Source organism: Carcharhinus amblyrhynchos, chromosome 14 (genome assembly GCF_965287045.1).
Source record: "Carcharhinus amblyrhynchos chromosome 14, sCarAmb.v2.hapA, whole genome shotgun sequence".
In the NCBI taxonomy this organism is placed as follows: domain Eukaryota; kingdom Metazoa; phylum Chordata; class Chondrichthyes; order Carcharhiniformes; family Carcharhinidae; genus Carcharhinus; species Carcharhinus amblyrhynchos.
In genome coordinates, this window is record NC_137337.1 from 20,816,664 (window position 1) to 21,369,656 (window position 552,993).

At 45.1% G+C, this 552,993-nt stretch overlaps 2 protein-coding genes and 1 non-coding gene across 6 annotated transcripts; all 3 read right to left on the reverse strand.

Annotated features, from left to right (window-relative positions):
• Positions 1-32,198: 32,198 nt before the first annotated feature.
• Positions 32,199-130,357, reverse strand: rin3 (Ras and Rab interactor 3). The gene is made up of 10 exons (XM_080202376.1): positions 130,109-130,357; positions 129,685-129,865; positions 92,486-92,600; positions 69,533-69,605; positions 62,395-62,486; positions 57,527-58,939; positions 54,656-54,964; positions 45,088-45,219; positions 39,658-39,821; positions 32,199-32,979 (listed from the first exon to the last, which is right to left on the reverse strand). Exons 1-10 carry the CDS (start codon positions 130,156-130,158, stop codon positions 32,668-32,670), a joined length of 2,841 nt encoding a protein of 946 aa, XP_080058502.1. The 5' UTR covers positions 130,159-130,357; the 3' UTR covers positions 32,199-32,667.
• Positions 76,518-76,709, reverse strand: LOC145352831 (U2 spliceosomal RNA). The gene has a single exon (XR_013888599.1). It is a non-coding gene; the product is annotated as a U2 spliceosomal RNA (small nuclear RNA).
• Positions 130,358-157,778: 27,421 nt separating the features above from the next.
• Positions 157,779-432,705, reverse strand: LOC145352475 (sodium/potassium/calcium exchanger 4-like). Of its 4 annotated transcripts, none has more exons than XM_080202379.1 (16): positions 432,455-432,705; positions 431,549-431,662; positions 296,226-296,302; positions 283,808-283,882; positions 280,660-280,744; positions 278,409-278,512; positions 216,569-216,643; positions 203,412-203,437; positions 199,916-199,969; positions 193,852-193,940; positions 189,266-189,418; positions 182,549-182,715; positions 176,967-177,081; positions 172,427-172,539; positions 170,054-170,119; positions 157,779-161,405 (listed from the first exon to the last, which is right to left on the reverse strand). In XM_080202379.1, exons 1-16 carry the CDS (start codon positions 432,612-432,614, stop codon positions 161,253-161,255), a joined length of 1,626 nt encoding a protein of 541 aa, XP_080058505.1. In that variant the 5' UTR covers positions 432,615-432,705; the 3' UTR covers positions 157,779-161,252. The 4 variants fall into 4 exon arrangements, with proteins under 4 accessions (XP_080058505.1, XP_080058503.1, XP_080058506.1 ...); XM_080202377.1 differs by having other exon boundaries at positions 193,795-193,940; XM_080202380.1 differs by having other exon boundaries at positions 432,519-432,541.
• Between the last annotated feature and the right edge of the window lie 120,288 nt (positions 432,706-552,993).

Sequence of the window (552,993 nt, forward strand, 5' to 3'; positions counted from 1 at the left end):
TGTTAACTCCTTCTCCAGTTGTCAGACCTGTTGAGTTTATGCAACATTTTGCTTTATTAAAGCAAATTGCTTCATTTCTTTTCCCCACTTCGCTGTTTCTCTTTGGGCAATATGTGTTTTTTTTGGTGCGGTATCCAGTTCTTTGATAGGTTTCCATGAAATTAAGAAATGACATTTCATGCAGACAGCTTAATAAGAGGTAAGCTTACAGATTGAAGATAAAGAGAAGCAAAATACATTAATGCATCCTATTATGAACACATTACCTCTATGCAGCTATGAACACACTCTTTAGTCCTTAATGCTATCATTAATACCCACTTTGCCTTGTGTCCATGACATCTTTATCAACCTCTCCTTAGCGCCCACTGACCTTTGATTCTGCTCCATACAATCATACAATCAACCATACAATCTATCTTCAACCATATAATCCGTCACATTTCTACCCTTCTTCAGCTTGGAAGAAGAATCATACGGCCGCAAAACATGAACTGTGTTTCCCTCTCCATGGATGCTGTCAGGCCGGCTGAGTTTTTAGAATCATAGAATCCTACAGTGCGGAAGGAGGCCATTTGGCCCATAGAGTCTGCACCAACCACAATCCCACACAGGCCCTATCCCCCTAACCTCTTGCACTTACCCTAGTTAGTCCCCCTGACCCTAAGGGGCAATTTAGCATGGCCAGACCACCTAACCATACATCTTTTAGACTGTGGGAGGAAACTAGAGTGCCCAGAGGAAACCTATGCAGACATGGGGAGAATGTGCAAACTCCACACAGACAGTGTTAAAGATTAAAGTTTTAAAGTTTAAAGTCAGATCTGCTGACCAGTTTTAAAGTTTAATGTTTTTAAAGTCTTTCCAACGTTTTACATTTTTGTTTTAGGTTGAAAATAACGTTGGTTTTGTACTTAATAGATCTATACTCCCCAATGCATGTGATTTGCAAGAAGCATGTGAAATTGGCCAAGTGTTTGATTCTGGTTACAGATTGCAGAAGTGCAAGGATCAGAAATCTCTTCGTGCAGCCAATTTTTTTTTAACATTCTATAAACAATCAACACTCTTTTGGGTTGTTGCCACTTTGTAACTTTCTACAGTAAGGGAAAGTTCCAGCCACATTCACCTTGCTGAAGCGTAAAGTCTCCAACATCGTTCAACGTAATGGTACATTGGTGTTTTCAATAGGAAATTACAGATTGAATTTAATGCCTTTTCTGTTAGTGAGTTTGGTTTTGGGAGTGTGGAATCTTTATGTCATCAGAGATGTAAATAAGATTGAAGTTGCGTGATTCTGCAGGAGGTGGTGGGCACAACAAGCAAACCATGCGAGAGTTCTTGTGAACTCTCCAAGAGGGGGTCCTTGGTTCTAAAGGACTACTGGAGTTCCATAAGGCTCAGTGTTGGGACCATAGCTTTTCACTTTATACATCAATGGTCGAGATGAGGGAATTGAGGGCATTGTGGCTAAGTTTGCAGATGATACAAATATAGACGGAGGAACAGGTAGTATTGAGGAGGTAGGGAGGCTGCAGAAGGACTTGGACAGGTTAGGAGAGTGGGCAGAGAAGTGGCAGATGGAATTCAATGTGGAAAAGTGTGAGGTCATGGAGATTGGAAGAGTTTTGAAATGGGGAGAGAATTCAGAAATTGGAAATGCAAAGGGAGTCTTAGTTCAGAATTCTCTTAAGGTTAACTTGAGTTGGTATACAGGAAGGCAAATGAAATGTTAATTTTGAGAGGGCTAAAATACAGAAGCTGGGATGTACTGCTGAGGCTTTATAAGTCTCTGGTCAGACCACATTTGGAAAATTGTGAGCAATTTTGGGCCCTATATCTAAGGAAGGATCGAGAGAAGGTTCACAAGAATGATCCCAGTAATGAAAGTCTTGACATATGAGGAATGTTTGAGGACTCTGGGTCTACATTCAATGGAGTTTAGAAGGGTGAAGGGGAATCTGATTGAAACTTACAGAATACTGAAAGGCCTGGATAGAGTGGGCGTGGGGAAGATATTTCCATTAGTAGATGAGACTAGGATCCGAGGGCACAGCCTCAGAGTAAAGGGATGATCTTTTAGAACTGTTATGAGGAGGAATTGTTTCAGCCAGAGGACGGTGAATCTGTGGAATTCACAGGAGACTGTGGAGGCCAGGTCATTGAGTGTCTTTAAGACAGAAATGGATAGGCTCTTGATTGGTAAGGGGATCAGAAGTTATGGGGAAAAGGCGAGAGAATGAGGTTGAGAAACCTATCAGCCATAATTGAATGGCGGAGCAGACTCAGCGGGCTGAATGGCCTAATTCTGCTTCTATATCTTATGGTATTATGGTCTTATGGACTTGGAGCCTGATCGATGACCTTGCATAGGAAAGCGGACAGCCACTGCAAGCAACTCCCACCCCTAACCTTGCTGCTTCTCCCCACCTTTGTATCTCCTCCCAACATCATTCTCCTGTGGCCTGGGATGCTGTGATGATACTTGGGTGGATGATTCACTGGAAGTAGGCACCATCTCTGCAGTGGGGCTGCCATTCAATTATAGCTGCCAGCTTCTCTGGGACAGCAGTCCACCAGAGTCCATGGTCCCAGAGAGGGCACTGCCAGTTCATCACTGTCCCTGTCCACTGAATGGTGCTCAATGTAGTGAGGGCCTTCCTAAAAGAAGTGGTAGCGCAATGGTGAGCATTGCTGCCTCACAGCACCAGGGACCCGTGTTTGATACGGTCTTGGGTGACTGACTGTGTGGAGTCTACACGTTACTCCACTGGGTGCTCTGGTTTCCTCCCACAGTCCAAAGAAGTGCAGGTTAGGCGGATTGGCCATGGTATAGTAGTCCTTAGTGTCCAAAGATGTGTAGGTTAGATGGATTAGCCATGGAAAATGTATGGGATTACAGGCATAAGGCAGGTTGAGGGCATGGATAAGATACTCTGTCAGAGAGTCGGCACGGACTTGATGGGCTGAATAGTCTCTTCTGAACTGTAGTGATTCTATGAATCTATGGTGATGTGCAAGATTAATACATTGCAGCATGGTAGACTCTTATCAACTTCTGCACACTGTGTTGCTGACCTCAGCACTTTGGTTAATGAGTCTCCCCTGGGCTGAACATATCATTAGTTTGATTTTTCACATGTGGACTAATATGAAGTTATAAAATAGTCACTTACATCCCTTCTCTTCTCATGGAGAGAAGATTCATGGAACATGAACAATTTTCTCAATAGCTTATAGAAACGTACACAGTTTTGCTGTGACAGTCAAAAGGGCAGATTTAGTTTGATAATGTTGAAGTTTGCCTTTAAAAATAGTATTTGCAACTCCTTGGTTTCAACGTACTTGAACTATTACCATGCAAATACAGTTGTAGCGGTAAATGGGAAGTTGGCATAGTGCTGCTACTCATCTAAAATTAGAAAGCTGCAAACAGTCGGTCTGTCCGCGGGACTGAGACTTGCAGAGTGGGGAAATCTGTAGCAGCAGCTGTATGTAGCAGATTAGTTTTTCCAAAAATGCAATGACAGAGTGTAGGAACACTTCTTGCCACAGTGTGACTGAAATGAAAGTGAAAATCTTCATTGGTCACAGGTTCCTCTTAATTATGTCCTGTTACATTGGTGTAGATTTCAATTCCATACGGGTTGGCAGTTTAAAAACAGGCATGGAACCTGCTCTGGATGAGGTGCCTGCCTAATATATGCAAGCTGTCCTATGATCTCGGTAGGATCATAAAGAAGGTTTTACGTTTTTTTGTAAGTTCTTTCTCGGGATGTGGGTGTTGCTAAAGAGATTGAAATTTACTGCTGATTTTGACTTGTTACTTTATAAGCTATTTGATTCAGCTGGAAAAGCTACTTTAGAAGTTAGCTAAGAGTCAACCATGTTGGAATTAGGAGCGGAATTAGGCAAATTCAGCCCTTTAAGCCTGCTCTGCCATTCAATCAGATCATGGCTGATCTCTCCCCAGTCTCAAGTCCACCTCCCCATCTGTTCCCCACATCTCTTTAACCTGTTTTTTAAATCGGAAATATATCAATCTCCTTCTTGAAAGCATTTAATGATTCAGACTCCACAGGGCAGGGAGTTCCTGAAATTCACCCCTCACTGCCAGAGGTAGTTCCTTCTCATTTCAGCTTTAAATCTACCACCTCTCAACCTATACCTGTGACCTCTTGTTCGAGATTTCTTCATAAGGGGAAATATTTAGTCTATGTTTACTCTATCAATCCCTTTTAGAATATTATATACCTTGATCAGATCTCCCTGCATCCTTCTAAACTCCAGCGAGTATAAGCCCAAACTGTTTAATGTCTCCCCAGTGTCAATCCTTTCATTCCCTGAATCAATCTGGTGAACCTGAGCTGCCTCCACATCCTTCCTCAAATACGGAGAACACAACTGGACACATATTTGGGGTTGCTGTTGCGTTGTTGGTTTGTCACTTTAAGAATCTTGTCACACATATAGTTTGTGATGTCATTGGCTGCTTCTTGGGTTTTGCTGTAGTCTAGATCCTATGTCTGATGGTCTATATCCTTTCCTCCAACTCTGTCTCCCATCTCCTAACTAAGGGTAAGTTGTTAGAAGGTATTTTGAGAGACAAGATCTACAGGCAGTTAGAGATGCAAGGACTGATTAGGGGCAGTCAGCATGGCTTTGTGGGTGGAAAATCATGTCTCACAAATTTGATTGAGTTTTTTGAAGGGGTAACCAAGAAGGTAGATGTGGGCAGTGCAGTTGCTGTTACCTACATGGACTTCAGCAAGGCTTTTCCACAAGGCCTTTGACAAGGTGCCACATGGTAGATTGTTGCATAACATTAAGTCTCACAGGATCCAGGGTGAGGTACCCAAATGGATTGATGACAGAAGTCAGAGGGACGATATAGAGGGTTGTTTTGCAAACTGGATGTCTGTGACCAGTGGTGTGCCTTAGGAATCAGTGCTAGGTCTACTGTTATTTGTCATTTATATTAACAATTTGGATGAGAATTTAGGATGCATGGTGAGTAAGTTTGCAGATGACACCAAGATTGGTGGCATAGTGGCCAGTGAAGAAGGTTATCTAGGATTGCAACAGGATCTTGATCAATTGGACCAGTGGGCTGATGAATGGCCGATGGAGTTTAATTTAGATAAATGCAAGGTGATGCATTTTGGTTGATTGAACCAGTTAACTGATTACTCAGTTAATGGTAGGGCACTGGGGAGAGTTATAGAACAAAGAGATCTAAGGGTATATGTTCATAGCACCTTGAAAGTGGACTCACAGGTGGATAGTGAAGGCATTCTGCTTGCTTGATTTCATTGGTCAGAATATTGAATACTGGAGTTGGGACGTCTTGTTGAAGTTGTACAAGACATTTGTAAGGCTGCACTTGGAATATTGTACACAGTTCTGGTCACCCTATTATAGACAAGATATTATTAAACTAGAAAGAGTGCATAAAAGATTTATGAGGATGCTACAGAACTTGATTGCTTGAGTTATAAGAGAAGCTGGATAGACTGGGACTTTTTTCTCTGGAGCTTAGAAGGCTGAGGGGTGATCTTATACAGGTCTATAAGATAATGAGGGGCGCAGATCAGCTAGATAGTCGGTATCTTTTCCCAAAGGTAGGGGAGTCTAAAACTTGAGGACACAGGTTTAAGGTGAGAGGGGAGAAATACAAAAGTGTCCAGAGGGGCAACTTTTTCACATAGAGGGTGATGAGTGTCTGGAAAAAGCTGCCAGACGTAGTAGTAGAGGTGGGTAGAATTTTGTCTTTGAAAAAATGTGACAGTTACATGGGTAAAATGGGTATAAAGGGATATTGGCCAAACGCGGGCAAATGGGACTAATTTATGGATTAAAAAAAAGAGGTGGCATGGACAAGTTAGGCCGAAGGGCCTGTTTCCATGCTCTAAATCTCTATGACTCTAATTTCCTATCCAGTAGGTCACCTCCAATTCCATATGCTATCATTTTTGTGAACAGCCTCGTAATGGAACCTTCTGAAAAGCCATATAAATAACATTCATAATTCCCATATCTACCATGTAACTTACCACCCATCATTTGAAATGCTGTCTTTCTCTGATCTGCTCATGTTTGTCCAAGTGCTCAGGCAACCTAATAATAGATTCTAGAGACAACTTCATGAATTAGATTAGTAGACCCAAAATTTCAGAGATAATCTTGTTTACTTTAAAATAGTAAGGTTGGAAATTTTAGAACCTGTTTGATATTGTGCTCGTTAAAAACGTGAAGTGTACTCATTTAAATATATTATTGCATAAATAGTTATGTCATCACAGTAAGTTGATGCAATGTCATGTGATGCAGCAGCCATCTTAGTTAGTCTACACAGTGCCAGTAAGAAGAAGCAACCATTGACGTGCATCCTCTCCAGCTGCCTTTGGGTCACTCCAGAAAGAGATCATACAACAGAATCAAACAGGTTTCGGAAGAGAAAATGAAAATCTACTCTCAGTGTAAAGCACTCTGAGTTCAGTTTGTAAGTGGTTCAATGAAGAGTAAGTTTAAAATTTATTTATTAGCGTCACAAGTAGGTTTACATTAACACTGCAATGAAGTTACTGTGAAAAATTCCCTAGTCACCATACTCCGGTGCCTGTTCAGGTACACTAAGGGAGAATTTAGCATGGCCAGTGCACCTAACTTGCATGTCTTGGCCATGATTGGCCATGCTAAAATTGCCTCTTAGTGTTCTAAGATGCTTAGGTTAGAGGGAAAAATATGTAGGGATATGAGGGTAGGGCCTGTGGTCAGTGCAGATTCGATGGGCCAAAGGGCCTCTTTCTGCACTGTAGGGCTCTATGATTCTTCATTGAACTCCTTTCCAAGTCTTTCGGACTGTGGAAGGAAACTGGAGCACCCGGAGGAAACACAAGCAGAGAACGTGCAGACTTTACAGACAGTGACCCAAGCCAAGAATTGAACCTGGGTCCCCAGTGCTGTGAGGCAGCAATGCTAACCACTCATAAGCACTCTCCGTCCTCCAACATGTGCCTGAGTCACAAAGTCACAGCGGCACTACACATGGTAACCAAAAAAATATTTCTCTTTCCATGCTTGCAGTACATTCTCAAGCTTTGCCCCACCTAGGTGAGTTGCACAAAACAGTTCCCATGTGAAACTGCATTGAGGTAATTCAAGCTCATTTTACCACATGATCTTCACAAAGAGGAGGCTTCAACACAACAGTGGCGGCTGGATTTGAAGACAGTCTGAAATTGAAACCCATTGTATTAGCCAACAATACCACACCAATGTTAGTTCAAGATGACTGGGATGACTTATTGCTGCAGTACTAGGAATTATATCATGAGATAGTTACAGAAGAGAATGCTCCATCAGCACAAAGACTGCCTCATTTGAGGGAGGAAGCCCATCATCATCTTTCAGAACATCAAGAAGGGACAGTTTTTGCCTGCGTTGCAAAAATTCCCCGCAAAAAGCTACACATAAGGTTTACCCTCATACATGGCCTGCACACTGTATGGCCTGTGCCCAAGTAGTTGACAAAGACTAAAAATGTTGGGATGCTTCAGGGGAAGAAAAGCAACCTAATCTTTATATGGTAAGAATTGGGCAAAGTGAACACATAAGGCCCTGTTATAAGTCTTTCATAGAATCCCTACAGTGCAGAAGGAGGCAATTTGGCCCATCGAGTGTGCACTGACTCTCTTGCCCAAGCTCTTTTCCCCCCCACCCTATCCCTGTAACCCCACATGGCTCATCCACCTAACCTACACATCCTGGGACACTTGAGCCAGAATGGAACCTGGGTCCCTGGTGCTGTGAAGCAGCAGTGTTAACCACTGTGCTGCCCATTGATATTGAACTGTCAGTGTTTGTTACCTTTTAGAAACAGAACCTGACTTTAGCATGTTGTACCGAGTCGCATCAAAATCCTGAAGTTGCTGTCTGTTGTTCATTATTCTGCCACAAATGCATCATTGACCCCCACCCATCTACAGTTAGAAATCATTGAAATCAGTTGCTGTGGTTGGAACTACCATTTCCCTGCTCTTATAATATGTTAGCAACTCAAAAAGTTGCACCTTATTCAATCAGCTGTATCTGGGCTTTTAACAATCAACAGCATAATAACTATTGCTGAACAGATCTAGCTCCTGAAAAACAACATAAATATATTCTGAGTGTCGATTAATCACTCACTTTTAAAAACAAACTTTAACGGTAATTGCTCAAGTGTCCATTTCTTCATGGTGTTTCCGTTTTTACATTTTCCCCGTATGCATGTCTCAATCTTTGTTGTGTTTATAGAGTTGAGTCTCTTCAGTACAGAAGGAGGTCATAGGGCCATCGAGTCTGCACTGACAGCAATCTGACCCAAAGCTCTATCCCCATAACCCCATGTATTTACCCTGTTAGTCCCACTGACACTAAGGGGCAACGTAACATGGCCAATCCACCTAATCTGCACATTTTTGCATTCTAGGAGGAAACTGGAGCACCTGGAGGAAACCCAAACAGAATGTGCAAACTCCACACAGACTGTCACCCAAGCCAGGAATCGAACCCGAATCCCTGGCGCTGTGATGCAGCTGCGCTAACTGCAATGCCACCATGCTGCCCCACTGTTTTCAGAGTGTTTTCATTATAGTGCTTTAATCTCCTATTTGACTGTCTGTGAGAATTCTTTAATGTGATTGGCTAGCTGGGACAGCTGGATGATATCATTGCAGCTGGATTACAATCTCCAGTCCAGTGGACTACAATCTGTTGTTTGGCGGGAGAAGCAAGATTCTCACCATAGGTGCCACTCAAAGGCCGTAATTTTACTGATTCTGGGGCAGGTGAGGTTCTCTGTTGTCCTTGGGGGAGATTCTATGAGCCTTGGGTGGGCGAGGCAGTAAATTCCCAGCATAACTCTCAGTGAGGCTTTTTTTGAGGCTCAGAGCAAGTGTCTTTGCTTCACCACTGACCAGAAAACCCCAGCCAAAATGTGATCTTGAGGAAACAACAGGCATACCTGTATTAATCGCGTATCCTCAAGTTGCCACCAAAACTGAATGTAAGCAGTATGTTCACCATTAATTAATATTGTATCAGTTTCAAAGCATGACTACCACATCGAGATGTGGCTCAGTGGTTAGCACTGCTGTCTTACAGCGCTAGGGACCCGGCTTCAATTCCTGGCGTGTGTCACTGCCTGTATGGACTTTGCACCTTCTCCCTGTGTCTGCGTGAGTTTCCTCCAGGTGCTCCGGTTTCCTCCTACAGTCCGAAAATGTACAGGTTAGATGGATTGGCCATGCTAAATTGCCCCTTAGTGTTAGGGGGACTAGCTAGGATAAATGCATGAGGTTATTGGGAGAGGGCCTAGGTGGAATTGTGGTCAGTGCAGACTCATTGGGCTGAATGGCCTCCTTCTGCACTGAAGGATTACATGACTATGAGTTTGATCAATACTGAGCGCACCATGAAATGTACTGAGGCCACACTACCTCCCATCTCCTCCCAACTGTACTGTGCCATGCTGATGTAGCTAACTATTCTTGTATGTTAATAAATGTGATAGAATCAGAGTATCCCTACTGTGCAGGAGGCCATTCAGCCCATCGAGCTTGCACCGACAGCAATCTCCCCACGTATTTACCCTACTCGTCCCGCTGACACTAAGGGGCAATTTATCATGGTCAATCCATCTAACCTGCACATCTTAGGACTGTGGGACGAAAGCGAAACGCCTGGAGGAAACCCACGCAGAAATGGGAGAATGTGTAAACTCCACACTTCCAGTTACCCGAGGCCAGAATTGAACCCGGGCCCCTGGAGCTATGAAGCGGCAGTGCTAATCACTGTGCCACTGTGATACTTCATTTAGAAAAGGAAATAGAAATGTGTCTCTTTCCATATTGAGTGGGCCTGGTAGAGGTCAAAAGACCATTAAGTTATACCAACAACTCAGGGACATAAACCTTTCTGATTCTTATAACACTAATGCTGCCACCAGCAAAATAGGACTAATTAGTGTATTCTCATCCTGTTTACGTGGTTCTAGGCTTATCAGCGCAGTTCATTTTGCTTAACTGTTATCAGTAATCTCAGGCTTTTCCACTATTTCACTATTGACCTTAGTAATGAAACTGCAGACTTAAGGACACTTAATTTTTAGTTTGCATGTGGCTGCTAATTCTTCATCTAAGTAAAAATAAAGCATGCTTGTGCTGCATTTAATTTCCAATGAATAATTTGTCACAAGATCAGAAGACGTTTGCAAATGTGGAATATGAACTGGCCCAAGTTGCTTTAATCCAGGAAAGCACTCATAGTGGCATTCAGCTGTTGCTTAAGTTAATCCCCTGCCAAATCCACCATTACTTTATTCACGACTCCATTCCGTTTTTGCTTCTCTCTATTAGATGGTGAATTGGATTTTTCCCTGAGATCCCACTCGAAGGGTAAGGTCTGACTGCCTCAGTCTGGATTTCACTCCCATTGTTGTCACTGGGACCATCACTGTCCAGTTCTTTCTCTGTCCGCTGCACCTAAACACTGGCAGTGGCAGCCAGGCCCCAATGCCAGTCTATTTCTCTCCCATCCACCACTGCTACACAGGGCTGTCAAATGAAGATTGGGCCTGTGCTAGTGACACGGGTGGATACTGAAAAGAGAAATGAGGCCTGTCTCCTCACCTTTTACCTTGTGAGTCTCATTCTCAGCTGGGGCCCACGGGGCCGAGGTCTCGTTGATCTCTGGCGCTCTCTTGCCTCTTTAAATGCCTGCCTCACCTTTCTCGTGCTGCGGTTGTGATCCCATTGCAGCAGCTCAGCTTTTGTGGTCAGACACTTGGGAGGGTTACCAACTTTCTAGAATTGGCCAGAATCTCCAGCAATGGAAGGTGAATCCTTCACGCCACAACTTACAACCCTGCTGAAAAATTATCAGAAGATTAAAAAATTTTTTTTGGCATTTTCTTTGAATATTTCTCTTCACCTGATATACAATATTGAAAATGGGGAATAGGCATGTTTGGCCAGCAATCAAGTATTATCCAATAGAGTAATGGGTCTTCTTGCTTTCCAATTTGCATAAGAAGGCAGTGCAGCACAAGGATGGATGTGTTGGCCAACTAATGGTAAGAATGTGAGCCAAGTCATGTGTTTGAAACCACCTGATCTTCACTTAATCATAGTTGGCAACCTGAGGCACTAGGTGGCTCCCTCAGTGTCAGGAATTCTATCAGAAACATGTCATGAGACAAAAGCTATGTTGCAGCAAAGTTTATGTCCTGTCCCAGTGTTATTCCATTATCAGTGTTAAGATTCCTAACTATCTCCAGTTTTCCCTCATAATTCATATCCCTAAGATCAAGTTCATGCCTCTATCCTGATCTTCCAACGCTTATATGCCACAATGGCCATTACCAGTCCCACCATCAACCGTTGCCTCCAAGAATCAGCCCTCGACCCCACTGTTCTTGTAAACTACTGCCCCAAGTCCTGCCTTCTCCAAAGTCCTTAAAAGAATTGTCGCCTCCTAAATCCTGAATTCCACATTTGAGTCTCTCCAGTCTGGTTTCTGCTCTTACCATGGTACCAAAACAGCAGCTCTTTTCAAAGTCACGAATGACATGCTTTGTGACTCTGGCCAAAATAAACATTCCCTTCTTGTCCTTCTCATCCTGTCTTCAGCCTTTGGCTTGGGTGACCACACCATCCACCTCTGACACCTCTCCACTGTCATCCAGCTGGGTAGGTCTGGCCTCATCTGGTTCCAATCTCGCCTATTCAATTTCTAGCCAGAGAGTTACACATAATGGCATCTCTTCCTGTCACTGTAGTGCTACCACTGGTGATCCCATGGATCTATCCTTGCATCCCCGCCCCCCACAACTTCTATTTCTCATTTACATGTCGCTTCTTGGTGACATCTTCTGAAAGTGCAGCATTAGCTCTGACATATATATTGACCATACCCAGCTGTACCTCAACACTACTTCCTTTTGTTCCTTGAATGCCACTAAATCAGCAGGCTGCTTATCCCATATCCAGGACCGGATGTGAAGAAATTTCCTCTAATTCAATACTGGGAAGACTGAAGCCACTGGGAGGGATCTCGACCTCCACTCTCCATCCGCAAGATTGCCAACTGAAGCGCAAAACTCGGAAATGGTGAACCTTGCCGGCGAGATCGTGATCTCTGATTTTTGCCACGCTGGTGATGTAATTAGGTTCATGCCCATCATGGGTGAGAACTGATTACATAAGAAAATAAGAACATAAGAACTAGGAGCAGGAGTAGGCCATCTGGCCTCTCGAGCCTGCTCTTCCATTCAATAAGATCATGGCTGATCTTATTGTGGACTCAGCTCCACTTACCCGCCCACTCACCCTAAACCTTAATTCCTTTACTGATTAAAAATCTACCTATTCCTGCCTTAAAAACATTCAATGAGGTAGCCTCAACTGTTCCACTGGGCAGGGAATTCCACAGATTCACAACCCTTTGGGTGAAGAAGTTCCTCCTCAACTCAGTCCTAAATCTGCTCCCCCTTATTTTGAGGCCATGCCCCCTGATCTATTGCAATACGTTTACATAAATTTAAATCTAATTAAAGGCATCCCATGCCAGATTCTTCTCCCTCATGAGATTTTCATCACGTCAGCAAGTTTTACAACAGGTTCACACAGACTGAACCTGTCTTGAGCAGAACGCTGGAGGGCGCAGTATGGCCCTGGGGCACAGGAACATTGCCAGGCTGTGCCCTGGGGCAGTGCCAACTTGTGTCGGGGGGCAGTGCTGGTGTGAGCCCTAGGGGAAGCCTCACGTGCAGGGACTGATGTATTTGTGGTTGGCGAAGAGCAGACAGAGAGATGGGGGGTGAGCGATAATGGGAAGGGTGGAACGGGACAATGATCATGGGGGACTGGGATTGGGGCAATGACGGCAATGAGGGGTAAAAGAGGGGGGTGATGATCATGGGGCAGAGTACGGGAAGTGATTCCATTACTGATGGGGCAGTCGGTGGGACGCTAGTGATAATCTGTGGAGGCCACAGGTACCTTCATGATGGAGGGGGTGGGGGAAGATGGATACATGTTCCAGTGATTTAAAAATGGTATATAGAATCCCTACAGGATAGGCTCATCGAGTCTGCACTGACCACAGTCCCATCCAGGTCCTATCACCATAACCCCACGCATTTGTCCTAGCTAATCCCCCTGATACTAAGGGACAATTTAGCATGGCCAATCCACCTAACCCATACATCTTTGGACTGTGGGTGGAAACTGGAGCACCCAGAGAAAACCCACACAGACATGGGGAAAATGTACAGACACAGACAGTGACCCAAGCTGGGAATCGAACCTGGGTCCAGATGCTATAAGCAGCACTGATCATTGTGTCAGCGTGCCACCCCTCACTGTATTCCAATGTTATGAGTCAGTTCCTGGCTCTAAGTGATGCTGCACTGTCAGAGTGAAGGTACAAATTACACCCACTCTTTTTCTGGCCAATTAAAGGGACAACATCTGGTGAGAAAACTGGCCAGTGAACTGGAAAGTTCCACACCCATTTTCTCTGAATAACTGATGCTCTGCCAAATTCTCATTAAGATTCCACCCATTGTATTTAGCTCTTTCATCCAATCCCTGTTCCCTCACTACTGACTCATCCCTCTCCCTTGCAACTGTCTGAGATTAAACCAGTCAGTTCACAATCTTACTGTCATATCTGACCCCAAGATCAGCCTCTGACTTCCTATTTGTGCTATCACTAAGAAGCCTATTGCATAAAGTTGCCCAACTTTCCCCTATCTCAGCACATTGGCCATTGAAAGCCTCACCAAGCCTTCATTACCTCTAGACTTATGATCCCCGTACTCTCCTGGCTGGCCTCCCACATTCTACCCTCAGAACAACTTGAAGCCATTCAGTCCTCTGATGCCTATGTCTTAACTCACTCACAGTCCCATTTCACTGTTGCTCCTGTACTCACTGACCTACATCTCTCCCTGATCAAGCTACATCTCGATTTTAAGACCATCATCCTTGTTTTCAAATCCACCAGTTAATCTCCAACATCACAACTCTCCCAGTTATCTGCACTACTCTAATTTTGAGGTGGCATAGTAGTTAGCACTGTTGCCTCATGGGCCAGGGACCCGGGTTCGATTCCCAACTTGGTTCACTGTCTGTGTGGAGTCCGCACGTTCTCCCCTTGTCTGTGTGGGTTTCCTCTGGGTGCTCCGGTTTCCTCCCACAGTCTGAAAGAGTTGCTGGTTAGGTGCATTGGCCATGCTAAATTGTCCCTCAGTGTACCCGAACAGGCACTGGGGTGTGGAAACTAGGGAATTTTCACAGTAACTTCATTGCAATGTTAATGTAAGCCTACTTCTATAGAATCCTACAGTACAGAAGGAGGCCATTCGCGCCATCGAGTCTGCACTGGTCACAATCCCACCCAGACCCTATTCTCATAACCCCATGCACATACCCTAGATAGCCCCCCTGACACTAAGGGTGTAATTTAGCATGGCTAATCCACCTAACCCGCACATCTTTGGAGTGTGGGAGGAAACTGAAGCACCCAGAGGAAACCCACACAGACACGGGGAGAAGGTGCAAACTCCACACAGACAGTGACCTAAGCTGGGAATTGAACCCAAGTCCCCGGCGCTGGGAGGCAGCAGTGCTACACACTGTGCCACCATGCCGTCCGTGCTTCAGCGTGCTTGTGAAATGAATAAATATACTTCTGCTCTCTTTGAGTATCTCCAGTTTGAATCACTCCACCATTGGTGGCTGCACACCTTCAGTTGCCCGGGCCCCAAGTTCTGGAATACCCTCCTGGTACCTTGCTGCCTCTTCACCTCACTGTCCTCCTCGGATGTCACTTCTTAAAACCTACCTCTTCAGTTAACTGACCTACTCGATCCTTACGAAGCTCAGTATCAAACATTATTTCACATCACCCCGTGAAGCATGCTAGCTACAGGCGTCAAGGTGGCACGGCGGTTAGCACTGCTGCCTCACAGCTCCAGAGATCTGGGTTCGATTCCCAGCTTGGGTCACTGTCCGTGTGGAGACTGCACATTCTCCCAGTGTCTGCCTGGGTTTCCTCTGGGTGCTCTGGTTTCCTCCCACTGTCCAAAGATCTGTGGGTTAGGTGCATTGGCCATGCTAAATTGCTCTTTAGTATCCTGGGATGTGTAGGTTAGAGGGATTAGCGGGGTAAAAATGTGGGGTTATGGGAATGGGGCTTGAGTGGGATTGTTGTCGGTGCAGACTAGATGGGCCAAATGGCCTCCTTCTGCACTGTAGGGATTCAAGATTCCAAGCACTTGGGGATGACTTATTTTATTTTTATTTATTGTTATTTTATTCATTAATGCCACAAGTTGTATTGATACTGCAATGAAATTCCTGTGGAAATCCCCTAGCTGCCACACAATGGCGCCTATTCGGGTACACTGAGGGAGAATTTAGCCTGGCCAATCCACCTTACCATCACGTTTTTCAGACCGTGGGAGGAAACCAGAGCACCCGGGGGAAACCCACGCAGACACGGGAAGATCATGCAGACTCCACACAGACAGTGACCCGAGCTGGGGATCGAACCCGTGTCCCTGGCACTGTGAGGCAGCACTGGTAACCATTGTGCCATCTTGTCACCCTTATCATGTTGCATAGACATAGATTGTGGTTGTTATTCGAGATGGGCTCTCAGCATCCCTCAATGCCATCCCTCACAGGGGATTTATCTTACTTTGAGTGCTGCTCGCCTGATTTATAGAAATAGAAGCAGGAGTAGGCCATTTGGCCCATCGAGCCCATTCCATCATTCATTATGATCAATGCTGATCATCAAATCCTAATCCTGCCTTCCCCCATATCCCTTCATCCCTTTAGCCCCAAGAGCCATATCTAATTTCTTCTTGAAATCACATAACATTTTGGTCTGGACTACCTTCTGTGGTAGTGACTTCCACACATTCACCACCCTCTGGGTGAAGAAATTTCTCCTCACCTCAGTCCTATACCTGATTTACGATCAGTCATTAATTCGCACTCGGTAATGCCTTGCTTGCGTAACACAGATCTCCCCTGTGAATCTTTGCAGGAATTGATCATTCAGATCACTTGACTCAAGTCACGAGTTGAGAATTAAAAACAAGACAGCTTTCTGGGTGACTGTGGGGAAATGACTCAACACTTACTGCTTAAGTGGAGACAAGAATATTGAATCAGCATTATACTCCAGATCATCACTAAGTGCTGCTATTAGTGCGAGTATTGGAATATCCAGCATTGAATTATTAACAAGCTGGAGTCATTCAGATTTTTAAACTCACTTATCGACTGCTTTCAGTTTTGAACTGACGGAAGAAACTTCAACTGACCCTGACTGATCCTAGCTAATTCCCCAGAAATCACAAATCTCAGCTTCGTAATCTATTTTTAGGCAGCACTTGAACTGAATTGCTTCCTGAAAATTTCACAGGGGTGTTTTTTTTTTCCCCTGAAATATAGGATCACGGGTTAGGTTTCTTTCACAACAGCTTTTCAAAGGCAACTACAACCATCCACACGACACCGATCATATGATCGTGTTCATTCTGCTCCCTCAGCTTTTTAACTCTCGCAGCCTCAAAAACAATCAATCTTCTAACCTAGATTTTTAGTGGGAGGGATTTTAATTGCAAAGGCAACAACAACTTGCCTTTAAATGGCACCTTTGCCAGGCTGATTTCCAAGGATGGCGGGACTGATGTATGAGGAGAGAATGGTTAGGTTAGGGTGGCACGGTGGCACAGTGGTTAGCACTGCTGCCTCACAGCAACAGGGATCTGGGTTTGATTCCTGGCTTGGGTCCCTGTCTGTGTGGAGTTTGCACATTCTCCCCTCTGGGTGCACCGGTTTCTTCCCACAGTCTAAAGATGTGCAGGCTAGGTGGATTGGCCATGCTAAATTGCCCCTCGGTGTCAGGGGGACTAGTTGGGGTAAGTGTATGGGGTTATGGGGAGAGGGCCTGGGTGGGATTGTGGTGGGTGGGATTGTAGTTGGTGCAAACTCGATGGGCTGAATGGCCTCCTTCTGCACTGTAGGATTCTATGATTTTATGTTTTTGCTGGAGTTCAGATGAATGAAGGGGGATCTCACACAGACTTATAAAATACTAACAGGACTAGACAGGGTAGGTGCAGGGAAGATGTTCCTGATGGTGGGGGAGTCCAGAACCAGGGGTCACAGTCTGAGGATTCGAATGGAGGTGAGCAGACATTTCCTCACCCAAAGAGTGGTGAGTTTGTGAAATTCATTACCACAGGAAGTAGTTGATGCCAAAATAATGAATGTATTCAAGAGGTGGTTGGATATAGCACTTGGGGTGAACGGGATCAAAGGTTACGGGGAGAAAACAGGATTAGGCTATCGAGTTGGACGATCTGCCATGATTGTGATGAATGGCGGAACAGGCTCGAAGGGCCAAATGGCCTCCTCCTGCTCCTATCTTCTATGTTTAATGTGGTAAAGTGTCCCATGGCACTTCAGAACAGTGTTATCAAACAATTTTTGATACCGAGCAATGGTATTAGGAGAGGCGAACAAAACTTTGCTCAAAGATGTACATCTTTAGGAGTGTTTTAACAGAGGATAGAGGTGGCGAGGCTTAGGGACTGAATTCTAGAGCTTATGGCGCTGGGTTGGGACACGGGCCTCAGGGGTTTGGTCCATCTCACAATTAGGTAGACCCACCTGGAACGCATCTGGAATGATCAACTCTAGATACAACAAAGACATGAATGACAGCTTCAGCAGCAGACGAGCTGAGGCCAGAGCAGGGTTGGCCGATGTCATGGAGATGGGAAACAGGTGGTCTCAGTAATGGTGTGGACCCCACTTTGGGGTCAGATGTGACACGAAGGTCGTGAACTCCCTGATTTGGCCTCAGAGAGCTGACGTGGAGGGGGTTGGAGTTGGCTGCTAGGGAATGTGGTTTGCGGTTCGATTCAGAGGCGCAGTTAATTGGCGGGGTGGGATTTCTGCTTGTGCTGAGTAAACAGTCTAGCCGTTTGGAGGCAGTGGCGGGTTCCAGAGAGAAGCTGGTGAGGTAAAGCCAGGATACAGATGGAAACCAATGTTGTGTTTTAGGATGATATCACTCAGAGGCAGTGTGTAGATGGGAAACAGGAAGGGGACAAGATCGATCCTTCGAGAACAACACAATGCGAGAGCAGGATGGGAAAACATTGCAATTAATATCCTTGCTACAATCAGATCGGTAAGAATGGCACCTGGCGAGTGTAGTCCTACCCAAATGAAGATTATCTTTGCATTCCAGGATGATCTGGAATGGGAAAGTTTTCACGGATAACAGCAGGGCCCATGATAGTGCTTTATGTGGTCCAGTCAGACCTGGCAATGAACCTATCCTTCATGGTTGAGGTAAGGGCCATATTGATGAGGTGCTTGGGCTGAGCGAGGAATGGTTTTACTGTGGACTACAGCATCAAAGACAAAGATGAGGGTGTGATTAAGTAGATTGGTTGCTGCAGGAATGCTGTGGTGAACAGAACGCCAGAGGTTAGATTTTGGAAATGGAGATGTGAGTGAATTAGGAGACATTTTTCCAGGGCTGAACGTAGATCAGTAATTCTAGTGAGAAAGAGGCTGAGATAATAGATTTGCATTAACCTGTGATCGATGTACGAGCAGTAAACGGCCACACGAGAAGGTCACGCAAGGTGAAGGCGATGGTTCTGACTGTATGCACTTGGGGAAGTTACACTCAGGAAGGATAGCGGGACAGTGAACTCAGCAAAGAGGGAACGTGATGAATGGAGATGTATGCAGAGGTCACCAAGCCTGAGAAGTGTTTGTCAAAGAGGCTGAGGGATTGATGTGGGTGAGAGAATGAGGATTGTAAGTGAAAGGTGAGAGAGGAGAGATGCTCATTCCAGGAGAAAGGGTTATTGTAGGATTTGGTTATGAGACAGATGGTGCCTTTGCCACAGCCTGAGTGCAGCACATGTAAAGTATTGCTAGGATGGAGGTTTCATCGAGAGGGAGGTGTCATCACCCTCAGCCAGGGTTCCATCTCGGCCATGATGCCAATGTGTTCATAAGCTCATGGGTGACAAGGGCCCCCTTCCCTCACCCCAAACCTCCCCCACATCCGCTGCACCCTCATCGCTACCACCACCCTCATCTCCCCGGACTGCCATGCTCCTCCCCACCATACCCTGCCCTGCCTACACGTCCTTGGACCCTCATGCTCCCACCCAAACCTCTACCCACACAGACCCCCATCCAGACACCACCCACATCTCCCCTATCCCACATGCCCCCATACAAACCCCCCACATCTCCCCACCCCCATCTCCCCTACCCCCATCTCCCCTATCCCACATGCCCCCATACAAACCCCCCACATCTCCCCCACCCCCATCTCCCCCACCCCCATCTCCCCCACCCCCGTCTCCCCCATCCCACATGCCCCCATACAAACCCCCCACATCTCCCCCACCCCCATCTCCCCCATCCCACATGCCCCCATACAAACCCCCCACATCTCCCCCACCCCCATCTCCCCTATCCCACATGCCCCCATACAAACCCCCCACATCTCCCCACCCCCCTCTCCCCTACCCCCATCTCCCCTATCCCACATGCCCCCATACAAACCCCCCACACCTCCCCCACCCCCATCTCCCCCATCCCACATGCCCCCATACAAACCATCCCTCGACATCTCCCCCACCCTCACATGCCCCCACCAACACACATTCCCCACCCACATATGCCCCCATACAAACCACCCCCCCCCCACCACATCTCTCCCACCCCCACATACCCCCACCATTTGAACCAGTCAGGCTCATGGGATTAGCAGGAATCACTTTTAAAACATTATTTGAAAAATTAACTTTAATAAAAATCTGTGCAATTTTTGACATTTGGTTTGGAAAGGGGAAACAATGGCCTAGTGGTATTACCAGGTGACTATTAATCCAGAAACTCATCTAGTGTTGCGGGAGACCCAGGTTCGAATCCTGCCACAGCTGATGGTGGAATTTGAATTCAATAAAAAACATCTTGAATTACGAATCTACAGATGACCATGAAACCATTGCTGATTGTCAGAAAGACCCATCCGGTTCACTAATGTCCTTTAGGGAAGAAATTCCGCCATCCTTACCTAGTCTGGCCTACATGTGACTCCACACCCACAGCAATGTGGTTGACTCTCAACTGCCCTCCAGCAACTAGAGATGGGCAACAAATGCTGGCCAACTAGCAACACCCATATCCCATGAATGAATAAAAATACAACAATTTAATCTGGTAAAACAACTTAGATCATTGCAAAGATATGAGTTTAGATGTGCTTATATCTGCCTGCTCAGAATCTTGCCCACTTTTCCAATTCCTGTTGCTGGTTTGAGAATGATTGTGTCCCTTAACAGAGCGATGGCAAGTGATCTGTTCCCAGCTCGCTTTCCCCCTCTCTCTCTCACAGACTAAACACCAGCCCTTGGGTAACTTGTTCTCTGAATTGATTTCACTTCTTTAAAAAAAAGGCGCATCAGTAAGAATGTTCGTCTGCATTGCAACACAAAACGCACAGTGCTGGGGTCATTGCACAACATCTATCTATAACCATGACCGAATGTCAAAATGGATCCTCGAGGCACAAGGGAGAAAGAAATAAAAGCAGAAAATGCTGCAAACACTCAGCAGGTCACTCAGCCCCTGTGGAGAGAGAAATAGAATCGTAAGAACATAAGAACTAGGAGCAGGGGTCTGCCATCTGGCCCCTCGAGCCTGCTCCGCCATCCAGTAATATCATAGCTGATCTTTTCATGGACTCAGCTCCACTTACCCAGCCGTTCTTATAGAATCATGCAACGGTTATAGCACTGAAGGAGGCCGTTCAGCCCATTGTGTCCATACTGGTTTCTGCCAGGGCAACACAGCCATGCCCATTGCTCTGCCTTTTCCCCGTGCCCCTGTGTATCTTCCTTTCTGATGATTATCCAATCCTTTTATGCAAGCCCCTATTGAATCTGCCTCCACCACACACTCAGGCAGTATGTTCCAGATTCTAACCATGCACTGTATTAAAACATGCAATCAAAACCCGTCCAGATCCTCATGATTTTGAATAACTCTGTTCAATCTGCTTTCAACCCTGTCTCCTCTGTGGAGAACAGTTTCTTTCATCTAGCCACAGAATTAAAGTTCCTTATCCCTGGAACCATTCTCTTGAATCTTTTCTGTACATTCAACGATGATGCCTTCACACCTTTCCTGAGGTGTGAGCCCACAGTGTTTGTCTTAAGGTTTATCATTCTATCCTTGCTGTTGTGTTCTAAGCCCCCTTTGTGTAAAGTTCAGGACTCTGTGCACTTTATTAATCACTTTCACAACCTGCCCTGTCACCGTCAATCATTTGTGATTGACAAATTCCTATTCCTGTAATGCTAGCAGTACAGATAATGACCTCTTGTCAGAATTCGGGATGTTTGCAGTTTTATTCATATTCTCGGAATCTTTGGTTTAAATGCAGAGAGAGGAAGTTCTTGGGTTTCACTCCTTTGTCACTCAGGCAGTTCATTGTGTGCACCAGATCTACCTCAGCTGATGACTCTTACTGTGAGATAGTGGGTGCAACCCACATCCTTTGTGGCAACGTTGATACACTTGAAAACCAGGCTATTGGGCGCAGCTGAGATTTTAGATTCTTAGGGTTGGCAAGGTGGCACAGCAGATGGCATCGCTGCCTTACAGCTCCAGGGACCCGGGTTCGATTTCTGACTTGGGTCACAGTCTGTGTGGAGTTTGCACATTCTCCTTGTGTCTGCGTGGGATTCCTCCGTTTCCTCCCATTGTCTGAAAGATGTGCGGGTTAGGTGGATTGGCCTTGTTAAATTGCCCCTTCGTGTCAGGGGGACTAGCTAGGGTAAATGCACGGCGTTATGGGGATAGGGCCTAGCTGGGATTGTGGTTGGTGCAAATTCGATGGGCCGAATGGCCTCCTTCTACAGTGTAGGGATTCTATGACTCTTTGGGGGTCAGTAGTAAGGGTGGTTCATGGCCTGCAGTTACCACAAACCTTTTGTTGGGTGGGAGGGGGTCGGGAGGGGCGGAGCGGAGGGACAGGTTGATCACATCTTTTCAGCCCTGGGACGGCACATCAATTTCCTGATCCCAGCGCAGTTCTGGTCCGGCATCGTGAGATAATCTGATTGGTTGGTGCAGAGAATCGAAGGCAGGCAATCAGCCCCAGTGGTTTATCAGCCGTCATCACTTCATCAATGCCTCAGGCCTGGTGTGGGGAGAGTGGGGGAAATTCAGACTTCAGGTCAAATTTAAAGGGACGTGGCCATTGAAAGGTGAGTGACTGTATCATGCCGCAGGGATGGGAGTGGAGGACATTTTGACAGCCTCAGGGAAGGATTAATGGGCGCCCCAACCTTGGGAAGGTCAGAAGGGGAAAGTAAGTACCAGGCAGAAGAGGCTGTGAGAGGGAACTCTGTTTGCAGGGATTAGCTGAAAAGCGACAGAGGGGCCCAGCACCTGAACTGGTTCCACAGCCTGTGAGGAAGTTCCTGTACCCCACAGTCCATTCCCAGTCATGGTGAGTAAATACACAAGGGTCTGACCCCTGACAGGTACACTGATGAAATCTCTGTTCGGAGAGCCCAGCTGTTTTGTTTAATTCGATACCACATCCTGAATATAAACCGCAAAATGCCCTTGCCACTGACACAGTCGTTGACACTTTGACTAACAATCCCTGAAGGGTGCTCAAAAGCTGAGAATCCGCCTCTTCTGCATTAAAAGACCAAACACTCAAATAAAACCACCACAGCTAATGCCTGCTGCTCGTTGTTGCCACCTGCAGGACAGTGCCAGAACTCCATCCTTGAAACACAAGGCACAACTCTGGACTTCCTCACTGCTGATGTGACCACCTCGATGTGACCACCTGCACTGGAGAAAACCTTCTCCGTGCGAGCGTACAATTTATCTTCAATAACGAAACTCAAAGTTGTGAGAGGATGAGAAGTGGCCATTCTGCCCATCTCCTATCCCAGTTTGCAGCTTAGCATCTAGCAGCATTTTGAACATTTCTAACTAATACTTCAGTCTCCTTTACCTCACCAGCAGGATATTCTATTACTGAGCTGGGTTGTTCTCATATACACCTCACTATTTTGGTTGCCTGACACACGTAAGGGTGGCACAGTGGTGCCTCGCAGCTCCAGGGGCCTGGGTTCAATTCCCAGCTTGGGTCACAGTCTGTGTGGAGTTTGCATGTTCTCACCGTGTCTGCGTGGGTTTCCTCTGAGTGCTCTGGCTTCCTCACACAGTCTGAAAGATGCGTTGGTTAAGTGCATTGCTCTGAACAGCTGCCACGATGTGGTTAGTAGGGAAATTTTACAGTAACTGCTTTGCAATGTTAATGTAAGCATTACTTGTGACTAATAAATGAACTTTAACTTTGAAATAACATTCCACATTCAGCCTATCTACATCATTTAGAATTTATCTATACAACATAAACATTTTTGATCACCCCTTCAACTCATCCCTTCCTCATTAGGGTAATTCCAGTCACTGCTTCCTCCCCTTCACCTGTATGATCTTGTTGGAGTATAAAGGCCAGGACTATATGCAATTTCCCAACTGGGCTCCAACCAGATCCTTATCATAATGTTTGTGGGATTACCACATTGTTCCAGTTACGTATTCCAACAAAATAAAACCAAAATTCTGCAGATGCTGCACATCTGAAATAAAATGCTGGATTACCTCAGCAGGTCTGGTAGCATCTGTCGTCCAGGCTTGAAATGTTGGTTCTATTCTCTCCCCACAGATGCTGTCAGACCTGCTGAGATTCTCCAGCATTTTCTGTTTTTGTTTCAGCCTTTCATCAATACGGTGGCAGAGTGGTTAGCACTGCTGCCTCACAGCGCCAGGGACCCGGGTTTGTTTCCCGGCTTGGGTCACTTCCCGTGCGGAGTCTGCACGTTCCCCCTGTGTCTGTGTGGGTTTCCTTCAGGCGCTCCTGTTTCCTCCCACAGTCCAAAGATGTGCAGGTTAGATGTATTGGCCATGCTAAATCGCCCTTTAGTGTCGGGGGATTAGCTAGGGTACACGCATGGGGTTATGGAGATGGGGCCTGGGTGGGATTGTGGTCAGTGCAGGCTCAATGGGCTGAATGGTCCCCTTCTGCACTGTAGGTAAACTATGAATATGGTCCACAAATCTTAAGGTAGGGATTAGCTGCCCCAGGGTGTTTGTGTCAAATGTCTTAGGTCACTGAATGCTTCCGGTATTTGAGATCAATAGGCCAGTCAGATTGTCACTATGGTGTCTAATGCCATCTAGTGGTTCAGTTGAGAACTGACAGATCTTACCGCTGTTGCCTTGATGCTCAATTTTACACTGAAGCGTTATATTTTCCTCTACAATCGCACCAGTTGATTTATTGCAAAAGAATGTTCAGGCTCAGAACTAACACAGCATCTCTTTGCCCCTAATTAAAAATAAAAGTTTTAAAAATTCTATCACAGGGTGTGGTGGTCACTGGCAAATCCAGCATCTGCGGACCATGCCTAATTGCCCTTGAACTGAATGGCTCACCAGACCATTTCTGAGGACAGTTAACCATATTGCTGTGGGTTTGGAATCCCATGTAGGCCAAACCAGGTAAGAACGGCAGATTTCCTTTCCTAAAGGACATGAGTGAACCAGATGCATTTTACTTTTAAAATAATTGATGACAGTTTCATGGTTACTATTGCTGAGATTGGCATTCAGTTCCAGATTTTATGAATTGAATTTGAATTCGATCGGCTGTTGTGGTGGGATTTGAACAATGGCCTCCACTCTATTAGCCTGGGCTGCTGGATTATTAGTCCAGTGTTATTAGCACTGCACCATCACTTTCCCCTGCCGTCATCCCAGCCTCTTTACCCTCATTTCACCTAAACATAGTAATTTGTGAAGGGTGTGAGCTATAGACTTCAATACTGTGTCCAGTTCTTCATGCATGTCCTAAACTGTGAGCAGGCTGCTTTGTGGGCAGCGGGGTGGCATAGTGGTTAGCAGGAGTAGGCCACCTAGCCCCTCGAGCCTGCCCCGCCATTCAATAAGATCATGGCTGATCTGTCGTGGCTCAGTTCCACATTCCCGCCCTCTCCCCATAACCCTTAATCCCCTCTCTTATCAAAAACCCATCAACCCGCGTCTTAAAAATATTTAGCGAGGCAGCCTCCACCACTTCAACGGGCAGAGAATTCCAGAGATTCATCACCCTTTGAGTGAAGAAGTTCCTCCTCAACTCCGTTCTAAACCGCCCCCCGCTTTATCTTGAGGCTGTGCCCCCTAGTCCTACTATCCTTTCTGAGCAGGAAGAGTCTCTCCACCTCTATCCTATCCATCCCATTCATCATCTTATACGTCTCAATGAGATCTCCCCTCATTCTTCTAAACTCTAACGAGTACAAGCCTAGTTTATTCAGCCTCTCCTCATAGCTCAACCCCCTCAACTCCGGCATCAGCCTAGTAAACCTCCTCTGCACTCCCTCCAAGGCCAAAATATCCTTGCGTAAGTTCGGCGCCCAAAACTGCACACAGTACTCCAGCTGCGGCCTCACCAGTGCCCTATACAGCCGCAGCAAGACCTCCCTACTTTTATATTCAGTAAGTGGGATGATATTTCAGCTTCTCACTGTGGCGATGTTTGAAGTTTATTTATTCGTGTCACAAGTAGGCTTACATTAACACTGCAATGAAGTTACTGTGAAAATCCCCCACCTGCCACTCCAGTGCCTGTTCAGGCACACTGAGGGAGAATTTAGCTCGGCCATTGCACCTAAGCAGCACATCTTTCAAAGTGTGGGAGGAAACCGGAGCACCCGGAGGAAACCCACTCAGACATGGGGAGAACATGCAGGCTCCGCACAGACAGTGACCCAAGCCGGGAATTGAACTCAGCTTCTGGCGCTGTGAGACAGGAATGCTAACATCTGTGCCACTGTACCTAACTCTCTATAAGTACAGACCATGTGCTGAGCCATCTTGCCACACATGTGAACAGGACTGAGAAAGACTACCATAAGCTAACTACGGTAATAGTAAACTGGTGTTGAATGTGAACTCTCTCTGCAATGCACAATGATCTGATAATCATTTTGCTGGGGATATTTATCATTCTGTCCCCCCACCCTGCCATTTTTCTAGCCTAACCTTTTTTTTGAGCTATTTAAAAGGAAAGTCAGTAAACATCTTCAAGGTTAAATCATTGAGGAGACATGGTAAGTTTTGAAGCAATTGTTAAGGTGACGCTGGACTAGAGTTTCAAAAACCTGTAGAAAAGATGGTCTTTCCTCAAAGACAACCTGTGACACAATTGTGAGCAGAACTCTCCACTCACCTGACGAAGGAACAGCGTTCCGAAAGTTTGTGGGTTTTACTACCAAATAAACCTGTTGGACTTTAACCTGGTGTTGTGAGACTTCTTACTGTGTTTATACCAGTCCAGTGCTGGCATCTCCACATCACGGCCATCTGATAAGTGCAGGGTTCAGCTCAGCCGCGCTACCTTTTCCTATTGAGTGTGAGCTCTTCTACACAAAGTGGCCACTTGGGTGAGTCAACACTCAGCGAAACATTGCTCAACAAGAATTGTTTGCAGGTTCAGAAAAGAGTTGTCAAACATAGCTGGAAATAGGAGGAGGAATGGAAGGCGGTGCATCCTACAGCCAAGAGGTTTCAGAAAGGGCACGGGAATGGAAATGGGTGGGGGCAGACCATGTATAGGTCCAAAGACCTCAGGCACGATTTTCCGGTCTTGGGCCAGAGAAGGGCCGGATGGCCCATATATCTCTGCAGCTGGCAATGTTCAGATGTAAAACCTTGATTGGCTTGAACTGACACATTAATACACGAACGACTGGGTGGAGGCATTAACTTGTGTTACAAGTAGGCTTACATTAACACTGCAATGAAGTTACAATGAAAGTCCCCCAGCTGCCACACTCCGGCACCCGTTCAGACACACGGAGGGAGAATTCAGCATGGCCAGTGCACCTAACCAACACACTTTCCAGACTGTGGGAGGGAACTGGAATACCCAGAAGAAACCCATGCAGACTCAGGGAGAACCCGCAGACTCCACACGGACTGTGACCCGAGCCAGGAATCAAACCCAGGTCCCTGGCGCTGTGGGGCAGTGATGCTATAGGTTTATTAGTAGTATTTGTGCAAACTTAACAAAGTGCAGTGGACATGTCCACACCCAGTGCGAGTTGACATGTGAATGGAGCAAAGTTACACGTCAGGTAATCAGAAATGAAACCACCAGTATGATGTGGTTTCTCAGCGCTGGCACAGCAGGCTGGAAATCGTAGCTTGATGCAAGGTTTAAAAACAGACATCTGTTTACTAGCTAACTTGCAACATCCATTTTCTCACTGAGTTGACAGAACATTATCTGCCCATTGACTCATTGATGGACATATTCCATTCCCATGAGGTACCAGTAATTGTTTAAGACAAGATCTTAATTAAGTGTAAGTCTACATTCTGCAGCCTGTCATGTGAAATATGTGTACAATAAACAGCAGCTTTTTATCGTTGCTTAAAAAAAAACTCTTTGAACTACACACAGTATTGAAAATATTAACCCGTTACTCAGGATTTGATTTTTATTTCTAATTTAACTTTAGAATTATGTCTCAAAAGACATCTGTGGTAACGTGGCCCCTTTAAAGGGGGTGGGGGGGGGCGATCCCTGAGGACCACGAGACTGGGCCAGGGCCTATGGAGAGGCAGTGCGGGAAGCTGAGCCAATCAGGAGCAAGAACGCGCATCCTGGGTTGGGGAGGAACCTCAGTTGGAGTCGGGGAGTAGATTTGTGTCTGCAGTTCTGTCAGACCGTTGTTTGTACATATATAAATATTATTGGTAATAACCAGTTATAACTTGAAGCCACAACAAGTCACCTTCAAAGTTATTATCAAATCTTTGCACCAGTTTAGCTGGCGAACAACAATAATGCAGAAGTTGAGGAAGTTTCATTAATCAATTGAGTTGTTAACCCTGTAGAAAATGAGAATGATGCAGTGTCTGAAGAAATAGCTTTTAATCATCATTAGACTTGATTCAGGACTTCATCATCTTTGCTGATTGGATGTTGGTGCAGGAGTCACTGCCTCTACTATTTGCGACAGAACTTTGATGCATAAATTAATCTGGTCACCTTTAAGGAGATGATTGGTTGGAATCCACCTGATCATCTGAACAGAAGTGAAGACAATAAGGAACGTAGGGACCTCAGTGAATACATCAAGAATTTAACAAATGGCACTCCCACCAAGTTCTGGAAGGTTTCCTTCTGTTAACGGGATCCATATATCCACAGATAAGGATTTGAATAGCTTCTTAAACACAAATTACTCTGGGCAGCCGTGATGTGCTCTCCAACAAAGTTACAGTGCGCGATAGTCTGCGCACACTATTCCTGTGCCACTCCCCCATCACGTATAGTGTACACCCACTCCCCCATCACGTACAATATACACCCACTCCCCCATCACGTACAATGTACACCCACTCCCCCATCACGTACAATGTACACCCACTCACCCATCAAGCACAGTGTACACTCACTCCCCATCATGTACAGTGTACACTCACTCCCCCATAACATTCATTGTACACCCACTCATCTTTCAAGTACAGTGCACACCCACCCCCCATCAAGTACAGTGTACACTCACTCCCCCATCACGTACAGTATACACCCACTCCCCCATCAAGTACGGTGCACACCCACTCCCCCATTATGTACAGTGCACACTCACTCCTCCATCACATACAGTGTACATGCACTTCCCCATCACGTACAGTGTACACCCACTCCCCTATCAAGTACAGTGCACACCCACTCCCCCATCATGTACAGTGTACACTGACTCCTCCAACACATACAGTGTACATGCATTTCCCCATCACGTACAGTGTACACACACTCATCGTGCAGCATACACACCACTCCCGCATCATGTAGTGTACACCCACTCCCACAGTGTACATGCCACTCAAGTCAGGAGTGTTATGGAATACTCTCCACTTGTCTGGATATATGCAGCTCCAACCACACTCAAGAAGCTCCACGCTACCCAGGACAAAGAAGCCCAATTGATTGCTACTCCATCCATCATCTGCAACACTCACTCCCTCTACCACCGTTGCACAGTGGCAGCTGTGTGCACCATCTACAAGATGGTGTAACTCACCAAGCTCCCTGAAACAGCACCTTCCTCCTTCGGCAGCACCTTCTAGACCCACGACCCAACCATCTCGAAGGACAAGGGCAGCAGATACATGAGAACACCATCACATGAAAATTCCCCTCCAAGCCACTCACCATCCTGACTTGGAAATATATCGCTGCCGTTCCTTCACAGTTGTGGGGTCAAAATCCTGGAAGTCCCTAACAGCACTGTGGGTGCACCTACACCACATGGGCTACAGCGATTCAAGGAGGAAGCTCACCAACACCTTCTCAAGGACAATTAGGAATGGGCAATGAATGCTCGCCTTGCCAGTGACATCCCATGAATGAATATTTAAAAAATCAGAAAGTTGCATGATGATATTTTACTTTCAGATAAAAGGACCTGATATTTACAATCCAAAATGATCAAATCAGATGAATAATTTGGTTAAGGAAGCATAGCTACCTTGTGTTGGGGATTAAAAATGTAGATTTTCTTGTTTATAGGTATTCGATACTGCCATAGAGAAGTGCAACCTATGAGAAAAGCACCGACATTCACTCTATAACGTTGGTCACCTTTACCCCGGTTTCTGTATAGCTACCACAGAAACTCTTTAGTCACCTCCAGACTCACTCAATCCACAGCCTTCTTCTTACACCATTCACTCCCTCAACATTGTGGTCCCGTTCCCTAACCCGATCACTCATCGCCCCGTGACTGCCCTGTCCGCAGCTTGTAGTTAAAGTCGAAAGTAAAGTTTATTTATTAGTCCCAAGTAAGGCTTACATTAACACTGCAATGAAGTTACTCTGAAATTCCCCCAGTCGCCACACTGTTTGGGTCAATGCGCCTAACCAGGACATCGTTCAGGCTATCGGAGGCAGGCATGTTAGGGTTGTTTAAGACTTACCTAGATAGGCACGTGAGCAGGCTAGGGATGGACAGATACAAAAGCATGTTCTAGTTGATGATCAAGAGCCTCAGGACGTTCCTGGGAATTAATAGATTCCTATCGGCTGTCCAACAAATTTTATGGCTCACCTGTCTCTTACATTGGAGCTATTAGGGATCTTCCATGCATGTCTGTATAGGCTGCTGTATGTTTATTAATGTCTCTTTTTTACATCCACAGGCGACTCTGTCCGCCCTGTTGGCCAACAAGGGGCATACACGCAGTGGGTCATGCGATGGCTGCTCTTGGATGTTGCTTCGAGAGTCGCCTAGTGCTTCACGTCGTTAGCGTACGCTTAAACTGGACCAATTGACGGCCAACACAACAGCTCAGTGACTATCACTGTTTGCTGTGCAGTTGCAGGGACCCGGGTCGGATCTCCGACTTGGGTCGGTGTCTGTGGGAGTTTGCACATTCTCCCCGTGCTTGCGTGGGTTTTCTCCGGGTGCTCCGGTTTCCTCCCACACCCCAAAAACGTGCTTTTAGGCTGATTGGTGTTAATAAGTTGTCCCTATATAGGATCTCCCTTAATCTGGTGCACATAGAACTCCCTAAATTTGCACCCCTTTATTGTGGAGCCCACTAGATGTAGACAAAAGTCGTAGGTAGAAGAAGGATTGGAATGAGGCACTCACGGAGTGTTAAAATGGGCGGCGCGGGCTTGTAGGGCCGAAGGGCCTGTTTCCTGTGCTGTGTTGTTCTTTGGAGGAGCACACGGAGGAAACCCACGCTGACATGAGGAGAATGTGCAAACTCCACACAGACTGTGACCCAAGCCAGGAATCAAACCCGGATCCCTGGCACTGTGAGGCAGCAGTGCTAACCATTGTGCTAGTTTCTTACCAGGTTCAAATCCCTGTGTGGTGTCACCCACCACTCCCCACCCCCCCTCCCCCCGCCACCCCCCAATCTCCAGTTACAAAATTATTTCAAAACTCAATGCTTCTTCAACTCATCCCCTTGCATCCTTCATCTCTCCGGTGGCTGCCTCTGTCCCACAGAATTCCTTTCCCATCTCGTCTTCTTTAAGAAGCCCCTCTTTGACCAACCTGCCTTCATATCCTCACAGGGGATAGGAAGAGACGTTTCCCTTTGGTGAAGGGATCAATGACATAGATTCAACGCAGATTGAGAGGGGATGTGAGGAAAACCTTTCTCACCCATAGGGTGATGGGAGTGTGAAACACTCTGGGGCAAATTTTCCCGATCTGCCGGCCATGGGAATCGGAGCGGGCGAGGGGGCGGGCCATGGAAAGGTTCATTGACCTTGGGTGGGAGTTTCTGGTTTGGGGTGAGTGTGGCCGGCAAATCCCGCCCTCTGTGTGAAAGGGTGGTGGAGGCAGAGACCCCCATTAAGAAGTATGTAGAGAGAGGGAGACCCTATTAAAAAGTACTTAGATGTGCACCTGCAATGCCAAGGCACACAGAGCTATGGGCCAGGAACTGGGAAACGGGATTAGAATGCTTGGTCTCTGACTGGCAGAGACTCGATGGGCCGAAGGGCCTTTTCCTGATCTGTAGACCTCTAAGACTCTTCGACTCAGTGTTCATCTTAGTTTGATGATGTGAACTGTGAAGCCCAATGTGATGTTATCTGAGGTGCCATACAAATGCAGATTTTCGTTCTTGCTGTACAGGCCAAGCTCTTTCTCACTAAGTTATGACTCACACCAGACCACAAACCATTTTCTTGCCTGAGTCTTCCAACGTCAGACGGACGTCACCACCCAGACACACAGATCTTTCCCCAGGGATCAGGTGGTCAGTCACTACCCGGAGATCACACACCCATTCTGTGATATACCAACAAGGACAGGGTTAGAGTATCGGCAAAGCCCGCAGAAAGCCATTTCAGTGCAGGCTGCCCCTTCCTGCGACTGGACCAAAACACTTAATGCACTGAAACCAAAGATTAAAATGTGTTTCTCACACTGTCCCTTTAATGTGTTTGAATATAGTCACACATACTTGGGACAGTGACTCCCTTTGCTGAGTTTCCATGTACAATAATAACAAGCCCCAAAGACAAACGCGACTGTATTCACATTCATTATAAAATGTATAAATAGTTTAAAAATAGTCCGAGTTACCGAGAAACTGGAATATTTAATACGTCCTAAGTGACTGAGAAAAATACACTGAGGCTGTAATGAAGGGTCAGGTTTGAAAAACGGGGCGAGAATTTCCAGCTGCTCTTGTCCCAAGTCCAGAAAATCCCATCGGAGGAAGCGGAATTTTGCACAGTCCTGCCCACCCCGCTGCTATGATTTGTGTGGTGGGCGTGACGGGTAAATGACACCCAAGAACTTATGTTACTCTTCCAGGCGTTGACTGAACTGCTTCCCCAGCTCTCCCCTACCCCTGGGGTTTCAGGGATTTCCTTTGGATTTCCAGAAGCAAAAAAATTGCAGCCAATCGCTTTGTTGAAGGGAAGTCAGAAAGGCGGCAGGGTCTTTATCGGTGGGTTTGCAGTTTGCTCGGCTTGGTCTATTTGCTTGTATATAAAATAATAGTCTCTCGCCGGCTGGGCCTTCTGGAGGATGTTCTTGAGACAGTGGGGCAATGCCTCGGCAGCCAGCTGCAGGCACTTCTCCTCCACCACCAGGTGCAGGTAGTAGTCCTTTCCCTCGGAGATGCCAAACTTCTCGGCGCACTGGCTGGACAGCTTCTCTGCGGTGGTCTCCGACTGCACGGCAAACGTCTTGATGTTGGACCCGGGCTCCAGAAAGGACACACTCAGGAAATCCTACAAAACACAACATGGGGTTAGAGCCAGGCGAATGAAGATGCAAAGTGCAGCATGCTGCTTCCAGTTCTGGTCACTGGAGGGAGCCATGGACTGTGATTGCAATCGTCCCGATTCTCTTTACTGGACTTTGGTCTCATAGAAACCCTACAGTGCAGAAAGAGACCATTCGGCCCATCGAGTCTGCACCGACCACAATCCCACCCAGGCCCTACCGCCATATCCCTACATATTTTACCCGCTACTCCCTCTAACCTAGGCAAATCAGGACACTAATGGGCAATTTTAGCATGGTCAATCGTGGTCTCCACATGTCATTCCCAGAACAGGTCACTAATCTGTCACCAGATGCTTGGAGCTTGAGGGGCGCCACTCCGTAGCCTACCAGGGGTCTCTCCCGCCAGCCACTGGTGTGTTTGGAAGGGATTTACAGATTGACGAACTCAACCACCGGGATTCTCCCCAAAAAAACAAACTCACTGCCCAACAGGTGGGAAAGCAGGAAAATTTCCCGCCCGATTTTTTGGGCGTACTTAGTGGAACATATCTCCAGCACTCTGTACATCATAGAGTGGAAAGGAGAGGGATGGGGGTGGGGAACCTCATCCTGCTGGAGAAGCCGGCAGCTGAGTGCTGAGAGAGCCACTGCACATGCGCCAACCTGTTGACGGGGAGATCAGTGCATGTGCATTGGTCCCCCTCCATCACTGCCCCCTTCCCCCCCACCCCCGCAATCACTGGCCTCCCGATTATTTCCCACCTCAATCTCCAACATTCCCTGATCACTGGCCTGCACAAACCAGCCCCCTACCCAACTCCACCCTTCCAGGGCCAGCCCCGACTCCCCCCACCATATCCAGCCCTGATCTCCCTCCCCACCCCACCTCGTATGCAGTCCCGATCTGCCCCCCAACCCACTCCATGTCCAGCCTCAATCTCCCCCCCCCACCCTGCCCCATGTCCAGCCCCGATCTCTCTCCTATCCCGCCCCACGTCGAGTCCGGGTCTCCTCCTACCCCACCCGCCCTGTGTGTATGTCCCGATCATCTCCCCCACCCCCTCTCTCCCACCGATTCCATTGCAGTGTGCATAGTGGGTCCCCACTCCCCACCCCCACCGATCGCACCCACCCCCCCAATAGGCCCTGCCCCCTTGATACTGATGGTGTAGAAATGCTGGCGTTGGACTGGGGTAAACACAGTAAGAAGTCTCACAACACCAGGTTAAAGTCCAACCAGTTTATTTGATAGTAAACCCACAAGCTTTTGGAAACGCTGTTCCTTCATCAGGTATGTGGAAGTTTCCGATCAGAGAAAGGTATATAAAAAGTGTGATTTTATCTGCCCTTCTCTGATCAGAACCTTCCACATACCTGATGAAGGAATAGCGTTTCCAGAAGCTTGTGGGTTTATTATCAAATAAACTGGTTGGACTTTAACCTGGTGTTGTGAGACTTCTTACTCCCTTGACACTGCCCATTGCCAGGCTGGCACTGCCCAAGGGGCATGCCCTGTGCCCCCCAACCTCCCGGGAGTGGGGGGGGGGGCTGGCCTCAATGGCTTCTGTCCTCACCAGCGGGTTAGGTCCCCATTGATGGAGAACAGTTGTAAACCTCGTTGGTGGCAACCACTCCCAGCGGGTTGTTGGGGGGTGGGGGAAGCTAGTGGGCATGGAGGCCGCAGTCCCAGGCTCGCTAATCATAGGGAAATAAGGGATTTCCATATGGTAATCAGCACCGTGCCCATTTCTGGTGCAGGACTGATTACACGGAAACATGTAGCCTGGGACACTCACAATCGGCTGAACGCCATCCTGCTTCAGAGCCCCCCCCCCAACCCCAGCTGATGTCTCCCGGCCCATTGCGCTGCTCGAGCAGCACAGCAGGCTGGGAGAATCCCGGCCAACAAGTTTGGCCGTGTTACCTTCCTTGGCCATCGAGTCCTGGGCTGGGACTCGAACCTGGGACTTCTGGCTCAGAGGCAGGTGCACTACATCACGAGACCTCCCCTCAACTGTTTGAGCAATGAGCCCTAGACAGCAGAGAGGAGGGGGAATTAGAAACCCAGGGGTGCAGGGGTTACACAATCAAATGTAATCTGAAGTCAAAACACATGAGGAACAAGTGTCTGTTATGCTGCACACTGCAACGTCAAGGGAGATGCTTGGCTGCTGCACAGAAAGACTTTTGGCAAAAGCTTTAAAAGCTGTTTCTGGGATCGAGCATTTTCGAGATTCTATCTAAGAAGGCATCAAGGAGCAGGAGCTGGCCATTCAGCCCATCGAGCCTGCTCTGCCATTTATGTAATGGCTGATGTGACAGTAACCTCAAACCTGCATCCCGCCCAACCCCCCCAATAAATTCTCACCCCTTTTGTTTACAAAGAATCTACCTTGCTCTGTCTTAAAAACATCGAAAGACTCGGCTTCCACTGCCTTCCCAGGGGGAGAGTCACAACCCTCTGAGTGAAAATTTCACCTCATTTCCATTCTCAATGGAATGGAACACCCTTTGCATATAAACAATTGCAGCATAACACAAAGACAGTTTGATATTTCTCCATTCACAGTAACTGTTCTCTGGTTAGAATAACAGCTAACTTGCCTCGTGAAATCCTGTCTATTGTTGACCATCTGTAATGTGCCAGGCTGCTATTGCTTCAGTTGCTGCATTTTATTCTCAAACTCCTGCCACATCTCCACCAGTTTTCCACTGCTGCCCTGTATTCGCTTTTGTATTTCCGAAACAATGAGCCCAGATCTCCTGACGGCAGCACCAATGAACATGGTAATTGCTTTGGGCTCGAGGACCCTGCGGAAGCCTTAACACGCCCACATGCATATTAGAATTTTGCCCTGGAAATATTTTCACTTTTAAGGTCTTTTGAACATCATTTACCAGTGCACCTCATGTAACACTACATTCTTCACTCTCTCCTTTCCTTCTCTATGAACGGTATGCTTTATCTGTATAGCACGCAAGAAACAATACTCTTTGCAGTATACATGTGACAATAATAAATCAAATCAAAATGATTAATCTACGTGACCACAACATAATTTGGATTTTTCTTTTGTTGCCTGCCACGGGACGATTTACCATCTACCATGGGGAGATCTGACCCTGGAACCACTCAGGGTTTGTAATTTACCAATTCAGTGACCTATACCACCAGGCTACAATCCAGGAACCAATTGCAGATGAACTCCGTGAGCTTGACGTGATCTGAACACGCAACCTGGAACAAGATGTGCTGCTGCTGAGCCACTGGCCCAGGAGCTTGGGTTTGAGCTACTGGCCCTGTCAGTTTATTCTGGTTGTTTCTGAAGTTGAACTTTTGCCAATCATCAAAAGACTCCTAAACGAGGGGGAAAGGAGACACTCATGCGTGCAGTAAGCACACATCCAACCCCCGAAATGAGCTGAAGTTAAAACAAAGTACAAGCTTCCTGTCGAGGTCAGTGCCGATTCTGAAGACAATCATTAAGATTGCCACACAGGGGATTTCCTGTGTGGATCTAAAGAGCTGTGTGGGTCCAAGCAAAACACCACTGAGCTCTCCAACTTGTCTCTGCTAATTGCGAGTAATTTATTGTTCCACTCAGTCCAGCCATTGTGCTTGACGTCTCAAGAAAAGCTGTCAGGATTGTACTTGGACAGGGTGGACTGTTACTAAATAATATGGGTTAGGTCATTGAGAGGTTAACGTGAAGGAACTACAAGGCTGTATTGTATAAATCTTGGGAGTCTCGTGGCTTTATCTCTAAAATTGTACAATTCCGTTACAACATCTATTAAATGTGCAGGATTACTTTGACAAAGTATTTTCCCCAGGAGACGCCAAGGGCTATACCATTTGAGAAGAATCATCAGCTTTGTCCAATTTTAAAATCACTCTTCTTTTTCCCTCCTTCCTTTGGACTCTGAACTGCATTTCTATTCATTCGCAACCCCTGCGTACAGGAATCCCAATGTACGGTAAACTTGTATAAAAACTGAATACTTAAGCAAGCACACCAACCATTGTACATTCTGAAAAACGCACACTGTATATTACTGCTTTCCAATTGTCTGGTTAGATTTGGTTTCATAGAGTAAGACCTCCACATGGTTATGATTACTTCTCCCATCAGGAAACCTCGTGATACCCTCAGCTGGTTTGATTTTCAGTCCTTTGAGCGTATTTAATCTGAGCTCACAATTTGACATGTGGGGGGGTGGAAATGGTGGCGTCCAGCTTTTGTCTTGTGATTAAACTGAAGTCTGCCAACATTTCCAGCAGTGTTTCATTACTCTGTTGCCTCATAACTTTGAGATGTGCTCAGGCGACCAACATGTTGAGATTTGGCTTTATTTAACTCTATAAGGCCTGGAAATGTTGGTGCGGGGGGTGGGGGCGGGTTGGGGGGGGGTGGTGGTGTGGTGGCTGTAGTAAGTCCTTGGAGGCAGAGGTCCCTTCACCAAAACCCTTTTATTGACAAGTCTGACAACAGCATACAGAGCGCTTTCAGTTAGCGGTCTATACTCAAGAGTGCCAGAGGAACTGACACGCCTACTTAAATACATAGCAAAAGGCTTCCTGGTTGGCCCATCAATTTAGTCCTTGATTAGAGCATCCATATTCTAACAGGTCCTCAATTAAAGTCGTTCCAGTGGCATTTTCTTTATTTGACAGAATGCCCCAGTTCCCTGATATCAGGGAGGATGACCATTGTGTGATGATGGAATTTCATCCAAAGTCCTGGGACGTCTGGGCTTTCCCCACCTCAGAGAAGGCTGGTCTCACAGAGCTGGACATTACACTGTGCACGAAGGGGTGTACATGACGTCCTGCACCACTTTCCTGGCCCAAGTGGAGAGGTGGTCAAAGAACCCTGGCGGTGTGACCCTCTCAATGAACAGGAGGCGCCACAGAGAAGATTGCCATGGTTACTATTTTTTTAAAAAAAAATCTTTCCAGCCAGGAAAATCTTTGAGGGTCAGAGATTTCAGATACATTTACCATGCAGATATTAGATTGGAGTTCTCCAGCCTCGCACGCCCTGTTACCAGCGAATACAGAGAATTTGGCACTCAGCCAAATTTCCGTTTGCAGCAGTGGGATTGGAGAATCTTAGCAGCGGGCGAGGTCGGAGAATTCCAGCCATGGTCCCGTATCTACCTCTGCAATCCCAATGCTACACCAAAGCTTCAAAAGGAAAATGAGTCCATCCTAAGCATGCGTTGATTTAATTGAAAATAGACATCCCCCTGCATCTCAACTTCAGCTTCAGAAATACAGCTAAAATCCCCTATTTGTTGAGTAAAATCTTCAACACACGGGTGATAACCAAAATAATGACTTTGTAGGGAATGAATGTGAGGAAAATGAACTAACTTCTCAGAGGATGGTGTTCCTTCACCAGATACCCTTTATTTACAAACTTATCTCTACTCCTAAGAGTGCTTCAGGTACAGAGTCAGAATCCAGAGCGTTAGTAGCCCTGACACTCCTCGATATATATACAGGTGAGACTCCCTGAATGAGCAGGCAATCATTACCTCAATCAGGGAGCTCGTACTCCAAGAAGCCAACCTCATGGGTCTATTTGAGGTTATTGAAGAAGAATTAAAGAAATCATTTAGTAAAACATTTTCTATCCCTCTTTGGTCCTTCCACGTCCTGAGTTGGCCCCTGGTTAAAACCGTATATGATCTTAGCAAAGCTACACTACTTGGATCAAGCAGTCTTTTTATTTCAGCTGGCTATCTCTAGTTCAGTCTGTTCCTTCCCCATCTTACTGAAGTTTCAGAGTAAGGTGAATAAACTTCAGAAAATTTTAGCTTTCAGCTTTGCCTAAATGTACTCATGATCCCTAAAGTAATGCAGAGAGCCACATCTTTGTTTTTTTCATTTGTAATACATGGGCATCATTGCTGGCCAACATTTATTACCCATCCCTTGGTGCCCTTGTTCAGAGGGCAGCTGAGACTCAGCCACATTGCTGTGACTCCAGAGTCACATGTAGGCCAGACCAGGTAAGGACAGCAGATTTCCTTCCCTAAAGGACATTAGTGAACCAGGTTGGTTTTTCCAACAACGGTTTTATGCTTATCAGTAGAGTTTTAATTCCAGGTGTTTTTTATTGAATTCACATTCCACCAGATGCCATGGCGGGATTGGAACCCAGGTCCCCAGCACATTGCCTGAGTGTCGGGATCAATTGTCTAGCAATAATACCACTAGGCCATCACCTCCTCAAGTTCCTGAAGTCAAAAATGGAATTCAACAGATGGTATTCCTACAATTTCAGTAAGAGTGGTTTCATAATTCTCCAAACTATGAATTAACATGTTCTTAATCAATGTTGCTTAACTGGATTTATTGGCATTCTTCCCTATATCCATGTGCCTGAGGATTGTAAATCAGGCATTGGGCCAATTATGATTATTTCCAGGGGTCTATCTATATTTGAGCTACCTCCTGGGATATGTATGAAGGGACTGGTGAATTGAATTGTCCTCTATCTGCCTTTTCCTTCTCTCTGAGGTGAACATCCTTATTCAGGTTAGGCACGATGGACAAATGCTCTTCCACCCGTGGTTACAGAAATAGTAATGTATTCTGTACTTATTACATCAGGATCTTAGACATCTTCCTCTTACCGATGGAATTACCGATCTCACATTGTGATACTGACCTGCATCGATGACCTGGACACTCGTTTCATGTTCAGAGTTCGTCTCCTTTGCCATTGGTGGATTGAATCCTGGACCTCATTACTAAGTTGGCGAGTGACGGTGTGTTTGTCATAGTGTTTGATATGTTCTAAGGCGCCATAGGTAGTTGTTAAGTAATAATATCCTGAAACAGAGTAAATTCCATTAACTCACACTGCTAGTTGTTCATATTAATGGAGATTTATTGCTGCACAGAATAATTGTGTCACTTGTCTTTTGTATTATTCATATGTAAGGCCACGATAAGCAACTAATGTTCTAAATCAATGACACGACTGGTGTGTTCATTCTATTAATGCTACTTCGTTGGATTAATTATTCTACCCTAGATTATTATTTATAAACCACCATTATGTTGGACGGCACAGTGCTTAACACTGCTGCCTCACAGTGCCAGGAACCCGGGTTCGATTTCCAGCTTGAATCACTGTCTGTGTGCGGTTTGCACATTTTCCTCCTGTCTGGGTGAGTTTCCTCTGGGTGCTCCAGTTTCCTCCCACAGTCCAAAGATGTGTGGGTTAGGTAGATTGGCCATGCTAAATTGCCCCTTCGTGTTAGTGGGACTTCTAGGGCAAATGAGTAGCGATAGGGGCTGGGTGGGATTGTGGTCGATGCAGACTTGATGGGCTGAATGGCCTCCTTCTGCATTGTAGGATTCTGTGTTGTGGTTGTGTGTGTTAATTTAAAGCTCTAAGGAATACACAAATAGTTATTTTTTTCCATCTTATTGAAATTCTGTGTGCAGTAACTATATAATTGTGGAGTCATTGCTCCTTCAGTGGACTCTGATTCCACCTTATTCAGCCCCCAGCTGAAGCTCTGAGTTCTTGTCCCTGACTCAATCCCCTTCTGCTGCTGTCTCAGGCTGAACCAGACAGTGCATGATGTCAGTGCCCTGTTCAAGCTGACATTAAATCTCAATCCCCGCTGCTTATCTGTCATCAGGGCAACTTACTTCCACTTTGTAACATCCCCTGCTAAAACTCTTCTCAAGCTGACTCATGCTGGAACCCTTACCCACCCTTAAATTACACAGAATATAAGAAATAGGAGCAGGCCATTTGGCCCATTGAACCTGCTCTACATTCAAACGGCTGATTATCTACCTCCAAGACATTTTTCTTCATGATTCCCATATCTCTTGATGTTATTCATATTCAGAAATCTACCAATTTCTCTCTTGAACATACACAATGATTGAGTCTCCACAGCCATAAAACCATAAGACACTGGAGCAGAATTAGGCCACTCGGTCCATCGAGTCTGCTCCGCCATTCAATCGTGGCTGATGTTTTTCTTATCCCCATTCTCCTGCCTTTTCCTCATAACCCCTGATCTCCTTATTAATCAAGAACCACCAGCCCCTTGTGGTAGAGAATTCCAAAGGTTCACCACCCTCTGCGTGAAGAAATTCCTCCTCATCCCAGTCTTAAATGGCCTGCCCTCTAGTCTGACACCGTGTCCCCTGGTGCTGGACTCATCAATCAGATGAAACACCCTAACTGTATCTACGCTGTCACACTCAGTAATGTTTCGAATAGATCACCTCTCGTTCTTCAAAACTCCAGTGAAGACAGGCCCAGTTTCCTCAATCCCGCCTCATAAAACAATCTTAGGATTAGCATGATGAGCCTCCATTGCGCTCCCTATACAGCAAATCCTTCGGTAAGGAGATCAAAACTATACAGAATACTCCAGGGTACAGTTTCACCATGGCGCTAAACAACTGAATCAAGGCATCCTTGCTCCGGTATTCAAATCCCCTTGTGATGAAAGTCAACATACAATTTGCCTTCCTAATTGTTTGATGCACCGGCATGCTAACTTTTAGTGGCTCATGAGCAGGGTCTCCCAGGTCCCATTTAGACATCAACACTTCCAAACCTCTCTTCACCTAAAGAATGACCCAGGCTCCAAAGAGACAGGGTGAAAATTTCAAGGTGTACTCCGAGTCAGCAAGAAGTCTCACCCCACCAGGTTAAAGTCCAACAGGTTTATTTAGTAGCAAACGCCAGTAGCTTTCAGAGCGCTGCTCCTTTGTCAGGTGAGTGGGGAGTTCTGATCAGAACTGACGAAGGAACAGAGCTCCAAAAGCCCTTGGCGTTAGCTATCAAATAAACCTGTGGGACTTTAACCTGGTCTTGTGAACCTTGTTACTGTGTTTACCCCAGTCCAACGCTGGTGTCTCCACATCATGACTTAGAGTCACACAGGCTTAAAATCTTAACTCTGTTTCTCTCTCCACAGATGCTGTCAGACCTGCTGAGATTTTCCGTTTTTGTTTCCAGCATCCTCGGTAATTTATTTCTATTTAACGTAAAGATCAAGGCTGACAGTCCAGCGCAGTGCTGAAAGAGCACCACAGTGTCAGGGGTGCTGTTTTTTTTAGGATGAACTGTTAAACAGAGGCCCCCATCTACCTGCTCCAGTGGATGTAAACAGTTCCACGACATTCCATGGGCCGGCACGGTGACACCGTGGTTACCAGGGACACAGGTTCAATTCTGGCACTGAGTAACTGTGTATGTGGAGTTTGCACATTTTCCCTGTGTCTGTGTGCATTTCCTGCTCCGGCTTCCTCTCACACTCCAAAGATGCACGGATTAAGTTGATTGGCCATACTAAATTGCCCCTTAGTGCCCCAAGATTTGTAATTAGGGGGATGAGCAAGGTAAATATATGTGGTTATGGGAATAGGGGCTGGGTGGGATTGTAGTGGGGTGTAGGTGTGATGGGCTGAATGGCCTCCTTCTATCCTGTAGGGATTCTATAATGATTTCAAAGAAGAGGAGGTAAGTTGTCTCCTGTGCTCTAGACATTATTTCATTGTGGAAATTCCTATATACAAACTGGCTGCTCCCATTTTGTACATTACAACAATGATTATACAGTGGAAGTACTTCATTGACTAGAAAGTGCTTTTGGCCAATGTTCAGGAAAAGTGTTATATAAATGCAAGCCTTTCTTTCTTTCCCCTTTTTGCTCTTCTCCACGAACTTTTGCAACTCTGCAACCAGCGGGGGTTTCCTCCCATGGTCCAAAGGATTAGGTGGATTGGCCATGGCAAATTGTCCCTTAGTCTCAGGGAGACTAGCTGGGGTGAATGCATTGGGTTATGAGGATAGGGCATGGGTGGGATTGTGGTCGGTGCAGTCTCGATGGGCCAAATGGCCTCCTTCTGCAATGTAGGATTTTATGATTCTAACCATGCTGTACACAAGGTTCCCAACATATAACCTCCATCTACTCGTAAGGACTGCTAGCTCTGTAAACACTGCTATAATTGTCAAATGGACGAAGCAGAGTAAACGAACTTTCAATTAAAACGTTGTCAGTTTCTTTGGCCAAAAAATTATATTAGCTGCTATGATTAGCTGAATATTATAACTATGACTTTTGAGATGACGCAGGATATGAGGCTGCAATTGGAAGCTCTGGAGTTTTACATTTATCCAGCCCTCAGTTCCAATGGAATAACTAGTTTAAGCTGGCTGCTAGTCTATTGTGGATGCCAATAAATTAAACTGTGAAAACCAGACTTCATATTATGAAAGTAAACAAATGTTTCTGGACTTCTGATTGGAAAAATCTGTGAGCATTGTGAACTGTGAAGAAAATGGTGATAGATTTCATACGGTGGCACAGTGGTTAGCACTGCTGTCTCGCAGCGCCAGGGACCCAGGTTCCATTCCCAACTTAGGTCACTGTCTGTGCGGAGTCCGCATGTTCTCCCCGTGTCTGCGTGGGTTTCCTCCCACACTCCAAAGATGTGCGGGTTAGGTGGATTGGCCATGATAAATTGCTCCATGTGTCAGGGAGATTAGCAGGGTAAATGTGTGGGGTTACAGTGATAGGGCCTGGGGGGGACTGTGGTCGGTGCAGACTCGATGGGCTGAACGGCCTCCTTCTGCACTGTGCTGATTCTGTGAGGGCTGGCAGGATAGGCAGACAAACAGCAGATGAAATCTAATGGCTAAAAGTGTGAACTGAAACATTTTACTGGAAAACGTGAGGCGAGGCAATACAAAATAATCAATACAATACTAAAGTAGGGGCAGGAAGACAGGGACGTGCAGGTATATGTGCACATAGCATTGGAGATAGCAGGACAGTTTGAGAACAGATTAAAAATGCATGTGGAATCCTGGGCTTTATAAATAGAGGCAAACAGGGAAGTTTTAATGAACTGTTAAAGATCTTTGGAATGGCCTCAGCTGGAGTATGATGTCCAATTCCGAACACCGCACTTTAGGAAGGATGCAAAGGCTCTAGAGAGGCTGCAAAAAACTTTAGAAGTACGGCTCCAGCAGACAGAGACTGAAGGTGATTGGCAAAAGAACCACAGATGACACGAGCAAAACTGTCTCTGTGCAGTTAGTGGCTTTGACTTGGAATCATTGCCTCAGACCTTGATGGGGGCATATTTATCATCCTTTCAAAAGAGAACTAGATAAGCAAACAAAGGAGAGAAAAATATTACGGTATAATGGGGAAAGGGAGTTGTTGTTTCTCTTCCTGCACCATAGTGGTGCACTAAGGCAAACTTCCATCTATTTTCATAGCTAGTAATTCCTGGAACAGGTTGCTAGTCTGTTGCCAGAGACTTATAACTTGAGGGGGCTCATCAGGTGTCACTCCACACTCCTATGACCTGCCATTGGCGTGAGTTGGAAGGATTTTGCAAGCTGACACTCAATCCCTTCAAGAACACATCTTCCTTGGGCATCAAGTCCTGAGGTGGGACTCAAACCTGAAACCTCTGGCTCGGAGACAGGGACGTTACACACTGCACTCAAAGACCTTGTAGAGGGAATGGGATGAGCGAAATTACTCTTGCAGGGAGCTGGCAAGGCTTTATGTGCTGAATATCCTCCTTCTGCCCCGAAACCATTCTTAAAGTTAAGTTTAAATTCATTAGTATCACAAGTAGGCTTACATGAACACTTCAATGAAGTTACTGTGAAAGTCCCCTAGTCGCCACATTCCGGCACCTGTTTGGGTACACCGAGGAAGAATTTTGCATGGCCAATGCACCTAATCAGCATGCCTTTTGGACTGTGGGAGGAAACTGGAGCACCCGGAGGAAACCCACACAGACAAGGGGAGAATGTGCAGACTCCGGTCAGGCAGTGACCCAAGCCGGGAATCGAACCCGGGTCCCTGGCGCTGTGAGGCAGCGGTGCTAACCACTGTGCCACCGTGCTGCCCCATTCTACGATCAATGTAATATGCTGTTAAGTGTGTAGTTTCTTAGTGTGACACAATAAAAGCTAAGAAAGTGCAGTGAAAGCAAATGGGTTTACAAAAAAATGAAGTCTACTTATGTAACACATGTTTCTACTAATCCCCTTCGGTTGACACATGGCGTTCCAGGAAGGGAGTGGCCATACCTTCTCCTAAGTGTAATGAAGGATCAAGTAACTCCATCATATATTCCACATCCAGAAGCAGGGATGTCAGGTTACTCCTTGCCAGCACATACATTAACACCGGGAGGAAATCATCAGCGCCGTGCGGTTTTGCTGAAACAGAAACAGAAGTGGAAAGTGTATTAGCATCTCCTATTACATCCACAGAGCTGTTACCCCAGACACCTGCAGTGAAAGATCACTGGGGGGGAAAAAAAACTCATCTGTTTCTGAAGCATTTCACTGCCTTGGGATTTATTTTACGAGCACATTTTTTTTGTACATGAAAACAGACCTGTGGGAACTATCCCAGACACTAATCTTCAACGTGCTGCCTTGTTAAAAAACCTGCTCAAATTAGATTTCCAACAAACTGGCCTCCTTTTCCCATCAGAACCCTGCCACCAGTGACACTATACTTTCTATCAGAATCGCTGTGTTTTTTTTCCCATTTGAATAGGGTTATCAAAAATGCAATGAAGCAGCACAAGATGAAATTGGTTTCAAACATTATTGCCGCATCTGTTATCTTATTCATAAATGCCAGTTATTAATACTGGACTCCATCACTGAGGCAATTGAAGCTATTTCGTCTTCACTATGTACCAGGCAATTTGTGATATTACAATATCTCATGGCTTGTAGGTGCCACTGTAACGCTCATTAAGTTTCATGGCCTTCCCTTACATCCTGTCTCTCAGGCCATGACACATGATGAAGTTTGATGCAATCTTTCTTTCAACTGTTTTCAAATTGCAGTTCTTCAAGTATCGACCAAAGCACATTGGTTAGCACTACTGCCTCACAGTGTCAGGGACCCGGGTTCGATTCCCGGCTTGGGCCACTGCCTGTGTGGGTTTTGCATGTTCTCCCCATGTCTGCGTGGGTTTCTTCTGCACGCTCTGGTTCCTCCCACAATCCAAAGATGTGGAGGTTAGGTAAATTAACCATGACAAGTTCTCCCTCAATGTGCCTGAACAGGTGCTGGAGTGTGGCACAAGAGGATTTTTACAGTACCTTCATCACAGTGTGAATGTAAGCCTACTTGTAACTAATAATTTGACTTTTTGGCAGTAGGTGTTTCAAATTGGAATCACAGAATTCAACAGTGCAGAAGGAAGCCATTCAGCCTATTGAGTCTGCACCAATCACAATCCCACACTGGCCTGATCCCCACAACCCCATGCATTTACCCTAGCTAGTCCCCCTGACTCTAAAGGCAATTTAGCATGGCCAATCCACCTAGCCTGCACATCTTTGGACTGTGGGAGGAAACCGGAGCACCCAGAGGGAGCCCACCCAGACATGGGGAGAATATGCAAACTCCACACAGAGCAGTGACCCAAGCTGGGAATCGAACCTGGGTCCCTGGCGTTATGAGGCAGCAGTGCTAACCACTGTGCCAACGTGCCACCCTTTGATCCTGCCCTTACCTACTATCCTTCTAATACACTTGTATAGAGACCACTAATTGTCGGGCAAATGGAACATAGGAGGATATTTCCTGCCTCTTACCCAAGCACAGAAGCATCGTACTGTGCAGCAGACAATAAGTTGTTCTGTGCATATAATGGAACTGTGTGTTAACAGCTCTCTTCCCACAATAAAATGGCAAACTGCTGTTGCAAAGAGAAATTTACTAACTGGCAATTGCTTATGAATTTTCTGGCTGCAGGTCAGGGGAAACAAGCACAAAGAACTGCTTTCCTCTTTGTCACACTGATGACAGCGTGAAGATTGATGTCTGCAGTGTGTAGGAAGCATGCTAGACATACTGATCCAAATGTTGCTATAGTAATGACAGTAACATTGTCAGCGTTCTTCTTCATTATGACTCCAAAACTAACAGCAACGTCTGAGGTGGACACATGTGTTGTCAGTAATTCTATGCTCCTCCACAGGTGTGCAGTTCAACTGTCCCCTTGGCTTTAATCAATTAGAAATCACTGAACTGATGAAAGTGTACCTTTTGACCCGATTATGCTTAATGTAAAACCCATTGTAAAAGGTAGACCTTGTTGATTACATTTTTAAATGGCATACTAAGTTCTTAATTAGGGCAGCACAGTGGTTAGTACCTCACAGCACCAAGGACCCAAGTTTGATTCTGGTCTGCGTGGAGTTTGCTCGTTCTTTCCGTGTCTGTGTGGGTTTCCTCCGGGTGGTCCAGTTTCCTCACACAGTCTAAAGATGTGCAGGTTAGGTGGATTGGACATGCAAAATTGCCCCTTAGCGTCCCAAGATGTGTAGGTTAGGGGGATAAGTGGGGTAAATATGTGGGGTTATGGGAATAGGGCCTGGGTACGATGCTCTGTCGGAAAGTTGGTGCAGACTCAATGGGCCAAATGGCCTCCTTCTGCACTGCAGGGATTCTATGATAATTGCTACTGATAAAACCGCTCTGGTCCTGCATTTATTATTTTGGAATGTCAAATTGCACCAGCCTGCTAACAAAAATCCCACATATTTAAAACAAAAATTAAGTTGTTCATAATATTTAACTTTATGTGAATCCCACATGCACAGGTGCACATTTATTTCACCTCTGAAAAATGGAATGAAAAGTGAAGGATAATCAGTCCGCATCAAGCACTGTGAGTGAATTCCTCATTATGATTTAACTGCCCACCCTGCCTGATGATGTTATGATTATTGGCTGCCTGTCAGTCTCTTTGACTTGGTACCTGATTCAAACTGATACTGGAAAAGAGGAAATCTAAACCACAGAGACTTTTGCTGGCAACCTGTGTTGAGGAACGCAGCAAGCGTTGCCACTTCGTTGCTAAGTGAGAAATTCAGGTCAGTGGTTGATCTTAGTAACAATATTTATTGAAAACTAATCTGGTCATGCTGAAAACTACCTGGTGCATCTAGTCATTGGGATCCATTACTGTTCCATCACTGTGTGGGCAGCACGGTAGCACAGTGGTTAGCACTGCTGCCTCACATCTCCAGAGACCCGGGTTCAATTCCAGCCTTGGGTCACTGTTTGTGTGAAGTTTGCACATTTTCCCCATGTCTGCATGGGTTTTCTCCAGGTGCTCTGGTTTGCTTCCACAGTTTAAGGATGTGCAGGTTAGGATGATTGTGCATGCTAAATTGCCCCTCAGTGTCCAAAGATGTGTAGGTTAGGGGGATTAGCAGGGTAAATACGTGGGGTTACAGGGTAAGCCTGGGTAAGAATCAGTGCAGACTCAATGGGCCGACTGGCTTCCTTCTGTATGGTAGGGATTTTATGATTCTATGAAAAGTAAGAATGCACTGAAGGCTTTTCATAGAATCATAGAATCCCTACAGTGCAGAAAGAGGCCATTTGGACCGACCACAATCCCATCTAGGTCCTATTGTCGCAACCCCACATATTTACCCTGATAATCCCTCTAACCTACGCATCCCAGAACACTAAGGGGCAACTTAGCACGGCCAATCAACATAAGCTGCACACCTTTGGAGTGTGGGAGGAAGCCAGAGTACCCGGAGGAAACCCGGAGGAGAATGGGCAAACTTCACATAGACAGTGACCTAGGCTTTATCAGGTTAATTATTAACTGTTTTAGCTGCTATAGTATTACTAAGGAGCTCCAATTCAAACTCTGGAAAGGAAGAAAACTGCTCACGTTTACTTTGTTTTAAAATAGAATTTCTTTCTTTTCTGACGCCGACTCAGAAATGTGTGTAATGTGTTACTTCCTAATTTAATTTCTGTTCCACTTTAGTCAGTATTATGTGGTTAGATTGCATCTTATGCCACACATTGCACAGGGCTTTGTCACAGTGAATGTTAATCCTAACCAAAGCTGAATGGTCACTGATAGTTAGACCATGAATGCAGCAACTCTTAACTTGAATAAATTTGGAAAAACCTGCTCAATAACATGCACTATGTGTTTGCTGTGTGCAGTCAGGAATAGAGTTGGTTTCAAATCACTGCATCAGATTATCTCTTAGACTCAACATCGGCCGTATCCCCTACAAGCGGCCCCATGTTTTTATGCCCGGGGGAATGTCTCGGCTTCCAGCTGAGTGAATTCCTGCAGCATTTTAATCCACTTGTGTTTGATGTCTTGGATGCTGTTGCATAAAAGGGGCAATTTAGCATGGCCAATCCACCTAACCCGCACATCTTTGGACTGTGGGAGGAAACCCATACAGACATGGGGAGAACATGCAAACTCCACATAGTGACCCAAGCTGGGACTCGAACGCGGGTCCCTGGTGCTGTGGAGCAGCTGTTCTAACTACTGCGCCACTGTGCTGTACCAACCAAACTGGGGAATGTGCAAGAGGTAGAAACTAGAAGGAGTAGGCCATTCGGCCCCTTGAGCTGTTCCTCTATTCATTATGATCATGGCTGATCATCAAATTCAATATCCTCATCCCCCCTTCCTCCCCATATCCCTTGATCCCTTTAGCCCCAAGAACTATATCGAATTTCTTCTTGAAATCACGCAATGTTTTGGCCTCAACTACTTTTCTGTGGCAGTGAATTCCACACATTCAGCATCCTCTGAGCGAAGAAATTTCTCCTCACCTCAGTTCTAAAACAAACTTGACAAGCTCAGTTTTGAAATGGTGGGTGGAATGTGGTTGGTGAGTTATTTTGTGTGAAATGGAAGAGTGCGAGGCGGAAGGATTCAGGCTGATGGTGATATGTGGAACGAGGTGTGGGACGAGGTGGTTGGCCTGCATTCAGGTGGAACTGGATACGCTGACCTCGGTTGTTTGTTTCTGGAAGCAGTGGAGGTCACTGGTTTGTAACAAAATAAAGATCACTGTACTCTTACTGGGCATTCGAATAACACTTGTATTATGTGTGACTAAATTCTCTCGTTGTGTGAAGCTCTAGATGGTGCCATGTGTTAAGGCACTTATTACGCTCCAATACAGCCTCCACCACTCAATCTGTCCATGTCTGTCAAAGACATCCACCTACATTGAGTACCTACCCCTCAGCATTTGTTGGTAAGTGACAGACCATTACTAAAGCCCAGATTGTACAATAAACATGCTAGCTGTTCTGGAAAGGTCTTTGCATCTCATTAGTCATAGAATCCCTATAGTGCAGAAGGTGGCCATTCAGCCCATTGAGCCTGCATAGGCCACAATCCCACCCAGGCCCCATCCCTGCAACCCCACACATTTACCCTGCTAATCTCCATGAAATTAAGGGTCAATTTAGCATAGCCAATCCACCTAACCCGCACATCTTTGGAGTGTGGCAGGAAACCAGAAAACACAGGGAGAATGTGCAAACTCCACAGTCACCCAAGGCCAGAATTGAACCTGGATCCCTAGTGCTAACCACTGTGCTATCAATCCTCTGTAAAGTATTTACTGATGTACCATCTTTGGCCTTCGTCCCTCTAGGTTTGTTTTATACATCTTCACACTCCACTGGAGAATGGAATTTGCAATCTCCATAACCCCAAGTATTTACCCTGCTAGTCCCCCGACACCTGGAGGAAACCCACGCAGGCACAGGGAGAAAGTGCAAACTTCACACAGCAAGTGAGCCAAGGTCGGAATTGAACCCGGGTCCCTGGCACGGTGAGGCAGCAGTGCTAACCACTGTGCCACCGTGCCACCCAAGTAGAAAAATGTATTTCATTTTTCACACGCAGAATTTTTCTTAAAAATGAGTGAGTTTTGTCCAGTAAAGTTTACAAAAAGAAACTACGCTGCCTCGACTGAGATTTCCTTTTCAATGAAGCTGTGCTGCAAACAGTTTGTTGCAGAGAAACCGAATTTTATGCTAATGAAGTGGTTCTGCAAATCAAGGGATTGTGGCCAGTGCAGTAGAGGCCAGCTTCTGTTTTTGATACATCATTGACTGTGGTGATGTGGCCATCACATCTTCTACTCTGGTTTTCCATATGTAACATTAGCTCGAATGTTACCACCACACACGGTGCAACTCAATCTAGATTAAAACTATGTTCAAATTTACCACTGGGTTGAATGCAAACACTTGTTACTGTTGCTCTCTTAATTGTTCTCCTTGAAGAAAAAAGGGGAACATACATTGTTTTCTTTTTTTATTGCATTCCTACAGATCATTGACATTTCTGTTTCCCCATTGGAGATTTGACATGGGATGTGTCACACGGAGCACTGGTATCCAATTGGTCATAGTCATGGCATCCCAGGCTGCTTGTAACTTTTGAAGCCTAGGTCACAGGTATATATAAGGCTGTAGTTCTTCTTGCATTATTTGAGGGAATTGCTCCTTACTTCCTGGCAAATTTAGCCCACCCTCCTGATCTTTGCCCCTCTCTGGTGTGGAGGAAGGTGGGACAGTTGGAGGGCCTCCTGTAGGTCTATTACTGGTCTTTGTGAAGGAGGAGGCGATGTCCAAGTGGTATTAAGCAGCACAGTGATTAGCACTGGTGCCTCAGGGCGTTAGGGTCCTGGGTTCGAATCCCGGCTTACATAGAAACATAGGAATTAGGAGCGAGAGTAGGCAAGTCCGTCCTTTGAGCTTACACCACCATTCTGTCTGATCTCCATCTCATCCTAACTCCACTTCCCTGTCTTTTCCCCATTGCCCTTTATCCCGCTTTTGATCAAATATTTATCTATCTCTTTCTTGAATCTATTGATTGACTCTGCATCCACTGCACTCTGGGGCAGTGAGTTCCATAGATTCATAACCCTCTGTGAGAAATAGCTTCTCCTTATCTCTGTCTTGAATCTTGAACTATGACCTATTGTCCCCAACTGTTCTAGAAGGCGGAACATTTGGTTAACATTTACTTTTATCAATCCCATTGAGTGTTTTATATACCTCAGTAAATCCCCCTCCATTCTTCTGTATGGCAGTGAGTATAAGCCCAATCTAATCAACCGCTCCTCATACAACAGCCCTTTCAAACCTGGAATCAATCTAGTGAACCTCTTCTAAACCGCCTCCAGTGCCACCACATCCTTCCTCAAAGAAAGTGACCAAAACTGAACACAATACGCCAAGTATGGTCTCACCCATGCCTTTTAGAATTGCAAGAACACATCTCTACTTTTATACTCCAGACCCTTTGCAATACATAACAAGGTTCCATTTGCCTCCCTTATAACATTTTGCACCTCCACACCCACTTTCTGAGACTCATGCACAAGGACACCCAGATCCCTCTGCCCAGACACCTTTTGAATCTGTTTCCCATTTAAAAGTCATTTGCCGTTTCATTTTTCCAGCCAAAATGGATAACCTCGCGTTTACCCACATTAAACTCCACCTCAGGTTTCTGGCCCCTTCCCCTAGCCTGTCAATAACCACTTGTACACTTTTTATCTCCTCATTTCCTCCACTTGGGTCACTGTGCAGAATTTGCACATTCTTCCTGTGGCTGTGCGGATTCCCTCTGGGTGCTTTGGTTTCCTCCACAGTCTGAAAGATGTGCAGGTTAGGGGCATTGGCCATGCTGAAGTTGGTTCGCATGAAATGTTGGGACAGATTATGGAGTAAATGATAAACCTGGAAGCAAAAATAGACCATGTGGTGCCTCACACCTTGAACCAGAATCCCCCTTTTAAATAAACACTCAAGTCATGTGAAAAAAGAAAGGAAACTTATCAAAATAAATCAGAGTATTACTTTGATTTCTACGATGCACTCTGGTCCCTCCAATGCCGACTGACAATGAAATGTGTTAAGTATACCCGACTGGTGCCAGAGTGTGGCAACTAGGGGATTTTCACAGTAATTTCATTGCAGTGTTAATAGAAGCCTATTTGCAACACTAATAAACAAACTTTAAACTTCATCGCTAGACTATTAATCCAGAAACCCAGCTGATGTTCTGGGGATCCTGATTCAAATCCCGCCATGGCAGATGGTGGAATTTGAATTCAATAAAAAACAATCTGGAATAATGAATTTACTAATGACCATGATTGTCGATTGTCAAAAAAAACCCCATCTGGTTCACTAATGTCCTGTAGGTGAAGGAAATCTCCCATCCTTACTTGGTCTGGCCTACATGTGGCTCCAGAGCCATGGTAATGTGGTTGACTCTCAACTGCCCTCGGACAACCAGGTATGGGCAATAAATACTAGCCAGCCAGCAACGCCCATGTCCCACGAATGAATATTAAAAAAATCCACAGGTCGAGGCTGGCTATGGCCTGAGGGGTTGATTGCTGAGGCAGCCTGCCTCTCATCTGCAGTTATGTCCACACCCAGGTAGCCTCTGATATGGAGCATGCAATGTCTGCGAATACACAGGACATGTTCCATTGGAGGGACTGGGGTGCATCGTAGAATCAAAGTAATACTCTGATTTATTTCCATAAGTTTCCTTTCTCTTTTCACATGACTTAGGTGCTTATTTTAAAGGGAGATTCTGGTTAATGGTGTGAGGTGCCACATGGTCTATTTTTGCTCCAAGTTTGTCATTTACTCCATAATCTACCCCAAAATTTAATGCAAACCAATTTCAGTATCCATTTCTACTGTACTAGCATCACCTATTTCTGATATCAGACTGCCAAAGGCATTTCTAATTAGGTTACATTATGGTCAGTCAGGTGCTTTGACCACAAGAGGTTTGGTCCACTCACAGATGACAAAGGAAGCAAATGCTGTTAAGATCAAAGTGGTTAGTTGGAATATTAGTAGAGTTCTATTATTTCCAAGTTATATCACAGTAGCCCTAGACTTGGGGCAATTAGGGATGGACACCAAATGCTTGCCTTGCCAGTGGTGCCCATATCCCACAGAAGAATTAAAACAAAACTATCTAATCCCTGATTAAATTACAAATATTAGAAGCACTGTGTGCACATTTTTGTTACCCTATATCAACCCAAAAACTCACAGAACAAGACATTTGGTGCAAGTACAATTTGGGGTATGTCAAGGGAAAGTTGTAGATTCTGTGGGGGTTTTATGATCTTGGGATTTGGATTGGGTCACTAAGTGTGATGGAGTTAGTACTGACAGTTGACACAAATACCAGTCAGTAATAAAGGAGGTCATTTTCACCCTCAGCAGCAACGTGACAAGCAAATCCCCATTCTCAAAGAGCCCATGTCCCCCCACACCAGTTTGGGAACTCATCTGATTTTCTTCCCATTTGAGTCAACAAAATAAAATAAGCTAATTCCTCAAAGTGTTAACTTGATTGGTCACATGAGATAGTGAAGTTGAAAACTGCCCCACTCACTCCCCACCCCTGCAGAATTTCTATTCATAGAATTCCTACAGTGCAGAAGGAGGCCATTTGTCCCATCAAGTCTGCACCGACTGTCCAACAGAGCATCTTACCCGCACCCGATCCTCGTAACCCCAAGTATTTACTGCCCAACCTACCCATCTTGGAACACTAAGGAACAATTTAGCCTGGCCAATCCACTTAACGTACACATCTTTGGAATGTGGGAGGAACCCAGAGGAAAGACACGGGGAGGGCGTACAAACTCTACACAGTCACCCAAAGCCGGAATTGAACCCGGGTCCCCGGCACTGGGAGGCAGCAGTGCTAACCACCGTGTCGTTAATCCAAAGATACAGAAACAAGACATAATGGAAATGAGGAGTCACAGAAATGATTACCAGTATTTCCAACTGCCATTGAATCGTAAATCAGCTTGCAGGCCTTGAGGAGATAGGTGACCTTTTTCTCTGGTGAATAAGCCCGGTGCATGGTGCTGATTTTTTGCTGTATTTTCTCCAATAGGTTGACCTCCGGCACGCTGGTGGACACTCCTAAATCTGTGGTGGTCGTGTTTTGCACGATCTGTTGGTTTTCCGTCAAAAGCTTCAGACTGCCGTTTTTGGAATGAATTTCCTTCAGTTGGCTGTTGATGTCGTCTTTCAAGGGTTTGAGAACACACTTGCACAGAGCTGCTTCCACAACAGCTTCTAAAGGAGAGAAGAAATCGGCTCCGTTAGTTAAGCAATACACATCGCAAAACACATGGCCACTGAAAAATTAATTTACAACTTAATTGACATCATTTGTGTCATGCAATATTTATTTTACACAGAGTTATATTTCAACCATTCCCTCCTGCTCCAGATAGAGTCGTAGGCCGGAATTTTATCGCCTCGCCTGCCACGGGAATCGGAGCGGGGCAAGGGATGGAGCATGGAAGAGTCCATTGACCTCAGATGGTGTCGGGATGAGTGAGGCAGTAAAATCCCGCCCATACAGTCATAGAGATATACAGCACGGAAACAGGCCCTTTGGCCCAACTCGTCCATGCCGACCAGATTTCCTAAACTGAACTAGTTCTATTGGCCCATAATCCCACTAAACCGTTTCATGGCCAGTTCAATTGTGGATCATTTGAAAGCCCATAAATTGTTTTTAGTTTAAGTAGTTTGGAATTAATGCTCAGAAAGACTGAAGAGGTGAGGCCTTATTCTCTGGAGTTTTGAAGGGGTGGCACTACTGCCTCATAGTGTCAAGGATCTGGGTTCGATCCCCGGCTTGGATGACTGTCTGTGTGGAGCTTACACATTCTCCTTGTGTCTGCGTGGGTTTCCTCCGGGCTCTGGCTTCCTCCCACAGTCCAAAGATGTGTGAGTTAGGTGGATTGGCCATGCTAAATTAGCGTCAGGGGGATTAGTAGGAGCAATGTATAGCGTTACGGGGTTAGAGCTTGGATGGGATCGTTGTCGGTACAGGCTTGATGGGCCGAACGGCCTTTTGCACTGTAGGGATTCTATGATTCTAACTTAATATGTTAGAATGGACCAGGGGGTTGATCTTACAAATTATGTAAGGTTAGTACTGGATTGGATGTTCAGAGGTTCTTCAGGTGACAGTGAATCCCTGGAATACCTTGCCAGCTCATAAAACTCAACACTGACTCACTGAATTAGACAGGTGCTGAGATCACCTCACACAAGGTCCAAGTACACCGTGACATCAGTCAGGTGGCTTCCTGGGCTGGTTTTGGTCACCTAAAAAACTGAAGAGGAATTGCCCAGATTTTTATTGCCTAATTGACCTGTTTTTTTGTCCTCTCCCAGCGATTGCTTGGCTCTGGGTAGAATCATAAAAACTACAGTACAGAAGGAGACCATTTGTCCCATCGAGCCTGCATTGATAACAATCCCACCCAGGTCCTGCCCTATTCCCGTAATCCCACATGTTTGCCTTCCTAATCCCCCTAACACTAAGGGGCAGTTTAGCATGGCCAATCAACCTAACCTGCACATCATTGGACTGTGGGAGAAAATCGGAGCACCCGGAGAGATTGTGAAAACTCCACACAGTCACCCGAGGTCGGAACTGAACCCAGGTCTCTGGCACTGTGAGGCTGCAGTGCTAACCACTGTGCCATCGTATGGGGAGCAGTGTACCGCAAAGCAGTATCATTACTGTGCAAGCCCTGCTGGCTTCGGAAACTTTTGTCTCCTTATCAGAAACAGTAGCTAAATAGCTTACAGCTCTGCTGTTCTCCATTGGTGGCCTAAAGGAAAGTGAAACATAGTTTACTGCTGATCTGAAGTACTTGCTGGTTGTCCCTTAAGAATTGGTTGCCACCTCTAATGCCCACCTGCTCTGAGTGATCTTTCTTTATTGGCATCTGTCCAGAGAAATGATTCAGGAGTTGTGTCGGTGTCATTGACATACAAAAGAAAGGCCTGAATCTGTCAACCCAGCAAATTCGTGAGAAGTACAAAGGACCCAAAGGCATTTCAAACACTCAGAACTGGCTATTCAGGAGCATTGGGCTGATTCAGTCTAACCAGGAGTTTTATTGGAATAAGAATTTCTTCTAATAAGTGGCCATAAATTCACAGGCTGTTACATAACAGAAACAAGTTGTTTAGCCCATAATATGTGTGCTGTTGTTTTTCACCAGATGAACATAGAACATAGAACATAACAGCGCAATACAAGCCTTTCGGTTCTCGATGTCGTGCCGACCTGTGAAACCAACCTAAAGCCCATCTAACTACACTATTCCAATATCATCCATATGTTTATCCAATGACCATCTAAATGCCTTTAATGTTGGCGAATCCAGATGAGCCATTTACAATAATTCCAATCTCCTGTATTCCACAACCCTTAACATCCCTCCAGTTATCATAGAAATCATAGAAACCCTACAGTGCAGAAAGAGGCCATTCAGCCTATCAAGTCTGCACTGACCACCATCCCACGCAGGCTCTACCCCTATTTCCCTACATATTTTACCCGCTAATCCCTCTAACCTAAGCATCTCAGGACACTAAGAGGCAATTTTAACATGGCCAATCCACCCAACCCGCACATCTTTGGACTGTGGGAGGAAACATCTAATTCCCTTTTAAAAGGCTTTTGTGGATTCGGCCTCCACATCAGTTAGTGACGCAGAATTTAATCGTCTCACCCATTATGGTGCAACAATTGTTTTCTGAACTCTCTCTCAGAGGCCGTCTTAGTTCTAGCCCGATAAATTAGAAATGGTAAATGCCAACCCTTACCCAGTTTTTCTTCCGATTGATAAGACACATCTACCATTGTGGTCAGCTCGGTACTTTGCAATAAGTAGCTTTTGAGCTGTGTCATCATCTGCCGAATCTCCTGCAGCATTTCCGTGCTGGAGGTATGGCTTCCCATCACTTCCAAAGCATAGGCTTTATAATCCTGCACCAGGCGGCCAAAGTACGACTCCTTCTCCTGGGCCAGCTCCGTTATCTTCTTCTGGATCTTTCTGTCCGTCGAACGGAAAGCATTCAGGACGTTGCTCAGTGTCACGATTGACAGTCTGCTTTTGGCCTTGTCCAGCATCAATGAGTGTCGGTGTCTCTTGGCTCGTGAGCGAGCGTTGCCTGGATCCTGCTCTTCCTCCGTGCTGCTGGTCGAGTAGGAATCAACTTCTGAAATAGGAGTCAGCACATTACCGTCGGGAGAATACAACGACCCATCAGGTATTTTCAAATCCAGAAAGTTAGAGGATTGCACACATTCACTCTGGACTGAAGTGTTAGAGGCATCTTCTGATTGATCCTTTATTGTGTCTAACTTATCGACATTTGCCGCTTTATTTTGCTGATCTGTGCTAGGGTGTTCTTGAAGGATTTGCTCCTTGGCAATTTGGCTGGATCTTTTTTTCCTTCTTGGAGGTGCTACAGGTGCAGACTGACATGTTTGCTCCCCTTGCTCCACCCTGGTCCTGTCTGAGGTGCTGGTGCTAAGGTCATCATCAACATTCTGTGGTTTCTCAATCAACAAATCCTGGTGTTCATTCACAACAGGCTTGATGAAGGCTTCAACTGGCGGCTTAACACTCTGTGTATCATTGCTCTGTGCTGCTCCTTCAAGTTCTTTCCTTGCCTCCTGAGTCTGGCTGCTTGTAGCTTGCTTTTCTGGTGGACGGCGCCTCGGCGGAACTGGTGGGAACCTGTCACGACTTTGCGTCACCACGTTACCAGTGTTGATTTCAATTTCTTTCCTCCCCTTGGACAAGTCGATTAAAATTTCCTGATCCCTTCTGAGGTCGATGTCTTCGTTGTTTTTCTTGAATCCGCTGCTATGCAGCAACTGGTTCCCACTTCTGCCGCTGTCGGACAGCGTAGCAATCAGCTCCGAGTGTTTCGGCCGGGGAGGGAGTGGGGGAGGCCGCCTCACTTTCAGATCCATGTCATGTGTGGAGTTTGAGTTTTGCTCTGCTGAGAGGGCAGTGCTGCAATATTCCTTTATAAACACAGGATTGACAAACCACAACTTGTCATTTCCTGCTGAAAGCTCAATCTCACATGAGCACTGTTTCTTATCAGCCAACAGGCCAGGAGTTTTCTGAGGATTATGAGTCTGGTTATTAATGACGTTCAAATCTTTCAAAACTGCAAACGTTTCTTCTTGATTTCTTTTGTTTATGTAAGAATTCCAGAAATCTAACACAGAGGACATAATAAGCAATAAATCATTTCATTCAAAGTTACTGCATAACAATCTATAAATAGCCACGTACTCATAACATAACCTTGTACTGATTAGATATTAATGAGAATATGTGTAATTTTAAAATCAGTTATCCTTATATGAATGGATGTAAAGTTTCTCATTATGTTGACGGCCATGCTCAGTGTCCTGTAGCGTCAATGGGACTAGCAGGGTAAATAAGTGAGGTTACAGAGATAGGGCCTGGGTGGGATTGTTATCAGTGCAGGCTTCATGGACAAAAATTGCCTCTTTCTGCAGTGTAGGGATTCTATGATTATATTTTTCACAGTTTATATCTTTGAAAACCATAATAGGTCTCGCTGCTGGTTCTGCAACATGGGAATTTTGAAACTGGACTAGGAATGGAAGAGTTGGGAACAGAGGTCAAAGCTCAGCATCTTAATTTTCAACCTGCCAATGGCAAATCAAATGAATTGGGCCGCTGACCTCTGAACTCAATTCTCCTTTCCAGACGTGCAGTCTGGCAGATTCAGAATGTGCAATTCTATTTCTTGCATTTGGACACACTGCAACAATCCTCAACTTGATTGCACAATTGGATTCCTATTTTGAACGTGTACTGGGGCAAATTTCTGCACTTTTCCCAATTGCCCGCCTTAGCTTAAATGGACAGGGCAAAGTAAATTGCAGCAAATCTGTGCCATTGATGGCACTGTCCCGGGGTTTCTGCAGTTCTTCCACCAAGGTATGCTGGACGAGCGGAGAAATGTGTTATGTCTTGTGGTTCTGAAGTTTAAAATAATCAGTCTTTTCGACATAAATACTGCAGCTTACATCGAAATGTACTTCTCAGATTTCAGCATCTACATTTGGTGCACAGACTGTAGTACAGCATTAAAACCAAAAGAACTGGGAAAACTCAGCAGCATTTGTGGGAGAGGAAAAAACATCTAAGGAGCAGGACAGCTGTCAAGGAACTGTCAAGACTGTTCAAGCTGTCAAAGAATAGTAGATTAGATGGCATGGGGGTAAAGGGTGGTTATATGGGTTGGCATGAGCTGCCAAACCATGCCAAAACATTGAATGTATTCAAGAGGCAACTGGATGTAGCATTTGGGGCGAATGGGATCAAAGGTTATGGGAGAAAGCAGGATTAGGCTATTGAATTGGACAATCAGCCATGATCGTGATGAATGGCGGAGTAGCTCAAAGGGCCAAATGGCCTCTTCCTGCTCCTATCTTCTATGTTTCCATGTTTCTATGAGCTGGCATTAAGCTGGCACGGTGACTATAAAAGGGCTATGGGGATGCGGGAGACTTGGACATATGAGGCGCCAGGAGTGGTGAGTGGGGTGCATGAGGTGGCATGACTGGGGTATGGGCATTTTGTGGGTACGTGAAGGGCGAGGTTTGGAGGGCTGCTTTACCTTTTTTTTAAAGAACGTGGAAGTGCCCAGGGCACAGGGGCAGGCCTTCCAATCAGCGTGCCTGCCTCCATGTCTGGCAGCTCTGCATTTGTTCCGGGGAGGGGGGGAGCGGGGAGAACAGCAGCAGGCCCCACGTCTAATCCAGCCTACCCTCAGGGATGAAAATCCGAATTGTGAGCGGCCGTTTGTCAAGGTCAGGCTCGCACAGCCGGGAGTTCTCCTGTTTCTGTGCTCCTGGTCCAGGAGTGAAAGTCTGGGTCAGAACTACCACTTTGAGTCCAATATGACCCTACGTTGGATTACAATTTCCAGTTAGGTCACATCTGAAGCATTGGGTGGAATTTTCCCCCAAGAAAAGGTGTGCTTTTACAACCTCATCCTGCCTGTCATTCGGCGAGGCAAACTGGTAAGGTTGCATAAGAGCCCCAAAAAATTGAGTTCACACCTGATTTCTGACCTCCCCCAATCTCACCGGCCCCTATTCTGCTGCCCGTATTTTGCGCCTCTCATACTATTTTCCCAGCTCACCATGCCAATTGAACGGGTATGACGGTTGAGGAGGAACTTCTTCACTCAAAGGGTGGTGAATCTCTGGAATTCTCTGCCCGTTGAAGTGGTGGAGGCTGCCTCGCTAAATATTTTTAAGACGCGGGTTGATGGGTTTTTGATAAGCGAGGGGATTAAGGGTTATGGGGAGAGGGCGGGGATGTGGAACTGAGCCACGACAGATCAGCCATGATCTTATTGAATGGCGGGGCAGGCTCGAAGGGCTAGATGGCCTACTCCTGCTCCTATTTCTTATGTTCTTAACTCTGTTTCTCTCTCCAGAGATGTTGCCGGACCTGCTGTGCAGTCCAGCACATTCTGTTTTTAATTTCAGATTCCCAGCATCTGCAGTATTTTGGTTTTATTCCTTGACGAAAGCACAACAGTGAGTAATGTGACATTTTGAATGTGTAACTACACGTGACAAAGTTGCTGAATTGCATAGGAACAGTATAAAAATACAGCAAAATTATTGCGCAAGTTTACTCCTCAGCCGTCTTCGGGAGTTCTTGAAAGCAGCTTTCACGGAACCTGAAGGTGTCTCACCAGTAACATCAAATCTTGATATAGGATTAGGCTGGCTGTTTCCTTTTTTTGACAGGCACATTCACGATGGGTCAAGTGGCCTCCTTGTGTACTGTAAAGCCTCAGTGTAAAGGAATGTCCTTTTAGAACAGAGACGAGGAAGGGGAACAGCACGGTGGCACAGTGGTTAGCACTGCTGCCTCACAGCGCCAGGGACCCGGGTTCGATTCCCCGGGTGGCTTGGGTCACTGTCTGAGTGGAGTTGGCATGTTCTCCCTGTGTCTGCGTGGGTTTCCTCCCACAGCTCAAAAATGTGCAGGTTAGGTGGATTGGCCATGCTAAATTGCCCCTTAGTATCAGGGGGACTAGCTAGGGTAAATGCATGGAGTTATGGGATTGGGCCTGGGTGGGACTGCGGTCGGTGAAGACTTGATGGGCCAAATGGCCTCCTTCTGCACTTGTAGAGATTCCATGAACTTCTTCAGCCAAAGGGTAGTGAATCTATGGAGTTCATTGCCACAGAAGGCTGTGGAGGCCAGGTCATTGAGTGTATTTAAGACTGAAATGGATAGGTTCGTGATTGGTAATGGGATAAAAGGATACGGGGAAAAAGCAGGAGAATGGGCTTTAGAAACTTATCAGCAATCATTGAATGGTGGAGCAGACTTGATGGGCTGAATGGCCTAACTCTGCTCCTATACCTTATGGTAAATTTTCTATGATTAGAAACTAAATTGAGTATTACTTTTTTCTAACTTCTTTTAATTGGAAAATAGTATGTTGGCTCATACTGTAAGCCAATGATGCAACAGGGGATGAAATGGCTTGAATTTGTTACTGGACTCAATGAGTAGTTTGTGGATTGTGGTGTTGTATTTAAATTGTCAGCAAGCATTATTATTCAAGATGTCAAACACGGATTCACCAAACTTCCCTTCAGTCCGTACCTATTCCCAGTTGTGAAATAACTTCCAGTTCTTCACAGTTTGCTGCTTCTGTTATTGCTTGGGGCAAAACCAGTGTCGAAGGTAGAATATCTCTACAAGCACAAAAGTAAGGATACAGAATAAGATCTTAAAAATGCACATCACAAAGCTGTATGGTAAGTCTATGAACGGTTGAAAGATGTTATTTTGAGCAGAGAAGGGGATAGGGAGCAGGAGGGCGGATAGGGAGTGGAGAAGGGAATAGTGGGAGGAGAATGGGATGAGGAATGGGGAAGGTGGAAGGGAGTGGGGAGGGGGACAGGGAGCGGAGGAGGGGACAGGAAGCGGAGGAGGGGACAGGAAGCAGGGGAGGGGACAGGAAGCAGGGGAGGGGACAGGGAGTGGTGGAGGGGACAGGGAGCAGGGGGAGGGACAGGGAGCGGGAGCGGGGCAGGGAGTGGGGAAGTGGACAGGGAGTGTTGGAGGGGACAGGGAGTGGTGGAGGGGACAGGGAGCGGGGAAGGGAACAGGGAGCAGGGAAGGGAACAGGGAGCAGGGAAGGGAACAGGGAGCAGGGAAGGAAATAGGAGCAGGGAAGGGAACAGGAGCAAGGAAGCAGACAGGGAGTGGGAGAGGGGATAGGGAGCGGGGGAGGGGAAAGTGACCAGGGGAGGAGACAGGGAATGGGAAGGGAACAGGGAGTGGGGAAGGGGGTAGGGAGCGGGGAAGCAGACAGGGAGTAGGGGAGGGGACAGGGCACATGGGGGAAGGGACAGGGAGTGGGAGAGGGGATAGAGAGTGGGAGAGGGGATAGGGAGCGGGAGAGGATACAAGGTGCGGGGGAGGGGATGGGGAGTGGGGGAGGGGATAGGGAGTGGAGGAGTGAACAGGGAATGGGGAAGGGGACAGGGAGCAGTGGGAGGGAGTGGGGGAGGGGATAGGGAGTGGAGGAGTGAACAGGGAAGGGGGAAGGGGAGAGGGGGGAGGGAGTGGGGGAAGGGACAGGGAGCAGGAGAGAGGATAAGCAGTGGGGGAGGAGACAGGGAGTGGAGGAGGGGATAAGGAGCGGGACGGGGGATAGGGAGAAGGGGAGGGGACAGGGAGCAGGGGAGGGAATTACAGGTGGTAAACCTCAAAGCCCTGAGCATGAGTAAAAAGGGGGTGTCTTTGTACCTACGCTCCCCAAAGCTTTTTGCCATTGGAGTTTTACATTATTTCTTTACATAGAGCCTTTCATGCGTTACAAGACAATCCAGAATATTACAGTCAGTGAAGTTCTTATGAAGAGTAGCTATTATTGCATTGTAGGCAGTCATGGCAGTCAACTCCTGACTTTCTTTGAATGGTACCACTGGGATCCTTCACAGTAACCGATAGGGTAGATGAGGCATTAGCTTAACGTCTTAGCCTGAAGACAGCATCCCTGACAGTGCAGCTGCCCCTCAGTACTGTACTGCAGCATCAGCCTGCCTGATATGCTCAAGTCTCTGGAGAGGCAGTGGGAAGTGTAACCACTGTGGGAAGGCTCTTACCAAATTCCATCACATGCATCCCAAACGTTTCTGAACCAGAAAAGTTTCAGTGTGTATTAATATTGCCAGAACATGATTGTTAGTTTATCTCGGGAGAGACGTTACAAAGAGCTGAGGCTGTATCTTATTTCTTATTTTCCAACACACATCTGTGGTTTTGCATTATCACTGCTGATTCATCTGGTCTTTCACAAATGAAAATGCTTTTAACCCTTTGTTAGACTTGTGCTACAGAAGAATCGTTTCAACAAGTAAGTGAAACAACTTATTACTATCAAATGCAAGTCTCACGTTTTGCCAGTCAGAAGTTGAATTCCTTGAGATGGCACTACATAATAATAAATGAACAGGCGTTCTCATTGTAATACAAGTATAGTGAAACAAATGATGTTGCAATCTAAATATTTTTGCCTTTTACCTCACTGCAGAATCCATAATTATTATTATTTTTATTCATTCATGGGTGTCGCTGGCTGGCCAGCATTTATTGCCCATCCCCAGTTGTCTGAAGGCAGTTGAGAATCAACCACATTGCTGTAGATCTGGAGTCACATGTAGGCCAGGCCAGATAAGAAAGGCAGATTTCCTTCCCCTAAAGGACATCAGAGAACCAGATGGGTTTTTCCGACAATCAACCATGATTTCACGGTCATCAGTAGATTCTTAATTCCGATATTCTTCATTGAATTCAAATACCACTACCTGCCATGGTGGGATTCGAACCCGGGTCCTCAGAACATCAGATGATTTTCTGGATTAACAGTCTTGTGATAATACCAGTTGGCCATTGTCTCCCCGGATTATGTAAGTTGTATTAATTAAGGGAGAGACAGTTGCATTAATTAAGAGGAATATTAGAAAAGAGAATATTAGAAAAGGAGTATTAGAAAAGAGGAGTGAGCAAGTGATCAAGGATAGAGCAGGTTGATGATGTGGTTGAATGCACCAATACATATTCGATGGACTGAGTAGTCTGTTTATATATCTATCCATACATGAATCCAAAGAACAAAGAACAACCCAGCACAGGAAACAGGCCCTTTGGCCCAACGAGCCCGCGCCGCCATCTTAACAAAGCCATTGGGTTGATTTTTAGTCAGGGCCACAACAGACAGTCAGCATAGGTGAAGTCTGTCTCTCACCCTCATGCAGCTGAGGCAACTCATCAGTTAATCTGGGGGGTGGGGGAAGCACCTGGTTCCCATGCAGAGCCTACTGATAACTGGAGACTGGAGGAGGGGTGGGGGAAGTGACAGAGGAGGCGCAAGAATATGAAGTTCTTTGAACTGCTCTTCTGAGAACGCTTCAATGTTATTTTTTTAAATTGATTTGTGTCGCTGGCTGGCCATCGCTAGTTGCCTTTGAACTGAGTGGCTTGCACCGGCCATTTCAGAGGGCAGTGAAGAGTCAATCACCTTACTGGGGCTCTGAAGTCACATGTAGGTCAGAGCAGGTAATGACAGCAGATTTCCTTCCCTAAAGGACATTAGTGAACCCGATGGGTTTTTCAGACAATCAACAATGGTTTCACGATTGTCAGCAGATTCTAAATTCCAGATATTTTTTATTGAATTCAAATTCCAGCCATGGCTGGATTCGAACCCAGGTCCCCAGGACATTAGCTGAATTTCTGGATTAATAGTCCAGTGATAATACTATTAGGACATTGCTTCCCCATGTTTATATTGTTGGAAGTAAAAAATTAGCAGGGCATGCGCAAAGAACTCATTTGTATCTCAGGCTTACAATCCAGAGCCAAGATCATTCAAGCAAGGGACAGGAGTAAGGCATTTGGCCCCTCGAGCCTGCTCCTCCAATTAATAAGTGTTCCCTTCCAGTCGGGGAACACTTCAGCAGTCAAAGGCATTCAGCCTCCGATCTTCGGGTAAGTGTTCTCCAAGGCGGCCTTCAAGAAACAAGACAACACAGAATCACCGAATAGAAACTGGTAGCCAAGCTCCGCACACATGAGGACAGCCTCAAATGGGATCTTGGGTTCATGTCACACTACATGTAACCCCCACCATACTGCCTGAGTTTGCAAAATCCTACTAACTGTCCTGGCTTGAGACAATTCACACCTCTTTAATCTGTGATTATCCCTCTGTCCACTCACACTGTTTGTACTTGTAAAGACTCGCATTCCAATCGTTCTTCACATTCCAATCTTTAGTCATCTTGCAATTGTGTCTTTGCCTATATATGCCATGTTTGTGAACCTACCTTCACTTACCTGATGAAGGAGCAGGGCTCCGAAAGCTCGTGATTCCAAATAAACCTGTTGGACTTTAACCTGATGTTGTGAGACTTCTTCCATGGCTTTTTCAGGAAGAGAGTTCCAAAGACTCACGACCCTCTGAGGGAAAAAATTTCACCTCATCTCCATTTTAACTGGGTCACCTCATTATTAAACAGTGACCTCTAGTTCTGTATTTTTCCACAAGAGGAAACATCCTTTCTTTATCCATTTTGTCGAGACCCCTCAGGATCTTATATCTAGATTCATCGTAGCACCTGTACTTGTACATTAAATGTGTTCTTCTGCTTGAAAGAGAAGTCCTTCTGACTACCCATTTCGAATCAATACCCAAGAGGGTCATAAATGTCCTAGCCTCATTGTTAGGCTGTTGCTAACCCATTTATATAAGTGACAGTACTTAAAATAGGCTCACACTAGGGCTCTGTACCAGAGTTGGTGCCTGGAACCAAATCTTTGCCAGCAGAAATGCAATATGCAGGGAACACTGCTTCTTTGTACTGACTCTCAAATGTAGTCCAGCAGTACACATGCACATTAATAGGGAGAGCAGTGCTTAACTTCAGTACCATTCTCCTTGCAGCCTGAGCACTGACTAAGTTCCTTAATACACTACCCTTTACATTGGTTTTCATGTGATAGTTTATTCCGAACTTGAGACTCTGTACTAAATGATGTGATATCAGACTGATAGCATCTCCCACTCCAACAGGAGTCTTTCACTCCGGTGGGGTTCAGGGTAGTTCCTGGCCAGCAAACTGCAGTTGGAGCCACTGCCCACGCACGGAGTTAGGGAACTGTCAGACTCTGCATTGCACAGAATGTGGGAGATTAGAGTGTGAACTCTTGCTGAAAATACGATCTTGAATTAAACCAATTTTCCTGCAAATTCAGCACTTAGAATTTTTTTGGGAGAATCAGGCCTGTGGGGAGCTACTCCAAACCCCACCGGAGCGAAATATTCCTGGCAGGATGGGCAATACTATTGGGCCCAGAGAATTCAGTCCTGGGCCCAATAATGACACTTAAATTACAGGAAAAATAGTTTAAAATCACTTATCTGGTCTTCTCGCTGGTTTCCAGCGTGGTCTCAACCGCGCATGTTCTCCGGCTGTGGGAGATGCGCGAATCCCGTGAAATGGCTGACAGGCGCATCTCCCAACCCAAAGTGCCAAAAAATTAGCACTTCGCAATGGGAGAATCGGGCCTGTTGTTCATATTGTGTAAGTGTAAACAGGAACACAAAGTTACAAAGTGACATTGGTGGATTACTGAGTGGACAAAATCTGAGGCAGACAGATTTTATAATGTGAGGTAATGTGAGCTCAACCACTTTCGGTGAAAAAAATGGACTTGGTCTTTCTTCAAGTGGTCAAAAGTTAGCGACACTGGAGGCCCAAAGAGGCTTAGCAGGTTTTCAAAATGTCGGATATAAAACATAATCAGAGTGGCTAATGAGATGTTAGCCTTTGTAACTAGGGAGTCCGATTGCAAAGGGGAGGCAGTATTAGCGCAGCTGTACAATGCTCTGGTTAGTCATGGGGCCATAACCTTAAAATTAGAGCCAGAGCATTCAAAACAGAAATTAAGAAACACTTCTAGATCCAAAAGGTGGCAGACATGTGGAACACCCTTCAACAGAAAGCGCTAGGTACTGGTATAGTGAATCATTTTCAACCTGTCATGATAGCTTTTTGTAAGCCAAGGGCATGAAGGGTTATGGAGCTAAGAGAGGTGGACAGAGTTATTTATCAGCCATGATTCAGTGAATGAAGCTCAAGGGACTGAATAACCTACTTTTGTTCCAGTGTTCCCAACTGAGGAGGTCACAGCATTCAAAAAATAATTCAGGTGTTGGAGATTTCTCTTCCAGTGATAGTGATCCCTTGGAATCTAAACAAGTCCTGGGATTAGAAAGATATTTTCCAGATATTATCCCCTCAAATAGTCCAAGGATTTCTTCCCTGTAATTTTTTACTCCTCGCAGGAGATGACATGGCCACTGGTGTTTGTGAGGAATGACTGGGGCAATGGTGTTAACTAGGACAGTATGTGGGTCATGCTTAATGGACCTGCGAAATATTATTGTCTGCCATTCTTTTGTATGTTCATAATTCATCAACCTGTGAAGTCGCAAGTGACACTGTGAGATTGTCAGTGAATATAGAGAGGTTCTTGTTTAATAAGGGATTGGGGTTATGGGGAAAAGGCAGGAGAATGCAGACGAGAAAAATATCAGCCACGACTGAATGGTGGAGCAGGCTTGATGGGCTGAGTGGCCTAATTCTGTTCCTATGTCTTATGGTCGAGTTATCTGAATTGGAGTGACAATGATCCTTTGAGAGTTTTGCATCAGACTATCACTCAAGCCATTTTAACAGCTAATTATTATTTTGAGGTGTAGTTTAAAAAGGAATGTTTAAACAATGCTAACGTTGTTGAAAGCAAACAGGAATCATTCCCTACAGAGTCAGTGGGCTCGATTTCCACTAGTGGGCAGCTGATCAGCAGCAAGTATTAGCCAACCAGTCTATCCAGCAGAGGACACACTCCAGTGATCTTGAGGCTTTGGCCTCCCTTAAATTCAGGTGAGCCATGGACTACCTAAGAGGAGAAGGACTTCTTTTTTTCCCAATTTGTCCATAGGGATCGCACATTCCTACCCGCAATGTTTCTCTTCCTCTATTTAAAAGGAACTGACAACAATAACTTTCAAGGAAAGGACAACATCTCAGTGCTAACAAAATCACTTCCTTAGGTTAAGATACCAGTAATTTAAGATTCTATGTCTAAAGAAGTGATACCAACACTGAAATGCTGGTGGTCTGAGAGGGAGAATATTATGTTCTGTTTGGGTTATGATGCATTTGGAAAGGTGAACTCAGTGATAAAGTTACAGTCATACTCATATATTGTGGTCTCTGCTGTAACACAATTATTCATTGTCAATATATGAACCAGGTAAAATATCTCACTTCAGTAGAATCTTTGCCATAGATACAGGGCTCCTACTAATCATAGCAGAAATGTTCCACAACCAATCTCAAACAGTGCATTGGCATTGATGTAAAATCTCTATGGCATCAATGATTAAAGCGTCTGCTGTAGACTTGCACTCAGTTGGAACTGTGCTCAGAGTATTCACAAAGGGTTAAAAATTGGGTCCACCCTGCTGCAAAAACGCAGCATAGTGATAGATGCCAAAATAAAGATTTATTTTCAATTGATAAAATAATATCAGACATGCTACATATAGTTTTTGTTGTACAATAGCAATACATGTACTGGGATTGTACAGAACAAATGTTTAAAAACTTGTATTGTGTGCAGAGTTACATGAACCAAGCGGATCTGACAAGCAGCGACTTACCTGCTCACACAATAGAATGCCACCAACTTGAAGATGTCTTCAAACACCAATAAGGAGCCATCCAAGTACATAACTGAAAGAGAAGAAGAATCGAGAGCTTCATTACCCTTCTGTAACAGGGTTATATTGTTTATAAAGAGCTAGGGACTAATCGTTAGGTTAGGATAACTGCTGGGATGCTACATTTTACTCAGACATCTTAACAGACTTGCTGAGATTTTCCAGCATTTTCTGTTCTTGATTCAGATTTCAGCATTCGGGGTATTTTGCCTTTGTGGCACATTTTACTCCTGCACTGGAATCATGTGCCAAGCTCCAGTGTATTAATCTATCAGTCTACCACGCACATGGGGAACAGCAGGAAATAAACTCCATGGGGCTCTAGCCCTTTGGGTTTAAACTGTGATTATTTTGAACTTTGGAGAACTAGACGGCATAACATAGTGACAACGTTTGACTGTCAGTAAAAACCCAAACATTTTCAATTAATTTAATGCTGAATGAAATTGGGAAATCAACTTGACTTAGAGAGACTGAGAAAAAAATTCTGAGGGAATTGTGCAAAGATGGAATGGCCACCACCACAATAAACACTCATTAACTAGGATGCTGACAATGTCACAGAAGCACTGAGAAGTTTAAACTAAAGTGCGAGTTGACATTGAATAACTTTCTCTAAAGGCACCAGTGTAGGGGAAAGGGTAAGCTGCATTGTTCCTTTAATCCTTTCAAGAGAGAAAGAGTCCAATTTGTTCAATAGCTGGGAGCTCAGTGAAAATTACAGCAGAAACCAGGACAATTTGTTTCGAAAAATTCACCACACATCTTCATCCAAAGTCAAATCTTTGGATTAGATGCTGAGAGGCTGTTTCCCCTTCTGCGAGTGTCTAAAATCAGACGGCATAATCTCAGAATAAAGGGTCATCCATTTAAGACAGATACAAGGAGGAATTTCTTCTCTCAGAGGGGAGTGAATCTGTGGAATTCTTTACCGCAGTGGGCTGTCGAGGCTGGGTCGTTAAGTATGTTCAAAGCTGAGATGGACAGATTTTTGATCAGTAAGGGAATTGAGGGTGATGGGGAGGGGGAAGTGGACTTGAGGATTATCATATCAGATTATCTCATTGACTGGCAGAAGGGACTCGATGGGCTGAATGGCCTACTTCTGCTCCTATCCAAAAATTATTTTTTGGATAGAAGCAGACTCCAAAAATCCTATTTCAAAGCCTGCGTCAGGAATCAGGTGAGTCCGTTGACAATTTCAAAACAAGATTGAAAAATTCCAGAAAATGTCAATGAACAGAAGAAAGGCTGCTGGATCATTTTGAGGTTTTGCACATGCTGATTGGAAAGGATAAACTCGTAACATCGCAGATGGTAAATACTGCCAGAGCGCATGAGTAGATTGATGAAGAAGCTGATTACCCAAATAACTGGCATTCAGTTGAGTCAATAGAAAGGCAGGGGGTTGTTGTAGTGCAACAGCAACAAATGAATGGACACCAGACAAAGCGGAAGATGTTCAGGAGCTGCGGAACATTGCACAGAATCATAGAATCCCGACAGTGCAGAAGGAGGTCAATTAGCCCATCAAGTCTGCACCAACATGAATCCCACCCAGGCCCTATCCCCGTGACTCCACTTATTTACCCCGCTAGTTTGCCTGACACTGGAGGGCAATTTAGCACGGCCAATCCACCTAACCCGCACATCTTTCAGACTTAGGGAGGAAACCAGGGCACCCGGGGAAAACCTACGCACTCACGGGGGGAATATGCAAACTCCACACAGACAGTCACCCGAGGTTGGAATTGAGCCTGGATCCTTGGTGCTGTGAGGCAGCAGTGCTAACCACAGCGCCACCGCGCCACCCATGAGGTCATAGGCAGAAGGAAATGTCCCACATGTGAATTAAACTGCAAAGCTTGTGGAACCACTGGAAAAAGATGCGCAGAATAAAGAAAGAAGGTGATAAATGAGTTATCAGAGACCGAGCAACAGGGTGAATGAGAAGGAAGAAGATCCAAAATACCCATATACTGACAGGTGACAGGCCCAATCAAGTGGGTGCGACAGGGGTCTTGGCTGAACCTTGCTTCTTTTCAGGGAGGTCAATTGCATCTCGTTGTCACTCAGGCCAATAACAGGCCTTCCCAAGGATCAAGGACCCCGGGGCCACCCACCAAGAGTTCTGGCCAATCAAAGGTTGGCAGCTCTTCGGGAGGTAGACTTGAAGACATTGAAAGAATGCAGTCTACATGAAAAATGTGTTCAGAGTGCAGACATAAGCATCAGAAAGAGAAGCTGGTAGCTACTAAAGTGCGAGCCAGACACTGGCATTCTAGGGAAGCTGATATCTTCACACATAATCAAGAATGTTATCTCACAACCGCAACCTACTACTCAGTTCCCTTTATTGGAAGGTTGAAGATTTGAGACTCACAACAATCATCTTAGAAGTACGAGGTGTGGTCCCTGAGAACGAATAATGTGTGACAATGGAAGTCAATTTACTTCTAATACCCACACCTAGCCTTACTGTGGGGCAGTATGCTGGCACAGTAGTCAGCACTGCTGCTTCACAACGCTAGCGACCCGGGTCTGATTCCCGGCTTGGGTCTCTGTCGGTGTGGAGTTTGCACTTTCTCCTAGTGCCTGTGTGCGATTCCTCCAGGCGCTCCAGTTTCCTCCCACAGTCTGAAAGTCGTGCTGGTTAGGTACACTGACCTGAACAGGTGCCGGAATGTGGCGACTAGGGGAATTTCACAGTAACTTCATTGCAGTGTTAATGTAAGCCTTACTTGTGACTAATAAATAAACTTTTACTTTTGTCACTCTAATCTACACCTCTCAAGGCTGACATGAAATCACCTGCAGAACTATTGAATGGAAGAAAGTATGAGACAACTCTGCTAAGTAAGATGCTCCTCCCAGTGGTGGGTGCCTGGAACGCGCTGCCAGAGGAGGTGGTGGAAGCAGGCACATCAGCAACATTTAAGAGGCATCTGGATGGGTACATGAATAGGGAGGGAATAGAGGGATATAGAACGAGTAAGGTCAGAAAGATTTTAGTTTAGTTAGGGCATCATGATTGGCACAAGCTCAGAAGGCAGAAGGGCCTGTTTCCGTGCTGTACTTTTCTTTGCCCTTGTTCTTCCCTGTAACCAGGAGGAAGTAAAGCAACAATTCATTGTCGCACTGATAGAAGGAGGACACTAAACTAAACATGCTAAATTCATGTCTGAGTCTTGAAGAGACAACTGTACATGTACAGCATCCAATTACGAAAATCTGGAGCCCAGCAAAAGTTGCTGGTAAAGTTAAGTATCCAAGGTCAAGACCAACATTGGTGAGCGAGTGAGCAGGTGCAGAGCTAACATTCGACCTGGAAGAGCAGGAAAGATCACAAACATCACCAGGAACATCGCTCTCCAGCAAGGCAACATCAACATTATTAACAAGTAATAATATCACCAGCAAGTGACACATCTCAGAAACACCAAGCGCAACACTTGGAACACCAGAAATGCCAGGAACAACTTACACAACATCACCCGTGCAGCATGCCAAGTCATCACTGAAAGAAATGAATGTCAAATCCACAAGATGAAGACACAACATCTTACCAGCAAAGCGACACTGTGAATAATATCTTTCTGAGAAAAGTAAACAAGCTATGACAGACCTTCAAGGCCTTCAGTTAGTTTATAACATTTGATTATTAATCCTCTTTAATCCACAGCACGGTGGCACAGTGGCTAGCACTTGCTGTTTCACAGTGCCAGGGACTCAGGTTCGATTCCCAGTTAGGGTCGCTGTCAGTGTAGAGTTTGCACGTTCTCCCCATGTCTGCGTGGGTTTCCTCTGGGTGCTCCGGTTTCCTCCCACAGCCTGAAAGACGTGCTGGTTGGTTGCATTGATCCGAACAAGCGCTGGAGTGTGGCAACTAGGGGAATTTCACAGTAACTTCATTGCAGTGATGATGTCTGCCTTACTTATGACTAATAAATAAATAAAACCTTTTTTCTAGTTTAGAAAAAAGAGTTTGGAACAGTTATATTGTGTGAGGGACATCACATATGGTCTTTAAAAAAAACGGATGTTATTTAGTAATATTATTTGTAAAGCACTAGGAGTTAATTGTTATGTGAATATATGTCCTGGGCTACTGCACTAGAGTCACCTGCTTTATTAGCAAGGTATCATTCTGTCACTTCCCCAGTCATACACAGAGCAGCACAAATAAACTCAGCAGAGTGCCAGTATTCCATGGTGTGATTATTTATTGCTTATGGGAGGCAGAAGACACAACAAATAGATAATAATATGTGAAATGATCATCCAGGAGGTCAGTTGGCCCATCATTTCAGTACTGGCCCCATGAAGAAGCAATTGACCAAGTGTCACCCGCCTGTCTTTTCCCTGTAGCCGGCAAGTGTTTCCTTTTTGGAAAGTAATTCTGCTCCCTTCTGAAAGTTTCACTTGACTCTGTGTCCACCACGCTGTCACGCAGCATATTCCAACTCCTAACCACTTGCTGTGAAAAAATGTTTTTCCTCATGTCACTAGTTAAATCCGTGCCCTCTGGTTCCTGATCCTTCCATTAATGGGAGCGATCTCCCCTTATCCACCCTCAGGATTTTGAATACCTCCATTATATCTGCTTTCAAATTCCTCTTCTCCAAGGTGAACAGTCCCAACTCCTCCAATCTCTCGACGTAGCTGCAGTTCCTCATCACCAGCACCATTCTCAAGCATCAATATTTTTAAAACATGGAGAGAAAGATATCGGACACTGTTGAACTCAGTGTTGAATATGAAAGGCTGAGAAGGGCCTCATTTGAGGATAACGAAGAGATGGAAACTCAGGTCACGCTTGCAGACTGAACGGAGGTGTTCCACAGATTTCATTAGTGCGGCAACAATAATCTCTCCCTCAATGTCAGCAAAACGAAGGAGATTGCCATCGACTTCAGGAAGTGTAAAGGAGAACATGACAAAGTAGGAAGGGTTGAGAGCTTCAAGTTTTTAGGTGTCCAGATCACCAATAGCCTTTCGTGGTCCCCCCATGCTGACACTATAATTAAGAAAGTCCACCATTGCCTCTACTTTCTCAGAAGACTAAGGAAATTTGGCATGTCAGCTACGACTCTCACTAACTTTTACAGATGCACCATAGAAAGCATTTTTTTGTTGTATCACAGCTTGGTATGGCTCCTGCTCTGCCCAAGATTTCAAGAAACTACAAAAGGTCGTGAATGCGGCCCAATTCATCATGCAAACCAGTCTCCCATCCATTGACTCTGTCTACACTTCCTGCTGCCTCAGCAAAGCAGCCAGCATAATTAAAGACCCCACGCACCCCGGACATTCTCTCTTCCACCTTCTTCCATTGGGAAAAAGATACAAAAATCTGAGGTCACGTACTAATCAACTCAAGAACAGCTTCTTGCCTGCTGCCATCATACTTTTGAATGGACTTACATTGCATTAAGTTGATCTTTCTCTACACCCTAGATATGATTGTAACACTACATTCTGCACCCTCTCGTTCCCTTCTCTATGAACGGTATGTTTTGTCTGTATAATGTGCAAGAAACAATACTTTTCACTGTATGTTAATACATGTGACAATAATAAATCAAATCAAAGATTCAGCTCCCAATCTGCATTTGGTCTCCCTGTTGTAGAGGAGAGTGCGTCCTGAGCAACAAACACAATTTGTGAAATGAAAAGTGTTAGCATGGACGAATTCAGAAATCACTCCACATCATGAGTCCCGATCTGGCTTCCAAAGTAGCTTTATTTAACACGGGTGGAGAGAAAGCTTCTGGTCTAATCCCAACGCTTTCTCCGGAGAATCAGTGTGAAGATCTCAACATTTATACCTTTGCTGGAGGATACATTCACATAGTACAGTCACACAGTTAGATTTAGCTGGATGTTACCCAGATGAAGATAATCACTATTATTTCTTAAATTGCAAAGACATCAAAACCCATTTCTGTATAATAACCTAATACTGTCTTCATTCACAAAACCAGCTAGAGACATTGAAATACATTTGCATACATCTAGGCTGGTGGGATGCCTTGATGGGTGAGCCCTGGTTCTTTACTAATCCTGATTGCTGTCTGATTTCTGGCAATTATCAGGATCTCATTCTGTGATTGTCTTGTTGATGAGTCTTTGTGTATGTTAATGTCTTTAAGCTGGTGGGTTGGCTCAAGCTCCATAGTGTACGGACAGGACATTCTGCAGTGTCAGACTTAAAGCTGTAAGATCTTTAACCTTGTTTCATCCCAAAAGGGATGCTAAATGCCATCTTATGTGCTCTAGCTAAGGGGACCGATTTGTTCTCCCCCAACAGAAAGTAGTACATGTGAATTGCTGCTTAACTGTAAGGGTTTATTTGGGACCCTGAAGGAGGGGAGAAGCAGATAAGAATAAGGCAAGTGTTGCATCTCCTGCACGTGCATGAGAAGGTGTCATGGGAAGTGCACAGGCTGGTGGGGAGGGATTGAGGAGCGGATCGGGATATCCTGGAGGGAATGGTCCATTCCGAATGGCAAAGGGCTGGAAGGGAGCGGGTAGGACGAGAGTAGGTGTGAAGGGCATGGGACAGACATCATTGAGGACCCTGTCAACCCCAATGAAGGCAGATTCTCACCCTTGGAAAAAGGAAGATATATCAGAAGTACTGGAATGGCACTGGAATAGATGCAACAGAAACAGCGCATATGTGAGAATGGAACAGCATGTCTTGTGGTTCCCATTACCAGAAATTTGAAATAAAGATACTTCTAAACTCAAACGCTGGATCCTTATGAAATGTATTATCCAGATCACAGCATTTTTTATTTTTTTTACTTTATTCCAATCCAATCAAGTCAAATTAAAGCCAATTCAGAGTCCCAACAAGTTGGGACATTCCTGATCCAAGCTGACAAGACAGGGCTCTCACCTCCTGTCTTGGGCTTGATCTACATGATCCAAGCTGATTGGAGTAGGTGTAGCTCCTCTTCCAGGGCTTGATCTCATTTGCATCTTAGCCAAAAGACCGAGATGCCACTTTAAAAAATTGCTTCAAATGAAGTTAAAATGTAACCTAATGACTTCAACCAAGTACAGCATGTCGATACTACACTTGATCTTAGCCAAAAGGCTGAGGAGCGATTATCCAGATCACAGCATGTGCTGCAAACTGATACATTGCCAATTTGATATACAGAGAGTGATGTGGCACCTGGATATTTATGTATACATACATGTGTACAACTAGTTCCTAGGTCATACTGGAATACTATAACAAATCCTTTTTCAAGGAAATAGGGTAGAAGAAATGGTGTCGAAGTGGCTGAAGGAGTCAGAAGGCTTCTAGCGGTTATTAGTCAATAGCTTTTCCCCAGAAATGGAGATGCAGAAGTTGAGAAATGAAAATGAAAGAATCAGAAATGGACCATACGACAGCGAAGGAAGCTGGAAGTCAAGTCGATGACATTTCCTGGTTTGGGGCAAGAGCAGCAAAAACTTCAAGACCTGTATTTCTCATTGAGACAATCATCAAAATACTAAGTAACTGGATTTTACAAAAATCATTTTTAGCCAGTGGAAATCCGCAGGGGCATTGGCGGTGTAGGTGTGGTGTTTCTGCCTTAGTGAAGTGGTGATGTGGAGATGCCGGTGTTGGACTGGGTAAACACAGTAAGAAGACTCACAACGGCTGGTTAAAGTCCAACAAGTTTATTTGGTAGCAAAAGCCACTAGCTTTTGCTACCAAATAAACCTGTTGAACTTTAACCTGGTGTTGTGAATCTTCTTACTTAGTAGAGTGGGTCAGGGCACTGATCTCTGCAAGGAAATTCAGCTAGCATGCAACAATAACAGCTTGTGTTTAGATACTGCTTTTAAGGTGGTGCTAAATTCACAGGAGTATTGTAAAGCAGTATTTCACACCATGCTATTTAAGGCAATATTAGGACAGATGGCCCAAAGATTAGTCAAATAGCAGGTGTTAACAAGCATAACGAAGGAGCAAAGGGAAGTGGAAAGGATTAGGGAGAGAATTCCAGAGCAGCGAGCCCAGGCAGCCGAACATATGGTCACCAATGGTATATTAAGAAGTCTCGCACCACCAGGTTAAAGTCCAACTGGTTTATTTGGAGTCACGAGCTTTCAGAGCACTGCTCCTTCATTAGGCGAGGCACTAGTATGGGAAGTGGTATTGTCAGAATAGATGCAACAGAAAGAGCGAATCTGTGAGAATGGAACAATGTGTCTTGTGGTCCCCATTACCAGAAATTTGAAATAAAGATACTTCTAAACTCAAACGCTGGACCTTAATCCAATGAATCAGTTGATGAACGAGCAGCGCTCAGGAAGCTCGCGGTTCTAAATAAACCTGTTGAACTTTAACCTGGTGTTGTGAGACTTCCTACTGTCCCCACCTCAGTCGAATGCTGGCATCTCTGCCTCATAGTCACCAATGGTATCGGTCACAAATGTCTCTGGTTTAATCTGTAGTCGTGCAGCTGGGCACTAAGAGAGCAGGGCGCGCAAGTCAGTCACTCCTGATCTGACAGTGAACCCTGAGAGTGCTTTGTTAGGTGAGGAGAGGATCAAGCTCAGATCTGCAGTTCATAAGAACATAAGAAATAAGAACATAAGAAATAGGAGCAGGAGTAGGCCATCTAGCCCTTCGAGCCTGCCCCGCCATTCAATAAGATCATGGCTGATCTGTTGTGGCTCAGTTCCACTTTCCCGCCCTCTCCCCATAACCCTTAATCCCCTCTCTTATCAAGAACCCATCAACCCACTTCTTAAAAATATTTAGCGAGGCAGCCTCCACCACTTCAACGGGCAGAGAATTCCAGAGATTCACCACCCTTTGAGTGAAGAAGTTCCTCCTCAACTCCGTTCTAAACCACCTCCCCTTTATCTTGAGGCTGTGCCCCCTAGTCCTACTGTCTTTTTTGAGCGGGAAGAGTCTCTCCACCTCTATCCTATCCATCCCATTCATCATCTTATACGTCTCAATGAGATCTCCCCTCATTCTTCTAAACTCTAACGAGTACAAGCCTAGTTTATTCAGCCTCTCCTCATAGCTCAATCCCCTCAACTCCGGTATCAGCCTAGTAAACCTCCTCTGCACTCGGTCAAACAATCTGCTGACACTGGCTTTGCAAATTGACGCATGAATAATGGTCAGTTGAACAAGATACCAAAAGACAAGTGCCCTTCATGTGATTGTGAGGGGCCATGACTCAACAGAAGGCAGTTCCTATGTAAAACGCTAAGAAAAGGGAGAGATTTGTTGGGGGGGGTTGGGCTGGAAAGAATGCACATTTCTCCACGTCACCAAGTTCCCAATTCATCAGCCCACAAAGCAGCTTCCTCTTACTAGGTCTAGTTCTGCTAATCACTACAGCGTTGACTGTAAGTTTCAATTCACCAATCTCCTTGACAGTCTGTCGCCCATTTGAACACCCAGACTTTTGAACTGGAACTGCGGTCCAGAGCTCATCACCAAACTTCGATTCTCATCAAGGGTTAAGAGATCGCTAGTTTAGTTCCTCAGCTCTTTCACCATTTCAGGACACTTAAAAAGAAGACTAAAGAAATTTGGCATATCAGCTACGACTCTCGCCAATTTTTACAGTATCACAGTTTGATGTGGCTCCTGCTCTGCGCAAGGCCGCAAGGAACTACAAAAGGTTGCGAATGCAGCCCAATCCATCATGCAAACCAGCCTCCCATCCACTGACTCTGTCTACACTTCCCACTGCCTTGGCAAAGCCAACATAATTAAGGACCGCACACACCCCGGACATTCTCTCTTCCACCTTCTTCCTTCAGGGAAAAGATACAGAAGTCTGAGGTCATGTATCAACCAACTCAAGAACAGCTTCTTCCCTGCCGCTGTCAGATTTTTGAATGGATTTACCTTGCATTAAGTTGATGTTTCTCTGCACCCTAGCTATGACTGTGATACTACATTCTACACTCTCTCGTTTCCTTCTCTATGAATGGTATGTTTTGTCTGTAAAGCGTGCAAGAAACAATACTTTTCACTGTACACCAGTACATGTGACAATAATCAAATCAAATCAAAAAAGTCAAAAAAATGCAAACATTTGTTTATCTAAACTATTTCTTGGATGTGGTGTATAAAATGCCGGACTGCAGGTAACCTCGTGTCACTTCCTTTATAAGTTACCGGTGGAGGGAGATGGTATGAGATTAATACAGGGCAGGAAGTGACATATGTCCGGCCTACAAAGCAGGTTTTTCTATGTAAACAAGGAGGTAATTAGAACAGAGGGTATGAGGGGCACAAGATGGGTGTAAACGTTTTGCCTGCCTCAGTAACACACAGCCAACCCAATGAATCTTCTGGACCAAAGACTCATTCAGATCGGGTTGCCGACATATAATTCGCCAGGACTTTATTATTATTGAGGGGGAAATCTGGCATCTAAAGTGTAAAAGCATTCCTAACATTTGTTCAGAGCTGCACAGTGTAAGGATGGAGCAGCAGTACATATCAGAGCACCGTGGCTTCCTGACATGATGTTAGAGACGTATGTATGTATGATGGAAATGCAACACTGATGAGGGGGCTCATTTGACAATTGGTCACACTGGAGAGAAGTCTGTAAGAAAACAACACTCAATGCTGCGTCCACTGGCTCCAAATGTAATCGTAGTCTGCCATGGAGCTTCTGGACTACCGGGACACGACTGGAACAGGCCCATGTACCAAAAGTTGACAAAGTCTGTCACTACCACAGCATTGCATAACAGTAACAGGAGGTACTGGTATAGCCCAGTCCCAGGCAGATCCCAAGCATCCAGCAACCTGCCTCACACTAAGCTGATCTTTCTCTGCACCCTACCTATGATTGTAACACCACATTCTGCACTCTTGCCTTTCCTTCTCTATGAACGGTATGCTTTGTCTGTATGGCATGCAAGAAACAATACTTTTCCCTGAAAACTAATACATCTGACAATAATAAATCAAAAAATCATACATTGCTCCTGTCACTGAGGAATTACTGAGCAGTTTGAGAACTGTAATACCCAAAACATACACCTCTGTTAGCCCCAGAGTAAAAATCCTGAGCACAATGTGCTGTGCACTTTCTGTTGAGTTAACTTTGGAACTACTTTCTTCAGAGAGTTTCTTTCTGGACAAGTGGATTCTGACTAAAGCAGGAAATATAACATTTACTGATGACCATGGAACCATTGTTGGTGTAAAAACCTGTTTGGTTCACTAGTGCTCTTAAGGGAAGGAAATCTGCTGTCCTTACCCAATCTGGTCTGAGTGTGATTCCAGAGCCACAGCAATGTGGTTAACTGTCAAATTCCCCCTGAAATGGAGTGCGGTTAGGGATAGGCAATAAATGCTAGACCTGCCAACAATGCTCACATCCCATAAATGAATTTCAAAAACCTCCCATTTTGTTTGCCTAGTAACAGAAACCTTTCCCCAAAAACAAAACGCTGCAGATGCTGGAAATCTGAAAATAAGAGCAGAGAGTGCTGGAAATACTCAGCAGATCTAGTGGAATCTGTGGAGAGAGGATCTGACTTAGAATCCAATTTAGGTGCCAGACCAGTGTAGAAAATAGCTCACTGACCTCAATGGGGCTGGCAAGGTCATGTTGAGAGCAAGAGTGTTGCTGTGTTGTCACTGTTGTGGGATAGGTAGCAGATTGAGTGAATATCTATATTGCAAGTTGCGGAGAGAGAGATTAAGTTGTGGTGTCAAAAGTAGATTGAGTTATACAAAATAGAAGACTTTTGAGATGATCTGTCCTTTTGCCCCTTGGTGTCCCAGGATGCATAGGTTAGAGGGACTAGCGGGGTAAAATGTGGGGTTACAGAGATAGGGCCTGGGTGGGCTTGTTGTTGGTGCAAACTCAATGGGCCAAATGGCCTCCTTCTGCACTGGGATTCTATGATTTAACACTCCTTGAAACAGTTAGTGAAGATTCCTCTAAGGGTATGTCATCCTGGTGGTCTGTTTTCAATGTTCTGGAGTCACTAGTGTAAGGTTATCTTCATCAATCATATTGAGGTGTGGTCCTTCCCAAACTCTGCAGTTCAGAGAGGCAATGAAAGCTATCACTGCTCAGAGAACCTGCTAATCTCTTACCTGAACAGTCCAGGCAACATCAATGTGCTTTCACTCTTCAACTCTGAGTTCAGTCTCTATGCTATGGCTTATTAACTAAGGGAGCAAGGAAATGATTTGAATGCTTCTCTGCTCTCAAGCGGGCAGAGCCCAGAGACAGGGGATGAAGGAGGCATCACTGTGACTACTTGCATACATCTGTCCATTGCTGCGTATTTGCCCATCACATAGTCTGAATACACGGCAACGTTCTGCGGGTACCCTCAACGTAACAAGGATGCCAATGATGCGGCTGCTCCACCTCAATCTACTCGATGTACCTTGTCCAGAGCACAACAACAAACTAGACCTCAGCGGAACCAGCAACTCCATAGCTCTACCATTCAGCTGCCTTGGTGTAATTCCAAAACGTATGAACTCGCTTCTCGACATTTTGGCTAAGGTCAAGCGTCAGGTCAAGCCCAAGATGGGGTGCAATGCCTCATCTTATCAGCTTGGATCTTGTTTGCATCTCTTGTGGGCACTTTGAATTGGATTCAAATGGAATTTTGTCGTTGGAGCAAGCAAGGAATGGATTCAGATCTGTCTAATCCACTCTGAGCATTGGCTTTGTAACTTTAAGGACAGAGTTAAAAAAAAATCCAAAACTTGTGAACCTGGCCGGGTGTAAAGAGAGTGACAAACTCAAGTCTGAATTCTCCTGGATGAAGGTACAAAGCTTCTCCCCGAGGTTACATGAAATCCCATTCTGCCATAGTAGTCGATTGGCTAATCTCTGAAAGAACAACTGTAATAAGTCTTCAGAGGCAGAAATCCCTTCACTAAAATCCCTTTATTTACAAACTCTAACAGCAGTACAGAGTGCTCACAGTTAACAGTCTGCCTCTGGGGGGTGCTCAGACGAACTAACACTGCCGGTTAAGTACAAGGCAAAGACTCCCTGATTGGCCCATCAATTGGATCCTTAATCAGGGACATCTTTTGTTTTCCAACCAAATAAACAAAATCAAACAAACTTCAGGACAACTCAAGAGAAGCAGCTCCCTAAAAGGAGGGGAGCCACCCAAAACAAATGACAAAGCGGAAAGGAAACTTAAAACATCAAATTAAAATGTGAAAGTTTATTTGTAACCGTCACAAATAGGCTTACATTGAAGTTACTGAGAAAATCCCCTAGTCGCCACACTCCAACGCTTGTTCAGGTACACAGGAGGGAGAATTTAGCACGGCCAATGCGCCTAACAAGCATGTCTTTTCAGACTGTGGGAGGAAGGCAGAGCGCCCAGAGGAAACCCACGCAGACATGGGGAGAACATGCAGATTCTGCACAGACAGTGACCCAAGCCGGGAATACGAACCTGGGTCCCTGGTGCTGTGAGGCAGCAGTGCTAACCACTGGGCCATCGGGCTGACAGTATTTTGGGAATGCAAATGAAAGTCATTCAGCTGAAATCATGCAACAAAAAGCAATGAGGCTTTCACTTTTCACATTGACAAATAATACTTTTCACTACTTATAGACATTGCTACTGGAATTAACTCAGATGCACCAAACAGTTACATACAATGATTGTGAAGCAACAAAATTAAACTTTAACAGATGGAGATTTGATATACTGAGTGATTTATTGATGGAGTTAATCTTGACAGCAGCTCTAATGCTGGTTTGAGGTTGGTTGCTGCAGTTTGAAATGCAGCCAGGTTGAACCCTCATTGGCCCCTGCCAGGCTGTGTCTGACTGCTGATTGTTGTAACACAGACTACGCAGTGGCTGCAATCCTGTTCGGAGTGCAGTGGGTGAACCCTGGGGGCCAGCAGGGAGGATATTGAGCCTCTCTGATGGCCGCTGAAGGCGACCACCCTGCCGCAGCCTTTTAAAGGGGATGTGCAATCTGGCTACAGAAGAACAGGCAAACTTGGAAGGAGAGAAACGGCTGCTAGAACTGCAGATTATGTCTGCAGCTACCTTATGCCCATGCTACCTTAGGGACGCTGGCCCAGACATTGCTCAGAATGAGAGGCATCCTCTTTCTCTACAATTAAATAACCTTTTCAGAAGAAGTTAGAGGGATTGGGGCTGAAGGGATCAAGGGGTACGGGGGGGGGAAGACAGGATCAGGATATTGAATTCGATGATCAGCCATGATCAAAATGAATGGCGGAGCAGGCTCGAAGGGCCGAATAGCCTCCTCCTGCTTTTAGTTTCCATGTTTCTATGTCTATGTTTCTATCCCACTCAATTAGTTTCTCAATATCGTTTCCACGCTCTCATGATGTTACTGAAAAAACTCAACTCAAAGTGATGGAAGTCCCAGCTAGAAATCAGAATGTGCTTTCACAGTAACTTCATTGCAGTGTTAATATCAGCCTACTTGTCATAAATAAACGTAAGCTTCAATGAACTTAAAACAGATGGCTATAATTAAAGCTTAGGAAGCCAACATGCAGCCTAACATGGGTGAGGCCCAGCCAAAATCTTAGACAATACATTTCAGTTGAGGCAAAGTAGGTTTGTAAAGTGCCCAAAGTCTCCATCTCTCCAAAATACCGGAATGATCCGTGTATCAGATTCTGAAAATCAGAGCTGTACTATAATCAAAACCAGTAGTCATGCGTCATTCTGCTAGAGAATCAGGGCAAATGCTCTCATGACTTGATGACAATGTCTGTCTATTTTGGTGTCTTCCCAGTCTCAGTGTTAGTGGACGATTTGGCCGATGGGATTGTAGAAATGGAGCCCACTCGACCGTCAGTTCCTGATGAATTGGTAACAAAGCTCAGTCTCTGCAAAACCAATCATCAGCAATATGTGTTGACATGTAGTTCCTGGACGTCACCCTTCAGCCGCCGATTTGCAGACTATACACTGACACAGCCCGGTGAATCTTATCTCATGCAAGGCCCTTTCCCATGGAAGTAGTAAAGAATAAATAGAAAGGAGAAGTGAAACTATTGTCGGTCTCAGTGGAAGGTGCAGCACAAAAAATACGAAACTTTAAATGTGCTTTATCTTCTTTCAATAAAACTCAGTTTTTGGAACAATTCTTTTCCGTATAACCTGAACCCTCATTATTTACTGGGTTGCACTGTGGTTTCCACACTGTTAGAATATTCGTATCTGTTGTCATGGTAACTCAGCAGTGGTCACTGAGAGTTGAACTATAAGCATAAGTTTGATTTTTAAGGAAGAAACGGAGTTATTCTTTTGTAATCTTGTTCCATTTGCTTTCGTGACTTGTAATCTTTTTTGTACCGTAGCTTTTTTGTTTTTCCTTTGACGATAATAGAAACAAGACCAATTAGCAGATAATTCCTGTTTACAGAAGCTGAATTAAGTCCGCATTGCTGATTGTTAATCAAACGGGAAATGCCGCAGCTACTTAGTTTGATTGTTGAACGCATGCAGTTAACTTGGCAGTGACGACTGGCCCCTTGCTGTGGTAACATTGTCCTTGTGGTCGACAAAGGGCAGAAAGACAGAAAACTAGTGATCGATCAGTAACAGGGTGACCCTGTAACATACCTTGTGTCAAAGAAAGGTAAAAATCATTGCCGAAGAAAGCTTTGCAGAAATGGCTGGCACAAAGCAGGCCTGTAGTTGAAAATAAAAGACTATTTTATCTGCAAAACAGGTTGTTAACTTGACTCAATACCACTCTTGTCTCTCCATTTGTTTGTTGGTTCAAGTTCCCTCTCCAGGATTTGGACATCTATAACAATCTAGTTGACAACCCAGAATGTCACTGCACTGTCAAAAGTGCTGTCCTTCGGATAAGTTGTTAAACCAACTGCAACTGTGACCAGATAATAAATACAAAACACAGGTTACATAACGCAAGCCTCTTTTGATGTATTTCTATTCCTTTAACTGTGATAAGGAGCAGGCATGAATCCAAAGGGCCATTGATCACTTGGCCACAACTCCATTAATAACACCAAGCCATGTGCAGAAGTGGTATGAAACTCGGAACAGTAAGTAGGCACATGGCTCTCTTTCATATAGGCTAGATGTAGGAATATTCCCTAACTTCTCTCAGTTGAGAATCAGAGCTTTGGACATTTTATGCTATTCGTTTCCACTCTTTAATTAAACATTGAAGCAGTTGAGATCACAGTGTAATCTAATGATGCCTTATGTGGTTCAGTCAGATCTGGTGAGGGCCGTATCCTTTCAAACCTGCGTCCCTGCGTACCTGAGAGAATGGCCAGAATGAAAAAGTGTAATCTTTATTGCGCAATAGGGCATCAAAGGTGAAGGTGCAGCTATATATAGGAACATAGAAAACAGGAACAGGAGTGAGCCATTTCACCTTTGTAACCTGCTCCGCCATTCATTTTGATCATGACTGATCATCAAATTCAATATTCTGATTCCGCCGTCCCCCCCATATCTCTTGATCCCTTTAGCTCAAAGAGCTATATTTAATTCCTTCTTCAAATCACACAAAGTTTTGGCCTCAACTACTTTCTGTGATAGTGAATTTCACAGATTCACCATTCTCTGGGTGAAGACATTTCTCCTCACCTCAGTTCTAAATGGTTTACCCCTTATCCTCAAACTATGACTCCTAGTTCTGGACTCTCCCACCATCGGGAACGTTCTTTTTGAATCTACTCTCTCTAACCTCGTTAGAATTTTATAAGTTTCTATGAGACGCCCTCTCACTCCTCTAACCTCCAAAGTATATAATCTTAAAGGACTTAATCTCTTCTTATATGACAGACCTGCCATTCCAGGATTCAGCCTGGTAAACCTTCGCTGCACTCAGATAAGGACACCAACACTGCACTCAGTACTGCAGATGTGGCTTCACCAATGCCCTGTAAATTAGTTGAAATTTGACAGCTGAAATTTGGAAGTGCTATTGTAAGTGAATGGGAACTTCCCGTTTTGGCTGGTCCAGAAAGTAAGGCTTGAGGTAAGAAAGCAGACGACCAATGTTAAAAGAAAGTGATCAGTGATGGCCTTATCTGTGATTGATACGACAGGGCTAGCAAGATCTCATTTATAGAGAGTACAACAGGGCAGTGTACTCCAAGGAGGGGGAGCTTGATGAACTGAGATGCAGGCTGATCATGGAGGGGCGGCGCAATGGCACAGTGGTTAGCACTGCTGCCTCATAGTACCAGGGACCCAAGTTCGATTCCAGCCTTGGGTGACTGTCTGCATGGAGTTGGTACGTTCTCCCTGGGTTTCCTCCAGGTGCTCTGGTTTCCTCCAGCGGTCCAAAAGTGTGCAGATTAGGTAGACTGGCCACACTAAATTGATTCTTAGTATCCCAAGATGTGCAGGTTAGGAGGATTGGCCATACTAAATTGCCCCTTAGTATCCCAAGATATGGAGGTTAGGGGGATTAGCGGGGTAAATGTTTACGGGGTAGGGTAGGGGGAGAGCCTGAGTAAATGCTCTGTTGGAGAGTTGATGCGGGCTCAGTGGGCTGAATGGCCTCTTCCTGCACTGCAGAGATTCTATGCATTCTATTCTATATTTAAGAGAAGTCATTCATTGCAAAGGGAAGAAAGCAGTGAAGATATCTCGCTGAGAAATTTTAAAATCAAAATTACTTTCCCCTTCACTCTTACGACAGTCAGTAAGTCATCTGAAACTCGGTAATGTACGTTGCTTTTTAAGCACCTCAGATATAAAGTTTTATGATTATAGTGAGACAACATAAAAAAGGACATGCCAGAGAGAATATGATGCTTCAGTGCTGAGATTCACACAGCCTCCTCTGTAACACATGCGTACCTTGGCAGATCTACCTCGCAATGTATGAGAAGAAATGTTGATGTAAAATCCAAGTCAGAAAAATTAAAAAAAGAAGGCATTTATAGCAAGCAACTAATTGCAGAATCCTGTCATTTGCTATAAGGAAACCTGCAGCCAACTCAGCATATGATTTCCCTTAAGTTTACCACTGCCCTGAGGTTCATCACCTCTGTCTAAATCCTGGCTACATAGTTCTCAAAATAGTCTACTCCCATGTGTGGCATTCCTGTTTCCTGCCCCTCCAAGGCCAAAACTGTTTTTACTCTGTCAGAGACTCCACTGCAGTTATAATAATCTCCCAGACCATTCAAAACACAAGAGATCTGCAGAGACATTAATCTGGCGACTTCACAAAACCTCTGGAGCCAGGGGCTTGCAATTTAAAAACTGGTGCTTTGGCCAACAAAACTCAGAGTCAAGCTGTCTGCGTTCACCATCATTATATTTTCAATGAGACTTTAATTTCTTTCAAAGGGACCTCAAAATTGCTGAATGGAAAATGATCATGCTCCAGCTAGTTTGCCTCTTAGTATCTGGGCAGTAACATGTTGCAGTGTTAATGGGGTTGATTAATCATAGCAATCTTAGAATCACACAGTGCAGAAGGAGGGCAGTCAGCCCATTGAGTCTGCACTCACCACAAACCCACCCAGGATCTATCCCATAACCTCATGCTAGTCCTCCTGACACCAAGAGGCAATTTATCATGGCCATTTAACTTAACCTACACATCTTTGGACTATGGGAGGAAACCGGAATAGCTGGAGGAAACCCACGTGAAGTCCACAGCCGGGAATCGAACCCGGGTCGCTGCCCTGAGAGGGGTGAAGTTAAACCAGGTTGGATGGCTGAAGGAGGTGACACTGGCCCTTTGCCACTTGCTTCCACTGGGATTTTTTCCATGGGACTATTGAGGCCCTTAACCCCATCTGTGACTTGGGGGTGGTGGTGGACCCTCATGCCCAATGTAGAACCCCACTGACAGAAATTGCCACAGCAGGAATGCCACACATGGGAGTAAATTACTTTAAGAGTTATGCAAGTGACCAGAACTAGCCAGGATTTAGACAGAGGTTCATACCTCATCCAGCCTCCTGACTGCGGCTCTCCCACCCTTGCCAAGGCCTGCCCGACTGGCCCCAGCAAAGCCATGCTATTATCCTGCTTTGCTGGCCTCCATTGCTGTTCCCTGGGGACCACTGCAATTCCAACAGTGGCCACAGCTCCCAGTGGCACTGCTGAGATTGCAGAGCTGCCGGCCATCTGATTGCCCATTAGCCATTGGAGTGGGACATCTTCCCAAAAGAGGGCAAAAACCAATTAATTGCCATATGACCACAAAATCTGACGGTGGCTCCTCAGTCTGGTGTAAGTGGTTTCATCCCTAAATTTTCAGCCAACCAGCGGAACTACCATTGGTGAGAAAAGCTCTGGCCATGAGGTCAAGCCCCAGTGGGGTAGCTGAAGAAATTAAGTTCAATTAATTAAATAAATCAGATAAAATAATTAAGTAAATGGTGACTGTGAAACTATTTTTGTAAAAACCCGCCTGGCTCTCTAATGACCTTTCTCGAAGAAAATCTGCCATTCTCACTAGTCTGGCCTCCATGTGACTCCTAACCCACCAAGTGACTGAGTCTTTACTATCCTCTGAAATGGCCTAAGTTATTTGTATCAAACATGGTGGAAAAACAGCATAAGAATGAAACCAACTGGATCACTTGGCATCAGCCTAGATCAGAGTGCACTCTACCCGAGTCGACACTGCTTCCTCAATAGCACCAGGACGCTTGTGCCAACATTGGGAGAGTTATCCCACAGACTGGTCAAACAACCTCCGAACATTGTTGTGCATCAGTGATGGGTAATCTAGGCTGGTGAGTGGGCTGCATGAATGGTCCTCCTTCATCTCAGTGGGCCACCAGGTTAAAATCGGGCTTGGTCACCAACCACGACTCCATGAATAAGATTAAATACATTAAGCACACGTTGAATATTTAATAATGAGTTACAAAAGATGCTCAATCATTTATATATTAATAGAACGATCATCAACTTCAAATGGGAAAACCAAAAGAAACATTTACTCTTCGGACACAGATGGAGTGTGCGGCTCTCACAGTCAAAATTGTGAGCAATCAGCACACACCTCACTTCACTTGCCCTTGCATTACATGTGTATCACTTCAGTCATAACAGTAGGAAAAAAAAATACGTAGATGGAAATCAGCAGAATGTGGTCACGCTACATGTCAACAAAATGCCGCACTCAGAACTCAGATGGGTCATGTGTTGCCCCCAGTCTGAAGGTTGTCCACCACTGTCATACACACTAAAGCATACTTAACAATCAATGGGCGGGATTTTACAGCCTCGCTCGTCCCGAAGCTGTAAAAACCCACCTGAGGTCAATGGCCTAACCTATTGTATGTCCCTCGCCTGTTCCAATTCCTGTGATGGGCGGCGTGGTAAAATTCTGGCAAATGTCACAGACTAATCCATTATGGATAAGTGGCAAGTAACATTTATGTCACACAAATGCCAGACAATGATGAAGATATCTCCAAGACAAAGAATATAAACACTTCCCATTGACACTACCGTCACTGAGTCCTCCACTATCATTACGCTGGAGGTTACCATTGACCCGAAACTGAACTGGGCCAGCCACCTAAATGCTGTGGCTCCAAGAGATTGGGTATTTTATGGGTGAGCAACTCATCTCCTGACTCCCCAGATTCTGCCCACCATCGACAACGCACTTGTTAAGTGTATCATTAAATTCTCTGCTGCTCTAATACACAAGAAACTCAACATCCTCCAGGACAAAGCGCCCTGTTTGATTAGTACTTAAACATTCATTTTTCCACAAGTGACATATCAAGTGTGCACCATCTACAAGATGCGTGCCAGAAACTCGCCAAAATTCCTTCAACAGCATCCAATGGCCCATATCACCAAGAAGGGCAAGGCCAATAGCCGCAGAGGAAGCCGACCACCAGCAAGTTCTCCTCCAACTCACACACCATCCTGATTTTGAAATATATCCCTGTTCCTCTACTCGGTCAAAATCCTGAAATTCCCTACTTGATTGCACTGAGATATACAAGCTCGCCACCACCTTCTCAGGAGCAGTTAGGAATGGCAATAATCAGTGATGCCACGTCCCATGATCAGGTGAAAATAAACACTAGCACCAGGGCAGCAGTCTATCTTCCCCAGCTGCTCCGCAATGTTCCCATCAACCAGGCAGCAGGCCTTTCAAATCAGACCAGCGTCAGGCAGGAACCGCTGAGAAAAAAATGTAAAAGATGTCCTGATGTTAAAAACAATGGGATGATCAGAGAATCTGTTTCTCTGGGTTCCCCGTCCATACTGCCTCTCCCTCTGCATTGACTGCATCTCTGGGATAATTGTGTCACCCGCCTCTTGAAAGAAGGCTGAAAGGGGGACATGATGAGTGTGACAGCAGCAACCCACTTTTGTTACTGTTGTATATTACACGTTCAGTTGGTCTCACAAAGAGCACCTGAGATCGGTTGAACACAAAGTACTATTTTCGATAACAGATAACTAGGTACATATCTAAAGAATACGGCACGAGCTATGAGATAACACCATGCTTGCTTCGATACAGGACTCTGCCCAGACCACAACTAACTTTAGTCTCGGGTCAGGTGTCTCTTGACATCAAACTGTAGGTGGCACTGTTTCTCAGTCCCATATTAACCCATGCTATGTCAGAGACCCTTACATTATCTATGACAGTAGTTAGCACTGCGGCCTCGTAGCGCCAGGGACCTGGGTTCGATTCCTAGTTCCTGGCTTGGGTCACTATCTGTGCAGTCTGCACATTCTCCCCATGTCTGTGTGGGTTTCCTCCGGATGTTCTGGTTTCCTCCCACAGTCCAAAGACATGCTGGTTAGGTGCATTGGCCAAGCTAAATTCTCCCTCAGCCTACCCAAACAGGTTCCTGAGCGTGGCGATGAGGGGATTTTCACAGTAAATTCATTGCAATGTTGATGTAAGCCTACTTGTGACACTAATAAATAAAACTTAAAACAAAACATAGAACATGTGCAGTGCTCACCAGCATGACAGTGCATTTGATCAGTTGACATTCTCCACAGAACAGTTAGCGACCATTTGGAGGTTCCCCAGCAATGCAATCAGTTGAAATGGGCAGTGTGTTAATGATGACTTGCACTATGTAGGCTTTGCACATTGCCAATGGTGACCTGCAGTTTTCCTCAGGGATTAGCTTTTGTATTTTCCAACAAATTCTCTCCTTGTTTTCCTCAGAACCATAGAACCCTACAGTGCAGAAAGAGGACCTTCGGCCCATCGAGTCTGCACTGACCACAATCCCACCCAGGCCCTACCCCCACATATTTTACCAGCTAATCCCTCTAACCTAAGCATCCTAGTACACTAAGGGGCAATTTTAGCATGGCCAATCAACCTAACCAGCACATCTTTGGACTGTGGGAGGAAACTGGAGCACCCGGGGGAAACCCACGCAGACAGGAGGAGAATGTGCAAACTCCACACAGACAGTGACCCGAGCTGGGAATCAAACCCAGGTCCCTGGAGCTGTGAAGCAGCAGTGCTGATCACTGTGCTACGTGCTGCCATGGCTCACCTGTCATTACCAGACAGAGAGCCAATCTCCTGAACAATGCATCCTTTGCTACAATTTGATCATTATAAAACAGCCTACCACTTGGCTTACTGTTAATATTGCAACAGAAAGTCCACTGGTCTCTACAAAACATGGTCATTTTGTTTGACATTTGGCAAGTTATTCTTGTTTTAATTAAAATCATCGTTACAAAGTTAAAGTTGATGCAGCTTATGATGATAATGAAATACTTGTGTGTACTATAATTAGTGCACTGACTGTGCTGAAGTGTAACCTGTTTGTGGTTATTTAGCTGCTGTACTGACCAAGATCTTTAAATGTGATAAAAGGAAAGATCTACTTCTCTGCAATGATCACAGCAAGCAACCTGAATAGATAGGAAAAAAAAAGGTACTCACTCGACTTGTCCTCCTTTACAGAGTAATTCAGGATGTTAGGAGCTGCATCCAGCCCAGGGAAATTCACAGAAAGCACCATACTTGGGAGGGTACAATCCTTTCTCACCATGAACCTCTGTAAATAAGAATTAAGTGTGCTAAGTTGTATTATTTAATTTGTTGGAAATAAGATACCTCCAATATAATAGACTCTTCAGCACTCAAACAGGAAAGAGATGCATCAGGCTGCACAGGTTAACAAATCCACATAAAGGAAACCATTTGAGTACCGAGCCAAGTCATTGATCATTTAATATTTAAGTCCAAGATCTTGATTCAAGGTGTCAGCCATCTTGACATCAAAAAGAAATAAACTAGCTAGGAATAAACTATTTCCATCTGTTAAGTAATGGGTTGGCTGTGCGTGAATGGGCTCCATCTGAAAGAGCTCTGGTCTAAAACTGGAGCGTGACACTCACAGTTAACACCTATCTTGCTGCAAACTGAAACAGGACATACAACTTCAATTTTTGATATGAGCCCCGCAGCTATGTCAAAGTGGGGAGAGCAAAATGGTCCGTGAAAAATGAGCAGAGAGCTAAGTTGAATAGGGTCCACAAAGGAAGCAGGGATCTCACTATCCGACTATTTTGTGTCCATCGAGCACTGCCAGCAGCCTCACAAACTCCACGCAGTTGCTGATTTGAATTATGATGTAGAGATGCTGGCGTTGGACTGGGGTCAGCACAGTAAGAAGTCTCACAACACCAGGTTAAAGTCCAGAGGGATTATTTGGTAGCACAAGCTTCTGGAGTGTCGCTCCTTCTTCAGGTGAGTGAAGAGTTGTGTTCACACAAACAGAGCATACATAGACACAAACTCAGTTTACAAAATGGTTGGAATGCCAGTCTTTACAGGTAATCAAGTCTTAAAGGTACAGACAATGCGAATGGAGAGAGGGTTAAGCACAGGTTAAAGAGATGTGTACTGTCTCCAGCCAGGAGATTTTACAAGCCTAGGCAAATGGTGGAGGTTACAGATAGTGTGATATGAACCCAAGACCCCAGGTGAGACCGTCCTCATGTATGTGGAACTCGGCCATCAGTTTCTGCTCAGCGATTCTGCATTAAATTATGCCAGTATCTACCCGTTGTCAATTGGCTGGGCGGGTATATGGGGGGCAAAAATTATGATCACCACTTAAAGTTAGTCTGCACTACTTAGAGCTAGATGCACCTCTTAAAGGGGAGATGTATTGTGACTGGAGAAGGCACTGGCAGTTGTACAGGAAATTAATCTGAGCTGGAAAATATTGAAGATCGCTTCAACACAGGAGAAATGTGGATTTCAAGCTTTTCGCGTACTGGAGGAGATGGAAAGGGAGAGTTGGGAGCAGGAGACCCTCCACACATCAGCTCAGAAGAGGTTGGAAGCAGATGATCATGGGTATTAATGCTAGGAGTCAAACTTGAGAATTTGGATGCAATGCCGTAAAAGTGTCCATGACCCCACACGAGCGGTCACAGTCAGTGAATGCATCTTCAAATGTAATTTGCTACCCAACTGCACTACTAGCCACAGCAAACAGTTATGGCATTCATTGACACATTTCTTTCTGAAGGTGACATACAACCAGAAGGTAACTGGAAGGAGATACATGTGCCTCCATATCCTAATATTGAAGAGATGATGCTGGTCATTATTGGATGGCCACTGCTGCTGCCAGGGCCAGTGGGAATGCTGGAACTATCAAAGACGATAATATCCTCAAACCTAATCCTCCTTCTCACATTCTGCTCCATTTATCCCACACTCTCTTCTCATTTCCAGGTGGTATTAGCATGTACCTCTCTTTCTCCCCCCCTCCTCCAAACAGAACCTTCTCTTTGTATCCTTCTCCTTGAAGATAATCAAGGAAATATGGTATGGCCCAGCTGAGGAGGAATGACAAGTAGATGGTGATGATGAGGATATACCATCATTTGATTTCACACTTGCAGCCAAGAGCTCAGTCACTGACACCACTCAACTTAGAAGAAAGCACTAAGGCAGGATCTATACAAGGCAGTGCACCTCTGAGTTCCAACATGGCACTGTTGATTGAATCAGTGTTACACCCTAATTGATGTAATGATCTGCCTACTCGCCATATTTCATACTTGGGGCAGCATGATGGCACTGCTGTCTCATAGCGCCAGGGACCCGGGTTCGATTCCCAGCTTAGGTCACTGTCTGTGTGTCCGTGTGGGTTTCCTCCAGATGCTCCAGTTTCCTCCCACAATTTGAAAGATGTGTTAATTAAGTGTACTGTCCATGTTAAATTCTCCTTCAGTATACCTGACCAGGCGCTGGACTGTGTGTAAGAGGGGTTTTAGAATATCTTGGGACTAAAAGACTAACAAATCAGAATAGATTAATTTACAGTGAAGTCACAAAGTGCCTAGAATATTTTACAAAGGTACTATTGGCATAGAGGCACATATAACCACTGTTAGAGAATTTTGACATGTATTTCTACATATTCTGTATTAAAAGCATACATCTTGGTCAATAGCACAATGCCCTAAGACATGCCTCAAGTAAAAAGAACTACATTGTTTGGAACAATACAGCTACTGAGTGCAAGAAAAAAATCAATTCTTATCAGCGTCTCTCAGTGGTCTTCTAAGGAATGCCGGAGTTCTCAGACAAGCCAAATGAATAGACCATACATTATACAAGATAAGGGAAAGTCTAGAGTACCAGGAGACTGTAAGCAACTCTTAAAGTTCATGAACTGATTACACAGTCCAATGCTGTCCAGGAGTAAATGTTATTAGCCAAGGTAAACAATCCATACTAATAATGATTGGCTCACTAGGGTGAGCACAGAGGTGGGCAAATTACTTCTGAAAATTGTCTTATTGTAATACTGACAGCGATGTATTTTTAGAGTGATTTTGGATCGCCACCAAAATCACCCTCCCTCGCTGCATTGAATCAGGCCTGGGAAATAAAGGAACATCTTTAACCAGAATACTGTCCCCATGAGTCTCTTATGTTAGCTGGGAAAGCCAGCTTAGTGATTAGTCCCTGAAGAAAAGCTCCAGTAGTGTGGCAACTAGGGGAATTTCACAGTAACTTCATTGCAGGGTTATAATGTAAGCCTACTTGTAACACAAATAAGTAAACTTTTTAAAAAACTTGAAACTCTTCAGGCTGATGTTTAATGTTAATTTACTAGCACCCCCAGCTATCTGGTGTCCAACACAATTCACCCCACAAGTGTATTTTAACTAAAATGATATTAATGTGGGTTCATGCTATCACTGTCTGAAGTTTAAATATGGAATCATGGAATGATACAGAACAAAAAAAGCCCATTCAGCCCATCATTTCTATGCAGCCTGTTTTATAGAGTATTATCCAATGGGTTCCATTCTCCTGCTCTTTCTCTGCAGCCCAGTATATTGTTATCTCTTCAAACATTTTATATAGTTTTATTTTGAAAGTTATTATAGCATCTCCTTCCACTAGCCTTTCAGGCAGTGTAATCCAGAATGTAACAATTCCCTGTGTTAAGAAAATGGTTCCTCATGTCACCTCTGTTTTCAGTGCCAATCGCCTTAAAAATGTATCCTCTGGACCCTTCTGGAAACAGTTTCTCTTTATTAAGACATTCATGGTGTTGAATGCTTTTCCCCTTTAACCTTCTCCAATCTAAGGAGAACACTCCTAAATTCTCTATTCTACATAACTGAAGTCTCTTATCCTTGCTAAGATTCTAGTAAATCTCTACGGCACCATCTCAAAGGCTTTAACATCTTCCTAAAGTGTGGTGCTCAGAATTGAACATAATACTCTAGCTGAGGCTTTGGCTCGATAAAAGTTTAATGGAATTTCAATCCTTACGTACATTATGCCTATCTTAAGAAATCACCTGATGAAGGAGCGAGACTCCAAAAGCTTGTGCTGCCAAATAAACCTATTGGACTTTAACCTGGTGTTGTGAGATTTCTTACTATCTTAAGAAAGCCAAGGATGGCTTAATCTTATTTTTTAAACAGCCTTTTCAGCTTGTGTTACCACCTTCAATGAATTGCTTAAGTTCACTCCCACGCCACTCTGCTCCTTCATTCCTTTTCAAAATGCACCACTTAGTTCACATCACTTCTCCACATTCTTCCAGCAAAGTCGCACTTGGCTATTAAACTTCACCCGTCCATTTCGCCAGTCACTATCTTTTTCCGAAGTCTGTTACTATTCTCTTTAAGTATGCTATAGCTCCAAGTTTTCTGTCGTGCACATACCTTGAAATTATGCCCCATTTACACAAGTTCAAGTCTTGAATATATCAAAGGGCAGAGGTTGTAATCCCATACCTAAGAAACACTATTAGTCTGAAAAACAACTGTCCATGCCAGTGGTCTGCTTTCCTTATTCAATTTCAGATCCATGTGTTCCTTTAATACCCAGGGCTTTCATTTTGCTATTATGTGATACTTTGTCAAGTACTGCTTAAAAGTCCATATACACATCAATCATTTCCATTACTTTATCAAAAAATGGCATGGTGGCACAGTGGTTAGCACTGCTGCCTCACAGCGCCAAGGACCCGGGTTCAGTTCTGGCCTCAGGTGACTGTCTGTGTTGAGCTCTCCCCATATCTGTGTGGGTTTCCAATGGGTCCAAAGATGTGCAGGTTCGATGGATTGACCACGCTAAATTGTATCCCAAGCTGTCTAGGTTAGGGGGATTAGTGGGGTAAATACTTGGGGTTATGGGGAACAGGTCTGGGTGGAATTGCCCCTTAGTATCAGGGGGATTATGTGGAATCGCAAGGCTAGGGCCTGGGTGGGATTACTGTCGGTGCAGACTGGATGGGCCGAATGGCCTCCTCCTGCACTGTAGATATTCTATAACTCAATCATTAATCAAACATAATTTGGCTTTAGCAAATCTGTGCTGCCTTTCATTTATGAACCCATTCATTCCAAGTGCCAATTATTTTCTTGAGATTACTGTGTTTTCCCATGAACTACATTATGGTCTATAATCACTGAGTTTATCCTCTCCGTTTTGTAAACAGGTGTAACCTCTAACTGCAATGCCACCAAGCCCAAGAAGGATCAGAAGATTGTGGTCAGTGGCTCCTTTGTTTCCACCCTTACTTCGATATACTAAGATCCCATCCCATCTTGGCTGGGTGACCATTCTACTTGGGGAGTACCGTCAATCTTTCAGGTAGTAGGTCTTTGGTTATTTTCATCCTGTCTGATATCACCACTGCTTCTTACTTACTGCTGTATTGGCAGTATCCTCTACTCTTATGAACTCAAATACTAAACTATTCATGTAACACTCAGCCATGCTTATATAAGAATATCTTCTTCTTTAGCACCACCCTTCCCCGACTTCTCATCTACTATTTACAATTATAGAAGACTTTTGAGTTTCCTTTCAAATTATCACGAATGTATATTTGTAATCTCTTTGCCCTTTTTTTAGATTTCCTCTCTACTTACTGTATTCCACTTGCTTCTCTCTTATATGATTATATACCTCCATTCCTGTCTCAGTTTAACCTCTGCAACTTAATCCAGGGAGCTTTAACTTTGGGTATCTCTCCTCTCCCCTGCCAACTTGTAGGAGACTATCGACCCTGTAACTACACTATCCCCTCTCTGAAGGTGCCCCAAGTGTTCAATTGCTGTTTATCTACCAATACGTGATTCCAACCCACCCAGTTAGATCATCTTTAAACTCAGAAATCAGGCACAAGGTATGGTTACCCAGCTCCCAAATGTCATGCTGCCTATTAATTATGTTGAGAGTAGCACACGCCCCAGAGCAGGACATGCTGTGTGTTCTGCCACACTGCTCAGCAGGAGGTCTAGATTTGTATGAAGCAAGCAGCACTTAAAGCAAGTCAGCACTACTAATCATCTGACTTGCCCCATTTAAGGATGAAGTCTATTCTAGCTGCAGAAGGGGCTGGGAGTTATGAAACAGAGTTTGGAGATTAGGGAGCAGCTTGAGAAATAGTTCAACAAGCCACAGGCTGGAAGTTTACCGTCCTGCCCACCACAGGAATTGGAGCAGGCGAGGAGTGGACTCTGGAAAGGTCCGTTGACCTGGGGCAGGAATTTACAGTTTCGGGATGAGTGAGGCCGTAAAATCCTGCCCAATTATGTCTGCATTTCGGCTTTCCAATGCAGTGTTGGAGATTTCAATGCAGGAGAGGCAGAGGAGAGAGAGTTTCCCCTTCCTCAGGGGACCAGGATGTCCTCAAGGCCTACAGGAAGAACAGCTGGAGCAGGTAACCATCATAGTTAATGCTGACAATCTCATAGTTAATGCTGACAATTTACTCCAGAGGACCTTGATGAAGTGTCATACATGTTTACACGTGTGGTCAAGGTCAGTGAATGCACCATCTCAAGCCATTGTCTATCAACTACATCATTAGTCTCAGACATTGCTCCATTCCCCATACCACATTCACCCCCACCCACCAGAAATCTCCATCAAACCCAACCCACACCCCTCAGTCATTGTTGTACCTCGTCCTTGCACACTGCGACAAGCTTGGGCATGGACCTCACGTCTTACACACGCTACAAGAAGACGACGGCCAAGTGGTATTATCGCGAGACAATTATTTCAGAAACTCAACTAATGTTCTGGGGACCCCGGGTTCGAATCCCACCATGGCAGATGGTTGAATTTGAATTTTTTCAAAAATCTGGAACTAAGAATCTACTGATGACCATGAAACCATTGCCAGTTGTCGGAAAAAACCCATCAGGTTCACTAATGTCCTTCAGGGAAGGAAATCTGCCATCTTTATCTGGACTGGCTTACATGTGACTCCAGAGCCACAGCAATGTGGTTGACTTTCAACTGCTCTCGGGTAACTCGGGATGGATAATAAATGCTGGCCAGCCAGCAATGGCCACGACTCATGAATCTAAAAAAATTCAATGGTGCCAGAGAAGTCTGTGAAGCGAATCTCACCAACACCACTTCCCTCACTCCTGCAGGGCAAAGTGACCCACAATTGGAGGCAGCAGAACCTAATGTAGAGTGGGGTATGGATATGACAACATGTTTCTATCCCAGTGGAGAAAACAGTGATGGAAGTCATTGATGTGATCAATGGCATATCTAAGAGACAGCACCTCTGACAGTGCAGTCCTCCCTCAGAGCCACACTGGAATGTCAGTTTTGATGTGGCAATGTTTCAGCATGTCCATGGTCTGGTAATTGCATTGTAACTAATTTCATTATTAAAGACAGGTGAGGTCAAATGGACACTATTGGAACAGTTGTGATGGAGAAACTATAAGGAGTTTGTGTCTCTGCTGAGCTGGATCCAGAATAAACTTGCTGAAGGTAATAGACAAGCTGCCATATTATTCCTCCACTATGTATTAGCATTTGATGTTAACAATCATGACTCAGGCCAGAATAGGAGCTGAAAATATCAATGATGGTGGAGTGCCCGTAACTATTACACCCTCCCACCTCCCATTTCCCCTCAGCCCACAATCTCTTCTGATTTACAAGATATAGATGCTGAAATTATGCACCTCTTGCTTTGTCCTACCTTCCTCACCACGGCCCTACCCTCGTGCCTTCCTTTCAGACACCCAAGAACAGCAACCTGGCCTGACAGTGGGAGTGCAAAGTCCAAAAAGGAAAGAGAATAATGAGACACAGGCACTCAGAATCTCAGGACTGTTATGGTACAGAAGTGGTCATTTAACTCATCACGCCTGCGACAGCTCTCTGAATGAGCAATTCACTTAGCACCAATGCCCTGCCTTCTCCCCGTAACCCTGCACATCCTTCCTTTTAAGGTAATAACTTAATTCCCTTTCGAATGCTTCAATTGAAGCTGACTCCACCATACTCTCCAGCAGTGCAATCTAGACCCTAACCACTCGCTGATAACAAATATTGTACACATGTCACTTTTGCTTCTTTTGCCAATTAATTTACTTTATGTTCTTTAGAGGGTAACAGAGCTGGAATCACAGTTAGAGTAACCAGTCATAGTCAGGGAATAAGTAGGTATCAGCAGGACAAGAACATGGGCACCTTCTGCTGCAGAGGGTTCAGATGAGTATTTTGATGGGGCAGTGTGCAACAAAAGACTGAGGGGCACGCACAATGCAATGCTGAGGGCATTGTAGAAAGCCAGTGTGAAGAAGCCTGGCACCAATCTGGAGGAGGGTTTTGTGAAGAGCTCGGAGTCTGTACTTTCCAAGGTGGAGGTGGTCTTCGATGCCATGAGAATGTTTGTGGACCTAATTCTGATATAAAGTCTGATGACTCATTCGGTGTCTGCCGTGGATTAGTTGTCACCTTGTCTCTGAGTCTAAAGGTTGAGGGTTTGAGTTCCACTTCAGGATTCGAGCAAAAATATTCAAGACTGACATTCCAGTGTGGTATTGAGGGAGGGCTGCATTGTCAGAGGTGCTGTCTCTTGGATGCGATAGGAAACTGAGACCCCCCTCTGCCTGCTCAGGTGGATGTAAAAGATTCCATGGCATTTTGGAAAAACAGCAGGGGTGTTATCCCTTTGTCCTGGCCAATACTTATCCCTCAATCAATATGAATGATTTACAGTACAGAAAGAGGCTATTCAGCACATCGAGTCTGCACCAAACACAATCCCACCCAGACCCTTCCCCCATATCCCTACATATTTACCCACTAATCAATACATCTCAGGACACTAAGAACAATTTTAGCACGGCCAATCAACCTAACCTGCACATCTTTGGACTGTGGGAGGAAACCAGAGCACCCAGAGGAAACCCACACAGGCATGGGGGAAATGTGCAAACTCCACACAGACAGTGACCCAAGCCGGGAATCGAACCCAGGTCCCTGGAGCTGTGAAGCAGCAGTGCTAACCACTGTGCTACCATGCTGGTCGAATGGCATTACCATTGCTGAATCCTCTCACTATCAACTTCCTGGGAGTTACCTTTGACCAGGGCGGAGGGGTCGGAGCTGGCTTGTTCTTGATGGTTGGGTGATCCCAGTCTGAAAGAGCCTTCCATTTGAAATGTTCCCCCCAACTGCCCCCATTCCCAACTAAGGCTGGACAGGAAAAGACCCTTAAGTTGCCATTAAGTGGTCATTTAAAAGCCTGAATTGGGGCCTTGGCATGTTTCCCATCTAAGCCACCAGAAAACTACCAGTGCTACGGGGCCGAAATTACCTCCCACTGAAACTAGTCTTTCTCAGGTTAATCATTTTGTTCTTGACTGTTCTCTATCCTTCCATTAACTATTTCAAACTTAATGAATATAAACTTGTAAATCCCAGTAATAGGAGCAAAATGATGTTTATTATTGCATTTATAAAGCATTAATTGGACAATCGATAAAGCACTAGTTATTGCTTTTTGTTTTTTACTGTATACATTTCTGTGTGTGTTTGGTCGAGTTAAGGTTGAAACGATTTTCAGTTTAAGCTGACCATTGCCAGATATTAAACACCCCAGCACAGGGTACATAATTGTACTGTATTTGACTTATTAGATGACATGTAATGCAAATTGTTTAAAGACTTTAAATCTTAGCTTTTCACGGTCACATTAAAATCTGTAACATTTTGGCCATGTCTACTTGTGGATGTCTGATCCAGAGTTTGTGTTCTATCTGCTTTCTCCATGTTTATCGACTAAGAATGTTGCTTGTGTGTGTCTCTTTGATCCTGTGTTTGTCTGCGACTGTTTTGTGCATGTCTATTTCAGTATGTCAGACTAAACATTATCTTGCTGATTTAGTAAACCTTAACAGATCTTTCCGTAAAATGGCACAACATGGTTTGAATATGTGCTTTGAGTAGATAAAGCCTAATTTCTTAACTTCAATGTTCTAGAGTGAAAAGGAAAGTCAAATTAATCAATGGTAATTCCCTGTGCTGTAAGAGGTTCCCCAAAAATGATGCTGTTGGGGGGAATCTTACCAAAAAAATGCCAAGAGTCTGAAAAACAGTGAGTTTCAGACCTTTTTGTTGGCGAGAGAAAAAGAAATTAAATCTTATGACACTTAGAGAGAGAACTGAGGCAAAGTGTGATTCTCGCCAGTAGGGGGAGTAGATAGAGACTGTTCATACCTGGAAGCCGGCTGCTGACTGTTACAGTGTGCTATTGCGCATGCATCCTGATCTCCCAGTACACGGTGTCAAGAGTATACAGTGCACTGGGAGATTGTCATTTCTGTGGACACTGCACTCCCTCCCATTTGGGGCCCCTTGATCAAGCACCCCCCCCACCCCCGCCCACCCCCCCCCCCCTACCCCCCACCGATCGTGCCCCCCTGGCCGATCGCCAACTCAGTTTACACCCCCAGCTGATTGCCGCCCACATTCAGCCCTCCTCCGGTCGATCGCTGTCCAGGCAATCCCCGATGCAGGTGCGGAGCCCCACTTGCTGCCTCCCCTTGAAGCCCCTCCTCTTCCCCATAGGCCATGCCCCTTCCCATAGATGATTGCATCCCATGCTCACTAATCACATTTAACTGAGGTGATGACTATTATAATCAGCCTTGCACCCAGTTACGCTGGCAGATCGAGGCCAGTAAGATCGCGAGAGGTGAGAAATAAGGCACCAACCTGATATTCCGTCTCTCTCGCGATCTTACTGGCTCACCATGCTGATCAACTGCCATACCCAGCCAGTATGACTGCCCCCTTTGGATCTGGTAGGTGTTCATAGTTTTGTAGCAGTCATTGTTTGAAAAGAAAAAGCTCACCAGTCAGATAAAATGGAAATTAGAGCTGTTATATAAGGATTTATTTAATAATAGGCAAACTTGTAAACTGATAAGATAATACTGCAATTTAGCATTATCAATGCTGAAATTCATGTCAGTGTTTTACATTAAACTGGCTTATCTTTGGTTTGTGACATGAGCACCGAGTTAGGTGAAGAAAATAGGAAGTAGCGGAAGCAGTGTGAGAGCAAGAATAAATTGCTGAAGAACATGGTGTAACAAACTTAATGAATATATTAGAATTGAGAGAAGCCTTGCTCTCATCCTGGTTTGACTTTGAACAAGAGCCCGGCAGTTAATTTTTCCTCTGGTGTAATGCCTCTGCCAATCACAGTTCACTTGCCAGCCGAGCAGCACTCTCTTTTCATGTGGTGGAAACTGTTGCTCCATTTACTATTGGTTTTCTTGCAAAACATCCTAATATGTGCGAGACAAGAAGTTTCAACATCTCTCGGTGAGATCTTTCAGCTGTTTATGCTGGACAGGGCGGGGTGAAATCTCATTGACAGCGGTAAGACCAGAAGATACTGCCACTGGCCGACTGTGGGCTGCCTCCCACCACCGAGAAACACGCTGGGGGAAGCCAGAGAATCTAGCCCCGTGTCTCTTATCTGTCAGCGATACTCAAGTTCTGGACTACCAACAATCTATTTATATTAGAATTGCTCTGAATGAGATCATGCCTCAGCCCCAATTTCCACTGAAGAAACTATTCACCTCTATTTATAGTGAAAGGACATGAGTTTAATCAAATAACTCTTCAGAATATTGTGCCCTTTTTCCCTGTTAACATTTTCTGAGTTGGTCATGGGATATGAGTGGCAGATAAATTGAGAATGATGCTTCTGAGTTTGGTAATAAAGTGGATGAGCTGGTGGCGCAGATCGACACAAATGGATACGATCTGGTGGCCATTACAGAGACGTGGCTGCAAGGTGACAGGGACTGGGAGATGAATGTACAGGGCTATCAAGTGTTTAGGAAGGATAGGCAGGAGGAAAGAGGGGGTGGCGTAGCTCTGCTGATTAAGGATAGTATCAAGGTGGTAGCAAGGGATGATATCGGAGCCAAAGAGCAGAACGTGGAATCGTTGTGGGTGGAGATTAGGAACAGCAAAGGGAGGAAGACGCTGGTGGGTGTCGTCTATAGGCCCCCGAATAATGATCTGGAGGTGGGGCGGGCTGTTAACACGCAAATAAGTGCGGCGTGCAGGAATGGGACGGCAGTAGTTATGGGAGATTTCAATCTGCATATTGATTGGTCGACCCATGTTGGACGAGGTGGGCTCGAGGAGGAGTTCTTGGAATGCTGCCGGGATAATTTCCTTGAACAGTGTGTGTTGGAGCCGACGAGGGAGCGAGCTATCTTGGATCTGGTGCTATGTAATGAGGCGGGTAGAATTAGGGACCTTGCGGTGAAGGATCCTCTTGGAGAGAGTGATCATTGTATGGTGGAGTTTCTGGTGCAGATGGAGGAGGAGAAAGTGGGTTCCCGGACACGCGTCCTTTGTTTGAATAGAGGGGAGTATGGTAGGATGAGAGAAGAATTGGCAAATGTGGACTGGGGGAGTGCGTTGGAAGGTAGGTCTGCTGAGGAGCCGTGGAGGATCTTTAAGGAGATCTTTCTTGGTGCTCAGCAGAAATTTATTCCGATGGTTAAAAAGGACAGTAGGAAGAGAGGTAATAAGCCGTGGATAACGAAGGAGGTGAAGGAAAGTGTTAAATTAAAAGCGGAGGAATTTAGAGTAGCTAAGAGCAGTGGGCGAGAAGAGGATTGGGAAAGGTTTAAATGTCAACAAAGATTGACAAAGAAGTTGATAAAGGAGGGTAGGAGAAGCTATGAGGCTAGGCTAGCACTTAATATAAAAAAGGATAGCAAGAGTTTTTATAAATATATAAAAAGGAAGAGGCTGGCTAGGGTGAATGTTGGTCCTTTAGAGGATGAGAAAGGGGAGCTAGTGGTAGGGGATGGGGATATGGCTAAGGTCTTGAATAACTTTTTTGTTTCTGTCTTCACGGAGGAGGACGTGAATAATTTGCCGGGTGTTAGCGATGGAAAGGTGGTAGGAATGGAGGGTCTTAATGACATTACTGTTACTAGAGAGGTGGTGCTCGACAGACTGGAGGGGCTGATTGTGGACAAGTCCCCAGGACCGGATGGAATGCATCCGAGGGTTCTGAAAGAAATGGTGGAGGTTATAGTGGATGCCTTGGTGGTTATTTTCCAGACATCGCTGGATTCCGGGGAAGTGCCGGAAGATTGGAAAACGGCTAATGTTACGCCGTTGTTTAAGAAGGGTGCCAGGCAAAAGGCGGGGAATTATAGGCCGGTTAGTTTAACGTCTGTGGTAGGTAAAATGTTAGAATCCATCATTAAGGAGGAAATTGCGAGGCATCTTGAAGGGAATTGCTTGATAGGGCGGACGCAACACGGTTTCATTAAAGGGAAGTCGTGTCTGACAAATTTACTGGAGTTCTATGAGGATGTCTCTAGGGCAGTGGATAGAGGAGAGCCGGTGGATGTGGTCTTTCTGGATTTTCAGAAGGCGTTTGACAAGGTACCTCACAAGAGGTTATTGCAGAAGGTCAGGGGACATGGAGTTGGGGGTAGGGTGTTAGCGTGGATAGAGGATTGGTTGTCAAATAGGAGGCAGAGAGTGGGGGTCAATGGGTGCTATTCGGATTGGCGGTTGGTGACTAGTGGGGTGCCCCAGGGGTCGGTGCTGGGGCCTCAGCTATTTACCATTTATATAGATGATCTGGAGGAGGGAACCGAGTGCAGGGTGTCGAAATTTGCTGATGACACCAAGATTGGGGGAAAGGCAAATTGTGCGGAGGGTGTGGAGAGTCTGCAGAAGGATCTAGATAGGCTGGGCGAATGGGCCAGGAAATGGCAAATGGAATTTAATGTTGGCAAGTGTGAGGTGGTCCACTTTGGTAGGAAGAATGGTAGGAAGGACTATTACTTACGGGGCGAAAAACTGCAGCAGGCGATGGTGCAGAGGGACCTCGGGGTCCTTGTGCATGAGTCGCAAAAACCCAGCTTGCAGGTGCAGCAGGTGGTCAGGAAGGCGAATGGGATGCTGGCCTTCATAGCGAGGGGGATTGAATATAAAAGTAGGGAGGTCTTGCTGCAGCTGTATAGGGCATTGGTGAGGCCGCAGCTGGAGTACTGTGTGCAGTTTTGGGCGCCGCACCTGCGCAAGGATATTTTGGCCCTGGAGGGAGTGCAGAGGAGGTTTACTAGGCTGATACCGGAGTTGAGGGGGTTGAGCTATGAGGAGAGGCTGAATAAACTAGGCTTGTACTCGTTAGAGTTTAGAAGAATGAGGGGAGATCTCATTGAGACGTATAAGATGATGAATGGGATGGATAGGATAGAGGTGGAGAGACTCTTCCCGCTCAAAAAAGACAGTAGGACTAGGGGGCACAGCCTCAAGATAAAGGGGAGGCGGTTTAGAACGGAGTTGAGGAGGAACTTCTTCACTCAAAGGGTGGTGAATCTCTGGAATTCTCTGCCCGTTGAAGTGGTGGAGGCTGCCTCACTAAATATTTTTAAGAAGCGGGTTGATGGGTTCTTGATAAGAGAGGGGATTAAGGGTTATGGGGAGAGGGCGGGAAAGTGGAACTGAGCCACAACAGATCAGCCATGATCTTATTGAATGGCGGGGCAGGCTCGAAGGGCTAGATGGCCTACTCCTGCTCCTGTTTCTTATGTTCTTATGTTCTTATGTAACCCTTTGGAACTGCTGGACAAGGATAGAATTTGTGATGGATGAATGTGTTCCTCATTAATCTTTATTGCATTGGTTAAAGTTGCAAATTAAGTGTCATTATTTTTAGCTTTAACATATTGTAAGTAACATTCACACCACACAAGTGCCAGGTAATGACCATCTCCAACAAGAGAGTATCTAACCATCATCTCTTGATGTTCAATACAAAGTGACCCACAATTGGAGGCAGCAGGACCTAATGTAGAGTGGTGTATGGACATGACAACATGTTTCTATCCCAGTGGAGAAAACTGTGATGGAAGTCATTGATACAATCAATTGTTAGTGCAGCAATGTATCAGCATGTCCATGGTCCGGCAATTGCATTGTAACTAATTTCATTATTAAAGACAGGTGAGGTCAAATGGACACTATTGGAACAGTTGTGATGGAGAAACTATAAGGAGTTTGTGTCTCTGCTGAGCTGGATCCAGAATAAACTTGCTGAAGGTAATAGACAAGCTGCCATATTATTCCTCCACTATGTATTAGCATTTGATGTTAACAATCATGACTCAGGCCAGAATAGGAGCTGAAAATATCAATAATGGTGAAGTGTCCCTAACTAATATACCCTCTCACCTCCCATTTCCCCTCGGCCCACAATCTCTTCTGATTTACAAGATATAGATGCTGAAATTATGCACCTCTTGCTTTGTCCTACCTTCCTCACCACGGCCCTACCCTCGTGCCTTCCTTTCAGACACCCAAGAACAGCAACCTGGCCAGACAGTGGGAGTGCAAAGTCCAAAAAGGAAAGAGAATAATGAGACACAGGCACTCAGAATCTCAGGACTGTTATGGTACAGAAGTGGTCATTTAACTCATCACGCCTGCAACAGCTCTCTGAATGAGCAATTCACTTAGCACCAATGCCCTGCCTTCTCCCCGTAACCCTGCACATCCTTCCTTTTAAGCTAATAATTCCCTTTCGAATGCTTCAATTGAAGCTGACTGCACCATACTCTCCAGCAGTGCAATCTAGACCCTAACCACTCGCTGATAACAAATATTTTACACATGTCACTTTTGCTTCTTTTGCCAATTAATTTACTTTATGTTCTTTAGAGGGTAACAGAGCTGGAATCACAGTTAGAGTAACCAGTCATAGTCAGGGAATAAGTAGGTATCAGCAGGACAAGATCATGGGCCCCTTCTACTGCAGAGGGTTCAGATGAGTATTTTGATGGGGCAGTGTGCAACAAAAGACTGAGGAGCACGCACAATGCAATGCTGAGGGCATTGTAGAAAGCAAGTCACACGAAGCCTGGCACCAATCTGGAGGAGGGTTTTGTGAAGAGCTCGGAGTCTGTACTTTCCAAGGTGGGGGTGGCCTTCAATGCCATGAGAATGTTCGTGGACCTAATTCTGATACAAAGTCTGATGACTCATTGTACGTCTGCAGTGGATCAGTTGTCATCTTGTCTCTGAGTCTAAAGGTTGAGGGTTTGAGTTCCACTCCAGGACTTGAGCAAAAAAACTCAAGACTGACATTCCAGTGTGGTATTGAGGGAAGGCTGCATTGTCAGAGGTGCTGTCTCTTGGATGCGATAGGAAACTGAGATCCCCATCTGCCTGCTCAGGTGGATGTAAAAGATTCCATGGCATTTTGGAAAAAGAGCAGGGGAATTATCCCTTTGTCCTGGCCAATACTTATTCCTTAATCAATATGAATGGCATTACCATCGCTGAATTCTTTCACTATCAACATCCTGAGGGTTACCTTTGACCAGGGCGGAGGGGTCGGAGCTGGCTTGTTCTTGATGGTTGAGTGCCCCAGTCTGAAAGAACCTTCCATTTGAAATGCTCTCCCCTCACAATTGCCCCCATTCCCAACCGAGGCGGGACAGGAAAAGGCCCTTAAGTTGCCATTAAGTGGTCACGTAAAAGCCTGAATTGGGGCCTTGGCGTGTTTCCCATCTGAGCCACCTGAAAACTACCAGTGCCACGGGGCCGAAATTTCCTCCCACTGAAACTAGTCTTTCTCAAGTTAATCATTTTGTTCTTGACTGTTCTCTATCCTTCCATCAATTATTTTAAACCTGATGAATATAAACTTGTAAATTGCAGCAATAGGAGCAAAATAATGTTTATTATAGCATTTATAAAGCATTAATTAGACAATTGATAAAGCACTAGTTATTGCTTTTTGTTTTTTACTGTATACATTTGTGTGTGTGTTTAGTCAAGTTAAGGTTGAAATGATTTTCAGTTTAAACTGACCATTGCCAGATATTAAACACCCCAGCACAGGGTACATAATTGTACTGTATTTGACTTATTTGATGACATGTAATGCAAATTGTTTAAAGACTTTAAATCTTAGCTTTTCACTGTCATATTAAAATCTGTAACATTTTGGCCATGTCTACTTGTGGATGTCTGATCCAGAGTTTGTGTTCTATCTGCTTTCTCCATGTTTATCGGTTAAGAATGTCGCTTGTGTGTGTCTCTTTGATCCTGTGTTTGTCTGCAACTGTCTGCTTATCTCCTTGTGCATGTCTATTTCAGTATTTCAGACTAAACACTGTCTTGCTGATTCAGTATATCTTAACAGATCTTTCCGTAAAATGGCACAACATGGTTTGAATATGTGCTTTGAGTAGATAAAGCCTAATTTCTTAACTTCAATGTTCTAGAGTGAAAAGGAAAGTCAAATTAATCAATGGTAATTCCCTGTGCTGTGAGAGGTTCCCCAAAAATGATGCTGTTGGGGGGAATCTTACCAAAAAAATGCCAAAAGAGTCTGAAAAACGGTGAGTTTCAGACCTTTTTTTTGGCGAGAGAAAAAATTAGCACCGAGTTAGGTGAGGAAAATAGGAAGAAGCGGGAGTAGTGTGTGAGCAAGAATAAATTGCTGAAGAACATGGCGTAACAAACAACTTGATGAATATATTAGAATCAAGCAAAGCCTTGCTCTCATCCTGGTTTGACTTTGAACAAGAGCCCGGCAGTTAATTTTTCCTCTGGTGTAATGCCTCTGCCAATCACAGTTCACTTGCCAGCCGAGCAGCACTCTCTTTTCATGTGGTAGAAATTGTTGTTCTCTTTACTATTGGTTTTCTTGCAAAATATCCTAATATGTGCAAGACAAAAAGTTTCAACATCTTTCAGCTGTTTATGCCAGGGTGGGTGAAATCCCATTGATAGTGGCAAGACCAGAAGATACTGCTATTGGCCAACAGTGGGCTGCCTCCCATCACCGAGAAACACGCCAGGGGAAGCCAAAGAATCTAGCGCTGTGTCTCTTATCTGTCAGCGATACTCAAGTTCTGTACTACCAACAATCTATTTATATTAGAATTGCTTTGAACGAGATCAGGCCTCAGCCTCATTTTCCATTGAAGAAACTATTCACCTCTATTTATAGTGAAAGGACATTAGTTTAATCAAATAACTCTTTAGAACGTTGTGCCCTTTTTACCTGTTAACATTTTCTGAGTTGGTAATGGTATATGAGTGGCAGATAAATTGAGGATGAAGCTTCTGAGTTTGGTAACCCTTTGGAACTGCTGGACAAAGATAGAATTTGTGATGGATGAACTTATTCCTCATTAATCTTTATTGCATTGGTTCAAGTTGCAAATTAAGTCCCATTATTTTTTGCTTTAACATATTGTAACATTCACACCACACAAGTGCCAGGCAATGACCATCTCCAACAAGAGGGGATATTAACCATCATCTCTTGATATTACCATCGCTCAATTCCTCACGGTCAAAACCCTGAGGGTTACCATTGACCAGGAGCTTAACTTGAACAGCCGTACAAATACTGTGGCTTCTAGAATAGGTCAAAGACTAGGAATCCTGCAGCAAATAATACACAACTGGACTCCGCAAATCCTGTCCACCATCTACAAGGCAGAATTCAGGAGTGTAATGGAATATTCTCCACTTGCCTGAATGACGACAACTCCAATAATACTCAATAAGCTTGATACTTTCCTGGATAAAGCAGGATTGCTACCCCTTCCGCAAACATTCAATCCCTCCACCATTGACACACTGTGGCAGCAGTGTGTACCGCTTACAAGATGCAGTGCAGGAACACACCAAGGTTCCATAGGTAACACCTTCCAAATCCTTAATCACTACCAGGTAGAAGGGCATAAGCAACAGATGTATTGGAACACTACCACCTGGAAGTTCTCCTCCATGTCACTTGCCATCCTGACTTGGAAATATATTGCCATCCCTTCACTGTCGCTGGGTCAATATCCTGGAACTCTTTCACTGACAGCACTGTGGGTGTCCTAACACCTCAGGAACTGCAGCGGTACAAGAAAGCAGCTCAACACCACCTTCTAAAAAATAAACCCTGGTCTAGCCAGCGACACCCACATCCTTTAAATTAATTGTTTAAAAATTTCCACTAGTTCTTTTTTATTTGGTAACCTTTACCCATACTTCTGGGTATGCCGTGCACTTTTAAATACTGGGACATTTCAGCAGGAATTCCAATTAGATCCAGCTGTAGCCTGAATGGTCCTCTCTCTGTCAATGTGATGGACAACATATTATTTTCACATAAAGAATCACCATTACAGCTCCTAAAGAGAAAAAAAAAATTCAATAGGATTTATATGTCTAAACAGCTGCTTTCTTTTATACTGCACCCCTGGAGCTTCCAAAAATGTAGCAGCACATTCTTCAAGACCTCTTCTCTGCCAAGCATTCCGGGAGCACTGTGTAGGTATATGGAGCTATCGGGTTTGATGATAAAGAGGCCCAATAATTTGTACACCTTGGGCCTATATCCACTTAGTGATTGCTCCCTGAGCCTGCACAACAACCTAAACCCCTAACAATATTCACTCCCCCCTCCCTCCACTCCCCTTCCCCCCCCCCCGCCCCCCAATCACCGCAACCCTGCTTGGGCCACAAATTAATTTTCTTCAATATTTCCTTTATCAACTCTTCCTTCAAAAAATGATTTCTGTTGAGTCAAACATGACAGCCGAGATCCTCCAGCCTCCCAGCCGCATGATTCCCGCCGGCGGGAGGAGGCGTGTTGTTTGCCAGCAGCCGGATTCTCTGGTCCTGCCACTGTCAATGGGAATTCCCATTCACATCAATCCCAGTGGGAAGCCCGCAGGTGGGGGAGCACTGCCAGCGGGACTGGAAAATCCTGCCGACGTGCTTCTGAGAAATCCTTCCCGACATGATTAACTGCTGCTTCTCCAAGAGTTTTCTAACATATTAGTCTTAGCATAGTATATCTTGACTTATCCCTAGGTTTCTTCTCTTGGAGTGCGTTAGGTTTCCCACACTCCAATCATAAGAACATAAGAACATAAGAAATAGGAGCAGGAGTAGGCCATCTAGCCCTTCGAGCCTGCCCCGCCATTCAATAAGATCATGGCTGATCTGTCGTGGCTCAGTTCCACTTTCCCGCCCTCTCCCCATAACCCTTAATCCCTTCTCTTATCAAAAACCCATCAACCCGCTTCTTAAAAATATTTAGCGAGGCAGCCTCCACCACTTCAACGGGCAGAGAATTCCAGAGATTCACCACCCTTTGAGTGAAGAAGTTCCTCCTCAACTCCGTTCTAAACCGCCTCCCCTTTATCTTGAGGCTGTGCCCCCTAGTCCTATTGTCTTTTTTGAGCGGGAAGAGTCTCTCCACCTCTATCCTATCCATCCCATTCATCATCTTATACGTCTCAATGAGATCTCCCCTCATTCTTCTAAACTCTAACGAGTACAAGCCTAGTTTATTCAGCCTCTCCTCATAGCTCAATCCCCTCAACTCCGGTATCAGCCTAGTAAACCTCCTCTGCACTCCCTCCAGGGCCAAAATATCCTTGCGCAGGTGCGGCGCCCAAAACTGCACACAGTACTCCAGCTGCGGCCTCACCAATGCCCTATACAGCTGCAGCAAGACCTCCCTACTTTTATATTCAATCCCCCTCGCTATGAAGGCCAGCATCCCATTCGCCTTCCTGACCACCTGCTGCACCTGCAAGCTGGGTTTTTGCGATTCATGCACAAGGACCCCGAGGTCCCTATCGACTGGCATAATTTAAGGACGTAACTGTCTTAGCGTCTCCAACTTTAGTGGAATTCCAGCAATGATGGCACAATGAAATGCAAAAAGAGTAAATTAAATTCATCCTCCTAGGTTAAATACAAAAGTCTAAGTTACGTACCAACCGATCCAAGAACAGCTTCTTTCCATCAGGCTTTTGAATGAATCTATCTTGCACCAAGTTGATCTTTCTCTACAGCCCGGCTATGACTGTGACACTACATTCTGCACTCTCTCCTTTCCTTCTCTATATATGGGTATAGTGCACAAGGAACAATACTTTTCACTGAATACTAATACATATGACAATAATAAATCAAATCAAATCATCAGAATAAATCAGGTGAGCAGTGGATGCCCATCGGACACATTGATGCCTGTGGGGGGGCTGTTGGAACTTCAGCCTTCACTGAGGCCCAAATGCAAATCAGGGAGGGGTTGGGCGGGGCAAGGAGGTGACCGCAAGGAGTTTGAGAGAGAACCTGTCATTGTATTGTGTGAAAGCCAGAAGAAGTACCCTTCTGATTCCACAAAGTACAACAGATTTTTCAAAGCTTTTCAGTCCTTAAGGGATGAGTGTGGGGGCTGCAGGGTGGATGAGCAAACTAACCACAGCACTACGGTACAGAAAGCCATTCACGAGGGGGAGCAAAAGGAACACTGTGGTAGTATGGGTAGCACAGGAGGATTGACACTGTTCTCAGTGGGAGTCCAGGTGTCTGTGTTGCCTGCCTGGTGCTAGGGTTCAGGACATCTGCTCTAGGCTGGAGAGGAACCTGCAGTGTGAACAGTGGGATCCAGTGGTTGTGCTCCATGTAGACACCAAGGCTATAGGCAGGACATGGAAGGAAGTTCTACATAGTCCACATGAGGAGCCAGGCACTAAATTAAGAAGCAGAACTGTGAAGGTAATAATTTTTGGATTATTAACAGAAGACATTTGATAAGCTGCCACATCAAAGGTTACTGCGGAAAATGAAAGTTCATGGTGTGGAGGGTAACATGTTTACATGGATTGAAGATTGGCTAATGAACAAGGAACAGAGAATTGGCATAAATGGGTGTTTTTCTAGTTGGCAGGATCTATTGAGTAGTGTGCCATAGGATTCAGTGCCGGGCTCTCAAATGTTTACAATTTATATAAATGACTTGGATGAATGTACTGAAGGTACGGTTGATAAATTTGCTGACAACACAAATATAGGTAGGAAAGCAAACTGGGACGAGGATATAAGAAGGCTACAGAAATAGGGACAGAAATACGTTGTGAGTGAGCAAAAATGTGGCAGATGGAGTATAATGTGGGCAAATGTGAAATTGACCATTTTGGCAGGAAGAATTAAAAATGTGGTGAGAAATTGCAGAGCTGTGAAAGCCAGAGGGGTGTGGGTGTCCTAGTGCATAAACTATATTGTTTGTTGTGAGGGGATTGATTACAAAAGTAGGGGGATTATGCTTCAATTGTACAGTGCGTTGGTGAGACCACATCCAGAGTATTGTGTACAGTACTGGTCTCCTTAACTGTGGAAAGATATAAATGTGTTAGAAACAGGCAAGGTTTATTAGATTAATATCAGGAAAGAGTGGGGTGTCTTACGAGAAAAGGATGGCAAGGTTAGATTTTTATCTACTAGAGTTTAGAAGAATAAGAGGCAACTTGATCGAAACCTTTAAGACCTTCTGAGGTATTGGCACGGAAGTTGTGGAGACAATGTTTTCTCTTGAAATCTAGAACCGGGGGTCACTGATTAAAAATAAAGGATTGTTCATTTAAGACGCAGATGAAGAGAATTTTCTCCTCCCAGATGTCATGAGTCTTGGGAGCTCTGTTCCTCAGAAGGAAGTGGAAGGCAGGACCTTTGAATACTTTTAAGGCGGAGCTTTAGATTCTATCTATCTAGAATAATAAAAAGGGGGTAAAAATTATCTGAGGCAGGTGGAAATATGGGGTTGAGGTTACAATCAGATCAGCCATGAACTTACTGAATGGCGGAGCAGGCTCAAGGAATGGCCTACTCAATTAATTTGTCTATATGCTTATCTGCTCCTTGGGATTGTTGAAATGCTGATCAGAGTTTGTGCCGTGCAAGCTACAGGCCAAATACATTGAAGAGTTTACGTCTGACATGAGTGCAAGAGTCTTATTCCAATATTAAAATGAGGCTTGTGCACATTTTTTCAGTTGCCAGTGTCATTTAAAGAAAAGGTTTTGACCAATTTTGCAGTGATCTGAATTCCCATGCAGCTCAATATGGTTTCTGTGGTGCTTAACTTGGATATTATTAAAACTGACGCAAAAATGATAAATTTAGGCCTAAAGGAACTACTATCCTACTACACCTTGCACTATTTCCTCATTATTCATCAGTTCCAAAAGTCATCAAACTTAAAATACGTCATTCTTGATTCATTTGTTCCATTTCAGAAGAAACATTCTTCCATATTTCTTACCACAGTCCATTCTTTTGTGCATTTTGATATACAGAAAGGTCCACAGTCTTGCTACTACACAGCCAACAGGAGAATGAAACCATTCCAGATGCAAAGCTCACATATTAACATGCTCTACAAACAATAAGGTCTCACTGTGATCTCACTTACCCATACTACGTCCTAATGCAATAGAGACAGGGTGAGTTCCACACTCACAGAAGGAAGCTGTATTCAGAGAGCAGATGTGTTGGAGGCAAAACTTCTAAACTAGCCTTGATTCCCAGATCATGCACTCTGAGATCTCAACTCTTGCTGGAAGAGTGTGACTGAAGAATCACTTCATATTTACTTACATGTTTTGATACCTATCCAGATCCCTTAAATGGTTTGCACATTCACACACTTGGGCGACACAGTGGCACAGTTGGTTAGCACTGCTGCCTCACAGCGCCAGGGACCCGAGTTCAATTCCTGGCTTGGGTCACTGTCTGTGTAGAATTTGCACATTCTCCCCGTGGGTTTGCTCCAGTTTCCTCCCACAGTCCAAAGATGTGCGGACTAGGTGAATTGGTCATGCTGAATTGCTCCTTAGTGTCAGGGGGATTAGCAAGGTAAATATGTGGGATTATGGGGATACAGCCTGGGTGGGATTGTAGTCGGTGCAGGCTTGATGGGCCGAATGGCCTCCTTCTGCACAGTAAGAAGTCTCACAACACCAGGTTAAAGTCCAACAGGTTTATTTGGTAGCACGAGCTTTTGGAGTGCTGCTCCTTCATCAGGTGAGTGCTTCTCCTGCACTGTAGGGATTCTGTACTTATTTATCATTCTATGCACATCGGCATGCAACTATCCAGAGAAGAAAAGGCTGTAACCACAATGTCAGGCCTGCATATACTAAATTTTGGGTGAGACTGGAGTGTGATCGCATCCAATTATCCCACTCAATTTCATCTCCAGAAAATTTGATTAAGATTCCCAGTTATATGGGCCCACCTCCCCATGATGTATTTGAAGGCTAGGAGGCCTGTAAAATAAAATGGGTGGCCTGGCCAACATCTGCTCACTTATCCCTGACCTCCCTCTGCAATTGCAGTGACCAAGTGAACACCCATCTCCCCTTGGGCCTAATGAGGCCCTTAGGAGGCCATTGAAGGGCTTCATTCTGCCTCTGTAGCTGTAACATATCCAATAGGGGAAGGCTGGAAGGCAGGCAGCTCGGCAACCTTCACTGCGTGGGCAGCTTTCTGGGAGGGGGGGGGTGATCTAGGGTTGGGAGGTACCTTCTTTGACGTTCCCCTGTGCCCTTAAGAGGCAGCCACCTCTCCTTCCAAGATTATACCCTCACCCTCCCTTTAAGCCCCCCTCCTCCTCATGGGGCCTCTGAAACAGTGCTTCCCCTCTCCCTTCTCCCCTCACTGTCAGGCAGCCCGATCCGAAATCCCTGGATTTAGCTGAAGTTAAGGATCCAGGATCTTCTTCATGGGGTTGCGTGCAGCCCCAGCAGTGGCTCCTATCCAATCTTGGTGCTGCAGTCTGTCGACCAAACTCTCTGGGTAGGAATTCCTTCCCTTACAAGTCCCATTCTGACAAAGTGTTTTGGCTACACCCAGCGTAATTTCACACATGGAAACTGGGTTTCTGGTGGGCGGTTTGAACACAGACCTTTCGGCTGGTGGGGTGGGGTCGGGTGATGCAAGGAATATGCCTCCTCCCCAACTCTCCCCATAAAATCTACCCCATCCTTTCGCATCTACCAATGAAATCATGGAGACTTCCACATTAACCAAGACTATTCAACAATCTGTGCCAGTGCTAGATCTCAAGTTGGAATTGTCTACTGAAATTAACCCTTTGGTTGATTCAACTTAAAGTTACTTGTTATTAGAGAGTTGTGCCCTAAGAATGTTTGAATTGAAAGATGTTCTTCTAATGCCTGCTTGATGTTTCAACTGTTAAACCTAAATTTATACCTCTTCATTCCAGATTCCCCAACCGGTACGAATAATGGGCCAGATTCATTTCCTTGGATCACCCCACCTTTCTGTCACCTCAAGTTTTATTCCTGCAACAAAACCCATATTCCGCTCACAAGTTCAAAGAAACTCGGCAAAACCCTCGTCCGTTTTTCAATCACCACCCTCCCTTGCCCACTACCCGCCCCCCATCCCACTCTGCTGCCCCCCCCCCCCAACCCCTCAGCTTTCTGTTACATTATTCTCTCAAGCCTGGAGCCTGAAGCAAATACGAATCTGAGCCCTTGTTGAGGATAGAAAGAACCAAGAGCCACAAGTGACCTGATAATTAGCAGCCGCCTAACAAGCTTTGGAATAACATTCTTTGGCAGGCCTCAGGCAGCAGGTTCCAGGCGAAACAAGGTAGCCTCAGGCTTCTGGCTCCAGGAATAAGAGATAATGCCAGCCTAATGAAGCCCATTATTGCCATTCCCAATTAAGCCTGTTGTTTTGCTGTGAACACAGTAAGAAGTCTGACAACACCAGGTTTAAGTCCAACCAATTTATTTGATAGTAAACTCACAAGTCTGTGAGCCCATAGCCTGAATCCTGAAGTGGGGCCTCATTGCAAATCTTTGCAAGGTTCCTGTTACATTAGCACCACCGAGATCCAGGATTCATTGAGTATTTACACTTCTTGTTTTCCATTTCCTGTTCTAACAAATGTTTCAAAGTTGTAGCTTTGACCCATTGTTCCGGGCAACACGGTGGTTAGCACTGCTGCCTCACAGAACCAGGGATCTGGGTTCAATTCCAGCCTCGGGTCACAGTCTGTGTGGAGTCTACACATTCTCCTAATGCTTGCGTGGGTTTCCTCCGGGTGTTCCGGTTTGTGGGTGCTCCCACAGTCCAAAAATGTGCAGGGATAGGATGGGGGAGAACACTTGGGTAAGATACTCTGTCAGAATGAATCGGTGATGTGGAGATGACAGCGTTGGACTGGGGTAAACACAGTGAGAAGTCTCACAACACCAGGTTAAAGTCCAACAGGTTTATTTGGTCACAAACGCCTCTAGCTTTCGGAGCGTTGCTCCTATGAAGGAGTTTAACCTGGTGTTGTGAGAGTTTAACCTGGTGTTGTGAGACGTCTTATGGAGAGAATCAGTGCAGACTTGATGGGCAAATGGCCTCCTTCTGCACTGCAGGGATTCTATGAAAAGTTCTTCCTTTCTTTATACAGGTTTATCGCTTCCACAAGGGGGAAAAATTGCATAAATCTCCTAAGTTAGTAACCCACTAGTTAGGGTATTTCACCAGCTGCAGCCAACCATAAAGTGCAGGCCACTCATGGAGAGGATCTTCCCAGTCTAGTTTCTGCCTCACTTTGTACAAAGTGCCATCTCACTGTTCTCACTTGGTTTGCACCTTCCTCAGACGCATTGTTCAATACTGCAGCACCAGGAGCCCTGAACACTCTTGGGCTGTCTGACAATGACAGAATCAAATTGCACATTGCAAACGCTGAATGACCCTACAGCAGATAGGGTCGCATTACACATTCCAGACAAACCGTTGGCTGTGCCTTGCCCTCCAGGAGGACCAATCGGAAATCTGGTCCAACCCACCTGTGGTGTAAATAAATGATGAAAGGTCACAGACCTTTGGCTGGAGTTCGGCATGATGTGGAGATGCCGGCGTTGGACTGGTAAGAAGTCTCACAGACTTCTTACTGTTCTGCAGAGGCAGCAGACTGAGAGTCTGTCTGCAAAACTGCTGCTAGGCTTGAAAGCTGGGGGTGAGAGTGGGAGGGCAACACGGCTTTGGTGGGTAATAGGACTCAGACCACATTTTGCTGCCACTGGAACTGCTGTACCACTAAGGGCAACAGTCTGCCCCAAGGGCTGCCCACACCCACCTCAATCAAATGGCTGGCACCTTAGCAGCCATCCCGCTGTGGTGCCCACTTCTAGGGCTGTACCTGCAGGATGAGAGCATATTGATGAGAGGGTAATTGGATCTGGGAGAGTGTTAGGGTCGGGCAGGCAGACACTGGCAAGGGAAAGGGGGTGGTGGCAGAAGATTGCTGAGTTCTGGTGGTGCTGCTGCTGTGGGGGTGAATGTCGCTGGCCAAGGTGCCCCTCCCAGGTGCGAAGAGTGCTGAATATTCCCCGCACTTCCTGTTTTTCACACAAATAAAGGCTCGCTTTATTTCTCAAAACCTTTCTCGCTTTTGAACCCTCCTATTGACTTTCTCTTTAGCCTTCTGCACTGCACTGAAAAGAGTCTTTATATTATGCCTAAGCTTCCTGTGAGGTGCTATTTGAGGTATTTGTTGATATAGGGACTATACTGTAAGCTGTCATTCATTACTCGCAGTGTTTGATGAACATTGGAATATATTAGACATGAAAAAAATCTTTTAAATCCCAAATGAAACACAAGAGGGTAAACTCACAGGTGCCACCTTCCCACTTGTTACACTTTGTTATGGTTCAGTTTATCTAACGCTGTGATGGCTGAAACCTGAGCTTTATTCAGTATTTGCATTTCCAGTTTATTCAGTATGTTATTGCAACTCCGAGGCTTCGGTTTGGTAATGTTCCATTAGTTACCTTATCCTGTACCAAACTGCCCACACTGCTGAACAGAGACCAGAATGATACACAGCCCCCATATGGGATCAATCCTGTTCTCCACAAAAGTTCAGTACCAATGTTGTTCTGATGCACTTTCCCATTGGCTACTTATTTTATTTATTAGTGTCGCAAGGAGGCTTACACTGCAGCAAAGATACTGTGAAAATCCCCTAGTCACCTTAGGCACCAACTCAGATACACTGAGGGAGAATTTAGCACGGCCAATGCACCTAACTTGCACATCTTTCAGACTGTGGGAGGAAACCAGAGCACTCAGAGGAAACCCCACAGACACGGGGAAAACATGAAGACTCCGCTTACTTGTGGGGTTGGCCATTAAAAGAATCAACGTTGACCAGATAAACAGGCAACCTCTCTGTACGAGTGATTAAGCATCTTTTCACACTTACTCCTCTCCTTCCCATGGTTTATTGCCTTCCTCTTTCAGTTATCAGAACAATTTATTAATCAACAGGGTCATAATGTGCATAGTTAAAGGACACTAAAAATTGCCTTGTGGATTTTGCACGCGGTCAAGTTGAAGCCACGTTCAGATGAATAGAAAGAATCTGGTAGTACTATTTGAAGGAGAACAGTGATTTCTTGCTACACTGCTTTCGATTCATTCCTCAAATCATCCTCTCTGGGAATGCGAAGCCAGCGTGCTTGAAATACTTCAACCAACAAACTTCCCGACTAAGGAATCACAAACCTTATCTCAATCAGATAAAAGTAAAATACTGCGGATGCTGGAAACTGAAACAAAAAACAGAAAATGCTGGAAAATCTCAGCAGGTCTGACAGCATCTGTGAGGAGAGAGAATAGAACCAGCGTTTCGAGCCTGGACAACCCTTTGACAGAGCTAAGAGCAAAGAGGTTCAGCAGAAACCAATATTATTGAGGTGGGGGAAGGGTGTGTAATTGGACGAAGGGAATGTAAATGAGGATACAGAAGGCTGAGGAAGTGTTAGGAGTGTCCATTAAGTGATCAGAATGCGAGAATGGCAGAACAGAGGTACAGGTTGTACAGCGGGGGTGAATGAACCGAGAGAGTGGGATGGAGTGAGTCATGGAGTCAGTCAGTCAGGACAGTCACATTTCCTTTGCCTCTGCCACGTATTTTGATGATGCTATTTTCCAAAATAGCGCCGCTGATATGTCTTACTTCTTCCTCAATTGTAGTTTTCCACCCACTGTGCTTGACAGGGCTCTCAGCTGCATCCAACCCATCCCCCCCCCCCGGCTACTGCTCGCACCCCTTCCCAGAACCAGGATCGGGGCCCCCCTGTCCTCACTTTTCACCTCACCAGTCTCCACATTCAAAGGATCATCCTCCGCCATTTCCACAACTCCTGCATGATGCCACTATTTGACACATCTTCCCCTCACCCCACCGACAGCATTCTGTCTCTCTCTAGGGCATCCTGCCCCACTCCTCCATCACACCCAACGAACACCTCATCCTTTTCTCCTGGCAGCTTCCCATGCAATCCTAGCAGGTATTACACCTCCCTCCTTACCTCCCTCCTTGCTCGCTGTCCCAGGTCCTAAACACTCCTTTCAGGTGAAGCAGCACTTCACATGCACCTCCTTCAATCTGGTCTATTGCACTCGCTGCTCCCAATGCTGTCTACTCTACATCGGAGAGGCCAAACGCAGACTGGATGATCACTTTGCTGAACACCTTCGGTCTGTTTACAAGCAGCACCCAGACCTTCCACTCGCTTGCCACTTCAACTCACCACCCTGCTCTCCTGTCCACATGTCCGTCCTTGGCCTTTTGCCATGTCCTAGCGAAACCCCAACGCAAACTGGAGGAACAGCACCTCATCTTCTGATTGGGCACTTTACAGCCTTCTGGGCTGAACATTGAGTTCAACAGCTTCAGAGCATAAACTCCCCCTTCCACCTTCATCCCATTTCCATTTATTTTATTTCATTTCATCTCATACATCCATTTTATCATCCCTCTTTTCCACTTCCATTTTTCCACTTTTCCATTCCAGCTCTTCTCCTTTCCACACCCTCCACCCCCACCCCCTTCAGTGCAACTGCCACATTCCTCAGGCAGTCCTTTAACAATCTGCACCTCTGTTCTGCCATTCTCACATTCTGATCACTTAATGGAATCGCTTAGCACCTTCTCAGCCTTCGATATCCTCATTTACATTCCCTTTGTCCAATTCTACAGACCTTACACCCCCCCCCACCCTAATATTATTAGTCTCCACTGAATTTCATTGCCCTTAGCTCTGATGAAAGGTCATCCAGACTCGAAATGTTGGCTCTATGCCAGTAAGAAATCTCAGAACACCAGGTTAAAGTCCAACCAGTTTATTTGATAGTAATCCAACTTTACAGCAAACTGGTTGGACTTTAACCTGGTGTTGTCAGACTTCTTGCTGTGTTTGCCCCCGTCCAACGCCGGCATCTCCACATCTATTCTCTCCCCACACATGCTGTCAGACTTGCTGAGATTTTCCAGCATTTTCTGTTCCCATCTCAACCAGAACAGGCAAGTTGTAGATAAATGTGAGTGACGCAGTGAGTTAATCAGCAATCGTCACTGGAGCTGAAACTAGCACCTTTTATTTGCTTTACACAAAAGCATAAGAAATAGGAGCAGGAGTAGGCTGCCAGGCCCTCCAAGCCTGCTCCGCCATTCAGTAAGTGCATGGCCATTCTGTGCGACCTCAACTCCTTTTCTGTGCCATTTTTCCAAAGCCCTCTATTCCTCGATCTATCAAATACTTATCTATCTCCACTTTAAATATTTCGAATACTCCAGCCTCACCACCCTTTGGGGCAGAGAATTCCAGTGATTCACCATTCTCTGCGAGAAGAAATTTCTATGCACCTCAGTTTTTAATGACCGGGCTTTATCTTGTAGTGATGTCCCCTTGTTCGAGACTCTCCCAAAAGTGAGACATCTCATCACCTACCCTATCAAACCCCCTCAATATCTTATATGTTTGAATAAGGTCATCCCTCACTCTTCCATACTCCAAGAAATACAGACCCAGACTATTTAATCTCTCTCGATAGGGCAACCCTCTCATCCCAGAAATTAGCCTGGTGAATCTCCTTTGGGTTGCCTCCAATGATGCTATATCCTTTTTCAGGTAAGGGGACCATAAACTATACACTTCAGTCCTTTATCTTTAATTAGATTTCCAGTCACAAAGTCCCACTTTTGTGTTCATTTGGTGCAATGTATGATTCAGTGAAAATCATCATTTTGATATACACAACATGAGTGAGGAATGTTCCCTAATTAACAATGGCATCCATCGCAATGTCATTACATTATCTGTGGCACAAAAGAAATGCTCTGTTTCAGATCGTTATTGATTCCAAAGTGGCATTGCTGGTTCTTTTGAGAATTTTGCAGCTTTGTGCTGTGTTCTTTGTACAGTCACAAGGGGTGTGAGTGCTGTTCTAGTTAACGTGTTCATGAAGACAATACTTAGTTACAAGACTTGTAATGTGAATGTAATAGCTTGCTTACCCGTAATGGCTTTCTTCCTCCATGAGGCCTCACAGGTAATCGTGCATTAAGTCTGTATCTTTGGATCTCATCCAGCAGTTTCCCAAAATTTATTTCACTAATTACATTTTGTAGTGACTGCCTAATTTAGTTAAGAATATAATTTGCTGCATTTGTGCTGCTGGGTAGTACTACATTTTTAAGTTGTCACATCACACTACAGGCAGCAGGCTGTCTTTCCACTTCCGTTCCAAAGTGGGCTGTCATTCCACTTTTAAAAATATAGGTAAAACGTCAGTTTTCTTGTCAATATTGAGCCATGAGCAAATGAGGGAAAAAAATGCTTTTGTTTTGGAAATGTGTGACTCTCGAACATGCTATTTCATCTGAGACAAAAAGAGGTTTGTCACTCACTTTTTAAAATTCATTTATAGGGTGCAGATGTTGCTAGCTAGGTTGGCATTTATTGCCATAAAATCATAAGAAGTCAGAACAGAAGCAGGCCATTCGGCCCCTCGAGCTTGCCCTGTCATTCAATAGGATCATGGCTGATCCGACATTCCTCGCATCCACTTTCCTACCCTTTCCCCGTAACTCTTGATCCTCTTACTGTTCAACCCCTAATTGCCTTTGAGAAAGTGATGATGAGCTGCCTTCTTGCATCCCTGCAGTCCCTATGGGATAGGTGCACCCACGGTGCTGTTAGGGAGGGAGCTCTAGGATTTTGACTCAGTGACAGTGAAGGAATGGTGATATATTTCCAAGTCAGAATGGTGAGTGACTTGGAGGGGATCTTCTGACTGGTGGTGTTTCGAGGTATCTGCTGCCCTTGTCCTTTTAGGTGGTAACAGTTGTAGGTTTGGAAGGTGCTATATAAGGAGCCTTGGTGAGTTCTTGCAGTGCATCTTGTAGATCATATACACAACTGTCATTGTTCATCGGTGGTGGTGGGAGTGAATGTTTGTTGAAGGGGCATCGATGGAGTGGGCTACTTTGTCTTGGATGGTGTAAAGCTTCTTGAGTGTTGTTGGAGCTGTGCCCATCCAAGCAAATGGAAAGAGTATTCTATCATTCTCCTGACTTGTGCCTTGTAGGTGGTGGACAGGATTTGGGTAGTCAGGAGGTGAGTTACACTGAAGGATTCCTAGCCTCTACCATACTCTTGTAGCCACAGTGTTTCTATGGCTAGTCCAGTTCAGTGTCTGCTCATTGGTAACCCCCAGGATGTTGAGAGTGGGGGTTCAGTGATGGTAATGTCACTGAATGTTAAGGGGCAATGGTTAGACTCTCTCTTGTTGGGGATGGTCATTGCGCAATCATCAGTGAACATCCCCATTTCTGACCTTATGATGGAAGGACGGTCATCAATAAAGTAGCTGAAGATGGCTGACCCAGGACACTATCCAGAGGGATTTTTACAATGATGCCCTGGAATTGAAATAATTGAACTCCAACAATCACAACCATCTTCCTTTGTGCTAGGTACGACTCTACCTCATTTCCACCTCATTTTTAGTTATGCCTGATGTTGCTCCTGGCATGCCCTCCTGCATGCTTCATTGAACCAGGGTTGAGCCTCCGGCTTGGTGGTAATGGGAGATATGCAGAGTCATGGGTTTACAGGTTGTGGTTCAATACAGTTCTGCTGCTGCTGATGGCCCGCAATGCCTCATGGATGCCCACTTTTGAGATGCTAGATTTGTACGCAGTCTATCCCATTTAAGCATGGTGGTGATGCCCCACAACACAGTGGAGAGTATCATCCACAAGAACTGTGTGGTGATCATTCCTATTGATACTGTCATGAACGGATGCATCTGTGGCAGGCACACTGGCGAGGTTAAGGTCAAGTGTGTTTCTCCCTCTTGTTGGGTCCCTCACCACCTGCTGCAGTCCCAGTTTATCAGTTATGTCCTTTGGAACCTGGCCAGCTTGGTCTGTGCTGGGGCTACTGAGACAAACCTGGTGATTGAAGAGCCCATCAAGAATACATTCTGCATCCTTGCCACCATGAGTTCTTCCTCCAAGTGGTGTTCAACATTGAGGATTTAGCAGCCATAGAGGGAAGGTGCATTGTATTCAGCAGGAGGTTCCCCTTCCCTGTTTGACCTGATGCCTCAAGATTTATGATTTGGAATTTTCCCACCTCGCCCTCCATGGCAATCGGATTGGGTGAGGGGTGGACAATGGGAAGGTCCGTTGACCTTGGGTTTTTACGATTTTGGCACAAGCAAGGCTGTAAAATCCCGCCCATCAGGTCTGGAGTCGATGCTGAAGATTCCCAGGGTAACTTCTTCCCTATTGAAAGGACAGGACATACCAAAGAATAGTGCTGGTGATGTCTGGGACATTCGCTGGAATTCTAGCACCCTGCCCATCACGGGAATTGGAGCAGGCAAGGGGCGGGCAATGGGAAGGTCCGTTGACCTCGGGTGGGATTTCCAGTCTCGTCAAGCGACGCTGTAAAATCCCGTCCATTGAGTACGACTCCAACTAGTCTGTGAAACATCTCTCACCATTTTAACACCCACATGTTCATAAGGAGGACTTTGCGGGGTTGGCAGGGCTGAGTTTGCCATTGTGGTTTCTGCTGCCTAGGTTGAAACCGATCGTCCATCAGGTTTCATTCCTTATTATTAACATTGTAACAACTTGATACAACTGAGTAAACCACAATCCTGTGGGTCTGGAGTCACGTGTAGGACAGCAGATTTCCTTCACTAAAGGATCTTAGTGAAATAGATGGGGTTTTATGAAAATTGAGAATGGTTTCACAGACCTCATTAGACTTTTCTGATTTGCAAATTTATATTGAATTTAAGTTCCACCATCTGCCATGGTCGGATTTTAACCCAGGTCCCCACAGCATTATCCTGGATTACTTGTCCAGTCATGATCCTTTTGGAGTAATATTGCTTGCAGGATGCTCTGGCAGCCTGGCAGCCAGCTAGCATCTTATTCATCCAACTGTGGAGTATACACTTTAAAGTCTTTAATTGGGAAAAAGATAAAAAAGTCTGAAGGCATGTACCAACCAACTCAAGAATGGTCAGCAGACTTTTGAGTGCTCCTACCATATTAAGTTGTTCTTTCTCTACACCCTAGCTATGACTACTATATACTATAATACAATATTCTGCACCCTCCCCTTTCCTTCTCTTCTATGTATTCTATGAACAGTACAGCTCACAAGAAACTTTTCACTGTATACCAACGCATGTAACAATAATAATTCATCAATTCAATCCAATTCAATGTGGATACATTGATCTCAACTGAACAAACTGCTGCCGATATGTCTTGGAGGAAGAGTTTGGGAAACAGATAGAAACTGAAGGATTATACTGAACTTGTACATGTTGTCATCTTCCAATATTCTCTGATTTGTATAACCCGTTACATGAATGTGTTAACACACAGGGTGATTACGCTTGAGCATGTTATGTTCATAATGAGAATACAATGCCATATGGGCAGATATGCATCCTTACTCATAATGCTCCACCAGAGAGCAAAGAAAACATGTTCACTCTCTATCTCAAGGTGCAAAGCCACGCTTGAAGTGATCATTACTTCATATTTGTCATAAAAATAGACGAGGAATCACTAGACGAGACACCAAGCACTGGTGGGGAAAAGGTAGCAATAAAGTCACCATAGTCCCAGATGACCTTAGATTGAATAAATCTGAGGCTCACCACATCTCAGGCGATGGGCAAGGTTGAGAAGGCAGAGGCTTCATGAATAACCTCAGCCGTACAGGAATTGAAGCCACGCTGTGGGCATCACTCTGCATCCAAACCAGCCGTTCAGACAACTGAATTAACTGACTCCCCAGAAGGGCAGCCATGATAGGCAGGTGATTGCCTCTCCTGAATTGTATGGAGATATAGACCGTTGTGGACCGAAAGTGAAAGGGTTCTGCCACTCAACTCTCAGCCATCTCCCAAATCAATGGAGCTACTGTTTTCACTGCCATCTGTCATTGTGCCAAGACCAATCTCACTTAAAGAATGGCAACCTGCAAAGATAAGGCATGAACTGAGAGAAGCCAGACGTGCCTACGCTGCCATGCTCGCGCAGATGAGTGGGTACTGCCAGTAGATGCTTCCAAAGCATTGCATGAGTGGAATAGTGTAAGTGATACTCATGTCATTAGCATCTATGTCTAAACCTGGTGTTGTCAGGCTTTTTACTGTGTTTACCCTGGTCCAACGCCGGCACATCCACATCAACGCGGGTGCAACAGGAGCACCACTGTCAGGCCATTAACTTAAATCGTGCATCAAAGATACTTCTGAAAGCCAGAGATTTCAGGGAAGAAGACTACTGACAATGATGCTGGCGCTGATGCTGCACCAGTGTTGGACACAAGGGCTGATGGTGGGCCTTTTATAAAGCATCCTTACAGTGCAGAAGCAGGCCATTCAGCCCATCAGGTCTGCACAGACTCTCCAACAGAGCATCTCACCCAGACACAAACCCTGTAACCCCAAACAGTTACCACGGTTAATCTCCCCTGTACATCCTGGGACATGAAGATGCAATTAACTGTGGCCAATCCACCTAACCTGCTCATCTTTGGAGTGTGAGAGGGAACTGGAGCACCTGGAGGAAACCCACGCAGACGTGGGGAGAATTGCAAACTCCACACAGTCACCCGAGGCTGGAATTGAACCCGGTTACTGGTTCTATGAAGCAGCACTGCTAACCATTGTGCCACCCTTATACAACGCATCAGCTGTTAATGCAGCTACCCACTAGTCCTACTTATTCAGTGAAGAAAGCATCTAGCAGTGCGAAAACAAATGCACAGCTGACACAAAAAGGTTCACCATAAACACAAGGGGCTGATACATTAGTAAAGTGGGAAAATGGCCCCTATCCAAATTGGAGTTCCATCTTAATGTATACAATTTGAACTAGCAACATCAGTCATTTCCCAAGTTTTACTGGTTTTTCCTACTGCGCACATAATTAGGTCATTTTTACTGTTTTGCAGTCGGCAACGGATTCCTTACAGAGAAGAGAATGGAAGTTTCTCAAAAGGCAAATTACTAACTCTTGAGATCATCCCTATCGACCCCTGGGTTAACCCTGCAGCACTAGAGAAATGAATGGTGATCTTTACTCCTACTCACAGGTCTCATTGAGGCTATTCAGGGAATCATTTATCATTAACATCCTAATCGGATCAAATGTCACAAGAAAATGTCTAAGAAATAAAAGGAGTCTCCCAAAGAATGATCATTTTTAAATCGTTTGGACAGAACAGAGTCTGAGCCACTGTACTACCTCATCCGTATCCAATCGACAGAGGTCAGATTTCAAAACTGACATTTTTAAGGTTCATTTATTATTGTCACAAGTAGGTTTACATTACCATAGAATCCTTACAGTGCAGAAGGAGGCCATTCACCCCATCAAGTCCGCACTGACCACAATCCCACCCAGGCCCTATCTCACAACTCAATGCATTTACGCTAGCCCCCCGACACTAAGGAGCAACTTACCATGGCCAATCCACCTAACCCGCACATTTTTGGAGTGTGGGAGGAAACTGGAGCATCCGGAGGGAACCCACACAGACATGGGGAAAATGTGCAACCTCCACCCAGAAAGTCATTTGAGGCCGGAATTGAACCCAGGTCCCTGGTGCTGTGAGGCAGCAGTACTAACCACTATGCCACCGTGCTGCCCTTGCAATGAGGTTACTGTGAAAATCCCCTCGTCAACACACTCTGGCGCTTGCTCGGGTACACCAAGGGAGAATTCAGCATGGCTGATGCACCTAACCAGCACATCTTTGGACTGCGGGAGGAAACCGGACCACCTGGAGGAAACCCATGCAGACACGGGGAGAACATGCAGACTCCGCACAGTGAACCCTGATCCCTGGCACTGTGAGGCAAGGTGCCACCGTACTAAGCGCACGCTAAGGAGTTTATAAAACCTCCAAAACGTTAGCTGCTGAAATTTGAGCAGTTTCCTTTCGTACCCTGTGTGCAGATCGGAGGAAAAATAAATATTTTTGTTTTAGCAGCAGCGCTCCCCCTGCGTCACTGCCATCCTGGCACCTCTGGCAATACACAGATTCGCCCAGAAATAACAGCTTATGGCACGGACTTACCCCTAGTGGCTCGCGGCTGAGTATTTCCGTGACTTTTTCCTTCCTGATGTTGAGCTGAAGCCACACTGGGCAAGTCCTGATGAGCTTATCCAGGATGCTGATCCCTGGCAGTGGTAACGGCAGCAAAGGGGCAGCGGCTGGGGCAGGCTGCCCGCTTTCATCTTTGGCACCTAGGAGTGGGCTGAATGGACAGGGAATATTAGTTTGCTGCATTCTGTGGAGGAAGCAGAGTTAATGTGGTTGTAGCACCGGCCACATCAGCACACTAACGGTGCTGACAATGAAATCATTAGACAGTGAAGTTGCAAAGCTGCAATTTATGCAAGAATATGGGGAATGCATTAGCAAAAAGCTCTCGGGATAGCAAGTTTATTTTTTTTTAAAAAGGAGCAGAAATTGGTCTGTTATATGTTAAACTACATACCCTGGCATGTCTCCAGTTTCCACTTCTTGTCCAGATGCTCTGTTCATCATCGATCATCTCCGCTGTGCAGACCCATTTAAGAAGCACGCTGACTTAAGCACTCTAGTCCCCAAACCACAGAAGGACTCCACATTTCATGAAAAAGAATAACGCACTTTGCCCCTCTGCCTGAAAGATGGCGTTGCGTTGAACTTTTTTGAATCTTTTAAAGCAGTAATAGCCACAGAAGTGTACAGGAAGACGCGCGCTGTGGGTTCTCTCTCTCTCTGACTTCCTGTGTTCTGTGAACTAACGGGGGATCTCAGGAAGAGGCAGCTCTGAGTGGTCAAGCTTTCAGTATTACTAACTTCGAATTGTTCAAAGTGGGAGGAGCACTGACTTCATCTGGCAACATTCAGAGCCAAACTGGCAAATAAAAAGCACTCCAAGTTTACATTAAACAAATGTCATATTTTTGCAGATATGGCTACATTGCTCAGACAAATCTGGTGACATTACACACACTCTTGAAAAAGTCTTTTAGGGTGAGTTGATCCTTCCCCTCCCCCACCTTCCCCACCCACTCACTCACACACAATCTTTTTCCCTAAATAAAACCAGACTGTCTCCAAACCTCCAGCATGTACTAATTAAATCTGGGTGCTGGGAAGTCTGTTAAAGGGTTTGGAAACTGATTTAATTTAAAGGGCTGCATCAGCAAATTGCACCAGAAGGAACCCAAACAAAAGTTTTCGCGATTAGAGACAGAAGGTTTGCAAAATATGTTAACAAGACAAAACGATTGGCTGCAAAACGACACCGAGCAGAAAGGACGTGGTGGACAGTAGCAATCTGAGGTTTGAGCAATCTGAGATTGACAAAGAAGTTGATAAAGAAGGGTAGGAGAAACTATGAAGCTGGGCTAGCGCTTAATATAAAAAAGGATAGCAAGAGTTTTTATAAATATATAAAAAGGAAGAGGCTGGCTAGGGTGAACGTTGGACCCTTAGAGGATGAGAAGGGGGACTTAGTGGTAGGGGATGGGGAAATGGCTGAGGTCTTGAATAACTTTTTTGTTTCGGTCTTCACGGAGGAAGACGTGAATAATTTGCAGGGTGTTAGCGATGGAAAGGTGGTAGGACTGGAGGGTCTCAATGACATTATTGTTACTAGAGAGGCGGTGCTTGACAGACTGGAGGGACTGATTGTGGACAAGTCCCCAGGACCAGATGGAATGCATCCAAGGGTTCTGAAGGAAATGGCGGAGGTGATAGTGGATGCCTTGGTTGTTATTTTCCAAACGTCGCTGGATTCCGGGGAAGTGCCGGAAGATTGGAAAACGGCTAATGTTACGCCGTTGTTTAAGAAGGGTGGCAGGCAAAAGGCAGGGAATTATAGGCCGGTTAGTTTAACGTCTGTTGTAGGTAAAATGTTAGAATCCAACATCAAGGAGGAAATAGCGAGGCATCTTGAGGGGAATTGCTTGATAGAGCAGACGCAGCACAGTTTCGTTAAGGGGAAGTTGTGTCTGACGAATTTATTGGAGTTCTATGAGGATGTGTCTAGGGCGGTGGATAGAGGAGAGCCGGTAGATGTGGTCTTTCTTGATTTTCAGAAGGCGTTTGACAAGGTACCTCACAAGAGGTTATTGCAGAAGGTAAGGGGGCATGGAGTTGGGGGTAGGGTGTTAGCATGGATAGAGGATTGGTTGTCAAATAGGAGGCAGAGAGTGGGGGTTAATGGGTGCTATTCGGATTGGTGGTTGGTGACTAGTGGAGTGCCCCAGGGGTCGGTGCTGGGGCCTCAGCTATTTACCATTTATATAGATGATCTGGAGGATGGCACTGAGTGTATGGTGTCGAAATTTGCTGATGACACCAAGATTGGTGGAACGGCAAATTGTGCGGAGGGTGTGGAGAGTCTGCAGAAGGATCTAGATAGGCTGGGCGAATGGGCCAGGAACTGGCAAATAGAATTTAATGTTGGCAAGTGCGAGGTGGTCCACTTTGGTAGGAAGAATGGTAGGAAGGACTATTACTTATGTGCGAAAAACTGCAGCAGGCGACGGTGCAGAGGGACCTTGGGTCCTTGTGCATGAGTCACAAAAACCCAGCCTGCAGGTGCAGCAGGTGGTCAGGAAGGCAAATGGGATGCTGGCCTTCATAGCGAGGGGGATTGAATATAAAAGTAGGGAGGTCTTGCTGCAGCTGTATAGGGCATTGGTGAGGCCGCAGCTGGAGTAATGTGTGCAGTTTTGGTCGCCGCACTTACGCAAGGATATTTTGGCCTTGGAGGGAGTGCAGAGGAGGTTTACTAGGCTGATACCGGAGTTGAGGGGGTTGAGCTATGAGGAGAGGCTGAATAAACTAGGCTTGTACTCGTTAGAGTTTAGAAGAGTGAGGGGAGATCGCATTGAGACATATAAGATGATGAATGGGATGGATAGGGTAGAGGTGGAGAGACTCTTCCCGCTCAGAAAGGACAGTAGGACTAGGGGGCACAGCCTCAAGATAAAGAGGGGGCGGTTTAGAACGGAGTTGAGGAAGAACTTCTTCACTCAAAGGGTGGTGAATCTCTGGAATTCTCTGCCCGTTGAAGTGGTGGAGGCTACCTCGCTAAATATTTTTAAGACGCGGGTTGATGGGTTTTTGATAAGCGAGGGGATTAAGGGTTATGGGGAGAGGGCGGGAATGTGGAACTGAGCTACGACAGATCAGCCATGATCTCGAAGGGCTAGATGGCCTACTCCTGCTCCTATTTCTTATGTTCTTATGTTCTTATGTTTACTTCAAATCAAAACTGCCCCAGTATGATGTGCGATGGAATCTGATATCCTTTACATAAACAGCTTAAGGCAGCATGTTTCCAGGGCTAGCAGAAAACTGAATTCCTCAAATGCTGCAAAGGACCTTCTTAAACCGAGAAAGATAGAAGAATCCGTTCAAAGTTTCTTCTCTCCAAAGAATGGATCGCAATGCAGCCCTTTCATCACTGCGGTTTTAAAAATCATTAGATGAATGCCCACTGTCTGAATTATGGGCAGCCCGGTGGCACATTGGTTAGAACTGCTGCTTCACAGCTCCAGGGACCTGGATTCTTGGATCACTGTCTGTCTGGAATTTGCACCTTCTCTCCATGTCTGCATGGGTTTCCTCCAGCTGCTCCGGTTTCCTTCCACAGTCCAAAAATGTGTGGGTTATGAGCATTGGCTATGCTAAATTGCCCCTTAATGTCCCGGGATGCATAGATCAGAGGGATTAGTGGGGTAAATGTGTGATGTTACAAGGATAGGACTTGGGTGGGATTGTTATCAATGCAGATCTGATGGGCCAAATGGCCTCCTTCTGCACTGTAGGGTTTTATGATACAGCCCATTGTGCCTGTGCTGGCCATCAGGCACCCATCTACTTTCATGGAATTCCTACAGTGCAGAAGCAAGCCATATGGCCTATTGAGCCTGCACTGACAACAATCCCACACATTTTTCATCCACTTACCCCATGTAGTTACCCTGCTAGTTCCCCTGACACTAAGGGGCAATTTAGCATGGCCAATCTATCTGATCCGCACATCGTTGGGGTGTGGGAGGAAATCGGAGCACCCAGAGGAAACCCACACAGATACAAGGAGAATGTGCAAACTCCACACAGACAGTGATCTGAGGTCAGAATTGAACCCGGGTCCCTAGCACTGTAAGGTTAGCAGCGCTAACCACTGTGCCACCCATAATTCTAACCCCATTTTGATTTATTTTATACACTACATGCAATGTTTAAATTAGTACTCAAAAAAGCACATTTTGCAACAGACTTCTAAGTGATATGTGACAGTAACTGCAAATTTAAGTTGCAGAAATATCCTTGTTTCTTCTCAAGAGTAAAATTAGCACAGGTCACGAATGAGAAATCACTGGCTATTAAACTATGTTTTCAGTCCAAAAGCTATGATCATGGTGAATTGTGACTCCAATCCACATTTCTGTCTCTGATTTTCAACCTCTCTCAAACTGATCACTCCTTTCCTACTGGTGTCATAAGCATGGGTGGAGAATGAAGAATCATAGAATCCCTGCAGTGCAGAAGGAGGCCATTTGGCCCACCAAATCTGCACTGACTGTCGAACAGATCATCTAACCCAGACCCTATCACCAAAACTCAAAGTATTTACCTTGCTAATCCCCCGATCCTACACATCTTTGGACACTAAGGGGCAATTTAGCATGGTCAATGCACCTAACTTGCGCATCGTTGGGGTGTGGGAGGAAACTGGAGCACCCGAAGGAAACCCACGCGGACACAGGGAGAACGTGCAAACTCCACACAGACAGCTACTGGAGGCAGGAATCGAACCTGGACCTCCGGCGCTGTGAGACAACAGTGCTAACCACTGTGTCACTATGCCACTTTGTGAATCTGTGAGAAAAGTTGTGTAGATTTTCAACTTGTTGCCTGGAACATCAGGTTACAGATCAAACAGTAATTGTGGAAATCACTTGATGTTAATGGAAATGAAAACCGGGCAGTTTGTATACAGAGCATTGAATCAGTTTTACATTCACAGAGCAGTGTGAAAATCTACCTTGAGGAAAATTCTGCTGATAAGCTGGATAACTAACCTATCATAGTCATAGAGCTTTACTGCACAGAAAGAGGCCTTTTAGCCATTGTGTCTGCGCTGGTCATCAAGCACCGATCTATTCTAATCCCATTTTCCAGCACTTGGTCTGTAGCCTTGTATGCTACAACATTTAATCTAAATGCTTCTTAAATGTTGTGAGGCTTCCTGCCTCTACCACCCTTTCAGGCAGTGAGTTCCAGATTCCCTCCTTTACATCTAATCCCCCTGGTTATTGATCCCTCGACACTAAGGGGAAAAGTTCCTTCCAATCTATCCTATCGATGGCCCCCATAATTTTTACAATCAGGTCCCTCCCTAGCCTTCTCTGCTCTAAGGAAAACAACCCCAGTCTAGCCGGAGTATCTTCATAGCTGAAATGCTCCAGCCCAGTTAACGTGTTGGTGAATCTCCTCTGCACTCTCTCTAGTGCAGCCACCTCTTCCAATAGTGTCCCCAAAGCAGATGGTTAAAAAAAAACTCTGCACATATTTTTTTCAGGAAGCACTGGTTTTAATCAAAGTTCTGTTTTTGCGGTGATGGGATGCACAGCTCAAGCTTAAAAAAGGGAAGGTGGATTCCTCATGTTTGATTACGTGATGTGAGCAGCTTTTACTTTCGGGTATTCTTGGTCTCATTAGTCCCGGATGGGTAATGAGTTCTCAAACATGGGTGAACAGCTCGTTAGCAATGGTTTTGGTGAGTAGGTCAAGGGGGCGAGAGCAGTGTGCTGGTAGTGGGGGTTCCCAGCATCACCAAAAAGAGAGACAGCACTGTTTTCAAAGTGAGGAATGATAGTGGGGGGGGGAAGGGAAATTTTACAAAAATGCTTCGAAGTATCCAACTAGCGTAAAAATGGGAGAGTTGCTGATCCATTTTTTGTGTGAGTTTTTATGCCCAATCTTGTGCACATACTGCATGAAAAAATGGGCTAGATGTTTCCAGCTACTACAGGCAGTAGGCATGTCTTAATTCACCAGCCAGCAGCAGGGGGAGATATTGTGCATTTTCAGACCTCTCTGTCTGCACATGCACAGTTCCAACAACAGAGGCCTGGCAGATCTGACAGGCCTCTGCTGCTGCAGCCGGCCTGAAACAACACCCCCGCCCCCGATCCCAGCAATCATGGGGGCTTGCAGCTGATCATGAGCCCCACACCATCCAAAAATGCAGCCACAGCTGTCCCCCTTGCCCCCCCCCAAGACTGATTGTGTCCCCCCCGCCTCCCCCCCCCCAATCAGATGCTGAGTGGCAGCAGATGCACCTCCCCTTGCCCCTGCTGATCGCAATTGCAGAGTTCGTGGCAGACTATTCCACCCTCCTTGCTCGGTCCACCCTGGCCTGGTCTCACCCCTCCAGGCCGAGCCCCAGGCCCCGCCCCACCAGGCCCTGCCTCCTTAGGCTCCACCCCCTTCAGGTTCCCATACCCTCTTCAGGCCCTGCAGCATACACCCTCGTCAGGCCCCGTGCCTATTGGCCCAGTGGGCAGTGCCAAGGTGCCAGGCTGGCACTGCCAGGCAGGCAACTCCCTTGCCCTCAGCCTCCCCAGGGGGCCTCAATGGCCTCCAGTTCTACCAGCGAGGCTGACATGACTTTTCCTTTCATGGGGAGCTGGTATTTTCCACATTGGAGAGAACCCCTCCAGGTGAGTCCATAAAAGCATAAAGACAAGTGAACCTAGATGACTGAGCACCGGACTCACTACTGCCATGGAAATAGCCATTTAAATAAATTGAAATAAATCTGGTTCAAGTAAGATCGATGGGTAGTGCAAACCGGTGAAATTCCACCCATAGCCTCCAAAACTAAAGATGTTGTTTTTATTTTTATCTTTGCTTACGGGAGATGAAACTGAAGGTCCAATATGGTGCAGATAACAGGCACTACAATTGTCAGATAAGGAGGTTCTGAAAGAGCAAATGTCAGCATACAGAGTTATTACCTACCCCTCCTATATGACTCAAGTCCAAAGATCACGATAACAGCAGATCGGAAGATAACCTCAGAACAAGAGAGCACAGTGAGACTCTTCCACAGGACATGCTGGCAATGTTGGAAGAATTTTAATGACCAAGGTAAGAAGAACATCTTGCAACCTGATTCTCCCAAGATCAATTCCATCTTCCTCTCCATCTGCTTGTACTTCAATGAGCAAGTGATATTAAGCATACTCTCTTTCATGTTTCAGCTATACATTCACTAGTTGTTGTTGCCCTCACAAATACACATTGCTGTCATTTGGTTACACAGAGAAAGCACTGAATTTGCCAGCAATTGTCACTCTTTCCTACTTGCGAACACCTCTTCATCCTGTGCACTACTCATCACGGACACATCAACGTGTCCCATCGGAACTCATGAACTACAAAGATGGAGCTAAGCATTATTAATGTCCCTTCTTCCTGTCGGACATAACACGGTAAGAAGTCTCACAACACCAGGTTAAAGTCCAACAGGTTTATTTGGTACAAATGCCACTAGCTTTTGGGGCTTTGCCCCTTCGTCAGGTGAGTGGGGAGTTCTGATCACAAACAGGGCATATAAAGGTACACACTCAGTTTCCAGAATACTGATTAGAATGTGAGTCTTTACAGCTAATCAAGTCTTAAAGACACAGACAATGTGAGTGGAGATAGCAATAAGCATAGACACAGACATCAAGTTTTTACAAAGATGCAAGAAAGCAGACAAGATACCGAAAACCTATGCTTAACAATATCTCCACTCACATTGTCTTCACCTTCAAGACTTGATTAGCTGTAAAGACTTGCATTCTAATCAGTATTCTGTAAACTAAGTGGGTGTCTTTATATTCCCTGTTTGTGATCAGAACTCCCCATTCACCTTACGAAACGACAAAGCCCTGAAAGCTAGTGGTGTTTGCTACCAAATAAACCTGTTGGACTTTAACCTGGTGTTGGGAGACTTCTTACTGTGTTTACCCCAGTCCAACGCCAACATTTATCATTTTTATAAATGACCTAGATGAGGGTGTAGAAGGATGGGTTAGTAAATTTGCTGATGACACTAAAGTCGGAGGAGTTGTGGACGGTGTGGATGGATGTTACAGTTTGCAGAGGGACATAGATAAGCTGCAGAGCTGGGCCGAGAGGTGGCAGATGGAGTTTAATGCAGAAAAGTGTGAGGTGATTCACTTTGGAAGGAGTAATAGGATTACAGAGTATTGAGCTAATGGAAAGACTCTTGGTAGTGTGGATGAGCAGAGAGATCTTGGTGTCCATGTGCACAGATCCCTGAAAGTTGGCACCCAGGTTGATAAGGTTGTTAAGAAGGCGTACAGTGTGTTAGCTTTTATTGGTAGAGGGATTGAGTTTCGGAGCCATGAGATCATGTTGCAGCTGTACAAAACTCTGGTGTGGCCGCACTTGGAGCGTTGCGTACAGTTCTGGTCGCCGGATTATAGGAAAGATGTGGAAGCATTGGAAAGGGTGCAGAGGAGATTTACCAGGATGTTGCCTGGTATGGTGGGAAGGTCTTATGAGAAGAGGCTGAAGGACTTGAGATTGTTTTCGTTAGAGAGAAGAAGGTTAAGAGGTGACTTAATTGAGGCATACAGGATGATCAGAGGGTTAGATAGGGTGGACAGTGAGAGGCTTTTTCCTCGGATGGTGATGGCTAACACGAGGGGACATGGCTTTAAATTGAGGAGTGATAAATATAGGACAGATGTCAGAGGTAGGTTCTTTACTCAGAGAGTAGTAAGGGCGTGGAATGCCCTGCCTGCAACAGTAGTGGACTTGCCAACTTTAAGGGCATTCAAATGGTCATTGGATAGACATATGGATAATATTGGAATAGTTTAGGTTAGAGGGTCATTAGATTGGTTCCACTGGTTGGTGCAACATTGAGGGCCGAAGGGCCTGCACTGCGCTGTAATGTTCTATGTTCTATCTCCACATCAGGCCATAACACATGCAGGAGGATGGTCAGTTTCCATTGAAATTCTCAGTTCCATGGAGCAAGAAGCGGGCATACAAACGTACGCATGAGGGGCAGGAGCAGGCCATTTGGCCCCTCGAGTCAGGAGGATGGGAGCAGCTGAGTCTCTTCCTTTTTCTCCATTCTGCTGACTCTCCTTGGTGGACATGGAGATGGACAACTCGGTGATTGATGCCTGTTGGAAGTGACGCGGTGGCACTGGTGTCTCACAGTGCCAGTATTCGGATTTGATTCAGTCTTGGGTGACCGTCTGTGTGGAGTTTACACTTTCTCCCCGTGTCTGTGTGGGTTTTCTTTGGGTGCTCCAGTTTCTTTCCACATTCCAAAGATGTTCGGTTAGGTGGATCGACCATGTTAAAATGCTCTTTAGTCATATCTTATTCTCCCAAGATATGTAGGCTAGGATGATTAGCAGGGTAAATAATTACATGGGATTACAGAGTAGGGGCTGGGTGGGATTGTTTTTGGTACAGGCTTGATAGGCTGAATGGCCTCTTTCTGCAGTGTAGAAATTCTGTGATTCTATGATTCCAACCTGCCCAGCAGCTGCCAACCATTGTTCTTTTCTCCTGTTTGTGACTTCCTCTGCAGAGCCAACCTCTGCTGGAGATGGAAGTGAGCCAAACCAGCCTCGCCAGCCAACAACATCGCCTGCTCACAGCACGGTGGGTGGAACCGGCAGTCAGTTTGGATCTTGAGCTGCCAGATTGGAAGGTTCACATCACAAATGATCACCAGCAGAGAGTGGGGGAAAAGACAGCAAAGGACACATTTAGCTGGAGAGCGAGTTTGGATCAAGACAGCAAGAGGATAGAGCTGAAGAGTGCTCCATCTTGTGTTTGGAGGTCCAGTGCGGTGGCGGGGGGGTGGGGGGGGAGTGGTTTTGGGGGGGAGGCGGGGGGGGGTGCACTCCAGCAATGTCTGACCCTCTGAGCAGAATGGCACGATCCCAGACCAGATTCTGCAATTGAAAACTCATTAATTATGCACTGTCAAGTTCCTCTCCAAAGCTGATTGGACCGGCAGTTGGCAAGTTCAAAGGCCCCAGCACCATATTTGAACACCAGTCCAGCACGCACATATCACTCTCTCCAGTCCAGCTGTCATCACCAGACTGGGCAGGGTGACTGGAACCCCGAGGGAAAAGGGCTCGCAGCCTCAAGAAGAAATGCGTTCCTCGATTCAACCTGCCCCCTATCCCATCACTGGCGAGGTGCCTATGCTGCACCTTGGTCTCTACTCACAGTCTCTGGAGTCTTTGTGTGTCCCCTTCCAGTAAGCAATGTGCTATCAAAAACATTGAATGTATTCAAGAGGTGGTTAGATATATCACTTGGGGCGAAAGGGATCAAAGATTATGGAGAGAAAGTAGGATTAGGCTATTGAGTTGGATATCAGCCATGATCGTAATGAATGGCTTGTAGGGCCAAATGGCCTCCTCCTCCTCCTATCTTCTAGGTTTCTATCTCTTTGCCCCCTTGTTTCTGAATTGTTCATGCAGTCTTGTTAGGCTCCAGCTTCCCTCCCCTCAGTCTTCACTTTGCCTTCCAATGTCCTTACCATCTCCTTGCACCTCTGCCGACCATCGCGCCCTCGCCCTGCCACGCTCTGCCCTTGCACAACCATCCCTTAATACTGGCCCCTCCCCTTGCTCATCAGTAACCCTCTCCACAGTCGATCCTCAGTCTGTTGGAGTGGATGGTCTGTGAGTCCCACAATCCGTATGGTTGGCATGGAGCTGGAAGGCACGAACCAGGCTGCCCAGCAGCGTGGTATTCAGCACAACAGGAGTAGTGCAGTGCCAATGGCAGGTAGGCTTGGGATGTTGCATTCGCATCAATGTCTCGATCGAACTGAGGTCCACCTTCTGCATGTCAGTCTTTTTTCAAACCAGTTAAATGGCGATGTGATTTCCTGCTGGCATGACGCAAAATCGGAAGGCCTAACAAAATTCCGAAATATAGCATTCATGGTATGCAATGTCACATCATGCGGCACAGTGGCACAGTGGTTAACACTGTTACCTCACAGCACTAGGGATGCAGATTCCATTCCTGGCTTGGGTGACTGTGCGGAGTCTACACGTTGGGTTTTCTCCGGATGCTCCGGTTTCCTTCCACAACCTGAAAGACGTGCTGGTTAGGTGCATTGGCCATGCTAAATTCTCCCTTAGTGTACCCGAACAGGCACCAGAGTGTGGCGACTGGGGTACTTTCACGGTAATTCCATTGTAGTGTTAATGTTTGATTATTATATAATGTTTGTATTAGTATATAATGAAAAGAATTGTTTCTTGAGCCCTATACAGACAAAGCATACCGTTCATAGAGAAGTAAGGGAGAGAGTGCAGAATGTCGTGTTGTAGTCATAGCTAGGGTGTGGAGAAAGATCAACGTAATGCGAGGTAGATCCATGCAAAAGTCTGATGGCAGCAGAAAGAAGCTATTCTTGAGTCGGTTGGAAATGTAAGCCTACCTGTGACACTAATAAAGAAACTTTAAACTTTACTTTAATGCAAATGACATTCGTGTCACCAGCCAGCAGCAGAAGTAACCCACCATTAACCCACCATGAGGAGAATGTCAGACTGGTTTTACATCAGCAGGTTTCCAACTTTTCAACTTCTACTGGAATTCTCCCATCACCCCCCCACCAAACACACTGCGGGTGGGCTGGGAGAATTCCATCTGAAGACTCGAGCACCTCTGCATTCAGAACAGAGCCATTGATGTCAGGCAGCAAGTAGTGGCTGCATTGCACACACAGCTAGCAGATGGTTCACAATGATGTACAGTGTGAGTTTCTCAATATGGAGCATGGGGTTTCCTTTGTAGTGGGGCTGGTGAAATGCAAGACCTGTAACAGTTTTGATTGAAGATCGAATCATTGCTGTGTGTCATATATGGACTAATGTCCTTGCCTTTTATGACATGTAAGCAAACAACACATTTTCCTGGACATAACTCATCCAAAGTTTCAATTCTTTATTAGATAAACCTTTCACCAAATTTCCCCAACAACACCCATACCCACTCCAGTCCCTCACAACTATCCACAGAGAGTGAGGATGCCCCATACCCACTCCAATCCCTCACAGCTACAGAACTGTCCACAGAGAGTGAGGATGTCCCATACCCACTCCAATCCCTCACAGCTACAGAACTGTCCACAGAGAGTGAGGATGCCCCATACCCACTCCAATCTCTCCCAGCTACAGAACTGTCCACAGAGAGTGAGGATGCCCCATACCCACTCCAATCTCTCACAGCTACAGAACTGTCCACAGAGAGTGAGGATGTCCCATACCCACTCCAATCCCTCACAACTACAGAACTGTCCACAGAGAGTGAGGATGTCCCATACCCACTCCAATCCCTCACAGCTACAGAACTGTCCACAGAGAGTGAGGATGCCCCATACCCACTCCAATCTCTCCCAGCTACAGAACTGTCCACAGAGAGTGAGGATGCCCCATACCCACTCCAATCTCTCCCAGCTACAGAACTGTCCACAGAGAGTGAGGATGCCCCATACCCACTCCAATCTCTCCCAGCTACAGAACTGTCCACAGAGAGTGAGGATGTCCCATACCCACTCCAATCCCTCACAGCTACAGAACTGTCCACAGAGAGTGAGGATATCCCATACCCACTCCAGTCCCTCACAGCTACAGAACTATCAGTTGAGAATGAGAATGTTCAACATCCAGGCCACTCTCTCACAATTACAGAAATGTCCGCTAAAAGAGAACAGTCCCGTCTCTGTGAAATAACTCCAAAACACCCAAAGAGGATTACTTCAACCTATAATCTGTAAGAAGTGTGTGTGAAGTGGTGCAACCTGCTCTTCAGCAACTTCTAAATAAAAATAAATCCTTCACACTCTCTCTAAGATCAACACATAACAATTTATTTATCTAACTGACAGTGAGCAAACTAATGAAACTATTAACAAACTGGATAAATCCCTTCTATTAACTATTTCCAAATAAAACAAGGTTCTACAATTACTCTACCCAACTTCACAATAGCAAGGGTGCCCCATACCCACTGCAATCTCTCCCAGCTACAGAACTGTCCACTGATGGAGAGATGCCTCATAACCACTCCAATCTCTCCAAGCTACAGAACTGTCCGCTGATGGGGAGATGCCCCATACCCACTCCAATCTCTCTATACAGAACTGTCCACTGACAGGGAGATGCCCCATACCCACTCCAATCTCTCCCAGCTACAGAACTGTCCACTGACGGGGAGATGCCCCATACCCACTCCAATCTCCCCCAGCTACAGAACTGTCCGCTGACGGGGAGATGCCCCATACCCACTCCAATCTCTCCCAGCTACAGAACTGTCCACTGACGGGGAGATGCCCCATACCCACTCCAATCTCTCTATACAGAACTGTCCACTGACAGGGAGATGCCCCATACCCACTCCAATCTCTCCCAGTTACAGAACTGTCCGCTGATGGGGAGATGCCCCATACCCACTCCAATCTCTCCCAGCTACAGAACTGTCTGCTGATGGGGAGATGCCCCATACCCACTCCAATCTCTCCCAGCTACAGAACTGTCCACTGACGGGAAGATACCCCATACCCACTCCAATCTCTCCCAGCTACAGAACTGTCCACTGATGGGGAGATGCTCCATACCCACTCCAATCTCTCCCAGCTATAGAACTGTCCGCTGACAGGGAGATGCCCCATACCCACTCCAATCTCTCCCAGCTACAGAACTGTCCGCTGACAGGGAGATGCCCCATACCCACTCCAATCTCTCCCAGCTACAGAACTGTCCGCTGATGGGGAGATGCCCCATACCCACTCCAATCTCTCCCAGCTACAGAAATGTCCACTGACGGGGAGATGCCCCATACCCACTCCAATCTCTCCCAGCTACAGAACTGTCCGCTGATGGGGAGATGCCCCATACCCACTCCAATCTCTCCCAGCTACAGAAATGTCCACTGACGGGGAGATGCCCCATACCCACTCCAATCTCTCCCAGCTACAGCATTGTCCACTGACGGGGAGATGCTCCATACCCACTCCAATCTCTCCCAGCTACAGCACTGTCCACTGATGGGGAGATGCCCCATACCCACTCCAATCTCTCCCAGCTACAGAAATGTCCGCTGATGGGGAGATGCCCCATACCCACTCCAATCTCTCCCAGCTACAGAACTGTCCGCTGATGGGGAGATGCCCCATACCCACTCCAATCTCTCCCAGCTACAGAAATGTCCGCTGATGGGGAGATGCCCCATACCCACTCCAATCTCTCCCAGCTACAGCATTGTCCACTGACGGGGAGATGCTCCATACCCACTCCAATCTCTCCCAGCTACAGCACTGTCCACTGACAGGGAGATGCCCCATACCCACTCCAATCTCTCTATACAGAACTGTCCGCTGACAGGGAGATGCCCCATACCCACTCCAATCTCTCCCAGCTACAGAACTGTTCACTGATGGGGAGATGCCCCATACCCACTCCAATCTCTCCCAGCTACAGAACTGTCCGCTGACGGGGAGATGCCCCATACCCACTCCAATCTCTCCCAGCTACAGAACTGTCCGCTGACGGGGAGATGCCCCATACCCACTCCAATCTCTCCCAGCTACAGAACGGTCATTGAGGGGAGATGCCCCATACACACTCCAATCTCTCCCAGCTACAGAACGGTCACTGAGGGGAAGAATGCACAATGCCAATATGAATCAGTTGCTGCTATAGCCAATTGCAGCATCTCTTCACCCTAACTCTTTCTCTGCATGATCTCAGCTCTGCCTTAGAGCACTTTGCAACCCGAAGTATAGAGTCATAGAGGTTTACAGCATGGAAACAGGCCCTTTGGCCCAACTTGTCCACACCGCCCTTTTTTTAAATCCCTAAGATAATCCCAATTGCCCGCATTTGGCCCATATCCCTCCATTCCCATCATATCCATATAACTATTTAAATGCTTTTTAAATGATAAAATTGTACCTGCCTTTACTACAACTACCTCTGGCAGCTAGTTCCAAACATTCACCATTCTCTGTGTGATAAAACTGCCCTTCTAGACACTTTTGTATCTCTCCCCTCTCACCTTAAACCTATGCCCTCTAGTTTTAGACTCCCCTACCTTTGGGAAAAGATATAGAACTATGCAAGTCATTGTGACCCTATTTACTTGCAACTATCGTGAATTATTGTCTCCCTTGTTTTCAATTCCCTCTATGGCCTCAGCCCTCCCTAACTCTTCCAGCCCTAAAACTATCTGAGATCTCAGCTCTACTACACATCTGGCCTCTTGCACATTCGTCATCCACTGTTGCCAGCTATGCCTTCAGTTTTCGCAGTCCCTTAGCTGTGGAATTCTCTCAGAAAACATCTCCATATTCCTCTAACAAACAGCCATCCAGACTTGAAACCTTGTCTTTGTTCACTCTCCACAGACGCTGTCAGACCTGCTGAGATTTTCCAGCATTTTCTGTTTTTCTTTCAGATACCGGCATCCACAGTAATTCGCTTTCATCTCCAATTTCCTACTGCCCTTCGCCTGAAGATGTTCTTTATAATCTTCCTCTCTGTCCAAGCTTTTGGGTCACCTGATCCAGTATCTGCTTTTTTTGTGGCCCCGACTTGGTAATACTCTTGTGCATTGCCTTGAGGCATAACTAGGTTAAAGGTATCAAGGAATTACAATACAAAACGTGTTGTGAGGAAAGTACAAGTTGTTGTTATGTACTTTGGAATACACCGAGTCGAAGAGTGAATTGCCACTGCTATCTGGCATGGGGCTGTGACTCACTGTTAATCCACATCCGGTCATGTCCAGGCAGCCGCAGGTAAACCTTGTGCGATCTCTTAGGTTGAGTCATTGTCGTCTTTAGTTGAGGGCGACCCCTGCTGCTGGTTGGCTGAATGCTCAACAGGGGCCTAGCAGCTTGTGTAAGGTGAGTATGTGTTTCAGCCAGCCTGCACTGACGGCAGTCTGTCACCACATGCTGATTCTACCTCTGTACTAGACTCCTAAGTACGTGCGGTGCCCGTTTCCCAGCTCATCGCTGCCAGTCTAAAACCAAATGAGGAGACCGCTTCTTCAGCACTGGGCTGTGGCTCTCTGAGCTGCTGAGCAGGCAGCAGTTCAGTCTCATAGCAGGAGATTGGTGCTGGGGTGGAGGGGTGAAAACTGAAAGGTCTATGGTTACATCCTCAGGAACCTGCTCATCTTATCTGATAGAAGAACGAGGGTGTGCTGGCTGTTAGTTATGTAGTAATTATGATAAATTGTGGGCAGGTGCTGGGCAGTAACTGAGAATTCAATTCAGCTTCTATGCATAGTCACCGACTAAAAAAAGTTAAAAGTAAAGTTAAAGTTTATTTATTAGTCACAAGTAGGCTTACATTAATACTGCAATGAAATTACTGTGAAAATCCCCTAGTTGCCACAGTCTGGCGCCTGTTCAGGTTCACAGAGTGAGAATTTAGCATGGCCAATGCACCTAACCAGCACATCTTTCAGAATGTGAGAGGAAACTGGAGCACCGGAGGAAACCCACGCAGACACGGGGAGAATGTGTAGATTCCACACAGACAGTGACCCACGCCTGGAATTGAATCCGGGTCCCTGGTGCTGTGAGGCAGCAGGGCTAATTACTGTGCCACTGTGCTGCCCATTGGGTAGGGATGGAGCTGAGAAAGGGCACAAAGCTAGAATGTGCCATCGCCCTCAGTGATGTTGGACCCTGCTGCAAGTGGCCCTATGATGTGGCTAGCCAACTCCTCTGAAAGGCCCAGGAAATGCAGGCATCCTTGTCCCATTGCAGGCTCCTCTCTCCTCCCTTCTGTTGTGGCCTTCCTAGCCCTACAAGAGGGATGGAAGACTGCCTGTGGTTGGGTGATGTGCCTGCCACAGCTCCATAGTTGGAGGGAGGCAGCTAGATTTGGATGTGAGACTGACAGTGTTAGGTGGGTGTGTTTGAGTGAGCTGAGGTATTTGACTATTGCATGAGTCCTGAACACCAGGAGTGCTGCTAGGTTAGCACTGGGGTACTGTGCATTCAGCAACATTAGAAACTGGTGGTGTGGTGGGCACGGGGAAGGTATGTGATGTGAAGATGCATTCACTGACCGTATCTGTGTAAGATTATTAGACTGCTTATGATACAGTTGCCACAGTTATCAGGACTTCAGGATGTAAATGTTGAAAAGACTGCTACTCTTGTAAGTCTGCATTCAATATATATTGAACACAAATGCACCAAGATTAATCACTTTTACAAACTCGAAAATAACTCTACAATGTGAATAAAAATTCATTGCTAAATAGATTTTATGAAATTTATTGGCACTCTGGTCGTAGACCCAAAGTCTCCCTGGCTCACGGCTTCCACTCCCTTCTGACAGTGGTCATTATGGCCCCACCAGCTTCCCATGGTATCTCTCTTGATATCCACCTCCACCAATAATGTCTTCAGTGGATGTCTATCACTCTGGAAGCCTCCCTCTGCTCTGGGGTTCAATTTGGCATCATTTAAATTGCAGCAATTATCTTCAGTGCAGCTTCCCTTTACGAGGGACAGCCTGCCTTTAAGAGGAGCGGGTTGGCTGCACTGGGTCAGCGTTCAGAGGTAGGAAGAGTCATGAAATTAGCAGCAAAATCACAGCAATAAGATTTTTCAAGTTAAAAGAATGAGTGAACCAATCTCAAGTGGCGGCATGGTGGCACAGTGATTAGCACTGCTGCCTCACAGGAGCCCAGATTCAATTCCCAACTTGGGTCCCATGTGTGTGGAATTTGCATGGGTTTCCTCTGGATGCTCAGGTTTCTTCCCACATTCCGAAGATGTGTGAGTTAGGTTGATTGGCTACGATAAATTGCCCCTTAGTGTCAAAGGCATTAGCAGGATAAATAAATGGCATATTGGAGATGGGGCCTGGATGGGATTGTGATTGACGCAGACTCAATGGGCCAAATGGCCTCCTTCTGCACTGTTGGGATTCTAAGCAATTGAATAATGAGTGTATTTCTAAGCTTGACTCCATAGGTGGGGTAAACACTCATTAGTTGATCATACATATCTCTGAGTGTTCGATTACAACCATTGTTTCCATGGTATATGAGGTGAGATGATACCATGGAAACATTTCCAGGACATACCATGAGTCGGGTGGGGGGGAATCTTACTAGCCTAAAGTTGGATGAGTCAATGGTGGACTGAAAGACTTAAAACCTGACTCACAATCCTCCCACTTCTGTGACAGGATTTTCTGGTTGCACTCGCCCCAAGACACGAAAATCTCAATGGAGGTCAATGGACCTTTGCATGGTCCACCTCCCCCACCCCCCGGTCCACTACGGCCCCCATGGTGGGCGGGATGGGAAAATTCCAGTCGTGGTATAAAGGGAGTGGGTCAAGGGGTGGTGGGTAACCATCCTTTTGTTCGGAGGCACGCTCTTCACTGAAACCTTTCAAGAAGACATCAACTGAGTTTAAAAATACAACACTTGGAAACTGGCATTCCTTGAGGTCAGGAATCCCCAGCCAATGAGAGGAGATGAGAAAAGTGTGACTGTACTCCTTTGTCAACCAATTGGGAACTAGTTTATTAAATGATGGGTGACTCCGCCGCAGCAGGGCGGGGGTGAGGGGAATTGAGAACAAGACAACTCATTCATACTCTCAGAGGCAGGACTGGCCAGGTTGAGTTTTCTGATCAGTTGTACTGGGAGGGAGGGATGTGGTGATGAAACAACCTCTCAGATATACGATAGTTTTTCAGATAATGACCGAGTCAGTGAAAGTATTTATCACTGTGGTGAAATAGCAACTTAAAAATGATTCAAAATTCATTCCACATTGGAAATGCAAACGCTATTCTTTATTGTGGAGTTGCTATCCAAACATTTGCATTTCACTGCAGGATATGTATTGAATGAGCACTTTTGAAGTAATTATTAACATGCCTTTGTTTCATGTCCAGTTCCCCAGCCACAAAGACAAACAGATCCCTGTTGTCAGATGGGGTGGGAATTGAGGATGCAGGTTCCCCACTCGTCTTGGGAAAGAGCAGCTGACGCTCAGTCCCTCTCCCTTTATCCACTGACTGAGCCCAGGAATTTGCCTTCTGGGGCAGTGGCTGATGTGAACTTACATTCTGCCACTTCCTGGCAAATCAAGCTCAATATATACTGCAGTTGTATCATTTTAAGTAGTATATATTTTTGTGGAACTAAATAACTTCAACACTTTTAGCTCTTAGATTATAACCATGCACATTGTACTGACTCAAATCGTTTAATAAGATGGCCACCAAATTGCTGAAAGGACAATGGAATAAAAAGTAGATCCAATCACGATGACGCAGTAGGAATAGTCACACTACTATTAGAGACAGTTAAAGTCTACTCCACGTTAGAAATGACAATGCGTGGATTGAGGTGCATTGCGAATAGCTTCATGAATCAAGGTCTTTGTTACACCTTCACAAAGCTGGCTGGGCTTTTCCAGCCATCATGGGATAACCAACAGGAGCTGGTAGTTGTTACTAGTTTGACAAAGTAGCCTGTTTCTTTTTACATAAGAACATAAGAAATAGGAGCAGGAGTAGGCCATCTAGCCCTTCGAGCCTGCCCCGCCATTCAATAAGATCATGGCTGATCTGTTGTAGCTCAGTTCCACTTTCCCGCCCTCTCCCCATAACCCTTAATCCCCTCTCTTATCAAGAACCCATCAACCCGCTTCTTAAAAATATTTAGCGAGGCAGCCTCCACCACTTCAACGGGCAGAGAATTCCAGAGATTCACCACCCTTTGAGTGAAGAAGTTCCTCCTCAACTCCGTTCTAAACCGCCTCCCCTTTATCTTGAGGCTGTGCCCCCTAGTCCTACTGTCTTTTCTGAGCGGGAAGAGTCTCTCCACCTCTATCCTATCCATCCCATTCATCATCTTATACGTCTCAATGAGATCTCCCCTCATTCTTCTAAACTCTAACGAGTACAAGCCTAGTTTATTCAGCCTTTTGCTTAAGGAATGTGGGCTTTGCAGCCGAGGTCAGTGTCTGTTGCCCATTCCTATTTGCCCTTGAGAAAGTAGAACTGCTGCATTCCTTGTGGTGTAGGTACACCCACTGTGCTGTTAGAGAGCTCCAGGGGCAATGAAGGAATGGTGATGTACTTGCAGTGAGGGTGATGTCCGACTTGGAGGATTAGCTGTGTGATAGGGTTCTTTTTGCCTGCTATTTCCACGTTGCAATTTCTTTGCAAGTGTTTGCTTCTGCACCTGTCACCAATAAGCTCACCATTTGTAAATGAAGAAAGCAGAAATGAAATAAATGTCTTCAATATTCCATGTCAATAAACAGATGTTTTCAACATGTAATCTTGAAAGTTTAAAGTAAATATTCCATTCAATGGGATCGTAATACGTGAAAACTGGACCTGATAGATGGTGTTCTATTTCCCTTAGCCATTCAGCCCCTTGAACCTGTTCCATCATTTGGTAATATAATGGCTGACCTGACTGTGGCCTTAACTCAACTTTCCTGTCTCCAAAACCTTTGACAATTGAAAACCTGTTGAATGCAGCCTTGAATATATTCCATGACTCAACCTCCACTGCTCTCTGTTTTAAGTTTAATGTATTGATTGGTGTCACAAGTCGGCTTACATGCAATGAAGTTACTGTGAAAATCCCCTAGTCGCCACACTCCAGCATCTGTTTGGGTACACTGAGGGAGAATTTAGCACCGAACTAGCATGTCTTTCAGACTGTGGGAGGCAACTGGAGCATCAGGAGGAAACCCACGCAGACAAGGGAAGAACATGCAGACTCCGCACAGACAATGACCCAAGCTGGGAATCAAACCCGGGTCTTTCTGGTGAGACTGAAGAAGACATTCCTCTTCCTCTCAGCCTTACATTGGAAACCCCTTACTTTTGCATTGTTTCCCCCGCTCCTCAAACCCGGTTCTCTATCTCTGCCCCCAGGAGGTAAACATCCAACATCCTCTTAACAATTACCTTGTCAGAATTTTATATTTTGGTAAGATCACCTCTTATCCTTCGAAGAAAGAATTTTCTCAGAAGAAAAATTCCTTTATCCCAGGAATCAGCCTTGTGAGCCTTCTCTGAACTGCCTCCAATATAAGTATATCTGTCTTTAAGTAAGGTGACCAAAACTATGCACAGTATCTTTGGTTCAGTCTCATCAATGCCCTGCACAGTGATGGCAAGACTACCTACTTCTACAGTCCGTCTTTCTTGCAATAAAGGTTCTGTATTAATCCACCAATGGATTGTGTGTGCCTTACATTCCTAGACAGAAACAGTTCAGTTGCTTTGATATACGGTTGTATTCATTATCTTTATTTAAAGATGCACATTGCATTACATGTCAAATATTGTTAAAGATTCATATATCAATGTACATTTGCTTGATAAAGGATTTTTTTTGAAGGTTGTTCTGGATACAACATAATGCATGGGCATTCTGTCACACCCATCAGTCAGGGCAAGATAATACATTCAAATAATTACACTTTTTATATAATATAATCTCAGTTTATACACAGGAACTCACATCAAGTGGCATTCACAGTGTATCAGGTCGCATTCATTCTATAATTATTCTAGATATGCATTTGAATAAATATTTATTGCATGACTTTTACAATTTACACAAGATATTGCCATTTTTATAAGAGAATATATAGATTAAGATAGAAATCTAAAGTGTGAGGAGGTGACACTCGATAGCTCGAGATTATTTCTAAACTGTACACAAGTCCAGAGAAAGCAGCTGGTCACTACCCAGGGTTACATAGCGTGTTCCTGTCCTGGGATCAGGTCTACACTTTTCCATTCATCGATCAACCCTTTCAGATTAGTTCTGGAGTGAAAGATACAGTTAACGAAACTGAAGAAAGAGCTGCATTTGTATAGCACCTCATCGAGCCCCCAAAGTGCTTCACGTCCCATGAATGCACTCATTACTGTTTGGTATGAAAGTGACAAAATCTCCCTAACAGCAGAATAAGTGACTCGTGGATCTGTTATGGCTGAGGGGCAATGCTGGCTGGCATTACCTCCTACTGGCTGGGATACCTCCCTCCTGCTCCTCAGCTAATGCTCTGGGATTATCAGATCTGCCTTCATGTGGCAGGTTTTCCTGGCCCCACAAATAGATTATTGGGTCAGTGCCACAAGCATAGAAAGGTGAGCAAGTGAGAATGTTTATGCCACAAAGGATTTCACCTGATTTTGACGTACTGATGACCCAGGAGATCAACACACCCAAGTGTTGGACCAGGAAAACCCCATCCTCACGTCTCATCCACAAAGCTATTCTCTGACAAGAAGCTTATCTTTAGCATTACATCAGAACGTCAGCCAAGATATCTATTCAAACCCTGCAATGGAGACTTGAACCCACAACCGTCTTTCACAAGTGTTACCAACTGAGACAAACTGACCCCAACAACTAGATATTGCTGAGGTCTTTTTCATTCGATGGAAAGGTTGGCCTCTAAAGAAACATTGGCTATAAAATATTCTCAAACCTCTGCATCCTCAGCAGATGTATAACTGTGACTTAAAATAGGCATAGACTGCAGGAAAAAAGTATTCAACTAACCGATTTTGTTTTGTTTGGAAGGCAGAAGCCATGCACCACTCACCACATCAATGGCACATGAAAGGGATGTGGAGGCAATTAGCTCATGCTTCCAAAATGATGGGAAGTTAATGCCGCCAATTAATTTTTCCGCAATAGAATACTGCCAAGTGGAACATTTGTTGAGGCAAGTGTTCAGTATTACTGTAATTGCATAATAACAACAGCATCAATATTAGTCTGAATCATCTTCCCTTCTGTACTGTCACTAATAATCATCATATGAAATTCTATTAAAGGCTGGTTCTAAGTTACAAGGATTGTTTCAATTATAGCCTTAAGAACAGTGTGGACCCAAAATATTAAACCGATCTTGGGCAATAATACAATGACATAATTATCACATGATAATGAATAACTGGGTATTTACTTTTCAATTTTGGTGCATGCAATTTCAAATACGCAACAGTCAAAGCTTAAAAAATAAATTGCTTTTCATTCCATCGTACCTTACGCAAAAATAAGTCAAATGACACATGACATTTAGGTTAGGCCAAAATGTAATATGTAACTGGATATTTCCTTCATCTTGTACATCAGAGTTAGTTCATGTGAGCCAATGCCACCAGAGATTTAATTTAGCATAGAGAAAAGCATCATTCATAACACTCACCCTTGAGGGCGACCTGTCATTTTAAAGTTTATTTATTAGTATGACAAGTTGGCTTACTGTGAAAATCCCCAAGCCACAACACTCCAGCACCTGTTCGTGTACATTGAGGGAGAATTTAGCACAGCCAATGCACCTAACTAGCATGTCTTTCGGACTATGGGAGAAAACCAGAGCACCCGCAGGAAACCTATGCAGACGTAGGGAGAATGCACAGACTGTGCACAGTGATCTAAGCCAGGAATTGAACCCAGGTCCCTGGCACTATGAGGCAGCAGTGCTAATCACTGTGCCATCATGCCATCCAGTATCTGGACTCACTCAAAATGTTCTAAAGTGTGGTCAGTCTACAGTTTTGAGGACCCCACTTGTTTATATCTGAGGCAGCACTTTGAGTTAGTCTAGACAAAGTGCTGTGAACTGCAGCACAACTAGATTTTTGAAGCTTCTGAGGAACCAAGTACCGTCTGATCCTGCTTATAGCGAGGGAGAGGACAATAACTGATTCAACCTAAGAGACACGGTGCTATCTGAATCATTCTGAGGAACAGGGCATTTATCTGATTCAATATGAGGGATGTGGTAGAGTTTACTGTGAGGGACTAGCTAACTGACTCAGAGGGAGTGGGAGCTGCTGAAATCTGAATTTGTTTTGAAATGATTATAACAAGTTGAACAGATGAATACAGTGTTCATACCAATGTTTTGTGTAAGATGAGAAATTCCGTGGGTGAGATCTCCTCCCTCCCTCAACCCTTCCGTTCCCTGCCCCACTGGCATGTTTCGCATTGGGATCTTCTGGTCCCACCACTGTCAATGGGATATCCCGCTGTTCACCCTTTCATCATGGGATGCATTGGTGTGACCAGAAGATCCCGCTGGTGTGAAGGGCTGGTAAAATTTCAGCCAGCATTTATGGTGAGCAACCATAGGGAACACTGATAGCAAGGGAACACTGGCTTCATTAAGAAATTGGCATCAACTATATCCTTGACAAGTAAATATGTGGGATCTATAAAATGTATGGACGGGATCTACCATGCAACCCACTGTGTGTTGTGGTGGTGAGAAGTGGCACACCATTGACCAGGGGCCCTGGAGGTGCACCTCTTCCTGTTGTGAAACCCAGGATCATGCTGGCTGTAGTTCTGACCCACGAATTCCATTTCACTTGAATCAGTTTTTAATGAAAAGTTGGATAATTTCAAGCAATACTTGATATTTCCAAGAAAAACTGGAATTTTGTTAGCCATATGTTGATGGAAATGGGAATGGTTGACCTGAATAAACAATACAACGCAAACAGTGAATGAGAAACAAAATATGTTCAAGATGCTTGAAATCTGAAAGAAATAACAGAAGGTTCTGGAGACACTCAGCATCTGCTGAGGGAAGGCAAGTTGCCATCTCAAAACCCTTCCTCTGTACATATCTTGTACTTGGGCAAGATTGGCTCTGGAAACTTCAACAGTGTGGAATATACAAGGTGGGATTCTCCGGACCCACTGGCAGCGCACCCCCCCCCCCCCCCCCCACAGATTTCCCACTGGCATGGGAGTGATTTCAATGAGAATTCCCATCGGCAGTGACAGGAATCAGAGAATCCGGCGCTTAGCAAACAACACGCCACCTCCCATTGGTGGGAAACACGGGACTGAGAGGTTGGGGAATCCCACCCAAATTGTTGAAAAATATCTAATAAAAACTCACTACCCTTATGTAACAGGCTTTTAATAAACTCTCCTTTACAGAATTTAGTCAAAATATTAACAGCAAATACAGTAAGCGGACATGCCAGAAAAATATTATTTTCTCTTTCGACTCCTGATCCCATTTCAAGAATATAATCATCAGCTCATTTTACAATAGGTTCCTTAATTATAATGTGCCATTAATTAGAAAACTTTACATTTTTGAGAACACTCAAAAAATCCAGTAACATAACCATGAATCTTCATTTGTGGAAAAAAATATCATTTATTGCATGACTTCCATCTTGCTTGAAATGTTATTCCAACTCTCACCTGCTGTCCCCATAACATGTCACTGATTTCAACAACTGCCGACTGAGTGATCTGTGAGCTTGGAAAATAAATTCAGGTAGTTGGAACTGCATCAATGCAAAGCTGATGAAGAAATCGGTAGCATTTATGTAAAAGTTGCCACTCACTGGATTACATTGCCTCACCCCCTAAGAATAAGAATAAGAAATGACTTATTCTTAGCCTTGCCATCATTTTTCTAATGCTTTTTGCGCACTTCCCCTAAAGCCTAACAGGTTTACGAAGGTACTACAGGCAAGCAGGGCGACTATCTCTACCTGGCAGGTCCTACATACGATACCAGTTCACAATGTGATTTACTCTTTAATTCCTCAAGGGCACCAAGCTGCATAGTGGTTAGCACTTGTGCCTCACAGCGCCAGGGACCTGGGTTCGATTCCCGGCCTCACTGTCTGTGTGTTCTCCCTGTGTCTGCGTGGGATTCTTCTGCGAGCTCCCGGTTTCCTCCCACGCTCCAAACTTGTGCAGATTTGATCGATTGGCCATGCTAGAATTGCCGTTTAGTGTTAGAGGGGCTAGCAGCGCAAGTGGGGTTACGAGGATAGGGCCTGGGTGGGATTGTTGTTGGCACAGGCGTGATGGGCCAAACGGCTTCCTTCTGCACTGCTATGATTCTGTGTGATGGATAATTCAAACTGATTTTCCAGTGACATCCCAAGAACAAAGAATGTTTCTGCTTTCAAAATCTTGCTTTCATTACATAAATATTTGTGGAATCCACTGTACAATGATAATGGAAAATAGGGAGTATCCAGGGCAGATTAACGATGCAGAAACCGGGAATGGAATGTACTTGTTGAACCAAATTTCTCATTGCAGACTTTTGTTTTGATTGTAAAGTGCATGTTAGGATTAGTACATTGATTTTAAAAAAAAAAGCATTCTTGATCTGCGTTTGTTCTCACTGGGAACGATATGGGTCTTAAGGGTGGAAACACTTTGTGTTCTCTCGTGGCCTATAGAATTCAGCTGAACCAGATTATGAGGGAATATGTCCGATTTGTGGTCCATTGCTTTGAGACGCTTTGTCCTCCTGCTTTGCCTATAAATGTGTGATGGCCTAGAGGTCACTGGGCTAGCAATCCAATGACCCTGGGTTCAAATGCCATCATGGCAGATGGTGAAATCTGAATTTAATAAAAATCTGGAATCTAGGGGGTAAACTTCCCAGCCCCGTCTGCCACGGGGATCATCCCGGAAAATCTGATGGACCGTTTAAAGGTCCAATGATCTCGAGTGGGAAGTTTTGGTCTCAGCGTGAACTTGCTTGGAAAATCCCATCCCTAATGATGACCAGGAATCCATCGTTGATTGTTGCAAACACAAAAATCATCTGGTTCATCTGATGATCTTCAGGAAGGGAATCTGTTGCCCTTACCCGATCTGAATCACAGAATCCCTACATAGCAGAAGGAGGCCATCGAGTCTGCACTGACAACAATCCCACCAAAGCCCCATCCCCATAACCCCACATATTTACCCTACTATTCTCCCTGACATCCCCTAACACTCAGGAGCAATTTAACACGGTCAATCATCCTAGCTCACACATCCTTGGACTGTGGGACGAACTGGAGCACCTGGACGAAATCCACGCAGACACGGTGAGAATGTGCAAACTCCACACAGACAGTCAGCCAAGTCGGGAATGGAAGCCGGGTTCCTGGCACTGTGACGAAGCACGAAGCTAACCACAGTGCCACCGTGCCATCCCTGTTGGTCTGACCTACATGCGACTCCAGACCCACAGCAATCCCGTCGGAAATGGCCTAGCAACTCTCTCAGATCAAGCACACTCTGGTTTGGGCAACAATTGCTGGCCTAGATAGTGACGCCCACATCCCATGAATGAATCGGAAAAGAAAACCTATTGTTTCATTTCTGATCCTGTGTTCGCCCATTTCTCCTCTCGGGCGAATGTTTGGGTGTTGAAGGGTAGACCGCAAAATAAGTGTCTAAGAATGAGACCCAGGTTCATTGGTACTTTTGTTCTTTTAACTTTAATCTATTTCCTCCTGGGGGAGGGGTCCCAAAGAACTCAACCACTTTCACCAGCTCTGAGTGTTAGAGTCACCCAGGATGTTCCTTGCTCTGATCTTCTCCAGTTAATGTTGGAGTACTGGACAGCATTCATTACCTCACTGTAATATCAAGGCCTTGAGGGAAGGCATGAGAAATGAAATCATATCTTACCCCTTCCCCATCCTGCCCAGTGCCACCATCCTACTCTTCAATCACCAGTGCCAAACCAGACAACACTCTCATTTGAATGTATAATAACTCAATAAATCACTTGAACATTCTCTATGTCGATGATTAATGATCAGGCAAACTGTAACTCAAAACGTCTCTCCTCAAAACCCGACAGCGACTGACAATTTATGTAAATCCTGATCAGCATTTTCACAAAATAACACTGGAAGTTGAAACAAAAACACGGAAAATGCCGAAAATAACCAGCGCGTCTAGCGTGGAGAGAGAACAAGAAAAAGGGCGTGATCTTACCGGCCATTCACACCACGCTCATGCCACAATGAGGTCGGAGAATTTGGCACCCAGCCAAATCTCCGTTCACTGCGGCAGGGTGGAAAAATGCTGCCGGCATGAACTGTGGTAACATTCCTCAATGTTTACGGTCAATAACATTTCATCAAAAGATAGAATTGTAATCAGTTCTGACCAAGTGAAAGTGGGGGGGGGGGGGGGGGGGGGAGGGGGGGAGCAGTGGGAGCACAGAAACGGGGGCAATGGTGAGAAAAAGGACAAAAGATAAAGCCTGTGGCAGGATGGAGGGCAGGACAGAGTAGATGTCAAAATGGTTCATGGTGCAAGGCCAAAGGTGACAAGCACGTGAAGGGAGGTGGTCAACGCAGTGCAGGGAGATGGTCTGGGGAAGAATAACCAGTCTGTGACAGGAAGGGACAGAGCATACAAACAAAGGAATGCACTAACAAATCGGGTCCAGGTAAGAAAGACTAACATAAAGACACATTACCTGAATGCACGTAGCATTCGAAACAAAGTAAATGAGCTGACAGCACAAATCAGTACAAATGGGTATGACGTAGTGGCCATTACAGAAACGTGGTTGCAGGGTGACCAGGACTGGGAACTAAATATCCAGGGGTATCAGTCCTGCTATTTCTTCCTTGATGATGGATTTTGATAGCAACACCTTTTATTTGGAGGAAGTGTAAAATAACCCCTCAGAAGCTGTTGACCTTTAACAAGATCCCTTCAAATTATAAACTTAATTCCATGCCTAAGAATGCTTTAGGTACAAAGGCAGAGCTCTGACACTCAGTCTGTAGCCCTGACACTCCTCATTATCTATTATGAAACAGGTGAGACTCCCTTATTGAGAAGTAAATCATGAACTCAATCAGGGAGCGCATACTCCAACAGGCCAACCTCATGGGCCCCACTGAGGTCATTTCAAAGCGATTGGATTGATTCCTAACAGTTCCTAGTTCCAAGGGAAGGTTACAGACCTGAAGTATTAACTCTTTTTCACTCTCCGCAGACACTGCCAGGCCTGCTGAGTATTTCCAGTATTTTTGTTCTGTTTTTATTTCAGATTTCCTTCATCCTCAGTATTTTACTTTTTCTACAAGAAATTGAAATCTGGATGTTTCCCTTTCTGGGAATTTCTTTCCTGAAGGTGCTCTGTCATGCCGAGGTTCAGTACCACAGGCATAAAGAGACCTCCAGTCCAAGACCACAAGAAACTACAAAGGATTGTGAACAAAGAACAGTGTGTCACTCAAATCAGCTTCCCACCATTGATTCTGTCTACACTTCCTGCTGCCTTGGAAAAACAGCCAGCATAATTAAAAACTACATACACCTCAGGCATTCTCTCTTACCCCTTCTTCTGTCCAGAAAAAGATATAAAAGTCTGAAGGCACATACCAACTGACTCAAGCACAGCTTCTTCCCTGTTGCCATCAGACTTTTGAAAGGACCCACTTCATATTAAGTTGATCTTTCTCTAGCTATGACTGGAACACTACATTCTGCACTCTCTCCTTTCCTTCTCTATGAACGATATGCTTTGTCTGTACATCACACAAGAAACAATACTTTCCACTGTATACTAATACATGTGACAATAATAAACCAAATCAAAGTCTGGTCAATGGGTCTAGTCAGATCCCAGACAAGGTCCACTGGATAGTAGTCAGGAGAGAAGACCCTGAAAGATTTACCCCTTCAAAGCTGAGGAATGAACCACAAACTGTGGCTGTCCCGGTTGCAATCAACCATCCAACCCAGAATTCAAATCTGGGACTTCCCTGGTCTGTATGGGTCCATACAGAAGCATACAGTACATTTACCCACATTTCAATTATGATGGCAATTCTTTCAAGTAAACATTGTATTCCAACAGCTGTGGAATTCACCTAAAATGTTGATTTGGTGAAAATTAAAACTGATTATCTGAGGATGCCCATTTGGACTGAGGGCCCTTTATAAACTGCACAATGTGAAGTACTAACTTACACCACTGTCACAGTGCAGTTTTCTCCGCTGCACATTGCATGCATTCCTTGCCCATACCTCCACGGCTGTTAAAGAAGCCAGAAGGTGCAACTGCAGCTCAACAACCACTGAACTGCTCAAACAGGCTGGAGTCATAAAGACTTAAATCAATCAGGCTGCAAAACTGAAAGGTTTTAACCAGCGCTTCAGTGTCCAAACATTCAGAGTTTTGTGCACAGCCTTTTTATTGCCATGATACCATTAAAGTGGTCTCAAAAATGTGAAAGCTGGGTTGTGTTTGGAATAAACGCGGCTCCCATGATGTGTGGGGGAGAGAAATATACATCAGAATCTCTTTAAAAGGAGAACTAGTTAGGATGCATTTGCAGATTGTCCAAAATAGCTTCAATGCAAACCGGTGACCGTACAGCAGAACGTGCCACCCTCGCTTTGAAGAACCCCATATCCCGTTAATGCAGCCATGATTCATTCCTGTGAAATGCGCGGAGTAAACAATTAAATCCATGTGTACGCTTCAGTTTGTGTGTTTGTTTTATAATTCTCCAGGATTGGCATTCAATCTGCAGTTTACTTAAAGCAAAACGATAGTGTGCAGTCCAGAGATCTTTGTTAAAAAGTCATTGCTAGTCTGGCGTTAAAAAAATGTAAATCTACGACCAAAAGTTAGCAATAGGAACAGCAGCATCTCTTCAAAGGCGTTTTCAAAGATAAATGACGCCTGGTTACAGTAGTTGCTCTCAGTCGCAAGAAAGCTTCATCTGCTCATGGCCCTTCGTGCAGAAAGCAACCATTAAATGTGAAAATATACAAATCGAAAGGGTCAACGTCCCTTTTTTTTTCAATTTTCCAAGGCTGTAATGAAAGACTTGTTAAAAAGGAATCAAACAGTCCTACTCAGAGACTCGTGGCAGTGAGGGTAACATACAGGGATAATATTTATATTGCCAAAGTATCGTAAAATGCTGCAGGAACTATATTGCACTTTTACAATTCAGTCCAAGAGTGAATTCATCCATGTCCATCATAGCTGGAACAAATGAATTAAATGTTTAAAAATGTGCACAAAGTTCTTCTTTTCATAAAAGGAACTCTGTCATTAATATGTTCTCTCTCTCTCTCTATATATGTATATATAACATAATATCAAAATACTATGAATCAAAATTCAAACGTAAAATCAGGATATATACTTTGCTAATAAAATGTACAAGAACGTTAGCATTTTCATTCATTATTGGAGTTACTATCACCAGATATACAAATAATCTTGTTCAAGTCTATACAATTCCAATATATACTCTTTTAAGTTACGGAACAAACAGAGACACGTTCCCACAAGTAGTATGGCCTAATAAAAGTTGGGTCAGAAAGCGCTGCCCAATAAATTGCTTCCCAGGCAAAACATGTGTGGTGAAGTCCCTTGAAAAATAAAGTGATTTTTTTTAGCTCTCTTGCTGTTTAATACATTACAATTTTGTGCTTGTGTGCACATAAGATGAACAAGGAAATCTAGACGAACACCGTTCTCCAGACGTCAAAAAATTTACAGGCGTACTTCTTAAAAGCTCCATAGGAGGGAGTGAGAGCTCCTCGCTGGATGCAGCAGTCAAGTCGGCTCTGTGTTAAAAGCTCTCTTAAACTTTCAAAAAATAGCCGCAAAATAAAAATCATTCTTTACGCGTGGAAGAAAGAAATGCGAGAAGAGCCTCGGAGTGTTCTGCTCGACGACCCCCAGTGTTTGCCCAATGTGCTTAAATGCTGTCTTGGCACATTGGCAGGTTGACAAAGGTAAACACATTGAATTCGATCATTATTGAGAAACACAGGAAAATAGCATAGAGCGTGAGCACATAAATACCCAGTTTTTTATCCAGTTTCCAGCCATTCACGTGGATACCCGCCACCTAGAACCACAAACATATACACAGTTAACACAGCAGAGAGTCACCTTGTCATGCATCTATAAGAAGCTGCCAGCTTTTGGTGTATATTTTGCTGGAAAATCTTGAAGATTAAAGGTTGGAATTCTGCCCCCCACCCCCCACCCGAATCGCAGCGAGTGGGACAGGACCATGTAGAAGTCCATTGACCTCGGGAGAGATTTTCCAGTCTAGGGGCGAACGTGGCCAGAAAATCCCACCCTAAGAATCAGTCAATTCTTTCCATGCCAGCAACTAATTACAATGCGGCCTTAAAAATAATTTTCACACTTAAAACAGGTAAACCAAGCAAATATTGTGATTAAATATGAAATGTGTTGCCTCCTGTGTGAAGTTAACACCAATGAACGTGTCCAACATCTATATTGGTAACTATTGCTTACAAACTCCCAAAATATAAGAATTGCCTTATTTTTAAAGTAAAATACCACACAGAAATGCTCAAGATGATTGCTGGTCTTCGTTATCAGAATATAATTCTGATTAACTCAGCAGGTAACAATCACTGGATTAAAAATCTTACACACTGGCTATAAGCATCATGGTAAACCAATCTGCTTTGTAGTGCAAACATTTACAAGCATTATTTGTCATTTTATCACTGGAAAGAGGGAGGTTGAGGGGAGAACTGATAGAGTTTGGCCCTGGAGGGAGTGCAGAGGAGGTTTACTAGGCTGATACCGGAGTTGAGGGGGTTGAGCTATGAGGAGAGGCTGAATAAACTAGGCTTGTACTCGTTAGAGTTTAGAAGAATGAGGGGAGATCTCATTGAGACGTATAAGATGATGAATGGGATGGATAGGATAGAGGTGGAGAGACTCTTCCCGCTCAAAAAAGACAGTAGGACTAGGGGGCACAGCCTCAAGATAAAGGGGGTGCGGTTTAGAACGGAGTTGAGGAGGAACTTCTTCACTCAAAGGGTGGTGAATCTCTGGAATTCTCTGCCCGTTGAAGTGGTGGAGGCTGCCTTGCTAAATATTTTTAAGAAGCGGGTTGATGGGTTCTTGATAAGAGAGGGGATTAAGGGTTATGGGGAGAGGGCGGGAAAGTGGAACTGAGCCACGACAGATCAGCCATGATCTCATTGAATGGTGGGGCAGGCTCGAAGGGCTAGTTGGCCTACTCCTGCTCCTATTTCTTATGTTCTTATGTTCTACAAAATTATGAGAGGCACAGATAGGGTGGATAGGCAGAGGCTTTTTCCCAGGGTGGAAATGTCAATTACAAGGGGGCACAGGTTCAAAGTGAGAAGGGGAAAGTTTAAGAAAAATGTGTGGAGGAAGTTTTTCTTGTAGAGCGTGGTGGGTGCCTAGTATGTGCTGCCAGAGGAAGTGGTGGAAACAGGCACATTAGCAACACTTAACAGGTATCAGAATGGGTAATGAATAGGGATGGAATAGAGGGGCAGAGCAAAGACAGAAGGTTTTATTTTGAGTTTAGTTAGAGCATCATGATTGTCACAGGCTTGAAGGATGGAAGGGCCTGTTCCTGTGCTGTACTTTTCTTTATCATTATTGGTCACGTTAGATTCTAATTATAAATTGTCTATTCTCCCTTAATTTTTTTGTTGTTACTGAATATATTAAACTATGCCTATTCTCAAGGCTTTCTGTGCAATGAGTCAAAGATTAGCAGACAGTATGAAATGAGGAAAGAACTGTTCCTGGTTAAAAACCATGTTCTTCTCCAGGTAGCAATCCTGGATTATTTAAGGGTTGCTGAAATATGGTTTATGACAGGAATTTACTACAGAACGGGGTGAAAAGGCAATCTTCAGTGCTATATCAGGCAGAGTGAGGGTCGAACCCTACACTGTATCTCGGCATCCGAACCATTTGCTAGATGAAATAATCAACTCATCTTGGGAGAAGAAGACAAACAATGGAAGGCAGAGGGATGACCGAGAGGAGGGAAACTGGATCCCAAAAAGCCTGCAACAAAAACTCACAAAGGGGGTCAAAGAGATTGTTTACTTGAAGGGGACGGATGAAGACTCCAGATACAGTGGGTAGAAGTACAGATGGGGCATGGGCACCTCACAGATGATGGCCTCAGGGGGGGGATGCTTGAATGAAGGAACAGACTTTTCCTTGAGGATGCTAAACTTTTCCCTCTGGGTTGCTGACATCCTGCTTGGTCTGGGGAAAGACAGGTGGGTTTGAGAGAGTGAGATGAGTGTACTGGACTGATGTTTAAACACAGCGTAAGGACGTTTGAACCCATCGGTTGAGGGCGGGTGGATGAATCAGCTGCTGCCCCACCAGGAGAGTTAAGGCATCCTTGCCTGTGCAAATTAATAAGGTTCCAAATGCAGAATCCTGTCATTCTGGCTAGTGTGCCTAAAAATGAGGCATCAAGCTGGGGAAGCTACAACACTAAACTAAATTGTATGCCAAATAGTGGAAGCAAAACAATAGACAAAGTTAAGAGACCTCATAACCAATGGATCAGATCAAAGCACTGCAGTCCTGTCAAATCTAGTCACTGATGATGATGGACAATTAAACCATTGACCAGAGGAGAAAGTTCCACAAATATTCCCACCATCAATGGTGACGGAACCCAGAACCTGAAATAGTTACGACTATTTTTACCAGGAATGTCGAGTGGATGACTGGTCTTGGTTTTCTCCCAGGGACACCAACATCAGAAATGTCAGTATTTAGTCAATTCAATTCACTCCATGTGATATCAAGAAATGATTAAATGCACTGGACACAGCTATGGGACTTGGCAACATCCTGGCAGTATTTCTGAAGACTTGTCCTCCAGAACAAGCCACTTCCCTATCCAAAGTGTTTCAGTGCCGCTACAACACTGGCATCCACCCAACCATATGAAACCCCGCCCACAAAAGGCAGGAGAAATCCAACCGGGCCAATTCCTACTCCCTCAGTCAACTCTTGTTAACCACCAAGATGATGGAATGTGTTTTTGACAGTGCTATCAAACAGCAACGACCTGTTCACCAATACTCAGTTTGGGTTCCACATGAGTCACTTGTCCCCTGATCTCACTGCATCCAGGTTTAAACATGGACCAAAGAGCTGAACTCAAGAGGCGGGTGAGAGTTACGGTTCTTGGCATCAAGTCAGCAGTTTTGTCAGGAAACAAAGGTAGTTTAACTAATCTATATTTGTGTTTGTGGATATTAGAAAGAAGGTATTAATTTAAGTAAGTTTAATTTTGTGTTTCTGTATAAGGATTAAAACGTTAGTTAGCTTCGTGTTAAATAAAGGTGCCTACATGTCTGTGGTTCTTGGTTTAATTGTGATTAAATGGTTTACGATGTGAAAACAAACAAGCCTGAAAGCAAGACTAGGCTGTTGCTTAGCACCCAGGGGCCCACACGGAAAAGCATAAACCCTTGTGGTGCAGTTGAAACTAGGCATCGAGAGGAAAGCAGCTATTATAGAAAGTGCCAGTACAGATAAGACAATGGTATAAGGTGCAGAAAGCAAGTTCCAGAAGCTAAAGAACAGATAGCTGTAGAAACCAGGGAATGAAAAGAGGTATTCCAGAAGGACTGAAAAGGGGAGGAAGCAGGTGTTGGACATTATATTGGAAAAATAAGCTTAAAACTCTAGTACATGCTCATTATCGCCGCTATTTACTAAAAAGGTTTGGAAATCTTCAGTTCAATCTGTGAGAGGGAAGCCATTAGTCACAAGGGCTCCCCAAGGGCACAATTAGCCAGGGGCTAGTCCCAGGCAGGACTTTATGGGTGTTAGGTCTCAAGGTCTGTAATAACAATGTGGGATTGTTCTACCATCTATTCTGGCAGCTAAATCATTTAGAGATAACTTGGGAAGGCAACACTTTAGAATTCATTAAGCACTGAGAAAACTAGACAAGGGAGTGCAATTGATGTCCCCAAGCGATATACAAGTTCTGTTAAAAAACAGTTGTAGCCAGTGATAAATCAGATTAAATAGCATGTACGAACCTTTACTCTGATTGGGTCTTATAATCAAATTGGCATGCACATGTTGCAATTGGTTAGTTACATTCACATCTTATGCACGAGTTAATCTTAATCAATAGTTATGAGTGGATATAGATAACTCATTTTTCAATGCACATCTTTTGATTGATATATGCTAATATTTTGATCTTAACTATAATTGTCTGAATAATTATTGAATCAGGGCATTTTCGTGGTATACCACTAGTTGGAGTGCTGGGACTAGCCTGTACTATACTTTGTGTCTGAAACTCTAAAGTCTTCAGCTGGTTTTCTTGAGAGCAAGAGTAAAGCACACTATAGCTGATTAGATGCATTTTTATTCCTAAGAAGGACTGAAGTCAAGGGGTCAATAAACTGGAATTTGAGCAAGTTACTGTTCACTGAAGTTAAAAGGGGCAGAGAGAGACTCCAGTTAAAGACAGAGCTAAGAAGTGCCGACCTGATGAAGTTGGTTAGCGAGAAGCCAGATTTCTAAGTGGTCGTAAAGTTGGTGACACCTTAATACAACCTGTGCTGCAATGGTGTTTATTGGGGTGATTGGGTAATCAAGATTTGTTTGGAATGCACATGGAAATCCAGGGAAGTGGAATACTGAAAGGAAAGGCTGAAATCCTGGAAGTGGATCCTTGGTGAAGGTATCTGATGAAAGCACTGTTTGGGAGAAGATTCTGAGGTGTGTTTTTTGAGAGTGGAGTTTGAAAACACTTGGGTGAAAATCAGAGTTCAGTGAGACCACTGGGCTCACACTGTGACAAGCATCTAGGAAGATGTGAGGGGAAATCCACAAAAAAATATACTGAGTGCGTATGAGATGGGTTTCTGGGGCAGCACATTGAAGAATCAACTTGGGATTGGACTATTTGAGATCTAGTATAGTGTATTGAGAAAAAGCTAATTAAAAACCTAATTTTAATAGAATCTTCAGGAAATACTGACCATAATATGAAAAATTCTAAGTTTGAAAGTGACACAATTCATTCTGAAACTAGCATTTTTAATCTAAATGAAGGAGATTATGCAGGTATGAGGGACATAATGGTAGATTCGGAAATACACTAAAAATATTGACACTAGGCAGGCAATGTCTAGAATTTAAAGAAGTACTGCATGGTCTACAACAAATATACATTCTTCCTAGACACAAAAACCTAACAAGAAAGATTAGTGAACCTTGACCAACAAACAAAGTTATAGATTATGTTAAATGAAAGGGAGAGGCATACATGTTTGCCGGAAGACAAAAGGTAAAATTGGGAGCACTTTAAAATTCAGCAAAGGAGGACAAGAAGAAAACTGATCAGGAAAGGACAAAGAGAATATGAAACTAACAAAAGACATAAAAGTGGATCGTAATAGCTTCTTTAGGTATATGAAAAGATTAGCAAAAGCAGAGAAGTTAAACAATTATTTTGTGTCTGAGGAAGTTGTTGGGGGCAGGGTAGGAGTGGGGAGGGGAGAGGAGAAGAGGAGGTGGTGTCTGGAGTGGGAGTGGGGGTGGGGGAACCAGCCAGGGGATCTGATTCCTGATAAATTGACCCATTCCCAACTCTAAAGAGTGCAGACATCAGGTGAAGACAGGATTGCATGCGCCTCTGATAGCCTCCATTGTAGAACAATAAGCTGGGCCTCAATGTTCAGTATTTAGGAGGCTGTTCCCAGAATAGAGTTTTAGCATTCGCTGGGAGCCTAGAAAGATTCCCATGCACAGTGACCCAGAGGGTGTGAGATCACATTCGACTGGACATTCCAGAGACAGTCGTGCTATATGTACATATTTGCACTGAGGGGTGTGCTGACGGCACCAATTTGATCTTACATGTTCCGGTATTAAATTGCACACAGGTTTTGGAATAATAAGCAGAGGGTTCAGACTGGTAAATATGAGTGATGAAGCTTAAGGAAACCTCCAGTCTCCTAAATCCCGTTGAACAGAGACATGGCATATGGTTTTCAGACATAGGGTTGTAAATTGTTAACAATGCCCTAGGAGAAGCACATGAGCCCTCCATTTACAAGACTGCCGAAGCTACTAAATTCAACATTCAATGGTAAACAATCCTCAGAATAGATCATCGAATTCTTAAGATTGTTAAACTTTAGTCAAATGAATGAAATCTGGGTAACACAGGTCCCAGACTGATAAACAGAGCTCTCAGACTGCTGAAAGCAACCATTAGCCCGATGCATCCAGCTCCCAAACTAATAAATACACCATCAGACTAATGAATACAGCTCTCGGACTCGAGAAAGTAGTCATTAGATTGATAAATACAGCTCCCGACGTAATAAAGCTATCATCAAAGTGATGATCACAGCTCCCACACTGTCAACTGCAGCCATCAGCTTAATAAAAACAAGATGTGCTTGAGAATTAGGTCTACTGAGGATGCTTAGCTATGACAATGAGATCAAGAAGTGTTCCAGCACAGGGCCCATGTTTAGCAACTGATGGGGAAGTGATGACCTAGGTATTACCGCAAGACTATTAATCCAGAAACTCAGCTAATGCTCTGGGGACCTGGGTTCGAATCCCGCCATGACAGATGGTGGAATTTGAATTTGATTTTAAAAAAATCTGGAATCAAAAATCTACTGATGATCATGAAGCCATGGTTAATTGTTGGAAAAATCCATCTGGTTCACTAACATCCTTTAGTGAAGGAAATCTGCCATCCTCACATGGTCTGACCTACATGATGGCACAGTGGTTAGTACTGCTGCCTCAGAGGGCCAGGGACCACGGTTCAATTCTGGCCTCAGGTCACTGTCTATGTGGGGTTTGTACATTCTCCCTGTGTCTGTGTGGGTTTCCTCTGGTGCTCTGGTTTCCTGCCACACTCCAAAGATGCGGGTTAGGTTGATTGGCCACGGTAAATTGACCCTAGTGTCAGGGGCATTAGCAGGTAAATATGTGGGGTTACGGGAATAGGGCCTGGGTGGGATTGTGGTCAGTGCAGACTCGATGGGCCAAACAGCCTCCTTCTGCACTGCTGGGATTCTATGATACCTGTGACTCCAGAGCCACAGCAATGTGGTTGACTCATAACTGCCCTCTGACAAGGCAGAGCAAGCCACTCAGTTCAAGGGCAATTAAGAATGGGCAATAAAAGCTGGCCAGCCAGTGGTGCCCATGTCACATAAATGAATAAAAAAACTTAGAAAAGTGCAGTGTTCTGTACATAGACATGTGCAATGTTAAATAAACACGTTGTGCAAGGAAAAGGCAGCGGTGAAGGAAAGGGACTTGGATATTTCACTGGATCAAACTCTAAAGGTGCATGACTAGATGTTTGTGAAGCTATTCCTAAAACCATATTCTATGGTACATTAACTGTTCAATTCAATATAAAACAAAATATACAATTTTATCCTTACTCATGAGCTTGCTTATGCCCGATTTAAAATACTGCAATCAATTTTGGATTTCTCACATGCTGAGGGGTATTTAAGCGCTTGGAAAGAGTGCAGAGAACAGCTACTAGACCAAATCCCAGCACCATAGTCAGGTAGGCCCAATGAATTGGATCGCTCGACTTGAGAGTAGTGTGGACTTTGGAGTGATGCGATTGAGATTTAATGGAGGGACCAAGATGTACTTAAGTAGATCAATTTTGTCAACTGGATAACTCTTACTAGTTGTGCAAGGGCAGAACTAGTTCGACAATTCCTCTTTTCCCAGAGAATGGAGCCGGGTAACAGGTTGATGGCGAATGCTGATCTGCTTAATTTTAGAGGAGGAAGCTAGACCTGTTTCTGCCTGGGGCGAAGATCATCTCATAAAAGAGGTAGATATTCTGTCAAATGAATCAGGGATTCCTGGACTAGTTTCAAGTGAGGAGGTCAGAGAGGAATTTTCATTTTTTCTTCCATCATTGGACTGGATTTTTATCCAAGGCTTTTATTTATTTATCAGTGTCACCAGTAGGCTTGCATTAACACTGCAATGAAGTTACTGTGAAAATCCCCCAGTCACCACATTCCGGCACCTGTTCGGGTAGACTGAGGGAGGACTAAGTACAGCCAATGCACCTAACCCGCATGCCTTTCGGAGTGTGGGAGGAGATCCAAGTACCCATAGGAAACCCACGCAGACACAGGAAGAACATGCAGACCATGCACAGTCACCTAAGTCAGGAATTGAACCACGTCCCTGATGCTGTGAGGCAGCAGTGCTAACCATTCTGCCACATGCCACCCTCCCCCTGTATCAGGAGATTACAAGACTCCAAGTGGATTACAAGTATCTGCATTGTGATTAATCAGACACCACAACTGCCTAAGAGAGATTTGTTTGGCAGCGGTCACACGTTCTGATGGAATGGCGGAGTTATTAGCATGTGTGCGAAATATAATGTAAATGTAGCTCCTCATTACACTATTCAGTACATACAGAACACAGTCCCAACTACAGTTCTGACAACGTTACAGCTTTTCTAAAGCCATCATTGTCAGAAAATGTCTAAAATAAGGAATAGCAGATTGCCAATGGCACCTCCCCCATAATCCACTAGTGAAAAAGCTGCTCCAGGATTGGTCAACAGAAGGCCAATGTAACATCAGCCATTACTCATTCCATGTTGTGGATTTGGAGATACAACACACACTGTTTGGAAACATTTGCATGTGTGGAAAGCAATGTACTTACTGTGAGTGCCACAGATCCTAGAAGAAGTATAACAGAATAAACCAGACCTCTGCTGTTGATGTGAACCTGTAACATAAAATGAAACACTTCAGCTTTTAAAGGGTAAATTGCAGCATTAATAATAGCACAGATTCACTACAGTGTGGAAGGAGGCCATTTGGCCTATCGAGTCTGCACCATCTCTCCTATGTAGGCTGTCCTATTCCTATAACACAGTAAAAAGTCTGACAACACCAGGTTTTAGTCCAACCTATTTATTTGATAATATACTCGCAAGCTTTCGGGTTAGCCCCTTCGTCAGGTGAATGGAGAGTTCTGGCCTCAGACAGAGCATATAAAGCACAGACAGTTTAGAGATTACTGATTAGAATGCGAATCCTTACACCTAACCTGCTGTTCAAGACCTGAAGTGGCTGATAATGTGAGTGGAAGGAGCACTGATCACAGTTTAAAGAGATGTGTATTGTCTCCAGACAGTACAGTAAGTGAGGTTTTGCAAACCCAGGCAAGTCACGGGGGTTACAGATAGTGCGACATGAACCCAAGATCCCTGTTGAGACCGTCCTCATGTGTGTGGAACTTGGCTATCAGTCTCTGTTCAGCGACTCTGCGCTGTCGTGTGTCGTGAAGGCTGCCTTGGAGAATGCTTACCCGAAGGTCAGATTAGATATAGATCTATTCCTATAACCCCACACATTTACCATGGCCGATCCACTTAGCCTGCACATCTTAGGAAACTAAGGGACAGTTTACACGGCCAATCCACCTAACCTGCTTGGGCTGTTAGAGGAAACCACAGCACCCAGAGGAAACCCACGCAGACACAGGGAGAATGTGCAAACTCCACACAGACAGCGACCCAAGCCGGGAATTGAACCTGTGTCCCTGGCTCTGTGAGGCAGCAGTGCTAACCACTGTGCCGCCTCTTATCCCTCCCTGAACACTTGAACAGCACTTGAAGCTGCTTAGGAAAGAATTTCCTGGAGAGGTCTAGATTGTCATTTTGGATTTTGCCCAGAGTTAGAATTTTCTAATTATTTTGATTTTTATCAAATAATTCTAAATGATGTTTTCATTCTCAGAAATATTTTAATTTTCATCATGCAAAATGATCATTGTTTGATTGCAGGATTGATTTTTTCATTTGTTCATGGAATATGGACGTCACTGGCTAGGCCAGCATTTGTTGCCCATCCCTAGTTGCCCTTGTTCAGAGGGCATTTAAGGGTCAAACATATTGCTGTCAGGAGTCACATGTAGGCCAGGTAATGATGGCAGATTTCCTTCCCTAAAGGACATTGGTGAGCCACATGGATTTTTACAACACTTGACAATGGTTTCATGGTCTTCATTGGATTTTTTAATTCCAGATTTTTTTAAATTGAATTCAAATTTCACCACCTGCCACGGTGGGATTCGAACCCAGGTCCCCGAAGCATTACCCTGTGTCTCTTCATTACTAGCCCAGTGACAATACCACTATGCAACGCCTTCCCTGTTGTCGAGTTAACAAAGTCATTAATCGTATGTTGCACAAGCAGAGAATGCAGGCATTTAAAAGTAGAATTGCAGCTTAATTGTTGCTTCCCATCCCAAAACTTAGATGTTGATTCCACTGACAAAATCAAAGACTGTGGTCTCATGTCATGGATTTATAATTCAGTCTCTCCAATCTCAGAAAATGGTTGTGTGGGTGATTTGGACTGTAAACATTCGTTCATAGAACTTATTCACTTACTGAGACTTTCTTATGACTAGATCCCTCAGTTCTCTCAAGTTTAATGTTTATTTATTAGTGTCACAAGTCGGCTTACATTAACACTGCAATAAAGTTACTGTGAAAATCGCCTAGTTTCCTGTTTGGGTACACAGAGAGAATTTAGCATGGCCAATGCACCTAATCAGCACATCTTTCAGACTTGTAAGAGGATACCGGAACAAACCCACACAGACATGGGGAGAACATGTAGACTCTGCACAGTGACACAAAGCAGGAAGCAAACCTGAATTCCCAGCACAGCAGAATCATAGAATCCCTACAGCGCAGAAAGAGGCCATTCAGCCTGCACCAGTAGCAATCCCACCCAGGCCCTATCCCCGTAACCCCACATATTTATCTTGTTAACCCCCCTCTGACACCAAGGGGCAATTTAACATGGCCAATCCACCTAGCCTGCACATTTTTAGAGTGTGGGAGGGAATCGGAGCATCCGGAGGAAACTCACACTGACACAGAGGAATGTGCTGTGAGGCAGCAGTGCTAACCGCTGTGTTGCTGTGCTGTCCCAAACAGGACTACCAGAGAAAAACAAAGAAATATTGGTTCAAACAGCATTTCCCAGTCAAACAACATGAAAAGTAAAATAGACTTACAACAGAACCAGTGCTAATAACCATTGTCTGAAGACCCCATGGAAGACCAAGGCCCACAAGGATATCGAAGACGTTGCTTCCTATTGTGTTAGACACTGCCATATCACCCATCCCTACATATAAAGAAAACACATTTATAAAAATCTATCTGGTTGTCTAAGCAACAATTGATAAGTTGTTACTAACCCATTAGAATTAGATTTTTTTGTGCTGTTACCAGAATCCATGGAAACAGTTGGTTTGGAATGTAACGGAGATGACAGCAATGTTTGTGTGTTTGAGTTCAGTTTGGGTTGAGTGAGGTGCACCGTGTTTGACCTAACCTCAACAATTTTGGGCTTTGTGCATTTTGATCATGAGCAGCACCCAAAGTTGCCTCATTGCGACCAGTGTCCAGAATTGGACTGTTGGGAGGTCTCCAACCATGATAAAGGTCATCTAGCTCCAAAGCTCTGATGGCTCCCTTTTGGAAGAACCATTCTTTAATTCATTAAGCCTCCTTGGTGACTGCTTTGTCTCTCTCCCTCTCCAAACTCTCGAGCATCTTTGAGATTCTTCCCAATAATGTACATTCCAGAAGAACAATGCTGAGGTGGCAGACTTTAAGACTCCTGTGCCCTCAATTACAATGGCTAAATTTTGCTTGGGTTGGTGATAATACATTAATTTGGTTTCAAAGCTGGTTTTGAAGAATGAAAGGCCAGGCAAAGGGAAGGGAATACAGAGTCTTATCCTCAATAAGATGATTTGTTTGGGTGTATTTTCTAAACAGGCAGTCAACTCAGTGCAGAACACACAGGGTGGAATTCTCCCATTTTGAGGCTAAGTGTGGCAATGGGCAGTTCTAGTGGAAATTGTTCCACTGGCCAGAATAATGGGATCCTGCACCAGATTCCATGCCTGGAACCTCCTTAATTATGCACGGGTGAACTTCCCTCTGACTCTCCTGGTGGACTGACACCTGATTTGTCTGCTCGCCCTCAATTGACAGGTTTGAAGGTCCTGGCGCCATACTTAAACACCAGTCGAGTACATTTGTATCACTCTCTCCTGCCCACCAGCCTTCACCAGACCATACACAATGTCAGCAGCCCAGAGGGAAAAGGCTAGCAGCTTCAAGAAGAAGTCTATTCCTCAATTCAAACACCCTACCTCGAGCCCATCACCTGTCCATGCCTCACTTGCCCCACTTGGACTGCTACCCAATGCATCTGGAGTCTACATCCACCCCTTCCAGTGGACAATGTGGTATTCTGTTGATCCCTTGTTTGGGACTTTTTCCCTGCAGTCTATTGCGATCCAGCTTTCCTCCCCTCGGTCTTCCCTCTGCCTCTCACTGTTGCATCCTATCACTACAGCAATACAAGGGGTAAGGTTAGAGATTACTCTCTCTCCATTGTGTTCTTCAACAAACACTTGGAAATAGAGCCTTGAAAAGTTATGAAAAATATCAAGACGGCAATAATTATTTCCGCAGGCAGCTGAATTAATTACAAGGGCCATTAATTTAGAATTTATACCTGAAATCTACAGGAAAAGTTTAGAAGGAATATTTTCTTTAAAGGATTAGAGGGACATGGAATGTATTATCATAAGCGACTGGATCAAATGGTCTGAGAAACAGCAGGGAAATAGTATTAGAGTAGATGGTGTTGAATTTCAACTGGAGTTTATCTTATACCCCCACTTTTAATCAATGGATGTTCTCAAGAGAAATGGCCAATTTCAACTATTGATGTGGTCAGATCTGGAGCTACCACATGGGACAGAATCTTTAGGATGGTGAGGTTTCTCTTCCTGTGTCCCAAGAGTTGGCAAAGAACACATACATCCCTGTCACGCTTCAATGAGTGTTGATTGGCTGGAGGCGGAACTTATGCCCCTCAATGGACAGAGCTGACAACAATTGGGTTGGTTGGCAATTCTGCAGTCTCACTAGGGGTGGGACCGCAGGTAGCCCCCAGAGCCTAAAACTTAGATTTTCAGTCCCCCCACCACCGCTGCCCCCCCCCCCCCGCCCCCCGTGTTTGCCCATGACATGTGCAAGAGCCACTGGCCAGACTGTGGCCCAGCCATCCCGACACAGAATCCATTCTGAGGGGTCAACTTCGGAAGGACTGGAATATCCTGCTGCCAGTGGAAGGGGCTGGAAAATCCTGCCTTAAGTTCTGGGATTCCAGGTCTTGGAGGTCTCCAGGAAGAGGTAAGAATTAGATTTCTCAGGGTGGACAGGGTAGGAGACGCTGGGGAAAGGAGGTGGGATGGGTTTGGGGGTTGAGGATGTGGCAGGGGACAGTGGGGGGCTGGGTCATAGGAGAGAGGTCAGGTTGAGGAGACGGGATGGGGGGTGGTTTTCAGTTTCAGTTAAGTGGGACGTGCCCGATGTTAAAAGGGGGCTGCTAATTGAGGTGCCCTGCCCACACCTGAGGCCAGAACCTGGTTATGTTTGGTCGTTGCCCAGACCCTGATACTCCTCCCTACCAACTTAAAATCCGAAGCTAGGAAAGAAATAGCTCTCAAGTGGTCAATAATTGGCCCTTCAACTCCTTGATCCTGCTCCGCCAATCAACTGGATCATCTGACATTCCTCATGTCCACTTTCCTGCCCTATCCAGTAACCCTGGATTCCCCTTACTGATCAAAAATCTATCTCAGCTTTAAATATACACAAGGATTCTTCCCCATACCCTATTACTCTTCCTGGCAGGGAGTTTCAAAATCTCACAAACCTTAGAGGAGAAATCTCTTCTCATCCCAGTCCTAAATTGGCACCCCTTTATTCTGAGACTCTGCCTCTGCTCCTAGACTCTTCCATGAGGGGAAACAGCCTCTCAGCATTTATCCTACCAAGCCCTTCACGAGCTCTATAGATTTCAATGAGATCACTTTTCACTCTTCTAAATCCCAATGAGTAGAGTCCCAACCTGTTTAATCTTTCCTCAGGAGACAATCCACCCATTCTGGGGATCATCCTAGTGAGCCTTCCCTGAGCTGCCTTCAGAACAATACATTTCCTTAAGTCTGGACACCAAAACTGCTCACAGTATGCCAGATGTGGTCTCACAAACCCACTGGGTGGGGACAGCATTAAATTCAGACCATGGAGCAGCTGAGGCAAATAGCATGGATACACTTAAGAGCAATCTGGGTACGTGCATGAGGCAGAAACAGATACAACAATCTGCTGCTAAAGAAAGAAGGGAGGAGGTTCATCTGGAGCAAAAACACCAGCATAGATCAGTTGGGCTGAATGGCCTGTTCCTGTGCTACATATTCTATATAGTTCTATGTAACTTTTCCAGATGGTCTGCTAATTCCTCACCAAAGTTACGGCAGAAGATTGATGCAGATTGGGAGTGGCACCCTCTGCAGGACGATTGTCTGAATAGCTACCTTTTGGACTGAAACATTGGCGATTTTAAAGAAGTGTATTTCATACATAGGAGCCTGTTTTCCTTCACTCACTAATGAGCTCGACACATTGGCAGGAATTCTACCACTTCACCTGGGAATCGGAGCGGGTAATCAGAGAAACCCTACAGTGCGGAAGGAGGCCATTTGGCCCATTGAGTCTGCACCGACAACAATCCCACCTAGGCCCTATCACCGTTACCCCACATATTTACCCCACTAATGGATTTGGGCCTGTGTCTGTGGGAGTTTGCATGTTCTCCCCGTGGTTGCGTGGGTTTCCTCCGGGTGCTCCGGTTTCCTCCCACATCCCAAAGATGTGCTTTTAGGCTGATTGATTGGGTACTAAATTGTCCCTATATTGGACCTCCCTGACCCTCGCACATTAGGCGTAGACTAAAATCATGAATAGGTCACTGAGACAGTGGGACGGCGGCGCGGGCTCGTTGGGCCGAAGGGCCTGTTTCCCGTGCTGTGTTGTTCTTTGTTCTTTGTAATGCCTCTAATCTATGCATCTTGGGATACTGAGAGGTAATTGAGCATGGCCAATCCACCTAACCTGCACATCTTTGGACTGTGGGAGGAAACCGGAACACCCGGAGGAAACCCGCGCAGACGTGGAAAGGACGTGTAAACTCCACCCAGACAGTGACCCAAGCCGGGAATCAAACCTGGGTCCGTGGCACTGTGAGGCAGCAGTGCTAACCAATGTGCCACCATGCTGCCCATTGGGAAGTTCCATTGACCTCAGGTGGGATTTTCCGGTCTTGGGTTGAGCTTGGCTGTAAAATCCTGCCCATCATTTCCTATCAAGTTATATATACTGCCTACCCTAACCACTGTTGACAATGGGAAAAATGATGAATTTGACCTATTATCTATTCTGAGTATCTTAAAGGAACTGTATTAAATTTACTAAGACACTGATATCTGACAAGGTAAAATTCCTAATGCATGAGAACAATCAACATTGATTCTTTGAAACAGAAATCAATTGTATTGATCAAACAGTCGGGATGTCTGTAAAGACAGGCTGGAAAATGTTAGTGAGAAATCGGAGTTAACCTGGCTTACGTTAGCATTTGGCACTATTAATAAACCAGTGTAAAATGATCAAATATCTATGTACCTTGTCTGGCCACTATTAAACTAGCCATGCAATCTGGAACACTCGTTCCTGCTGCCAGAAATGTGATTCCCATGATAATATCCGGAATCCCCAGCGTATATCCTGTTACAGTGACCTGCACACAGAAAGGAAACAGGCGAACATAGTCAAATGTATGACAACCATGCAACACCGTAAGGTCTGTACAGAAAAAAGTCACTTTACTGCACTCATATCATCTCATGGCAGTTATACAAATGGACATTAGCAACTGGTTTCACACCACCAACCTGTCCTGGTTCCCCCCCTTAATACTATAGTTAAGAAAGCCCATCAATGCCTCCACTTTTTCAGAAGACTAAAGGAATTTGGTATATCAGCTGTGACTCTCGCCAACTTTTACAAATGCATCATAGAAAGCATTCTTTCCGGTGGTATCACAGCTTGGCATGTCTCCTGCTCTGCCCAAGAACTCTGCAAGAAACTACGAAAGGTTGTGAATGTAGCCCAATCCATCATGCAAACCAACTAACCATCCATTGATTCTGTCTACACTTCCCACTGCCTCGGCAAAGCAGCCAGCATTATTAAGGACCTCACGCACCCCAGACATTCTCTCTTCCACCTTCTTCCATTGGAAAAAAGATCCAAAAGTCTGAGGACATGTACCGACCAACTCAAGATCAGCTTCTTCCCGGCTGTTGTCAGACTTTTGAACAAACTTACCTTGCATTAAGTTGATCTTTCTCTACACACTAGCTATGACTGTAACATTACATTCTGCACTCTCTCCTGTCCTTCGCAATGAATGGTATGCTTTGTCTGTATAGTGTGCAAGAAACAATACTTTTCACTGTATGTTAATGCATGTAACTATAATAAATCAAATCAAATATGTATCTAAGTTACATCTGCTGCTAGTAAATGCAGCAGATTGAATCGGTGGGCATGTCTTATTAAATGGTATTAGCAATAAAATCACTTTGACTTCTGGCAACAAGCGAACAATTTCAAGTCTTCAATTCCGTGTGTGAATGCTGCCTCTCAGTCACAGCCAAATGTGAATGAGTTTAACAGATTGGAGGACAGCCACCAGGCCTTGATGCATAGCTAAACCCAGAGGCACAAGGGCCTGTTTAAGTACATGTTCCTTTAAGATGATACATTTGTTCATATAAGGGCTCCTGAGTATAAAACAATGGGAGTTTTCCTCAGGTACTGAAGATTTATTTGGCTTTTTTACAGTCATAATAATTCAGTCTCGTATATATTGTGCAATGACAGCTGTGATTTCAGCAGCCGCTGCTATGGTAAAATTCAGCACTAAGCTTAGTAGCACAAAGCAAAACAGTTGGCTCGCATCACATTTGGAGAATCAAATGCCAGAAGATTATCCATTTTGATCCCAATATGCCAGCCATTTGTATGGACAATTTCTTTGAGCTTTGTTTAAATGTGCTATAACGAACAGTGTGCAGTAGGCCTCACAGTTCAAACAGCCCACCACGGGCAATGGATTTATATTCAGCCAATCAGTAAGTTGTCAACTCAGAACGATTACAGTTCTCAGGCCTGTTCCCTCTGCTAAGAAAGAGGCTTAAAAGCCCTGAAATGGTACAATAAATCCCATAATCTCTCCACAATCCAGTAAGTGAAATGATTTTGCTTCAAAGGACACTTAAAGGGTAAATGTTTGGTACATTGAACTTCAAAAACCACACTATCACAGATTTGTGTTGGCTATCCTTGACAAATTCACACCGCTCCAAGTGCTACAGTGAAAATTATATTCAACACATATCTTCAGTGCTGGTTTCCATCAAAAATAATATGAATAAGTAAGTGGCAGAAGCAACACCACTTTTGTTTATTAATTGCCTTGCCAAAACTGTTTCTTTAAAAATAAAAAAAAATAATGTGTCATGTACCTGAGCTCCTCAATCTGTACTGTCTGTGTTACTTCATTTATATTCATTTGAAAATTTCTCAAAAAAAAGGCCAAGTTAAAATAAAACAGATGTGGCCTAACTGACTTCCTACCACCAACTGAATAAAAATGACTAACTGATGATAAGAACGTAAGTATTAATGGATGTCAGGACAACAAGCAAGAATGAAGTAACAAGATGCATTTCACAAAGTAATTATTTGGCAAAATACTAGAAATACCACAAGCTTTGAACTTTCCACTTCCATACTATACTGACCCAGTGCACAACTGTTCTCCACTTCTGACAATTTAACTTATTTAATAGAATGTTCTGTGGGAAAACATAGCAAAAGCTTCAAACCAAGAATAAATTCCCAGTGCTTCAGTAGTGGGTGGATGGATACTGAAAAATTTATAATTGGCAATGCTGTCTTGTTCATTAGGAGGAAGGACTGCATACAGATTTTGCCAAGGGAACATTGGGTGGCACAGTGGTTAGCACTGCTGCCTCACAGCACCAAGGACCCAGGTTCGATTCCCGGCTTGGGTCACTGTCTGTGTGGAGTTTGCACATTCTCCCCGTGTCTGCGTGGGTTTCCTCTGGGTGCCCTGCTTTGCTCCCACAGTCCAAAGATGTGCAGGTTTGGTGGATTGGCCATGCTAAATTCTCCCTTGGTGACAAGAGGACTAGCTAGGGTAAATGCATGGGGTTATGGGGATAGGGCCCGGATGGGATTATGGTCGGTGCAGACTCGATGGGCTGAATGGCCTCCTTCTGCACTGTAGGATCCCATGATTATGGGTGGGATATTCTGGCCACACTCACCCCAAAGCTGGAAAATCCCGCTCAAGGTCAAAAGATTGTTGTATGGTCCCCACCCCATGCGCAAAGTGGGACAGGAAAGTTGCCCCCACTGTTTCCCTCATTTTTGAGCAAGCAACACTGAAAAAAATACACAAATTACAGACAAAACTTTGCACCAACTTACCTTGGTTTCTGACACATCTTTAATGTAACACATTCAGTACTTATTAGATTTAATTCACGATAACAACTTTTTCGAAACAAGACATCAGATCTAATTAAAATAACATTATTGTCTAATTCTGCATACATGAATGACAATGATGTTTCTTCACCCTGCACCTCATGGAAATTATGCAAAATGCCCATTGCAAAAAATATTTTAGCACATCACTTAATTCAATGTTACAAATCTTTAGCGAGCAATCACTTGTGTTCAGAGGCTATGCAGTATGATGCAGATCAAATGAGTGGGAGGTTACCCCAATTGGTTCCATTAGTCTAAATGAGGCAAAGTAATTGCCCATGGGTTTGTCCCGTGTGAGTCCCAGATCATCTGAAACTCTGCCCGACAAATATAGCTGAGAAACTTAGCTTCCTACTGGTTAATTAACAATCACACATTGGTTCCACCTCAACAAGTCATTAGTGCCCAAGTCGCACAGCAAAGGTGGAACCCGTTTCAAAACATTGCACCCAGTTGAAAGTTTACGGTGTTGGGAATCCTTGTGCTATAAATAATTAACTAAGCGTGGAGAGTTGGTCAAGGGGGCAGCAGTACAAAATGGACCCTAGAAAAGAAAATCACATGGGGTGCAAGATCAGCTGCCAATTCACCTATTTTATGCCATCTTTCAAGGCAAATTTCACACCCAACTCTCCTCCATTGCATCAACCACTCTCTATGTTGTATCTGATACTTGAGGGGAAATTTGATAATTGGGAATTGTTTCTGAGGTTCAGGCATCCCCCCCACCACCCCATCCAAGAAACATTCCGGAGTCAGCCACAGGGACTGTCGCCCACTGAGGTGGGATAGGCTGTGCCGAAGGCCTGCCTCGGTGATCCAGAACCCCACTTCTTGTTGTAAAGAGAACAATAAAAGAAAAAGCAGCCCCTCTAACCCTCACACTCTTCATGCCCCATCCATGATAACTTCTGCTTCACGCCTGTACCCATCCCATGGTCCCTCATACCCACATTGTTGACCTAAGCCACTTAATCCACCACTATGACCTGTTAAAGCCTTCATGCTAACCTGTGCCCCACAACCTAACCTCCATGGTCTCTCATACCTTCCATGCCAACTCATGCCCCTCTACCCTCAACCATGACACCTTATAGCCCATAGGCCAACATATGTTTCTTAATCCACACCAAGGAACTTTATAGCCTTATGCCAATTTTGTGCCAACTCATGCCAGCATATGACACCCTTACAACCACCTTTTGCCCTTTCAGTCTCCATGCCAACTCATCCAGTATCCACCATGGGCAGATCTCAGGAGCCATGCTAAAATGACAATTAAGTTCTAAGTGTGTATTGATGGCCACTTTTTAAAAAAAATTCTCATTGATAAAACTCATTCAATACATTTAAATTTATTCAACTACTTAATCACTTATGAAAATGACCATTTGAATACCTAGTCCCACACCAAAGACTATAACTAGTGAATTTACAAGACTCTCCCTCCCCCACTGTGTGAATAAAAGGTTGAGGAATTAGCAAGCAGCATTAATGCTACAATGACAACCCTCAGGTTTATGTCAACAGATAGATTTTGAAATTGCATATATACACAGCAGGCTGATTTTTAAAAATCCTTGACAGCTTATTCAAGTTTTTAATGCACATTCATGCCTCCTATTACCAATTCTAAGGGCACCTTATCTCTCTCAAAGGGCACTTGATATCTCCTGAAGGGCATCTTACTTCTCCCAAAAGGGTTCCTGGACCTATCCATTACCATTCCAACAGGGTTTCCTACTTCTCCAGATGACTCCAGCAGCTTTAGACCTTTCACTCAAATGTCCAAAACCCACAATTTATGTATTGTTTAAATACTAATGAAAATTGCATCTGTTTGAAAGCAGCTGCACTGTTGCGTGTGCAGCTGCCTCTGTGAACAACTGATGTGCAAACTATAACTTGCTCCCATTCCACAACTGATGAAAATGGGTAGGACTTCTGGAAGCGGGGCTCCAGTGCTATTTTGGCTATCCCTTCTATCCTCGTGAGAATTCAGTCCACCATTTGCCTTCCTTATTGCTTTGCTGTACCCGTGTGATACCTTTCTACGATTCAGCCACAAGGCTACACAAATCCCTTTGAAGCACATTTCCTAGTCTCTCATTTTTAAAAAAATATTGTGCTTTTCCATTCTTCCTAGCAAGTAGGTAATTTCACTTTTTCCCATATTATACTGCACTTGCCACCTTTGTGCCCAACCATGTACACTGTCTATTTCCCTAAGCATTCTTTTCACTGTTCTCACCACTTACTTCCTCACCTAGCTTTGTATCATCAGCAAACTTGGATACCTTTGAGTTGGTCCCTCATTTTAGACGTTGAGATGGATTGTAAAGTGCTGATTTTTGTGGCATTCCACTTGTTACTGCCTGCCATCCCAAAAATGATGGCTTTATTCTTACTCTATTTGCTGAATACTGAATCCATTCTCATATAACATGCCAGTCCCATGAGCCTTAATCTTGTGTGGCAACTCAGGCAACTTAAGTTGAAGGTCGTGCAAATTAGTTTGCAGCAATACTTGCGCCACACTGAACAAGTTCCATCAATTCAAGGTAACTCAATGTGCTTTTAAATGGCGTGACAATTTTTTTGTGTATTAGTTTCTCACTTACCATCCACACCATTAAGTAAGAAAAGACTGCAATCCACACAGTGGACATGAAAAAGGTTAGCATGAAGAAATTCTCCCAGCGAGGCTTTGCACAGTTGGGGACGGTGAAGAACAGCACAAACAGTACAGGCCATGAACTTAGCCACTTCATCTTATTCAAGTATCCCCCTGTCAATAAAATGAAGATATGATTCTATGAGAAATATGAGGGAAAATACACGCACACAGGTGTAGTCGACTCTACATAATGAAAATCATATAATCCCTGCAGTACAGAAGGAGGCGATTCGGCCCATTGAGTCTATACTGAACACAATCCCACCCAGGCCCTCTTCCTGTAACCCCATAGGTTTATTCTGCTAATCCCCCTGACACTCGGGTCAAACATAGCTTGTCCAATCAACCTAACCCTTGCATTTCTTTTAAATCCAATAAAATGTGTTTTTGATTACTGGTTTTCAGTTACCAATCCAGTTGACTACCTTAAATATAGACAATTTTAAGAAACTCCAGGAAAACATTGTCAATTCAAATATCCTGATATTTATTTCAGTTCTCTTCCTGCACTTAGTGGCGCACTAAGGCAGACTTCCTGTCTGTTCCCATAGCCAGTAACTCCTGGAATAGGCCACTGGGCTGTCACCGGAGGCTTATAGCTTGAGGAGCATCACTCCACATCAAGCATGGCTGACCAGGAGTCTCTCCCACTCTTACCGCCAGCCATTAGCATGTTTGGAAGTACTTGCAGGTTGACACACTCAACCTATTTGACCGCATTATGAATGCGCCTTCCTCAACCATCAAGTCCTCTGGTGGGACTCGAAGCCAGAGCTTCTGACTCAGAGGTAGGGATGCTACCCACTGCATCACAAGATCTCCTTGATGTTTATAAAGAGAGTACATTTCTGTTTTATTTGGGGACCGTTGCTCGCAATAACACCTCATAGACCCTTGTAAGAACATAACATAAGAACATAAGAAATAGGAGCAGGAGTAGGCCATCTAGCCCTTCGAGCCTGCCCCACCACTCAATAAGATCATGGCTGATCTGAAGTGGATCAGTTCCACTTTCCCACTCTCTCCCCATAATCCTTAATTCCCCTGTCTATCAAAAACCTATCTACCCGTGACTTAAATATATTTAGCAAGGTAGCCTCCACCACTTCAACGGGCAGAGAATTCCAGAGATTCACCACCCGTTGAGTGAAGAAGTTCCCCTTCAACTCCGATCTAAACTGCCCCCCCCTTATCTTGAGGCTGTGCCCTCTAGTTCTGCTATCCTTTCTATACCTCTACCCTATCCATCCCCTTCATTATCTTATACATCTCTATAAGATCCCCCCTCATCCTTCTAAACTCCGAGTACAGGCCCAGTCTATTTAGTCTCTCTTCATAGTCCAACCCCCTCATCTCCGGTATCAGCCTAGTGAACCTCCTCTGCACTCCCTCCAAGGCCAATATATCCTTCCGCAAGTGCGGCGACCAAAACTGCACACAGAACTCCAGCTGCGGCCTCACCAGTGCCCTGTACAGTTGCAGCAAGACTTCCCTACTTTTATATTCTAACCCCCTCGCTATAAAGGCCAAAGTACATGTCTTGTAGTGAGACATGTAATTTGGTTTGTAGTAAAACATTTAATTGCAAAAACCATAATAGCACAGCAAAATGGTAATTCCTTACTAGGTGTAAGTTACTGTGAAGAAATTGCCACAGAGTTCATTCAAGCTTTATCTCTTTGACATTATGTTTTGTTTAGGTTCAATAGCTACATAACCCACCTCCCGTACCAGTAATGTATATTTTTGTTAATAATGAGCAGGTTATAGATAGGATATGCATCACCTCTTGGATAGAAGCATTACGTGGATTTGCAAAGGAGATGTGACATGCTTCTACTCATTATCACATGTTATTGTTTGTCAGAAGAAGGCCAATCACTTTCCAAAAGAGAAAGGTAAATGAATCAAATAGGCCTGATTTAGTTAATGTTCAACATTACAGTTACTAAGTGATATAGCAGATTTAGTAGCAGCCAATTTAGCATCATTGATTCCTTTTTATACTTTACTATGACCACCCTCCCTATTCTAGAGAATAGTCTGTAGAATGGGGGTTACTATAGAATCCCTTTATTGCAGAAGGAGGCCATTTGGTCCATCGAGCTTACACTGACAACAATCCTACTCAGACCCTATCCCCTTAACCCACGTATTTACCTTGCTAATCCCCCCGGATACTAAGAGCCAATTTACCATGGCTAATTTATCATGGCCAATTAACCTAACTTGCACATCTTTGGACTATGGGAGAAACCTGAGCACCCGAAGGAAACCCACGCAGACATGGGGAGAATGTGTAAACTCCACACAGACATTCACCTGAGGCTGGAATTGAACCCGGGTCTCTGGCACTGTGAGGCAGCCACTGTGTCACCGTGCCACCCATAATGAGGGAGAAAACACATTAGTGTGTCAAGGTATCAAAAATAAAAGATAATTGATTCGGTCAGGAAGGGAATTATTTTGGTAACACTGATCTGCAGTTTTGCTCTGCGCAGACTATTAAAATAATTTGAAACTGTACGTGAATGGTGCTCTCCTTTCCAATGAACTGGTTAAGGGGTCTTGCTTATTTATGGATACTTAAAGCCTTTGATTGTCTGACATCTTTATACCATAACAATTTGCATATTGGAGTTAATTTATGAAGTGAGGGCCCAGAACAATGTCTGTTTACAAATTAAACTGAGTGGGGATGAGTGACTGCCTCATTAAGTGGTTTGCCCAGCTCCGCCCTATTGCCAACTAGATGTGCTGGAAAAGCACAGGGAAGGCAAAGGTCACACATTTTTCATTAGTGAATTGGCAAACTGCCTGTCCAATTACCTAGGAATTACAAACGCTTCAAGGTGATAACAAGGGCACTTTCAATTGAAATTACTCCCATCAGACATCTCGCAGGATACTGCACACTCTACACTGATTATGACAAAGTGTAGGAATCAGAGCTTTTGTCTGAATAAACATTTTCAATAACGTACTGAATAATGTTTGTGACAAATTAATGTCACTTTTGAACTTCTTGGTGAAGTCAATAACTGGCACTCATGTAGCACCATTAAGATGGTAATACATCTCCGTGCACTTTAACTGATGAAAATGCTTGCTGGCCACAGTTAGGAGAAAAGTATCATAGAATTGCATTTGGCCCATCGAGTCTGCACCGACCACAATCCCACCCAGGCCCTATTCCCCTAACCTCCACATATTTACTCTGCTAATCCCCCTGACACTAGGGTCAATCTATCATGGCCAATAATCTAATCATCACGTCTTTGGAGTGTGGGAGGAAACCGGAGCACACAGAGGAAACCCATGCAGACATGGGGAGAATGTGCAAACTCCACACGGACAGTGACACAAGGTCGGAATTGAATCTGGATCTCTGACGCTTGAGGCAGCAGCGCTAACCACTATGCCACTGTGCTGCTCCCAGATGTGATGAGAGGAATGCTCAAGGAATAGATTTGGGACCAATTTTTGAAGGAGGGGAATAGGTAGCAAGATTGAAGAGTTTAAGAATTATATTCGATAGTGTGGGGTCAAGAGAACTGAACATTCTATTGACAATGATGGACTGGACAGAAGGGAAATGCACTCCATTCATTCAGGTGCAGAGAACAGTTAATAAATTGCATTGTATTTATAAGTGGGGGCATAGAGTACAAGAGCAAAGAGGTTATGCTTAACTTATACGAGACACTAGTTCGACCTCAGCTGGAATAAAATGATCTACATTTCTCAACACTTTTTACAATGTCAACCGTTCAAAGCGCCCGAAGCTTCAAATTTTAGTCAAATGGAAATTATGAAATGTTATATTCTTGGAAGTGTTTAATGTGAGCTATATGTCCTCAGTTTACCATTTACATGATATTCAGTGATGCTGAAGCAAGAGCCGATTCTCACATTATAAAGAGGAAGCCTCAACAGAAGGAGGAATGCAAAAGCAATAGGCCTTCATGAGAAAATTGCTGCACATCATCTTGGCACAAGGAAAGATGGGCATTATTACAGTGTAAATGGTTTTAAAGTGACAAATGATAAAGCTGAGAGAGATCTGGGAGTCCTGTAAAAACTGAATGCCTAATATGCGGACCGACGTATAACAGGCAGCAATAAACCAGCCTGAACTGCGTAGTTAAAACTGTGCAATATATGTTATAAGAAGTTATGATTTCAAATTCACTCCTTTGTTCAGATCGCACTTTGAGCACTATGTCCACTTTTGACAGAGTATTAAAGCACTTGAGACAATGAAGGGAAGAGTTTTCAGGCTAATTTCAGAGATATGAAGACAGAAATCAGAGTGCATTGCAACATTTTACTGGGAGCAAGACGGGCATTAGGGATCCCAGTTTAGCAGCTGAAGTGTCTGCACCCAGTTTGAGCAGAGGTTAGTCCCACTGCCAAATTCACTGGGCTTTCTTTATCAAGCATCACAGGTGGACATCCAGAATAGATATGAGGCATCTTACAAAAGCAAACTGAGTGCCTGTTGCAGGGCCCATCAAGAAATTTATTGCCAAAAGAATAATGAAAATATCGAGCCTCTGTCAAAGAAAGAGGAGCAAGATCATTCCACCACCTCCACAGTATACACTCCGAACACCAGCCACCCGCCACACCCACTGCCCTCATACTTTCCTAACCTCCCTCTCTGAACTTGCCTGAGGGCCACTGTCCATGTTGAGGACGGCCTGATGGCTTTGCTGCCAGCAGCAGCAGCTCATGCCCAGTTTGGTAGCGAGACCCAATTTTCGTCGACATTGAGGCCTCTCTATTTGGACACGTGCTACTCACACAGTGCCAAAAGCTGGCCTAGACCAAAATTCAGCCCACTTGACCAGGATTTTACAGTCCCACCGCAGCGGGTCTCCACCCTGGTGGGTGCAACGAGCCGCCCACATCTCCACTCAATTTGGCTGGACTGTAATATCCCACAAGCGGGAGGGGCTGTGAAATCCTGACATATTTGTGTAGGACCCACCTGAAAAACCATCCTATTGAAAAAAATCAATCAACGGAAAGCTAAATTTGGAATATAACTTGAAATGAAATGAAATTTCAAGAGTAGGACAAGGGTACAAATAAATTCTAGACTGCAATGATCCCCAAACTAGCCATCATGAGTGCATAGCAATCTTTCCCTGCTTGTCAATTTTGGAACACATCGAATGGACTTTCAGCTGGAATCTACTGGAATGAGGAAGGAACAATCAGAAGCAGCGACAGAAGGAATGAGAGGTTCTCCTGGATGGAGGATCTATGAAGAACCTTCCCCGTCTGCAATTATCTTCTAAACATGTGACTATAACTGAGCTTCTATTTAGCCAGATAGTTTACACCTCATCACGTTGGCACATCCTGTAGTGGCTTATACGTTTGCAGAAGCTTACAGTCAGCAACATTTTGCCATAAATTTTCACTTGGCTTTCTCCCTATTATCTATGGAAAAGTTAATAGAGGGAAAATCACAGAAATTCCAGTGAGGTTACATAAACATGGACTACACCAGGGGGTCTCCAAACTACAGCCCCCCGGCCACATCTGCCCACAGCCAGTGGGGCAGGATGGGATTCCCGCTACCGAAAACATTCCCGTGTCCGGAACCCCGCCGCTGACTCAGGACCCGGATGCAGGGTTGGAAGCCACAGGCCGGACATATGCTGCCGCTCCGCGCGGTGTCTGATGGACACATGGGAATCCCTGCCCTCTTTACCGGCCTATTGCCCAGAGCTGTCGTCCTGTGACTGACAGTTCATTAAACGAATCAGCAATTGAGATATCTGTTATCCAACTGACGCTCTGCATTGACTGAATGACAGCTGCTGTATCCAATCCGTAAGCCCCATCTGTCTGAAATGAGCGAGAACAATGATTGCAGCAACTCAGACCAATCGTAGAGCGATGTGCTCAGCACAACACCCACCCACAACGTGATTGACATCTGCTGCAGCCAATTACCATGTGCTGCTGTAACACAGTCACCAATCGCAATGAATTTAAAATTATTTGGCGCCTTTTTTAGAAAAATAACTATTATAAAAGTAACTCCCTAACTTTAGAACCATTTCTTTTCTTTAGTCCACGAAAATGTGTGAAATATATGATGTGGCCCTTGTACAGAAAAGTTTGGAGACCCCTGGACCATTGGGTTAGGCCGTCCCCAAAGTCATGGTGAATGACAAAGGAGAAATCCTGTCAAAATTTAATCCTTTTGTAAAATGATGCGCCTTTGGAGAGTCGAAGCAGACCCGATGGATCAAATGGCCTCCTTCTACATGTTAGGGATTCTATGATTCTAAAAGTGGAAGTAGCAGGGCCTTGGGCCGGAAACCTCAGGCCTTGCCTATGGCTCCAGTCCCGCAGCGGTGAATGGAGCTGAGCACCAAATCCTCCATTCTCATTGGCAGCAGGGCGAACGGGATTGGAGAATCCCGGACTTGGTTTTCTTTCTCTGAGGCCAATCTATTAATAATACTTGATGCTGGCCATTAGAGGGCAGAGAATAATTGCTTCCAAACACTGAAAAAGTTTGATGATCATGCTTCAGCCAATCAAAGATTATAGATGTTTGTACCTTATAAAAAATGACAATATCACCGATAAACGGAATATGTAACTGTTGTACGAAGAATGTTGCGTTGTTCTTTACCTGGTGGAGAAAATGGTGACGTGAGCTCAGGCTCATTTTCATTCTCATTGCTGTCTTCTTTTGTGTTTTTGTCCAGGGGAACATTTCCATTTTCAATATTGTCGCATTTCTCAGCCGCGCTGATGTCCTTGTCCACACCATTGGCAGATTGAACTAGTCATTGTACATAAACAGAAAGTAAATTTCTGAAAGCCCAAAGCCTGGCACCTAATGGTCACGTCTACTGAGGTTTCACTTCAGAATATTATTACATGAACATAGATTGCGAAGTAGTATTAGAAAACTTTCTAGTCAAGGGAAACGTATGCTGAAAATATATCTATTCAATAAATACATTTAGGCATGAGAAATCTCCCTGTTTCAAAATTTTGTTTAAATCAAAATCCTGTGCAGAGAAGTGCATCTTCTCAAAGTATGTCATAGGCAGCATGGTGGCACAGTGGATAGCACTGCTGCCTCACAGTGCTAGGCTCAGGCTCCTGGATTCAATTCCTGGCTTGGATCACTGTCTCTGTGGAGTCCGCACATTCTCCCCGTATCTATGTGGGGTTTCCTCCGGGTGCTCTGGTTTCCTCCCACAGGCTGAAGGATACATTGGTTGTGTTTGGCATGGGCAGTGGGGCAGGGAGTAGGCAAACCAAATCTTTTATCTCAAGTGCTCAAAGGCTGGGAAAGAAGAGGGGTGTTGCCCTTGGAGATGTGGGTGCTGCCCATTGCTGATTGTCTTCAGATCTAAAACCAGCTCCTGTTTTCTTTCCCTCAAGGGTCCAACTCCAGAGGGTGAGCATTTTTTATTATTTGTTCATGGGATGCGCTGGCTGGGCCACCATTTCTTGACCAGCCCAGAGGGCGATTTAAGAGTCAACCACATTGCTGTGGGTCTGGAGTACATATAGGTCAGACTGGGTAAAGGTAGAAAATTTCCTTCCCTAAAGGACATTAATGAACCAGATGGGTTTTTACGACAATGGACAAAGGTTGCATGGTCATCATTAGACTTTTAACTCCAGATTTTTATGGAACTCAAATTCAATGAAATCTGCCATGTTGGGATTCGAAGCTGGGTTCCCAGAGCATTCTCCTGGGTACTTGCATTACTAGTCCAGTGACAATACCATTACCCCACTGGCTCCCTGAAAATCCCACTTGGCCCTCATCCTCAGCATTCTCCCCATACTATTCAGCCCAAGGTGTGGGGTTAGAACCCACATGTGACCACTACGTCAACTCCTGATCTAAAATACAAATGCCCGAATGCTTTATCTCTGACACTTCGACTAAAAGAGAACGGGTGGGATTTTACGAGTGGGATTTTACGGCCTCGCTCGAGCGAGATCAGAAATTCCCATCCGAGATCAATGGCCACTTCCGTTGTCCGCCCCTCGCTCAATCCGATTCCGTGGCGGGCAAGGGGATAGAATTCCGGCGAATCACTCTGCAACCGGAACTCTATCCTGCTTGCGGCTCAAATGTTAATTTTCCTGGCGGTGTAACCGGAAGCCTAAAAGCACATGACTTGGAATTTTTCGGTAGTGTCCTGTCACCCTTAGTATTTCCTCAGTCTGAAATGTAATTTCAGAATATTACATAGTGGCAATTTGAAGTGCATGATTGATATCCTGAAATAAGGAACTGAACTTGTAGATCGATCATGCATTGTTAAATATCTTTCTGCTTTCTACCATGTAGTTTGTGTCTCAGTGAGAATAGATCCACCTGGCATCTCCATGTATTACTGTTTTATTTATGTACAGTTCATTAATAAGTTAAATAATAATGGATAGGCCAGTTATCAGACCCTAAAAACTCTGCAAAACCCCACGTAGCTCTAAAGTACTGATCTGAATTTGCAGATCGCAAAGTATAAACCCTGAAGAGAGACCATGCAGCAAAACACATGAATAACCTAAGCCTTTCACAGATCACTACTGTCACCATTAGAAAGCCATATTACAGGCTCAAGCCTTTTTGAATGAATTAAGGGAGATTGCAGTTAATCGTTATTTATGGCAGCCATTATTAATAACTAAGGAATGCAGGCATTAAACATTCAAGAGCGAAAATGCATAAAATAGCATTAACAAGGTGATTATAAAAGATTTTTGAGTACCTCAGTAAGGCCAAACAGACAGAATTGCAACAAGTTAGTGAGATAGATGGACAGCAGTTCAAAAATATTAATTGGTGTTTAGGAACTGAGTACATGAACCTCAGGTGAGGGTGAACACTGCAGTAGACGGGTGAATCGTTGAAAATGGAAGCAGTACACTATACTGCGCTCAAATTGCACTGTATTTGACTTAAGCGCTTTAAGGAGCATAGTGCTTTTGATATTTATTCATTGAAAGCCATTTGATGGAGTTCCAATTGTTGTGGAGAGTACAAGTGAAGTCAGTGATTTCAATCCGATTTTGAGTGCTTTAATCCGGCTGATAAATGATCCGATAATATCCAGTATTATTTAGAAGTTATTTAAAACTGTTTTGTGTTCAGCAGCAAGGGCAGGATTGGAGTCTGATAATATCTTCCATTTAAGGGGTCAGTTAGGCGGTTAACTTTGCGCAGTGATCTGATGAGATCATTGAATCAATGGCCACATCTCTAACAACTTAGTAGGCTTCCTTTAGATGATTGTATGCATTTTGAAAGGGAGTTTGCTATCTTGAAGAACGGTGCTCAATTGCTTTCATTATAAATTGAGCGCAGATAGGTTAAAGGGATGGTACGGGGATTAGCACTGCTGCTTCACAGTGCCAGGGACCCGGGTTCGATTCCCGGCTTGGGTCATTGTCGAAGCGGAGTTTGCACATAGTCCGGGTTTCCTCCGGGTGCTCAACATTTCCTCCCACAGCCTGAAAGACGTGCCGGTTAGATGCATGGCTATGCTAAATTCTCCTTCAGTGTACCTAAACAGGCACTGGAGTGTGGCAACTAGGGGACTTTCACAGTAACTTCATTCCAAAGATGTGCGGGTTAGATTGATTGCTTGAGCTAAATTGCCCCTTAGTGTCAGGGGGATTAGGAGGGAAAATATATGGGGTTGCGGAGATAGGGCCTGGGTGGGATTGTAGTCAGTGCAGGCTCGATGGGCCAAATGGCCTCTTTCTGCACTGTAGATTCCATGATTGCAGTGTTAATGTAAGCCTACTTGTGACGCTAACAAATAAACTTCAAAAGCAAAAATGAATTTTACTTTTCTTTGAACAAATTGATTTAGCAGGAGTGCTGGGAGGGAAGAAACTAATGTAGAGATGCTGGCGTTGGACTTGGGTAAATACAGTAAGAAGTCTCGCAACACCAGGTTTCAGTCCAACTAGTTTATTTGATACTATCTGGTTGGACTTAAATCTGGTGTTGTGAGACTTCTTACAGGGAAGAAACTATCCATTTCACAGTGGGTCCACATCATCTGTACAACATTCTGTGACATTTCCTGCGTATTAGGAAGCAAAAGGTTGGCGAGACGTAAAAGATCTCTCCTAGCTTCAAGCTGGGTTACGGCGTTGCGTGCAAATAGATCATGCGGTCAGTAGAAGAAGAGGAAGGACTCTGATGAAAGAGGCGGAATCAGTTGCTGACTGGCGCCATCTACCAACGGATAGGCAGCCAAAGAGATCCTCAGAATGTAAAAGCAGCATTGCCCAAGCCGTCAACTTCTCTCTAGAATCTCTCTCAGGAACGCTACTGCCCCTGCTTGTATTACAAAAAAAATGTTAAAACATGAAACATTTTATTCAATTATTCATGGCATCCCATCCAAACAATTCTTTGTTATTAGTCTACTGTTCTATCAAACTGGATAGAGTGCAGAAGAGATTTACTAAGGTTCTACCGGGACTTGATGGCTTGAATTATAAGGAGAGACTGGATAGGCTGGGACTATTTTCCCCTGGCGCATAGGAGGCTTAGAAATGATCTTATAGAGGTCTATAAAATAATGAGGGGCGTAGATCAGCTGGATAGTCAACATCTTTTCCTAAAGGTAGTAGAGTCTAAAACTAGAGGACATTGTTTTAAGGTGACAGGGGAAAGATACAGAAGGGTCCAAAGGGGCAATTTTTTCACACAGAGGGTGGTGAGTGTCTGGGACAAGCTGCCAGAGGTCGTTGTGGAGACAGGTACAATTTTGTTTTTTAAAAAGCATTTAGACAGTTAAATGGATAAGATGGGTGTAGAGGAATATGGGCCAAACGCTGGCAATTGGGACTAGCTTAGGGGTTAAATAAAGGGGCTGCATGGACAAGTTGGGCCGAAGGGCCTATTTCTACGCTATAAACCTTGATGACTATTCCATTTGAATCTCAAAAGAAGAACTTGCAAAGAAAATTGATGTTATCATTAAAATGCCTCGCAATAAAAATGAATGAAATTTGACAAAGATGCCCAGAATTGTTTGGACATATCATATATAAATTTGTTTTAAAAAGGCAAAAATATTATACTAAAATATCTGTAATTAATGTAAAATATTATACTAATAGAGGATTTAAAGGGTTTTGGTGGCCAATTCTCTGTCTGGTTAGCCTTACCTTGAGTTAACAATGGGAGTAACAGGTCATCACAAATATTGGGATAGTCAACATTACCATCCTCCATTTCATTGCCAATCACGTTGCCATTGGAAACGTTCTTCGTCAACTTGCTCACTAAATAGTTCTGTATCTTGGCATTGAACCTGAAAGTAAATATGAAACAAAACAGCACAACTCATCACTTTTTGCAGTTATTCCCACTTGCAGGTAGAATTACTGATGCACATACCACCCTTGTATCTATTTTTCATGGTGTATATAACTACCACTGGGATAAACCCTTCAGCTTATAAAGTTTGCTGCCAACATACATTTAAAACCTAACATTTTAAAAACACCTTATTTCTCTGCTTTGACAAGGCAGTTCAGGATGTTACTCTTGAGAGGGATGGCAGGATCGTCAGCCCTCAATCCCATCAATGCCTCTCTTTAAACTGGAAAGAGGTGAGTATTAATCTGCGTAATGAATATTCCATTCCCTCGAACAATTTTGGTAGTTTTGTGGGATCTGGATAGGACTGTCCATTTGTAGTTTCCTGGGTGAGAAGTACAAATTCATAGAAACACACTGCTAGAATCCCTACAGTGCAGAAGGAGGCAATTCAGCCCATCGATTCTCCGACAGAGCATCTCACTCAGGTCCTATCCGTGTAATCCCATGCACTTACTCTGCTAATCTCCCTAACCGACACATCTTGGAACGCTGAGGGACAATCTAGCATGGCCAATCCACCTAACCTGCACATCTTTGGACTGTGGGAGAAAACAAGAGCACCTAGAAGAAACCCACGCAGACACGGGGAGAATGTGCAAACTCCACACAGACAGTGACCCAAGATGGGAATTGATTTCCTGGCGCTGTGAGGCAGCAGTGCTAACCACTGTGCCACCGCAAATGCCCCCATTGAAAATAGGGCAGCTCACTCCCTGTTGTTTGGGGCCCATTTGAACAGATTCCTTTCCTTCACAAGTGAATTGGATCCAAAGGGTTTGGCAGAGTAATTGTGGTCTGTGGTGAGTTAGGGAGGTGGTGGCAGAAAGAGGAACACTCAAGACAGGTGAAGACTGGTGTCTTTTTGAAGGGATCAGCTAAGTTCTCCTAACCATAAGGATTTTTTTTTAAAACCAGACTTACTAGCCTCCTTCTGGCCCTCAAACTAATTGCCAGCCACCTTGGCCTGTTGAGGAAGACACTACTCAAGCCTCAAGTTAAAAATGTCTGCTGGGGCCTCGTGATGCCACCAGAGCCTGGCTTGAATATTTAAAGCAGCCAAAAATTAGGTTCTGGCCCTCATTTCAAAATTTGCGGTCAAAAAAAAGCCTGTGATATTTTAATTCCCAGGCCTCATCTCGATCCCTCCAGCCTATTTTGCACCATGAGAAGTGGCAGACTATTGCAGCTCACTGACAACCCAAAACTCAGGCATGAGGCAGGACTGGTTGCCAGGCTGTTCAGCTGGAGTTCCTGTGCCGACCATGGCCTACAGCTGAATCCCGACAATGGCTCAGCTTGAGAATTAAGTCTTTATTGGGGGTGGGGGGCGGGGGGGGAGGTTTGCAGGGTCAAAAACTTCCATCACTTCAGCAGTCAAGATTGAGACAGCAATTTAGCATTGCACCTAACCAGCACGTCTTTCAGACTGTGGGAGGAGACCCACACAGGCATGGGAAGAACATACAAACTCCATAAAGGCAGTCACCCCAAGGCCAGAATCGAACCTGAATCCCTGACGCTGTGAGGCAGCAGAGCTAACCACTGTGCCACCATGCCGCCCTATTATTTATTAAATGAGAACGTGACTGTATGAAATACCCCTATCTATAGGGATACTTGCCCAAAGGTTATGGCAGGACATTTTTATTTTAAAATCTAAGGATCAATCACAAAACCTTTAACACAGCCATGTGGGGCCCACAAAAACGAATAAAAAATACCAGGGTTATTTTGATTCTACCCACCCAGTGGAAAGCAGGCAGCTGGGATATTAAAGGTCACATATCTTTCCCGTGACTGCTCAAAGCCCACCTTATCCATCCTAACGCAGATCCCTGTGCTGTTGTCAGTTCCAGTTTGTGCAGGAAGCTGAGTGGGGTCAAAGTGGCAGTGAGTTTCCTGTCAGGCAACCCCAGCTTGAGGTTGGAATGTTGTAATTTTTCTATTTTTACTTGCGTTGTGGGACCAAAGGGAAGAGATGTGCTTTTCCAGGCCTCACAGCGCAGGCACATTGTCTAAATGGAGTGTTGCAAGGCATAGAACAGAGCTAGCAGGGGACAAGAATAGCCTGCATCTCCCGAGGCCTACAGCGGAGATGGTTCTCCACGGCCTGGGGTCTCTACAATACAGCTCATAGCATCGGGCAGGTCACTGAGTATACTGAGGAGGTTGGTATATTTCTGCCTTACTCCCACTCCTAATTCTCAGCCCTGCCTCATCCTTTTAAGTGACACTAATTGTCGCCAAGTGTCTGATCCTTGTTGAGAGGCAAATCCATACAATGGGCTTGAATGGTCCACCACTGGACCACCAGCATCACATCAGCCAGTAAGGCTGTGTAACATCAGGATGGCATTGGTTTAGATGCATCCAGCAGACACAGGGTTGTCTGCATAGGCACCCATCTCAAGTGGGCCACCTCACGAGCTTGTGCCCAAAATGGCTGCCACCCAAAAACAGTTTGGACCAGCCTTCTGATCTCCCAGTTTTTACTGTTTTTTCCCCTCTGGGCAGCACAGTGTGCACAAACCCCTCTATCTCCCCCTCTCCCAACAGAGGGGGAGCGGCTTCCAGAACATTGCCCCCATGCCAGGGGCTGCAGAGATAGAATTTACATGCAGAGTACTGTCAATGCATGGATTTTCAAACCAGTCCAAGCTGCTTGGTGTCAAAATGGCTGCTGTTGGTTAGGAGTACAAACAGCAGCAAGAGACCCAGCCTTTCACGTAGGAATAAAATCCCAAACTGCACCACAGAGTAAGGGACCAATGAGTGCCAAGGTGACATTAGGAGAGGAGACCAGGAGCTTGGTGAATTAGGTAATGCTGAACCTAAAACTGAATGTCAGTTTCCAGATTGATATCAGATCTCACATCAGGACTTGTTGGCCACAGAAGGAGCACTCAATGTGGTTCAACAAGCTGATAATCAGCTCTCACCATCTACACCCCAACTATTCCCCAAAGTGTAAAAGAAGTGTGGGTGTGAAGAAATGCTGAAAAAAAAAGCAGATGTGGATTATAATGAAGTGATCTGGGCCACGTGTGGAAACGGTCCATCTGTGACCTTATTGGAGCGCCTTCATAGAATCCCTACAGTGCAGAAGGAGGCCATTCAGCCCATCGAGTCTGCACTGGCAACAACCCCACGCAAACCCTATCCTTGTAACTCCATGTCATCCCCCGACACTAAGGGAAATCCCACCCAGAACTATTCCTCGTAACCCCAAGTATTTACCCCACTAATTTTCCTAACCTACACAACTTGGGACACTAAGAGGAAATTTAGCATGGCCAATCTACCTAACCTGCGCATCTTTGGAGTGTGGGAGGAAACCAGAGCGTTGGAGGAAATCCACGCAAACACGGGGAGAATGTGCAAACTCCGCACAGTGACCCAAGGTCGGAATTGAGCCCGAGTCCCTGGTGCTGAGACGCAGCATTGCTAACCAATGCGCCACTTAGAAAGACTGGACGCAGGGGTCTCCCAACTGACAATTCCACCAGGACAGCAGGTAAAATAATGCCAAGTCTTTCAGTTTGCTCTTTGAACCAAAGGTACATCCACGCTCCCTGTAATCGCTCACAGGTATCCAATAATCTTTGTGCAGACCCAAAGTCAAAACTCACCTTTCTCCTCCCCCAACTATTAGCTTTTAAAATCAGCTTTGAAAAGCTGCTGTAACTGGTTGCACGTATAAAAAGTGCTCATTATATTTTACAATAAAAAGGCAGCAATAACATGAAGATGCAAAATCTAAATTGGGTACTGCATTCACAGAAAGGATGATTTATGTATTGGTTTACCCACGAGAAAAGATAACCCGATGATTCATCTTCTGCTTTACAAGTGGCAGAAGGGAGGCCGGGAGCTACACAGAGATGGGTTATCACCCGAGATCATTAGATTTTCATCTAAGTTCTGAATGAGATTTTCACACGGGCTTTCCCCAAAGCACAAGGCTGTCTGCCTCTGAAGTGATGTCTGGGGAGATGTGAAAAGTTGACTTGAATAGGAGTTCCTTCCAGTATTAATCAAGGGTATTACTAAGTGGACCTGCGATGACACTGGAAGCAGCAGGATGCAGAATTAAGCAATCCCTTAGGCTGTTAAGTGGTAAGTACCATTTGTGCTACACAATTGCCAGGCAAAGACCATCTCCAACAAAGGACAATCTATTCATCACCCTATGACATTCGATGGCATTACCATTGCTGAATAGTATTCTATCAACTAACTTCCTGGAGGAATTATCATTGACCAGAAACTACACTGCATATAAATAAAGGATAAAAACAAATTACTGTGGATGTTGGAATCTGAAACCAAAAGAGAAAATGCTGGAAAATCTCAGTAGGTCTGGCAGCATCTGTAAGGAGAGAAAAGAGCTGACGTTTGGAGTCCAGATGGCTCTTTGTCACAAAGCTCAAACATTGACGTGAACAGGAGGGGCTACGAACTGGAAACTGTCAATGTGACGCAGGGCATCTGAGGAATCCTGGATGTAGGTGGGGAGGGAATGGGCCAGGGGAGTGAGGATGGAGTCAAGATAAGAGGAAATAAGTTCAGTGGGGTAGGAGCATACTGGCACAGTGGGCCTACCAGGACAGTCCTTTTTGTGGATTTTGGGAAGTAGGTAGAAGTGGGCTGTCCGGGGAAGGTCAGGGTTGGGGGGGAGATGTGGAAGCCATCCAGAGGAAATTAGGTTGGTGACAGTGTTGGAAATAACAGCGTGATGTTCAGCGGTGGTTCAGGGAGAGGTAGGAGGAAGTATCTGAGAGTTGGCACTCAGCCTCTGCGAGGTAGAGGTCAGAAAACTAGACGACAAACGGCACCCCTTTGTCAGCTTGTCAAAACGTCAGCTCTTTTCTCTCCTTACAGATGCTGCCAGGCCTGCTGAGATTTTCCAGCATTTTCTCTTTTGGTTTCAGCCATATAAATAATACCGTGGCTACAAGAGCAGGTCAGAGGCTAGGAATTCTGATTTTCAAAAGCCTGACCACAAGGCACAATTCAGGATTGTGTTGGAATACTCTTCAATTGCTTGGGCGAGCACAGCTCCAACAACTCTCAAAAAGCAGCATGGTGGTACAGTTGCCCTTTAGTGTCACGGGAATTGGGAGAGTAAATATGTGAGGCTACCGGGATAGGACAGGACCTGGGTCGGTGCAGGCTCGATGGGCCAAAAGGCCTCCTTCTGCGCTGTAGAGTCTATGAAGCCCGACACCATCCAGCCCACCTGATCTGCACCCCATTCACCACCTGAAATATTCATTCCCTCCTCTACCACCTGCTCACACATTCAACTATCTACAAGTTGCAGGACTTGTCCTTTGATGGCACCTTCCAAACCCTTGACCATTACCAGCTAGACGGACAAGCGCAGCAGATGGGTTAGAACACCACCATCTGTAAGCTCCCCTCCTAGTCACACACCATCCTGACTGGGAACGATACTGCCTTTCCCTCACTGTCACTGGATCAGAATCCTGCAACCCCTTCCCAGCTGTAAAAACAAGGAGTCAGACTGGCAATGGGCAATAAACGCAGGCCTAGCCAGCGACACCTGCATTCCAAACTGAATAAAAAACATCTAGAAACTAACTCCAGTGATGTTTCTCTTCTATTTTTGGCCTCAGCAATTTGGGTTGCTACATTTAAAGCAGGTTCTATTCCCACTTGAAGCAGACAGCCTGGAAGGCTACCTGAGTTGGAAAGGACACAAAAAAGAAGCAAACTCCAAAAAAAAAGTGACATTGAATCATTCCAAATGTATTAAAATTCAGGCTTTTCATTTCAGATATAAATCGGAACCACTGAAGTTAGGCAAATGCACCTCCGGCGGCATTGTATTTTGCATATTTATGAGCAAAACTAAAATAAATAAGTAAATAGGAAACTTACTTCATCACAAGGATATAGCCTACATACATCAGGATCAGGAGAAGGCCTTCCCACCTCAAAGAAAGAAGCAGGGTATTACTGGTTCGTAATAGAGCACAAACAATACATTTAAACTCTTGCCTCAGTTGGCAGCACTGTGCTAGTGCAATTTAAGTGAATGTACCAGTTTAAAACATCCTCCCGACAACAGTTACAGGAAGATATGCAGCCTTTCCATGGAATGGCCAATTTTAAGGACAGATTGTCTTTGCAGTTACACTGCTGGCTTACTCCCATCAGCAATCTGAGGACAAGGAGTGCAACTGAAATAACTCCTCTGATGCCCCTACACTACATTCCCTTTATTTATAAATTCCATTCCACTGCTAAGAGTGCTTCAGGTACAAAGTCAGAATCCAGAGTGCAGTATACAGGTGAGGTTCCCAGATTGGCACTGATTGCCTGCCCAAACTCTTTGGCCACCCAAATAAACTAAACTAAATTAACGAGGGGACAAATTAAAAGGGGCAGCTCCCAAAAAGAAGGGAACCGCCCAAAACATAAGATAAAATAGAAAGGAAACTTAAAACATCAAATCAAAATGTGATTAAAGGGGCCAATAATGCACCCCAGTCCCTGTGGTGCCCAGCAGGCGTGGAAGGCATTAACGGTTCCCTTGGACACCACATGCTCCCTCTCCAGGGGGACCCGGCCACGTATATAGCCGCAGTAGAGAGATGGACTGTTGGGTCAGACCACCCCCCTGTCGCCCACTTGACCTGCTTATGTCAAGCTTTGCAAGGCCTAGCTGCAGATTCACAAGGAGGTCCTTCTCCTTCCCTGCCCCCCTCGGCACCAGATGCAATCAGGGAGCTCAAACTCCACGAGACCAAACTGATGGGCCTTGTTGAGGTCATTACAGTAATCAATGGAAAGGACCACAAGTGGTTGAGAAAACCCTTGCTGGGAAAGGAAGCAGTCAGACTTATTCAAGCTATCTGTCGTTGTTATTCTACAACCAGATGCTAGGAGCTGCCTCAGAGCACCTGGGGTGAATCAGCAAGGAGTGTCCATGGAAAAATATCCGACTATTGCTTGGGACTAAGCTTGGTTTGTCTGCCAAAGGTTCAAAGCTAACCATGCTGAGTCAAACACTCATGTTCAATTGCTCCAATGCACAATGGACTAGAATAACAAAATCACTATATCATCTGCATATATCACTTAACAAAGAGATAACTAAACTTTACTGGCAAAAATATATATCTTAACATTATACTGAATGTATTCTAGAATAGGAATCTTCAAAGCTACATTTATAGTTTATCAATAATATATGATCTTATGAACAATGTATATTTTTAAGTTGAATTTATATCTCGAGATATAGGTGTGTAAAGAAAGGTAAAAAATGGTTTCAGTTTCATTTTGGTTTTGTTTATGAACCTTGCTGCCTGAGACTCTGGATAGACTTGTACTTCAGGTCTTTTGGGTTTGTTTGCGGAATATGGGGGGAGGGGGGTGATTCTCCCAGCTCGCTGCAGTGCTCGAGCAGTTCAGGGGGCCAGGAAACATCAGCAGAGGCCATTTAGCGGGCTCTCCATCGGGTGCCACGACCTCCGCGAGTCTCTGGCCACCGGATTTCCGGCATCGCCAGCTCCACACCGGAAATTGGTGCAGAGCTGATGTCCTTATTTAATCACAATTTAAACATGATTAAAAGCCTCTCCCCCTCCAGGAGTATTTCATTCCAGTGGGGTTTACAAAGCTTTCCACAAACGCTGGAGCTGGCAGCAGGACCCTGCTGGAGTGAAGAGGTGGGCCATAGAGGCACTCCAGGAGATCAGGGGTAAGGGAGGGTGTCTCCTGGACATTGCCAGCCTGGTCTCCTTGCACTGCCCAAGGGGCAAAGTGGCAATGTCCAAGGGGCATCTTGACACTGTCCACTGGGCAGGAGGCAGTGCCAAGGTGGCAGGACCAAAGGAGGCAGGGCCTAATGAGGCCAGAGCCTAATGGGGGTGATCAGTTGGTGTCTGGGGTCCTGTTGTCACTCTGCAGTTGGGATTGGTGGGGGAGGGAGGGAAGGGCTGATTGAGGTTGGCCATCGATGTGGGTTGGAGGCGTCCCTAATGCCAGTGATCGGGCTGTGGGGGACAGCAATGTGAGCTAGTGGGGTTGGCCAGCGATCAGGGGGCTAGCAGTGCGTGGCTACTGCGCACGCATGGTCTCCGCTATGACAGATTGGCGCATGCGCAGTGGGCCACTCAGCCCTATGCTGCCAGCTTCTCGGTGGGAATAGACTCCGCCCACAGGTTTTTGAAGTGCTTCACACTGAGGCATTCTGCAGTGCTCAGAGTGTGGGACATTCAGTTTGAAAATCCCACTAAAAAAAGGCAGGATTTATTCCAGTTTTTACGCAAATTTGGCACTTAGAATTTTTTTGGGAGAGTACTGGCCTACATTTATAATAAGGTCCAATAATCCCTGAAATTAAAAGGGGCTGAAAGTGCAATGATTTTGGAAACAAAAAATAAGTATAATAAAGTTTTCTGTTGCCTAGTGACTGTGATTCAGTGACACCGATAAAGGCAGGAGTTGGGGGAATTGTTCAGTGTGGGACAGAGAGAAGACAGGCTCTCTGACAGGAGAGTAGTTAACTAAATAATCAGTCATCAATAATCATAAGACTCAGTAAACCAATCAGTTTAGCCCAAGGTGTGGAAGAGTGAGTTGAGAGAACTCTGTTTGCTCTGCAGTTGAAGAAATATTGAGTTTAGCCTGTGGCTTCTGGGTGTCTTGGAGAGAAATATGAGTTGGGTGAGAAGCATCAAGTTAATTAATTAATGAATCAATCAATTAAGCTCAGGCATTAACTGGAAGAAAACCATTTGCAACTGTGCCAGTCCCAAACAAGAAGCAGTGTGTCAAGCATGTGGTAACTCCTCACTGCTTTGTGTATCTATAAAGATATTGCTATGGTAAATGGATACTGAGAATTGGAATCATTGTCTGGTGTTTGTGTTGAGATCTCTCCCACCTTTTTGTCAAATGTAAACATATTTCACTTTTCTTATTTGTGTCTGCATTTTATTCTTTGTATTAAAAATTCAGCAGCAGACTCCTGTGAATTTGTTCAGTAACTTTACTCCATGATTATTAAAAAACAATTAGGAGCGATTAAGCCGGGATCATTCAGAAATTTGACATGTCCAGTATTAATATTTGCCGGAAACCTCCGACCTGCGTCCGCGGCTGGGATTCTCCAGTGCTGCTGCAGGGAATGGAGTTTTGGCTGAGTGCCGAATTCTTCATTCCTGCTGGCAGCGGGGCGCATATGGACGAGATCAAAAAATCCCACTCATGAACTGGGATTCTAACAACTAAATACTTACATTACACCATGAAAGCACAAGGTTCCCCAGTTAATGTAATTTAATTGTGCTCAGCTGCCAATGCTGTACAAATACATGAACAAACTCTAACTTTTTGAGGATTATTATTGATTTGTGCTACTTACCACTCAATTTTCTCATCATAGATGAACTGCAAGGAAAGACAGCAATTAAATAATTCTACTAACCTTGTGGCTCTTTTTCATGTCACAGAATTACCATGCGAGTTGCAAATTGAATTTCATAAATAGCAGTGACCAGGCTGTGACTCTTGAGATTTACTCGACGATATTGTGGTCACCGGTTCAACTCTAAACAGAGCTGCCTGACAGTCGCTAACGTGATGAGTTATGTCACCTCTACATTATGAAACGAGGCAAGATGTTCACTGGGGACAGAACTGAATCTGCAGCAGTTCCTTGTCTGTATGCCACCATCCTGATGTGGAGGCTGAGAATCATAGGATCCCTACAGTGGAGAAGTAGACCGTTCGGTCCATTGAACAACAATCCCACACAGGCCCGATTCCCGTAACCTCATATTTATCCTAGCTAGTCCCCCTGACACGCAGGAACAATTTAGCACGTCCAATCCACCAAACCTGCACATTTTTGAATTGTGGGAGGAAACCAAAGCATTTTGAGGAGACCCACACAGACACAGGGAGAATGTGCAGACTCCACACCGAGAGTCACCTGAGGCCAGGTTTGAACCCAGGTCCCTGGCATTGTGAAGCAGCAGTGCCACTGTGCTGCTTCACATGGTCTAGTCCACTACTTGTGGATAATATATGAGCATTGTTTGATAATGTATGAGCTTAAGTTACTACAGTAGGTTTCATTGCTAGTGGAAAACAGCAGCTCCAAACTCAGTGTAGGTAGGTGCAGGATGTTAAAATTTAAATTTTGTTTACATTGATTCCAATTTTAATTTATTTAACTCCTTCCATCCCTGCTGCTCATCATTTTTGATGACTGACCAGCTATTCTGCTCCCAGAACTCTCGTCGATCCCACTCTGAAACTACCCACTGATTCACACAGGACAGAAGTGTTGCTGGATTCTGGAGTGTTAGCGATGGAAAGGTGGTAGGACTGGAGGGTCTTAATGACATTACTGTTACTAGAGAGGTGGTGCGCGACAGACTGGAGGGGCTGATTGTGGACAAGTCCCCAGGACCGGATGGAATGCATCCGAGGGTTCTGAAAGAAATGGCGGAGGTTATAGTGGATGCCTTGGTGGTTATTTTCCAGACGTCGCTGGATTCCGGGGAAGTGCCGGAAGATTGGAAAGCGGCTAATGTTACGCCGTTGTTTAAGAAGGGTGCCAGGCAAAAGGCGGGGAATTATAGGCCGGTTAGTTTAACGTCTGTGGTAGGTAAAATGTTAGAATCCGTCATTAAGGAGGAAATTGCGAGGCATCTTGAAGGGAATTGCTTGATAGGGCAGACGCAACACGGTTTCATTAAAGGGAAGTCGTGTCTGACAAATTTACTGGAGTTCTATGAGGATGTGTCTAGGGCGGTGGATAGAGGAGAGCCGGTGGATGTGGTCTTTCTGGATTTTCAGAAGGCGTTTGATAAGGTACCTCACAAGAGGTTACTGCAGAAGGTCAGAGGACATGGAGTTGGGGGTAGGGTGTTAGCGTGGATAGAGGATTGGTTGTCAAATAGGAGGCAGAGAGTGGGGGTCAATGGGTGCTATTCGGATTGGCGGTTTGTGACTAGTGGGGTGCCCCAGGGGTCGGTGCTGGGGCCTCAGCTATTTACAATTTATATAGATGATCTGGAGGAGGGAACCGAGTGTAGGGTGTCGAAATTTGCTGATGACACCAAGATTGGGGGAAAGGCAAATTGTGCGGAGGGTGTGGAGAGTCTGCAGAAGGATCTAGATAGGCTGGGCGAATGGGCCAGGAAATGGCAAATGGAATTTAATGTTGGCAAGTGTGAGGTGGTCCACTTTGGTAGGAAGAATGGTAGGAAGGACTATTACTTACGTGGCGAAAAACTGCAGCAGGCGACGGTGCAGAGGGACCTCGGGGTCCTTGTGCATGAGTCGCAAAAACCCAGCCTGCAGGTGCAGCAGGTGGTCAGGAAGGCGAATGGGATGCTGGCCTTCATAGCGAGGGGGATTGAATATAAAAGTAGGGAGGTCTTGCTGCAGCTGTATAGGGCATTGGTGAGGCCGCAGCTGGAGTACTGTGTGCAGTTTTGGGCGCCGCACCTGCGCAAGGATATTTTGGCCTTGGAGGGAGTGCAGAGGAGGTTTACTAGGCTGATACCGGAGTTGAGGGGGTTGAGCTATGAGGAGAGGCTGAATAAACTAGGCTTGTACTCGCTAGAGTTTAGAAGAATGAGGGGAGATCTCACTGAGACGTATAAGATGATGAATGGGATGGATAGGATAGAGGTGGAGAGACTCTTCCCGCTCAAAAAAGACAGTAGGACTAGGGGGCACAGCCTCAAGATAAAGGGGGGGCGGTTTAGAACGGAGTTGAGGAGGAACTTCTTCACTCAAAGGGTGGTGAATCTCTGGAATTCTCTGCTCGTTGAAGTGGTGGAGGCTGCCTCGCTAAATATTTTTAAGAAGCGGGTTGATGGGTTTTTGATAAGAGAGGGGATTAAGGGTTATGGGGAGAGGGCGGGAAAGTGGAACTGAGCCACGACAGATCAGCCATGATCTTATTGAATGGCGGGGCAGGCTCGAAGGGCCAGATGGCCTACTCCTGCTCCTATTTCTTATGTTCTTATGTTCTTATGTATCCCTGCACCTTGCAGTGAAATGTTTTCCCAAAGTGTGACAGCTTTCCGAAATGGCCGTACCAAATCCGGAACTTCCTATGTGTGCTTAAAGACAGATTGCATCTTAAATTCACAGCAACAATTCACATTAACATTGGGCCTTTAATGTATCTTTAATACATCCCAGAATGTTAAAAAAAATCCAGAAAACAAGCTAAAATCCTGAATATTTGACAAGATAAATCACAACTTCTTAACACCAGATTTGTTAGTCCAGAGCTTGTGACCATATAAATACGATCCATTTTCATACGTCACTTTTACTTCACAATCCCATTTGTGTGACACATTGACCTGAAATTCTTCAATAAAATCTGTCCAAATTATTGGCAGCCTTGCTTTTTCTGCCCTATGTGAAATTTAAAAACCTTGTCTCATTCAATGAGAATATTAACAAGCTGTAGCTGCATTAATGATAGAGCCATTTGCATTCTGTACATACCACCACCCCTTATAGGGATGATCTGTATTTCCATAAAACAAGTGTCATTACATATTCAATGTTGGTACTGATATTGGTCATTTACTTTTATTTTGCCCATAGGAATGAATTAACTTGGAACCATCCCTATGTCATGTGAAGTTTGCTGTCAACCCTACAAGAACTTAGCATTTATTGACTGCCTGCCTTTGAGGTACTGTCTAAGATTCCAGATACCTCTTTGATAGCTCGATACAAGAACACCCAGGTTTAAGCCGGCAGCAAAAACTTGTAGATTTGGAATTAGGGTACTTTGAAAAATGAGTTTTAAAACCAGGTGTGTCCAGAGCTATGTGAAATGCGAACTTGATATTTTTATCACATAGAAAAATTAAAATCAGACATTGTATCACAAAGAGTATAAGAGTATGTTAATGAGAATTAACTAAATAGGTGCATTTGAACAACCTTTGAGATTCTGCACACAGTAGGACTCCAGATCTTAGTGACAACAACCTAACATAATTGCATCTGCATTATTATTGAGGTGCGGTAACAGCGTGTTTGCATTACAGGACGCGTAATTCAAATGCTCTTGGGTCCGGGGTTTGAATCCCGCAATGGCAAATGATGAAATATGAATTCAATAAAAATCTGGACTAATGATGACCACTGTCAATTGTTGTAAAAATCTATCTGGTTCATTAATATCCTTCAGAGAAGGAAATTAGTCATGCTTATTTGGAATGGCCAACATGTGATTCTGGACCCACAGCAAGAGGGTCTGGAATCAGCAAGCTACTTAGTTGCCAAACCTTTACAGGAAAGTCAAATAAGAATAAGGCTGGATAGACCACCATGCAACAACCTCGGTGCTGGAAAAGCAAAAACACCTTGCCCAATGAAAAGAATGAAAATCTTATCTTTGCTTTTCTTAATTCATTTGTGGGACATGGGCATCACTGGCTGGCCAGCATTTATTGCCCAGTCAATCACATTGCTATGGTTCTGGAGTCACATGTCAGCCAAACTGGGTAAGGACAGCAGATTTCCTTTCCTAAAGGACATTAATGAATCAGATGCGTTTTTCCCACAATCGATGATGGTTTCATAAATAAAACAAAATTACTGCAGATGCTGGAATCTGAAACCAAAAGAGAAAATGTTGGAAAATCTCAGCAGGTCTGGAAGCATCTGTTGGGAGAGAAAAGAGCTGACGTTTCGAGTCCAGATGACCCTTTGCCAACTTTGACAAAGGGTCATCTCGACTCAAAATGTCAGCTCTTTTCTGTCCCTACAGATGCTGCCAGACCTGCTGAGATTTTCCAGCATTTTCTCTTTCGGACAATGGTTTCATGGTCATCAGTAGATTCTTGCACTTTTCCCTGAGGCAGACCAGACCAAGGCAGGACTTTTCCAGTCTCCCACTACCCACCTCTGAAGGGAATCCAACTAGCAGTCTCTTCTTCGAACTGCGGATAATCTTCATCACGTTATGTGATGCTACAATGCATGTTAAATGTGATGGACTGAGAACAAGTGTGGCAGCTTGTATGGGTATCCATGGGGCAGTGTGGGTCATAAGCCGGGCCCGGGATAGGGTGGGGAGAGCAAGGTGAAAAAGACATTGGGGAGCCCAGGCTCAATTCATGATTCTTTCCTTTGCTTTTTTCACCAACACATCCACTCTCTATCTCAAGTGGTCATCTGGAAATCTGGAATGTCCACTGAGTGCTCTGCTCTGGAGCCAAGTCCCAGTGGTCAAGACCCAACTGAACTGGAGCAAGAGCCCGAGTTGGTGCAGCTATTCCTTTGGACTGAGTGCATTCTGGGTGATATAGTTTTCCCTTGACCAAAGTCCCACCATCCTGTGCAGGCACCAGCTTCCTAAGCGATTAGCCGACCCAAACAGCATTGCAGAGATGTTCAAAGGAAGCTGTCAGAAGGAAAAGCAGCACTGGTCTATAAACAGCAAGAGAGCATTGCTAAAAGCTGCTTAAGGTTGGTCTACTTCACCTTACTATTTAACGATGAAGAATTAATGGTTGAGATATACTTATCCAGTGACAATTGGCTACTAATTACTGTGTAGAGAATTCAACAAAACGTGGCAACTAGATAGTGTCTGCTAGTAGAAATTTTAATAGGTAACGAAAAATTTGATTTTTAACAATCTTTGAATTCATTATACAGTTTAATAATTAATTTAGTTCAAGAAATATGTGTGAAGCATCTTATTGTAGGGGAATTCATTCTCAACAAGGACAATGGTATGGAAATTGACAGAATGAAGTGCGGCTACAGCAGTGACATCCTTTAGAGATATCAATAATGTGAGAAACAATGAGCGTAATGTAAAAGCAGTTTGCAAACATCAAAGTCTTGCTGTGATTAATCCAGTGAAATTTCTGCAGGGTGCTATCTGAGATTTAAGAGGCTGTTATTCAACTTCAGATCTATTTTTCCTAAGGGCTGCTTAAGGTTGGTGTACAGGCTGATTCCGGGAATGTCAGGACTGATGTATGAGGAGAGGTTTACTGGGTTATGATTGTTTTTACTGGAGTTCAGATGAATGAGGGGGGACCCATGAAAGACTGGTGAGCCTGTGGAATTCATTATCACAGGTAATAGTTGATATCAAAATACTGAATGTATTCAAGAGGCATATAGCACTTGGGGTGAACGGGATCAAAGGTTACGGGAGAAAGTAGGATTAGATTATTGAGTTGGACAATCGGCCATGATTGTGATGAATGGCGGAACAGGCTAGATGGGCCGAATGGCCTTCTCCTGCTTCTATGTTTGTTTCCATATACTTCATGTCACTATTAAATGATGAAGAATTAATGATTAAGACATACTTATCCAGTGACAATTGGCTGTTAACTATTGCAGAGAGAATTCATCAAGACATGGCAACTAGATAGTGTCTCCCAGTAGAATTTTTAATTGGTATTTTAACAATTATCTTTGAATTCATTTCACATTTTGAATTATTTAGTTTAAAAAAAATGCGTAACTGGAAGAATTAAGATCCTCGATTTGAACTAAAATAAAAAAGCAACTATACTTTCTTTCTGAGGCTTTGATATTCAATGTACTAGGTTACCTTTTTTTTAATTCGCTTCTGGGACTTGGGCATCGCTGGCTGGGCAGAGTTTATTGGCCATCCCTAGCTGCCCAAGGACAGTTGAGAGTCAACCACATTGCGGTGGGTCAGGAGTCACATGTAGGCCAGATCAGGTAAGGACGGCAGAATTCCTTCCCTAAAGGACATTCGTGAGCAGATAGGCTTTTCCGACAATTGACAATGGCTTCATGGTCATCAGTAGATTTTTATTGAATTCAAATTCCACCATCCGCCGTAGCAGGATTTGAACCCGGGTCCCCAGAACATTAGCTGAGTTCCTGGATTAATAGTCTAGTGATCATACCGTTCAGCCATCGCTTCCCTAAAGGACATCTGTCCTCCTCCCCACCAATTTGCTGTTAGTGGTAATTTGAATTAACGTTGCTGAAATCACTTTTGACAATTCGTGACTTTTATTTACTCAAATGAAGCATCAGGCTTTGGGAACAAGTAATTACTTTTGAACCCTGGTTCACTGAGCAGTTTATAAGGTGCCCCAGCCCAGCCACACTAAGTGTAATTAAAAATGTGATGCCAACTTGGTGAAGTTAGAGACTGCTTGGATGCTGAACAAGACGCAAGTGAAGGGTGTCATGGAATATCCACTTTTCTTTAAAAGTGCAGCTCCAACAACACTACAGTAATTTGAGAAAGTAGACAACTTGTTTGGCACCCCATCTAGCATCCCCAGCTCCTCTGTCCACTCCGACCTGTTCCGGGGGATCCCCACGGCAGGTTCACGTCTGGGTGAACCTGTCGTAAACCGTGCTGATGTGACATCATGTCGGTGTGGTTTCAATATCTGGCAAGGGGGGGGCAGGGGGTAATAATATTAAAATATGTTTAAATGAATGCAAATCTGGTTCACGCCCGCTAAGGATTGAACCCGATGACATTGCTGGTGAGGGGCGGGAAGACCTGGAATCATGACCTCACCAACGAAAACCATGACTTCCGGATCTTGAGCCAGCCCCCTTCACCCCCACTTCCCACCGGCATGCTGATGCAGGAGTGGGCTCCAGATCACTCCTATTATCTGCTGAACGGTATGCTTTCTTATGAATCAATGGTTCTGACAATATAGCTCAGTGCCAATGCTGCTATATATCTGTGGTCTCAACTGGAGGTTGGCAGTTCTGGGGTGTAGACCACACTATGGTATGAGAATGGAAGGTGCAAAGAAACAATCGTTTATTTTTTAGAAATGAATAGACACTCATTCTCTTCTTAACGGATTTGCTGAGTGGCCTCCCTAGTGGTTTAAGGAATTTGTACAACGAATCAATTTGGGTGGCACAGTGGCATAATGGTTGGCGCTGCTGCCTCCCAGCACCAGGCACCTGGGTTCAATACCAGCCTTGGGTCTGTGTGAAGTTTGCACGCTCTCCCTGTGTCTGCATGGGTTTCCTCCCGGTGCTCCGGTTTTCTCCCACATTCCAAAGATGTGCGGATTAGGTTGATTGGCCATGCTAAATTGATCCTAGTGTCAGGGTGACTAGCAGGGTAAATACATGGGGTTACAGGAATAGGGCCTGGGTGGGATTGTGCAGGCTCAATGGACCAAATGGCCTCCTTCTGCACTGTAGGGATCCTATAATTCTAATGATTCAACCGCCCTGATAAGAAAAATCTCAGTTTTGGTATTTTGTCAATGTTGTACTCACTGTGGTGGTGAACGTATAATTGTTCAGGGTGCCTGCCACATAGAGGGTGGAAACAAAGAGGATGGCTCTTCTTGGTCACCTTCCTGACAGCCCTGTTGGCATGTGATTCCTGTCTTGGAACAGGGTTAAATTCCCCAGTGACAAATCGCCACTCAGCGTGCCAAAGAACACTCAAAGTCAACAAACGGACTGCAAGAATAGCCGCTTGGATGTGGTATCCAAGATATTTCTAATGGACTTTCGACTGGCTTACCGCACCGACTGGAACTGGAAAACCCCAGCCGTTTCTCCCTTCACAGACACTGCCTGACCAGCTGAACATTTCCAGCCCTTTTTTTTAAAGTTTTTACCCCATTCAATAATTGACCTTTGATGTTCCTCCCAGAGGAGGGAATTCCTTTAAGGATAAGGAGATTTCTGTGCGTTACTGTTCCGAAGAAATCGATTGAGGCAGTGGCAGGAAGCCGGCCTAACATCCATTTTGGGAAACTGATTTACTGATCCAATTATTCACAACCTCGCTGGATTTATTATACCAGCAGTTTGCTTTGAGTAAGACTGGCAATTTTCTTGTCGTCTATTCCTTTCTCCGGAGCACAATTTATTTTCTATCAACAACTCCGGAGGAGGCAAAAAACCCCTTCAAATTCAAATTACAGAAAATGTTAGTTCCCGTGAGAAAAGCAGGAAGCTGCTATCCTGGTTCGATACAGAGCCACTTACTCTGGTCACTATAGCGACTGGGACACACTTTCATGTTACAGGAGATAGTACAAAGCATCCATAATTTCAAGGATAGAAGGAGAATGCTTACAGGCCATTTCTATCAGAAACACTTGCCTCCTGATGTGAGTTATTATTGTCTATCCGTGGACTGCCTATTGCTTTTCTAACGTACAGGGGGACTTGTGAGGCAGATAGATGTTGATCTCCTGATAAAATTTGAACCTGAATATTGTTGCTCGAGATATTTGCTCCACTTTATGCATCCATTAAACCAGAAAGGCTATCGACCAGCTGGTTTGTCAACACTGGACAAATTCCAGGTAAAACACCTCAGCTTTCAATTAGGCACTTGACAGCCTTCGGCCTCAACAGCCCTTCAGCTGGTGGAGCGCTAATTCAATTAATAAAATCTGGAATATCAAGCGAAAAAAAACACTAGAGTTCAACAATTTTGCATCGTACTTACTGCTCCCAGGTGCTTGTCACGATATTTTCGTCGCCATTTTAAGTTCCTTCTAGACCCATCTTTCGGGTTAAATTTTAGGTAAGGGATGGCGGCCCTGCCCAAAGTGTAAAAGGTCGAGGGTGAACCACCTCCACTGGGGAGGGTCACCCCGCAACCATCGGCTGCCTTATGGCTCTGCCCCATCAAAGAGGGATTTCCCTTTCCAAAAGCTACCAGCCAAATAAATGGTGCCCACCACTGGGACTGCGGCCAGTCCACCGGAGCCTGGATGAAGATAAGGGTGAAGTTCTTTGCAGGCTTCAGTGAGAAAGGTGAATGACCAGGGATGGTTGGGTAGGGAGGGGGAAACAAAGGGGGCGGATATCTTGTGAGTTGGGGAGGAGACAGGATTCTATTTAACACAGGTTGCCCACATAATAGGCACTCTTCTTTGACACAACGTCAGTCATGGGACTTGGCACTGGCCTCCCGTGCCATTGGCAAATTCCCAGCGGCAACAGGTGGAGGCAATTCAGGGCCCCAATTTGTCGATGGGCAAGTCGCACCACCCCTCCTGCCCCCAATCTTTCCTGGTAAAATAGCCAAGAGTAGGCTGTAGGCACAGTGCCACGGCCATTGCACCTACCTAATTCTCCCCTTCCACCCATCCGTCTGCAAATCCACACCCATTGAAGATATTCATTTCCAGTCCTTGTGTTCATTCATTGCCTCATTATTGTCCTGCATTTGCTTTGTATCCATTTTGCCTTTCAATCACTCCTATCCTCCACCACCTTAATACAGATCTTCCCTTTCTTCCTTGGCTAAATTTTAGGACATGGGTTTTTCAAAGAGGCAAAGAACAATACAGCATGGAAACAGACCTTTTGGCCCAAACAATCCATGCTGACCATGGTGCCCTCACAGCTGGTCCCAATTGGCCCCAGTTTGGCCCATATCCCTCTAATCCTTTCCCACCCATGTACTTATCCTAATACTTTTTAAATGTTGCTATTGTACCTGCCTCAACCACTTTCTCTGGCATCTCATCCCATATATGCATCATCCTCTGCAATGAAGAAGTTGTCACTCAAGTCCCTTTTAAATCTTTCCCCTCTCACCTTAAACCCTCTAGTTTTCAATTCCCCTTCCCTAAGACTATGCGTGTTCATCCTATCTATGCCCCTCATAATTTTATACACCTCAATAAGGTCACCCCTCACTCTCCAAAGTTCCAAAGAATGAAGTCTTGGGCTGGCCAACCACTCCATATAACTCAGGCCCACTAGTCCTGGCAACATCTTTTTATGACAGTTGGCAATGGTTCCATGGTCATCATTAGACTTTCAATTCCAGATTTCTACTGAATTCAAGCTTCATCATCTGCCATGGTGGCATTCAAACCCAGGTCCCCAAATGTCGCCTTGCTCCTCTAGAATACTAGTCCAGTGACAATGCCACGATGCCACTGCCTCCCAGTTGAACAGTGCCATAGTGGTATTGTCACTGGACTGGTATTAAGGGTTACTGGACGGGGTTAATGGTCTTGGTCTGTTCCTAACTTGCTATGGCATCTATCTGAAACGATAACTCTGCTTCCCTCTCCACCGATGCTGAATGACCTTCTGAGTAGTTCCAGCATTTTCTGTTTTAACTCAGATTGCCATCATCTGCAATATTTTGCTTTAGTGTAGACTGCAATCATTCTACAGATGCAAAGTTGATAGTGATTAGTTAGATGACCTTTAAATTAGGATATAACAGGAGGCCTTTCAGCCCATCACACCTGTGCGCTGCAAAAGAGCTATCCTCTAGCTCCCGTTCATGGGGCCCTAATTGTCACCAAATTGTTTTTGATTATTTATCTTTCAAATACATTTCCACTTCCTGTTTAAAAGCCATCATGAGATCGGCATTCTCCAGCCTTTCATGCTGGCGGGACTTTCCAGTCCTGCTGGTAGCACACCTCCGCCGGCATGGGGTAACATCAATGGGAATTCCCATTAACTGTGGTGGGACTGGAAAATCCTGCTGCTGGCAAAGAACACGCCACCTCCTGTCAGCAGAGGGAAACACGCGGTAGGAAGCTGGAGAATCTCACCCATCATGAATTCTACCTCCAACACGGATTCTGGAAGTATATTCTTTGTGGGGTTGAGGGGCGGGGAATTATTGACAAACAACCGAACAACCACTTGGAAAAGAGACCTGCAATAATATTATCAAATAAAAGTGTCAAAGTAATCAGTAAAAATCACTGCTATGTATCTTACACTATTACATAGGGCCATGACTTTGCATTACTATATGTTGGTATGAATGCCAATTACCTTGTATTCAGTACAAATGCCAATCCAGGAGGCTGCAGGCAGAAGCTATCCTTGTCTGAACAGTTTCATGGGAGAGTATCATTAACCCGAATTTAGCAAGTACTTTGTACATAAAGCATAAATGATCAAATGTGAGAAAACTTCAAAAATATTACCAAAACAAGAGTCAGGCTTACAACAACAGGGAAACAAAAGTGCCCATTATCTATCTTTATGCAGAGATAGAACTGACCACACAAAATTATCCCATCTTCTTTTCCATCTCCAATGTCACAGGTTCCGTTCAACTAACACTGCAACAAAACGCCTTTGTTGCTCTCTGCAATATAGTATGCTTGCAGAAGTACGTGGGGATGAAATCCTATTAATATGTCCCTCTGCCTCAGCTATTTACCATTTATATAGATGATCTGGAGGAGGGAACTGAGTGTAGGGTGTCGAAATTTGCTGATGACACCAAGATTGGTGGAACGGCAAATTGTGCGGAGGGTGTGGAGAGTCTACAGAAGGATCTAGATAGGCTGGGCGAATGGGCCAGGAAATGGCAAATGGAATTTAATGTTGGCAAGTGTGAGGTGGTCCACTTTGGTAGGAATAATGGTAGGAAGGATTATTACTTACGTGGCGAAAAGCTGCAGCAGGCAACGGTGCAGAGGGACCTCGGGGTCCTTGTGCATGAGTCGCAAAAACCCAGCTTGCAGGTGCAGCAGGTGGTCAGGAAGGCGAATGGGATGCTGGCCTTCATAGCGAGGGGGATTGAATATAAAAGTAGGGAGGTCTTGCTGCGGCTGTATAGGGCATTGGTGAGGCCGCAGCTGGAGTACTGTGTGCAGTTTTGGGCGCCGTACTTACGCAAGGATATTTTGGCCTTGGAGGGAGTGCAGAGGAGGTTTACTAGGCTGATGCCGGAGTTGAGGGGGTTGAGCTATGAGGAGAGGCTGAATAAACTAGGCTTGTACTTGTTAGAGTTTAGAAGAATGAGGGGAGATCTCATTGAGACGTATAAGATGATGAATGGGATGGATAGGATAGAGGTGGAGAGACTCTTCCCGCTCAGAAAGGATAGTAGGACTAGGGGGCACAGCCTCAAGATAAAGGGGGGGCGGTTTAGAACGGAGTTGAGGAGGAACTTCTTCACTCAAAGGGTGGTGAATCTCTGGAATTCTCTGCCCATTGAAGTGGTGGCGGCTACCTCGCTAAATATTTTTAAGACGCGGGTTGATGGGTTTTTTATAAGAGAGGGGATTAAGGGTTATGGGGAGAGGGTGGGAATGTGGAACTGAGCCACGACAGATCAGCCATGATCTTATTGAATGGCGGGGCAGGCTCGAAGGGCTAGATGGCCTACTCCTGCTCCTATTTCTTAGGTTCTTATGTTCTGCTGGGTGCGATAACCCCCATGATCTGCATGCGGAAATCACTAATTGACCTCTGAGTTGGGTTCGTTGAATACGACTTATTTCCAATACCGAGCCCTGCATAAAGCAAGACCATGAGAGGGTCCATTAACCATTTAGTCTTGGTTGAGATCTGTCGTGTTCAATTTAGGCTTGTGGCTGTTGTTTTATTTTCATTTTGTGCAATAAAGCACGGTTCCTCCATAGCCGACTCCTGGAATTATTATAATGGGATGTAATTGAACCTGCTAATATAGCCCTTGATATGTATAGTTGCATCTGGTAATATACCACTTGAGAGTACTAGACTATCAGAAACCATTGACACATCCTGCATTTACCGCTGTGCACGGTGCCCTTTGTTACTTACCACAATAAGTAGAATCACCGATATGGTGTAATATAACGAATCCCTGAACACAGACCATTGTGTCAGATACACAATCTGCAAAAGACAAAAATGAGGCGACTGAAAAAGAAGCTGGGATTTCTCATGAGAACTTCTCACATTTTGATCCTATGGCTATCTCCTGAGCATTCAACCCTTTCAATCCTCATGCTAATGCCCATGTGAGGGATTAGCATTCAAACCCCTACATTTTACTTCCTCATCAAAGCTGCCACAGATTATTCTTACTCGTCGAACCTTTTTTAAAGTTTATTTATTAGTGTCACAAGTAGGCTTGTCTGTGTGGGTTTCTCCCGGGCGCTCCGATTCTCTCCCGTAGTCCGAAAGACGTGCTGGTCAGACGCATTTTCCATGCTAACTTCTCCATCAGTGTACAGGCGCCAGAGTGTGGCGACTGGAGGATTTTCACAGCAACTTCATTGCAGTGTCAATGTAAGCCAATTTGTGACACTGGTAAACTTAAACAAATTGATAATACAACCTTTCTTTTGGCTGCACTGTGCCAGGTTTTACACAGGAAATTCAGGCCTGGATTTAAACCCTCCCTTTATTCCCTCTCCCAGTTAATATGACCTAGATACACAGTGGTTGTTACTATGTCTATTGACTGCTAGCTGAGAACAGGATACTGGGTAGAAGTTGGATAATTTCCAGATTCAGGATGAAACAAGCTCCTTATATGCTCAGCAAAGGGAGATAGATCATCATTGAGCCTGGCACAATGTATTGGAGAGTTAACATGTCACAGGGCGACCTGATGTATTTTCAGGCTATAATTTCTCGCGCTGGCATGTATTCCCTCGAGTTCAATAGACTGAAGGATGATCTAATTGAGTTGTTTAAAATGATAAAAGAATTTAATTGGATGGGGTGACGAGAATCAATTTCTTCTGGCAGGGAAATCCAGAACAAGGCATCATAACCCTCTGGACCAGGAGCAAGAACAGGCTCAAGGTCCACTCCAAAGCCTCTGTGTAACCCATCCTTATGGGTGACGATAGAGTCAGGCAGGCATGAAAACTTCTGTTGCCAGTCACTGTGCTGTGGCAGGTAGCCAATTACCAGGAAGTAAAGGACAATGAAGGCCCATCGTCAGAGGCTGGTCCCTGGGCCCCCCATAGCAGGGGCTTTGAGGCCTCCCCACGTCCTTATTGGGAACGTTTCCCAACAGTCGTGGCTGGACGGCTGGGTCTATTTCTTAATTAAAATGTACTGAAGGTTGGAAGGAAGGTGATCACAAATTGATATAACTCTCGTATATCTGAACGTACAACTGCTGTTCGTCCGAATGGTGAGCCTCATACTGGAATTACACCTTTGAAAACCAGTCTGATCTGATCTTTAATCAGACAGTGAACCTGCCTGCTCTGATCTTTAATCAGACAGTGAACCTGCCTGCTCTGGTCTCTAATCAGACAGTGAACCTGCCTGCTCTGGTCTTTAATCAGACAGTGAACCTGCCTGCTCTGGTCTATAATCAGACAGTGAAACTGCCTGCACTGGTCTTTAATCAGACAGTGAACCTGCCTGCTCTGGTCCCTAATCAGACAGTGAACCTGCCTGCTCTGGTCTCTAAACAGACAGTGAACCTGCCTGCTCTGGTCTCTAATCAGACAGTGAACCTGCCTGCCCTGGTCTTTAATCAGACAGTGAACCTGCCTGCTCTGGTCTTTAATCAGACAGTGAACCTGCCTGCCCTGGTCTCTAATCAGACAGTGAACCTCCATGCTCTGGTCTTTAATCAGACAGTGAACCTGCCTGCTCTGGTCTTTAATCAGACAGTGAACCTGCCTGCCCTGGTCTCTAATCAGACAGTGAACATGCCCGCCCTGGTCTCTAATCAGACAGTGAACCTGCCTGCTCTGGTCTATAATCAGACAGTGAACCTGCCTGCCCTGGTCTCGAATCAGACAGTGAACCTGCCTGCCCTGGTCTCTAATCAGACATGAACCTGCCTGCTCTGGTCTCTAATCATACAGTGGACCTGCCTGCTCTGGTCTCTAATCAGACAGTGAACCTGCCTGCTCTGGTGTTTAATCAGACAGTGAACCTGCCTGCTCTGGTCTCTAATCAGACAGTGAACCTGCCTGCTCTGGTCTCTAATCAGACAGTGAACCTGCCTGCTCTGGTCTCTAATCAGACAGTGAACCAGCCTGCTCTGGTCTCTAATCAGACAGTGAACCTGCCTGCTCTGGTCTCTAATCAGACAGTGAACCAGCCTGCTCTGGTCTCTAATCAGACAATGAACCAGCCTGCTCTGGTCTCTAATCAGACAGTGAACCTGGATGCCCTGGTCTCTAATCAGACAGTGAACCTGCCTGCTCTGGTCTCTAATCAGACAATGAACCTGCCTGCCCTGGTCTCTAATCAGACAATGAACCTGCCTGCCCTGGTCTCCAATCAGACAGTGAACCTGCCTGCTCTGGTCTCTAATCAGACAGTGAACCTGCCTGTCCTGGTCTCTAATCAGACAGTGAACCTGCCTGCCCTGGTCTCTCATCAGACAGTGAACCTGCCTGCTCTGGTCTCTAATCAGACAGTGAACCTGCCAGCCCCGGTCTCTAATCAGACAGTGAACCTGCCTGAGCTGGTCTCTCATCAGACAGTGAACCTGCCTGCCCTGGTCTCTCATCAGACAGTGAACCTGCATGCTCAGGTCGTTAATCAGACAGTGAACCTGCCTGCCCTGGTCTCCAATCAGACAGTGAACCTGCCTGCTCTGGTCTTTAATCAGACAGTGAACCTGCCTGTCCTGGTCTCTAATCCGACAATGAAACTGCCTGCCCTGGTCTCTCATCAGACAGTGAACCTGCCTGCTCTGGTCTCTAATCAGACAGTGAACCTGCCAGCCCCAGTCTCTAATCAGACAGTGAACCTGCCTGCTCTGGTCTCTAATCAGACAGTGAACCTGCCAGCCCCAGTCTCTAATCAGACAGTGAACCTGCCTGCTCTGGTCTCTAATCAGACAGTGAACCTGCCAGCCCCAGTCTCTAATCAGACAGTGAACCTGCCTGCTCTGGTCTCTAATCAGACAGTGAACCTGCCTGCTCTGGTCTCTAAACAGACAGTGAACCTGCCTGCACTGGTCTTTCATCAGACAGTGAACCTGCCTGCTATGGTCTCTAATCAGACAATGAACCTGCCTGCCCTGGTCTCTAATCAGACAGTGACCCTGCCTCCTCTGGTTTTTAATCAGACAGTGAACCTGCCTGCTCTGATGTCTAATCAGAAAGTGAACCTGCCTGCCCTGGTCTCTCATCAGACAGTGAACCTGCCTGCTCTGGTCTCTAATCAGACAGTGAACCTGCCAGCCCTCGTCTCTAATCAGACAGTGAACCTGCCTGCCCTGGTCACTAATCAGACAGTGAACCTGCCTGCTCTGGTCTCTAATCAGACAGTGAACCTGCCTGTTCTGGTCTCTAATCAGACAGTGAACCTGCCTGCTCTGGTCTCTAATCAGACAGTGAACCTGCCTGCTCTGGTCTTTAATCAGACAGTAAACCTGCCTGCCCTGGTCTCTAATCAGACAGTGAACCTGCCTCCTCTGGTCTTTAATCAGACAGTGAACCTGCCTGCCCTGGTCTCTAATCAGACAGTCAACCTGCCTGCCCTGGTCTCTAATCAGACAGTAAACCTGCCTGCACTGGTCACTAATCAGACAGTGAACCTGCCTGCTCTGGTCTCTAATCAGACAGTGAACCTGCCTGCTCTGGTCTCTAAGCAGACAGTGAACCTGCCTGCTCTGGTCTCTAATCAGACAGTGACCCTGCCTCCTCTGGTTTTTAATCAGACAGTGAACCTGCCTGCTCTGATGTCTAATCAGAAAGTGAACCTGCCTGCTCTGGTCTCTAATCAGACAGTGAACCTGCCAGCCCTCGTCTCTAATCAGACAGTGAACCTGCCTGCCCTGGTCACTAATCAGACAGTGAACCTGCCTGCTCTGGTCTCTAACCAGACAGTGAACCTGCCTGCTCTGGTCTCTAACCAGACAGTGAACCTGCCTGCTCTGGTCTCTAATCAGACAGTGACCCTGCCTCCTCTGGTTTTTAATCAGACAGTGAACCTGCCTGCTCTGATGTCTAATCAGAAAGTGAACCTGCCTGCTCTGGTCTCTAATCAGACAGTGAACCTGCCTGATCTGGTCTCTAACCAGACTGTGAACCTGCCTGCTCTGGTCTCTAATCAGACAGTGAACCTGCCTGTTCTGGTCTCTAATCAGACAGTGAACCTGCCTGCTCTGGTCTCTAATCAGACAGTGAACCTGCCTGCTCTGGTCTTTAATCAGACAGTGAACCTGCCTGCCCTGGTCTCTAATCAGACAGTCAACCTGCCTGCCCTGGTCTCTAATCAGACAGTAAACCTGCCTGCACTGGTCACTAATCAGACAGTGCACCTGCCTGCTCTGGTCTCTAATCAGACAGTGAACCTGCCTGCTCTGGTCTCTAACCAGACAGTGAACCTGCCTGCTCTGGTCTCTAATCAGACAGTGAACCTGCCTGCTCTGGTCTCGAACCAGACAGTGAACCTGCCTGCCCTGGTCTCTAATCAGACAGTGAACCTGCCTGTTCTGGTCTCTAATCAGACAGTGAACCTGCCTGCTCTGGTCTCTAATCAGACAGTGAACCTGCCTGCTCTGGTCTTTAATCAGACAGTGAACCTGCCTGCCCTGGTCTCAAATCAGACAGTAATCCTGCCTGCCCTGGTCTCTAATCAGACAGTGAACCTGCCTGCCCTGGTCTCCAATCAGACAGTGAACCTGCCAGCTCTGTTCTTTAATCAGACATTAAACCTGCCTGCCCTGGTCTCTAATCAGACAGTGAACCTCCCTGCCCTGGTCTCTAATCAGACAGCGAGCCTGCCTGCTCTGGTCTCTAAACAGACAGTGAACCTGCCTGCACTGGTCTCTAACCAGACAGTGAACCTGCCTGCTCTGGTCTCTAATCAGACAGTGAACCTGCCTGCCGTGGTCTCTAATCAGACAGTGAACCTGCCTGCCCTGGTCTCTAATCAGACAGTGAACCTGCCTGCTCTGGTCTCTAATCATACAGTGAACCTGCCTGCTCTGATCTTTCATCAGACAGTGAACCTGCCTGCTCTGGTCTCAAATCAGACAATGAACCTGCCTGCCCTGGTCTCTAATCATACAGTGAACCTGCCTGCCCTGGTCTCTAATCATACAGTGATCCTGCCTGCCGTGGTCTCTAATCAGACAGTGAACCTGCCTGCTCTGGTCTCTAATCAGACAGTGACTCTGCCTCCTCTGGTTTTTAATTAGACAGTGAACCTGCCTGCTCTGGTGTCTAATCAGAAAGTGAACCTGCCTGCCCTGGTCTCTCATCAGAGAGTGAACCTGCCTGTTCTGGTCTCTAATCAGACAGTGAACCTGCCTGCTCTGGTCTCTAATCAGACAGTGAACCTGCCTGCTCTGGTCTTTAATCAGACAGTGAACCTGCCTGCCCTGGTCTCAAATCAGACAGTAATCCTGCCTGCCCTGGTCTCTAATCAGACAGTGAACCTGCCTGCCCTGGTCTCCAATCAGACAGTGAACCTGCCAGCTCTGTTCTTTAATCAGACATTAAACCTGCCTGCCCTGGTCTCTAATCAGACAGTGAACCTCCCTGCCCTGGTCTCTAATCAGACAGCGAGCCTGCCTGCTCTGGTCTCTAAACAGACAGTGAACCTGCCTGCACTGGTCTCTAACCAGACAGTGAACCTGCCTGCTCTGGTCTCTAATCAGACAGTGAACCTGCCTGCCGTGGTCTCTAATCAGACAGTGAACCTGCCTGCCCTGGTCTCTAATCAGACAGTGAACCTGCCTGCTCTGGTCTCTAATCATACAGTGAACCTGCCTGCTCTGATCTTTCATCAGACAGTGAACCTGCCTGCTCTGGTCTCAAATCAGACAATGAACCTGCCTGCCCTGGTCTCTAATCATACAGTGAACCTGCCTGCCCTGGTCTCTAATCATACAGTGATCCTGCCTGCCGTGGTCTCTAATCAGACAGTGAACCTGCCTGCTCTGGTCTCTAATCAGACAGTGACTCTGCCTCCTCTGGTTTTTAATTAGACAGTGAACCTGCCTGCTCTGGTGTCTAATCAGAAAGTGAACCTGCCTGCCCTGGTCTCTCATCAGAGAGTGAACCTGCCTGCCCTGGTCACTAATCAGACAGTGAGCCTGTGTGCTCTGGTCTCTAATCAGACAGTGAACCTGCCTGCCCTGGTCTCTAATCAGACAGTGAACCTGCCTGCCCTGGTCTCTAATCAGACAGTGAACCTGCCTGCTCTGGTCACTAATCATACAGTGAACCTGCCTGCTCTGATCTTTCATCAGACAGTGAACCTGCCTGCTCTGGTCTCAAATCAGACAATGAACCTGCCTGCCCTGGTCACTAATCAGACAGTGAACCTGCCTGCTCTGGTCTCTAATCAGACAGTGAACCTGCCTGCCCTGGTCTCTAATCAGACAGTGAACCTGCCTGCCCTGGTCTCTAATCAGACAGTGAACCTGCCTGCTCTGGTCTCTAATCATACAGTGAACCTGCCTGCTCTGATCTTTCATCAGACAGTGAACCTGCCTGCTCTGGTCTCAAATCAGACAATGAACCTGCCTGCCCTGGTCTCTAATCATACAGTGAACCTGCCTGCCCTGGTCTCTAATCATACAGTGATCCTGCCTGCCGTGGTCTCTAATCAGACAGTGAACCTGCCTGCTCTGGTCTCTAATCAGACAGTGACTCTGCCTCCTCTGGTTTTTAATCAGACAGTGAACCTGCCTGCTCTGGTGTCTAATCAGAAAGTGAACATGCCTGCCCTGGTCTCTCATCAGAGAGTGAACCTGCCTGCCCTGGTCACTAATCAGACAGTGAGCCTGTCTGCTCTGGTCTCTAATCAGACAGTGAACCTGCCTGCTCTGGTCTCTAATCAGGCAGTGAACCTGCCTGCCCTCGTCTCTAATCAGACAGTGAACCTGCCTGCCCTGGTCACTAATCAGACAGTGAGCCTGTCTGCTCTGGTCTCTAATCAGACAGTGAACCTGCCTGCTCTGGTCTCTAATCAGACAGTGAACCTGCCTGCTCTGGTCTCTAATCAGACAGTGAACCTGCCTGCCCTGGTCTCTAATCAGACAGTGAACCTCCCTGCCCTGGTCTCTAATCAGACAGTGAACCTGCCTGCCCTGGTCTCTAATCAGACAGTGAACCTGCCTGCCCTGGTCTCTAATCAGACAGTGAACCTGCCTGCTCTGGTCTTTAATCAGACAGTGAACCTGCCTGCTCTGGTCTCTAATCAGACAGTGAACCTGCCTGCTCTGGTCTCTAATCAGACAGTGAACCTGCCTGCTCTAGTCTCTAATCAGACAGTGAACCTGCCTGCTCTGGTCTCTAATCAGACAGTGAACCTGCCTGCTCTAGTCTCTAATCAGACAGTGAACCTGCCTGCCCTGTTCTCTAATTAGACAGTGAACCTGCCAGCCCTGTTCTCTAATTAGACAGTGAACCTGCCTGCTCTGGTCTCTATTCAGACAGTGAACCTGCCAGCCCTGGTCTCTATTCAGACAGTGAACCTGCCTGCCCTGGTCTCCAATCAGACAGTGAATCTGCCAGCTCTGTTCTTTAATCAGACAGTAAACCTGCCTGCCCTGGTCTCCAATCAGACAGTGAACCTGCCTGCTCTGGTCTCTAATCAGACAGTAAACCTGCCTGCCCTGGTCTCTAATCAGACAGTGAACCTGCCTGCCCTGGTCTCGAATCAGACAGTGAACCTGCCTGCTTTGTTCTTTAATCAGACAGTGAACCTGCGTGCCCTGGTCTCTAATCAGACAGTGAACCTGCCTGCCCTGGTCTCTAATCAGACAGTGAACCTGCCTGCCCTGGTCTCTAAGCAGACAGTGAGCCTACCTGCTCTGGTCTCTAATCAGACAGTGAACCTGCCTGAGCTGGTCTCTAATCAGACAGTGAACCTGCCTGCCCTGGTCTTTAATCAGACAGTGAACCTGCCTGCTCTGGTCTCTAATCATGCAGTGAACCTGCCTGCTCTGGTCTCTAATCATGCAGTGAACCTGCCTGCTCTGCTCACTAATCAGACAGTGAACCTGCCTGCTCTGGTCTCTAATCATGCAGTGAACCTGCCTGCTCTGGTCTTTAATCAGACAGTGAACCTGCCTGCTCTGGTCTCTAATCAGACAGTGAACCTGCCTGCTCTGGTCTTTAATCAGACAGTGAACCTGCCTGCTCTGGTCTCTAATCAGACAGTGAACCTGGATGCCCTGGTCTCTAATCAGACAGTGAACCTGCCTGCTCTGGTCTCTAATCAGACAGTGAACCTGGATGCCCTGGTCTCTAATCAGACAGTGAACCTGCCTGCTCTGGTCTCTAATCAGACAATGAACCTGCCTGCTCTGGTCTTTAATCAGACAGTGAACCTGCCTGCTCTGGTCTCTAATCAGACAGTGAACCTGCCTGCTCTGGTCTCTAATCAGACAGTGAACCTGCCTGCTCTGGTCTTTAATCAGACAGTGAACCTGCCTGTCCTGGTCTCTAATCAGACAGTGAACCTGCCTGTCCTGGTCTCTAATCAGACAGTGAACCTGCCTGCTCGGGTCTTTAATCAGACAGTGAACCTGCCTGCTCTGGTCTCTAATCAGACAGTGAACCTGCCCGCTCTGGTCTCTAATCAGACAGTGAACCTGCGTGCCCTGGTCTCTAATCAGACAGTGAACCTGCCTGCCCTGGTCTTTAATCAGACAGTGAACCTGCCTGCTCTGGTCTGTAATCAGACAGTGAACCTGCCTGCTATGGTCTCTAATCAGACAATGAACCTGCCTGCCCTGGTCTCTAACCAGACAGTGACCCTGCCTCCTCTGGTTTTTAATCAGACAGTGAACCTGCCTGCTCTGATGTCTAATCAGAAAGTGAACCTGCCTGCCCTGGTCTCTCATCAGACAGTGAACCTGCCTGCTCTGGTCTCTAATCAGACAGTGAACCTGCCAGCCCTCGTCTCTAATCAGACAGTGAACCTGCCTGCCCTGGTCACTAATCAGACAGTGAACCTGCCTGCTCTGTTCTCTAATCAGACAGTGAACCTGCCTGCCCTGGTCTCTAATCAGACAGTGAACCTGCCTGCTCTGGTCTTTAATCAGACAGTGAACCTGCCTGCTCTGGTCTCTAATCAGACAGTGAACCTGCCTGCTCTGGTCTCTAATCAGACAGTGAACCTGCCTGCTCTAGTCTCTAATCAGACAGTGAACCTGCCTGCTCTGGTCTCTAATCAGACAGTGAACCTGCCTGCTCTAGTCTCTAATCAGACAGTGAACCTGCCTGCCCTGTTCTCTAATTAGACAGTGAACCTGCCAGCCCTGTTCTCTAATTAGACAGTGACCCTGCCTCCTCTGGTTTTTAATCAGACAGTGAACCTGCCTGCTCTGATGTCTAATCAGAAAGTGAACCTGCCTGCTCTGGTCTCTAATCAGACAGTGAACCTGCCAGCCCTCGTCTCTAATCAGACAGTGAACCTGCCTGCCCTGGTCACTAATCAGACAGTGAACCTGCCTGCTCTGGTCTCTAACCAGACAGTGAACCTGCCTGCTCTGGTCTCTAACCAGACAGTGAACCTGCCTGCTCTGGTCTCTAATCAGACAGTGACCCTGCCTCCTCTGGTTTTTAATCAGACAGTGAACCTGCCTGCTCTGATGTCTAATCAGAAAGTGAACCTGCCTGCTCTGGTCTCTAATCAGACAGTGAACCTGCCTGATCTGGTCTCTAACCAGACTGTGAACCTGCCTGCTCTGGTCTCTAATCAGACAGTGAACCTGCCTGTTCTGGTCTCTAATCAGACAGTGAACCTGCCTGCTCTGGTCTCTAATCAGACAGTGAACCTGCCTGCTCTGGTCTTTAATCAGACAGTGAACCTGCCTGCCCTGGTCTCTAATCAGACAGTCAACCTGCCTGCCCTGGTCTCTAATCAGACAGTAAACCTGCCTGCACTGGTCACTAATCAGACAGTGAACCTGCCTGCTCTGGTCTCTAATCAGACAGTGAACCTGCCTGCTCTGGTCTCTAACCAGACAGTGAACCTGCCTGCTCTGGTCTCTAATCAGACAGTGAACCTGCCTGCTCTGGTCTCGAACCAGACAGTGAACCTGCCTGCCCTGGTCTCTAATCAGACAGTGAACCTGCCTGTTCTGGTCTCTAATCAGACAGTGAACCTGCCTGCTCTGGTCTCTAATCAGACAGTGAACCTGCCTGCTCTGGTCTTTAATCAGACAGTGAACCTGCCTGCCCTGGTCTCAAATCAGACAGTAATCCTGCCTGCCCTGGTCTCTAATCAGACAGTGAACCTGCCTGCCCTGGTCTCCAATCAGACAGTGAACCTGCCAGCTCTGTTCTTTAATCAGACATTAAACCTGCCTGCCCTGGTCTCTAATCAGACAGTGAACCTCCCTGCCCTGGTCTCTAATCAGACAGCGAGCCTGCCTGCTCTGGTCTCTAAACAGACAGTGAACCTGCCTGCACTGGTCTCTAACCAGACAGTGAACCTGCCTGCTCTGGTCTCTAATCAGACAGTGAACCTGCCTGCCGTGGTCTCTAATCAGACAGTGAACCTGCCTGCCCTGGTCTCTAATCAGACAGTGAACCTGCCTGCTCTGGTCTCTAATCATACAGTGAACCTGCCTGCTCTGATCTTTCATCAGACAGTGAACCTGCCTGCTCTGGTCTCAAATCAGACAATGAACCTGCCTGCCCTGGTCTCTAATCATACAGTGAACCTGCCTGCCCTGGTCTCTAATCATACAGTGATCCTGCCTGCCGTGGTCTCTAATCAGACAGTGAACCTGCCTGCTCTGGTCTCTAATCAGACAGTGACTCTGCCTCCTCTGGTTTTTAATTAGACAGTGAACCTGCCTGCTCTGGTGTCTAATCAGAAAGTGAACCTGCCTGCCCTGGTCTCTCATCAGAGAGTGAACCTGCCTGCCCTGGTCACTAATCACACAGTGAGCCTGTGTGCTCTGGTCTCTAATCAGACAGTGAACCTGCCTGCCCTGGTCTCTAATCAGACAGTGAACCTGCCTGCCCTGGTCTCTAATCAGACAGTGAACCTGCCTGCTCTGGTCACTAATCATACAGTGAACCTGCCTGCTCTGATCTTTCATCAGACAGTGAACCTGCCTGCTCTGGTCTCAAATCAGACAATGAACCTGCCTGCCCTGGTCACTAATCAGACAGTGAACCTGCCTGCTCTGGTCTCTAATCAGACAGTGAACCTGCCTGCCCTGGTCTCTAATCAGACAGTGAACCTGCCTGCCCTGGTCTCTAATCAGACAGTGAACCTGCCTGCTCTGGTCTCTAATCATACAGTGAACCTGCCTGCTCTGATCTTTCATCAGACAGTGAACCTGCCTGCTCTGGTCTCAAATCAGACAATGAACCTGCCTGCCCTGGTCTCTAATCATACAGTGAACCTGCCTGCCCTGGTCTCTAATCATACAGTGATCCTGCCTGCCGTGGTCTCTAATCAGACAGTGAACCTGCCTGCTCTGGTCTCTAATCAGACAGTGACTCTGCCTCCTCTGGTTTTTAATCAGACAGTGAACCTGCCTGCTCTGGTGTCTAATCAGAAAGTGAACATGCCTGCCCTGGTCTCTCATCAGAGAGTGAACCTGCCTGCCCTGGTCACTAATCAGACAGTGAGCCTGTCTGCTCTGGTCTCTAATCAGACAGTGAACCTGCCTGCTCTGGTCTCTAATCAGGCAGTGAACCTGCCTGCCCTCGTCTCTAATCAGACAGTGAACCTGCCTGCCCTGGTCACTAATCAGACAGTGAGCCTGTCTGCTCTGGTCTCTAATCAGACAGTGAACCTGCCTGCTCTGGTCTCTAATCAGACAGTGAACCTGCCTGCTCTGGTCTCTAATCAGACAGTGAACCTGCCTGCCCTGGTCTCTAATCAGACAGTGAACCTCCCTGCCCTGGTCTCTAATCAGACAGTGAACCTGCCTGCCCTGGTCTCTAATCAGACAGTGAACCTGCCTGCCCTGGTCTCTAATCAGACAGTGAACCTGCCTGCTCTGGTCTTTAATCAGACAGTGAACCTGCCTGCTCTGGTCTCTAATCAGACAGTGAACCTGCCTGCTCTGGTCTCTAATCAGACAGTGAACCTGCCTGCTCTAGTCTCTAATCAGACAGTGAACCTGCCTGCTCTGGTCTCTAATCAGACAGTGAACCTGCCTGCTCTAGTCTCTAATCAGACAGTGAACCTGCCTGCCCTGTTCTCTAATTAGACAGTGAACCTGCCAGCCCTGTTCTCTAATTAGACAGTGAACCTGCCTGCTCTGGTCTCTATTCAGACAGTGAACCTGCCAGCCCTGGTCTCTATTCAGACAGTGAACCTGCCTGCCCTGGTCTCCAATCAGACAGTGAATCTGCCAGCTCTGTTCTTTAATCAGACAGTAAACCTGCCTGCCCTGGTCTCCAATCAGACAGTGAACCTGCCTGCTCTGGTCTCTAATCAGACAGTAAACCTGCCTGCCCTGGTCTCTAATCAGACAGTGAACCTGCCTGCCCTGGTCTCGAATCAGACAGTGAACCTGCCTGCTTTGGTCTTTAATCAGACAGTGAACCTGCGTGCCCTGGTCTCTAATCAGACAGTGAACCTGCCTGCCCTGGTCTCTAATCAGACAGTGAACCTGCCTGCCCTGGTCTCTAAGCAGACAGTGAGCCTACCTGCTCTGGTCTTTAATCAGACAGTGAACCTGCCTGCTCTGGTCTCTAATCATGCAGTGAACCTGCCTGCTCTGGTCTCTAATCATGCAGTGAACCTGCCTGCTCTGCTCACTAATCAGACAGTGAACCTGCCTGCTCTGGTCTCTAATCATGCAGTGAACCTGCCTGCTCTGGTCTTTAATCAGACAGTGAACCTGCCTGCTCTGGTCTCTAATCAGACAGTGAACCTGCCTGCTCTGGTCTTTAATCAGACAGTGAACCTGCCTGCTCTGGTCTCTAATCAGACAGTGAACCTGGATGCCCTGGTCTCTAATCAGACAGTGAACCTGCCTGCTCTGGTCTCTAATCAGACAGTGAACCTGGATGCCCTGGTCTCTAATCAGACAGTGAACCTGCCTGCTCTGGTCTCTAATCAGACAATGAACCTGCCTGCTCTGGTCTTTAATCAGACAGTGAACCTGCCTGCTCTGGTCTCTAATCAGACAGTGAACCTGCCTGCTCTGGTCTCTAATCAGACAGTGAACCTGCCTGCTCTGGTCTTTAATCAGACAGTGAACCTGCCTGTCCTGGTCTCTAATCAGACAGTGAACCTGCCTGTCCTGGTCTCTAATCAGACAGTGAACCTGCCTGCTCGGGTCTTTAATCAGACAGTGAACCTGCCTGCTCTGGTCTCTAATCAGACAGTGAACCTGCCCGCTCTGGTCTCTAATCAGACAGTGAACCTGCGTGCCCTGGTCTCTAATCAGACAGTGAACCTGCCTGCCCTGGTCTTTAATCAGACAGTGAACCTGCCTGCTCTGGTCTGTAATCAGACAGTGAACCTGCCTGCTCTGGTCTCTAGTCAGACAGTGAACCTGCCTGCTCTGGCCTTTAATCAGACAATGAACCTTGCTGCCCTGGTCTCTAATCAGACAGTGAACCTGCCTGCCCTGGTCTCCAATCAGACAGTGAACCTGCCAGCTCTGTTCTTTAATCAGACATTAAACCTGCCTGCCCTGGTCTCTAATCAGACAGTGAACCTCCCTGCCCTGGTCTCTAATCAGACAGTGAACCTGCCTGCCCTGGTCTCTAATCAGACAGTGAACCTGCCTGCCCTGGTCTCTAATCAGACAGTGAACCTGCCTGCTCTGGTCTCTAATCAGACAGTGAACCTGCCTGCTCTGGTCTCTAATCAGACAGTGAACCTGCCTGCTCTAGTCTCTAATCAGACAGTGAACCTGCCTGCCCTGTTCTCTAATTAGACAGTGAACCAGCCAGCCCTGTTCTCTAATTAGACAGTGAACCTGCCTGCTCTGGTCTCTATTCAGACAGTGAACCTGCCAGCCCTGGTCTCTATTCAGACAGTGAACCTGCCTGCCCTGGTCTCCAATCACACAGTGAATCTGCCAGCTCTGTTCTTTAATCAGACAGTAAACCTGCCTGCCCTGGTCTCCAATCAGACAGTAAACCTGCCTGCTTTGGTCTCTAATCAGACAGTAAACCTGCCTGCCCTGGTCTCTAATCAGACAGTGAACCTGCCTGCCCTGGTCTCGAATCAGACAGTGAACCTGCCTGCTTTGGTCTTTAATCAGACAGTGAACCTGCGTGCCCTGGTCTCTAATCAGACAGTGAACCTGCCTGCTCTGGTCTCTAATCAGACAGTGAACCTGCGTGCTCTGGTGTTTAATCAGACAGTGAACCTGCCTGCTCTGGTCTCTAATCAGACAGTGAACCTGCCTGCTCTGGTCTCTAATCAGACAGTGAACCTGCCTGCTCTGGTCTCTAATCAGACAGTGAACCAGCCTGCTCTGGTCTCTAATCAGACAGTGAACCTGCCTGCTCTGGTCTCTAATCAGACAGTGAACCAGCCTGCTCTGGTCTCTAATCAGACAATGAACCAGCCTGCTCTGGTCTCTAATCAGACAGTGAACCTGGATGCCCTGGTCTCTAATCAGACAGTGAACCTGCCTGCTCTGGTCTCTAATCAGACAATGAACCTGCCTGCCCTGGTCTCTAATCAGACAATGAACCTGCCTGCTCTGGTCTTTAATCAGGCAGTGAACCTGCCTGTCCTGGTCTCTAATCAGACAGTGAACCTGCCTGAGCTGGTCTCTCATCAGACAGTGAACCTGCCTGCCCTGGTCTCTCATCAGACAGTGAACCTGCATGCTCAGGTCGTTAATCAGACAGTGAACCTGCCTGCCCTGGTCTCCAATCAGACAGTGAACCTGCCTGCTCTGGTCTCTAATCAGACAGTGAACCTGCCTGTCCTGGTCTCTAATCCGACAATGAAACTGCCTGCCCTGGTCTCTCATCAGACAGTGAACCTGCCTGCTCTGGTCTCTAATCAGACAGTGAACCTGCCAGCCCCAGTCTCTAATCAGACAGTGAACCTGCCTGCTCTGGTCTCTAATCAGACAGTGAACCTGCCAGCCCCAGTCTCTAATCAGACAGTGAACCTGCCTGCTCTGGTCTCTAATCAGACAGTGAACCTGCCAGCCCCAGTCTCTAATCAGACAGTGAACCTGCCTGCTCTGGTCTCTAATCAGACAGTGAACCTGCCTGCTCTGGTCTCTAAACAGACAGTGAACCTGCCTGCACTGGTCTTTCATCAGACAGTGAACCTGCCTGCTATGGTCTCTAATCAGACAATGAACCTGCCTGCCCTGGTCTCAAATCAGACAGTGACCCTGCCTCCTCTGGTTTTTAATCAGACAGTGAACCTGCCTGCTCTGATGTCTAATCAGAAAGTGAACCTGCCTGCCCTGGTCTCTCATCAGACAGTGAACCTGCCTGCTCTGGTCTCTAATCAGACAGTGAACCTGCCAGCCCTCGTCTCTAATCAGACAGTGAACCTGCCTGCCCTGGTCACTAATCAGACAGTGAACCTGCCTGCTCTGGTCTCTAATCAGACAGTGAACCTGCCTGTTCTGGTCTCTAATCAGACAGTGAACCTGCCTGCTCTGGTCTCTAATCAGACAGTGAACCTGCCTGCTCTGGTCTTTAATCAGACAGTAAACCTGCCTGCCCTGGTCTCTAATCAGACAGTGAACCTGCCTGCTCTGGTCTTTAATCAGACAGTGAACCTGCCTGCCCTGGTCTCTAATCAGACAGTCAACCTGCCTGCCCTGGTCTCTAATCAGACAGTAAACCTGCCTGCACTGGTCACTAATCAGACAGTGAACCTGCCTGCTCTGGTCTCTAATCAGACAGTGAACCTGCCTGCTCTGGTCTCTAAGCAGACAGTGAACCTGCCTGCTCTGGTCTCTAATCAGACAGTGACCCTGCCTCCTCTGGTTTTTAATCAGACAGTGAACCTGCCTGCTCTGATGTCTAATCAGAAAGTGAACCTGCCTGCTCTGGTCTCTAATCAGACAGTGAACCTGCCAGCCCTCATCTCTAATCAGACAGTGAACCTGCCTGCCCTGGTCACTAATCAGACAGTGAACCTGCCTGCTCTGGTCTCTAACCAGACAGTGAACCTGCCTGCTCTGGTCTCTAACCAGACAGTGAACCTGCCTGCTCTGGTCTCTAATCAGACAGTGACCCTGCCTCCTCTGGTTTTTAATCAGACAGTGAACCTGCCTGCTCTGATGTCTAATCAGAAAGTGAACCTGCCTGCTCTGGTCTCTAATCAGACAGTGAACCTGCCTGATCTGGTCTCTAACCAGACTGTGAACCTGCCTGCTCTGGTCTCTAATCAGACAGTGAACCTGCCTGTTCTGGTCTCTAATCAGACAGTGAACCTGCCTGCTCTGGTCTCTAATCAGACAGTGAACCTGCCTGCTCTGGTCTTTAATCAGACAGTGAACCTGCCTGCCCTGGTCTCTAATCAGACAGTCAACCTGCCTGCCCTGGTCTCTAATCAGACAGTAAACCTGCCTGCACTGGTCACTAATCAGACAGTGAACCTGCCTGCTCTGGTCTCTAATCAGACAGTGAACCTGCCTGCTCTGGTCTCTAACCAGACAGTGAACCTGCCTGCTCTGGTCTCTAATCAGACAGTGAACCTGCCTGCTCTGGTCTCGAACCAGACAGTGAACCTGCCTGCCCTGGTCTCTAATCAGACAGTGAACCTGCCTGTTCTGGTCTCTAATCAGACAGTGAACCTGCCTGCTCTGGTCTCTAATCAGACAGTGAACCTGCCTGCTCTGGTCTTTAATCAGACAGTGAACCTGCCTGCCCTGGTCTCAAATCAGACAGTAATCCTGCCTGCCCTGGTCTCTAATCAGACAGTGAACCTGCCTGCCCTGGTCTCCAATCAGACAGTGAACCTGCCAGCTCTGTTCTTTAATCAGACATTAAACCTGCCTGCCCTGGTCTCTAATCAGACAGTGAACCTCCCTGCCCTGGTCTCTAATCAGACAGTGAGCCTGCCTGCTCTGGTCTCTAAACAGACAGTGAACCTGCCTGCACTGGTCTCTAACCAGACAGTGAACCTGCCTGCTCTGGTCTCTAATCAGACAGTGAACCTGCCTGCCGTGGTCTCTAATCAGACAGTGAACCTGCCTGCCCTGGTCTCTAATCAGACAGTGAACCTGCCTGCTCTGGTCTCTAATCATACAGTGAACCTGCCTGCTCTGATCTTTCATCAGACAGTGAACCTGCCTGCTCTGGTCTCAAATCAGACAATGAACCTGCCTGCCCTGGTCTCTAATCATACAGTGAACCTGCCTGCCCTGGTCTCTAATCATACAGTGATCCTGCCTGCCGTGGTCTCTAATCAGACAGTGAACCTGCCTGCTCTGGTCTCTAATCAGACAGTGACTCTGCCTCCTCTGGTTTTTAATTAGACAGTGAACCTGCCTGCTCTGGTGTCTAATCAGAAAGTGAACCTGCCTGCCCTGGTCTCTCATCAGAGAGTGAACCTGCCTGCCCTGGTCACTAATCAGACAGTGAGCCTGTCTGCTCTGGTCTCTAATCAGACAGTGAACCTGCCTGCCGTGGTCTCTAATCAGACAGTGAACCTGCCTGCCCTGGTCTCTAATCAGACAGTGAACCTGCCTGCTCTGGTCTCTAATCATACAGTGAACCTGCCTGCTCTGATCTTTCATCAGACAGTGAACCTGCCTGCTCTGGTCTCAAATCAGACAATGAACCTGCCTGCCCTGGTCACTAATCAGACAGTGAACCTGCCTGCTCTGGTCTCTAATCAGACAGTGAACCTGCCTGCCCTGGTCTCTAATCAGACAGTGAACCTGCCTGCCCTGGTCTCTAATCAGACAGTGAACCGGCCTGCTCTGGTCTCTAATCATACAGTGAACCTGCCTGCTCTGATCTTTCATCAGACAGTGAACCTGCCTGCTCTGGTCTCAAATCAGACAATGAACCTGCCTGCCCTGGTCTCTAATCATACAGTGAACCTGCCTGCCCTGGTCTCTAATCATACAGTGATCCTGCCTGCCGTGGTCTCTAATCAGACAGTGAACCTGCCTGCTCTGGTCTCTAATCAGACAGTGACTCTGCCTCCTCTGGTTTTTAATCAGACAGTGAACCTGCCTGCTCTGGTGTCTAATCAGAAAGTGAACATGCCTGCCCTGGTCTCTCATCAGAGAGTGAACCTGCCTGCCCTGGTCACTAATCAGACAGTGAGCCTGTCTGCTCTGGTCTCTAATCAGACAGTGAACCTGCCTGCTCTGGTCTCTAATCAGGCAGTGAACCTGCCTGCCCTCGTCTCTAATTAGACAGTGAACCTGCCTGCCCTGGTCACTAATCAGACAGTGAGCCTGTCTGCTCTGGTCTCTAATCAGACAGTGAACCTGCCTGCTCTGGTCTCTAATCAGACAGTGAACCTGCCTGCTCTGGTCTCTAATCAGACAGTGAACCTGCCTGCCCTGGTCTCTAATCAGACAGTGAACCTCCCTGCCCTGGTCTCTAATCAGACAGTGAACCTGCCTGCCCTGGTCTCTAATCAGACAGTGAACCTGCCTGCCCTGGTCTCTAATCAGACAGTGAACCTGCCTGCTCTGGTCTTTAATCAGACAGTGAACCTGCCTGCTCTGGTCTCTAATCAGACAGTGAACCTGCCTGCTCTAGTCTCTAATCAGACAGTGAACCTGCCTGCTCTGGTCTCTAATCAGACAGTGAACCTGCCAGCCCTGTTCTCTAATTAGACAGTGAACCTGCCTGCTCTGGTCTCTATTCAGACAGTGAACCTGCCAGCCCTGGACTCTATTCAGACAGTGAACCTGCCTGCCCTGGTCTCCAATCAGACAGTGAATCTGCCAGCTCTGTTCTTTAATCAGACAGTAAACCTGCCTGCCCTGGTCTCCAATCAGACAGTGAACCTGCCTGCTCTGGTCTCTAATCAGACAGTAAACCTGCCTGCCCTGGTCTCTAATCAGACAGTGAACCTGCCTGCCCTGGTCTCGAATCAGACAGTGAACCTGCCTGCTTTGGTCTTTAATCAGACAGTGAACCTGCGTGCCCTGGTCTCTAATCAGACAGTGAACCTGCCTGCCCTGGTCTCTAATCAGACAGTGAACCTGCCTGCCCTGGTCTCTAAGCAGACAGTGAGCCTACCTGCTCTGGTCTCTAATCAGACAGTGAACCTGCCTGAGCTGGTCTCTAATCAGACAGTGAACCTGCCTGCCCTGGTCTTTAATCAGACAGTGAACCTGCCTGCTCTGGTCTCTAATCATGCAGTGAACCTGCCTGCTCTGGTCTCTAATCATGCAGTGAACCTGCCTGCTCTGCTCACTAATCAGACAGTGAACCTGCCTGCTCTGGTCTCTAATCATGCAGTGAACCAGCCTGCTCTGGTCTTTAATCAGACAGTGAACCTGCCTGCTCTGGTCTCTAATCAGACAGTGAACCTGCCTGCTCTGGTCTCTAATCAGACAGTGAACCTGCCTGCTCTGGTCTCTAATCAGACAGTGAACCTGGATGCCCTGGTCTCTAATCAGACAGTGAACCTGCCTGCTCTGGTCTCTAATCAGACAGTGAACCTGGATGCCCTGGTCTCTAATCAGACAGTGAACCTGCCTGCTCTGGTCTCTAATCAGACAATGAACCTGCCTGCTCTGGTCTTTAATCAGACAGTGAACCTGCCTGCTCTGGTCTCTAATCAGACAGTGAACCTGCCTGCTCTGGTGTCTAATCAGACAGTGAACCTGCCTGCTCTGGTCTTTAATCAGACAGTGAACCTGCCTGTCCTGGTCTCTAATCAGACAGTGAACCTGCCTGTCCTGGTCTCTAATCAGACAGTGAACCTGCCTGCTCTGGCCTTTAATCAGACAATGAACCTTGCTGCCCTGGTCTCTAATCAGACAGTGAACCTGCCTGCCCTGGTCTCCAATCAGTGAACCTGCCAGCTCTGTTCTTTAATCAGACATTAAACCTGCCTGCCCTGGTCTCTAATCAGACAGTGAACCTCCCTGCCCTGGTCTCTAATCAGACAGTGAACCTGCCTGCCCTGGTCTCTAATCAGACAGTGAACCTGCCTGCCCTGGTCTCTAATCAGACAGTGAACCTGCCTGCTCTGGTCTCTAATCAGACAGTGAACCTGCCTGCTCTGGTCTCTAATCAGACAGTGAACCTGCCTGCTCTAGTCTCTAATCAGACAGTGAACCTGCCTGCCCTGTTCTCTAATTAGACAGTGAACCTGCCAGCCCTGTTCTCTAATTAGACAGTGAACCAGCCTGCTCTGGTCTCTATTCAGACAGTGAACCTGCCAGCCCTGGTCTCTATTCAGACAGTGAACCTGCCTGCCCTGGTCTCCAATCAGACAGTGAATCTGCCAGCTCTGTTCTTTAATCAGACAGTAAACCTGCCTGCCCTGGTCTCCAATCAGACAGTAAACCTGCCTGCTTTGGTCTCTAATCAGACAGTAAACCTGCCTGCCCTGGTCTCTAATCAGACAGTGAACCTGCCTGCCCTGGTCTCGAATCAGACAGTGAACCTGCCTGCTTTGGTCTTTAATCAGACAGTGAACCTGCGTGCCCTGGTCTCTAATCAGACAGTGAACCTGCCTGCCCTGGTCTCAAATCAGACAGTGAACCTGCCTGCCCTGGTCTCTAATCAGACAGTGGACCTGCCTGCTCTGGTCTCTAATCAGACAGTGAACCTGCCTGCCCTGGTCTCTAATCAGACAGTGAACCTGCCTGCTCTGGTCTCTAATCATGCAGTGAACCTGCCTGCTCTGGTCTTTAATCAGACAGTGAACCTGCCTGCTCTGGTCTCTAATCAGACAGTGAACCTGCCTGCTCTGGTCTCTAATCATGCAGTGAACCTGCCTGCTCTGGTCTTTAACCAGACAGTGAACCTGCCTGCTCTGGTCTCTAATCAGACAGTGAACCTGCCTGCTCTGGTCTCTAATCAGACAGTGAACCTGCCTGCTCTAGTCTCTAATCAGACAGTGAACCTGCCTGCCCTGTTCTCTAATTAGACAGTGAACCAGCCAGCCCTGTTCTCTAATTAGACAGTGAACCTGCCTGCTCTGGTCTCTATTCAGACAGTGAACCTGCCAGCCCTGGTCTCTATTCAGACAGTGAACCTGCCTGCCCTGGTCTCCAATCACACAGTGAATCTGCCAGCTCTGTTCTTTAATCAGACAGTAAACCTGCCTGCCCTGGTCTCCAATCAGACAGTAAACCTGCCTGCTTTGGTCTCTAATCAGACAGTAAACCTGCCTGCCCTGGTCTCTAATCAGACAGTGAACCTGCCTGCCCTGGTCTCGAATCAGACAGTGAACCTGCCTGCTTTGGTCTTTAATCAGACAGTGAACCTGCGTGCCCTGGTCTCTAATCAGACAGTGAACCTGCCTGCTCTGGTCTCTAATCAGACAGTGAACCTGCGTGCTCTGGTGTTTAATCAGACAGTGAACCTGCCTGCTCTGGTCTCTAATCAGACAGTGAACCTGCCTGCTCTGGTCTCTAATCAGACAGTGAACCTGCCTGCTCTGGTCTCTAATCAGACAGTGAACCAGCCTGCTCTGGTCTCTAATCAGACAGTGAACCTGCCTGCTCTGGTCTCTAATCAGACAGTGAACCAGCCTGCTCTGGTCTCTAATCAGACAATGAACCAGACTGCTCTGGTCTCTAATCAGACAGTGAACCTGGATGCCCTGGTCTCTAATCAGACAGTGAACCTGCCTGCTCTGGTCTCTAATCAGACAATGAACCTGCCTGCCCTGGTCTCTAATCAGACAATGAACCTGCCTGCCCTGGTCTCCAATCAGACAGTGAACCTGCCTGCTCTGGTCTCTAATCAGACAGTGAACCTGCCTGTCCTGGTCTCTAATCAGACAGTGAACCTGCCTGCCCTGGTCTCTCATCAGACAGTGAACCTGCCTGCTCTGGTCTCTAATCAGACAGTGAACCTGCCAGCCCCGGTCTCTAATCAGACAGTGAACCTGCCTGCTCTGGTCTTTAATCAGGCAGTGAACCTGCCTGTCCTGGTCTCTAATCAGACAGTGAACCTGCCTGAGCTGGTCTCTCATCAGACAGTGAACCTGCCTGCCCTGGTCTCTCATCAGACAGTGAACCTGCATGCTCAGGTCGTTAATCAGACAGTGAACCTGCCTGCCCTGGTCTCCAATCAGACAGTGAACCTGCCTGCTCTGGTCTCTAATCAGACAGTGAACCTGCCTGTCCTGGTCTCTAATCCGACAATGAAACTGCCTGCCCTGGTCTCTCATCAGACAGTGAACCTGCCTGCTCTGGTCTCTAATCAGACAGTGAACCTGCCAGCCCCAGTCTCTAATCAGACAGTGAACCTGCCTGCTCTGGTCTCTAATCAGACAGTGAACCTGCCAGCCCCAGTCTCTAATCAGACAGTGAACCTGCCTGCTCTGGTCTCTAATCAGACAGTGAACCTGCCAGCCCCAGTCTCTAATCAGACAGTGAACCTGCCTGCTCTGGTCTCTAATCAGACAGTGAACCTGCCTGCTCTGGTCTCTAAACAGACAGTGAACCTGCCTGCACTGGTCTTTCATCAGACAGTGAACCTGCCTGCTATGGTCTCTAATCAGACAATGAACCTGCCTGCCCTGGTCTCAAATCAGACAGTGACCCTGCCTCCTCTGGTTTTTAATCAGACAGTGAACCTGCCTGCTCTGATGTCTAATCAGAAAGTGAACCTGCCTGCCCTGGTCTCTCATCAGACAGTGAACCTGCCTGCTCTGGTCTCTAATCAGACAGTGAACCTGCCAGCCCTCGTCTCTAATCAGACAGTGAACCTGCCTGCCCTGGTCACTAATCAGACAGTGAACCTGCCTGCTCTGGTCTCTAATCAGACAGTGAACCTGCCTGTTCTGGTCTCTAATCAGACAGTGAACCTGCCTGCTCTGGTCTCTAATCAGACAGTGAACCTGCCTGCTCTGGTCTTTAATCAGACAGTAAACCTGCCTGCCCTGGTCTCTAATCAGACAGTGAACCTGCCTGCTCTGGTCTTTAATCAGACAGTGAACCTGCCTGCCCTGGTCTCTAATCAGACAGTCAACCTGCCTGCCCTGGTCTCTAATCAGACAGTAAACCTGCCTGCACTGGTCACTAATCAGACAGTGAACCTGCCTGCTCTGGTCTCTAATCAGACAGTGAACCTGCCTGCTCTGGTCTCTAAGCAGACAGTGAACCTGCCTGCTCTGGTCTCTAATCAGACAGTGACCCTGCCTCCTCTGGTTTTTAATCAGACAGTGAACCTGCCTGCTCTGATGTCTAATCAGAAAGTGAACCTGCCTGCTCTGGTCTCTAATCAGACAGTGAACCTGCCAGCCCTCATCTCTAATCAGACAGTGAACCTGCCTGCCCTGGTCACTAATCAGACAGTGAACCTGCCTGCTCTGGTCTCTAACCAGACAGTGAACCTGCCTGCTCTGGTCTCTAACCAGACAGTGAACCTGCCTGCTCTGGTCTCTAATCAGACAGTGACCCTGCCTCCTCTGGTTTTTAATCAGACAGTGAACCTGCCTGCTCTGATGTCTAATCAGAAAGTGAACCTGCCTGCTCTGGTCTCTAATCAGACAGTGAACCTGCCTGATCTGGTCTCTAACCAGACTGTGAACCTGCCTGCTCTGGTCTCTAATCAGACAGTGAACCTGCCTGTTCTGGTCTCTAATCAGACAGTGAACCTGCCTGCTCTGGTCTCTAATCAGACAGTGAACCTGCCTGCTCTGGTCTTTAATCAGACAGTGAACCTGCCTGCCCTGGTCTCTAATCAGACAGTCAACCTGCCTGCCCTGGTCTCTAATCAGACAGTAAACCTGCCTGCACTGGTCACTAATCAGACAGTGAACCTGCCTGCTCTGGTCTCTAATCAGACAGTGAACCTGCCTGCTCTGGTCTCTAACCAGACAGTGAACCTGCCTGCTCTGGTCTCTAATCAGACAGTGAACCTGCCTGCTCTGGTCTTGAACCAGACAGTGAACCTGCCTGCCCTGGTCTCTAATCAGACAGTGAACCTGCCTGTTCTGGTCTCTAATCAGACAGTGAACCTGCCTGCTCTGGTCTCTAATCAGACAGTGAACCTGCCTGCTCTGGTCTTTAATCAGACAGTGAACCTGCCTGCCCTGGTCTCAAATCAGACAGTAATCCTGCCTGCCCTGGTCTCTAATCAGACAGTGAACCTGCCTGCCCTGGTCTCCAATCAGACAGTGAACCTGCCAGCTCTGTTCTTTAATCAGACATTAAACCTGCCTGCCCTGGTCTCTAATCAGACAGTGAACCTCCCTGCCCTGGTCTCTAATCAGACAGTGAGCCTGCCTGCTCTGGTCTCTAAACAGACAGTGAACCTGCCTGCACTGGTCTCTAACCAGACAGTGAACCTGCCTGCTCTGGTCTCTAATCAGACAGTGAACCTGCCTGCCGTGGTCTCTAATCAGACAGTGAACCTGCCTGCCCTGGTCTCTAATCAGACAGTGAACCTGCCTGCTCTGGTCTCTAATCATACAGTGAACCTGCCTGCTCTGATCTTTCATCAGACAGTGAACCTGCCTGCTCTGGTCTCAAATCAGACAATGAACCTGCCTGCCCTGGTCTCTAATCATACAGTGAACCTGCCTGCCCTGGTCTCTAATCATACAGTGATCCTGCCTGCCGTGGTCTCTAATCAGACAGTGAACCTGCCTGCTCTGGTCTCTAATCAGACAGTGACTCTGCCTCCTCTGGTTTTTAATTAGACAGTGAACCTGCCTGCTCTGGTGTCTAATCAGAAAGTGAACCTGCCTGCCCTGGTCTCTCATCAGAGAGTGAACCTGCCTGCCCTGGTCACTAATCAGACAGTGAGCCTGTCTGCTCTGGTCTCTAATCAGACAGTGAACCTGCCTGCCGTGGTCTCTAATCAGACAGTGAACCTGCCTGCCCTGGTCTCTAATCAGACAGTGAACCTGCCTGCTCTGGTCTCTAATCATACAGTGAACCTGCCTGCTCTGATCTTTCATCAGACAGTGAACCTGCCTGCTCTGGTCTCAAATCAGACAATGAACCTGCCTGCCCTGGTCACTAATCAGACAGTGAACCTGCCTGCTCTGGTCTCTAATCAGACAGTGAACCTGCCTGCCCAGGTCTCTAATCAGACAGTGAACCTGCCTGCCCTGGTCTCTAATCAGACAGTGAACCGGCCTGCTCTGGTCTCTAATCATACAGTGAACCTGCCTGCTCTGATCTTTCATCAGACAGTGAACCTGCCTGCTCTGGTCTCAAATCAGACAATGAACCTGCCTGCCCTGGTCTCTAATCATACAGTGAACCTGCCTGCCCTGGTCTCTAATCATACAGTGATCCTGCCTGCCGTGGTCTCTAATCAGACAGTGAACCTGCCTGCTCTGGTCTCTAATCAGACAGTGACTCTGCCTCCTCTGGTTTTTAATCAGACAGTGAACCTGCCTGCTCTGGTGTCTAATCAGAAAGTGAACATGCCTGCCCTGGTCTCTCATCAGAGAGTGAACCTGCCTGCCCTGGTCACTAATCAGACAGTGAGCCTGTCTGCTCTGGTCTCTAATCAGACAGTGAACCTGCCTGCTCTGGTCTCTAATCAGGCAGTGAACCTGCCTGCCCTCGTCTCTAATCAGACAGTGAACCTGCCTGCCCTGGTCACTAATCAGACAGTGAGCCTGTCTGCTCTGGTCTCTAATCAGACAGTGAACCTGCCTGCTCTGGTCTCTAATCAGACAGTGAACCTGCCTGCTCTGGTCTCTAATCAGACAGTGAACCTGCCTGCCCTGGTCTCTAATCAGACAGTGAACCTCCCTGCCCTGGTCTCTAATCAGACAGTGAACCTGCCTGCCCTGGTCTCTAATCAGACAGTGAACCTGCCTGCCCTGGTCTCTAATCAGACAGTGAACCTGCCTGCTCTGGTCTTTAATCAGACAGTGAACCTGCCTGCTCTGGTCTCTAATCAGACAGTGAACCTGCCTGCTCTAGTCTCTAATCAGACAGTGAACCTGCCTGCTCTGGTCTCTAATCAGACAGTGAACCTGCCAGCCCTGTTCTCTAATTAGACAGTGAACCTGCCTGCTCTGGTCTCTATTCAGACAGTGAACCTGCCAGCCCTGGACTCTATTCAGACAGTGAACCTGCCTGCCCTGGTCTCCAATCAGACAGTGAATCTGCCAGCTCTGTTCTTTAATCAGACAGTAAACCTGCCTGCCCTGGTCTCCAATCAGACAGTGAACCTGCCTGCTCTGGTCTCTAATCAGACAGTAAACCTGCCTGCCCTGGTCTCTAATCAGACAGTGAACCTGCCTGCCCTGGTCTCGAATCAGACAGTGAACCTGCCTGCTTTGGTCTTTAATCAGACAGTGAACCTGCGTGCCCTGGTCTCTAATCAGACAGTGAACCTGCCTGCCCTGGTCTCTAATCAGACAGTGAACCTGCCTGCCCTGGTCTCTAAGCAGACAGTGAGCCTACCTGCTCTGGTCTCTAATCAGACAGTGAACCTGCCTGAGCTGGTCTCTAATCAGACAGTGAACCTGCCTGCCCTGGTCTTTAATCAGACAGTGAACCTGCCTGCTCTGGTCTCTAATCATGCAGTGAACCTGCCTGCTCTGGTCTCTAATCATGCAGTGAACCTGCCTGCTCTGCTCACTAATCAGACAGTGAACCTGCCTGCTCTGGTCTCTAATCATGCAGTGAACCAGCCTGCTCTGGTCTTTAATCAGACAGTGAACCTGCCTGCTCTGGTCTCTAATCAGACAGTGAACCTGCCTGCTCTGGTCTCTAATCAGACAGTGAACCTGCCTGCTCTGGTCTCTAATCAGACAGTGAACCTGGATGCCCTGGTCTCTAATCAGACAGTGAACCTGCCTGCTCTGGTCTCTAATCAGACAGTGAACCTGGATGCCCTGGTCTCTAATCAGACAGTGAACCTGCCTGCTCTGGTCTCTAATCAGACAATGAACCTGCCTGCTCTGGTCTTTAATCAGACAGTGAACCTGCCTGCTCTGGTCTCTAATCAGACAGTGAACCTGCCTGCTCTGGTCTCTAATCAGACAGTGAACCTGCCTGCTCTGGTCTTTAATCAGACAGTGAACCTGCCTGTCCTGGTCTCTAATCAGACAGTGAACCTGCCTGTCCTGGTCTCTAATCAGACAGTGAACCTGCCTGCTCTGGCCTTTAATCAGACAATGAACCTTGCTGCCCTGGTCTCTAATCAGACAGTGAACCTGCCTGCCCTGGTCTCCAATCAGACAGTGAACCTGCCAGCTCTGTTCTTTAATCAGACATTAAACCTGCCTGCCCTGGTCTCTAATCAGACAGTGAACCTCCCTGCCCTGGTCTCTAATCAGACAGTGAACCTGCCTGCCCTGGTCTCTAATCAGACAGTGAACCTGCCTGCCCTGGTCTCTAATCAGACAGTGAACCTGCCTGCTCTGGTCTCTAATCAGACAGTGAACCTGCCTGCTCTGGTCTCTAATCAGACAGTGAACCTGCCTGCTCTAGTCTCTAATCAGACAGTGAACCTGCCTGCCCTGTTCTCTAATTAGACAGTGAACCTGCCAGCCCTGTTCTCTAATTAGACAGTGAACCTGCCTGCTCTGGTCTCTATTCAGACAGTGAACCTGCCAGCCCTGGTCTCTATTCAGACAGTGAACCTGCCTGCCCTGGTCTCCAATCAGACAGTGAATCTGCCAGCTCTGTTCTTTAATCAGACAGTAAACCTGCCTGCCCTGGTCTCCAATCAGACAGTAAACCTGCCTGCTTTGGTCTCTAATCAGACAGTAAACCTGCCTGCCCTGGTCTCTAATCAGACAGTGAACCTGCCTGCCCTGGTCTCGAATCAGACAGTGAACCTGCCTGCTTTGGTCTTTAATCAGACAGTGAACCTGCGTGCCCTGGTCTCTAATCAGACAGTGAACCTGCCTGCCCTGGTCTCAAATCAGACAGTGAACCTGCCTGCCCTGGTCTCTAATCAGACAGTGAACCTGCCTGCTCTGGTCTCTAATCAGACAGTGAACCAGCCTGCCCTGGTCTCTAATCAGACAGTGAACCTGCCTGCCCTGGTCTCGAATCAGACAGTGAACCTGCCTGCTTTGGTCTTTAATCAGACAGTGAACCTGCGTGCCCTGGTCTCTAATCAGACAGTGAACCTGCCTGCCCTGGTCTCAAATCAGACAGTGAACCTGCCTGCCCTGGTCTCTAATCAGACAGTGGACCTGCCTGCTCTGGTCTCTAATCAGACAGTGAACCTGCCTGCCCTGGTCTCTAATCAGACAGTGAACCTGCCTGCTCTGGTCTCTAATCATGCAGTGAACCTGCCTGCTCTGGTCTTTAATCAGACAGTGAACCTGCCTGCTCTGGTCTCTAATCAGACAGTGAACCTGCCTGCTCTGGTCTCTAATCATGCAGTGAACCTGCCTGCTCTGGTCTTTAACCAGACAGTGAACCTGCCTGCTCTGGTCTCTAATCAGACAGTGAACCTGCCTGCTCTGGTCTCTAATCAGACAGTGAACCTGCCTGCTCTGGTCTCTAATCAGACAGTGAACCTGGATGCCCTGGTCTCTAATCAGACAGTGAACCTGCCTGCTCTGGTCTCTAATCAGACAGTGAACCTGGATGCCCTGGTCTCTAATCAGACAGTGAACCTGCCTGCTCTGGTCTCTAATCAGACAGTGAACCTGCCTGCTCTGGTCTCTAATCAGACAATGAACCTGCCTGCTCTGGTCTTTAATCAGACAGTGAACCTGCGTGCCCTGGTCTCTAATCAGACAGTGAACCTGCCTGCTCTGGTCTCTAATCAGACAGTGAACCAGCCTGCCCTGGTCTCTAATCAGACAGAGAACCTGCGTGCTCTGCTCTCTAATCAGACAGTGAACCTGCCTGCCCTGGTCTCTAATCAGACAGTGAACCTGCCTGCTCTGGTCCCTAATCATGCAGTGAACCTGCCTGCTCTGGTCTTTAATCAGACAGTGAACCTGCCTGCTCTGGTCTCTAATCAGACAGTGAACCTGCCTGCTCTGGTCTCTAATCATGCAGTGAACCTGCCTGCTCTGGTCTTTAATCAGACAGTGAACCTGCCTGCTCTGGTTTCTAATCAGACAGTGAACCTGCCTGCCCTGGTCTCTAATCAGACAGTGAACCTGCCTGCTCTGGTCTCTAATCATGCAGTGAACCTGCCTGCTCTGGTCTTTAATCAGACAGTGAACCTGCCTGCTCTGGTCTCTAATCAGACAGTGAACCTGCCTGCTCTGGTCTCTAATCATGCAGTGAACCTGCCTGCTCTGGTCTTTAATCAGACAGTGAACCTGCCTGCTCTGGTCTCTAATCAGACAGTGAACCTGCCTGCCCCGGTCTCTAATCAGACAGTGAACCTGCCTGCTCTGGTCTCTAATCAGACAGTGAACCTGCCTGCTCTGGTCTCTAATCAGACAGTGAACCTGGATGCCCTGGTCTCTAATCAGACAGTGAACCTGCCTGCTCTGGTCTCTAATCAGACAGTGAACCTGCCTGCTCTGGTCTCTAATCAGACAATGAACCTGCCTGCTCTGGTCTTTAATCAGACAGTGAACCTGCCTGTCCTGGTCTCTAATCAGACAGTGAACCTGCCTGCTCGGGTCTTTAATCAGACAGTGAACCTGCCTGCTCTGGTCTCTAATCAGACAGTGAACCTGCGTGCCCTGGTCTCTAATCAGACAGTGAACCTGCCTGCTCTGGTCTTTAATCAGACAGTGCACCTGCCTTCTCTGGTCTCTAGTCAGACAGTGAACCTGCCTGCTCTGGTCTCTAGTCAGACAGTGAACCTGCCTGCTCTGGCCTTTAATCAGACAATGAACCTTGCTGCCCTGGTCTCTAATCAGACAGTGAACCTGCCTGCCCTGCTTTCTAATGAGTGAGTGCACCTGCCTGCCCTGTTCTCTAATCTGACAGTGAACCTGCCTACTCTGGTCTCTAATCAGACAGTGAACCTGCCTGCCCTGGTCTTTAATCAGACAGTGAACCTGCCTGCTCTGGTCTCTAATGAGACAGTGAACCTGCCTGCTCTGGTCTCTAATCATGCAGTGAACCTGCCTGCTCTGGTCTTTAATCAGACAGTGAACCTGCCTGCTCTGGTCTCTAATCAGACAGTGAACCTGCCTGCTCTGGTCTCTAATCATGCAGTGAACCTGCCTGCTCTGGTCTTTAACCAGACAGTGAACCTGCCTGCTCTGGTCTCTAATCAGACAGTGAACCTGCCTGCTCTGGTCTCTAATCAGACAGTGAACCTGCCTGCTCTGGTCTCTAATCAGACAGTGAACCTGGATGCCCTGGTCTCTAATCAGACAGTGAACCTGCCTGCTCTGGTCTCTAATCAGACAGTGAACCTGGATGCCCTGGTCTCTAATCAGACAGTGAACCTGCCTGCTCTGGTCTCTAATCAGACAGTGAACCTGCCTGCTCTGGTCTCTAATCAGACAATGAACCTGCCTGCTCTGGTCTTTAATCAGACAGTGAACCTGCGTGCCCTGGTCTCTAATCAGACAGTGAACCTGCCTGCTCTGGTCTCTAATCAGACAGTGAACCAGCCTGCCCTGGTCTCTAATCAGACAGAGAACCTGTGTGCTCTGCTCTCTAATCAGACAGTGAACCTGCCTGCCCTGGTCTCTAATCAGACAGTGAACCTGCCTGCTCTGGTCCCTAATCATGCAGTGAACCTGCCTGCTCTGGTCTTTAATCAGACAGTGAACCTGCCTGCTCTGGTCTCTAATCAGACAGTGAACCTGCCTGCTCTGGTCTCTAATCATGCAGTGAACCTGCCTGCTCTGGTCTTCAATCAGACAGTGAACCTGCCTGCTCTGGTCTCTAATCAGACAGTGAACCTGCCTGCCCTGGTCTCTAATCAGACAGTGAACCTGCCTGCTCTGGTCTCTAATCATGCAGTGAACCTGCCTGCTCTGGTCTTTAATCAGACAGTGAACCTGCCTGCTCTGGTCTCTAATCAGACAGTGAACCTGCCTGCTCTGGTCTCTAATCATGCAGTGAACCTGCCTGCTCTGGTCTTTAATCAGACAGTGAACCTGCCTGCTCTGGTCTCTAATCAGACAGTGAACCTGCCTGCTCCGGTCTCTAATCAGACAGTGAACCTGCCTGCTCTGGTCTCTAATCAGACAGTGAACCTGCCTGCTCTGGTCTCTAATCAGACAGTGAACCTGGATGCCCTGGTCTCTAATCAGACAGTGAACCTGCCTGCTCTGGTCTCTAATCAGACAGTGAACCTGCCTGCTCTGGTCTCTAATCAGACAATGAACCTGCCTGCTCTGGTCTTTAATCAGACAGTGATCCTGCCTGTCCTGGTCTCTAATCAGACAGTGAACCTGCCTGCTCGGGTCTTTAATCAGACAGTGAACCTGCCTGCTCTGGTCTCTAATCAGACAGTGAACCTGCGTGCCCTGGTCTCTAATCAGACAGTGAACCTGCCTGCTCTGGTCTTTAATCAGACAGTGCACCTGCCTGCTCTGGTCTCTAGTCAGACAGTGAACCTGCCTGCTCTGGTCTCTAGTCAGACAGTGAACCTGCCTGCTCTGGCCTTTAATCAGACAATGAACCTTGCTGCCCTGGTCTCTAATCAGACAGTGAACCTGCCTGCTCGGGTCTTTAATCAGACAGTGAACCTGCCTGCTCTGGTCTCAAATCAGACAGTGAACCTGCCTGCTCTGGTCTCAAATCAGACAGTGAACCTGCCTGCTCTGGTCTTTAATCAGACAGTGAACCTGCCTGCCCTGGTCTCTAATCAGACAGTGAACCTGTCTGCTCTGGTCTTTAATCAGACAGTGAACCTGCCTGCCCTGGTCTCTAATCAGACAGTGAACCTGCCTGCTCTGGTCTTTAATCAGACAGTGAACCTGCCTGCTCTGGTCTCTAATCAGACAGTGAACCAGCCTGCTCTGGTCTCTAATCAGACAGTGAACCTGGATGCCCTGGTCTCTAATCAGACAGTGAACCTGCCTGCTCTGGTCTCTAATCAGACAATGAACCTGCCTGCCCTGGTCTCTAATCAGACAATGAACCTGCCTGCCCTGGTCTCCAATCAGACAGTGAACCTGCCTGCTCTGGTCTCTAATCAGACAGTGAACCTGCCTGTCCTGGTCTCTAATCAGACAGTGAACCTGCCTGCCCTGGTCTCTCATCAGACAGTGAACCTGCCTGCCCTGGTCTCTAATCAGACAGTGAACCTGCCTGCTCTGGTCTCTAATCAGACAGTGAACCTGCCAGCCCCGGTCTCTAATCAGACAGTGAACCTGCCTGCTCTGGTCTTTAATCAGACAGTGAACCTGCCTGCCCTGGTCTCTCATCAGACAGTGAACCTGCCTGCCCTGGTCTCTCATCAGACAGTGAACCTGCCTGCCCTGGTCTCTCATCAGACAGTGAACCTGCATGCTCTGGTCGTTAATCAGACAGTGAACCTGCCTGCCCTGGTCTCCAATCAGACAGTGAACCTGCCTGCTCTGGTCTTTAATCAGACAGTGAACCTGCCTGTCCTGGTCTCTAATCAGACAATGAACCTGCCTGCCCTGGTCTCTCATCAGACAGTGAACCTGCCTGCTCTGGTCTCTAATCAGACAGTGAACCTGCCAGCCCCAGTCTCTAATCAGACAGTGAACCTGCCTGCTCTGGTCTCTAAACAGACAGTGAACCTGCCTGCACTGGTCTTTCATCAGACAGTGAACCTGCCTGCTATGGTCTCTAATCAGACAATGAACCTGCCTGCCCTGGTCTCTAATCAGACAGTGACCCTGCCTCCTCTGGTTTTTAATCAGACAGTGAACCTGCCTGCTCTGATGTCTAATCAGAAAGTGAACCTGCCTGCCCTGGTCTCTCATCAGACAGTGAACCTGCCTGCTCTGGTCTCTAATCAGACAGTGAACCTGCCAGCCCTCGTCTCTAATCAGACAGTGAACCTGCCTGCCCTGGTCACTAATCAGACAGTGAACCTGCCTGCTCTGGTCACTAATCAGACAGTGAACCTGCCTGATCTGGTCTCTAACCAGACTGTGAACCTGCCTGCTCTGGTCTCTAATCAGACAGTGAACCTGCCTGTTCTGGTCTCTAATCAGACAGTGAACCTGCCTGCTCTGGTCTCTAATCAGACAGTGAACCTGCCTGCTCTGGTCTTTAATCAGACAGTGAACCTGCCTGCCCTGGTCTCTAATCAGACAGTCAACCTGCCTGCCCTGGTCTCTAATCAGACAGTAAACCTGCCTGCACTGGTCACTAATCAGACAGTGAACCTGCCTGCTCTGGTCTCTAATCAGACAGTGAACCTGCCTGCTCTGGTCTCTAACCAGACAGTGAACCTGCCTGCTCTGGTCTCTAATCAGACAGTGAACCTGCCTGCTCTGGTCTCGAACCAGACAGTGAACCTGCCTGCCCTGGTCTCTAATCAGACAGTGAACCTGCCTGTTCTGGTCTCTAATCAGACAGTGAACCTGCCTGCTCTGGTCTCTAATCAGACAGTGAACCTGCCTGCTCTGGTCTTTAATCAGACAGTGAACCTGCCTGCCCTGGTCTCAAATCAGACAGTAATCCTGCCTGCCCTGGTCTCTAATCAGACAGTGAACCTGCCTGCCCTGGTCTCCAATCAGACAGTGAACCTGCCAGCTCTGTTCTTTAATCAGACATTAAACCTGCCTGCCCTGGTCTCTAATCATACAGTGAACCTCCCTGCCCTGGTCTCTAATCAGTCAGTGAGCCTGCCTGCTCTGGTCTCTAAACAGACAGTGAACCTGCCTGCACTGGTCTCTAACCAGACAGTGAACCTGCCTGCTCTGGTCTCTAATCAGACAGTGAACCTGCCTGCCCTGGTCTCTAATCATACAGTGAACCTGCCTGCCCTGGTCTCGAATCATACAGTGAACCTGCCTGCCGTGGTCTCTAATCATACAGTGAACCTGCCTGCTCTGATCTTTCATCAGACAGTGAACCTGCCTGCTCTGGTCTCAAATCAGACAATGAACCTGCCAGCCCTGGTCTCTAATCATACAGTGAACCTGTCTGCCCTGGTCTCGAATCATACAGTGAACCTGCCTGCCGTGGTCTCTAATCAGACAGTGAACCTGCCTGCTCTGGTCTCTAATCAGACAGTGACTCTGCCTCCTCTGGTTTTTAATCAGACAGTGAACCTGCCTGCTCTGGTGTCTAATCAGAAAGTGAACCTGCCTGCCCTGGTCACTCATCAGACAGTGAACCTGCCTGCTCTGGTCTCTAATCAGACAGTGAACCTGCCAGCCCTCGTCTCTAACCAGACAGTGAACCTGCCTGCCCTGGTCACTAATCAGACAGTGAGCCTGTCTGCTCTGGTCTCTAATCAGACAGTGAACCTGCCTGCTCTGGTCTCTAATCAGACAGTGAACCTGCCTGCTCTGGTCTCTAATCAGACAGTGAACCTGCCTGCTCTGGTCTCTAATCAGACAGTGAACCTCCCTGCCCTGGTCTCGAATCAGACAGTGAACCTGCCTGCCCTGGTCTCTAATCAGACAGTGAACCTGCCTGCCCTGGTCTCTAATCAGACAGTGAACCTGCCTGCTCTGGTCTTTAATCAGACAGTGAACCTGCCTGCTCTAGTCTCTAATCAGACAGTGAACCTGCCTGCTCTGGTCTCTAATCAGACAGTGAACCTGCCTGCCCTGTTCTCTAATTAGACAGTGAACCTGCCTGCTCTGGTCTCTATTCAGACAGTGAACCTGCCAGCCCTGGTCTCTATTCAGACAGTGAACCTGCCTGCCCTGGTCTCCAATCAGACAGTGAATCTGCCAGCTCTGTTCTTTAATCAGACAGTAAACCTGCCTGCCCTGGTCTCCAATCAGACAGTGAACCTGCCTGCTCTGGTCTCTAATCAGACAGTAAACCTGCCTGCCCTGGTCTCTAATCAGACAGTGAACCTGCCTGCCCTGGTCTCGAATCAGACAGTGAACCTGCCTGCTTTGGTCTTTAATCAGACAGTGAACCTGCGTGCCCTGGTCTCTAATCAGACAGTGAACCTGCCTGCCCTGGTCTCTAATCAGACAGTGAACCTGCCTGCCCTGGTCTCTAAGCAGACAGTGAGCCTACCTGCTCTGGTCTCTAATCAGACAGTGAACCTGCCTGAGCTGGTCTCTAATCAGACAGTGAACCTGCGTGCTCTGCTCTCTAATCAGACAGTGAACCTGCCTGCTCTGGTCTCTAATCATGCAGTGAACCTGCCTGCTCTGGTCTTTAATCAGACAGTGAACCTGCCTGCTCTGGTCTCTAATCAGACAGTGAACCTGCCTGCTCTGGTCTTTAATCAGACAGTGAACCTGCCTGCCCTGGTCTCTAACCAGACAGTGAACCTGCCTGCTCTGGTCTCTAATCAGACAGTGAACCTGGATGCCCTGGTCTCTAATCAGACAGTGAACCTGCCTGCTCTGGTCTCTAATCAGACAGTGAACCTGGATGCCCTGGTCTCTAATCAGACAGTGAACCTGCCTGCTCTGGTCTCTAATCAGACAGTGAACCTGCCTGCTCTGGTCTCTAATCAGACAATGAACCTGCCTGCTCTGTTCTTTAATCAGACAGTGAACCTGCCTGCCCTGGTCTCTAATCAGACAGTGAACCTGCCTGTCCTGGTCTCTAATCAGACAGTGAACCTGCCTGTCCTGGTCTCTGATCAGACAGTGAACCTGCCTGCTCGGGTCTTTAATCAGACAGTGAACCTGCCTGCTCTGGTCTCTAATCAGACAGTGAACCTGCCCGCTCTGGTCTCTAATCAGACAGTGAACCTGCGTGCCCTGGTCTCTAATCAGACAGTGAACCTGCCTGCCCTGGTCTTTAATCAGGCAGTGAACCTGCCTGCTCTGGTCTGTAATCAGACAGTGAACCTGCCTGCTCTGGTCTCTAGTCAGACAGTGAACCTGCCTGCTCTGGCCTTTAATCAGACAATGAACCTTGCTGCCCTGGTCTCTAATCAGACAGTGAACCTGCCTGCCCTGGTCTCCAATCAGACAGTGAGCCTGCCAGCTCTGTTCTTTAATCAGACATTAAACCTGCCTGCCCTGGTCTCTAATCAGACAGTGAACCTGCCTGCCCTGGTCTCTAATCAGACAGTGAACCTGCCTGCCCTGGTCTCTAATCAGACAGTGAACCTGCCTGCCCTGGTCTCTAATCAGACAGTGAACCTGCCTGCTCTGGTCTCTAATCAGACAGTGAACCTGCCTGCTCTGGTCTCTAATCAGACAGTGAACCTGCCTGCTCTAGTCTCTAATCAGACAGTGAACCTGCCTGCCCTGTTCTCTAATTAGACAGTGAACCTGCCAGCCCTGTTCTCTAATTAGACAGTGAACCTGCCTGCTCTGGTCTCTATTCAGACAGTGAACCTGCCAGCCCTGGTCTCTATTCAGACAGTGAACTTGCCTGCTCTGGTCTCTAATCAGACAGTGATCCTGCGTGCTCTGCTCTCTAATCAGACAGTGAACCTGCCTGCCCTGGTCTCTAATCAGACAGTGAATCTGCCAGCTCTGTTCTTTAATCAGACAGTAAACCTGCCTGCCCTGGTCTCCAATCAGACAGTGAACCTGCCTGCTCTGTTCTTTAATCAGACAGTGAACCTGCCTGCCCTGGTCTCCAATCAGACAGTGAATCTGCCAGCTCTGTTCTTTAATCAGACAGTGAACCTGCCTGCCCTGGTCTCTAATCAGACAGTGAATCTGCCAGCTCTGTTCTTTAATCAGACAGTGAACCTGCCTGCCCTGGTCTCCAATCAGACAGTGAATCTGCCAGCTCTGTTCTTTAATCAGACAGTAAACCTGCCTGCTTTGGTCTTTAATCAGACAGTAAACCTGCCTGCCCTGGTCTGTAATCAGACAGTGAACCTGCCTGCCCTGGTCTCTAATCAGACAGTGAACCTGCCAGCCCTGGTCTCTATTCAGACAGTGAACCTGCCTGCTCTGGTCTCTAATCAGACAGTGATCCTGCGTGCTCTGCTCTCTAATCAGACAGTGAACCTGCCTGCCCTGGTCTCTAATCAGACAGTGAATCTGCCAGCTCTGTTCTTTAATCAGACAGTAAACCTGCCTGCCCTGGTCTCCAATCAGACAGTGAATCTGCCAGCTCTGTTCTTTAATCAGACAGTGAACCTGCCTGCCCTGGTCTCCAATCAGACAGTGAATCTGCCAGCTCTGTTCTTTAATCAGACAGTGAACCTGCCTGCCCTGGTCTCTAATCAGACAGTGAATCTGCCAGCTCTGTTCTTTAATCAGACAGTGAACCTGCCTGCCCTGGGCTCCAATCAGACAGTGAATCTGCCAGCTCTGTTCTTTAATCAGACAGTGAACCTGCCTGCTTTGGTCTTTAATCAGACAGTAAACCTGCCTGCCCTGGTCTCCAATCAGACAGTAAACCTGCCTGCTCTGGTCTCTAATCAGACAGTAAACCTGCCTGCCCTGGTCTCTAATCAGACAGTGAACCTGCCTGCCCTGGTCTCTAATCAGACAGTGAACCTGCCTGCTTTGGTCTTTAATCAGACAGTGAACCTGCGTGGCCTGGTCTCTAATCAGACAGTGAACCTGCCTGCTCTGGTCTCTAATCAGACAGTGAACCAGCCTGCCCTGGTCTCTAATCAGACAGAGAACCTGCCTGCTCTGCTCTCTAATCAGACAGTGAACCTGCCTGCCCTGGTCTCTAATCAGACAGTGAACCTGCCTGCTCTGGTCTCTAATCATGCAGTGAACCTGCCTGCTCTGGTCTTTAATCAGACAGTGAACCTGCCTGCTCTGGTCTCTAATCAGACAGTGAACCTGCCTGCTCTGGTCTCTAATCATGCAGTGAACCTGCCTGCTCTGGTCTTTAACCAGACAGTGAACCTGCCTGCTCTGGTCTCTAATCAGACAGTGAACCTGCCTGCTCTGGTCTCTAATCATGCAGTGAACCTGCCTGCTCTGGTCTTTAACCAGACAGTGAACCTGCCTGCTCTGGTCTCTAATCAGACAGTGAACCTGCCTGCTCTGGTCTCTAATCAGACAGTGAACCTGCCTGCTCTGGTCTCTAATCAGACAGTGAACCTGGATGCCCTGGTCTCTAATCAGACAGTGAACCTGCCTGCTCTGGTCTCTAATCAGACAGTGAACCTGGATGCCCTGGTCTCTAATCAGACAGTGAACCTGCCTGCTCTGGTCTCTAATCAGACAGTGAACCTGCCTGCTCTGGTCTCTAATCAGACAATGAACCTGCCTGCTCTGGTCTTTAATCAGACAGTGAACCTGCGTGCCCTGGTCTCTAATCAGACAGTGAACCTGCCTGCTCTGGTCTCTAATCAGACAGTGAACCAGCCTGCCCTGGTCTCTAATCAGACAGAGAACCTGCGTGCTCTGCTCTCTAATCAGACAGTGAACCTGCCTGCTCTGGTCTCTAATCAGACAGTGAACCTGCCTGCTCTGGTCTCTAATCAGACAGTGAACCTGCCTGCTCTGGTCTCTAATCATGCAGTGAACCTGCCTGCTCTGGTCTTTAATCAGACAGTGAACCTGCCTGCTCTGGTCTCTAATCAGACAGTGAACCTGCCTGCTCTGGTCTCTAATCATGCAGTGAACCTGCCTGCTCTGGTCTTTAATCAGACAGTGAACCTGCCTGCTCTGGTTTCTAATCAGACAGTGAACCTGCCTGCCCTGGTCTCTAATCAGACAGTGAACCTGCCTGCTCTGGTCTCTAATCATGCAGTGAACCTGCCTGCTCTGGTCTCTAATCAGACAGTGAACCTGCCTGCTCTGGTCTCTAATCAGACAGTGAACCTGCCTGCTCTGGTCTCTAATCATGCAGTGAACGTGCCTGCTCTGGTCTTTAATCAGACAGTGAACCTGCCTGCTCTGGTCTCTAATCAGACAGTGAACCTGCCTGCTCCGGTCTCTAATCAGACAGTGAACCTGCCTGCCCTGGTCTCTAATCAGACAGAGAACCTGCGTGCTCTGCTCTCTAATCAGACAGTGAACCTGCCTGCCCTGGTCTCTAATCAGACAGTGAACCTGCCTGCTCTGGTCTCTAATCAGACAGTGAACCTGCCTGCCCTGGTCTCTAATCAGACAGTGAATCTGCCAGCTCTGTTCTTAATCAGACAGTGAACCTGCCTGCCCTGGTCTCCAATCAGACAGTGAATCTGCCAGCTCTGTTCTTTAATCAGACAGTAAACCTGCCTGCTTTGGTCTTTAATCAGACAGTAAACCTGCCTGCCCTGGTCTCTAATCAGACAGTGAACCTGCCTGCCCTGGTCTCTAATCAGACAGTGAACCTGCCAGCCCTGGTCTCTATTCAGACAGTGAACCTGCCTGCTCTGGTCTCTAATCAGACAGTGATCCTGCGTGCTCTGCTCTCTAATCAGACAGTGAACCTGCCTGCCCTGGTCTCTAATCAGACAGTGAATCTGCCAGCTCTGTTCTTTAATCAGACAGTAAACCTGCCTGCCCTGGTCTCCAATCAGACAGTGAATCTGCCAGCTCTGTTCTTTAATCAGACAGTGAACCTGCCTGCCCTGGTCTCCAATCAGACAGTGAATCTGCCAGCTCTGTTCTTTAATCAGACAGTGAACCTGCCTGCCCTGGTCTCTAATCAGACAGTGAATCTGCCAGCTCTGTTCTTTAATCAGACAGTGAACCTGCCTGCCCTGGTCTCCAATCAGACAGTGAATCTGCCAGCTCTGGTCTCTAATCAGACAGTAAACCTGCCTGCCCTGGTCTCTAATCAGACAGTGAACCTGCCTGCCCTGGTCTCTAATCAGACAGTGAACCTGCCTGCTTTGGTCTTTAATCAGACAGTGAACCTGCGTGCCCTGGTCTCTAATCAGACAGTGAACCTGCCTGCTCTGGTCTCTAATCAGACAGTGAACCAGCCTGCCCTGGTCTCTAATCAGACAGAGAACCTGCGTGCTCTGCTCTCTAATCAGACAGTGAACCTGCCTGCCCTGGTCTCTAATCAGACAGTGAACCTGCCTGCTCTGGTCTCTAATCATGCAGTGAACCTGCCTGCTCTGGTCTTTAATCAGACAGTGAACCTGCCTGCTCTGGTCTCTAATCAGACAGTGAACCTGCCTGCTCTGGTCTCTAATCATGCAGTGAACCTGCCTGCTCTGGTCTTTAACCAGACAGTGAACCTGCCTGCTCTGGTCTCTAATCAGACAGTGAACCTGCCTGCTCTGGTCTCTAATCAGACAGTGAACCTGCCTGCTCTGGTCTCTAATCAGACAGTGAACCTGGATGCCCTGGTCTCTAATCAGACAGTGAACCTGCCTGCACTGGTCTCTAATCAGACAGTGAACCTGGATGCCCTGGTCTCTAATCAGACAGTGAACCTGCCTGCTCTGGTCTCTAATCAGACAGTGAACCTGCCTGCTCTGGTCTCTAATCAGACAATGAACCTGCCTGCTCTGGTCTTTAATCAGACAGTGAACCTGCGTGCCCTGGTCTCTAATCAGACAGTGAACCTGCCTGCTCTGGTCTCTAATCAGACAGTGAACCAGCCTGCCCTGGTCTCTAATCAGACAGAGAACCTGCGTGCTCTGCTCTCTAATCAGACAGTGAACCTGCCTGCCCTGGTCTCTAATCAGACAGTGAACCTGCCTGCTCTGGTCTCTAATCAGACAGTGAACCTGCCTGCTCTGGTCTCTAATCATGCAGTGAACCTGCCTGCTCTGGTCTTTAATCAGACAGTGAACCTGCCTGCTCTGGTCTCTAATCAGACAGTGAACCTGCCTGCTCTGGTCTCTAATCATGCAGTGAACCTGCCTGCTCTGGTCTTTAATCAGACAGTGAACCTGCCTGCTCTGGTTTCTAATCAGACAGTGAACCTGCCTGCCCTGGTCTCTAATCAGACAGTGAACCTGCCTGCTCTGGTCTCTAATCATGCAGTGAACCTGCCTGCTCTGGTCTCTAATCAGACAGTGAACCTGCCTGCTCTGGTCTCTAATCAGACAGTGAACCTGCCTGCTCTGGTCTCTAATCATGCAGTGAACCTGCCTGCTCTGGTCTTTAATCAGACAGTGAACCTGCCTGCTCTGGTCTCTAATCAGACAGTGAACCTGCCTGCTCCGGTCTCTAATCAGACAGTGAACCTGCCTGCTCTGGTCTCTAATCAGACAGTGAACCTGCCTGCTCTGGTCTCTAATCAGACAGTGAACCTGGATGCCCTGGTCTCTAATCAGACAGTGAACCTGCCTGCTCTGGTGTCTAATCAGACAGTGAACCTGCCTGCTCTGGTCTCTAATCAGACAATGAACCTGCCTGCTCTGGTCTTTAATCAGACAGTGAACCTGCCTGTCCTGGTCTCTAATCAGACAGTGAACCTGCCTGCTCGGGTCTTTAATCAGACAGTGAACCTGCCTGCTCTGGTCTGTAATCAGACAGTGAACCTGCCTGCTCTGGTCTCTAGTCAGACAGTGAACCTGCCTGCTCTGGCCTTTAATCAGACAATGAACCTTGCTGCCCTGGTCTCTAATCAGACAGTGAACCTGCCTGCCCTGCTTTCTAATGAGTGAGTGCACCTGCCTGCCCTGTTCTCTAATCTGACAGTGAACCTGCCTGCTCTGGTCTCTAATCAGACAGTGAACCTGCCTGCCCTGGTCTTTAATCAGACAGTGAACCTGCCTGCTCTGGTCTCTAATAAGACAGTGAACCTGCCTGCTCTGGTCTCTAATCAGACAATGAACCTGCCTGCTCTGGTCTTTAATCAGACAGTGAACCTGCCTGTCCTGGTCTCTAATCAGACAGTGAACCTGCCTGCCCTGGTCTCTAATGAGACAGTGAACCTGCCTGCTCTGGTCTCTAATCAGACAATGAACCTGCCTGCTCTGGTCTTTAATCAGACAGTGAACCTGCCTGCCCTGGTCTCTAATGAGACAGTGAACCTGCCTGCTCTGGCCTCTAATCAGACAATGAACCTGCCTGCCCTGGTCTCTAATCAGACAATGAACCTGCCTGCTCGGGTCTTTAATCAGACAGTGAACCTGCCTGCTCTGGTCTCTAATCAGACAGTGAACCTGCCTGCTCTGGTCTTTAATCAGACAGTGAACCTGCCTGCCCTGGTCTCTAATCAGACAGTGAACCTGCCTGCTCTGGTCTTTAATCAGACAGTGAACCTGCCTGCCCTGGTCTCTAATCAGACAGTGAACCTGCCTGCTCTGGTCTTTAATCAGACAGTGAACCTGCCTGCTCTGGTCTGTAATCAGACAGTGAACCTGCCTGCTCTGGTCTCTAGTCAGACAGCGAACCTGCCTGCTCTGGCCTTTAATCAGACAATGAACCTTGCTGCCCTGGTCTCTAATCAGACAGTGAACCTGCCTGCCCTGGTCTCTAATCAGACAGTGAACCTGCCTGCCCTGTTCTCTAATCTGACAGTGAACCTGCCTGCTCTGGTCTCTAATCAGACAGTGAACCTGCCTGCCCTGGTCTTTAATCAGACAGTGAACCTGCCTGCTCTGGTCTCTAATGAGACAGTGAACCTGCCTGCTCTGGTCTTTAATCAGACAGTGAACCTGCCTGCTCTGGTCTCTAATCAGACAGTGAACCTGCCTGCTCTGGTCTCTAATCAGACAGTGAACCTGCCTGCCCTGGTCTCTGATCACACAGTGAACCTGCCTGCCGTGGTCTCTAATCAGACAGTGAATCTGCCTGCCCTGGTCTTTAATCAGACAGTGAACCTGCCTGCCCTGGTCTCTAATCAGACAGTGAACCTGCCTGCTCTGGTCTTTAATCAGACAGTGAACCTGCCTGCTCTGGTCTCTAATCAGACAGTGAACCTGCGTGCCCTGGTCTCTAATCGGACAGTGAATCTGCCTGCTCTGGTCTTTAATCAGACAGTGAACCTGCCTGCTCTGGTCTGGAATCAGACAGTGAACCAGCCTGCCCTGGTCTCTAATCAGACAGTCAACCTGCCTGCCCTGATCTCTAATCAGACAGTGAACCTGCCTGCTCTGGTCTCTAATCAGACAGTGAACCTGCCTGCTCTGGTCTCTAATCAGACAGTGAACCTGCCTGCTCTGGTCTCTAATCAGACAATGAACCTGCCTGCTCTGGTCTTTAATCAGACAGTGAACCTGCGTGCCCTGGTCTCTAATCAGACAGTGAACCTGCCTGCTCTGGTCTCTAATCAGACAGTGAACCAGCCTGCCCTGGTCTCTAATCAGACAGAGAACCTGCGTGCTCTGCTCTCTAATCAGACAGTGAACCTGCCTGCTCTGGTCTCTAATCATGCAGTGAACCTGCCTGCTCTGGTCTTTAATCAGACAGTGAACCTGCCTGCTCTGGTCTCTAATCAGACAGTGAACCTGCCTGCTCTGGTCTCTAATCATGCAGTGAACCTGCCTGCTCTGGTCTTTAATCAGACAGTGAACCTGCCTGCTCTGGTCTCTAATCAGACAGTGAACCTGCCTGCTCTGGTCTCTAATCAGACAGTGAACCTGGATGCCCTGGTCTCTAATCAGACAGTGAACCTGCCTGCTCTGGTCTCTAATCAGACAGTGAAGCTGGATGCCCTGGTCTCTAATCAGACAGTGAACCTGCCTGCTCTGGTCTCTAATCAGACAGTGAACCTGCCTGCTCTGGTATCTAATCAGACAATGAACCTGCCTGCTCTGGTCTTTAATCAGACAGTGAACCTGCCTGCTCTGGTCTCTAATCAGACAGTGAACCTGCCTGCTCGGCTCTTTAATCAGACAGTGAACCTGCCTGCTCTGGTCTCTAATCAGACAGTGAACCTGCCTGCTCTGGTCTCTAATCAGACAGTGAACCTGCCTGCTCTGGTCTCTAATCAGACAGTGAACCTGCGTGCCCTGGTCTCTAATCAGACAGTGAACCTGCCTGCTCTGGTCTTTAATCAGACAGTGAACCTGCCTGCTCTGGTCTGTAATCAGACAGTGAACCTGCCTGCTCTGGTCTCTAGTCAGACAGTGAACCTGCCTGCTCTGGTCTCTAATCTGACAGTGAACCTGCCTGCTCTGGTCTCTAATCAGACAGTGAACCTGCCTGCTCTGGCCTTTAATCAGACAATGAACCTTGCTGCCCTGGTCTCTAATCAGACAGTGAACCTGCCTGCCCTGTTCTCTAATCTGACAGTGAACCTGCCTGCTCTGGTCTCTAATCAGACAGAGAACCTGCGTGCTCTGCTCTCTAATCAGACAGTGAACCTGCCTGCTCTGGTCTCTAATCATGCAGTGAACCTGCCTGCTCTGGTCTTTAATCAGACAGTGAACCTGCCTGCTCTGGTCTCTAATCAGACAGTGAACCTGCCTGCTCTGGTCTCTAATCATGCAGTGAACCTGCCTGCTCTGGTCTTTAATCAGACAGTGAACCTGCCTGCTCTGGTCTCTAATCAGACAGTGAACCTGCCTGCTCTGGTCTCTAATCAGACAGTGAACCTGGATGCCCTGGTCTCTAATCAGACAGTGAACCTGCCTGCTCTGGTCTCTAATCAGACAGTGAAGCTGGATGCCCTGGTCTCTAATCAGACAGTGAACCTGCCTGCTCTGGTCTCTAATCAGACAGTGAACCTGCCTGCTCTGGTATCTAATCAGACAATGAACCTGCCTGCTCTGGTCTTTAATCAGACAGTGAACCTGCCTGCTCTGGTCTCTAATCAGACAGTGAACCTGCCTGCTCGGCTCTTTAATCAGACAGTGAACCTGCCTGCTCTGGTCTCTAATCAGACAGTGAACCTGCCTGCTCTGGTCTCTAATCAGACAGTGAACCTGCCTGCTCTGGTCTCTAATCAGACAGTGAACCTGCGTGCCCTGGTCTCTAATCAGACAGTGAACCTGCCTGCTCTGGTCTTTAATCAGACAGTGAACCTGCCTGCTCTGGTCTGTAATCAGACAGTGAACCTGCCTGCTCTGGTCTCTAGTCAGACAGTGAACCTGCCTGCTCTGGTCTCTAATCTGACAGTGAACCTGCCTGCTCTGGTCTCTAATCAGACAGTGAACCTGCCTGCTCTGGCCTTTAATCAGACAATGAACCTTGCTGCCCTGGTCTCTAATCAGACAGTGAACCTGCCTGCCCTGTTCTCTAATCTGACAGTGAACCTGCCTGCCCTGGTCTTTAATCAGACAGTGAACCTGCCTGCCCTGGTCTCTAATCAGACAGTGAACCTGCCTGCCCTGTTCTCTAATCTGACAGTGAACCTGCCTGCTCTGGTCTCTAATCAGACAGTGAACCTGCCTGCCCTGGTCTTTAATCAGACAGTGAACCTGCCTGCTCTGGTCTCTAATGAGACAGTGAACCTGCCTGCTCTGGTCTCTAATCAGACAATGAACCTGCCTGCTCTGGTCTTTAGTCAGACAGTGAACCTGCCTGTCCTGGTCTCTAATCAGACAGTGAACCTGCCTGCTCGGGTCTTTAATCAGACAGTGAACCTGCCTGCTCTGGTCTCTAATCAGACAGTGAACCTGCCTGCCCTGTTCTCTAATCTGACAGTGAACCTGCCTGCTCTGGTCTCTAATCAGACAGTGAACCTGCCTGCCCTGGTCTTTAATCAGACAGTGAACCTGCCTGCTCTGGTCTCTAATGAGACAGTGAACCTGCCTGCTCTGGTCTCTAATCAGACAATGAACCTGCCTGCTCTGGTCTTTAGTCAGACAGTGAACCTGCCTGTCCTGGTCTCTAATCAGACAGTGAACCTGCCTGCTCGGGTCTTTAATCAGACAGTGAACCTGCCTGCTCTGGTCTCTAATCAGACAGTGAACCTGCGTGCCCTGTTCTCTAATCAGACAGTGAACCTGCCTGCTCTGGTCTTTAATCAGACAGTGAACCTGCCTGCTCTGGTCTGTAATCAGACAGTGAACCTGCCTGCCCTGCTTTCTAATGGGTGAGTGCACCTGCCTGCCCTGGTCTCTAATCAGACAGTGAACCTGCCTGCCCTGGTCTTTAATCAGACAGTGAACCTGCCTGCTCTGGTCTCTAATGAGACAGTGAACCTGCCTGCTCTGGTCTCTAATCAGACAGTGAACCTGCCTGCCCTGGTCTTTAATCAGACAGTGAACCTGCCTGCTCTGGTCTCTAATCAGACAGTGAACCTGCCTGCCCTGGTCTTCAATCAGACAGTGAACCTGCCTGCTCTGGTGTCTAATGACACAGTGAACCTGCCTGCTCTGGTCTCTAATCAGACAGTGAACCTGCCTGCCCTGGTCTCTAATCAGACAGTGAACCTGCCTGCTCTGGTCTTTAATCAGACAGTGAACCTGCCTGCCCTGGTCTCTAATCAGACAGTGAACCTGCCTGCTCTGGTCTCTAATCAGACAGTGAACCTGCCTGCCCTGGTCTTTAATCAGACAGTGAACCTGCCTGCCCTGGTCTCTAATCAGACAGTGAACCTGCCTGCTCTGGTCTTTAATCAGACAGTGAACCTGCCTGCTCTGGACTCTAATCAGACAGTGAACCTGCGTGCCCTGGTCTCTAATCGGACAGTGAATCTGCCTGCTCTGTTCTTTAATCAGACAGTGAACCTGCCTGCTCTGGTCTGTAATCAGACAGTGAACCTGCCTGCTCTGGTCTGTAATCAGACAGTGAACCAGCCTGCCCTGGTCTCTAATCAGACAGTCAACCTGCCTGCCCTGATCTCTAATCAGACAGTGAAACTGCCTCCTCTGGTCTCTAATCAGACAGTGAACCTGCCTGCTCTGGTCTCTAATCAGACAGTGAACCTGCCTGCTCTGGTCTCTAATCAGACAGTGAACCTGCCTGCTTTGGTCTGTAATCAGACAGTGAACCTGCCTGCTCTGATCTCTAATCAGACAGTGAATCTGCCTCCCCTGGTCTCTAATCAGACAGTGAACCTGCCTGCTTTGGTCTCTAATCAGACAGTGAACCTGCCTGCCCTGGTCTCTAATCAGACAGTGAACCTGCCTGCCCTGGTCTCTAATCAGACAGTGAACCTGCCTGCTCTGGTCTCTAATCAGACAGTGAACCTGCCTGCTCTGGTTTCTAATCAGACAGTGAATCTGCCTCCCCTGGTCTCTAATCAGACAGTGAACCTGCGTGCCCTGGTCTCTAATCAGACAGTGAACCTGCCTGCTCTGGTCTTTAATCAGACAGTGAACCTGCCTGCTCTGGTCTGTAATGATGAGAGAAGAATTGGCGAATGTGGACTGGGGGAGCGCGTTGGAAGGTAGGTCTGCTGAGGAGCAGTGGAGGATCTTTAAAGAGATCTTTCTTGGTGCTCAGCAGAAATTTATTCCGATGGTCAAAAAGGACAGTAGGAGGAGAGGTAATAAGCCGTGGATAACAAAGGAGGTGAAGGAAAGTGTTAAATTAAAAGCGGAGGAATTTCGAGTAGCTAAGAGCAGTGGGCGAGAAGAGGATTGGGAAAGGTTTAAATGTCAACAAAGATTGACAAAGAAGTTGATAAAGGAGGGTAGGAGAAGCTATGAAGCTGGGCTAGCGCTTAATATAAAAAAGGATAGCAAGAGTTTTTATAAATATATAAAAAGGAAGAGGCTGGCTAGGGTGAACGTTGGTCCTTTAGAGGATGAGAAAGGGGAGCTAGTGGTAGGGGATGGGGATATGGCTAAGGTATTGAATAACTTTTTTGTTTCTGTCTTCACGGAGGAGGACGTGAATAATTTGCCGGGTGTTAGCGATGGAAAGGTGGTAGGACTGGAGGGTCTTAATGACATTACTGTTACTAGAGAGGTGGTGCTCGACAGACTGGAGGGGCTGATTGTGGACAAGTCCCCAGGACCGGATGGAATGCATCCGAGGGTTCTGAAAGAAATGGCGGAGGTTATAGTGGATGCCTTGGTGGTTATTTTCCAGACGTCGCTGGATTCCGGGGAAGTGCCGGAAGATTGGAAAACGGCTAATGTTACGCCGTTGTTTAAGAAGGGTGCCAGGCAAAAGGCGGGGAATTATAGGCCCGTTAGTTTAATGTCTGTGGTAGGTAAAATGTTGGAATCCGTCATTAAGGAGGAAATTGCGAGGCATCTTGAAGGGAATTGCTTGATAGGGCAGACGCAACACGGTTTCATTAAAGGGAAGTCGTGTCTGACAAATTTACTGGAGTTCTATGAGGATGTGTCTAGGGCAGTGGATAGAGGAGAGCCGGTGGATGTGGTCTTTCTGGATTTTCAGAAGGCGTTTGACAAGGTACCTCACAAGAGGTTATTGCAGAAGGTCAGGGGACATGGAGTTGGGGGTAGGGTGTTAGCGTGGATAGAGGATTGGTTGTCAAATAGGAGGCAGAGAGTGGGGGTCAATGGGTGCTATTCGGATTGGCGGTTGGTGACTAGTGGGGTGCCCCAGGGGTCGGTGCTGGGGCCTCAGCTATTTACCATTTATATAGATGATCTGGAGGAGGGAACCGAGTGCAGGGTGTCGAAATTTGCTGATGACACCAAGATTGGGGGAAAGGCATATTGTGCGGAGGGTGTGGAGAGTCTGCAGAAGGATCTAGATAGGCTGGGCGAATGGGCCAGGAAATGGCAAATGGAATTTAATGTTGGCAAGTGTGAGGTGGTCCACTTTGGTAGGAAGAATAGTAGGAAGGACTATTACTTACGTGGCGAAAAACTGCAGCAGGCGACGGTGCAGAGGGACCTCGGGGTCCTTGTGCATGAGTCGCAAAAACCCAGCTTGCAGGTGCAGCAGGTGGTCAGGAAGGCGAATGGGATGCTGGCCTTCATAGCGAGGGGGATTGAATATAATAGGGAGGTCTTGCTGCAGCTGTATAGGGCATTGGTGAGGCCGCAGCTGGAGTACTGTGTGCAGTTTTGGGCGCCGCACCTGCGCAAGGATATTTTGGCCCTGGAGGGAGTGCAGAGGAGGTTTACTAGGCTGATACCGGAGTTGAGGGGATTGAGCTATGAGGAGAGGCTGAATAAACTAGGCTTGTACTCGTTAGAGTTTAGAAGAATGAGGGGAGATCTCATTGAGACGTATAAGATGATGAATGGGATGGATAGGATAGAGGTGGAGAGACTCTTCCCGCTAAAAAAGACAGTAGGACTAGGGGGCACAGCCTCAAGATAAAGGGGAGGCGGTTTAGAATGGAGTTGAGGAGGAACTTCTTCACTGAAAGGGTGGTGAATCTCTGGAATTCTCTGCCCGTTGAAGTGGTGGAGGCTGCCTCGCTAAATATTTTTAAGAAGCAGGTTGATGGGTTCTTGATAAGAGAGGGGATTAAGGGTTATGGGGAGAGGGCGGGAAAGTGGAACTGAGCCACGACAGATCAGCCATGATCTTATTGAATGGCGGGGCAGGCTCGAAGGGCTAGATGGCCTACTCCTGCTCCTATTTCTTATGTTCTTATGTTCATATGTAATCAGACAGTGAACCTGCCTGCTCTGGTCTCTAGTCAGACAGTGAACCTGCCTGCTCTGGTCTTTAATCAGACTGTGAACCTGCCTGCCCTGGGCTCTAATCAGACAGTGAAGCTGCCTGCCCTGGTCTCTAATCAGACAGTCAACCTGCCTGCTCTGGTATTTAATCAGACAGTCAACCTGCCTGCTCTGGTCTCTAATCAGACAGTCAACCTGCCTGCCCTGATCTCTAATCAGACAGTGAACCTGCCTCCTCTGGTCTCTAATCAGACAGTGAACCTGCGTGCCCTGGTCTCTAATCAGACAGTGAACCTGACTGCTCTGGTCGTTAATCAGACAGTGAACCTGCCTGCTCTGGTCTGTAATCAGACAGTGAACCTGCCTGCTATGGTCTCTAGTCAGACAGTGAACCTGCCTGCCCTGGTCTCTAATCAGACAGTGAACCTGCCTGCTATGGTCTCTAGTCAGACAGTGAACCTGCCTGCTCTGGTCTTTAATCAGACAGTGAACCTGCCTGCTCTGGTCTCTAATCATACAGTGAACCTGCCTGCTCTGGTCTCTAATCAGACAGTGAACCTGCCTGCCCTGGTCTCTAATCAGACAGTGAACCTGCCTGCTCTGGTACTTAATCAGACAGTGAACCTGCCTGCCCTGGTCTCTAATCAGACAGTGAACCTGCCTGCTCTGGTCTCTAATCAGACAGTGAACCTGCCTGCCCTGGTCTCTAATCAGACAGTGAACCTGCCTGCCCTGTTCTCTAATCTGACAGTGAACCTGCCTGCTCTGGTCTCTAATCAGACAGTGAACCTGCCTGCCCTGGTCTTTAATCAGACAGTGAACCTGCCTGCCCTGATCTCTAATCAGACAGTGAACCTGCCTGCCCTGGTCTCTAATCAGACAGTGAACCTGCCTGCCCTGTTCTCTAATCTGACAGTGAACCTGCCTGCTCTGGTCTCTAATCAGACAGTGAACCTGCCTGCTCTGGTCTCTAATCAGACAGTGAACCTGCCTGCCCTGGTCTTTAATCAGACAGTGAACCTGCGTGCCCTGATCTCTAATCAGACAGTGAACCTGCCTGCCCTGGTCTCTAATCAGACAGTGAACCTGCCTGCCCTGTTCTCTAATCTGACAGTGAACCTGCCTGCTCTGGTCTCTAATCAGACAGTGAACCTGCCTGCCCTGGTCTTTAATCAGACAGTGAACCTGCCTGCTCTGGTCTCTAATCAGACAGTGAACCTGCCTGCTCTGGTCTCTAATCAGACAGTGAACCTGCCTGCTCTGATCTCTAATCAGACAGTGAACCTGCCGGCTCTGGTCTCTAATCAGACAGTGAACCTGCCTGCTCTGGTCTCTAATCAGACAGTGAACCTGCCTGCCCTGGTCTCTGATCACACAGTGAACCTGCCTGCCGTGGTCTCTAATCAGACAGTGAACCTGCCTGCCCTGGTCGTTAATCAGACAGTGAACCTGCCTGCCCTGGTCTCTAATCAGACAGTGAACCTGCCTGCTCTGGTCTTTAATCAGACAGTGAACCTGCCTGCTCTGGACTCTAATCAGACAGTGAACCTGCGTGCCCTGGTCTCTAATCAGACAGTGAACCTGCCTGCTCTGGTCTTTAATCAGACGGTGAACCTGCCTGCTCTGGTCTGTAATCAAACAGTGAACCTGCCTGCTCTGGTCTCTAGTCAGACAGTGAACCTGCCTGCTCTGGTCTTTAATCAGACTTTGAACCTGCCTGCCCTGGTCTCTAATCAGACAGTGAACCGGCCTGCCCTGGTCTCTAATCAGACAGTGAACCTGCCTGCCCTGATCTCTAATCAGACAGTGAACCTGCCTCCTCTGGTCTCTAATCAGACAGTGAACCTGCCTGCTCTGGTCTCTAATCAGACAGTGAACCAGTCTGCTCTGGTCTCTAATCAGACAGTCAACCTGCCTGCCCTGATCTCTAATCAGACAGTGAACCTGCCTCCTCTGGTCTCTAATCAGACAGTGAACCTGCCTGCTCTGGTATTTAATCAGACAGTGAACCTGCCTGCTCTGGTCTCTAATCAGACAGTCAACCTGCCTGCCCTGATCTCTAATCAGACAGTGAACCTGCCTCCTCTGGTCTCTAATCAGACAGTGAACCTGCCTGCTCTGGTCTCTAATCAGACAGTGAACCAGTCTGCTCTGGTCTCTAATCAGACAGTGAATCTGCCTGCCCTGGTCTCTAATCAGACAGTGAACCTGCCTGCTCTGGTCTCTAATCAGACAGTGAACCTGCCTGCTCTGGTCTCTAATCAGACAGTGAACCTGCCTGCCCTGGTCTCTAATCAGACAGTGAACCTGCCTACCCTGGTCTCTAATCAGACAGTGAACCTGCCTGCTCTGGTCTGTAATCAGACAGTGAACCTGCCTGCTCTGGTGTGTAATCAGACAGTGAACCTGCCTGCCCTGGTCTCCAATCAGACAGTGAACCTGCATGCCCTGGTCTCTAATCAGACAGTGAACCTGCCTGCCCTGGTCTTTAATCAGACAGTGAACCTGCCTGCCCGGGTCTCTAATCAGACAGTGAACCTGCCTGCCCGGGTCTCTAATCAGACAGTGAATCTGCCTGCTCTGGTCTTTAATCAGACAGTGAACCTGCCTGCTCTGGTCTCTAATCAGACAGTGAACCTGCGTGCCCTGGTCTCTAATCAGACAGTGAACCTGCCTGCCCTGGTCTCTAATCAGACAGTGAACCTGCCTGCCCTGGTCTCTAATCAGACAGTGAACCTGCCTGCTCTGGTCTCTAATCAGACAGTGAACCTGCCTGCCCTGGTCTCTAATCAGACAGTGAACCTGCCTGCTCTGCTCTTTAATGAGACAGTGAACCTGCCTGCTCTGGTCTCTAATCAGACAGTGAACCTGCGTGCCCTGGTCCCTAATCAGACAGTGAACCTGCATGCCCTGGTCTCTAATCAGACAATGAACCTGCCTGCCCTGGCCTTTAATCAGACAGTGAACCTGCCTGCCGTGGTCTCTAATCAGACAGTGAACCTGCCTGCCCTGGTCTCTAATCAGACCGTGAACCTGCCTGCTCTGGTCTCTAATCAGACAGTGAACCTGCCTGCTCTGGTCTCTAATCAGACAGTGAACCTGCCTGCCCTGGTCTCTAATCAGACAGTGAACCTGCCTGCCCTGGTCTCTAATCAGACAGTGAACCTGCCTGCCCTGGTCTCTAATCAGACAGTGAACCTGCCTGCCCTGGTCTCTAATCAGACAGTGAACCTGCCTGCTCTGGTCTCTAATCAGACCGTGAACCTGCCTGCCCTGGTCTCTAATCAGACAGTGAACCTGCCTGCTCTGGTCTCTAATCAGACAGTGAACCTGCCTGGTCTGGTCTCTAATCAGACAGTGAACCTGCCTGCTCTGGTCTCTAATCAGACAGTGATCCTGCCTGCTCTGGTCTCTAATCACACAGTGAACCTGCCTGCCGTGGTCTCTAATCAGACAGTGAACCTGCCTGCCCTGGTCGTTAATCAGACAGTGAACCTGCCTGCCCTGGTCTCTAATCAGACAGTGAACCTGCCTGGTCTGGTCTCTAATCAGACAGTGAACCTGCCTGCTCTGGTCTCTAATCAGACAGTGATCCTGCCTGCTCTGGTCTCTAATCAGACAGTGAACCTGCCTGCTCTGGTCTCTAATCAGACAGTGAACCTGCCTGCTCTGGTCTCTAATCAGACAGTGAACCTGCCTGCTCTGGTCTCTAATCAGACAGTGAACCTGCCTGCTCTGGTCTCTAATCAGACAGTGAACCTGCCTGCCCTGGTCTCTAATCAGACTGTGAACCTGCCTGCCCTGGTCTCTAATCAGACAGTGAACCTGCCTGCCCTGGTCTCTAATCAGACAGTGAACCTGCCTGCTCTGGTCTCTAATCAGACAGTGAACCTGCCTGCCCTGGTCTCTAATCACACAGTGAACCTGCCTGCTCTGGTCTCTAATCAGACAGTGAACCTGCCAGCTCTGGTCTCTAATCAGACAGTGAACCTGCCTGCTCTGGTCTCTAATCAGACAGTGAACCTGCCTGCTCTGGCCTCTAATCAGACAGTGACCCTGCCTGCCCTGGTCTCTAATCAGACAGTGAAACTGCCTGCCCCTGTCTCTAATCAGACAGTGAACCTGCCTGCTCTGGTCTCTAATCAGACAGTGAACCTGCGTGCCCTCGTCTCTGATCAGACAGTGAACCTGCCTGCTCTGCTCTTTAATCAGACAGTGAACCTGCCTGCCCTGGTCTCTAATCAGACAGTGAACCTGCCTGCTCTGGTCTCTAATCAGACAGTGAACCTGCCTGCTCTGGTCTGTAATCAGACAGTGAACCTGCCTGCCCTGGTCTCTGATCACACAGTGAACCTGCCTGCCGTGGTCTCTAATCAGACAGTGAACCTGCCTGCCCTGGTCTTTAATCAGACAGTGAACCTGCCTGCTCTGGTCTCTAATCAGACAGTGAACCTGCCTGCCCTGGTCTTTAATCAGACAGTGAACCTGCCTGCCCTGGTCTCTAATCAGACTGTGAACCTGCCTGCCCTGGTCTTTAATCCGACAGTGAACCTGCCTGCCCTGGTCTCTAATCAGACAGTGAATCTGCCTGCTCTGGTCTTTAATCAGACAGTGAACCTGCCTGCTCTGGTCTCTAATCAGACAGTGAACCTGCCTGCTCTGGTCTCTAATCAGACAGTGAACCTGCCTGCTCTGGTCTGTAATCAGACAGTGAACCTGCCTGCTCTGGTCTCTAATCAGACAGTGAACCTGCCTGCTCTGGTCTGTAATCAGATAGTGAACCTGCCTGCCCTGGTCTCTAATCAGACAGTGAACCTGCCTGCCCTGGTCTCTAATCAGACAGTGAACCTGCCTGCCCTGGTCTCTAATCAGACTGTGAACCTGCCTGCCCTGGTCTCTAATCAGACAGTGAACCTGCCTGCCCTGGTCTCTAATCAGACAGTGAACCTGCCTGCTCTGGTCTCTAATCAGACAGTGAACCTACCTGCCCTGGTCTCTAATCAGACAGTGAACCTGCCTGCTCTGGTCTCTAATCAGACAGTGAACCTGACCGCTCTGGTCTCTAATCAGACAGTGAACCTGCCTGCTCTGGTCTCTAATCAGACAGTGAACCTGCCTGCTCTGGCCTCTAATCAGACAGTGACCCTGCCTGCCCTGGTCTCTAATCAGACAGTGAAACTGCCTGCCCCTGTCTCTAATCAGACAGTGAACCTGCCTGCTCTGGTCTCTAATCAGACAGTGAACCTGCGTGCCCTCGTCTCTGATCAGACAGTGAACCTGCCTGCTCTGCTCTTTAATCAGACAGTGAACCTGCCTGCCCTGGTCTCTAATCAGACAGTGAACCTGCCTGCTCTGGTCTCTAATCAGACAGTGAACCTGCCAGCTCTGGTCTCTAATCAGACCGTGAACCTGCCTGCTCTGGTCTCTAATCAGACAGTGAACCTGCCTGCTCTGGTCTCTAATCAGACAGTGAACCTGCCTGCTCTGGTCTTTAATCAGACAGTGAACCTGCCTGCTCTGGTCTCTAATCAGACAGTGAACCTGCCTGCCCTGGTCTTTAATCAGACAGTGAACCTGCCTGCTCTGGTCTCTAATCAGACAGTGAACCTGCCTGCTCTGGTCTCTAATCAGACAGTGAACCTGCCAGCTCTGGTCTTTAATCAGACAGTGAACCTGCCTGCTCTGGTCTCTAATCAGACAGTGAACCTGCCTGCCCTGGTCTTTAATCAGACAGTGAACCTGCCTGCTCTGGTCTCTAATCAGACAGTGAACCTGCCTGCTCTGGTCTCTAATCAGACAGTGAACCTGCCAGCTCTGGTCTTTAATCAGACAGTGAACCTGCCTGCTCTGGTCTCTAATCAGACAGTGAACCTGCCTGCTCTGGTCTCTAATCAGACAGTGAACCTGCCTGCTCTGGTCTCTAATCAGACAGTGAACCTGCCTGCCCTGGTCTCTAATCAGACAGTGAACCTGCCTGGTCTGGTCTCTAATCAGACAGTGAACCTGCCTGCTCTGGTCTCTAATCAGACAGTGAACCTGCCTGCTCTGGTCTCTAATCAGACAGTGAACCTGCCTGGTCTGGTCTCTAATCAGACAGTGAACCTGCCTGCTCTGGTCTCTAATCAGACAGTGAACCTGCCTGGTCTGGTCTCTAATCAGACAGTGAACCTGCCTGCTCTGGTCTCTAATCAGACAGTGAACCTGCCTGCTCTGGTCTCTAATCAGACAGTGAACCTGCCTCCCCTGGTCTCTAATCAGACAGTGAACCTGCCTGCTCTGGTCTCTAATCAGACAGTGAACCTGCCTGCCCTGGTCTCTAATCAGACAGTGAACCTGCCTGCCCTGGTCTCTAATCAGACAGTGAACCTGCCTGCTCTGCTCTTTAATGAGACAGTGAACCTGCCTGCTCTGGTCTCTAATCAGACAGTGAACCTGCCTGCTCTGGTCTTTAATCCGACAGTGAACCTGCCTGCTCTGGTGTCTAATGAGACAGTGAACCTGCCTGCCCTGGTCTCTAATCAGACAGTGAACCTGCCTGCTCTGGTCTCTAATCAGACAGTGAACCTGCCTGCCCTGGTCTCTAATCAGACAGTGAACCTGCCTGCCCTGGTCTCTAATCAGACAGTGAACCTGCCTGCTCTGCTCTTTAATGAGACAGTGAACCTGCCTGCTCTGGTCTCTAATCAGACAGTGAACCTGCCTGCTCTGGTCTTTAATCCGATAGTGAACCTGCCTGCTCTGGTCTCTAATGAGACAGTGAACCTGCCTGCCCTGGTCTCTAATCAGACAGTGAACCTGCCTGCTCTGGTCTCTAATCAGACAGTGAACCTGCCTGCCCTGGTCTCTAATCAGACAGTGAACCTGCCTGCTCTGCTCTTTAATGAGACAGTGAACCTGCCTGCTCTGGTCTCTAATCAGACAGTGAACCTGCCTGCTCTCGTCTTTAATCCGACAGTGAACCTGCCTGCTCTGGTCTCTAATGAGACAGTGAACCTGCCTGCTCTGGTCTCTAATCAGACAGTGAACCTGCCTGCTCTGGTCTCTAATCAGACAGTGAACCTGCCTGGTCTGGTCTCTAATCAGACAGTGAACCTGTCTGCTCTGGTCTCTAATCAGACAGTGAACCTGCCTGCTCTGGTCTCTAATCAGACAGTGAACCTGCCTGCTCTGGTCTCTAATCAGACAGTGAACCTGCCTGCTCTGGTCTCTAATCAGACAGTGAACCTGCCTGCCCTGGTCTCCAATCAGACAGTGAACCTGCCTGCCCTGGTCTTTAATCAGACAGTGAACCTGCCTGCTCTGGTCTCTAATCAGACAGTGAACCTGCCTGCTCTGGTCTCTAATCAGACAGTGAACCTACCTGCTCTGGTGTGTAATCAGACAGTGAACCTGCCTGCCCTGGTCTCCAATCAGACAGTGAACCTGCCTGCCCTGGTCTCTAATCAGACAGTGAACCTGCCTGCCCTGGTCTTTAATCAGACAGTGAACCTGCCTGCCCAGGTCTCTAATCAGACAGTGAATCTGCCTGGTCTGGTCTTTAATCAGACAGTGAACCTGCCTGCTCTGGTCTCTAATCAGACAGTGAACCTGCGTGCCCTGGTCTCTAATCAGACAGTGAACCTGCCTGCTCTGGTCTTTAATCAGACAGTGAACCTGCCTGCTCTGGTCTGTAATCAGACAGTGAACCTGCCTGCTCTGGTCTCTAGTCAGACAGTGAACCTGCCTGCTCTGGCCTTTAATCAGAGAATGAACCTTGCGGCCCTGGTCTCTAATCAGACAGTGAACCTGCCTGCCCTGGTCTCTAATCAGACAGTGAACCTGCCTGCTCTGGTATTTAATCAGACAGTGAACCTGCCTGGTCTGGTCTCTAATCAGACAGTCAACCTTCCTGCCCTGGCCTTTAATCAGACAGTGAACCTGCCTGCTCTGGTCTCTAATCAGACAGTGAACCTGCCTGCCCTGGTCTCAAATCAGACAGTGAACGTGCCTGCTCTGGTCTCTAATCAGACAGTGAACCTGCCTGCCCTGGTCTCTAATCAGACAATGAACCTGCCTGCTCTGGTTTCTAATCAGACAGTGAACCTGCCTGCTCTGGTCTCTAATCAGACAGTGAACCTGCCTGCTCTGGTTTCTAATCAGACAGTGAACCTGCCTGCCCTGGTCTCTAATCAGACAGTGAACCTGCCTGCTCTGGTTTCTAATCAGACAGTGAACCTGCCTGCTCTGGTCTCTAATCAGACAGTGAACCTGCCTGCTCTGGTCTCTAATCAGACAGTGAACCTGCCTGCTCTGGTTTCTAATCAGACAGTGAACCTGCCTGCCCTGGTCTCTAATCAGACAGTGAACCTGCCTGCCCTGGTCTCTAATCAGACAGTGAACCTGCCTGCCCTGGTCTCTAATCAGACAGTGAACCTGCCTGCCCTGGTCTCTAATCAGACAGTGAACCTGCCTGCTCTGGTCTCTAATCAGACAGTGAACCTGCCTGCCCTGGTCTCTAATCAGACAGTGAACCTGCCTGCTCTGGTCTCTAATCAGTCAGTGAACCTGCCTGCTCTGGTCTTTAATCCGACAGTGAACCTGCCTGCTCTGGTCTATAATCAGACAGTGAACCTGCCTGCTCTGGTCTCTAATCAGACAGTGAACCTGCCCGCTCTGGTCTCTAATTAGACAGTGAACCTGCCTGCTCTGGTCTTTAATCAGACAGTGAACCTGCCTGCCCTGGTCTCTAATCAGACAGTGAACCTGCCTGCTCTTGTCTCTAATCAGACAGTGAACCTCTCTTCAGACCACTAATTGGCTTATTTGGGGAAATTCTTTGCTGGGTCACTGTTCCTGATATATTGTGGGGTTGTGACCTCTATTTGACCCTAACCTTTGGGCCATGATGTCCGTGGGGTAATTCCCGCCCAGTGTTCCAATAAAATTAGGGCTAGGTCACACAGGAGTGAATCCGGGAACCACCTCTACCCAAGAAGCATTGCTGAAATCTGGAGCTGTCTTTCCCACAATTGTGTGGTTGCTGTGCCAACTGAGATTGATAGATTTTTTCTCATGTGGAAGTATCAAGGACTCTGGAACAAACGTGGTCCAGTGTGTTTGAGATACAGATTGGCCAGGATCTAATTGCTGTAACAAGGTTAAAGGGCCAAATGGCCTGACACTGTGACTATGTTCATATGGTGACTTTAATGACCATGTGGTCAGTGGCAGCTGTTAATGCTAAACTATTCTGCAGTGGCAAAGATCGCAGCCTGGGCTGCTCTTATACCCTCGTGACCAAGGCTAGATAGGCAGTCAAACTGCCTGGAAGAAGGTGGTTACAGCTTAATCTGTAGCTCAGGGAGGAGGGCACAAAAACATGTTGTAGTGACTTCAGTCAAGCCATTGAGGTTGGCCTATTGGAGTATGAGCTTCCTGATTAAGGATCCAATTGATGGGCCAATCAGGGAGTCTTTGCCTTGTACTTAACCACGAGTGTCAGTTTCTCCGACACCCCCGAAGATAACTGCTAACTGATAGCACTCTGTACGAGTTTATAAATAAAGGGATTTTGATGAAAGGATTTCTGCCTCCGAAGACTTATCGCACGTATAAAGAAACAAAATAAGATAATTTTCCATGCTGATGGAAATGATTCAAATCAAAAAGCAACCAGCAGATGTCAGCAGACCTTCCCTTTCAGAGTAGTGGGAGGTGCAGGGGGTGAGGGGAGGACTGGGAGGATTTGGTTTTTGAGATGCAACTGGCCTGTCGACAACAGGATTTCTTGTCTCTGGGTGAGCTACTTATCCAGAATGTTGCACGGAGAAAATAGAATTTTGCGGACCTTAAGTGGATGGTTGATTGAATGAATGGACCGGTTTGCAGTCTCTCACACACAAACATGTTCCACACAACAATCAACTACCCACGTTCTTTAATCCAACTGGTCAGAAATGACCTTTATAGGTGAATAATATCATGCCATGCGGCATAAATATTTTAGGAAGCCCCATTTCCCAGCGCCGTCTGCTGACAACCACCCCAGAGATGAAGTGGGAAGAAGGAACTCAGTGTTATCAAAGCCAGGGCTATGCACATCACATCTGACTGACTGAGATTAGCAAATACGAAGCCAGGTGGTATTTGCCCATGTAGGGAATGTATTTTTAACATATGATCTCAAATTCTCTGGACAAGTTATTTAATCAGGTAATTTATTCCTTGTGGGTTTTGTCCATTTAATCTGCTTGACTAATGCACCAATTTAGGCTGGTTCATAATTTTTTGCTTCATTTTTTTGTATACAGTAACATTGTGAACAAATACTTCAAATTGGAAAAGCTTTAGTGTCCTTTCTGAAGCGATGACGGTTCATATCTTTACCAGCTTTACCGCTCCACTCCACCTCAGAGAATCATACAATCCCTACAGTGCAGAAGGAGGACATTCAACCCATCAAGTCTGCACCGACCGCAGTCCCACCCAGGCCCTATCCCCGTAACCCCTTGCATTTATCCTAGCAAGTTCCGCTGACACCAAGGGGCAATTTCTTAGCACGGCCAATCCACCTAACCTGCACATCTTTGGACTGTGGGAGGAAACCGGAGGAAACCCATGCAGACACAAGGAGAATGTGCAAACTCCACACAGACAGTGACCCAGGCTGGGAATCAAACCCGGGTCCCTGGCACTGCGAGGCAGCAGTGCTAACCACTGTGCCACCGCGCTGCATCCTGTGACATTGCCCATTTCCATGCCACCTTAGCTCCTCTGTTGTCGAAACCCTCAGCCACTCCTTAGCTACTTCCAGTTTTGACTATTGTAATACACCCCCAGCCAATGTCCCACTGTATCCTGTCCTCTGCAAACTTAAGGGGTGGAATTTTCCTATCCCACCCACTACGGGAATTGTAGAACAGGATGATTGGTCTTGGGCAGGATTTTCCGACCTTGGGGCTGGAAAATCTCGCATGTGCTCATGCAAACCTCTGCTGCCAGTGGCCTAACTTGAACCAAGCCTCATCACACTTGTGATCACTGACCCACCACCAGTAGCTTCTGGTTAAGCAATGCCTCAATTTTAAATTTAAACCTTGTTTTCAAATCTTTTCCATAGCCAACCTCCTCCTTGTCTGCATGATCGTCTCCAGCCCCCCAACCTTCCGGGATATCTGCACTCCTCTTACTCTGATTGCCTGAGCATATCTGATTTAAATTACTGCGTCAATGGTCACTGTGCCTTCAGTTGCAGAGGCCCCAGGCCCTGGAGTTCCCTCCCTCCTAAACATCTTCATCCCTCTACCTCACTTTCCTTCTTAACATCGACCTCATTGACCAAGCTTTTGGTCACCAGCCCTCATGCCTCCATATACCCAGGTGTCATATTTTGTTTAATAATGCCTCTGTGACGCTTTATAAGTGCAGCAATTAATCTTGATTGGGGCAACACAATGGCACAGTGGTTAGTGCTGCTGCCTCATGATGCCAGGGATGCAGGTTTGATTCCTGACTTGGGTTGCCACCTATGTGGAGCTTGCACGTTCTCCCTGTGTCTGCGTGTGTTTCCTTTGGGTGCTCCGGTTTCCCCCTACAGTCCAAAGATGAGCTGGTTGGGTGCGTTGCCATGCTAAGTTGCACCTTAGTATCCTGGGATGTGTAGGTTTGAGGGATTAGCAGGATAAATATGTAGGATAATGGGGATAGGGCCTGGGTGGAATTGTTCAGTGCTGACTCGATGGGTTGAATGGCCTTCATCTGCAGCAGGGATTCTACGATTCTATGAACAGCATAGCATAACTCCATGTTTTATCCAGTAATAAGATTGCAATAAATTAAGCAGATAGCACATCAAAGTTTAAATATTAGTGTCACTTATATTAGACTTCCATTAACACCGCAGTGAAGTTACTGTGAAAATTCCCTAGTTGCCACACTCTGGCACCTGAGGGAGAATTTAGCATGATCAATGCACCTTACCGGTTTTCAGACTGTGGGAGGAAACCAGAGCAAGCCCACGCAGACACGGGGAGAATGTGCAAACTCCACACAGACAGTGACCCACCCGGGAATCAAACCCAGGTCCCTAGCACTGTGAGGTAACTGTGTTAACCACCGTGCCACCCATACCCCAGGTAGCACAATGCTACGAGGATATGTTAAGTAAAAAAGAAACAGATGGATTGCTAAGGCAAAAAGTGAAATGGCTGAAGGAGAATCAACCACCCCTTCTGCCCCACGATGGATACATACTGGGTTATCTGGCAGGCACTGGTGATTCAGCACACACACCAGCCTATCCTTTTGCAGATTGAGTATCCTTGCACTGATCTCATCAACTCTGGACAATATAGCATTAGGGTACCTCGCTGCACATGAACCCAGTGCGGCTGTGCCCCAGCGATTATCAGGAAAATTAATGTTATTGCTCTGTATTATTTTCTAAGTATTTCAGCCGGACTGACCTGCCCTCCGAAGATTCCACACACACCGATGATACATAATATGTTAAATACTGCGGAGCCAACAATTGTTCCAACCCCGACATCTCCGTGGGTGATAAAGACACCTGCAAGGAACGTAAAAAGGTTGTGTTACATCGGATCCACATTCCTGGCTTTCATTACAAGAATGTTTGAAACAGCCGCTCCTCCTGTGGGGATCTGAGTGATTGCTGGGATGTTGTTGGGCTGATGGGGGTCATGCCTACTGGTTGGAAATCCAAAGGAAGAAGCTCCCCCCCCCCGTCCAATCAATCCTGTGGGGTGGCCCGATGGAATCAAGTTTTTTATAGAATTATAGAATCCCTACAGTACAGAAAGAGGCCATTTGGCTCACTGAGACTGCACTGGCAGCAATCCCAGGCCCTATCCCTGTAACCCCACATACTTACCCTGATAATCCCCTGAAACTAAGGGGCAATTTTGCATGACTAATCAACCTAACCTGCGCATCTTTGGAGTGTGGGAGAAAGCCAGAGCAAACCTACGCAGACACAGGGAGAATATGCAAACTCCACACAGACAGTCACCCGTGGCTGGAATTGAACCTGGGTCCCTGATGTTGTGAGACAGCAGTGCTCTCGCCACTGTGCCACCATGCTATGTGGTGGCATTTTGTTATAGCGACAGATGTGATAATTTCTTAGTGTTAAGTAAATAGGAGTGTCCCAAAAATGGTTGAAGGCTGCTTCAAGACTTGTAATAGCATTGAATTGACACATTGCTTGCTATTAGGGCTCTGCAATTAGCTGTTGTAATGCTTTCACAGAAGGGTTAAGTAAGTGCACAAGACCACCACAAATGTTTTAGCAGCCTCACTGCAGGAGATTTACTGAAAACTGCAGGCGAAATTTGAACTCACTCAAAACGCATGTACTGACACAGATTTAAAAGTGGGCCCAGTTGAGGAATCTAGCAATGAAGGACCTTTTTTATTCTAACTGACTGGAACAAAATAAAGAAAGAACTTGCATTTATAAGGCTCTGCACAGCTTCAGGAAGTCTCGATAAGAAGTACACTTCATTGTTATAATGTAGGAAACCACATAGGTAATTTACAGATAGCAAGATTAGTTGTATAAGCTGCTGTGAAATATATGACGAGGTAATCTGTTTCTGTAGGTATTAGCTGAGTGGGTGGTATGGTGGCACAGTGGTTAGCACTGATGCTTCACAGCACCAGGGACCTGGGTTTGATTCCTGGCTTGGGTCACTGTCTGTGTGGAGTTTGCACATTCTCCCCGCGTCTGTGTGAACTTCCTCTGAGTACTCCGGTTTCCTCCCACAGTCTGAAAGATGTGCTGGTTAGGTGCACTGACCTGATCAGGCGCTGGAGTGTGGCGACTGGGGGAATTTCACAGTAATTTCATTGCAGTGTTAATGTAAGGCTACTTGTGCCATTAATAAATAAACTTTAACTTTTAAACTTAAAAAAAAAGTGGAATCCACATCCTCCTCATTGCTAAAACGATCAATAATATTAATGGAGACTCTTTTACTTGTGATTAATAAATAAACTTTTAACATTAAGGGGTTGACGGTGGTCAGGATATCAGGAGAACTCCAATAACCTGAGAATTTTAATCTTATTGACATGAGCAGTATGGTCCGGTTTTAGCACCTCACCAAAAGGAAAGCAGCACTCCTTCAGTACTGCACTGCAGTGTCTGACTAGATTATTCACGAGTCACTAGAATGGGGCTCAGGTTCACAACGTTCGGACTTAGAAACAGGACTAAATTAAATGGGGCGCTGTGGTCCTTGGACCCCCTAAACTCCACTGTGCCCCCTCTTCCCCTGAGGGCAGTGATGGTGGGGAGGGGTGAGTGGGAGCCTACCCGCCCACCCCCACCCAGAGGACTAAGGGCTACCCCTGCAGTCTAATGGCCAATTGGCCACTGAGCTTCAGGGGAACCCATGTCATGGCCTGGAATTTCGACAAGGCAGAGGTGCAAGAGTTGGGAAAATTCCCACCTCTGCTCGCCCACCTCGGGAGAAAAGTGCCCGTAAAAGGTGGTATCTTCATTGCCAAGGGGAGGGGATGGTGGGGGCAGAGGCGGGCTAGTGTCAGGCCAGCTGACCTGGGAGGCAGCCAGTGGGCGGTGGGCAGTGGGGGAGGGGGGGGTGCAGTTTGCTTTAAAAGGCCCATTTCAGTGCTGTGGGACTTTGTCTCTGTTAAGATAATACATTAATTGCAAGGCATGTGTAACATTACCAATAACTGAAGCAAACAGTTCAGGTGCTGAACTTCCAGCTGCCATGAATGTGGCACCAGCTACATCTTCACTCAAATGTAATCTCTGTACAGAAAAAAGGAAAGAGACCATTTACAGGATATTGGAAATACCTCCAGGCAAATTCTATCAGTCCTATTGTTTTTAGAATGGTTTAAACCACACTTGTTTTTCAAGAAGTCCTTGGTCACATTAACTTGAATACTAAACACATAGGTTATTTTCTCAATGAGTATTTTTATTTTCTGTTTCACTAAACACTTATACAGGTCAATCACTCTGATTATGAGTGTTTAATTCAAATCTCTGAATTATTAGTGTTTGTGTCATTCATACTGGAGTTACACCTCACTCTAGTGTCTGTCTCATTGACACTGGAGTTACACATCACCCTAGTGTCTGTCTCATTCATACTGGAGTTACACATCACCCTAGTGTCCGTCTCATTCATACTGGACTTACACCTCACTCTAGTGTCTGTCTCATTCACACTGGAGTTACACATCACCCTAGTGTCTGTCTCATTCACACTGGAGTTACACATCACCCTAGTGTCTGTCTCATTCACACTGAAGTTACACCTCACCCTAGTGTCCATCTCATTCACACTGAAGTTACACCTCACCCTAGTGTCTGTCTCATTCATACTGGAGTTACACATCACCCTAGTGTCTGTCTCATTCATACTGGAGTTACACCTCACCCTAGTGTCTGTCTCATTCATACTGGAGTTACACCTCACCCTAGTGTCCGTCTCATTCATACTGGAGTTACACCTCACCCTAGTGTCTGTCTCATTCACACTGAAGTTACACCTCACCCTAGTGTCTGTCTCATTCATACTGGACTTACACCTCACCCTAGTGTCTGTCTCATTCATACTGGAGTTACACCTCACCCTAGTGTCTGTCTCATTCATACTGGAGTTACACCTCACCCTAGTGTCTGTCTCATTCACACTGAAGTTACACCTCACCCTAGTGTCTGTCTCATTCACACTGAAGTTACACCTCACCCTAGTGTCTGTCTCATTCATACTGGAGTTACACCTCACCCTCGTGTCTGTGTCATTCACACTGGAGTTACACATCACCCTAGTGTCTGTCTCATTCATACTGGAGTTACACCTCACCCTCGTGTCTGTGTCATTCACACTGGAGTTACACATCACCCTAGTGTCCGTCTCATTCATACTGGAGTTACACCTCACCCTCGTGTCTGTGTCATTCACACTGGAGTTACACATCACCCTAGTGTCCGTCCATTCATACTGGAGTTACACATCACCCTAGTGTCCGCCTATTCATACTGGAGTTACACATTACCCTAGTGTCTGTCCATTCATACTGGAGTTACACATCACCCTAGTGTCTGTCTCATTTATATTGGAGTTACACCTCACCATAGTGTCTGTCTCACTCATACTAGACTTACAACTCACCGTTGTGTCTGTCTCACCCTTGTGTATCTCTCTCTAATGTCTATGTCATTCACACTGGAGTTACTCCTCACCCTAGTGTCTGTCTCATTCACACTGGAGTTACAAATCACCCTAGTGTCTGTCTCATTCATATTGGAGTTACTCCTCACCATAGTGTCCGTCTCACTCATACTAGACTTACAACTCACCCATGTGTCTGTCTTACCCTTGTGTATCTCTCTCTAATGTCTATGTCATTCACACTGGAGTTACTCCTCACCATAGTGTCTGTCTCATTCACACTGGAGTTACACCTCACCCTAGTGTCCGTCTCATTCATACTGGACTTACACCTCACCCTAGTGTCTGTCTCATTCACACTGGAGTTACTCCTCACCCTAGTGTCTGTCTCATTCACACTGGAGTTACTCCTCACCCTCGTGTCTGTCTCATTCACACTGGAGTTACAAATCACCCTAGTGTCTGTCTCATTCACACTGGAGTTACAAATCACCCTAGTGTCTGTCTCATTCACACTGGAGTTACAAATCACCCTAGTGTCTGTCTCATTCACACTGGACTTACACCTCACCCTAGTGTCTGTCTCATTCACACTGGAGTTACAAATCACCCTCGTGTCTGTCTCATTCACACTGGAGTTACAAATCACCCTAGTGTCTGTCTCATTCACACTGGAGTTACAAATCACCCTCGTGTCTGTCTCATTCACACTGGAGTTACAAATCACCCTAGTGTCTGTCTCATTCACACTGGAGTTACAAATCACCCTCTGAATATTTTTAATATTAAGTTTGATCCTTACGTGAATGAAGCCAGAGCAACATTTTGAAGAATACAGAAAATTAGCAAAACCAAGTTTTTGAGACTAGGACTTACTGGTAAAACCTGGATAAAAGCAAAACACTGTGGGTGCTGGAACCTGAAACAAAAACAGAAAATGCTGGAAAATCTCAGCGGGTCTGACAGCATCTGTGGGGAGGGAATAGAGCCAATGTTTCGAGTCTGGCTAACAGAGAATCAGACGCGATTCATACTATGAGGGTGGAGTTCAGGAGTGTCTTTTAGCGATTGATACCTCTGTTCTGCCATTCACACATTCTGATCATTTGATGAACACTTTTAGCACCTTTCTTAGCCTTCTTCATCATCATTTACATTGGCTTTTTTCAATTACGGCCTCCCCCCCCCCACCCAGTCCACCCTCATAGCGTAAATCTCATCTGATTTTCTTTGCTATTAGCTCTGATGAACGGTCAGCAAGACACAAAATCTTGGCTTTATTTTCTCTCCACAGTTGCTGTCAGACCTGCTGAGATTTTCCAGCATTTTCTGGTAAAACCTGGTGTGTTTCATAGATCTCATCACTACTTCAGGACAGCTGGAAAGCCACGGTGTGGCTGAGTCTTTCCTTCAATTATGTTTGGAACAGACTGGTTTGGTAGTTGTATAGGTTCACACAGTGCTCTAGAACATTGAGAGTGTGCTGTAAATCAATGAGATCAAGCTGTACTTCATACATCTCATCAGGACTGCGAAAGCAGATTCTATTTGCACTCAGCCCATTCTGAGTAAAATAGGCAAGTACACACTCCAACTGAGTTCATTTTACTACTAAACAAAAGGCTCATGTTTTATACAAGTTTCACATACCACTTTTGTCAATGTCAAATAAATGCACTTTAACGTACCTCACATATTTTTTCTAAAGCTGGAACAAAGAAATCGTCACAAATTATCGCCAGTGCATAAAACATGTACACAGCCTGTGAACAGAAAAGGACAAGTATCACTCATTTTTTTCCCCTAAAGTGTTTGTTTTTCTGACATTCATCGCTCCCTCCTCCCCGCAAATTCCTTGTACCCCAAAGACAGAATTGCCTAGTCTGCCGCATTCACCACGCAAAACATTCATATTATCTTCATACGTGGGCAACAGGAGGGGGCATCTGCTGGGATGAACTGAGATGAGAACTTGCAATGACAAACTATACTACTCTGAAAACATTCCAGCCAGTTGACTGGTTTAAGAGCCATGCTAGTTATCAAACAAGGCAGAAAGAATTAATGGGTCGCATATTTAATTGCATGCTATGTTGTTTTTTAATTCATCCATGGCACATGGGTGTCGCTGGCTGGGCCAGCATTTATTGCCCATCCCTAGTTACCCTTGGAGGGCAGTTGAGACTCAACCACATAGCTGTGGTTCTGGAACCATGTGTAGGTCAGACCAAGTAAGAATAGCAGATTTCCTTCCCTAAAGGACATTAGTGAACTAGACGGTGTTTTATGACAATCGACAACAGTTTCATGTTCATCAGTAGATTTTTAATTCCTTTTTTTTACTGAATTCAAATTCCGTTCCATTTGCGGTCTCGGGATTCAAACCTAGGTCTTCAGAACATTAGCTGAGTTTCTGGATTATTAATCTAGTGACAATATCACTAGTCATCACCTCCACATAGGTGCATGGAGGCACGGTGGCACAGTGGTTAGCACTGTTGCCTCACAGCGCTAGGGACCCAGTTTTGATTCCTAGCTTGGTCACTGTCTGTGCAGAATTTGCACTTTCTTCCTGTGTCTGCATGGATTTTCTCCGCGTATTCCAGTTTCCTCCCATTGTCCAAAAGAAGTGCTGGTTAGATGCACTGGCCATGCTAAATTCTCCCTCAGTGTCCCCTAATAGGCGCCGGAGTGTGGTGACCAGAGGATTTTCACAGTAACTTCATTGCAGTGTTCATGTCCATACTTGTGACTGAAAACTTTTCTGCTTCAGTTGGTAGTTACCAATAGAATTGATCGACTTGTTGCAATTCAGAGAATTCCCTCTACACGATTTTGTACATTCTGAGCTGCAAAACCCCTAGAATCTCCTCTGGGAGTTGGAGTGTTCGCCCCAGTGCCACCCACCTTATCCTTGTGATGACTGTGATTGTCGTCCCCTAGATTGATGCACATTGAAGGAAAAGACTCAGATTTTAAGATATGAAGGGTGTGTTTCAATTCACAGCGGACAGTCATTGAACTGGAGAGAGCCGATTATATGAAAAGGTTCCCCAGTTTCCAGCCACAACTTGCACAGGAGACTGGCAAAAACCCCAAGAGAAACAACCCATACAGCTGAAAACTATTGGATGCAAGGAGGGTCCACGTGGAGTTGTGTGGCCCAGATATTTTTACAATAGCACTCTTCAGTGAACAAGCAACTACTTATTCTGAATAATGATGGCCAAAGAATATTATGTCACACCCTTATATAAGCATTGCATGCATATGCTATAAACATTTTTACAGTTATCTTTTAGGTCATTGAGTGTCTTTAAGACAGAGATAGATAGGTTCTTGACTAATAAGGGATTGGGATTATAGGGATAAGGCAGGAGAATGGGGATGAGAAAAATATCAGCCACGATTGAATGGCGGAACGGACTCGATGGGCCGACTGGCCTAACTCTGCTCCTATGTCTCATGGTCTTTACAGTATTTTCAAAGACAAGATAGATCACCAGCAACTTTGACAGTCTCGTGGGAGTTGGTTAGTTGCCTCTGCTAGAAATCCCAAGACAAGCCTAACTACTTTCGCATTTGACTTCTGGTGAGGAGGAATGATGCTTGGTGCTGTCTTTGAGAATCTACAGCCTTCCCTATTAAGTATAGATTTCATTCTGAGAAGATACTTGAAATAGTTGATTCCTTCAGTTATTTGTCACGAGTAAGGCTTATATTAACACTGCAATGAAGTTACTGTGAAATTCCCTTGTCGCCACGCTCCGGTGCCTGCATCTAATCAATGCATCTAATCAGTACATCTTTCAGATTGTGAGAGGAAACTGGAGCACCTGGAGGAAGCCCACGCAGACATGGGGGGGACATGCAAATTCCACACATCCAGTGACCCAAGCCAGGAATCGAACCCAGGTCCCTGGCTCTATGAGGCAGCCAGTGCTAACCAGTGTGCCACCTTGCTGCACGTGGTCCTTATCCTCATAAGTTTCTTTGAGACCTTAAAATGAGTCAACTGGTTTATTTTATAGCCTGCTGTAGTCCAGGTATTTTGACAGCACTGCTTTGTGGAATTTATACCGTTCAGCCAAAAAGATGCATGTTTTCATTTCATACGTTTCTTAACTAGACTGCTGAGTTCCTCAAACATGGTTGACCTTGTAATCTGCTGTTAGCTTCTTTCTGTGTTTTATGGTGACAGCAACGTGTGCTCTGTTTATTTGTACAAGCTAAACAATGTGATCGAAAGTTGAATAATCTTAACAAAGGTCCTTTTTTAATGACTTTGTTTGTCACTTCTCCTAAAATCAAAATGCAACGGACTGGAAAATAGTGACATTTCAACTCAGCAGTAATTGGGCAGTGTTACTATGCAGTTATCATTGCAAGTATCTGGATGCCTCTGTGTTTGAAAATCATGCAGCACAGTGGCACAATGGTTAGCACTGCTGCTTCGCAGCGCTGGGGATCTAGGTTCAATTCCCAGCCTTGGGTGACTGTCTGGGTAGAGTTTGTACATTCTCCCCGTGTCCGCATGGATTTCCTCCGTGTTCTCCAGTTTCCTCCCACACTCCAAAGATATGCAGATTCAGTTGATTGGCTATGGTAAATTGCTCCTTGGTGTCCCAGGATGTGTAGGTTTGGGGAATTAATGGGGTAAATATATGGGGATAGGGCCTGAGCATGATGCACTGGACAGTTGGTGCAGACTCGATGGGCCGAATGACCTTCTTCCGCACTGTGGGGATTCTATCCAATGAAGCAACGAGGCTGCAAAATTCAGTAAGATACAAAAACAAGCATGGGAACTTCAGCATACAATTAACTCACGTCCGTTTCTTGTAAAGAAGACAGCACACAAAATTGTGAGAAGGTAGCTGCACTTAACGCTAGCCTGCATCACCTAAACGGGAGAAGCATTTTGACCTCAGCAGGGGCTGGGGAAGTTGGGGAAGAGGGCACACAGGGAGAACACACGGTAAGGTTCTGGACGGGCGGAGGGAGAGGTCCTCTATCAGAGGAACAAAGAAGATTACAGCACAAGAACAGGCCCTTTGCCCCTTCAAGCCTGCACTGACCATGCTGCCCATCTGAACCAAAACAAAGAAATTACACTAGGATAAGGAGGGGCCCTCCACATAGGCACTACAAAGGCAGTGGAGGCAGGCAGCCACTATCCTGCTGTAATATTAGTGATGGCCGTGTAGCAGAAACCAGAGCCTGCAGTAGGGTTGAAACAATCAAAGACGAGCACGTATTTGTGTCCCATTCTTCTTCTCCCATCCTGCTTCCCCAATCATTCTACAAACTCTTTGGATTTACAAGTGAAAATGGTCCAACACCCCTGAATGAATTCTCCCGGGAACCTAGGGAAGCATTAAAGGAACCTTATGGCGCTGACCTCCACTTTTTTCTCCTGGAAACTTGCAACCATTATAAAAGATGACACCTCTGACAGTGCAGCCATCTCGGTTTCCAGGTGTAAGAGCCAAGAAAATAACTCCTGAAAGGTTTTTCTTCTGGTTAAGATGAGGTATTTTAGTGCTGGAGAAGGTAACACTTACCCCACTGTAGATACACAGCGTCAGTGACAAGCATTCCTCAGTCAGGGCCAACACAGCCTGATACAAATTAAAACTGGACAGGCAATGTTCAGTAGTCTAAATCTCTGAAAGAAAAGCATGCTTTCGCACCAACGTAACCTTTACTGGTTCCCATGTTAGTTAATTTGGGGAACTGCTGGAGTAAAGTTTTAATTTCTTACCTGCCCAGGGATAGTTTTCAACTCTGGGTTCATGCTTATGCGAGGGTTAATATTGTGGAACTCTACACCTGGCCTGGAGTCCTTTCTATTTTAGTCACTCATAGGATGTGAAGGTCACTGGCAAGGCCAATGTTAATTGCCCATCCCTAACTGTCCTTGAGAAGGTGGCGAGCTGCCTTCTTAAACTGCCACAATCGATCTGAGATCAATTCGTCCACAGCCTCACAGTTAGGAAGGGAGTTCCAGGTTTAACCCACAGAGAGTGAAGCATATCATTCCAAATCAGAATAGTGTGAGGTTTGGAGGGAACTTGCCAATAGTGGCGCTCCCATGCATCTTCCTTGTCCATCTACATCGGATAGATAATGGATGATGTTCTGTTGATGGAACCTTGGTGAATCTTCTACAGGGTACACACTTCTTTCATTGTGTGCCAGTGATAGAGGGGGTGGATGTTTAAGGCAGTGGATGGAGTATTGATCAAATGGGCTACCTTGTCCGGGATGGAGTTGAGCTTCTTGAGTAATGTTAGAGTTACACTCATTCAGGCAAGTGGAGAATATTCCATTACACTCCTGACTGGTGTCTTGTGAATAGGCTTTGGTGAGGGGTCAGGAGGCGAGTTACTTACCTCAGAAGTCTAAGCCTCTCACCTGTTCTTGTAACCACAATATTTATATTGATCCAGTTAAGTTTCTGGTCATTGATAACTACTAGGCTGTTGAAAGTGGAGGAGTCACCAAAAGAAATAATAACATTAAGTGAAGGTGGTTCATTCTGTCTTGTCGGGGATGATTAATGTCTGGAACATGTGTGGCTAATTATTAATCCAAACCTAGTATTGTCCAGGTCTTGTTGGATGTGGGCACAGACTGCTTCAGTACCTGAAGTGTTGGGAACGGTGCTGAACATTGAGCAATCATCAGTGACATTCCCACTTATGATTTTTATGATAGAGGGAAGGTCATTGATGGAAGAGCTGGAAATGGGTGAGGAACACCTGCAATAATGTCCTGGGGCTAAGATGATTGGCTTGTAAGGAGCACAACCATCTTCCATTGAGCTGGGTATGACCCATTCAGCAGAGAGCTTTTCCCTTGATTCCAATCAATGTTGCTGGGGCATCTCGATGCCACACTCCACCAAATGGTGCCTTGATATCAAGGGCAGTCACCCTCACCTAGCTGAAGTCAGTTTCAAATTAGAATGGCAATGTTTTAGCCCAAGCTCTGCTGCAATATTTGATGCTACCAGGACCCTATGTGACATCTTCAAATCATCCAAGATCATTTCAAGTTGGCTAGTAAGGGAAATGAAAGCTTTGCATTTCTAAGTGCCTTTTACAGCCTCGGGATATCCCAAAGCACCACTAACACCAGTGAAATACTTTTTGAAGTGTATTCGTTTGTTCATAATGTAAAAAATGCAACTGCCAATTTCCACAACAATCTCCCCCATACAGGATCGGGTCAATGATTGGATAAGGAGAGGCAGTGGCATAGTGAATTGTCACTGGACTAGTAATCCAGAGACCCAGGATAGTGCTCTGGGAAACCAGGTTCAAATCCTCAGATGGTGAAATTTGAATTCAATAAAAAATCTTGAATTAAATGTCAAATGATAACCATGAAACCATTGTCAATTCTCATAAAAGCCCATCTGGTTCACTGATGTCCTTTAGGGAAAGAAATCTGTCACCACTCCCTGGTCAGACTTACACCTGACTCCAAATCCAACACAATGTGGTTGACTTTTAAATGCCCGCAGAGATGGGCAATAAATACTGGCTCAGCCAGCAATGCCCACATCCCACGAAAGAATAAAGAAAATCTAATTCACTGATCAGCCCTGGTCAAATGGCCTAATTCTGCTCCTATATCTTATGAACTTGTGATGCTGGTTGAGGGATAGATATTCACCAGGACACGGCGAGAACTCTCTTGATTTCTTTGAAGCTGTGCCACTAAAGCATTTATACCCCCATGGGAGAGCAGACTGCATTTGGGATAAAAGATGACACCTCTGGCAGTGCAGCACATCCCATGTACTGCAATGGAGCTTCAGCCTAGATTCTCTCAACTGTCTGGCGTGCAGTTTGAGCCTGCAACCTTCTAAGAGTGGTAGCAAGGCTGAAGAAGAACATTTTCACCCCGTCAGTATCTGCTTGAATCATATTCAGGTCCCTGGTTGGAAAAACAGTAACTATTGTCCAGTTCCTCAGAAAGACAATTTACTTTAAGATAAAGGCAAAATACTGAAACGAAAACAGAAAACGCTGGAAAATCTCAGCGAGTCTGACAGCATCTGTGAAGAGACAACAGAGTCAATGCTTCGCATCTGGGTAACCATGACTTGAAACTTTGGCTGTATTCTCTCTTCATAGATGCTGTCAGACCTGCTGAGAGTTTTAGCTGTTTTTTGTTTTTGCGTTGTTGAAGGCAATTTATGTTGTCTCTTCCACCTTTGGTGGTGGCACACTGGCACAGTGGTTAGCACTGCTGCCTCACAGCGCGAGGGACCCAGGTTCGATTCCTGCTTTGGGTCACTGTCGGTGTGGAGTTTGCACATTTTTCCCCGTGTCTGCATAGGTTTCCTCCCATAGTCCAAAAATGTGCGAGTTAGGTGGATTGGCCATGCTAAATTGCCTCTTGGCATCAGGGGCACTAGGTAGGGTAAATGTATGGGGTTGTGGGGATAGGACGTGGGTAGGATTGTGGTCAGTGCAGACTCAATGGGCCAAATGGCCTCCCTCTGCACCGCAGATTCTATGAAAGACAAATAATTTCAAATTAAACCATCTTGTTGGCTCACTGATCTAGAAACTGTTAATGGAGCCTTGGTATCAGTCAGCTTATCGCAGTTTTTACTGAGAAGTTCCATGAAGCCACTCTTATGGTGAAGTATTTCATGCTCATTTGCAGCAGGAATCACCGGGTATGACACAAAGAAGGTTCTGTTCTGTGCTTTGACCTCCTGGGATATGTTAATGGAAACAAAAAATAAAAAGGAATAATTGAATGCAAGTGGCATCTTGACACAGCTCTCCAAAGACATCGTGAAACGAAAGGCTTCTGGAATAGCAGAATTACAATTACTAGTTCCAGTGAGAATCAAAATAAGGTGACTTAAGTGGGACTTGCAGCCAAGAAAGCAAAACAACATCTAAGAAACAGAAACTCAGGCCAGAATTTTACCCCCTTGCCTGCTCCAGAATCGGGGGTGGGGACGAAGCTCGCACAACGCCATTGGCCTCGGATGGGCAAGGCTGTAAAATACCAGCCTCAAGGTCTGAGGACAACAGCGCCAAAGCTGAGTTTGAACTTCCAGTCTTAACATCAAGGGCTTCAAGGCATTCTCATATCTGACATAATATATTCAAAAATAGGTCAGGTGGTCAGTCTAAGGACACCAGGAAAGTATCCCAAGGAGCAGGGCCATTCCAGAAGAGCACAATCCCGCACAGAAGAGCGGATTTTCTTATTTTTTGGGATTTTCAGGTTTTATTGCAGTAGGTAGAAGCAGGATGTGAGAAATTGCCTAGCATCCATTACTAAGTGAGCTCAAATCCCAAGATGCAAGTCGCGGAACTTGAAATCAGTTTAAAAATCAATCTGGAGATAAAAATGACCGGCGTCGGTAACAATGACTATGGAACTGCTGCTGAAGACAAATGTGTTGGTGGCTGTGAGAGCTTCATGTCAATCTGATACAGAGGCCTTATCTCAAACAGCACCTGGCCAAAGCATAAACAGTCCTATTGATATCCTTCTTCCACATACAAAGATGCCATCAGCTCAGAAAGATCCTTTGTGAACACAGCCTCATATATTCATACTATCTCCTAAATGTGATTTCCACAAATGGCCAATTCTGTATTCATAATCGCTCTGTTGCATCCATAATCTGAATGATAACCTACAACATGTGTGCATGAATGTGTGTGTGCATGCATGCATGTGTATGAGTGTGTGTGCATGTGTGTGTGTGTGCATGTACATCTGTGTGCATGTGCGCATGAACATGTGTGTGTGTATATGTGTGTGTGTGTCTGTGTGAGTGTGTGTACTATCTGCAATATGCACTACAAGAACCCACCAAGGCTCCTTAGACAGCACCTTTCAAACCCATGACTAAGCAAGGGCATTTTAGCGAGACGTTTCCCTTCAAATCACTCACCATCCTGACTGGGAAACATATTCCTTCGCTGTCACTGGGTCAAAATCCTAGAACTCCCTCTCTAACAGCACTGTGGGTGTACCTACACTACATGGATTGCAGCAGTTCAAGAAGGCAGCTTGCCAACACCTTTTCAAGGGCAATTAGAGATGGGCAATAAATGCCAGCATAGCCAGTGATGCCCACATCCCATGAATGAATAAAAATAGAGTCCTATACTTCTTGTGCAGGACACAGAGGAGAAATCCTGCAACCTCCTGGACCCACATTAGGAAGATCTGATTTACTTTGGAGGACATACTTTTCTTCCTGTTTTTTTTATGGGAGGGGTTTCCACTGTGGTTCTCCCACTCTGTTCAAACACTGAGATGCTGTGACTCCAAACATGTGCAGGTCAGGTTGATTGGCCATGCTAATTTGCCCATAGCATCCCAGGATGTGTAGGTCAAAGGGAATAGCAGGGTATATGTGTGGGGTTGTGGGAATAGGGCTTGCAGTGGCATTATTGTCAGTGCAGACTCGATGGGCCAAATGGCCTCCTTCGCACTATACAGTTTCTATGTTTCTATGAGTCTAAATTACCCGCAATCAGCATATATTACTGAAGTTATCTCCAAGTCAGCACCTATGCTTAAGAAAAACCTGCAGTTGAGATGACGACAGCCAGGAATCGAACAGTAAATTGGAAGGTAAGTATTAGCAGTTATTTTAACTGTAAATTCATCCTAATCCTGCTGAACGTGGTTGATTCATATTGCCTCCACAATGTAAAGTACAATCACTTGAAAAGGAGGAATGTTATGATAAACCCACAAATGGCATTCAACTTCTCCGTCTCCAATTCCTTTCCCCAGCTGCTTCCCCAGGATTTCCAAAGCTGCCTGTCTGTTGAATGGACGAGGGCTGAGATTGGGGCCAACAGCTATGGTCATCACTTGTGGCCAACCTCTCTCTTGTATTATCCTCTTCTTTGAGAAGCACATCAAAAGAATGTCCCCTGGTTACCGTGAGGTTAACAGACAGGCCATAATGGATGCAACACAAAGCGCATGAAACAAACAGCTTTATTTCATAAAAGGCTATGAGTGAAGGACCATTTTCTTTTTATTCCATCATGGGGTGTGGGTGTCACTGGCCGGCCAGCATTTATTGCCTATCCCAAGTTGCCCAAGGGTAGTTGAGAGTCAACCACATTGCTGTGTCTCTGGAGCACATGTAGGCCAGACCAGGTAAGGACGGCAGATTTCCTTCCCTAAAGGACATTAGTGAACCAGATAGGTTTTTCCCGACAATCAACAATGGTTTCATGGTCATCAATAGATTCTTAATTCCAGACACTTTTTATTGATTCCACCATCTGCCATGGTGGGATTAGAACTCAGGCTCCCAGAACATTAGCTGAGTTTCTGGATTAATAGTTGAACAGTAATATCACCGGGCCATCATCACACCATTTCACGTAGAAGTAGGAGGTTGACGAGGTTCTTCATAAGAACATTAGCAGTAAATTCTAGAAACTCTTCTTCACAGTAAGAAGTCTCAGAACACCAGATTAAAGTCCAACAGGTTTATCAGGTGAGTGACCAGCCCTCCGAGAGCTCGTGATTCCAAATAAACCTGCTGGACTTTAACCTGGTGTTGTGAGACTTCTTACTGTGCCCACCCCTGTCCAACACCGGCAACTCCACCTCATAGCTCTTCAACACAGTGAGACGTTAAGCATTTTGAATCATAGAAATGCTCAGTGTAAAACATCGTTGGAAGGTGTGACAAGTTCCTCTGACATTACCTGACCTGCCCTGGTCACTCAACTTACTGCAGGACTGTGTTTTCCTGCGTGGGAACTGTAGAGTTGATAGTAACTATAGTAACCCCGTGAACCTGAGCATTTCATGGGTTCCAGTCAGGACTTGCTTCCCGTGCTATACTTGGATGTGGCAGCAACTCCTCTCTTACCTCGGAAAACTACTCACAGTAATTGGCCAACATTAATGTCTGACTGGGGAGCAACTGTTGTGTGGAGGAATCCCATAATGATCTACTGTGGTCCTTATGGTTTTTAATTGGCATAAAATAGACTGGATACTGAAAAGAATTATAAACTGGTCAAATTTTGCTGATGACGCAAAGATCAGGTGAGCAATAGCCATAGGAGACATAGCAAAATAGTTGCATTTAGATCATTTATGCAAAGATACAAACACATGTCATGCATTGAAATTAACACAGCTAGGTATAATGAATTCAACATACTCAGAGATCAAGGCAATTAACAATGAATGGGATAAATTTAGTGAGATTTAGAAAGGAGTCAGATATTGTGGCAAAACACTTTAAAATCATAGGTTTACACGATACTTAAGAAAAGAAAGCGTACTGCTAATAGAAATTGTGCTAACATTTTATAATGCACTGCCTAGACCAGTGTTAGGCTGTGGTCACCACACGACAGAAGAGTTGTATTTGCATCTGAAAGGTCAATCAGACTAATCTTAAATGTTAAGAGAATGAGCTAGGAGGAAAGATTAGGGGAACTTAAGCTTCTGAGACTAGAAATAAGTCATTGATGTATATAATTTATGAAATGGTATTAAAGATAATGACACAGGATACTTTAAAACATTCCACGGAATTAAGCTAGGGAAACCAAATGACCTTTCCTTGATTCCCTGAACTTTGTTATGCTAGGGTGGCACAGTGTTGCGCACTGCTGCCTCACAGTACCATGGATCTGGGTTCAATTCCGACCTAGGGTGACTGCCTGTATAGAAATTGCACATTTTTCCCTTGTATATGGGAAATATACGGCAAATGGCAGAACCATTAAGATTATTGATAGGCAGAGGCTCTGGGTGTGCAGACATACAGGTTACTGAAAGTGGCCATGCAGGTGGAGAAGGTAGTCAAGAAAGCATACATCATTGTCTTCATCAGCCGGGGTATTGAGTTTAAAAATTGGCAAGTCATGTTGCAACTTTACCTTAGTTAGGCCACACTGAGAACAGTGTTCAATTCTGCTCGCCACACTACCAAAAGGATGTGGAGGGTTTGGAAAGGATACAGAAAAGAATTACCAGGATGTTGCCTGGTATGGAGGGCACTAGCTATGAGGAGAAGTTGGAGAAATTTGGTTTGTTCTCGCTGGAACAACGGAGGTTGAGGGGTGACATGATAGAAATCTACAAGATTACGAGGGGCATGGACAGAGTGGATAGTCAGGAGCTTTTTCCCAGGGTGGAAGAGTCAATAACTCTGGGCATAAGTTTAGAGTGTGAGGGGCAAGGCTTAAAGGAAATGCATGAGGCAGGTTTTTCTACGCAGTGGGTGGTGGGTGCCTGGAACTCACTGTCGGGGGAGGCAGTGGAAGCAGATATGATAGTGACTTTTAATGGGCAACTTGACAAATAAAGGAATAGGGTGGGAATAGAGGCATATGGTCCCCAGAAGGGTAGGGGGTTTTAGTTAAGTCAGGCAGCATGGTCAGCACAGGCTTGGAGGGCCGAAGAACCTGTTCCTGTGCTGTGATTTTCTTTGTTCTTTGCTTGGGTTTCCTCTGGGAACTCTGGTTTCCCCCCACGCTCCTAGGATGTGCAAGTGAGGTGGATTGGCAATGCTAAATTGACCCTAGTGTCAGAGGGATTAGCAGGGTGGGTAGGTGGGGCTACGGGAATAGGGGCTGGGTGTGATTGCTGTGGGTGCAGCACAGTGGCACAGTGGTTAGCACTGCTGCCTCACAGCGCCAGGTACCCGGATTCAATCCTGGTCTTAGGGGACTGTCTGATTGGAGTTTGCACATTCTCCCCCTGTCTGCGAGGGTTTCCTCCAGGTGCTCCAGTTTCCTCCCACACTCCAAAGATGTGCAGGTTAGATGGGTTGGTCATACTAAATTGTCCCTTAGAGTCTAAGGACGTGTACACTAAGTAGATTAGCCATGGTAAATGAGAGGGTTATGGGGATAGGGTGGAGGGGAGGGCCTAGATGCGATGCTTTTTTGGAGAGTCAGTGCAGACTCATTGTTTTGACACTGCCGGGATTCTGTGGTTTATCCCAATTGTATATTGTCAGAAAATAAAACAGGAAAGACTATTTCCTGTAGCTCTAACATGCATTTTCCAATGCTTTGGTCTTTTTCTCAATTAAAAATTTGTAAATATAAATATACTCACTCCTGCTATATGAAGTAATACTCCTCCTTGTTGCCTCTCCTTATTGGTAAAAAGATCACTTGGAAATTCATGGATAGCTGTAACAGGAACAACAACGCGTCAAAGGTTGAACAGAATTTTCAGAAACGCTGGTCAGGGAAATGGGCAGCTTGAGGAGATTGTGCCGACTATAGCAACTTACAAAAACTGGACTAAGATAAATAAACTGAAGCAGAAAATTAAACATGTCGAGAGGGAAACATCTCTTCAGAACAAGCTTCAGTAAATTAGAGCAAATAATCTTTATTGAGAGCACGATGGGTTCATGCTGACTGTAGCTTATGTCTTTATTAACTTAATAGTTTGTTATGACTGTCCTCATGTATATAATCAACACCACATTTGAAGTTATTAAGCTTTAATAGAAAGTACATGCCATTTTTCCATTTAGAATTAAAAGTGGCTGCATTCATTCTTTTTATATTCATTCCAGGGATGTGGGCTTTGCTGGCTAGTTCAGCATTTATAATGCAACCTGTTGCTATGGGAAACATGGTGGCCGGGCTCACTTAATGAAAGAAGAGGCCACGCATCAGGTCCTGGAGCTGGGAAAATCTCCTGCGAGTATGTTGGAGGTTGGAAGGGGCCCATGGGAGAAGCTTGTCTGTCAATTGGGCTCATTATTAAGCCAATTATCCCTGATCTCACCAGACTTTAGTGGAGGCTCAGGGATTAAATGTGAGCGACATGGCTTATCCTGGAGGCTGCCCTGTCAACCAGGTCAGGTTTACTTGGCAGTGTGTGCATGGCATGGTGGTCTTCATATAGTGCCTGATAAAAGAGACCCCAGCACCGGGCAGGGGTGTCCACTGAAAGTCAAACCCCTGCTCTTTCCTCTGACCACGTTCTCCAGCTACCACTCCTGCCTCTTCTCCCAAGACCACGTTCACGTAACCCCATCCCACCCTCACTCACCTGCAGCCTGTGTCCCTTGGAGATCATAGTCCTTTTTCCCTGAGTGCATTACAGATAAGATCCACTCCGGCGCTTCTGGCTATAGCGAGCTGCCAGTATCAGACGGCTAGAAACCCTCGACAGGTGGGATGTCCACTCCCGGTAGACTGGACCCTGGTCAGTTTTGAGGGCCTGCCCTCAAAAGCCAAGCTCTTTCCCCCATTAAACGTTGACCAAAGTTTTTCAATCCATCTTTTCTTTAGAATCAGCAGGGCTTGATTCAGAATACTTTTATTCCCCTCTCTATCTTGGTCCTAAATTATATTTCTCTTTCATTCTGTTGAGTCAGGAACTTGTTTTGGTCAACCTTCCATTTTTTAATTGCTTCATGCAATGTGATATCACTAGCTAGGCCAGCATTTGTTGCCCATCCTTAATTGCCCTTGAGAAGGTGTCAGTGACCTGCCTACTTGAATCAATACAGTTTATTCAGTGTAGGTACTCCTACAGTGCTGTTAGGATAACTCCAGAATTTTGACCTACAAATAGTGATGGAATAGTGATACGATTCCAGGTCAAGATGGTGCTTGGCAGAGGGGAACTTGCAACTGCTGGAGACACAGGTAGGACCAGGGGCTGGGGTTAACCAGTGGAGAAGGGTGAGACAGAGGCAGGATGGCAAGGGAGAGAGAGGGGAAAGGAGGACCAGCAGGACAGGGCGAGATAGAGGCAGGACTGGATGGGGGTGGGGGTGAGGAAGATGAAAGAGGAAGGATAGAAGACTGTTTAGTAGATTCTTCAGGGAACGAGGCCAGCCCATTAGGGAAGTGTTTAAGGGACTATCTGGGGAATGCAGTTAGCCTGTCCAGGGGGCATGCTTGAGGGCCTGGCATGGCATGATTGTCTTGGTCCCCATCTTGGGTGGGGGACAACCTTTCTGGGAAGCGATGGTCTTAGAGAACAGTGTGCAAAGGGCATGATCCATGATTCAGTGTTTGGTCCTGGGAGTTGGAAGGATGGTATCGGGACACAGACGCTACAGTCACATTCAAGGAGTAATAGAAGATCGAGTCTTCTGCCTGGTGTGTGTGTTTGCTGGGGGGGGGCGGGTCTCTCTGAAAAAAGGCCTGCAGTTGGCCTCGAGAACAGGAGTGATCAGATTCAATTTCAAAGGGAAGAGAGCAAGAACGGGAATATGTATAAGAATAATAATGGAGTCAAGAGGATTGGGGGATGCGGACTAATCACAGGCGGGAGGGGAATTTGGAGGTGGTGACTATGGAGGAGGATGGGAGGAACTTGGAGACGGTGACAGGGGGAAGTTGGAAAGCGCTGAAAGCACTGAAAGCACTCACGTACAGAATACAAACCATCTTCTACTTTCAAAAGTAATGATGCAGCTCAACAGAGCTTCAGGAAAAAATATATGGCAGAATCTCAAAGTGTGTGGGAGGTGTTAATGACTCTCCTTAGGGCTGAGCGAAGGGGAACCCTGCTAATTACTTACTCAATTCATGGAGATCAACTCTTCATGTGAGGTCTGGTAATGTCTACAGCCATACGCACACCGCACCACCCCCCCCGCCCCCTCCCGCATCCCCCCCCCCCCCACAAGTCCCTCTTGCTGCCTAAGCTAATGTGCCTGTTGTAACATTGTCTTCTTGAGCTGCATTGTTGCTGAAATCAGCAATCACCAAGATAAGATGTTCAGCATTGCTCATGCCCATCACACCTCCCTCCAGACACTTTGATAGCCTCGATTGTCCTGACTATAGCGTCCAACTGCAGTCTCTCACTCTGCAAATGTATTCGTAATGAACCTTAGGACACACGTAGCTAATATGAGACCTCATGAGTTAACAGCTCACAACTGACGATAATGCAAATGCTATGGTAAGTGCAACTGGTAAGGGCCAAGACCAGAAACTCCAAGGTATATAATGAAGTTAGCCTAGATGCTAATTTCTTATGATTTTGGCATTCGGGTGAACATAAGATATTCCGCTCAAATGACCCACTAGGAAGCTTGTGTCGAAACATACTTCATTTAAGAACACAGTTAGAAGATAACAAAAAGAATTAGCATAACTTTTACCAATTTAAACGCTTAAACATGACAAGTTATAATCCTTAACAGCTAGCTACCTCTATTGATCCAATCTGAGCATCAGCCAGAGACATAAATCCCTTCTTCAGAGCCAGTTAGCATCAAAAATAGATGCGCTCACATGGATGCTGGATTTCCAGCCTTTCGACACCTCTGGACAGAGACCCAAGCAAATACTGGTCTCTTGACTCTCATACAACCACCTCTAAACAAAGATCCAACCCCAACAGCAGAACCTCAGAAACAAAGACTTATTTCCTGGCATATTCCAGTCTCCAACTCCAGAGAAAGAGACACAGAGAAAACAACCTCTTTCCAAAGATCCCAAGCAGTAGACTGCCATTGATATCTCTGTGTAAGCCTAGCTCCACCCAGTCACCTGATATTACTGTCAATCAACCCAGTCAATCCTACTCTGCAAAACCCCAGGAGAACACTAACAACAACAACCCATATTCATAGAATCGTACAATGCAGAAGAGGCCCTTTGGTCCATTGAGTCTGCACTGACATGTGTGACACACCTGACCTCCCATCTAATCCCATTTAGCAGTGCTTGGCCTATAGCCTTGAATGTCATCCCATGTCAAGTGTTGGCCCAGGTCCTTTTTAAACAATATGAGGCAACCTGCCTCTACCACCCTCACAGGCAGCACATTCCAGACTGACACCACCCTCTAGGTTTTTCCTCGCATCCCCTTCCAAACCTCATGCCCTTCACCTTGAACTTGTGTGATTAAAACAAACATTCTAGCAACTAAGATGTGCAGATGCCGGTGTTGTACTAGGGTGGGCACAGTAAGAAGTCTCACAACACCAGGTTAAAGTCCAATGGTTTATTTGGAAACATGTGCTTTCAGAGCACTGTCCCTTCATCAGTCTGAAGGAGCAGCTTTCCGAAAGCTCGTGATTCGAAATAAATCTGTTGAACTTTAACCTGGTGTTGTCAGACTTCTAACTCTAGCAATGAAGAGCAATTATGCTGCTGCAGTAACGATATAGGGCTGTCAGGCACAGATCCAGTGGTTAGAACAGACTGTTAAAACAGAAACGTGACTAAAGTACATTTCTTAAAGGCACAGTATCGTCACACAATGAAATCGATGAGCACATCTCCCGAGGTCACAGCACAGTTAGCAGAGAGAATTAGTTAATAGGAGCACTGGCCAAGCAGTACATTGACAACTGATGGCTGTTGTCTAATCCTGCACATGTGACATTATAGATTAAGCACTCTGGTGAATATTTTGGAGAACTCAATCAGCAGGAGCTCCTGATTGCATATAATTTGAGGCCAACATTCTGGAGCCTTAACGGATCTAGAAAAATGGAATCTATGAGTCAAAAGATGTGTGGGTTAGGTTGATTGGCCATGCTAAGTTGCCTTAGTATCAGCAGGACTAGTAGGGTAGGTAGGTGGGGTTACAGGGATAGGGCCTGGGTGGGAATGTTGTTGGTGCAAGATTGGTGGGCTGAACAGCCTCCTTCTGATTCTATGATTCTGATTCTGAGAGACTTGTGAACAATGTAAAATCTTAAGTTGAATATATATTTGTGTGTTGAGAAAGCTAAAAATGTTTTCTGTTTGATTAAGGTTTTATTGATGAACCTTGGCGCCTGGGAGTCTGATAAGGTTTGGAACCAAAAGGTTTCGGGCCTTTTGGGTTTGTTTGGAGATATAATTTTCAAATGAGGTCTCACAATCCTTGAAGTTAAAGAGATGAGTTAAAAGGGGCTGAGAGTTCGATGGTTCTGGAAACAAAAGCAAAGTAGAAAAAGCTTTACTGTTACCTAGCAACGGTGACAAAGGCACAGAAAAAGAAAGGAGTTGAGAGAAGGTTTGTGTGTCAGAGAGAAAAGACAGGGATCTTCAGCCCTCTGAGAGAACGACAGGGCCATGTGGACAGTAATTATCTGAACAGTCAATTGCAGGACTCAGTAAAGTGATCAGTTTAGAAGTGCTAGAGGAAGGCTGAGTTTAGAGAACTAATCGATTTGCTCTACAGTTGAAGAAACAATGAGTTTAGATGTGGAAGGTGTCTCAGGGAGAGTTGGATGAGAAACATGAAGTAAATGCTCAGGAAATCACTCAAAGTAACTCTGCCAGTCCCAAGCAAGAGGCCTTTGTGTCAAACTCGTGATGACTCTTCACTGGTTTATGTGTGTGTAAGGATATTATCAAGGTAAAGAAATCAAAAGGGAAAATGCTGGAAAATCTCAGTAGGTCTGGCAGCATCTGGAAGGAGAGAAAAGAGCTGATGTTTCGAGTCCAGATGACTCTTTGTCAAAGCTCAATGAGGGAATGACAATGACAATGAGCTTTGACAAAGGGTCATCTGGACTCGAAACATCAGTCCTTTTCCCTCCTTTCAGATGCTGCCAGACCTGCAGAGATTTTCCAGCATTTTTGCTTTTAGTTTCAAATCCCAGCATCAGCAATAATTTGCTTTTATAAGGTAAAGGAATAGTAGGAACCTGTAGCATTATTTTGTGTTTGCACTGAGATCTTTCCAACGTTTTTATGTGGTGTAATATAGTTCACTTTTCTAGGTTCATACGGAAGATCATGCATCGTCTTCCTGCACAATAATCCAGTTCTTTCCTTGGATTCCTGCTCCCAGGCCACTGTGGGAAGATGGGAGGGTCTTCCTCTCACAATCTGAGGAAAGTGGACCTCTCGCCTTTTTTGGACAACTTGGAGGAACGTCTCTGGCGGAGGATTTGCTAAACTGCGGAGCCGAAAGTTGCTTTCTTCTCTTGGATACAGTGCAAGAAGCACAATCCGGAGCTCCTGCCCTGCACTGAGTGAATGGTTGATTGGTCGCACCTTCGAACCCAAGAGGGAATGTTGGGGTGGGATGGGCGACTTCCTGCCCGCCCCCACCAAGAGATTCACTGTTATCCACACGGATGCATAAATATTGAGCTGAACAGAACATGACTGAGTGTGTTCAGCCCACACCCTGCATAGTAACTATCCTGCCCACCAATGAATCTATTTGATTTATTATTGTCACATGAATTAGCATACAGTGAAAAATATTGTTTCTTGCACACTATACAGACAAAGCATACCGTACATAGAGAAGGAAAGGAGAGAGTGCACAATGCAATCTTATAGTCATAGCTAGGATATAGAGAAAGGTCAACTTAATGCGAGGTAGGTCCATTCAAAAGTCTAATGGCAGCAGGGAAGAAGCTGTTCTTGAGTCAATTGGTACTTATCCTCAGATTTCTGTATCTTTTTCCTGTTGGAAGAAGGTGGAAGAGAGAATGTCCAAGTTGCGTGGGGTCCTTAATTACGCTGGCTGCTTTTCTGAGGTACTGGGAAGTGTAGACAGTGTCAATGGATGGGAGGTTGGTTTGAATAATGGACTGGGCTTCATTCACGACCCTTTGTACTTCATTGCGGTCTTGAACAGAGCAGGAGCCATACCAAGCTGTGATACAACTGGAAAGAATGCTTTCTATGGTGCATTTGTAGAAGTTGTTGAATTTCCTTAATCTTCTGAGAAAGGAAAGGTATCGGTGCACTTTCTTAACTATAGTGTCTGCATGGAAGGACCAGGACAGGTTGTTGGTGATCTGGGCACATAAAAACTTGAAGCTCTCACCCATCCCCATCTCCTTTACGCTTCCTGAAGTTGATGACAATCTCCTTGGTTTTGTTGACATTGAGGGAGAGATTATTGTCATCACACCAATTCACCAGATTCTCTATCTCTTTCCTGTACTGTGTCTCGTCATTGTTTGAGATCCGACCCACAATGATGGTGTCGTCAGCAAACTTGGAAATCAAGTTGGAGGAGACTTGATTTTCAAGTTTGAAAATCTTGATCCTGCCCGATTAAGTCCTCTCAAAAAAGTTAAGTTGGTCTCCGAAAGACTGAATGTCACTGAGGATATCGCAAACAAAGAAAAGAGGGGTGATGATGAAAGAAGTACTGATGAAGTTGCATTTAGATAGTTACGTGGGTCCGGTGGGTAGAGAGGGATATGGGCCAAAAGCAGGCAATTGGGATTAGCTTAGGTGTTTTAAAAAAGAAAGGGCAGCATGGACAAGTTGGGCCGAAGAGTGTGTTTCCATGCTGTAAACCTCTATGACTCTATGAGGTGTTCTAGGGTTGAGTATAAGGCCAGGGAGATGGCATCTGCTGTAGACCTGTCACAGCAATAGGTGAACTGTAGTGGATCCAAGCAATCTGAGAGGCTGGAATTGACTAACCTGTTGAAGCACTTCATAATGATGGATGTTAGAGTCACCGGATAGTCATTAAGACACGCTGCCTGACTTTTCTTTGGTACTGGAATGATGGTTTTGAAGAAGGTAAGGATCTCAGATTGGTGTAAGGAGAGGTCGAGGATGTCTGTGAATACCCCCACCAGCTTAGTCTTCCGAGTGGAAAATTCTACCCACTATTTTTAATACATTGCAGATATAATTAAACAAAACTACAATTGAGGTACCAAGTGGTGTGTGCAAACCAAGATTTCTTTTCCTACTTTTACAAAGCCACTTTGTGCTTAAGGCTACAAAATAAAGAAATAGGTCATACATTTTGACACAGGGAATTGTTTCTGATAAGACACTGCTGTTAAGTTACAATACCGACATAACTAAATTTACTGGTTACTGTACTGGAGGCATATTCTGGTAGCACCGGTAATGCAGTTATGTCATTAGCTGTTCTTCCAAATGTTAAAATACTTCTTATGTAAGGAAGGAAGATCAGTGTTGCAAAAGTTGTGCTGTAGGAATAATAGCTCCTACTCCCGTATGCATTCTCCAAGTGGGGAGTTAGCAAAGTTCAAAGAATGACTATTCTCAAATAATGTGACAGCACTATAGAGGATACAGAGGGGGTTCACCAGGACGTTGCCTGAGATGGAGTATGAGCTGTAAGGAGAAACTAGATAGGCTTGGATTGTTTTGAGAAGGCTGGGGCAGGGACAGGATTGAGGCATATAAGATTATGAGGGGTATGGACAAGGTGAGTAGGGAGCAGCTGTACTCTCTGGTTGAGGGATCAATAATGAAGGGATGTAGTTTTAGTGTAAGGATCAAGAGATTCGGAGGGGATTTGAGAAAAACGTTTTTACTGAGAGGGTGGTGGGAATCTGGAATGCACTGCCTGGGAAGGTAGTGGAGGCCGGAAACCTTACAGCCTTTAGAAAATATTTGGATGAGCACTTGAAATATCATAATATTCAAGGATATGGGACAAGTGCAGGAAAATGGGATTGGAGTGCCTTTAGTGGTAGCTATTGTCGGTACAGACTAAATAGGCCGACAGCCTCTTCACTCAGCTTAAGAAGGAGCAACACTCTGAAAGTTGTGCTACTAAATAAACCTGTTGGATTTTAACCTGATGTTGTGAGACTTCTCACTGTGATTACCCCATTCCAGCGCCGGCATCTCCACATCATGAAAACACATCAACAAAGTTAAAAAACCCTTTCCAAATGGTATAAGAACATAAGAACATAAGAAATAGGAGCAGGAGTAGGCCATCTAGCCCTTCGAGCCTGCCCCGCCATTCAATAAGATCATGGCTGATCTGTCGCTGCTCAGTTCCACTTTCCCGCTTTCTCCCCATAACCCTTAATCCCCTCTCTTATCAAAAACGCATCAACCCGCGTCTTAAAAATATTTAGCGAGGCAGCCTCCACCACTTCAACGGGCAGAGAATTCCAGAGATTCACCACCCTTTGAGTGAAGAAGTTCCTCCTCAACTCCGTTCTAAACCGCCCCCCTTTTATCTTGAGGCTGTGCCCCCTAGTCCTACTGTCTTTTTTGAGCGGGAAGAGTCTCTCCACCTCTATCCTATCCATCCCATTCATCATCTTATACGTCTCAATGAGATCTCCCCTCATTCTTCTAAACTCTAACGAGTACAAGCCTAGTTTATTCAGCCTCTCCTCATAGCTCAACCCCCTCAACTCCGGTATCAGCCTAGTAAACCTCCTCTGCACTCCCTCCAAGGCCAAAATATCCTTGCGTAAGTGCGGCGACCAAAACTACACACAATACTCCAGCTGCGGCCTCACCAATGCCCTATACAGCTGCAGCAAGACCTCCCTACTTTTATATTCAATCCCCCTCGCTATGAAGGCCAGCATCCCATTCGCCTTCCTGACCACCTGCTGCACCTGCAAGCTGGGTTTTTGCAACTCATGCACAAGGACCCCGAGGTCCCTCTGCACCGTCGCCTGCTGCAGTTTTTCGCCCCGCAAGTAACAGTCCTTCCTACCATTCTTCCTACCAAAGTGGACCACCTCACACTTGCCAACATTAAATTCCATTTGCCATTTCCTAGCCCATTCGCCCAGCCTATCTAGATCCTTCTGCAGACTCTCCACACCCTCCGCACAATTTGCCGTTCCCCCAATCTTGGTGTCATCAGCAAATTTCGACACTCTACACTCGGTTCCCTCCTCCAGATCATCTATATAAATGGTAAAAAGCTGAGGCCCCAGCACCGACCCCTGGGGCACTCCACTAGTCACCATCCGCCAATCCGAATAGCACCCGTTGACCCCCACTCTCTGCCTCCTATTTGACAACCAATGCTCCATCCACGCTAACACCCTACCCCCAACTCCATGTCCCTCGACCTTCTGCAATAACCTCTTGTGAGGTACTTTGTCAAACGCCTTCTGAAAATCTAGAAAGACCACATCCACCGGCTCTCCTCTATCCACCGCCCTAGACACATCCTCATAGAACTCCAGTAAATTTGTCAGACACGACTTCCCTTTAATGAAACCGTGCTGCGTCTGCTCTATCAAGCAATTCCCTTCAAGATGCCTCGCAATTTCCTCCTTAATGACAGATTCTAACATTTTACCCACCACAGACGTTAAACTAACCGGCCTATAATTCCCCGCCTTTTGCCTGGCGCCCTTCTTAAACAACGGCGTAACATTAGCCGTTTTCCAATCATCCGGCACTTCCCCGGAATCCAGCGACGTCTGGAATGCTCGTTATATTTTGTTAAGCATGCAATCTTTTGTGCTTTAGAACATAAAACATTACAGCGCAGAACAGGCCCTTCGGCCCACGATGTTGCGCCGACCAGTTAAAAACAAACAATGACCCTCTAACCTAAACCAAACCCTTTCCATCCATAAACCTATCCACGGATCTCTTAAACGCCCCCAAACTAGGCGCGTCCACAACTGCAGCAGGCAGGGCATTCCAATCCCTCACCACCCTCTGGGTAAAGAACCTACCCCTGACATCCGTCCTATAACTACCACCCCTTAATTTAAAGCTATGCCCCCTCGTGCTAGCTTTCTCCATCCGAGGAAAAAGGCTATCACTGTCCACCCTATCTAAACCTCTAATCATCTTGCATGTTTCAATAAGGTCCCCTCGCAGCCGCCTTCTTTCTAAGGAAAACAACCTCAAATCCCTCAGTCTCTCCTCATAGGACCTCCCCTCCATACCAGGCAACATCCTGGTAAACCTCCTCTGCACCCTCTCCAAAGCCTCCACATCCTTCCTATAATGTGGGGACCAGAACTGCACACAATACTCCAAGTGCGGCCACACCAGAGTTTTGTACAGTTGCAACATGACGCTGCGGCTCTTAAATTCAAACCCCCTACTTTAGGCTTTTAATTTATTACTTCATAAAGGATGTGGAACCGGCTCCCTTTGTGCTGTCAAAAGCCACACATCTCTAGCTCCCCCGTTAACAACCCGACATGACAGGCCTCGTAATATTGTCAAAATCCAGATGCATCATGTGAAGGTGTTGTCAAACTGACTGGTCAGCTGACCTGATACCGTTCTTAGCTTGCATGCATATTTTCCAGCAAAAACAACTCATAAGTGACCAGGAACGACAACGCAGTTTAATCTCCCTCCCCACATAATCCAGCCTGCTGAGACTAATCGTAATCCCCAGCTACTGCTCTGACTGCGGTTACCCAACCAATCACAAGTTAGGAACTGGTCCAGTTAACCTCTACAGCATTTTTATAACAAAAGCGCCATCGAGGTTGTGAATAACCTCTCTATTTTTTTCCCCTCAGGAGGGTAAAGTGTTTTTTTTAAAGTACAGAAGAAGCGACACAGATGATAATTAGATTATGTAAGCTCTTCAGTTATTCAAGTGTGTATTCATCACTATCTCTTCCCAGTTGTCCTGAAGACAATGATTCCTGCCAAAGTCTAACTAAAATATGCCGAACATCTTATCTAAATCTTCATTCTTTGTGTGAGTGTGACAGGCAAGGGCTTTTGGTAAGATTTTCGCACCATGCAGGCCTCACAAGTCAGCTCATCTCTGGCTTCTGATAGCTCACTTGGAATTCCCACAAATGCATCCTCCTGGAACCCAATGTCCCATCGCTAACTCAGCCAAGTTCAGGGGTGGGGGTCACACCTGAAATCTTCTCGGTTGCCGTACAGCTCAGAAACACTGTGCATTGAATTTAAATATCCAACTTATTGATGGAGTCCCCAGGGGTGGCGTGTGGTACAGTGGTTAGTGCTGCTGCCTCACAGTGCCAGGGATCCAGGTTCGATTCTCTGCTTGGGTCATTGTCTGTGTGGAGTTTGCACATTCTCCCCGTGTCTGTGTGGGTTTCACCTGAGTGCTCTGGTGTCCTCCCACAGTCCAAAGATGTGCAGATTAGGTGAAATGACCATGATAAAATGGCCCTTAGTTTCGGGGGAACGAGCATGGTAAAAACATTGGGTTAAGTGGATAGGGCCTGGGTGGCACTGTGGGTGCAGGCTTGATGGGCTAAATGGCCTCCTTCTGCACTGTAGGGATTTTACAAGTCCCTGGTTTTTAAAAAGGACTTAAGAAATAGTTAGAATAATTTCACACCTGTTTTCATATCAGTAGAGATTACTGCTGTTCCTTCATTTTGAAAGCATTGTGCTGCTAATTTGGTTAAACCAGAGAAACATTTTTAGGCAAGCACTGTTGTTTATTTTTCCCAGAGTTCCCAACAGACAAAATGCTTCATTGGGAACATGATTTTGTGAACATTGTCCTAAATCTGTGAAATTGTCCTGATTGCTTAACTCATTCAACCGAATGAACCAGCCACACAAGGGTTCGGCTACAAGAGCAGGTCAGAGACTGAATATTTCACATCAAGTGACTCCATTCTAAGTCCCCAAAGGCTGTCCACTATCTACAAGGCACAAGTCAGAAGTGTGACGGAATACACCCCGCTTGCCTGGATTAGTTCACCTCCAACAACACACACGAAGCTCCACGCCATCCAGGGCAAAGCCATTCACTCAACTGTCTTGATTAGCACCTTTATATATCACATTAAACATTCCCTCCCTCCCTCGACTCGTACATTGTGGCTGCAGTGTGTCTTATTAGTTAAAAAAAGGCAACAACTATAGCACCTGGTTGGCTTTGGACAATGTTAGAATGGTGGTAGCCATTTTATTGGTCAATATAGAATCTTTAGAAGAATAAAACACTCATGGCATTTGGTTTTGCTCCTTTTTATTCTAAGATGTATTACATTGAGCTGGATCAGTGAGACTCTGACACCCCTGGAGCTTAGTGCATTCCACATTTCTATTAGGATGTTGACTTGCTGCTCCTCGTGGCCCTATGTCTCCCTCCATTCATGGTGTGGTTGGTAATGGGATGTGAAACAAACTGGTACTTGGCTTGCTCTCTCTCCTTTTGCCACTCTCCACCAAGAGAAAGGGATGCACTTTAAGGTCATCAAAGCTTTAAACAAGGCCCTCCTGAAGTAGAACTACTCATCCTGTAAGCCCTCACCAAGAATTATCAGCAAACTCATTATCTCAACACTGGCTCTGAGTTTCCTCCAACTTTCTGCCCTTGCCTTGCCAGAACGTAGAATCGTTATAGTGCAGAAGGAGGCCGTTCAGCCCATCGACCATGTGCCGGCAACCTTCCCATTCAGGCCTGTTCCCAGTAACCCCATTTATTTACCTTGCTAATCCCCCTGACACTAAGGAGCAATTTAGCATGGCCAATCCACCTAACTCGCACATCTAATGCATAATGGGTAAATACATCAGGTTATGGAGATAGGGCCTAGGTGGGAGTGTGGTTGTTGCTGACTCAATGGGCCGAATGGCCTCCTTATGAACTGTAGGTATTCTAAATTTCTTTGATCTTTGGACTTTGTGTCGAAACTGGAGCACCCAGAGGAAACCCACGCAGACATGGGGAGAATGTGCAAACTCCACACTGGCACTCACCCAAGACCGAAATTGAACTTGTGTCCCTGGTGCTGTGAGCCCGCAGTGCTAACCATTCTGCCATCACTGAATGTTACTGGAAGTACAGTGGGAACTTTATGGGGGCCGACCCGCAAGCCTCCTTTTCCCAGCCGGATTTAGAAAAATGAGCAAAAGCACGTTGAAGGCATCAACTTCCCTTTGGAAATTTGCACTGATGTTGAATCTATTTCTTTTCAGAAAATGTTGTGAAATTGGCTCGAGCATTTTTATGATATTCTGATTGATGATTGTTGAACAACAACCCCAGATAGGTCAGACGAAAGAAAGGAATGCTTAATTTATGTGACAAATAGAACATTTTGTTATGCTCATCAAACACTTTACAATGCACAAAAATAGGGCACTTAAACCTGCAGGGAGACTGTAAACTGCTAATTCCACTTACAGGCATGAACAATGATCATTTGAACTTGAACCACTTTTCCTACCACATGATCTAGTCCTTCAAACGTTCCTTACGCCTGAAGTATTTAAGACCAAAGAGATTGACCAAAGACAAAAGAGACCAAAGTGGTTTTAAAAAAGAGGCGGCATGGTGGCACAGTGGTTAGCACTGCTGCCTCACAGCACCAGGGACCTGGGTTCGATTCCCAGCTTGTGTCACTGATCGTGGAGTCTGTACTTTCTCCCTGTGTCTGCATGGGTTTCCTCTGGGTGCTCCAGTTTCCTCCCACAGTCCAAAGGTGTGTGGATTAGCCATGGTAAATTGCCCCTTAGTGTCAGAGGGGCTAGCTAGGGTAAATGCATAGGGTTATGGGGATGGGACCTGGGTGGGATTGTGGTTAATACAGACCTGATGGGCCAAATGGTCTCCTTCTGCACTGTACTGTTCTATGATGTTTTGACCATACTAAATTCTCCCTTAATGTAACCAAACAGTGTTTGACAAGCATAACAAAATGTTCTACTTGTCACATAAATTAAGCATTCCTTTCTTTCGTCTAATCTATCTGGGGTTGTTCAGCAATCATCAATCAGAATATCATTAAAATACTCGAGCTAATTTCACAAAGTGTGGCAACTAGGGGATTTTCTCAGTAACTTCATTGCAATGTTAATGTAAGTCTACTTGTGACACTATTAAGTAAACTTTTAAACTTGGAAATCTTGTTCTGGGCCACTGTCAGTGTTGGCAGGTTGCCCTCCAAGGCCAACAGCGATAGTAAATGGAATTAGTGCGAGCTGTCAGATGAAGTTTTAAACAAAGCCAGCGTTATAATATAATAGTTGTTTGTGATGGCCGTAAGGCAGTGTGGGAGTGAGAAACAGACAAGTAAGACAAAAATAAACTGCTCTGACGAAGGGTCATCTAGATTTGAAACCTTGGCTTCATTCTCTCCCCACAGATGCTGTCAGACCTGCTGAGATTTTCCAGCATTTTCTGTTTTTGTGTCAAAAATAAACTTGCTGGTAGCAGCTCCGTGTCAGGGGAGGACTTTTTTCAACTCCCTTAGTGTTCATCAACTGAAGGATGTCCAGTGTGCCCTGACACAGGAAGCGTTGATCCACAATATGGTGTCCCATCTTGTTATGCAGCCAGAGTGTTCGTCTTATTGCAGGTTGAAGTGGTACATACACAGGAACAGGCACGAGTCTCATCTGCAGCACACCCTGAGTGCCAGTAAGTGATCACGCGCTACGTGGCTGGATTATATTATAATTAGTTTATGCTTGAAGCCCTTTGAACAAGTGATTGAGGCAAACCTTTCAATGAAAATTTTCAGCTTGACAGAACCGGCTGCTGGAATATGGGCTTCCGTGATAAAGAATTATAATAAGAGGTTGTGTAGGGACTGGACATGGACGAGCAGTCTACTCCGACTCAGTGGCAACAATCTTGTCTCTGATTTGGAAGACTGTGGGGATTTATCGCTTCATAGAGAGTGGACAACCTAGCGCCAAATCTTAACTCCCAAAGACAGCTGGGTTAGGGCCATGCCAAAGGTTAAAATGCAAAGGATCTGGAACAGGAACTGAACCCACCTCAAACGCACCCATTTTCAGTTTTAATGGGAGTTAATTTTGTAATGAAAATTCAAACTGGCAGGAAACAGCCCTCCTGAGGTCAATAATAGGTCATTCTAGATCTTGCCTGTCCTAGCGTAAAACTGTACAGAAGTTGGGACGATTGGGAAAGACGTCCAAGAAATATTACAGACATAGTCCCACCCACCCTGCCTACAAATTCACTGGTGGAGATTGTAAAGTTCTGCCCAACGTCAAAGAGACAAAGCCCCCTAGGTTCAGCAGAAGTCGATGAGCCCAGTGGTGCAGTACAGGCAGGTTTAAGAAGACAGAGGCCAGATGCAGAAGCCGAGAATAAGCAAGTGAACAGTTACTCCAACTGTTTTTGTTTCTTAAAAAGAACATTGACAGATCAACACTGTCCAGACCTAGATTTGGTCTAGTTTAGGGGAGGCAATGGCCAAGTATTGCTAGACTATTAATTCAGAAACTCAGGTAATGTTCTGGGACCTGGGTTCAAATCCCACCACGGCAGATGGTGGTATTTGAATTCAATAACAAAAAATCTGGAATTATGAATCTACTGATGACCATGAAACCATTATCAATTGTCAAAAAAACCCATCTGGTTCACTAATGTCCTTTAGGGAAGGAAATCTGCCATCTGTACCTAGTCTGGCCTACACGTGACTCCAGAACCACAACAAAGTAATTGATTCTCAATTGCCATCAGAACAAGGACAATTAGGGATGGGCAATAAATGCTGGCCAGCCAGCGACACCCATGTTCCACAAATGAATAAAACAAAACCTGGTTGAGGAAGTTTTCCAAACGTATGTCTTTGTTAGTGAAGAACATACAAATGGAATTTAGGTTTATTGTACTCTACAGTCAGCTGGGGATCGGACCAGCCCTTCAAAGGAAGGCAACTGAAATTCTTCTTAAGGAAGACAGTTTTGAAGAACTTTGTGACTGAGTTGGATGATCTATAAATTGTGTAGATCTCTCAACATATAAACAAGATATTTCAGTTGTACCTGCCATTTAATGTGTCATTTATAATTGATCAACCATGATTGGCTTGTTAATTTATGTTCAACTTACATTGACTTGGGGCTTTAGAGTATAGAAGAGTACCTGAGATATTATTCAGTGTTTGCTTTGTTTGACTCTTGTATAGTGAAAATTATTTTGTTTAAACTTATAAATGTGAGGGTTAGAGGAAGGGAGTCTGGGTGTTGGGAGAGTCAGTGCAAACTCAATGGGCTAAATGGACTCCTTCTGCACTGTATGGATTCTATGATCAGGTTGTAATATTCTATAAACTGTGCAATATTAGTACATAACTGGGGGGGGTTTCAGATTTTCAAAGAAAAATACTAGTCTATACCGAGATCATAACAGCATTCAATCAAGATACACCAGATAAACATCCTTGTAACAGCCTCAATGGTTAAAAATAACAAATTTTCCCATCTGTGTGCTCTTCCCAAGTCCCATGAGCTTGTGGCTACTTAACCGAGAGAATGGTAACCACTCTTCATTCATCCACAACACAGCAGCAGGACCACATCTGTGGTCTGGTGAACAGAACTGAAAGAACCCCTTTTTTTTCCACATAGCAGCTGACACACATTTCAGAAGGTCTTTTGGTAGTTCTGCCTTTAATGTGAATTATCGAGAATTCTTAGCATCCAATCATCTGTGTCAGGGCCTCCCGTGATCCCAACCAGTTACATCAGAAGGCAGCTACAATGGGGTCATTGTTAAAAGTGTCAATCGCGACCCCCCCCCACCCCCGCCTTTCAAGCCGATAGAGTCACGACATAGTTACTTCAGGTGCATTTCCAATACTGCTAATCTCACGGTTCTGTGTTAACATATACACAAAGTCAGATTGAAAACTGTGCTAGTCTGTCCTCATTTTCATAGAATCCCTACAGGAGGAGCCATTCGGCCTATCAAGTTTGCACCGATTCTCAATATAGCATCTTACCCAGGTCCTCGCCAATCCTTGTAACCCCACGCATTTACCCCACCAATCCCCCTAACCTACACATCTTTGGACACCAAGGAGCAATATAGCATGGCCAATCCGCCTAACCTACACATCTTTGGACACCAAGGAGCAATATAGCATGGCCAATCCCCCTAACCTACACATCTTTGGACACCAAGGAGCAATATAGCATGGCCAATCCCCCTAACCTACACATCTTTGGACACCAAGGAGCAATATAGCATGGCCAATCCGCCTAACCCACACATCTTTGGACACCAAGGAGCAATATAGCACGGCCAATCCGCCTAACCTACACATCTTTGGACACCAAGGAGCAATATAGCATGGCCAATCCACCTAACCTACACATCTTTGGACACCAAGGAGCAATATAGCATGGGCAATCCGCCTAGCCTATACATCTTTGGACACCAAGGAGCAATATAGCATGGCCAATCTGCCTAATTTACACACCTTTGGACACTAAGGGGCATCTTAGCATGGCCAATCTATCTAACCTGCCCATCTTTGGTCAGTGGTAGAAAACTGGAGCATCCAGCAGAAGCCCACGCAGACACGGCGAGAACATGCAAACTCCACACAGACAGTTACCCAAGGCCAGAAGTGACCCCTAGTCTCTGGAACTGTGAGGCAACAGCGCAGCAATGTGAACCACTATGCCACCGTGCCTCCCATGTACTGGGCTACAGCAAAATCATGGAATCCCCACAGTGCAGGAGCCCATTTGGTCCATTGGGTTTGCATCAACTGTCCCATCCCCACTGTCATCCCCACCCTTGCCCCCTGGCCCCTAATCCTCGTGACCCCATATATTTATACTGCGAATCCCCCTAACCTATGCACCTCTGGACACTAAGGGGCACTTTGTAGCATGGCCAATCCACCTAACCCACACATCTTTGGGCTGTGGGAGGAAACCGGAGCACCCAAAAGAAACCAATGCAGACACAGGGAGAATGTGTGATCTTCACACAGACAGTGACCCTGAGGCCAGAAACGGACCCAGAAAACCAGGCAAATCCCTGAGGGTGACTGACAGTCCGTGCATCGGTCAGCCACGTCATGTGAAGGTTGATCTTCACCCCATGGCATGGATTGGTGACACACAGCCGCATTCTTCAAAGCTTCGAATCACTCGAAATTCCTTCAGTCAGAATCGTAACAAAAAACTTTATTCATCACTTCAAAAATTGATTTCTCAAAGCAAATTAGTTCGAATTATCTCATGACTGAGCAGGAACACAAATTAATAAATGGGCCAGAAATGCGTTTTCATCTTCTCCACGGAACTTGAATGGGTTCTTGACCTATCGAGGATCTTGAATATCTTGATTTTCGGTGTTTTTTTTGTCCATAATATTGCTTTCATGAGATCTTCCCCTAGTTATTGTAATTAGATATTGAAGGTTTCAAAAGAGCGAATTAGTCTGTCTTTCACTCATGTTGGATGTTGCTACGATCCTTTCGGTTTTCTATAGATCAGATGCACATCTCCAAAGCAGCACGTATACTTTCATATGCTCCATTTTAACAAGAAATTTATTTTTAATGTTCTTGCTACTGCACTGTCATAGGGCAGGCTTTTTTTTTCCCCAATACTTTTTGTGCTCTCAGCTGGATTACAGATTTCATAAGGAGTTTGAGGTTTTTATGAACCATTAGTTCCAGTTTTATTTTCAGCTGGATAATGGCTCTCGTCACCCAGATTTAACAATCGACACTGAATTGCAGCAAATCATTTATTCCAAAATACAAAGGACGCCTTTCAAGCTATCACAGAAGATGGGAAATAAACACAGGACTGCATACAGATTAATGGTATAATAACGCAGACATAACTGTCCTGGAGATGAGGCCACACTGTCGGAGGAATATTAAACAGTGTCACGGGGCAGTGGCCACACTGTCGAGGGTATACTGTAGTTTGTCCTGTGGCTGAGGCCATGCTGTTGGGATAAATTGTAGAGTCTGTCCAGGGATTGGGGCCGTGCTGTGAGGGGTATTTTGTAGAGTCTGTCCAAGTAGTGAGGCCGTGCTGTCAGGGGTATATTGTAGAGTCTGTCCAGGGGTTCAGGCCATGCTGTGAGGGGTATATTGTAGAGTCTGTCCAGGGGTTGAGGCCATGCTGTGAGGGGTATGTTGTAGAGTCTGTCCAGGGGTTGAGGCCATGCTGTGAGGGGTATATTGTAGAGTCTGTCCAGGGATTGAGGCCATGCTGTCAGGGGTATATTGTAGAGTCTGTCCAGGGGTTGAGGCCATGCTGTCAGGGGTATATTGTAGAGTCTGTCCAGGGATTGAGGCCATGCTGTGAGGGGTATGTTGTAGAATCTGTCCAAGTAGTGAGGGCATGCTGTGAGGGGTATATTGTAGAGTCTATCCAGGGGTTGAGGCCATGCTGTCAGGGGTATATTGTAGAGTCTATCCAGGGGTTGAGGCCATGCTGTCAGGGGTATATTGTAGAGTCTATCCAGGGGTTGAGGCCATGCTGTGAGGGGTATATTGTAGAGTCTGTCCAGGGGTTCAGGCCATGCTGTGAGGGGTATATTGTAGAGTCTGTCCAGGGGTTGAGGCCATGCTGTGAGGGGTATACTGTAGAGTCTGTCCAGGGGTTGAGGCCATGCTGTGAGGGGTATACTGTAGAGTCTGTCCAGGGGTTCAGGCCATGCTGTCAGGGGTATATTGTAGAGTCTGTCCAGGGGTTCAGGCATGCTATCAGGGATATATTGTAGAAACTGCCCTAGCATTGTGAGGGCCAAGTTAAAGGACCCTGAATGGCACTGGTGTCTTGGTCCCTGTCTTGGGTGGGGGAAAGGCTCTCTGGTGCATAGCATGGTATAAGGGCATGCTCAGTCACCCAAAAGATTTGGTCCTGGGAGCTAGAGTCACGTTATTGTGAGACAGATTGTAGTCGGGGAGGTATTTGTAACCTCCAACTCAGTAACTGAAAATTCATAGGCAGTATTGAGTGGTCTCAGAGCAGCGAGTCCCAGAGAGAAAGGGGACAATATCTTGAAAAGGGGTAGGGTCAGGTTGACAAAGGGCACATGGACGTCAACACTAAAGGGCCAGGGAGAGAACAGGAATATCCACATGGATAATGATGCGGATCAAGGATAACAAGGGCAGGCTAGTGACAGGAGGAATGAAGTAAGGAGGCAATGAGTATGGAAGACAATTGGAGAAACTTGGTGAGTCATCGGGGGAGATTGGAAGCTTTTCTCCCGTGCAAAGTCAAAAGCACTATTTTTAACCTCACCTAACAAGGATACAGTTTGAAAAACAAACTAGAAAAAAACAACGTTGGGGATTGGAGTTTTAAGGAGCTTGGGAAGAGTTCAGCACAGTAACTCATGGCCAATTATAGGGGTACCCCGTCCTGCTCAAACAATTGAAAGCATGGCTCAGTTGAGTGCTGGATTTGAAGGTCTCATGCACAATGAATAGGCTTAGCTCCTTTACTAAAATGCACAATAATGACCATTATGTTTAGGTACTGTGGTGCATATGGTTTTAATTGTTGATCCTTACAGAGGTATGTCAGAATGGATGTAGGGTCAAATAAATCAAGGGTCATATCTGCTGTGCAGAGGCAGCACACGTCCTACAATCCTCCATCTTCCTGCTGGGGTGCAAGAGACACAATAACACCTTTGTGTTGTGAGTGTACCTTTAAGAAAGGTTTTTTTAAAAAAAACATGATTTCTGCGTTCACAGCTTCAGTGATGTCATTATTGTTGCCGGGCTTACTACGATGAGTCCTTTTATTGGGATTTCAATAATTTAACGGGGGTTGTTTGTGTTTATTCTGGGATTAGTTTTATGATCCTGCATTGTTAGGACAATAGGTCATGTGTAGCTGGATAGATTTTTTTCTTTCCAATGAGCTTAAGGTTTCTGTTTTGAGAGTTCTGAGGCTGCAGTTTAGTTTTGAGTTTTAGCAGGGGCATCAAGCAAGAAAGAAGCTGAAGTCTCTCTCTCTCTCTATCTCCCTGTTCTATTTGGAAAGTCTGCTGGTTAGCTCAAAGCAATGTGGAAGGAATGTGCAAGTTTTGAAACGATTCGATTCCAGTCAAGTGCTGTTTTAATCCATGCTGTGTTAACCCTGTGAAAAGGGTTTTGTCTATGAAAGGCTTTGCTTTGTTGGAATGGATTTAATATTCAATTAAGGCTTAATACATTATTGTGGTTGTTTTCATGCTTTTTTTTGTTTGTAATTGATAGAAGGTATTGCTAATTTTCTTTTTATACATGTTAACTCTATTTTTCAATAAACTTTGTTAGATAAAAGCTCCCCAGTGGGTTGATGAATCACACCTGGAGTGAAACATATCCTAGCCAAATTCAAGATGCAAAATGTATGGTTTGGGCAGTCTCCATAAAATACTTTGGAGTTTCTAACCTGACCCAGAACACTTTCATGGTCCTTTTCAACATGTCACGAAAACTGAACAATCTCAATAATCACAGAAGAAGCATAAGTCACGTTGAATTCCAATGATGGGATCATCTTTGAGAGGCGCTGTGGACTGTGGACCATCTGGCTACTGTGAGGGGCAATTAGCAACTACACTTTAGTGCAGTCCTTTCAACCATGGAGCAAAAAGTCAGGGGCCATGAAATCCTTCAGGAGACTGAAACATCATCGCACACGGACGGGTTTACGTCAGAACAACGGCAGCTGAGCAAGGCGGTTCTAACATGAAAAACACTTGTCAATGGTTAGCGTTTGAATGTTGCCAGAGGAAGCTACATCTAGATAGCACCATCTCTCCAAATGAACACGTGATTAACTCAGAAAATGCATTGTGATACTGAAACCCAAGATGCTATTGGAGATCATTTCTTGAGCATTTGATCTGTTACAGCGACAGCATACAACCAAAGCTATGAGTTATGCTAACGGCGTCCTCCCAGAAAGTGGCTAATCAGGACCATTGCTTGATTACTCTTCAGCCTGCACTGGTTGGAAGCCTGCCAAAATGAACGTCCTGCATTGCCTTGGCAATTGGGAGAGACTTGGCCCAGTTGGTGGTAAGTTATTCTTTTTATTGAAAGTGCTGAGCACTCAGGAGGTGTGCCAGAGCATCGCTTTCAGAGCTTTCCAACCTTTGACACTGTCTCTCTGATCACTTCCAGGAACCCATGCCGTGAATCACACATCATTTTGTGTTCTCTTATTTCACAGAGGGAGCCTGCGAGGGTGCACTGGGCAAACTCTGATCCTCACAGCTAAATGGATGGGTTCATCAGGATGAGTGCACACAACTGACATCACACGCTCATTCCTGAGATATTTCAGATGTCATTCTGTGGAAGCAACTTCCATCCTTTAGTGTCACACGTGGGGAGAGGAGGAATGAAGTAAAGAAGGTGTGGGCTTGTGTTGCACAGTAGCGTGTCTGACTCCAGATCAGGAGGTTGTGTGTTCAAATCACGTCAGGCTCATAGAGCTTTCCTGCATTAGGTGTTTGGATTTTGTATCTGGATAAAGTTGATTGTTTGCAAATGTTCCAAAAAGGCAAATATCAAACTATGATGAAATGATATTTTACTCCATTTTAGACAGATACATGGGTAAGATGGGTATAGAGGGATATGGACCAAATGCAGGCAATTGGGACTCACTTTGGGGTTTAAAAAAAGGGCGGCATGAACAAGTTGGGCTGAAGGGCCTGTTTCCATGCTGTAAACCTCTATGACTCTAATAATGTTCAGCCTCACATGAGGAAAAGCCTAGGGATATGTGAAAAGTTATGGTGCTCAATAATGAATAATACTTTTACCAAAACCTCAGTCATGCACTAAACACAATTGAACTTAGGTGAAAAGACTCCAATGTGCATTGTGATAAATATTTACAACACTCACAAAGTCCAGATTTCAGGGTGACAGCAGCAGGATAATTAATAACTCCGAGAAAATATTTTCCTCAGGTCACATAACATCTACCTAAAATCCAAAGGTTATGTGTGTCTTGTGCAGCAATTATGCCCATACGTGAAGTGTCATTGCACACTGCGCTGACGTGGAACTGAAGGATGATTCACTGTGCGGAGTTTGACTGAGACTTAATGGGACAAGATGGGAGATAATTGGGGGGTTTGCTGCCACCTTCAAGAGGACAGTGAGGAATGTTGACCTTGCCCGGTGGCATGGTGGCACAGTGGTTAGCACTGCAGCCTCACAGCGCTAGGGACTCGGGTTCAATTCCAGTCCCGGGTCACTGTCTGTCCAGAGTTTACATATTCTCCCCATGTCTGCGTGGATTTCCTCTGGGTGCTCCGGTTTCCTGCCACAATCCAAAGATGTGCGGGATATGTGATTCGGCCATGCTTAATTGACTCTAGTGTCAGGGGGATTAGCAGGGTAAATATGTGTGGTGTTACAGGAATAGGGCCTGGATAGGATTGTGGCCAGTGCAGACTCGATGGGCCAAATGGCCTCCTTCTGCAGTGTAGAGACTGTATGATTGCCAGTGGTGTTCACATCCCTTGAATGAATGTTTAAAAAAAAACACTTGGTTATAGAGGTAGAGTGAGGAGCTAGTATGTTTAACTATCCAACTGTGTGCGCATGTGTGTGTATGTGTGTCTGTGTGTGTGTGTGTGTGTGTCTGTGTATGTGTGTGTGTGTGTGCGTGTCTGTGTGTGTGAACACCACACAATGGTGACCCCCGGACTGCTATCACTCACTGTCAAATATTGGCCACTGGATTACCATCCGATGGATTTTAAGCCAAAGAAATTCAGACTGTGCTGTGGATGCTCTCATTTATTAATGCTGAACATTTTAAGTGCTATCACTGCAGCAATAACAGTTATCGAGCTTATTTCTGCTGTTCCTGGAATCCCATATGTTTAGTTTGACATCCACACAAAGCCTCTGCTTGTTAGAAAGTGAACAAAAATCTCCGGTGAATAATGAGTTGACCAACAGACTCTTTCAGTCTCATTAATCATGCTGCTTGATCTATTATTCAAATTCCTCCAAAATCATCATCCATGCAAAATGGATGAATACCCATAATAACCAGGGAGCTAATGAGTCGTTACTAAATGATGAATCGCAGGAAGGTTCAGGCAGAAGGGAAGCTGAGCTGGGCTTTAAAAGAGAGGGCCACTCCAAGGCCCAAGGTGGATTTGCAGCCACCTGTTGAGTGCTCCTCCCCGACCTGCTCTGCTTGTGTGGTCTCAGCTCAATCTCCCCCGTCGTGCTGCAGGTCAAGGGGGTAATGGGTAACTACAGCAACCACAACTGGAAGGTGAGTAGTCTGAGCAGAACCATTGAACCCAGCCGCTCACCAGGGGCTGCGCCACTCTCTGCAGACCTCACCAACTTCCAACAACAGCCGCAATTGAGAAATTAACCTGTAAGCAACTGATGTTCTCTTTAAATAGCAGTGATGGGGTTGGGGACACACGCGTTCAGCTGAGCGAGGTTTAAAAGAGGATGTCACCTGAAGCATTGGGGTTGAAAGCGCGTTAGACATAAGTGGCGTCACAATCTGCCCACTCTGCACACTCTTGACACATACTCCTAATGCCCAGAGTGATACCCTCAGCGAAATGGAATCCAGCATCCCTCAAAGCGGTGCACACAGCACAAATGCTCTTTTCCAATCAAAATGGCACCCACAGCACCAAAACACAAAATTAATGGCTCAAAACCTGCATCTGCATTGAAGGTACATCAGTTGTGAAGTAATTACAGGAGGTTTATAATATAATAGCTTAGAACAGACTACTGTGATTTGGAACAACATAGAAAATAGGGGGCGGAGAAGATCAGAGGGGGAAAGTTGGGGAAGGAGGGGGGGAACCACAATCGGAGACGGGGCTCATTCAGGCAGACGATCGGGGTGTATGGGACGCGATATCCAGGGCAGTGGGGGAGTGACAATCTCCCAATCTACATCCTAACTATGACTGTAACGCTACATTCTGCACCCTGTCCCATCCTGTGTACGGCATGCTTTTTCTGTATAGCGCACAAGTAACAATACTTTTCACTGTGTACAAATACATGGGACAATAATAAATCAAATTAATTGAGACCACATCTGGAATTCAGTGTACAGTACTGGTCTCCTTAAGGAATGATGCAAATACAGTGGAAGCAGTTCGGAGGAGGAAATAATACAATGAATGTGCGGATTCTCTAATGAGGAAAGTTTGGACAGGCTAAGCTTGTATCTGCTGAAGTTTAGAAGAGTAAGAGGCAACCTGATTGAAACACATAAGATCCTGAGGGATCTTAACAGGGTGGACGTGGAAAGGGTATTTCCTCTTGTGGGTGAATCTACGACGAGGGGGCATTATTTAAAAATAAGGGACCACCCATTTAAAATGGAAACAAAGTGAAACTGCTTTCCCCCACAGAGGGTTGTGAATCTTTAGAGCTATCTTCCAGAAAAGGCAGTGGAAACAGAATCTTTGTATATTCTAAAGTGGATAGATTTTTGTAAGTAAAGGGGGTGATAGGCTATTGGAAGGCGGCAGGATGCAGGTTTAAAGATAGTGTCAGATTGGCCTTGATCTTATTAAATGGTGGTGTAGGTTCAAGGGGTCGAGGAGCCTAGTCCTTTTCCTTGTGCTTGTGGTCAGAAAGCTTCTCAGTCCAAATGCATATACTATACCAATGCAACATCAGCACAACGTGAACAATTGTAATGTTAATTTTTATGAGATGCTTTAATATTTTTAAAATTTTAATCACATGCATGATCAGAAACACACCATCAGTGTGGGAGCAAACACTTCACAGTGCATTTCTGCTTACAATTTTGCCAAAATGACTTGCAAGTTGTTGAACCATGAGTTTAATGTCTTATTATTTAAAGTGCTCGATTATTAATAATGAGCATTTAGTTGCCTTTTGCATGATGAAACCTCACAATTAGTTTACTAAATGAGGAGGTGAAAATGTAAAAAGTAGCTTCCAGTTCTGAGAAAGACAGGGAGGGATTTTCCCGCCTTGGCCGCCCTGAAACCGGAAAATCCCGCCCAAGGTCAACAGACCTTTCCACAACCCGCCCTTCGCCCACTCTGATTCCCATGTTAACAGGACAGTAAAATTAGCCCGTATCATCTAGGATAGTTGGCACTGCTGCCTCACAGCGCCAGGGAGCTGGGTTTGATTCCTGGCTCGGGTCACTGTCTGTGTGGAGTCTGCACGGGTTTCCTCTGGATGCTCCGGTTTTGTCCCACAGTCCGAAAGACTTAGCCATGCAAAGTTGCCCCTTAGTGTCAAGGGGATTAGTGGGGTAAATACATTGGGGGTTACGGGGATAGGGCCTAGATGGGATTGTTGTTGGTGCAGGCTTGATGGGCCGAATAACCTCCTTCTGTACTGTAGGAATTCTATGAAGCACTATGTGATCGATGTAGTCATTTGTCTCAAGGTCTTGTGATTCCTCTTTAGCAACAGGTGGAATTGTCTCTTTGGGAGATGTGTTTTCTCTCTTTCAAAAGAGCTGCTGTTGTAAAATTCTTTTCACACTCCAAGGTGAACATTTGTCAATCGAGGTGTAGAATTCCAGCTATGGCCAGCAATAAACACAGGAAACATATTTCACTTAAGCTTTTTGTGGAGAAACAGGAAGACCTTCTTGTGAGACTAGGCCACCCACCAGCTTGTTCTGGAGTCTGAGAACTTGGCATGTTTGCACTCATCATGTGAACCAGGGTCTGACTAATATGAATAACTGATAAGAGGGAATGAATGAAGCTGCCTGTTTATAGTTTCATCAAAGGCAACACACAGAGGGAAATATCCCATTTAGACAACTCGCTGGACCCTACAAAATTTAAAAAGCAAAGTACTGTACATATAAGATGGATCATACTGGAACACTTACAAAACTTATTCAGACAGCATACCAGCTTGAAGTCCAGAAAGGCTAATTTTCCAGCCATGGGGCTGAAACAACTTAAATTGGGCATGATATTGGGAGTTCACTTAATAGAGGAGAGGGAAATTGTTGGTTGGCAGAAAGGACTGAAGCCAATATTTAAGAGAGACAATAGGGAGATAAAAATAGCTCTTCTGAGCTGCCATCATGTTCTGAGAGAGGATTCTTCCATCTTGGGCAGCATGGTGGCACAATGGTAAGACTGCTGCCTCAGCGCCAGAGACCCGAGTTCAATTCCTGGCTCGGGTCACTGTTTGTGCGGAGTCTGCACATCCTCCTCGTGTCTGCGTGGGATTCCTCGGGGTGCTCCGGTTTCCTCCCACAGTCCAAAAGACCTGCTGGTTAGGTAGATTGGTTGTGCTAAATTCTCCATCAGTGTACCTGAACAGACGGCAGAGTGTGGTGGCTGAGGGATTTTCACAGTCACTTCACTGCAGTGTTAATGTAAGCTGACTTGTGACACTAATCTTGGACTCTAGGCATAGGACTTGGTTTTTAGACAGACTGTAGACATGCTCTGGTGTCTGTTGAACATAGTTCATTCATACTACATCTAAACAGGTCACAGTGCTGGTATACAGCTGTTAGACATGATTCTAACCTCTTTCTTGAGAGTCTCTACACATGAATGACAAGCGTCAATGGTGCATAATCATCTACAAAATACATTAACATATCCCAAGTAAAGAAGAGTATTGCAAATCTATGGCTGTAACTATTTACAATGCATTTCTGTCAATTCCTTTTCACAGCTACAAATTCTATTCAACTTCTCTGCTGACCCCCAGCGCTGAACAGCAATCAACATTTGGCTGGGACTGAAATCTGGGTACCAATTGGCTTTCATCCTGGGGAGATAGCAGCTCTCTAACACAGTGACCCTCCATCAACTTTAACTTAGACTCTGGTAAAGCACTCTCTCTGGAAGACCCTTCCTGAACAATAGGGGGTAAAGTAAACAATACATCGGAAGGTTCAATGGAACTCAGAACTGAATGCCGCTTAAAGCAAAGCTGCTTCTGCTAAAAAAACATAGCCTTCATAAGATGCATCTAGCAATGGGAAAGATGGCTCCTTCTCTTGAACCTCACCAAGAGATCGCTCAGTGCTACAAGGGATTTTTCCTCATCACTCTCCAGGAAGAGTTGATTCAGGTCCAGCAGGTCTTTGTGAGAATGGTCACTGTCTGCTGCAGCCTCTGGCCATGAAGAACTGAGAGATCCGGAACTAGCTTGTCTGCTCTGGCTCTAGTGGATGGCGTCTCTGAGAAAGAAAGGAACTTGCCGCTGAGTTATAAACCTCCTCAGCTTCTGAAGGTGGATTTTCCACTGCTTCTAAAGAAAAGGACAATGAATCATTCAATTAATGAGCATCAACAGGTTTTTCTTGGAAGTTTACCAACATCACTGCTCGAGAAGGATTTTGAAAAACATGGGCAGGATCTCTACTGCAGTTTATAACTAAGAGGAGTAATAATCCTGTCTTTGGTTGGAAGGAGTAAGATGCCTGAACTCCGTACCTTGATACCTGATGATTGAAAGGTCATTGCCAAAAATCAGTCAAGGAAATCTGCTAATATATTAACATATAGTATATATAGTAACTATTTTAAAAGAAATATCTGAATCTTGAACTTTGACTGTAACTGACCAGTAGTCTGGATTAAGGCAAATTAATTACCATAGGCCATTTCTTGGAAGGAATGTGTTTCATAAATACTTGCAGCTCTGTGATTTTGATTAAAATTGCCGGATTTGCTGAAATGCTGGCAATGTCCACACGGTAAACATTCCCCGCCTCCTGCTGGGCAGCCTTGGTGTCTATGCCGGGTTTTTGCCACAACCACAAGCATCTCAAAATGGCTGCCGGTGCGGCGTTCCCTGTCCTTTCAGTTTGTTTGACAGGTTTCAGTCCGGGTGGGGGCCACTGCCCATGGGCCCACCCAATCTACAGTGTCACATGAAGCCTCGGTGGCAACCATTTGGCTTATCGCGTTTGTACACAAGCATCATGGCTTTGTGCCATTTTCCTGTACTTTCCCTGTGCCCCTGCACACTGTTTCTATTCAAGTAACCAAGCAGTCTGCAGAAAGTTGGAAAGCTTTTACATCCTGAACATCCACAATTCTGTGATCACAGATTAGCTCATCCTTTAGCGCCCTGCATGCACATGAACTAGCTCAGCGATTGAGGCTGATTATGAATAATTCAATTGATTCTTCAGGGTCATTGTGAACACTGGTTACAACAAGCTCTTTCGATTGCTAAATTTTGTTTCAGACTAAAAGGCTTTAATAATGGGACCAAATTCTGTGGTGGACTTCTGCATGCCCTGCCTTAACAGGACGTCATCTGCTACCAGACAACTGCTAAAGAAACGAACCAACTTGGAACTTTGGTTCTTTATCGTGAAGACCAGACACTGCTCAGTCCCGGAGAAAATGGAAGTTCCATAATTCCCAGTGCTGGTCTGTGCGCCCTCGGGGCAGTCAAATGGGCAGGGCAAGGGCGCAGACTGCCCACCTGATACCTCTTTCTAGTGTGTCTCCTGGTCTAATCAAAATTTCTCAAGCTGCTTCTGAAGGTTTCTTCACTCTGTGACTCCTTCGATAACACCGATCGTGTCTTTTACACTGGTGACTCCCTCGCTGCTACCTTGTATTGGAACTTGGTCTTTCTGTCTTGCACTCTAGGCATGGAAGTTGGCTCTTAGACAGACTGTAGACATGCTTCAGCACCTGTTTAACACTTGTTTATCAGTACTACATCTCAACAGCTTACCGAGTAGGTGTAATGACTTTAATAAAGCCCATCAGGTGGGCCTGTTGGAGTATGGGCTCCCTGATTGAGGTAACGATTGCCTGCCCAATCAGGGAGCCTCACCTGTCTACTGACACTCAGATTCTGACTTTGTATCTAAAGAACTCTTAGAAGTGGAGAGAAATTTGTAAATAAAGGGAATCTGGAGAAGGGACACCAGCTTCTGGCATGATTACAACATCTCTAACTTGTGTCAGTGGGTCATCATCATCATCTATCTAACACATCAGCAAACTTTCCTGTCCTAAGCAAGCAGTTAAGGTAAGCCTGCATTTGCCTAAACAAAGTAAACTGTGCTTTCTTCCATGCACCACATAGAATCCTACAGTACAGGAGGCCATTCAGCCTATTGAGTCTACACTGACTCTGTGACAGAGTAGCCCACAACCCTGCACATTCACCATGGCTAATCGATTTAACCTACACACCTTTGGACACTAAGGGGCAATTTAGCATGGCCAATTTACATAACCTGCACATCTTTGGAGTGTGAGAGGAAGCCAGTGCGCCCGGAGAAAACCCACACAGACAGGGAAAGAATGTGTAAACTCCACATAGAGAATGACCCAAGGCTGGAATTGAACCTTGGTCCTCGATGCTGTGAAGCAGCAGTGCTAACCTCTGTGCCACCGTGCCACCAAGTCAGGCAATCTTATAATTCTTGTGGATGTGTACACCAAAGTTGCAGAATAAACAGATACTTGGAACAATTGCACTTACATCTGTAAAGTCATGCGCACACAAGTTGCCAACTAAACCTAGGTTCATGATGAGTTTGTATTTACTTATACTGAATATATGAGGGGTGCAGGACGAGTAAGATTTGCTCATCTTCTTCAAAATTCCAGCACCTCAACACTACTCCCTTATATGCTATCGTACGTTAAGTCACCTCAGGTTCAGTGAGGAGTTGGTGAAGATGATCCCAGCCCTTCATGCAGCCTTTCTCCAGTTGATTTAGACAAAACAGAAATTCTACCCAATATTAACAAAACAAGCCTTTCATATTTGACAGGAATGCTAACATTTCTTCTCAATACTCATCTACACCTTATGAACCACATGCCCTGAAGTCTCCATTCTGGGTCCACTTGCAATGAAATGTCTGAATTACTTTTTAACTCCTGCGTACCGAAAGGAACATTTTCGTCCCCCCTCTATGGACATCTCATAGAGGGAGAATGAAATTGTTCCTTTCAATTTTTTCACAATCAAATCACCAAAACCAATCAAACCAGCTAGCAAAAGCCAGCACTGCCTTTCTATATGTCACAGACAACAATGAAACACCTGTTCTATATGCAACTGGGGTGGCACAGTGCTGAGCACTGCTGCCTCACAGTGCCAGGGAACCGGGTTCAATTCCCGGCTTGGATCATTGTCTGTGAGGAGTTTGCACTTTCTCCCTGTGTCTGTGTGGGTTTCATTCGGCTGTTCTGGTCTCCTCCCACAGTCCAAAAGACGTGCTGGTTAGGTGCATTGGCCAAGCTAAATGCTCCTTCAGTGTACCCGAACAGGTGCTGGAGTGTGGTGACTAGGGGCTTTTCACAATGACTTCATTGCAGTGTGAATGTTCTATTTGTGACATATAATTTAATCTTTAAAATACATCTCACACCTTATATGGGGAGGTGGTGGTGGCACAGTGGGATTGTCATTGGACTAATAATTTAGTCCAATTTTAGAGATTTAGAACAGGATTTGAGGACCCGGGTTCAAATCCCACCGAGGCAGATGGTGAAACCTGAATTCAATGAAAAGATCTAGAATTAAAAGTCTACTGATGACCATTGTCGATTGTCAGAAAAACCCATCTGGTTCACTGATGTCCTTCGGGAAGGAAATCTGCCATTCTTACCTGATCTGGCCAACATGTGACTCCAGACCCATAGCAATGTGGTTGACTCTCAAATGTCTTTTGCAGTGGGAAGCAGCTAGCGATAAGCAATAAATGTTGGCCCAACCAGTAACACTCACATCCCATAAAAATGAATTTGAAAAATGGTTCCATTTTTATTTATTCCTGTAACTACTGATATTTTGGGCCTCAAAAGTGAGCGCAGCTTCCATCACTGGGCAATAGCAACATGACTTCCATGTCAGCTAGATGTTAGGTCCAGCAAGGGAAGGACCAGTGCTCTAGCTGTTGCTGCTCTTCATCATTCTGGGGCTGGCAAGGTGGTTAGCGCTGCTGCCTCACGGCACCGGGGACCCGGGTTCAATTCCCGGCTTGGGTCACTGTCTGTGTGGAGTTTGCACATTCTCCCCGTGTCTGCGTGGGTTTCCTCCAGGTGCTCTGGTTTTCTTCCACAGTCTGAAAGACGTGCTGGTTAGCTGCATTGGCCTTGCTAAATTCTCCCACAGTGTACCCGAGCAGGTGCCGGAATCTGGCGATGAGGGGATTTTTACAGTAACTTCATTGCAGTGTTAATGTAAGCCTACTTGTGACACTGATAGATAAACTTTAACTTTTAAACTTAGAAAAATTGGAATTCCACATCCTCCTCATTGCTAAATCAATCAATAATATTTTTCAATAGTTTGTCTTCTTAACTTTTTCTTTTAATTTCCTTCTTCGCTCTGTAAATTTTCCTGTTTTCCCTCTATCTCTACTGTGTACAAATCAAAATTAATTGCTGAGTTCTGTGTGGGAACCTTTTTCTTTGCAGGAGCTTAAAACTTTGGAATTCCCAAGAACCTTCAAGCTATCAAAACCCAAGCTTTACGTCATCTGACCATTACTTCAAACATGGCCTCCTCTTGTCATTCAAGCCTGGCATACTACGAATGATGACTCTTCACCCCAGCTCCTAAATTTAAAACAAAAGATCAATTATATTTGAAAGATGCAGATCTTACAGCATATAGCAAGGGTATAGAATCCCTACAGCAGGAGGTCATTCGGCCCATCAAACCTGCACCAACATTCCAATCCAGGTCCTATCCCCGTAACCCCACACCTTTACTCCACTAATCCTCTTAACCTACACATCTTTGGACACTAAGGGGCAGTTTAGCATAGCTAATCCAGTTAACCTGCACGTCTTTGGACTGTGGGAGGAAACCAGAGCACCCGGAGGAAACCCACGCAGTTGGAGGAGAACATGCAAACTCCACACAGACAGTCACCCAAGGCCAGGAATTGAACCCAGGTCCCTGGCGCTGTGAGGCAGCAGTGCTAACCGCTGTGCCACTGTGCCACGCCTAAGATGTTAATGAGAACTGGTTTGCCAAAATTAACCACAATATACAAAGCATGTATACTATGATTGACCATGTTGTAGAGAAATGGTTTGGCACAGTTGTCTGCAAGAGGGATATTTTATGATTCATTATATTCCAGTTTATCATCCGGATTATAAATCTTGCATGAACAATATGGGGCTAATCAGACAATATTTGTCACACCATATGACTGCCCAAGACATATTCCATTTGAAACAGGGGTTGTAAATTCTGAATCAAAACAGGAACAAATCAACTAAAAAAGTAATAAAATTAAACCAATGTTTATTTTTTGCAGTGTGAGAAATCAGTCAGAGCTGTTTGACCATGTTACATTATTACTTTATTGTCGATGCGGCGGAAATAGAATCTCTATTTGACATCATAATTTCTTCTCCGGAGAGTTATGGAGAATATTGGCAGTAATTTCATTTGGAGGTTAGTTCCAAAAAGGCAAAAAGCAGAACCTGTTTAAATAAATGAAAGTATTCTTTGTCAAAAAAAAGATTTATTTTCCATCCCTCAAATGAAAGGTTGTTGGAGGAGTTGGGCACACGGTCTGCATTGCACCTAATCATCTAATGCAGGCACGCAGCCAGGGCTAGAGTACTTTCTGCAGCTGAACAGTTCCTGCAACCGTCTCTGTATGTGTGCAGGCTACCTCTTGTTTAAAGGAACAAGCAACTGTGGCTCCTGTGTTCTTCGTTTTTTTTAATGAATTTGTACAAAATACACTTCTAATTCAGCATTATCCTGTCTGTATTAATATTATTCTGTTCGGGTCCATATCAGAAACTCCAAGGTTTATTATGAAGGTAGACTAAACCAGAACTGTTTTTGATTTTAGCAATAGTGTGAGTGTAAGGTGTTCACCCTAGGTTTGATTCTGTTGACCCACTATGAAGCTTTTATCAAATCAAACTTCATTGAACAATATAGTTTAACTACAACAAAGACAAATTCATAGAATCCCGACATTGCAGGAGGAGGTACCATTTGACCCATTGAGTCTGTATCAAACCACCATTTTCAGGATTTTGCCCAGTAACCCCACGCATTCACCCCACTAATCCCTCTAACCCACGCACCTCTGGACACTAAGCAGCAATTTAGCATGGGCAATCCACCTATCCTGCACATCTTTGGACTGTGGGAGGAAACCAGAACACCCAGAGGAAACCCATGTGGACATAGGAGAGAGCATGCAAACTCCACAGGCAGTCACCAAACACTGGGTTTGAACCCGGGTCTCGTGCGCTGTAAGGCACCGAATCCACATAACTTTTACCAACTGAAATACTTAAACATGACAATATACAATTCTTAACTGCTAGCCTATCTTTATTAGTTCCAATTTAAGCAATACTCCTCATAGATGTAAACTCCTCTTCAAAATCAATTAGCAAACAAAAGACTGTGAGTGGACATTCAGGTAGCAGGGAGGCTGCAACAAAGGGAGAGCTCACCAGTAAGGAGACAAGGCACACAGTGGAAACTGTGCAAGAGTCTTGTAACAAATAGTAAGCTGGAAGAGACTTAGATGTATGTCACAAATCCTGGAGGAGCACTGCTATTCCTCCTACTGTAAGAAGCCTGACAACACCAGGTTTAAGTCCAACCGATGTTAAACCTGGTGTTGTCAGGCTTCTTACTGTGTTTACCCCAGTCCAATGCCGGCATCTCCACATCACTCCTCCTCCTACCATAAGTAATAAAACTTAGCATATTCTGGTCATGAATTTCCTGTCTTCATTTGGTCTATTAAACCCCTCTGGAGTCACAGTTTGGGGGTTAAACCAGCAGTCAGAGCCTGAGTCAGAGCACCCTCTTTTTTTTTAATTCATTGGTTGTTGCTGGCTGGGTCACCATAATTGTCCATCCCTAATTGGCCTTGAACTGAGTGGCTTGATCGGCCATTTCAGAAGGCTTTTTAAGATTCAACCACATTGCTGTGGATCTGGAGTCACATGTAGGTCAGACTGGGTAATAGCGGCAGATTTCCTTACCTAAAGGTCATCAGTGAACCAGTTGGGTGTTTACAACAGTCGATAATGATTTCATGGTCACCACGGGATTTTTAAATCCAGATTTATTTATTAAATTCAAATTTCACCATCTGCCGGATTTGAACTCGGGTGAACCCAACTGAAATACTTAAACATGAGCTTTACCCTGGCCCTTACTAGCCTTTTATTGGATTACTAGTCCAGTGAAAACACCACTACACCGCTGCCTCCCTGGATCCTGATATTAAAGGCAAAGCGCTGCAGGCTTATGTCAGTGTTCTTGTTCAGAAGAGTAGGTTAAAGTTAAAGGCTGCAAGATCTGGGCAGGGCATCAGCGATTAACTCACCCAGGCAATTTTAAACAGCTCACCCGCAAAATACCTGCTGGCTGGGTAGAGCTAACATCACTCTTCAGTTTCTCCCTGTGACATTCTGCCACTGCACCTGAATCAGTGTGAGTTACTGTGTGTATAATGAGGAGAGGGAATTACTTCAGGCCATCATTGAAGAGTTCTGAGATGATTAGTCTTTGTCCCCTAGATCAGCAGTGGAATCTCGATTCAGTAAGGAGCCACACTGCCCAAGTTGCTTAGTTTCCCCAGGCGAGATTTTCTTCTCGGGAGCGCACTTAGTGAGTTTGGGCCGTTTGGCCACTCACAGACTGCACTCCTGACTGACGTGTGATTTTGCACAGGGCTTTGTCTTTCCCTCTAGGGTTTGCGTTCACACTGCGCCACCAGACAAAAATCGGTGAGTGGGAGCAATCCAGTTTTCATCCCCCAATTAAAATGGGGAATCCAACCTCAGTAGGATGGGTACATATATTTTGCGCAGTAGGCAGTCCTGACGCACAAAAAAAAGGCCAGAGGAAAATGCAATGGGGTCGGGATTGTGGAGGAAAATCAAAATTCTTCCAAAACAATCAAATTGTGGCCTTTCACGCACAAAACATGCAGCCAAACAAAAATTCCACCCCCGCAACCCCCCTCCTGCACCGCATCGTTTCCACTCATGTTTCAGATGCTCCTTAGGGTCCAAGACTCCGATGAAGATGTTAAGGAAAAGTTCTATGCCGTCCTTTATGAAATCCTCACTGCCATTCCAAAGGAAGAAAGGTTCATCCTTCTAGGGAACTTTACTTCCAGAGTTTCCAATGTCTGGAGCAGAACCATTGGGAGACACAGGGTGAGTAAAGCCAAGGTTAATGGTCTCTATCTGCTGACAATGTGTGCTCAGTGTGGCCTCATTATAACAAGCACCCTATTCAGCCAAAAGGACAAATACAAAATCATATGGAGGCATCACCGTTTAAAGCACTGACTCCCTTCTGGATTATATCATTGCTCAAGTCAAAGATCTAAGTGACTTCTGCATTACTCGATCTATTATGGGGAATTGAGCCCAGCTGGATAGATCATCTACTTGTTCAATCTGCCTTGCATCAAGACATTGCAAGGTCCAAGTCAGAAGAACACAACAAACAGAAGCAGTGGATCATCAGTTTCTGATGAGTCACAAATATTGTTGGTTCTTTATTTGCAGATGAGATTATGTACAGATAGAGTTCTGGGAGACTATCTAGGAGATACAGCTGACCATGACCAATGCTGCTTGTAGATTGAGTTTAAGTCATGGGACTAATACGTAATTACATATCTCTACAGCAGTGAATGACAGCAGATTAAGATACACATCCTTAAAAGTACATGTGCTTCATATTACAATACTCTGTAGCATTGCTCAACTCCAACCCTGCCTTAGCTCAACTGCTGCTGAAACTCTCACCTGCACATTAGTTACTTCCAGATGGGAATATTGCAAAGCATTCCTGGCTGCATCTTCCACTCTACATAAATTTGTGTTCATCCAAACTCTGCTACACAAATCTTAACTTGTGCCAAATTTCATTCATTTTGACCTTGGTGATGGAAAATGCCACAACTTTAAAAGCTCACCCTTCTTTTCAAATTCTTACATTGCTTTGCTCCTCCTTATCTTCACAGCGTTCCTCTATCCCTACAAGCTTTTGGAATCACTGCACGCTTCCAATTCTGGCCTCTTATGCATCCTTGATTGTACTGGCGTCACCGTTGGTGACCATACTTTTAGCTGTTTTGGTACCAAGCTCTGGGTTCCGTCCTTAAACCATTCCATTTCCCAGTGAAGTTGAGTTGGTAAAGAACAGTTATAAAGATATAAAGGAATTGTAAAGGTGTAAAAGAATTGTAAAAAAATGCACTAGGTAAGAAAACCATGCGTGGTCCCTTTAAAAGCTGTTTTTGAGTTCTGTGCTAAAATGCAGAGTACACACAGACTCCGGGTTGCAACATTTGTTTCAAAAGGACCATGTAGCAGGATTGACTTGGTAACAGGCTTTGCATTCTGCCAGCCTTTCAGGCTAAAAAGGACCATCAACTATTAAGAGTCTATCAAATTTGAATTTAGTTGTGTTGACAGCATCAAACCAATCGTGGTCTAAGAAAATTGCAAGGTCATGGCAGGTATAAAGGCAAAAGCAACAGCCTTTCTAAGAGAGGACACCTTGGAAGAACATATCCAGAGGCCAGGGCAGCCAGTCAAAGAGCCAGCATTCAAGTCCAGAGCAGCTCTTCACCCTACCAGTTTAAATATCTCTTAAGAGAGTTATCCAGCAATCTACAGAAGAATACCGAGCCAGAAAGATCTTATAGACAGCGGACAGCTACAGGAGAACTTCAAAACCTTCCCGAAAACATCAAGCCTGGATGTATCTTTTCAGAGTGACTAAAATTCCATCATTACTGTTTTGGTAATGAATATTCCTTGTATTATTCGAACAGCATTTCAGTTGAACTCGACCTGAGTTAATGTGTTACTTGTTTAGTTGAAGTCCTTGGTTGTTTAAATAAATTACCTTGTTAATTATTCACTTAAAGCGAGTGTCAGGCCTTAATGTTAATGAATCTCTAATGTTAATTAAGAACAGTTAACACCTTCCCAAATAAATGTAGCAGATTACGATGCAAGTAAAGGGGATTAAACCCTGTGTCATAACACTTCCTCTCATTCTCTGTCTCCTTCCCTCCCTCTTTGCTCGTTTGGATTTGCTCCTTAAATCTTTGATAACTATGCTAGTCACCTATCCTGATGATCTTCTGTGGTTTGATGTCAAAATGTATCAATAATTTTTTAAATGATATCGCCTTTGCTAAGTGCTTTGGGATGGTTTATCTTGTTACACATGCTGTGTACAATAATTGTAAATTGCTGTTGTTGAAATTAAGTTTTCAGAAAGTTAATTTTACTTCTTCCATGAGTTGGAAGGGGCATGGAATTCACTATTTCAGATGACCTGTCTGATTTTTAAAAGTAATAAGCAACAATTAAGGTTTTTCTTAGATTAATGCTATCTCACAACTATAATATCTGCAAACTGTGAAGCATCTTAATGACTGAATTATTTGTTGCCTTCAAAATCTGCACTGTTAAGATGCAAAAGTATTATTCATCATTTGCCCCAAATGTAGAATTTTAGCTAAAATAGTTCCAGACTTTATAATTTCCAATCTTCGAAGTATGAATTGAAAGTAATTCTCTAGATTGAGGGGAGGGGAGTTGGTAGAGCTGTGGTATTGTCACTGGGGCAATGCTCTGGAGACCAGGGTTCAAATCCCACCACAGCAGATAGTGAAATTTGAATTTAATAGAAAATGTGGAATTAAAAGTCTAATGAGAGCATGAAACCACTTAATTTTCCTTTAGTTTATTGATTAGTGCCACAAGTACATTACGTTAACACTGCAATGAAGTTACTGTGAAAATCCCTGAGTTTCCCACACTCCAGCGCCTGTTCGGATACACTGAGGGAGAATTTAGCATGGCCAATGTACCTAAACAACATGTCTTTTGGACAGTGGGTGGACGCCGGAGCACCCACACACGGGGAGAATGTGCAGACTCCACAGAGACAGTGACCCGAGCCAGGAATTGAACATGGGTCCCTGGCACTGTGAGGCAGCAGTGCTAACCACTGTGCCACCTACTTTGCCCACATTGTTGTAAAAACCCATCTGATTCAGAGAAGGAAATTGCCCGCCTTACCAGGTCTGGCCTATATGCGACAGACAACAATATGTTGAATTCTAATGCCCTCTGATACAGCCTAGCAAGCCCACTCAGTTCAAAGGCAATTAGAGATGGGCAATAGATGCTGGCCCATATCCTCTGAATGAAAATTCAGGTTTTAATTTGGTGTTGGAGTATAATGCACGAGATTTCAGTGCAGCATGAGAGTACGGCATACAAATCTTTATGAATTGTTGTTAGCTTGTTGCTAAGCATGAGAATAAACCTTATCTGTGAAACAAGTCAAGTGACACATTTACACAACACAGCATCTGTAATTCTGTCAGGAGGTTGTGTTTTGGCTATTAATCAGCCAATGACTCTTGTTCCAATCATTCATTATTTCAAGCTTAGAATATTTAAGAGCAATACTTTCTACCCAGGAACTGGCAATTATTCTGTTGTCAATGTTGTTCTCATCAGAGTGGATTGACGGAAAATAGGAATGGGGGAGGGGGAAAGAGGAGAATCTCATAGAATTTCAGCATTACCCAGATAAGCGCAGATAATTTGTACCTTTGAGTGTTGCAAAGTCCCTCCATCTGCCCTCCAAACAGAACAAAAACTTTCAAGAAACTGAAAACTTTAAGAGATCTGCTTGGATTGGATGCCTTGTTACAATTTGCCGTATCATTCTGAAAAGAGGATGTGATTAACTGGTGTACTGCATGCAAGAATTAAATAATAAAAGAACAACTCACTATTATATAACATCTTCTGTCACCTTGGGAATCTCGAATCCCTTCAGTCTAAGTGAAACATCTTTGCAGGATAGTCACTGTTGTCACGACAGTAACTTGAATTGATGTAGAACCTTTAATATAGGACAATCTCCTCAGGCGCATGTTAGACTCCATCACAGGGTTTTAAAAGAAGCAGAGATGAGAATATTTGCAGATATCCCAACTGTATTCTTCCAAACTTCTCTCGATTTGGAAACCGTTCCCTCAGATTGGAATGTCCCTCATCTATTTACAGAATGTTGAGATAGGGCAGCAAGGAAATGAGCCACTAGTTGGTCTAACCTCTTGCTGTTGAGAATGTTCGCTGATGATTGTATCATGTTCAGCACTATTCACAACTCCTCAGATACTGAAGCAGTCCATGTTCAAATGCAACAGGATCTGAACAATATCCAGACTTGGGGTTATGGTGCAGATCCAGGTACTGTTTAAATGAGCTGAGTATTTCAGCCTCAACCACCAACTTAGACAGCAAATTCCAGACGCCCATCACCCTCTGGGTGAAAAGGCTTTTCCTCATGTCCCCTCTAATCCTTCTTTCAATCATCTTAAATCGATGCCCCTCAGTAATTGACCCCTCAGTTAGTAGGGAAACAAATCTATTATATCCAGGCACCTCATAATTTTGTACACCTCAATTAGGTCACCCCTTAGCATTCGCTGTTCTAAGGATAACAATCCTGGCCTATCCAATCTCCCCTCATAGCTGCAATTTTCAAGCCCTGACAACATTCTTGTAAATCTCGTTTGTATTCTGTCCAGAAAAATTATATCCTTCTTTTAATGTGTTGGCCAGAGGTGTACCCAGAATTCCAGCCATAACCTGACTAGAGTTTTATACAGTTTCATCATTACATCCTTGCTTTTGGACTCAACACCTCACCCAATAAAGAAAGCTTCCCATAAGCTTTCCTGACTATCTTGTCCACCTGGCCTGCAATCTTCAAGGACCTGCGGACATGCACTCCAAGTCCCTCACTTTCTCAACCTCTCTCAACATCTTCCTCTTTAGTGAATATTCCCCTGCTTTGTCTGCACTCCCTAAATGCATTACCTCACACTTTTCCTGATGGAATTCCATTTGCCGCTTCTCTGTTCACTCAACCAAACCACTGACATCATTCTGCAGTTGACAGCAATTCCCTTCCCTATCAACTACACAGCCAAGTACTACATCAACTGCAAATTTCCCAATCATGCCTCCCACATTTATGTCTAAATTATTAATATATACAACATACAGCAATGGTCCCAACACTCCCCGACGCCATGCTTGACATCTCCACTTACAAGTGTGACTTAGAAAGGATTTCATAATGTGGATGCCTTGCTAAAAATGCAGAATTTCTGAATGTCCCACTTCTAGCATGGAATGCAATCTCCCATCAGCAGCAATCTGTTCGCTTTCCCACACCGCTATTAACAGATGGAGACAAAACTGGGGCTGGGACTTCTGGGTCCATGGAACGCCATTCTTTTCCCTTGGCCACCTCCGTGCAATCCTGAATTGGAACTGAAAAATCGGGTCCCAAGAGTTAACGTATGAACAAACTAGGATTGTACTCCTGGAGTCTGAAATGTTAGGAGGGATGTGATTCGATTGAAGTTTTTAAGAGCTTACAAGAAAGCAGACTAGGAGAAACTATTTCTGCCAGACCAGGGCCAGGAGGTAGATTCTCAGAATTAAAGCCAGACTTTTCAGGAGTGAAATTATGAAACACTTTCATTGAAACCTTGCTGCTGTTCATACTGGTGGGATCTTAAAGTCCTACCGACGGTGCATCCCCCCCCCCGCCCCCCTTCATGGGTTTCCCAATGTCAAGGGATGCATTCAATGGGAAAGCCTGTTGGCAACAACAGAACCTTAAGATCTCACCACCTCCCATGTCCCCAAAACATGTCATGGAAAGGGAGAAAAATCCCACCCTTTGTCATGCCCTTTCGGCACCATGGTGGCACAGTGGTTAGCACTGCTGCCTCAGAGCACCAAGGGCCCGGGCTCGAATCCCGGCTTGGGTCAGTGTGGAGTTTGCACGTTCTCCCCATGTCTGTGTGAGTTTCCTCTGGGTGCTCTGGTTTCCTCCCACATTCTGAAAGATGTGCTGTTTAGGTACATTGGCTATGCTAAATTCTCCATCAGTGCACCCGAACAGGCACCAGAGCCTTCTGAATCACTGTCCTCTTGCTAAGATCATCTGCCTCTTCCATTATTCCAGATTTCATGGATCTACACCAAATAAAGCGGATGATGCCCATAGTTTCGTTTGTCAGCTGTGGTGAGGTAAGTGTGTTCTTTTATATGACCAGTTATTTGGAGGCAAGTGAGAGCTGAGGACAATTAGCCTTACCCACATAAAACTGGGGCATGCGACTAGCAATGACCCAGAATTAGTCCTGTCACAAATATCTCCATTATGAACAACACTTCCAAGTGTTCACACTTAAAAAGTTAATCAATAAAACAAATTGAAGTATAGCAGGGGAAAAGAGTTTTGATTGGTTGGAAAGTCATCTCTGATTGGCCAAGTCATTGCCATGGAGGAAACAACGATGAACGATAGGCTTCCCAAGTCTATTGTATCAATTTCTCTGATTATTTGAAGTTAGGTATTGCATTTATTCTGATGAATACAAGACAAGAAGCTTCAACAACCTGTCTCTCTTCTAGCATATGCTATATTACAGTGTCTGAGGAGCTGAGAATGGTGCCTGAACATTGTACAATCAATACAGTTTACGTGTTCTTCCCTATCTGCATGCGTGCCTGGGTAAGATGCTTCTTCAGAGAATCAGTGCAGACTCGAAGGGCCAAAAGGCTTCTATCTACACTGCGAGGAACTCTACAATTCTGTGATCATCAGCAAACACTCACAGTTCTGACGTTATGATGGGAGGGAGGTTCACCGATGAAACAGCTGACGATAGTTGGCCAAGGACACTATCCTGAGGAACTCCTGGAAATGATGTCCTGGAACTGAGATGATGGGCTGTCAACAATCCAACCATTGTTTTCTACTGATTTCAATTTTACGAGAGCTCCTTAATGCCAAACTCAGATAAATGTCGCCTTGATGTGGAGGGAGTCAGTCTCGCTCACTTTTGGAATTGAGCTGGATGAAGGATGCAATGAGATCTCAAACAATGACGAGACAGAGTACAGGAATGAGATAGGGAATCTGGTGAACTGGTGCAATGACATTAATCTCTCCCTCAATATCAATAAAATGAAAGAGATTGTCATCAACTTCAGGAAGCGTAGTGGAGAATGTGCCCCTGTCTATATTGAAGTAGAAATGGTCGAGAGCTTCAGGTTTTTAGGTGTTCAGATCACCAAAAACCTGACCTGGTTCCCATGCTGACACTATAGTTAAGAAAAACCACCAATGCCTCTTCTTTCTAAGAAGACTAAAGAAATCTGGCATGTCCGCTATGGCTCTCACCAACTTTTACATCTGCACCACAGAAAGCACACCTTCTGGTTGTATTACAGCTTGGTATGGCTCCTGCTCTGTCCAAGGCTACAAAAAACTATAAAGGGTTGTGAATGAAGCCCAATCCATCACGCAACCCTAACCCTAACCCTTCCATTCATTGACTCTGCCGACACTTATGCCGCCCCGAAAAAGCAGCTGGCATAATTAAGGACCCCACATTCCCTCTTTCGCCTTCTTCCTTTGGAAAAAGGACACAAAAGTCTGAGGTCATGTACCAACCGACTCAAGAACAGCTTCTTCCCTGTTGCTGTCAGACTTTTGAATTCACACTACCTCACACTAAGTTGTTCTTTCTCTACACCCTAGCTATGTAACACTACATACTGCACTTTTTCCTTTCCCTCTCTATGTACGTTGTGCTCTGTATTGCACACAAGAAACAATACTTTTCACTGTATAATAATACGTGACAATAATAAATCAGATCAAAATCTTGAATTGTGACAGAATCCAAACGGAGCATCGGTAAGCAATTTACAGTTCAATAAATGACCCTTGACAGCTCTGTCAACAACACCTTCCATCACTTTACTGATTGGGAATAAGCTGACAGGGCAGGGATTGGATATAATTTGTTCTGCTTTTTGTGGACAGGATGCATGTGGATAATTTTCCATTTTGCAATGATCATCCCCACCAATACTGTAATGGTGGACTGGGAGCAATCAGGTTCTTTTCTCCTGTTGGTTCTCTGACCATTTGTGGCCACTCTTGACACTACATCTACTGGTTCCCCTTTATCTACCCTACAAATTGCATCCTCTAAAAACTCTACGACTTTGTTAAACAGGATCTCCCTGTCATAAAATCATGTCGGCTTGTTCTAATCATGGTATAATTTTTCAAGTGCATTGTTAAGACTTCCCTGCATTAAATCTCATGTGCCACATATCCACCCATACCATTCATCTGTCTATATCCTCTTGAGGTTGATCATATCTCCTCGCAGTTCTTCTAAGTTCTGTGTCATCTGAGAATTTTGAAACTCTGCCTTGTGCATGCACACACAGGTCATTAACCCTGGTCAAAGAAAAGCAGTGGCCCTTGAACTGATTCCTAAGGAACCCCATTGTATACCTTCCTCCAATCGCATCTCTGCTTCCTGTCACTCAGGCAACTTTGTATCCATGCTACCACTGTCTCTTTTATGCCATTGGCTCTGACTTTGCAGGCCAGCCTCTTGTGTGGCACCTTATCAAATCCATTTTGGAGGTCTATATACACCACATCAACAGCATTACCCTCATCGACCCTCTGTTACCTCATCAAAAGACTCTGTCAGATAAGTTAAAACACAATTTGCTTTTAACAAATCAATGCTGGCTTTCCTTAATTAGTTGTCATTTGTCCAAGTGACTGCCGAGTTTGTCCTGTCAATGTTATTAAACATTGCTTCCAAAGCAATGATCATTTTAACACAAGTACATTGGGCAATGAAATAATTTCTAGATTATACAATATTAAGAATGGAACTTTTTCAGTGCAAATGCTGATGACAGAATTGGGCAAATAACCTGGCTATTCAGGAAGACAGTGGCACGGTGATGTTGTCACTGGACTAATAATCTGGAGGCCCATAATAATCCTCTGGGACCTGGGTTCAAATCCCACCATGGCAGTTGGTGGAATTTCTCTGTGGGATTTCTCTGAGTGTTCAGGTTTCCTCCCACAATTCAAAGACGTGCAGGTTAGGTGGATTGACCACGCCAAATTGCCTCTCAGTGTCACAAGATATGTAGGTTAAGGGAATTAGCCATGGTAAATGTATAGGGATAGGGTTGCGGGGGGGGGGGAGGTGGGGTGGGCCTGAGTAAGATGCACTGTCAAAGTTGGTGGAGACTCAATGGGCCAAATGGCCTCTTTCTGTCCTGTAGAGATTCTATGATTTTGAGTTTAATTAAAAATCTGGAATTAAAATTCTAATGTATCCTTTCGGGAAGGAAATCTGACATCTTGACCTGATCTGGCCGACATGTGACTCCAGAGCCACAGCAAAGCATCATAGAATCATAGAAACCTTACAGTGCAGAAGGAGGCCATTTGGCCTATCAAGTCTGCACTGGCAACAATCCCCATCCAGACCCTTTCCCCGCTTAGTTTCCCTGCTAATCTCTCTAACCTACCACATCTCGGGACAATAATTTAGCACGTCCAATCAACCCAACCCACACATCCTTACACTGTGGGAGGAAACTGGAGCAAAACCCATGCAGACACGGGGAGAATGTGCAAACTCCGCACAGACAGTGACCCAAGGCTGGAATCAAACGGTGCTAACCACTGTGCCACCGTGCCACCCCAAATCTTAAATACCCTCTGAAATGGTTCAAGGGCAATTAGAGATGGGCAATAAATCCAGTCAGCAATGGTCATATCCTACAAAGGAATTTTTTTTTTAAAAAAGGGACAATTTATGTTGATTCTATTTATATTAGTTGGAGATGCTATAACGTTGGTCCAATTTATTCATTCAATCTAAATACAATTACCTGCAAGTACCACCAAGCCATATATCACCGTCATGCAAACCAAACTTAAAATCTTCTGGGAGTTAGGACGCTGTCAGGAACTGCTGAAGATAAATAACATTTTTGGAATTTTTAAATTAAAAATGAAACATATCCAACCAATCTTTAAAATCCAATTATAATTGAAATGGCCAGAGACTAATATAAAACCCAGCATAATTCCCCTATTAGCTTACTAAAAGTAGTTATCTCATTAAAGATTGCTTTAAAAAGTGACAGAGAAATCATACATCATAGGTCTATAACTAGTTCACTCTGAATCTTAGCGCCCCAAAATAGCAAGGGTTTCAATATCATATTAATGCTGGTTAATATGTAACTGGAGTTCTATTTCCCTTTTCTTGGAAAATGGAAGTTGCTTCTTTGCTGCAACTTATGGTGAAAGGAGACCAAATACAGAGTTTTAAAGAATTAGAGAATTCCATTTTGTTATTAGCAATGGAAAAATGTGTAAACCACAGGGCACCTACATCGACAATCCTTTTCAAGCAGTTAATAGGGAATTATCCAGTCAAGAAGTTGAATTGTTAATCAAGCTGAGATGTGTGCAAATCTTTTCCAAAATAATCCCATGGACAACTTTTAAAAGCCTGCTCTGGGGCTTGGAGCGCTGGTTGTTTGCTGCTATTTAAACAGACCCAGGCCAGAATTTTCTGGCTGTTCACAACCTCCCCCATTGCTACAAGCAAGGATGGAGAACTTGACACTCAGCCAAGCTTTAAAATAGGGTGACAGTAGAAAAACATTTGGGAAGAACTGGAGTTGTGTTTTTTTTTATTCATTCGTGGGACGTGGGTGTCGCTGGCTGGCCAGCATTTATTGTCCATCCCTAGTTGCCCTTGGGGAGCAGTTGAGAGTCAACCATGTTACTATGGCTCTGGAGTCACATGTAGGCCAGACCAGGTAAGAGTGGCAGATTTCCTTCCCTAAAGGACAGTAATGAAACAAATGAGTTTTCCCTCACAATGGTTTCATGGTCATCAGTTGGTTCTTATGTCGAGATCATTTTTATTGAATTCAAATTCCACCATCTGCCATGATAGGATTTGAACCAGGGTCCCAAGAACATTAGATAAATTTCTAGATTAATAGTCTAGCGATAATACCAGAGGCCATCACCTCCTCTGAATAGCAGTCAGTCATCGAATACATGGCTTTATCCATGGTATCTGAAATGACAATCTCAGTTATTGAGGCTGTAGACATCGTCAGGTGATACTCTTTGATGCTGCTATGTGGACTTTCCTAAGCTGCAGTTGTAGCAGGTTTCAACCTTATGGAGAACAGTTGTGTAATGTTTCAGTCACAGCCATGATGAGCTCAGACCCCTCAATACTGCCTCTCGAGCACCCATCCAATTTTTCTTTGCTGTGTCTTTGATCACCGGGTGACTCACTGTAGAGGATATTGCCCGAGCTTTGCACCACCTGTGTTCATCCCACTCCCCGCAAACTTCTGCTCATGTTCCACTGACAACAAAACTCCTCACGATGTGGAGATGCCGGCATTGGACTGGGGTAAACACAGTAAGAAGTCTGACAACGCCAGGTTTAAGTTGATAGTCAAATAAATCGGTTGGACTTAAACCTGGTGTTGTCGAACAAAACACTTCAGCATTACTCGGTTCACTCCCATCACTCCCCAAGGTTTGAAACTTTCCTTTTCATTAAGCTTTCTAAAATGGCTGGCCAGGTTCGCATGTCTAGCTGACCATACAACTGTAACATTTTATACCATGTCATTCTCAAGAATACAAAGATTTACAAAGAACAACCCAGCACGGGAAACAGGCCCTTCGGCCCAACGAGCCCGCGCCGCCGCATCGCCCTACACCTATTCTACCCTACATGTCTACGAATGGGACCCTACTCAGTCAGATTCAGGGAAGAAATAGTGTCAATTTGGTGGAAACCGATTAGCCTAAGAGCACATCTTTGGGGTGTGGGAGGAAACCGGAGCGCCCGGAGGAAACCCACGCAACCACAGGGAGAATGCGCAAACTCCCACAGACACAGGCCCAAATCCATGTATCTGCACAGCTAGCAGTGCTAGTCACTGAGCTGTTGTGGAGCCCGTCTATCGGTCCAGGATCAAGCACACACACCGACATGAAGTACTAGGCCACTCCTGGACTTCCAAGAGCAGCCCACGCACGACCCCGTTACAGCCACCACATCCAACTGCCTCACAAACATCAAGGCCCTAAGCTCATCCGTTTTCCCTGCCACACTCCTAGCATTGAAACAGACACAGTTCAACCCACAAGCGTCCCTCGGAACCACCTTCTCCCTTATAATTTTCCTTTCACCCGTCTCTCTCCCAGCCACCTCCCCACCCCCCCTCCCTATTAGTTAAAATACTCCCCACACCTCCTTTTTTTTAATCATTATATTGTTTTTTGAAAAACAGCTGTAGAAAGGAACACCACTCTTTGACTAACCACAGATCATTAACACAGGAGATTATTCTGCCTATCAATGGACTCTAACATTTTCCCAATGAGAGATACCAAGCTAACTGGCCTGTAGTCACCTGTTTTTGTCTCTCTGCCTGTGCCCACTCTGGGAAAGAATTACCAACTGGTCCCACTCATCTGCCCTTTCCCCATTACCCTGCAATTTCTTCCCCTTCACATATTCAACCAATTCACTTTTAATAACTTGTTATGTTTGCTCATTAAATTTTTAGCACTCTGCTATATCCCTTCTTACTCCAATTTATTTTGTCAATAATTAGTTCACATATTACTCTTGACACTGAAAAATTATGGGACTTGGCTATTTGATTTTTACAATCGTCCCTGCAATTAGCAAGTTGAATTGATCAGTTCTAGCATGCTATCTTCATTTATTTGATAATCAGCGTTAATATGTTTCTAAGAAATAAAAGATGCTTTCCCTCAACTATGAATCTGTCTAAACATGCTGCAGAGTTCACATCTATTATAATTGTTGCTGAGCTTGTGATAGATTGTAGCCTTGAAACTCAATCATGCACAGACATCTATCAAGCCCGCAATGGCCTCCAAAGCTGAGAAGAAACCATCGCCTTTTTGTTGTTGCCAAAAATTCCAATGTAGGACCCATACCTGAAGCAGTTGTTAGATTGTTTGCATATTCAAATACAGGTCTGACTGCCAGATTAGAAGCACTCAGCCTCTCAAGCCTGCTCCACCATTCAATAAGGTCTTGGGAGCAATCTTATAATTTAAGACAAATATTAGAGGGCAGTTTTTCACACAAAGGGTCGTGGGGGTGTGGAATGCACTGCCGAGTAAGGTGGTGGAAGCAGGCACGCTAGGGTTGTTTAAGAGTCACTTAGACAGCCATATGAGCGGGCTACATATAGGGGGATATAGTAGGCCTTACTTAACATTGTAGGCCTGGGAATACGTTTTGCCTCAGGGATGTTAGTCTTTGCCTGTTTAATAATGAATTTTTTTGTCTCCACAGGCATTTAAGTCCAGCAAGGGGCATGCATGCGGCAGGTTGTAGTGGGCTGCTCTTGGACGTTGCTTCGGGAGTTGCCTATTGCTTCATGTCGTTAGTGTGCTTAAACTGGACCATCTCGAGGGCAACATGACAGCTCAGAGACTATCTCTGTTGCTGTGCGGACACATGGATTTGGGCCTGTGTCTGTGGGAGTTTGCACGTTCTCCCCGTGGTTGCGTGGGTTTCCTCCGGGTGCTCCGGTTTCCTCCCACATCCCCCAAAGATGTGCTTTTAGGCTGATTGATTGGGTACTAAATTGTCCCTAAATTGGACCTCCCTGATCCTCGCACGTTAGGTGTAGACTAAAATCATGAATAGGTCACTGAGACAGGGGGACGGCGGCGCGGGCTCGTTGGGCCGAAGGGCCTGTTTCCCGTGCTGTGTTGTTCTTTGTTCTTTGTTCTTATCAAAAAAATTTGAAGTTCCAAATGTGTATGGAAATGAGAGAATTTCAGATTTTTTTTGGTGAGAGTAAAAGTCAAATCTTATGACACTTGCTAAAACATTGAGGCAAGGCGTGATTTGCACCATTAGGGGGAGTGGATGGGGACTATCCACACTGGGAAGCCAGCTGCTGACTATTAAAGGGCGCTATTGCACATGCACCCCGATCTTTGATCAACTGGTCTGACAAACCAATAAGAATGACTCCCACCACAGCTCCGTATTTTTGCTTACCCACAATTACTTTTGCCTTTAAAATATACAAAGACTCTGCTGTCACCATCTTTTGAGGAAGGGAGTTTCAAATACTCATGACCTCAGAAAAAATTCTTCGAATCTGTCTTAAATGAAAAACCCTTTCATTTTAAACCGCGACCCCTTGTTCTAGGTTCTCTCACAAAAGGAAAAATCCTTTCCACATCCACTCTGTCAGGACCCCTCAGGATCTTATATATTTTATTCAGGTCGCCTCTTACTTTCCACATAATATAACCCACCCGTTCCTGCTATTAATCTAGTAAACCTTCTCGAAACTGCGGTGTAATGGCAAGGATAGTGGGCAGTTTCTTTAAAGCACTTAAATTGTTAGAAATGGAACACATTATGTCATGAAATTAATAATTTGAACTTCTTAAGTCTCACCCCACATTCATGTAAGTATCAATTTAAATTATTACATTAAGTTCATGATTATAATGATTAAAAAGCTTATAATAGAAAGGAAGGGCAATTGGAAAGGTTAGAGGAAGAAAGCATCTTGACTTTCAATGAACTGAAATGGAAGATTATTTTCCAATAACTGTTCCACATGATGTATGGGTGCAATTGTTGGACAATGAAATTAAAACCTGAAGTGAGACATTGAAAAAGTCAAGGATTTGTGTGGCCTCAGGAACCAGTGGACAGATAGGAAACTGGAGCTCTCCTTAACACCCTGCCATTGAACATTCTGCATGTGGCCAACTAGGGACTGCACAACTTAACAGATTGCAAAGTGAAAGTCCGAATAATTTGTGTGTTGTAGTTGTCATTAGGTGGGGGCACAGGACGGATGAATCTTAGTTCATGTATGGGGCAAAAGAGGGGAAAGTTGCTGGCATGGTGGCACAGTGGTTAGCACTGTTGCCTCCCAATGCCAGGGACCCGGGTTCAATTCCAGCCTTGGGTGACTGTCTGTGTGGATTTTGCATATTCTCCCTGCATCTGCGTGGGTTTCCTCCCACATTCCAAGGACGTACGGATTAGGTGCATTGTCCATGGTAAATTGCCCCTTGGTGTCCAAAACTGTGCAGGTTATGGGGTTTAGTGGGGTAAATACGTAGGGTTACAGGGATAGGGCATGAGTAAGATGCTCTGCTAGAGAATTGGTGCATCTCGACGGGCCAAATGGCATTCTTCTGTACTGTAGTGATTCTATGAATGAAATCCAAGCGCATCACTTACTATGTTTCAATTCCATTAAATATTGAGTAGTATTTATATCCAATCGTTGGGAGTGTGTCACCTTATGTGGCGCACAAATCTACAGTTAAGACACAACGACGATTTAACTGGAGAGAAAGTGCGCTCACTTACACGGTAAGTCATATGTCACTAATTAGGGTCATCAACAGAAGATATTTGATGGAAATGATTTAAATCCTTATTGGAAGATTAAAGCTGTGTTGTGTGCAGAAGCTCGCGGAATAACTGGAGCCACAAAAAGACCTTTAAAACCCAACACGGGACTCCTCCATAGCCACATGTGGCTTTGAGTGTGTCTTTCAACCTTGATCGATCAAACCCATTGTGATGATAATTAATGGTTTGTTTCATTTTTTTTCAAAAAAATCTCTTACTAGCAATGTATTTATGAGAAGTGATTCATGCATTCAATGAACAACCTTTTTGAAACAACCTTTAAAAATGTTGCTGAAATGTGTCTGTGTCTTGTCCTTCAATATTGGTGGCATTTGAGTAACAGCATGTTGACTCTTAAGACGTCTTATTTTTGACTAAATTTAAAAATTGGCACTTGGCGTATGGTTGAAGACCCCTGACCCATCATACAAGTTAGATGTGATGGGGGTGGTGTGTGTGTGTGTGTGTGTGTGTGTATGGTGAGGAATGACCACGTGCTTCTTTGGCTGTGTGAGCTAACATTGTGAAACAGCCCCAGGGAGTAGATTTATATGGCTAGAAAGCAGGTGGCTCGACCATGGTGTTTGAACTGAAGTGACGGGCAGGAATTAAAGATATTCCATCAGGTAGCACTTCAAACAAATTGAAAAGACTGATTAAAGGTCTCATCTCAGCGATTGGACATCAGAAGATATTAATCATTTAGTTTTAATTGTAGCTCTTGGCTCCAGGAAGACACCAGATGGGGTTTTCATTGTTCCCAGGCGGTCCTAAGTAGCGTCATTTTAAATGTTGCTCAACATTTAAAATTTATTTTTAGCCCTCATTTTTGTTTTCGCTGTGTTCTGCTCTCTCTGGGCTTGTCACCGTTACATCTCGCGTGTGATTCTACCTCTAATTCTGGAACTTGCTACCAACCAGCTCAGACTGAACCTTCGCCACGCGGATCACGGTGGTCCAAGAAGGAGGCGTGCTCACCACCTTCTCTAGGACAATTAGCGACAGACAATAAATGCTGGACTTGCCAGTGATGAATGTATGAATTTTAAACAGACCAAATGAGCAGGGACATGACACCCAACGGTCCGAGAATTCCCTGTCTTTCTGTGTGGCCTCCGAGGTGAGGGGACCTACTGGGGGGGGCCCTGATTCGGGCAACCCATATATGGGGGGGAGGGTACACGCTGCCAATGTTAGAGGGGGTGGGCGATGTCCATGGGAGAATAGGGAGTTCTCCCAGAGTACTGAGATCGGGACACCCTTGCGGAATGGCGCCTGAGTGCTCTGAAGGTGAAGGCCAGCTCAACAGCATTTTTAGGCCTCCCCAATCCCCGTACTGGCGCAAAACTCATTACCTTCCAAAAACTGGCTAAGTCTCAGAAGACCGTAGTGAAGGGTGCACTTGGGGAAGTGGTACAAATCTCTCCACTATTCTCACTGGCAGAGGGTGGGGAGGGCATGGATTTAATCGGGTAGGATGCAGTCTCTTCAAGAGATCTCCCACCAAGTAGAGATGCCCACTGCGAACACCTCCTGACCCCCCACAAGCCCCTCACATGCCTAGGCCGCTCTCACTTCTTTGGCAAGGAGTCCTTCAGTGATCCTCTGATGGGTGCATTATTGGCAGCAACCACCGGACTCCCACTGGCACCACCTGCAACACATAGTTGCTGGCCTATGATTAGCTGCTGGCAGCTCTCAGGGAGGGGGGTGGGGATGAGGATTGAGATTTTGGCCCCCAGGGTGCTCGATCCCAAGAAAGGCTGGCACTGCCCACTTCTGGCTGACTGGCACTTAATGCAGCTGGCCTTCCCCAAAGCACACCACACGGGACTCTCACCAGTTCTTTTAGAATTTCCTCTTCATTGACTTGGTTGGTCCAATTTTTTTTTAAGAACTTTACATGAATTGGGAATTTTATTATCCCAACATGCTGTAATTAATGATTACAGAACTTATATTTCTATGTTTTAACTCTAGTGCCTCCCACGAGATGCAGTAATTCTGATATCAGACTGCATCCACAGCTTCCTGGAAACTGGATCTTAGATATCTGTCCTTGCAGATTGGTGCGTAACCCAGTGGATTAACAAGTGTTTGGTTTGCAGCAGAGCCTGTGTTGAATTAACAGCAGACTGGTGCTGTAAAGCAGTCTTTGATTGGGTGGCTCATTAAGTAGAGATGTTTCAAGCTAAGCCAACTAGCTTTATCGGCAAATATAAATAATAGAAAAAAAAACACTTGGCAGATACCAGCATCAAATGTAAACACCACAACTCAAGCAAAAACTTACGTTTCTCAAAATAAAATCGAATCCCTTGTGGGAAGGTTTAAAAGGCAACTTCCAGATTGCTAATTATATGTGAATTAGAATCCCTACAGTGCAGAATGAAACTATTTGGCCCATTGAGTCTACACCAACCACAATTGCACCCAGGCTCTATTCCTGTTACCCCACATATTTACCCTGCTAATCCCCCTGACATTAGAGTCAATTTAGCATGGCCAATCAACCTAACCCACACATCTTTGGACTGTGGGAAGAAACCAGAGCACCTGGAGGAAACCCACGTAGACACGGGGAAAATGTGCAAACTCCACACAGACAATGATCCAAGGCCGGAATTGAACCTGGATCGCTGGCACTCTGAGACAGCAGTGCCAACCACTGTGCAACTATGTTACCTCTTAATTAATTAGTTCTATCTTAACCATATTGTTTGCTGATGTAATGATCCTGCTATGAACTAGCAGGGGGAGCCCGGTTCATGAGTGTAACAATGTCACAGGTCATGTACTCCATGTGTTTGATGCGAGGTTTAGGTGAAGTTTTCTATCTCAGACAAATTAGGCTTTTATATCACCAAGGAAGGATAAGCTGTTAGCCTTAGACCCCCCCATCAGAAACAACAACCACAGTCATTTATTACTCTTATTCACCTCATTTCTCTGAAGCCAAGTTTTGCAAGCGAACATAAAATTTTCATAATCTTATACAGCCGAGGGTGGTTGAATGTTTATTTGTGGAAAAATGGAACTATCCCAGAAGAGTGCATCATATTATTCAGAAAATCATAGAACCCTACAGTGCAGAAAGAGGCCCTTTGAGTCTGCACCAAACACAATCCCACCCAGGCCCTGTCCCCATATCATACCCACTAATCTACACATTCCTGGACACTAAGGGGCAACTTCTTAGTATAGCAAATCAACCTAACCCACACATCTTTGGACTGTGGGAGGAAACTAGAGTATCCCCACACAAACACAAGGAGAATATGCAAATTCCACACAGACAGTGACCCAAACTGGGAATCGAACCCAGGATCCTGGAGCTGTGAAGCAGCAGTGCTAACCACTGTGCTACCGTGCCGCTTAATAAAGAGCAAGGAACAGTACAGCACAGGAACAAGCCCTTTGGCCCTCTAAGCCCGTGTCGATCATCCCTGCCTAAATTAAAGCTGTGTGCATTTACAGAGTCCAGGCCTGTGGAGTTGGGAGTGGAGGAAGGTGAGGGTTAGAAGTCTGACGGTAATATCCAGATTCTTCCTCCTCCCACATTTCCTAAGGAAGCCAACTGGATTCGCTAAAGAGCCAATTAAAATGGATTTTCCCAGTGGAATCCCTTTCCCCTGCCCCCCTAAAAGTAGAACAGCCTCATGCCGCATCCCCAACCTGGTGATGAGACACAGGTCAGAGCATGGCAGGAGGGGAAACTGACAAGTTATGAAGGCTGTGATTAGTTACACTGAACCACTATGGATAGGCTGCAAGGCTGCCTCGCCCAGCACTGCTTCTGCCGAAGGGTATTGTGCCTGCTTGACAAGTGAACCCCAACTGCCTGGCAGGCCCTTTACCCAACCAGTGCTTCATCCACCCTCAGGTGCATTTCTCTGCTGCCAGCCTTCAGCAAGGCATGCGAGCAGCTTATGAAACTGCACCATCTCCTCTGCTCGTGTCTAGGGGCGCGGGGGCTTCCTACTGCAAGAGCAGCACTAGCTGCTTTCCACGGCAGCCACATTCCCCTCCTTAGCTGGCCACTGCGATGCAAGTGGAAGGAGGTCAGACTCTCAACAGAGGACAACAAGAGCGAAGGGCCTCAGCCTGGGTTTACATTCAGGGGAGCGAGGGACATTTCTGTCTGTTGACTGTGAAATATTGGTACAAGAGACCAAATAGACTGACGATCACTGTGAGCATTGGCAAATGGTATGTGAGGTGCTTGGAGAAGAGAGAATTGACGTAAGGTGAATAGTGTTTCTGCAGGCCACAAACAATAAGTTTGGGACAATGCTACCTCACACTCCTGCCTTTACAACCTGAAATCCTGACAAACAGTATTGTGGCTCAACTCACAATCCAGCAATCTCTTAGTTGCACAATCTTTGTAGGCCCAAAGATGACTTGAGACACACTTTGAATGGGTCTATGATTGGCAGATTTGTTAATGAGGTCCACTCCACTCTGAGAGCCCCTCCCCAGTTACTTTGGCCTTTATGACTCAGAAAACCACTTTGCATTAGTGGATTTTCCCAGTGGAATCCTTCCCCCTTCCCCAAAAGTAGAACATCCTCATGCCATGTACCAAACCTGGTGATGAGACAAAGGTCAGAGCATGGTAGGAGGGGAAACTGACAAGTTATACAAAGAACAAAGAACAACCCAGCACGGGAAACAGGCCCTTCGGCCCAACGAGCCCGTGCCGCCGCATCACCCTACGCCTATTCTACCCTGCATGTCTACGAATGGAACCCCTAACTTAGCCAGATTCAGGGGAGAATAGTGTCAATTTGGTAAAACCAATCAGCCTAAGAGCACATCTTTGGGGTGTGGGAGGAAACCGGAGCGCCCGGAGGAAACCCACGCATCCACAGGGAGAATGCGCAAACTCCCACAGACACAGGCCCAAATCCATGTATCTGCACAGCTAGCAGTGCTAGTCACTGAGCTGTTGCGGCGCCCGTCTACCGGTCCAGGATCAAGCACACACACCGACACGAAGTACTAGGCCACTCCCGGAACTTCCAAGAGCAGCCCACGCACGACCCACCGTGTGCATGCCCCTCGTTTGACACGAGTTGGACCTCCACCTGCGGAATAAAAAGACAAAAACGTTAATCTTACAAGCCTGCTTTTCCAGTGTCTCCTGAGGTTCTAACCTTATTTAATAGCCCCTACCATAACCCTCCATCCTCGTTTCACTCATGTGTCTATCTAACTGAACCTTAAACGAGTCCAACGTTCCTGCCTCCACCACCCTACTTGGTAGCGCGTTCCATACCCCCACAACTCTCTGCGTAAAGAACCTTCCTCTCACTTCCAAATTGTACCTCTCCCCCCTCACCCTTAAATCATGACTTCTCGTGTTTGTACCCAGTCTAGGGAGCAGTCTCTCACTATTAACTCTATCTATTCCCTTCAGTATCTTATATACCTCTATCATGTCCCCCCTCAATCTCCGTCTTTCCAAGGAGAATAGTCCCAGTTTCTCCAACCTTTCCTTGTAACCCCGCCCCTCCATGCCAGGCAACATCCTGGTAAACCTTCTCTGCACCCTTTCCAGAGACTCCACGTCCTTCCGGTAGTAAGGTGACCAGAACTGGACGCAGTACTCCAAATGCGGTCTAACCAACGTTCTGTACAACTGAAGCATTAGACGGCAGCTTTTATACTCTATGCCCCTTCCTATAAAGGCTAACATTCCATAAGCCTTCCTAACAACCTTCTCCACTTGTGACGCAACCTTCATGGATTTGTGAACCTGCACTCCCAGGTCCCTCTGTATGTCTATACTCCTAATCTGTCTTTTATCACATAGCTCCTCTCTGCATTATTCCTTCCAAAATGCATCACCTCGCATTTGTCAGGATTAAATTCCATCTGCCACCTATCTGCCCAATGCACCAACCTATCTATATCCTGTTGAATCACCTGACAATCCAGTTCAGTACCCGCCAACCCTGCCATCTTGGTGTCATCAGCAAACTTGCTGATCACACCACCTACGCTCTCTTCCAAGTCATTTATGTATACTACAAAGCGGAGAGGTCCCAGTACTGAGCCCTGTGGCACACCACTGGTCACTGGCCTCCAGCCCAACAAGGTCCCCTCCACAACTACCCTCTGTCTCCTATTACCCAGCCAGTTCTCAATCCACCTAGCTACCTGGCCTCGTATCCCATGTGCCTTAACCTTTTCTACCAGCCTACCATGAGGGACTTTGTCAAACGCCTTACTGAAATCCATATAGATGACATCAACGGCTCTCCCATCGTCAACCGTTTTTGTCGCCTCCTCAAAGAATTCCACCAGATTCGTAAGGCAAGACCTCCCTCTAACAAAGCCATGTTGCGTATCCCTAATCAGATCGCAACGCTCCAAATGCTCATACACCCTACCCCTAAGTATTTTTTCCATTAATTTCCCTACCACCGATGTCAAACTCACCGGTCTATAATTTCCAGGGTTATCCCTACTACCTTTTTTGAACAGCGGTACCACATTTGCTACCCTCCAGTCCTCTGGGACCTCACCTGTGTCCAAAGAAGAGACAAAGATTTGCGCCAGAGGCCCAGCAATTTCATCTTTCACCTCCCTAAGCAGCCTGGGATAAATACCATCAGGCCCCGGAGCTTTATCCGTCCTTACGCTACCTAAAAGCCCTAGCACTTCCTCCCTCGTAATAGATATCTCCTGCAACTGATCCTCAGCTCCCTTCAAGAGACCGCACGATTCCGAACCCCTCTCCTTCGTGAATACCGACGCAAAGTATTCATTCAGGAGCTCCCCCATTCCCTCCAACTCAATACATAACTCTCCACTCTTGTCCCTAAGAGGACCAATTTTCCCTCTAACTACTCTCTTGCCTCTAATATAGGAATAAAATGCCTTTGGATTTTCCTTAATCCTACCAGCCAAAGCCATTTCATGCCCTCTCTTTGCCCTTCTAATTCCCCTTTTTAGCTCCCTCCTACTCTCTATATTCCTCCAGCGCACTCTCCGTACCCAGTCGTTTTGACCTAACATACGCCTCCCTCTTCTTCCTGACCAAGTCTTCAATACCCCCTGTAATCCACGGCTCTCTAATCCTACCTTTCCCATCCTTCCGCTTAACCGGAACATACCTCCCCTGCAACCATTTCATTTTGCCCTTAAAAGCCTCCCACTTGCCAACCGTGGACTTTCCAGCTAACAGTCCCTCCCAATCAGTGTCCTGCAGCTCCCTCCTAATCCTGCCATAGCTCGCCTTTCCCCAGTTCAGCACACTCCCGTTCGGCCGGCACTCGTCCCTTTCCATTTTTATCCTAAAGTAGACGGACTTGTGGTCACTGTTAGCCACATGTTTGCCTACCTCTACCTCACCCACCTGCCCCGGCTCATTACCCAACACTAAATCAAGTATAGCCCCTCCCCTAGTCGGGCTAGTTACATACTGCTCTAGAGACTCTTCCAAAACACATTTCACAAACTCCTCTCCCTCCGTACCCCCAGCTCTAGGCCCCCTCCAATTCACTCCTGGAAGATTAAAGTCACCCACTACAACCACTCTATTCTTCCTGCACCTATCCAAAATGCCCCTGCAAATGCCTTCCTCCACTGACCTCGGGCTGTTGGGTGGCCTATAGTACACCCCTAGCAATGTGATCTCTCCCTTTTTATTCCTCAACCCCACCCACAGCGACTCAATCCCTAACTCTTCCATATCGTCCTCCCTCTGCACTACTGTGATGTTTTCCTTTACTAACAGTGCCACCCCTCCACCTCTCTTCAACCCTCCTCTGTCACACCTAAAACACTTGTACCCAGGAACATTCAGCTGCCAGTCCTGCCCTTCCCGTAACCACGTCTCCGTTACAGCCACCACATCTAACTGCCTCACAAACATCAAGGCCCTAAGCTCATCCGTTTTCCCTGCCACACTCCTAGCATTGAAACAGACACAGTTCAACCCACGAGTGTCCCTCGGAACCTCCTTCTCCCTGACAATTTTCCTTTCACCCGACTCTCTCCCAGCCACCTCCCCACCCCCCCTCCCTATTAGTTTAAACCATTCCAGAACACCCCAGCTAACCTCCCCGCTAAGACACTAGTTCCCCTCCCGTTCAAATTCTCCCCACCCCTCCTGTACAGTTGCCCTTCTCTCCTAAACACCTCCCAGTGATCCACAAAAGTAAAGCCCTCTACCCTACACCAATCTCTCAACCATGCATTCAACTGCATGATCTCGTCATTCTTTGCCCTGCTAGTACTGGGCAGCAATCCAGAGAGTGCCACCCTGGAGGTCCTGCTCTTTAGTTTGGACCCCAACTCCCTAAATTGCCTGCGGACCTCTACCCTACTCCTCCTTCCTATGTCCCCCTCCCCTACGTGTACTATGACCTCTGCCTGGGTCCCCTCCCCTTTCAAAATTCCCTCTACCCTTTCCATTACATCCTTTACCCCTGCTTCAGGGAGGCAGACCACCATCCTGGAGTCGCGCCTCTGTCCACAGAACCTCCTATCAATACCTCGGACCCTCCCATCCCCTACCACTATCACCTTGCCAGCCCCCTTCTGTCCCTCTAAGACAGTCTCCCCTTCCTGCCTATCTTTCTGTGCCCCTGTCGACGCACCTTGGGGGCTGGGATCAGTTACGCTGAACCACTATGGAAAGACTGCTTCGCACAACACTGATTCTGCCAAAGAGTGTTAGTGCTGCTTGGAAAATTCTCAAATCTCAAGCTTGGATTAGAACGGGACAGCACACTTCACAATATCCAAGATGTAATTCCTACCTGTGTGTCCCACTCACTAACGCACAATATCGCAAGGTTAGAAACTACCTCCCGAACATATAGTGGACGTTCGGATTCCAAATGGTTTATTGAGCTCAGTGGGTAACTGGTGATTATTAGAGTGAAATAATGAATGCAGCATAGCTACTGGGAGGCTGGTCGTTAAATGTAAATTGTTTGTCCATGCATTTCAAACACCCGTAATTTCTTCTGTGTTTTCTGGCAGCATACTCACCAGTCCCTATTGCATTGTACATTAACAGTGCTTAAAACTCTGCCTTGCAAACAAAAATGTACCTTTCTGTGATGACTTTCCAATACTCCTCTGCACTCCTCTGTTCTAATACAGAGTACATTGAAATAATGCAATACATTGTGCATGAGCATATCATCTTTCTGGCTTATAAGTGTCCCTGGGTGTAATTTATCCCACATTGCACAACAGTCAACAGGAGTGTGGGCTGCAAATTTTCCGTCAGGTTACAATCTAGCGAATTAAGAGTATGTCTAATATCCCCCGAAGCTTTATTGTCTCTGCTGAAGGCAGGAGTTTATTAAAGATTTCAGATGACTATCTGTCCCTCAGATACACAGGTTTCGAAATTAGTGATGTAATTTAGACTCATGTTAAGATCCACTTTTGCACAATTTCTAAAATAATTCCAAACAGGTGCAAACAGTTCACTGGAGCTCCAAGCCAATGGGCAGAACAATGATATTTTGCTGTATTTGTAAGATGGCTAAAATACCATTACATTTGTGGCAGCTGAGATCCTCAAGTTCATATAGAGAATTTGAGTCAGGCTGCACAGACAGTCTCCACTTCTATGGTGGCACAGTGGTTAGCACTGCTGTCTCAGAGCACGAGAAGGCTGGGTTCAATTCTGGCCTTGGGTCACAATCTATGTGAAGTTTGCACCTTCTCCCCATGTCTGCGTGTGTTTCCTCTGGGTGTTCTGGTTTCCTCACATAGTCCAAAGGTGTGTGGGTTAGCTGGATTGCCCATGCCAAGTTGCCCTTAGTGTCCCAAGATGTATGGTTTAGGGGGATTAGCAGGTAAATATGTGGTTATGGGGACAGGGCAAAATGCTCTCTCAGAGAGATGGTGCAGACTTGATGGACCTCCTGATGACTGTAGGGATTCTATGATTCTTATAGGTGGCTTCGGATTCTTTTCATTTCCATCTCAATCTCAATTTGAGTTACAATTTACTTCATACTTTACTTCCATGTCTGCCTTTCCAAGAGTCTTGCAGAGCCCGGAACATTCTCATCCTGTGTGGATGACCTATTGGTTGAAACTGATTGACAAGCCAAGCCTGAACCTATCTGAACTTGGCTTTGAGCTTAATCCACTGGTGCCTGTGCGATTTCATCTAACTTTGTATTCAGGTGCATTTGAATAGTTAAAAAGGGATGTACAGAATGCGATTAACAGCGTCTCAATGACTTCTTTTGTGCTACTGGAAGATCCTGTATAAAGTTGAGTATCTTTTTTTTAGACTTCGGGGAAACATTTTGGAATGGAGTCATGTTTGAGTGCATTTTTAAATAACAAAAAAAAGTGCCTAAAACCTGATAGACTAGCATATGAATTGTCAAAGTTCACACAGGACAATTCTGCTTTGTGATAGTGTAAAACAGATGTCATCAATTCAGCTAATACATCGTGCAGACTTGATGGGCCAGATGGCCTCTTTCTGCACTGTAGGGTTTCTATGATTCTATGACATTGCTTCTATTTTTCATTCAATTATGAAAGATTTCACAGGTGCATCACAATAATCAAATAAGACATCAGAGAATTCTTCAGCCTGACAGCACAGAAGAGGCCATTCGGCCCATTGAGTCTGCATCGACTCTCTGACACAATATCTTGCCCGTGCCCTCTCCCCCACTCTGTCCTTGTTATCCCACACATTTACCATGATTAATCCACAAATCTTGGGAACAAAAGGGGCAATTTAGCATGCAACCTAACCTGCGTATCTTTGGAGTGTGAGAGGAAACCAGAGCACCTGGAGGAAGCCCATGCAGACGTGGGAAGAATGTTCAAACTCCACACAAACAGTCACCCAAGGCCAGAATCAAACCTGTGAGGCAGTAGTGCGAAGCATTGTGCCACCCTGATGCTGGGATGCAATGGGATAACACTCTGTTTGTGTGTTTGGGTTCTTCTCAGGATTCTTGGTCAGCAGGGCTGATGAATAGGACATCGCATTTTGCCTTTTGTGTGCCCTTGTACAAAGGCCTCTAGCCACCAAAGACACTAGAACAGGAAACAAGAGACCAGACCGGCCCCCTCCTCATTAGCCCACCTCACATGGGCCTGCCTACACTGCAATGCAGGTCCGGCCCAATACTAGCCCATCTCACCTTGAACCTGTACCCCCTTGTAACAGACACTTCGATCCTAGGAAAAAGCCTCTGACTATCCACCTTGTCTATGCCTCTCATAATTTTGTAGAGCTCTATCCGGTCTCCCCTCTTTCCAGTGAAAACAATCCTAGTTTATTCAACCTCTCCTCATAGCCAACACCCTTGAGACCAGGCAACATCCTGGTGAACCTTCTTTGCACTCTCTCCAAAGCTTGCACGTCCTTCTGGTAGTGTGGCGACCAGAACTGCATGTAATATCCACAGATGCTACCTGACTTGATGGCTATTGTCTGCTTTCATTTTAGGGGCTGAATTTTCCCTTTCAAGGCAGGAGTCAGGACTTGGGTCATTTCCCAATGTCACGATGCCACCTCCCGAAAGGCCATGCCCCGTACACCATATTTTCTTCCCTTTGATCCGGGGATGGGCTGGAGTTGGGGCTGTCACCTCCCGAAACAGGGTGGAGGTGAGAATGGAGGCACATTTAAACCGAATCGGTCTAATTAGAATGCCAGTTACTATTTGTTGGGACATCAGCCCAACTCTGTAGATGAATGAGGACTCTTAACACTTATACCCCTCACCCGCACCTCACTCCCATTCCCCACACCATTCCTCAACACTATCCCTGCATTCCAACCTCACCCTCTCACCCCTGCATACCTACTCACCACTCCTTCACTTCTCCATCCTCCCATTCCAACTCACCAACCATCCACCTTGTACAGAAGTCAAGCCCTGTTGGGAAGTCAAGTTACTCAAACTAAAACATATATTCAAAAACCACTTCTAAAAAATAATACCATTAAGTGGTCACAAAACTGTCAAGATAAATAAAGTCCCAGTCCCCTTGACAGCCGTGGCCAAAACAACTGCTGAGTTCAATTCATGAATGGGGTTTGGAACTCAGCCAAGCATTCACAATAGAATTCCATTGCATAGCTGTATAAACAATACCTCCAAAGCTGAAGATATTAAGACCTCTGGAGTAATTGAAAGAGCTCAGCCATCTTTTCAAGTGTAAATGCAAAGGAATAAATGCCTGAGCTGTCATTCAGTTAGAAGATTAAATCACAAGTGACAAATGACATGGCCAAATTTGACCATCAATACTGTTCAATGTAGAAAAGCACCTTTTCCATGGATAATGTATTGCCATGGACATGAACACTTTTCCATTGTCACACAGCTGATCATTTACCTTTTAAAAACAAAACCCGATCATTAATCAGTGTTAAAGAAACATATTTAACTCTTCATTCAAAATTACATTCCGACACATCAAGTTATCAACACATTTTGAACTTGCTTGTCAAACCATTCCAGGTTCCATACTAGGATTCCTCTGTGGTTCATGACACCTCTTCTGAACTGCCTTCAGAAGCTGACCTGACCCCATGAAAATTGCAGCAGGGCTAAAATGCCTACCTGGACAATGGAGTCGGCAAGGGAGTGAGTACTCCATGACCCATTCCCTATCCCACATTGACCAAAACGCTGACTGACAGGAATGAGGGTGGGAGCTCCTCATGCAGGACCTGACTGCCTCAATATTTGTGGGCGGCATGGTAGCACAACGGTTAGCACTGTTGCTTCACAGCTCCAGGGTCCTGGGTTCGATTCCCGACTCGGGTCACTGACTGTGTGGAGTTTGCACATTCTCCCGTGTCTGCGTGGGTTTCCTCCGGGTACTCTGGTTTCCTCCCACAATCCAAAGATGTGCGGGTTAGGTTGATTGGCCATGCTAAGTGTCCAGGGATGCATAGGTTCGAAGGATTAGTGGGCATGATACGTGGGTAGGGCCTGGGTGGGATTGTGTTTGGTGCAAACTCGATGGGCTGAAGGGCTTCTTTCTGCACTGTAGGGTTCTGTGATTCTATGATCTGCCCGACCACTACAGAGTAATGGAAAAATGCAGCCCCATATTCCCAGCATCTGCATTAATTTGTTCTGATACCTCCTCTCTGCTAGCAACCCTCTTATCAACCAGTATGTGTGTGCAGTGCAGTAGACTTTTCAACTATACCTTGTCTTGAGATTTTACTCTTTGCTAAATAATTAAAAATTGTGCAGGAGGATCCCTCAAACCTAAGAGGGACGCAGAGGGACTACACCACAGAAGGTGTTTACTTGTGTCTGGCACAGTCCCCTACTCCACCCTGGAAGATATATACCTGAACCGTTGCCTCCACCAATGCACTGCATTTCTGTATCAGAGAAAGCTGGGCACATATTCAAAATTAATTCCCTGCTCTCCCGTCTCGGTTAGCCATGGGTGCACTCAATAATAATAAAGATTTAGAACTTTACCCAGGGAGGGAGTCTGAATGCTGAAGATTTTACTTATCGCTTCATTAACCTGGTACAATCACACTGGATCCAAACACCATCGCACACCCCCTCCCCCACCCTGAGGACATTAATTACAAAGAGAATGCCCAATGCAACGCCTTATTACAGTCAGCAAGACTCTGACCTCAAATCTATCAATAAACTGAAGAAAGGGAATTCTAAATAAAGCAACAACATTTCAACCATCCACACAGCTCGACGATAGGATCCCAACTGGGAAAAATATGAGGCAATTCCAGTTAAATGGTTCACCAGTTTTTCACACATTTGTTTTTCTTTTTGGACACAGTACCATTCTGTTCTAACCAGGTAAAGGAAACTGGTTCTATTATAACGTCAGTCAAACTGGGAGTATTTTAACCTGATAAAACAAGCCAGGTGTGGGACAGGAGGGAGGTCGAAGAGTTGAAAATCTGAATCCCGACCCTAAACTGCGCCTGGTTTTAAAATGAGGATGGACATCCAAGCCTCTCCCAGAAGGTGAGTTGGCTACTTTAATATTATGATGAGGCGTGGGCCACGTTTGTACGCACCATTTCAAAGTTAACTCGGGATGTCTATTTTTCCCAAGTCACAGCAGATACAGGGAGGTGAAAATTATTGGACTTGGCACCAAAGTGAATTTTCACCCACCTGGTGGGCCCAGCTTATCTGTCTCGCAACATCCAGTCAGCAAAGGTCTCCTCTGGCTCTCCCAATCTCCCTCCTGAAGTCTTTAACCTCCTCAAGGCTTCTGGCCTCCCCCACCCCCCCACCCCAACACCCCGCTCCCTCCCAACCACTAATGCCTCTTACATCAGGCTCACCCTTGTATGAAGACTCCAATTCTAACACTGCAGACATCTCCAAACTTCCTCACAAAGCCTCTGATCTCTGAACCTGCGCGCACCCCCCCCCAGCCTCCAAAAAAACCCTCTATTCCACTCTTGCCCGAGGGGCTCCAGTGATCCCAAAGATAGGAGAGTCTAAAATTAGAGGGCACAAGTTTAAAGCAAGAGGGGAGACATACAAAAGTGTCCAGAGGGGCCATTATTTGGTGAGTATTTGGAACAAGCTGCCAGAGGTAGTATCAGAGCAGGTATAATTCTTTCTTTTAAAAAGCATATAGATAGTTACATGGGTACAATGGGTATAGAGGGATATGGGCCAAATGCGGGCAATTGGGATGAGCTTAGGGGTTTCAAAAAAAAGGGTGACATGGATAAGTTGAGCCGAAGGGCCCGTTCCCATGTGTAAACCTCTATGACTCCTGTGCCCTCTGATCTCTGATTCTCCCCCCCCACCCACCTCACCCACCACAAAGCCATGATGTGGAGTTGCTGGCATTGGACTGGGTTAGGCACAGGAAGTAGTCTCACAACTCCAGGTTAAAGTCCAACAGGTTTGTTTGGTAGCATGAGCTTTTGGAGCGTTGCCCTTTCATCAGGTGAGTGGTGCCTCTTCATCAACACTCTGAAAGCTTGTGCCCACCACAATGCAACTGATCTCACATCCCACCAAAGACCACTGAATCCCTCCTCTGGATGTTTTTGATTCCACCCCCCCCCGCCGGCTCCACCCATTGAGGCATCAGATTCTCACTGTCTCTCCACCACTCCCCCCCCCCCACCCCCACCAACCCGCTACCCCAACGTGGATCTCACCAACCATCTCAAGGGATCAAACTTTTTATCTCTCTCCCCTCGGATGTGCCTAGTCCTACAGTGTCTTTTCCAATGGTCCCTGCCTAATTGGTAACCAAATGTGTTATTCAGGTGGGTGGAGACACTAACAGTGGCGTCATAAACACTGCAGCAATACCTGACTTCCGAGTTTCCCACATGCCTCTGAGGATTGCCAGTCCTAGAGGATCAAAAGTTTGAAATTCTCCCTGTTGTATCTTTCAGTCATGGGTCAATGCTGCCTTTGTTTTCCATTCACTTAATGCTAGCAAAGTTTCCACATTTTTTTGTCCTTTGATTTAAAAGAAATTGTTGGTAGGAAACAACTTCCTAGGAATTTGGCCACGCAGCACGAACTTTACAGGCACTGACAGGCCTACTAAGCCTTCTAATTGGCAGAGAAGAAGCATGCACAAATTTCCAGCTGGAAGTGCACTGGCCGCCATATTGGTAAAAGAAATTGAGCTGCCAGCAACACTGAAGAGCATGAGGAACATATTTTAATTAGGTTCCTGGGCCTCTTGTAGGATCCGTTCTTGATTCTCCAACGCTCGACTTTCCACGTGTTGAAGCCACGAAGCAAAGTTTGCAGCTAACTGGACATCTCCTGTCATCAGGGACGCTACTACGTGTTTAAATATGCCTTGTTGTCAATTGGTGGGGAGTCGGTTAGGCTCAGTTGGCTGGACAACTGATTAATGATGCAGAGTGCTACCAACAGCATGGGTTCAATCCCCATATCAGCTGAGGTTACTCATGAAGGGCCCACCTTCTCAACCTTGCCTGAGGTGCGGTAGTGCTCACCAGTCAACTCTCTCCCCCTCAAAGGGACAGCATCCTATGGTCATCTGGGATGACGACAACTTTACTTTTACCGTGACAAACTTCAGAGAGTTGCCTCCATACGAGGAAATAAATTTCTAGATGCATTTTCTTGGTAGATTTTATTAGAGGGGATTACACAATGACAATGAGAAGGTTGCAGGAGACCTTGTGTTGAAGTTGCTGAACTCAGTGGCAGGGTGAAGATCCCCTGTACTTCCCTAACTCTTTCAGAAAGTTTTCACTGTTATCCTCAGATAAGGTCACTACACCATGTCCTGATCTGGGACCTTCACTCTTGTTTACATTAACATCAAACGACTCAGCATCCAAAGAACAGTAGCACAAGTGGTTAGCACTGCTGCTTTACAGCGCCAGGGAGCTGGGTTCAATTCCTGGCTTGAGCTACTGTCTGTGTGGAGTTTGTATATTCTCCCTGTGTCTGTGCAGTTTGCCTCCAGGTCCTCCGGTTTCCTCCCACATTCTGAAAGATGTGCTGGTTAGGTGCACTGACCCGGACTGTGGCGGCTAGGGGAATTTCACAGTAACATCATTGCAGTGTTAATGTAAGCCTTACTTGTGACTAATAAATAAACTTCAACAAGTCTTATAAAAAAAACTGTTTTTCCACATTGAGAAAAGGTGGACCAAACCAGTGAATGCACCAATAAGAAACACAGAGTTACATTGATGACAGTCCATCTTGCAAAAAGACCATGTTGACCTGGTTACCTTCTGACAATTTACAGGCATCACGGCAGGAATTACCATCAATTTCAAATTTCAAACCCCACCCTGACTCCTGGTTTTGATGGAGGCCACTCAGGGTGATTTGATTTGATTTTTGTCCCACGTATTGGGATACAGTGAAAAGTATTGCTTCTTGTGTGTTATACAGACAAAACATACCGTTCATAGACTACATAGGGGAGAAGGAAAAGAGAGTGCAGAATATGGTATTACAGACATTGCTAGGGCGCAGAGAAAGATCTACTTTATATATGGTAGGTCCATTCAAACATCTGATGGCAGCAAGGAAGAAGCTGTTCTTGAGTTGGTTGATACTTGATCTCAGATTTTTGTACCTTTTTCCCTGATGGAAGAAAGTGGAAAAGAGTATGTCCAGGGTGTCTGGGGCCCTAGATTATGCTGGCTGCTTTTCTGAGGCAGTGTGAAGTGTAGACAGAGTCAATGGATGGAAGGCTGGTTTGCGAGGTGGACTGGACAATGTTCACAACCCTTTGTAGTTTCTTGCAGCCTTGGGCAGAGCAGGAGCCATACCAAGTTGTGATACATCCAGAAAGAATGTTTTCTCTGGTTCATCGATAAAAATTGCTGACATGCCGAATTTCCTTAGCCTAGGTGACCAAATTCAGGAGGTGGGTTTGTCTGTAAAATTTTTTTTAGTAGGCTGCATTTTAATTTTAAGCAATGGAGACTGGGTTCACAGGGTTTGGGAATCCCAACAGGCCAAAGGAAGTGAGAAGGCAGGATCCATGAGAGAGACAGATTAACAGCACTGCTTGTGGGCCAGGAGAAGCCAGAGTGTCAATCAGACTGGCTGTTAGGAAGAAAATGTACTGGAAAAGTTTTAAAGATGCCCTACAGTTAGTTTCAGCCACAAAACCTACAATTCCAAGTTTCAAGTCCAGATATCACCCCCTTCGAATTCCCATCCCTTCCGAGGCTTCCCAACCCATACCCTGCACCATTCTCTCCTTGGACCAAGCAGATATCAGGACCTATCCGTTCTAATAGATTCTTCAAAAACTGTCTTCTTACAAAAAACGTGGAGTCCTGAATATAAAATGTTATAAATTGTTTTGCACTCACATTGAGTGAAATCACAGTGTTTGCTCTATTTCTGCCATACACCTAAGCTTGATTTTAGACTATAATCATTCATCTCCACTCAGAATCACCGGCTAAAAATAAAAAAAAGTTTATTTATTAGTCACAACTAGGCTTACATTCACACTGTAATGAAGTTACTGTGTAAATCCCCTAGTTGCTACACCCTGGTGCCTGTTTGGGTACACTGAGGGAGTACATAGAATATAGAACATAGAACACTACAGCACAAACAGGCCCTTCAGCCCACAAGTTGCGCCAATCACATCAATACCTACCAATCCATAGACCTATCTATAACCCCCAATCCCATTAAATCCCATATACTCATCCAGAAGTCTTTTAAAAGACCCCAGTGAGTCCGCCTCCACCACCACTGACGGCAGCCGATTCCATTCACTCACCATCCTCTGAGTGAAAAACTTACCCCTAACATCACCTCTGTACTTGCTTCCCTGCACCTTAAATCTGTGTCCTTATTATTTAGCCAATGCACCCAAGCTACACATCTTTGAAGTGTGGGAGGAAACTGGAGCACCCATAGGAAACCCACGCAGACACAGGGAGAATGTGCAGACTCCGCACAGACAGTGACCCAAGCCTGAAATTGAACCCGGTTCCCTGACACCATGAGGCAGCAGTGCTAACCACTGTGCCACCATGAAATAAGAGAACAAGCACTTAACATGCTCGCATAACATTCCTTTGGCTATGACTTTACATCAGCCATTGACTGGTTTATTGCAAATAGTTAAAATAATGAATAAAGTGAAGTTAGGACATGTTGTGTATTATCTGCAATAATTTTTCATCTTAAAAGTATCAACGCTTTCAAATTCAGTTTTATGTTGTGATTTCTGAATTATGTTTCCACCTTAAGAAAACAAGTTTAAGAGATTATTCATTAGTTGTGAAACACTTCCCTTCACCCTCTGTCTATGAGGCAGTGCTCTGTAAATGGAAGTTTTCTCATTCTGTTTCTTCTGTCTAGCCAGGAACCTGTGTGTATTTGATTCACTGTTAACTAATAGTCATCTGGCAGCTATATCTGATAGTCCAGATGTAGTATGGAGAACAGCCTACAGTATATACACGTTGTGTGAAAACAGTTATATAGGCCATTGGTGAGACCACATGTGGAATTCTCCCAAAAAATGACTAGAATCCCTACGGTGCAGACGGAAACTATTTGGCCCATAGAGTCTGCATTGACCACAATCCTACTCAGACACTATCCCCGTAATCTCACATATCTACCTTGCTAGTCTCCCTGACACTAAAGGGCAATTTTCCACAGCCAATCAATGTAACCCGCACATCTCTGAAGTGTAATCAGTGTCATAATGGCGAGAAAACTGGAGAGATTCTCGCCGGTCTTCCAGGCACACGCCACACCACAATGCAAAGCCAAAGCATTGTGTGAATTCAAGGGAAATTAGATATGGCTCTTGGAGCTTGAGGGATCGAGGGAAATTGGGTGGGAGTGGGGGGAGGGTGGATGAGGATCATGGCTGATCATCAAATTAAATATCCTTATCCTGCTTTATACCCATATATCTTCGATCCCTTTAGCCCCAAGAGCCATATCTAGTTTCTTCCTGAAATCATACATTTTGGCCCTAGCTACTACAGAAACTATAAGCAGGAGTAAGCCATACATTTCTACTGTAACTTTATAAAACCAGCACAACTTCTAACTTCCAGTATTTTCTTTACCATGTTTCCATTAGCCTTTTAAAAACCAGGTTTATCACCCAATTATACTTCCTAATTTTTCTATGTGTTTTATCATTTCATCTCTGGCAACAGAAGCGGCACAGTGGAACAGTGGTTAGCACTACTGCCTCATAGCATCAGGAAGCCAGGTTCAATTTCAGCCTCAGGTGCCTGTACGGAGACTGTACCTTCTCCCCCGGTCTGGGTGGGTTTCCTCCGAGTCCTCCAAGTTCCTCCCCCACTCCAAAGATGTGCAGGTTAGGTGGATTGGTCATGCTAAATTGCCCCTTAGTGACAGGGGGAACTAGTAAGGTAAATACATGGGCTAAGTACATCGGGCCTGGGTGGGATTGTTGTCGGTGCAGGCTCAATGGGCTGAATGGCCCCCTTCTGCACTGTAGGGATTCTATGAAAAACCCTTGGTCAGCAGCACGGTAACACAGTGGTTAACACTGCTGCTTCACAGCTCCAGGGACCTGGGTTCGATTCCCAGCTCGGGTCACTGTCTGTGTGGATTTTGCACATTCTCCTCGTGTCTGCATGGGTTTCCTCCGGGTGCTCCAGCTTCCTCCCACAGTCCAAAGATGTGCGGGTTAAGTTGACCGGCCATACTAAAAATTGCCCCTTAGGTCTGTGAGATGCGTAGGTTAGAGGGATTAGCGGGCAAATGTGTCGGGATATGGGGGTAGAGCCTGGATGGGATTATAGTCGGTGCAGACTTGATGGGCCGAATGGCCTCCTTCTACACTGTAGGGTTTCTATGATTTCTTACTGTGGGCCTCAGTTTAAGAGTAAAGGCCTTGGTTACAATGTAATAATATCCAGTACATCCTCGAGAATGTGAATTTGTCTGATTAATTGTATAGTTTATTTCTGATACATTGGTGTGAAGATGTCAGAGTGCCTGACCAGAATACTTCCACTGTTCTGTTTGGCAATTTGAATGGTGTTTTCCTTTCCTGATTGAATTTTTACATTTACGCAACAGAATTTGATGCTAAGATATAAAATACTTTCCACATACAAAACGGACAACAGCCAGAAATACTTTTTCCCCAAATTGTCTTCATGAAACAGTTTGCAAGTAAAATAAGGAATTGCACTTTTGGGTGGCATGGTGGCACAGTGGTTAGCACTGCTGCCTCACAGCGCCAGGTACCCGGGTTCGATTCCGGTCCTGGGTTTCCTCCGGATGCTCTAAAGATGAGCAGGTTAAGCAGATTGGTATTGCTCAATTGGCCTTTAGTGTCCCAGGATGTGTAGGTTAAAGTTTACTTATTGGTCACAAGTAAGGCTTACATTAATACTGCAATGAAGTTACTGTGAAATTCCCTTAGTCGCCACAGTCCAGCGCCTGTTCAGGTCAATGCACCTAACCAGACATCTTTCAGAATATGGGAGGAAACTGGAGCACCTGGAGGAAACCTGCGCAGACACAGAGAGAACGTGCAAACTCCACACAGACAGTGACCCAAGGCAGGAATCAAACCTGGAACCCTGGTGCTGTGAAGCAGCAGTGCTAATCACTGTGCTATCGTGCCGCCCTAGGCAGATTAGTGGGATAATACATGGGGCTAAGGGGATAGGACCTGAGTGGGGTGCTCTGTTGGAGACTCGATGGGCCAAATGGCTTTCTTCTACACTGTAGAGATTCTATGAAACTTTCAAGGATTAGATCGTAAAACAACAAATAATCTTTACTCTGCAAAATACAAATGAGAAGTCTGTAACATACTGTGCTGTAGACTGTGAGATAAAGATAGCAGTTTGTGATTTTTAAAGTATACAAGCTTACCCAGGGAGATTTACTCCAATCCTGTAATAAGCTCATCAACTTTGCAACTTAACCATGTGACCATGCCACACTGACTTTCTACCTTTCAGATATCCTACAAGTATTACTTATCAACCTTCCATGATAAATAGCAAACCATTGCTACCCCAGCCTCAGCATACAAAAATAAGCCTATGTTTCACATGATCTTTATGACAGATAAAAATCTTTCAGATATTATTGCATTATAACTAAGGCTTTTAATCCTATCATTCAATATAAATTGACAGCTTAACATTGTAATGGATGTAATGATGTTTCAGCGACCTATACTGTCCACACCTAGAACTCAAAACAGGCAAAAATATTACAAAGTCAGCCATTCCCAAAATTTTATTAATAAGCTATAGAAATATTCAGCTATTTAACCAGAATAAAGAGTGACTATGTTTAGACATTTGAAAAAAAAATCACCTTACATAACTGTTCATTTTCTGGAACATCATGTTACATAACAAAAGAAAATTTACTCTCGATAAAGATCACCATCCAGGAATACAAAAATCAGGAACTGCCAAACCTTGGCAACCCATTCACCAAACTTCAAACTGCACAAGTTTTATCAGTGAATAAAGGCCGAAGGATTTGCTGGTTGCATAACAACATGTATGTCTGAATTTTCCGTCAAATTAAAAAAATATTTGGTATAATGATGATCACCAGTGAAAAGATTTTACTAGCTGGTACTTATACAGGGGTTATGTTAGTGGATTTTGCAGTTTTAAACCCCGGCAATTTTTAAAAATGGCTCCTTCAACACTCCAGAGTGCCGCTGTGTGTTTTTTAAATACGTGATGCTATTTAAAATACTATTACACTATAACAGCACTCTAGGTGAACCCACGCCACAAGGACTGTCGTACTTCAAGAAGGCAGCTCCCACCACCTTCTCAGGGGCAATCAGGGATGGGCAATAAATATTGACCTAGCCAGCAATATCCACATTCTGTAATTGATTTGATTTTTAATGACAAATTTGGTCATCCAGATGTCCTCAAAGGAAAATCCATTGATTTGTTTGCCCGAAAGATACTGGTACAATCTTCCCAGAGTCCAAAGATTAGGTAGATTGGACATGCTAAATTGCCCCTCCCAAGGTGTGTAGGTTAGGGGGATTAGCAGGGTAAACATGCCGAGCTACAGGGATAGTGCAGGGTATGGGCCTGGGGTGGTACACTCTCTGGGGGAGTTGGTGCTGAATTCTCTCTTTCTGCATTGTAGGGATTTTGTTTGTTCTGATTGCAGTAGCCCTGATGCCATATCCTGCTCTAAAGAGTACCAATTGTCAGAAGGCAGTACTTCTGTTCCTCACTAGGGAGAAAGCCCTGCCTTGCAGAGCGGTTGGCCCATCTGCAGTTGGCAGACAGCTCTCCAGTCTCTCCAAGCAGGACACCACAATGGCCAGAAGAGGCACGGCATGGAGCTGCTGGCACCAAATCCTGGGAACCAGATGTCAGATAACAGGCAGGGGTCTCAGGGCAGGGTAGGAAATGCTGGCGGTTCACAAAGGGGGCAATTGGAGTTTTGGGGGATAGACCGGGTTGGGAGAGGGCATGGACGGTGGGTGGGGTTTGGAGGTGAGGGAGGTTTGGTGGTCAGTGGGTCTTAAAGGGGGGACACCCCCATTCCCAGAGGGACTTCTGATGAAGGTGGCCCCCTCCCCCCTTACCAACCAAGATATTGCTATATTCATTTATACATTCCCACCCCCTTCCCCCCATCTACCCTCTGAGCTGTCATCCACCCACCAGCCTATAAATTGAGCCTGGGTGGGGAAAGAGCACTAAATGCCCACTTCAGGGCTTTAAATAGAGCAAGAGTGAGCCTCCGAGGCCCTGTCCACCCCAGTGTAAAATCAGGTCAGGGCAGACAGAAACACATTCTGGCCCATAGGAATGTTCTATTGAGCTGAGCATTGCAGCTCTGTTTATTTCTTCGCTGCTGTTCCTATCTTCACTTTCAATCGCACGTTTGATCCTAACTGATCTTGATAGGTATAAAGATGAGGTTGTTCAGCTTTTTGACTTGCTCTTGACACCAAGGTTTATAAAGATCTGAGATCCCACAGTAACAGATACTGAACCGTTGAAGTGTTTGTTTTTGTAAAGAAAAAGAGAGCAGTAACTTCATAACAGATGATGATCTAACTAATAATGAATTATAAAGAGCATGGAGGTGGCATCCAACATCCACATGGGGGCAAAGGAATAGTGTTGCACACACTGGCCAGTTTCATTTCCACAAATATAAATGGTAAAGTACGGAATGCATAGCTGATTCATTTCTACCCAATTTGTGAAGTCAAAGATGTTGAACTTCACCTTCTGTCTGTTACGCAGAATACTGCTGGAAAAGCTAAAGAGTGCAATTTAGCCTTAAGCTTTATAGTTCCATCTGAGATTCCTCTGAGTGCTCCGGTTTCCTCCTACAGTCCAAAGGTGTGCAGATGAGGCTGATTGGCCATGCTAAATTGACCCTAGTGTCAGGGTGATTAGCAGAGTAAATATGTGCGGTTACAAGGATAGGACTTGGGTGGGATTGCGGTCAGTACAGACTTGAATTTTACCAGGTAATGGGAGTGGAGGCACCAGGAGAATTGTGAGGAATTGTGTCAGAAAGGCCTCTCCTCTCCCGTATGCTGTACTCTCTGAAGTCCCTATCGTGAGAGAGAGTCCTCTTCCTCTTCCCTTTGTGTGCATCTTCCCCTCTCTGCTGGCCCTGCTCATGTCTTTGTCCCATTGGGAGTGGAGAAGTGATTGCAAATGTAGTCCCCATTTCTCTTCCAACCGTTTTCCAATTCCTCTGACCGCCTTGTTAAAGACCAACACCACTCCCGTATTAATCTAGAAACCTCTCCAAACTCCTCCGTTCAACACAACAATTGCACTTAGTCTGCAGCAAAAGTCAAAACCACCTCACCTAGAAGGCTCATTGTGATCCCTTTAGATAATGCTGTATGGGGTGGGGGAGACCTTTCTCATGTAGCTGAGGGTGTTAGAATTTACCTGCAAGGTCCAAAATGGCAGGCCAAGGGCTAACTTGGCATTAGCTGCTCGCTGATACCACAATGCCTATTTGGTATGTTTCCACTGCACACACAGTATGTCCGCCTTAGCATCTTTATAATCATTGTGCATGGTGCACCGTACAGGCCGCACCAGGAATGCCTGGTTAGCTATCTGGCTGACACTTTGGGGCTTTCACAGCCCAGCAGCTGTGGCAGTACCACAGAGCTGAGTCTCTCTGCAGCTGTTTGTGAACTCGGAGTGTCAAACAGGTTAATATGGATCCTGGATTGAAACGATCGACTTTGCGTACACGGGTGAGAAAAGGGGGCTGAAGGAATATGATGACATGGTGTGCAAACAGGACTAGAACTGACTGTTCACACGACGGCTAAAGGTTGGCACAGACAGATTCCGCAAAATGGTTCAAATCTCACACTTGACATGGAATTTTCCCATCCCGCCCGCCACGGGAATGGTAGTGGGCAGGACATGGGCCATGCAACCTACTGTTGGTACAGGCTCGAATGGTCTCCTTCTGTAGGGATTCTATGAATCTATGACCTCAGGCAGAATTTTCCGGTCTTGGGGCGAGCGCGGATGGAAAATCCCGCCCTTGATGTCTTACTATGATTGATTTTATTCTGGAAAGACCTACACTTCAACCTTTCTAAATTAAAACCGATAATTTCCCCGAGTATAACGAGGCAATTAAACTTCTGCATATTCAAGTCATCTTAACGCTTCCATAATCATTCATCTGCAATCCATCCTAGAAGCTGTTAATGGAGAGACAGATGCTGTCTGCATGAAATACATTCATTCTTCATGCTCCTGTTCCATAATTGAAATAAATATTATACTTATCTTCCCATTATGTGAGAAGATGATTTCATTTCCCTGTACGATATTATTTTATGCTCAAACTATGCCGGCGATCCAAAGTTACAAGTTTATTTATTAGTCACAAGTAGACTTACATTAACCCTGCAATGAAGTTATTGTGAGAATCTCCGGTTGCCACATTCCGGCACCTATTTGGGTACACTGAGGGAGAATTTAGCACGGCCGATGCACCTAACCAGCACATCTTTCAGACTGTGGGAGGAAACAGGAGCACGCGGAGGAAGACCACATGGACACAGGGAGAATGTGCAAACTCCACACCAACAGTCACCCCAAGCCATGAATCGAACCCAGGACCCTGGCACTATGAGGCAGCAGTGCTAACCACTGTGCCACCATGCCGTCCTAGGTTACATAGCAAAAAATCAGCAGTTTTAATACTAATAGTATTTGGAAAATAAGCAGTTAAACAAAGATTCCTGTAGTTAAGGTTGAATGGGAAAAATTACTAATACAAAGAAAGACATGCATTTATATAGTACCATGCACAGCCTCATGACATCCCAAACCAATGAGGCCATAGGTGCCCACCTTTAACAGCAGGGGGTGAAGAAAACCTCTGACTGAAAGGTGGGCTCAGTCATTATAGTCTACCTGGTGTTGAAGCAGGGTCTCTACTCTCACAACCATGTTACCGTGCATATTATCCAGTTACAAAGAGCAGATACCTGAAGACAGGCTGAGCAAAGGATTATGGATTGAACCAGATCTACTGCTGCTGTCTCAGTGCTGCCAGAACCCATCAGACTGTTTAAAGGGATCAGTGAGTTGAGTCTTTGGGGATCCCCTTCTACCAAGACTGTCATCCGCAAGTGAGAGGGTTTTGTAGACATTAGCGATGATTGTTTGGGGATATTGGATGCAATATTCTACATCTCTGCTGGTGAATGAGGCTCAAGGGCTGAAAGGATTGAGTGGCCCTAATAACAGAGGCCACCTTAGAAAGACTGTGGGATTGGATTTGTTCCCAGATTTGTGCGGGAGGCAATGCAAGTTCTTGTCATTATATGAGGCGTATTTTTGTTGCATTGAATGTTTAAAGTGAAAACTGCCTTTATATTCAAAATGTCCTTCATCTGCTAATTAGTGTTTGAATTATTTTAATTTAGATGTTTTGTTACAGTAAATGTTTTAAAAAGTGAAATGTTGTCCATCAGTTTTCCTTCCTTGGCTTCATGGGAATTCTTTTTTTTAAATGTTATTGGTCCTGACAGGGATCGTAACCAATGAGTTATCCACCGATTGCAATCAGGGGATGGCACAATAGCCCACCCTTTGAAGAAACATAGAATCATGGATAGCAACTATTGGCTCTCTGTGCTATTCTGTACAGGCATAGACTCTCAAAATTGCTGACAATTTCAGTGGTGTAATGACAATGAACACTGTCAGTTTCATCCCCATTACTGCAGGAAATGGGGGACAGCATGGTGGCACAGTGGTTGGCACTGCTGCCTCACAGTGCCTGGGTTCAATTCCCGGCTTGGGACACTGGCTGTGTGGAGTTTGCACATTCGCCCTGTGTCCATGTGGGTTTACTCTGGGTGCCCCAGTTTCCTCCCACAGTCCAAAGATGTGTAGCTTAGGTGAATTGACCATGCCAAATTCTCCCTCAGTGTACCCGAACAGGAACCAGAGTGTGGCGACTAAGGATTTTTCACAGTATGTAAATAGTGATAAATAAGCTGTGGGAAACATCTATCAAAATAATTCAAAAATACATTGCCTTGAAAAAACAAACAAATCAGCAAGAAATATCCAAGCTGGCTTACTAAGGAGGTTAAGGATAGTATTTGATTAAAAGAAGAGGCTTTATAATGTTGCAAAATTAGTACAAAGTCTGAGGATTGGGAGTGTTGTGGAAACATGTAAATTACAACTAAAAAGCAGAGAAAAATAGAATGAGTAAACTAGCCTGAAAATATAGACAGATGGCAAGAGCTTTTATGAGTGTATTTTAAAGGGATGAGAGTAGCTAAAGTAAATATTGGTCACTTAGAAGCAGAGACAGGAGGAAATGGCAAAGACATGGAACAAAGTTGTATCTATCTTCACAGTAGAAAAGACAGGGGCACAGTGGTTAGCACTGCTGCCTCACAGCGCTAGGGACTTGGGTTCAATTCCTGGCTTGGGTCACCGTGTGGAGTGTGCACATTCTCCCTGTGTCTGTGCGGGTTTCCCCCAGGTGCTCTGGTTTCCTCCTATAGTCTGAAGGATATGCTAAATAGGTGCATTGACCCAAACAGGCGCCACAGTGTGGCGACTAGAGGAATTTCACAGTAACCTAATTGCAATGTTAATGTAAGCCTTACATGGGACTAATAAATAAACTTTTTTTAAAAAAGGTTCCAAGCAGAAAGAAAGGTTAATCTAGTGGTTAATAAGAGTGAAGGAATTAAGGTAGTTAATAGCAATGGAGAAAGAATTGGCCATTCCAATAGAGTACTGGAGAAACTCAAGGGATTAAAATCTGCTGAATCCCTAGGGCTTGATTGTCTATATCCTATAGTTCTAAAAAAGATAGTTACAGAGATAGTAGATGCTTGCTATGACTTTCTGAAATTTCTTAGATTCTGGAATGGTCCCAGAAGGTTGGAAATTAGCAAATGTAACAACAGTGTTCAAGAAAGGAGGAAAAGAGAACAAAGAGAATTACAGGTTAGTTAGCCCGACATCAGTCATTGGAAATATATTGCAATTTATTAAAAAGGAAATTTTAGCAATGCACTTAATATGATTAGAACAATACAACACAGTTTCCTGAGAGGGGATTTGACAGCTTCATTAGAGTTTGTGAAGGATGTTCTAATTTGGGTAGATAAAGGGATCTCCAAAAACAATTCAATAAGATACCACACAAATGGTTAATACACATGCTCGTGGAATTGTGGATGATATATTCCCATGGATAGAAAAATGATTAATGGTCAGGAAGCAGAGAGTAGGGATAAATAGAGCATTTTCAACTTGGTAGCTTTTTTTGAAAAAATTATTTACAGAAAGTGGGTGATGCTGAGTCAGCCATTATTTATTACCCATCTGTAAATGGCCTTGAGCTGTCACTTTGTGAACTTGGGAATTGGAGTGCGAGAATATAGAAGTCTTGCTAAAATTGTGTGGGGCTTTGGTGAGGCCACATCTTGAACGCTGTCCAAATTTGATCTTCATATTTAAGGGAGGAGATTCTTGCAATGGAGGCAGAATAGTGAATGTTCACTAGATTGGGCCCTCGGATGAGGAGGTCGTCTATGTAATGAGAGGCTGAGGAATTTGGGTCTATGTGTTTGGCAGTTTAGAAGAATGAGGTGAACCCATTGAAACATTGAAGGCTTGATAGAACATATACTGAGAGGTTGTTTCTCCTGACTCAGAATCTAGAATAAGGAAGGCACAGTTTCAAGATCAGGGGACCAATCACTTAGGACTGAGGTGAGGAGAAACTTTTTCACTCAAAGGTGAATTTTTGGAATTCCCTACTCCAGAGGGTTGTAGAATCAGCTTCGTTTAATACATCTAAGGCTGAGATTGACAGATTTTTGGTGTCAGGGAATTCATAGAATCCCTACAAAGCAGAAGGAGGCCATTCAGCCCATTGAGTCCGCATTGACTCTCCAATGGAGCATCTCACCCAGGCCTCATCTCTGTAACCCCACGTAATTATCCCTTTAATCCCCCTAACCTACACCAAGGGACAATTTCGCCTGGACAATCAACCTAACCTGCATATCTTTGGAGAGTGGGAGGAAACTGCAGCACTAGGAGGAAACCCACACAGAAACTGGGAGACTGTGCAAACTCCACACAGACAGTGACCCAAGCCGGGAATCGAACCCGGGTCTCTGGAGCTGTGAGGCAGTAGTGCTAACCACTGTGCCATCGTGCTGCCCACTAAGTGACATGAGGTGCAGGTGGGAAAGTGAAGTTGAAGTTGAATGGTGGCGCAGGTCCACTGGGCCAAATGGTCTACTTATCATTTTAAATGAGAGTTGAACTATTCTCTTACAAGTAAGTTTCACTTTTATGATGAACTTTATATTAATTTGCGTGTTAGACTTAAAATTTCTCACAACTTACATTTTTGCCTATACTCTCAGTACATTGATCTCTGCTATGCTCTCACAGTTCTCGAAGGCTAATCCTTACAAAATAAATCTGCACTCTTGACAAATATCCAAATATACTAATGGATTCTGTGACTTCATTTAATTTACTTTTAACATCAATCGGAATAGATGATCCAAAGAACAAGTGGGCATTCCCCGTTCTACAAAGTGCATTTCTGCAAACATTAGCCACTCTTTAATACAACGGACGGGTCCATAAGTCCTCTGGTATATGATTAATGCACTTCAAAATAATCACATTTCTGAAAGCCATCTCTAATGTCCTTTAAATACGAGAGTAAATTTCCATGCAGAAGTCAGAGATCAGAGTCCATGCAAAATATTGCAAATTTACAAGTCCTATCTGAGGGAACCTTGATGAATTGACAAGTTGCTAATTGCTCTAATAATTAATCAATCAATTTCCTAAGTTCTGATGTAAACCACAGCTGCTGTTCTCAACGACAATGCAACTTGTGTGGCTTGGGATTTCTCCATGTGCTTCAGCTTAGTTTAAGTTGCTATTGATTACTGTTGTATTGCAGTGGGATTCTTCTGGTGATGAAATACTCTCCGTTGGTTGGGACCTACTGATTACCCAACTGATGAAACTCAAACTCCCAGAGGAAACATATATTTGTTGCTTTTCACTCATTACCAGGCTTCTGAAGGTGATCATTCATTCTTTCAGAAACAAGGGCCTGGGTCTTTGCTATTGGGACAACTTGGGCATCCTTTAAAATTAGCAGTATGTGATTCTGGATTCCTGTTCCTATTCTGTTTCCAGTAATTCTAATCAGCAAGAGATCAGTGTAACCAGTGCAGCAGCAATTTTGTCCTTGGCTGCTCCATTGTGAGGTTGGCAATTCAAATCATAACTCCTCTGTACGTGGATGTAGTTCACAGCCTCTCAGAGGAGTTATGAGCCACAGGGGATGTCAGTCCAAAGTGCGGAATTAAAAGTGAAATTATTTCACTGACAAGCTTCACAAAGATGAAAGCTGTATTGATCAGCATCACATACATATTGAGATGCATTAGAGTACTTTCTCCAAAGGAAAGGGTGCTACGATGCATTCAAAATTAAAGAAAACACTACTTGGGATAGTTAGTCTATGAGACTGAAGCCTTTTGAATTCCCTTGCTTTAAAATTGAAAACAACCTTCATTAACTTAGGGGAAAAAGCAACCATTGCTCTGGACTGCTTTGACGGAACATCTTGTGTAGCTTCAGGGAAAAAGACATCATGGTATTCAGTTTCAATAGACTCCATTGTTTACATTTCCCAGGGTGTGTTTCTATAGCTGAGCTCATTATGAGTGCTTGGCTGAGTTTCAAAAGCTTCTAATCACTTATGTTCACATTTTGATTAATAGCTTTAAGAGTTTATTAAAAGATTCTCAGAGTGGGGGGAGGGGTCTTGTGACACAAAACCAGGAGCTTTTATCATAGGTTCTGTAGCTACACAACCCAGAATTATTTCATCCTGATGTGCATAATTTGTGATATATTCCGAGAAGTATCTGGCTGGATTTTGACGAATAGGAGTCAAGTTAGATCGATTGATTGAGGCAATCAGAGTGACAGCTGGGATTGGGTCCAGTTCCCAGTGTCAGTCTCACTGGTGAGAGGGCCGGCACTTCGGTGAAGCCAACAGATTCAAGATGTAGATAGTGAGGTGTAGATGCTGGTTTCAGCTCCCTGGCACAGATTAGTGGTGCTCACATTGATGAACTGCGAGGTATCCTGAAGAGAATGGATGAAGCCGAGAAGAGAATCCTGTCAGTCGAGAAGGCAGTTTCCTCAGTGAGGGCTCACCCTCAATCCTTGGAAATCCTGCTGCATGGTGTGTCGTTCTTCCCGATTGAGTTGGGGAGATGGGGCAGGAGAAGGAGTATCTGTTTCCTGCCTGGTTTCCTGGAGGGCTATTGAGGATGAATTCCTGCCTAAGTTTAAGAATTGGCTGCCATGCTTTCACAATCTCGGTTTGAAGGCTATGTGTTTTGAGTTTGATAAAGCACATTGTGCCTGGTCTTTGCAGCCTGGAGTCAGTTGAAGTCTCTGACCATTGGTCAGAAGTTATCTTGTCCTCAGTGTTCATTGAGAAGGGCTGGAAACAGCCAGATCTGATGGGTTTTTGCCACCTGCTGGGGCCTACAGTTCTCTTTACCAGGGTTTCGGGGCAATGACATGGCGCAGGTGCAAAGGCTTCAGTGAATCTCTGGATTGATCCCGGATGTTGCTTATATGGGCAGCACGGAGGCACAATGGTTGACACTGCTGCCTCACAGCTCCTGGGACCTGGGTTCGATTCCCGGCTTGGGTCACTGTTTGTGTGGAGTTTATATGTTCGCGTGGGTTTCCTCTGGGTGCTCCAGTTTACTCACACAATCCAAAGATGTGTGAGTTAGATTAACTGGCCATGCTAAATTGCCTCTTAGTACCAGGGGGATTAGCAGGGTAAATATGTGGGGTTACGGGAATAGGGACTGGGTGGGATTGTGGTCAGCGCAGACTCAATGGGCCAAATGGCCTCCTTCTGCGCTGTAAATTTTATGATTCCTGTAATGGCTTGTGCCTGTGGATGGTTATATTATCCTGCAGGGCATCACTTAATCCTGAATTTTGATCCCTTTTGATTATAATCTTGATTTTGAAATATTGTATTTCATTCTGACAAGGACATATGATACATGAACATGGAGACTTTTGTCATCAAATTGCACTGCAAAATTCAAGAACGTTCCATTTTTACTCTTTGATGGGTATTCATCCACCAGCAAGCTCGTTCAATGGAACAAGGAAAGTGCATCACCATTTGCAATCAACCTTGTTCTTGGATGTGTGGGTACCAGGGGAATGGGATGGGTAATGGGGTCTGCTCATTCTGTTTCTGGCCCTGTGTCAAGATCTAATTTTTGGGTTTTGGTGCTAGCAACATGGAAATATTTCATTGTCTGGGGGATGTTTGTAGGTCTCCCTCTTTCTACTGGGGAGCATGCTGAGTTGATTGCATGACATGAGGGGTGTGCAGTATTTACCTTTTTTTTTGTGTTGCAATCCTTACATTCACACTAAGGGAGTAGATTTTTTGGTCCCCCTCACTTTATTTATTGATACGGCAGGGTGGCATGTAGGTGGATTGGTAGGGAGGTGGTTGGTGGGTTCACACTGAGGGTGAGGAAAGCTCCCATTAGAAGAATTGGTCTTTCTTTCATAGTTTGCCATTTTGGGAATGCTCGCCTCCTATGAAGGTACAGAGTGATCACGCATCCTGGAAGTCAAGTTGAGGAAGCTTTCCAATTCTGGGCAAGAGCAAAAAAAAAGTATGAAACCTATCTGGTCGTCTCAGTAACATTCTTCATTGCATTGGAGGGGGTACAGAGGAGATTCACCAGGATGCTGCCTGGGATGGAACTTTATAGTTATGAAGAGATGTTGGGTAGGCTTGGGTTGTTTTCACTGGAGCAGAAAAGACTGAAGGGTGACCTGATTGAGGTGTACAAGATTATGAGAGACATGGACAGAGTGGATAAGGAGCACCTGTTCCCATTAGTTGAACGGTCTATCACAAGACATAGCTTCATAAGAACATAAGAAATAGGAGCAGGAGTAGGCCATCTAGCCCCTCGAGCCTGCCCCGCCATTCAATAAGATCATGGCTGATCTGAAGTGGATCAGTTCCACTTTCCCGCCCTCTCCCCATAACCCTTAATTCCCTTATCGATCAGAAATCTATCTACCCATGACTTAAACATATTCAACGAGGTCGTCTCCACCACTTCAATGGGCAGAGAATTCCAGAGATTCACTACTCCCTGAGAGAAGAAGTTCCTCCTCAACTCTGTTCTAAACTGACCCCCCCCGCCCCCCCACTTATTTTGAGGCTGTGCACCCTAGTTCTGGTTTCCTTTCTAAGTAGAAAGAATCGGTCTACTTCTACCCTATCTAGCCTCTTCATTATCTTATATGTTTCTATAAGATCCCCCCCTCAGCCTTTTAAACTTCAACGAGTACAGGCCCAATCTACTCAATCTCTCCTCATAAGCTAACCCCCTCATCTCCGTTATCAACCTGGTGAACCTTCTCTGTACTCCCTCCACGGCCAATATATCCTTTCGCAGGTTCAAGGTGAGGGACGGGGTAGGGGGGGAGCGGGGTTGGGGGTGGCGGGGTAGTGGGGGTGGTGGGGATGTGAGGGTGAGGAAAAACACTTTTACCCAGAGTGTTATGATGGTTTGGACTACATTGCCTGGGAGGTGGGTTGCCTCTCATCCATTAAAAATTACCTGGATGAGCACTTGGCATGTCATAACATTCAAGGCTATGGGCCAAGTGCTAATAGATTGGATTAGGTGGGAGTTCAGCTAAGGGCCTCCTCTGCGCTGTATGATTCTACCACATTCATAATATTCTCCTTCAGTTCTGAAAAAAGAGAGTCACAAAACATCAACTCTGCATCTCTCTCCACAGTTCCTGCCAGACCTGCTGAGCACTTCCAGTGTTCAGTTTTGGAGTTCCAGCATCTGCAGTATTTTACTTTTACAAAAGGGGTGAAGCACTTGCATTTGCTCATAATGCCACCCAATAATTTTAACCCATCATGATTAATTCCCCAAATAATTTTTAAAAATGCAAATAAATAAACTCAGCAATCTGAGAATAAGGTTTCTTAAATGCTACCTGTTTGCTTAGGAATCACTGACTTAAGCACCATCTAAACAGTTCCATGTTCACATATTATTGTGCAAGCTTTATTTGCTAAAAGACTATACCATAAGTCTTCCCAAATCAGGTTACAATGCTTTTATTTTTCTCATACAGTTCTTAGGATCAGGACTCTCATATTTTGATTAACTGGATTTGTGACAAAGAATTTTACCTCAGTCAGTTCTGGTTTGCAATTTTCTTGGGCAATTATCTGAATACTTGAATTTTCTGATTACTTTTGATAGAGGAAAATGCCCACAGTCATCACCAGATGATTTATCACTGGAATAAGGAGCTAATACCCCATGTGAATTAAATGCAGAATAGACTACTTTTACCTTGCAATGAAAGTCAAGGTACTTTAATAACTCAGACAAAAGTGACGGAGCTATCGCTAAAGGCATCTTTACCCTTTGAATGAAGGAATGGAATTGCAGATTATTTTTTCCCCCTCAGTCATCTCTCTTCTATTCAGGGAAAGCACATGTCCCAGAAAGTGTCCACGATAAACAGGCCATCAAAGGAAATATACATTCGTTAATCTTAATATTAGAGCTAAACCGATTGAAAGAACACTTTTTCCACATCAAGGAGTAGTGGGAATCTGAAACTCTTGCCCCAAAAATCTGTGGATCCTACATTAGCTGGAAGCTATTAGGATCACGGCCTACAGACCAGGCGAAACAAACAATGTCAGGGGACGTGGAGCAAAAAGCACAAAAATGGAAGTGAGCTGCAGATCAGCCATGATCTAACGGAATGGCACAGCAGTCTCAAGGGAGCGAATGGCCTACTTCTCTTCCTACGACACCAAGTTATATTTACCAACATAGAAGTAACAAAAATATGTTTATAAATGTTAAGTGTGTGCTACTTTACGTTTGCAATCACAAATCCAACATTAAACCTGTCCTATCCTAGCTTCCACCCCTGCCTACATCTGTTTGTATTTGATTCAGAGACAGATTGGTAGAAGAAATAGATTTTCTGATTGGGCTATCGGTAAGATCAAAAAGATGCAAACAACTGAGCCTCACAAAGCTCAGAGACTCATTTACAGGATGCGCTGAGCTAAATGAAGTGCTCTAGTGCACCGTTACTGGTGTATAACTGGGATTGCCATGTCTCTGAGCTGGATATCCTCCTCTTGATTACCTTTCAATTGCCTATGCTGGAATGTGAATGGGTTCAACTACAATGCCATCCTTGGTCGTCACCACTCACTGAATTGACCAATAAATGAAAATGGCAACATGGGCAATGTGCCAGAGTACTGCCAACACTCCATGCAACATAAACTGCTGTGCAAATTAAGTTGTAATTCTAGCTATGGCCACTTTGTTCTGCAAGATTAAAGATGCTCACTTCAAATAAAACAGCATGGAGTTGCTGGAGCTTGTGAAACTACAGTTAAAAGCAGTTAAAAACTGCAGATGCTGGCAGAGAAAAATTACAATTGAGGAACTTAAGTTATGACAAATAACTCTGTCAAGTAATGGAAAATGTTTATTAGCAAAACAAGGTCTTCAGTGAGGCCAGCAGTTGCATACTCAGGATAAGAGACTAATCTAGCCTTGCATCAGTTTCATAAATACTAGATTCCAGGCTAAGACACAAGATGAAAACAAAAACAAGTTATCATGATAATTATCAAATAACAAAATATTATTCCATAAATATGCTAATGAAGGAGACAGTTTTCTATTGGATAAGAAAGAGCAAAAAGCTATGCTATGATTGGTGGACTATGTATGCAAATGGAGGATGAGAAAGTTGCTCATTTCTCATTTGCTGTAATTCACTATAACTGCAAAGTATCTGAATCGACAGAACACCATGGTGGAAATTGGCTGTTCACTGTGTCTGTTCTTCTTGCTAGCAGGTAATAAAAAACTTAAAAGATTTGCATACTCAACGTGAATTATTTGGGTTAATCCTCAACACAGCCACTGCCTGGAGAGGGGGAAATTTGAGACCAAAGGAAACACAATCACGACACATCCTGGTCTGAAACTGGTGCATACAGCACTCATACACCATACAGCGGTCACCAGACTGTCTATTTGCAGTAATCCACTGGTGGAAGCCAAATGGATAAAAAGCACCCCATGTAAATATGAGAGGGATGCGGATCACAGTGAGAGTTGTCGTCTGCCTCTGTCACAGTGACAAAATGAGAACCTCGCTGGCGACAAATATTAACATAGCAAATTTACCTCAGAGACGCTGATGCCACCTTCACTGGTAATCCACGTGGGGGAGGGATACAGGAGGCACCTTGCAATTTTGAGACTTGAAAGTACAACATGAATGTAAGTTAATGTTTTTGTTGATGTAATTGCATCAGCTTCTGAGAGAGGGCAGAGCGATTGTTTTCTCTACTGCCTGGTACCTTCATTGTGATCCAAGCCGAGAATCAAACTTGGGTCCCTGGCGCTGTGAGGCAGCAGTGCTAACCACTGTGCCACCCATAGAATCTATGATTCTATTCTGTGACTCTCCCCCTCATCCAAGGGAATGCATCTCTGTACAATTGGCGAGGGAATAATTGAGCACTCATCCATTCTTTATTCTTCAAACTACCTTCCAAAGAAGAAATAAGGACCAACTTCCTAAATGTCTCTTTAAGATTGAATTCCTGATACTCGGAACAGATTAATTCCCAAATAGGTATAAAGATGGCGCTTACTAAGTGTGTTATACTGCAGTATAATTTGCATAACAGACGTAACCATGACATGAAATAAGCTTATGAAACAGATCTGAGGTGGTTGAAGTCATTAATAATCTATTGCCTTCTACTCTCCACACAATCCGTACACTTTAGTTTTTCGCCTTTATTTTCTTTGCCATTTACTTTAACGTAACACAGTAGTGATGTCAATATTTACGAACCTGGAACAGAAATCAATTGAGGATGAAAATAACTTTCTCCCCATGACGTTGAAGCTCACAGTTGCTTTTATTGCCAGGTATCATACATCACATCGTAACCCCCATGAGGGCATTAAAGTAAGGACTCTGCCAGATTGTTAATAATTCCGTGCCTTCGTCCCACGATTAATGTGAGAAAAGTAACACGGCAGGCAGTGCGTGATTAAATCCCTGGGCACCATCAAGAAAAATGGTATTTTAACGGAATCCTTGAGTCATATACAATTGAGACCAGCCAGATTGTGAAAAATAGATGCTGTTATTGTCCTTCTGTTTTTGTAAAGAATGCAATGCATTATCTGACATAAATATCTTGAGTAAATGTACGGGAAGGTTTGAGTGAGCATTGAGACACCACCATGCCACCAATCATCATGTCAAAGCTATCCAAAACTCATAGTATAAAAGGAGGCACACGTGCTAATTCCTTAATTTGCATTCCGTTCTGTCAAATACTTTCTAACTCCATTTTAAAAGATGCTGAGCGGAATTTCCACCCAAAAACATCCAAGTGTGAAAAGGGTCAGAAAAGAGAAGGCTCTTGCCAGTAGGGGAGGGGTGGTTGGAGTCTAATCCTGCCAGAGAGGCTGGCAGAGGACTTTTCAGGGCACCAGTGCACAAGTTCCCAATCTCCCAGGATACTGAGCAATTTCCTGTTTACATCCCACCCATGAAAATGGCTGTCCTCCAGACATAGCCGACCCCTGACCTCTCACCCTCACCCCCCCCCCACCCTTCAACCCTGTGCTATGCCACAAGCAGTCTACCCCCTAAAATCTAGTGGGTGTACTGTCTGCGGCCTAGCAGCCCACCCTGACCTATCTGAAGTTTTCCAGGAGCCAGCAGGAGGAATTGGTCACCTCCTCCCTCTTCAACTTATTGAGGCCCTAAAGTGCCAAATTAATGGCCCTGTATGGGCCTCTTCTCAGCTCCGCCAGTGTTCTACCGACTGCAGGGCAAGCTTTAGCTGGCTGACTCCTGGCAAGCAAACTGAGGTTTGGGGTGGGGGGGAGAGGGTACCCTTTACTCAGAGGGTAGTAAGGGCGTGGAATGCCCTGCCTGTAGCAGTTGTGGACTCGCCAACTTTAAGGGCGTTCAAATGGTCAGTGGATAGGCATATGGATAACATTGGAATAGTTTAGGTTAGAGGGTCATTAGATTGGTTCCACTGGTCGGCACAACATCGAGGGCCAAAGGGCCTGTACTGCGCTGTAATGTTCTATGTTCTATGTTGCTCGTCACAAATTCAGTTGGGTGGGGTTATGCTGCAACATTGAGGTTGAGGATGACATGGAAGCCATCAAATCAGCATAGCTTGCTGACTGATGTCACAGGCTACTTACCTCGCACAGAAAGCTAGGAAAAGCTCAAGCGATCTGGCAGCATCCTCAGAGAAAGAAAACTAATGTTTCAAGTCCCCGTGACCCTTCTTCATAAATAAAAATTTAAAGACCAAGAACCTCTCTTTAGTTATGACGATGGGTTCCGCAGACTAGAAATGTTAATTTCTCTATTCTCTCCCTACACATGCTGCCCGACCTACTGAGATTTTCCAGCATTTTCTGTTTCTGTTTCAGATTCCAGCATCTTCATTATTTTGCTTTTAGTTACCTTGCCAATGATGTAGCACACGCTCCCACTTCCCCTGCTGACATCTTAGACTACAATGGGGTTGCACAGTGGCACAGTGGTTAGCACTGCTGCATCACAACACCAGAGACCTGGGTTCAATTCTGGCCTCGGGTGACTGTCTTTGTGGAGTTTGCATGTTCGCCCAGTTTCTGCTTGGGTTTGACAAAGGGTCATCTGGACTCAAAACGCCAACTCTTTTCTCTCCTTACAGATGCTGCCAGATCTGCTGAGATTTTCCGCGTTTTTTCTTTTGGTTTCAGATTCCAGCATTCGCAGTAATTTGCCTTTATTCTGCATGGGTTTCCTCTGGGTGCTCCGGTTTCCTCCCACAGTCCAAAAATGCGCAGGTTAGGTGGATTGGCCGTGCTAAATTGTACCTTAGTGTTGGGGGACTAGCTAGGGTAGGAAGATGGGGTTATGGGGATAGAGCCTGGGTGGGATTGTAGTCAGTACAGACTTGATGGGCTGAATGGCCTCTTTCCGCACTATAGGATTTGATGATTCTATGAAATGGTGTCCAGCACAAGCCTCACCAGAATAAATTCATCACAAATGCTATTTTCCCACTCAAAATGGCACCACAAGTACAGAGCTGAATTTCACCACCAAATTCTAATAATCCTGGGGGAAAACATTCCTTTTAAATGCCTTCTCCCATGATAACCCGGTGTCTGTGCTCCTTTGGAATCAGTCCAGTGGAGATCACCTTTTGCTTCTTGGCTTCTCAAAATGCTTCATAATGTTGAAAACTTTGATTAGATTCCCCTCGTGCTACACTGCTCCAGTGAGAAAGTCTCAAAGTTCAAACCTTACTTCTCAAATAAATATATGACTCCAGGCATCAGAAATCCAAAGTTTTGAAGAAATATCCAAGAAGTTGGGTGTTTTCATCTTCAACTGATTGGTGACCTAATAAGTATAATATGTTAGCTCTGGTAACATTCTAGTGAATCTTTCCTGTGTTTTAGCCAGAGAATGATGACCCTGCTATAATTACATACCCAAAACTGGGACAACCCTTTTCTGCTGCATCAGCTTCCGATGTGTCCTGGGAGCACACAGCAAGATATGAATCTGTAATTCCGTTTAATAACAGTAAAGGTGTGACTTATCCCAGTAGTTTAACTGTGAGCTGACCAAAGTCTTCATAGACTCATAGAATCCTTACAGTGCAGAAGGAAGCCATCTGGCCTATTGAGACTGCATCAACAACAATCCCACCCAAGCCCTATCCCCGTAATTCCATGTATTTACCTTCCTAATCCCCCTGGCCTGAAGGGAGAATTTAGTCTGGCCAATCCACCTGACCTGCACATCTTTGGAGTGTGGGAGGAAACCGGAGAATCCGGAGGAACCCATGCAGACACGGGGAGAATGTGCAAACTCCACTCAGACAATGACTCTACGACCCTAATGACCCGAGGCCGGACCTGAATCCAGGTCCCTGGCACTGTGAGGCAGTAGTGCTAACCACAGTGCTCCACCCCAATTTGGAGAAATTCATTCCCTTGTGTTCAAGGATCCTCTCATTCGATTCCTGATTAGCTGACCTAGGAAGGTTCTTTCTGTTTAAACTGTGACTTGTTTCCACGCGAAATCAAATTCGGGATTTTAAAGGTTAATCCACAAAGGTCCGGCATACTTCCTGCCTCCATAATAGACAAAAGCTGAAGAAATTGGGTAAAGAAAGGATAACTATGCTGATAGCTTCTCCCAAAAGAACCATCATCCACAAGCCACCCCCATCAAGTAGGAAAATTCAGTGTCCTGATAAAAACATCTTTAGGGAGTTCTAACAACCAGCAGATGTAATTTTCCATCTTTGTTTCATGCATGCTTATGAAAACATGAACTGCTTGATATAGAGTTAAAGAATTTTACAGCATGGAAACAGGCCCTTTGGCCCAACTTGTCCACACCACCCTTTTTTTTAAACCACTAAGCTAGTTCTAATTGCCCACATTTGGCCCATATCCCTCTATACCCATTTTACCCATGTAAGATGGGTACCCGCCTCTACTACTACCTCTGGCAGCTTGTTCCAGACATTCACCATCCTCTGTATGAAAAAATTGCCCCTCTGGACCCTTCTGTATCTCTTCCCTCTCACCTTAAATCTATGCCCTCTAGTTTTAAACTCCCCTACCTTTGGGAAAAGAAGTTGACTATCTAACTGACTTATGCTCCTCATTATTTTAAGGATCTCTATAAGATCATATAGGATATATTACTATTAGAAGGGTTTTTGCCTGAACCATCACAGGATCGCTCAAATAATAAGTCCTTGGTCTCCTCCTCTTGCTTGTCCCTAGGTTGCAACATTTTTAATGGGTTTGACTTATACTCGAACACTGACGGATACTCTTGTGTGTTTCTCTTGATCATTGAACTGATTCTGTGCTCACAGATTGCTTGTCCAAAATCCCACTTTGGATGAGTTGGCATTTCTTCCCAGGAAGACCAAAGCCACCAACTCCAATCAGCTCCACAAATCTTGTATCCTCACCACTGATTTTCCCTGGTCTTGGATTGAACTAGATTCTTCAACCCAGGGTTGAGGTTCCGACACTATATCTTCTTACTCACAATTACTATCTACCTTGGCTTCTAACCCCCTACCTAAGCCCCTCTTCCTGTCTTTATCACATCAACTCAACTATTCAAAAGCTATCTTGGCTGGTCTCCCTTCTTTCATGCTCTGCAATATTCAGTTCATCCAAACCTCTGTTTGTGTATCCTATCCCACACTAAGTCCTTATTGGCCTCCATGTGCTCCCATTCACCAACATTTCTAATTTCTTATCCTCAGGTTTAATCCCATCACTGCCCTGACCTTCCCGATCTCTGAGACCTCCTGCTACCTGACTAAGGTAGCTACAGTGGTTATTGGTGCTGTCTCACAGCACCAAGGACCTAGGCTCAATTCCAGCCTTGGGTCACTGTCTGTGTGGAGTTTGCACTTTTCCCAGTACCTGTGTATGTTTCCTCTGGGTGCTCCGGTTTTCCCCCACAATCCAAAGATGTGCAGGTTAGGTGGATTGGCCATTCTAAATTGACCCTAGTGACAGGGTAAATGTATGGAGTTATGGGAATAGAGCCTGGTTGGAATTATAGTCGGGACAGACTCGATGGTCCGAATGGCCTATCATCTAGGGATTCTATCATCTAGGGATTCTATCATCATTCTATCATCTAGGGATTCTATCATTCTATGAAATCCAGTCCACGACCTCTAATCATGTGTGCATGCCCACTCTCTCTGACAAGACTGGCAGCCATACTTTCAGCCTCCTGGGTGCCACATTGTAGACTCCTTTCCCAAAGCCAAGCTGCTTCCCCACCAACCCTCTTCTTAGTTTGGAACCACTCTGAAAGCCCAGAACTTACAATAGTTTTTAAAGGATCCACCGTTACCCGAAAACATTGCTTTCATCCAGTGCCACCTAATAGTAGACAATCAGGAGTAGGTAAAAACTGACAGAGTTGATTAAGAAAGCCCACCAATGCCTCTACTTTCTCAGGAGAAGAAGGAAATTTGGCATGTCAGCTACGACTCTCACCAACTTTTACAGGTGCACCAGAGAAAGCGTTCTTTCCAGTTGTGTCACAGCTTGGTATGGCTCCTGCTCCATCCAAGACCGCAAGAAACTATAAAAGGCCCAATCCATCATGCAAACCAGCCTCCCATCCACTGCCTACGCTTCCCACACCCCGGACATTCTCTCTTTCACCTTCTTTTGTCGGGAAAAAGATATCAAAGCCTGAAGTCACCACCGACTCAAGAACAGCCTCTTCCCTGCTGCTGAAAGACTTTCGAATGGGCCTACCTCACATTAAGTTGATCTTTCTCTACACCCTAGCTATGACTGTAACACTACATTCTGCACCCTCTCATTTCCTTCTCTATGAACATGGTAGCCATGATATGGAGATGCTGGCATTGGGCTAGGGTGGGCACAGTAAGAAGTCTCACAACACCAGATCTAAGTCCAACAGGTTTATTTGGTAGCATGAGCTTTTGGAGTGCTGCTCACACTCACCTGATGAAGGAGCAGCGCTCCGAAAGCTTATGCTACCAAATAAACCTGTTGGACATTAACCTGGTGTTGTGAGGCTATTTACTGTTCCCTATGAACGGTATGCCTTGTCTATATAGCACACAAGAAACAATACTTTTCATTGTATGTTAATAGATGTGACAATAATAAATCAAATCAAATGAAGTGTAGCACAGAAAATGTAATCATTCTTTCTGCATCAGTTGAGGTAAAATCTCTCATTCTCAGTTCCAAAAGTTTAAGCAGGCACATATCATGGATTGGGCCTTTTTTTAATCTTCAATCATTTGATTTATCCATTCCTGCCCTCTCGCCCTCTGCTTATTTATTTTAATACAAGTACACGGGTATGAACAGTATAAAGCAACCAGCATAAAGCATTGTGCAACTTTCTGTAACAAATAAACTGCCTTGGGAAGACCATATGGTGTTTTTTGCATGAAAAACAAATTACCTGCATGATCAAACTGCTTCTCGTTCCTACGGTAACTTTTTAGTAATGGCAATTAGAAAGCAGAGTGCCCGGCTTTGACCTTTCCGCACGAGTCCCTCATGGTGTCAGCTGTGTAGGAAGCACAATCGCCTCTGAGTCAGAAGCATGTGATTTAAGTCCCACTTCAGAGGGCTAAGCTCAAAATGCAGGCTGACACTGTCAAAGCTATACTCTTGGATAAATTGTTGACCTGAGGTCCTTCACACCCGAACTAAGCATACAAAGCCCATGGTGCAATCACAAAGCAAAGCTGGCAAGTTAACCCCGGCCAACATTCATCTCCCTGTATGTCAACTGAGGCATATTATGCAATAATTATTATATCGCTGAGTGTGGGAGCTTGTTGTGCACAAACTGACTGCTGAATTTCCTACATTACAATTCCTACATTTATTGGAGACAAGCAGAGATGATCCTCACTGAGGTTGTGTGTGTGAACAGGAGCTTTATTGCAATGTCTGCAGCCACAAGCTTACTGCTTATTATCAATTTCTCTGTGGCCTCAGCACCAGGCTTGACTCTCAACACAGCACAGTGAGCAGTCAATCGAAAAACAAACAACTGAACAATCAAACACAATGGCTGGAACTTTACCGCACCGCCTGCCACAGGAATCAGAATGGGAAGGTCCGTTGACCTGGGGCAGGATTTTACAGTTTTGTGATGAGTGAGGCTGTAAAATCCCGCCCAACATATTTTCCCCCTTATATAGCTAAAGGGCCTTATCTTAAATCCTAAACAACAAACATACACAGACTACCCGGATCACGATGGTTTTAGGCGTAACAAGGTTCTTGGTTGCATAAGAGGTGTTGAAGGCAGAACTGGCGACAATAGCGTACATGCAGAAAGTAAGCCAGTACCTAAGAATTGAGTGGCATCATAAACTGGGGCAAGAATTGATCCCGTACCCACAGTACACAGTGAACTTGCATTGTTCGATGACAATTGCATGACACACAGAGCTTGAGTGGTTAACTCAAAAGCCATATATATTGTATCTTGGTCATGACAGATATTCAAGTTTCATTAAGATGAGACAATGATCCTGTGAAGGAGTCTGGTGGCCAGCAATAGATCATCACATATTAGAGTTTACTAGAAACTGTGTAGCAAGTACATTCAATGAAACAAATCTGTCAAACTTTGTCCTTCACCTCAAAAAACTGATTGCAATGCCAAAAAAACCATGACAACAATCCCCGCGGTAGATACTTCTGAGAGTAGCTCTTACGGTTCAAAGATTTTTCCTCGTTATTCATGATCTACATAGCCGGAAATCATTGCAACAAATACCACAACCTTAATTATGGATGGCATAGTGGTTAGCCCCACAGCACCAGGGGCCTATGTTCAATTCCTGGTTTGGGCCACTGCCTGTGCCAAGTTTGCACATTCTCCCTGTATCTGCGCGGGTTTCCTCCGGGTGCTCCAATTCCTGCTGGTTTGGTGCATTAATTGTGCTAAGTTCTCCCTTAGTGTACCCGAGTAGGCATCGAACTGCGGTGAAAGGGGATTTTCACAGTAACTTCATTGCAGTGTTAATGTAAGCCTACTTGTGACACTAATAAATAAAGTCATTCACATTCTAGGTAAGTTATTTACAAAATATGTTTGCCAGAGATCCTCACTGTAGACAGTACATCACAGTTTGATTCCAGTCAGTTACAGAGTTCCTGGCAAGCTATGGAATTCACCACCTTCTGACATTATGATATAATCTACAATCAATAATCTATAATCTACTTTCTCAGAAGACGAAGGAAATTTGGCATGTCGGCTATAACTCTCACCAACTTTTACAGATGCACCATAGAAAGCATTCTTTCTGGTTGTATCCCAGTTGGTATGCCTCCTGCGCTGCCTGAGACTGCAAGAAATTACAAAGGGTCATGAATGTAGCCCAGTCCATTACACAAACCAGCCTCTCACCCATTGACTCTGTCTACACTTCCCGCTGTCTCAGCAAACCACAGCCAGCATAACCCCGGGCATACGCTCATCCAATTTCTTCCAATCGGGAAAAAGGTGCAATAATCTAACTCAAGAACAGCTTCTTCCCTGCTACTGTCAGACGTTTGAATGGACTTATCTTGAATTAAGTTGAAGTTTCTCTACAGCCTAGCTATGACTGTAACACTACAATTCTGCACTCTCTCCTTTCCTTCTCTGTGAATGGTATGTTTTCTCTGTATAGCAAGAAACAATATTTTTCACTGCAGGTTAATGCATGTGATAATAATAAATCAGATCAAATCAAATCAAAGAAGAAATTGCAAAGCGACAAGGGAAAACCAAAGCATATTCAACAAGCCAAACTCGGAAAGGAACCACAGTTTGAAGTTGGACATCAGATTCACACCAAACAGCCAAATCACAAACTCGCACCATTGTTATCAGGACCAAAACATGATGTGAAGATGCTGGTGTTAGACTGGGGTGGGCACAGTAAGAAGTCTCACAACACCAGGTTAAAGTCCAACAGTTTTCTTTGGCATCACAAACTTTCGGACCACTGCTCCTTCATCAGGTAAGTAATTCCAGAGTAGATCAAGTGGTTGCTTGGTATCAACACTTACCTATTAGGTTACAGCACAAAGTGTAATGCAAAACACTTGATAGCATGCAGAACAGGATATTTTGATGAGAGCAATTATCAGGATAATTTCCTTTTTCTGATAAACAACTGTAATGTTGATGGTACGCCTCATTGAGGTGATCACATAGAAACACAGCATCAAGCTCGGAAATCTCAGTACCAGAGATGTTAACTATGTCAAAAGTATTTCTGTAATTAGAGAAAACAGACATTCTGAACTCTAACAAATGGCTCTCAGTCACTTCCCTATCGTTAAAACTGTCTGCCACAGTAGAATGGCTCAGTTGTGTTGTTGAAGACAATGTGATCATCTGTAGATGCATCGAGGGTGATGACTAGATCCTGGCATAACTAATAATGCAGTCAGCGCTTGATGATTACCAGAGACATATGTGTCAATGTTCACAAGCATAGGTTCAGGCTCGTACTTCCCGCTCTTCAGTCCAGCATGTGCATTCATGTGGTGATGGGTGAATGGGACTTGACATGAGTAAGCACATGGGCGGCATGGTAACACAGTGCTTAGCACTGCTGCCTCACAGCATCAGGGACCCGGGTTTGATTCCGGCTTCAGGTTTGTATGGAGTTTGCACATTTTCCCCATGTCTGCATGGTGTTCCTCTGGGTGCTCCGGTTTCCTCCCACAGTCCAAAGATGTGCAGAGTAGGTTGATTGGCCATGCTAAATTGACCCTAATGTCAGAGGGATTAGCGGGGTAAATATGTGGGATTATGGGAATAGGATCTGAGTGGGATTGTTGTTGGTGCAGGCTCGATGCAGGCCTCCTTCTGCACTGTAGGGATTCTACAATTCTATGGGATAAAGCGTTTTGGAAGGTGTCAAGTTTACAGAGGGTGGGATGTTAGGGAGCCAGTTGGAAAGCATTGGGATAAATCGAGACTGGAGGTAAACAAAGGAATGGGTGAGGATTTCAGTGACAGATAAGCAGAGGCAGTGTTCAGGAGATGAAAATAGGTGGTCTGAGTGATGGTGTCAATATGTGGTCAGGAGCTCAGCTCGGTCAAATATAACACTAATGTTGTGAACAATATGGATCAGACCTCAGACAGTTGTCAGGTGTAGCAACAGTATCTAGGAAACCAAAGACAACAGTTTCAGTCTTCCCGATGCTAAACTGAAGAAAATTTCTGCTCTGGATGTTGATACTTCAGCAAAGATTGAGGAGAGGGGTAGGTGGAGCAGGGTGACATCACCATACATGTGAAAACTTAGAACAGTTTCTTCAAATAATGGTCCCAAAGGGGCAGCATGTAGATGAGAAATAGGATAGATCCTTGGGGGATGGCAGTGGGGGAAGAGAAGCCATTGCAATTGTTATTCTTGCAATGTTGAACTAGATAAGAATGGAGTCAGGCAAGTGCAGTACTACTCAGTGAATGATCTGGAGACACACTGAAGGATGATGGGGTGGTCATATGTGAAAAAGGTTGATTGATAGGACTTTTGTCAGAGTCACATAGGATATCATCTATAACTTTGATACGCGTGGCTTCTGTACTATGGCAGAGATGAAACCTGATTGGAGGGATTCAAACATGGAGTTTGGGAAAGATGGACACAGGAAGGCAACAGCACATTCACAGACTGTGTACCTGAAAGGGGAGGTTGGTAATGTGGCACTCATCCACAAGGATGGAGAGGTCAAGGGTTGTCTTACTCTCCATACACCCCTCTTCTACTTATACTCTAATAAAGCACTTATTTATTAGTGTATTTATTATTATTATTTATTATTTATTAGGCTTACATTAACATTGCAATGAAGTTACTGTAAAAATGCCCTAGTCATCACAGTCCAGTACCTGTCCGGGTACACTGAGGGAGAATTTAGCATGACCAATGCACCTAAGCAGCATGCCTTTTATCATGTGGGAGGAAACTGGAGCACCTGGAGGAAATCCAGGGAGAACAGCAGACTCCGTACAGACAGTGATATAAGCCGGGAATCGAACCCAGGTCCCTGGCATTGTGACGCAGCAGTGCTAACTACTGTGCCACCACTAATGAAGGAAGGGACAACACAAGAGAAGAAACAATTGTTGAGGACTATTTGATGGCCAGCAGTTTAGTGGGAAGAGGTTTGAGGGGACAGAGATGGGTGGGCCTCATGGACAAGATGAGCTCAGGAAGGGAATGGGGCAAAATAGACTGGAGGAGGATGTGAGTTCAGGAAGTTTGGCTGGTGGACCACTGGAAGGTGAGAATGGGAAAATAGCAGGGACAAATGATCAGATGATCCTGATCTTAGTGACAATGACATCTATGAGATCCTGAGCCATTGTTAGTAGGGTGGAGGTGGAGGTGGACACGGGAAGGGGTTTTCAGATGATGATTTGCAGTAATAAAAGTTAACTTCATCTTTTGGAATGAAACCAGAGTAGTGAGAAGAGGATAATACCCAACATTGATTTATGTGAGCCAGCCAGATGTGGCAGTGAATGGTTAAACCAGTTGTCACCATATCTGTTCACACTCACATCTCTTGGTCTTGAGGGAGGAAGATGGCAGCCTTACTCTGAGAATAGGCAGGGTGAGAGAGAGTAATGATTTTGTTAGAGACTAAGGGCATCTGAGATGGAAATGGGGGTACAGTTGAGGAAACCAGTAACTGCAGAAGTTGGGTGGTGAATGGAAAGTCAAAGCCTAAAAGATCTTAATTGATGATTGACGGAAGGCTGATTGATAGGACAGTGCCTTTTTCACCCTGTCTTTTATACTTAGCACATTCCTAGAGACTCCTGTGCACTGTTGGGCAAATATGAGTGTCACAGCTGTACTGGTTTGCTCTTGGAACAGCTGGCTGTGGACACAATCTTCATCACCACAGCCAGGGTGCAGTCAGGACTTTAGCTGTCCCCCATGCATCTTAATACAATGAATCAACTTGGATAGATATTGGTATCTGTGAGAGTGGGGCTAGCTGAGGAGCAGACTATTTTGGATTAGGCACCCCGCACTTCTGCGAAAAGTAGTGCACACACATCAATATTGATTCTTGCACTCACAAGCTAAGTTTCACCACAGTTGAGGTTGGGGATAGTCCTGGAGCTTCCAGCTCCTGTTAGTTGTCGGAATGTCCCCCACCACTTGATAGAATACAGAGCTTTGCTCTGACACATTAGCTATTGAGGGGGGGGGGCATTTAGTTCTCTCTGTAGCTTTTGGTTTTTAGCATGCCAGCAGCTCTGTGTAGTCACTTCTTTAAGTTAATTCATCATTCTAAGGCTGGCCTGATACTGCTCCTGTCTCCTCCTTCTATACAGCCTATTAAACCAGACTGAATCTCCTGTCTTGTTGCCAATGAACAAATGAGGAGGTGTATTCCTGCCTAAATCAAAATTCCCTTTCTCCATCTCCAGCGCCTTCAGAAGTAGATTCTTGTTACCCATCAGCAACTAATAGTCTCCTATTAGTGGGGAGGGACCAAGCCCGAGAGGGTTGTTAGTGGCAACAGTGGCACTATTGCTGCCTTGTTTGGATTTCAGTGTTGTAACTGGTAACTTTAAAGACAAGAGTAGCTCAAAGAAATGCTCACACCGCAAGCTTGAAAGAGAACACCATCTAAAAACTGATTGATCCTTCCATTATACTGGGAGATAATCCGTGTTGATGTTGCTTGAGACTTCACGATTCACTGTTGTCGCAGTCGATTGTGTACATTGAGAGATGGGTCTTAAACTATGCTGCTAATAATTCCCTTTCCTTCCTGAGCACTGACCTTTTCGCACAGAATGTCACCGCATTCATATAAACAGCCGACCACGTTACATGCACCCACATAAAAAGAATCTTACGTTCCCATCCCAGACTAAAAGCAGCGTGTCAGTTTGAAAGTAAGGAGCGGTTCAAAGCTTTCATTTTTTATTTAAAAGCTGCCATCTGCCAGTGTTCTGATGAGATTAATTAACCAATGTGCCACCATGGCGATCCTCTTGCAGGCGGGGCTGAGGATGGTCCTGGCAAAAGCTACAGGACAGGAGAAGATATTTCTTCACTGGGGATGGTGGGAAATCCAATGAGAAAATTCCTTTCAGCAAGTTCTGAGGAAACCTCGAGAGTGTCCAGCTACAGAGCAGCAATACCAAAAGGCATGAGGCAGACTGTCTTGATCCAACACATCTTCCCAGCTTTAACAAGAAAACAAATCGAAAGCAGAAAGTTTGCAGTAGTTTTACTGCAGAAGATTGATTGGATTTGGTGTGGTGCATGCATGGCGTGATGGATTACACATGGTCTGGGAACAGTTTTGCTTCATGTGATTCTATTCCTTTACTTTTACTCTTCATATTTTAGAGCAATGATTAGTGCGGGATTCAAGTTTGTTAAGTCATACCAGCGGATCAGAATCAGACTGTACAATGCAATCATTCAATACATTTCTATGGAATTCCTTTGCTATTTTGAAAGAGGTTCAAAATCCAATGTAATGAGTTAAGGTCCCTATTAAAACTGACTGCGCTCGCAAAATGTGCACGTGCACTAATATCTCAAGGGGGTATTTGTGTGTGAGAGAGAAACAAATGGATGAAGGAATAAACCAAGGAAAGCTTTTAAATTTGAAAAGAGCCTTTCATCACCATAAGATCTCGCCACAGTCAACGGCCCACCACCTCTCCCCATGGAGAAAATCATCGTGGGGAGGCCACAGAATCCCACCCAGCAGCTTTGGTGTCCTCATCCAGGTGATTCATATGAATCGTAAAAAAGTTGAGGCCTTGACACAGATCCCAGTGGCACACAACTCGTTACATCTTGCTAACCAGGAAAAGACCGATTAATGCCTAACCTGTTTCCTGTTAGCCAGCCACCCTTCTATCTATGCCAATATGTTATCCCATGCATCATGAGCTTTTTTTTAAAATAACCTTCAATCTGGCACCTTATCAAATGCCTTCTGAAAGTACAGTACATCCACTGATTCCCCTTTATCAGCAACATATTATTTCTTCAAAGAACGCCATTAAATTAGTTGAACATAATTTCCCTCTCTCAAAACAATGTTAATTTTACCTGGTTACCTTGAACGTTTCCAAGTGGCCTGCTACGTCTTTCTTAATAGTTTCTAACATTTTCCTTATAACATGTGCAACTAGCTAGCCTGTAGCTTCCTGTTTGGTCTCTCTCTCTATTTTTTCAAAAAAAGGATCATTTCTGTATCTCTGTTTCCTGTACAAAATCTCTCATTTCTTCTACCTTCTGCATTAGATCTGCTTCTATCATAATAAGTATTATAATTCAGGTTAGAAACTCCAAGGTATTTTATGAAGTCAGCCTAGAACATAAGTTTTACACTTTAAAATTGGCTGGGTGAGCATAAGATATTTCTCTGCATGTATGATTCAAACAACCTACTAGGGAGCTTTGATCAAACAAAGTTGATTTAGGAATACAGTTAACATGTACAGAAAAAAACCCAAAAACTTTTACCAATTACAAGCAGGAGAAAAAAAACCAAACATGATATTATGTAAACCTTAACAGTAAATGCACTGTTACAACCAAACAAATCCTAAAAACAAACTCCCTTTTTTGAAATCAGCACAGAAAGCTCTTCTGCTTATGTTTTGTTGGATTCAGCAGCTTTCTTGAAGCACACACAGATGAGCTTCAAACCAGGACAGCTTTCCAAAACACCAGGGACACAGCGAGAGAGCGCATGAGCGCGAGAGAACGAGACAAAGCCTGCTTGCTGCTTGTAAACCAAGACAGCGTCTTCTAACTAACCAGTAGCCAAAACTGTGAGTAAAATTTTAAAAAAAAGCTGTGCCACCTGACCTGTCAATCAATCCTCCCACAACACTTCAACAAGGGTCGTAAACTCCCAGAAAGTGCATTAGGCCCAGATTAAAAATAAATCATTTACATCATTGAAGCAGCAAAAAAGGATTTCTAATCAAGCAACTGGTGCCACAATGAAACAAAAACAAAGCTGCTTATAACTGCGGAGAATATGATTTAAAAAATACATCTTTTAAAAGCACAGCAGTGTCACAATAGGAATCTTATGGGAAAAACTCCATGGTGAAAGGATGGAAAGGAAATTATTTCCTTGCCTGAAAGTGCTGAAAGGTAGTTTGCACAAATTTTTCTTAACAGCACAGCTGAGAAAAGAACTTTTCTACTAGCTCCAAAGTTAATATTTCATCTAAAGTTTTGCAGACAGTCAATGCATCTTACTGCTGCTCAGTTTGATGAACTATGTGGGCAGTGCATCTTTTTTTAACAAGGTTCAATTAATTCAGATGGAAACCTGGCATAAATGCCCTTTCTATCCTGTTGTTTGCATATACACCCCAAATTCTGTCCCTCATACAGTGGGAAACAACACCGATTTTTTCCGAAAAATATCAAAAGATGTCAGTCTGGTTATAAATCAAACTTTTAAAGAATAAGGCCAAATTTTAATGCTTTGTCTGATGTCAGAAGTTCTGAAGAATAACTGATGGCTACATAAAGGAAAGCACGATTGGTGTACTTTCGGTAACATGGATCATTAAATGAACATTGCATCTGTGATTTTGCTTGCAGGGAAATGTCTATTCTCAGACTGTGAAAAGGCTGTTCTAGCTGGTGTTCTGGGCTATTCCAGACTGAGGAGACCAGAATGCGGAAACATTTCAAGCCCCCTGCTCAGCTAGTGCTACCTGCTGATGTTGTCAAAACACTTTCCGACTACAATCCTAAGCCCTCTAGCTGCGACCCTGATCTTTGCCCACAAGCTATTCTACACAAGATCTTCTCATTTACATACAAGCGTCTCGCATTTACTGCATGTTTGAGCACACTGATATCCGGAGGGGCTTCTGGAAAATGTACGGTAAGAAAAAAAATAAAAGCTTCTATGCCTACCCTGAGAACATCTCTCACCAGTCTCTTTTTACTCCAGTGCAACCCAATTACAACTGTAGACTTTCTGATCCTTCCGTTCGAAATATCATCAAATGAATCAACGCAGTAAACCACCTCAGGATTCAAAAGATATTTGGTGAAACAAACATAAGCAACTGGGGGGTGGCGTGGTGGCACAGTGATTAGCGCTGCTATCTCATAGTGTCAGGGACTCAGGTTCAATTCCCGCCTTGTGTGACTGTCTGTGTGGACTTTGCATATTCTTCCTGTGTCTGCGTGAGTTTTCTTTGGGTGCTCCAGTTTCCTCCCACACTCCAAGGATGTGCGGGTTAGGTTGATTGATCATGCTAAATTGACCCTAGCGTCAGTGGGTCTAACAGGGTAAATAGATAGGGTTACAGGGACAGGGCCTGGGTGGGATTGTGGTTAGTGCAGGCTCGATGGGCCAAATGGCCTCCTTCTGCACTGTGGAGAGTCTATGATTCAATTACTGCCTCAGAGCTTACACCCTGGTATCTCATTACCAAATACCAATCCTAAACTGCTAATGCACCAAAAGGTTCAGAAGTTTATTTTTTATTAGTGTCACAAGTAGGGCTTATGTTAACGCTGCAATGAAATTACTGTGAAAATCCCCTAGTCATCACACTCCATTGCCTGTTGGGGTACACTGAGGGATAATTTAGCATGGCCAATCCATTTAACCAGCACATCTTTCAGACTGTGGGAGGAAACCAGAGCAAACACACACACACACACACACACACACACACACACACACACACACACACACACACACACACACACACACACACACACACGGAGAATGTGCAGACTTCACACAGAGACCCAAGTCAGGAATCAAACCCGGGTCCCTGGCTCTGTGAGGTAGCAGTGCTAACCACTGCACTACTGTGCTAAGACATATTTGTCTTGTGCTCTTTCTAAACGAGAAGCCAGGTGATAGCAGCTGGAGTGGGTAAATGTGGTGTTGATACACAGGTAAATTGTAACTTTTAAATAGGGAACGTAAGCTATAGCTTAAGAATTTTCAATTCTGACCATTCACCTAAAAGTATTGCTGCATTACACGAGACTTATTGTTTATCTACACTGCATGAAAGATCTCTTTTCCCTAAGATTGGCTCCTGTTTTCGCATCAGTTACAGCACTGAACTGATGCCGTCCTACTTGAGTAATGATGGCTTACACAGGGAAACGAGGATGGGTAACTGAAGATGGACAAATCAATTAACTGACAAGTCCATTATTCTCAGATAGAGTACACAGGTGTCTTTTATCACATCATTACTCATTGCTACTTTCTCTAACTAGCCGGTGAGAATCCTTGTCTATTAACAATAATAGGTTTCACACCAATCAATGTTCAAAGAACCGGACAGAGAAAAAATTATCAAATTTAGCCAGGACTGATATATAGGTGAACAATGGAGACCAATATTTCAGTTACACAAATAACGATTTGGTGCCCATCCTTCCCCTTACGTCAATTATGCAAAACAGAAGGCGGCCATTTTGTCTATCTCATCATAGAATCCCTACAGAAGGAGGTTATTCAGCCCATCAGGCCTACACTGACAACAATCCCACCCTATTCCCGTAACCCCGCATTTTTATCCTGCTAATCCCCCCGAAACTAGGGTCAATTTACCATGGTCAATCAACCTAACCCGCACATCTTTGGACTGTGGGGAGAATGCGTAAACTCCACATAGACAATGACCCAAGCCAGGAATCAAACCCGGGTCTCTGGTGCTGTGAGGGTAGCAGTGTTAACCACTGTGCCGCCCCTTGATCTGGGCCACCTCTTTGAAACAGCTATCTATTCAAGACCCACCTCTGTGTCCTTCCTCCATATGTTTGCATTTGCCAAACACAGCTGTAGATCCAGCCAAGCTTACACTTAATGACATCAGAAAGCATCCATTCAAGGAGTGATATTGCGTTATTGGTGCCCTTGGTCTCTCAGCAGGCTCTCAGCATCATTAACAGCACAGTAGGAGGCCATTTGGCCCATCATGTCTGCGACGGCCCTCCATGGGGGCACTTCACTGAGTGCCACTACCCCACCTTCTCCAAGTAGCCCTGCACATTCTTCCTTTTCAGATAGGAATCCAATTCCCTCTTGAATGTCTCGATTGGACCTGCCTCCACCATGCACACACAGGCCGTGCGTGACTTGCATGTGCCTTTCTACTTTGGGGTTTTATTTTTGTTTCCGAATTCTACTCACGAAGAACGTGAAATCGACTGCAAGCAAGTAATGTACCTTTCAGTTCAAGAATCATCTTAACCAGGAAACTATATTTGTAATCAGCAGTAGGAATAAATAAATGTTAACATTGCCTCCATAAAATATAAAGATGCAGGAAGTCCTTGTATGTCATTAGCCAGATTATCGACATTAATGGAATTGGTCTAACCATCTGATGCAGGTAAAACAGCTCCAAGTAATGCCACTCTTTGGCACAGATAAAACATGAAATGCTCCTTTTGCCAAACAAGGAAAGCTGCAGAGCATATCAAGCCAACATTACAGCGTGCCAATAGTAACATTTCTATGCTTAGTTTGAGTTAAACTAATTTGAGAATTCATCTTGCAGAGTAATTAATACATTTAGTCATAAAATCGCAAGGCTTAGCTTTGTATGTGTCTGTCCAGATTACAGTCACAATCCTATAACCTGGTTCTCCGCAGCTGAACATTCGTTGCTCGAATTGTGACAGAGTGGGGCAGCTGGCATCCAACCACATGCACACTGGTACCACCATAGGGTACGTAGAGTATCGTGGGCAGTTTTAGTAGTTGGGAAGAGCTCTCACTGGAAGCTGATCTCAGAATGGGAAATAATGTACAGCTGCAGCGTTTCAACATCGACAGCAACTTAAAGAGTGAGACAGCGTTCAAAGACACATTGCCACAAACCAGGTAGTTGGGCACAGATCCCCACCCCTTCCAAGAGTGCACTTAATCAACTGCATCTGCCACTTACAACCACCTCTCCCAATATTAAGATGCCTAAGAATTTATATTAATGCTCATGGGATCTGCGTTGCAAGGGTGGCACAGTGGTTCGCACTGCCGCCTCACAGTGCCAGGGACCTGAGTTCAATTCCTGACTTGGGTCACTGCCTGTGTGGAGTTTGCACATTCTCCCCATGTCTGCGTGGGTTTCCTCCCGGTGCTCTGGTTTTCTCTCATAGTCCAAAGATGTGCTGGTTAGGTGCATTGGCCATACTAAATTCTCCCTCAGTGTACCCGAACAGGTGCCGGAGTGTGGCGACTAGGGGATTTTCACAGTAACTTCACTGCAGTCAACCTACTTGTGGCACTAATAAATAAAGTTTTCAATCTTCCCCAAATGTTCCTTCCCTCACATCCTTGTGTGTACGTCCCCGACTAGTAGGCTTATGTGAAAGTTACTGTTTGTTACATGTACCCATTAGCACTTGCATCATTGGCTGCAAGCAGTCTCCTGAGCTTCACTGTATCTCATTGTTATTGAAGTTAATTCGCCCAGTTTGCTTTTCTTGTTCTCAGGCTAAAAGCAGCAACTGAGTGAAAGCCCAAAACGTCCCTACTACCAAGAAGCAAGGATTGGAGCCCCCCCATGAGTGAGTCCTGCAATGAGGACCAGACATACAGGTTCCAGCTGAAGGCTTGTTACTGCAATCTGCTCCTTTGCTTTTTATACCATGCACTGCCCATCAGCAAACTTTATCATGAATCTCTCCTGTCACTGATTCTGTCAAAAGTCATAAAGGATCCTTAGAACATAGAAACATAGAAGCAGGAGTAGGCCATTCAGCCCTTAGCCTGCTCCGCCATTCATTACAATCAGGGCCAATCATCAAATTCAATATTTTGATCCCGCTTTCCCCCCTATCCCTTGATCCCTCATCCTCAGCAACACAGTCCAACCTTCCTCTTCCTCTTCTTGTGTTCCAAAAGAGGAATCACAGCCAAACTCTTACACTTCCAGGCTCTGCCTATACTTCAGTGCACATGCCATCAGTCATTCTCTGCATCTAAACACGAGCCCAATTACATTACTGACCCAGCTAGAGCGAAGGGTGCTCAGTAACATACAAGACACGGTGAACACGAGGAGCACACGTGGAACATGGGCAAGACATCGCTGGCCAGGCAGTCAAAATGAACAACATTGCAGTCCATATTTCACAAATCCGGCTGCTAAGAAAGATAATTGCAGAACATTAGGATCAGAGATTTATGCTTAGGCACCAGGAATGATCTCCAACATCATCTGCACATAGCAGGTCAATTGGAGGAGTCCATTATCCACACCTAGGACATGGTGGGAAATAAAGATGGTAAAGAATGCATCAAGGGAGTGATTGGTTTGATATGAGGCTCAGTAATGGTGCTACCATTTAGCCAGATAGCCAGACCAAGATATTTCCCGCATCCAAAGATGTGTGGGTTAGGTTGATTGGCCATGCAAAATTGCCCCTTAGTGTTACGGGGATTAGGAGGGTAAATACATGGGGTTACGGGGATAGGGTCTGGCTGGGATTGTTATCAGTGCAAGCTTGATGGGCCAAATGGCCTCCTTCTGTATTGTGGGGATTCTATGATTCTATAACTTTCTGAAGTTATACAGTGACATTGTGATGGGAAAAAAACACTCGTGGCTTGGTATTGAGGTGAATAAGAGCGACATTACCGGTGGTGGAAAACAAGGTAACCGCCCAACTGATGGGTCAATTTTAATTTCAACTCAAAGTTGCGTGGATGGTTAAAGTTTGGCCCTTAACAATGTGAGCCAAGGAGAGTTTGAGCCCATGTACTTCGCCTGTGTATGCTCCAGTCAGTCTGTCACCCGAGCCTGCTATCCCGTTAATGGAGTATAGTTGGTTTACAGGTTGCAGGATGTCTGAGGATCCAATGGAATGATCCTTGACACTCAAGTATGAAGTTAAGAAGGAGAGTCAGGAGGTCATCGTAATTGGCTGGAAGGAGGAGATGAAAGGGAAGCAGGTTTTGTCCAAGGTTTCCTTGCAAGATCTGGAGGCCCACTCCTCCTCCTCCTGAATTACGATGCCTCAAAAAAAAGAAATAAAACGCATTTTCCTTCACAACATCAAAGCCTTAGGCAAAATGCATTTTACATTTAGCACTTCTGTCGAATAACAGGAAGGTTTTAATTATTTATATGGTAAAATCAAGAGTACCCTGACCTGGATAAATGTGGAGGTTTTAAAATAAAATTGTACTAATAATTTGTTTTTGACAAAGAAAATGTTTTAAGAAAATTCAAAGACCGTTGGTTCCCTTGGCTAATCATTTAAAAGTGAATATTGTTCTTTCTCCTTGCAGCCTCGTAAAGGGCAGCATTTTGCTCTGAACACAATCAATCATAATAACTATTGAGCGACATTGTGGAAATATACACAAAATAGAAAGTTTAGAAAACGCAAAGCCAGCAGAATATTTAGGTTAAACTATCCCACTGAGTCTTAATTAAGCAACTCTCTATCCATGACATTAGATAGCAATTTAATGCTTGTTGCTCTTATCTTATGGTCGTCTTCTTCTGGACCTGACTATCACATTTATCTTTCAATAAATTAATAGCATAGATACAATGGAATACATGTAATGTGTTTATTAATGACTTAGGACAGGGTATAGCTCATAATGAGACGCAGTGGATGAATGAGCTTCTCCTTCTTAGGCAGTCCCTCAGGATCAAAGGTGACTTGCTTCCACTCCAGTTTAATTGGTTCTGAGAAGGCTGATAAGGTCAATGCACAATCTGCTTACTCTGCTGCCTGCAGGGCACATAATGCCTGGAGGGTTGGGTGGTTGTGCTGTGGGCAGGTCTCTGAATTCTTCCACTTTGCCTCTGCAAGACTTATGCAAAGTGTTAGGCATCTTCTTGAATGAACATTCTCCATTTTGGTTGGCCAAAAGCCAGGGATTCCCATGAGTCAGTTGGAATGTTTTACCTCTTCAGGAATGCTTCAAGAACATCTGTATCTATGGGCATGTAGTAGCAGGCTGAGACTAATTTTAACAGTGGCTGTTGTCATGATATGGGTGCTGTTTGCTGCTATTGGTTCTTGGATGTCTCAGAGAGGAGACCGTGAAACTGGTATGTTTAAACATGAACCATTTATTGTTAGTCTATTCACAGATCCAAGGTATGGTTACACATGATGCTACTACTGCCAGACAAGTGGGTTGCTTACTTCAGAGCTCCCTTTCCACACTGTTCTCCCCCAGAGACTCTCACCATGTGGCTCTGTATATTACACCGTGGGAAATGCTCTTCAAAATGCAAATGTTAACCCTTGCTGTGTTGAGCACCTACATATTACAGTAGCATGAAGCGCAGAATACAACATCCCCCCTTTCTTCTGTAAAGAAGTCTTTCCTCTCTTCTAACAGAGAATTAGAATGCAATTTTTCACTTGCTATCCTTGCTCCCACATCTCAAGTTGCTGACTTTACAAAGTCACACCGTCTTGAGGCTTGACAGTTCTTTCACATTTCCGTCTGTCGTGTTTGGAGGAATGGTAGCAGCAGTGTGTTTTTGGTACTCTGCTATCTCCATTTCATTTACTCTTTGTGCCCCTCCTCTTTGTTAACAATTTGTCTTTCAGATACTGTGGGCCTGTCTCATTTTTTTCAAAGGGAATCATTCTCCGTTCATTCTTAAAGTGGACTTTGCTTTTGGTTTTCCACCATGTGTGCCATGTCCTCACTGGACACGTACCTTTCACAAATGGGACGTTTGATCCCATTTGTTTCACAATTCCAGCCATACATCTGTTTGCCGTTTTACTTTCAAACCCTTGCACACCCTTGGGAATCTCTCCATTCAGCTTGGCTTTCTCTTCTACTAGTTCCTTGTGCTTCAGTGTTGGATTTACGTTTTCCAATCATATTTCTGCCTGTGTCTGCAACAGAACTCTGTCCTTGTGGTCACCTTTGCCAAAATCCAAATTTATTACAGTCCTGTAATTGTGCTATTCTTAGCTTCGTTATCAGTGGCACAGTGGTTAGCACTGCTACCCCACAGCACCAGGGACCCAGGTTCGATTCCCGCTTTGGATCACTGTCTGTGTGGAGTTTGCCGGTTCTCCCCATATCTGCGTAGGTTTCTTCCCACAGTCCAAAGGCGTGCGGGTTAGGTGGATTGACCATGCTAAATTGCCCCTTCGTGTCCTAGGATGTGAAGTTTAGAGAGATTGGCGAGGTAAATATGTCAGGTTACAGGGATAGGGCTTGTGTGGGATTGTTGTTGGTGCAGAGTCAATGGGTCGAATGGCCTCCTTCTGCACTGTTGCTATCCTATGATTCGCTCCAGCTTGGAAATTTCTACAGCTTATCCTTCCAGTTCTGCCTTGTTTTCATTCAAATGGTTCTTCATCTCTTCAACCTGTTTCCTGGAGTTTCATCTCTCAACTGGCTCTTAAGTTTGTTCAGAGTGACATTAAACTCACTTTTCTTCTCTTCACAATCTTCCAGAGGAATTTATCTCGACTTGAGGAATTCTCGTAACAGGTGAAGACCAGTCCACAGGTCTCCTTTTCTCGGCAAAGCTCACTTGTGTCATCTTGAGCTTTTTTGTAATTCAGCCTTCACCTCGCATGCCTTCTGTTGTGCTTTTACCCTGCTGTTTAAGACAGTTTTTACTTCATGTTGCTGCTAGTCACACATTCCCTCTGTATTTGACCTTGAAGGACAATCAACTGTTCTTTCAACTGATTACTCTCTAATTAGTTGCCCTTGGTGGAGTTGGGTTCCCATGGGGGTCCCTGGCTGCCCTCAGTGGAATTGTGTTCCCACGAGGATCCCCAGTTGCCCGTGGCGGAGTTGCCCCCCCCCCCACCCCCCCAGATCCTTGGCTGCCCTCAGTGGCGTTGCCCTGCCTTGGGGATCCTTGGCTACCCCCAGTTACTTTGCTCTCCCTCAGGGGTCCCTGGCTTCCCTCGGCCAAGTTGCCCTCTCACAGGGGTCCCTGGCTGACCTTGGTGGAGTTGCGCTCCCTCAAGGATCCTTGGCTGGCCTTGGTGGAGTTGTCATCCCTCGGTGGTCCCTGGCTGCCTTCAGCAGGATTGCCATCCTTCGAGGGTCCCAGGCTGCCCTCGGCAGGATTGCCATCCTTCGAGGGTCCCAGGCTGCCCTCGGCAGGATTGCCATCCTTCGAGGGTCCCTGGCTACCCTCAGCAGGATTGCCATCCTTCGAGGGTCCCTGGCTACCCTCAGCAGGGTTGCCATCCCTCGGTGGTCCCTGGCTACCCTCAGCAGGATTGCCATCCTTCGAGGGTCCCAGGCTGCCCTCAGCAGGATTGCCGCCCTTCGAGGGTCCCAGGCTGCCCTCGGCAGGGTTGCCATCCTTCGAGGGTCCCTGGCTGCCCTCAGCAGGGTTGCCATCCTTCGAGGGTCCCTGGCTGCCTTTAGCCAATTTGTCTTACTTCGAGATTCCAAACTTTGTCCTTTTAAAAGGAAGGCCACTGCAGGCCTTTAAGTTCTGTAGGCTCTCTTTCTTTTAGAAAAAAGCTCTGCAGATCTCTTTTCTTTTCTGTGCCGTGCACTGCAGGTTTCTGGGTTTAACTGCCAGTCTTTTTTCAAAAACATTTTTTCTGCAGCCACCTTCCAGCTGTCCTCTGTATGCTGGGCCTTGGGGCTGCCACCTATTCAAAAATGTAAGAACAACTTATTTTTATATTTTTGCTGGGGTCTCAGTTTGCTGTCCCAAGTTAATCTCTTCTTGTTTGTATTTACTGCTTTACATTGGCTGCTGCTTTCCAGCAGTAACCTCTTTCACTCAAGCTGTCAGAAGCTGTCAACTTATTTGTGTTTGTTTCTCTTCCTGTGCTTTTCTGGGATCTTGGTGGTTATCAACCTCCTGTTTTAAACTTTCAGAAAAATTGCGACTGCAATTTCCCCTCTGGACTCTGAAAATCAACCTCTAGGTGTCTGCCTGGCTTTCCTCCAGGTAATTTGGTTTCCTCCTACAGTCTGCAGGTTCAGTGCACTGACCATGCTAAATTCTCCCTCAGCGTACCCGAACAGGCACCATTGTGTGGCGGCTAGGGGGACTGTCACAGTAATTTCGTTGCTGTGTTAATGTAAGCCTGCCTGTTACTAATAAATAAACTTAATTAGCCGTGACTGCAATTTTGAGAAACAAACGAGTGAAATGTATGCCACCCACATTTCTGTGCTCTCAAAATAGTGATGGTGTGGAGATGCCGGTTTTGGACTGGGGTAAACCCAGTAAGAAATCTCACAATACCAGGTTAAAGTCCAACAGGTTTATTTGGTAGCACAAGCCACTAGCTTTCAGAGAGCTGTCCCTTCATCAGGTGAGTGAGAGTTCTGTTCACAAAGAACGGCCTCAGCTGGGATCTTGTTTCATGTCACACTATCTGTAACCCCACGACTTGCCTGGGCTTGCAAAATCTCACTAACTGTCCTGACTGGAGACAGTACACATCTCTTTAACCTGTACTTGACCCTCTCTCCACTCAGGCTGTCTGTACCTTTAAGATTTGATTACCTGTAAAGACTTGCATTCCAGCCATTATTTTGTAAATTGAGTTTGTGTTTTTATATGCCCTGTTTGTGAACAGAACTCCCACTCACCTGATGAAGGGGCAGCATAACAAAATAATGGTTGGAATGAGGGTCTTTACAGGTAAGCAAATCTTAAAGGTACAGACAATGTGAGTGGAGAGAGGGTTCAGCACAGGTTAAAGAGATGTGTATTGTCTCCAGCCAGGACAGTTAGTGAGATTTTATAAGTCCAGGCAAGTAGTTACAGATAGTGCGACATGAACCCAAGATCCCAGTTGAGGCCGTCCTTTGCGAACTGAGCTCCCACTCACCTGATGAAGGGGCAGCACTCCGAAAGCTAGTGGCTTGTGCTACCAAATAAATCTGTTGGGCTTTAACCTGGTGTTGTGAGACTTCTTACTCAAAATAGTGGGCAGGTCAATTTCCGAGACACACGTTCATCATGCCAGTATCACACACTGCAATTGCACTCCATAAGGGGAGAAACATATAATGCCTGGATGATTCATAATCAGCCCTTTTAAAGTCTAATCCAGAGTCAAATATTACATCTTTAAAACTTGCTAATATGTTACAGCACTGTAACCTCTAATGAGACTAAAGCCATCATTAGCCTGAATTGACTGTCCCTCTGTCATCTAAATGAAACCTCAGGCTGTGTATATGCAGTTACGTATCAATGAGATATAAATGGGGTAATTTCATTTTACCAGGAATTCCAAGCTGCTATTACAGATCTGCTTTTGCTTGGAGCACTTGGAAGGCATAAGCAAATAAAGGAAAATCTGGAAGGACAAATTAGCTTTGACTGCATGATCACCCAGAGATTCTTGCTTGACAAACCATCCCTGCTGTGCAGCACAGGAAGCTGTAAAGGTAAAATCAACTCATTTTCAAAGATATGAAATGACCAACATTCAAGCAAATTCTAAAACTAATTGGTTTTTGATTCACATTCCGCTGCCTCCCATGAACCAGCACGCACACGGCAGTAACTTCAATTAGTTTTCATCTTTAATTGAAGCTTGCTGGTCTGTTCTCTTGCTTTCTTTCAGAGCTCTTATCTTTTCTTTAAAATGCGACTCTGCATAAATATTCGGAAGTGATTTGGTATTTTCCCCCCTCCCCCTCCGTAACGCTATGATTTTACCCTCACCTTCAGTGGAAACGCTTTGGAGGCTTCTCCAGATGGCGCAGCTGAACCCAGCACCTCGGCCTGTGCGGAATTCCAATCCAAACTTGCAATCTTTCATTCCTCAGCCTCAGGTATGAGGAGCCGGTGGACTTCACCACAGTATTACCTCATTCCGACAGCTTCTTCCACCTGACTACTTAGACCATCTGCTCTCAAATCATCCGTTCTTTGTACTGGTTCCTTATTTATTTTGGTCTACTTTTTAATTGTTTCACCGCATCCAAAGACTAAACTTGGTCTTGGCTCCCTCAAGGAGGTCGACTTGGATATAGGCACACGGATAGGATAGAAGTGATCAGAGTAACACTGACCCCGGGAGGATAGACCAGCCCTTACACAATCAAAGTGATGTGTATTGGCGGTAATTTTAGATTTTTCTCCCCCCAATTGCAAGACGGGGGGTTGGGGGGGGTGCTATTGGATCGGTCCTCCCTTGTTCGCCTCTCCTGATATTCACTGAATGGAAATTAAAATCATGGAAAGTGTACAATGGGTGGCCAATCTGACACTGTCCCAGTTGTACTACCACCACTAGTTGAGTCTAGCCATTTTACCCTTAATCTTTCCGTTTTGTCTCTGCGTTGCCTTTTTCTTATACCGGACACCTAAACATTTGTAACAAACCTCCATGAGACAGCTGATCAAACACTCTGAAAACTTACTGCATCCTCTTCATCAATCCAATTAGTTGCATCTTCAAACAAATGACCAGTCATTAAATATAACTTGCCATTAAAACACCTTTGCTTGTTGACGGTTCCATTGCATATTTAAATGCTCACTACCTGATGGAAGCTTATCAGGGACACAGGGAATGGAAACCAGAAACAATTATTTGACTAATAATCTGTACTCAGGCTAAAGCAAATCAAAGAAAGTCAACATTATGAACACGGCATAACAAAAGCAATGGAAACATCCAAACTTAAGTTTCTGCTATCATGTGACTGATTGCAGCTCTCTTTGGTTTCAGAGGGCAACATGCCTCAGCCATCCAATTGGCCTCGGCCTGCTGGTTAGAATTTCGAATAAAGGTGGAGCTAATGAACTGAGCACTGTGCTAGCACGGGAAATAGATGTGCAGACTCATTTTCCTGCCACGCCAACAACATTATTGATCAGTGCATGTGCAGATGCAGATGACCATAATCTTAAAAACCCATCTGCAATGGTAACATTTGGTGCAATATAATGATGGCATGTCATCAAGGCACATCATTACCACTGTATTAATAAGGAGCGGCGTGCAGCAGAATTAACAATGCTTCAAGTAGCTTGTGGCGCCTGTGAAGTGATAGCACTGTACAACACATCTTATGGAACCACGCAATAAGGCTGTTATATTTACAATCATTCACCAGCTAACTCCTAGTTGGGTTCTGTTGAGTGTATTCCTCCGAGAAATTTTTCTTCTTATTCAGCTTCAGAAACTATTTCCTGCCGCTCCTCTACTGAAGCTTTTAGCTCCTCCCTGGGACCCATTGGAATGGCTGCTGGTGATCTTGCAGCATGAATTGTGATAATCCGTGGTTATTGGATTGTAGGGGACGGGGTTCATCATCGGCGGCTGGGTAGCACAGTGGTTAGCACTGCTGCCACACAGCGCTAGGAACCGGGTACAAGTACGGCCTCAGGTGACTGTCGATGCAGAGTTTGTACATTCTCCCCGTGTCTGCGTGGGTTTCCGCCAGGTGCTCTGATTCCCTCCCACACTCCAAAGATGCGCAGGTCAGTTAACTGGCCATGCTAAATCGACGCTTAGTGTCAGGGGAGTTAATAGGGTAAATATGTGGGGTTATGGGGATAGAGCCTGGGTGGAATTGTTGTGAGTGCAGACTTGATGGGCCGAATGGCCTTCTTCTGCACTGTAGGATTCTATAATTTTAAAAAAATGACCTAGTTTTTTCATGACATCCACACACATTGGATCACCAGATAACAATCAGGAGTGGGATTCCTGACTGTATTTCAAACCAGGGACACTTGGTCATAGGGCCAACACTGAACCTTGGGCCTTCTCGGTCTACACATCTCAGCTGCACAGTGAATTCCCTGAGTCATCAGGGAAGCCCCAGTATCTGCACTGAAGTGCATGGCTGCCTTACTCCAAAAGCAGTTTTTGAATGTTAAGTTGTTGTAACCCTGCTGTGATAAATTTCTATTCTTCCTGAGGCATGTAAAGAAATGTATGACACTGAAAATATAAACCAGCAAAAATCTGTATAAACCAGATACTTCTGTAAATATGCTTCTTAAAATATAGTCAACAACCACACAACATCTGTCTAGCAAATACATCTGTGACCCAGCTTGAATTCCTTGTGTGGCTATCAAGTGAAGGCCGACTGAAGACTTGTCTGTGCAATTCTGCAGTCAACACTCATCTTTAAGGCTCATGTCAGCAAAGGCGCCCAGAATTTATGAAGGCACGTGTCATCGGTCATTGTTTTGAACACACCATTATTTCTTGAGATCCAGGTAAATGGAAGAAGGTGAAACTCTGATGTGCATCTGTGGGCTCACCAGGACTAAAGATGCAACTGAAATGTAGGGATAACTTTAACTAAGACACATGATCAGGTGGTGCATGGGGCTGAAAGTGTGCCTCAGGTTCCAATTCACCAGTGGCTGTTCCTAAACAAAAGTCCTGCTCACTAAAGACACACCTGGAACTGCATTTATCTGAACCAGCCATCCAGATTGTAAATATGCAAATTTGAATCAGTCTGAAGGACTCTACAATTGTTCAGTTCAGATATTAAAATAGTTTATGAGTTTACCATGCATATGATTTGATTTGATTTGATTTAATTTGATTTATTATTGTCACATGTATTAACATACAGTGAAAAGTATAGTTTCTTGCGTGCTATACAGACAAAACATACCGTTTTGCACATCAGAGAAGGAAACGAGAGAGTGCAGGATATACTATTACAGTCATAGTTAGGGAATAGAGAAAGGTCAACTTAATGCAAGGAAGTCCATTCAAAAGTCTGACAGCAGCAGGGAAGAAGCTGTTCTTGAGTCGGCTGGTACGTGACCTCAGACTTTTGTATCTTTTTCTCAAAGGAAGAAGGTGGCAGAGAGAATTTTCGGGATATGTGGGCCCTTTCATTATGTTGGCTGCTTTGCCGAGACAGCGGGAAGTGTAGGCAGATTTATCCCACGCCTGCTGAACTCAAGCTCTGGAGATGTTTTGACTGTCTATTAGCCCTTTGCTAGTGTTGTGCATTCATGTCTTGGATATCCCATCACCAGCCCCTATCATCCCCTAACAATCCTTACAATTTCTTTAATCATTCACAGGATATGGGCATCGCTGGCTGGGCCAGCATTCATTGCCCGTCCCTAACTGCCCTCCATTTCAGAGTTTATTTGAGAATCAACCACATTGCCGTGGCTCTGGAATCAGATGTAGGTCAGACTGGGTAAGGACAGCAGAATTCCCTCCCTAAAGGTACATTAGTGAACCAGGTGACTTTTTACAATAACTGGCAATATTTTCATGGTCATCTTTAGACTTTTAATTCCAGATTTTTATTGAATCCAAATTTCACCATCTGCTGTGGTGGGATTCGAACGTGGGTCCCCAGAGCATTGCCCTGGGTCTCTGGATTACTAGTCCAGTGACAATACCACTACGCCACTACCTACGCTTAAAGCTAAATTGATAAAGGCGTCTTGGAGGAACGCAACTCAAACTGAGCAAAGTGGGACTCGGAATGCAGCCTGGCTCGAGCTGCCCGACAGGGTTACATTTTAATGCCAGAGTTAATTCAGAGGCAGAGCGGTGTAAATGGAGCACAGGTTCCCCTTGGATCTCTGTTGCCATAGCAATGACATTTGCAGACACCTCCTCACTTCTTGTGCGCCGAGCATGTGCACAGATCCAAATGAGGTGCTTCAGCCTTTGAGTATCTGTCCTGTAACTCGGGGATAAAAAAAGGACAACTGCTCAATAAGTGTCAATTGTACAGAAGCCTGCAGACTGTTGCCTGGTCACATTGTGCTGCCATCCCATAAATAAACAGAAAAGGTATTTTCATTTAATTGTTCAAATAAATGAATAATTCAAGTAGCAGTGACAAAATAAAAGCAGACGCTCCTCTCCAGTAGCCAGAGTACTTCAGCCTCACCCCAAGCTCTTCCATGAGGGAAATTATATAATCTGTACGAAGTTCCTAAAAAATCAAGATGCATTTGTGCATTCACAGTGGCCTAGTTAAAAGTACACAGTACAACTCCCTGGGTAGGATGAAGAGCCAGCTGCTTCTGGGGTGGAGGCATCAGGCAAACCTGATGCCAAATGATGGATGCGGCATCTTTCATGTTTCACTGACAGTCAGATCTTTGTGTCGGCACGTGGCAATTAGAAGGTTTCCGAACATGCATTTTCCCAAAGACTGGGCTTCTTTAACACTTGACACAAACCCTTCCATCTGACCGACGCAATCAATCTCTGTCCTCCTGTCCTTCTGCTCAGATACTGAAAGGCGAACATATGCGACGGTGTGATGTATGATAGCAGTTTGTGACCAATGGTCTCCATGGAGTTTTTATAAAATAAATGCATTTTAAGGAAGGAAAAGAGTGAAAAACTCAGGTAGCAATAGATAAACTACCCGCTCAGCCTTATGTAGCCCAACAGATACCATCAGGACTCCAGGAGTTGGTTATTGTTCTAATATTTCAAAGGAATAACTATTTATGAATTATTTCCCCATCATGTTGGGGATGGGATTTGGACTTTAAGTAAATTTTTGGAGAGGGAGGGCAGAGAAAACCTTATGGTGGTGTTTGGGGGTGGGGAAAGGGGCGAGAGAGAGGTTGGAGACGGAGGCTAGTGAGCATGTGCAAATCACAGCTATCAGTCATGCTGTGAGGGCTGGGCCATGGAGTTATGGATCCATTGGAGAAATAATAAAAACCTGCTGTTTCGTTTCCTCAGTGACCTCCAGCGCTCCACCTAAAGATCATTGGTTAAGACATTATAGAAGCGACAAAACTGGTCAGACCACATCCAGTGTATGCTTTGGCCACTTTGTCACAAGATTTACAAAATTAGTTGAGTATTTGGAATTGGTTCACAAATCAGCCAATGATTTGCTGGCTGAACAATGGAATCTCGTTGACAGGCTATATGATCTACTCATATTCCTACATTCCTAGTCCTAAAACAAAGGCTTTTATGAATATTTCTCAATCCACTCCTGCTTTGAGGTTGTAGTCAACATGGCCACCATCCCAACTTTCTAGGCAATGCTACCAATATAATTTAGGTTTTAGACTTCACCTGCAGAAATTGGTATCCATGGCACCCATTTGATGCCCAACAAATAGCTCTAAGGGATACCAATTTTGACCTGAGAAACTCTTCTACATTCCTCTAGTTCAGGGATATAGTTCCTCTCCCTACAGTATCCTGCCTTCCTGCAGCATTTTCTTGAGCCTTTTAAGAATCTGAGCACCTCCTCTTATTTTTAAAGCCAACAGTGAAGGGGTTTCCCTACACAATGGCTGAGGGGTGGCAGAATTAATGCAAATGATCTAAAGCTTGGCCGAACAGATAAGGAACATCTTAAGCAGGAAAGAAAGTTCGAGAGGCACAAGAGGATGAGTGAAGTAATCCCAGTGGATTGTTGGGCTGGAGGAGCTTACAGGGATACAGAGGCAAGTACTCAGTCATTGAATATCTGAGGAAACAATTTCTGTTTAGCCCATTAACAACCCTTTGTCAAATTCAAGAATACACGTTGCATTTTAATATGCAACATGGACCTAAAATCAAGAACTGTGACAGAACCCAGTGGAAGGCAGAGTTCCACATGTTTGTAATTCATTCTGAAGTTTATAACACTAAATGTGTAAAAGGATCCTGAACTCACTCACAATATCCATAAAGTTTCTGTTCAATGGTAACCCCTGGGATGTTGATAGTGGGAGACTCAATGATGATGAAACCAATGATTGGCAAGGGAAGATTCTGTCTCATTGGAGGTGGTCATTGCTCGTGTTATGGACAGGAGGGGAATTAATATAAACAGCACTAATTTCTGCTCTCGCCATCCATCCATGAACAAAGGGGCATTTTAATTTGTTTTCCTCTTTATAAGGAGTGGCACATTTCTCAGCCTCTCAGTTTTTGTACTCAAACGAGAAAGGAATATTGTGTCCAATTCTGGTCACCACACTACCAGAAGAACGTGGAGGCTTTGGAGAGATTGAATAATCTGGGATTGTTTTCCCTGAAAGACAGAGGCTGAGGGGCAACCTAATAGAAGTTTTTAAGATTATGAGGGGTATGGTTAGGGTGATCAGTTGGAAGCTTTTTCCTAGGGCAGAAATGACAATTACAAGAGGGCACAAGTTCAAGACAAGGGGGAAAGGTTCAGTAGAGATGTGCGGGGGAAGGTTTTTTACACACAGGGTGGTGGGGGCCTAGAATGCACTGCCAGCTGAGGTGGTTGAGGCAACTACATTAACAACATTTAAGACTTATCTGGATAGACACATGAACAGAGAGGGAATAGAGAGATATAAGCAATTGGTCTAGATGGACAATGTGGTCAGTGCAGGCTTGGGGGGGAGCTGAAAGGTCTGTTCCTGTGCTGTAGTGTTCTTTGTTCTTTGTTCTAAGAGGGTTGCAATGCTGCCTCCACACTCAAACAGTAAAGAGACAGATAGAGAAAAGGTTTTACAACATAAATATCACTGTAATACAATACAAATATTGTTTCATGTGAGTTCCAGAGTCCAGCATCAAAGTGCAATGGGATATTTCTTCACAGAGGCCACTGGGCTGAAAACCAATGCTGTATCATTCACTTTTTCACAGGGTTGACTTCACACAATGAGATAGGAATGCAGAGATGAACCAGTCTTACAGGCAATTGTGCAGACATTCCAGTAGAAACAGAGTGGCACGACAATATTATTTGTTACACAAGCCAGAGCCCCATGTCTCTTCGCCATCTTTGACAAAGGATGTGTATTCGTTGTCTGGACTCTCAACAACTGGCATATGTCTCAGCCATTATAAGTTGAAAGGAAGGTTGTGGGGTCTTTGTCTTAACCGACAATCTATCTCCTTCCAGCCAGCCTGGGTTATTAAATGCCAATGGCCTTTGTACAGCTCTCTGTGAAGTTGGGCTATACAGCCCACAGGGGGGTCATTAGTGCTCCTCAGAGATAACGAGATCTGAGTTTTTCTAAAGCTGCCGAGTGGCTTATTTTGTTCGGGGTCACAGACAGACAGAGTGTCAGCCATTTTCAAATTCTTTGTTCAGTTTTTTTTATTATTAGAAGTAATGATGAACTTACCTAATCAAAATATACAGCGTGAGATCTCAGTCCCTCATATTTGGGTGGTGTAAATGTTATTTGTCATCTATCAGTTGAAGCCTAATGCTGACCAGTTCTCAGCCTATGTGAGAATTGACTGTTTCAGTATAGGAGTTGCAAATGATAGTGAGCACTGTGTAATCATCAACAAACATCCCCACTTCTAACTTCATGATGGAGAGAAGATCATTGAAGAAATAGCCGAAAATAGTTGGGTCTAAAATGCGATACTGAAAATTCCTGTGACAATGCCGTGATGCTGAGAAGATTGACCTCCAACAAACACGGCCATCTTCATTTCTGCTGACCAGTAGAGCACTTTCCTCTTGATTCCCATTGACTCCACTTTTGCTCAGGCTCCTTGATGCCACACTTGGTCAAATGCTGCCTTGATGTGAAAAGCAGTTACTCTCACCTCACCTCAGTAAATCAGCTCTTTTGTCAGTGTTTGAATCAAGGCTGCAATGAGGTGTGGAACAGAGTGGCTCTGGTGAACAGGTAAGTTATTGCTGAGTAAATGCTGCTTAATAATACTACAGGCAACAACTTCCACTATATTGCTGCTGATAGAGCATAGACTGATGTAGTATAATTGGCCAGATTGCATTTGCTCTGTTTTGTGGGGACAGGACATGCTTGGCAAATTTTCACATTGCAGGTAGATTTTTATAAATTCTTCCATGGGATACAAACACCGGTGGCAAGACCAGCATTTGGTCCCCATCCCTAACAGCCCTTGAACTGAATGGCTTTGGTAAGCCATTTCAGAGGGCAGTTAAGAGACAACTATATTGCTGTGGATGTGGAATTGCAAGTATGCCAGACCAGGTAAGGGTGGCAGATTTCCTTCCCTAAAGGACACTAATGAACCTGATGAGTTTTTACAGCAATCAATGAAAGTTTCATGATCACCATTACTGAGAATACCAGTTTTATTCATTTGAATTCCACTAACTGCCAAGGGGGTTGTAGTCAGATAGACAGTGAGGAGCCGGGGGGCAAGGAGGGTAGTCAGATGGCCAGAGGTGATGAAGCCTTTGGGTTGGTCTGGAGGGTTTGTTGGAGGGGGGAGCTGCAAGGGCGTTGGTGCCATAGTTAGCCAGGAGTTAGAACTGGTTTGGATCATGCTAACTTTTCCTGAGGAATTATTCTGCCAGGTGAGTTGGAAGCATCCAACATCTCCAACTTTAAAATCGGAGTTTTGGATAGTTCCAGCCCAATGGAAATTGAATCTTTCCATGCAGTCCCCACATGGGGGACCTATGAGGGGATCCCACGGCACAAGTTCTCCAGTAGTTCTGGGGGAGATCAAAAGACCTGGCCCCTTACATTACCCTTTAGATCAAAAATCACATGCGATTGTAATGCTGAATTAGCAACATTACTTATTGCTAACACTGCTTGGAATATCACAATCCTGTCGCAGGATGGAGGGGGAGCAGTAAAATACAGCGAGCATTCAAAACTCCATTGACCGCGACAGGAATGGAAAATGCTACCAGTGGGAAGAGAAGTAAAATCCGCCCATTATACACATCTTAGAAACTGCACCAAATCAGATTACCTGCATGCAATAATCTCAGTACATTCACAAAGAAAATTACGTGATGTTATTATGCTACAGAAAGCGTGTTTGAGTGATGGAAACCAATAAATAAAAGAACCATATAAAAACCTCCATAGGGATACTTTAATCTAAATTGTATAAAGGTTTATTTATTCTTTTATTCCAGCGTACGCTAAAATTTGTCAGGCAAAAACTGCCAACCCACACTCGTGGTATCATTTTGAAATTGCAGTCCATTAGATACAAGTGATCAAGTTCCTTCAAGATTCCATAGAGACCACCGCAAACAATTTCAACAATCATTTAAAAATGTAAATGATTTTGTGGGAGTAAGAGGAACATTTATGATATTTTTGATAGGAAGAGCTTCATGGAATTTGCAATCTGAGAATGAAATTTAATTACAGAGATATGCCACAGCTGTTGTTCCTCAGCCTTAGAATCCCTACAGTGCAGCAAGAGGATCATTTGGCCCTTCGCGTCTGCACCTATCCCCCAACAAAGCATCTTTCCCAGACCCATCCCTCTGCCCCATCCTAGTAACCCCACACAGTGTCCAAAAATGTGTGGAGTAGAGGGGTAAATAAGGGGCAATTTAGCATGGCCAATCCACCACACATATTTTAATAAGTTGTTTCTCACTTGCAGGAAGACAAATGTCAATTCAGTCCTGTTATTTCATAGAACTCCTACAGTGCAGAAGACGGCCATTCAGCCCATCGAGCCTGCATTGACAACAATCCCACCCAGGTTCCATCCCTGTAACCGCACACATTTAACCTGCTAATCCTCCTGACATTGGAGGGACAATTTAGCTTGGCCAATCAACCTAACCCACACATCATTGGAGTGTCAGAGGAAACTGGAGTACCTGGAGGAAACCCACGCAGACATGCAAAGAATTTGCAAACTCCACACAGACAGTGACCCGAGGTCGGAATTGAACTCAGGTGCATGGCGCTATGCAGCAGCAGTGCTAACCACTGTGCCACTGTATTTGTGGCAGCATTAAACATGACACCATTCCAAATGTACATTTTTTTTTAAATGAAAAATAAAAGCAGTTTTTTTTCTAATGTGCAGGATTGGGTAAGGAGCTGAATCAATTATCCAGATCCACTCATGCTCCCCATTCCGAAATACAAAATGTGGCCTTTTACTGTTGCCACAACGGAACCTCAATGCCTGCTACAACACTATTACTGATTGTGACATTGTTAAAAAGCTCTCATCCTCCCAAGAGGCATCAAAGATAGTTAAATGCAACTCAAGCAGAAAAAGAGTATGTTGACAAGAAGATTTGAAAAGTGCCAGAGTTTTTTATCTTATTTCTTGTATAAATACATTTACAAATGCATCTCCATAATCTACTCCCACCCTGTAACCCACTGGTCTCTTAAAATCCTGGCACCCTGATTTTCATCGCTTCACCATTGATGGTAGTTATCTCACTGGCCTCGGCTTCTTGAGTTCCCTCCCCAAAACCTCTCCATTTTTTCACCCCTGCCTCCTTCTTTTAGCCTCTCCTTAAAATGTACCTCTTTAAACCAGCTTTTGGTTTCCTGTTCCCATATCTCCTTGAGTGGCTTGCTGTCAAATTTTGTCTGTTGGTGCCAAACCTCTTGGAACTATGTTGAAGGTGTTAAATACATGCAAGTTGTTGTCAGTATTCTATCAAGTTTAAAACGCTGGCTATAGAAGGGCCTGGTACATACAGGGTTAATGTGGGACTGAGGACAGTACCAACCACACAGGGTCAGTGTGGTGTGGACAAAGATAGTTCCATGTCTGCACCCTTTACTGTATAGTTCTATTTGATTACAAGTCATTAATAAAGACTTGATGTTAACATATGGAAGACTACAAAGACATCTTTCATAGACACACACTGCAACCAATACCGTCCCAAACTGATCACCAGCAGGGAAGCAGCACCTCAAACCCACGGAGGCAAAATCATTTCGCCTCTGTCGCTGCCAAAATGACAGGACTATTTTCACTTTGGAAATGCAACACATGGATCATAACCAGCCCTCACTCTGTCTCAGAGTGAACTAATGATCACCCGCACTCTGGACTTCCTGGCTAATTAGGGAGGGAGGATTTCTGATTAAAGGGACAGCTCTGTAATCCAAGACAGTGCATTGAGCAGCCTGGACCTCAGGAGAGTGGCATTAAACTTCTAGTTACCAAGTTATACACTCTGACCTGCCCAGCATTGTCCAGCACATTACACCACAGGTCAATACATCTTGACCTCTCCCTTCAGTCATATCTAGGCCTCATCTCAACAGCCAAACACCCACGCTAATCCTCGGCCTTTTGCCCTCATGCCCATGCCTCAGTCAACCTCCACAATTGGTGCCTTTCCCTCCTGGTGATACGGTGGCACAATGGTTAGCACTGCTGTCTCACAGCTCCACTGATCCAGATTCAATTATGGCTTGAGAGACTCTGTATGGAGTTTGCACATTCTCCTCATGTCTGCGTGGGTTTCCTCTGGGTGCTCCAGTTCCCTCGCACGCTCCAAAGATGTGTGGGTTAGGTGGATTGGCCAGGCTAATTTGCCCCTTAGTATCAGGGGAACTAGCAGGGTAAATGTGTGGGATTACAGATATAGGATCGGGGTGGGGCTTTTGTCACTGCAGGCTCAATGGGCCAAATGGCCCCCTTCCGCACTGTAGGGATTCAGTGATTCCATGCAAGATACAACATTGAGTCACACCTCTTGATTATCGTTCCTTGCAGAACTAAGAACAAAACGTGGTGAGAGGCAGAGGCCTGGTAGGGGTTGTGGGAAGCGTGGCCCAGGAGTGACAGTTGCCTTGTCAGCTACTGGCAAGGCATGCCCACCTCCTCCACTGGGAAGGATGCCTTGTTCCAGAAGGTTTGCAGGTGTTAGCAGTGACCAGCCTTGAGAGCCTGAGCTTCCTGAAGCACGAAAGAGAGTTCATCCTCTGTCAATAGACTCTGTGTTGAGGGTCTGGTCTCCTCCCAGCTAGATTGTGATGTCCATCCCTTCTGCCCTGCAGAAGAGCCTGTGACTGAGAAGGTGGTAGGTGGTACAGCTTCTGTGTTGCTGCTGCTGGTGGTGTGGCATTTGCTGTTCTGCCTCAGCGGAGGTGTAAAGTTAAGCTGCAAAGCTGCTCCTGTGCCCTGGTGAAGGCTGGCAGCAAGAAGTGCAGATGAGAAGCAGTGTAATATTGAACGTAGAATCAGAGAATCCCACACATTTATCATGGCCAATTCATCTAACTTGCACACTTTTAGACTACGGAAGGAACCCAGAGGGAAGCCAACAGGGAGAACGTGCAAAATCCACACAGACAATCACCCGAGGCCGGAATTGAACCTGGGTCCCTGGTGCTGTGGGGCAGACATGCTAACCACCGTGCCACCATACCACACAGATAAGCTAATTTTCTAATGCTGATTGAGAATAAGTATAGGCTAGGACACCACGGGTAATTCCCTGTGCTTCTTTGTATCTGGAATCTTTTGCATCTGCCTGACAGGTGAATTGGCCACGATAAATGTGTGGGGTCATGGGGATAGGGCAGGGGAGTGGGTCTAGGTTGAGAACTCTAGGGTTGGTGCAGACTTGATGGGCCAAATGGCCTCTTTCTGCATTTAGGGATTCTATGATTCTACGTTCATTATTACACTGCTGTTTGTAGAAGCTTGATATGCGAGTCCTATGAGGTGTCATCTCACTTAGTGTCAGCCTTCTGCAGCACGTCCCACAGAGTGTGGCCACTTAGTGACCCAGATCCTCAGAATGGGGGCCTGTGTCACTTGCTTTGCTGTAGTTCCAGCAGTTCCCATGGGTTCAAACCTATTCTCTGCCTTAGAGAGGCCGACATTCACCCTGCAGAGACAGACGTCAAGCCTTAAAAAGTTGACCAAGCTCAATACTCCCAAAGGTTGGTATATGCAATGAGGTCCTGACCTATTGGAATGGCAGTAACAGAGCCAGAGTGGTGTATACTAACCTTCCTCAGACTGTCCCCAGCTCGTTTCCTGTCTCATTCTCTCAATCATTAACAGCCATAGCGCCAACAAGCTTCCCTGAAATCTTGCACTGGAAGTGGGTGATGCTGAGAGGATCTATTTATTAGCCATCCCTACATGCCCTTCTTGACAGCTTGCTAGACCATTTCAGAGCACAGTTAAGAGTCAACCAACTTGTTGTGGGGCTGGGAATCATATAAGGCTGGAGCAGGTGGGGGTCCCACACTTCCTTCACCAGCGGAAGGAACATTAATAAACCAGATGGGTTTTTAATGATAATACAGCAGTCACATGGTCATCACTAACAAGACCAGCTTTGTATACCAGACTTGTTTAATGAACGGCATTTAAATTCTCCAGCTGCCATGGTAAGACTTGGCCTCCTGTCTCCCAGATTATTAGTCCTTGCAGGCCTGTGGCTTTCTGGCCCCGTTCCCTCATGCTGACATGCAGCTGCCAGCCGCCCTCACGTGCCCGAGCGCCTCGCATCCACTGACCACAAGCATCCCACTGGTCCCAGCACGAGCAACCATCCACCAGTTTTGCTGACGTCACTCGGAAAGCGTCTTGCGCAAGTGTTCGAGTGAGGAAACCTTCTTAGAAGAAAGGCACCAGGAGTTGGCACCCCCACATGAGTCAAATGGAAAGCAATTGTTATGTTTGCCATTAAAGTAATCACCTTTATCACATTTGGCACAGCGTTCCGCAGTGTGGTTTTGACAGCATCGGTTGAGTCAGTATTTCGGTCATACACAAGTTGCTGAATAGTTTGAATGTTCCTTCATTCAGGATGAGAGGAGTAGGGGAAAAATATCACAATTCAGTGGGTCCCTACACTGAGAAATGAGGTCCACAGGTCTGCTGAGCAACTAACTCTTCCATCCTCTGTTGGCTCCTCAACTTCTGCAGATCTTCCTCATCTCGTGAGAACTCTGGACTCCCTGAACAGTGAGGTTGTGTAGAATGTAGCACACCACTACCATGTATGAGGTCTTTACTGGGGCACAGTGAAAGGCTCTGGTCATGTTTAGAGCAGCTTTGGGCCCTGTATCTAAGGAAGGATGTGCTGGTCCTGAAGCCAGTATAGAGGAGGTTCACCAGAATGACCCAGGGAATGGAAAGCTTGGTGTGTAAGGAGCGTTTCAGGACTTTGGGTCTGTACTCGATAGAGTTTAGAAGGAGGAATCTCATTGAAACTTACAGAATACTGAAAGGCCTGGATAGAGTGGAAGTGGGGAAGATGTTTCCATTAGTCTAGGATCCGAGTGCACAGCCTCAGAATAACGGGACGTTTCTTTAGAACCGAGATGAGGAGGAATTTCTTCAGCCAGAGGATGGGAAACCTGTGGTATTCATTGCCACAGAGGGCTGCAGAGGCCAGGCCATTGAGTATGTTTAAGACAGAGATAGATAAGTTCTTGACTGGTAAGGGGATCAAAGGTTACAGGGAAAAGGCAGAAGAATGGGAAACTTATCAGCCAAGATTGAAGGGCACAACAGATTTGATGAGCCAAATAGCTCCTATATCTTATGGTCTTTTGAGTGCAGAAAACATTGGTGGCAGTAGTTTATAGGATCCCTGCTAGTCATCATACTACTGGCTGGAATATGCATCAGGAAATTAAAGGAGCAACAAGGATAATGCAATAATCGAGAGAGATTTTGTATAACTAGGCATTCCAATTTGACAAAGTAGCTTGGAGGACAAGTTCACAGAATTATCTGAAATAGTTTTCTAGAACTAGCTAGAAAAGCATTTAGGTGAGCAGTCAAAATGCCACAGCATACAAGGCTTCAGATGAAATGCTGGAAAATGGGATTAGAATAGATGGGTGCTTCATGGCTTGAGCAGACACGATGGGCTGAACGGCCTCTTTCTGTGCTGTAAAACTCTATAAAGCAGGTTATTTTAGATCGAGTGCAGGATTAGTTAGCAATCTTAGAGCAAAAAAACCTCATCTCAGACTCCACTATTTAAATCTGAGCCATTACCTGATGTAAGGGACACGATGGATTCTTGGATCACACAGCGGAATTCTACCACTCCGCCCGCCACAGGAATCGGAGCGGGCGGGGGGAAGGTCTGCCGACCTCTGGTTGAGTGAGGCCATAAAATCGCACCCAAAAATTCTGTACTTTGGACTCCAACTCAATAGCTCTCGGCTAATGTTTCCCAAATTGCAGATGTTGCGGTTGTTCAGGATTTCCCTGATCTCCCTGAAACTTCCAGATGTGGCATTATCATCCCTATCTAACCTTCTTTTACATATCTGATTAATTAAAGTTTTGTATAATTAATTCACTTGGATTATTTTTAGTTTTTTAACTAATTAATTTTAACAAGTTTAAATTATTAATGCAACAAAGTTTAAGTTTTTAAGCATTAACTACCTAGTTTATACAGATTCTCCAAGTAAATCTATTACCATTACACTCTATTTCCTCCACCCTCATGATCTTGTCTAACTTCTCTTTAAATGCATCTATAATATTTGTTTCAACCACTCCCCATGGTGGGGAGTTCCACTTACAATCCTACAGTGCAGAAGGAGGCCATTTGGCCCATCGAGACTGCACCAACCACAAGCCCACCTAGGTCCTATCCCCATAACCCTGTGCATTTACCCCAGCTAGTCCCACTGACACTAAAGGGGTAATGCAGCTTGGCCAATGCAGTTAACCCGCACATCTTTGGGCTGTGGGAGGAAACCGGAGGAAACCCACGCAGACACGGGGAGAATGTGCAAACTCCACGCAGACAGTGACCCGAGCCAGGAATCAAACTCTTGTCCCTGGCATTGTGAGGCAGCAGTGCTAACCACTACACCACCGTGCCACCCGTCTCAGCACTCTTTGGATAAGAAAGTTTCTTCTGAATTCCTTATTGAATTTCTTAGTGATTATATTATACTTGAGCTCCTGCGATTACATTCTTCCATAGAAGTGGAAACGTCAAAACCACACATAATTTTAAAGACCTCCGTTAGGTCGCCCTCAGTCTTCTTTTTTCAAGGGAACAGAGATTCAGCCTACCCATCCTTTCTTGATATGTATACACACTAATTTCTGGTATTATCCTCATAGATCTTCACTATACCCCTTCCTTTGTCACATATGCTTTCTATAATATAACAAGCTGAACTGTATATGGTGTGGTTTAACCATGGTTTGATGCAGATTTAACATAACTTCCCTTTTTAAATCCCAGTCCTCTAGAAATAAAACTTAGTGTCTCATTTGCTGTTCTAGTGGCCTTGCCAACCTGTGGCATCACATTTTGTGATTGGTGAATTTATACTCCAAGATCCTCTACCCCATCTAGACTCGCACCTTCCAAGTGACCTCCCTATTCTTCTTACCAAAATGTAATTCCTCATATTTATCCATGTTGAACTTTACTTGCTCGTTCCACAGGTTTATGAATGTCTTCCTATAATGTGTTGCAGTCCTCCTCCTGACTGACTAAACCTGTCACCCCCCTCCCCCGCACCTCCACACACACACACACACACACACACACACACACACACACACACACATTAAAAAAACCCACAATTTGGAATCATCCACAAAATCTAGAAATGGTGCTATTGATTCCAAAGTCCTGACCATAAACTGCAGGCCACTGATTTTCAGATATCAATGCTCGAATTCACTGATATTTGTGGCACTTTTCCTGCTCCAACATGTTGCACAACCTTTTCTAGTTCACTGTGTTGTCTGCTTCATTCAAAGATAACTGCAGCTCCTGATCAGATTCAAAAAGTTGCACATGGACTGCATTATAATAAAAAAAACACTCCCATATCTTTATATTCATACTGTATCAACCTCCTCTGTATAGAATCCTTACTGTCCAGAAGGGGCCATCAAGTGTACGCTAACTCTCTGACAGACCATCTTACCCAGGCCTCTCCTCCACCCTACTCCTGTGACCCTACATATTTCCCATAGCTAATCCATCTCTTGTACTAAGGGAAAATAAGCAGGCCAATCCACCGAACATACCCATCTTTGGAGTGTGGGAGGAAACCGGAGGAAACCCATGCAGACATGGGGAGAACATGCAAACTCCACACAGTGAGTCACCTGAGGCCAGAATTGAACCTGGGTCCCTGGTATTGTGAGGCAGCAGTGCTAACCATTGTGCCACCGAAACTGAAGAACATTCAGCAAAAAATGGCAAGAATTCTGCTGTTGCACATTATTCATTCTAATATCTGAGAAACTAGTTCTGATTATTGAATTGCAGAAGTCATAAGCAGGCTAAAATTCATGAACACATGAAATACCATTGAGTGCTCAACTTCTATAGATCATTTATGATGCATCTGTCACAGAAGTCTGAAAGAAAATCTCTGCGTAATATATTCCCTGATTGCCAAAGGTAATCCTCCTATATACTTATCTTCAATATTGCAAATTGGACCTCAGACAATACCGCTGTTCCTAAACACATCCCAGCCATACAGGAACCACAAGGAGTCACTTTCCCTGGTCTAAAAGCCGGGAATATAATATCACCTGGATAGAGGCAAATTGTAACAATTGATTTCCAATGACAGAAAAATAAGTGGGGCATGTATCCATTTCCTTATATACTTCACCCAAGTGACACAATGTGTAACCGCAATAAAAATCTGCCCCCACTTTCCGAATGCAGCATTTAATCATGTAGGTTGATATGTAACATTTCTTTCCCCCCAATCCCCTTTCCAACTTATATTAGTCCAACTTCTGGTTGATGGGGTTAATTACTACAGAATCAATCATTTCTAATGGAGTTCACTCTGCACCATCCTACTGCAGAGAATTTTACATCACAGAAACAAGCCATTCAATCCATTCAGTTTATACCGGAGTGCAAGCTCCACACAAGCCTCTCTCACCTTTTCAGCATATCTTTTCATTCCTTTCTCCCTCATGTGTTGAGTTCACTTTCCCTTTAAATGCAGTGAAGATAGTCACCACAGCCATTACAGGAGGTAGTGGCTTTCACATTCCTGTCACTGAGTAAAGAATTCTACATTAAATTTATGAGTGAGTGACCATTTGTTCATGTGGTGCCTCATTTTAGACTCCCAAACAATGTAACATGCAGTGATTTGAAGGCTGCAGTTTTACTGATTTTGCATCTCCCTTTGTTACAGTAGTGGAATAATGAACTTACATAACACAGACAGAGGATGCTGGAAAAACCCAGTAAAGTAGGCAGCAACACAGTGCCACCATGCCACCCTCAATGCAAACTCCTCTCCCTCTCCCACACCAGGTAATCTGTTCTTTTGTTCTTAAAGTTATTGCATTTTGTTGCAATCTCTCACAGCTATGGTTTAATGCCTAGCACATTTCTCCCTTTCTTTAACTCTAACAAGAGTCGGAGACTTAAAACATAATATAGAGTTAATCTCCTTACGGATACTGCCAAACTTGTTGAGTTTTCACAGCACCCTCTGTTCTTGCTTCAGATTCCAGCATCTGCAGTATTCTGCTTATTAGGCAGCAGAGAAAGCAGAGTTAATTTTTCAAGCCCATTTGACTCTTTTTAGAGCTAAAGCGAGAAGGAGAAATGTGTTCGATATGTGTTGACCTGTAGCTGAAAGAGATTGCATCAAAATGTGGCAACTTTAAGAACAAGACCTGGTTTGGGAAGGGAAGAGAGCTTTGTATGGAGGCAATACACGTATGGGACATTTATTGCATCATAGAATCTGCATTCAGCCCATCAAGTCTGCACTGACCACAATCCCACCCAAGCCCTATCCCCATAACCCCATATATTTATCCTGCTAATCTTCCTGACACTAAGGGACAATTTAGCATGGCCAATCAAACTAACCCGCACATCTTTGGAGTGTGGGAGGAAACTGAAGCACCCGAAGGAAACCCACGCAGACATGGGGAAAATGATCAGACTCCATACAGTCACCCAAGGTTAGAATTGAACCCAGGTCCCTGGCGTTTTGAGGCAGCAGTGCTAACCACAGTGCCACAATGCCACCCTCAATGCAAACCCCTCTCTCCCTCCCAGGTAATCTGTCTTCTGTTCTTCAAGTTGCTACATTTTGTTGCAATCTGTCACAACTACAATTTAATATCTAACACATCTCTCCCTCTCTTTAACAGTCAGAGACTTAAAACATAATGTAAAGTTAATCTCCTCACAGATACTGCCAAACTTGCTGATTTCTCACAGCATCCTCTGTTCTTGCTTCAGATTCCAGCATCTGCAGTATTCTGTTTATTTTTTCATGATGCAAGTTTGTGCATACCCCATCAACCCTTTCATCTTAAATTTCCATAAGTTTATTTATTAGTATCACACGGAGGCTTACATTAACACTACAATGAAGTTACTATGAAAATCTCCAAGTGGCCACACTCCAGCGCCTGTTTGGGAACACTGAGGGAGAATTTAGCATGGCCAGTCCACCTCCATAAAAACGGGTCACCTTTTAATCTGTTTTCAGGAGTAAAGAAACCCAGTTTGTTCAGTCTTTTGCGAATTCTTTGAGTGAAGCTAGTTAATTTTAAATCTGCATTCTCTAACTCAACCCCTCCGGTCCAGGTCACATTGCTTGCCTTTTCAGCACCTTAGACAGCCTGAATCTTGTGCCCTTCAGTTGCAAATTACCACTGAGCAAACCAAATATAAAATCACTCCGACAGTCACTCAGAACACTTTATTGCCTCGTGTCTTGTGATGTTTACTCTAGTGATAAGAGACTGTCCTAATGAACACGTTACGAAACAGAAGGTGGTGATATTGTGGAACCATACCAAGAACAGAAAAAAAACTACATGATGCAGCCACATAAACTGAAACTTCTACAACCGGACATACATTTGATAGAAAAGTTTTTTTTTAGAAGATTGGTACTGTTTGAAAATAAAGCCGTTTCCAGGCAAAATTTTAACGAGTGACAGTCTCAATGTAATAAACAAGACCAAAGTGAGTTCCACACACCTATTCGATTGAAGTAAAAAGGAAAGGTACGAAATAGCTTCCCCTGGGAAAAAAAAACTGCTTGCCTGCAGTAAATCATTGCCTTGAATCTCCCTAGCAGCACAAGAGCAGTTCCACCAGAGCACATCTTCACACAACCCGGTTACTATAGCAGCGTATATTTGATTAGAACCACATCCAATCTAGTTCAATATTTAATGACTGCTGCGCTTCCCAAAGGGTGGGGGATGCTAAGGTATTAAACATCAGGATATTAAACAGCGATTCAAGCATTCCGGCGTCCTCCCTTACCTGGCATGGTGCAATTTTTTGCCTGGGTGTCGTTGGCTATTGTTGCTACCATAAGCTTCCGATTCCACCACCTTAGGTCCAGTGTGGCTTGTTGTCCAGTGTGTTTCTCGTGCTCTGTTGGAAGTGTCAAATTGGGGTGAATTAGTCTCTGATGCGGCTGGGGAGACGTCCATTTGTTAGCCCCAGCACTGCAATCCAGAACCTTTGGTCTTATTTCGGTCGAAACACCCCAACCAAGCCCGAACAATAGGCTGCCAGGGACACGTTCAAAACTTCAACCGAATATCAGATGCAATCATTCCGAACTGAACAAAATGCAATGAATGCATAACATCCTAATAACTGCAAACAATCTTCCACATGTTACCACGGCACATCAAAGTATTTACACATGCACAGGTAAATACAATACATTTTATTGTACTTTGCATTCTTCTTTTTAAAAAATCCTGAAAGAGTTAAAACGAGACTGGCATTTAAAAAGTCCTTAAAAGGGTCAATAAAGACTGGCATTGGAAAATAAATGAACAGACTTTTTTTTATATACCAAGGAAGCTACACACCAGGGATGTTTTATCAGAGAGACAATTTTATTCCAAACTTACGGGCTATTACAGTCCAATCGATTTTGGACCAACTCGTGTCACAGCAAGTTCATTACTCAGGGAGGAAGGGGAGCTGTGAACTTGCAGCGAAATCACTATAGCCTCCAACAGAGAACAAACAGACTTTTTTTGCATATAAAACGAATCAGAGGGGTTGTATGTAAAAAACACCTTAAATCATCATAACATTCCTCCCTCTATTTTTTTTTGCAAAAACAGTTTGGCAGTGATGGGTAGAAAAGTTCCGATTCCTGGAAAGGTTGCTGCTGTCACACACACACACACTCTCACACACACTCACCTAGCCTGGATAGCAGGCTGCACAAACACCAAGCCAGGAAGAGAATGCTGCAGGAGACGCCAACCTGATACAGAAACATCTCTCTCCTCCTGCGAACTTTGGTCATTTTTGCAAACGTTGACATGATTGTATTTTTCGGTCGCTTGGTCCTCGTGTCCATCGCCTCGATTTTCTTTTTGTTGAGGGGTTGGAGGGGGGAGGGGGAGGGGGTGTGGGCTTTTTTTAAAAAAAAACCTTATTTGTATTTTTTTCTCTCTCTTTTCTGGTTGCCACCCCCCTCCCTCCAGTGTGTTCAAACTCCGGCGCCAGTCCTCATTTCGTGGCTTTTGATGCAGTGTCGAGATCACATGTGAGTTGCAGGTTTCAGGGACTCGAGAGAGAGAGAGCGGCGGGGAGAGGCTGTCAGTTCGAGGACGCCAGCCGCTTTGGGTAATGACGAGAGCTCGTAATTGTCTTCAGAAAAAAAAGGGGAATTTTCACACACTGATTCATAAATCACCCTCCCAGTCTTAACGGAGAACAACTGGGAAACGGCAGAACAAAAATAAAGTCAGGTGATAAATTAAAATCCTGATTTAAAAATTTAATATAGGCAAGAAGTTGCTTTTTTGTTGTTGTTGGATGCAGTCCCAGGTCTTGTGCTGTACTCCAGGCATGTTACAACCGCTGCTTCTCTTGTGCACCCTCCTCCCCAGTCTGATCCTCAAGCGGTGTTGCCTCTCTCTCTCTTCAACTTTGATCTGGCGGCAGCTTAATCCTCTCCATCTCTGCCCCTGAACAAGGACGGGAATTAAGCAGTCCGAATGGATACATCTGAATGTCCAGCGCTGAACTTGAATTCCCGCCCTCCCCCCAGCCTCATATCCATCTATTTATCTCCACTGCCTATCTCTCTCTTGCACACACTATTGAATAGGCAGCTAGATTCAGAATGAATGGGTGAATGCACAGGATAAAAGAAAAGCCTTTCAGGAGCACAGCGATCGATCTGCTGCATGCTAGCTTTCCACACTGGCATAGGTAACCGGACCCGCCAGGAGATCCTCGATGCTTAAGATGTCAGTGGACATCAGTTGTGCTGCGGGGATAGATTTCTCCAGTAATAAGAATGAGGTCTCCCCCCCCCCCTCCTCACCCCCCTCCATCCTTTTCTCTCCAGGAGGCAATCAGCTACACCCCGTGGAGCCGCCTTTAACCGAGCTTTAACTAGTTTAACGCTGGATTCAGCAGCCACCGAAGTAAAGGTTGTACAACCTCTCTGCAATTTGTGTGTGGTGATGGGGGAAGGCATGGAGGAGAATTGCTGCTATGTGACCAGGGCATCAGGTGGAAATGTTTGCCCTGCAGTAAATATATATTTTATTAAACTGGTGATGACAGTGGAGCTTCCCCGTTAATTCATCAGATGGGGAACAAATCATTAGCCCAGAACTTGAATAGGAAAAGCTTTTTGAACATCAGGTGTTAGAAATGTCTTCGTCCAATAGGACGATACGCGCGCACCCCCCACCCCCCATACTGATGCCCACTGGTACAGATATCCCCCAATGCTGATACCCACTGGTACAGATATCACCCCAATACTGATATCCACTGGTACAGATATGCCCCAATACTGATATTCACTGGTACAGATATCCCCCAAATGCTGATATCCACTGGTACAGATATCCCCCAAATACTGATATTCACTGGTACAGATATCCCCCAAATGCTGATATCCACTGGTACAGATTTCACCCCAATACTGATATCCACTGGTACAGATATCACCCCAATATTGATACCCACTGGTATAGATATCCCCCAATACTGATAATCTCTTCAGATATCCCCCAGCGCTGATACCCGTTGGTACAGATATCCCCCAATGCTGATACCCACTGGTACAGGTATCCCCCAGTGCTGATACCCACTAGTACAGATATCCCCCCAGTACTGATATTCAGTGGTACAGATATCCCCCAAATGCTGATATCTACTGGTACAGATGTCCCCCCGATGTTGATACCCACTGGTATAGATATCCCCCAATACTGGTAGTCTCTTCAGATATCCCTCAATACTGATACCCACTGGTACAGATATCCTCCCCCCCATACCGATATCCACTGGTACAGATATCCCCTTCCCCCAGTACTGATATCCACTGGTACAGATATCCCCCAATGCTGGTACCCACTGGTACAGACATCCCCCAATACTGATACCCACTGGTACAGATACCCCCCAATGCTGATACCCACTGGTATAGATATCCACCAATACTGATACCTACTGGTACAGACATCCCTCAATACAGATACCCACTGGTACAGACATCCCTCAATACTGATACCCACTGGTACAGATACCCCCCAATACTGATACCACTGGTATAGATATCCACCAATACTGATAGCTACTGGGTCAGGGAGCCCCCAATACTGACACCTATTGGCTCAGAAACCCCAGATATCCCCTAATGCTGATACTCACTGGTGTTGTTACTCCCTAACACTGATACCCACCAGTACAGGTACCTCACTAATAATGATATCAACTGGTCTTGGTACTTACCTAATACTGATTCCTAATGTTATGGATACTTCCCTACTATTGAAATCTACTGGTACTGATATCTCACAGTTAGGGCCCTGGTCAGAATCCCAAATTACATTAGGAAGCCAGATTAGACACCAACTTTTTTTTTACTTTGGCATAAATGTGATGACAGGTTGCTTCACTCCAGGACTAATTCTGCTGACAAATTAGAGAGCTTTTATAGCAAAAACAAACTTTATTTAACAACACAGTTTAACTATACCTCTAATAAATGATGCAGCTTAACTTTTACCCATTGAACAATATTTAAACATGACAGGAAATAACTCTAATTTCCAATTTATCATCATTTCAGTTCCAAATAAGCAGCATTCTTCTTACAGATGCAAAATCACTTTAAATACAGTTTGCAACTATAAATATACTTGCAATAAGAGGTGCAGTCAGTCTTGAAGCTCTCTGAGAAACTTTATGCAGAGATCTGCTTGCAGACCTCTGACTCTAAACAAACCCCAGCCAGAACTCAAAAGCTGTTTTCTCTGCTACATACCTAACTACTCCCATTAACCACATTATCACGTGACTCTATCAATCTAAACCCACCTTCCATTCTTTAATCAAAAATCCCAGGGGACCTTTTCTTTTTATAATCACACGTCCATTAGCTCTTTCCTAAGAAATCACTACATGACTAAAATGAGTAATTATCCTGCTTTCCCAGCATCTGAGCTGCATTCCCTCCAGACGTACTGACTACCTGTAGATAACTCACTAATATTGATATCTGCCAGTATTGATATCTCACTAATACTGATGTCTACTGGTATTATTCGCTCACTAATACTGACGTCTACTGGTATTAATACCGCACTGATACTGATATCTGCTGGTATTGATACCTCACTAATTCTGATATCTACTAGTATGAATACCTCGCTAATACTGATATCTACTGGTATTAATACTTCACTAATTCTGATGTCTACCAGTGTGATACCTCACTAATACTGATATATACTCGTATTAATATCTCGCTAACACTGATATCTACCAATATTGATACCTCACTAATACTGATATATACTGGTTTTAATATCTCACTAATACTGATATCTACCAGTATTAATACCTCACTAATACTGATATCTACCAGTATTGACACCTCATTAATACTGACATCTGGTGTTATTAATACCTTGCTAACAATAACCAGGCCATTGACAAACACACTGTGACAAAATGACTGTGATCTTTATCCCTGCACAGGGTATATAGTGAGTTCTGAAATCTATGTCCTGAAATTATTTGCATGAGCTATGTTACTGACTTTGATGGAGAAACATAAATAGATTTACAACAGGGAAAAGGGCCATTCAGCCCACCGTGTGTGTTAGGCATTCAGGAGCTAGCAAGCCTATCTCACCACTTCTGTTGGTCAACTTTTCCATTATAAAATCTTAGGGTGGCATTCTGTATTTTGCCATGGGTTAGTTTGCACCACCTGCCTTAGACCTCACCACAATTTAACAGGTGTCAATGGGTGCTGGTTGAGGCATTCACTAGAACTGAAGTAATGGCCTCTTTCTGCCCTGATTCAATTTCATGGCCAGCAGGTAGTGGTCGGAGGGTGTGGGGATACCCAGCAGGGTAGCTCAAACTTCAGGCAGGAAACTTCATGTGAGCAGAGCTGGAGCATCACTGTGGAATAGGACATGGGGAGTGGATAGGCCTCAATCAGAAACTCCCTTTTTGCAGTTGTGGGTCCCTTTTCACCACCAGCCAAACGCTCTCTCCTCACTCCGGCCTTTGCACCTTGTCCTTCTCCAGCCCCATGGCCTTTAGTCCTGGCACACCAAGAGTTGAATCCCCAGACTGATCTGTCCTCTGACTCCTGCCTCTTCTTGACTTTACTAAATGCAATTTCAGCAATGACCACTGCCCCTGTTTTTAAAGTTTATTTATTAGTGTCACAAGTAGGCTTACATTAACACTGCAATGATGTTACTCTGAAAATGCCCTCGCCGCCACACTCTGGCCCCTGTTCGAGTACACTGGGGGAGAATTTAGCATGGCCAATGCGCCTAACCAGTATGTCTTTCGGACTGTGGGAGGAAACCGGAGCGCCCGGAGGAAATCCACGCAGTCACAGGGAGAATATGCAAACTCCACACAGCCAGTGACCCAAACCAGGAATCGAACCTGGATCACTGGAGCTGTGAGGCAGCAGTGCTAACCATTGTGCCATCGTGCCCCACCATGCCACCTGATGGTGCTGCTGGGAACAGAGAGCCGCCCTGCCGACCAGCAGAGGGCCAGAAGCTCTCAAAGGTGGGACTTCCTTCCCAGGTGGAAGAAGCTGGTCTGCTCCAGCCAGTTACCATTCCTCAGGGCATGACCTAGCTGCGGTGCAGCCGGCAGTAGTGGTGGTGAGGTCCCAGCTGACCCCGTCAGTGCACCACCCATTACATTCTGCCTATTGGATCTTACAGCACAGAAAGAGGCCAGTCAGCCTGTCATACTTGTGCTGGCCCATTGGAAGAACTACCAATTTAGTCAGTAACAAAATCCAACGCTGGTTTTGAATTGGCAGTCACGGTTTGGGAATTACAGTTCCTGGTGGGCCTTGAGACTTCTGCACATATGTTCATTGGGAAATGACCACACATGCACAACTAGTGTTCCTTCGTTCTTCAGGTTTGTAAATGGGCCGGCAAAGGAAGCAGAGAATGGAAACAGTACGGAACTGCAGGTCATGTGAGCAGAACCGGAGCATCGCTGTGGAATAGGACATGGAGAGTGGACAGGATGAAGGACCCATACCATGAGGATGAGGTTTCCAAACCAGGGAGTGGGACAGAAAGACGTCCCAGAGAAAGGTCCCAAACAGGGACCAGAAACAAGTCTCAGAAGACAGATCCAGATAAGAGACAAGGGCAGAGATCAGAAACTAATCTTAAATAAAGTGAAAAGCAAGGATCATAGAGATCAGCTCCAAGTTAAAGACAGAGCCACAAGGAGCACACTTGAAGAAAATTGTGCTCGAAGGTAGCCCAGAGGAGACAAGAGGGCAGCCAAAGATGGTTTACTCCATGCATAGGGCCAAAGGTACCCCTTTGGAGCAGTGGCATTCCATTTGGCACAGTCAATGTTCTGAAAGTGTGCTTGGAAGGTGAAGCATGAGTATACTCAAAAAGTCCAGGGGATAGGGATCTCAGAAGACGAGATTGATACCAGGAGGTGTAACCTTGTTGAAGCCACCTGAATGGGAATGAAATTTGGAAAGAATTCCAACATTGATCCTTTGAACATGGCAATTGGAAACCGTCATGAGGAAGAGGAATTGGAATGAGGTGAGTTGGCTCACAGTGTGGTGAATGAGGAATCCATGGAATCTGCTTGGGTCACACCTGTCAGTTACCTTGCAGTGTGGTGTGTCTGACCAATTTTGCCTGTTCGTTCACATGTATCACATACTCACCTTGAATGTTAGAATAGAGGACTTATATCATAAATTGTTTTATCTTTTTGAATGTGCTTGTGAAGAGATAGCTGGGGGGAAGGAATAATTTGAATAATTTTCTTATTTGTATTGAAATTTTTGTCTGTGTAGTTCAAATAAATGTTTTATTCTTTTTGTTAAAAGTTTATCAGCAGACTCTTGTGAATTTGTTCAGTAACTTAACTCTGTGGTTAAAAAAAATAGGATCTATCTGGCAACATTTCACTATGGATCTCACTGTCCAGTATTAACATCAGCTGGATTGTATCAAGTCCCACAGCCCAGCTTTTTTTGCCCATAGCCTTGTCAATGAGTGTTCTTCAATGCATCTCCTTTAAACATTTCTATGGGATCTGATTCCAGCACCCTCTCAGGTTGTGCATTCCAGATGGTAATAACACTGTGTGTGTGAAGAAAAGTCTGCTCATTTCTCCTCCGGTTCATTTGCCAATTATTTCACATCAGCGACCTCTGGTTAATGACAGAAAAATTATTTCCACCCTCTTTGCTTGAGGAATCCCTCTTGTAATCTTAAATTTCTTGATTAGATCTTCCTTCCCCTGCTCTTCTCCAAAGAGAATAATCCCACCTTCCCCACTTCTTAACATAAACGAAATTCACCATCACTCACACTGTCCTCCCCCAAGGTCCACCTAAAGTCTGATGCCAAGAACCGTACTGCAGCTGTTTGCGGCACCTCAAAGGAAATTAGCCTCTACATACCTGACATGCCAACAGTGATCACATTTCAAATTTATAGAATCATAGAATGCGGAAGGAGGCCACTCGGCCCACTGAGACTATACCGTCCACAATCCTACCCAGGCCCTATCCCCATTACCCCATGCATTTACTCTAGCTAGTACCCCTGTCACTAAAGGGCAATTTAGCACAATTTAGCACCAAGCCCGCACATCTTTGGACTGTGGGATCAAACCGAAGCACCCGGAGGATATTTTACACCCCACAGGTGCAAAATGTTAGCAGCCCTGCGATGTAGTGTGTAGAATATAATGTGGGAAAGTGTGAGGTTATGCACTTTGGTTGGAAGAATCGAGACATAGACTATTTTTGAAATGAGGAAAGGCTTCGGAAATCTGAAGCACAAAGGGACTTGGAAGTCCTGGTTCAGCACTCTGAGGGTTAACATGTGGTAATTAGGAAGGCAAATTCAATGTTAGCATTAATTTCTAGAGGGCTAGAATACAAGAGCAGTGATGTACAGCTGAGGCTGTATAAGGCTCTGGTCAGACCTCATTTGAAATATTGTAAGCAGCTTTGGGCCCCCTATCTAAGGAAGGATGTGCTGGCCTCGGAGGGGATCCAGAGAAGATTCACAAGAATGATCCCAGGAATGAAAAGTTCATCATATGAGGAGCAGTTGAGGAGTCTGGGTCTATACTCGATGCAGTTTAGGAGGATAATTGAAATTTACAGAATATTAAGAGGCCTAGACAGAATGGATGTGGAGAGCATGTTTCCACTAATGGGAGAGACTAGAACTCGAAGGCACAACCTCAGAGTGGAGGGACACTCCTTTAAAATTGACATGAGGAGGAATTTCTTCAGCCAGAAGGTGGTGAATTTGTGGAACTCATTGCTGTGGAAGCCAAGTCATTGTGTGTCTTTAAGACAGAGATAGGTTCTTGATCAATAAGGGGGTCAAGGGTTACGGGGAGAAGGCAGGAAAATGGGAATGAGAATCATATCAGCCATGATTGAATGGTAGAGCAGAATGGTCTAATTCTGTTCCTATATTTTATGGTCTTATGGTAGTATCTAAACTGCCAGAAATTCGGTGTTCAAGTCACACTTCAGGGCTAGATGGCCATTGAATGATGTGTTGATACTGTGGCCAAACAGATTGAAAATCGGTCTATAGAGCTTTCCCAATATGCCTGAGGGAATGTAATCAAGATACCTGGTCAGCCACATTACAGAAGGCAATGGAAAACCACCAGCCCAAGGGAAGTCCATCGTCATAAATGCCCTTATAGGGGATGGTATCTGAAGAAAGAAGAGTTGGAAAGCACTTTGGGACCACAGGGACTATGAAAAATGGGTCTGTTTGTCAATGCAATCTTCATTTTTTTTTTATTTACATGGCCCAACCCCAATATTCAATACATTTTCTGCCTGTGTTGACTTCATCTTCTGCTCATCTGGTTAAAATCTAGCAAACAGCTTGTATCTACAGAGGATTTACTTTTCCTGCGTAAGTAAATCAGCTATTGAGAATATATCTAGCAGCTTAGGGAAGGATATATGTACAACAGAGATTTATGTTAGCTTAATGCCATATTCATACACATGTCTGCACTTCTCTATAATCAGAAGCAGGAGCCATCAGACAATCTCTGATAGTGAAAGGTCTACCCAATGTCACTCTTTGAACATAGATGAAACTGGAAGCTTCACAGCCTCAGCATAGCACGTTTGAGATTGAAAACTTCTTAATTGTAATATAAAGACATTGACAATGACCATGAATTAAAAGGAGGGATGTCAAGGCTGATTTTCTTTTAGGTTTAATCTTATCTGAGTCACAATGAAAAGTCAATGAACCTATCCTTTTGCTGATGTGATAAGCAGCAGAACAAGGGAGAAAAATGCTGGAAACTCCACTCGACAGCATCTGTCGAGAGAGAAACAGAATTAACATTTGAGTCACACAAACAGAAAATGTTGGAAAATTGCAGCAGGTCTGTGGAGAGAGAGTAGAGCCAATGTTTTGAGTCTGGAAGACCCTTTGTAAAACGTTGGCTCGATTCTCTGTCCACAAATGGTGTCAGACCTGCTGGTTTTCTCCAGCATTTTCTGTTTTTGCTTCAGATTCCAGCATCTGCAGTATTTTGCCTTTATCTTAACATTTCAGTCAATTTTGTCAGAGTTGAAAGAGGTACAAGTGAATAGCCTTTAAACAGGTATAGGGCCAGGGGACTTTAAAGTTTGACCATCATTTCCCTTTCCTGTCCGTCTAAGGTGCCAGACCAGAAGTGCACCTTTAGGAGTGAAGGTAGATGGGCTGATGTTTGGAGTGTGGATCCCATTTTAGTACACGGGGCACAGGATGATCTTTTTTATCCTGGCTCTGTATTCGCTTGAAAGCTGGTCATCTGTAACATCCCTCCAACATAGGAGCAGCATGATGGCACAGTGGTTAGCACTGCTATCTCACAGCACCAGGGACCTGGGTTCAAATCCTGGCTTGGGTCACTGTGCGTGTGTGGAATCTGCACGTTCTCCTTGCAAACCGAAGCATGGGTTTGCTTTGGTTTCCTCCTGGAAGACATTCTGGATAGGTACATTGACCATGCTAAATTCTCCTTCCGTGTACCTGAACAGGTGCCGAGTGTGGCAACTAGGGGATTTTCACCGTAACTTCATTGTAGTGTTAATGTGAGCTCACTTGTGACACTAATAATTAAACTTGTCAGATTTTCCATGTTTTCCCCCAACTCTGCTACCCTGCTGTGAATATTTACATCTAATCTAGGACACACCTATAGTTGTTACACTTATCCCATTATCACCTACTTTTACCTTGTTACCAAATCATTCTGGCTCTCAGCTGTAAGACAGATCCCATGCTTTAAATCACTTCCTGATTCTCCCCATCCTTTTTATCCTGGTTCCGTACTTAAGTTTATTAAGTTTAAGTTCATGCATTAGTGTCAAACGTAGGCAATGAGGTTACTGTGCAAATCTTTCAAGGCATGGCGATATAGTGGCACTGTGGTTAGCACGGCTAGTGTCATAAGTAGGCAATGAAGTTATTGTGAAAGTCGTTCGTGGCACGGGGACATGGTGGCACAGTTGTTAAGCACTGCTGCCTCACAGGGACCTGGGTTCGATTCCAACCTTGGGTCAGTGTCTGTGTTTGCACATTCTCCCCATGTCTGCGTGAGTTTCCTTTGGATGCTCCGGATTCCTTCCACAGACCAAAGAATCTCCGGTTAGGTTGATTGGCCATGCTAAATTGATCCTAGTGTCAGGGGGATTAGCAGGAGGTATGTGTGGGATCATGGGAATAGGGCCTGTGTGGGATTGTGGGCGGTGCAGACTGGATGGACCAAATGGCTTCCTTCTGCACGTAGGAATTTTATGATAACATCGCTTTGCTTGAAAGCTGGTCATCTTGAAATTCCTCCGGTTCCCCTGAAAGGTCATTCGCCTGAAAAGGTCAACTCTCGACCTCTGTCGACAGATTCTGGCTGAAGCTGCTGAGCGTTTCCTGTGTTCTCAGCTCTAAGTCTGGATTTCCAGCATCCGCAGTATTTTCGCTTCCTATGAGAGGAAGAAGACAAGCAGATCCAGTCAAATCCCTGCACACGCAGCCGTGCTGTCTTTAGCTAGAAATATGGTTTATGTATTTGGAGTAAATCCTTTCACGGATGGAAACACAGCTGAGCAGGTCTTCAATGACGTTTAGAGATTATACAAAGCTAATCCTCAACAGTGCAATGTGTGTTATTTGGAAAACCTGACCAACATTTTCCACTGAGAATAAGTTACTAAATATATAAGAACTATGTTCAGCCAGGAGCAAATAGGCAAGATGAATAGGGAAGCACTCAGATTTTCGGCAAAACATAGAGGTTGAAAAATCATGAATGGAATTGTTAGAAAAGATCTGGGAACTTTAATCTGAGACGGGTTCTGGATATGCAAAATTGGTGGGCAAGAAAAGTCCAGCAGGCCCTTGCCAAGATGGCGAAGTATCCTTCCCCACTCTCCTCACCAAAAAATCCCAACAGTGCAGAAGGAGGCCATTTGGGGAATCGAGTCTGCAGCGACTCTCTGACAGAGCACCTTACAGTAAGAAGTCTCACAACACCAGGTTAAAGTCCAACCAGTTTATTTGATGGTAATCTCCCAAGCTTTTGGAAACAATGTTCCTTCGTCAGGTGAGGAAGGTTCTACCCACACCTTCCACGCACCTGATGAAGGAACACCATTTCCCAAAGCTTGTGGGATTACTATCAAATAAACTGGTTGGACTTTAACCTGGTGTTGTGAGACTTCTTACTGTGTTTACCCCAGTCCAACGCCGGCATCGCCACATCAGAGCACCTCACCCCAGGCCCAACCCTCTGCTCTATCCCTGTAACCCCCACGCACATTTATCCAATGAATCCCCCTAATCTACACATCTTTGGACTGTGGGAGGATACCACAGCATCTGGAGAAAACCCATGCAGATACGGGGAGAATGTGCAAACTCCACACAGACAGTGGTCCAAGGCTGGAATTGAACTCCGGGTCCCTAGCACTATGAGGCAGCAATGCTAACTGTGCTGTCCATTCTACCAACTTCCCAAGCAACCCTACAGCCATGTAATCTGCTTGGAAAAGTGAAAAAAGCCAAAGGGAAAAATAAAAATGGACATTTACTGCCCCAAGTCTAACTCTGTGTAAGTCACTTGATTTTGAGCGAGTCAAAGTAAGTGTCAACTGTGTTTTTCCTGCCAGTCACAATGGCTGGTTCTAATGCATATCCTCCGTTACTCCTCTCACTGATTGTGCACACGGCAAACATCAGATCTCAGGGAGGTGCCTTCCAATTCGCACACCCTGTCATGAGCTCACTGAATCTTCACTCCTCACTTCAAGGACTAGCCACATACAGCTGTCTCACAGCATCAAGCACAGAGCTGCTCCACTGAAGAGATGGTCTCAAAGACCAAGAGCACAGCAGCCCCCAAACCCACCAACACCTCCCTGGGCCAACATCGGGACACCATGAGGGGCCAACTGTCATATCATCTACCCCCAGTCAGACGGCAGATTTCCTTCCCTAAAGGGCATTCGTGAACCAGATGGGTTTTTCCAGCAATCGACGATGGTTTCATGGCCATCAGTAGGTTCCAGATTTTTATTGAATTCAATTTCTACCATCTGCTGTGGTGGGATTCGAACTTGGGGCCCCAGAACATTAGCTGAGTTTCTGAATTAATAATCTTGCGATAATTGCACTCGGCCATCACCTCCCTGTAACCTGGCCAACATAACCATGAGCACACTTTGAGTGTCATTCTCTGAGAATGCCCAAAATGGATTTTCTCTTGTTCCTGAATGCAAAACCAAGACATTTGAAAGCTTAAGTTAACTTGCAATATCATTGACATGTACGTGTGACAGAAGAAGATCCTCTTCCTAGTGAGTTTTCTTATTGGCCTTGGTGTGGACCAAGCAACAGCCTAGCTAATATTTTCACATCAGAGATGTGAATCATTCCCAGAGAACCTGGTGGAAGGGTTTTGATAGTTTGCATTCGACCTTGTCAGAACCCATTTGTAATGGCCTCAGTGAGGCCCTTGAGGTTGGTCTCTTGGAGCATGAGCTCCCTGATTGAGGTAATGGTTACCTGTCCAATCAGAGAGCCTTGCCTGTATATATATTGAGGAGTGTCAGGGCTAATGATGCTCCAGATTTTGACTTTGTACAGGCGCTCTCTTAGGAGTGGTATTGAGTTTGTAATTAAAGAGAATCTAGTGAAGGGACACTGGCCATGGAGGAGGTATTTCACCATTAGGCCTGAGTTTCAACAGGAGGTTTCTGCCAGGATCTCAGTGGGGAAATTGGTGAAAGCCCTAAAGAAATAGCACACATAGTTATGTGTATCACTTCTCTGGGTTCCACTGATCTCTCACTGAAGATACAGTCGGAGGTCAAGAGAACTTTGTGGAAATTCAGGGGCATTTGTTTCCCAGCCTCAAAGAATTGACGCAGACCAAAGAATTTCAAACTGCCCAATTCCAATCCAAACAATGGAGACAATTCAAAATGCTTGAGTTGTGCTTCTAACTGACAGTTGCTTCAATGGCCAAGATTTAATGCAAGCCTAGGGAGGGGTAGTGTCTCTCATACGTTAACAGTTGGAAAAGGATGGTAAGGCTTGTAAATTACAGTAAATGTACTGTTCACTGGGTATTGTTTATTTGTCTGATTAATGCCAATTGAATTTGCATGTATCTCTTTTTATGAAATATGTTTATATATCAGTCTACTAACAACAATAGCCGGGACTCCACTTTCATTCCTCCCTCCCCTGTCCCCCATCCTCTGCTGCTATCAGCTAACTCTCTGACAAAATAGGCCCTCAAGCTGCAGACAAGAAACGGTTTTCGGCACTTCTCCACGCACTAAGTGTGTAAGATTCAACATTTGGAACTGCCAAAAAAAAACTGATCTGAAACTCTCTTTTTTCGTACTTGTTCTGGATTTAGAACCTTTTTCATCAGGTCATCCTCTATGTATTTAAAAGAAAGAATCAAGATTTCAGCTTGTTTTTCTGCTTACACCCTTCATGTTCTTGTATCTGGATGGGCAGCATTGCTTTGTGCTTGTACTCCATTTTAAATCTTACCAGTACAGCTTTATTTCCTTTCTCCATTCTTATTTCCAAAACGAGTTACTTCACATTTTTCTGCCTCCTATCTCCCCGTGATGCTGGATACTTGTGCACGATTCACAAAACATTGGTATGTAGGTGCAGCAGGTACTTAAGAAGTATCTCATTGTTCATTCTAAGAGGGGACTTCATTGTTGGAGGGATGGAGTTTAAAATCAGTGAGGTTACGTTGCAGCTGTATATGGTGCTGGTGAGGCCACACCTGGAATACTGTATGCAGTTCTGGTCTCTTTACTTGAGAAAGGATACACTGGCATTGGAGCGGGTACAGAGGAGATTCACTAGGATGATTCTGGAGTTGAGAGGGTTGGCTTATGAGGACTGACTGAGTAGACTGGGACTATACTCATTGGAATTTAGAAGAATGAGGGGGTTATCTTACAGAAACACATAAGATAGAAGCAGAAAGGTTGTTTCCACTGGCAAGTGAAACTAGAAATAAGGGCATGGTCACAAAATAAGGGGGAACAGATTTAGGACTTGAAGGCACAGTGGCACAGAACATACTTCTTATGTTCTTATCTTCTTATTCACAGTGGTTAGCGCTGCTGCCTCACAGCACCAGGGACCTGGGTTCAATTCTCAACTTGGATCATTGCCTGTGTGGGGTTTGCACACTCTCCCCATATCTGTGTGGATTTCTTCTGGGTGCTCCGGTTTCCTCCCACAGTCCAAAGATGTGCGAGTTAGATTGATTGGCCATGCTAAATTTCCCTTAGTGTCAGGGGGACTAGTTAGGGTAAATTCATGGGGTTATGGGATAGGCTGGGATTGTGGTCGGTGCAGACTCGATGGGCCAAAATGACCTCCTTCTGCACTGTAGGGGTTCTATGATTCTATGGTTCTATGACTGAGTTGAGGAGGAACTTCTTCATCCAAAGAGTTGTGAATCTACCTTGCCCTGCCCAGTGAAGCAGTTGAGGCTACCTCATTGAATGTTTTCAAGGCAAGGATAAATAGATAAATTATTGAATTTAAAGGAATTAAGGGTTGTGGTGAGCGGACAGATAAGTGGAGCTGAGTCCACAAAAAGATCAGCCATGATCTAATTGAATGGCGGAGCGGGCTTGAGGGGCAAGATGGCCTACTCCTGTTTGTGTTGAGAGTATTATTGACCACAGATGTAAAGGCGCGGGGAAGGGATGTTATATTTTTAAGTGGTTGCATGATTGCTTTCAGAACAAGTCACAACACATGATCATGAGGTCATTAGGATGTTTCGCTGGCTCTGTTCAATAATACTGTCAACACAGTACCATACACCATTAATCATTATACACAGTCAATAAGAAGGTCAATTTGGAGGATGTCTCTTCCACTTTGGTTGGATATGATGTTCTGGTATGTCCTTAACCCTAGAAGTCTGATTTGGGACTTTAGTAGACACATACTTGGAACTAATTCTGCATCATTTTCATGTGGGATAGTAGCTGAGACACAATCATCAAACAACACAGATTCAATTAAGTCTTCTGTGGTAGTATTCACAACATTAGGGGCTAAAGACGTCTGGAGATGATTCTGAGAAATAATTTGGAGATGACAACAATTAGTCAGCATGGCATCACCAAACCAGTTCATCTTCAGTTTGAACCGTGTCAGAAATTGGATCTGTTTTTGCTAAAACTATGGCTAATACCTATTTTCTCGCTCGTGGTGCAATTACATGCTAATGCTCAATCTCTTTGTTGAAATGAGCATTTTTTGGCCTTCACTTCTGTTCTTGAAATTTGAGATTGTTGTTGACGTTCTACTATTACTGGAGATAATAACAAATCACATGATGTCCTCAGTTTTCTCTTCAAGAGTACTACTGCAGGTGAATTTTGGGTAATTGCGTGAATAGCATTTCTATAAGATGCCAAAAAAGCTCAACTCCGGGTTAACCATAATGTAACCTTGTTACAGTACAATCTAGAACATAAGAACATAAGGACAAGGAGTAGGAGTAGGAGTAGGCCATCTGGCCCTTCAAGCCTGCTTCATCATTCAATGAGATCATGGCTGATCTTTTCATGGATTCAGCTCCACTTAGCTGCCCGCTCACCATAACCTTTAATTCCCTTACTGTTCAAAAATGTATCTATCCTTACTTTGAAAATATTCAATGAGGTGGCCTTAACTGCTTCAATCTCTTCCATGTATGTTCTTAAAATCACATCAGCTGCTTTTAAAGGAAGGTGCTTCTGTTTTTGTTGGTATGAAGCCTGAGCAGAATTGATATCAACCTCCATTCTAAAGGATTATTCACTTAACTTCAAAATCACCCAGAATCTATGGGATTCACCCTGTATGGGTAAGACTTCAGGCGGAGCTCTTCATTATATTTCTGGGCATTGTCTTCACTGCAGCCATAATTCTTTTCTTCCATGTAGTAAATTCTTCTTGTAGAATGCAACTTGTTCTTCTTCTTCAAGGTACCCAGAATCTTCTTCAGAGTATTCTTCACAGGGTGAGCTGGTCTAGCCCAACAAGCTTTTGCAATGTGACCTATTTTGCTATAATTCTTGTATTGACTAACCTTACTCCAGTATTCTCTTGCTGAATGGCCCATTTTGGCATATTTGTGACAGGTTGTCTGTTGTTTTGACTTCTTATGGGCAGTTCCCAACACCTACATCTTCATTCCTGCACCAAATCTTTAGCAGCCAACTCCATCAATGCTGCAATGTCCACTGCTGCCTTTAAAGTCAAAGCATGTTGAGTAAACAATCTTCTTTGGATAGCCTCATGTTGGAGCCCACAAACTAGATGGTCTCGAAGAGTATCTTCTAATGACTCACCAAATTCACAAGGCTGTGTCAGCCTTTTGAGGGTTGCCATTAACTGAGCAATGCTTTCCCTTTCCACTTGACTCCTTCAGTGGAATCTGAACTGATCTACAATAAATAGTGGTTTTGGAGAGTAACGCACTTCAAGGATCTTTGTCAAGTAAGTTTTGGTTCTTGGCTTTGCAGGATGAACCAAGTTCCAGGTCAAATTGAAGGGTTTTTTTCCTATTGTACTGAGAAAAGCTGGTATGAGCAACTCATTCGCAATTTTGTTTGCTTATACAAAGTACTGAAAAGGCTCTGTTTAGGAAGTCCATGGATTCTAGTTGTCCTGCCATTTCTCCAGCAGGTACTAGTGACTCAAGACTGCTTGGTATCTTTTTCACTGTCTTCCCAGTACTCCCCTTATTACCCTGGAGACCATTGACTTGATATATTCTTTGTTTCAAATAGCCCCAGCTGAACAGCAAAACATTCCTTCTTTTTAAATATATCTGGAATTTCAGCCTTCTTTTCCGTGAAACCTCCCCCACCTCTTTCAAACCACATAGAGAGTTTCCACTCTTTTACAACTTTTTTTAAAATTCATTCATAGAAAAGGGCGTCGTTGGTTGGTCAGAATTTATTGCCCATCCCTAGTTGCCCTCGTCCAGAGGGCAGTTGAGAGTCAACCACATTGTTGTGGCTCTGGAATCACATGTCGTCCAGACCAGGGTAAAAATGGCAGATCTCCTTCCCTAAAGGACATTAGTGAGCCAGATGGGGTTTTTTGACAATTGACAATGGTTTCACAGTCATCAGTAGACTCTTACTTCCAGATTTTTTTATTGAATTCAAATTCCACTACCTGCTGTGGCAGGATTTGAACCTGGGTCCCCAAAGCGTTAGTTGATTTTCTGGATTAATGATCTAGCTATAATGCCACCAGGCTATTGCCTCCCCTTGGCTGTGTAGTGAGTCCCTGCTCTTATTTTTTCCTTTCTCTTTTCCTACTTGGTCTTCCTTCACTGGCACTTCAATCTTTAATCTTGTTGATTTTCCCCAACCTTCTAATATTCAAACTGTGAAGACCACAATGTTTCTTTTTACTTCAGATCTTTTCTCCATGTTCCCGATGAAACAAAATCCTGACTCATTGACAGATTTCTTTCTGCAATGTCCTCATTATGTTAGAACTTGTGGGTTTTAAACAAAAAGAAAAGATGTTGTTTTCATGTGGAGATTCAATGTAATACACAACAGATTTATTGAAAGAGATTTTCTCTGCACAGAACAGAAAATGAAACTAAGGCAGAAGCCTATGAAACACCCCAATGACCTCATGATCAAGTCATGTGATCTGCTCTTAAAGCAATCATGCAGCCATTAAAATATATACAGAAACAGTTTCAAATTTAAATCTTGTTTCTTCATTGGTTTACTCACTCTCACCTTTTTAAGGCCACCCCCAACTTATTATTGAGCTAGGCCAACCCATTTTAAAGTTGGCAAGGTGCCCACCAACCTTCCAAATTCCTCCCTGTAAAATTCACCCGTTTTGTTGTGGCTTTTATTTGGGTGTTGAAGACAAGAGGGTATTGAGAACAAGAGTTGGGAAATCATGTTGCAGTTATATTAAACTTTGCTTAAGCCACATTTGAAGTAGTGCATGTAGTTCTGGTCACCACACTTCTAGAAGGATGTGGAAACTTTGGAGAGAGTGCGAAGAAGGTTCACAGGATGTTGCCTGGTGTCGAGGGTGTTGGCTATGAGGGGAGGTTGAATAAACTAGGATTGTTTCCACTGGAAAGATGGAGGCTGAGGGGAGACCTGATAGAGATCTACAAAATTATGAGAGGCAGAGACAGGTGGATAGTCAGAGGCTTTTTCCTACGGTTGAAGTATCAATTACTGGGGAAGGGGGTGGGGATGGGGGGTGATGGTGGGCATGGGTTCAAGGTGAGAGGGGGAAAGTTTAGGGGAGATGTGCAGAGGAGGCTTTTCGTGTAGAGAGTGGTGAGTGCCTGAAATGTGCTGCCAGAGGCGGCGGTGGAAGCAGGCACATTAGCAGCATTTCAGAGGCATCTGAATGGGTGCATGAATAGGAAGAGAATAGAGGGATACAGGCCAAGCGAGGGCAGAAAGTTTTTTTAAAATTTATTTAGGACATCATGATCGGCACAGGCTTGAAAGGCCGAAGAGCCTGTTTCTGCACTTTTCTTGTTTTTTTGTTCTAAACTACTGTTGACCTTGAAGGTGAGGCGAGGGACTGTTGTTGAATGCAAAATTATGCTTGGTTTGACTTCAGGTAAGTTGCGTTGCGGTGTTGATGTAAACCTACTTGTGACAATAATAAATAAACTTTAAACCTTTCAAAACCTTTTCATGGACAGAATGGTGTTGGCTCGGTTTCTACCTACCTTTCTCTTCCTCTCCTTCCCCTCCTCCTCCTGCTGCTTCTCACACTGGTGATGAGATTATGTCACATGCAACAGCGCACCGGGAATCTGCTTAGTACTACAGGTACTCGTCCATAGCAGCCTAGACAGCACGTATTGTGTGGCAGCATGCTTTGTATCTTATGCATGCTGCAAATGTGTATGTGTATGGGTTATACACTAAAGTCACCAGCTACGTAATCAGTGCATTGCCCTTGTCACACAGTAGACACCCTTCCATTTGCTATGGGGGCTTATATGTAGCTAGCACATTGGATTGCTCAGAAAGAAGGCATTAGGACTGCTGTTAGGGACCAGGCATTAACCAGCATGATTCACTGCCTCTGGCCACATGCCAGCGGGGTGTGGGATCCCTTTTGATTGTGCGGCTTTGCAGAATCGTCAAGTAGCGGCCACAATGTGACACGTGTGTGTAGCCAATATCTCCTTGCCCCATGAGGAAGACTGCAATCCCAGCAAAGCCATGGGCTCACTCCACCAGCTGCTGTCTGGCAAGACAGAATGAAATGTAGTCAGCTGTCTTTGATTGGAGAGCAGAACTCCTTTGTGTAACAGTGGACAGTAAACTGCAAAATGTTGCAAACGTCGCCAGATCCAGCCTGGAAGGCACCAAATCATAAAAGTTCACCTTCACAACCATTGGCAATGTCATAAATGCCAAATACTGCGGATGCTGGAATCTGAGACAAAAACAGAAAATGCTGGAAAATCTCAGCAGGTCTGATAGCATCTGTGGAGACAGAATAGAGCCAATGTTTCGAGTCTGGATGACCATTCATCTGTCATCCTTACTCTGTACTGTACCAGCAACTGTGGCTATAGCAATTGGCAGATTTCCGTGAGGACATCCCTGCTGAAACATAGACTCCTCACGTATTTTTCTTTACTGACACTAAGGTAGAAACATTCGTCCACGAACAGCCTGGGGAGCTATGGCCAACTGCTGCGAATTCTCCATTTCCTCCTCCCTCTTCCAGCAGCTTGTCCTACTGTGTGCTGCCTCTTTCATTTCCCTGCCATGCTGCAGTGGAATTCCTATGACTGCTCCTAGGTCTGGGTCTATACGGAAACCTTGAAGTCAGGACAAAAAAAACCCTTCAATCCCTGCTGACTTACACTGGCGACGAGGTAAGAGGAATGTTTCGGTAACCCTGCTCATCAGGTCCTGGCAAGCCTGTATCGTGCAGTTTTTGCAATGCCATTTTTGGGAAACTGGATTCATACGATGCAAATCTCAGCCACAATATGCTAAGAGCTTTAGAAAGCATCAAATCCTTTTACAATAGCAGCAACAGCTTGTACAAATCAATCAGCCATGAACCTGTTGATAATCCTGTTAAGTAGTGCTGGTGGGAGGAGGGAGGGGTTCTTCTTGCTGCAGGACACGTGCTCAGCAATGCGTGATCAAGAGACCGTATGAGTTGGACTGTTGAACTCCAAACTGGCATCGAACCAACATCAGGTTCTGACGAATGTCACGATCTGCCTACTTTGCATAATCCTGGCACGTGTGCCAAGGACCTCACCAACTATGGCATTGCCGCAACTCACATCACCTGCTGCGGCCGCCATTTTGGCTGTCCAAAGCCTCCTGCTGTGCTCAAGTAACGGGTGTCACTCATCTGATTTTTATTTAAATGAAGTGAATACTAACGCACAGTTTAAAGATTGAAAAGACGTGATAGGCTTATCAGTCTTTCCAAAGCATTAAAAACCTCACAGACAACCAGCACCCCTCTGTGCATACGTATGGATGTACAGTCACTGTGATGTGAGCAGATGGTAAAACGTGGCTGCTTATTCGCACGTTTGTGCATAAAATAAAAGTGATACAAGCCTGGAGATGACAACATGTGATGTTAGCCACCAAATGCCAAATACATTCCTACATCACTGGCCAGTGTTCTTTTTTTGATTTGTTAATACCTCAGTGAAAAAAGTTAATACTGTCGCTCACAGATATTTGTTAGATGTTTGCATGCTAATATCACATACCATCATTTCTGGCCTACAAAAATCTGCTCGTAATGGTGGGCGGCCTGGCGGCACGGCGGTTAGCACTGCTGCCTCACAGCGCCAGGGACCAGGGTTCGATTCCTGGCTTGGGTCACTGTCAGTGCAAAGTCTCCATGTTCTCCTGTGAGGGTTTCCTCCGGGTGCTCTGCTTTCTTCCCACAGTCCAAAGATGGGCATTGATTGGCCATGCTAAATTAGGTCAATTGGCCATGCTAAATTTCCTCTTGGTATCAGGGGGCTTAGCAGGGTAAATACAGACCTTATGAGGTAAGGGTCTGGGTGGGGTTGTTGTCGGTGCAGGCTCAGTAGGCCGCATGGCCTCCTTCTACACTACAGGGATTCTATGTAATGTGTCTTACCCCATGGGCCTTGGCCTCCAGCTCTTTTACTGAATCCCTGCTTGTGGGGCTCAGGAATGAGAAACAAATTCCTGAGTATAAACTTTTGTCCAAATGTAGTAATCATTTGTTCCAGGTGCAATCCAGAAATAGGACTCATCACTTTCAATACCGAGATACCCAGTCATCGACTTGTCAGTAATCTGTTTCAGTTTTTTCCAAACGCACAAAACAAATTGCAGCAAATAAAAAAAGCAATCACACGTACTGGAATAATTTAATACAGCTTTGGTTCAGGGGTTGGACCAGGGTGAAAGCAATGCTGTCAAAGCAAATTTACCTCATCTCATCACTAATCCAAACAGAACACAACCTCGCAACAGGCTTGTAATAGAAGTTCATGGATAGAAGATGCAGAACTGAACAATTCTCCGTGATGTTTAATATTAATATTAAAATAGCCTTCATCTGCAGTTCCAACTGAAGCTCCAATGCACCTAATTCAGGACTCACAGCAGTTGAATTTTTGCATGGGCACCGACGGGGCACACAGTGGGCAAGGCTTCCATTCCGGTTGCCCGATGCAGTTGGTGAGAGGCCCTGTCCTATTTTCAGGCACCGATTGCTGTTGGGGGGAGAGGTGGGAAATCCAGTTGGGTGGTCGCTACTCAAAGGCAGCCTGCAGCCCCGTGAAGGAAAGGAGGGAAGGGGGAGATCCCAGAACAGTCCCATCACTTGACCGTCTTACCAGCATTGGGGAAGACAGTGGACAGGCCTCAAATCCAGCTGCCTTGGTGTTGTCGATGTTGTCTCGCTGGTTGGTGATGTCGGTGTTGTCTCGCTGGTTGGTGAGGTCGATGTTGTCTCGCTGGTTGGTGAGGTCGATGTTGTCTCGCTGGTTGGTGATGTCGATGTTGTCTCGCTGGTTGGTGATGTCGATGTTGTCTCGCTGGTTGGTGATGTCGATGTTGTCTCGCTGGTTGGTGATGTCGATGTTGTCTCGCTGGTTGGTGATGTCGATGTTGTCTCGCTGGTTGGTGATGTTGAGGTCTCGCTGGTTGGTGACGGCGATGTTGTCTCGCTGGTTGGTGACGTCGATGTTGTCTCGCTGGTTGGTGACGTCGATGTTGTCTCGCTGGTTGGTGACGTCGATGTTGTCTCGCTGGTTGATGTGCCCCATTAGGGCATGTCAGATCTTAACCATTCACAACATATCATCAAGGCAGAAAGAATCCAGTGCCAAATGCAAATGGAAACTAAAGATGCAAAAATTTAAAGCAAATCTAACTTGCATCAATTAAATAAAACTGCAATTTCAATTGTTAAAGTACAACAACTTCCACACTGATATGCTTTTGCCAAAGTATGATTAAATCTTATCAATATGGAAAGCCATAAGTTCCCTTTTTTTCTGCACCTCATAAACCTCTTGATGCGGGCTTAAACTTCAAAAATTAAAGTAATTAACTGCTCCCAAATCACATTAGTAATGCATTTGATTTTTATGATTTCTCTGTGCAAGATGATATCTGACTGAAAGATCAGGTTCAAAGTGATTAAGCCATTGAACTAATTACAATCAATCATAACTTTTGGATCTGAAGTTGGGAGGAAATGGTGTGTTATTGTGAGATAAGAGAATGTGCTGCGGAGCAGAGAAAGCTTGCAGTTCGCCCCGGTGAATTCGAGGCTGCTGCAGAATTGTGAAGCATCCATTTTGGAAATGAAAATAGGAAACCGGTATTCCATCTGCCAGATAGAAACCAAGGGGAAAGGAGTTCCAGTGTTGCTAGCTGGCTGCTCGCTCAACAACGTCCAAATAAATTTGGGCTGACAGTAAAAAAAAGTAGAATTCAAAGTGCGTTCACTGGGAAGGAGGGGTGGCACAGTGGCACAGTGATTATCACTGCTGCCTCACACACCAGGGGCCCAGGTTCGATTCCCAGCTTGGGTCACTCTCTGTGTGGAGTCCACATGTTTCCCCCCCTGTGTCTGTGTGGATTTCTTCTGGATGCTCTGGTTTCCTCCCACAATCTGAAAGACATGCAAATTGGGGGCCCCTCAGTGTCCCAAGATGTGTAGATTTGGGGGAATTAATGGGGTAAAAGCATGGGGTTTTGGGAATAGGGAAGGGGTGGGCCTGGGTAAGATGCTCTGTCAGAGGGCTGGTACAGACCCGATGGGCTGAATGGCCTCCTTCTGCACTGTAGGGATTCTATGATTCAGATAAACTGGGCGTAATTTTCCCCAAGCTACCTGCCACGGGAATTGTAGCGGGTGGGACATGGACCATGCAAAGGTCTGTTGACCTTGAGTGGGATTTTCCGGTCTTGGGGCGAAAGCGGCCGGAAAATCCCACCCACTGTCTGAAATGACCGCATTCTCTCTTTTTTTAAACGTGATGGCTGCAGCAGCTTAGTGGTCATGTGACTGCATTAGTAACCTCCATGGCCTGAGTCAAGAATCTAGAAATGTGAGTTCAAATCCCACCGAGGTGATGAGAGAAATTAAATTCAATTGTTAAAATTGAATCGGGACTAAAACGCAGTAACAGTTGACTATTGGACTTTTGCAAGAACCCACTTGGTACGATTATCTCCTTTTGGGAAGGAAATCTGTTGTCTTTACCTGGTCTGGCCTACATGTGAATCCAGACCCACAGCTATGCGACTGACTCTTAACCACCCTTGGAAGTGGCCTGGCAAGGCAGTTGTATTGAAGAAGGCATCACCTTCTCAAGGACAAATAGGGGTGAGCAACAAATGCTGGCTTTGTCAATGATGCCTACGCTATGCGATTGAATAAAAACAACCTCAGATAAGGGGGGATTCCCATTGGTGCTCCTCATTCTAATAAGGAAGAACAAATGAATCATTGTGATTGTTAAATAAGTGATTTGATTTATTAATGTCACATGTATTCATATACAGTGAAAAGTATTGTTTCTTGGGCGTGAAACAGACAGAACATACCGTTCATAGAGTACATAGGGGAGAAGCAAAAACAGCATGTAGAATATAGTGTTGCAGTTACAGAGAGGGTGTAGAGATTAATATAAGGTAGATCCATTCAAAAGTCTGATGGCAGCAGGGAAGAAGTTGTCCTTGAGTCGGTTGGTATGTGTCCGCAAACTTCTGTATCTTTTTCCCGACAGAAGAAGGGGGAAGTGAGTATATCCAGGGTGTATGGAGTCCTTGATTATGCTGGCTGCTTTCCCAAGGCAGCAGGATGTGTAGATGGAGTCAATGGATGGGAGACTGGTTTGCGTGATGGATTGGGCTACATTCACAACCCGTTGTAGTTTCTTGCGGTCTTGGTCAGATAAATCCCAGGGCCCGTCAGCCCTCAACAGCTAGTTCACATCAGAATCATTATAAATCACATTATGTGTGTCAGAAATAATTTACTTGACACCACACATTTTCAAATTAATAAAGAAAGCTCCTGCCGGTTTCATGCATTTCCACCAGGGTTTCTGATCAGATCATCCAATGCCCAGTCTATTTTTAAACACATTTGCACATGTTAAAATGGTGGATGTGAAGAATCAGGGAAAAAGATTGCTTCATGGGAATGAAGGCAACAGTGCCTGATGTCTGAACTCTTTGTTTCATTGGAATATCCACATAGTCCCTCTGACCTTAAATCAGATTGATTTATTGATTTAGATCATGGAATCCTATGGTGCAGTAGGAAGCCATTTGGTCCATTGAGTCTGCTCCGACCACTATCCCACACAGGCCCTATCCCCATATCCCCATATCCCCATGCATTTACCCTAGCTAGTCCCCCCCGACACTAAAGGGCAATTCAGCTAAACTGCACATCTTTGGAGTGCGGGAGAAACCAGAGGACCCAGAGGAAACACACACAGACACAGGGAGAACATGCAAACTCCACACAGATAGTCACCCAAGGCCTCAATCGAACCCAAGTCCCTGGAGCTGTGAGGCAGCAGAGCTAATCACTGTGTCACCATGCTGCGCTTAATTTAGTGAATAGACAGCTCCTTTGACCTAAGGAACTCATTCATTTCAGCATGAGGCAAGAACAAGGATTCACATCTCAGGGTGACATCCTGTAAATTGAGATGAATATTTTATAAAATTGATTGTATTTACTGGGATTTACGTGTGAAGTACGATTCGATTCAGAAAATGAATTTTTAGCACAGCCTACACTGAATTTTGATATCATAGAAGAGCCAATTTGGTGTGGTGTCAATTTTCAGTTTCTCCCCCACAATATGGCCGCCCACACAAGATTTGTCAGCACACCAAAGTCGCCAAACCTCTTTAAAAATATACAAGAATAAATGTTTCCTCAGGAGACAGTAGGAGCAGGAGTGCTCCTCCAATATCACTGCTCCCCACCCCCAACCAACAGTATGCCATTTCAACCCCTTCCTGTCACCTAACCTGTGAACTCGTGTCATAGCAACACATTGATGTCCTCTTCAATGACAAGTTGCTTGGCGATGCACAGATACTCACAGCTCATTGGCCTGATGTAAGTGAGGCATGAGGTCCAATTACAATCAGGTCTTCCAGCCTGTCAATCCTGGCAGAGAGATTGAACCCTGGGCCTGAATCACAGTGGCAATGCCAGACCATTTCTACCCCATGGCATGCAGATCAGATCACATGGAGCTGGAAGTGTTTGACCTCCCCCTTGCCGTATGTTACACTATTGTATATTTAGATATTGGGCAGTAAGGAAACACTCCTGAATATGAAGACATAGGAATAATTTACAGGACTGACCAGGCCTGCTGAACCTGGGGGAATCCTTAAGACACACCCAAACTTTACAACAGCACGGCAAGACCTGAGACTCTAAAATAAAACACTTTCAAACTTGTTTCTGCATTCATTGGTTGAAACCTTTACTGATTAGTTATAGGCAATGATGCTGTGGAAATCACCTGAGCAACATTGTCATCTAAACAAATTGCAAGAAATTCCTCGATCCAGTTTTAAACAGAGATGTTAATGCCATTAAAGTGTGATTTTGATATGAATGCGTCAAGCATTTATACAGAATCCCTACAGTGCAGAAAGAGGACATTCAGCCCATCGAGTTTGCACCGACCACAATCCCACCCAGGCCCTATCCCCATAACTCCACATATTTATTCTGCTAATCCCCTGACACAGGGTCAATTCAACCCAACGGGCATATCTTTGGAGTGTGGGAGGAAACCGGAGCACCCGGAGGAAATCCACACAGACACAGGGAGAACGTGCAAACTCCACACAGACAGTGATCCGAGGCTGGAATTGAACTCGGGCCCCTGGAGCTGTGAGGCAGCAGTGCTAACCACTATGCCACTGTGCCGCCCTACTCTACATATTTCAGAATTTAATTTCCAGGCAATATCACTGTATTGACTGCATAAAAAGAGAGCTCAGAAAGATTTTATGAGGTCCCGCTTTAGTCGAAGAAGAATTACATCCATGCCATAACTATTGATTCATTGGATTGTAAAAGGAAGCTTTTGTTTAGTATAATGCCCTATTAATGGCTAACTCATGTCAGACACTTGTGATACCAGCATGACTGTCAACTCAGTGCTCTTAGAGTTATAGAGATATACAGCTGGAAACAAGCCCTTCGGCCCAACTTGTCCATGCCAACCAGGTTTTCTAAACTGAACTAATCCCATTTGTCTGTGTTTGGCCCATATCCCTCTACACTGTTCCCACTCATGTACCTGTCCAAATCTTTAGATTGTAATCTTTACAATCTTTGAAGTACTACTTGCTAGTTTCCTTCCCAACTCCCTCCACTTTGATTAAAGGACCACATTGGTATAAACAACATATGGAGACAATGTGGACCACAATCGTTGGTCGTTCATCCTTCCCCCACGGGGTACTCTGCAGCCAGAGACATTTTTGACCGTGGCAACAGAGAGGCTTCCTGGATTCACTTATGTGGCTAAAGAAATGCTAATCAGTTTCACTAACTATCAAAACCCCTTGCTATTGTTATTCTGGAGGCCTCATAGGACAGTAGTAGCATCCCTACCTCTGGACCAAGAAGCTCTGCGTTTGAGTCCAATTCCAGGACTTGTGGGCCACAGATGGAGCATTCAACGCAATTGTGAACTAAGGCAAAGATTTGGCATTTGCCAAAAAGACAGGATTTGGTGCTTTCAAATCCACGAGGAAAGATGGGATGGTCGTTGTGCTGGCTGTCTGGACAATCAATAGAAGTTACAATGTTCTACATGGAAATCAGTATTTCTATTTGTTTTTAACAACACCAGCCTTAGGCTATAAGAACAATAATACCTAAATGTCTTCTAAAACAGTGCGGCACATTCATTCACCCTTGTGATGCAGCACTAGTTGCAAAGTGAATACTTCTTCCAGCATTTGACACTGATGGAATGCACAGTCGCAAAAACTTGGATCACAAAATCTCTGTATTTCAGATATACCAGCTGAGCAATCAGATTTTATGTACATAGTCTGAAGCGTCATTATTTCATTGCTTTAAAGATGTGTCTTTTTATCTTTTACTCATTGATGTACAAGGTACAGACCCGCCGAGGCTTGTTCACTGAAAAATAATCCCATGTCTTATGATTTCATTGAATGATGGAATGATTACAGCACGGAAGGAGGCCATTCAGCCCATTGTCCTCCTACTAGTTGCAGCCCCACACCCCTGCCCTTTACTGCATAGCCCTTCAATTTTTTTCCACTTCAGGTAATTATCCATTTCTCTTCTGGAGGCTTCACTTGAATCTGCCTCCACCACTTTCTTAGGCAGCACTTTCCATTATAGTGCTGCCTATAAAAGACTTTCCTCATATCACCGTTGCTATGTATGTCAAACACTTTAACATCATTCCTGAATTTCAATTCTATGATTTAAGGAGGTTGAGATCTGGTACAAATCCACACTTCTATGTCCCAGACATTGGGCAGCACGGTCGTCAGCACTGCCATTGACTATTCACCCTCCTCCGTGGGGTACTCTGCAGCCACTCAGAGACATCTTTGACCGTGGCAACAGAGAGGCTTCCTATCAGCCTCGATTCACTCATCAGGTTCGATCCCTGGCTTGGGTGACTGTGTGGAGTTTACACGTTCTCCCCATGTCTGCGTGGGTTTCCTCCGAGGGCTCCGGTTTCCTCCCACAGTCCAACAGATGTGTTGGGTTAGGTGCATTGGCCACGCTAAATTCTCCCTCAGTGTACGCAAATAGGCACAGGAGTGTGGCGACTAGGGGATTTTCACAGTCACTTCATCGCAGTGTTAATGTAAGCCTTACTAATAAATAAACGTTAAAAAAAAATTGAATTTAGAGGTCAGTTGAGAATGTGAAAACAGTGGTTTTGTTCGCAAAATATCTGAAAGGAAGTCAGGGCAAAGCAGCTGAATGGAGTGGAGGTACAGATTAGCCATGATATCATTGCATGGCAGAATGTGGTCTTGGGGTTAAATGGTGTGGCCAAACCGGCCACTTAAGATGGTGACTTACAAAGCATGCTGGGATAATTGGCCAAGTACAGAAATAGACTGGCTGCAGCTTAAAGGACAGAAATAAAACAGGCTGCAACTCAGACCCCGAATATATAGGACATAGGCCATCTCAAAGACAATGGACACTTTCTGGTCAAACAGAATTGTTTACCACTCACAGGGGCACTTTAGCTTCTTATTTGGGAGGGAGGTATGTGACTTACGTGCCTTCAGCACCTACAGGTATGGCCATTGGATACACTCCCAGAGATTGGTGTGACAGTACCTGATTGGACTCTATCGAAGAGGGTGATCAAACCCTAATCGATTGACTTATTGGTAATAATCAAGAGACCACCCAAAAGGGCACAAAACCAATGAGAGATAAAAGGTGCAACACCAAGGAAGGATCTCTCTCTTTCTCTCACAAGCGACATGACGAAGAGGAGACGGGAACAATGGTGACCACCACCAGCAACTGCCATCACGAGGAGGAAGGAAGGTCACAGCCGGAATATCAGAACAGACAAACACCAGACTACACACCAAGAACCAACACATGGATAAAGGCCAATATCTTCCTGGGCATTTCCAGTCAAGCAAAAGTTAAGTCAAGACCTAGTACTGAACCTGAACTTTAGAATTCTGTAAAAATATTGTATTGATTGTGCGGGCGATTAACAGTAATTGTGTGTGAGTGTAAATATTACTGTATTAACAAGAAGTTGACTCGCAGTTCCTTGTCCACCGTGTGAGGGTTAAAGCACACGATGCAACAAGCAAGCACAACAATGGCCATTGACCGTTCTGTTCCTGAGTCCCTACGTACAAAGAAACAAGCCCAAACTGAAGACAGAAAATTGATTCTTTGCCAAAAACACTACACCTAGAAAAAAAGTTTCCAAAATTTTGCAGTGCACTAACTAAATTTTAATAAAACATAGACCACATTAGAAAAACACCATGGCAGCAGAAATGGTGCTGGGTCTACTTTCACTCCCTAAATATCTGAGGCTGTGTCCATTTCATTATAAAGCCAGCTTTAAAACCATACAGACATTTACGTGGTCAACATGTATGAGTAAATGGAATTGGCAAAGTATGAAGTGTCTGTAGAGGCACGCCACAGTGAGCGAGGAACTGACTTCCAACAGTTTGTCTTTCCAAACCGAATCTTATACCATGGGACTGAACTGGGGAGTTCTTTTCTTTAAACTACTGAAGGATGTGTGCTGGTGTGAACAATGCAATTTTTGCAGATGTAACAGACACATTGGTTTAGAATTTATTGAAGCACTTATCCCTTGGCGCTGCATCCAAAACATCAAAACAAATAATGCCAGAATGCCTCGCTGCCCTGCTCCAGTGTGTTCGCAGGCAGTCGAGATTAAAGGAAATTGATTTTTATCCTTTATTGCTCAGTGGAATATTGCTTTTAACAGTTTCAAAAAGATTGATCCCGCATGTAACAGGACATGGTAGGAGTTGTTCACTTAGCCTCCTTATTTCCATCCCCACTGAGTGAAAAGGAAGAGCCTCGGTACACAATGTTCAAATAATGTTGATGAGAAGCTGAAAATATAACAGGAATAAGAATCACAGAATCCCAACAGTGTAGAAGGAGGCCATTCAGCCCATCAAGTCTACACCAACAACAATCCCACCCAGGCCCTATCCCTATAACCCCATGCATTTACCCTGGATAATCCCCCGACACTAAAGGACAATTTAGCATGACCAATCCACCTAACCTGCACATCTTTGGACTGAATAAAAATGACTAACTTCAAACTTGAAGTAACTATAACTCAATTAAGCCTTTTGTAGCACTTTAAATTCAGATCAAGAATTTTCTATACTGAATTGTAAAATCCAAACAAACACACGGCTTCCTGTACATTTTCCATTTAAGTCGTTGAAGTGGTAGTGGCCCAGAGTTTCCTCATCTGCTGCTCCATCCCTCATCAAAGCCTTGTGACCTCTAAGGCTTGCTTATTCCAATACACACCTGGCCAGCCTCCCATAGTTTACCCTCCGTAAACCCAAGGTCATCCAAATTTTGTGTCCTGAGGATGGCATAGGTGGCACGATGATTAGCACTCACAGTGCCAGGGGCCTGGATTCAATTCCCAGCTTGGGTCACTGTCTGTGTGGAGTCTGCACATTCTCCCCGCCTCTGCGTGGGTTTCCTCCAGATGCTCTGGTTTCCTCCCACACTCCAAAGGTGTGCAAATTAGATGGATTGGCCATGCTCAATTGCCCCTCAGTGTCCAATGATGTGCAAGGTGATGGGTTAGTCATGATAAATGTGCAGGGTTATGGGGATAGAGCAGAGGAGAGGGCTTGGGTAGGATGCTCTGTTGGAGAGTTGGATCTTTCTGCACTGTAGGGATTCTGTGTGGGTTCTAACTGGCACCAAGCTCCACTCACCTAACACCCCTGTGTTCACTGATTGGCTTTATGGTCAAGCAAAGCCCTGATTTAAAAATTCTCACCGTTATTTTCAAATCTCTCCATGGGCCTTGCCTGTTCTACTCTCCGTAACCTCCTCCAACCAAATTTCCTAGATGCCTCTTCCCATCTAATCTTCCATATTCCCGATTTTAAGTGCTCCACCTTTGGTGTCCAGCTGTCGAAGCCTCCAGCTCTGAAATTCATTCCTTAAACCTTCCTGCTTCTCTACCATACCCCCTTCCTTTAAGACATTCCTCAAAACCCACCCAGGCTTTTAGCCATTTGTCCTGAAATCACCTTATGTGGATCGGTGTCCAATTTTGATTCATCATGTCTCTGTGAAAGGTGATTATATTTTAGGTGCTGTAGTCAGTACAATTTGCTACTGCTGCTCAGGTCCCCACAGGCAGCCTGAAATAAGCCTGTGGCAAAACAAAAATCAAAACTCCAGTGACTCTCAACATGACTGGCAGTGGGTGGTTAGATGCCATCTCCAAGGTCAACGGGTCACACAGAGAGGTCACAGTATCCTCAGGCACTGTTTCTCAGACATATGCAGGTAAGTTATACATACCGTGTATACACAATGAACTGAGCGACCTGTCAGAATGTGACCCAACATCACCATGCCGGACATTTGCAAACTAAAATTCAGCCTACGATGGGATTAAGTACAACACTTTTTGACATCCTGCCTGGTTATTTTTCTGTCCCTTGAAACCAATATAGAGCCATATTAGACAGGGTGTGAAATCAGTTAAATTGAGTGGTAATTAGACTGGAGTGGAACCTTTCACAGAATCATAGAATCCCTACAGTGTAGAAGCAGGCCATTTGGCCCATCAAGTCTGTACCAACCACAATCTCACCCAGGTCCAATCCCCTTAACCCCACCTATTTACCCTGCTAGTCCCCCTGATGCTAAGAGGCAATTTAGTATGGCCAATCAACCTAACCCGCACATCTTTGGTGTGTGGGAGGAAATCAGAGCACGTGGAGGAAACCCACACAGACACGAGGAGAACATGCAGACTCCACACAGAGGAGGGAAGCCCTTTAGTCTAACCAGTTTGCTGCTCTGCATTCATTTGGTTTTGGCACTGCTGTGAGTGCTAATGTGATTCGGGACACAAGGATCCAAGGTCACAGTCAAACAGCAATTTGGTTTTCAGGATGGCAGGTTTATTAATCTCGAATAAACTCAGGAAAGCCAACAGAGAGCTTCCAAAATTTGACACAGGACCAGAAAAACAACAGTTCTAAAGGAGCCGTGACAATGGCTTGTGAGCAGAACTGATTTACAGTATGATGCTTCAGCTGTGGAAGCTGACAGAAACAGACCTTAGAAATAGTGCAACCTATGGCCATTGAAGCTGTCATACACCTCACCCTGCCTTCTAAAATACTCAGCAAATCACCACTTATTCATTGCTTCCTGTGCACAAATATGAAAGGTGTATTTACACTGCAGGTTAAGGAAATTTTCCCCAGGAGGCAAAGGAAATTCAGAATGCCCACTCCGACTCTCACCAGTTTTTACAGATGCACCATAGAAAGCATCCTTTCTGGATGTATCACAGCTTTGTATGGCTCCTGCTCTGACCAAGACCGCAAGAAACTTTTGACTTGATTCAATTTGATTGATTATTGTCACATGTATTAGTATACAGTGAAAAGTATTGTTTTTTGCATGTTATACAACAAAGATAACCATTCATAGAGATGGAAAGGAAAGTTATAGTTAGAATGAACATAAGAACATAAGAAATAGGAGCAGGAGTAGGCCATCTAGTCCCTCGAGCCTGCCCCGCCATTCAATAAGATCATGGCTGATCTGAAGTGGCTCAGTTCCACTTTCCCGCTTTCTCCCCATAACCCTTAAACCCCTAAACCCCTTGCCTGCCAAAAACCTATCTACCTGCGTCTTAAATATATTTAGCGAGGCAGCCTCCACCACTTGAACGGGCAGGGAATTCCAGAGATTCGCCACCCTTTGAGTGAAGAAGTTCCTCCTCAACTCCGTTCTAAACTGCCCCCCCCTTATCTTGAGGTTGTGCCCTCTGGTCCTACTGTCCTTTCTGAGCGGGAAGAACCTCTCAACCTCTACCCTATCCATCCCCTTCATCATCTTATACGTCTCAATACGATCCCCCCTCATCCTTCTAAACTCCAATGAGTACAAGCCCAGTCTATTCAGCCTCTCTTCATAGTTCAACCCCCTCAACTCCAGTATCAGCCTAGTGAACCTCCTCTGCACTCCCTCCAAGGCCAAAATATCCTTGCGCAAGTGCGGCGACTAAAACTGCACACAGTACTCCAGCTGCGGCCTCACCAGTGGCCTGTACAGTTGCAGCAAGACCCCCCTACTCTTATATTCAATCCCCCTCGCTATGAAGGCCAGCATCCCATTCGCCTTCCTGATCACCTGCTGCACCTGCGGGCTGGGTTTTTGCGACTCATGCACAAGGACCCCCAGGTCCCTCTGCACCGTAGCATGCTGCAGCTTTTCACCCTTCAGATAATAGTCCCTCCTACTATTATTCCTGCCAAAGTGGATAACTTCACACTTGCCAACATTGTATTCCAGAGTGTCTGTAAGAAGTTTAATTAGAGCAATGTTAGAGAGTTTAAGAGTTAGAATTATGTTTTAGAAGCATAGAATGAGAATAAAAGATAGAATTAGAAGGTATCCTGGGCACACCTTGCAAGAAGTTGCCTCATTCCAGTGCCATCCAAAGAATAAAACTACAAAGGGTTGTGAATGTAGCCCAGTCCATCACACAAACCAACCTCCCATCCATTGACTCCCACTGCTTTGGAAAAGCAGCCAGCATAATCAAGGACTCCACGTACCCTGGGCATACTCTCTTCCACCTTCTTCCTTCGGAAAAAAGATACAAAGATCTGAAGACCAATTCAAGAACAGCTTCTTCCCTGCTGCTGTCAGAGACTTTTTAATGGACCTACCTCATATTAAGCTGTCCTTTCTCTTCACTGTAACTATAACTGCAACATTATATTCTGCAACCCTTCTCCCATATGTACTCTGAGTGGTATGCTTTGTCTGTATAGAATGCAAGGAAGAATAATACTTTTCACTGTATCCCAATACATGTGACAATAATAAATCAAATCACATCACTGTGCACTGTGTGAATGCAGAAGAGGTTGGTGGGTGGGAAAGAATTGCAATTACTGCTGGGGGGAGGGGCAAGAGGACTGAAATATTTGCGTAAAATAGGAATGTGGCATGGGTGAAGGAAGAGATGGAGCAGAGTGAGTTATCACCAACATATAAATGATCTGGATGAGGGTATAGTTGGGTGGATTAGTAAATTTGCTGATGACACCAAAGTCGGAGGTGTGGTAGATAGTGAGGAAGGGTGTCTTAGTTTACAGTGAGACTTGGACAAGTTGCAGAGCTGGGCCGAGAGGTGGCGGATGGAGTTTAATGCGGAAAAGTGAGAGGTAATTCACTTTGGCAGGAATAACGGATGTGTAGAGTATAGGGCTAACGGTAGGACTCTGAGTAGTGTGGATGAACAGAGGGATCTAGGTGTATGTGTACATAGATCCCTGAAAGTTGGGAATCAAGTAGATAGGGTTGTTAGGAAGGCATACGGTGTCTTGGCGTTTATTGGTAGGGGGATTGAATTTAGGAGCCGCAGCGTCATGTTGCAACTGTACAAAACTCTGGTGCAGCTGCACTTGGAGTATTGTGTGCAGTTCTGGTCCCCACATTACAGGAAGGATGTGGAGGCTTTGGAGAGGGTGCAGAGGAGGTTTACCAGGATGTTGCCTGGTATGGAGGGGAGGTCCTATGAGGAGAGACTGAGGGATTTGAAGTTGTTTTCGTTAGAAAGAAGGCGGCTGCGAGGGGACCTTATTGAAACATATAAGATGATTAGAGGTTTAGATAGGGTGGACAGTGATAGCCTTTTTCCTCGGATGAAGAAAGCTAGCACGAGGGGGCATAGCTTTAAATTAAGGAGTGGTAGTTATAGGACGGATGTCAGGGGTAGGTTCTTTACCCAGAGGGTGGTGAGGGATTGGAATGCCCTGCCTGCTGCGGTTGTAAATGCGCCTAGTTTGGGGGCGTTTAAGAGATCCATGGATAGGTTTATGGATGGTAAGGGTTTGGTTTAGGTTAGAGGGTCATTGTTTTTTAACTGGTTGGCACAACATCGTGGGCCGAAGGGCCTGTTCTGCGCTGTAATGTTCTATGTTCAACATGTCCAAGGCAGCATAGAGCCACAAAACGGGAGAAAATAGCAGAAACCTGATGACTGAAAATACTTCACAAGGTTCATTTCAAAATACCCACTTAAATGAAGTCAGGGATATAATTTCCACTGGAATTCAGAGTCATATCCTAAAGTCATTGATTCTTCTGAAATCAGAAACATGTTAAGAAGCAGCAAGGCTATAATATTACTAGAATTAGTCATCAGAAAGTGTCTTGCAACATGTACTGTGGTGTATTTGAAATGGCACACACAGTGAGGATTTTAAAATGGAGCTAAATATAGAAATATAGAAAATAGGAGCAGGGAGGAGGCCATTCAGCCCTTTGAGCCTGCCTCGCCATTCATTATGATCAAGGCTGATCACCCAACCCTGCTTGCCTGAGCCCAATGGCCTCTTTCTGTGAGAAAACGGCCAGACTTTGAGCACCCACCCACTCCCCCCCCACCCCCCCCCCCCCCCCCCCACCCCCACCATGTTATTCCTGCAGTAGACAAGGCTTGCCATTGGTGGGATTTTTCAGCCCCACCGAAGTCAATGGCAATTTGCATGGCTCGCTCTTCCCGCCTCTGGGGAATCATGGCGGGGAGCGGGATTGGCAGGCGAGGGTGTTGACTTCAACGGGACTAGAAAAACGCACCAAGATAAAGGCAAAATAGTGCGGATGCTGGAACCTGGAACAAAAAACAAAAATTGCTGGAAAACCTCAGCAGGTCTGGCAGCATCTGTGGGGAGAGAATAAAGCCAACGCTTTGTGAATGGATGACCCTTCACCAGTTCAAAGAGTCATCCAGACTTGAAACGTTGGCTCTATTCTCTCTCCACAGATGCTGTCAGACCTGCTGCGATTTTCCAGCATTTGTTGGAAAATCCCACCCAGTAACTCCATGGCTGGGATTTTCCAGCCATGCTTGCCCCAAGACCGGAAAATCCCATCTAATGTGGACAGACCTATCGGTAGTATGCCCCTTACCTTCCCGTGGAGGTGGAACAGGAAAATTCACCCCTATGGCTCATCCACTCAGCAACAATTATAACAAAGTGTATTTATACGGCGCCTTGAACTCATTGAATGACAGAGCAGACTCGATGGGCCGAATGGCTGACTTCTGCTCCTATGTCTTATGGTCTGACTTGAAAAGAATGTTCCGAGGTACTTTATTTTAATTTATTTTAAAGCTATTTCATTTATCAATCTAGGAATTTAGCACTGAAATGTATTTCTTTAAAGTTTAGCTCATTTAGTAGTGTCACAAGTGGACTTAAATTTACACTGCAATGAAGTTACTGTGAAAATCCCCTAGTCACCACACTCCGGCGCCTGTTCGGGCACACTGAGGGAGAATTTAGCACAGCCAATGCACCCAACCAGCATGCCTTTTGGACTGTGGGAGGAAACTGCAGCACCCGGAGGAAACCCATGCAGACACAGGGAGAACATGCAGATTCCGCACAGACAGTCACACAAGCCGGGAATCGAACCTGAGTCCCTGCTGCTGTAAGCTAGCAGTGCTAACCACTGTGCCGCCCTATACATTGGAGATCTGAGGACAGATGATCAAGGCTCAGTCAAAGATGGAGGTTCCAAGCAGCTTTATAAAGGGGAAGGGACAGGCAAGAATAGAGTTCCAGGGCTTGGGGCTTTGTTAACTGAAGGCACGGCCACCAATGGCAGAACCATTAAAATCAAGGATGTTTAAGAGGACAGTTTTGGTCACTTTGTCAAATTCACTTGTGGCTGAACCATTGTACAACACTTCTGTCAGCTGATAATCCTCTCTGTACACATTGTACTGTTGCTTAGCAATATCCAATAGTAAAGCAATAGATTTCAGTTGTGAGTAATGATTTTAATACCAGCTTCTAACTTGGCTGCGACAGCTAATGACTGATTTTAATGATCTCTTCTCGTGACCAGTTTGCCATTCATAAAAATATTATTTCTTTCTCAACTTATATTGGAACAAAATGCTGTGTTTGTCTGTCAAGGATTTTAATTCCTTTAATCTTCTTAAAATGTTGGTGCTTTTTACACAGTGGCATTAACTGCCTGCAAAACTTCAATTATAGAAGATTACAGACATTGTGGTGCATGTTTCTGGCCTACATTTTACAATTCAACAGGCAAACACACCTTCATGACTGAGTTGGAGCACCTGATAAGAAGTTACTTAGAGGCAATGGCCTATTGTGTACTAAAAAAATAACTGGCACATTGTTAACCGAACTGGGTACTTTGATTTTTATGTTCAGGCTCTGTTGCAGTTTGAATTTGAAGTAGATCTGATGGATATATTGACTGATATAAAAATATGATTTTAAGTTTTTGTTAGCTGAATAACTGAGGTTTATATAGTGAATACAATCATTCCTGCTGCCCAGTAGAGCCAAAATCCCTTGTTCTCTCTGGAACACTCCTGCCGTACATCTAACCAGAGGCCAGAGGAAGGGCCTAAGATGAAGCTGGCATCCTCTCTGAGGCAGAAGAGTCAAAGCCTCACCTGTCCCATATGGAACTGTTGGTGCGGGATGGAGAGTAACAGGGGGACCCAATGCAGAGATTTCCTATCCACCGACACTCCTTGGGAACAGCACTTCATTAATAGTAGGAATGGTGGGTTGTTAAAGGGTATATATGTGCCCTGAACTGGGCATCCAGATGGGTGCGATGGTCTTGGCCCTTAAAGAACAGTGCTCTGTTTTTACGCTTTTCCTCTTCAACAGCAAAGGACAGGTAACCACACCATGGATAACTTTACCAACAAGTCAGAGTTTATTGAGATAGGTGTTCCTTCATTCAAGATGAAGGGGAGGTGATGGTCCACTAGTGTTATCACTAGAAGCTTAAAGGAGAACATGCCCTTGTGTACATCAATGGGGATGAAGTAGAAAGGGTCGAGGGCTTCAAGTTTTTAAATGTCCAGATCACCAACAACCTGTCCTGGTCCCCCCCATGCCGACACTATAGTTAAGAAAGCCCACCAATGTCTCTATTTTCTCAGAAGGCTAAGGAAATTTGGCATGTCAGCTATGACTCTCACCAACTTTTACAGATGCACCGTAGAAAGTATCCTTTCTGGTTGTATCACAGCTTGGTATGGCTCCTGCTCTGACCAAGACTGCCAGGAACTACAAAAGGTCATGACTGCAGTCCAATCCATCACACAAACCAGCCTCCCATTCATTGACTCTGTCTACACTTCCCACTGCCTCGGTAAAGCAGCCAGCATAATTAAAGACCCCACGCACCTCAGGCATTCTCTTTTCCACCTTCTTCCGTTGGGAAAAAGGTAAAAAAGTCTGAGGTCACATACCAACCAACTCAAGAACAGCTTCTTCCCTGCTGCTGTCAGACTTTTGCATTAAGTTGATCTTTCTGTACACCCTAGCTATGACCGTAACACTACATTTTGCATTCTCTCATTTCCTTCTCTAAGAACAGTATGCTTTGTCAAAAAACAATATTTTTCACTGTATGTTAATACATGTGACAATAATAAATCAAATCAAATCAAACCAAGGCTATTACTCCGGAAACTCAGCTAATGTTCTGGGGCCCCAAGTTCGAATCCCACTACCACAAGTGCTGAAATTTGAATTCAACAAAAAATATTTGGAATTAAGAATCTATTAATGACTATGAAATCATTGTTGATTGTTGGAAACCCATCTGGTTCATTAGCACTCTTTAGGAGAACCAAATTTGCCATCTTTACCTGGTCTGCCCAATATGTGACTCCAGAGCCAGAGCTATGTGGTTGACTTCCAACTGCCTTCTGAAGCGGCCTAGCCAAGGGCAACTAGGGATGGTCAATGAATGCTGGCCAGCCAATGATGCCCATGTCTCAGGAATCAATAAACAAAATTGGAAGAAAGATAGAATCGTGTGAATGCTTCTGGTGACAGTACAGCACATCATGTGACTAATCACACAAAGATGCATTGCTTTACAATACATAACAAGCGAACAGAGCAACCCAGTACCACTAAGTAAGGCTGACAGGATTCCCTTTCTAACCCGAAATTCCATCTCGACTTCTAAAGTGCTTGAACAGAAAATCATCCAAAGAAAGAGATGTGTTTCTTCGGCAATTGTCCAATGTAGGAGGAGGCTTTTATGTCCTCGAATGCGAATTCTTCACCGTTTAAAAATACTTTTGAAAAGGAATAAGTAGGAAACCAAAAGCATCAAAGAAACACAGCAGCAAAAAAGCGAAAATGAGATTGCACAGAAGGGGGAGGATAAAAGCTGGATAGCAGAGCAATGACATGAGCCAGAGGCAGATAATGAATCAGATGAGAATGGAAGAACCACCGGGGATATGCAACAATGAAAGTATCAAACAGGCAATTTGTACTTCGGTCTGCTGTGGGGGTTGTGAGTGATTGTTAAGTGGCACATGGAAGTGAGAAGAAATTCTTTTCCTCTCAGCACAAGATTCAGAGATAAATAGAAGTGCAAAATTAAGTGATAACACAATAAGCAACAGGAGGAATAAACGCATGTCATGTTAAGAAGTAAGAGTAACCGGAAATGAGCAATGAAGAGCAAGAGATTAAAGAAAGGATGAGCTCTTAGTCACACTTTGGAACTACATTCAGGAACCTGGACTAGGCAAGGGAACATAATAGCACCTGGAGGAAACCCACGCAGACACAGGGACAATGTGTAAACTCCACACAGACTGTGACCCAAGGCTGGGAATTGAACCCAGGTCCCTGGAGCTGTGATGCAATAATGCTAACCAGTATGCCACCTTGCCGCAGGAGAATGGATCGTAGAATCCTACAGTGCAACTAAGTCTGCACCAACAACAATCCCAACCAGGCCCTATCCCCACAATCCCATGCCTTTAAACAAGCTAGTCCCCCTGACACTAAAGGACAATTTAGCATGGCCAATCCACCTAATCCGCACATCTATGGAGTGTGGGAGGAAACCGGAGCACCTGGAAGTAACCCATATAGACACAGGGAGAATGTACAAATGCCACCAAGATAGTGGCCCGAGGCTGGAATTGAACCCGGGTTCCTGGAGCTGTGAGGCCGCAGTGCTAACCACTGTGCCACCATGCCGCAGAAGAATGGATGACATATTCAATATTAATATTGGCAACAGCAATTTCTCATCTTAGATTTATTTGTAAACCTCATTACTGTGAGAACAGTATAAATTAATAACAGAGAAAATCAAATAACCTACCCCAGAGAGAATAAATCCAGACAGCTCATTTTCACCTGAACCCAAGTCCATTTTCATACAGCCTTTTCACTAAATGCAGCATGTACAAGTAAAGCTTAGAAGCTGGCATGAACAAAGCCAACCATATTATACGCACTTTAGTCTTTGAAAAGCCTATTAACTTCTTTGCTTTTTAAAATTACCCTTTTTAACTGAGGCACAAGTCTGAAGGTCAGGGAAAAAAATTGAAATACAAAGTGAGAGAGAGAGAGAGAAGGGCCTGAAATCCATCTTCACAAAATAAAATGGAGATGCTGGTTTTTCTCAATGCAGAATGAGGGTGGCACAGTGGTTTGCACTGCTGCCTCACAGCGCTAGGGGCCCGCGTTCGATACAAGTCACTGTCTATGTGGAGCTTGCACATTCTCGCCGTGTCTGTGTGGGTTTCCTCCAGGTGCTCCGGTTTGCTCTCACAGTCCAAAGATGTGCAGATTAGCTTGATTCTCTATGCTAGATTGCCCTTTGTGCCAGGAGAATTAGCAGGGTAATTACATGGCATTACAGAGATAGGGCCTGGGTGGGATTGTTGTTGGTGGAGATTTGATGGGCCGAATGGCCTCCTTCTGCAATGTAGGGATTCTATGAGCTGCAAGTGAAACAGGAGAGTGCGCAGCCTTGAAATTTTAAATAGTTTTTAATTATGGAGAAAAATGGACGATCTCTCATGAAGAGAGGAATTGCATCCGAAAGAACGCATCATTCAGATTTCTCAGGAAGAAATGTTGATGCAGTCCTCAAGAATGTATTTCCGTAAACTTGCACCAATGTCACCACAATTGTCGCCGCGGTTTTGTGGCTGGTCAGATGCGTTCTGATACCTTGCAGTGTGCAGAACGAGAAGATGGTGCCATAAAATAGCTACAAAGGCTGCCACCATAATCAATAAAATGTGTCATTTCTGAAGGTCACCAGGTTACTCCAGCATTAGGATGCGACAAGCCAAGCTTATAAAAAGTGTTCACTTGTAACTGTTGGAAGATGCTTCTTAACAAAATGCCCGCACTGCCGCGACCTATTCATCAATAGCCCATTTGTTTAGAATTCCTTTGACAGTGTTACGGGGCTTACTTTATAAAGCATCATTATATTCCCTGAACAAGCAAACAACTGGATTTCAGTCAGTCAGAATATTGCAGCCCAAGTTCATTTGGATAGGGGCAATTATTCACAGCACCAAGAAACCTTCAGCCAGTTGTTAGGGTGGGTTTGATTGAGGTAAACTTGCGGCAATTAATGGCTAGATTTGCTGCCTTCTTCTGTCAGAGGCCTAAATGTTGTGTAACCTTTTCGGAACAGAAGGCCTATGCCAATCTCCCCCAGTACTGTAATTCCCTCTACACCTCCCCCCCCACTGCCCCGGACTCAGCCATTAATGGGTTCACCCAGCACAATGTTCCAATTAGACGCCAGAGATAAACTGAACTGGATCACAAGATTCTGTTCACAAGATCCTCTGAAAGTAACCGAGCCTCCACATCTGCTAAAGCAATCGGGACAGGGAAAATAGTCTTGAGTTTGGAACCTCCAACACACCACAGGGTTCTGAGTGTTCGTGTGACTTTTCTATTCATTTATGAATGGGTGTCGCTGGCTAGGCCAGCACTTATTGCCCATCCCTATTTGCCCTCGAGGAGGTGGTGATAAGCTACTTTCTTGAACCATAGCAGTTCCTGAGGTGTAGGCACACCCACAATGCTGTTAGGGAGGGAGTTCCAGGATCTTGACCCAGTGACAGTGAAGGAACAGTGATATATTTCCAAGTTAGGATGGTGAGCCACTGGGAGTGGAAATTCCAGGTGGTGGTGTTACGATGTGTCTGCTGCTCTTGTCCTCCTGGATGGCAGTGGTTGTGAGTTTGGAAGGTGCTGCCTAAGGAACCTTGGCAGATTCCTACAGTGCATCATGTAGATCGTACACATGGCTGCCACTGATTGTTAGTGGTGGAGGGTTTGAATATTTATGGAAGGTGGAGCAATCAAGTGGGCTATTTAGTCCTAGATGGTGATGGGCTTCTTGACTGTTGTTGGAGCTGCATTCGTCCAGACAAAGGGAGAGTATTCCATTACACTCCTGACTTGTACCTTGTAGATAGTGGACAGGCTTTTGGAGGGATGTGGATTTGTGGGTGGGGTGGGGTTGGGGGGGGGGAAAATGTTGTTAGGAGATGTGTTTTGGAGGGATACAAGTTATGTTGTTTAATCAACACTGAACTGGCTTTGCAGTTTTTTAGTCACAAGTGAGGCTTACATTAACACTGCAATGAAGTTACTGTGAAAATCCCCTAATCGCCACATTCTGGTGCCTGTTCAGGTACACTGAAGGAGAATTTAGCATGGCCAACACGTCTTTCAGACTGTGAGAGGAAACAGAGCACCTGGAGGAAACCCACACGGACACGGGGAGAACATGCAAACTCCACACAGACAGTGACCCAAGCCAGGAATCGAAACTGGGACACTGGCGCTGTGAGGCAGCAGTACTAACCGCTGTGCCACCATGCCACCCCAGGTCCAGCAGCCATTATAGTTTCACAACCATGTGGTTATCTCTGTAGCTACACAAAGTGTCTCATTCATATGGCCAAAACTGGGTCATGTGCCGTTGAAGCAGGGTTTGCACTGGTGACTTACCTTTCACTTCCCACGGCGCTGCTGACTTTGGCTGCTGACCTTTCCAGAGATGGTGGTGTCATTGTCCTTGAGAGTTGCAGCTCTAAGGCTGATTGCTGACCCTGCTCACAATACCACTGCTTGTAGAGGCCTTTCCCATCACTGGGATGGCACTAAGGGACAGGAGAAATGTGCTCAGGTCCCCTTGCCCCTGCCATACTCGCGACAGTTGCCTCCGTGGCATAGGTTTGCCCTCCTCAACTGCTGGTTCTTCCTGAGGCTCCTCTTGGATCATGGAGTGGGGGGGTGGGGTTCCTCTCTTTGTTGTGCGAGACAGCACTGAGTCTATCTACTCCTCCACAGTCTGAATGCTGACATCAAGACAGAGCACAGCCTCCACTCGGCAATCCTCCTGGGGACAGATAGAGGCCTTTACATTGACCAAATCTAGCCGCCCTCCCACTCTGAACCAGAAAGCCACTGTTACACACAGCGCTGCCTCTGCACTGTCACCTTTCCCTCTTCCAGCCCTGTAGCTGAAGTGCTCCCTCACTGATTCTAGGTCCCTAAGAAGCCACCCCAACAACCCAACATGTCAACATTACAGGATGAAAGAACCATACCATGGCCACCCTCAATAAAGGCACTCATACAATGATTGACTACCTGCCTCATGTCGAGAATCTCACAGGTATAGGTGTATCTCTGGAAAGGTCTCCTGAATTCAGTCATGGGCTCCTCCCAAACTGACACAGGCCCCTCCCAACCTACCTCAGACTCCTCACACAATGCCTCAGATCCTCCACATTGCCCTACACACTGCCTCAGACTCCTCATACAATGCCTCAGAGCCCTCACAAACAGCCTCAGACTCCTCCCACAATCAGACCCTCCCACACTGCCTCAGACCTGCCCACTCTACCTCAGTCTCCTCCCACAATGCCTCAGACCCCTTCCACACTGCCTGACTCCCCACACTTCCTCAGATCCCCCTACACTGTTTCAGAACCTCATACTGCCTCAGACCCCTCCCACACTGCTTCAGACCCTCCCACCCTGAATTAGACCCTCCTGCACTTCCTGTCTCCTCCCACATTGCCTCAGACTCCCCCCACATTGCCTCAGACCCCTCCTACACTGCCTCAGACTCTCCCACACTGCCTCAGACCCCTCTCAGACTGCCTCAGATCCCACACACTGCCTCAGACCCCACCCACCCACGCTGCCTCAGACCCCTCCCACACTACCTCAGACTGACTCAGACCCCCAACACAGCCTGAGGCCCCTCCCACACTGCCTCAGACCCCTCCCACACTGGCTCAGACCTCTCCCACACTGCCTCAGACCCCTCCCACACTGGCTCAGGCCCCTCCCACACTGGCTCAGGCCCCTCCCACACTGGCTCAGACCTCTCCCACACTGGCTCAGGCCCCTCCCACACTGGCTCAGACCCCTCCCACACTGGCTCAGGCCCCTCCCACACTGGCTCAGACCTCTCCCACGCTGGCTCAGGCCCCTCCCACACTGGCTCAGACCCCTCCCACACTGCCTCAGACCCCTCCCACACTGGCTCAGACCTCTGCCACAGTGCCTCAGGCCCCTCCCACACTGCCTCAGACCCTCCCACACTGCCTCAAACCCGCCACTCTCCCTCAGGCCCTGCCCATTCTGCTCCAAGTCCCTCCCACGCTGACACAGTACCCTCCCACACCACCCGTGAATATTTATTCCTGTTTCATTTTTAAACAGTATTATTTATTCAGGATATCAATATGGTGGGAGTGCAGACATTTACTTCCAAACTAGCTTTGACCCTTCCCCTGTCATCATTCACATCCCTCCGATTACTCTGGAACCCCATGATGTGAAGGTAGACCTTCATTTGGTAAATTTCCTCACTTCCCCCAGTAACCCTGGATCCCACAGTTATAGTTGTGGGCATCCCTGCCCTCTCCTCTGAACCCATGAGTGTAGAGGTCGCCATGCGCAAAGTGCATGAATGGAGGCCTAATTAAAAGGTTTTATATAAAGCCAAATGTAGCTAAGTGCTGAAATTTCATAACCCAAGTCTTGCCAGTATAATTAAATCATTACATTACTGGGAAGGCGCATCATTGCAAAATTGGATTGTAGAAATTAGTATAACAATTAATTGACATTGATAAAAAAAGAAATCCCATCCATATACATTATTAATTTATAGATGAAGGTAGCACTTGCATGAGAAGAAAAGCATGAGATGGAGCAAATGATTCCAGAATTGACTTAATAGATGCAGGTTTACTTTGGAATGGGGGCTGACCTGTCATTTACTTTGAAATGTAAAAAACCTCGAGGGCACAGAGGGTTTAAGAACAATAAGAAAAGGGAAACCTGCCACCTACGCATCCACGTCTAGTTTTATTGGAGGTGGATCAGGGAAGAGCTTCCAATCCTTTCTCAGGAGAACAGTTAGACACTAAATTATTATACAAGAAGAGGCAGCACGATAGCACAGTGGTTAACACTGTTGCCCCACAGTGCTAGGGACATGGGTTCAATTCCCGGTTTGGGTCACTGTCTGTGCAGAGTTTTCAGGTTCTCCCTGTGTGCTCCAGATTCCTCCCACAATCTGAAACACATATTGGTTAGATGCATTGGCCATGCTAAATTCTCCCTCAGTGTACCCGCTGGAGTGTGGCGAGTAGGGGATTTTCACAGTAACTTCATTACAGTGTTAATGTAAGCTGACTTATGACACTAATAAATAAGCTTAAAAATTCATGCGTGTTTCCATTTTAACCAATATTTTAACTTTTGTTTTTGCAAGCTCCGACACAGAAACCAAACAGGAGTTGAACTGGAGCAAGGAGATAAGTGATTTTATTGCACCGTTTGTGGGCCAGGAACCATTGCTGGCGATCTGGACGCCTAAAAACTTGAAGCTCTTGACCCTTTCTACCTCGTCCCCGTTGATGTAGACAGGGGCATATTTTTGGAGGAAAATATGATAGAATAGTCATTGTCAGAAAACTTGAGTTTTGACATTTCAAAGTTAATTGAGCTTATCAGGAATTCAGAGAGTAATGACCAAATTCCACCCGGAAACCGAAAGATTTATTTCCAAATGGCTGCCTGATAAATGGAAACCTTTTTCACATCGGTTGGCCTAAGGTACATAAGCTTAAAACATAACAGGACGAGATGGATTTTTGCCGTACTGCTTGGGCATAAAACATCACCAAGGCAGAGAACAAACAGGAAAATTGAGTGGGATATTATATCGTCAAAACGTGGGGGTAATATCAGTTATGGGTAATAGTATAAGATACATGATACATGGGGTGGTGGTGGCAGAGTGGTGTCATCACTGGACTAGTAGCCCCGAGATCAAGGATAATGCTCTCGGGATCCGGGTTCAAAACCCACCATGGCGGATGGTGACTTTGAATTGAAATTTAGACGGCACAGTGGCACAATGGTTAGCACTGCTGCCTCACAGCGCCAAGGACCCGGGTTCAATTCAGGCCTCGGGTCACTGTCTGTGTGGAGTTTGCACGTGCTCCCCATGTCTGGGTAGGTTTCCTCTCACACTCCAAAGATGTGCGGGTTAGGTTGATTGAACAAGCTAGATTGACCTTAGTGTCAGAGAGATTAGCAGGGTAAATATATGGGGTTATGGGAATAAGGCCTGGGTGGGATTATGATCAGTGCTGACTCAATGGGCTAAATGGCCTCCTTCTGCACTGTAGGGATTCTATGAATCCAGTAAAATATCGAATTACAAGTCGAATGGTGACCATGAAACTACTGTTAACTGTAGTAAAGAACCAAGCTGGGTCTCTTTAGGAAAGGAAATCTGCCGTCCTTACCTGGTCTGGCCTACTTGTGACTCCTAACCCACAGAAATATGGTTGAATCTGAAATGGTCTAGCCAGCCACTCAGTTCAAGGGCAGTTAGGGAAGGGCAGTAAATGCTGGCCCAGCCAGTGATGCCCACAGCCAATGAATAAAAGCAAATATTGGTCCAATGGATGTACATTAACGGAAATAAAGATCAGGAGAAATGATTAATTGATGTTGGCAGTTTCACACTATTCTCTATGGTCCGAGTTACCCTTAGATAACACTGAGCTTATTCATAAGAACATAAGAAATAGGAGCAGGAGTAGGCCATCCAGCCCCTCGAGCCTGCCCCGCCATTCAATAAGATCATGGCTGATCTGAATTGGATCAATCCCACTTACCTGCTTGCTCCCCATAACCCTTAATTCTCTTATTGATCAGAAGTCTATCTACCCGTGACTTAAACATATTCAACAAGGTAGCCTCCACCACTTCAATGGGCAGAGAATTCCAGAGATTCACTACCCTCTGAGAGAAGAAGTTCCTCCTCAACTCTGTTCTAAACTGACCTCCCCCCTTATTTTGAGGCTGTGCCCTCTAGTTCTGGTTTCCTTTCTAAGTGGAAAGAATCTCTCTACCTCTACCCTATCTAGCCCCTTCATTATCTTACATGTCTCTATAAGATCACCCCTCAGCCTTCTAAACTCCAATGAGTACAGGCCCAATCTACTCAATCTCTCCTCATAAGCTAACCCCCTCATCTCCGGTATCATTCCCTTGGTCCCAACCAGGTGAGGCTACAGACCCGTGAAGTACTGATGGAAATCTATCACAAGGCAGCAAGGAGGATAATGAGGTCAAGTGAAAAATATTTTTACACCGAGCGAGTAATGGTTGATATAAAATCACGACAAGTTATGTTTAAAAAAGATTCAAAGGCGGAATATTAGTCCTCAGCTGGGAATTTCAAAGCAGCTGTATGCAAATACCGTGGCCTGCATTTCATGAAGCGACAGAGGTCAAGGTATTTTCCCCATCGATGTAATATGAAGTATTACAATGAAATGGTAATGATATTTAAATGAGATCTCTCGAAGCATTCAGCAGGGCCTTTGACAGGAAGATGACAGCAATGTTATTTTTAGGATAGCTTAGCAGTGGGGAGAGACATTTGTTTTCACTGTTTACGGTGCCCAAGCCGCTCATCTGAAAAGGGGGGAGCTGAAGGTTTAAGCAGTTTAGGTACAAGCATCTCATAAATAAAATGTAATGTTAGAGGACAAAATGGTTGACTGCATGGGCTCAGGTTTGTCCAGAGGCTTTCCCTGGAGAACAAGCTGAGGAGGAATTCCTTCACCCAGAGGGTGGAATTCATTGCTACAGAATGATGGTGAATCCAAGATGGCGCTGGAGTGTGATGACTTCTTGCAAGCTGCGCCCAGCATACCCTGTAATTCTATCTTTTCTCCATTACAGCATACATGACACACAAGAAGTAATACTTTTCACTGTATGCTGACACATATGGGCGGCACAGTGGCACAGTGGTTAACATTGCTGCCTCACAGCGCCAGGGACCCAGGTTCGATTCCCAGCTCGGGTCACTGTGTGGAGTTTGCATGTTCTCCCCGTGTCTGGCGTTTGTTTCCTTCGGGTACTCTGCTTTCCTCCCACAGTCCAAAGATGTGCAGGTTAGGTGGATTGGCCATATTAAATTGCCCCTTATTGTCAGTGGGGCTAGCAGGGTAAATGCATGGGGCTATGAGGATAGGGTCTGGATCAGATTGTGGTCAGTACAGACTTGATGGGCTGAATGGCCTCCTTCTGCTCCGTAGGGATTCTATCTGACAATAATAAATCAAATCAAAAGAAGACTATACAGGCCAGGTCATTGAGTGTATTTTAAGACAGAGAAGGATAGGTTTTTGATTGATAAGGGAAGCAAAGGTTAAGGGAAAAGGCAGGACAATACGTCAAGAAATTTATCAGCCATGATTGAATGGCAGAGCAGGTTCAATGGGCTGAATGGCCTATTTCTGCTCCTTTATCTTATTGTCTAAGTTTGGACATCATATCATGGTTGTCTGTGGGAGGAAAGGAAAGCCTCATGGAGAGAAACCTTTTCCAGCACTGCAGAAACACTGTCCCGGGATTATCATGGGAGAAACACGGAGGAGTGGGAAAGGATAAGGAATAAAGAACAGTTAAAAGAAATGACAAACTAGAAGAAAGTTTGGGGAAGAATATGTTAAAAGGTGGGACAAAAACTTTGTTGGGGCGGTATGTAATAAGGCAGGAGACGGGGCAGGTAGGTCCATTCTTGCCTTTCAACCAAAGACAATCTTCCCACCCCAATGCCAAATGAAGCCCTTGTGATTAATGCCCTCAAGTTTCACCCTGTGACCACTGGTATAAACCCAGTGGGTAGGGGGGGCTACTCACTGTGTAGTGGTCACAACCAGCAAACTCTGGCATGTTGGCTTGTGGACTCTCGGGGGGGTGTCCCCCAGTCAAAGAATCACAGAATCCTATAGCACAAAAGAGGCCCTTTGGTCCATTGAGTCTGCACCAACACATTAGGAACACCTGAACTCCCACCTAATCCCATCTACCAGCACGTAGCCCATAGCCCTGAACATTATGATGTGCTAAGTGCTCATCAAGATACTTCTTAAAGGATGTGAGAGGGAACATACCTCTATTACCCTCCCAGGCAGTGCATTCCAGACCCTCACCACCCTCCAGATAAAAAAAGATTTTCCTCTCATTCCCCCGTAAACCTCCTGCCCCTCACCTTGACCCTTCAACTAAGGGGAACAGCTGCTCCTTATCCATTCCCCTCATAATCTTGTGCACCAGGTCGCCCCTCAGTCTTCTCTCCTCCAGTCAATGTCACTCAGTGCCTGATTGAGGGACTCAGCATCAGGAAGGAGAATGTCTTGTTCAGAGCCAACCCCCTTGGCTTGCTGACAATCCCTCTCCCACATGATCCCCCACACCACAACCCCTTAGGCATCACTCATCTATGTCAAGTCCATTGCTCAGTGAGAGGCCATGGGTGTGTGCAGTACTGGCAGCAGCCATCGCCACTCCTGGTGGAATTTCTGAGTACAAAAGAGCTGCTGATTGGTTGGCAATCAGCAGGTGGGGGCCTCAGCCCCTGGGGTGCCTCACCCAGGGTATGGTTGGCTTACTAAATGCCTGAATGCCACAGGATACCACAAACCTTCCTGAAAAGAGGAATTGCACGGGATTCACTGACTCTCTGGCCAAGGGCCAAGATCCCTGTTGCCCCAACAAAATTCCGTGCGTGATTTGTTTACATTTTTCAACGGAAGAAGTGTAAATCGGAAGGTTTATTACATTGCAAGTCACAGTCGAAGCTACATATAAAATTTCATCTTAAGTTTTCACAAGCACTCGGTGGGAGGATTTTCCAGTCCCGCTTTCAGGGAGTGGGAATGATGGGCGGGTGGGGTGGGATGGGGTGGGAGCGGCACAGAAATGAGCAGGAATATCAAAACAGTCGGTGGGATTTCCTCACTCGATTTTCCCCAACCCCCACCAATGGCGTAATGGAAATCCCAACTTTAAAAGTCAGATTCCCAACTTGTAATTATTTAACTGTGCGTATCAAGACTTTAGACCAAATAAACCTGCCGTGTTAAATTGTCCATTCACGTGAATCATGATTGGTTCCCCCATGACGTGCACCAGACAATCAGAACCTGCCAGAGGTACACACCTGAGGACAGCCCCCTGGGGCAGCAGGTTATGCCCTGGCAGTACCCTGGCATTGCCCCCACCACAGCCACTGGCACTACCCCCACCACTGCCCCCACCACTTCCCGTGGCATTGCACCTGGCACTTTTCAGGAAGGACGGTTGCAACTCATGGCCTACTACTAGGCTCAATGCTTGGGCTTGGGCTTCAAGTATTTGACGAGGAAATAGCTTCCATATGCAATGTATCCAAGTTTGCTGATGATACAAAGCTAGATGGCAGAAAGGGCTGGATTTTCTCACAGGTTTAAAGACCCCAACATTGGGACCAAATGTGGGTCCTAAGCTGGCACTTGCCAACAGCACACCCGATGACACAATCTCTCTAAATGCAGCCTCCTAAGTGACCGTTTCCGCATCCACCCTTTTATTAAGGTAGGTGCTGTAGATCCAATTAGACAGCCAGCAACTCCGTAGCCTCAGCAGCTTCATCAGGACAAGTGGTGCTGGTGGGACAGGTTAGAGCCCCCAGGGTTGACTCATCATGCAGGAATCCATTAAACCTATCCGAGAAGAGGGGAAAACTCTCTGGGTGGATTGTTTGGACTGCGGGTGTGTCCTTGGTGCCCTCTTTGGGAAAATTAGCCCCAAAAGTCCCCACAGCCAGGTAGCGTCCCCCCCCATGTTGTGTCACTGTCTGTGTGGAATTTGCACATTCTCCTTGTGTCTGCATGGGTTTCCTCAGGGTTCTCCGGTTTCCTCCCACAGTCCAAAAATGTGCAGGTTAGATTGATTGGCCATGCTAAAATTGTCCCTTAGTGTCCTGAGATGTGTACGTTAGAGGGGTTAGTGGGTAAAATATGTAGGGATATGGGTGCAGGGCCTGGGTGGGATTGTGCTAGGTGCAGACTCGATGGGCTGAATGGCCTGTTTCTGTACTGTAGGGTTTCTGTGATTCTATGATTTTCCTTCTGTTACCTGACGTACACCCAGTTATCCTGCCACTTCTTAACCTGCTCATCAGGAAATGGACTGGCTCTTAACCCTACAAACCCATTGGAGACCAACTCGAAAAGTTCAGTCATCACCTTGTCCACAGTCCGCTTCCTGGCGAGAAGGTTTAGAAGTGGCAGGATAACTGGGTGTAGGTCAGGTAACACAAGGAAAATCATAGAATCATAGAAACCCTACAGTACAGAAAGAGGCCATTCAGCCCATTGAGTCTGCACCAACCACAAAACCTACAAATTCATAGACCAACTCGAAAAGTTCAATCATCACAGTAGGACTAGGGGGCACAGCCTCAAGATAAAGGGGGGGCAGTTCAGAACGGAGTTGAGGAGGAACTTCTTCACTCAAAGGGTGGTGAATCTCTGGAATTCTCTGCCCGTTGAAGTGGTGGAGGCTGCCTCGCTAAATATTTTTAAGAAGCGGGTTGATGGGTTTTTGATAAGAGAGGGGATTAAGGGTTATGGGGAGAGGGCGGGAAAGTGGAACTGAGCCACGACAGATCAGCCATGATCTTATTGAATGGCGGGGCAGGCTCGAAGGGCCAGATGGCCTACTCCTGCTCCTATTTCTTATGTTCTTATGTTCTTATCACCTTAAATCTCCTCTTTTCCAAAATAAACTAAGCCTGGATCCCTTAACTCTTCTTCATAACGCATGAACAACAGATCAGATAAAAAAAACAATGAAAATAATCAGCCATTAAATTAGATTCCATCAGAACTTGACTATAAAGACATAGAATAGATTTTCTGGCACTGGTGTGCCTACAGGAATTTATACACGCACTTTATGAATTATTAAACTATTTGTAATGTAGTTATTAAGGGCAGTTCAATGGCAAACAATTTTCCACTAGAACTTCGTTTGATTTCTATACTGATTTCACGGTACCAGAGTATCTTAGCGCAAAATGGTGATGAAAATGATCACACAGTCCTTTGCCGATTAGAAGATGATAATTATTACCGGCAGCGGTGAAAGATTATTTAGACACTCAAGGCAAACCTTCAGCTTTGCATGTGCACCACAACCCACCCATCCCTCAGCCCCACCACCACAATTAACTTTTGTGCATTAAAATGAATGTAAATTCAATATTTATAATTGCAGATTGATTTTACATGACAAAGGAGAATATTATGGTACTGATCGTACATTAACATTGTTCTACACTTCTCACAGGACATGTATCGGAAGAAATGCACATTATGATGTGCCTTATGGTTCACATGATTTAATACTGTGGGTGTGATCTTACTGCTCATTCATGCCACACTCCCACTGCGGCTAAGGCAGGGAATTTGGCAGAGAGCCAAACTTCCATTCACTGCAGCGGGCTGGGAAAATTCCAATGGTTTGAACAGTGGGAAAATTCCTGGCTATGTGATCCTGTAACAGTTATTAGATGATACAATGCACAATTTATGCAACCAATAATCGTTACAATGCAAATAGGTTAGGTTAGACTGTGTTCTTGGATATTATTTACTGAGTGTTGCTAAAGAACAGAGACATGGTTTTGAAACTAAACAGAAAATGCTGGAAAATCCCAGCAGGTCTGACAGCCTCTGTGGAGAGAGAATTGAGCCAACGCTTCAAGCCTGGAGGACAGACTCCAAACGTCGGGTGGGATCTTACGACCTTGCTCAAGCGAGGCTCAGAAAATCCCGCCTGAGGCAAACAGAGAATTCCGTTCTGCGAGCCGGAATCAGGGCAGGTAAGGCAGTAAAAAATTCCGGCCGTTCACTCTATTCTCTCTCTACAGCTGCTCTTAGACCTGTTGAGATTTTCCAGCATTTTCTGTTTTTGTTTCAGAATCCAGCACCTGCAGTTCTTTTGGCTTTATCTTAATGCTTTTGAAGCATTTCATTTTGTACTTATTAGAGAAGTTCCCTACAATGCTGTAACAAAGGGAACAACAATTTATCCTGCATCTGAAAAGAATGTCGTTCGGTTGGTAAAGTGACTGGTAGAGGCATCGCCATGGAGAAAACACCAGGGTACAGTTAACTGTCAAGCTTTTCGTCAAACTCTAATGGTATGTCAACTTGGTCAAGGCTTTGCCATGGGGAATGCACCAGGGAATGGCTGTCCCCCAAGCTTTTGTTTAGTTGAAAAAGGCACAATGTGTGGACATGCATTTAATAGTCATATAGGTGTGTACATTTGAAAAACTGTCATAAACAGAGTGAGGAATAAAATATGAAATGTTGCCAAAGTCTGCAACGTAAATAGATGGAAATCTGTATGTATATCAGTAAATGTGGATGTATACCAGTAAATCCAGACCTACCACCCCCATTGTTGTTGTTTATTTACTTATGTAGATTCACTAATAGCTCATTCTGTTGTTTTGCTGTGCCCCAACTCCAGACTGTGCTGCTATAAGCGACCATCTAGTTTGCCTAGTGGTTGCCCCAGCCTTGATTATTAGGTGCTAAGAGTTTGTAATCCAGAAATTTGTGTGAAAGAATATAGCTTCATTGAATATCAGAGCAAGCAAGTAGATGTAGAATTCTGACCCCCAATTTTATATTCAATGATATCTATGCTGCTAGAAAGAAAATATTCAAATGTTCCAATTTAGCCTCAGAAGAAAAGATACTTTCTCAAAAGAACTGCCAGTTGCAGCTTTTGCTTCAATATAACAGAAAGTTTTTGATTTGATTTATTATTGTCATGTGTACTAGTATATAGCAAAAAGTATTGTTTCTTGCGGGCTGTACAGACAAAGCATACTGTTCATAAAGAAGGAAAGGAGAGAGTGCAGAATGTAATGTGACAGTCATAGCTAGAGTGTAGAGAAAGATCAACTTAATGCGAGGTAGGTCCATTCAAAAGTCTGATAGCAGCAGGGAAGAAGCTGTTCTTGAGACAGTTGGTAAATGACCTCAGACTTTTGTATCTTTTTCCCGACGGAAGAAGATGAACAAGAGAATGTCCAGGGTGCGTGGGGCCCTTGATTATGCTGGCTGCTTTTCTGAGGCAGTGGGAAGTGTAGACAGGGTCAATGAATGGGAGGCTGGTTTGCATGATGGACTGGGCTACATTCACAATCTTTTGTAGTTTCCTGCAGCCTTGGGCAGAGCTGGAGCCATACCAAGTTGTGATACAACCAGGAAGAATGTTTTCTATGGTGCATCCATAAAAGTTGGTGAGAGTTGCAACTGACATGCCAAATTTCTTTAGTCTTCTGAGAAAGTAGAGGTGTTGGTCCGCTTTCTTAACTATAGTGTCAGCATGGGGGACCAGGACAGGTTGTTGGTGACCTGGACACCTAAAAGCCTGAAGCATGAAACCAAAGGAAAGATGTTTGGAGCCAAATAACTGGCAGGAGTTCAAATGAATCTCATTTTTATGATGTCTCACACTAAATTTCTTGGCTGATTAAGGAAATGATATACTGGCCCCATAATGTTGGTAATGTTTTTGAAAAGCTCAGTATATTGAAACAAATGAATATAGCAGCTCTAACATGCTGGAATGAGACAATAACCTTAATTGATAATCTTAATTGGGACAGCACAGTGGCACAGTCGTTAACACTGCTGCCTCACAGCACCAGGGACCTGGGTTTGATTCCTGGCTTTGGTCACAGTCTGTGTGGAATTTGCACAGTCTCCCCGTGTCTGCATGGGTTTCCTCCTGGTGTTCTGGTTTCCTCCCATGGCCTGAAAGATGTGCTGGTTAGGTGCATTAGCCATGCCAAATGCTCCCTCAGTATACCTGAATAGGCCCCAGAAGGTGGCGACTAGGGGATTTTCACAATAACTTCAGTGCACTGTTAATATAGGACTACTTGAGACACTAATAAATGAACTTAATCTCCCAGCCCAGCCTTCAGGTGGAAAGCATATGCAAAAATTAAAATATGAATACATCCCCTTGTAATACTTTGTGCATATGTGTTAGGATTATATGTCCTGGCAAATATTTATCCTTTACCCAGCATAACTTAAACAGCTTATCTGGTCATTAACTATTTGTGGGACCTTGCTGTGCAAATTGTTTACTATGTTACCTTTATTATGAACAAGTCTGCATTTCACTTTGAGGAGGTCTTTTGACGTAGTGAGTAGCAATGCTGCCTCCAGTTTAGAAGCTCTGGGTCTGAGACCCACCCAATACTTGATGGCCAAGGAAAGTGTCATGGGTTGTTTGGCGTTCCACTGCTGCAGTGTCTCATTGATGAGATCCTGAAATTTGTATGTTTAAACATGAACCCTTTATTGGTAGTCTTTAACTATTCATAGATTCATGATATGATCATGCATGCAGCTGTTCTGTGCAGATAGGCTGCTTGCAGAGTTCTGTTTCTGGATTGATTGCTCAGAGTCTATTACCATGCAACTCTATGCATCATACTATGGGTAGTATTATTGCCCAGTTCCACTACCCCTGCTTTGCTGGGTGTCTTTACACTACAATACATGCAGGCACATATCACAACATCCCTTTTTTCAAATACAATACAATCTTTACTTGATATTCCTGCTCCCCTATCACAAGTCTCCGACTTTTTATATTCAGACAGTCTTGACTCACGACAGGAGAGGTTGGACAAACTTGGGTTGTTTCCTTTGGAGTGACGGGGGCTCCAATGGAAGTCTATAAAATTATGAAAGGCACAGATAGAATTGACAGTCAGAACACTTATCCCAGAGATGAAATGTCTAATACCTGGGGGCATGCACTTACGGTGAGAGGGGAAAGGTTCACAGGAGATGTGAGGGCACTTTTTTATATAGGGCGTGTTTGGAATGCACTGCCAGAGGTGGTGATGGAGGCAGATATGATAGTTCTATGTTCTAATTTAGCATGGCCAATCTACCTAATCCACACGTTTTTGCACTGTGGGAGGAAACTGGAGCATCCAGAGGAAACTCACACAGACACAGGGAAAACATGCAAATTCCACGCAGTCACCCAAGGTTAGAATTGAACCCGGATCCCTGGAATTGTGAGGCAACAGTGCTAACCACTGTGCAGCATGTAGCCAGACCAGGTAAAGATGGCAGATTTTCTTCCCTGAGGGCATTAGTGAACCAGATGGGTTTTGAATTCCAGAATCTTATTGGATTCGAATCTCACCATCTACCATGGTGGAATTTCATCTGGGTCCCCAGATCTTGCCCTGCATCAAGAGCACTTTACACCACCTCCCCCAGCTGAAAATTATTTAAGGACATCTTACTTATATAGAATCTTTTGCCAACCCTAAGCTCAGCCACACACTTTATTACTTTTAAGCATTTATTTGAGGCTGGGAGCAGCTATCAGACAAATGGCTTCACAAATTCTCACCAAGTCCGCCATTTTAACAGAGAGTCTTTAATTTGAGTTGAAGATAAGAACAAAAAAAATTAATAGAATGCATGAAACATTTCAGGATATCGGATAGTCTAATTTGGTTATGAGTTTTTATATTCATATAAAATGAAATTATATTTTGCGTAATAATTAAACAATGACAACGATTCATCACCTTCAATAGTTCTGCATTACCCAGTGTCGAAATAAATGATTTTCTGCTTTGTAAATCCTGCAAATCCTGTTTTAAAAATTTAATCTCCGAAGCACAGGTGAAGAACATAGTGCTGACAGAAATTTTTGATGCATTCTTGCAGATAATATTAGTAAGCCTGGTTATATTATTTTGATATCAACTTCAATCCCAGGGAAAAATTGCTCACTATCGTCATAGTGCTAAATGGAATCAGTTCCAACAGCTTCAGCTGAGCATCCCTGACACTTGCCTGGCAACTCTCCCGAAATGAAGCATTCCTGCTGACACCTGACACATGGGACCTTAAGCGAGCCATCAGCCCTCATCAGCACCCCGCTACATCTAACACGCGAAAATCCACCGTAACAATAGGCAGCCTGGACTCTCAGGAGAGACACAAACTGGCAGCAAACTGATTAATGCAGAGTGAGTACAGTGGAGGAGGTCACACATTCAAGGTCCTTCTGCCAACTGAGATATCAACATATGGAGAGGAAAAAAAAATACTTTCAAATTCAAAGTGTCTGTCCTGGGCCTCAGCCCAAAAATAAGTATTTTGTGTGTCAGATCATTTGTCATATGTCAACACATTGTCGATTTCTATTCCCCTGCCATCTATTGAGATGCCATGGAAGGACGACATGGTGACACAGCGGTTGGCGCTGCTGCCTCACAGCACCAAGGACCCAGGTTCAATCCTTGGTTTGGGTCACTGTCTGTGCAGAGTCTGCACATTCTCCCTGTATCTGCGTGGGTTTCCTCTGGATGCTCTGGTTTCTCCAATACTCCAAAGACGTGCAGGTTAGGTTGATTGGTCATGTTAAATTGCCCCTTAGTGTCAGGGGGATTAGCAGGGTAAATGTGCAGGGTTACTAGGATAGGGAGGGGTGGGATTGTTGCCAGTGCAGACTCGATGGGCTGAATGGCCTTCTTCTGCACTGCACTCTCTACACTCTATGATTCTATGGTTCTAAGATTTCACCCATCCCTTCTATTGATTTTTTTTGAAATAGCTACAAAGTGCTGATTAATTATTAGGTTGACTAACTGGATAATAAGCTGTGATTTACTGAACAGTATTCGTAAGTCCTGTCAACTGGTTTATTGATTAAGTATAATCATTTTTATTGAATTGGATGAGAACAGATCAATTGTTTGTTGATATTTTAACAGAATCTGCTGTAAATCAGATTTTGCTGCTTTATTGTATTTAATCCACCTCAGAGATAGCACTAGTTCCTAAGTATACAACAGGTTTCATTTGCCGTGCTGTAAAATACCTCTGTAATAACAAAATGTCTACACTCATGCTCACTGCTCAGCTGTAGTTTGCTCTAGTTTATTTTCTCTGTGTACTTTAGCTCTGAATCAATGCCCAGAATGAACCAATCAAGACATTGAGCATAGATCAGTAATCAGACTAACATAATCAAGCACAGAACAATAAATCACTGAACACAAGCAATCACACTCCATAAATATTCTTAACACAAATATAGAACATCACTATCAAAATGTGATTTAAATTGCTAACTTCAGATGGTTCTGCCAGTGTTACTGAAAGGATTAGAAGAAATAAAATAAACTTCAGCATAACTATTTTAAACACCCATCTGAGCCACACACAGGATACCTCTTACATTCCAAACACCTCACCCCCTAACTAGTTACCCTCACCCCAGGGTATTCCCTAATCCTACCTTGACTCTCCCTTGGGATAGTCCCCATCCTCTAGCCACACAGGACCTTCTCCCACCCCCCACTCCCCAACCCAAAGGCCCAACTCTAAGTCACCCCAGGGATCAAAACGCCAACCCAACCCCTAACCCACCCCGACCCCCGCTAACACCCAACCATCCCCACCCCACTGATGTCCAATCTCCTACCCCCGACACCACTCCCCTCTCTACCCGACCTGACCCACCCTCGACCTGACCACCCCTGTCTCCGACCTGACCTTCCCCGAACCTGAATTGTCCCCTGATCTGAGCCCCCAGACCCAACCCAATGCCCTCTGACTCCAACCCAACCCCCTCACTGACTGCAAACCAACTTCCCTCCCTCAGCCTGAACCCACCCCCTGACTTCAGCTCCCCATACCTGTCCTGCTCCCAGCTATGCCACCACCACCCCCCATAACCCAACCCGATTCCCTCTACCCCCCATACCACCTTCTTGATCAGTCAAACCCCATCCATTTCCACTCTTATCAATTTCACTGGCCCCTTTAAAACCTCCTGCTTTCCAGCAACCAATGCAGTAAAAGACGGGCCTGTCCTCTCTGAGTTTGTTGGTGTTGCACAGCACTGGGGCCTTTGTGAACTCTTCCACCGCGGGCCCCGAACACCTCCAGTCAGTGGGGAGTAAGTTTTCTGGAGCTAAGTGAGTTTTAACCACTTGTATTTCCAGCAGGACATCACTTTACACTGCCAGTCAGAAGTAATGGCCCATTAAATAAGTTCAAAGATACTATTGACAAAGGCACTAAGATAAATGCAAAATACTACGGATGCTGGAACCTGAAACAAAAACAGAAAATGCCGGAGAAACTCAGCAGGTCTGATAGCATCTGTGGAGAGAGAATAGTCATGATGTGGAGATGCTGGCATTGGACTGGGGTAAACACAGTAAGAAATCTCACAACACCAGGTTAAAGTCCAACAGGTCTATTTGTAGCAAGCGCCACTAGCTTTCGGAGCTGATAGTTCCTTCACCCACCTGATTTTAAGCTGGTGTTGTGAGACTTCTTACTGAGAGATAATAGTGCCAACATTTTAAGTCTGGATGACACTTTGTCGGAGCTAGGATGATAATAAAGGCAGAACTGGTAAATGTGCTGGCATTGAGTTAGATGATCTGAGCAAGGGTAGGAGTAATTTGCTAGAATAACCATATGGCTAAAAGTTGAAGGAATCAGCCAGCGTTCCAACAACAGATTGCCGTCCAATGGTCTCTTTTAAAAATTACGGGCATCATTTTACCACAGTTTGTCAGTGCCAGGTTCTGACTGAAAACCGGTGTGTTTACCTCCAGACACACAGACGGGTTTTCAAGACTCGTGGCGAGACAGTGTGAAGGGAAATGGCCAGGACCAAACAAACAGCCCGCAAGTCCACCGGAGGCAAAGCCCCCCCCGCAAGCAGCTGGCCACCAAGGCGGCTTGCAAGAGCGCCCCGGTGACTGGCAGCATGAGAAAGCCTCACCGCTACCACCCTGGCATTGTAGCCCAGAAGTCCACTGAGCTGTTGATTCGCAAACTGCCTTTCCAGCGCCTGGTGCCGGAGATCGCCCCGGATTTTACGACTGACTTACGCTTCCAGAGCTTGGCCTTCATGGCCCTGCAGGAGGCCAGTGAGGCTTACCTGGTGGGGCTCTTGGAGGACACCAGCCTGTGCACCATTCACGCCAAGCGGGTCACCATCATGCCGAAGGACACTCCCCTGCCTCCCCCTGGGGAGCACGCCTGAACCTGATGTTTGCAGCACAGAAATAATCAAGACCAAATTTTCCGGCACTCAATGCACAGAAAACCTGGGGGCGTGGTTTGCACTTGGGGGGTGCGGTTTGGCAACACCAGCTCCACAGAGATCAGGGCGCCATCTTTAAAGAGTGGGAACCTCATTACGTCACTGGTGAAAATTGGGAAACGAGGTCTCTCCGGTGAAAATCTTGTTTCCCGACTCTGGCAGGATTTTCGTCTTGCGTTGCCGTTTATGCTGATGGCAAACATGGGCTCAAAACCAGCCCCTGAATGTAAGGAGGAGGGAGGGTGGGAAAGAGATTCTTTCGAGTTGGGAGTGTGGTGTTGGTGGAGCTATGTCATGATACATTCCCATATAAACTGACTGACAACTGTTACTTGCTGTTAACATAGGATCTACAGTGCAGAAGGAGGCACCGACAACAATCCCTTCCCCGTAACCCCACATATTTACAGTCCGAATCCCGCTGACATTAAGGTTAATTTAGCATGGCCGATCAATCCAACCCACTCATCTTTGGAGTATGGGAGGAAATCAGAGGAAACCCACACAGACACTGGGAAAATGTATAAACCCCACACAGACAATCACCCAAGGTTGGGTTTGCCTGGCGCTGTGAGGCAGCAACGCTAACCATTGTGTCACCGTGCTGCCTCACATGATGTTGAAGTGGAATATCACCATGCTAACATTGCGCCCATCCTTAGTCACTTTGCAACAAAAGCTGATAGATTCTAACAATGACAAAAATAGATTCACTTATTAAAAAAATACACAGGAAACCTAATCGCTTTACTATTTTTGATTTAATCTGAGAAGACAGATAAGAATTTTCTTTCCTTTTCTGCTTTAGGATAAGGGGTGGCACGGTGGCACAGTGGTTAGCACTGCTCCCTCACAGCGCTAGGGACCTGAGTTCAATTCCGGCCTCGGGTCACTGTCTGTCTGTGTGGAGTTTGCACATTCTCCCCGTGTCTGCGTGGGTTTCCTCCGGGTGGTCTGGTTTTCACTCACAGGTAAAAGATGTGCAGGTTAGGTGGATTGGCCATGCTAAATTGCCCCATAAAGTCCCAAGATTTGTAGGTTAGAGAGAGTAGCAGGATAAATGCATGGGGTCATGGGGATAGGGTAAGGGATGGACTGGGCTAAGATGCTCTCAGACAGTAGTGCAGACTTGATGGGCTGAATGGCCGCCTTCTGAACTGTAGGGATTCTAGGGATTGCCTAACTATATATTCCTGGATTTCAGACATCTAGGTTAGGTCAAGAGGTTTTTAATTTTCTATCTTTTCATTTTCAAAGTATATTCCCTTTGGTGTTTTCACATCAAAGCCTTTGAATCACTGACAGAAAACAATGCTCAGATCAAGAACTAACAGAATCTTCTTGCTGCATTGAATTGATAGCTACTTCTCATTCCTGCATTATTAACAAGATCAGGTCATGTTCCTTTCAAGCCATCGCGGGGAAATTAGTTCCAAGTTCTGACAGTTGTTGTTTCAGCTAGGGTGACATGTTGGTACAGTGGTTAGCACTGCTGCTTCACAACACCAGGGATCTGGGTTCAATTCCCAGCTTGGGTGACTGTCTGTGTAGAGTCTGTACATTCTCCCTGTGTTTGTGTGGGTTTCCTCTCTCAGTCTGAAAGACGTGCTGGTTAGGTGCATTGGCCAAGCTCGATTCTCCCTCAGTGTACCCAAACAGGCGCCGGAGTGTGGTGACTGAGGGATTTTCACAGTATCTTCATTGCAGTGTTAACGTAAGCCTACTTGTGACAGTCATAAATAAATATTCAACTCATGTCTTTTTTTTGCATTTAGAACACAGGTCAGCCTTTGCCTAATAAATGGGATTTTTAACTATGGCTTGGGTTGACACGAAGATGAGTGGAAAAGCAAATTGCGTGGAGGGTGTGGAAAGTCTGCAGAGGGATCTGGATAGGCTAAGCGAGTGGGCGAGGACCTGGCAGATGGAGTATAATGTTAGCAAGTGTGAGGTTATCCACTTTGGCAGAAATAATAGTAGGTGGGATTACTATTTAGAGGGTGAAAAGCTGCAGCATGCTACGGTGCAGAGGGACCTGGGGGGCCTTGTACATGAGTCACAAAAACCCAGCCTGCAGATGCAGCAGGTGATCAAGAAGGCGAATGGAATGTTGGCCTTCATAGCGAGGGGGATAGAATATAAAAGTAGGGAGGTCTTGCTGCAACTGTACAGGGCACTGGTGAGGCCGCAGCTGGAGTACTGTGTGCAGTTTTGGTCGCCGCACTTGCGCAAGGATATATTGGCCTTGGAGGGAGTGCAGAGGAGGTTCACTAGGCTGATACTGGAGATGAGGGGGGTTGGACTATGAAGAGAGACTAAATAGACTGGGTCTGTGCTCGTTGGAGTTTAGAAGGATGAGGGGGGATCTTATAGAGATGTATAAGATAATGAAGGGGATGGATAGGGTAGAGGTAGAGAGATTCTTCCCGCTCAGAAAGGACAGCAGGACTAGAGGGCACAGCCTCAAGATAAGGGGGGAGCAGTTTAGATCAGAGTTGAGGAGGAACTTCTTCACTCAAAGGGTGGTGAATCTCTGGAATTCTCTGCCCGTTGAAGTGGTGGAGGCTGCCTCGCTAAATATATTTAAGTCACGGGTAGCTAGGTTTCTGATAGACAAGGGAATTAAGAGTTATGGGGAGAAAGCGGGAAAGTGGAACTGATCCACTTCAGATCAGCCATGATCTTATTGAATGGCGGGGCAGGCTCGAAGGGCTAGATGGCCTACTCCTGCTCCTATTTCTTATGTTCTTATGTTGGGTTTTTGCATAATCACAGAGACTTGGGGGACCTTTAAAAGTGACTGGCGGGATCTGGATGGACCTGAATCCACAGTGGATCCCCATTTCCATCAGATCCTATTTTCACCCAGAGTGGGAAAGGGGGAGAGAGGAGGGCTGGACATGACATCCATATGCGGGAAATGCTAAGTTCAGACTCTATTTTCGCTGTAGCGAGGGCCGTATCCCACAGCCTGTAATTTATGAATGTTTGGAACAGAGGTAAATGGGTTGTGAAAGGCAGGTAAGGAAGGTAAATATCCGTGTCCTTGTCTGAGTTGAAGGGCGGATTTTCCAGCCGCGCTTGCCCCAAGACCGGAAAATCCAACCCAAAGTCAATGGGCCTTTGCATGGTCCACCTCCACCCACTACAATTCCCATGGTGAACAGGATGGAAAAAGCCTGCCAGAAAAAACCTGTTCTAGCAGGTTCAAAAGCAGTTGTTAGCATCTCCTAAATGCTATCCATTATAACATTATTAATGCTTGAATGGTTTCCACGATCTATCGTGATCGAGGAGGGGGCATTATAAGTTCACAATTTGATTGACTGTTCAAATAGATCATTCAGGAATTAGTTGTCTTCGATGTGGGGGTTATGGAAACAAATTTCCATTTTAATAAAGGATTAAGTTCCTTAGTGGATATAAATGTATTGAATAGGCTTTTATGCATGAGATTTTTAGTATAGCAAAGTATATAATAGATGTTCAGAAATTTATTTGATTTCATCTCAGCATGGTTCCTGAGGTCTGCCCATGGAGGACACTGGGTGAGATGGTATGGAAAGTATTAGGACAAAGAGTGATAGGTGGAAGTGTTGGATGAATTGGCATGGGTTGGATGTATGGGCATGAAGAATGTTTAGGAGTGTGAGGGGTAAGGCCTAGAGAACTTAATGTTGACAAAACAACTGGGATATGTAGTATACCTTGAACAGTGTGTGTTGGAGCCGACGAGGGAACGAGCTATCTTGGATCTGGTGTTATGTAATGAGACGGGTAGAATTAAGGACCTTGTGGTGAAGGATCCTCTTGGGGAGAGTGATCATTGTATGGTGGAGTTTCTGGTGCAGATGGAGGAGGAGAAAGTGGGTTCCCAGACACGCGCCCTTTGTTTGAACTGAGGGGAGTACGGTAGGATGAGAGAAGAATTGGTGAATGTTGACTGGGGGAGCGCGTTGGAGGGAGGGTCTGCTGAGGAGCAGTGGAGGATCTTTAAGGAGATCTTTCTTGGTGCTCAGCAGAAATTTATTCCGATGGTTAAAAAGGACCGTAGGAGGAGAGGTAATAAGCCGTGGATAATGAAGGAGGTGAAGGAAAGTGTTAAATTAAAAGCGGAGGCGTTTAGAGTAGCTAAGAGTAGTGGGCGAGAAGAGGATTGGGAGAGGTTTAAAAGTCAACAAAGATTGACAAAGAAGTTGATAAAGAAGGGTAGGATAAACTATGAAGCTGGGCTAGCACTTAATATAAAAAAGGATAGCAAGAGTTTTTATAAATATATAAAAAGGAAGAGGCTGGCTAGGGTGAACGTTGGACCCTCAGAGGATGAGAGGGGGGACTTAGTGGTAGGGGATGGGGAAATGGCTGAGACCTTGAATAACTTTTTTGTTTCAGTCTTCACGGAGGAGGACGTGAATAATTTGCCGGGTGTTAGAGATGGAAAGGTGGTAGGACTGGAGGGTCTTAATGACATTACTGTTACTAGAGAGGCGGTGCTCGACAGACTGGAGGGACTGATTGTGGACAAGTCCCCAGGACCGGTTGGAATGCATCCGAGGGTTCTGAAAGAAATGGCGGAGGTGATAGTGGATGCCTTGGTGGTTATTTTCCAAACACCGCTGGATTCCGGGGAAGTGCAGGAAGATTGGAAAATGGCTAATGTTACGCCGTTGTTTAAGAAGGGTGGCAGGCAAAAGGCAAGGAATTATAGGCTGGTTAGTTTAACGTCTGTTGTAGGTAAAATGTTAGAATCCGTCATCAAGGAGGAAATAGCGAGGCATCTTGAGGGGAATTGCTTGATAGAGCAGACGCAGCACGGTTTCGTTAAGGGGAAGTCGTGTCTGACAAATTTATTGGAGTTCTATGAGGATGTGTCTAGGGCGGTGGATAGAGGAGAGCCAGTGGATGTGGTCTTTCTTGATTTTCAGAAGGCATTTGACAAGGTACCTCACAAGAGGTTATTGCAGAAGGTCAGGGGGCATGGAGTTGGGGGTAGGGTGTTAGCGTGGATAGAGGATTGGTTGTCAAATAGGAGGCACAGAGTGGGGGTCAATGGATGCTATTCGGATTGGTGGATGGTGATTAGTGGAGTGCCCCAGGGGTCGGTGCTGGGGCCTCAGCTATTTACCATTTATATAGATGATCTGGAGGAGGGAACCAAGTGTAGAGTGTCGAAATTTGCTGATGACACCAAGATTGGGGGAAAGGCAAATTGTGCGGAGGGTGTGGAGAGTCTGCAGAAGGATCTAGATAGGCTGGGCGAATGAGCCAGGAAATGGCAAATGGAACTTAATGTTAGCAAGTGCGAGGTGGTCCACTTTGGTAGGAATAATGGTAGGAAGGACTATTACTTACGTGGCAAAAAACTGCAGCAGGCGACGGTGCAGAGGGACCTCGGGATCCTTGTGCATGAGTCGCAAAAACCCAGCTTGCAGGTGCAGCAGGTGGTCAGGAAGGCAAATGGGATGCTGGCCTTCATAGCGAGGGGGATTGAATATAAAAGTAGGGAGGTCTTGCTGCAGCTGTATAGGGCACTGGTGAGGCCGCAGCTGGAGTACTGTGTGCAGTTTTGGTTGCCGCACTTACGCAAGGATATTTTGGCCTTGGAGGGAGTGCAGAGGAGGTTTACTAGGCTGATGCCGGAGTTGAGGGGGTTGAGCTATGAGGAGAGGCTGAATAAACTAGGCTTGTACTCGTTAGAGTTTAGAAGAATGAGGGGAGATCTCATTGAGACATATAAGATGATGAATGGGATAGATAGGATAGAGGTGGAGAGACTCTTCCCGCTCAGAAAGGACAGTAGGACTAGGGGGCACAGCCTCAAGATAAAGGGGGTGCGGTTTAGAACAGAGTTGAGGAGGAACTTCTTCACTCAAAGGGTGGTGAATCTCTGGAATTCTCTGCCTGTTGAAGTGGTGGAGGCTGCCTCGCTAAATATTTTTAAGATGCGGATTGATGGGTTTTTGATAAGCGAGGGGATTAAGGGTTATGGGGAGAGGGCGGGAAAGTGGAACTGAGCCACGACAGATCAGCCATGATCTTATTGAATGGCGGGGCAGGCTCGAAGGGCTAGATGGCCTACTCCTGCTCCTATTTCTTAAGTTCTTATGTTCTTATAATGGATTCCTTCTAGCTGTTCAATACGCTTAACAGATACTGTGTACGTCATCACAGGAAGTGATGTGTGATTATTTGGTCTCTTGTATAGGCTTGTAGAAGATGTGGCTTGAGCTATAAGATGTGTTCCAATAAAGCCTCTGTTTTATACACCTCTGCTATGTTATTATATATTCTGTATTGATTGATTAGTACACAGAATATTATATAGTGACAGTGCATGAAAGACTAGTTATGGAGAAGTCGCTACCATTGGCAGAAAGTTTTTAGAAAGTTGCAAGCTGAAACGAGCAGAAGCCTCACAGTTGTAGAGGACATTTGTGAGACCACATTTGGAACACTATGTAGTTTTGATGCCATTGTGTAAAAAAGGACATAATTGTGTTGGAAGCAGTTCAGAGATGGTCCACACAACTGAGATGATGGGGTTATTCATGAGGAAATACTGGACAGGTTGGCCCACATCAACTGAAGTTTAGAAGAATAAAGGGATGATCTTATTGAAATATGAAATCCTAAAGAAACTTGACAGGTGGGAAGAGCATGTTTCCCTTAGTGGGAAAGATTAGGAGAGTTACTATCCATCAGAAGGTCAAAGGGTAGAATTCTGCCTACCCACCTGTGGTGGGTTTCGTGATGGGCCCAGTGCCAAAAAGTCAGAAACCCACCGGTGTAAAATCCCACTGCAATCTCCCAGTGACGGGCTAATGGTGGGTCAATCTTCCCACTGGCAGGTGGCACAAATGCACAAATTTAAAGACAATTTCTGTCATGTTCCCTCTGCTTCCAAGTCTCATTGGAACCCCAGAAGGAATTGTCCCTGGCTCACGTACACTAAACTGTTCTCAACAACTTTGTAAAGACCTTCAAAATATGGATTTAAGAAATGAGCAGCAATTGCCAGAGGAAGCTCTGGTGCATGACCATTGAAAGTGCTGCCCACCAGAATTCTCTCAGGCCTTTCAATCTTGGGGGAAATCACATGGGGTCAAATTGGATTGTTAAAGGCTGGCGTGGCCCCCAGTTCACCAGAGACTTTGAAGGGAGTGCAAGCCTTTCTGTCTTGGGACTGCACTGCTCCCAATGCGCTGTTCACCACTCTGCTGGGACAAACCGGTTCCTGCCCCCCATCTCCATGGACGGCACGCTGCTACCGAACCCATGGACCCTCCAGAGCTACCAACTCAGATCAACACTGCACTTGGGATTAGGGAATACAGGCAGTCTCTTCCCTGCGCTGATGCCACACAGCAGCCTTTATCACCACAGCATTGTGCTGTGGGACTAACGCAGTCACTGGAACAAAGGTCCGAAGTTCGACTGGGGGTGGATTGTGATGTGGAGTGGGGGTGTGGAGGTGGGCAGATGAAGAAAAAGGGTGGGGGGGGGCAATGTGGAAGGAGGGCTGTGCAAGGAGGGGGCTGGGGAAAGGGCAGGGGTTCACAATGACAGGCAGAGAGGCAAGGTGGTGGATGAAGCGGGCAAACAATGGAAGGCAAAGGGAAGATTGAGAGGAGGGAAGTTGGACCCCAGCAAGGCTGCACAACACACAGACAAACATTGGGGGCCTAAGGGGCAATTTATCATGGCCAATCAACCTAACCTGCACATCTTTTGGAAAGTGGGAGGAAACCAGAGCACCCGGACGAAACCCACGCAGACATGGGGAGAATGTGTAAACGCCACACAGTCAATAACCCAAGCCAGGAATCGAACCCGGGTCCCAGGTGCTGTGAGGTAGCAGTGCTAACCATTGTGTCACCGTGTCGCCTTTTGTCATTTAATATCTCCTGCCCTCCACCCAATCACAGACCTTCCTTTTATATTTTCTTCCTCCTTCCCTCCTTTCATTTACTCAACATTATTATTTTTCCTGACTTCTGATGAAGGGTTATCATCAGTCCCAAATGTTAACTTTGTTCCTCTTTCCTGCTGATGCATGCCCTGTTGAACAAAGAACGGCTCACCAAGCCTGCACTGACACATGATGCCTTTCTAAACTAAAGATGTTTTGCCTCTATGCAGCCCATATCCCTCTATTCCCTGCCTATTCATGTATCTGTCAAGATGCCTCATTGACATTGTCATTGTATCTGCTTCTGCCACCTCCTCTGGCAGTGCATTCCAGGCATTTACCAGCTTCTGTGTAAAAAATTTGTCTCTCATATCTCCTTTAAACTTTCCCCCTTTTACCTTAAACCTATGTCCCCTAGTAATTGACATTTTTAGTTTGGAAAAAAGATTCCAACTATCCATTCTATCCACGCCTCTCATAAGTTTGTAAACTTCTATCAGGCACCCCTCAGCCCCTGATGTTCAAATGAAAAGTTGAGTATTTCCAGCATTTTCTGGGGTTTTTTTTGCACTGATCTGTTTGGTTGCAGGATTGCATAGCTCTACCTATATCATGCTTTTTCTACTGTTTAAGGTACATATAACTATACCCAAGTTAGCATCCAATTTTTATGTGTGCATTATGTTGCTTTCTGGCACAGTCTCTCCCATACTCCTCATTGAACCAGGACTGATTCCCTGGCTTGATCAGAATGTTAGGGTGGGGGATATGCTGGGACATGGGTGTTACAGATTCTGCTGCTGCTCGCGACCAATTTTTAGCTGACAAATCTGATCAGATCGGAGTCAATCCTACTTCTCATATTGGTAGCGCCACGTGGCACTATGTAGGGGTGCCCTCCGGGTGACGATGGGGCTTTGTTCCCATGAGGACTGTACAGTGTTCTCTCTGGTGGCACAGTGGTTAAGACTGTTGCCTCACAGCTCCAGGGGCCTGGGTTCAATTCAATTGGGTCACTGTCTGTGTGGAGTTTGCACATTCTCCCCGTGTCTGCGTAGGTTTCATCCAGTTGCTCCGGTTTCCTCCCACAGTCCAAAGATGTGCTGGTTAGGTCCATTGACCATGTTAAATTTCCCTCAGTGTGCCAGAACAGGGGATTTTCACAGTAACTTAATTGCAGTGCTAATATAAGCCTACTTGTGAACAATAAATTAACTTTAACTTTATTGCCATCGGGTGGCTGTACCTGTTACAGGTAGATGGGTGAGGATGAGGTTGAGTAGATTTTTGGCCCATGTTTGTCCTCTTACCACCTGTCACAGACCCAGTCTGACAGTTGTATCCTTCAGCACTCAACCAGCTGTTATTAGTGGTGCTACTGAGCTACTACTGATGATGGACGGAAGTACGAGAAGAGGGATGCAAAAACGATCTAATTAGTTGTGATTTGACTTTACATTCTATTTTACTTCACAATCTATATTTCTGGGCTGGATGGAGAAAAATGTTGCTGACAATGAGAAAAAAAACTAAAAAGTCTACATTTAACCTTGAAACAAATAGTAACAAGTTTCATGGGATTAAAAAAGCGTTTTCAGTCAGCATTTTACTTTGCTTCCCTTACAGCGTGCTTTCAATAAAATTGCACAAGGCCTTCTCTGCCCTGTTGAGTTAATTGTTTTTGTCAGATAGCAGTCAGCAGAATAACAACCAGAGTCAGCAGAGTGGAACCAAGATCTTTCTTTTTATGTGTCCACAGCTATGGGAGCCGTGAACTATGTAGTGTGTTAAATATGTTAACAGGGCCATGGCTACAGAAAGTTTTATCAGCGCCTAACTTGTTAAAGTTTCTGCCTTAATTTAATTGCTCTTTGGTGAAAACACATTTTTAGATTCCGATGATATTAAAATACAGAGGAGATAGCTGGACAGTTTTGAGACAAAAGCAGGCACTGTTGGAAAAACTCAGCAACATCTATAGAGAGAAAAACAAGTTTAAGTTTATTTATTGGTGTCACATGTAAGTTTACATTAACACTGTGGTGAAGTTACTGTGAAAATCCCCTAGTTGCCAGACTCCAGCGCCTGTTTGGGTACACTGAGAGAGAATTTAGCACAGTCAATGCACCTAACCAGCACGTCTTTCGGGCTGTGGGAGGAAACCCATGCAGACACAGGGAGAACGTGCAGACTCCACGCAGACAGTGACACAAACCAGGAATCAGACCCAGTTCCCTACTGCTGTGAGGCAGCAGTGCTAACCATTGTGCCACGGTGCTGCCCACAGAGTTAACATTGCGAGAGAGTTGTAGTCTTCTTTATGGGGGAAGATTGATCAAAATATTTGTCCTCTCCAACCCAAGTTCACTGTCCTAGAATATTCAAGGTCAGATATTATACAAGAATGGCAACTTTTTACCCTAAATACCCTCACTAATGTAGCAGCTCTGTTGACTTCACTTAAAAGTTAGGGAGTGTTATGTATTCAATGGGTTGCTATGTATCTGATATGTCTGATTTATCTCATGGGAATACAGGGATGATGTTAGTTCCAAATCTACAACAGATTTATTTTACAAGACTTTAAAATATCTTAGAAATTATAGGTTTTTCTACACACATATGGGCCTGAATTTCATGCTCCTCCACTTTTAGATGGGGGGATTGCACGAAGTTGAAGAAATGGGATCCCCTCTGGGTTCCTGCCATGCTCACAACAGTATTAGACCTGGATGGGCAAGGACCTTGGATCGGCCATCCAGCCTTGCCCCACTTGGGCCCTTAACTGGCCAATAATTAGCAACTTAAGGGCCATTTCCTGCTCATCCTTACTTTTCAAACTGACATGGGAGAATCCCTCAGGCAGGAAAATGTGGAAGTCTCCATCAGAAGCGCCTTTCTGACTTCGAGCTTTAAGATCTGATGCCTAGATGTCCCTAATCTCCGGTCTCTCCTCAAAATCTCAATCCACGACTTTCCACGCCCTCCCCCCCCCCCCCCCCCCACCCCAGCATTCCCTACTCTCCAAGGGACCCTGTAAACCAAGCTTCTCATCCAGTCCTAGGGCTGAGTAATTTCCTGAACTTCTTCTTCTGTCCATTTATCTCTGTGGCAGGGTTCAGCACACAGGTATCATTTGAAAATGCATACTTTGACCACTCGGGTGAGATTATTGAACATTTTGCAGCAGTGCATCCATGTTCTCAGTGCTACAGTGACTGTGATGGTTATCTACTGCCAGTGCCTTGCAGTATCTGTCTGGATTGGCCTCCTGGTTTCAGGTGAATAGGGGACCCATCTCTCCTCCCTCACTTTTGCACCAAGGTCTGCGTTGCTGTGTTGGAGAATCATAGGACACACTCTTTGCTCTGTGCCAGTAGTCAGCGCTCTTCCTGCTCGAATATTCTTCCCCAACTACTACCAGTATCTGCTCCAGTCAAAATGACCTCCCTTTTCATAGGCTGGTTTTAAGGAATGCAAGCTCATGATAAGTGGTGCTAGACTCTCATAATCTTCTGCCCTGTGTTCAGATGTTCAGCCATTCAGTTGAGTGTTTAGCTGTTTGTTATAATCATAGATAGCAGACAGTGTGAGATTTGCATGCTGCCTGCAATGGACAGAACAGACTTGGGTTAATTACACATTGCAATCCCTGCACCCATTCTCAAGTCTTGTTGAATTTCATGATCCTGAAGTTTCGAGATTGCTGCAGATATAGTTAATATGACAGAAACGCCAAGGCCCCATCCAGATAATAACTATCTTTCCCCTGGTCAAATGCTAAATCGGCCCCCTTTGTATTTCTGTCTTTACCTGAAGTGCAGTACTGAAAATAGATTGACAAGAAAAGTACAGAGAAGCTAACTTCAAACATGAAAAGTAACTTTGAATCAAACAGTCCCAGTCCACCAAATCTAATTAGTGTAGTTACTGTATTGGAAATTAGGTGCAGTTGGAAGGGAAGAGAAAAGGAGATAGTACCTTAAATGATGTCCTAAACACGACATCTAAAAAATTAAAAGCATGACGAAGCTGAGAGATATATTATCCAAATCATTAGATTGTGACATTTAATTAGAATGTCAACGCAAAGCACCTAGATAATGTTTCAACCTCAGAATTATTAAGGAAAGATGAATTTTTGGTGACATGCTCAATTACCTTTTTCTATTGAATGAATATGATATTTTCCTCTAGAGTTTTTCTGACCAGTGATAATTCTACATGAATTTCAACTCTTGAAACTTTCGGGAATAACTGCAATGTATGGGGATAGGGGTGGCATAGTGGCACAGTGGTTAGCCACTGCTCCAAGGATCTGGGTTCAATTCCTGCCTCGGGTGACTGTCTGTGTGGAGTTTGCACATTCTCCCCGTGTCTGCATGGGTTTCCTCTGGATTCCTCCCACACTCCAAAAAATGTTAGGGTTAGGTGGACAGGGCATGATAAGTTGTCCCTGAGTGTCCTGAGATGTGTGGGTTAGCTGGATTAGTCATGGTAAATTTATGGGGTTACAGGGATAGGATGGGGGAGAAGACCTGGATAAGATATTCTGTCAGAGAGTCAGTGCAGACTCAGTGGGCTGAATAGCCTCTTCTGTATTGTCGGGATAATGAAGGTTACTCTTGGTGTAGCAAAACAGTAATTTAATTCACCCCAGTGTAAATATGAAATATGGGTAAAGCATGTCATAAGGCCAAGGAGTTCAACTGGTGACGGTGAGGTAAGCCTGATATCTGGAAAATGCTTGCCACACAATCTGTGACTAATATTGGAACGGGTTTCTCAATGAAGTATCAGAGGATAGTCTCTAAAGACATTCAAAAATGTACTGGGTGGTATGATAATCTGGTGTCATTCTTGATCTGTGCATGTAGGTGTACCCTAAACACATTATTTTCATAAGAAGAATAGCTCTGAACCATCACGTCTGCAACGGGTAATCCTTTTTACCTGTGCCACTGGCATGAATATCTCAAAGGTCAGGTGAGGTGTTTGAAGATTGGAAGGTGACAAATGTTGTACCTTTGTTTACGAAGGGAAAAACGTGGGGACTACAGGCAATAGTGGGCAAGTTGTTAGAAGGTATTCTAAGAGACAGGATCTACAGGCATTTAGAGGGGCAAGGATTGATTAGGGACAGTCAGCATGGATTTGTGAGTGGAAAATCATGTCCACAGATTTAATTGAGTTTTTTGAAGGGGTAACCAAGAAGGTAGATGAGCGCTGTGCAGTTGACGTTGTCTACGTGAACTTTAGCAAGGCCTTTGACAAGGTACCACCTGCTAGATTGTTGCATAAGGATAAATCTCACCAATCCAAGGTAAGATAGCCAATTGGATACAAAATTGGCTTGACAACAGAAGACAAGAGAGTGGTTATAGAGGGTTGTTTTTCAAACTGGAGGACTGTGACCAGCAGTGTGCCTCAAGGATCAGTGCTGGGTCCACTGTTATTTGTCATTTCTAACAATGATTTAGATGGGAGGTGTGATGAATAAGCTTGCAGATGACACCAAGATCGGTGACATAGTGGACAGTGAAGAAGGTTATCTTGGATTGCAATGGGATCTTGATCAATTGGGCCAGTGGGCTGATGAATGGCAGATGGAGTTTAATTTAGATAAATGCAAGGTGATGCATTTTGGTCAATCAAGCCAGGGCAGGACTTAGTCAGTTAATGGTAGGGTGTTGGGGAGAATTATAGAACAAAGAGATCTAGGGATATATGTTCATAGCTCCTTGAAAGTGGAATCACAGGTGGGCAGAGTGCTGAAGAAGGCATTTGGCATGCTTGGTTTCATTAGTTAGAACATTGAGGTCAGGAGTTGGGACGTCTTGTTGAAGTTGCACAAGACATGAGTAAAACCACAATTGAAATATTGTGTTCAGTTCTTATTATAGAAAGGATATTATTAAACTAGAAAGAATGCCGAAAAGATTTACTAGAATGCTTCTGGGACTTCATGGTTTGACTTATAAGGAGAGGCTGGATAGACTAGGACTTTTTACCATGGATCATAAGAGGCTTAGGGGTAATCTTATAGAGGGCTATAAAATAATGCGGGGCATAAAGAGGTAGATAGACAACATCTTTTCCTGAAGATAGGGGAGTCTAAAACTAGAGGGCGTTGGTTTAAGGTGAGAGGGGAGAGATACTAAAGGGCCCAGAGGGGCAATTTTTTCATGCAGAGGGTAGTGAGTATCTGGAATGAGCTGCCAGGGATAGTAGTAGAGGAGGATACAATTTTGTCTTTTAAAAAGCATTTAGACAGTTACATGGATAAGATGTGTATAGGAGGATATGGGCCAAATGTGGACAGGTGGGTGGATGGACAAATTGAGTTGAGGGGCCTATTTCTATGCTGTAAACTTCTATGACTCTAAGTCATCTTGTTGGGTTTGGCAGAATTAATACCTGTCTCTGATTTGGGCCAAACATGAAAATGTCTTTACCGGTTATTCCCCATTCTCCCTCTTACTGCGCCACCTATTTCTTGGTTCCACTATCAATACAGCTGGCCATATCTTCCACTGGACAAGTTTGTAACCAAAATATTTTGGATTTTTCATCAAGCACACAAATAGCCACATCGATGCTGACGTCTATGATTCTTTACTAAGAAAGATAACACCACTCTTATATGAGTTTATGCAAATAATATCAGATACTTTATACTGCAAAGCTTTCGATGCATTAGTTTAAAATAACTATTGAATTAATCATTAGAATTCAGAGTCACAAGGCACAAATACAGCAAGTTTATTCATCATTGGGACACATTTTTTGAAATAACGTGTAAATATTGCATTCAATCAACAATCTGGTTGCAAATTGTACTCAAAATTGCGATAGTTTTCTCTGAATTGCTTTGGCCCCAGAGAGTGCATTGTTTTGCTTGGAATGTCTCCATCTCAGAAGTTAATCTCCCAGTCTCCCAGTCGAACAGCTGGAGGCCACTAATAAGCCACCAGGGCCCCTCGGTGGCACAGTGGCTGGCATGTATGTCTCACAACGCCAGGGACCTGGGTTCAATTCCGGCCTCGGGTGACTGTCTGTGTGGAGTCTATACGGTTTTCTCGTGTCTACGTGGATTTCCTTTCTGCTCCAGTTTCCTCCCACAATCCAAAACTGTTGATTGGCCATGCTAAATTGCCCCTGGTGTTGGGGGATTAACAGGGTAAATACATGGAGTTACAGCGATAGGGCCTGGGTAGGACTGTTATCGGTGCAGACTCGATGGGCTGAATGACCTCCTTCTGCACTTTAGAATTTACCCAGCTAATCCCCCTGAAAATAAGAGGCAATTTTAACATGGCCAATCAACCTAAGCATCTTTGGACTGTGGGAAGAAGCAGGAGCACTCGAAAGAAACCTACGCAGAAACGGAGAGAATGTGGAAACTCCACATGGTCATCCAAGGCCAGAATTGAACCGGGTCCCTTGTGTTGTGAGGCAGCAGTGCTAACCACTATGCCGCCATGTCACCCTCAAGATTTTATAGCAATTATCCAAGATGACTTTACAACTGTCCACGGGTAAACTGAAGTTAATTTATTTCAAATATCTTTATGCAATATTGTGACTTAAACTGTTGTAAATAACTGAAAGAACTCAATCAGCTGCACAATAATCAACTCAAGAGTGCGGGTGAAACAGCTTGAGCTTTCAAAAATCTAAGTGCTAAAAAGATGCTAATATTCACACATTGGGTAAGTATGTTTCGGATGACTCTCTGAAAACAGATTATTCTTAGACACAAAGAAGGAAATTGTTCCATGATTAGCAGCATCTTCAAGTTCTAGACCAGCAGCTAGTCTGATTTTCTGAGAATATAGGATAAGGAGCAGCACATTCAGCCCCCTAATCATGTCCCACGATTCAATTAGATCATCTCAAATCTGTGCTTAACTCCATTTACTATTCCTTCCATCCGTATCTCTTTATTGTCTCACCCAACATTAATCTATCAGTCTTAGTCCTGAAACTGTCAATTGAGCTAGCAACCTCATGCGTTAGAGAATTCAAGATATCTGTAATGTGGAAAAGTGATTCCCAATTTCACTTTTTGGCTTTTTCACCCAGGTCATTAAGATTGATGGTGAAAAGCTGAGACCCCAGGGAAAGTGAGATCCTCTTGGGAAAAACATTTGTCATATCCCCCTAATCAAAGAATGTTCTCTTCATCCTGACCCCGTCTCTCATACCTTAAGCCAACACTAGCCCAGGTCAAAATAAATAAGGTTACCCCCTAATAAATAATGTTATCCCCAATCCATTTTTGCTAATAATCTCTTACGTTGAACCTTGTAAGAGCAAAAAATTTCTGCATTGGTTTTAACTTGTACACAATTAAAGAGGTATCAGGAGGCCTTTTGGTGCAATGGGTTATGTCCCTGCCTCTGAGCTGGAAATTCCCAGTTCGAATCCCACTCCATGGGTGGAATTTTTCCATCCCACCCACCACAGGCACTGTAGTGGACAGGATAGGACCATGCAAAGGTCCGTTGACCTCAGACAGGATTTTCCAGTCTTGGGGCAAGTGTGGCTGGAAAATCCCACCCGAAGACTTGATGGCCAACATGGTCAAATCCTTCCAAACATGCCATGGCAGGTGGTAAGTGCGGGACCAACTCTTGGTCAGCCTTGCTTGATGTGGAGTGGCGCCCCCTCACCAAAAGCTTCTGGCGACAGACTTGCGATCTGTTCCAGGAAAAATTAGCTATGGAAATAGTCTGGCTTAGTGCACCACTCAGTGTGGGAAGGGAATTGGAATTGGAAGGGACGTCATCACTTTTACAAAGCAGTAGACAAACATTCAGACGTTGCAAAATTGTTTGTGTTGCTTGATGGGCTGTCACGGCACTAAGAAGTTAAAATAACATTCTGCTTTTCTGTAACAAAACTCATTTCACTCACTCTCGAATAATGAAAAGAAAATCTTTTGCAAATCTCCAATCCAAGTCAGTAGAATTCCTCTAACTTGGGCAGGAAAACTGGCATATCAGTTTGCAATTGTCATCATGGTGGAACTTTCCCACCTGGGACTAGGTCCCCATGGTGGGGGGAGGAGTGGGAAATGTTTCCTGCTGCTGATGTTGACTGGAACCCACGCCGTATCTTCTAGCCCCGACCTCATTAATTATACATCCCAGGGTTTAATGCTGTAGTGTGTGGCAGGGTGGGTTTGATTGTGCAGATACCACCAGGTACCAGGCACCCACCACCCACTGCGTGATAAATTTTTCCTGCACGTCTCCCCTAAACTTTCCCCCCTCTTAGCTTAAACCTGTCCTTCTTATAGTCAACACTTCCACCCCGAGAAACAGCCTCTGATTATCCACCCTATCTACGCCTCTCATTATTTTGTAGACCCCTATCAGGCCTCCCTCAGCCTCCAGCTTTCCAGTGAAAACGATCCTAGTTTATTCAACCTCCCCTCATAGCCAACACCCTAGAGACCAGGCAACATCCTGGTGAACTTTCTTTGCACTCTCTCCGCACCACTCTGGTCGTGTGGTGACCAGACCTACATGCGATAGTCCAAATGCGGCCTAACCAAGGCTTTATATAGCCACAACATGATTTCCCAACTCTTACACTCAATGCCCCAGCCGATGAAGGCAAGCATGCGATATGCCTTCTTAATCACCTGTGTTGCCATTTTTAGGGAACTGCACACCCAGATCCTTCTGTATGTTAATGTTCCTGAGGGTTCTGCCATTTACAATTTAATTTACATTTGAATTTGATCCTCCAAAATGTATCACCTCACATGTGCCTGGATTAAACTCCATTTGCCATTTCTCTCCCCAGGTCTGCAATCTATCTATATCTTGCTGTATCCTTTGACAATTCTTGTCACTATCTGCAGCTCTGTCAATTCTAGTGTCATCCGCAAACTTATTAATCAAACCATCTATATTTTCCTCCAGATCATTGATATATATTACAAACAAAATCACGTTAGAAGTTGGCCTTGTTCATCCAGGCCACACATCCAGGATGAATTAATATCACTGGGAGCTTCTAGGTCTTCAAAAATGTGCTCAAGGTTAAGCTGCTTCTCATAAATGCAAAGTACTAATACAACCTATACTTACATAGCACCTTTAATGCACGAAACATTTCAAAGCAACAGTAAAAATGAGGTCTCATTCTGAGCCACTTAAGGAAACATTAGGCCAGATGACCAAAAGCTTGGTCGTAGAGGTAGGTTTTAAGAGGTGTCTTAAAAGAAGAAAGCAAGGAAGAGAGAGAGAGAAAGTAGGGAAGGAATTCTAGACCTTAGAGACACAGTACCTACATTTTCAAAGCTTTTGAGCAGATTTTTTCTAAGAAATCAAGTACTGCAATCCAATACAACTAGCAAGTGGTTCTGTATGTTGTAAAAAGTTGTTTGGAAGATTTTTAAAATCAGCTATTCACAAACTGATTAAAAAGTCTTTATTTTTATTATGAAAACCTATCTTCAGTCATATCAATTCAACTGGACCAAATTCCCACACTTAAATATGTGAAAGAAAAGTGTTTAAAAACCAAATATTTTTAACAAATTCGACAACACTACTGATTGCATTGCTCTGTTTGGTGATAAATGAGCTGAAACTCAGGTTAGGGCAGGGTGCAGTGGTGGTGGAGAAATATGCTCCTCAAAACTAGTGGAATTTTGCACACACTTTGTGGGATGGCACCGTAGCACCGTGGATAACACTGCTGCTTCACAGCACCAGGGACCCGGGTTTGATTCCCGACTTTGGGTGACTGTGTGGAGTCTGCAGGTTCTCCCTGTGTCTGCGTAGGTGTTCTCTGGGTGCTCCGGTTTCCTCTCACAGCCTGAAAGATGTGCTAGTCAGGTGCACTGGCCATGCTAAATTCTCCCTCAGTGTACCCAAACAGGTGCTGGAGTGTGGTGACTTGGGGATTTTCACAGTAACTTCATTGCAGTGTTAATGTAAACCTACTTGAAACACGAATAAATAAACTTGTGCCTGTATTGTACCCAATGCCCTTTGAATTATTTTCACAAGTTTGATACATATGGACACAGATAAGCGAAGTTAAACAACATAGATAATATAGGACTTGTATTCACTGTTTTCAATAGTAGGACAATTTGTATACATTGCAACACTTATTAAATGTTTCTTTAATGTCACAGTATATATATCGCTACGATTTACTGACAGTCCCAGATGTTGAAGATTTTAGTTTATAATAGGAGCAAAACCAGTTAGGACTGACATCTGGATCACACTCTGCAGAGCTGACAGGATTTGCAAAAGATTTATGTATCCTAACTTTGTTAAAACAGTTTCAATTTGCTGCGCACTGTTTTTCTAAAAATAACTGTGAATCAAGAGATGGCATGATGCTTTACTTCAGCAGACACAACAAGTTATATGGTGCTCATAATTAGCCATAGTCCACAGAGGGTCATAAGCATCTCTCTCCATTACAGAGACAATTGGTTATATATAGTTTGAGGGGCACTGCTCCACAAGCATAGGCAAGGCCATGAACTACTACAACAAGTACAGGGATTGATTCCACACATCTACATCATTCTGCACCACATTCTAGCAATCCAGCCAAATGAGCTAGAACTAGGGATGCAAAGCTTGACTTATGAGGAGCTTTTGAGAACTCTGGGCCTGTACTGGATGGAGTTTAGAAAGATGAGGTGGGAATCTCATTGAAACTTACAGAATACTGAAAGGCCTGGATAGAGTGGATGTGGGGAGGATGTTTCAATTAATAGGAGTGACTAGGATCCCAAGGCACAGCCTCAGAATAAATGGCAGAGCAGACTTAATGTGGGCTGAATGGCCTAATTCTGCTCCAATATCTTATGGTCTTATGAACTGAATTCCACAAGTTATACTAAGAATTCAATTGACCTTCAGGGTGAAAAGAAAGGAGTTATGATAGCTTGCCAAGTTTCCCCTTTCTGATTTCATTTGTGTGGCACTTCATAGGCGAACTCATAGGAACCCTACAGCAGAAAGAGGCCATTGGGCCATCCAGTCTGCACTGACCACCATTCCACACAGGCCCTACCCCCACATATTTACCCACTAATCCCTCTAACTGCGCCTCTCAGGACACTAAGGGGCAAATTTAGAATGGCCAATCAACTGAACCGCACATCTTTGGACTGTGGGAGGAAATCGGAGCACCCAGAGGAAACCCATGCAGACACGAGGAGAATGTGCAAACTCCACACAGACAGTGACCCAAGCCGGGAATCGAACGCAGGTCCCTGGAGCTGTGAAGCAGCAGCGCTAACCACTGTGCTACCATGCCACCCCTTGCCACCTGCCAGATCATAACAGCTGTTGAAACGATTCCCTGAGATAACCACAAACTCCAGCTAAATTTTCATGTTGAGAGCTCAAGATTTGAGTTAAATATTCTCCATTTGAAAGAGCCTTAAGCAGGAGCTGGCATACATGTTACAGAAACTAGCAGTGTAAACTGTGAACAAGACATTGTGGTTTCTTTTTCCACAAGTTTTGAATAGCAACATTACAGCATATCCTCTTACAAGTAGATGTGTTTCTTCCTCAGTGACCTTAGGTTTCTCGTTACAAAGATTTATTCTAAATGGTCTTAGAAAAGCATGACATCAAATATTCAGGAACATCAATCAAGGCAGGAAAATTTAACTAGAGTTTGTGGTTATCCAAGAAAATTATTTTATTATGATCTGGCAGGTGGTAAGCGCTGCACAAATGAAAACACAAAGGCAAATCATAGAATCAATAATCATAAAATCCCTACAGTGCAGAAGGAGGCCATTTGGCCCATTGAGCCTGCACTGGCAACAATCACACCCAGGTCCTAGCCCAGTAACCCCACATATTTATCCTGTTGGTCCCCCTGGCACCAAGGACAATTTAGCATGGCCAAGCAATCTAACCTGCACATCTTTAGAATGTGGGAGAAAACTGGAGCATGCAGAGGAAACCCACGCAGGAATGGGGAGGATGTGCAAACTCCACACAGACAGTGACCTGAGGCCAGAATTGAACCCGGTTCCTTGGCGCTGTGAGGCAGCATTGCTAACTACTGTACCATTATGCCGCCCAAATACTTTGCAAGCTATCACAACTCTTTTTATATTTTTACCACAAGAAGGCATGAGTACTGAAGTCAGAAGCCAGAAGTTCTAGACATAAGTCTCCATTTTGGAGAGTTCAAATATTAAATTAAAACACCAGTTACAAAAAAAAGAAACTTAATCACACAAGATTACATTTATGTTGTTAAAATTAGTCTTACGGCACATTCCCCCAGAAAGATTTCCTACTTTGTTAGACTCACAAATAAACACCCCTTTAGGTGATTATCGAAGTAGGGGTGGCTTCAGTTGCTAGGCAGATTGGAACAGGAGTTGAACACTGAGGGAGTTGATGAAAAGGCAGAAAGGAAAAACACCTCAGCTTCACATTTTTTTTATAGAGAGAACAATCTGTTAGCGCAACCCAACCAATTGTAAAAAAATACAAGGATTTCAAGGGATCTTGTGGCAATCAAAAATCAGTCCAAGCCCCATGGCAACCACGGATGCTCCAAAATCACAACACCAAAATCTTGTTTTGTAAATTACCACCCACCACCCGCAACCCCGCCCCCCCAACTTTCCACCACCCACCCCCCAACCCCATCCCCCACCAGTCCTACAGTTTGGGAAGAGCTGAAGTTTGGGCAGGCTAGGTAGGCGATCTCTGGCCATTCTGTTCTGGTGAACAGAGTCTCTGGCCATTGGTGTACAGTGCCCCTAGCTGCAAGAGCGCAGTGCTTCTGGGACCAGAACAAATTTCGACACCAATCAGGAGCAGGCTCCAAAGTTAACAAGCATTCGGTTACCACTCAGCTGGATTACATCACAGTGCACAATTTAGAGATACAGGAGAGTAGGAAAATAAATTACATATGGGGAAAATGACTCAAATTGTTTATTTTCCATATCGCTTGAAACTGCACTTTCTCAAGCACTGTGCATTTAAAGTATCGCAAAACAATTACTTTGGGATGGATATTGGTTCTTCTACAGAAGCTACTTTAGTGATTTTAAGAAGAATCATAAACAAGGTTGCCACAAATCCATAAATCATCTGCTCAAGATATTATTAAACTAAGGTAATTGGCTTTATTGTCATGGCAATAAATATTCACATATATAAACAGATTGGCAAATGCTGTCATACAGCAACAGCAACCTGTGTTACGATGCTTTAGTGTAAAACAACAGAAAGTGTGTCACAGAAGTTAGTTGATACGATTAACAGTTCCCTCACCCTGAGTACTGCCCGTCCCTCTCTCCTTTAAATCTGCCATTGCCAACCTCTCTTTAAAAGAGTAATCCTTGGGCACCCCAAAATAAAAACAGAAAAAAACTCAGCAAGTTTGGCTGCATCTGTGGAGAGAAAAAAAGTTAACATTTTGAGCCCACAATGACCCTTCTTTGAAGAAGTTCAGAAAAAAAGTCATGTTGGACTTTTTTTATTCAGTTGTAAGGCATGGGCGTCGCTGGTTGGCCAGCATTTGTTGCCCATCCCTAGTTACTCTTCATAAGGTGGTGGTGAGCTGTCTTCCTGAAACGTTGCAGTCCATGTGCTGTGGGTTGATCCACAATGCTGTTGGGGAGGGAACTCCAAGCTTTGGACCCGGCAACTGTAAAAGAACGGCGATATATTTCCAAGTCAGGATGGTGAGTGGCTTGGAGGGGAACTTGCAGGAGGCAGTGTTCCCCTCCTTGTCCTTCTAGACGGAGGTGGCGGTGAGTTTGGAAGGTGCTGTCTAAGGATCTTAGGTGAATTTGGTGAATTGGAAACATTAACTCTGGTTCCCTTTCCACAGACTCTGCCAGATCTGCTGAGATTTTCCAACACTGTCTGTTTTTATTTCAAATCTCCAGCATCTGCAGTATTTTGTCTTAATCACAACATCACTAAGACATGTAGATATTGCACGGTGGCACAGTTGTTAGCACTGCTGCCTCACAGCGCCAGGAACCCAGGTTAAATTCTGGCCTCAGCTGACTGTGTGGAATTTGCACATTGTCCCTGTGTCTGTGTGGGTTTCCTCCTGGTGCTCCAGTTTCCTCCCATGTCCAAAGATATGCAGGGTAGGTGGATTGGCTGTGCTGAATTGCTCCTTAGTGTCAGGGGGATTAGCAGAGTTGCTGTCGATGCAGACTCAATGGGCTGAATGGCCTCCCTCTGCAACTGTAGGGATTCTATGACATCAGTGGGAATGTTTTGAACACTGCCAGTATCCCAAAGTGTTCAGTTGTGCCTCGTAAGCTGTGCTGACGGTTAATTAAAATGTAAGAGCTGTTGAGCAATAAATTTGTCCTTTGTAGATGTTAAATGAAATAACTGGATTTGGGGGCAAGTGAAGGATTTAGTGACAACCCCCAAACTTAACAGAACTTTCTTAATTATGTGTATTTCATTGCGTCTTGGGCGAAACATTTTCACATCATTAGCATTCCGAGCTGCATCTGAGTCAACAAATCCCCACTGAGTTCCCACCTTCTGCTTGCCTGAACTGAATATATTTGCATATGACTGAGTTCTCCTTCATTTGCAGCCCACTAGGAAAACATTAAAATTGCATTTCAGCAGTAGGAGTGACAACTAATGGGGATTCCCTGCAAAAATAATATGCTTGTGAACTGCAGAAGTAATTAGGCTGTCTCGTGAAGATGACAGGCCCACAATAGCCCCGGCACTGGGCTGTGATAATATACGCACGTATGCTGTCATGCTGGATAAAACTGCAACAATTTTAATAAATAAGAGGCAGAAAATGACTAATTGTTTTCAAACACAGGAGTTCTGCCAGAAGAACTGACACCTCCACTGTCTCTGATTTGTCCATCCAACATCCAGGACTGGACAGGCTGAAATTCCGTCCCGTTAAATGTTGGGAAGATCGAAGCCAGCAGGTGAAATGTTCCAGCTCCTCCATGGCTGGTTCCGCCCTGTGGCAGGGCTGGTGATCCATTGAAATCTCCCTTCACATCAGCGGGAATGGAAGATTTCTCAGCCTCAGAGTAAAGGGTTCAGTAGAACCGAGATGAGGAGGCATTTCTTCAGGTGGTGAATCTGCGGAATTCATTGCCACAGCAGGCTGTGGAAGCCAGGTCGTCGAGTGTATTTCACACACAATTGAATAGGTTCTTGATTGGTAAGGGACCCAAAGGTTATGGGGAAACGGCGGGAGAGTGGGATCGAGAAACTTATCAGCCGTGAGTGAATGGCAGAGCAGACTCGATGGGCCGTGTGGTGAATTCTGCTCCTATAGCTTATGGTCTAATGGTAAAATCCTGCCAGCATGAAGAACTGGGGAATTTCAGACACTGCTTTTGATCCCTGCACCCGACCCCTCTACTTTGTCCTCTATTCATTGACTCTGTCCCCCTCCCTGGTCACTCTCTGTGCTAAATCAGACTGTTCACAATCTTCCTGTCCTGTTTCACCACCCTCCCCCCCCCCGCCCCCCAGCTGAGCTTTCAAACTCATATTCTGTCCATTAGCAAGACCACCGACTTAGATCTCCATAGCATTGCCACTCTCTGCCCCTTCCTCAGCTCATACGCTGCTGAAACCCTCAGGTGCGCCTTTGTTACCTCCAGTCTTGACCGTGCACTTACCCTTCCTGACTACCACCCACAATCCTCCAGGAGGCAATCCAAAATCTGCTGCCGTCATTCGACAAGCCCTGTTCACCCGTCCCCGTGCTCACCTCCATTTTTAAATGTCCATCCTTGTGCTCAGGTTCCTCCGTTGTCAATTCTGCCAACTCACCCAGCCATGCAATCGTTTGAAATATCAGAACTGTTCCAATTCTAGCCTCTATCCTCCACTATTGGTGGCTGTGCCTTCAGCTGGCACAGGTCGTAAGCCCTGGAATTCCCTCTCTACCTCTGTCTGCTTCAGTTCCTCTCTCACACCCTTTCAGACGTTTCCAAAAACCCACCTCTTTGACCTAGATTTTGGTCACGTGTTGTAATATTTCCGTATGTGGCTCGGTGTCACATTCTGTTTGTGTGCAGCGCATTGGGATGTTTCGCTCCATTCCGGATACTTTTTATATCCACGTTTTCATTTTTATCAGCAACTTTCAAAAGCTCTTTGATGAACTAACACAAGAACAGACGTACTGGCAACATTGATTTCTGTGGGGGAAAAGGATAAGTCGAAACATGGGCACAAAACTGGCAAAGGGACAGAAAGCAGAGAGTTGTAATAGTGGTGTTTCAGATAAAGGAAGTTACACCGTGGAGTTCGCTGCTCAGACCATTGTCATGTTTGATGCGAGTTGATGTTATGGACTTGGGGGTAAAGAGCACACTTCCAAAATTTGCAGATGAAATGAAACATGGAATGGAAGTTGCTGTAACAAACTTTCAGAAACTTCACTGGTGAACAACAAAGACTTTACTAACAATGAGATACAAAAGCTGCAGCGTTCTGGAATCTCTCTGCCGAAGAGAACTCCTCCCCTGGGGTGATTCCTCACTCAGTCCTGATTGATCACCCAGGCCAGGTGACCCTTACTCTGCTGTGTTGCCCTTGAAAGGTCACAGTAAACAGTGGGAAAGATAGAAATGGATTGTAAGAGAATATAGGACGGTGAAGTGGGAGGAAAAATGGCAGAGGGAAATAAATGCAGAAAGGTGTAATGTGATACAGTTTGGTTAGACGAATGAGGATGGGAATAGATGATAACTAGTATCATTTTGAAGAGGATGCCCAAAAAGAGGGCAAGATACAGACCCCAGATGGAAGGCAATTTTCAAAAAAAGATGCTGAATTGTAATGCCGTGAAGAGAAGAAATGTTATCACACATCCTAAGTACCAGAAACAGAGTACCATGACCATTCCTTCACACGTGACAGACCAAGATTGTGAAAGAGTTGTCAAGATATAAAACTATGTTGTATTATGATGATATGTACTTGCGTGCATTATAATGCAAGGTGCTCAGCAGAACAAGGAGTAACATATGAATGGAGAGAGACAGGGCCCACAGAGTGATATATGTAATCACATGGTCAGGGAACAGTCTAGGATAGAACTTTGTAAGCAACAACCTTGCATGGAAGAGCTCAGTGCAAGACTATATTTGGAACCAGCCTACCACTGAAACTGTTCAACATACAAGCCTCAAACTCTTAACAATGGGCCATCACCACTTCAACAAGACAAAACAATGTTAAGTAAGCAATATGAAACTTCAGCAGTGGATCAAGTTAGATCTCCGAATTATTGGGCAGGACTTTTTGGCTGCTCCCACTCCAAGACCAGGAAATCCTGCCTGAGGACTACAGATCTTTGCATGGTCCTGTCCTGCCCACTACGATTCCCGTGGGAAAATTCCACCCATTGTCTCTAAGATCGGACCCCTTTCACACCAAGTGGAGGGGCAGGTCATTCATAAACATATGGACCACTTGAGGAGCAGAGGAATGCTCCAGCGGTCAGTGTTGCCGTCAAGAAATGTTTTTGAACCTGTAAAAACTGAAGTAGCTGATCGATCTGTTATTGACATGACTGTGGAAGCAAATAATAATGGACTGCCTGGGCCAGAAGGACCACTAGTTACTGTAGTTCCTGTCAGTTTCAATCCTGTGGCAGCATCTCAGGCTACAGAGTTGCATCATTCTACAAAATACGGAAAATCCCTCAAAGGTCTGATTTATAATTGTCCGGCTCATGTATATAATGTTTAGTTCGTATATAGGACTGAGTATGAAGGAATTAAAGGGGGATTATCGCTTTAAAGAAAACACAGCAGGATCACATGTCCTGTGCAACCAATTGGGACTAGGAATTTGGAGTTACCCAGGGGTTGAACTCCTCTTAGACAAAGAAACATTTTGGGAGTTGGCTACAGCCATGCACCTGCTATAAAATTCTTATTAATGGATATATTTTGTTTTCACTAATGGGGGAAGGGGTGAGGGGGGAGCGGAATCCTCTGACTGCACTGGGCTAAAAGCCGGAAGTTCCCACCCGACTGTCAATGGGCCTTCACATTGTCTACAACGCATCCTCTACAATTGCAGTGGCGGCAGGATGGGAGAATTCCGGCCGGGATTTCTGAAAGTCCATCTTTCAGGCCAGCACGGTGGTTAGCAATGCTGCCTCACAGTGCCAGGGACCCGGGTTCAATTCCAGCCTCGGGTGACTGTCTGTGGAGTTTGCACGTTCTCCCTGTGTCTGAATGGATTTCCTCCGGGTGCTCCGGTTTCCTCCCACGCTCCAAAGATGTGCAAGTTAGGTTGATTGACCATGCCAAATTGACCCAAGTGTCAGGGGGATTAGCAGGGTACGGGAATAAGGCCTGGGTGGGATTGTTGTCGATACAGACTCCATGAGCCAAATGGAGTCTTCTGTACTGTAGGGATTTTATGGATTCTGTGACCTTTACGGTGCTTGGGTGAAAATTTCCAGCACCGTTCAGTTCTGGCATCTCTGGAAATTGAAAATTAATCTCCAGGAGACTGGGCCAAGCAAACCAGCAGAAAAATCGTCAGAGAATTCAGCAAACTTAACAAAATGTTCATTTTCTTTTTACTTCAAACACTTCCATTTACTAGTTACAAATTATCAGAGATGGGGTTGAGGTTGGGGGGGTGGGGTGGGGATTGCTGCTTTACTGACAGTCGATTAATTCAGTTAGATAGCTAAGTAACCATTTCTTTTCTAATTGGAATGGGAAGTCAATAGACCTGGAAGATCGACCAATGTCGGAAGCTTGGAGTCAGGATTGTTTAAGGCAAGGAGTTAGGTGATGAAATTTCCAAAAAATACACCCAGATTTGGGAAGCCTGGGCACTGCTTCTTTGGGAGCAGCTGTCCCCCCAGTGACCCACCAACACCATCAGAAAGCCTCACCCCGGATTTCCCACCAGAATTAACACTTAGTCAAAAAATGTGAAAATTTCACCCGGTAGGTCAGACAACACAAGAATTCTTCAACTTTTGGAATAATCAGACCACAGCTTGTCTTCAGTAATTAGCAGAAGAATTGGAAAATGCGACTCTCTCACTACAGGCAAGTTTCCATGGTGAGTAACGGACACCTGAGAGAGCTTTCAATGTCATAATCTATTTGAGCTGTTCAGTCATAAACCACAAAGCAAAGCAAGACTTTAACACTCATCCCAAGATTAGATTGCAACCTGAAAGTCCCTCCAATATTCTTGTTTTTAATATGTCACTTCAATTTTATATGGGGAGATTCCAATTGCAATCAGTTTTTCTTATTCACTCATTCTACTTGCCCTTGAACTGAATGGATTGCTAGGTGATTTCAGGGGGCAGTTAAGAGTCAACCACATTGACGTGGATCTGGGGTCACGTGCAGGTCAAACCAGGTAAGGAAGGCAGATTAACTTCCCTAAAGGACGTAAACTTCAGAAAGGACAGCAGGACTAGAGGGCACAGCCTCAAGATAAGGGGTGGGGGGCAGTTTAGAACGGAGTTGAGGAGTAACTTCTTCACTCAAAGGGTGGTGAATTCTCTGCCCGTTGAAGTGGTAGAGGCTACCTCGCTAAATATATTTAAGTCACGGGTAGATAGGTTTTTGACAGACGAGGGAATTGAGGGTTATGGGGAGAAAGCAGGAAAGTGGAACTGATCCACTTCAGATCAGCCATGATCTTATTGAATGGCCGGGCAGGCTCGAAGAGCTAGATGGCCTACTCCTGCTCCTATTTCTTATGTTCTTATGTTCTTATTATGAGGGAACCAGATGGGCTTTTCCGGCAATCAATGATTGCTGTCATGGTCACCATTACTGAGATTAGCTTTATTCCAGATTTATTAGTTGAATTCAAATTCCATCAGCTGCCATAATGGGATTTGAATTGCATATCTCCTCAGAGCATTCGCCTGGATACCCAGAGAGCTCACTATCCATGTTCATGTGAATATGAGCTTCTGGCCGATAAATGTGTGATGGAAAATGAGTTTACCTCTATTAAATATTTGGAAGTATTCCATATTTTGAAGCTAAACTTTGTATTCCTGCAATTTCAGCGTGTAACTTACCTTTGAAGGGACCACAGGTCAGTGAATGGACAGCAGTAGTTTCCAGAAAACGTTCTCTGTAAGCACAAAATGTTGCTGGAGAGTGGAACCTTGCAGAACTAAATCAAACCTGCTCCTCCTGCCTCTTGCAGCTCATCACCAGGGAGCCCTTCCCTCATACTGACGATTCAGGGAGGGTCACAGCAAGTGGGAACGTTTGGGAGCAGATGGTTCAATGAGAGCAAGTAGGCAAGAGGTCAGGGAGTGGGAAGCTGCAAGTCGGAAGGTCAGCAGAGTGAGAATGAGGGTTAAGGAACAGGAGCGGCAGTGGGACAGAGGGTCTACATTTGATGGGAAGATCAGAGAGTGAGACAAGTGATGAGGGTGTAATGAGAGTGCCATGGCATGGTGACACAGTGGTTAGCCCTGATGCCTCACAGCACCAGCGACCGGGGTTTGATTCCTGGCTTCAGTTACTGGCTGTGTGACATTTGCATGTTCTCCTCGTGTCTGCATGGGTTTCCGTCAGGTTCTCTGGCTTTTCCCTGGTGCAGGTTAGGTTGATTGGCCATACTAAATTGCCCCTTAGTGACAGGGCAATTAGTAGGGTAAATATATGGGGTTATAGGGATAAGGCCTGGGTGGGATTGTGGTTGGTGCAGACTCAATGAGCCAAAAGGCCTTCTTCAGTACTGTAGGGATTCTATGATAAACCTCAACAAGGTCAGCGAAGTTGGCTTCTTGGAGTATGAGCTCCCTGATTAAGGTAATGATTATCTGTCCAGTCAGGGTGTCTCACCTGCATAACTATTGAGGAGTGTCAGGGCTACTGACACTCTAGATTCTGATTTTGTGTCTGAAGCATTTATAGGAGCAGAATTTAGTTTGTAAATAAAGGGAATTTGGTGAAGGGACACTGGCCTCTGAGAAGTTATTTGAGAGAGGGAGGTTCAGGAAGCAGAATCAGCAGTGAGCAAGAATGAAGGAGCAAGTTACCAAACATATTTCTTTTATATTTTTTAATTTAACTTACTTTAAAGTTACTTCATTTACCAATATGGGAATTTAGCAATGAAATATATTTCTTCAAAGTTTATTTATTAATGTCACAAGTGGGCTTACATTAACACTGCAATGAAGTTACTGTGAAAAACCCCTAGTTGTCACACCCTGGCACCTGATCGGGTACACTGAGGGAGAATTTAACACGGCCAATAGTAGTGGGTCGGATTTCAAACAATGATGAGACAGAGTACAGGAATGAGATAGAGAATCTGGTGAACTGGTGCAATGACAATAATCTCTCCCTCAACCTCAACAAAATGAAGGAGATTGTCATCAACTTCAGGAAGTGTAAAGGAGGACATACCCCTGTCTACATCAATAATGACGAAGTAGGAAGGGTCGAGGGCTTCAGGTTTTTAGGTGTCCAGATCACCAACAACCTGTCCAGGTCCCCCCATGCCAGCACCATAGTTAAGCAAGCCCACCAACGCCTCTACTTTCTCAGAAGACTATGGAAATTTGACATGTCAGCTACGACTCGCATCAACTGTTACAGATGCATTGAAAGCATTCCTTCTGGTTGTATCACAGCTTGGTATGGCTCCTGCTCTGTCCAAGACCACAAGGAACTACAAAAGGTCATGAATGTAGCCCAGTCCATCATGCATACCAGCCTCCCATCCATTGACTCTGTCTATATTTCCCGCTGCCTCAGCAAAGCAGCCAGCATAATTAAGGATCCAATGCACCTCGGACATTATCTCTACCACTTTCTTCCATCGGGAAAAAGATACAAAAGTCTGAGGTCACGTACTAACCAGCTCAAGAACAGCTTCTTCCCTGCTGCCTTCTGAATGGACTTACCTTGCATTAAGTTGATCTCTCTTTACACCCTAGGTTTGACTGTAACACTACATTCTGCACTCTCTCCTTTCCTTCTCTATGAATGGTATGTTTTGTCTGCATAGCATGCAAGAAACAGTACTTTTCACTGTATGTTAATATGTGTGACAATAATAAATCAAATCAGATCAAAGCATCGAACCAGCATCTTTCGGATTGTGGGAGGAAACACACACAGATGCAAGGAGAAAGTGCAAAGTCCACACAAACAATGACCCATGCTGGGAATTGAACCTGGGTCCCTGGTGCTGTGAGGCAGCAGTGCTAGCCACAATTCCACCATGCCACCCAGTTTCAATTTACAGGGTATAATGGTTTTACGACGGGCTTCATGGAGTACAAACTCACTTATTGAATGAGCAGAGAATTGTGCAATAGGAAGTGAGCAGCGGGAGGCTAAAACCCCTTGTTGTAGATCCCAGGGGTATAGACTTATTTTCTGTAAACTGCAGGTGTGACATTTTGGTTATTAATGAAAGAGTTTTTTAATGATGGAAGTTTGAAAGATTGGCCTTGGCAGAACTATTACAGTCTTAATGCTTTCTTTCCGATGAGCAATGTCCTACAGAACCTAACTACGTTTTTATATTGGTTTTAATGGGAAAATGTGATTCACTTCAAGCTGGTTCACTTTAAGTTGCACTTTTCAGAAATACAATTGCAACTTTAAGTGAGGACTTCTTGTAATGCACTTTGCCTGAAGTCTAGTCAGCACAAAAGACTCTGGAATTTCTGCTGCAAATTATCTTCAGTGCAAATTGAGTTTCTGTGATGTCTTGCATTCATTTAAAACTTACACAAGAAGTTCAGTAAGTTAACCATGCCCCAGATCACTGCAGGCTTCCAAAAATTGAACCTGTTTCCAAGTCTTTATGGAGGTTCTTAAAATAAAGTGTTTCTTTTTTCAATGCAACAACACTAATATTTGATTTGATTTATTATTGTCACATGTATTGGGATACAGCGAAAAGTATTATTTATTATACGTTATACAGACAAAAATATACCATTCATAGAGTACATAGGGGAAAATGAAAGGAGAGGATGCAGAATATAATGTTGTAGTTACAGATAGGATGTGGGGAAAGATCAGCTTAATATATGGTAGATCCATTCAAAAGTCTGATGGCAGCAGAGAAGAAGCTGTTCTTGAGTCGGTTGGTACATTACCTTGGACTTTTGTATCTATTTCCCGATGGAAGAAGGTGGAAGGGAGAATGTCCGTTGTGCATGAGATCTTTAATTATGCTGGCCGCTTTTCCGAGGCAGCAAGAAATGTGGGCATCATCAATGGATGGGAGGTTGGTTTGCATGATGATAATAGTTACAGCTTTAAAGCTTTTGAACATTTTAAAAACTTCACCAAGGACCTGAAAACTGTTTAAAAAAATCGCTGACAGATGGTTCTCTATGGTTTTTTGAAGTCATTTTCACAGGTGCTAGACTAGACACTGAATAAAATGTTAATTTTTGTGGTAGATTCAGCTGTGTTAACCAAACTGCACAAAGTTACCACAGTTAAATATACCAAGAAATGTTTTAAAGCAATTTTTAACTGAAAGTAAACTTTCTAAAATGCTGCCCAATTACGCTTGACAATATGCAGCTGAATTTCAGTGGAAAATGAGTAAACAGCATTTAAAACCGTTGTGATTTTAGGTGTAATTTGTACCTAAATTGCCAGTTGTACCTGAAGGGGAAATTCTTGGCTAAAATATTTGAAATGGTTACTGTTTCCATTGAACTTTTCCTTGTTCTTTTTGACATGAGAGGGTAAGGCTGTAGAGAATAGGTAAGTCTGCATGGGGATGATATTTGATTGTTTCAGATGTTTTAACTTATTCCAGACAAATTCGAGGTGATGCACTTTGGAAGGTCTAATGCAAGAGGGAAGTATGCAGTAAATGGCAGAACCCTGAGAGACATTAATGTACAGAGGGACCTAAGTGTACAGGCCTACAGTTCCCTGAAAGTGGCAACACAAGTGGGAAAGATTGTCAAGAAGGCATATAACATGCTTGCCATCATCAGTCGGGGCATAGAGTGTAAAAATTGGCAAGCCACATCGCAGCTGTATAGCACTTAGGTCACATTTGGAATATTGTGCACAGTTCTGGTTGTCACATTACTAGAAGGATGTGGGGACTTTGGAGAGAGTACAGAAAAGGTTTACCAGAATGTTGCCTGGTTTGGAGGGTATTAGCTATGAGGAGAGATTGGACAAACTGGATTTGTTTTCACCTGAATGTCAGAGGCTGAGGTGCGACCTGATAAAAATTTATAAAATTATGAAAGGCATGGATAGAATGGGTGCTCAGAGTCTTTTTCTCAGGGTGGAAATGTCAATTACTAGGCTACAAAGGTTTAAGGTAAAAGGGGGGAAGTTTAAAGCAGATGCGAGGAAGAAGTATTTTACACAGAGGGTGGTAAGTGCCTGGAATCAGCTGCCAGGGGAGGTGACAGTAGCAGATACAAAAGGAACACTTAAGAGGCATGTGGACAGACACATGAATAGGCAGCGGAGAGAGAGACATAGACTACGTAGTAGCAAAAGGTCTTTAGTTTTGGAAGGTGTCATGTATTGGCACAGTCTTGGTGGGCCGAAGGGCTGTACTGTTCTTTGTTCTTTCTTCTGTCTCAACTAAAAAGGAAAGAACATGCTTTTTTATATAGTGCCTTTCACCATCTTGGAATGCTGCAAACCTCTTCACAATCAATTAAGGACTTCTGGAAATGTAGTCGCGGCTGTAACCCCAGCCAGTTTGTGCACAGCACGCTCCCATTAACAGTAATGTGAAAATGATCAGGTGAACCATTCTAGAACAATGTAGGCTGAGGAATTAAAAGTGACCAGGGCCTGAAAAGAATTCTGCCGCTCTTCTTCGGACATAGAATATTTCCTACTCACCTCAGGGGGCTGGGGCAACTCATTTTAATGATTTCACCAAAATGATGAAGAAATTAAGACTTGATGGGCTGAATGGTCTCCTTCTGTGTCATAAATGACTCTATGATCATACTTCCTCAGTACTGCTAACCAGGAAACCTTAAAGACAATATTTTTATGAGGTGGAGATGCCAACGTTGGACTGGGGTGGGCACAGTAAGAAGATTCATAACACCAGGTTAAAGTCTAACAAGTTTATTTGGAATCATGAGCTTTCGGAGCGCTGCTCCTTCATCAGAGTCTATCTGTTTCATCGCTTACCTGATGAAGGAGCAGCGCTCTGAAAGCTTGTGATTCTGAATCAACCTGTTGGACTTTAACTTGACAATATTTTTATGATTGCAATTATATGTTGGAAAATGTGACTGATCTTGAACAAACTAATGGTAAGAAGTAGCTGTGCCGACCTGCTTATTGTGGTATGGTGCGATGGAGCTGGCAGGGGCATGGAGAGGGGGGTGTTCTGAGGACCAGTTATCTCTACAAGTAATCTCATTATATCATGTCAAAGCAATAATTGGATCTGTCGGGTGTAGATGCGGGTTGAAATATTTAGTAATCAAGTTGCTGCTTTCTCCAGATGCTCTGTTCAGTCCTAGTTGATTATCATAATTGGCAGTTCTATATTCAGAGACCTCTCCGGCTGGGATGAATAGAATAATTTCCCATCATTTATTTAGTTTGCGTTTTCCAAGTAGCGAACTCGACATCATTTAAGCACTCCCTGCAACTGAAGCACTCATAATCCTGATGCAAATACATAGAGAAAAATGCAAGTTGATGAGTATGCTCTTTTAATAGTGCTGATTTATGTGATTCTACATGAATTTATACCTCACAATAATACCTAGGGCAGAACTTTATCCTCCCCACCACCTTCCCCCCAACCCCCAAGGGGGTTCAGATGTAGGCGGGCGGGGAGTGTCAAATTGAATGGACAGGATTCCCCCTGGGAACCCACCTGACTAAATCCAGATGCAATTTCATTGTTGGATAGGCAGAACCTCAGGCAGGAAATCTTTCACCTATGTCTTCTGCCAACGTCCCCCCCACAAGACTGGTCAGCAGTGGGTACTCTGTATCTAATTATACTCATCAGTGTTATAAGGATAACCTCAGTCAATTTATTTTTAATTAAGTCAAGGGACGTGGGCTTCACTGGCAAGGCCAACATTTATTACCCATCCCTAATTGCCCTTGAGAAGGTGGTGGTGAGCTGCCTTCTTGTACCACTGCTGTCCATTTGGTGTAGATACACCCACCAGTGCTGTTAGGAAGAGATTTCCAGGATTTTGACCCGGTGACAGCAAAGGAACGGCGATATATTACCAAGTCAGGATGGTGAATGGGTGGAAGATAAACATCCAGGTAGTAGTGTTCCAATCCAGGCAGAAGGTAAGCTATTCATACCCAGGAGGAGCCGGCATCTGTATGAAGGTTGTCTGGAACGTAAATAAAACAATGTTTACAGAGAATGCCTGAACTGCAACACATTCCATGACAAAACCACCTTTAACTTTACAATAAGCATGAAAGGAACACATATATTCAGATTTATGGGGTCATGAATGTAGTCCAGTCCATCACGCAAACCAACCTCCCAACCATTGACTCTGTCTACACTTCCCTCTGCCTCGGAGAAGCAGCCAGCATAATCAAGGACCCCATGCATCCCGAACATTTTCTCTTCCACTTTCTTCCGCCTGGAAAAAGATACAAAAGTCTGAGGTCACAAACCAACCGACTCAAGAACAGCTTCTTCCCTGCTGCTGTCAGACTTTTGAATGGATATATCTTGCACTAAGGTGATCTTTCTCTATACCCTAGCTGTAACTGTAACACTATCTTCTGCACTCGCTCCTTTCCTTCTCTATGAGCGGTATGCTTTATCTGTATAGAAATAATATTTTTCACTTTATACTAATACATGTGACAATAATAAATCAAATCAAATCAAATTATTCAATGTTATGCCATTCCATGATGATAAAATATACTTAGCATATTTTGGTAACTAGTAAGAATTTATTAAAAGTAAGTGCATTTAATCATTTACACTCTTCTGCACTACGCGCAACTAAATTCTCTATTCGAATGCAGGGAGTTCAACTTAAAGAATTCTATAGCTTTAATTGTGATCTGCAATATGTTTATGGTAACAAAACTTCGAGGTTTTAATTCAAAGAATGACATTTCCCACCAATATAATCTATCATACAATTTTCCTTATGAAATACTAAAAGAGAGAGAAGTGAAATGTTGACCTGAAAAAAGGAGCCATCCATGTAATCACTCACCTAAATATAACTGTTAATCAATCACGCCCATGCTAAATTTAAGGAGAGAGTAACGCAGTAAAAGATGAATGTTATGATTGATTTGAAGGGTAGTTGTTTGAATTAAAGCACAAATATATTCATTTCACTGAAATAATGAGGGCTTTTCTTTACAGCAAACAGAGCTGGCATTTCGCAGTGCTCAGTTATTATCAGAGGAACAAACAAACACTGTAGTAGATTCTGTCGTGAGGCAGGACCGATCTGAAATGAATTTCCGCAGCAGAATGACCCTTAAGGAAGCTTCCTAACTCCCACTGCCGGTGCCAATGTTAAACAACACACTGGGTGCATCCTTCAAGGCACACGGTTCAATAAGTTACACCCAGGAAGTGATTAGCTGAGCCGAATGAGTGAATATCAAACCAGCGATCAGAAATTACTGTTCCCCACTCGTTCTTTATCAGTTCATTACAAGGAAGGCACAATAATGCATTTTAATTTAGCAGTTTAGTCAAATGGACTGCAGCTTCACAGAGTGTGATACATCATTTATACCGAATGGCATGCAAATCCCATTGGGCAGGTTCACTGTTAAAACAGCAGATGTGCTTCCAGTGAGTAACTTTGATTCAACAGCATTCGACGTGTATCTGGACAATGCTCTTCATGGCACCATGGTGCACTCTGTATTGTTTTCTGCATCAGCTGCTCAACCTATCTTCTGCCTGTCCCATCAACATAAACACACATTGACTTGAAAAAGCAATTTGTTACACACAGGCTCCCAGAAGCTAAAGTAGTTTCCAAGAAGCAATCGGAAAGCTCCAGCATGATTTCAGTTGCGTCATCTTTTGATGAGGGAAGTCCTACATCTGTAAAACTAAAATGCATTGACATTTCTGTTGCTAGCTTGATATCAAGCTTCTGTGATGTCACTGCACCAAATATATTTGACTCATTAAGTTTTTTTTTAACTTTAATGCAGTGCCCCCTTCCTTTCTAATTCATTCATAAAGCACCATTTTGCCATCTTACCAATTTGCTAGTGATTTGCTTCAAATGTCTGCTCCAAGTAAGGAGCAGAAAAAATGTGCCAAAAACAGGGATTATTTATAGAATCATACAGTGCAGAGAAAGGTCATTCGGCCCATTGACCTGCAATCACACCCAAGCCCTATCCCCTTAATCCACACATTTACCCTGCTAGTCCCCCTGACACTAAGGGCAATTCACATGGCCAATCAACCTAACCCACACATTTTTGGAATGTGGGAGGAAACCGGAGCACCCAGAAGAAACCCACGCAGACACAGGGCAAGTGTGCAAACTCCACACAGTTACCCGAAGGTGGAATTGAACCCGGGTCCCTAGCACCATGAGACAGTAGTGCTAGCCACTGTGCCACCTTGCCAGCCCAAACTTGTGTTTAAATAGCACCCTTAGTGACCAAAGTTTATTTTCCCCCAGCCATTGAAGTACATTGGAAGTGTAATGTCAGAAACACAGCAGTCACTTTGTGCGCAGCGACCTCCCAGCAATGTGATAATGACTAGATAATCTGTTTCAGCGATGTTGATTGAGAGATGAATGCCGGCCAGGACACCATGGAGATCTTCCCCCTCTCCCTTCCTCTCTCATTCTTCAAATGCCATGGGATCTCTTCCAAGAGAATAGCTTCATCCAAAAGACAGCACCTCCAGCAGTGCTGCACTCCCCAGTGCTGCACTGGAGTGCCAACCTGGATTCTGTAGAAGGGCTTTGAAGCCATATCAAATTAATTTTGGTATAAGGGTCCAACTTATTGCTACATAATGTTATAAATTATTTGATGCAGTGGCAGGTCTATAATTTGACTAACCTAAGGCTACCCAATTGAACTCATTTAGATTACTGAAATACATTAATTAAATTTTATTAATTTGCAATCACGCAGCTAAAAGTCAGCTCTGTACTGACTGGTAAAGAGAACATTTTTTAATCGGGCACTATTTTGTAGTCAGTGAATTCATTTTAATCAAATCTTTGCCATTTTCTGGTGGGTTCTGCAGATGTCCCATCGGAGTTACAATGGAGTCCAGTGGAATCCCGAAGATTTTTGCTGCTCTTTTAGTTATTGACAGCAGAATAATAATAACCACTTTCCTCTGTCCTTTATTTTCTATCATAACTCCAACCAGGAAAGTAAGCAGGCATTCGTACACTGTGCAGGCTGTGCAATGCACCAATTGCATATTTCCACAGCTGAGGAAGCAGTTGCCAAGCAACAATTTATGAAGAACTTATCACGCTGATTGTTTTATCGGGGCTTAGAGTCTTGAACTACGCAGATGCCTTGCCATTTAATGAGAAATCATTATTTTAAAAGCTCTAATGTCAGATATAGCTAGAAAAAAAATTGCAGTTCATTTTTCTTCAAGATTGAACCTGAGCACAGCTTTGAAGTTCCAAATGCTTATGCAAAGCTGAATTTAAGTGTCAGTTTTGTGCAGTTCAATGTGATGGCTGTGTTTAACATGATTTAACTGCGAACTGTAACTTTGTGGCTTGGATTCCTCTATGAAGACTATTTGGATCTCCCTTTGGGTAACTTGTGGCTTGATCTAGATTGGGAAGGTTTCCCAGTCTTTATGAGTGTCTTAGGTCTAACTCGGGTACATTTGTTCGAAAGCTCCTTTATTATAGTATTCAGCAGCATGGTGGTATAATGGTTACTGCCTCACAGTGCCAGCAACTCGGCACTGTCTGTGCAGAGTCTACGTTCTCCCTATGTCTGGGTGGGTTTCTTTGGAGGCTCCAGTTTCCTCCCACTGTCTGAAAGATGTGCTGGTTAGGTGCATTGGCCATACTAAATTCTCCCTCAGTGTACCCAAACTGGAGCTGCAGTGTGATCACTAGGGGATTTTCACAGTAACTTCATTGCAGTATTAATGTAAGCTTACTTGTGACTAATAAATGAACAAACTTAACTTACTTACTTGAGACTTGGTACAAGTAAGGACACAGTCAAAAGAATTTTGAATAACCCCAAAGTTAAGGAGAACAGAATGTGGAAGATCCATCAGAAACAAATTGGAATAGTCAATTCTGGAGGGAACAAAAGTTATGGATGAAGGTTCAGCAGCAAATGATCTGAAGCAGGGACGGAGTTAGGCAATGTTACAGAAGTAGAAAGAGGCAATTTAAGTTATTGTGTATGTGGTAATCTGCCCTTAAGGGGTTGCAGCATGCAATCCCTTAAAGGGAAGTATGTCATGTGATCTGGTCTCAGTTTCACTTTGACCTACAGGCAGAACATATCATACACAGCTCTGCTGCTGATGTCTTCAAATTTTCCTCCATGTATATATGTTTTCATATACCTAGTCTCAATAAATAAACACAAAGGATGCCAGGAATGGTAATCCTGCTTCCAGCAGAAGTATTAGGAACTAGATTTAGTTTTAAGTAAGGTATATTTATATTTGTAGGTGTTAGGAACAAGGTATATCTTTACGTTTATTTATGTCATTTTATTTATGATTTATGAAACCAAACTCAGGTTTTACTTTCCATTTTAGAGTTTATTTTGAGATGGAGCCAGGAAGTCTCCAGGGCCTGGTTATACATGTGCAATTTTAATGAGGTTTTACAATCCTTGAAGTGACCGATGGGGTTAGTAGTTTAGGGAAGTTTAAACAAACACAAAAAGTTGAAACAAACAAAAAAAAACAAAACTGTGCTGTTGCCCAGCAACAGGGCATCAAGAAGTCATCCACACTGAGACAGGGAAATAGAAGAAAAACAATTTTAGTTTCTGTTGGATGTGCTATCGGGTGAAGACAGAAAGTTCTAAGAATCTGGCTAGCTGAAAATGATGCCAGACTGCTGAAGAAATGAGTTTAAGGAATTCAAATGTATTGCTCTGAAGTTGAAGCAACAGTGAAGTTAGAGTGAGTTTTCTAGATTTCGAGGAAGATACCTATTGTGGAAAGGCTTCTAGTGAATGTTCAGAATTCTATTAGAAAATAAACCTCTGGGCAACTAAACCAGTCCAATCCTTGGTGTCAAAATAGTGGTACCTCTTTGCTGGACTGTTTGGATAAAAGAGATAGCATGAGCTTGGATCAGTTTTTTCTCTTGGTGTCCGAGCAGAAATTTTTCCAACCTTTTTGTTATCTGGTGTAATCTACTTAATGGATGCAAATTCTCCAGAATAAAAACTAAGTGCTGCCATCAGTGGGAAAATTGGAGTGTTCCCTGCTGGTGCCACCAGCACTTCCCAGGTGGGATTCAAACACCTTTTGTTGGAAAAACATTCCCCGACAGGAATCACACCGGCTAACCTGGCTTCACAGAGATCAGGACCCCATTTTTAAAGGCTGCCCTGAGCTCACAGTTAAATGGCAGGTCCATCTTCCCCCTCTACACACCCATAGAAATGGTGACCCCTGAAGACAAAATGCGCACCCCAAAAATCATCAACACAGCGGGGCAACCTCCGCCACTAAATGTACGAGTCACCTGTCCCCAGCACCATGCAAGTATGAGAGTGACCCAACCCATACCTACCCCCGCATTGACGGCTAGAGGCTTCAGCCAACTCCCCCCCCCCCCCCCCCCCGACTCCCAACAAGAGTGACATGCCGATAAGAAAGAGAAGAAAGAAGATTATAGCACAGGAACAGTCTCTTCAGCCCTCCAAGCTGCACGAACCATGCTGCAGAATCAAAGTAAAACCGCTTAAAAGAACAAAGAAAATTACATTTTTAACAATGATAAGGAGTCACCAAAGGCCCTGCTCCTCTCAGGTCCCCACTTTATCCATTGCCCTTGGCAGTGCCGACCAGCCACGGCCTCCTGCCAACCTGGCACTGAAAGTCTGGCAGCGATAGTGTCAACCTGGCAGTGACACTCTGGCAGTGTCATGTCATTGGCAGGCTGTCACTGTCTGTGCCAGAGTATCAGTGCCAGGGTGTTAGTGATAGGCTGTCAGTGCCAGGGTGACAAGAGGAGTGGTGCCAGCCTCTTCTATGTCTGAAAGCTACCTCCAGTGGTGGCATGCTATTTCAGCTTGAGAGGTTAAAGAAGACATAAAATAAAAATAAAATTGCCCAAATCTTCAGAACAAAGAATAAGCCTGTGTAAAAAAAAATGCAGCTGGAAAAGAGGAAGCACTTCAGATTTAATAAGCCATGAAGGGAAACAAAAACAAACAAGGCTACTGTGAAATAGCTTGGACCTGTCAATCGGGAGGCTAGTCAAGGGTACTAGAGCTTGAAGTTGAATGTAAACAAGAGATTTCAGGGATCTGACTTGTCCATAACAACAATAGCTGGGAGCATAACAGAGGCTGCAGCTGTCAGCAGCTCCAGTGGGAGAGGCTGCTGACAATGCACCTATCCCAGATCCAGGGTAGAATCATAGAATCCTACAGAAAGAGGCCATTTGGCCCATTGTGTCTGCACCAACCACAATCCCACCCAGGCCCTATCCACATATCCCTACACATTTACCCATTGACCCTTCTAACCTCTGCATCCAGGGACACTAAGGGGCAATTTAGAATGGCCAATCAACCTATCCCACATATCTTTGAACTGTGGGAGGAAACTGGAGCACCCGAAGGAAACCCATGCAGACACAGGGAGAATTTGCAAACTCCAGACAGACAGCGATCCAAGCCGGGATTCAAACCCAGATCCCTGGAGCTCTGAAGCAGCAGTGCTAACCACTGTGCTACCGTGCTGTCCGATAATCAAAGGACCCAGGCCCCAAGCAAGAGGCAAGATGGTGGAGTGTGGGTCACAACTTGAGGGTGGTGAGAAATGAGGGAAGGGGTCAGCAACAAGAACAGGAGTATGGCTTTCACCTCTTAACCCCTGCCCTCACTTTGCCAAATTCCCTTGCACTCTGATGAAGCAATTCTTTATTAATTCTCTTACCATTGCTTCATCTGTTTTGTTTATCCTGATTGAATTTTTTTAATTTCTGCCATTTGTTTAAAATTTATTTATCAGTGTCACAAGTAGGCTTACATTAACACTGCCATGAAGATCCTGTGAAAATCTCCGATTCGCCATAGTCTGGCCCTTGTTCAAGTACACGGAGGGAGAATTTAGTATGGCCAATGCACCTAACCTTGTGACCCAAGGTGGGAATCAAACCCAGGTCTCTGGCGTTTTGAGGCAGCAGGGCTAACCGCTGTGCCATAGTTTTCATATAAAAAAAACTTATCAACCTGCCTCCCTGTGAAGTTACCCATTGATTTCTATACCCCAATTTTTTGGGCTCTCAATTTGAAAGCTATTAGAATCATAGAAACCCTACAGTGCAGAAAGAGGCCATTTGGCCCATCGAGTCTGTGCCGACCACAATCCCTCCCAGGCCCTACCCCCATATCTCCACACATTTACCCACTAATCCCTTTAACCTACACATCTCAGGACACTAAAGGGAAATTTTACCATGGCCAATCAACCTAACCCACATATCTTTGGACTGTGGGAGGAAACCGGAGCACCTGGAGGGCACCCATGCAGACACGAGGAGAATGTACAAACTCCACACAGACAGCCAAGCTGGGAATCGAACCCAGGTCACTGGAGCTGTGAAGTAGCAGTGCCAACCACTGTGCTACCATGCCACCCATTGTTGGTATATCATGCTATTGGTACCCATGCTGTTTTTAAATTTTCTTTTCTTCCAATGTACTTTGCTGCACTTCTCTAAAGATCATTATCAGGAAGAAGTGGTAACTACAAAGTGATTTTTTGAGATTGTCCTGGAGATTCTTATAAACAGCCAAGTGTTTTGTCTTTTTGTCTCTTCTTAATAATTGAAAAAGTAAAAAAAGTTTGCTCGTGTTTTTTCATGTAAAGTGCTTCTATTTTATTCATGACTGAAAGCTTCCCTGCAATTTACTTGCTTTTGATGTTCTATCCTAGAATTGTTTTTCTGTTTCTCTGATCAGTTTCTCACGAGACTATTAATCCAGAAACTCAGCTAATGTTCTGGAGACCCAGGTTTGAATCCTGCCATGACAGACGGTGGAATTTGAATTCAATAAAAAGTATCTGGAATTAAGTAGCTACTGATGACCATGAAGTCATTGTTGATTGTCAAAAAAACCCATCTGGTTCACTAAAGTCCTTTAGGGAAGGAAATCTGCCACCCTTACTTGGTCTGGCCAACATGTGACTCAAGCCACAGCAATGTGGTTAACTATCAACTGCCCACCAAGGGCAACTAGGGGATGGGCAATAAATGCTGACCAGCCAGCAATGCCCATGTACCCCGAATGAATGAAAAAAAATGTAGAAAACTTGAATATCATTGTGTGTTTTGTGATGGCCATTTTTGACATGTTTTTGTCTGACATTTTACGAATATATTTTTGCAACAGAAAAGGGAGTTTTCTGACAGAATAGGATTGCAGCAATTCACAGAAAAACGCTTAACGAGATGAGACTGGCAAATATACGGGCAGAAGGTTTTGTCTAAAACAGCTAATCCCTTAGAGTAGAGGTGGCTGAGGAGAGACATATTTGAGGTGTGCAAGATTATCAAGGGTATGGATGGACAGGGTGAATAGGAAGCCGCTGTTCCCCTTAGTTGAAGGGTCAGTCACGTAGGGGCATAGTTTTAGGGTGAAGGAGAGGAGATTCAGGAGACATTTGAGAAAAAATAGAAATTTAATTCAGAGGGTGGTGGGAGTCTGGAATACACGGCCTGGGAAGATAGTGGAGGCCGGAAACCTTACAACCTTGAAAATATATTTGGATGAGCATTTGAAATATCACAAGGTTCAAGGATATGGAACAAGCGCAGGAAAATGGGATTAATGCGCCTTTAGTGGTAGTAATTGTCGGTGCAGACACGCTGGGCTGAAGGGCTTTTTCTGCACACCATGACTATGCATTGCAGCAAGTAATGGAGGAATTGATTGCACCATTCAATGCGTGAGGATGCAGGGCTGAAAGAAAATTCTCTGACCACATCCTAGAGCAGGAAACTGGCCTGCTGACTCATCATGTAAAGCCAAATATGGTTTAGATCTCCAGAACAACACTAGAGATGTAATGAAGCAACAATCATAAATAATGCTTCATAATCTAAAAAAAAGTCACTGATGTTCCGTGCTTCACGGAATTGCAGTTCCTGTGTATAACATCTGTTGCATGGCAGTCCCAGAAAGTTTTCTTCTCTGTCAGTTTTCTTGGTTGGCTTGTGTTCAAGAATATCAGTGAATAATTGAGATTCACTCTTCCAAATCACATTCAATAAAAGCCCAAACATTTGCTAGTCTCAGTTTAAGCATTTTTCTGTGAACTACTACAATGTCTCATAAGATTAAAATCATAGAATTACTTCAGTGCAGGAGGAAGCCTTTTGACCCATCAATTCTGCATTGACCACAATCCCATCCAGGCCCTATCCCCATAAGCCCATGCATTTTCCCTAATTAGACCCCCTGACACTAACAGCAATTTAGCATGGCCAATCCACCTTACCCACACATCTTTGAACTGTGGGAGGAAACCAGAGCACCCAGAGGAAACCCACGGGCATACAGGGAGAATGTGCAAACTCCACACAGACAGTGATTCAAGCTGGGAATTGAACAGGTTCCTGGCTCTGTGAGGCAGCAGTACTAGCAATCATGCCACCATGCCATTGCGCTGTGCTGTGGTATTAAAGAAATGCTGACATTTTTCTGCTAGGAAATCTTTCAATCTTTTATGTCCTTCCATCTGGAAGGATAGGGGCAGCAGATACATGGGAACACCACCACCTGCAAATTCCCCTCCACGCCACTCACCATCCTGACTTGGAAATATATCGCTGTTCCTTCGCGGTCGCAGGGTCAAACACTTGAATTCCCTCCCTAAAGGTATTGATTCAATGGGTCAACCCACAGCAGAGGGATTACAGTGATTCAAGAAGGCAGCTCACCACCACCTTCTCAAGGGCAACTAGGGATGGACAATAAATGCTGGCTGGCCAATGAAGCCCACACCCCACAAATGAATAAAAGAAAACCCGGCCCTGGGAAGTTAGTTCCTTTAATTGGGATCTTCCACTTCTTGTAAGTGGCTCTGTTTTAAAATTCCCTTCCTCTGTTCACAGGTTGTCAACAGGTTTGGATGGTCTTTTTCCCGCACCATCACTGCCAGTGGACATCATCCTCACTTGTGCAGTTTGTTCCCACCACACCAAAGCAAAATCCAAATTGGCTGTTAGTTAGTTTTGCCATGCTCTGTTGAGCTGAGACATTGGCTGCTTCTCTTTGATGGCCTACAAACTGAATGGTTTCAGTCAATATTGTCTAAGGGACATCTCCCTCCTCCCCATGAACAAGCAGCCAACTCTGTTTCCTGAGATCCTCTTGCTCCACAACCTGTATTGTTTTCACTACTGTTAAAGCCTTACTTGTTGTAGAAATCTGTTAATACTTCAAATAGGACTACAACCACAATCCTGTCACAAATGAGCTCAAACTTTGAGACTCTGTAGTTTCTACCTGTAAAGATCATTGTTGAAGGAATCCACACTCCCACTTAGTCTTTGCAATTTTGTTCCTAAATTTGGCCCTTTCAATGATTAAATTTTGATGTACACTGAAGTAAGAGTTGTAAGTTTGCAGGACTTCTCTAGACCAAGTTAAAGTCTTGTCAATCCCTGCTTTGCTATCACATCATCAGCAATAGATCCTGCTGCATAAAATAGTGTACTGACCTGGTCTTTTTAATCTTTTTGGTGCAATCTTGCAGTAACTCTGTACATTGCAAACATTTTTTTGTCCCATTGTCCCAGTACTGGGCCTGTTGCAGCCTTTCTGAACTCTGGAATGACTCTGGGAGTGGTAATGAGGATTTCATGCTTCTCCTGAGCCCTGAAGTTGTTGCTGATGTTTTCTGTTTAAGGTCTGTGCTCACTGATGTCCAGTCTCCTGGTTTGTGTTTCAGCTTGCTTCTGTTGCTCTCATAATGTTCAAACGTCTTAGTGAGTCTTATTTTTTTTAAATGTTGTCCTTCCTGAAAGGGTCTCTTTCATTGCCAGCTCTGTATCTTCTTTTCATGGTTTGCTAATCTTTTACTTGCTGCCACTTTGTTTTGTTGAGGCCTGTGTTGAGGGTTTAGGGGATGATCTATGCTGCTGAAGTCTGTAGTTTCTCAAAATGATCAGTCCATATTTTCAGCAAGTGTTTACACATTTGGACCTCTAGATGAGATTGAAGTTTCTCCTCCTTCCAGATCTTTCTTACTTCTTAGACATATGAGCTGCCATGATTATTACATCACTATCATCTGATGTTAACCCCTTACTCCACATGTTCCCTTCTACGTTTTTGTCCCTATCATATTTATATTCTCCTGCAGTGAAGGGGAGCTGCATTTACAAGCAGAGGTGCTCATTTCAAGCATGCCTTAACCTAGCTACCCATACATACAGACCAAGGCATACTTAACTAAAGTTAAAGTTTATTTATTAGTCACAGTTAAGGCTTACAGTAACATTGCAATGAAGTTACTGTGAAATTCCTTGAGAATAACTAGAAATAATTGCTGAGATTTGCATTTATCCCGTATACTTCAAGGAAAACATTGTGGAAAAATGCCAAGTTCTTAAGTTAAACGTTCAGGCAAGCTCTGTTTGTTGGTTCAAAGTGATGATAGACTTACCTTTCATATTGGATCTTTTCAAGCACCAACAACTTGCATTCATGGAGCATCTTTAGCATAAAACATCTTGAGGCACTTCACAAGAGCGTTTTCCATGAAAATTTGATTACACGCCCAATAAGGGGGAGTTAACACGGTCTTTCAGGAATGTTTTAAAGGAGGTGAGGAAGATAGACTCATGGGGAGATTTGGAGGGAGTTCCAGACCTTAGGGCCTTGGCAACTGGAAGTACAGCCACCAACTAAAATAGAGGACGCACAAGAGGTCCAGGATTGGAGGAGCACAGGCAGGGTACAGTAGAGATACAGGGTTTAGTGGTAAGGAAGTAATTTGAAAACATGGATGAACATTTTAATATCAAGGTGATTGAGGTAGCCACTACTAGTCAGCCAAAGTGGCAATGACTATTAGCCAGTGAGCACAGAGAAGATGGGGGACTGAGACTTGGGTCGAATTAGGATACGTGCTCCAGACTTTTGGATGATCATAAGCTTATAAAGGGTGGATGCTAAGCGGCTAACAGAATAATATTGGAATAGTCCATTCTGAGGATGACAAAGGAATGTAACAGATGGCATACAGCATATTGCTCACGGATAAGTACATCAAAACAGGCCTTAATCCCATGGCTAACTTCTCAATATATTTCCCCATGGAGAAATTGCAGCAGTAATATTTTGCTGGTCTTTGTTGTGAGACCACATCTTTAAAGTAAGAAAGATATGATTGCTCTGACCTTGGCAACTTTCAAAAGGCCAGAAAAGGTGATCTTTATCCTATATGGAAGGTTGACAATCAACCATCTCTTCTTGGGTACTTCAGGATGTATCACACATCCAAAGAGGGGTATCCTCCTTTGGAACAAATCTGAGAGAAACTGTTCACCAGAAAAAACATCGGAGACAATCAATACCAATGTGAATTTTACCAAGAATTAACCAAGGTCCATTGATGGGACTCATCAAGTCATACATGTTCTGTTTATCAATAACCCAATGTACACCTGCAGGAATAGTCACACACTCAGTACACTGCTTGTTTGTAGAACATAATGCAAGTGAATTCTCTCTACCACTAGACCTTTATTCTAATCAACTTCAGTCTCACAATTGTTTAACTTTGGAAAGGAAGTATTTGAATGCTTCCTGGGAGGTAATGACTATTCTGTACGTTCTTGTCTGCTGTTGTAGGTGACTCAGCTTACCTTGCCTGACATAGTAGGATCACTAAACTTCTTCCTGCACTGAAAAGCAGTACACAGTTTAAGCTGTTCACGAGGCCAGTCCTGGCAACCTCTATCCACTCATCCTAAGCTGCCTTTGTTGGGGCCATTCATCTCGCAGTGCCAATTGGAACCTTCTTTTTGAACCTCCAGCAGGAATTCTTACACATCTGTACAAGCAGATCTTGGAGCTTTAGGACCTCAAACAAACCTTTTGGACATTCTTTGTGGCAGGGGATTATTGTCACTTGAAAATAATGCCTGGCGAAGGGTATTTAAAGCGAGTCGCAGGATACTGTTCCCAATGGAAAATAGGCAATCAGAAGCATTTTCAATTTCTGCCACTCACCTGAACAATGTAAGTCCCATTGACCTCAGAAGATACCCTGGGGTCAGTTCTCATATTATCAGACAGTTCTGCCTCACCGTTTTGTTGGTAGGGAGATGCCCCATTGAAAATTGCATGCGGTAGCTCTAGGGAACATCCAACTACTTTTCACCGTAGAAAGAAATTCAGTGATCTTACCATGTCAGGCAAGATAAGTGGAGTCAGCTACATCACACAAAACCATACAGGATTATCATTACCTCCCAAGGAAGCATCAAATACTCGCTTTCCAAAGTTAAACAATAATGAGACTGAAGTTGATTCAATTTCTTTTTTCAAAGTGTTTTTTACAATGAAGAATTTTTGTGCTTAGTGAAGTGGACACTTTTTCCCAAAGGTATGCATTGAGAGTGCTGGGTCCTGTTACACTGATACAGCCTGTGATCGTGCATGGTTCCTCTAGATTGTAGATATTGAGCATCACAAAAGTCTAAATGAATCTGCTCACATTGCACCAGATGCAACTTCTAATCATGTCACTCCTGGCAGTAAAAAAGTGGATATTGCTGAATTAGTTGTATTTGCACCATTTCTGTGGTCTGACTCATTTCTGATAGAATCTGGTTGTAGTTATTAATAGCCATTCCTGGAAGAAACCTCCAATTTTTTTTTTGTATAAACTCTATTAAGCATTGCGCACTGAAATAAGTATTTAGAGCTCTACTAATGCACTCACCTTACACTTGAAAAACTGGCACTGGGCTCTCCAACAACGGAGTAATCTAACTATCTTTTGAAAGATAAACCTTTAGGAAACCCAAACTGCTCCTTGTGGATGTCAATGTACTTCACCTTACTGTGTATGGTGGTACCAGCGCAATATCTGGCCCATTCTATGTAAAATAAATACAGTTAACTTAAATAATAAATAAGTCAAGTGCCCATGGTGTTAAGGGTAAGATCCTGGCATGGATAGAGGATTGGTTGACTGGTAGAACACAGTAAGAAGTCTCACAACATCAGGTTAAAGTCCAACAAATTTATTTGGTAGTACAAGCCATTAGCTTTTGGAGCACTGCCCCTTCATCAGGTGGGTCCAAAAGCTAGTGGCTTGTGCTATCAAATAAACCTGTTGGACTTTAATCTGGTGTAGTGAGACTTGTTATTGTGTTTATCCCAGTCCAACGCCAGCGTCTCCACATCATGACTGATAGAGGACAGAGAGTGAGGATAAGGGGTCTTTTTCAGCAGATGGGGCCTGGGTGAGATTGACTAGTGGTGTGCCTCAGGGGTCAGTGCTGGGACCACAACTTTTCACAGTATACATTAACAATTTGGAGGAAGGATCTAAGGCACTGTTGCTAAGTTTGAAGATGATACAAAGATATGTAGAGGGACAGGTAGTATCGAGGAAGCAGCAGGACTGCAGAAGGACTTGGACAGGTTAGGAGAGTGGGCAAAGAAGTGGCCAATGAAATACAACGTGGAAAATTGTGAGGTTATGCACTTTGGAAGGAGGAATGGAGGCATAGAATATTTTCGAAATGGGAAAATGCTTAGGAAATCAGAAACACAGAGGGACTTGGGAATCCTTCTTCAAGATTCTCTTAAGGTTAATGTGCAGGTTCAGTTGGCAGTTTGAAAGACAAATGCAATGTTACCATTCATGTCGAGAGGGCTGGAATACAATAGCAGGGATGTACTTCTGAGGCTGGATAAGGCTCTCGTCAGACCCCATTTGGAGTATTGTGAGCAGTTTTGGGCCCCATATATAAGGAAGGATGTGGTTGGCCTTGGAAAGAGTCCAGAGGACGTTCACAAGAAGGATCCTTGGAATGAAGAGCTTGTCTTCATTCAAGGAAGAGGAATAGATGAGGACTCTGGGTCTGTACTCAACTCACTGGAGTTTAGAAGGATGAGGGGGGATCTTATTGAAACTTACAAGATTCTGCGAGGCCTGGATAGAGTGGACGTGGAGAGGATGTTCCCACTAGTAGGAAAATCTAGAACCAGAGGGCACAACCTCAGGCTAAAGGAACAATCCTTTAAAACAGAGATGAGGAGGAATTTCTTCAGCCAGAGAGCAGTGAATCTATGGAACTCTTTGCCGCAGAGGGCTATGGAGGCCAGGTCATTGAGTGTCTTTAAGACAGAGATAGTTAGATTCTTGATTAATAGGGGGATCAGGGGTTATGGGGAAAAGACAGGAGAATGGGGAAGAGAAAAGAGTCAACCATGATTGAATTGCAGAGCAGACTCAATGGGCTGAATGGCCTAATTCTGCTCCTACGTCTTATGGTCTAACAGGAGGCAGCAGCTCCTTGCTTAGATAATCCCTCTCCCTAGCCTTGCCATTTGCCCCTTTAAAGAATAGATGTCCTGTCGAACCTACAGAAACAGCTACTTATGCTCTTCCTCCGTGAACTCCCCGGCCCCCTACTGGATTCCTCGTTATTTAGTGGCAAAAGTCCCACAGAATAGGCACAGTGGCTAGCACTGCTGTCTCACAGCACCAGGGACCCAGATTCAATTCCAGCATCGGGTCACTGTCTGTGTGGAGTTTGCACATTCTCTTCATGTCTGCATAGGTTTCTTCTGGGTGCTCTAGTTTCCTCCCGCAGTCCAAAAACGTGTGGGTTAGGTTGACTGGTCACATTAAATTGAGGCTAGTGTCAGGGGGATTAAAAGGGTAAATGTGTGGGGTTACAGGAATAGGGCCTGGGTGGGATTGTGGTCAGTACAGACTCGATGGGCCGAATGGCCTCCTTCTGTACTGTAGGGGTTCTGTAATAATAATTTTGTAATAATTTAAAGGCTGAAGTTGAAACACAGAAATCTGATTTTCCCAGTCTCTTACCACAACACAACAGATTTTCAGGAATATCACCTATTAATACTGCATTATTTGGTAATGCGTACTCTCTTCCACCTTCTTCCATCAGGAAAAGATACAAAAGTCTGAGATCATGTACCAACCGACTCAAAAACAGCTTCTTCCCTGCTGCCACCAGACTTTTGAATGGACCTATCTTATATTAAGCTGATCTTTCTCCATACCCTGTCTATAACTATAACGTTATATTCTGCACTCTCTCCTTCTCCCCTACATACGCTATGAATGATATCTGTTGTCTGTTTAGTGCACAGGAAACAATACTTTCACTGTTTCCCAATACATGTGATAATAATAAATCAAATCACATCAAGTTGGGGCAGTTCCCAGTGGCGTTGGGCTGGGGTTGGGGGGGGCACTGATTTACCACTGATAAAGTGCAGATTTTTGATGAATGAACAATGCAGCTTCAGTTTGGAGCATGCATCCTGGGCACAGAACACAAACTGGGAACACTAGTGGGATTGACTAGGAGTTGCTGAACATCTGACATTGTGAAGACAGCATGTGGCCAAGAACATGGGGTATAAACTCACAAAGGATACAGTGCAGCAGGAGGTCAGCTGGAATTGTGAAGCAGAATGCTGATTAAAACATGAGTTTCTGGTCAGAGGACACAGTGAAGAGAGGACAGGAGCTGGTCATCAGGAAACGTGCAGAGGCTGACACGTTGCGAGATATTGTCAAGATAAGAAGCAAGCTGCAGCTGTGGAGTACAGTGAGGGAGAAACACCAAGTTTTAGTTAAGGGGCCTGGAGCCCCTCACCCTCCCGCCTCCCGTCCATCAAAGATTTCAAATCAAGTGATGCATCCTCATGTTTAAATTCCATTGTGGTCTCAGCCTCTCCCTATCTCTGTACCAACATTCAGCAACTTCTCAACACCTTTTATACCACTGACCCCTAGACTCTTTCACCCCCTCCCCCCTCCAGTCAAGTCTTCAGCCATCTACGTCTCACACTCTGGAACTTTCTTAAAACCCGCCCCCCACCCCGCCCCCCGGCCTTTTGATTTGAATATGACTCATTAATTGATCCTTCTGTTTTAAAGTCACTATATGAATGCAGCTTGCTGCAGTCATGGAATATAATGAACTGGGGACAGAAATAACAGGCAGTGAATGATACTTGCAGATGAAGCAAATGGTGAAAAGAAATGTATTTGCTTCTGGTGCCTCTAGGATTTAGAATGCATATGGGGTAGATCGAGAATCAATAAATGTTTTGAACTCCTCCCAATGGGTGTTTTTAGCCATTTTTTCTGAGGTTGTGATAATAACTGACCTGCTCCCCTGTTCTTTATTGCTTTCATAGAATGGGTGCAACACTGGCAAGGCCAGAACTTGCTGCCTGTCCCTAATTACCCTTGAACTGAGTGGCACACATGGCCATTTCGGAATTAAGTGTCAATCATATTACTGCGGATCTAGAACACATGTAGGCCAGGCCAGGATGACAGATTTCCATCCTTAAAGGGTATTAGTGAACCAGATGGTTCAATTAAATACATTTTCATGGTCTAGCTTTATATTCCAGATTTCTATTAGTGAATTCAAATTCCACCAGCTGCCGTGGCGGATTTCGAATCCACGAACATTAATGCAATATTAGAAGGTGACATTCCTGAACCTTCTTGGTGTTGCGGTGAGAATCCCTTGCCAGTTGGCATAGAATTGTAGAAACCTTACGGTGCAGAAGAAGGCCATTTGGCCAATTGAATCTGCACCATCTCTTCGACAGGCCATCTCACCCAGCCCTATCCCTGTAACCTTATGTATTTATCCTGCTGATCCCCCTACCCTACACATCTTGGGACATTGAGGAGCAATTTACCAAGACCAATCCACCTAACCTACACATCTTGGGACACAAGGGCAATTTAGCTTGACCAATCCACCTAACCTGCACATTTTTGGATTGTGGGGGGAAACCAGAGCACCTAGAGGAAACCCAGGGAGACATGGGAAGAACATGCACACTCCACACAGTCATCCTACACTGGAATTGAACCTGGGTCCCTGGTGCTGTGAGGCAGCAGTACTAACTACAATGCCACCCATTTGCGTAGGAAGAATTCATGGGACACTGTCACCAGCACTGGGGAAAGAGGAAACTGTTCTGTTGGGATGGATTCAAACTGGGCTAGGATCAGCATCCCAGGCTTTCAGGAAAAGGGAGTGGAGGGCAGGGGGAGAGTGTAGGTGAAAGGAAACTGACAATCTAAGACAATTAAGCAGTGTCATGATTTGGGTAAAGATAAGCAGAGTGAGACAGGAAGAGACAGAGAGTTTAACGATATTAGTGCATCAACTAATAAAGAATAGTAGCTAAAATAATTATTGAATTTACAAAGTATTCAAGGTCGACAAACCAACAGCACAAATAGAGATACATGGGTTTGACCTAATTGTCATTACAGAGACATAGCTACAAGGTGACCAAATTTGGAGAATAAATACTCCAGACATTTCAAAAAGACAGAATGGTAAAAGAATAGCCCAGATAATGAAAGATGATACAAGAGCAATAGTACGAAAGGAACTTGGCTCAGAAGATTCGGAAGTAGAATCAGTATTAGTGGAATTAAGAATAACAAGGGGCAGCAATGCTGGTGGAAATGGTTGGTAAGCTTCGACAAGGAGTTGTGCCGTTGGACTAAACGTTAAGCCAGAAATAATTGAAGCTTGTCACTAAGGGAATGTAATAATTATAGGGGACTTCAATTCTCACAGAGACTGAACCAATCAAATGTGTACACATGTTTGATAATGTGTTTGTGGAATGCTTGCTGGCAGTTTTCTGGAATATATTGTGGAACAAGTTAGGGACAAAACTGTTTACGATCTAGTAAATGAGTGCGATGAAGCAGGGATAATTAACAACATCATGGCAAAAGATTCTCTGGAAAAAAGGTATAGCTGGACAACACTATCAACTCTTCTCTTAGCCTTCTTCACTCTGAGCAGAGCAACCTAGCGTCTTCAGCCCCACCCCCTCCCCACCACCCACACACACAGCCATCATCCCTGGTGACCTACTGGCAAATCTCTTCTGCATCCTTACACAGTTTAGACTGGGGTAGGTTTTGAAAGTGGGACTTGGTGGGAGATGTTGCATATTATGAAGTTATAACTGTTTTAATATTTCCTAATGTGCCTTGAAGCACTGTTTTATAATGCACCAAAGTATTTTAGAACATTTTCCCATGTTAACAGCGCTATGTAAATACAAGTTGCTGTCGGAAGGGCAGTTACCTACTCCATGAAGCAAACCTTAACTCTCTTTAGCTGTCGCGTTTCTCAAATCTCATTGAACAGGGTTTATCCTGGAAGATGCATTAAATTTGAGACACTTGGCCTCTGACTATGGCTAATCTATTTCTCTGGATCAAGTTGACTATCTGCCTTTCATCCCACCTCTGTTAAAACTGGAAGCATGTAGGGTGGGTCAACTTGGAGATTTGTAAAAAATTTTCACATCAAACCTGACTGAAACCCATAGAATTTGGGGAGTTAAAGTTTCTTTGCATCTTCTTTAAAAAATAATAAGGATCAAGCATGCTTTTGTAACAGTTTTCACAGCTTGCCATGCCACTTTCAAAGGTTTATGTATGTACACCACTATAACGGCAACTTGCATTATATAACACTATACATGTAGTGAAATATATCATGGTATAACAGCATAATGCAACACTGAGGCACAAAAGGAAATATTAATGTAAATGACCTAAAGCTTGGTGTGAGAGTTGGATTTTAAGGAGCATCTTATTTCATATTCTTTCTCATTGTATCTACTAAACTGCAAGCTCTCACACTTCCGTGCTAATTTCTTCCACATCTGCCCATTTTACTAGTCTGATGTCCTCTTGAAAAGTATCGTCATTATTATTTATGACATTTTCAAGTTTTATATCATCTCCAAACTTTGAAATAATGCCCTGTATAACCAGGCCTAGCCCACTGATATGTATAAAAAGTGGTCTTAGTACAGACCCCTGAGGAAAGCTTGCCAAACGCCTTCCTTCAACAACTGTTCATCGGGACTGACTGAGTCATAGAATCCCTATACTGCAGAAGGAGGCCATTTGGCCCATTGAGACTCCATCGACTACAATCCCACCCAGGCCTAAATTCCTGTAACCCCTCATATTTACCCTGCTGATCCCCCCTTAACCAATTTTGTAGCTTCAATGTAACTGTCCCTTTAATCCAGTGTACTTTAATTTTGCTAACAAGTCTGTGATGTGGTACTTTGTGAGTCACTTTTTGAAAATCCTTCATTAATTTTGCGTTAGATTATAACTCTGAAATCACCTTTTAGCTGTCGGTTGATTTTTAGAACAATTCACGTGAAAATATCAGGCCACATTTAGCAGAAATCTGTTGTTTATGGTGCAGTTTTCAACTGTATGGGAAAGAACGGAAAACTGGTTTAAGAAGTGTTTCACTTTAATCTGTTAAGATTTTCAATATTAATTTCCTCCTCCCTTTGGAGAAATCCCAGATAAGCTGTGAAGGGGCAGGGATATCAATTCACTGGATAGTAGAACATAGCGATGGAAAGGTGGTAGGAATGGAGGGTCTTAATGACATTACTGTTACTAGAGAGGTGGTGCTCGACAGACTGGAGGGACTGATTGTGGACAAGTCCCCAGGACCGGATGGAATGCATCCGAGGGTTCTGAAAGAAATGGCGGAGGTGATAGTGGATGCCTTGGTGGTTATTTTCCAGACGTCGCTGGATTCCGGGGAAGTGCCGGATGATTGGAAAACGGCTAATGTTACGCCGTTGTTTAAGAAGGGTGCCAGGCAAAAGGCGGGGAATTATAGGCCGGTTAGTTTAACGTCTGTGGTAGGTAAAATGTTAGAATCCGTCATTAAGGAGGAAATTGCGAGGCATCTTGAAGGGAATTGCTTGATAGGGCGGACGCAACACGGTTTCATTAAAGGGAAGTCGTGTCTGACAAATTTACTGGAGTTCTATGAGGATGTGTCTAGGGCAGTGGATAGAGGAGAGCCGGTGGATGTGGTCTTTCTGGATTTTCAGAAGGCGTTTGACAAGGTACCTCACAAGAGGTTATTGCAGAAGGTAAGGGGGCATGGAGTTGGGGGTAGGGTGTTAGCGTGGATAGAGGATTGGTTGTCAAATAGGAGGCAGAGAGTGGGGGTCAATGGGTGCTATTCGGATTGGCGGTTGGTGACTAGTGGGGTGCCCCAGGGGTCGGTGCTGGGGCCTCAGCTATTTACCATTTATATAGATGATCTGGAGGAGGGAACCGAGTGCAGGGTGTCGAAATTTGCTGATGACACCAAGATTAGGGGAATTGCAAATTGTGCGGAGGGTGTGGAGAGTCTGCAGAAGGATCTAGATAGGCTGGGCGAATGGGCCAGGAAATGGCAAATGGAATTTAATGTTGGCAAGTGTGAGGTGGTCCACTTTGGTAGGAAGAATGGTAGGAAGGACTATTACTTACGTGGCGAAAAACTGCAGCAGGCGACGGTGCAGAGGGACCTCAGGGTCCTTGTGCATGAGTCGCAAAAACCCAGCTTGCAGGTGCAGCAGGTGGTCAGGAAGGCGAATGGGATGCTGGCCTTCATAGCGAGGGGGATTGAATATAAAAGTAGGGAGGTCTTGCTGCAGCTGTATAGGGCATTGGTGAGGCCGCAGCTGGAGTACTGTGTGCAGTTTTGGGCGCCGCACCTGCGCAAGGATATTTTGGCCCTGGAGGGAGTGCAGAGGAGGTTTACTAGGCTGATACCGGAGTTGAGGGGATTGAGCTATGAGGAGAGGCTGAATAAACTAGGCTTGTACTCGTTAGAGTTTAGAAGAATGAGGGGAGATCTCATTGAGACGTATAAGATGATGAATGGGATGGATAGGATAGAGGTGGAGAGACTCTTCCCGCTCAAAAAAGACAGTAGGACTAGGGGGCACAGCCTCAAGATAAAGGGGAGGCGGTTTAGAACGGAGTTGAGGAGGAACTTCTTCACTCAAAGGGTGGTGAATCTCTGGAATTCTCTGCCCGTTGAAGTGGTGGAGGCTGCCTCGCTAAATATTTTTAAGAAGCGGGTTGATGGGTTCTTGATAAGAGAGGGGATTAAGGGTTATGGGGAGAGGGCGGGAAAGTGGAACTGAGCCACAACAGATCAGCCATGATCTTATTGAATGGCGGGGCAGGCTCGAAGGGCTGGATGGCCTACTCCTGCTCGTATTTCTTATGTTCTTATGTTCTTATGTTCTTAAAAACTACAGCACAATACAGGCCCTTTGGCCCACAAAGTTGTGTTGAACATGTCTTTACCTTAGAGATTACTAGGCTTACCTAAAACCCTCTATCTTACTAAGTTTCATGTACTTATCTAAAAGTCTCTTAAGAAATCCTATCAAATCCGCAGACCCTATCGAATCCACCGATCGCAGACCCTATCGAATATTAAATCATTATCAGAAGAGATAGGTAACTCATTAGACATATACCAATTGAATGGTGCTGAGCTATTTATAGGTTTATCTCATTAACAGGAAATAATGTCTGCACTGCACAGGTTTGAAAAATGAAGGTGAAATACTGCCATCTTTTGCACATCTAGGTGCAAGGCAATGTTTCACATCGTTTAATCCAAATTATTCAGTTTTGCTTTGTTCTGCCTAATAAACTGTAGAATCACTTAACCTCCAAGACTGGCATTCAGTCCAAGGAAATGTAGATATTAAATTACTCTTGCCTTCATCCACACACTCCACAAGCACCACTTGAAATCATGAAACTAATTTCAGAGGACAAAATCATACCTGATTAAAAGTACCAGTTTAAATTTAAAGTTTATTTACTAATGTCACAAGTAGGCTTACATTAACACTGCAATGAAGTTGCTGTGAAAGTCCCCTAATCACCACACTCCTGCGCCCGTTTGGGTACACTGAGGGAGAATTTAGCATGGCCAATGCACCTAACTAGTATGTCTTTCAAACTATGGGAGGAAACCGAAGCACCTAGAGGAAACCCATGCAGACATGGGGAGAACATGCAGGGTCCGCCCAGACAGTGACCCAAGCCGGGAATCAAACCTGTGTCCCCGGTGCTGTGAGCAGCAGTGCTAACCACTGTGCCACTGGAATGAAGAAGTGAATGTTTACTTCCCTACCCTCCCATTTTCCCAATACATATCCACAGACACAAATAACATCCTGCTGGATCTTCCTTTCAATTATCTTGATCACTGAGGGCCCAATTTTAACTCCATTCATATGGATGGGTTTTCGAATGAACTACAAAATCTCATTCTGAATCCCAATAGTCATTGTGAGCACATCACAGCCAAACTCAAAGCATTTTCAACGGGGGTCAAGGAATAGCAATCAAGATGATAAACTCTGTTTACCCCCCTCGTTAGATGAATTACAGTCACTCAACTGCATCCGAGCTGCAATTTTCTGTCAGAGTGTCAATAAATCAATATTTTTTATTGAAGTGTTGTAGTGATTGCAAAAGTTCCCTCCATTTTGATTCCATGGTGTCCACTTAGAAGCATAGAATCCTTACAGTGCAGAACATTAGAACATAAGAACATAAGAAATAGGAGCAGGAGTAGGCCATCTAGCCCTGCCATTCAATAAGATCATGGCTGATCAGATAGTGGATCAGTTCCACTTACCCACCTGCTCCCCATAACCCTTAATTCCCTTGTTGGTCAAAAATCTATCTATCTGTGACTTAATCACATTTAACAAGGTAGCCTCCACTGCTTCAATGGGCAGAGAATTCCAAAGATTCACTATCCTCTGGGAGAAGTTCCTCCTCCACTCTGTTCGAAATTGACTCCCCCTTATTTTGAGGCTGTGCCCTCTAGTTCTTGTTTCCATTCTAAGTGGAAATAATCTCTCTGCTTCTACCCTGTCTAGCCCCTTCATTATCTTATATGCCTCTATAAGATCTCCCCTCAACCTTCTAAACTCCAATGAGTACAAGCTCAATCCACTCAATCTCTCACAAGCTAACCCCCTCATCTCCGGAATCAACCTGGTGAACTTTCTCTGCACCTCCTCCAAAGCTACTATATCCTTTCTTAAATAAGGGAACCAAAGTTGCACACAGTACTCTAGGTGCAGCCTCACCAATGCCCTGAACAGTTGCAGCAAGACCTCCCTGCTTTTATACTCCATCCCTTTCGTGATAAAGGCCAACATTCCATTCGCCTTCTCGATCACCTGCTGCACCTGCAAACTGAGTTTTTATGATTCATGCACAAGAACCTCTAGGTCCCTCTGCATAGTAGCATGTTGTAATTTTTCACCATTTAAATAATAGTCCATTTTATTATTATTCCTTCCAAAGTGGATAACCTCACACTTGCCAACATTATATTCCATCTACCAGATCCTTGCCCACTCACTCAACCTATCCAAATCTCTCTGCAGCCTTTGTGTCCTCCGCACAATTTGCTTTCCCACTTATCTTCGTGTCATCTGCAAACTTTGTTACTCTACAGTCAGTCCCGTCCTCCAGATTGTCTATGTACATGGTAAACAGTTGAGGCCCCAGCACCGATCCCTGCGGCATGCCACTTGTCACCGACTGCCAACAGGAAAAGCACCCATTTATTCCAACTCTCTGCTTTCTGTTAGATAGCCAATCCTCAATCCACGCGAGCACTTTACCCCCAGCTCCGTGTACCTTTATCTTACGCAGCAACCTTTTG

What these genes read in the sequence shown, in the direction of transcription:
- rin3 (XM_080202376.1), bottom strand. Translation starts at nt 130,158, where the DNA reads ATGATGAACAGAGCATCTGGACAAGAAGTGGAAACTGGAGACATGCCA. An exon ending in TCAATCGGAAGAAAAACTGG is followed by an intron (nt 54,965 to 57,526) that starts GTAAGGGTTGGC and finishes TCTCTCCTTTAG; the next exon opens with AAGCTGTTGTGGAAGCAGCT. An exon ending in TTCATTACACTTAGGAGAAG is followed by an intron (nt 39,822 to 45,087) that starts GTATGGCCACTC and finishes ACTCTGTTTCAG; the next exon opens with GATATTATTACTTAACAACT.
- LOC145352475 (XM_080202377.1), bottom strand. Translation starts at nt 432,614, where the DNA reads ATGGACACGAGGACCAAGCGACCGAAAAATACAATCATGTCAACGTTT. An exon ending in CGGTGATTCTACTTATTGTG is followed by an intron (nt 203,438 to 216,568) that starts GTAAGTAACAAA and finishes CTTTCCTTGCAG; the next exon opens with TTCATCTATGATGAGAAAAT. An exon ending in GGCTATATCCTTGTGATGAA is followed by an intron (nt 193,941 to 199,915) that starts GTAAGTTTCCTA and finishes ATTTACTTTCAG; the next exon opens with GTTCAATGCCAAGATACAGA.